Raw genomic sequence first — 564,217 nt, forward strand, 5'->3', positions numbered from 1 at the left:
GAGAAGCTGAGCAGCGAAGCGCTCTGGGGAGGCGGCGGTGGAGTGGAGGCGAGCTGGGGGGGGAGCAATTTGTCTTCCCCCCCCCCAGTTACTTCCTGTGCTCCCCCCACACTTGCTCACCTCTGCTCCTCCTGCTCCCCTGAACGCTCTGCCTCTCCCTCGCCTGAGATGGGGGGGAGAAGCAGAGCAGCAGCATGTTCAGGGGAGCAGGCGGAGCAGAGGTGAGCTAGGGCAGGGGAGTTACAGGGGGGGAGCCGCAGGAAGCAAAGGGGAGGGCAAAATGCGGCATGCCCAGGGGAGGAGGCGGGCCTGGGGATTTGGGGAAAGGGTGGAGTTGAGGTGGAGCCAGGGGTAGGGGGGGACAAAAAAAAGCGGGGGCGGCCAAAAATTTTTGCTTGGGGCGGCAAAAATCCTAGAGCCGGGCCTGACACAGAGAACATGAAACAATGGGTGTTACCATACACACTAATACACATTTAATTAAAAACCCAAACATCAGACCCCAATAGTGTACCCGTTTGCATACTTAGTTTTGAATAAATTCAGGAAGAATTTCATGGAAAGCTTGGTAAAATTCCAAGAGAATCGGAGCTGATTTATGGTTTCAAGTGTCATTCATGTGCAAACTGGTACTTTTGAATTGTTTCAATCCAAAAACAGACACAGTTCATCTTTATGTCTGTCATAGCAGGAAGAGAGACAAAGGTTTGTCCCTCTTCCTGCTATGACAGACATAAAGATGATGAGTCAGAATAAATGCTCATGTTACTAATGCAATGGAGCCATTTCCAGAGTTAAGGGTAACAGTGCTGGAAATGGGTTGCTTCATTTGGAAGGCCTTTCACTGGCATTAACATTTCATGATCCTCTGGGGAAAGAGACATCTGAAGACACAAGACAAAAGTAATTTCAACATGAGAGAAGGGTCTGATTTCTGTGCTGACGGTTGAAATGTTTTATGTCAGTCTCGACATCAGAAGCCATAGTCTTCACCAAGAGAGAAGGATATTCCCTCCTTTCTCCATTTTGTCCTCTTTGTTTAGACAACACTCCATAGACTCAGTCCAGTCTACGTCATGTAGCTTCTCCCTTTCTCTCTCTCTGCCTTCATTTATCTAGCACTAGCGTCCTCTTTCTCTCATCCTATAGTCTCATCGCTGTTGGTATGACATATGTCTCTGATGCAGCTCTTGTCTTTTTGGATCCTTCAGCCCTTTTGATCCCAAAGGATCTTGCCTTTTTGAAATCTCATCAGAAAACTTTTCTTTTCAGTGTTTGTACAGCTCCTAGCACAGTAGGACCTGGGTCTGTGATGAGGGCTCCTGGGCACTACAGCAATACAGATAAATATAAATATAATAATAATAGTAATTTTTGTTTTTCCTTACACATGCCACTCTCTAGTTCTATGCAGTGTTATTGTAGCCATATCAGCCCTAGGAAGTTAGAAAGGCAAGCAGGGTGAAGTAATACCGTTTATTGGACCAATTTCTGTCTCGTGCACCAACAGAAGTTGTTCCTTTAAAAGATATTACCTCACCCACCTTGTCACTCTCTAGATCTGTTATTTTTACTTAGCTAATTCTCTGTATATTCTTTTAACTCCACTAGGTGTTCTGGGATTCAGTTTGTATGAAAGACACTGTACAAATTAGTTAGAAGTGTCTTGCTTTAATGTCAGGGGTATTTGTTAATTCTGAAGATGGTATTACTGGGGAGGTAGCATAGTTTTGTGCATAGGACACTGGACGGGGGCCTCAGGAAACCTAGCTTTTATTTCCAGCTTTGCCACTGACTTGAGTAAGACACTTCATATCTCTGAACCTGTTTCCCCTCACATCCTTGGTCTGTCTTGTCTACATAAAGCATAAGCTTTTGAGAGGGCAGGGACTGTCTCTCACTGTGTGTATGTACAGCACCTAGCACAGTGGAACCTCATGCTCAGTTGGTTCTTCTAGGATCTACTGTAATACCAATATGAGGGACACCATTCTAGAAGAAGTGCCATCCATGAGATTTGATGTATAACATGGACTGATCATTTGTTTTAATCAAAGATCCCATAGCACATTTTGTACGACTCAGGTGATCATTTCAACTCAAGGAATTACCTTTTGCCTCCCTCAATTCCCTCTCTCATTTCAGTTGGATACAATAATCTTCATCTTCTGTCTTAAGTTCTAATGTACTAGTGCTGTGCACTGCCAGTGGTTGCCATATTTTACTGCACTGGCCAATGAAGTGACCCCTTGGTATAGCTTGTATTTCAGTTTGTAAAGCACTTCAGGATATTTTAGGATGAAAGACCGTATATAATGGTATTAATAAGTGGACTCCTTTTTAATATAATCTACTGTAACTGCACAAGCTGATAGAAATATATGAACAATATTTTATGGATAATAATATTTAATGAGAAAATTAGAGAGACCCTAAATATATAACAAAATATAAATTATAAAATAAAATATTAAAATGTTTCATCCACTCCTCAGCTCTTTGGAAAAAGATATTTTCATCTGTACCTAATTTCTCAACTGTTGAGGTCAGTGATTAACATTAGCATAAAGTACAAATTCTTAATGGCCATCAGTTGCCATGTAAAGTATCAGGGCTTTGCTTATTATATGTGACACAGAAGGAGGAAGTAACACAACCTGCATTTTATTACCTTGAATCAGACACAAAGGGTTTTCAAAACTTCAAATCCAACTGAAAGCAGCTGTTGGGAAATATCATTACATTATACCTTAAGCTACAAAAACCAATTTAATGGTGACATTTTATTTTATTCAGATGGTCCCCTCTTTTATTCTGTCTAAATGGATGAAGCCCATGGAAACTGTATCTGGATGAAATCACCAGAAGGTGAAGGGCCCATGACTAAAAACATTCTTTAAAGATTATACAGGATAACAGTCAAATGGAATATCAGCACTAACAAGAGCAAAGGTCTCCATAGCTACAGGAAGTCATATTACATCATTTAGCCTTATATATAAGAACACAGAGTGTCCCTGTGCTAGTTGCAATTGAATTTTGATTAAAGCGAAATACAAAAATATTACTAAAGTAAACACAGATATTAATTAAGAAAAGCACAAGCCACACTTTCCAGATCAGCAAATCATGTTGTTTGTAAATGGAATTAACTCTTACCCCACTGGCTTCAGCTCATATTTGTTGCACGGAATTTTTGTAACAATTCCAGTGGCTTGGCTAAATAATTTTTGAGTGATTCCTTCAAACTTTTCCCTTGAGCGGTAATGTATGCAACCCATGTGGGGACTGAACATAGCTCTTGTGATTCTGCATCTGATTTCATTGCCTAGCAGTATCAATAGAGATTAAAATAGAACCCTGAGCTAAATTCAGATCGAAGGCCCAGATCTTGCTTTCATTTAAATAAATGGCAATATTCCAGTTGATTTCAGTGGGGTGGGATTAGGCTCCAAGAAACAAATTCTACTCTGTTACACCCTGACAGTCTGATACAGGAACATTCCTGTGTGTACAGTATTGTTAAAAATACATATGACCAAAATACTAGTGAAAGGTGATGGTTTGACAGTTTTATAGAGTGCACTCTTCATAAAAAAGGCCACAACTTCCATGTGCAAACCAGATTCACGACTGTGTCTGAACTGCAGGAGCCCCCTGCAGGGGAGAGAGTATTATTTAACGTTCATGGTCCACTCAGTCCTTGACCTCTGCCAAAACTGCCTGCAAAATTAATGATTAGTCTTTGTGGTGTGGACAAGTATCCACTAGGCCGAAAACCACCAACTCGCTTGTTGAACATTCGTCAGATTATAAAAATGTTTGGTCTCTGGCTGGATCCAAACCAGTAATCTAGTACTGAAAACTTCCCATTCCACACAACAGGATAATAGCTTACTGTTGTGTTGTAGGTTATCTCCATCTTTCATCTTATTTCTCGTTGTTTTCAGACATATTTTCAACTATCTGAACACTATTCCATCTGTAACATCAGTTTGAAAATCACACAAAATGTAGATCTGTGGAAAAGAAAACATGTAAAATGAGCCTAAAATATATTATTTAATTATATATAATTATATTTTGGTGGCATCAAATGCAGCATGTAGTTAATATAACCCTGATGAACAATGTTAGGCAGAATATATTTTTACATGATGTGAATTTGAATGGCTAGCTAGTAAAGATCTACGGTGCAATTATCAGCATTCTAATCTTGCAACCTCATACATCAGTGAGTAACCCTTATTTTCATGAATAGCTTCGTTAACTTCAATAGGACTACTCACCTGAGTAAAGGTTTGCAGGATCAAGCCCTTACAAAACTATGTTTATGAGAAGACGTGAATCAGGAAAGGCTCTTTTTTAACCAGTTGTCACTGAGACTCTTGCAAACAAACATGCAAAGGCTTAATCAAACAAACATACATGGCATTCTGAAAAAGTTCAAGCTAGTCAGCACTGTCAAAGAAATTTCTTGCAGAGAGAAGAGCCTTGCTTACTTTGAATAACAGTACTGCTGAGGCAGGAGAATCCTCCCCAAATCCCTGTTGATCCAACTTTTGTCTTTGCGTATAAGAGTTCAGTGGAGCAGACTTGAAAGAGATGGAGAGATTAGACCTCGGGAAGCATTTGCAAAATTCTATAACTATTATGGTGCATAAACATTAGGAAATCAATTGATTTTTCCCCCTCTGAGTTGTATACTACATGCAGTATTTGAATTGGCAGAACTTTAATAGGTTGATCGTTTTGAAGCAAATCATAACCCAATTTCTTAAAATAAATCGTTAGCCTTCTCCCAGAGGATTCTTACATTATTTACACAGCAACAGTGTGGAAGGCAATTTTCCCCATTGTTTTGGCATACTCTGTGCTTGTTTGCAAAACACTGAATAGTATTTCTACATGCCTGAGTGGCTGATTTATGCATCCGAAGGCTGCCTTCATTTAAAAGAGGTGAAGTGTGCCAATAATAAAACTAAAGATTTACAAGTATTTATGCATCAAAATACAAACTCATGTTGGAATATTATGACAAAAGTGTCATCAGCAATTAGCAGCATTTTAACTCTGTATAAATTGTAACTAGTCGCTCACATTTTCCATCTACCCAATTACTTCTACTCTGTAGTTAGAGAGCAGGGAAATGCTCCAGGTAGAGCAAAATGAACTATAGAAATGCTGATGCATGTGCTTTCCACGAGAGATGAGTATTTGTACATAATAAATTTGAAAAATTAAAAAAATAGATTACTGACACAGCAGGGAGGCCACATCTTGCCCCAAAATGAATCTACTTGCATATTTAGGGACTGATCCAGCTGTTCAAAATCAAGCAAAATTCCCTTGGCAGGCACCATTTCAGCAAGGTACTTAAGCATATGCCTAACTTTAAGCATGATTTCAGTGACACTACTTGCATACTTAAAGATAGGCACATACTTATGTGCCCTGCTGAATCAGGGTTCAGAACGGTGGTTAGGATGCTTAGAGTCTGAGCCTGTACCACTGAGTTCAGTGGGAGTTTTGCCATTTCTCTCTATGGCAGAGGGCCTTACGCTGCTATTTATTTTACATTTTGTAGTTATGAGATTATTGGGCACTTTACAGGACACATTCCAGAACATTTTACCATAAGAAAAATAAAGGGGAGGTGAGAAATATGGATATAAAAATATAGCCAATGTGTATGTTAAAGCTTTTACTAATTACCTGTACTGGCTGCTTCTGGGTTACTGGGGTGGAGTTTATGGTGGTGGTTTTCCTCCTGTTAAGCCCTAAATAGCTTAAGACCTACCTATCTAAGAAACCACCTCTCTTCCCATGCTGTACTGCCACAAATAAGATCAGCAGAGGCACTGAGATGAAATCCCATTGGCATAACAGAGAGGGGGTTGTTGGCCACGGATTCTCTGAGAGGGCCCTGTGGCTTTGGAATGTGGTGCCTTCCTTTGGTTCCCAAATAGCTGAATGTGATGATCTTCATAGCATGCTTTAAAGCCCATTTTCCCCCACGATATTTATTCATGATGGAGTATCATGAGAGTGGCAAATTGAGGGAGGGGCAAAATATTATACCTTTTAATTTGCTTGGCTTGCTGGTTCTGGTTTATATTGAATGGTACTGCAGCATATTAGTTGTGTTGCGGTGTCTTTGATGTGGGTATTTTTAAGTTATGTTAAGGGCCTCTAGAGCATACGATACAACACCCTTATTTATGCAAATACATATATAAAGTGACTTCTGTGTAGCAATTTATCTTTCACTACAGTGGCCAGATCCTGTGAGAGGCAAGAATCCTCGCTGTGACCAAAACCCTCACAAATGCCATGAGCATTTTACAAAATATGTCTGTTTTAGAAAATGTGCGACACAAACTTTTTCTAATTTCCCTGTGAAATCTTCACATATCTCTGATCTTTATCTAATCTAAGTCCAATAAGTATTGCTCTATTGATCTAGATAAAGCCACCTAATCAGGAAGTCCTATTACCAGCAAGAAGCGGGCTGTTTTGAAGCGGGATTTTCATGCTAGAGAAGATGTTCCAACAGATAGATGTGTCAGAAAAGTAGTAAATATAATAGTTTTGTTGTTGCTGTGATTATTGTAATGGCTGGATCAAGCAGAGTGGTGGAAGAGGGATGCTGCCAAGGCAGAGGTGTTCCTTCCAAGCATATGTGCAAAATATCCTTGAGGTGCTGGGCACATGGATCATCACATGGCAGGAATGCAGAGTAGTTTTACCCAAAAGCAGCTGTAGAAGAGGGTCTTGAAAAGCTGTGTCTGAGAACCCCAGGCACCAATTTAGATTTTTTTTGGTGGGGAGTGGGGCAAATTCTGGCTGGGTAGAGCATACATAATTTTGACCACCTCCCATTCCTCTACCCAGCCCCTGGTGGTGTGTGTAAACCAATGCTGAAAGCCAATGCTGTCAGACACTATTAACCTCCTTGCAGAGCCCTTCCTCCTGTAAGGAGGTTCCAGAGACAGCCCCTGTGGTACCCAGGAATGGATGCAGGTTGCAAGAGGGCCACCACTGTTGCTGAACACAGAGATTGCTCACACCAGAGGGCTTCTGCTGGGTGTGTGAGATAGATCCTTGCTTTCTTTCACATGGGAGAACCTCTCTCTTGACATGTGATTGAAGAATAGAAGTGGAACTCTGAGTTTTCCGCCCCCCATGCTGATACTTGCCATGGGATATGATCTGGCCCACATTTTTTAAATTTATCGAGAGTCATGGAGCAGGGAAAAATATAATTATAAATAGTCATATTTTTACCCAGAATTCTTTGCCTTCTCCGCACTGAAATATAGTGGGAATGGCAATCAGGCCTATAAACGTTAAGATGAATCCTCCAGACAGCTGGAAAAATAAAACCACATCTTCTCCTTGCACATTTATCTTGTTCAACTTGGGGGGCCTGGGATGAGTTGGGAGAATCAAAATTCTGTTGCACGAATTGTTAAAAAGTAACCTTATGTTCTTCATGGATTTAAAACTCATTGGTTCTATTTACTTGACAAATATAAAAGAACTGTGTTCACTACCACTGACAAGCAGGTGACAAGAAGGTAGCACTGAGTTAACCTTTGGTGATGATCCCCTAATGAGTTTCAAAAAGGGTTGTTGATGGGAATACTCTCTGGTTGGGATGCCAGGGATGTTTATTTTTGTTTGCTACTTATAAACATGTTGAGTGAAAGGCAGTTTTTGATGACAGAGGATTCTGAGATTTTATCCCCTCTGCAGTTCAAGTGTTCCTTTTTATTGAGAAAACATTTGATTCTGAGAATTGCAGGAAAATGTAAAGGTTGTGATGTTCAAAGCAAGATGCAGAAATATTTCTTTTGGTAAAAGGGAACGTTTTAAACAAATAAAAATCACCATTTTACTTTGACAACATTGCCACTGTTCATTGCTAGGTGTTGGAAGGATATATTGCTAAATTATTTCACTGGCAATTGTGGAACTTCATTGTGGAAACTGACAAATGTGTCAGCTCCGTTTGCACTACTCTGGTGGCAATGGGGCCAATCTGAGCAAAACAACACGGTGGTTTAGTAGTAATGTGATATTAATAGTGATATTGAGAAATGTCCACTAGAAACTAAGTGCTGACCACCAAAGATTTTAACTTGTGTCTCCAACAATAAATAGGAGTGTGTTAAATCACAGCACTATCTTCTGTTTCTTCCAGAATCTTTTCTTTATGGCCTTTTTACTGTTTTAGCTGGTGTCTCTATGAACAGATCCTGTGCTTTGTTTACTCTATTGTAAGCAAGGAATCATAAATTTGTAACTATTTTGGTAGGATTAATGCACTGACAGGTAAATTCCAGAAAACATTAGGGGGAAATGGATGCCATTATGAGAATCTGGATGGATAGATAGATAGAAGTTCTGCCCTCTGCTGCTTGCAGCTGTTGTTAATGTCAAGGGAGTAGCACACATATGACAGCAGAAGCTATAGCAATGTCAAAAGACTAGGTCTTTAAAAATCAGCACCTAAACTACTTTCAAAAAATATTCAGACACAGGTGTGAACAAGCATTTATGAAATTCAAGCATCATATGAAAATCTGAGTGCACAAATGTGGATATTTGGATGCCCCAAATGAAGGTTTTATGCAATAAGTATCCATCTGCATACAATTAGTTTTTTTCTGAGATTGCATGGAGAATTGTTTGAAAATTTAGCTAGGAAGATCATCTGGTTGAGAGAGAGATCTGTTGAACATTTTCCAGAAAAAAAGATTAAGTTGAATTATGTACACCTATTTGCAAGCTAATTAAAACCAAAACAGTAGTCAAATAATTGCTCACATCACTGAAAATCTTACTGTAGGTTGGATGGCTGCAGCCTTTTCAAGCAATCAGATGGGAATTCATTTGAAAGGGTTACAGTAATAGGAATCTATGAAATACTAGACTACAGTCTTGTAACTACATGTCTATTTTTTGTCTTCATCGTACAAACAGTATGTTTCTTTTCTAATCATCTTCCCAAATATTTGTCACAATATTTTTTTTAAGAATCAACGTGTTTGGATTTCCTTTGTTTTACAGTTTTCTGTTACTTAAAAAAAAAAGAATCTCAAGCATTTTAATTAGATTCAACAGTCTGGGCGTGTAGAAGGATTTAATACAGAACAATTCACTCTATGGGAAAATATGATTTGGAGGGGGGAAGCTCCTTTTTTTTGGTAACAGAAATGAGACATCTTGAATTCCAGCTGAAACAGCAGGGATCTGAACATTGCATGAACTCTGCCCATCTGTAGGAGTCCTAGTTTAAAATTCATTATGAAGCATTGGGATGGCAGTTATTGAAACAGGATAATACTAATAATAAATGGGAAACCCACACACTAATCTTGGGGCGTTTTAGTGTTACTGAATAGTTTATTAAGATCAAACTCTTGATGATAAATAATAAATCCAGTGGTATATATTTTCAAAATGCATGGTAGTGTCTTTACTTGAACAGTAAAATGTAGTTTAACTGTAGTTTATTTTATTTGTACTGCACTACAAATCACATTAGCCAAAAATACCTATCTAACTAGACTAAGGGCCTATTTGGGATGTCACTTACATACGATTAGTGGCAGTATAACTCCAATGGGACAAATTCTGTTCTGTTACACCAATGAAAGCCTTATATGTTCAGTGCTGTCTGCATTGAACTGAGTGGAGTTGTAACCATATTTAACAGGGCTGAATTTGACCAATTAAACTGCAGGGATCATCACTTTCTAAATGTGTGTATATCTCCTTTCATACTGGGGCCCCAATTCAGTTGGGGGAGTAGGAGCTGGGTAGATACATGGGTGCTACTGTAACAGGATTAAAGTGAGCAGGATTTGGCTCAACATCAGTCTGATCCAAAATCAGAGAAAAAATCTATTGTAATCGATAGATATTCACTGTGAAACAAAGTTTACCCCCCGCCCCCCCCCACATAATTCCAAATTGAATTTTGCTAACAGCAGGTGATTACTAACATGTGTTTAGACACAGTATTTTATCCTTTGGCTCAGATTCTTCATCTTAATAGCCTAGCAAATACCCCCCAACACACACCATTTTTAAGCCAACAAACTTCTGAAGTTTTCTGAATACATCTTAGCTTATACAAATCTGTTGTGATGCTCCAGCTGTGTGGGCATGTTAACTTAACATGATATAGTGTCTATACGTGTTCTAATGCTAACATCAACAGAGGGAGGGAACACATGACAGTGGGTAAAGATTTACTTCCGAAATCATGCCTCTTGTTTGCTTGCACAAATGGCTGCAGAGAGTGACGAGTGACCTGCTGCTCTGAGTTCAGGCGAGTTACAAAAGGCAAAGACAAATGGTACCCCTGTTCACTGACAGATGAACTCAGCATTCTTCACTAGAGCTCCACAGTGAAAGCAGGTGGCAGTATTATTAGTCTTAATGAGGAACCTTTGCCCTGGGCTAAAGGAATAACTTCAGCAGAGATGAGTAATGCTGATTCCAGCATGCATATATTTGTTTTATTGGAGCTGCTTTAATTAACATTCTATGAATATTCATAAACTACCTACCTATTATATATTCATCTATAATACCGTGTTAGGAAAGCAAAAAAAGGTGGATGGCATTAAGAAAGATAATTTAAAACATGAGGAGATTTAATACTTTGCGCCTATTTTGCACTTTTTGACTCAGGATCTCAAGGTGTTTTACAAAGATGGGCCTTTTTTCTCAATTTACAAATGGGGAAATTGAGGCACAGAGCTGTAGCAGAGTCAAGAGTAGAACTCAGCTCTCCTGAATCCTAGTTCCCTGTTCTAACGTCAAGATAAGGACTTTATGACTGGTGTATGACACCTGCAAGGTGGTTGTGAGGTGGCACCTTCTGAGTTTCACTCAGCTGGCTGAGAAGCTGCAAAATCCTGTGGTTGCTAGGAACCAACAGGAGACAAGATGGGGAGGACAGAAGTAGCTCACTCCCACCATTGCATCTGCCTCCACCACTTATTCTACTCCCCTCACCCAGTCTTGAGACATATCCTCAGTCCTTTCCTCTTCTTTTCACTCCCAGCCAGTATTCTGCCATAGAGTTGGGACTTCAAGAGGCTATGGAGATAATTCAACAGCAACCTCCTCTCAGTACAACCCACCCATTATCTTATTGATCTACAGACAATGCAATACATTTTTCCCTCCACAAAGTAACCTTAACACAATGGTTAAGGGATGGTGTCCCGGCCTAGCCTCTGTTTGCCAGAAGCTGGGAATGAGTGACAGGGGATGGTTCATTTGATGATTATCTGTTCTGTTCATTCCCTCTGGGGCACCTGGCATTGGCCACTGTCATAAAACAAAAAAGAAAAGGAGTACTTGTGGCACCTTAGAGACTAACAAATTTATTTGAACATAAGCTTTCGTGAGCTACAGCTCACTTCATTGGATGCATGAAGTGAGCTGTAGCTCACAAAAGCTTATGCTCAAATAAATTTGTTAGTCTCTAAGGTGCCACACGTACTCCTTTTCTTTTTTGCGAATATAGACTAACATGGCTGCTACTCTGAAACCTGTCATAAGACAGGATACTGGGCTAGATGGACCTTTGGTCTGACCAGTTTGGCCATTCTTATGAATGACTGAAAAACATGATGTAATTAGAGGATCACCTTGGATCCTATACAATGGCCAGTTTCCTAGGAGATGGACTCTATTTGTATGTTGATACTAAAGAAATACATATATTTTGTCTGCCTTTTTGCCATGTGGACGCATTTTAATATTTTAATATGTTATTTAAAAAGGGATGGTGATCATTAGATAATCCAAGAATACCAGCCTCTCTCCTATTCTGCTCCTTTATTATATTATAACCTTCAGGGCACTGTTAAAACAGCCCAGTTCTGCTGCAGGTGTTGTCTGGTTTTTGTTTGCTTGTTGTTTTTGAATTTGCAGATTTAAGTATCTTCACACTTCCCAAAGGTCAACATAGGCAGGATATTTTCTTCAGTTAATAACCTCCCTCTACATCAGTTTTTTTGTTGTTAACGTCTAATGGCTTGCTTGGCCTTTCTTTGGAACTACCGATCAGGCCTGTCAACTACTATAAATACACCAGAATCCATGTCTGGATTTCAATGTGCCAACACATAGCCCAGAAATCATCTTTCCAGCTATGCATATTCAGTCTGCAAAACTAAAATGGGCAGGGTCGACCTTACCGATGCTGGCCATGGATGGAATGGGAGCTGATAAAATATATTCTAAGAAGGAAAGCTGACTAACGAGCCAATAACATAAATAACTGTATTATAGCAAAGAGTAGAAAGCAACCTCAGCTACATTTATTTGGCTAACTTACAGAAGTTTTACCTTATCTGTGAAGATTGTTTTCAGAGTTCTTCTCAGACATATTCCATCTTCCCTGTGCCCCCTAGAGTAAGTCAGTTTAACTTCCTATGAGCCTAGTGGGATTTGAATTCACTTATACCACCAGATCTGAGTTTGGCCACCAACCTCTTCTTTCACTTGTGTCTATCTTAGGTACTTCATATGGTCCCCATTATCATAGTTATCTAAATTCCTCTTTAATATATTTATCCTCACAATGCTCCTGTGAGATGGGAAAGTGTTGTTATCCCAATTCTACAGATGGGAAACTGAGGCAGAGAGACTAAGGCTATATTTACCCTTGGAGCTAGGGGGTGTGATTCCCAGCTTGCATAAGGCATACTCACACTAGCTCTGCTCGCACTAGTGTGCTAAAATTAATAGTGTAGCCGGGGTAGCATGGGCAGTGGTGAACCATGTCAGGTATGTACCCACGGGTTCAGGCAGGTTTGTACTCAGCATAGCTAGTCCGTGCTGCCATCCATCACTGCCTGTGCTACCCAGACTACAGTATTATTTTCAGCACGTTAGCTCAGTGAGACATAGCGTGGGTAAGTCTATGCAAGCTGGGAATCGGACTCCAGTTTCAAGTGGAGACATCCCTTATGTGACTTGCCAACATCTCTGGCAGGAAAGGGAATTCATAGATTCATAGATACTAAGGTCAGAAGGGACCATTCTGATCATCTAGTCCGACCTCCTGCACAGCGCAGGCCACAGAATGTCACCCACCCACTCCTATGAAAAACCTCACCCATGTCTGAGCTATTGAAGTCCTTAAATCATGGTTCAAAACTTCAAGGAGCAGAGAAGCCTCCCTCCTGTCAACCATGCCCCATGCTAAAGACGAAGGCAAAAAAGCCTCCAGGGCCTCTCCAATCTGCCCTGGAGGAAAATTCCTTCCCGACCCCAAATATGGCAATCAGCTAAACCCTGAGCATATGGGCAAGATTCACCAGCCAGATACCCAGGAAAGAATTTTCTATAGTAAATCAGTTCCCATCCATCTAATATCCCATCTCAGGGGATTTGGCCTATTTACCCTGAATATTTAAAGATCAATTACTTACCAAAATCCCATTATCCCATCATACCATCTCCTCCATAAACTTATCGGGTAGAATCTTAAAACCAGATAGATCTTTTGCCCCCACTGCTTCCCTTGGAAGGTTATTCCAAAACTTCACTCCTCTGATGGTTAAAAACCTTCGTCTGATTTCAAGTCTAAACTTCCTGGTGGCCAGTTTATACCCATTTGTTCTTGTGTCCACATTGGTGCTGAGCTTAAATAATTCCTCTCCCTCTCCTATATTTATCCCTCTGATATATTTATAGAGAGCAATCATATCTCCCCTCAACCTTCTTTTAGTTAGGCTAAACAAGCCAAGCTCCTTAAGTCTCCTTTCATAAGACAAGTTTTCCATTCCTCGGATCATCCTAGTAGCCCTTCTCTGTACCTGCTCCAGTTTGAATTCATCCTTTTTAAACATGGGAGACCAGAACTGCACACAGTATTCTAGGTGAGGTCTCACCAGTGCCTTGTATAACGGTACTAAAACCTCCTTATCCCTACTGGAAATGCCTCTCCTGATGCATCCCAAAACCGCATTAGCTTTTTTCACAGCCATATCACATTGGCAGCTCATAGTCATCCTATGATCAACCAATACTCCAAGGTCCTTCTCCTCTTCCGTTACTTCTAATTGATGCGTCCCCAACTTATAACTAAAATTCTTGTTATTAATCCCTAAATGCATAACCTTACACTTCTCACTATTAAATTTCATCTTATTACTATTACTCCAGTTTACAAGGTCATCCAGATCCTCCTGTATAATATCCCGATCCTTCTCTGAATTGGCAATACCTCCCAGCTTTGTATCATCTGCAAACTTTATTAGCACACTCCCACTTTTTATGCCAAGGTCAGTAATAAAAAGATTAAATAAGATTGGTCCCAAAACCGATCCCTGAGGAACTCCACTGGTAACCTCCCTCCAACCTGACAGTTCGCCTTTCAGTAGGACCCGTTGCAGTCTCCCCTTTAACCAATTCCTTATCCACCTTTTGATGTTCATATTGATCCCCATCTTCTCCAATTTAAATAATAATTCCCCATGTGGCACGGTATCAAATGCCTTACTGAAATCTAGGTAAATTAGATCCACTGCATTTCCTTTATCTAAAAAATCTGTTACTTTTTCAAAAAGGAGATTAGGTTGGTTTGGCACGATCTACCTTTTGTAAAACCATGTTGTATTTTGTCCCATTTACCATTGATTTCAATGTCCTTAACTAATTTCTCCTTCAAAATTTTTTCCAGGACCTTGCATACTACAGATGTCAAACTAACTGGCCTGTAGTTACCCGTATCACTTTTTTTTCCTTTCTTAAAAATAGGAACTATATTAGCAATTCTCCAATCATTCGGTACTATTCCTGAGTTTACAGATTCATTAAAAAATCTTGCTAATGGGCTTGCAATTTCAGGTGCCAATTCCTTTAATATTCTTGGATGAAGATTATCTGGGCCCCCCGATTTAGTCCCATTAAGCTGTTTCAGTTTCGCTTCTACCTCTGATATGGTAATATCTACCTCTATATCCTCCTTCCCATTTGTCATGCTACCATTATCCCCAAGATACTCTTTAGCCTTATTAAAGACTGAGGCAAAGTATTTGTTTAGATATTGGGCCATGCCTAGATTATCTTTAACCTCCGCTCCATCCTCAGTGTTAAGCGGCCCCACTTCTTCCTTCTTAGTTTTCTTCTTATTTATATGGCTATAGAACCTTTTGCTATTGGTTTTAATTCCCTTTGCAAGGTCCAACTCTACTCGACTTTTAGCCTCTCTCACTTTATCCCTACATGTTCTGACCTCAATTAGGTAGCTTTCCTTGCTGATCCCTCCCATCTTCCACTTCCTGTATGCTTTCTGCTTCTTCATAATCACCTCTCTAAGATGCTTGCTCATCCAGCTTGGTCTACAACTCCTTCCTATGAATTTTTTCCCTTTTCTTGGGATACAGGCTTCCGATAGCTTCTGCAGTTTTGATTTAAAGTAATCCCAGGCCTCCTCTACCTTTAGATCCATAAGTTCTTCAGTCCAATCCACTTCCCTAACTAATTTCCTTAATTTTTGAAAGTCAGCCCTTTTGAAATCAAAAACCCTAGTTGCAGATTTATTTTTGTTAATCCTTCCATTTAGTTTGAACTGAATTAGCTCATGATCACTTGAGCCAAGATTGTCCCCTACAACCATTTCTTCTATGAGGTCCTCGCTACTCACCAAAATTAAATCTAAAATGGCATCCCCTCTAGTCGGTTCAGCAACTACTTGATGAAGGAATCTATCAGCTATCGCATCTAGGAAAATCTGAGCCCTATTATTATTACTAGCACTGGTCCTCCAGTCTATATCTGGGAAGTTAAAGTCTCCCATGATCACGCAGTTTCCATTAGTATTTACTTGATTAAAGACATTAAAAAGGGCTCTATCCATATCCAAATTAGATCCAAATTAGAATTAAATGAGAGTATCCTGATTGCCAGGCTTGTACCCTAAACCCAGGATCATCCTTCCTCTCTTGTACTGATCCAGCTGTCTGGAACTCTCCTTCCCTCTAAGGACCTGATCCAGAACTCACTGAAGTCATTGGAAAGGATCCCATTGACTTTAGTAGGCTGTGGACCATGTCCCAAATCTGTAAGAGTCTCTCTCTAAATTTTGCTTTAAACTCTTCCTTAACACTTTCACTTATTAATGGCATTTATATCCCCAAGAACTTTCCCTGCTGCCTTTACTGCACCCTTTTATTGTGTTTTCTGTCAGCACTGTCTGCTCAGGATTTATTAGCACAGTGGTGGGAAGTGTATTACATTACCTTCCTGAATGGCCCAGTGCTCTGGGAAGTAGCATGTTGGTTATGCCATCATTGGCATAATACAGACTGCTCCCTGCTCTCCCAGTGTCCCTGGCTATGTGCAAGAAGGCAGGGTCATAATTCCACCTCCTCAGGATGATGTACACACACAAGGGAACATGGAAGAAACAATTTCTGTGCTCCCAGAGACCGCCTTAGTAACTGTATGGGGTGTGTAAGGAGGGAGACTGCTTATGCTTGCCCAACTTGCCTCCTCCCATACAGGTCATTGCAATCCAGCCTTAAGTCTGAGAATCCAGTATCTCCCGAGAGCACATTTCCAACTGTATTTTGTATTGTAGCATTCAAAGTTCATGTTGCATTGGTTAGGTACATACCATACAGTCAGCCACATAATCTGGGAACAGAAGCAAAACAATGTGGAGAACTGAAGGTCTTCACAATGGTGTACTTACTTTCTGCACAAGTGGAAGAGTTGCCTGTGAACCACTTCCGAATCCAAATTTTTAGTACCACAGTACCGTTTTCAGGAACCAAGCAAATTGTGTTAGGGAGAACAGCAGGTTTCTCACCACTTCACTGTATTCAGGAGTCAGCAGAATGCAGTACTTTCATTTGAGCGATTTATGTTAATAGGACACCAGCTAACAAGGGAAAACTATATGTTATTTACATGTAAACAATAATGTCAGCAGTGGCAGTTGTACAGAACAGGTTAATATCCCCCTGCTGATAAGTAAATAACTCAAGCTTCAGGCAACACAATGGCTGACGGAATTGGTAATGGGATACCGAGTCTTTCACCTCTAGATCACTGGATGAATGATAAGTAAATGGTTAGTGAAAGTCATTACCATCTGAAGTTCATTAAGTGGTCTATATGTGCTGCTGGTCTATATGTGCAGCAGCCAAGTTTGGTGGAGAAGCGTCCATACTTCAAAAACCACCCCCATATCATACTGGTTGGCAGAGTCAGTAGAGAGGCCAAAAACTGAAAGTGTATAGAGGTTAAACTACCCTCCATACCCAAAACATAGTCCATCCAGAAAAACATGGACGCGTATTGGAATGCCAGTGTGGGGTAGCTTCTGAGCTGGGCCATTCTTCTTCTATGGATTACAAGAGGACTTTCTTCTTCAAGCATCGTGATCTTGCATCTTTCATGAGGAATACATTTGCTTTTTAAAAAATGGCTCTGTTTCTTTCTTAGTTTTTGTTACCAATAACCATTAAACAGAAGCCAAGCTGTTCAATTTCATAGGCGAAATATTTAGCAGGGGAGGCTTAGATGAATTCAGAGAGTGGACAAGGGAGGGGATTCAACTACCAAATCTTTGTGGAAGTGTGATTCTGTTTTCCTAGGATGAGTTCATATTCAATACAGTTGAGAGTTGGACTGCAAATGATTCTAAACATAGACAACATGATCTTCCCCAACTACCTGAATCTGACCACAGGTGAATAGCCACTCGGGTTAAGGACTGGATTGAGGCCATCCTATGCTAGTGACTCTGGGGCCTAGATTCACAAAGGGGGCTTAAGCATTCCAATGTCTAACTCCTAGGCCTCCTTCCATCCACTGGAATTCACACCCCTGAGTTAGGTGCCCATACTTTGCATCCATTGATCTAGTTTTCTGGGCACCTGACTGATAGGCTGGAAAGAGGGACTTATCTCTACTCAGTATTCTCAGCTGCAAACACCCTCTTGAAATTAGAGCTGACTTGTCTTAGGTGCTTTTCTCACAAAAAAGCAGAGAGAGACCCAAATGTAGCCACGAGCTCCATGGGTAGGGCATGTGGAATGTGGGAGGCCTGTTTCTTATCCCTACTATACCTGATCTGATGCAGACACTTGAACTGAGGTTTCACACATCCTAAGTGAGTGCTCTAATCAGCAGACTGGCATGGGTGGTGCTCTCCATCTTTTCTTTTGAAGCAGTTCCACTTTGCGTACATAATTATTCATTGGGCCAGAGAGAAAATAAAAGGGACCAATTGGCTACGGCATTCACCTAAGAAGTGGGAGTGTCCCATTCAAGTCCCTGGGGCAAATCAGGCAGAGCAGGAATTCAAATTTGGCTCTCCACATTCCAGGTGAGTGCCCTAATCTCTGGGCTGTAGAGTATTCTGGGGCAGGCACCCACATCAGCCAGCCCTCAAAGTTCCTGACTGTTTGCCCATGACTGTCTTAAGGCAGGTGAGGCATGTTCTAAGCTTGCCTACTGGATCAGGCCCTATGGGTGAGAGAACACCTAGTTTGAGAATCCCATCAGGTCTTATGCATGAGCAAGGGCTCTAGGGAAGCTTGTTAATTGTGGAGTGGTGTCAGGGCTGAGGTGGCTTTGCAATTGCAAATGCATGCTGGCATAAACTTAGGCTCCTATGGATTTTTGGCACTCCCAAGGTTAGGCTGTAGCTGAGTCGTGGTTGTGCGAATGTCAGTGGCACCTAAATGCTGGACTTAGGTACCTCAAGAGGCAGTTATGTACCTAAATCTCTTTTTGAAGCTAGTCCTTGGTCACTAATGTAATGTCCACATTCCTAATGAGGGTTCCAGGACAAATCAAATAGATACCACATTCAAAGAATCCATCCCAGTTTCCAGTCTGAGCCCAATGAAAGCTAGGTAAAGACTTTTGCAAATGGACTGCACATCAAAGCTTATTTTCTGGAGAAATCTGTGAAATTTGTGAATTAAGAAAAACATGAGAATGTCATGATATCTCCAGGACCAATTCATGGATAGACACATGGGGAAATGTGTGAAACATGTTACTCTTTGCAATTGTTTGTTTGCAAAGCTCAAATTCCCAGCATAGTGAAGCGTTGGTATTGTACAGGGTTACTTTAACATATGATTATTTTAAAACTATGTTAAGACAGTACCATGGGGAACTGAGTAAATAAAACTTGCTTCACTTTATTTTCACAAGAGCTTGATCATCCATCCTATTTACAAATAACTATGTTAATCATTGCCGTCTGAGAATCCAGTGACATTATCATATAAATAGCTTATCTATTATGAAACCAAGCTTTCCTTTAGCCTCAGTTGCGATACACAATTTGCCTAATTAGTTTTCATATGTCCCTCCATCTGCAGATTAATGAAAGATCTTCCTTACATTATCTTAACACCACTGGTTTAAGATGAAATGTTATTAAGAAAGTACCAACTGGGCCCCAATCCTGCAGACATTCAGGCACCACACTAAGAAATGCACTTAAGCATGCGCTTAACTTAATAGGAGTTAAGCATGTGCTTAAAATTAAGCAAGCACTGAAATGAAGCCTTGAATAATGTCACTTTCCTAAATCACAGTTTTAAGTATGTGAATAACCTTACCTACAGGAATAGTTCTATTCGCTACAAGGCGATTACTCACATGGGTAAAGTTACTCACATACTTAAGTGTTTGAGGCCTCAATCCTGCAACTTTCCATTGAAATGAAATCCATTGGAATTTGCCAAAGTACAGAGTACAGGATTGTGCCCTGATGTTGACATAGGGAAGACTGCTTCTAAATAACAGTGAAAGTCATCTTAGCCAAGAGAAAAAATCTTGGCTACCACTACATCACTGCCAGTAAGGATATGTCTGCATAGCAGTCTATAAACTAGCTTGAACCCAGTTAGCATGGGTAGCAATAGAAGTGAAGACAGCACAGCATGGGCTTCAGAGCAGCTAATGAGCAAAGTATGGATCAAGGGTCTGTGCCAGGCTTCTATTGCCCATACTGAAGCCTGTGCTGCACTTTCTGCATGGTGGTTGTTACCTGTGCTAACTGGATTCCAGCTAGTTCAGGTAGGCTAGCCTGTACACAGCTTTTACAGTGTAGTCATACCCTAAAAGAAAATTTTACACTAGTGTATCAAAGATCAGAAATGAGGCCCATTGGATGTTGCATGCAGATAACTATGACCCTTATTATTTAGTTTTATTCTGCTGGGTTGACTCCTGTAGCTAATTCCTGTTTTTCGGAACACCGCTAATATAATGTGAATGTGAAGGCACTTGTATTGGTCTAAATTATATTATGCCAATATAGGTGTGGTCCACTCTCACACCAGTTCAAAACCTTAAGCTGTATGCTCCCCAAGGGTGAACCATGTTTTCTCCGTGGCATTTTGATAACTTTGCAGCTGCAAATAACCTATGTTGCAACACAAACATCACATGCCATGTTAGTAGTATCATCTTTCAGGATAAGAAACTGTTTCCAGTAATTCTTGTCCTTAAACTGCATCAGAAATCTCCCATCAGCATAGGAAATAAGCTTTATGATGCTGAATCGGAATGTACCGTCAGTCACAAGAAAAGTCATTTTGGGGCATCTCATCATAGAAATAATATATATATGATTACCACCCTTTCTTCTTCATGTGATGACGTTTGGTCTTGCAGCTGTTCCTCCTCCTGCTCCTTCTCCATAGTAAAACTGGGATTATGTGTAAACTTAGATAGAAGTTTAATACTTTTTCTGTATTGTAAACAAACACATAGCTAGCAAATCACATGGTATTTTCCCCATTATAATTAAAAGCTGTTGACACTAACCTAGCTCCTTATTGAAATGGGATGCTTTCATCATAATTATCCCTCCCCAAAGAGAGGAAATAAAGTAGGATGGAAGGGATAAATGAGAGGAAGGAAACTTGGTAACATAATAAAGTCAGTTCAAAGAATCATATTTGTACAATCATGTTCTTATATATCAGTACAAAGAAACATATTTTGATGTGAATGGAATACTACATTTTCATTTGACAGAGTAATAAATCACTTATTCTTCCATGTTTGTTTTGATATGTATATAATATTGACATGTGTATCAATCTGCATATATACTTAGGCCAAATTCTGCTCAAAGTTACACTGGTGAAAATATGGACTAACTCTGTTGATGTCAAAGGATTTATTCTTGATTCACATTGCTGCAACAGGTTTTTGTTTTGCCCAAACTATCCACTGCAATCAATTCCACCATGCAATATAGTGTAGACAATTTAATTTTCTTTATTTCCCAAACAGTTGTCAGAATCACAGCAAAAGAGCATAGATCTACAGTCCCAGCCAAGAGTAAGATGCAAACCAAATGAAACATGAGACAAATAGTAGTGACATTCAGAGTTCAACAGAATTGCTTTTCATAAGCTATCATGTTGTATGGAAACATTTGTTTATAAATCACAATAATAAAGGCTGCAGCATTTATCATGATCATTTCTCAAAAAAAAATTCAGTGAGTATCGGCGCTGGTTTGGTTAAATAAAGTTGACTTAATTTTTTTTAATACATTAACTAAAATCAAATATCAAAAGAGATGTGGGAGCTAGGTGTAATGTAACTCAGTCAGCCTATTACTAAAAGATTGAGTGAAGTGTTAACGTGGAAAGTAATAGATTTTTTTAAAAATTGATTTTAGCTTGCAGAGGAAAATGAGCCAGTGGTTAGGAAACTAACCTAGATGTGGGAATCCAGCGTTCAATCTCTACTTCGCTGCAAACTTTCTGTGAGACCTTGAGCAAGTCATTTACTCCTCTCTGTGCCTCAGTCCCCCATCCCTAAAATGGGGATAATATTTCCCTGCCTCACAAGGGGCATTGTAAGGATAAATGGATAAAAGATTTTAAAAATGTGAAGGGCTTTGAGATCTACCGATGAAAAGTGTTATGAAAGAGCAGAACAAGAAGTCACATGTGTGCTTGGGTTATAAAATGGTCTGCAAGTGCAGATGACCAAACAGCTGTATAACTTATTTACTAAGCAGGATGTTACAGATATACTTAAGTAATTTAAGGTGTTTAACAGGCTGGCATACATTAATAATAATCTACATTAATGTAGATCCCCCTGTTTTGCCAAAAATACATTTCCCATATGAAGTCCTGTTAGTAGTGTAAGGGAGAGTAATTTGAAGTTAGGCTAAACCTGACTGGATAGTAATAGTAAATATTACTAAGTAAATTCATCTCTGACTAACTTGGGTTAACAGTTCACCATAATAAAATCAATTCAGGTTCAGATTGTCTAATCTGTCCTCCCTCTTAGATATCTCCATTTGCATGTTTCACATGTGTTTGTGGTTATTTGTGATTGAACTTAAGGGTTTTATTTTTGCATTTGATTCTTTTATTCAATGGAAGATGTAACAGTAGCCACATAAATTAGTAGATACTGACCCTTTTCATATGACAGGGAACCCCTGACATGCATCATGGGTCTGGAACAAGTCAGCACCTCGCCAAATTAGGCCCAAAGTGTGGTTATAGTCAGAAAAGTGACCATACAAGTGATATCTTACTCCTCTTATGTGCTCCTGGCTTTATGTTCGGCTGCTTTCTTTACAGACCAAATATATTTTAATGAACAAGCTGGATTCTCTCATGCCTCTGATATCAACATCATTGCTACCTACGTCCTTACCGCAGATGTTCCTTAGTGGTGATGATGTAAGAGGCAGAAAGGAGAGAATATGCTGTTCAAATCCCAGGCCAAGATTGCTGCACAGCCAGTTAGGGTGAAAAAGAAAACCATACTTGGCCATGTAAACTGAACTAATTGGATCTGGAAGTCATTGAGAGATAATTAATAGAAAAGCCTGCCATGTCAATTTCACAATCACTTTTGTGACTGTAACTAATTACTTCTCAAAAAGATCATGTCAATTTTGGTGTTTGAATGCAGACTAAAAAGCAAGAATATTTACTTTGAAGTTTTTGAATGGCTAAATACATTCAAAATGTGAAGACAATTCACTGCACAGCACCAATGGACCTGAACATCACTTATGTCTGCATTATATAGTTTAAACATCTATGGAAAGAGCTGTGCAAATAATGCTTATTATGGAATAAATTAACCATATAATTGTAATGAACACAATATGAGTGTAATCTTGTGGCTCTACCCAGACAGGGCCAGAGTTCAGTTCCTAACACAGATTTACCTGCTAATAGAATGAGTCACACTCACAGTATTTCAAGAGTTACAATGGATACATTCAACCTCTTGCACACAGTGAAATGCCCACCTGAATCAAGCAGGTGGGTCCCTGGAGTCTAGTCCTCCCTGTAAAGTTATTTGTATTGAAGATTTCCCATTGGTCAGGATCAATTCCAAATTCCTTCATATTTCACTTGCATGTGTCTTTATAACAAAGCTTGGGACATCCTGTTGTTCTGTTCCTTCTGATAGCTCCCCGTATAGCATGTCCTTGGTATGTGTCTGTCTTTGTTAGTCTCTAAGGTGCCACAAGTACTCCTTTTCTTTTTGCGAATACAGACTAACACGGCTGCTACTCTGAAACCTGTCTTCTAACCTTCTCAGATGGCCCAGCCAGCCCAGTCATCTTTGCTTGAGCAGGGCTGTCACACTTGGTAAATTTGCTCTTTGAAGAACCTCTGCATTGATGACTTTATCCTGCCATTTGGGTTGAGTATTGAGTATGTGGCATAAACAGCGCAGATGAAAACTGTTTAATCTTTTCTCCAGATAAGCATAAGTTGTCCATGTTTTCCCATCATACATGAGAGTACTGAGGATGCAAGCTTGGTACACTAGCATTTTGGTCTTGGTGGTAAGCTTTGAGTTGTTCAATGCTCTTTTAGTTAGTCTGCTAAAGGTGGTGGCAGCCTTTCCAATATTAACATTTAGGCCTCTATCCAGTGAGAGGTTGGCAGTCACTATAGAACCTAAATAGCTAAACTTTTGGACTACTTCTAGGTGGTTTGCATTTAAGGTGATCAAAGGATCTTGTGGAAACTCCTGTCCAAATACAACCATTTTCTTATTGCTGATGGTGAGAGGAAATGCCTGACAAGCACTTGAAAGGCAGTCCACGAGTTCTTGTAGTAGATCTTCATTGTGGGCTATGAGGGCAGCAGTATCAGAGAATAGAAGTTCCCTGATTAGCACCTTTTTGTCTTTGGTCTTTGACTTGGGTCATGAGAGGTTGAAGAGTTTCCCATCCAATCTTGTGTGGAGATACACTCCATCTTTCATGGCCTTGAACACATAGTTCAAGAGTATTGAGAAGAAGATTCCAAAGAGTGTAGGGGCAAGCACACATCCTTACTTCGCTCCACTTTTCATCTCAAATCACATTTAATAATAAGCTCTTCAATCTAGTAGAGAAAGGTATAACATGATGCCTGGAAGTTGAAGTTAGACAAATTCACACTGGAAATAGAGTATACATTTTTAACAGTGAGGATGATTAACCATTGAAACAATTTACAAATGTCTCTTGTGGACTTTTAAATCAAGATTGGATGTTTTTCTAAAAGATTTTCTCTAGGAATTATTTGCTGGATGTTCTGTGATCACAGTGGTCCCTTCTGGCCTTGTAATCTACGAATCTATCAATATACTATACTACTTACATATCCCTACCCCAGGACCTTCCCATTGTAGGAGAGCAGTGGCCTATGAACATTAAAGGAAATTGTCAAAATGCTGGGTAGCTTTTGACATCACTGGAACTTGAGGGTCCTCATCACCATGCAACACCAAGTCCTTTAGCCCCAATATTAATTAACCTTTTACAAGACTGTTACAGTGATGGGGAATAATCTCCAGATTCTAAATACCTACTTTTTATATGTGGATTTTATTATTTTCACTACCTTGTTTCCAAGAAATGAGTTGGGGGAAAGAAACACAACTCCGAAATGCTCTCCTTCCCCATCAACACCTGAATACACCTGTCCAGGGAAACTCAAGGAGTGAGATCCTGATCCCATGTAAACTGGTGTGAATCCAGAGCAACTCCAATGAAGTTCATGGGGCTCATTCACTATGAAGTTACACTGGTGTAATACAGAAGTAATGCAGTGGTGGTGTGTCCCATGACACAAAAAACACCACCACTGTTTACTTTCATTGTCAGCACAGGGGACATACTGAAACAGGCATGGAAAATATACTGTCCAATCAGCCTTTCAGGAGAGATGCAGTGTGGGAAAATGTGTGTCTGTTCTATGGAACTAATGGAGCACTTTAGTCTTAAAGATTCCTAAACTGGGTTTTATATCAGCACTAATGGGCTGAGCCTCAGCTGGTGTAGATTGACCAATTCCACTGACTTCAATGGTGCTATGTCAGCTTATCCCCATTGACGATCAGATTCTAAATTTGATAAAAGAAAAAAAAAGGTCAGTAAGTCTTCAGAAGAACTTATGACACACAGAAAAAATGCTATTGCTTTAGTATTTTCAAAGCTTAGAAAATCTATGTCATATATGTGAAAGCATGGCTATGGTACATGGTTTTAAAAATGAGATGACATGGACAAATGTTGCTGCTTTTGGCAAAACAATTGTCTTTTTTTCTGTAAGATGAGCATTTTCTTTCATGGTATTCAATATCGAGAAAAAAATTGGTAGTAATATTATTTTTCAAAATGCACTTTGAAATTCTATCTCGTCTTGGAAGCGTGTTTCTCTTTTGTTGAATTTATATGTTCCAGTTCTTACCTTAAATCCCCTTGTTCACAGCTTTTGAATCACCCCGACAAATCCTCCGTGAATATGACAAGCTTAAAAAGCTACATTTAGTCTAGTTCTGGGCAAGACCAATATAACTTTACCCAGATGGTAATTCAGCTATGTCATGTCATAAAAGCAGAAGTTATAAAATGATAAATTCCTGAACGGAAGCCAAAAGCACATGAAAAGAGAGATATGCCCGATTTAAGAAACAGCTAAATGAATACAGAGATAATATTACTGAGAGAGGCCTTAGTCAAAATTATCTAAGATAAATGCCATTTATCTTGTTTGGGTAGATTTTATTTAATAAAGGGAAGAGTTATGCTTCCTTAAGTTCTTTGCCACCCTTGGAAAAATGACTGACAGTTAAATTATTTGCAGTAATTTTAAAAAACATTTTAGATAAAGAGAGAGCCCAGTCCTACAAACCCATGCTCTCACCTCAGTAGCCTTTAAGCCATGCAATTGTCCTCTTGCCCTCAGAATACTCTCATGAATAAGGGTTTGCAAACTGGGACTGTTGATTTCAATGGGGCTGAAATGGGACTGCTCATCTGAGTAAGGGCTGCAAAATCAGAAAAAAAGTGGCTGAGAGGTATTTATTGTCTTTTTTTTTTACTCTCTTACTTGTTTTCATAGGCATAAATGATCCTCGAGCATCAACTGAATTCCATGATATTTCTAATGATCCTGTCTCAGAAATCAAGCTGAATGTGATTAAGGTGTCACTGTACAGCTGCCTCATCTGAAAGATTTTTTAATCGGATGAGAAGCTAAATTGCTGAAAGACCATCATTATAAGTTCGTTAGGGCAGGGATCCTGTCTTTTTCTGTCTTGTACAGCAAGAAGCACACAGCTGGTGCTTAGCACATAATTAATAATAAATAACTCATACAGGACCTGATCTTAAGTCCCTTGAAATCTATCAGAGTCTTTCTAGTGACTTCAGTGGGCCTTGCATTGGGCCCATATTGTACTGGATATAAAAGAATCCCCAAACTAATCTGTTTTATAGTGCTGGGTGAGAGTCTGTCACTGGTTTTAAAGCTCTATTTAACAGGCAGCTTCTCAGGAAAGGGTAAGGATTCATGGTTATCTATGTAAATTACTTAGACTAGACAGATCTCCTATTTTATTTGCCTCTTTCTCAAATCACCACCGAGAAAAGCCACCTTCAAATAGCCTTCAAGCAGTAAGGAGCTTTAGGGGGATTTTTAAGTGACAAGCACCGTTACTAATAAATTGTCTCAGAATGTAAAAATGTGACCCCCCTCAGGTGGTTCAGCCGCATTGTTTGCAAACTGTGACAAAGTATCAGATTCCTGCCTTTTTGCTAAGCACTCACCATGGGATAATACAGTTCCACGACTTAGCACGCCAGCTTTGATTGTGCAGCCTGTAATTAGGGATTCGGACGAGGATGAATGACAAAGAATGCCACTGTGCAATTGGCTGTAACCAATGTGACCTTACCTGATCCTGTCTCTTTAAAAAAAAAAATACTGACCTCTGGTCCCCCCCTTGCATGATCCATATATGTAGTTAGCGCGGACACCCTGCCAGGCTTTTCATCGCTGCGCTTTTAAAACCATTAGCTTGCTTTGTAGTCTTAGCGAGACATACATTTCTGAGCTATCATAAATGAAATCTTAGAAGATACCTTTCAACATATGCCAGGCACAGTAAAAAAAAAAGGCCATTATGGTTTCTTTAAAGGGGAAAAGTACACAGGGTAAAACACTGCAGACTTTTGTAGAATATGGAAAGTTTGAAAGAAGCTAACAGGCTAAGCACTGCAAGAAAATATGGTGCTATTGGATAGAGAGGAGATATGCAGCTAGTCTACAGGTTTTTATAGGATTTTTTTTCTTTTCCCTACAAATTGTTTTGCCTCTTCTCTACCAGGTTGTGGGTTGGTTGACCTCACTTTCTCTCCCAGTAACTTACGCCTAATACTTCTTTCTATTAAACAAATAAAATAAAATGCTACCAAAGAGTTGTGTTCTACAGTCCAGCTGTTGTCTGCTGTCATGGGGGAAAACGTGACTGGGAAAAATATATGTCTCAATTTATTTAGGAAAAATAAGGTTTATGGGTTTTCCAGTGGAATTTTTATGTGGCTTTTGGACTGCACCCTATGGAGCATATTCAGCTATTCCTCTCCACCCCTCAAATTTCCTAGTTACAAGCAGAGATGATCCAAAGCTGCCAGACTGTATCTGGACTCAGATCTGAGTCCAAACTTCCCCCTAAGCACTGGGTTTTGTGGTTCAAGTTCATTATCGAGATTGGCTTGTGGTATCAGATCCAGAGATGAATTGTTCCAGATTTGTTTCAAACATTTGTGTTTTGGTAGGTGCCCTGTGATTCTTCCCAAGTGCAGGAGGTCTGGACTAATTTGCTTTCAGGGGAAGGCCAAGAGGCAGATCTTAAAATGTTCAGTCCTCTTGCCTGAAGGGAGAACTTGGAATATGATACAGAGCAAGCTAACTGTGCTCCAAATAGTCACAGGTGACTTATTTGTTCCTATCTGAGCCATTCTGGTGGCGAGAGCCTAAAGACTTGCTAGTGCTTCTTTTTCATGATAAACAGCAAAGCAAACTTGGAAATGAGGAAGAGTCTGGAGCCCTTATAATACAGATACACCCCTTAAAGTAGTTGAAGGTAAAAAATCTTATCAAGGGAAGTAGGCAGATGGTTGGTCGGGAGTCACTTGGGTCTTGTCTTCACTACCAGGGTATGTTGACCTAACTTACGCTATTCCAGCACTGTAAATAACCCCGGTGTCTTCACTGCGCTGCATTGATGGGGAACGCTCTCTGGTCAACTTCCCTTACACTTATTGGAGAGATGGAGTATTGGGGTCGACCAGAGACCACTCTGCTGTCGATTTAGTAGGGCTTTCTAGACCCCTAAATTGACACCTGCTTCATCGATTGGAGCAGTGTCAATCTCGTGGTAATGAAGACAAGCCATTGTAGATATAGAACAAGTTGGGAGAGCCTGGAGTTGTTCACCCTCCCATGCATAACTGTTGTGCAGTGGGCTCTGTTGCTTTTAGCTTTGCAGCATGGTGTATACATTCTATCACTTCTGTGTTGGGAAGAGTTATCATTGAGCTGTGGTCATGGCATATTGTTCATCCCCATTTTTGCTCGGTTCATACAGACTACCCTGATATTAACCATGTCTCCAAAATGGAGAAAGTAAACAAGTCTTATGGATACTGATTCCTAGGTATGGTCCAGATCCTCCCCATGCAGGAAAAGCCCACAAAGGGAAAAGGAAACTCACCAAGGTTCCCTTAGGAACTTTCCACCCTGCATCATTCTGTCTGGTGGGTAGTGATCACCTCACAATATCATCATGGAATAGACAGGACTCTTGGTCTTAAAACGTGCATGTCCCCTCAGGTCAGCCAGATGCTTGAGCGAACCCTGTGGAGCCCCTATGACTTTATGCTGTCTCTGGGGACCCATGATCCTGCCATCAGCAGAGCTGTCTTGGAGCTGCTCTTCCAGGCACTCTCCCACTTCTACCAATACACATAACCCCCTCTCAGAATGAGTTCAGCACCACTGGGGTGGTGCACGTGGAAATTAATAACATGGCTCAGTCAGTACAAACTTTGCTGCAGAATTGCTTCAAGGTTGCAAGTGGGATGAAACTTGTTCTCCTGATTCTGCATCCTCCTAGATCTTCCTCATACATTGATCCTCAGCTGCATGGAGGAGCTTCTGTGGATTTCAGGGTGGAGAGATGTGCACAACCCTAATTGGTGATCCATGGGGCATTCGCCCCTTCTGCCCCCAGAAGTGAAGAGGATAATTTGAGCCTAAATCTTTACAAGGTTCATTAAGATTTGAACACTTTGCTGTCGCTGGGCTTGGACGTGACTTAAACCTTGTTTCCTGCTATATGTTTCTTGAGTGGCCAGCATGACGAGGAACTGATCTTGATTGGGTCTCTAGGCAGCACTATAATACAAAATAATAATTAATAATAATAATGAAACTACTCTCACAAGCACTTCCAGAATATTAAACTTCTAATATGATTAGGCCTTTGAATTCCTGCGTGTGTTTGGAGCAATGAATAGTGGCATTCCTTCGTATCTCTTTTGGGACCTGGAATATCTCTTAAAGTTTTGCTTGTGGACACAGTCCCTAGGACATCCCAAATTAGACCAGTGGATAGGGCACTGGATTGTGACTTGGGCAGCCTGGATGCTAATTCCATATGTATTTCCATCCTGTTGTGTGACAGTAGGTAAATCTCTGTGCCTCTATTTCTCCTTCTTCTTGTTTGCCTGTTTTACTGTTTATAATGGGATGGGCACTACTCTAATCCAGATTATTATAAGAAGAATATTTTTAGCATAGGAGAGTTGGACACACACTTACTTCCTTTAATTGGCCAAAAGGATTGCTGATAAAGACATTTCCTTTCCATAGGATCTGAGTGTGCTGGGGATGGGAATGAGAGGCCAAGATAGGGAACAGAGCCTGGCTCTCCAAAAAGCCAAAATATTTTATGCTTTATCGAAATAAAAAGGTATGAGAAAGAAATTGCCCACTTTACTAAACAATCCTCCAAACCACTTCCTCCAAATGAGAAAAGTATGTTCCCTAGTGTAAAATATTTATTATCCTGAAAACAATGTAGAAAGCACATTAGATCCCATTACATTTGTATGTGTGTGTTCCTTTAAGGTACAATGCATTCTGTCAAGCTGTAGGACATTAGTCTTTGTGACCCAAGGCTTTCTTCAGTAGTCATCATTTTTAATGAATATGGATGAAGGAAACTTGTTACAAATATGTTGCCAATCCTGCATTTAATTTTTTTTTTTTTTTGGTTTCTCCAGAGTAGTCCGTTTGTCAGAACACGGATGGCTATTTCCAGCTGTATTAGTCATTCCCCGCAAGGTAAAATAGCCTATTGTGAGAAGATAGAGTGCAATATTTCAAGTTGCTTGCAATGCATTTCTTACCCCTCTGAAAATTGAAAGCTCAAGTATATGATGATGGGTGAATCCAGCTTCTTAATGAATCCAGCACTCGCTGCAAGCAGGCTAATAAAGTGAAGGAGCACCTGGTTTACGCTTAGCATGTGTTAAGGCTTAGCTCACTGAACTCACTCAGGGAAGTGCATATAAACCACCCCCTGTAAAAGCAACTTAAAACAGCTTGGAAAAAATCCATTGTATTTAACTACCCACCTGCACAATATCAAAGATGATGCATAGATATTTGTGTGGTTTACTGATAGTTTAAAAAATAAAAATTTTTCAGGCCCTGATTCAATAAAGCACTTAACCATGTGCTTAGCTTTAATTGAGTCTTTAAACCCACTGCAATCTTTCTACTCCATCTTCTCACAGCTCAGTGGAATTTAAGCACATGCTTAACTGCATTACTGAATTGTAGCCTCAAGAACTATGATGGTACATACATAGCATATAGCCTAGGATGCTGGATAATCTAGTGCTTTGCAACTAGATCTGGTGTCTTCAGACTGTAGCTGTTTTGCTGTGAGCAAATGCACTGGCTACAAGAAGATGATTTTTAGCAAATATTAACTGTTTCTTAACATAAAATACATGTTTACATTTTGCAAGAACATTATTTCACAAAAATATATGAAGAAGGCGTGGATATGATAACGCAAAACACAAACCATTACTATGGTAGCATGCCTAATTTTCCAGCATGGAGAAGAAGTGTTCTCTCCTAGGAATGCAAGAGGACCTACAACACTGAGAAATAAAAATGGAAAATTTTGAGGAAAGAGGGCTAGAAGGGAAGAGGCACCCATGACTTTCAGCCTCGTTACTATGGCATGAAAGAGAAACTGGTTGTGAAAAGTTTTGTTGTTGTTGTTGTTCCCTTGAAAAATGTCAAAGGGAAAAAAAAAGTTTGTGTTGACATTTTTCTTCAAATGTGTTTGTGTTTTTGTCAAAATAAATCCTATCAGCCAACAAAATTTCAGTTTTTGGCAAGTGAAAACTGAAAAAAATGGACAAAAACTAAATTTTGACATATAGCCACTTGGGAATACTGTCCCCATAAAACAGAGGACTAGAAATCTAGATTTTGAATTTACACCAAAATCTTGGATTCTACTGAAAACCACAACACTGCAAACATTTGAGTTAGGATACTGCACTCACAGGATCTGTTTCAGAGTAGCAGCCATGTTAGTCTGTATCCGGAAGAAGAAAAGGAGTACTTGTGGCACCTTAGAGACTAACAAATTTATTGGAGCATAAACTTTAATCTGGTCTTTGCCAGAGCACCCCAAACCGAGATATACATCTCTCTCCCAGTAAAATCATCCAATGCTTGCTATGCAAAAGGCAAAACTTATACACTGCGAGCTAGCTGAGGCAGGGGAGCTGCAAGTCACTCTCTGGTGATAACATTATCCACTGAAGATGAAACAGAAAACCATTACAGATGATGCAGGTGAGAGACAATCTGAACCAGTCTGTCCTTATATTGTGCCAAATGGTGGATTCTATGCTCCTAGTGGTGAACCATTACTCATAGGTATTGTCATGTTGACTTCAGTAGAATTACTTATGTTAGTAGCTGTTCATCAATGGGAGTAAGAGCTTCAAAAGTATTTTGCAGTTGTAATTTTGCAGTTGCCCATCACCATGGTATCAAGCTGCAAGATAATCAAACACACAGGAACGAAACCACTTGCAAAGCAGGGCCAGAGGTATGCCATGGTAACCAAGCCCTTGTTTGAGTGCTCATTCATAAACCCTTGTTAAATTTTTTAAATAGTAAGTCTCTGTTACCAACCTAACCTAGTAAGATGTCATTTCAGGTCTTTTCTTCTACTTTATGTTAGATGGACGGCTACACCTCTTTCCTGCTGACCTTCAGAGGATGAAAATGTTGACAATCACCACAACAGTTTCCCATCTCTCTCTTCAAGCATACTTGCTAAATACAACTTTAATTTAAAATACATTTTTAAAAAGTCATTTGGAGGTTTGCCACTGACTTTAGTGGGAGCAAGATCAGGCTCTCAAATGCCAGCATTGTATTTTTCTTAAAACATCTAAATCCAAAGGGGATTATCCTAGCAGCTATCCTGTTTGGAGGGCTTTTAAACAAGATTTCTCAAATGAGCCTCTAAGCCCACCTGTCACCTGAAAATCTTTTCTAAAGTGGCCAGACTTTGAAAGGTGTTTGTGTTTTGCAAGCATGCAAGATCTGTTTGTACTAATTCTTAGTCTAGCCACAACCTAAAAGAAGCATTATGCTGGAACACAAAACCCTTGTGTTTTCAAGGCTAATGTAATTGTGCTTCTACAATTAACGTAGTGAACATAGCAAAATCTATTGAGCTATACAATGTATGCCATTACAATTATTCATTTAAATGGGTTATTTCCATTGAGCACAGGTGGTAAACTTATCTCACATTTTTTATATAAAAGCCTGAAATAAGCACACCGACAAACAACATCTAATTGTGTCATTAAAATGATTGGTTTCAGAGTAGCAGCCATGTTAGTCTGTATTCGCAAAAAGAAAATGATTGTAAACATGCCTGTTGTGGCAGATGTGTGCTTTCTTTCTGTTGATATACATTCAGATTGTTGGTTGAGATCAAACAAATGCAGCCTTTTAAATGTCAAAAAATGTCTGCATTCTAACGGGTTCTGTTTCTAAAGGGATCTGTTTCCTTGGGAGCCAGGACAGCTATAAAATAGCCAGACTGCATGATCGGATCCAATGTCTACCCTTATTTTCTTTGATTAGAGCAGCGCTCATGATATCTGTCTCTCTGCGGTCTACAGTTTCAAGTGAACAAGGGATTATGTGTTGCATCACTCTGGTTTTAGGAAACATTTCAACAGAGCAATAAACGTAGAGAAATATACAAAACTCAGAGCTGGGTGCATATATGCTTTTTTTTTCCATCTAGCAATATTGCTCACAATTTGAGTATAATTGTCAGCCTGACAACGATTATTTACTCTGCTACACAAAGTAACAAGCTGGAGTTGTGTTATACTGGAGGACAGGATGAATTTAAACACATTTCCTCAGAGCCAAATCATCAAGCTTCAGAAACGTTGGCAGATGGCTCTGACCGATACAGTTTCCCTCTGCTTGGAGCTGGGTACAGACAGCTTGTGCAAAGTTCTGCAAGCCCATGTCCAGGAGAGCACAGCTTGGTCAGGACTTGATCTGCACTCATGTGGAGGATAGTTCTGAGGTTGGGAAAAGATACATCTATGAGGGAGCCAGTAGATTTGCAACCATGTGTCTGTCTGTGCCAACCAATCATCACCCTTCTCTCTTAGGATGATGCTTGTGTGGTGGCCACACATATCTGGGGAGGGATTGCTTCACCAACAAACTTTGTGGTGCTCCCCTGTGCACAGAGGGTTGTGTGCAGAATACATGATTTGACATCCAGAGTTTAAACTTTAAGACAAATTTTTATTGAGAATAATAGTCACAGTCTTTAAATTTACGAAGTTTCATGTGTTTATGGTAATCTTATTTACTGAGATCTTTTCATAACTAAATTCAATTAGCCAGGAAATATTACTATAGTCAGGTGTGCTCTCTATACAGCAATCCAGCTTTATTATCCAATTGAACTTATATCAGCTAATTCTAGTCTTCTGTACTTAAATACTCGGAAGAATGAGATCCTTAGATGGTGTAAATCAGTGGAGTTGTGTTGATTTATATCAGCTACAGATCCTGCCATCTATATCAATGAGGGCTTTGGAGATGAATGTTACTCTGTGTTGAGTGAAAGTTTGAGATCTCATTCTACTGTCACCTATACCACTGTAAATCAGACATAACTCTGTTAAAATCAGTGGAATTATACAGTGGTAAAATTGATGCGAGCTGGAACAAAACCCAGCCCATATGTTACAATGAGCCTTTAGTAATGGTTAAAGACATACAATGTGCCTTTCTTTATTTAAAGCACAAAGCTCTTTACCTAACACTACATCAAAGTCATAGACTTCCTGACTTTGGTTCTCTATTCACTGGGAACCCCCTGAGAATAGCTTGCCTTTAGTATTATTAGATTACTGTATTTGGACTTGAGACATGACACACAAGCAACCAATAGCTGCACAATATCTCTGTGCAGCTCCGTTACCTAACTGAAGTGCTCCCCATGTTCTCTGAACTGGATTTAACATACAGTATCATGCCAGGTAGATTTTCTTATTTCACCATTTCAATATTGGACCAAATTTGATACTCTTTATGCCAACAATTGAGTTATACTGGCTGTATAGTGATGTACCTGAGAGGAAAATTTGGCTTATGTTAGAGATTCCTTCTTTTCTACCTCTCAAAAACTAAATCGGTGCATGGACAATACACACAAAACAAAGAATCCACAAAATATGTACTGATCGTTGTTAGCTTTTTGTTCCTCTCTTTGCAACCGAGATAACTGACAGTTGGTGGATCTTTACTTTTACAAGGATCATACTGGCTTGCGGACTGGGGTTAATGAGGTTCACCACACATGTAGCTGTTAGAAAAGCCTTCTTGACTGACAGAGAAGAGGTAAACCTGCACTACGGGTCAATGCCTGGCAGGACCTTGTGCACAAGACATGTTGAAGATCGTATTAAGTGTGTGGAGATAGTTTGTAATTATGAACATTCAAAATACCCAATTTTCCCAGGAATAGAAAAGCGTTAACACAATAAACGTGGTTTTGTAATAATCCTGCTTAGTCTCAATTTGTTTTTTGAAATTAACAGGAGAAACAATCTGTGATTTAAAGTAGTAAATATTTTGAGTTACATCTAAATGGCATTAAGTCTTGTCAAAGACATTCTCAGTAAACTGATATCCCTGTGGTGCTAAAAGTTTATGTTGGTTTTAAGGCACAATTAAGTTTCTATTAACTATTTGATACAAGTTTCAAATAGTGTGTGTTAAGCATTTTTAGGAAACCCACATTATGGGCTGTGCAAAAACTACCTGACTGTATTTAAGCATTTCAGTCCTGGTCTTTTACCCACTTAGGACAATGCAAAACTCCCATTGACCTGAATAATTAAGGGTCAGGCCCTTGTTGCCTCTGGTTGAGTTCCCTAATGTCTCTCTTTCTGAGCTGTGAGGAGATTAATTGAGTACCGAAGGATGGTCCGGTAGTTAGGGCACTAGCTTGGTGTTAAGGAGATCTAGATTTAATTTCCTGCTCTGCCAATGACTTCCTGTGTAACCTTGGCTAAGTCACTCTCTCTGTGCCTCAGTTCTGCATCTGTAAAATGGACATAATATTTCACAGAGGTGATAAATATGTTGAAAGATTTGGAGCTGCTCATGTGCTATGGTAATAGGTGCCATATTAGTACTTACAATTGGACATTTTACAGAAATATTTCTTACATAGCATTTCTGTTGTATTTGCAAGCAGCAAAGTTATATTTTGAGACATACCTGTTGGAAGAATGAGATTGATTGATTTGCAATGGGTGTACTAGATTATGGTTTCATCTCTTTTCAGTGGCATCTGCATTGCAGTATTCATTTTTTAAATGTTTAGAAATTGGTTAACTTTCAGCATGAGAAAGACAAGGTGGGTGAGGGAATATCTTTTATTGGACCAACTTCTGTTGATTAGAGAGACAAGCTTTCGAGCTACACAGAACTCTTCTTCTACAACAACTTTCAGTATGAACAGCTGATTGAGAATTTTGAAGGACAATTGTCATTTCATGTTGTATAATATTAGACAAGACAGTTCGAGGTGGGGAAATCACAACTGGTGAAGCTGGCAAAAAGTCACCTACATTATGATGAATTTATGGTCTAACTACCCAGTTTTGACTGTCTCAAACTTTTCATTTAAAAAGTCTCGTCAAGCACAGAATTCACTAAATGAAACAACATTCTTCCCAGTCACAAGAAATCACTCCCACGCCCCCCCCCACTTCAGTTGTATTTATGCAGTAAAATATTCCCCTGACACTCTTGTTTTGTGAATAGCCATGAGAGATATAAACTTTAACACAAAAATAGTCATCATAAAAAGCTTCACCCTTTTTCATATTGAGTTGCATTTACTAAGGCAAGTAGTCCCCTTCAGTTCAATGGGAGTAAGATTTTTTTTTTTTTTAGTATCTGGACCAAGATGAAAAATTGGTGGCAAAGGCTTCCATTTTGAGCATACACATTATTATGAAAGTAGAAAAGAATGTTTCCTGCAGTAGACTTTAGAATTGTATTCTGTTTCTTTAACAGAACTAGTTACCCACACATGCCAAAAAAATTATCTTGAAATAGCTCTGCAGGGACTCATCTACAAATTTACTTTTATCAGAGATTTACCTTTCTAGATGCATGTTATTTTATTGCCTTTTGCCTAGCCTAATAAATATTTATGGTGTGATCCTGCCTGGCATATTATTATTTTTATTAATATTGTTTGGAATATATGAACTCCTGCATAGCTTGTCAAGGTGAAGTGACCTGTAAGAGTACAGTGGGGATAAGAAAAGCAAAGTTTCAAAATGAAATCACTGATTATGTCACAGAACCAAGAATTTGTGGCCTAAAGAAACCAAATGTTTTGCCTTATAAACTTTGACATTGAAAATTCTTCATTTGACTCTAATGAGATTCTGATGCTTTTTCAATGGTTTAGAAATAGTTTTGGATTTAATATTGTCCCCAGGAAAAACATCTTCACTTTTTTTTAACATTTAAAAAGCTGAACTCTGGAAAATTGCCTTTGTATGACTGCTTCATTTGCATCACTGAAAGGCTGTTAAGATGGAGACATTGTTAGAGCAATAAACATCTGCTCCAGAAGTGTAAACAGAACTTATGCAGCTACGATTTTGCATTTTACAGTCAGGAAGTTTAGAGTCTGCAAAGTGAAAATGTAACACCCTTTGAATGCAGATTCCATCATTCAAGTAAGAGGTGTGATTTAGGATTCAAGTCTGAGAGCTATTCTGGAAGGAGCTTTTAACAGAACACTGCATTACTTTAGGATGCTAATTAGCATCACTGTGCTGCCCTATGAACAATTAAAGACTGAAAAGTTTGGTATGTAATCTCTCTCTAACTGCCTTTTCAGAACATGATTTGAACAAACCTATACTACTGACATAATGAGTTTTAACATAAGGCTTTGCTTTTTAAATGACAGGCTAGGAATAAACTCTGGGAACCTGGCACCACTACATTCTAAGGCTGGACAATTGGAAGTCAGTTACTTATTGTCAACTATTGACCTGAAGTTTATAAAGCTGGGTGCATTGAGTGACCAGCATTCTTTACATGGATCTGAACATTAAAATTGCACTCCCCACCCTAACTTCCTTGTAAATGAACAACACATTGACATATGACAAATTTTAATTTTTAAAATAAATTATCTAATTTCAGTTACCAAAAATGGGGACAGACAGATTTTCTTGTTTGATATCCATGAGTGGTTGGCAGGTTGTCCTTAGAAGGGTCAGGTTACACATACAAAGATCACTAGACTAAATTTGCCTGGAATTTGTGCCAATGAAACTATCTACTACATGATTATTTTTAGTGGCAATAATGATTATTTATTATATTTAAACATTTATGTTATAGCAGCACCCAAAACCCAAGTCACGAGTGAAGTCCTGTTGTGCTGGATGCTGTACAAACACAGATCAAGTCCTGGAGGACTTACAATCAGACACAAATAGATGAAAGGTCATCAAAATTTCCTCTTAGGGCATTTACACCAAATAGAAGACCTGTAGAAAAGCCTATTCAGCCTTAAGCCTCCTGTCACTTCTCTCTCTAGATGTTTCTATCACTGTATTCCCACATTAAGACCCAAGTCCACCACCAACCAGCAGGGATCAATGTGAATGAAAGGAAGAAGAAGCCTCTCCTCCCCCAGTTTGAAGAGATGCTCTGCAGCCTGTGGACTAGAGTACCCTCTGTGGTTTTAGTGACATGGCGAGTGTGAGGTAGATCAGAGAATCCTGTGGAGTTACCAATCCATTTGCCCATCTCATCTCTCCCTGAGCAGCTGCTGTGGGTATCCATGGCAGGAAAACCTGCCGAGCTGGTTCCCATGATACACAGCATGTGAGCAGCCCTGATGCAGGCTGCTGATAACATCCTTCCTTCCCAGGATAGTTTCATCCTTCCTGTGGTACTGCAGTGGTTTTGTTGTGCCAGGGTCAAGAGGAGCCTTGCAACCACAGGGAAGGGGCAAGAATTTGGTCCAAGCGGCTTAAGTGATGCATAGGCCTTGCACTGGGGTACATTCACTGGGGTGAATTTTATGCATAGGGCAAAAATAAAAAATATCAAATACACTCATCTACTGAATTCCCTTCCTTGTCCACACTATGCTGAGGCCAAACACATGGAATTGGCTTTTCAGAAGTATGCAGCACTAAACTCAATCTCATCCCTCAATTATTCTCCTTACTTACACTCCAAGCATTTGAATCAAAATTGCCAAGAATTAGATGCCAAACTAATCCAATTTATGATTTTTAGCAATGGCTCAATTCATGCTCTGAATGCTCTCTCTTGCTTCATTTAATACAAATTGTCCTTAATTGGCAAATACCACACAAGACAGAAAATAAAAATGAGGCCCTGCCAGATCTTTGAAGTCCATTTGTTACCCAAATGGGGTGTGTTTGCCAGTTTTAATCTTTGATCAGGGTACAGTTAAGCCTTTTTCCTACCATCTTGCTTGCAATATTATCCACCTCATGCCTGCTAGAAGCTATGAGCTGTGCCTTTCTTCCAGCCAAAAGGGCAAATGGTAATTGATGATATCCCCACCCCTACCACAGCACGCAACCACATCCTCAAACACATGCTTTGTTCATTTAAATAGCTTCTATATTGTTAATACAGCCAGTGCAGAAATACAGCACGCAGATTATAGGTGTATTTATTTGTGTTTGGAGACTAATTACAGAGGGGCAAGGTAAAAAAGTAAGCAAATGGCCATAATGATATGTTATGTGCAAACATTTCTGCAGCTCTCTTATGAACTGGACTTTTATATAGGTAATAAGAGCTTTCACACTTACATTAATTAGAACAAGCTTGGCTATATTAGATTCTCAATTGATTTAATTATTTATTTGAGGGGTATAAGTAAGGGCAATAAACAAAAAATTCACAGAAGTCTGTGACCTATCCATGACTTTTACTAAAAATAACTGTGACAAAATGGGGAGTGTGTGTGGGGGGGAGTCCAGCACCCCCTGTTGCTGCAGTTCCAGGGTCCCCCAACCCCGGTCAGAATTGCAGAGGCACCCGCCATCGCTCGAAGCTGGCATCTGGGAGCTGCAGAGGTCTTGCCGCCATGGCTTGGAGCTTCAGGGCGTGTAGCTGGGAACTGCAGGGTCCCCCTGCCATGGCTCAGAGCTGCAGAGCTCCCCCACCATGGCTTGGAGCTTCAGGGCCGGCAGCTGGAAACTGCAGGGTCCCCCTGCCATGGCTCAGAGCTGCAGAACTCCCCTGCCATGGCGCGGAGCTCCAGGGCAGCAGCTGGAGGCAAGGGAGATCATGAGTCACTTATCCATCTTACTTCACCTTTTATATCTAATTTTGATGCTCACTGAAACCCGGTAATGTAATTTGAATGCACTTACCTAAATTCAGTTATTTCAAAGCTACCTTTGTGCCCAAGCATTGTGCCAAGAGCAGCCAGTATGTTCCAAAGCAACTGTTGTTTAATTACAGAAGCTTCTTATCTACTTACGTACCTTTCTAACCACTGGGTGTCTAGATAGATTATTGAAATGCCTCGTTTTTTTAGAGAGAACTGCTGCTGAACTGTGAAGTTGATGAAAAGTACCAGTATTTCCTGTAAATAGAGATTTATTATAACTAGGGATGGACCTATCTATCTTCATGTTGTGGTATCCTCTCACATTGAGGAGTGAGCTGTAGCTCACGAAAGCTTATGCTCAAATACATTTGTTAGTCTCTAAGGTGCCACAAGTCCTCCTTTTCTTTTTGCGGATACAGACTAACATGGCTACTTCTCTGGGGGAGTGAGCTTCAGTTATTAGGAAGAGACAGGTAACAGTTATGGGGGATTTGATCATTACAAACATATATAGCTGGGTTTGCAATGACCAGAGAACCACATGATGACTTGCCTGGCTGGTGTGAAGGTTGCGGATTTCTCAAGACATCTAGATAGACTTGTGTGTAGTGATTAAGCTGGTGGTCGTAGTACATGTAGGTATCAATGACATAGGGAAGGATAGGAGAGAGGTCCTGGAGGCCAAATTTAGGCTGCTAGATAAGAAATTGAAGTCCAGGACCTCCATGGTAGCATTCTCTGAAATGCTTCCAGTTCCAAGTGCAGGACCAGTTAGACAGGCAGAACTGCAGGGTCTCAATGCGTGGATGAGACGGTGGTGTAGGGAGGAAGGGTTAAGATTTATTAGGAACTGGGGAAACTTTTGGGAAAGGGGGAGCCTATCCAGAAAGGATAGGCTCCCCCGAAACCAAAATAGAACCAGATTGCTGGCACTTAAAATGATAAAGTTTGTAGAGCAGTTTTTAAACTAAGGGCTGGGGGAAAGCCAACATGTGCGGAGGAGCACATGGTTCAGACAGAGACATCCCTTAGGAAAGGATATATTAATGGAGATCCTCTATGTCTTAGTAAGAAGGAGAGGATGGAAGATGATAAAATATGGGTAGGATCTGATGAGAAACAGTCAAATGAAAAAGAGTCCCATTCAATTACATCATGTAATGGCAGACAGCTAAAAAGTGACAATTTTTAAGTGCTTATATCCAAATGCTAGAAGTCTAAATAATAAGATGAGTGAACTAGAGTGCCTCATATTAAATGAGGATATTGATATAATAAGCATCACAGAAACTTGGTGGAATGAGAATAATCAATGGGACAAAATAATACCAGGGTACAAAATGTATTGGAAGGACAGAACAGGTTGTGCTGGTGGGGGAGTGGCACTATGTATGAAAGAAATCAAAGAATCAAACAAAGTAAAAATCTCAAATGAACCAAACTGTACCATAGAATCTCTATGGGTAGTAATTCCATGCTCTATAATAAGAATATAGCAGTAAGGATATATTACCGACCATCTGACCAGGATAATGATAGTCACTGTGAAATGCTCAGGGAGTCTAGAAAGGCTATAAAAATAAAAAACACAATAATAATGGGGGATTTCAACTATCCCCATGTTGACTGGGTACATGTCACCTCAGGACAGGATGCAGAGATACAGTTTCTTGACACCTTAAATGACAGCTTCTTGGAGCAGTTAGTCCTGGAACCCACAAGAGGAAAGGCAATTCTTGATTTAGTCCTAAGCACAGAATCTGGTCCAAGAGGTGAATATAGCTGGACTGCTTGGTAATAGTGACCATAATATAATTAAATGTATCCCTGTGGCAGGGAAAGCACAACAGCAGCTCAACACTGTAGCATTTAATTTCAGAAAGGGGAACTACACAAAAATGAGGAAGTTAGTGAAACAGAAATTAAAAGGTGCAGCGCCAAATGTGAAATCCCTGCAAGCTGCATGGAAACTTTTAAAGACACCATAGTAGAGGCTCAACTTAAATGTATACCCCAAATTAAAAAAAATATAGTAAGAGAACCAAAAAAAATGTCACCGTGGCTAAACAACAATGTAAAAGAAGCAGTGAAAGACAAAAAAGCATTCTTTAAAAAGTGGAAGTTAAACCTAGTGAGGAAAATAGAAAGGAGCATAAACTTTGGCAAGTGAAGGGTAAAAATATAATTAGGAAGGCCAAAAAAATAATTTGAAGAACAGCTAGCTAAAGACTCAAAAACTAATAGCAAAAAAGCATTTTAAGTACATCAGAAGCAGGAAGACTGCTAAACAGCCAGTGGGACCACTAAATGATCGAGATGCTAAAGGAACACTCAAGGACGATAAGGCTATTGCAGAGAAACTAAATGAATTATTTTCACAGCTGAGGATGTGAGGGAGATTCCCAAATCTGAGCCATTCTTTTTAGGTGACAAATCTGAGGAACTGTCCCAGATTGAGGTGTCATTAGAGGAGGTTTTGGAGCAAATTGATAAACTAAACAGTCACCAGGACCAGATGGTATTCACCCAAGAGTGCTGAAGGAGGAACTCAAATGCGAACTGTGGTTTGTAACCTATCATTTAAATCAGCTTCTGTACCAAATGACTGGAGGATAGCTAATGTGACAATTTTTAAAAAGGCTCCACAGGTCATCCTGGCAATTACAGGCCAGTAAGCCTGACTTCAGTACCGGGCAAACTAATTGAAACGATAGTAAAAAACAAAATTGTCAGACACATAGATGAACATAATTTGTTGGGGAAGAGTCAATATGGTTTTTGTAAACAGAAATCATGCCTCACCAATCTACTGGAATTCTTTGAGGGATCAACAAGTATGTGAACAAGGGGAATCCAGAGAATATAGTGCACTTAGATTTTCAGAAAGTCTTTGACAAGGTCCCCTCCCCAAAGGCTCTTAAGGTTCAGAGGGAAGGTTCTCTCATGGATGGGTAACTGGATAAAAGATAGGGAAAAAAGGATAGGAATCAATGGTCAGTTTACAGAATGGAGAGAAGTAAATAGTGGTGTCCCCCAGAGGGCTGTACTGGGATCAGTCTTATTCAACATATTCATAAATGATCTGGAAAAAGAGGTAAACAGTGAGGTGGCAAAATTTGCAGATGATACAAAATTACTGAAGATAGTTAAGTCCCAAGCAGACTACGAAGAGCTACAAAACAATCTCACAAAACTGGGTGAGTGGGCAACAAAATGGCAGATGAAATTCAATGTTGATAAATGCAAAGTAATGCACATTGGAAAACATAATCCCAACTATACATATAAAATGATGGGGTTTAAATTAGCTGTTACCACTCAAGAAAGAGATTATGGAGCCATTGTGGATAGTTCTCTGAAAATATCCACTCAATATGCAGTGGCAGTCAAAAAAGTGAACAGAATGTTGGAAATCATTAAGAAAGGAATAGATAATAAGACAGAAGTATCATATTGCTTCTATATAAATCTATGGTATGCCCACATCTTGAATACTGCATGCAGATGTGGTTGTCCCATCTCAAAAAAGATATATTAGAATTGGAAAAGGTTCAGAAAAGGGCAACAAAATGATTAGGAGTACGGAACAGCTTCCATATGAGGAGAGATTAATAAGACTGGGACTTTTCAGCTTGGAAAAGAAATGACTAAGGGGGGATATGACAGAGGTCTATAAAATCATGACAGGTGTGGAGAAAGTAAATAAGGAAGTGTTATTTACTCCTTCTCATTACACAAGGACAAGGGGTCACCAAGTGAAATTAATAGGCAGCAGATTTAAAACAAACAAAAGGAAGTATTTTTTTCACACAACACATAGTAAATCTGTGGAACTCCTTGTCAGAGAATGTTGTGAAGGCCAAGACTATAACACGGTTCAAAAAAGATCTAGATAAGTTCATGGAGGATGAACATATTAGCCAGGATGGGCAGGGATGGTGTCCCTAGCCTCTGTTTGCCAGAAGCTGGGAATGGCCAACAAGGAATGGATCACTTGATGGTTACCTCTTCTGTTCATTCCCTCTGGGGTACCTGGCATTGTCCACTGTTGGAAGACAGGATGCTGGGCTTGGTGAACTTTTGGTCTATCCCAGTATGGCTGTTCTGTTTATCTGTCAGCGCAGTTTGGTGCTGGATCTGTATACAACCTTTGTGATTGGCCCAATCTCTATTAAGGGTTGAAACAAATCAACAGCACTAAATACTCCTAAACTTTCGGAATCTTTGGATCCAAAAATGAACTTTGCAACTCAGGGTCATCTAATTAAAAACATTGGCTATGTTTGTACTGGCCACAATTGCTCAAACTCTGTAGAGGAGGAAAAGAAAGCTCAAGCCCAGTAAGCATTGGGGTAAATAATTGTTGTTAACCTTCCCACACCCACAGCCACTTCCTAAATCAAATAACATGTCTGAGATCTGTTTTCTTATGTTCATCCTTGTCTGGGCCATGCGTAAGTCAGTTTGACCAGACACTTAAACATTCAAGTAATAGACATGGACCAAAAAGACTCTTCTTTTTTGTGTGTTTAAATTATTGACTAGTGGAGTCTCAGACTGGTGACAGGTACTTAGAGGGTAGCCAACCACTAAACATAATTACATATGATATATTAGAAAATGTTAAACAAACAAACATTGGGCTTATTAAATCTCTAGCTTTGGTTCCATTGGGGTTTCATTGGGATTCCAAATATAAATCCTTGCACCACTTATCTACCTCTATGGTAATCGAACTTGCAGAAACATTTCGGGGCTTGACAAAGCAATTCTATTACAGTCAGAGAAAACTGGAAATAGGGAGAAACACATATATATTGTTAGGTTTCAGAGTAGCAGCCGTGTTAGTCTGTATTCGCAAAAAGAAAAGGAGTACTTGTGGCACCTTAGAGACTAACAAATTTATTTGAGCATAAGCTTTCATGAGCTACAGCTCACTTCATCGATGCATTCAGTGGAAAATACAGTGGGGAGATTTATATTGTGACAAAGCTCTGTCCTTGCCTCCGTGGGTCCCGCGTTTCCTGGTGGATTTTGCTAGCCTCAGAGGCTCACTGTGACCCTCCACATAACCATTCTCTCTATCTCCCCCTACTCTTCCATAGCCATCTGGCCTTGCCCCGTCACATATTCCCCCCCTCTGCTCAACACCATAGAGTTGGGCAACTTGTGACGCCAGGCAGTATGCTTGTGACAGACCATCAACGTTGCCATGGTGGCATCCAGCCCTGTGCCGTATGCGGAACTGGAATGGTTGGAGGGATAAGAACCACCTGGTGACCCTTGCATTCTTTTCCTAATTCCACTGCATCCATTGGAGGAGTGCATGGTCCGTCACAACAGTAAATCGCCGGCCTAAGAGGTAATAACGCAGTGTCTCCATAGACCATTTGACAGCAAGGCATTCTCTCTCGACTACTGCATATTTCTGTTCTCTTGGGAGAAGCTTTCTGCTTAGGTAGAGGATTGGGTGTTCCTCTTCTCCCACCATTTGCGACAGAACTGCTCCCAAACCCACCTCGGAAGCGTCTGTTTGTAAAACAAATTCCCTGTTAAAGTCCGGGGCTATGAGTACAGGGTCATTACAGAGGGCCTTCCAAAGGTCTGTAAATCCCCCCTCTGCTGCATCGGTCCACTTTACCATGTCTGGACCTCGGGCCTTCACCAGGTCTGCTAGGGGACTTGCCCTAGTGGCGAAGTGGGGAATAAACAGTCGGTAGTAGCCTACCACGCCTAGGAACGCACAGACCGGCTTCTTTCGAGTCGGCCGGGGCCAGTTTTGAATTGCCTCTAGCTTATTAGTTTGGGGCTTCACTATGCTCCTTCCCCCAATATATCCCAGGTACCTAGCCTCTGCTAGCCCTATGGTGCATTTAGCAGGATTAGCAGTGAGGCCAGCCTGCCTTAAGGTAAGCAGTACTGCCTCAACTTTCTCCAAGTGGGTTCCCCGTCTGGCGTATGGATGATGACATCATCTAGGTATGCAGCTGCATAATTAGTATGGGGGCACAGCAGCTTATCCATGAGGCGCTGGAATGTGGCTGGGGCTCCATGTAGCCCAAAAGGGAGGACGGTGTACTGGAATAGCCCATCCGGGATGGAGAATGCTGTCTTTTCTTTAGCTTCTTTGGTCAGAGGAATCTGCCAGTACCTTTTTGGCAGATCCAGTGTAGTCAAGAATCGGGCACTACCCAGTCAGTCAACCAGTTCATCGATGTGTGGTATGGGGTATGCATCAAACTGGGATATTTAATTCAATCGGCAAAAGTCATTGCAGAATCTCACGGTACCATCAGGTTTAGGCACTAGAACAATTGGACTGGACCACTGACTGTAAGATTCTTCAATAACCCCTAATTCTAACATTTTCTTTACTTCAGCCTTGATTTCCTCTCTTTTGGCTGCTGGGATTTGGTAGGGTCTCAATGTTACCTTGGCTTTGGGGATCGTGTGGGTATGGTGATAGGTCTCAGTCGTCCACCCTGGTTTTCTAGAGAACACATCTCTGTTATGATTAATCATGTTGGCTGCCTCGATCTTTTGAATCGGAGTCAAGTCGGATGATATCCTCACTTGCTCGTATAAGTTATCCTCCTGGGGAAGGGTCTCTTGCATGACGATCGTGCCAAGGTTTTAAAAGATTGATGTGGTAAATTTGCTCCGATTTCCGGCGGCCTGGCTGCCACACCTTATAGTTCACCTCTCCCACGGCTTTGATTATTTTGTAGGGTCCCTGTCACTGGGCCAACAGTTTACTTTCTGCTGTGGGCACCAGTACCATCACCCGATCCCCTGGTTGGAACCGTTGAAGCTTCGCTTGGTGGTTATAATGGATTCGTTGGGTCTCCTGTGCTCTCTCCAAGTGTTCCCATACAATGGGCGTAACTCGGGCTATCCGATCTCTTATCTGCAGTACATGCTCAACTATGTTCCTTCCAGGATTTGGCTCCTCTTCCCAGGCTTCTCTGGCTATATCCAATATGCCCCGAGGGTGGCGCCCATATAGTAGTTCGAATGGAGAGAAACCCGTGGAGGCTTGCGGAACCTCCCGGATGGCGAACATGAGATAAGGCAATAGGGTATCCCAATCTTTCCCATCCTGGCTCACCACTTTCCTGATCATGGCCTTGAGGGTCCTATTGAACCTTTCCACAAGGCCATTTGTTTGCGGGTGGTATACAGAGGTCCGTAGGGCTTGTAAATGGAGCAATGAACAGAGATCTTTCATCACCTAGGAGATGAAAGGTGTCCCTTGATCAGTCAATATCTCCTTGGGTAGCCCAACCTGGGTAAAGATCTGTACTAGCTCCTTAGCTATTGTATTGGAAGCTGTGTTGCGCAGGGGAACAGCTTCCGGGTACCGGGTTGCATTGTCCAGTACAACAAGCACATGTTGGTGGCCCCGAGCTGTCTTCTCTAGGGGCCCTACCAGATCCATGGCTATCCGTTCAAAAGGAACCTCTATTATTGGAAGAGGTATCAAAGGAGCCCGCAAGTGCGGGCGAGGGCTATGTAACTGATACTCCGGACAAGAGGTGCAGTATCGCCGGACATCTTCATATACTCCTGGCCAGAAGAACCTCTGCAAGATCTGTGCCTGGGTTTTCTCTATCCCTAGGTGTCCTCCAAACAGGTGACTGTAGGTGAGACTCAATATGGCTTTTGATGTTTTTGTGGCACGAGAAGTTGTTATATCTCTTGCTCCTGCATTTGCACCACGCGGTACAGGAGATCTTTCTTCACTATAAAGTAAGGTCCAGGACCCCGGACCTTCCCATCCACAGGTATCCCATCGATTTCGGCCACCTCTTTCCTGACATTATCATATCTGGGGTCCTCCACCTGGTCCCGCCCAAAAGTCTCTCTCCCGGGATTAACCTGCCCAAGCTCCCAGGGGCCGGCTTCTGCTTCTTCCAATGGCTCGCCGCCGTCATGGCTGGGGGCAGCTTCTGGCTCACCTTCTGTGGTGGAAGTTTCTCTGTTGGCTGCTCGCGTCCATCTGCCTACTAGGGAGGTCTTCTGGCCCTGGGTCAGGATCCAGGTTCCCAAGGCCTTCGTGGCCTTCCTCTCCTTTTTTGTCTTCTGGGTCTTTCGGGGGGCTGAGAACAGATCCTGAGAAATTGCAGCGAACATCGGGGGTTGACATTCCCCCGGTGATGAGTTGCTGTCCTCAGGGTCCCCACCTCCCTCCAGCCTCTCCGGGGGAAGTAAATTATCAAACCCTGGATAGTCCCTCCCAATGACTACAGGATATGGGATTTTAGGAACTACACCCACGGTAACCTCAATGGGGTTTCCCTGAACCTCTATCTCCACTGGGATGGTGGGGTAATGGCTCATGGCCCCATGCACGCAGGTCATTGCTACGCGTTTCATAGAATCATAGAATCATAGAATATCAGGGTTGGAAGGGACCCCAGAAGGTCATCTAGTCCAACCCCCTGCTCAAAGCAGGACCAAGTCCCAGTTAAATCATCCCAGCCAGGGCTTTGTCAAGCCTGACCTTAAAAACCTCTAAGGAAGGAGATTCTACCACCTCCCTAGGTAACGCATTCCAGTGTTTCACCACCCTCTTAGTGAAAAAGTTTTTCCTAATATCCAATCTAAACCTCCCCCATTGCAACTTGAGACCATTACTCCTCGTTCTGTCATCTGCTACCATTGAGAACAGTCTAGAGCCATCCTCTTTGAAACCCCCTTTCAGGTAGTTGAAAGCAGCTATCAAATCCCCCCTCATTCTTCTCTTCTGCAGACTAAACAATCCCAGCTCCCTCAGCCTCTCCTCATAAGTCATGTGCTCTAGACCCCTAATCATTTTTGTTGCCCTTCGTTGTACTCTTTCCAATTTATCCACATCCTTCCTGTAGTGTGGGGCCCAAAACTGGACACAGTACTCCAGATGAGGCCTCACCAGTGTCGAATAGAGGGGAACGATCACGTCCCTCGATCTGCTCGCTATGCCCCTACTTATACATCCCAAAATGCCATTGGCCTTCTTGGCAACAAGGGCACACTGCTGACTCATATCCAGCTTCTCGTCCACTGTCACCCCTAGGTCCTTTTCCGCAGAACTGCTGCCGAGCCATTCGGTCCCTAGTCTGTAGCGGTGCATTGGATTCTTCCATCCTAAGTGCAGGACCCTGCACTTATCCTTATTGAACCTCATTAGATTTCTTTTGGCCCAATCCTCCAATTTGTCTAGGTCCTTCTGTATCCTATCCCTCCCCTCCAGCGTATCTACCACTCCTCCCAGTTTAGTATCATCCGCAAATTTGCTGAGAGTGCAATCCACACCATCCTCCAGATCATTTATGAAGATATTGAACAAAACGGGCCCCAGGACCGACCCCTGGGGCACTCCACTTGACACCGGCTGCCAACTAGACATGGAGCCATTGATCACTACCCGTTGAGCCCGACAATCTAGCCAGCTTTCTACCCACCTTATAGTGCATTCATCCAGCCCATACTTCCTTAACTTGCTGACAAGAATGCTGTGGGAGACCGTGTCAAAAGCTTTGCTAAAGTCAAGAAACAATACATCCACTGCTTTCCCTTCATCCACAGAACCAGTAATCTCATCATAAAAGGCGATTAGATTAGTCAGGCATGACCTTCCCTTGGTGAATCCATGCTGACTGTTCCTGATCACTTTCCTCTCCTCTAAGTGCTTCAGGATTGATTCTTTGAGGACCTGCTCCATGATTTTTCCAGGGACTGAGGTGAGGCTGACCGGCCTGTAGTTCCCAGGATCCTCCTTCTTCCCTTTTTTAAAGATGGGCACTACATTAGCCTTTTTCCAGTCATCCGGGACTTCCCCCGTTCGCCACGAGTTTTCAAAGATAATGGCCAAGGGCTCTGCAATCACAGCCGCCAATTCCTTCAGCACTCTCGGATGCAATTCGTCCGGCCCCATGGACTTGTGCACGTCCAGCTTTTCTAAATAGTCCCTAACCACCTCTATCTCTACAGAGGGCTGGCCATCTCTTCCCCATTTTGTGTTGCCCAGCACAGCAGTCTGGGAGCTGACCTTGTTAGTGAAAACAGAGGCAAAAAAAGCATTGAGTACATTAGCTTTTTCCACATCCTCTGTCACTAGCTTGCCTCCCTCATTCAGTAAGGGGCCCACACTTTCCTTGGCTTTCTTCTTGTTGCCAACATACCTGAAGAAACCCTTCTTGTTACTCTTGACATCTCTTGCTAGCTGCAGCTCCAGGTGCGATTTGGCCCTCCTGATATCTTTCCTACATGCCCGAGCAATATTTTTATACTCTTCCCTGGTCATATGTCCAACCTTCCACTTCTTGTAAGCTTCTTTTTTATGTTTAAGATCCGCTAGGATTTCACCATTAAGCCAAGCTGGTCGCCTGCCATATTTACTATTCTTTCGACTCATCGGGATGGTTTGTCCCTGTAACCTCAACAGGGATTCCTTGAAATACAGCCAGCTCTCCTGGACTCCCTTCCCTTTCATGTTAGTCCCCCAGGGGATCCTGGCCATCTGTTCCCTGAGGGAGTCAAAGTCTGCTTTCCTGAAGTCCAGGGTCCGTATCCTGCTGCTTACCTTTCTTCCCTGCGTCAGGATCCTGAACTCAACCAACTCATGGTCACTGCCTCCCAGATTCCCATCCACTTTTGCTTCCCCCACTAATTCTACCCGGTTTGTGAGCAGCAGGTCAAGAAAAGCGCTCCCCCTAGTTGGCTCCCCTAGCACTTGCACCAGGAAATTGTCCCCTACGCTTTCCAAAAACTTCCTGGATTGTCTATGCACCGCTGTATTGCTCTCCCAGCAGATATCAGGAAAGTTAAAGTCACCCATGAGAATCAGGGCATGCGATCTAGTAGCTTCCGTGAGTTGCCGGAAGAAAGCCTCATCCACCTCATCCCCCTGGTCCGGTGGTCTATAGCAGACTCCCACCATGACATCACTCTTGTTGCACACACTTCTAAACTTAATCAAGTTTGGCTTGTAGCAGTTGACTATTTTTTACCAGCTTACCCAATATGAGGGTGATAGCACTCCCAGAGTCCACAAGCGCTGTAGTCTCTGCTCCATTTATCCTCACTGGCCTGGTGTAATTATGCGGGGCTAATGCGACCCCCGTGAGGTGGATGAGGGAGCATGGGACCTTCCAATCCCCCAAGTTACATTGCATAGGCTCCTCGGTGCTGGGACACTGTGCTGCTATGTGTCCCCACTCGCATAAAATCTATAATTGCTTTTAATCACACCCCTATCCCAGGGGTTAGGGGGTTTAGTCTCAGGGCTCTCCCCACTTAGGCCAATCCCTTCCTTCTGGGATCCCCACTGGTTTTCTGCCCCCCCCCCCCTTCTTCCATCTAGGATTCCCCAGGAGTTTGGCTGCCCAACCTTCCAGGGTTGGGGTCAGGTGCTTGTTTCGAAAGGGGCCTTCCTTGGGTAGTTGGGTCGGTCCCCTGGCTGTCATCCTTCTTTCTACCAGTGTTATCATCTCATCGTACGTGGATGGATTGTTCTGGCCTACCCATTTGCGGAGATCTGGCGGCAGTCCCCGCATGTAATGGTCTATGACCAGGGTTTCCAAAATCTCCTCCGGCCTGCACACCTCGGTCTGTAACCACTTCCATGTGAGGTGTATGAGGTTGAATAGCTGGGACCTCGGGAGGTTGTTCTCCTGGTATTTCCACTCATGGAACCTCTGGGCCCTTACCGCTGCCATTATCCCTGCTCATGTTAGGATCTCTGCCTTCAGATGGGTATAGTCAGTAGCATCTGTGGCAGGCAAGTCAAAGTAGGCCTTCTGGGCCTCTCCACACAAAAAAGGGGCGAGGATGCTGGCCCACTGCTCCTGGGGCCACGCTTCACTCTGAGCAGTCCTTTTGAATGAGAGGAGATATGCCTTTACGTCATCTCTTGACGTCATCTTTGGCAGACAACCAGTGGCCCTCAGGGTTTGCGTCCCATCGGACCCCTTGGCCTGGGTGGTGAGGATCTACAGCTGGTCCACCACCTCTCTCAAGAGAGCATGATCTTGGGTCGCCTGGCTCATCAATAATTGATTGGTTTCCTGCTGTAGCCGCATAGACTCCTGTTGTGCCATTGCCTGAAACCGGGTGGCCTCCTGCTGGGCTGCCGTGGCTTGTACCAGAGCTCTTGCCACCTCCTCCATTGTGGTACAAAGCAAACAAACAAAAACCAAACCAAAGAAAAATCCAAACCCCCAGTGCACTTTTTTTTTTAAAAAAACCCTCTTTCTTCCGCCATGCTGTGAACGAAATCCCACTTCTAACACCAGTTGTGACAAAGCTTTGTCCTTGCCTCCGTGGGTTCTGCGTTTCCTGGCGGATTTCGCTAGCCTCAGAGGCTCACTGTGACCCTCCACGTAGCCATTCTTTCTCTAGAGACAAGGGTCACAGTCTATTGAGCCATTTTCATCATAAGCCAGCGAGGGAGGTGAGAAGTTATCCTTCCTTGCACAGTCTCTGTTGTCTCCCAGTCTCAGTGATTAATCAGGGTGGCAAAGGTGGGGCGGGGGAGCCCTGGACCACCCTCTACTCCGGGCTCCAGCCCAGGGACCCTAATAGTATCAGTTATGGTAGCTGACCTTTTAGAAACATGACATGTACAATTCATAGATTCATAGATTCATAGATACTAAGGTCAGAAGGGACCATTCTGATCATCTAGTCCGACCTCCTGCACAGCGCAGGCCACAGAATCTCACCCACCCACTCCTACAAAAAACCTCACCTATGTCTGAGCTATTGAAGTCCTTAAATCATGGTTTAAAGACTTCAAGGAGCAGAGAAGCCTCCCTCTAGTCACCCATGCCCCATGCTACAGAGGAAGGCGAAAAACCTCCAGGGCCTCTCCAATCTGCCTGGGAGGAAAATTCCTTCCCGACCCCAAATATGGCGATCAGCTAAACCCTGAGCATATGGGCAAGATTCACCAGCCAGATACTACAGAAAATTCTTTCCTGGGTAACTCAGATCCCATCCATCTAATATCCCATCTCAGGGGATTTGGCCTATTTACCCTGAATATTTAAAGATCAATTACTTACCAAAATCCCATTATCCCATCATACCATCTCCTCCATAAACTTATCGAGTAGAATCTTAAAGCCAGATAGATCTTTTGCCCCCACTGCTTCCCTTGGAAGGCTATTCCAAAACTTCACTCCTCTGATGGTTAGAAACCTTCGTCTAATTTCAAGTCTAAACTTCCTGGTGGCCAGTTTATACCCATTTGTTCTTGTGTCCACATTGGTGCTGAGCTGAAATAATTCCTCTCCCTCTCCTGTATTTATCCCTCTGATATATTTATAGAGAGCAATCATATCTCCCCTCAACCTTCCTTTTAGTTAGGCTAAACAAGCCAAGCTCCTTAAGTGTCCTTTCATAAGACAAGTTTTCCATTTCTCTGATCATCCTAGTAGCCCTTCTCTGTACCTGCTCCAGTTTGAATTCATCCTTTTTAAACATGGGAGACCAGAACTGCACACAGTATTCTAGGTGAGGTCTCACCAGTGCCTTGTCTAATGGTACTAAAACCCCCTTATCCCTACTGGAAATGCCTCTCCTGATGCATCCCAAAACCGCATTAGCTTTTTTCACAGCCATATCACATTGGCAGGTCATAGTCATCCTATGATCAACCAATACTCCAAGGTCCTTCTCCTCTTCCGTTACTTCTAATTGATGTGTCCCCAATTTATAACTAAAATTCTTGTTATTAATCCCTAAATGCATAACCTTACACTTCTCACTATTAAATTTCATCCGATTACTATTACTCCAGTTTACAAGGTCATCCAGATCCTCCTGTATAATATCCCGATCCTTCTCTGAATTGGAAATACCTCCCAGCTTTGTATCATCTGCAAACTTTATTAGCACACTCCCACTTTTTGTTCCAATGTCAGTAATAAAAAGATTAAATAAGATTTGTCCCAAAACCAATCCCTGAGGAACTCCACTGGTAACCTCCCTCCAACCTGACAGTTCGCCTTTCAGTAGGACCCGTTGCAGTCTCCCCTTTAACCAATTCCTTATCCACCTTTTCATGTTCATATTGATCCCCATCTTCTCCAATTTAACTAATAATTCCCCATGTGGCACGGTATCAAATGCCTTACTGAAATCTAGGTAAATTAGATCCACTGCATTTCCTTTATCTAAAAAATCTGTTACTTTTTCAAAAAAGGAGATTAGGTTGGTTTGGCATGATCTACCTCTTGTAAAACCATGTTGTATTTTGTCCCATTCAACATTGACTTCAATGTCCTTAACTAATTTCTCCTTCAAAATTTTTTCCAGGACCTTGCATAGTACAGATGTCAAACTAACTGGCCTGTAGTTACCCGGATCACTTTTTTTTCCTTTCTTAAAAATAGGAACTATATTAGCAATTCTCCAATCATTCGGTACTACTCCTGAGTTTACAGATTCATTAAAAATTCTTGCTAAGGGGCTTGCAATTTCAGGTGCCAATTCCTTTAATATTCTTGGATAAAGATTATCTGGGCGCCCCGATTTAAGCTGTTTGAGTTTCGCTTCTACCTCAGATATGGTAATATCTGCCTCCATATTCTCATTCCCATTTGTCATGCTACCATTATCCCTAAGATCCTCTTTAGCCTTATTAAAGACTGAAGCAAAGTATTTGTTTAGATATTGGGCCATGCCTAGATTATCTTTAATCTCCACTCCATCCTCACTGTTTAGCAGCCCCACTTCTTCTTTCTTAGTTTTCTTCTTATGTATATGGCTATAGAACCTTTTACTATTGGTTTTAATTCCCTTTGCAAGGTCCAACTCTACTTGACTTTTAGCCTGTCTCACTTTATCCCTACATGTTCTGACCTCAATTAGGTAGCTTTCCTTGCTGATCTCTCCCATCTTCCACTCCCTGTATGCTTTCTGCTTCTTCTTAATCACCTCTCTAAGATGCTTGCTCATGCAGCTTGGTCTACAACTCCTTCCTATGAATTTTTTTCCCTTTCTTGGGATACAGGCTTCCGATAGCTTCTGCAGCTTTGGTTTAAAGTAATCCCAGGCCTCCTCTACCTTTAGATCCATAAGTTCTTCAGTCCAATCCACTTCCCTAACTAATTTCCTTAATTTTTGAAAGTCAGCCCTTTTGAAATCAAAAACTCTAGTTGCAGATTTATTTTTGTTAATCCTTCCATTTAGTTTGAACTGAATTAGCTCATGATCACTTGAACCAAGATTGTCCCCTACAACCATTTCTTCTATGAGGTCCTCGCTACTCACCAAAATTAAATCTAAAATGGCATCCCCTCTAGTCGGTTCAGCAACTACTTGATGAAGGAATCCATCAGCTATCGCATCTAGGAAAATCTGAGCCCTATTATTATTACTAGCACTGGTTCTCCAGTCTATATCTGGGAAGTTAAAGTCTCCCATGATCACGCAGTTTCCATTAGTATTTACTTTATTAAAAGCATTAAAAAGGGCTCTATCCATATCCAAATTAGATCCCGGAGGTCTATAGCACACCCCAAGCACTATCGTAGGAGAGGCTTTACTAGTTATCTTCCCCAATGTAAATTTTGCCCAGACAGACTCTGTCTTATCCATTGCATCGCTTCTTATTTCTTTACATTCTACCTCATCATTGATATACAATGCTACTCCACCACCTTTACCTTTGTTTCTGTCTTTCCTAAAGAGCACATACCCTTCAATACCCGTAGTCCAGTCATGACTACTATTCCACCATGTTTCTGTTATCCCTATAATATCTGGTTTCACTTCCTGCACCAGTAGCTCTAGTTCCTCCATTTTGTTACCTAGGCTCCTCGCATTGATGTACAAACATCTTAATTTTTGCTGTTTGGCCTCACTCACATTTTGTACCCTATTAGGCACAATCATTCTACAGCCAGTATAACCTATTAGACTAGTATCCACACCGCCCTCACTCCTTATATTCATTCTCCTACCCACGGCTGTATCCTTTCTTACTTCGTCTTCTTCCCTCTCAATGCTAAAATCTGGTGTGGAGATTACCAGGACATCTCCCAACCATCTCCCCCTAATTCCTAGTTTAAAGCTCTCTTTATCAGTTGTGCCAGCCTTGATCCTAGAAGTTTATTTCCTTCCCTACTCAGATGAAGTCCATCCTGAGAGAACTGTCCTCTGTCTGTGAATGCCTCCCAGTGGCCATACATCCCAAAGCCCTCCTTATAGCACCACTGCCTAAGCCATCTGTTGACAGTCATAATCTTGTCACACCTTTGTTGCCCTTCTCTAGGAACAGGAAGGATCCCACTAAAGATCACCTGAGCCTCAATTTCCTTAAGCGTCTTCCCCAGCCTAGCATAGTCTCCCTTAATACTTTCCAGCGAGAATCTAGCCGTATCATTTGTTCCCACATGAAGGATAATTAGGGGATTCTTTCCCGCTCCCTTTAGGATCCTTTTCAACCTCAGGTCTACATCCCGTATCTTAGCACCCGGAAGACAGCACACCCTTCTATTCTCTGGATCAGCTCTAGTTACAGGCCTGTCTATTCTTCTCAATAAAGAGTCCCCTATCACATAGACCTGCCTTTTCCTGGTGACAGTGCTATTCTCCAGTCTCTCCCCTGTTCCCTCTGGCTGCAAGTTCTTTCCATTCTTATTTTCCCTTATAATCCTCTTCAACCCATCCTGTATCCTCCTGGTGCTCATATTTGGTGTAGTCTCCCTTGACTCTTCTGCTTTTCCTATAGGACTAGCCTCTCTTTTCTTCCTTACCCTTCCACCTTCAACAAGTACCTGCTGAGCCCCTTCTTCATTTTCCAACTCTGCGAACCTGTTCCTAAGCTCTATTTCTCCTTCACTAGCCTGTCTTTTCCTCTGCCTGGTTCTTTTAGTCACATGCTTCCACTGACCACTTTCCTCACCCAGTCTCCCCTCAAAAATCCCCAGCCCTGCTTCCATCTGTGAGTCTGAGCTTTTCCTTTCAGATACCTCATATCTTTGCTCCATCATCTGCTCAAACACCTTCCTAAACTCAACGAGACTTTCCACCTGCATCTCCAAACTTTGGATCTTTTCCTCCATCAGCTCTATCAGACGGCATTTCATGCAGAAAAAACTCTTACCAGGTCCCCCCTCCAGGATCATGTACATACCACAGCTTCCACATCCAGTCATCCTCAATGTGTCTTTCACTACAGGAGTCATTCCCACAGCTGCCTCCATATCTGTGATCACCTTCCCACCTAAATCCTGTTAATCTGGAAAACACAAGCCACACCAAAAAGACCACCCCCCTCTTCTCTTCCAACAGAACTCCCACTCAAACTCCCCTGTTTACAGCTCTGTTTGCTAGCTCCTGTGCCGCTGCAGCTGTCTATGCCACTGCCTGACTGGCTGGCTACCTTTATAGGACCTCTAGTCAGAAGTCCCACCCCCTAAGCAGGGCTCAGCTGCTCTCCCAGCACAAAGCCCCTACACACACACACACACACATTCCCTGGGCTACTTCCCCCACAGCAGCCCTCACTTCCTCAAGCTCCACTTCACCCTTACCTCAGGGTCTCCTTCCTTGTGCCTGATATGGTGTGTACTACTCAGCCTCTCCAACCACGCAACTTCTTCCCACAGCTCCTGACATACTGGGAGGTTTTTAACTAGTTTCAGCCAGCCCTTGATTGGCTTCAGGTGTCCAATCAACCTAGCCTTCTCCCTGCCTTCTGGAAAGTTCTTAATTGGCCCCAGGTGTCTTAATTGACCTGGAGCAGCTGCCATTTCACTTATCCTGGTACCAGGGATTTGTTTAGTCTGGAGCTAATATATCTCCAACTACTCTTCCATAACCATCTGGCCTTGCCCCATCACAATATACATAGAGAACATGAAACAATGGGTATTACCATTAATACTGTAAGGAGAGTGATCACTTAAGGTGATCTATTACCTGCAACAATTCTGGCTAACCCTTTGCTCACCATGTACCCTGAATATAAAACCAAATCTCTGCTTCCTGATGCATTGCAGCTCTTAATTAGCCACTGGTTTTACTTACCATGTGGCTATGCCACTATATTCCAAGCTAGCCCAAATCTTCAATTGCTCATAGTATCTCTCTTGACTGCTATGTTACTCTGACTTTGTCTTATGGCATTTTAATCTCTGTTACTGAAAACAATGGGCAGAGAACAAAAACAACAAAAACCCCAAATTGATCTCTGAGTCTAAATGACCTTTCATGAACAATTCAAATGACCGATTTAGTGGCTGCTTTTGTTTCTAAGTGATCTTCTTTGCTTAAATGTCTCCTGCACTAAAAATCGTTAGGAAGACAAGACTTAATTTTTCCCCAATTCAATGTCTAATGGTGCTGGCATTTTTAACTCTGTGTGGGGAGTTAGAAAGTCCCCTATGGGGGACGTGGGATAAATAATAGTAAAAATGAAAAAAATCTAAATAACGGTAAAGCTAAATAAAGCTTCTCTAGATCTATAAATTTCTGACTCATGTTAAGAAAGAAAGAAAGAAAGAAAGAAAGAAAGAAAGAAAGAAAGAAAGAAAGAAAGAAAGAAAGAAAGAAAGAAAGAAAACCCCACCACCCCAAGAAATATGTTTATCCACAAATACTTGTGTATGAATTTAATCTCTAGAAAACATAACTCCTGCCTGAACTCCCACCCCTCTCCTTGTACACCAGTTGTCATACTAGTATACCACGGTATGTCTTCTGCATTTCCAGCCTCGACTGAAAACACTTATTTATCATGCTGGACTTACAAGCAACTCATCACATATGGGCTACTGTCCCAAATTCAGATTCTTCTTTTGTTATCTATTCTCTGTGATGGGATCCCCCGAGTGCAACCTGGGACTGTGGGACCGCTTTGCCCCCTTAACTCTCCAGCATGGGCTGTCTCTCAGATTTCTTTGCTAGTAATAAGCAGCAAACTCCTCCAGGAGCTGTTATCACTCAGCACAACAGCATGTGAAGCCCCACTACCAAGTAGATTGCATGAATGTTCCCAGAGCCATTAATGAATCACACAGATTAGGGCCTCAGACAAATCCCCCCAGCTCCAAGCCTTGTACCTCAGGAATATACCATCTTGCACTGCTCAAGACCCTTTCTTGAGCAATGCAAGTTTATTAATTGGTTCATCACTTCATCAATGGAAAGTGGACATACACCAGCCTCTGTAAACCTGAGCAGATTTACCAATCACTTCAGGCAAACTCACAGGTAAAGATAAACAGTAATGCAAATTTATTGATTACAACAGATAGATTTTAAGTTATTTTAAGTGATAGGCAAAAAATCAAAGTGGTTACCAAAATAAAATAAAATAAAATAAAATATAAGCACACAATCTATACTCTCAACCCTATTAGACTGGGAAACATCTAGATTAAGCAGTATTCGCACCCCATTGGATATTGCTGTTCATAGTACACAGGTTTCACTTTTGAAGCCTGGGACAGTTTTCTCTGTTGGAGTCTTCAGTCTTCTCAGTGTCCTTGTTTCTTGCAGCACAGGTGGTGGGAGGAGAAAAGACAAAGCATGGGGCCACTGTGTTCTGTTTTATACCCCTAATCCATGTGCATGGAGAACATACGTCTAGGTATGTTTGGTGGGCATTGCTGAGTCACCAAGCAAGGTTGAGCAATTCCCCTGGTGTGCCCTTTTGCAGGTGAGTCATTGAATTGTAACTCCCTTGCTGGACAATGGCTGTTGATGGTTGTTCAACACCTGCTCAGGCATTCGTGATTCTCCCTTGTTATTGTCTTTGGGGAGCTAGTATCTGGGTGTGTCCCAAACCCACAGCATATTTTAGTGACAATCATGCAATACAATTCTCATAACTTCATATGCATTAATGATATACATATTTAGATGGAACAGTGGGTTTCAGCCAATCATAACCTTTCCCCTGATACCTCACATGGCATGCTTTGTATGCAATATCACAATTACATATAAATGAGGAATATGGGGCTAATAGGATGCTCCCCGAGGTATAGCATGTCACTCTCGCACTCTGAGAGAGAATAACTATAAATCATCTTGTTATCCTCCAGGCACTTTGTAGAAACAACTCTAAGATCTGCCATTTCACTATGAGCCAGACAGTCCAATCTAATTCATCATCAGCATGATTGTAATATTTCACAATGACCTTTTCTTTTTCCTCCTTGATATGGCTCTGATACTGCACCTTAAAAGATTTTGCATATATCTACACTATCTCCTCAAAGTATGTACAGAATATACCATAACATAATTATTTGATTCATTACAGATCTGTTTCCCTGAATGGATATATCTCTTTCTCTCTTCCTCTCCATTTTATTCATAAGACACTTACCATCTTGAAATCACCTTCAGTCTCTGACCTGAAATTCCCAGTCATCATTTGTATCATGCACTCCAGTAGGACACCTTGAAACCTTAAAAGAAAATTCTGCAGAATGATTGTTCTTTCAGTGCTAACCTGCTTTTAACGGAAAATTTGCTCTTAGCCGTCTCAACCTTGTTCCGATGCTTGATCTCCTTTTAATCAAAAGCATCTGGGGACGTGAAACCCTTACGCCCCTTTCATCTGGTCTGTCAACTGATGGGGCACTCAATGCCTGGATTTTCTGTGTGTGAGCATACAAACTCAGCTCATCTCTATTAGAAATTTGTGTGATTCCAGACATTCCAAGGAGCATCCAAACATTTGGATATTTATCTGATTCTTTGGTGCCCTTTCCCATCCAGACTGTAAAACTCACTCTAATGTGCTCCCTCCAAAATCCCTGGTTTTGCTTAGCTTCATCTGAAAGTTTTCCACTTGGGGTGGTTGATCAGTCTACTCCCCTAATCCAAGAGGGAATCCTCTTGTAAAGGGCAAGTTGCATGACTCACTTTCCCCATCCGGAAAGGTTATTCATCAGTGTTTGGATGACCTGCACTGATGTAGTAAGCAAATACCTTTGAGACCCAGTAATCCCTCTACTGGAACACTAAGTTGTTGTTTTAACATGTCATGACTCTAGTCTTATCTGTATTTTATTTGGCTCCATCAGTTGTATACAGTACCATCATGAAATTGTCACTATGTAGATTATTTTATACAAATAACTGGTTTTCTAAGTGCAGAGTATCTTTTTCATCATGTTAGGTAAGATACTAAAGTACTTTCTTCTCCAGATGCTCTGGGCATAGAAATCCCATTGATTTCAATGGCACTTCTACATATGATATGAGAAGCATCTACAGAATCAGATGCTAAAATAGCACATTGATAGGAAGTTGTATTTTATATGGTGTGTGACTAGATAGTTATTGACTAATTAAGAATGCCAGTGTCTTCTATGTGTCTTCTAATGTCTTCTAAAGACACATTCTGGTGTCACCCTTGATTAATTGGTACATGCCAATGCATGACGAATGTTGTGGAGCATACTGTGTTTGTCTAATTTTTCAACTATGATAGAGTTTTTCAACATAAAATGTTTTTTTTTCTTTATTTAAAGTTCTCAGGAGAAACATCTGCACATAGCAAGATGCTGACTACTCAATTTGACAGGAGTGATTTATAAAATTATCAGTATGAAGGGACAAATCTTGAGACCCTTACTCAACTTTTACTCAACCTGATCTGAATCAAAACACCTACTAAACTCATTGAGTAAGGACTCCAATGTTTGACTTAAAGAATATCTATGAACTTTATCCTAATCTTTCCTACAAATTATGGCCCTGATTACTTAGGTACTTAAGCACATGAGTAGTGCTATTGACTTCAATTTAATTCCATTGTCTTCAATTTATTCCTGACATTTCAATAGGACATTTCATTTACTTAAGGTTTACAGATGCTTAAGTACCTTTTTGAACCAAGACCTAATTCTGCTTTTATGATTTTAATAGGCTAGTTCATTATTTTTTAATCCCTAATAATTCTTCCATCTTGACAGTCGGCATATCTTTTGGAGAATAATTACTAATTATTGTTTCGTTTCTCCACTTTCTAATCAAGATTGCTATTGTCATCGCTCTGAGATCAATTTTAAGATATGTTGGGTTAAACTTGAGTGGTTAACTATCATCACACCGGCAATTACTCATAAGCTATTGTCATAGTTTGGAATTTTGCTGTTTCACACATAATAGAAAAACTATGTTTAATTAATATCAAGGCAGGGAAACAAACTAAAAAAAACACCCCAACAACCAGAACATTCAGATTCAAGAATAAAATTCTACTTGTAATTCTTTCTGCTTGGACACTGTAGCATGTGTAAGTAAGTGTGTGTGTGTGTGTGTGTGTGTGTACACCTGTTGATTCAGATGCACAATTCCTGCTAATACCAAAATACATTCTAAAACAGTACTCTGCCTTCCCTGAGATAAAATGTCTTTGGTGAGACTAATGATACTTGACTCATATATATCCTTCATGTCCAAAGTGTTTTCTAAATTGACTTTGATCATATGTATGTGTTGAGGAGAAAATGTACCCAGTGGTCATACCCATCAATAAACACATAACATCATTAATTACATAGGAATTGAATGACTAAATGGTATGAGTCAGGACTCTTGGGTTCTCTTCTTAGCTATGCAACTGATTGTCAATATGCTGATGTACAAGTCAGCTAACTGTAACTCTAATCCTCAGTTTACTCAACACTAATCCGAGTATGATGCTTCCCTACCACATGTTGTAAGTAGTTAATGTTTTCAAAGTGCTTTGAGATATGTGGATGGAAGGTGCTTTAGTAGTGTTGTCTGACACTTTTATTATTGAGAATATTAGGTCTAACCACTTACTGCCTGGCTTCTGCTGATTTTTGACAAGATTGATTATCAGTTTTACACATTTTAAAAATTGTTACTTATTTGTTATTCAGCAGTATCTAGAGTTTCCAATTAGGGTTTGAGGTTGCATTGTGAGGGGCAGTGCCTGCATTCCCCAAAGGGCTTACTGTCTAAGCATTTTTTGAGAGATGACAAGTGGAGAAAACAAAATTGGCGTGGGGGAGGAAAAATACCCATAAAACAATCATGCTTGATACAGTAAAAAGTCAAAACACTCTAACACTGAAATCCTGTCCCCACTGAAATCCATGGAAGTTTTGCTACTCGGACACCGATTTCACCTTAAGGGTCTAGACAATGTTAATCTCCTGGTGTTATTGGGTTTATTAAAGGAACGTTTGTTATAAGAAAATATCCTTGAATCTAGGTTCCAATCCTGCAGGATTCAGGAGTTTTGCCATTGGCTTGCAATAGAGTAGGATTTTTCTCCAGATCCTGAAAAGTCAGCACCTGGCAGGCCTAATGCAGTAAATATCTCTGTAGATTTCTCCTTGTACCTGCCAAATAAGGTCATGAAAGACTACTGCTTTTTCCTTCACTAAAGACACTGGGTATTCTGCAAAGTTTTGTCCAAGGCAAAGTACATTTTCATTGTAGTAAAATTTACTGTTTGTTTTTGAATTTTCTGAATATATTTCTGGCTTTGGTTGTCATTGGAACTATTTTCAACCGTTTGAAAACATTTTTTTTCTATGCTGGCAAAATAATAATAATAATAATAATAATAAAGGATATGGGCCTTTCATTGAAATGAAAGGCACTTTCCATCTTCCAAAACCTGTGTATTGACATAGCAGAAAAATTCAAAAAATGTGAGACAAACAAGCCATATGTTTTACTTTTCATGCATCTGGCAAAAATGTGATTTCTTTTGCTATGTTTCTCCAGTGATGATAATTTATTCCACAAAACTGACATTCGTATATTTCCCCTCAATCCTTTCCCTCCCCATCTTTCTGGCCAAATCTACTATTTTTACCATCGCTCATCATGCTTCCTTGCCTCTTTTTCCTCTTATACCCAGGCTGTAATTCCTGGGCATAAGACATTTTTTACAACGTTGATAAAATCATAGTCAGTTCTTTAGTCTAATAGGAAAATGCACTAAAAGATCCAGTAGTTATAAACTGAAAACCAGATAAATTCACACTAGAGAGAAACACATTTTTAACTGATAGTAATTAGCCATTGGAACCATTTATCTAGGGATGTGCTGAGTTCTCTGTCATTTGAAATCTTTAAATCAAGACTGATAACTCTAGAATACATGTTTCAGAGTAGCAGCCGTGTTAGTCTGTATTCGCAAAAAGAAAAGGAGTACTTGTGGCACCTTAAAACCTAACAAATTTATTTGAGCATAAGCTTTCATGAGCTACAGCTGACTTCATCGATGAAGTGAGCTATAGCTCACAAAAGCTTATGCTCAAATAGATTTGTTAGTCTCTCAGATGCCACAAGTACTCCTTTTCTAAAAGACATGTTCTTGCTCAAACAGAAGTTATGAACTTAATGCAAAGATTGCTGACTGAGGTTCTGTGGCCTGTGTTATGCAGGAGGTCAGATTACAATGATCATGATGGTCTCTTCTGGCCTTAAAATCTGTGAATCTATTAAATTTGTCATCTAGTTCTCCAGTTCTCCTGCTAGAACCCAAGTCCATACTTTACTCCTCTTTCACTTTCCCTTTTCTGGCCATCCTGCATCTTGCCTCCCTCCCCAACAATCCATCCAAAATACTGGCGCTAAAGTCATTTTTCTGCTGCCAAGATCACATCAGTTACCTGATAACATCCCTTAGCTGGCTTCACTTTGCCCCCTGAATCAACATCAAGCTTCTTGTCATCATCCTCAAGGCTCACCCAAACTACTTTGTTTAAATCTCTCCTTTTGCTGCTATTCTCTTTGCTCCAATCAAGCATCCATCCTAAGTGTTCCCTTCATAACCTTGTTCCAGGACGTATTTCATGTTCTTTCCCGTGTTGCCTCTTATGCCTCAACAATTTTTCAATTGCAAATGGCCACCTTCTTCTCATTTACATCATCATTAAAACAGATTCCTTCCTAGATGCATTTCAGTGAAAATTCATCTAAGAAGTATAATTGCCTAAAAGAATCTTCTCTCTCTTTTGAGATTAATTTTCATCTGATCAGCCAGCATATCCTGGGCCCAGTTTGTATCATCTGCCTTATTTACAGATTGAAAGCTCCTTGAGACAAAGGGTCCATTCATTTCCAGCCTCATAACACAGTGTAAGACGTGAAATCCTGACCACATTGAAGTCAATGATAAAATTATCACTGCGGCCAGAATCGCATCCAAGGAGTTTATCATAGGCTCTTTATTGGCTGAATCAGGGGTGGCCAACCTGAATCTGAGAAGGAGCCAGAATTTACCAATGTACACTGCCAGAGAGCCACAGTAATACGTCAGCAGCCCCCTACCAGTTCCCCCGTCCCCCGCTCCCAGCGCCTCCTGCCAACCGGCAGCCCCACCGATCAGCGCCTCCCTCTCCCTCCTCGCACCTCCTGTTTAGCTGTTTTGTGGTGTGCAGTAGGTTCTTGGGGGGAAGGGGGAGGAGAGAGGGCACAGCAGGTTCAGGAGAGGGGGTGAGAAGGGGTGGAGTGGGGGCAGGGCCTGTGGCAGAGCCGGGGTTGAACAGTGAGCACCCCCTGGCCCATTGGAAAGTTGGTGCTTGTAGCTCCAGCCCCAAAGTCAGTGCCTATACAAGGAGCCGCATATTAACTTCTGAAGAGGCGCGTGTGGCTCTGGAGCCACAGGTTGGCCACTCCTGGTTTGACTAGACTTTACGAAGCTTTATGGACTATAAATATGTATAAATGGGTTAATTCAGAGCTGGATATCTGTAGTGGTCCTCCATGGTGACACTGAACTGGCCATCTCCACTGCATAACATTTGCATGCTTCTGGTCTGTCTTCACACGCTGAGGCCTGGATCCTGCAAACATTGAAGCACACGCTTAACTTTAAGCATGCAAGCGATCCCACTGTCTTTAATGGGATATTTCACGTGAGTTAAGTTAAGCACATGTTTTCAGACTGGAGCCCAAAATCCGTATGCTAAAAATTTTATATAATGATCCTAATCCCCAAAGGCCTCTGGGCACCTTATCAAAAATTAAATAAAACAATATTTTCAAAATAGACATGTCCCAAATAAACCATAAAATCACCAGACTGTGGAACAAAAAGAAAAAAAACACTTTCTTGAGTAAAGCTACACCACATGTGAAGGCTGAAATCATGCAGGCAATGTTTCCTTTCTGTTTCCAACATGTCAATGAGCAGTGCGCTAATCCATTCTTGAACCAGCAGCTTGCAATTTTGAGATATAAGAATGCAAAAAGCAGCAAAATTGACTAATTTGACCATTTGGTAGAATCTGGGGGACTCAACTGAACAGCAGAAATACTATTTGTCCATAGAATTTGAATAAATAGACACTGGAAGATGAGCCCAGACCCACTGCTGGTGTACATTGGTGTAGATCAATTGAGCTATATTTAATTACACCAGCTGAAGATCTGGCCCAATATTTTATAATGGAAATACAGTCATACAGCCCAGATGTTTCTGTTTAAGTTTATAGAAATTTTGTTGATGTGTGTAGGTTTTGCCAATATATTCCAAAGCTACAAACTTGGCATACCAAAAGAAACTCCTTTGGAGGTCATCAGAAGTTTTGTGTGCCTCTGGACTGAAGGACTGGACCTAAAAACTGTTGTTATAGTATACAGGAGCAATGTTCAGATACCATGGTTACTATAAAACAAACCAACAAACAAACTAAGGCCCAATCCTAATGACATTTATGTATGTGAGTAACTCTCCTTAGTCAACTAGTTTTGCTGGGTTTTCTGTATCACTAACTACTTACAGGAGTGAGAAATGTATGCCGAACCTTGAAAGGCATCCATTGCAGTTATATGTGATCCATTGAATAGGGCACGAGACTGTGAGTCAAGAGACATTAGTTCTCTTTTGCATGTTTCATTAACTGGATACAGTATAAACTGGGATCTTGGGAAAATTACTTAGAGCAAAACAGCCCTCAGATTTTGAGTAGCTCATAGGCAGGGTAAGAACAAAATGTTGTTCACTGGTTCACAAACAGCTGAGACTTCAGATTTGGTTGCATGGCGAAAATTGCCATGGGTTTGTGTTCTCATTCACTCTAGTAAATAGAAATAAATAAAATATTGTGATTTCTGTGATTGCCATTATGCTTCTCCTCTTATGAACTATCGAGGCAAGGTTTCTCTTTTTTAGTCTCCTGTTTTAGTGTGTCTGACATGCTCATTATTATCATTAACATTAATATTTATATTACTAATGATTAATTTTATTGTATTAATGACAAGGCCTTAATCGAGACTAAAGCTTGTTGTGCTGGGCACTGTACAAACATATAAAAGAAAGTACCTGTCCCTGAATAAATATTGTTATTGTCATTATTTGTATTATCGTAGTGCCTTGGCGCCCTGATCATGGTCCAGGACCCATTGTCCTAGATGTTATACAAACATAGAACAAAAAGAATGTCCCTGCCCCAAAGTAGTTACAATCTACACATGCCCATCTGGACTGAAATCTAGATAAACTCATGCAGTACTGCACTATCTAATCCAAGACTAATTTTAGATGCTCACTCTGACTATTTCCATAAATATGTTTTGTTCCTTGTATCCCTCAAAACCAGCAGAAAATAGCCTTATGAAGCTAGAAATTATGTGCACTTGAGCTGTTACATAAGAATGGCTGTACTGTGTCAGACCAATGGTGCATCTCGTCCACTTTCTTGTCTTCCAACAGTGACCAATGCCAAATGCTTCAGAGAGAATGAACAGAACAGGGACATTATTGTATGAGCCATCTCCTGTTGTCGAGTCCCAGCATCTGGCAGTCAGAGGCTTAGAGACACCCAGAGCATGGAGTTGTATCCCTGCTCATCTGGGCTAATAGCCACTGATGGACCTATCCTCCATGAATTTATCTAATTCTTTATTGAACCCAATTATTTTTTTAGCCTTCACAATGACCCTGACAATGAGTTCCACAGGTTGACTGTGTGTTGTATGAAGAAGTACTTCCTTTAGTTTATTTAAAACCTGTTGCCTATTAATTTCATTGTGTGCCCATGGTTTTTGTGTTACGTGAAGGGATAAATAATACTTCCTTATTCACTTTCTCCACACCATTCATGATTTTATAGACCCCTATTATATCGTCCCCTAATTTTCTCTTTTCTAAGCTGAACGGTTCCAGTCTTTTTAATCTTCCTCATATGGAAGCTGTTCCATACTATCAATCATTTTTGTTGCCCTTCTCTGCACTTTTTTCCTTTTCTCAAATATCTTTTTTAAGATGGGGTGACTGGAACTACATTAAGAATTGAGGCTGTGAGTGTACCATGGATTTATATACTGGCATTTTAATATTTACTGTCTTATTATCCATCTATTTAATAATGCTTTCTAACATTGTTAGCTTTTTGCTTGCCATTGCACGTTGAGGAGATGTTTTAAAGAACTATCCACAAAGACTGCAAAATCTCTTTCTTGAGTAATATCAGATAATTCAGACCCCATCATTCTGTATGCATAGTTGGGATTATGTTTTCCAATGTGTATAACTTTGCATTTATCAACACTGAAGTTCATCTGCCATTTTGTTGCCCAGTCACCCAGTTTATTGTAAGTCTTCACAGTCTGCTTTGGACTTAACTATCTTGAGTAATTTAGTATTGTCTGCAAACTTTGCCACCTCACTGTTTACCCCTTTTCCAGATCATTTGTCACTGTGTTGAACAGCCCTGGTCCCTAGTACAGATCCCTGGGGGACAATGCTATTTACCTCTCTCTCTTTTGAAAACTGACCATTTATTCCTACCCTATCTTTTAACCAGTTACTGATCCATGAGAAAACCTTCTCTCTTATCCCATGACTGCTTACTTTGCTTAAGAGCATTTGGTGAATTCAGAAATTCCAAGTATACCACATCCACACTTGTCCACTTCTTTTTTGACCCCTCAAAGAATTTGAATAGATCGGTGAGGCATGATTTCCCTTTCAAAAGTAGTGTTGACCCTTCCCCAACAAATCATGTTTATCTATGTGTGTGATAATTCTGTTCTTCACTGTAATTTCAGCTCATTTGCCTGTTATAGAAGTTATGCGTAATGGCCTGTAATTGCCAGGGTCTGCTTTAGAGCCTTTTTGAAAAATTGTCATCATATTAGCTATCCTCTTGTCATCTTGCACAGAAGCTGATTTAAGCAATAGGTTACATACCATAGTTAGTAATTGTGCAATTTCATATTTGAGTTCCTTCAGAACTCTTGGGTGAAAACCATCTGCTCCTGGTGATTTATTACTGTTTAATTTATTAGTTTGTTCCCAAACTTCCTCTACTGATGCCTCAATCCAGGACAGTTCCTGATATTTGTAACCTACAAAGAATGGCTCAGGTTTAAGCCTCTTCCTCACATCCTCCGCAGTGAAGACCAATATACAGAATTCATTTAGTGTCTCCACAATGGCCTTATATTCCTTGAGTGCTCCTTCAGCACTTCAATCATCCAGTGGCCTCATTGATTGCTTCGCAGGGTTCCTGATTCTGATGTACTTACAAAAAAAATTGTTCTTAGTTTTTGTCTTTTACTAGTTGCTCTTCAAATTCTATGTTGGCCTGCCTAATGATAAGACTTTTATGCTTGAATTGCCAAAATTGATGCTCCTTTCTATTTTCCTCAATAGGATTTGAATTCCAATTTTTAAAGGGTGCTTTTCTGCTTCTAACTGCCTTTTTTACCTTGTTGTTTAATCATGATGGCATTTTTTGACCCTCTTACTATTTTTCTTTTTAAATGTGGGGTATACGTTTCATTTGAACCTTTCTTACGGTATTTTTAAAAGTTTCCGTGGAGCTTGCGGGCATTTTACTCTTGTGCCTGTTCCTTTTAATTTCTGTCTAACTAGCTTCCTCATTTTTGTGTTGTTCCACTTCTTGAAGTTAAATGCTACTGTGGTGGGCTTCTTTGGTATTCTCCTCCACCCCACACGGATGTTAAATTTAATGACATTATGGTCGTTATTGCCAAGCAGTTCCATTATATCGACTTCTTGGACCAGATCCTGTGCTCCACTTAGAACTCAGTTGGGAATTGCTCACATCTACATCTAATCCTGGAGTGTTCTTTGGTACCTCTATGTGGTTAGGCTTGTTTTGATCAAGCTAATTTTGAAAAACCTGTGTTCCACCACAGGGAATCGGAACAGTATTACTATCAAGGGCAATATATTCTGAAAGCCAGGTGTTTAAAAACTTAGTAAAACATGAATGTTCACTGTCATTAGTTTGGGATTTGATGGTATTTAAGTGTAATTACAGTCAAACAACAATGGAGGACACTCTCCTTTTCCCCTTCACTGAGTACCTGTGTAAGTGGTTACGTGGATTGTCAATTTGTGCACTGCAGTCATGTGCCAATACTTTTTAAATCACTAGATCACTGTGTGGAGTCAAAGCACTGAAAACAATTTGAATGGTGATTGCTGTAGCCTGATCAATCTGACACCCATATATTCAATGACTGCAACAAGTATATCAATGGTTTCAGAGTAGCAGCCGTGTTAGTCTGTATTCGCAAAAAGAAAAGGAGTACGTGTGGCACCTTAGAGACTAACAAATTTATTAGAGCATAAGCTTTCGTGAGCTACAGCTCACTTCATCGGATGCATTTGGTGGAAAAAACAGAGGAGAGATTTATATACACACACACAGAGAACATGAAACAATGGGTTTATCATACACACTGTAAGGAGAGTGATCACTTAAGATAAGCCATCACCAACAGCAGGGGGGGGAAGGAGGAAAACCTTTCATGGTGACAAGCAGGTAGGCTAATTCCAGCAGTTAACAAGAATATCAGAGGAACAGTGGGGGGTGGGGTGGGAGGGAGAAATACCATGGGGAAATAGTTTTACTTTGTGTAATGACTCATCCATTCCCAGTCTCTATTCAAGCCTAAGTTAATTGTATCCAGTTTGCAAATTAATTCCAATTCAGCAGTCTCTCGTTGGAGTCTGTTTTTGAAGCTTTTTTGTTGAAGTATAGCCACTCTTAGGTCTGTGATCGAGTGACCAGAGAGATTGAAGTGTTCTCCAACTGGTTTTTGAATGTTATAATTCTTGACGTCTGATTTGTGTCCATTCATTCTTTTACGTAGAGACTGTCCAGTTTGGCCAATGTACATGGCAGAGGGGCATTGCTGGCACATGATGGCATATATCACATTGGTAGATGCGCAGGTGAACGAGCCTCTGATAGTGTGGCTGATGTGATTAGGCCCTATGATGGTATCCCCTGAATAGATATGTGGACAGAGTTGGCAACGGGCTTTGTTGCAAGGATAGGTTCCTGGGTTAGTGGTTCTGTTGTGTGGTGTGTGGTTGCTGGTGAGTATTTGCTTCAGATTGGGGGGCTGTCTCCTTGACGTCAAGAATTATAACATTCAAAAACCAGTTGGAGAACACTTCAATCTCTCTGGTCACTCGATCACAGACCTAAGAGTGGCTATACTTCAACAAAAAAGCTTCAAAAACAGACTCCAACGAGAGACTGCTGAATTGGAATTAATTTGCAAACTGGATACAATTAACTTAGGCTTGAATAGAGACTGGGAATGGATGAGTCATTACACAAAGTAAAACTATTTCCCCATGGTATTTCTCCCTCCCACCCCACCCCCCACTGTTCCTCTGATATTCTTGTTAACTGCTGGAATTAGCCTACCTGCTTGTCACCATGAAAGGTTTTCCTCCTTTCCCCCCCCTGCTGTTGGTGATGGCTTATCTTAAGTGATCACTCTCCTTACAGTGTGTATGATAAACCCATTGTTTCATGTTCTCTGTGTGTGTGTATATAAATCTCTCCTCTGTTTTTTCCACCAAATGCATCCGATGAAGTGAGCTGTAGCTCACGAAAGCTTATGCTCTAATAAATTTGTTAGTCTCTAAGGTGCCACACGTACTCCTTTTCTTTTTAAGTATATCAATGTGATTTTTATGTAACTTGCAAAAGATATTTATGTTTTCAGATTTCTGCAGTATATTCCAAATGGGTCACATCCATATAATTATAACTCTTTAAAATGGCATTCAGGGCTGTTTTATAACTAGCAAATCTCTGAAGGTCTTTCAAAATAAATTCTGACTTCTGTAAGGCTGAATGGATCTATTTCAAACATTACAAGGGTATTCTCCGAGATGGCCTGGCTGACTGACTGGAAAAAACAGAGTGAGGAAGAAGGAATATTTCACACCTTGGCCATGTAACAAAAATAATTGAGCAATGTGGCAATGGAGAGTCAGAGACATACCAGGAGGATTTGTTTTTTGTTTTTTATTTTTTAAGAAATCTCAGCTTCCTTGAGAAAGGGGAAAACAAATTGGGAGAGTCACTCTCTGAGTGCCCATCTACACTTGGAAGTTGTTTTGGAGTAACTTGAGGTTTTTCAAGATAAACTGTCTTGCGTCCACACACAAAGGTTCACTAGATATCTCAATACTTCCTAATTAACCCATTTTGAAAGTGAGTTTTCCTGTAGCTAAGTAGCTGCACATGCATTCCCATTTCAGATCAACTCTTCCACGTCTGGCAGACATCTCACTGTTATCCCACACTGCTTTGCTGCCTAGCTGGGTTGGCTTGCCTCTTTACTTGTGTGCCTTCTTCAGCTCTGTGTAACTTCATTGGGTGTCACCTCTGTGTTTAAACGCTCCCACTTAGCCAAGTGGGACCTGTTGCAATTCCAGTTCCTGCTGAGTGTGCATGCAGGGAGTCATGTATCAACTATACAACAGCTCATGATTCTGCCTGGTTCCCTTATCAGGTCCTAGACTTCTTTGCCCTCTGCGGGGAGGAGACAGGAGTAGACTTTGTTATGCAACACTGACACTAAAAATTAATGATGTCCCAAGAGCATATTGGCTTCCTAAAGTAATGTAAGTTGGTTCTGTTCTTTTCTTGTAACTCAAGAGGGAGTACCATCAATTTAGCTTGTACTGAAGCATAACATTGAATGAGATTGTAGGCTCTATGCTATTTTGATTTTTTCCCTCTAAACTTTGCTTCTACTGTTGCACAAAATGCTTGAATTTAAGAAAGTTGTTAATACTATATCACTGGTCACAAGTCCCTAGCTGAGCCTGTACAGTAATAAGCAGTTGGTATAGACTGGTGTTGTACCCAGATCCTGGTCTAAGAATGGGAGAATTGTATGATTCCACCCGGAAAGAGATAAGGCGAAAAAGCCTAACACCTGAGGAGGTGCACTCAGATAGACCAGAAAAAGGCTAGAGGTATAGCTAGCCCAATAATTGTGATATCATCTTTTTTTATATCTAGAACTTGAAGTTAAAAGTTGTGCTGTAAGCAATCCACCATGAAGGAGCATCTTCTTTAAACTTTGTCTGCATGGCTATTTGAACAGTCTATAACCACTGCTGCTCTCTCTACATTCAGGCCAACCAGTTTTTATTTCAGCTTTTCTCACCAAACCAAAAGCTGTTTTTATTCCCTGTGTGATACCATCAGTTGTCCCTAATTCCAAGTCTACTATGTCTGCTAAGAGAGTACAAGGAGAAATCTGGCGTGCACTGTCAGCTAGAAATCTGTCAGTTGATGCATCAGCATGCACATAAAAAAAGTTAGTTTGCCTGTCTGTAAGCATTTCTGTGGCACTTCCTTAATACTTTGTAGTTGCTTCCATGGTGGTATTATAGTTTGATCTAAGATTAAGGCCATTTGTAGCCTGCAAATTGTAGATTATTTATAAATCTCTGCAACTGAAATCACATGTAATAACCATTTGTAACTCCCTTTTCCCTCCCAGGTTACTTGGGAGAAGATAAGTCTCACCTGTTGCCTGGGGGCCTTACATCATTTAGGATAATGGTGATCCTGGTGGTCTCAGCTGAGATAGGGAATTGGGTGGGAATCCTCTAGTAATCCCTATGCAATAGTCCTCTTACTCATATGACTATTTATAGGCTAATACAGACTATTTATAGGTATACCTCTGGGTGTATCTCGGTTGCCTGCGGGAACAAAAATATAAATAATGGTTCTTATACAGGCAATAAACATCCAAAATAGAACCAAGATAATTTTACTTAAAAGTTATTCCAGCAACATACAAAGGGAAATGCAACAGATTAGTATAGGTTAACTTGTTATAACTCTACCAGATCAGTAAGTGGCACTGCAATAGCTCAACTAATGGCTGCAGCTTTCAACAGCACCATAAACCTAACCAACATTCTTCTCACTATACGTAAATCCACCCCATCCCTGAGTATAAACTCTCCCTTAAGATTATAGTCTTGGGCCCTCTTTCGCACTGGCATGCTGGGCAAGCAGGAGTTCAAGCCAGCACTCACCAAGTCTGGCAAAGGCAGTCCTGGTAAAACAAGAAGGAATAAGGCAATTTTGTGTTGTGACCATTTCAGACTGCACAGTACTATCTGGCACTAACAGTTGCTATATTAGAGAGCAATAGCTCCTGATTCTGACCAGACTTTTAATTCTTTAATTTAATAGAGCCACATCAAGTCTTAATTCTGCCTTTTCAACCCAGAGAGTATAGCCCAGGGGTAACTCCCTCTTTCCTCAATCATCTGTAAGCAAAATTCAGCTCTGTTGCACAATTGACAGTCTCTTGCCTCTGCTCTCACTGCTCCTGGGGAGCAAGAGTCCATGAGCTAGAACTAGCAAGTTGTCAGCTGTAATGTAGTCTTAACTCTGGTTTGTCTTCAACACCAACAACTCAACAAAACGGCTCCATCACAGCTTTTCCTTGGCCTAGGCCAACCGTTGTCAACTCTCCAGGAGTGTCCTGGAGTCTCCAGGAATTAAAGATTAATGTCATGTGATTACGTCATGTGATGAAACCTCCAGGAATCTGTTCAACCAAAATTGACTACTAGGCCACAAAGCGAGAAGCAGCTCTCTATTCTAGCTCCCTTGCCACAGAATGGAGCCTGCTGTGCCTTCTACAGCAGCCTCTGACCCAGGAGGTTCAGTCCTGTCCCAGAGAGAACACACCACTTCATCATGGGGTGTGCGGTCCTTCAAAGCCAGCATACAGCACATAGAGGTCTGTCTAATCAGAATACTTCTGGTAGGTTCAGAGGCTCCTGAGACAGGGGGCCTACACATGTAAGCTTTACTAACATTTGGATCTCCTCGTCATGTTGCTTTTTTTATGAGCAATCTAGTAATGGGAGCTTATTATGGAAAAGTGACATGTTTTCTTCTTCCATGCATTTCACATGAGGTGCAGATTAGTCACATGCATGCAGGAAATCAGTTTTAAAGGTCCAACACCCACATTGAAGAACACTGGCCTTATCAGAGAGTTTCTCATGCTTTCTGCAAATTACACAAAACACTTAATCTTTTTGACATGAAATCCATGGCTATTTAACTTTACATGAATTATGGAATGCTTATATGCACCCAAGTTTCTCAGTATGCTGAGCATATGTTTCTGTACCATTTGCTTTATGCTTATCCGCCCTAGTGCCTTCAATATGATCGCCCATTGATTTAGATAGATGAGTTCTGAGGGATTCAAATGAACCTCAGCAAGATAGTTTCATATGTTCAATAAGTTTTCCATATGTATGTCCTAATTAACCAAGTCTATGTTTATATAATTTTCATACAAAAATAGAAATGGCAAAAAATTTGCAAAAACTTTCACTGATTTTGTGGGTCTAGAGTTTGGGCATTCTGCTTAAGTTGTAAAAAGAGTTGGATACCGAAAATCAGAGGCCATGTTTGAAAACTACTACATGCTAATGTTTCCCTTTGTTTAAAATGAAGATAATAATTCACACACTTTTATAAAATTGACAGGTTTCAGAGTAGCAGCCATGTTAGTCTGTATTCGCAAAAAGAAAAGGAGTACTTGTGGCACCTTAGAGACTAACAAATTTATTTGAGCATAAGCTTTCATGAGCTACAGCTCACTTCATCGGATGCATTTGGTGGAAAATACAGAGCGGGGATTTATATACACACACAGAGAACATGAAACAATGGGTTTTATCATACACACTGTAAGGAGAGTGATCACTTAAGATGAACCATCACCAGCAGCGGGGGGGGGGGGAGGGAGGAGAACCTTTCATGGTGACAAGCAAGGTAGGCTATTTCCAGCAGTTAACAAGAACATCTGAGGAACAGTGGGGGGTGGGCTGGGGGAGGGAGAAATAAAATGGGGAAATAGTTTTACTTTGTGTAATGACTCATCCATTCCCAGTCTCTATTCAAGCCTAAGTTAATAGTATCCAGTTTGCAAATTAATTCCAATTCAGCAGTCTCTCGTTGGAATCAGTTTTTGAAGTTTTTTTGTTGAAGGATAGCCACCCTCAGGTCTGTAATCAATTGACCAGAGAGATTGAGGTGTTCTCCAGTTGGTTTTTGAATGTTATAATTCTTGACGTCTGATTTGTGTCCATTTATTCTTTTACGTAGAGACTGTCCAGTTTGACCAATGTACATGGCAGAGGGGCATTGCTGGCACATGATGGCATATATCACATTGGTAGATGCGCAGGTGAATGAGCCTCTGATAGTGTGGCTGATGTGATTAGGCCCTATGATGGTGTCCCCTGCATAGATATGTGGACAGAGTTGGCAACGGGCTTTGTTGCAAGGATAGGTTCCTGAGTTAGTGGTTCTGTTGTGTGGTGTGTGGTTGCTGGTGAGTATTTGCTTCAGATTGGGGGGCTGTCTGTAGGCAAGGACTGGCCTGTCTCCCAAGATCTGTGAGAGTGATGGGTCGTCCTTCAGGATGGGTTGTAGATCCTTGATGATGCATTGGAGAGGTTTTAGTTGGGGGCTGAAGGTGATGGCTAGTGGCGTTCTGTTGTTTTCTTTGTTGGGCCTGTCCTGTAGTAGGTGACTTCTGGGTACTCTTCTGACTCTGTCAATCTGTTTCTTCACTTCAGCAGGTGGGTGTTGTAGTTGTAGGAATGCATGATAGAGATCTTGTAGGTGTTTGTCTCTGTCTGTGGGGTTGGAGCAAATGCGGTTATATCGTAGAGCTTGGCTGTAGACAATGGATCGTGTGGTATGATCTGGATGAAAACTGGAGGCATGTAGGTAGGAATAGCGGTCAGTAGGTTTCCGATATAGGGTGGTGTTTATGTGACCATCGCTTATTAGCACCGTAGTGTCCAGGAAGTGGATCTCTTGTGTGGACTGGTCCAGGCTGAGGTTGATGGTGGGATGGAAATTGTTGAAATCATGGTGGAATTCCTCAAGGGCTTCTTTTCCATGGGTCCAGATGATGAAGATGTCATCAATGTAGCGCAAGTAGAGTAGGGGCATTAGGGGACGAGAGCTGAGGAAGCGTTGTTCTAAGTCAGCCATAAAAATGTTGGCATACTGTTGGGCCATGCGGGTACCCATCGCAGTGCCGCTGATTTGAAGGTATACATTGTCCCCAAATGTGAAATAGTTATGGGTGAGGACAAAGTCATTGCATGTGTCTACTTTTTTTATTAAATTAAGCCTTGAAGAAAATCAAGTAGAATTTGTGGAAAAACTCAAGTAGTTATTTTTACTAGTATCATGTACTGATGTCATTAGTAATCAGCTAAAGGCCTAACCATTTTTAAGTTAACATAAGCTAAAGATAGTTGCTTAGAGTGTAGATTGTATCCCAGCAGGCTTCTCTAGCTACGTGTTTGATAGTAGTTGCAAGAAATAGAGGGCAAAACCACAACCTTATGAACTTTGAATTGCACCTTTTTCTCATTAAAATTCATGCTGTATAGGTCTTTATTTCCACAATGACTTGATTTTACTTCAACAAATCCAATTTATGATCATTTAATTGGCTTCCAGTAAATCACTGCTTATAATTAGAAAGCACATTTCAAATTTTTTCCTCTTTAAAAATCACTTACAGTCAGATAGGTGGGAATGGATATTGCTTTGTACTGAGTTTGAGGGGAGATGCAGGGTGAAAAGCAACATCAGGGTATTAGTGTTTAGGGCAGTAGAGAATGCCAATGCTTAATGAGATGGTATGATTGCACTCAGAAGGAAAGAGCAATGAGTGAAATCATTATGAGATTAATATGGTCTAGACCTTCTGGACCATCAGAAAAGAAGAAGGGAATGCTGAAGACCAACTTTGTGCCCTAGAATATAGGTTTGGTCTGCACACAGATTTTATCCCAGTATAATTATTTCGGTTATTGCACCATTTTTTACCAAAATATTTATACCTCTTTAACCCCTAGGCTGGGTACAGTATGTCAGTATAAAGATGCATTATACCAGAATAGCTTATTCCCTTACCTATACTGGAATAAGGTCTAGTGTTGTAAGTACTTTAATACACCATCCACACTGGGGGAAGGGGAGTGGGTTAGCTGCCTTAACTATATTGTTAAAGCAATACAACTTTTATGCTTAGATAAGGCTATATATAGGAAGATATCACACTCACAGAGGAATTGTGACCTCTGGTTCCTCTACTTTATGCATCTTCATTAAAGCAATAGTTCATGGCTTCCATTTTCCAAATGGTTCAGGAGCACTACAATATACAGAGCTATGATCATAAAACTAGCATAACACCATATATATGTGGTATATATTGCCAGTTTGTCAAGCCCCATGACCGTAGTTCCATAGTAACACTCTATATTTGTGACATCATGGTAATAACGGGTGGATATTATATAAATGAGCCATTTATCTTGTTTTAATTTACTTTTAACTATTTGTGCACTGTGAATCAAACATGCTTATCTAACCTAGTGCAACATTTTACATGTGTACGGCTAGACTATGCCACCTTTAGTCAATGATTAATACCTGACTCCCCTAGTAGCACCTTTGAAATCATTTGGGACTACTTTTCTAGTAAGGAACTATTCAGTGTAGCTAAGGGTTGCATATTTTGGCTCTATATGAATAAGAATAAAATAGAAGCTAAGGGACAAATCCACATGTATTCACTAAAGGCCCCAAAGCAACTAAAGACCTGCAGGATGATTGCATAAGGGGGGAGAGCAGCAAAAACCTGCCCTGGAGGACTCCTCTCCTTCCCCTACACTCAGTAGATGGTCTTTGCATCTCACTTATTGTGTAGGACTGTGGTTGATGAACCAATATATCCATGCATTGTGCAGATCAATTGACTGACATCCGTTTGCCAGGGATGCCTACCTGCACTCTTCTAAACCCTGTTCTGAATTAGTATCTGTGGCTCAGCAGCACCGGGAGCCATTCTGACTGGGATTGAGGACTCCGTCCCACTGACTCATGTTTCATATGGAGCAAATACATGGTGTGTATGCTTCTTCCTTCAAAACCTAAAGCCCTCCAAACATTTTTGCATTTTGAAGCTGATTATCTCCCTCCCTTAGGTGTTTCTTCCTAGGCTTGAGAATAGAAGATAATGGATAATGCCTGGACTTTCCCTGATGAAATCATAAGGGTTGGATGCATCTAAAGCTTCTTTAAATATTCTGACTGTTAGCTTAAGTTAGACTCTGTTTTGACTTTTAACTGAAAAACACATTTTCAGGCACTGTAGCCAAAAGAAAAAAAAATTGGAAGGGAGAGATAAGTGCAGTCAGACTATAAAGCTATTTTCCTAGAGCTGATGAAAGAATATCCAGCATCTCTCCCAAAAATCACAGAAAAGTCATATTTTAAGGATATAAAAGTCCTTTTCACTTGGACTCCAACTGTTTCATCAGACTTTTGCCCTAAGAAATATCAGCTAAATGTTCTCCTTCTTTTGGAAACCTAATTAAAAAGACTTTTGAACCTAGCACCCCACAGTCTTTCAGATAAAACAAACAAACCAAAAAAATAAAGCCCCACTGACCATTTTTTGTCATAAAGAACCCCTGGCACTTTTAGAAAGAATTGGGGTGTTAGTTCAAGTGTCCATTCAACTCAGGAAATTATATTTTGCCTGGTCTGAGTTATCCCTAGATGTCAGGTATTGCTTTTCACTTCTTCATCCAAATGGTTGCTATTTACTGTTAAACATCAGCTGCCAAAGCCAAAATGGCAGGGAGCAAAGACCCTGGGCAATATATTCTGAACAGCTGATTCTGTTAGAAAATGACTTTTTACTTCTCCCCAATTTACAGCAGGATGGTAATTTTGAAACCTAAGGATGGGGATTTAATTGGAGACTCATGATTTTGAGAGGAGATCTCAAAGATTCAAATAGGGAAAGCCATACATTTTCTCATTGCCTACCAAAGGCGACACAGAAATTACCATACCATATCAGATCTTTGGTTCATCTAGTCCAGTATCTTGTGTCTGGCCAACATTAGATTCTTCAGAGGAAGATGAAAGCAACTCTTCAGTAGGCAGATTTGGGATAATCTACTACGCTGCCATAAAGGTCTCATCTTAACCTCTACTAGTAAAATGACAGATGCTGCCATAATATTCTGGGAAGATCTTCCCCAAATTCCTGACACAGAGTTTGGGACAATGAAACAAGAGAGAAACCCCAAATGACCCATGCAAGGCTTTACAGGGAACCCAATTCATGCTGGGACAGATTTTTAAGAGGTTAGGGCATGAGATTGTAGGATCATCAATGGGAGCAGGATCAGGACTACAGGATGATAAAAAACAAAAATTAGAGGGCAAATTTATACTTTTTCCAAAGAAGTAAAAACAAAGTTGAAAATACACAGTAGAGGGAAAGCAACCATGCTATATGCAATTTAAATACAAGCAGGACTTGTCATTCCCTGTTGCTTAGTTACATTTTTTTAAAATATTGCAAGAAGCTTGATCCAAAAATTATAAACACAAGAGAAAAATATGGTTGAAAACCTTCCCATCAAATTACTATTCAAGCAGTGGGTGAAAGAATGTTAGTTTTATTTTATATAATTCTCCCTATCCCAGAATAAATAAGAAAAGATTTGCTTATATAAAGGGTAAATTCATACTGGAGCTAGCTTACGGTCTATAGCAAAATTGGCCTGCATGTGAACAGAAAGCAAATCTATGGGTTAAATCCTCCAAGATGGATACACTACCCTAAACCATAGAGTAAGCAGTAATCTTGCATTGAAAGAGACACATTGCAAATGGCCTTTGGCATGTCCTTCTATGCTTCGGACTCCTGTGGAGTTGTTATTACAACATTAAAAGTCTTATTTTATATCTGAAATATTTATAATATCATTTTAATGAAACTTAATATTTGGTTAGGACATGGTGACATTTTTATATGCTTTCTTTTTCAGAGTATTGTGTCCGGAGTGTAGGTCTTGAGGGCAACTGTTACTGTGTCAGTGTAACACATGTTTCCAATAGGTAACTGACACATGAAAGGAGAGGAATGTGATTTAATGTTACAATTTTATTTTATGCAATTTAACATATGGCAGGAAAGACGTCACAATCCAAAACAATATGAATGTGGAAGCGCCCAATAAAAGATATCTCGGAGGGTCTGATTTAATAATTTATTGTGTCTTACTGGTTAAATGATTCATTTTGAACAATTTATTTGCTGGGTTTGGACTTTTTGTTTGTTTGCAAGTTGTTAGTGCAAAGCTAATAATTTGTACAAACCTGTTTTTTGGAGGGTGAGAGGAGGGTCTGAACTGCTCCACAGATCTATCTGGGTTTTACACTCTCACCCATCACCATATATCTGAGTACTTTTACAAAAAAATCATAAGCAAAAGCAATCACTGGACTGATTTCCTTCCTAGATTCCCTGAGGAAATTGAGATTATGATTCCTCTCCCCCTTTTAATCTCCCCCTTCTCTCTTCCTGTCTTTTCTCTTGTTTTTCTTTCCCTCCTCCTCTTCCCTATTCTACCTTATTCCATTGCTGCTTCTATTATGGCTCTGGGAAAATGGAGCTAAAATGAGTTTTTAAACTTCACTCTGAAGGCAATAAAAATTTTGGTAACTTCCTCTGGAAGTGAGGAAAGTTTGCTAAATGTAGGTACTGAAGGTTAAATAGAAATCCCATGCTTGAATAATAAGAGTATAGCAATAGAAATATACTACCAACTACCTGACCAGGATGGTGACAGTGACTGTGAAATCTTCAGGGAGATTAGAGAGTAGAAAACACAATAATAATTGGGGTTTTCAACTATCCTCATATTGACTGAGTATATATGTCCCCTCAGGAAGGGAAACTGAGAGAAAATTTCTAGACACATTAAATGACTGCTTCTTGGAGTACCTTGTCCTAAAGCCTACAAGGGGAGAGGCAATTCTTGATTTCATCATAAGTGGATCATAGGATCTGGTCCAAGAAGTGAACACAGATGAACCACACAGTAATAGCATCCATGATGTAGTTAAATTTAACATCCTTGTAGGAGGAAAAAATGCCAAAGAAACCCACTTCTGTAGCGTTTAATTTCACAAAGGGGGACTGTAAAAATGAAGAAACTAGTTAAATGGAAATTAAAAGGAAAAATCACAAGGGTGAAATGCCTGCAGACTGCATGCAGATTATTTAAAAACAGCATAGTGGCGGCTCAAACTAAATTTGTACCCCAAATCACATACAAATAATAAGAGAAACCAAAAAAAAAGTCACCCTGGTTAAAGAACAAAGAAACATTTGGTGTACCTCATCCAACGTATTAAATGTCCCAAAGCACCCAAGTTGGGGAAACCCGACAGTCACTACGCTCTCAAATGAACTCACACAGGAAAATGATAAAAGACAAAAATACGACGTCACTTGTGGGTGAACACTTTTCACAAAGCGATCATTCTGTATCTGACCTATCAGTCCTCATCCTCAAAGGAAATATGCACAATGCTTTTAAAAGATGAGCTTGGGAGCTTAAATTCATAACTTTGCTAGACACTAAAAATCATGGACTGAGTAGAGCTGGATCAATGGCTTATTAAAACAATCTAAACCCTGATATGGCTATATCAGGATCAGCAACCTTTGGTATGTGGCCCGTCAGGGAAATCCGCTGATGGGCCGGGACAGTTTGTTTACCTGCAGCGTCCACAAGTTCAGCTGATTGCAGCTCCCACTGTCTGCAGTTTGCCGTTCCAGGCCAATGGGGGCTGCAGTAAGTGGCACAGGCCGAGGGATATGCTGGCCGCTGCTTCCCGCAGAACCCATGGGCCTGGAATGGCGAAATGTGGCCAGTGGGAGCTGCGATCACCCAAACCTGCGGACACGGCAGGTAAAGAAACCGTCTCAGTCCACCAGTGGATTTCCCTGATGGGCCGCATGCCAAAGGTTCTCGATTCCTGGGCTATATCAACACTACATACCATATTTTCAGAAGACAGCCAGACTTTGGCTTATCAAATATTCTTTGTTAGCTTATTCCAGTCACAAATAACCTTGACCCAACACAAAAGGGAATAATGTGGTGTTGATTCAATTATGAGACTGCTTTAATTTCAGATTATTATCCTTGAAATTTATTCTTTAATAAAAGTCACTTACAAAGTGGAGTTAATTTTATAAAGTTCAATGTAATTTGGTATCTTATTCAATAAATATATAACTAGCTTAGGACTGTTGCTTACTTGATAAGTGTTTATTTACAATATGTAAAGGATTAGATTTTCAAAGGCTTCCAAGAAATTTGGACATCCAATAATGAGAATTGAACTTCCAAATCTCTTAGGCAGTTTTGAAAATTTCAGCCATATACATAGTTCCTATTGTTAATTCTAAAATTAGTTTTTAATGTGGATATTTGTTGAGTAGCTGTCATAGCTTATTTGGGATTTTAATGGGACAAGGTTAACTACAAATTAGGGAGTTGTAGACCATTCAGGTTATTGTTTGCCATGATGGAAGATTTGTACAACTATCTTAAAGGCGGTAGTAGGATAAGCATTGTTTGATTAAGGTTAGCCAGCCATCAGGGATTCAACAAGTAATATCATGTCTGACTATCTACGACAGTATTGAATATATTACCACCATGGTAGACACAGGAAATTTAGTACAGTAGATATGATATGCTTTGAATTTCAGAATCCATTTTACTAGGCTCTGATATTACAGAGATTAATGGCTGCTACAAAGAGTCATGAATGAGGGCTTAAATAAAATGCTGGGAAGAACACCTATTTATGGGTAAGAGAACAATGAAAGCTATGATTGGAACTATAATTATGAATGGGGCATTAGAAGTCAAATGTTGGACCTCTTTAATATAATAAAACTGGATTTTTTCACAGTGATCTTGGGAGTCATGAGCTCCATTGTTTAATTTATGCTTTTTTAACAAATATCTCTGGCTCTTGGAAGTTTGGCATTAGGGTGAGTGGTTGGGATGATGAACACATTAATAAATTTCATTGAAAACTTCAGAATTAAATCTTATGCTACATGTGAGGCTCATAGATTGCAGAACCTTAGAAACAGAAGGGAGACAGAAGGTCAGAGACATGAAAGATCAGAATAGACTCTCAGGAAATTGTTTGATCTTCAGGGCTCATAAGGTCCCACCTATTAGTATAAAAAATCCTGAGCTGGATCCTACTCCATCGGAGTCAATGAGAGTTTTGCCATAGATTTTGATGGGAACAGGTAAGGTTTACCTGGGTCATCCTTTACTATTAATAAAATATTAATAAAATATTAATCCATATTAATAAAATATCATCACAGCTCATGCACTGGTCTTAATATTGCATTTGACCTGGTTGTTCTGAATATCTGTTTTTTACACATGTGGTTCTTATTGATCAAAACTTGGATTTCTTATGTATCACAGGGAGCTGTTTTAGAATAAAGTATTGTAAAGTTTATCAGAGGCATGGTGCTTTGTTGTTCCTTTCTCCACCCACCTCCTGCTTCATTGGAGGAAGTGAGGTAAATTTTTAGCTATCACAAAGCATTTTTTGTGAGGTGCCTAATTTTATGGTATACGAATCTAGCTTGGGTAATTATATTGTCCCCTTTCCATTAGTATCTGAGTGCCTCACAATATGCAATGTAATTATCCACATGACACCCCAGGTGTGGTAAGGCAATGCTATAATCCCCATTTTATAGATGGGGAACTGAGGCACAGAGGTCTGGATGTACAAAAGAAGTTAGGTGTTGTGACACTCAGCATCACAGCACCTGGAAAATCACTGCAATTCACAAAGCTTGAGTTGGGCACCTGGGCTCCTATACATTGAATGGGGAGAGATAGGTGTCTTAGACTGTGATTCACAAAAGTCAGTGTGGTAAGCAGGGAGCTGCCTAAGATAGCCAATGGGAAATACTGACGAGAAGTGATGTGCTAAGCCTTTCTCATAGATATAGGTGTCTAAATTCAGCATGCAGGGAGATGCCTATCTCTCAGCCCCTTCCCCATCCCTCCCCGCAAGCTGTTTTGTGTGAACTTCCCTGAAGGGCCCAATCCAGTAAGCAGCCTTTCAGCACACCTACCAAATAGGACTCAGCATATGATTTAGGTATCCAGATACCTATCATCCCCTGATTTGCTCTGGGCCTTGGGGGGAGATAGGCACCTGGAGGCCAAGACAGAAGTAGTAGTGCGCATGTTCAGAGGCAGAAACATAGGTACCTAGGCAACTTTTACTGAAAAAAACATAGGCACTGAGCGAACATGGGCATCTACAGGGTTCAGTGGGAGTTTTGTGCAGCACAGTGGAGCCTAAAACTGGGACTTAGTTGCCTAACTCCTTTTGTTCATCCAGGCCTAAGTGGCTTTTCCAGGAAGCCCATGATGTAGCAGGTAATTGAATCTGGGTCTCCCAAATCCCAGGTTAGCACCCTCACTACTGGATCATCCTTCCTCTCCTGAATGACCACAATTTTTTCCTCTGGTAATTATCTAAAAACCAACACCAGCAAAGACATTAAGGTCCCATTTATAAATAGTCTATGGAGGATTAATGAATGATGAGTGGGTGTTGTAATCATGTTACAGACATGAATGGTCTACATTATACTGTTCTAAGCTTATCAGTAAAAGGTGTGATTTATAGTTAGTCATTATGAGCAATCTATTGGTATGTTGGACTATATTGGTCTGTAGAAATTCTTTAATCATTTATTAAAATATCTATTCATTATTTATGAACCTTTTATGAACTATTTATAAATAGAACCTTAATATAATTCATGACCATCCAGGACTTGATATAAAGTGTGAACTCAGAACTAACTGAGTTTGACTTTTTCTAGTAGATTTCTATCAGTGTCATCCCATGTGCCGTGAAAAAAGATGGTAATGACTTGTGCTGTATCTAAATAGGAAGTTTTACAAAATGCCAAGTTACTACAATATCTTGTGCTGAAGGTGAAGCTCAGTTTGTTTGATGCCACCTGTTCCCTGGATGAATATTAATGCATTTTGCATGATTGTGGTGAAAACATGGGACCTATTTTATTTCTTGTTGTGTTTTATGAATTGTGAAACTGCTTGGGATATGGCTTGCATGAAAGTTGCTATTTAAGAGTTAATTATAATGTAATGAACATGTATCCAAGCCACTTGTTTGACCCCTTCTACAATTATCTGTACAGGCTTTGTCATCGCACAATGGGAAGACTCATCTGTTCTGATTGTAAAACCTGTGAGGAGAGAGAACACATAAGAATTTCCATTAGGTTCCCCTCACAATATATACTTCAGATACTTTTCTGAGGGTGGAGTTGTTGTAGGGATTGTGGAGGAATCATGTTCACCAGTCGTTCTTTCCCCTCCTCTAACTTCTTGTCTACTTTTCTTTGCTGCAACAGGGATTGGTGGAGATATGGCATATCCTGTGTACTGAAAGAAAGGAATTCCAATCATATGCGCCGTGTACAAATGGAGGTAGCTGGAGGAATTAGAACCACACTGCTGTGATGGGTGGGTGAGAGGTGGAAAAGGCTTTGTAACCTGCAGAGCATCTGATCTATGTTCAAGTTGTAAATGTGAATCTTATAGGGACTCATAAGAAGATGGTATCCCAGCCTAGTGCTGACTTTTTTTTTCAAGGTTGCCATTAACTCATTCACTATAAATGGATCCAAAAGATTGGAGTAATACATTAATTCATACAAGACTTAATTCACTCTTGCCCAGAATTCTAAAAGGGTTCTATACAGTTCTTGTGTAACAAGCTTCTTCCTATTCTATAGTACCTTCTCTGGCTAGTTAAACTCTTCATCTATTATTTGGCTAAAAATAAGTTTGTCATACCATGGTAAATGCCTAACTTTTCAAAGAATGCTGCCTCTGTGAGCTTAAAAAGCTGGCAGAGAAAACTCAAGGCTGTCCTTACAGTGGTACAATTAAAACAAAATCATCTACTCAGCTGGGATCCAAAAGGTATCGTCTGAATCTCTCTTAAGTGAAATAAACTGGGGAAGTCTCCTTCCACTGCATTATCGCACTAACCTCTACAAACCCCATAATAGCATGTCCCAAAGGATTATGAGATTGAAGAATAGCTGTGTCCGACTTCAGATGCTGGCACATGAAAGTGAGAAAATTTAAAATGAGAAAGGGAATCAGCTCTTTCATTATGAACATGACTGGCCTTCTAAGATACATTGAGGTGCAAATGGCTGAGAACCAAAGCCCTCAACAATTTAATCACTGGTCCTGAATACGCTGACTGCCTGTTAATTGCTTTGAGAGTGCCCAAACGGTCTAGCCCCAAAACCACCCTAGGATTCCATAGCTATTCATCCCATATGACCAGAGCCACAGTTACGGGAAACAGTTTTACTGACTTTTTTTAATACCCTCCCTTTTCCATAGTTCTTGCCAACCTTGTACACAGTAGGAACCCTGGAAACAAGCTCTAAACCCTCTCCTTCCTGACATGTCCATGAACAGCTGCAACTCCTTAGGCATTGAGAGCAGCTGCCTTGATAGTGCCATTGACATGCTCCACAAATATAGCAAAAATGGAAATATATTATACAGTATTTATTTAGTGGCCTTAGCACAAAAAGAATATGTGCGTACTGTGGAGGTCAGTAGGCATCAAACAAAAAATATAAAAGGTCTGATTTTCCCCTCACTGTTTTTATAACTTATTGCTCCTGATTTACACTGGTATAAGAAAAGAATCAAGCTCAAACAGTCTTGTAGTGACCACACAGGCAAAAGTCAAGGGTGAAATCCTGGCTCCATTGACTTCAAATGCCCAATGACTATATTATTATTATTATTATTTTATTATGTATTATTATCCACTTTAACATGACTTTCTTTACGGTTACTCTCTGCTAGACAATGCTCAAATTTAAGGAAGATAACATCCCTGTATCTAGCTCTATACTTAAAATTATCACAATTGTGCTGGTTTAAGCTTGTATCCTATGTTTTATTTCAGAGTAGCAGCCGTGTTAGTCTGTATTCGCAAAAAAAAAAGGAATACTTGTGGCACCTTAGAGACTAACAAATTTATTTGAGCATAAGCTTTCTTGAGCTACAGCTCACTTCATCGGATGCATTCACGAAAGCTTATGCTCAAATACATTTGTTAGTCTCTAAGGTGCCACAAGTCCTCCTTTTCTTTTTGCCTTTGTTTTATGAAATTCCAAATTGGCTGTTTGCTTCCTGAGATGCCTAAAGCAATTCCAGCTACCAGCATTTCAAGGAAATAAAAGACAACTGTGTGAAAAATACAGGATAAAGGTTATTTGTCAGGAACAGCACCCCACAGTGTTTTATTCATGGCATAAAACCACACATCTGTGTTACAGTGTCTGAGTCTTTGTAGCTCCCTGGGAGATCTTGACTGGATAGGGGACATGGGACTTTCCATACTGAGGGCTTGATCCTGCCATGTGTTCCTGGCCCTGATCCAGAAAAGTGCTGTTTAAGCCAAGAATAGTCCCATTACTATCATACAGGACTGTGACCTTGACATCAGTTGGCCTACTCATGTGCGTAAAGTTAAGCAAGTGCTGAACTGCTTTTCTGGATTGGAACTGAATTCTTAGCCTCTTGCAGGACAAACCTCTTGATACATGGTGCATAGTTGTGGCAGATGTGTAAGCCCTTGGTGGGCCTGTAAAAGGAAATCAGGGAGAACAGGATATACCACAGGCATCTGAGCTGTCACTGAATGTAAAAGAACAGCCCAAACAAGGGGCCTTAATTACAAAATATTTTTACTTTTCATTGTTTCATTTCTTCAGAGGATTTTTTGGTCTCAGCCTCCAGCTCCCATGAAGCAGTCAAGAGATTTTAGTGCATTGTCTGCATCATATTTTTCTCTTTGCTTTGTAGCATTTCCTTTGGAGCATTCAACATTGCACAAACTAGTTTGTTTTTTTCCACAGTCTGGCTTCTCTGTGGCACTTATATGATTGCTCTCCATACCATATTTGAGTATCTTGATCAAGTGGTATGAAATTATCTAAACTCCCCATTCTTGGGCAGATAGTTTGGTCCTCAGTTGCTAAAATGTTGACTTCAAAGAAGACCTCTACCAGCCACCTCCCACAACAAGCAGGGAGAGGGGAATGGGCCAGCTGCCTCCCCATGGAAGAGCTGGGATCTAGACAGCAAGCTTGTTAGCTGCCCTTTGCCCTCAGTAGGGTATTACCACTGAGCCTCCTCCCAAGATGATGATTCAAGGAGGGAAGCCCATCCTTTCTGTGAGCGAGGGTGGGCATGTCTGGGGGTTAGTGGGAAGTGCTGGTGGAAGGTTTTATGTTTGGGAGAAGGAGCATCCCTAACGTTAGATGACTGTGATAAGCATCTGGACATTTCTAGATTTTGAATAATTGATAGATGATCTTTTCTCTCAGTGATTGTTTTGCTTCTACCAGGCTATTTGTTCCACATCTGCACTGAGTGCTGATCTCAGATCACCTCTTTTGTGCAGTTGTTGGGATATACTGATGTGATGTCTTGCTCAGGCCACCCAGAACTGTGAGCCACTTTGTTACCGCTCTGCCTCAGCAAGACCGAGCTTTGCTGCTGACACACCATCACGATTGCCTTGCCAACAAACTCTCCAGATCTCTGCTAGTCCAAACCTTGCCTTTCAGGTAACAATCAGTGAACCCCAATTCCTGATTTCTCCAGAGACGTCTCCCTGCAGTCCCCAAACCCTTTCACTGGACACTCATGAAAGTTACTAAGTTTGCTGCCTCCAGAGAGACAGAGCACACACCAGCTTGTCAGGTTAGCTGAAGACTGACACTTCACTTCAGTATAACAGCACTGCTGAGATGGTTTTATTAATAAAACAAGAATAAGTTTATTAAAAAAGAACATAGGTTTAAGTAATTTCAGGTCAGAGTAAAAGAGATATGAATAATTACAAACAAACCAAATAAAACATGCTTTCTATTGACTAAAACAACAGGAAGTTACAATCTTTCCCTAAGTGGGTTTCTCAGCTATGGTCTATCCTCAGAGACTTCACCCCGCTTGGTTGAAGGATCCACCTTTCTCAGATTTCAAGAGCTCTGGCCTCTTTTGTCCCTAAGATCATGGATGCCAAAATGGCTTTCTGTTTCTGCTTATATTTCCCAACATCTGTTGCTTCTGTTTCAACCTCTATCCCCCATTATAATCATTAAGTGGTCATCTCCCCCACTTGCTGGTTTGATGGCTTTGTTTTTCTTATAGGTAAATGTACCTCCATTGTTTCTGCCCTTGTCTTGCTTAATTCACATTGGAGACACAGTTAAGCAGGTGAAACAACTTTCCTTTGTCAAAGACAAGCTGAGCTTATGCACTTAAGCCTTAAGAACATATTTCCAGCACACATCTGTAATTCCTTATACATCCCCTGTAAATACATCACACAATGATATTAATGACCAGTGTGTTATCAGTTTGTATATAATACTTCATATGACACCTTTTAGATACAGTGTGTGTTGGGGCAATGAGTTTATCAGGCCTGGTCTGAGTTATAATATGATGTTGCTTCTGCAGTTAGTTTTGAGGGGATCCTAGGATCACACCACTGAATAGTTAACAATGAATGTTGTAAATTGAAAAAAAAAACACTCTCATTCTAACTCTAAAGACTGAAGGGTAGCAGAAGCCAGATGAGGCCACAAGGACTCAGATTAAAATCTAAACCCCTACAGTGATGAACAGATGTTCACTGACATATTTTAAATGTGCACTGACTTTTTAAGAATATGTATGCACACTGAATATTAAACAAACAGATGAATCTCCAAGTGCAGGTTCTTCCAACCAATGCTTCAGTCTCTTTAGATTTGAGACACTGGCTCCTATCCTACATTAAGAAACCAGAAATACTGCTTGTTAACCTGAGTGCAACAAAACACCATATTTGATACATCTGGGTTTCAAGATGAAAGCATGGGATGCATGTTTATATACCCATGTCTTGGATAGGAGACAGCAAGCAATAATTTGTTCCCACTATATATAACACCTTCCAGCCAAGAATCTTATAGTGCTTTCCAAACATCAGTGAATATATCTTCAGAACACTTCTAAGATTTATTTACCTCCTAAGAGATATTATCTTGGTCAGAGAAACTGAAGCACAGATGGATTATAGCCAACATTTTCAAACATCAGAGCCTTAAGTGATCTCTCTGTCTGTCTGCCCAATTGTAGTGTTTTTTACTGGTACAAATCACCTTCCTATCTTGGCACCATCCATTCCAAATCAAAAGCAAATGTGAGGTGCACCTAGATCCATAATTAGGCATTTTAAAAAGTATGTAATTTGTGATTCCTCAGCACCTATGAGAATCAGGCCATGATTTAAATGCCTAAAGATGTATTTAGGAGCCTTACTACAGACATCCAAGTTTGAAAATGTTGTCCCAAGAAGTCTGTTGCAGAGCCAGAAATTAATTTCCAATCAAATGACAACCACAAGATCATTCTATATCTCAAAAAGAAAGGAAGAAAAAGTGTTGACTATTCTTTCATGCAAAAAAAATCATAATAATGCACCAGAACATTGAAATAATATTCATTTATTTACAATTCTTAAAAATGCATTTCTAGGCTAACTGCAAATAGGTCACATCAACAAGGCATCATATGTATTTATTTTTTGTCTTGTGGTAGAACCTAAAGGCCTCAATCTAGGCATGTTGCACACTATAATGGAACAAAGTTCCCTGTCCCAGAAAGCTTGCAATATCAGTATATAATGAGAGAGGTGGATACAACAAACAAATCAGGGTAACAAGATGATTATGGGTTGTGAAATAAATGGGGCGAGGGGGAAGTCACAATCTCCATCAGCAGAGTCGCCATTATCAAGAGTTTTGTAGGCATTACAGAAAAGGTGGGTTTGAAGAAGAGATTTGAAGGTAACATGGTGGTTTGCAGATTTCCATGGGGAGCTCCATTCATGCGTAAAATCAGGATGGGAGAAAGCCCAAAGGTGCCTTCACGTGATATTGCTGAGGTAACCTCAGGATGAAAACATGATCAACCATCAGTCTGATAATTCTATTGACTTGGCCTTTGCCAATCCATCAGTGCTACCTCATCAGTTGTGACTGTGCTCCCAGAAGAGCTACATAAAAATGAGTTAGTCAGTGGAGAAAGGAGTAGCAACCAAAATGATTTCTGAAACTAATTTTCATTGTGCAGCCAAACACAAATCCAGTCTGTTTGAACAGAGTCCATTTTCCTGTCATTTTGCATATTCATAAATAGAATGCATATAACAAACACACACACACACACACACTTTTCATATAGATTGTTACACAGATACAGCTATAGATGGTATGTTTTTCAGAATACTGGATATTATTGTGACCTCAGGATGGATTGGACATTTCTTCCTCTTCCTGATGGTGGTGTTGAATATATAATAATTCATTCACATTCTCCTTTTATATGTTGAAGAACTGGAACTGTACCCATATCCTCCCTTCCCCTTCTTCCCATCCCCCCACCCCGCCCATCACATTCATATGGTGGGTTCCATCTGCAGTCCAGACTTGCCAACAAGTTTTAAAATATGTTGCTCAGAAAACAACCGCAGCATCTGGATCAGTGTGAATGTTACTTTGGCAAGTTTCATTTCCTGGCCTTTTGGCTGGACAGACCTTTGACTGTTCAGGCATCCATGGAAATCCTGTACGTCTAAATGTGATGTCAGATCATAGGTGGGAACCTTGTTTCCCAGGGCAAAAGGATTTTTTGCTAGAGACTGATGCCCACCATAAAAATCACATCAAATCAGAATTTGGGGAGATCAAACCCTCCAAATGTAATGTGTTGAATCCTGGATTTTAGTTTAGTTCATTACAAAGAAAGGGAACTTTAGTAAAATGCATACACTGATCCATCTGGGATTTTAGTTAGGGCTCTTGTCTACTTTGTATAATTGATTTTAAGGAACTTTTTGTAAATGATCCAATTGTGCAAACAGCATAGGGAGAGGCAAATGAATACATTATTATTCTACAGCAATACTCTAAAAAGAAAACTACAGTGTTCTTTATAGGTCACATAAGTGCTGTTCAATGTGGTACAGATAAAGATTTTTGACAATTATAGAAACATCTATCAAATTCCCCTTTGGCTGATATGCTGTGGTGTGTAAATTCTAGATATTAGGAACAAGTTTGCAGATCCCTGTATTAAAGCATTTGTTTCATTCATAGAAATAAAGCTAGTCTTCTTTCCAAATTTGTTGATGAATGCAGAAAGAAAGGAAGAAAAAACCAGTATCAAGATAACCACTTGTTTACTCAGTCAGCCAATACTAATGTTAATTTGTTACACCATCATGAAATATAGATATCAATATAAATTAACAACAACATTATTGTTTAGGATACAGTGTCCCTTCAATTAAATGCTTAGACAGAGAAGTAAAAAACACAATTATAGAAGTTCTAACATATAAAGATTTATTCCACCAGATAGAGCAAGGTCTCTAACTCAAGCAAGAGCAATGAAGTCTCTATTAAATTATTAAAGAACTCTGTATGCTGGGGATTAAATCTAACCATATTGCATGTACCATGTGGTGCAAGATATTTTTAGCATTCTTCGTAACCTCTCTGATTCTCCGATGCCGTAGCTACAAAGAGGCTAAAAGCCACATTTGGTGTCTATAATAAAAGCTTGTATTTAATAACTGGAATAACCTGGAATTTTAAAGAGTAACACTCTAAATCTGATGAACTATCTATTAAAATGGATCTAACTTTGAAAGATCAGGTCTTAAGTATGCAAGAGTCAGATGAATTGGAGTGGTGATATCCAGAATTGTACAGTTACACTGGGATATTTCATGAGATTTACAATGTAAATCTCACATTAATATAGTATTGTTCCATTGAGTAGAGTACTGTTATTTCAAGATATCTACTAACATTCTAGTAAAAATTCTTAGCATCCCACAGTGACTTCTGTGGGGACAAAAAATTCATTCAAAAATATAAATTATAAAACTGAAATTGTTTTATTTGTATTACAAAAGCATGTAGGAGTGCCAATCATCGACCAGGATCCCATTGTGCGAGGTGCTGTACAAACACACAGCAAAAAGACAGTCATTGCCCCAACAAGCTTACAATCTAAGTATAGGACAAGAGACAACAGAAGCATACAGACAGATAGATGGAGGAGTACAAGGAAACAGTGAGACAGTATTGATCAACATGACAGGGAGTGGTATTGGTGCGTCAGGCTGGGTGGGGTTGTCTGAGATGTTTTGGTGACACTCTATATGACACTCTATAAGAGCCAAAGGATTACACATTTGCTTTAAGCCTGATGACTTGACTTAAACAACTTAAGTACATGCTTAACTTGGATTATGTGAATAGTCCCATTGACATCACTGTTGGCTCATCATTATCAGCTATAATTTCCTAAATCTGCGGTCAGGTACTGGAACTTTATAGCCATTCAAAGCTGACCAAGTCAGAGCACTAGCAAGAGGTTTGCCTTTCTTTAGGGCTATTCTGGATAGAAAGCTACCTGTTGCTTTCTGTGAATTGATGCGAGTGCCAAAGTTTGATAGCAAATGGCTAACAGCAAATTTTTGATCAGTTTCTTGGTCACGATGCTACTTATCTTCTAAAAATATTTTAAGATAGCACATCCTAAGAAAACTACAGTATTGTCACCTTGCAGAAGTGGATCTATAAATTGGAATATTTTGTTTTTCTTGGGATAATGTTATGTGATAAATACATGCAGACATGATGTTTAGCGCAATTAATCTAAACGTATATCAGAAAGAGAAAGCACAGAGTAAGAAAACTAGTTCTTCATGGTAGGACATTAATCAAAAAGAACATTTACATTTCACACTTGCCTTCCTTCATGGGGTTTGTCCTAGTGTTTAGCTGAGCAAAAAACTGAAATAGAGGCAGAAAGATGTTTTTTATTATGAATGTGAGAGAGAAAAGCTATAAAAGTGGAAAGCAATGTTTCTTCAAAATCCAAGGATGCTGAGAAAAAGGACAGCGGGAGACTCTTATAAATGAAGAATGGTATATTTCCTTTGACTGCCCATGTATAAATAGGTTTGTACAATGAAAATAAATGATATGGACCTTGAAGAAATACATACTTGATTTTGATATAAAGCCAGTTAGGTGTAATTGCTCAAGAATAGTTTGTCTTAACAAAAATAGCTTTTGTTGTTTTGCCAAGATCAATAAAAGCTTGAGTTACCCACTACATGAATGCATGTTTGGTAATAAAGAAATGAAACTACCCAAGACACCTAACTTTTTAAAAGTTCATAGAGTCCAACTTTACTGGTTCATCAATCAATTTAACTTGCTGTTTCATGCTGGCTTTTCCTCTCTCACCTCATTTGCTACCAATTTTAATTTATCTTATGCACCTACTCACTGGTGCATACTAGATGAATTCCCTTTTGCATAGCCAGCATGCGCTCCTTTTGAACAGATTTACCTTCATGTGTTAGCCATGTAGAAGAGTTGTGTTTTCTGAGCTTTACATGTAGCTCATTGCAGTAATTCAGCCCTACACAGTGAACAAAGCAATTGGCAAATAGGAAAATTAGCAGACAGAACACATTTTAATTCTCAGTTATAAATTGCATCCAAATAGATTAAAATTGTTACAGAGATCCAGTTGTGTATGGAACACTGGAGGGATGCTCAATCTGTACTTTAGTGGATTCCTGCCTGAAACAATAGCAAGAAGAGAAAGAGAAATTAGAGATAGGGAAAGCCAAGGAGGAGGTTAACTCAGTTGCAGTTAGTTGGTTTCTTGCAAGTTCATGGTATGGACAGTCAGATATACTGTTTTATGTTGGGAGTTAAAGCATTCCTGTTCACACAGTATTAACACTTCACTGGAGAGTTGGGCATCTGGTGATGTTCATTGTTTTAATGTCAGAAGGAAAATTAATTATTTTGTATTTCATGTTGCATCTTATGTTGTTCACACTTAGAATAAATATGAAAAGTGAAATGGTCTCAGGGATTTTTAGTGTGGCTGAAGAGTTCTGAGTTTTTCAGGCCTGAAGAGGACCATTGTGATCAGTTACACTGACTTTCTGCATAACACATATCATAGAATTTCACCCTGTAATTCCTATAATGGATGCAATTATTCTTTACTACTAAATAAATACTATAGAGCCCAGGAACATGTGCCTGAATGAGAGCAGTGCAGCCAACCCTGAACTGGTGTTAGTTGTCATTGTTCTGTTACATCATTGTAAATCCAGAAGAATTCAGTAGAAGCCAAACCTGATCATGTTATTGGGAACTGTTGAGTGGAGGTGAGGTTCTTCTACCACAATTATCCTCTGGATTAACACTGAAAGCATGATTTGGCACTTTAAAACCAAAACCAAAATATGCCCGGACAGGACTCAAAGTATGCTGTGAAGTTTTAGGTTTCTTCAAGTTCACCCTATGCTGAATAACCTACAGAATAGCTCAAATCCCTACTGGATAACAGGTCTGGCAATTAGAACAACTAACTAGAGTGCCAGTTGAGCACCAGATGAGAATCATACACAGAAGTTCTAATACACTGACACCATTCCTTCCACTGTGTAAGAGAGTGCAAGTGTTGTAGGTAAAGAACAAACTCCCTGCACTGCAGTTGGTTGTGCAGAACAATGCTAGGTCAACACCATTATCTTGCAAGTTGTGGTAGCACACCGAAGCCTGTTGACTTGGATTCCGACTGACAGTTTGCTGATGAGCTTGATATAATCAGTCAGAAGCCCCATGATACAGTACCTCCAGTCAACTGAGATTACTTCTTGGGACTCTAGGAAGATTGTGTGTCCACCTTCAATTCCAGATTGTTGATGAGAACTTCACCTTTCTAGGCCACACAGGATGCATCCACCTTATGACTAGAACTGCTCCCAAACCTAAGGCTAAGCTCAGTGAATTTAATGGTGAGGTGGCTGGGGATCTTTTTTACTTCCTTTTGAGAGCTTATCCCTTAGATTTATCAGGAGATGTTCTCAGATAAGGTTGAGAGGGAAAGACACAATGTAAGAGCGTCTAAAATAGACAACAGTCAGATATGTGTTTAGTTCTGGAGCATGTCAGTAAGGATGATTAACTTTTAACACAGTAGTTTGCACAAAAAGACTTTCCAACTATAGCTTGGGGAAGACTTCAAGAACTCCAGCAGGGAAAATAAGCACCGGTGGCATTCAGTGTGCTGCTTGGTTACACTGTTCTGTCCTGCAGTGAACTTGAGCTACAGAATCATTTGGCTCTTGATAAAGTTCTTAGCATACTGAGAGATATGATAAGTGATATATGAAGTTACAATCTGTGATGTCACAACACTAGCAGAGAGATTGGCTTAGAGACCAGAATATAGTCTGTAACACTCAGGGGAAGGGAACCAGCACCACATACTTCTAAAGGAGAAGTTGACAGTGACAGTCTCTCTAAGACTTCTACTCTGTAAGCTAGGGGTGTGATTCCCAGCTCCCAGAGATTTACCTGTGTTAGCTCCCATCTGAATTAGCATGCTAAAAATAGGAGAGGAGCTGTGCTAGCACGGGCAGTCCCAGTGGCAGCATGAACTAGTAGCCCTGAGAACAAACCCACCTCAACCTCATGGGTGTATGCTTGTGATAGTTAGCCTGTGTCTTCACTGCTGCTTCCTGTCCTACTGAGGCTACATTACTGTTTTTAGCAGCTAGCTCAGATGCACCCATCCCAAACTGGTTGCTGGTGACTTTGAACCCCTAAGAGATAATTGTTCATCCAGCCATGGGTACCTGTTGGAGATGAATTGCAACATGAATTATATTTCCAGTTCAGTAAACTAAGTTGTGCCTAATTTTTAATGTTAGGATTAGTATTAGGCCTTCAGCCTTGCTGAGCAGAGAGATGGGAGGTGGGCCAGGGATTTAATTTGGGGAGATGCAGTGGAAGGAGGTTACTTGCTCTTCCTTTGCTGAACCAAAGACAGGTTTCAATACTGATTCAGTGAGGAAGGAAAAGGAAAAGAAAGGAAGTCAATCAGTTGGTTGCTTTCCAATTTCTGGCATAGATAGTGAAAAACTGGTCTGTATTGGAGCTAAAGGAACCTGGTATTTCATGTTGTTTCCTTCTTGTTATTTTGTCTCCATTTCTTGTGACATCCTGTGTCAGCTACGCCTAGAAGCAATTCGACAATAATTACATACATAACCCAGAGAAGTCCATCAAGATGAAAATGTTGCAATGATGTGACATCACAGTCTTTGGCTAAGGAAACCATGATGATGGCACAGAATACAGCCATACAGCTTACAGACAAGAGAGAGAGGATGTGTAGAAGCGGGAAGTTCTTGCTTAACCAAAAAAATGTCACCCATTTTGGGAAAGAGCGGTTCTTGAAAAGCATCAATTTCATTTTGATTGTAATACATTCCCAATGCATAGCTCCATGGGGAGATTTCTGCTCAACATTTTCAATTGATTTAGGTTTAAAAATCACACAGGTGAGGTGAAAGAAAGGGAATAATGAAAAACAATTTCAGTGGAAAAACAAGTGTTGATGGTGTGACTAAGCAATGAAGTAAATTTATGAAGTGATTTGATTTTGGGTGTTAGCACCTCCTTTCCTTCCAGCATGACTCAGTGTGAAATTAAACATCAGAGCTATGTGCAAAAATATACGTCCCTGGTTTCTGAAAATAATAAAAATAATAATCAAATTTGCTTTTTGCAAATTCACTTTAAGTTTTTGATCATTGCCAAACAAAAAAGCAGTGGTAAAAGCTGACCAGAAAACCTGTTTTCACTGTGGAAAGGGGTAAATGTTTGTTATGGGATAATGAGTGACATGCTGTGATACATTCTAGAATGGAATGCTACTGCTTTGCTGCTGCTGCTGCTGTGTGGTTAATATTCTTGAGTGAAAATAGGAAATGGTTGTCCTTCAGCAAACTTGAAAATTTCTCAGTTTTTCACAGTAAAATTCACATCTCCCCTTTGCTCCCTTTGGAACGTCTGACGGGAAGTGAAGCCAGAAAAAAAATAGCTTTGGAGGTGCGGCAGTAACTTGCAGGCCTTGTCATGAGCTGCCATAAAGGGTTCATTCACTGAAGACAAATTCTACCTCTACAAATGATATGCAGTGTCTGTTATATTAATCCTAGACTAAATAGTCATTTTGTTCGCTTTTTTTGAGAACGAAATTTAATTTGGTAAATTACAAATGCCAGTGAATGCTGATCATTTCAGTATCAGTCCCTCAGCCAAATTCTGCACTCTCTTTGTTTCAGCCATATGCTCTTTCCTTTATGCTGTATAACAATCTTGTTTTTGTAAGTTCATTGGAGCTGGCAGATAACTAAGAGAGCTTGAATACCAAAGCAGATCCAAAATTTACTTTATACCCGTGACTAATGTCAAATCTGAACTCTATCTAATAGAAATATTGAGTAACCTCACGTTAATCTCCTCTCTATGCCAGCTATGACTAACTCTAATAGCTAAGGTCAGATCACTATCCCTGATACATTTCTTTCTTCCCCTAGAGTTTTCTTTGGTAAGCAACCACCCTGTGGATGAACTCCACTCCCCCCATCCCCACTCCACCCTGCAAATCAGGCTGGCCTGGCACAATGAAGTTTAAAAGCATTATGCACACCCTGTAATTTAAAAATCCTTGACACATGGTGGCAGGAATTCAACAGGACCAAACCAGTACACTGGCAAACACTTGTTCCCTAATACTTTTATCTATTTATCTATTCTGACGTGTTGATTCAACTTTTCAAAATGTGGCAGCATGGGGTGAAACACATGGCTGAAAAGTTCTGAAGCACATTATTTTTAAACCACTCGAAGACCCCAAAAGGAACAGAACAAGCGGACTCAGATATGACTTTAGAATTTTGTTCAGGAGAGCAGAAAATTGTCTGATAGAAATATTGTTTTTATTGAACAGATGTGTTGTAACAAAAAATGCATGGGATATTACATTTTCTCTGCTATAAAACCAAAAAAATTAAATGTTACAATAAAACAAAAAAATCCTTACCCTATGGTGTATAAACCTAAAGCAATGGTAATCAACCTTGATGCATGACTAAAGCGCACATCTGTCCAGATGATTTATGGTAGAACACAATCAGAGAATAAACTGAATTTTTTTAAAAAAACTACAGTTCACTGTAAGAGGATATTATGCTCAACAATGGGGGCATAGCATTTTCTGTTTTCAAATTTTCTTTCCCACTCTATTTCCTAATCTTCCTAAGAGTTACTATCCATCTACAATATTCACTCCCTATAGGAGGCCTAGAAACCCCTTTCGATCTCTCCTGTGTAGAAGCACAGATCTGTACTCACTGTCATAGATACGGATTGTTCTGTTTTAGTTATGAGACAAAAGCTGTAATTTAAAAAAATTCTTTAAAAAATTTAATGAATGCTAAATTAAGAGGCCTAGACATTAAAGTCCTTTGTTTATTCATAGATCAGAACAGTACATGCTTCCCTTATACACCCCTATAATGCTTTCACCTGGAGGGAACATCTTTTGGGGTGAAAGTGTTCTTCAGTTTTCATGCCTAACTGATCCTTTGCTTAGACAGTTAACAAAGATCCCAATTGTCGGGGACATTTCTGATGTGGACAGTATTACCCAGGGAACCAGCTGAAGACTATTGAATTATTAAGTTCAAATAGGCTGCTGAACTGCCATCAGATAACTTTTTTTGTACAAACATGAACTGTGTTCAAACTAGTGACCTGTAAGAAAAGGCTCCATACCTCCTTAACAAGCAGATATGTATTATAAAGGAAATATCACTTGGATTAGAACTGGAAGCCTGATGCTGCTTCCATTGCAGTCAGCGGCAAAACTCCTAGTGATTTCAAGATTTCAGAGCCAAGTCATTTATGACCCAGTGTTTTTACATAAAAATGGTCTCCTAGCAATTGGCTTTGTTTCAGATGGTTTGAAAATGACAATATATGACATTTTTCATGGGCTACCGGTCGAAATGTTTATGATGTAATTTAGCATAGTAGCAGGATATTTCCAAGAAACACACTAAACTACGTAAGAACTTAAAGTAGTTTGTATTTTTTCCCATTGACTAAGCCTTGGTCTGTATTTACACAGTAGTAATGAATCCACATTTTGAGGTATATCTCACTAAGTCAGTTTACTTGACTGGCTAGGCTTACCAAATTAGCTGCAGAGGGATAGTACCCGAGAGTCTCACTGTGCAAAACCTTGGGATTCCTGCCTCAGGGAGGAAGCAAGTTGTGCTCATGTATTTATCACATTTAATTACCTTTTCAGAAGGAAATAATATGTAATATCTATCCCCAGTAAAACTGGCTTAATAAAGAAAGGGAAGGCATTAGAAGGCATTTGCATTAGTCAGAACAGGGCAATCAGTAATATTTACAGCCATGCCATTGTTATGGGATGACATTTATATGGCAGTTCTCTTTGTGATGTAGTACGTTGGTTCCAGGATATTAAAGAGACAAGCTGGGTGAGGTAATAATCTTTTATTGGACCAACTTCTGTTGGTAAGAGATACAAGCTTTCAAACTTACACAGAGCTCTTCCTCAGGTTTGGGAAATGTACTCAGAGTTAAATACATGGAAGATGCAACTACTTGATGAATAAGTGAAAAATCAAAGATTCCTCTTTGTGAGACTGTGGTGTGAACATCCAAACCACAGAACAAATCATAACATAGTCCACCAAATATGGATTCAAAGGTGAAATGAATGATATCCACAACGTCACAGAGGAGACCTCAAAAATGGTTTATGGATCTACAACCGCATCTATAGAATGTTGCTCTGCGGACACCACACACAAGAGAGCTAAATACTATGTGAAACAGATTGTTTAACATAAGTAAACACATATTTCAAGGGAACCATTCAAGGTGAAGTGGCCTGCTAATTCTCCTGTCATAGCAGTGGAAAAAAAGCTGGGGGGGAGGGGAGGTTAGTGGTTTACAGATTGTTGTAATAAGCCCCAATCCGTGTCTTTCTTCAGTCCATGATTTTTAGTGTTCAGCAAAGTTATGAATTTAATCTCCCAGACTCATCTCTTGAAGGTATTGTGCAGGTTTCATTTGAGGATAAGGACCAATAGGTCAGATATAGAGTGATCATGTTGTGAAAAGTGATATGATATTTTTGTCTTTCATCATTTTTCTGTTAGTTCATTCGAGAACAGAGTGATGGTCTCATTTTACACACATAGTTTTTATTGGGGCACTTGGTGCACTGGATGAGATATACCACATGTTGTGATAGGCACATGTAGGACCCATGGATCTTCAAAGGTATTGTGGGAGCTTCTTTTTGGACAGTCCTACAGCTTAATGAGATAGAAGGCATGGTTGATGGATTCATTTACTGCCTGTAGTAGAAGTCAAATGTTTCATTTCATTGCATTATTTTAATCTACTTCTGCATCTGCTTCTGCATCTTTTATTAATCCTGGGACATTTATCAGATAGCAATAAGAAATTCCTTAAGTAATTCTGCATCCTTGAGATGTTTTGCAGTAGCTACATTTCATGGTGTTTTACCTGAAAGGCACAGTCCAAAGGAGAACATTTATCAAATTAAATTATTTGTCTAACTAGAGGCCTAAAATAGCTGATGAAATATTTTGACATGAGGAATAGCCAGTTATACATTATGGGTCAGAACCTACAGCCTTTGCTCAGGCAAACATCAACAGAAGGTTTGCTTGAGTCAGGACTGGTGTTATATTGGAGTGATCTGCTGTGAAATTCAAGCAACGAAGACCAGATGCTTTCATTACTCTATTATTATTATTATTATTATTCCTCTAAAATACAAGATTATTTCTTCTCTCTATCTTAAATGGAGATCTATGTGTGACAGAAAACAATGCAGAGCCAAGGATATTAAAATTAATCAGGGAGGGCTATCATGTATAAAACTGAGTCTGGCAATTGTTATGTCCATTTTCACTGATAATTTCAAAGGCAAAGAAATTATTCTCACTCTTTTTGCTGCCAGATGGATACAGGTTAAAATATGTTAAAGTTTCTGGGAGTGCGTATTCCAATCATGGCCTGAACTGAACTCACTCTGTCCTTGCCAGGTTCAGATTTTGCTTCTTCTGTGCATGTCTGCTTTGGGAAGGCCAGAGTTTGGTGGATATGCACATAGAGATCATAGCAATTAGAGAAGGGAAATTTTTATCGATTTCTCTGCAAATATAGGATTGTTCCCTACTGTGATCCAGACTCTGGTATTCTTATGGGGCAGGAATTCACCTTTGTGTAAAATGCGAACATAAGGTTGTCCAGCATTTCAGTCCCACCTAACCTTATTTTGAGGACTTAAGTGATGCATAAGCCTAATATTGGTCCTCAGCATAAGGGTAAATTTCACCTATTGGTGAGAATTTTCTCACACAAATATTCTCATTTGAAGTCAATGAGAACTGCTTCTGTAACCCATGCCTGCTTGGTGTAGCACTCTGTCCCCCTCCAGTTGCACCTAGCCCAGACAGAGATTGATGAGTCTGCTACAGCCTTGGTTAAGAGTCACATAGCTTTTATAGCTGTTCAATGGCATGCAGGAGGCACTGGTGGGAGAGGCGGGGGTGGGAAGAGGTGGGGTGGAGTTTTTGGGAAAAGGGTGGAGTGGGGGGGGTCGAGCATTCCCCAGGAACTTCAGAAGTTGGTGCCTCGAATGAGTAAGGATTGCACAATCAGGTCTCGTATTTTTATGATGTCTCCAGTCTAGTCTGATTAACCAGATCCTCACCTGGTCTAAACCAGTGAAACTCCATTGACTTCTATGAAGCTATGCCAAATTATATCAGTCGATGAATTGACCCATAATGTATGTTATAAATGATACAGTATAATAATAAAAAGCATGTCTGTACGGTGACAGGGATTGTCTAATATGGATTTAGTTCAAGTATGACTGAGCCTGTGAAATAAAACTCCTCACAGACTAACATTTTTTGTGAGGACTAGAAGGTACACAAAATATATATTGAATATATGTTTGATTAAAAACTGCTGCATGATTGCGGAACTCATGTCTCAAAATCATATTCTGTAGTTCCTTTGATTTTATTTTCAAATGAGTAAAAATTGATAAAATCCACATAAAAATGCACCCACCCTCCAAAAGAAATCAATAAAATAAGCAAAAATGTTTTTGAATTCTAGAGCCCTATGCAAAGTCCATTCATATCAATGTTAGTTGTTCCATTTACTTCAGTGGGCTGTGGATCAGGCCCTGAAAATAAAGGAAATAAATTTAGGAGCCTGTATCAAGATTTTCCAAAGTCACCAATGATTTTAGGCACCCCAACTTTTGGTGCCCAACTGAGATACCTTAAAGAAGTCTGATTTTCAGATCATGCTCAGGAGTTTCTGAAAGTCAGGACCCTTCAGAGTGCCTCAAATTGGACTTCCAAAAATTGAGGTACCCAAAGTAAAGAGTCTTTTTAAATAAAAAAAAGAAAGAACCCTTGACCCAGGTATATTTTTATTTTTCACATTTTCATGACCCAAATATAAATGATGGCTCCCTCCCCCACTCCCTCTGCGATTAAAGACACACAATTTCTCTTTAGCTAAAAATTTCAATCTGAAATTTTAGTCTGGAGAATATTTCGTCTAAAATTAAAAAACTCTGGAAATACAGCTGATATTTTATCTTGTACAAGTGCTGATAGAACTTTAACAGAAGCCTGACAAAAGGTGATGCTTTTAATATCTCTCTACTTTTAATATGATTAAGAAAAATGGTTTCTTCAGCTGTTCTTTGCTTAAGTAAATTGTTTAATAAGTTTTAGCAGACACATTATGGGAAATAAATAGATTTGAGGTTTAAGTCAAGGCAAGATTGTCCTTGCATCAACTTTTGTTTAGGAAATCATAAGAGAAGACAATCAAATGGGAAGGTTAACAAGCTATTGTCAGTGATTTACCTATACTCAGTGGGGCTCTGAGTGTTGAACCTGTTTGATAGTGGGACAGGGTTGGTTATCTTTTCAATCAGTTTTGCTAGTAGAAGATTAAGGCATGATAAAATAGAGCAGAACACAAAAAATATTTTCAAACAGCAATAACCTAAGAGCAATTCTGGCCCCGTTTGTTCTTAATATGACTCATCTCAGCCTCCTCAAATCTAGAGTTAATCCACAGGCTTTCCTGGAGTTATTGTAGTGGTCTTGATTCTAAGCCTACTGAAGTGTCTGGAAAGACTCCCGTGGACTTGAGTGAACTTTGAAGGAGGGCCTTCCCCCAAAGTGATGGAGTTCTAAATTTGATCCCCAGACTGGGAAGATGAAGTAGAGTGAGGGGTGAAGGAATTAGATGCCTGTCTGCCCAGCCCCCCTCAGTTTTGCACTCTAGACCTCTCATTTGCCCAATCCCCCATGGATTTTGCCCTCAACCCTCTCATCTGCCCAGCCCCCTATCAGTTCTGCCCTCTATTGCCAACATATGTATATATGTGGTAAACAAATATTTAATAATGGACTCTGCAATCTAGCAGACAAAGGTATAATATGATCAAATGGCTGGAAGTTGAAGCTAGATACACTCAGACTGGAAATAAGGTGTACCTTTTTAATGATGAGAGTAATTAACCATTGGAACAAGAGTCGTGGTGGATTATCTGTCACTGATCATTTTAAAATTAAGATTGGAATTTTTTTCTAAAAGATATACACTCAAGGCCAGTTTTACACAGGAAGTCAGACTAGATAATCACAGTCGTACGTCCTGGTTTGGAATCTACGAATCTCCAGAGCCCATGTGGTGATTGGAACAGACTGCAAATATTGTATGGTAGAGAAATACCATCATGAACTTTGTTTTTCCTTCTGGCAGAAAAGTTCAGTTATTTCATTGTAAATAATTGTCAATCCAGTTTACACAAGAGTAACTTTGGTATTTTTGATATATTTGTAGCTTTTTTGTTGTTATTTAATTTTGCATGTTGACTGCTTTCATGGCAGTTGATATGGGCTAGCTGATGCCTGAACTTTTGTCTGAAAGATTATTAAAATTGTCAGTTGAAATCCTGTTGAGCAGGCTTATAGTAATGTATTTCCACCAGGTTTCCTTATTCTTTTGATCCCATTTGTCCCTTTGTCAGCACAGAAATTCATTTAGTGTGGTTCCCTTGTATCAGTCACCTTTATCAACATTGAACTACTCAGTTTTCAGTATAGCATGCTATACATCATCCAAATAAGTAATCACTTTCTTTCTTTGCTACCTTCACATATGCTATGCAAGGCATTACATAATTTTCCAATGGAAATATCACAAAAACATTGGGTGAGGATTTCCTCTTCCTATAGTTTGTATAGTGCCGAGCGCAACAGGGCCTCAGTTTCAGCTGAGGCCTCTAGATGTTACTATAATACAAATAGTATTAACTCATATAACAATAGTGATCCAAATAACTTTACTAATATGTTTTCTGTTAACTGACTCTAGAGCAATCTCCTTTAGTTCTAGTTTGCCCTTGATCCTTCATGGCCTTGCATGATGTGCAACAGAGAGTGCATGGTTTGTTGCATTCTGGTGCAAGCATGAGAGGCAGCTAAACGTGGGTGCCTGTGAGGTTAATTGCTAGGCAAAGTTCTCATCAATGGACAGCAGAAAAGCTCAAGTATCCTGCACCTGCCTCCTTTCTTGCAAAGGTGCAAGAAAAGAAAGGAGCGGAGAATGGATTTGTCTGAGGAGACACAGGCTTCAGCACGATCATCCACATACTAACGAGGTGCTTAGCTACATGTTTCCCTCTTAAACCTTAATGAAGCTACTAGGCAAAAATAACTTGGCATCCACAGAACAGCACTCATGCTAATAAAGGATCAGGTTCCCCTGCATGCTTTGTCCTGATCATTATATTTTACCTTACACTTATACATGCAATAGTCTCACCTGTGCTGTGCATCAATATTATTCACATACTACCATAAATCTGCTCGTTCACTGTACAAAAAATAAATATTCCCCCCACTCTTCTGTTGTGGCAGATTCAGGGAATAGGGCAGAATGAAACCATGATGTCATCTTTCAGTGAAGTGGGATGAATTTGGTTCAGTGTCTTTTGTCCAGGCTTCTATTCATAAGGCATTTTTTTCTTCTTTCCAATATAAAGTGATGCATTATGGGTTTCCTTCTATTACTGAGACAGTCCTGACAAACTGCAGTTGCAAATCAAGACTTCATTTAGCTGTAGCATAAAAGGCTGATGTTTTGTACAGTGACAGCATGATTCTATTTCATCAGAGTCTGTTGCAATAGGCATTCTCAAACAATGCTAAATTTGAAATACTCTCCTATTATATCAAATAAAGACAAGGTTTTGAACACTTTCAAACAATAACATGGTACCTGATTAAATTATTTAAAAAAATAATAATGTAGATCAACCCATTTGTTGTACCTATAAATTAGGTAATGATTATGAAACCAATATGAAATTCTCTTCTCTTAGGGGAGCTGAAAGTGATACCAGCCGGATAGGATACATTGCCTTAACCATTACGCACTTATGGCAGTGTAAGGTAAGAATTTCTTTAAATTATTATTTAAAATTAATTATTTTGACAGTGGTTGACATGAAGTAGTGAAGAATTCTGACAGAGTTATGATATTGTTTAAACATATAGGCTAACATTTTGAAAGTCATGGAAAAGAATTAAATGTTAATTAATTTCCTATTCAGATTTCAGCTATAAAGCAATTTAAACTCACATATTGATTTGGTCAGGGTCTGATGCAGAAACATAGAGAGCCACATTTTCATAATGCTGGTCTTTTTTTTTTTTTTTTTTTGCCGGAGCCAATTGCACCTGCAAAATTTGCATCCCACAGTTTTGAACTGTGAAGTTCTCTGATTTTGCATCTGCAATTCATTTACCAGGCACAAATTTCAGAGGAGCAAATTTCACATGCAAAAAGTGGCCTTTTAAAAATACGCCCCACGCTATCAAGACTTCACAATCATTGTTCAAGGCACGAGGATCCCAGTTTTGCATGCTCCAGTTTTCATTGTCTTCAGGTGAGCCAAAAGAATACAGGTTGGCATATCTAAGCAGTTTCCACCATCTTTATTAGGAATCTAATGCCAAGATTTTTACTTGTTGCTGTAAGTAAGCAAATCATTTGGCACCAAAGTTTTTAAAATGACCATTTATGCCCAGATCCTGATCCACTGCTTGATTTCAATGGCTATATTTGCTTAAGTAAATACAGCAAGATTTAGCATTTAAGGATAATTGGAATTATCTTTGAGAATTGCTTACAATTTTAGGATGATTTTCTCACGAGAAATGTTTAGAATTTTAGGGCTAAATCATGAGTGTGAATCTGGAGTAAGTCCATGTTGTTAGTCCAATGGCATTACACCAGTTTAACACTGATGAAACTGAGATCAGAGTCTGTCTTTTAGGGCTAGACTCTAACTTTACTCTTTCATGGGGTGGTTTAGGCCTCACTATACACCCAGCTAGCTACTCTTGCTTTTATCCCCACAGCTGGACTTTCAGTCTGAGCAAGGCCAGGCAGGGAAGAAAGAAAGGCAGAATTCTCACTCCTCTGCATGGCCAAGGAAGAGCTGTGACAATCTAGCCCTTAGCATTTAAGCCATAGATCAGAGCTGCATAAGCTAACTGAGCTTGGCACTATTGGAAGGAGCTTGCTGGACTGTGAAAGACACTGAAATGGTTATGATTATAGGAGTATTGAAATATTACAGGCAGACCGAGAGAGGCTTTTATTCAGTAGTACAAAGGTGGGGAGGATTAGCATGTACAGCCTCTTCCACTAAACACTTGCATAGCCGATTCAGTGGCATCTTACACTTGGAGTCCCTGTGTTTGAGGGTGTGCAGAGCCTGCTCCTTTGGTGTGCCCTGGATGTGAGAGGAGGCCTGGCCACGTACTCTCCCTCCACATTGAGCTGGCTGCAACTCGGGGGACAGGCTGTGTAGCCTTAAAGGTGAGTGTTAAAGGATGCTATAGCCTGCTCAGTGTGGGGTCTTCAAAAGAGAATGTGCATCAGGTACAGTTTCTCCTTGAGTTCCCCATTGGGCACTGCAGCTCTGCATCCCAGCCCCAAGCCCCTTGGCTTAAGTGCTGCCCTATTATTACCCTGTGAATCGAGATGAGTGAATCTCAATTGTGGTTTGAGATCTGTTCAGAGAAGAATCCATATGACTTGAATCTGCAAAACACACTGGAATTTTGAATACCTGGTTGATCTCCGGTCACATTTGGTCTTCTAATAACAGCTGGAAAGCAGCAGAGAGGGAAAATGCTAATATTACCTGTATGTGTCAAAACCCTAAGGAAAATGTAAATGTAGTTTGGCTCTAGAAGTACAGGACAGTTCATAGGGGTTCCTGATTTTCTGAGTACCTGTTCTCATATCCTTAATTAGAAAAGGAGTACTTGTGGCACCTTAGAGACTAACAAATTTATTAGAGCATAAGCTTTCGTGAGCTACAGCTCACTTCATCGGATGCATTTGGTGGAAAAAACTTATCCTTAATTGTAACCATTTAAAATACCCAGAAAAGGCTTGATGTTGGGTTAATTTCAAAAGAGAAGAAAGGGTCTTTTAACAAGTGGAGCATATGTAAGTTAGCAACAAACTTTAGAAGACTGTCATTTCCATTACTGTGAAACTATGGCTGACCCCAAAGTTTAAAGACAAATATTTTTAGATATTCCTTAATATTGTAGTCCAGTTTTCATAACTATATTCTACCACTATCGATGAAGGCTAAGTATCTACCTTTTCTTTCTGGTAAATAATAATCTCCTGATTTTTTCCAATCTAAATTGCCCCCCAGGGCACTAATAAAACAAGTCATGGTTCACAAAGTAAATTTCCTGTGCACTAATTGAAAATGGTTTCAAATTTATTAGAGTTTCCGTCATCACCCTGAGATCTGATGTGAGCCTGTGCAGTAGTCACCATGACCCTTAAATATATACCTGGGCAATAAAAGAAAGATTAAAGAGCAGTTGTTGTACAATAGCATTAAAAATAATAAAACAATAATGATGAGTGTCAAGTTAACTGAATGCTGCTTAAATGCCATGTGTTAAGCTGAAGCAGCAATCCTCTGGAAAGATTTGATATTGTACTGTCAAGTCCTTTCCTAGATTTACCTAGACACTTACTGTAATAAATAGGATCTTAAACTTTGCTTTAAATGCTCACGATAGGCTCCTTTGCTCTAAGAAGTCTGGGAAGGCATGGAAGTTGGGAGAGCTACCTCTTTCTTGTGTTCCTGTTTGCCTTGGTAAGCCACAAGAGATGAGGTTCTGTGGAGATCCCTGGGGTGATGCCATATTCCCATGGCATTCTAGTTCCCCCTCCAAAGCACCAACGCGAAGCAGCATAAGTAACTGTGCAAACTGAGTCCTGAAATAACTCATGCAGGTTCCCCTTCTGTGCTGTGGAACCCCTTCTTCCAAAATGTCATTCCACAGGGGGAGAGCACTTGAGGGAAGTACTACCACCATGCCTCATGAACTAGCTGTGCCATCAAGGATCCACAGCTTACCTGGTGCACATGTGCATTGAGTGGTAGTACAGAAGCACAGGGCCTGTATGCAGATGTTTTTTGCCTTTAGTGGATCCCAAAGAAAGAAAGAAAGAAAGAGCCCTCCTTAAAGCTTGGAATTTCCATTTTATTCAGACCCAAACTTTGTGACTTGGGCCATCTCTGATACTGAGATATATTATTATCCAGTCTATCTAGTAGGACTATATATTAATATCTGCTAACTATTTTATCCAGCCACAATTTCATTATAGAAGATCCATGCTCATGGCAAAAAATGGCAGAAGGCCAGATGATCAGCACTTGTACTGCTGTAGAGTCATTCTCAGATGTGCAAAAGACCAGTTGTAATTATCGTATTGTACTTGTGGGAATTGAGTTTCCTACATATTGTAACCCCCACAGGCTGGCAAGCCTATTAAAATGACAGTCACACCAGCAGCATAGCAGATACTTTGTCATTGATACGTATTCTGAGGTATTCCTATAGTTGTGTGTGTACCTTTATAATATATATATAATATTTGTGTGTGTACCCACAAAGAACCTTTCCCCATCCTCCAGCTACTCAGATGATTAATAGAATTCTAAGAACTTTATTCTTAACTCATAACTGCTGCACTTCAGTGATGACCACCTCATTTCTTTTAAACTCTCTTAATACCATTATTTTTCAAAATAGGATTGTAATTCTGCAGTTGGTACACTGCCCTGTAAAGCTGCATGTGGTGCTTACAGCCCTGAAACATGATGTAAAATCAACAGTACATATGCTTTGTAGAAAAAACTGAGCCTATCTGGGATGGTGCCAGTTCAAAGCCATTGAATGATTAATTGTGATATGGTTACAGAGGCTATGTCTACACTTAAAATGCTACTGCAGTGCACTTACTGTAATAAATAGGCTATCAAAATTTGCTTTACATGCTATCACTGGGTTAGTCTACCTCCGTGAAAGGTGGTAGCTAGGTCAATGGAAGAATCCTTCTGATGACCTACCGGTGTCTACACCAGGGGTTAGGTTGGCTTAATTACATCACTCTGGGGTGTGAATTTTTCATACCCTTGAGTGACAAAGTTAGGTCCACTGAACTTTTCCATGTAAACCAGCCCATAGCCATAACCAGCAAGGTGATTTTTGGTGAGAATGGAATCATTGCCATAATTTTTCAGCACTTTGTAACTACCTCTATGCATTCTGAAAACCTTCAGACAATATGGGGTTAGCCCTGCTCTACACTGAAAAGTTAGGTCAACCCCGCTATCTCCCTCAAAAGTTTGAAAAATCCAAATCCCTGATAGATGTAGTTAAGCCAACCCAACCCTGCTGTAGACAGCGCTGTCAATGGAAGAATTTGTCTGTCAACTTAACTACCACCTCTCGGGGAGGTGGTAGGAGATGGGAGAACCATTCCTGTTGCTGTAGTGATTGTCTCCACTGAAATGCTGCAGCTGTGCTGCTGTAGCATTTTAAGTGTAGACATAGCCTTAGTGTGGAAGTCCTTACTAAAGAAAACGTCTAATTGACTCCAATGGTAATGTCTTTCAATAGGAATGAGTAAAGGGACTAATTTTCATTTACACTGAAATTTTCATTTTCATTTACGAAAGCAGCTTTACACTGCTCTGGTTAATGTAAATTACATGCACTTTCAGGGCCCACAACCCAGATCAATGTAGGGTGGCCATATTGCAACTGAAAATCAGGCTTGTTGAATTGTACCCTCTGATAATAGTGATGCTTCAGTTGTTCAGGGGAGGAGTCATTCCTTTTTTTTCCTTTTGGGGCTAAGATTTCTCATACTCTGTCTTAGTCGCAAGAAGATGTTTTGGAGGGCTCTGAGTTTGGTCAAAGAGGAAAGGGCCATTTCAGGTCATTTCCATCTACACATGTAGCTTCTTAGAGTCAGGAGAGCAGTATTTTTAAATTTACCAAATGCCGCAATGAGGTCCATCTTGATTAGCATGGTTGCATTTTCTTTGTCGGTGGGTAGGAAGAGTTTATCCACCATAGCAACAATTGTTCTCTCAGTGCCATATCCTAGTCTGGAGCCTGACTGAGAAGGAACCAAATGCTGGCAACTGAAAAGTTTTCTTCCATTGAAATGTCAGTGACCCACTTTTCTGAGATCTCACTAGTCCTGTTACAAATTTACAATCTCTACTGCCCCCACTTCAGCCCCTCTCCTGGCTACTCTCAGAGGGGAATTACTTCATCTGGTTACACGGTTGACAACTTTTAAGAAATCAATTCCTGGACTTAGAAGAACAATTAAGACTCAAGGTCTGCAAGCTGCCTAAATCCATAAAAATGACAAAAAGGAGTAATTACACAGGATACCCATATATATGTTTTTAATGTACAATTGTCAATTTCTTCCCTCTCGCCACCATTTTGCCATTTGTTTTTTTTCTATGTTTTTCATGACCCTTCCTTTTCTGTGCCTTCATTTTTAATATAACAACACTAATAGCACTGTGGAATTGCTGCTGATCCACACCCATAAAGAAAGGGATTTTGGTCAGTAGTTAAATGTTCCCCCACTTCCTAGAGGTATCAGTTCCCTTTTTACACATGTTTCTGACCTCTCTCACTCCTCTCTTTCACCTTTTCTGCTTTTCTCAACTGTGCTTCAGTGCTCTAGGCTCCTCTCTGTCTGTTTAGTTAATAGGTGGCTGGGGCAGAATTTTGTTTCTGGAGATGTTTTCTCCTTAACTCAGAGATATGGAAGGGAAGGGGATTGGTAATAGGATATAGAGCCTTTAACCTCGAGATCATCATCTCAAATACAGCCCAGGTCAGTCATGTCTGAAAGCAATTATATTCTGTATATTGTGATCTATATGAAATGAATTAGTGGACTCATCCCATATCCATCCACATCAGTTAGAAATCTTTTTGGTGGTCCTAATGGGGAGTCTTTGAATGTACATGGGCACTGAACTCTTTCACTTCTAAAGAGTGTTTCTTCGGATTGGAGTTGAAGCACTCATTGGAGTGGGATGGGAAGATTCCAGTGACACTGACCACATTTTGGATAAACAAATGAATTTGGTCTCCAGGGCTCTTAATCTGGCACCTTTCATAATGACTAAATTCAATTAGCTTTTTAAAATACTAAGTGGCTCATTGAAGGAGGACCCCTGCTTAGGTAGATAAAGAATGGAGGTTATCCCCCAAACATCATAGAATAATAGTCTAATGCCACTTCAAAGACTTGTAGTGCTTCAAAGCAATACTTAAGAAAATTAAAAATTGTTCTAAGGTCATCAAGTGCATTTCAGTTCCTCTGACACTTGCCATTTTTTTCAGTGGGGGTCCAAATGTTATGGAATCTGAGTTGGATACTGAAACTGGTTAAGGAACTCTTAAGAAAACAAACTACACCTTATCATATTTCCTTAACATTCTCATGAAACATTTTACCCCAGGACACCCTCCACAAGCCCCACATATTCACAATGCAAGTCTCAGAGCAGTATTAACATATAAATAATGATGCAACAGAGACTGGGAAATCAATCTGGATAAAATAAGAAAGGACTCAGGCTTGTGTGCCAATCTCCAGCTGAACCCTTTACAATGAGGTTCAGAAGAAGTTCACTTAAGTTTATTTCCCTATTATGTTAATTCTTATCTCTGTACTTCCTGGTTATGAGTTGGAACCTGGATAGAAGTGCTAAAAGCCTGTGAGAAAAGGCTGTTTTTGAGGTATTTTTAGCCCAACCAGAAGCAAGGACATCTCAATCAATCTGTTTGAAGTTTATTGATAATTCCAATTCACTTCAAGAGAGAATCTCAGAGATGTACCTGAACTATATTCCCTGGCCTGTACACAGAGCAGTGTGTTGTACCTGTCAAAACTTTAGGGAGGTGCTAGGATAGACACTTAAAACCACAATCCACAAAGTTCCCTTGTTTTTTAAAAGTGACCAGTAGTGGCTGCAAAGATGCACAGTCAGAAACAAGAGACTGGTATTCAATGAAAGAGAGTGATTAGAAGAGGACACTTATAAGTAGGAAAACAAAAATTGAGCCATCACTTGCTCAGTTGCATAGCTTTCCCTTGATCATATGCTCATCTCTTCCTCTTTTAGACCAGTGCAAGATCTGGTCAGTAGTTCCTTAGATCTTTTCAGTTAACATACATATTCCAAGATGAGTCTGGGCAGCTCTGAGTGACTTTTTTCACTGCTCCACTTTACTGAGTGGCTTCTTTCCTTTCCTTTTCTTCATTTCATTTTATTTTCTCATCTTACTACCATTTCTCAGTTTGTCCTACATTATAAAGCAATGAACAACTGGGATGTATTTCTTTGGTGCTGTGAAAATGATTTATATGGAACTTGACTCTGCATTTCCATACTAATGTAAATATAGATTATGTATAAACATTTCATCATGCTCATGAACAAGACTCAAAAGCTGGATGCAGAATTTAGGAGGGATTCAAATGTAGGAGACTGGTTTGACTTAAGTAAAGACCCATGCTATGATTTTATCTGGGTCTGAACTTCCTTAAAGTTAGGGTGTATTTGGATGTCTGCGCTTTTGAGTCTGTCCCCTTATTAATATGTATAATGTAGTGATGTGTGTTTAGAATGAAGCATTCACCATCTAATCTTCATGATCTCTGGGTAAAATGTTCATAGCCAATTTGCAACATGGAGATCCACATATATAATAAATGTCATCTGAAAATGGCTAGTCAGGTGGCAAGTTGTGATTGCTGCTACTGATTAGCTATAAGAATTGTGCACACAGCTAGTTTCACCAATCAGTTGTCTGAGCTACTTGTTATGTCTTGTCTTTTTGATTGCCAGCTCTTTGGGGGAAGGACTGGTATTTATTTTGTGCTTGTATAATGGCCAGCACAAAGGGTCCCCAACCTGGAAGTGGTCTCTTAAAAAAAGAACTAGATAAGTGGAGGATGGTTCCATCAATGGCTATTAGCCAGGATGGGCAGGGATAGTGTCCCTAGCCTCTGTTTGCCAGAAACTGGGAATGTGCGACAGGGGATGGATCACTTGACGATTACCTTTTCTGTTCATTCCCTCTGGGACACCTGGTATTGGCCACTGTTGGAAGACAGGAGACTTTGCTAGATGGACCTTTGGTCTGACCCCGTGTGACCATTCTTATGTTCCCTGCATGCTACTGCAATATAAATGTTTAATAATAATAAACAATGCATATGTATTTTGTTCCTTTTAACTGAGCTTTAGCAAAACATAGGGTAGATTTCACATTATCCTTCCTACCTTTCATAGATACAGACAATTAAGCAGGAATAGCTTTTTTATCAACCTTATCTTCCCAATTGGAGTGGAATAGAAGGTTATTAAGGACATCATGAGGAATTTAAAAAAATAAGAAAGCTAGAGGAATGCAAAAGAAAATAAAGATTGATTTCTCTTCCCTTATTGAGTGCTAGCAGTTAGGTAAACTGATTTGCAGTGAGGTCATCCGTCACAATTGGATGATAATTCGAAAATGGATTAGGTTAGAAGTAGCATTTTCTGCTCCCTGGGTTTCAGCAGAAAATGGTTCAATTCTGTATCAGACCTCATAAACTAGTGGAGATCAATGCCCACCTAATGTGCCATTACACAGTGGGCACACTTCAGTGACTACAAGCCACAGCTGCGACTTGGGTTTTTACCACCTATATTTCCTCTGCTCTTTATTTGCTTTCCACAGGTGCTTTCACTTGATTATTTTTCCCCAGGGAATAAATAGTTTAAGAGAATTCTTTTCACTTTTTCCATAAGCAGCAGTAAGAGAGAGGTGTTAGAAACATACTCTAGGGTAGGGAAAGAATCAGAACATCTCTCTGCTTGTATTAGTATTCAGTAATGTTAGTGGCCTACTAAATCTGGGCAAAAAACAGTTTTACCATGTTAAGAACTTTTGAGATTCCAAAAGATCTTCCTGTTCTGAAGTGGGATAAAACATCAACATATCAAACAAATTTGTTTAAAAATGGATTCATCACAATGTTTTACTTTGATATTTTTAAATGTTTCATTTCAACTCTGATCTTTTATTTTTTGACATTTTAACTATAAATTAATTTACATTTCTTAATGAAAAGTTGTTTTGAAAGTTAAAAAAGGAACTTTTATTCTTGAAAATGTCAAAATGGACATTTTGAAAATTCCAAAACTTTTTTTTCATTTGTTTTTTCAAAATGGGAAATTCATCTAAACTTACCCTTTCATGTAAACAGTGTTGGTTTCATGGAAATGGCAGAAAAATGACCAATTCCATAGCCTATTCTAGTGTAAATCTGGAAAAAATATAGGTAAATTGTGGGGGAAATTGTTCACAAAAGACTAGATTGCACAATTCCTATTCACACTGATGAGCACATAAATAAATAGTGCCTGTGAAGTCTATATGCAAAAATTAGAGCTGAATGAATAGTGTTAGTAATAGTATAACAAAAAAATATTCATCCATACTAAAACACTTTTTATTTGTTTTCCAAATTGTATCAAATTTCTACTAATGCATTATTAAGTATTGTCTGAATAGTTTGGACAAATAATTTTCAAACTATGTGTTGTCCACTGCTGCTATTGGTAGTCTGAGATTGGGTGTATTTTCTACCCCTTAGTTATATAGATGACTGATATCTTTCAACATTATGGCAAATATTACACTTCCATACAAAGTGATGAAACTTCTGGGACTCAGTACTATTTTCCTGAACACTCATGGTTGCATGAATGTTTGCAAATAATGAAAAATACAACCTTAGACATTAACAATGAATCACATGCAGGTCATTTAGCCATAAATATATGCACTGAATAATGCTAAAATATATAAATAGGTTAGTGACTAATCCATTTATATATTTTAGCATTATTCAAACAGGAAATATCATGTAGGAAATATCATGAGGTAAGATGTCAAAGAGCACCTAAGACTCATTTTCATAAGTGACTGAAGCACTTAAGTGGCATATGCTCCTAAACCCCTAAAGGTATTTAGGTGCCCAAGGATGTAGGTAGATGTCTAGTGGAATTATTAAAAGCTCCAAGGTGTTTAGGCCCTTTTGAAAAGCCTACTAGATGCCTATTTACATTTTTAGGCAACCTAAATACCTTTAAAATCTGGCCCTAAGTGACTAAGTCACTTCTGAAAAGGAAATGTAGGCTCCCAAGTAACTTAGGCACTTAGCTATAATCTATCTGGGTGCAAACAGTAATCAGAAAGATCTAATATTTCTTTGATGCAGAGGTTGTGTCTTCTTTGTGTTTACTCAGGGGCCAGCCCATTTTGGTAAGTGCATTATTTGCCATAATGTTAACATTTTCAGTCATCTATCTAGCTACCGCAATATAAATCATGAATAAAAAAAATATAGTCACTAAATAAACTGTTCAAAGCAAATAATTCAAGTAGATCCAAACTGACCTAATTGCTTTCATTTGAATCTACTAACTCACTAATAATTTAAATTTGCAGAAAAAGTCATTCTACGTTTTTGTTTTGCCCGTTAAACTCAGTAACTTAGATAGTTCATAAAACAAGTGAGTTTTACTATCAGTGTAATTCTGCATTATTTTGAAGCTGCAAATAAAAGTTGCTTTTCTGTAGCTCTGTTTACTCATTGGTTGCTTCATAGGTAAGAATAGCATAAGGGATATAAGATTCTGAAACCTAATAATATCCAATGCTTAGTTTTTGAAGTAAATATTAGCTGCTAACTAGCTCCAGAGTGAAATTTGAAAAGGGAATTGAAACACTGCTTGTAGCCCCTATTAAAATCTCTCTGTTTTAATTGAGAACATGACCTGGGGGTTCCATAGCTCAACTTACACTGTTACATTGGTACAACCCTCTGCTTGATTTTGGCAGAGGGTGCTGAGCTTGGCAACTGCAGAGCACTGCACCTGCTTTCAACACAGGAAGTTATGTTACTTAAACTGAATCTAATCTGCTAATGATTGTTATGATTGGAGTGCAAGGTCACTTCTAGATTGCAATCAAATGTCAACATCTGGTTAATAAACAAAATGGCACTTTGTGATTATTGCATAGCAAATTCGAAGTGAGGTGAAATTTCCGGACTTTCAGTTAGCAGAAAATCTTATGATGTCAGTGATGCCAGCTCCCATTTTCTGACCACAAGAAATGAAAGAGGCTGTTTAAAGGATTAGATGTAGGAAACTACATTTTTTAGATTAAATGTATACCAGGAAAATTCATCCCTGGGGTAGCTCCATTGACTTAATTAGCATGACACCAAAGATGAAATTGTCCCACCATTTAAAAGAAAATTTCCGAGTGACTATTTCTTAATTGCTTCATGTCAAAATGCACTGAGGTGCATCGGGAACACTTGAATGGACCAAATCTTGATCTCTCATGCAGTATTCAAGAAAAAAGATCTTTTCACAAGGAATTTATGGCTTAATCCTGCAAGACTCTGAGGATTTGGCTATAATCCACCCAACCACTTTAGTATAGTGTGAGGAAAGAAACACAACTAGCCATTCTTTAACCAGCAACTAGAGAACTCCCTAACCAGTAAGTTTAGCTGTTTATTAAGCTCTTCTCTGCAATACTTCCTGGTCCTCTCTGGTAACTATGGAGGACCAGGAACTTTATAACAACTTCACAGTTAGCACATAAATTGTCCCATTGATTTCAATGTAACTAATTACATGCTTGAAGTTAGGCATTTTTCTCAAGTACTTTGCAGGATCAAGTCTTTAGCAGGGTGAGGGTGGGACAGAATCCACCTGCCATGCAGCCAGACTGCAATCTTTATTAAAACCTATGGTCACACACTGTGTCCATGGCCTTCTTCAGGCCCCTTTCCAGCCACAGATTTGGGGCTGCTTGTTCAGTGACTGACCAAGACTCATGAATCCTTTGACTCATCTGACAGTGTTGCCAAGTGTATTGGACAGAGCCATGGCACAGGTTGCAGAATCCCACACTTGTGGCCACTCAGTGGCTTGAACCTCTTGTGCAACAGAAATGCAGATCCTCTACTTGTGTGAATTGGCATAACCCCATTGAGGTGAATTGAGGTACCTTGATTCACACAAGCAGTAGCTTTACCATCAGGATCTGGCCTGTAATGTTTCCACTGTATTTTGAGCATTCTGTACTTGCCAGTGGGTGCATATATTCCCTATGACATATGATAAAAGTTCATGGGTAGGACTGAAGGGAATCAAGCCAGTCGGGATGTTCCATTTCTGAAAGTTCTAAAAGAATTATGTTCAAGTCACTTTGTAAATCTGATTTTGACACTTTTACTGCAATAAGTAGCACCTTACTCCATGAGTAGTCCTATTGAACTCAGAGGGGCTACTCGTAAAGTAAGATGATATTCAGTGTGATGCAAGGGTTTCAGAATTTAGTTCTATGTAAGTGGGATAAGCCCTATGTAACTGGATCAAATTAAGTGTCACCACTGGGAGTTCTATATTACTCCCCACTTCCTGCACATCAGCCTAATGGTATAACCACTGTCCCACAGTTCAGACTCCGGGGAAGTGAACGGCAACACACATCAAAGTGCTGGGCTCTAACTGCCCCATATAGATGCTGCAGGCACAAACTTGAAGTTTTCTAGTATACAAAGATTCCTGTTCAAACACGACTACGTTAGTGAGAACTAGGGACCCTTCAGTTCACGCCCACATCATCCACACGGGGGAGTAACCACGCAACACTTTGGTGCGCACTGCTATTTACAGATCCAAAGTCCAATCTGCAAGGCCGTGTAGACATATCTTACCTTTTTGGTGAGGAGCTCAGTCTTTCGAGAAAGCATTAACATGATCAGACACAGAGCTATTGCATTTGAAGGTGACTGGGAACAATTAATAAAACACCAAAGAGAGAATTCCACATGACTGCTTAGCATACAAATATTTCAATTTAATACATTTAGCTGTGCAAGCAAATAAATATTTTAACAGCACATAAATTATTTAAAAAATTAAATAGCTGGGCTAGAAGTGAATCTTTGTTATAACAAATTCACATGCAAAATTCACACACACTCCTTGACATACACATGCATATAAAAGTACACCTTCATATGTATACAATTCTTTGATTTTTTTACAAACCATTTCTAATGTATTGTGCTCCATAAAATGTAGTTGGGTGGGACATAATGAATCTGCCAATCTGGTTTCCATCCCCGCAATTAATTCTTGAATTGTTTAAGAAGAATTGGAACGAAAACTGCAATGTCTCTCTGTCCATATGTAAAAGCTTCAGTCATCTGAAAAAAGTCTAGGCCCTACTCCTTAGGTCCAGCTGAACTCTGCTTAGTACTGGACTCAGGAACTGATGGGCAAATATGGCTTTATATCATCATTGCACACGGCAGATCCCCAGAGCTGCTGGGGAATGAATAGCTCCCAATATAATTTAGAGCAATCTCCACACTGCGCTAATATGACCAGGTGGAAATGGATCCCAAGAAGGTTCTACAGCAGTCAGGGATTACTGGAGTGTTAGAGGCACTTCTGTCACACCTCCTCTCCAAAACGTCTACTCCTTCCCTCAGCCATGCCTTTGATATATTCTTTATAGTAGGGGATGGCACAGAGCCAGCAAGCAGGCTATATTCACCTTGTAGGGTTTGTCTATACGACAGGTTATGTCAGTATACTTTTTGTCGCTCAGGGGCGTGAATAAGCCACCTTTCTGACTGACGTACGTTACACACATCTCAGCGCTGGTGTGGGCAGCGCTATGTCAGCGGGAGAGCTTCTTCTGCCGATATAGCTACCGCCTCTCACAGAGGTGATTTTATTATGCCGATGGGAGACCTACAGTGGTGCAGCTGAATCAATCACTGTAGCGCTTCTAGTGTAGACTAGCCCTCTTTGCTGCCACACTGGCACACAGAAGCCCTACTGGGAGCCAGGAGCAGGTCTCTGTTAATAGTGATTTGCTGCCATTAACTACCTTCATGTGAGGTCGGAAATATTGCCTGCAGCCTAAATGGGATGAGACATAGGGATTAAATAATCCACCCCACTTCAGATTTTCATAAAGTTTCCACTAATCTAGAGCACTATCTGTTCTCAAAAGGCTCAACTCTGAATCTACTAAAGGATATACAGGTCCTCATCTCTCTGAGTTTTTCTTCCATTCATTTTCATACTAACTAAAGCAGATAGATTCTAGATTCTGCACAGATTCTAGAAGTGATGCACTATGGTCACCTCAACTTGTTTGTACAAGGTCTTGCCCCACCCCCAATTAACTTAATTTGACTAAAAAAATGAACACTACAGTGTCTCTCTATCTGTATCTAAAAGCTTCAGTCAACAACTTGAAAAAAAATCTAGGCCCTAGACCTCCAGCTGAGTTATGTTTAGCTTTACTCAGGGACTGGAGGACAAAAGTGTCTGTACACCATCTTTGCACAACCCACATCTTACCTGAGGCCAGGTATGAGACCTAGTAGTCACAGCAGTCATAATGTCGTGGCTTCATTCTGCTGGCTTTGTCTGATGGGAACAGCAACTAATTTCAAACCCTGATCGGTTGAACTGCTGGACTGAAGAAGGATGAGATGTAAATCTGCTTCCTTTGTTGATAGCTTCTGTGTCAGCTTCAGACTCCACCTCCTGGCTGTTTCCCAGACGCTTGTGCTGGGCTTGCCCCGGCCCTGCTTTCTGCACATGTACATACATATGGATCATACAGATGTTTACAATGCATCCAGCCCTTCTTCTCACTGCTCTGGACACACACACACATGCATTCTATGATCTATCTATAAATAGCGTTTACTTTTTAAAGGATCCGTGTAATTATATGTATAGAATTCAGTGAGATACATTACGCTGGTCCTTTAAAAAGTAAACTCAATTTTTAAAACAAGTGCTTTTAAATTCAATATTGTACGTTATTATATAGTTACAGGCCATATGTTAAATTATTTTAATTTCTTGCTTTTAAATTATTATTACCACAACAAACTTGCATTTTAACATTTAATTTAAAAGAAATGCAATATATGTTTTCTTGCTCTATTTAATATACTGTAGGATATTACTTTCCTTTACCACACCCAGATGTTATGAGGGTTATTTTTATTTAAAGACTATAGTATGGCTACAGCAGTTTTGTATTCCCCAGAAAAGCTTGAATACATTTTATGAATCGTGAATACTTTACATATTTTTTTCTTTAATGTATCTCCCAGGAACTGAAAACACCTGCTGTGTAAGCCTGTGCATTAGAAAAGCAGAGAGGTTATATATTGGAATCAGGCTTATGGATGAAAATAAACCTTTTTTTAATAGGAATTCCACCTGGGAATGGCTGGTATAAGATCTGTTAAAAACAATGGGAAATTTTGTTTAGACCCACAACCACGTTAAAAGAAAAAAATAGAAACTAAAATGAAAATTTAACTCAAAGTTGCAAAAAAAAAAAAAGAAGCCCCATAGGAAAATTGCAAATTTCCCTCTACCAACAGTGCTTTGAGACCCACTGTTTCCCCTGTAGGTATCCACATGGTTTTGATTTCCCCCTGACTACAAAAAAACAAACATTGGCAAATATGCCTTGGAAAAAGTGGCGACCCCACTGTGTGAACTAGCACTTGATGCTGTTTGCCTTGATAGATGCTCAATTTGACTGTAAAGATGAGTTGTTTTGGTTTTAATTTGAGGAAGTTTTACATTTCAGTAAAACCAAAATGAAAATCCCCATGTTTGAATTAGTAAATTGCAACAGTTGAGCTTTACCCGGGATTGACATTTTGCCATTTGTTCATTGTGGCTTTGTCATTTGTTGTAATTTTTTCCCTGCCATTTAAAGAAGTACAAAATCATTGGAGAAAGAATGGAAGGTGGAAGAGAAGAAGAAAAATTGAAAAATTCAGTAATAAAATAAATCAACGCATTGTAATTTTTCCTGTAGTATTTGCACAATGGGAGATTCAAGTTTAAGGTCATATTCAGGGGCATAGGCTCCTAGCTTCATGAGAGGAGGTGACAGATTTAGTCTTAGAAATCTTTGGCCCCCTGGTATTGTGGCTGCAGTTGCTATTTGCCTAAGTTGTAGTGTTGGCAGTGAGAACAGATTTATGCGCATAAAGCTGCCATTCTGCAAGGGCTCTTATAACACAAAACGCACTTCTCAAGTTGTACCTTGGTATGAAAAGAGCTGAAAGAAAGAAGCAATTGACTACCAAGAGAATGGTACCAGATGCTGGCCTTTTGACATCGACCAGTGGGCCATGGCTGAGCACTTCCTCAGCATACCTTGTTTCACTCACTACAACGTCCACCCTAAGAACGCTTATAATGAAAAGCACTGTAAAAAAACAAAGAGATTTAGGCCACATTTCAAAAGGGGAAATTATCTAAAACTCAGAGAAAAGACAGTGAAGCATACCGTTTATAATTTTCAGTTCCCAAGTAGACAGTTCACCAAATTTACAATACCATGCAGAACATTTCTGGTCTGCTTAAAATTCATAAGGGCAACAGTGTTTTACATGATCTCAGATTCCATACTGCACCATTTTCTTTCCTTACATTCTCTTTTTAATATTTCTTCTTTCTATTTCCCTTTTCTTTTAGATCCTGCTAAACTTCTTCAAAAAGGAGACAAACTTGGTATATGCAAATCTGTATTATAATGACTAAGTTCACTTTATAATTGCACTTCCAATAGCTGGAATAATCAGTAACATACCTATTCCTTGGAGACTGTAGGTACAAGACCATCCTTTACATAAAGCATTGGACTAAGTCTCAGGAGATCTGGGTTCAGATCCCAGATCTGTGTGACAGGGTCGGGCCAGATGGCTACAGGAGAGTAATAGAAGGCAGATATATTAGCCCCAGGTTAAGTAGGTCCCTTTTCCCTGGTTAAGGTAACAGGGAAGGTTCCAGAACAATCAGGAACCTTCTGAAGATAATTAAGACAGACAGGCTGATTAGAACACATGCAGCCAATCAAGAAGCTGTTAGAATCAATTAAGGCAGGCTAATCAGGGCACCTGGGTTTAAAAAGGAGCTCACTTCAGTTTGTTGTGCGTGTGTGAGGAGCTGGGAGCAAGAGGCACTAGGAGCTGAGAGTGAGAACATGGACTGTTGGAGGACTGACGTGTACAAGCATTATCAGACACCAGGAGGAAGGTCCCATGGTGAGAATAAGGAAGGTGTTGGGAGGAGGCCATGGGGAAGTAGCTCAGGACGTTGTAGCTGTCGCACAGCTGTTCCAGGAGGCACTCTAGACAGCTGCATTCCACAGGGCCCTGGGCTGGAACCCGGAGTAGAGGGCGGGCCCGGGTTCCCCCCAAACCTCCCAACTCCTGGTCAGACACAGGAGGAGTCGACCTGGACTGTGAGTTCAGAAAAACGGCCAAGCTGAGGGCTGCCGTGAAGCTCCAAGATGAGCAAATCTGCCAATAAGCACAAGACCCACCAAGGTAGAGGAGGAACTTTGTCACACCTGCTACAAACTTTCTTTGTTACCCTGGGCAGGTCAATTACTCTTTCTGTGTTTCAGTTCCACATCTGTAAAATGCAGATAATAATACTTTCCCCCCATTGTAAGGTCTTTGGGATGGAGACTGTCTCTTACATCTTCAGATTGGGTTGTGTGAAAAGGTCCCTCATGAACACAGCAAGATACATTCAAAATCAACTCATATAGCTTGATTTAAATTTTAAACTTTGCCCTTCTATTGCACCTTTTAGCTAAAGATTGCCAAGCAATTTACAAGCAATACTGAATTCAGTTTTGCAGTGTCCCTGGGTGGAAGAGATATAGTCTTATTACTGTTTTATAGATGAAGAAAATAGGATGTCTGTGACAGAAACAGCAATAGACTACACATCTGCTGAGTGGCAGGCCTCTGCTTTAACCACTAGGCCATCTTTCCTCACTTCCAAAACCCTCTGCCAAAAATATTTACAAACTAAATATGGGGACATGGTGATATGTGGCATATCAAATGACAGTTGCTGCTGCCTTTCTAATTCAAGCCCCAAGATGCACACTGCCAAAATATTGTAGCACCAACATGCTAATAATGCTGGCATTGGAAGATATGAAAAGAATAATTTTCAGCTGGGACAAGGTGAGAAAGAGACAGAGAGGTGGTCTTTTTGCTAACCTGGTAGAACTGCTGCTTACTGGGCCATGATTGTTCTAGCTCTAGTCTTGGCTATTGTACAATGTACTGGAAATGGACAGAAGTAGCCCAGGCACTGGACAGTTAAGGCAGGCAAATTCAGCTTCTTGGACAAGTCCTTGCCACTGTCTGGCTATCAGTTGATAGACACAAAGAGCATCCTGTCACAATAATATTTTAGGGCTTTTTTTTTCCTTTGCAAATAATTGGAGAAGTTTCTTTGTGGACTTGAGACTAGCTTAGAGAGGACGATAGCTCAGTGGTAGGAGTCAAGAGATCTGGATTCTGTTCCCAGTTCAGCCACAGCTTTCCTGAGTCACTGAACCCTAACCTCTCAGGGTTTGATTCTTCATTGCCTTGCACATTCTCTAACTCTTAGCATCTGCACAAAGTGAGTGTTAAATCTTGCTCCACTCACATCCATTCAGAATGCTGCCCCAAAGATCAGATTCCTAGCCCCTTGGTTTGACCAGCTCGCAGCTTTCTCTGAATCCCTCCACTGGCTTCCTCTTCTCTGGCACTTCCCCTTCTCTTTAAAGGCCATTTACAGTCAATCCCTCCTCTGTTTTTCATCTTCATTCACAATCAAGCAGTCATTGCTTTCCTCCCGTCAGCCCTTGTTGCCAGCATCACCCACTTGTTAAATTTTCAAACAAGCATCTTCGTGCTTTCTCCCTCACAGCTGGAAGAAGCTCCCTATCAATGTCTGCAAGATTACCTCATTATACATCTTCAAATCCCTCCTCAAGTCTCTCCTTTGGCTTGATACCTACAAAAAACTTGAGAATGGTTAGGCCATTAGTGTTCAGAGATCACTACTGACTCCCAATATTGTCTCATTGTTCACTTATACTCCCGTCTGTCAATATCCATCTGTTGCCGCTTGTCTGCTAAGCTCCTTGGGGAAGGGATCATCTTTTTATTCTGTGTTTGTACACCACCAAGTACATTGCGGTCCTGGTCTATGACTAGGAATAATAATAATAATGCTACCAAATCAAAATAGTGTAACTTTGCACTCACTTTGCACAGGGGCAAATGACTATATAAAGTACTAGCAATGGAGAACCAGGCCCTCAGTTTCCTCATCATCAAATATAAAGTAACATCTGATCTCACTGAGGTTAAATTAATTTATGTTTGTAAAGTGCTTTGAGATCCTCAGGCTACAGAAAGGCAACATTTTCCCCAAATTTATAAAAGGTAAACAGTTAGGGTTACCTCGCTGTCTGTAGTGTTCTCATATATTTCCCCATGCTTACTAATGTTGATTACTCCCAGCCGTGTTGCTATCTAACTGTAAATACTTGATTTAGTCATCTGCAGTAACTGGCAAGTTTTTAAGAGCCACTGCTGTATTAGTGCATAATGACTTAACCTCTCTTGTCAGATGAAGAAACCAAAGATGTGCTGAAATGACAAAAGAACTTTCAAACTAAGCAACCTTTCACATTACAAAAAAAAATTAAGTGAAGTTTCAGGAAAAGAGATTTCTCGAGGTGTCAGAGGCATGTATTCTAGCTGGCAAAAAAATAAAGGTTTAGCAAACTCCATAGCTCTAAGAAAATAAGCATTGGAAAATGATATATTTCAAGACTAACAATGAATATGTCATACATTTTCATCTATGAAATGCTTGAATGCTTTTCACTATGCTCCAGAAATCAGTAGCGAGAAACACAGAACAAAACCTTATTGTTTGAAGAAAAATAGCTTGTACTGAAAAGACTGTATCTCAGTGTAATTACCTAAACATGTTTTACCATGTATATATAATATTACACTCTGTACTCAGAAGGATTCCAAAACAGTTTACATACGAATAAGGACCACTTCACCCATCACTGAAATGCAGGCACCTCTGAGGTGGAAAATGGAAGCTGCTGTCTGCTAGCATATTCCACAAGAGTCTTCCAGGAGGGGACATGAAGAGTAGCTTATCCAATTGGAACTTCATGGAGAATTTAGGTAAGCATAACATAATTACCCATGTTGGAATTTGGCCAGAATGCTAGGGTTAGCACTGCTACTTATGTGAAAAGTGCCATGGGACCTTCAAGGGCTACTAAGTGGTCAAGGCTGTGGTTTTAGGTTTCATCCATAATATAGGTGACTTCAGGACATTGCTAAATGTGTTGCATTGAGTGTGAGTTTCACTCATTTAATGAGACCAAAAATACTCTTTTTTATTTTATTTTTTTTACTTTTGCTGATATTTCTGACTATTCATTGCTATTTGTGATAAAGGGAGTTAAAGAGGTTGAAGAGAGAAGGAGAGGAGAAGGAATGTTGTTATGCATTGAGTTCCCAACCCAATCTCAATGTCACTTGGGGCACAATCTCCCAGTAGATAAATAAATGTGAGTTTTGCTGTTGATTTGATTGGGGACAGGATTAGGCTTCTAATGAATAAATGTGAAGGAAGTATCTTGCATATGAATTCTGTGATTCTTTTTGCATAGAGTGTTCTAAGTCATTTAAGCTATTTTTTCTGAACCTATTAGGTGTAGACTTACTCATTTCTAAGGGCTTAGTCATGGCTTTTACTTGAGTCCCACTGTAGGGGCAAATTGTTGCTATGCTGATCCTGGAGCACTGCTAGAGTCACAATATCGCTCCCAGTTCCCCCACTGCTCCGGGGAGGGCATATGCTGCATCAGGTCTGCTCCCCAAGGCAGCAATATAGCTGCACGGCCAGGCATATTACAGGGGTGTGGAGCCAAGGCCCAACCTATTCTACGCCTCATCTTACCTGGTTATTGCATCTTCTTATACCCAAATGCCGCTGTATAATCTGTGCCATGATTTAAATGAAAGCAACACTGACTCCCATTCTTTTATTCAGAATTTGAGTTGTGTGCAATAAAATGGGGCTTCCTTTTCTACACACTCTCTTTATTTTGGTCTCTGTTTCTAGATTGAGACACCATGCAGGTGGGGTACTTTTTTTTTCTCTCTCTCTCTCTCTTAGTATTATTGGACAAGATTTTCAACAATTACTTTGTGATTTAGGGTGCCTCTGTTTCTGGGCATTAGACTCAAAACACCCTTTTTGGGATTTAATTCTCATAATGGCTCTGACCGATTGTCTCTCTGAAAATCAGACCCCTTTGAGTCATCTTGAGCTGAGCATCCAAAAACTGAGGCATTCAGAAAAACTAATCACTATTCACAATGTCACCCAGGGTGCTCTAATGATAGAACACCTTTGTGCCTCTGATACTTTTCATTATAAACTGGGAGGGACAGGGGAGAGTAAAGTCTTTAATAAATCAGACACACAAAAAAAGGATCTCCCAAATGCAACATTTAAAAAACAAAAAAGAGAAAGTGATAGTTCACATGAAAGAGGGCTGACAAGCAGACTTCTTCACTGCTCACAGGTAACTGAATAACTCAAACTGTCTGGTGTAGGTATAATCCTGGTACAAATGCAGACTATTAATGACTTGCTGAGACTGGACTCAGTATGGTCAGACCACTGGCATTCAGCAGAGCTGCTAAAATGTGAAGGAGGCAAATAAGCATATGAGTGGAGATAGTAGAGTAGTGCCAAGAACCACTGACAGGATTTATTGGGCCAGGAAAAGATGTGGGGTTCAGCTCTGGTGCTGATAGATGAGGGAGAAGAGGAGAGAGATTAGACACTGTAAGAGCATTACTGATGGAAGGATAACCTGCCCAGATCAGCACAGGCCCAGGTGCTTGTCCCCTTCTCCACTGATCTGTTATGAATTGTGCTGCTCTGTCCAAACCAAACACATCGAATCAGAGAGCAGTCTAGCATGGATATTGCAAACGCCTCTGCAGCAGCTGTGTACAGCTGTGCATATCAGGCACACAGGTGTTTCTGCCTGTATTTTCTGCCTTGCCAACGCTGTTTTTTATATGGGCAATTGAGATTGTTGGCAATCCCAGTCAGATGTTTCACAGCTATATAGAGCGTGGGTGTGTAGACCACCCAATGAGAATAAATGAAATTATTCTTAGTCTTTCAAATGACTTCCTGGTCATTCTCATCCTTTTGAGGAGAAAGGCAAATGGGGCAGGTGAATCATCTTGGCAATATTGCCAGATTAATCTGATTGTAATTTAGCCAAGAAAGATCAGATGAGATGCTCACGTCTGGTTGTCAGCAAAGTCCTGCTTTTTACTTAGCTCTTCAGAAGGCTTTGCTGAGGCACAAGAGGGTCAAGTGACTATCCCCAAGGTCACACAGTAGTCAGTGCCTCAATTCATATTGAAATCCAACATCCACTTGCCTCTGCATCCTTTGTTCTAACCACGAGACCCACCCTAAATTAATTGGTGAGGAATTCAACACTGGTTGCACTGTGTGGGTTCTTTTGTGCTAGTGACAATACCGTGGCAGTTTTTTCTTGCTGAATAGTGGAAAAGTCTGGTACACAACAACAATCCAAAGCAGTGGATGTATTGTTTCTTGACTTTAGCAAAGCTTTTGACACGGTCTCCCACAGCATTCTTGTCAGCAAGTTAAGGAAGTATGGGCTGGATGAATGCACTATAAGGTGGGTAGAAAGCTGGCTAGATTGTCGGGCTCAACGGGTAGTGATCAATGGCTCCATGTCTAGTTGGCAGCCGGTGTCAAGTGGAGTGCCCCAGGGGTCGGTCCTGGGGCCCGTTTTGTTCAATATCTTCATAAATGATCTGGAGGATGGTGTGGATTGCACTCTCAGCAAATTTGCGGATGATACTAAACTGGGAGGAGTGGTAGATACGCTGGAGGGGAGGGATAGGATACAGAAGGACCTAGACAAATTGGAGGATTGGGCCAAAAGAAATCTAATGAGGTTCAATAAGGATAAGTGCAGGGTCCTGCACTTAGGATGGAAGAATCCAATGCACCGCTACAGACTAGGGACCGAATGGCTCGGCAGCAGTTCTGCGGAAAAGGACCTAGGGGTGACAGTGGACGAGAAGCTGGATATGAGTCAGCAGTGTGCCCTTGTTGCCAAGAAGGCCAATGGCATTTTGGGATGTATAAGTAGGGGCATAGCGAGCAGATCGAGGGACGTGATCGTTCCCCTCTATTCGACACTGGTGAGGCCTCATCTGGAGTACTGTGTCCAGTTTTGGGCCCCACACTACAGGAAGGATGTGGATAAATTGGAAAGAGTACAACGAAGGGCAACAAAAATGATTAGGGGTCTAGAGCACATGACTTATGAGGAGAGGCTGAGGGAGCTGGGATTGTTTAGTCTGCAGAAGAGAAGAATGAGGGGGGATTTGATAGCTGCTTTCAACTACCTGAAAGGGGGTTTCAAAGAGGATGGCTCTAGACTGTTCTCAATGGTAGCAGATGACAGAACGAGGAGTAATGGTCTCAAGTTGCAATGGGGGAGGTTTAGATTGGATATTAGGAAAAACTTTTTCACTAAGAGGGTGGTGAAACACTGGAATGCGTTACCTAGGGAGGTGGTAGAATCTCCTTCCTTAGAGGTTTTTAAGGTCAGGCTTGACAAAGCCCTGGCTGGGATGATTTAACTGGGACTTGGTCCTGCTTTGAGCAGGGGGTTGGACTAGATGACCTTCTGGGGTCCCTTCCAACCCTGATATTCTATGATTCTATGATTCTAATCCCTATAGAAAGATTCAGTCCTTATAGGAGGAAAGTACTTAAAAAACACAGACATACAAACAAAAATAAGAGACAATCTTGAGGTTGTTCATTGTCCTTTAAAGACAAGTTTTCTTTCCTAATAGCCCTCAGGCTATTTCCTGCTGAGACCAAAGTCATCATAATATGAGAGAAAATCATCCTGTGATAGGAGAACACATTCTCAGGTGTGCATGTTTCAGAGTAGCAGCCGTGTTAGTCTATATTCGCAAAAAAGAAAAGGAGTACTCGTGGCACCTTAGAGACTAACAAATTTATTTCAGCATAAGCTTTCATGAGCTACACCGATGAAGTGAGCTGTAACTCACGAAAGCTTATGCTCAAATAAATTTGTTAGTCTCTAAGGTGCCACAAGTACTCCTTTTCTTTTTTTCAGGTCTGCATTGCATCCTTCTTTCTCCCTTCTAACTTAAACACTAGACTTCTCATCTCTGAAGGACAGAGATCAGGCAGCAGAGATATTTCAACTCCTGTTTTATTTTGTTTTTTTACACAGTCATCATCTGAAAACTCAGAAAGCTGAGTATATGGGACCGGTCCACAGCTTAGGAAATTCACTGAAAGACTCTCTTCACCTCCGAGGTAGAAAGTGAACTGCTCACTTTCCAAATGTATTTTCTAAATCTCCTTACAAGGCTATCTAGCTGTGGTGTTTGTTTCTGAGTTTACCACTTGTCACCTAAACAGTGGCATCTGCCTGAACAAATGAATGACGACAAGCAGTGGAAAGCAAGGGTGTAGTTTATATAAGAACAGTCTCTTGGGAACTTGGTGCTGGGGGAGGGGTAGGACCTAACAAAAGTAGCATATATAAGTGCTGGGTTATTATTTTCTGAAATAAATGTTTTCACATTGCTTATAGCACAGTTGGGAAAAAAAGTGAAATGGCTTCTTTGGGAGTCCACCAGAAGTGGGAAGATAATATGGTAGTTAGAGTGATTTCTGAGGTCAGAGGAAGTCTTTCGATCAACCAAACACTTGAACAGCTAAATTAACAAGTGTCTGTCCATCCAGTCAAGGTTGCATGTGGACCCAGACTTAGTACAGCAGGTCTACATTTAAAAAGTTGCAGCAGCACAGATGCACCAGTTCAGCTGCAGTGCTTCATCAAAGACTAGGGTTCCCAATCCTCCATAAAGAGTAATGTTTAATTAAAGATTATGTCATGCGATTAAATCTCCAGGAATATGTCCAACCAAAATTGACAACCCTATCAAAGAGGCTAATTCGCCTACAAGAGAGCGTCTCCCAGTGGGGTAATTAATCCACTTCCACAAGAGGCAATAGCTATGTCAATTTATTTATTTAGCGTGTGCGTAATCATCTAGCTAAGCGATGGCATCTGCAGTGGCATGATGCAGTTCTTCTAGGCCACCGCTGAACCTCGTCAGCAGGCATTCATCGACGATGTGCGTCATCGTCTGTGTTGCACCACAGCTGCACAAAGGCCCCAGCGATACTGGCTGTGTGCACAGAGACCTTGCCTGGTCCAGTTCAACAGGGACTACTGGCGACGGGGCAGGTCAAAACCAGGAGGGCAAATTGTGGGGTCAGCAATGAGGGACTTATGGGGATTATAACAGATATCCATTCTTCTCACGCCCTAACATCCTGGTGTGGCAGATGAGACCATAATGGGCAATGTGACAGTAAATGTGCAGCTGGTGGTTTAGAAACGTCATTGTGCACTGGCAGGTTTCTCCAGTAACTTGCGAGTGGCAACCTCTCATCTGATATGAGGAGGAGCCATATTGCTCAGAACTAGAAGCCATGGGAGTGGAGTCAGACGTAGGGTGCCGGAGATGATACACATGGTGCCATGTAACTGCATATCCAACAGTTTGATGTGTGATGATCGACTCCATACTGGTGCGCAGTACTCCGCCAGTGAATACGAGATGGCAAGAGCTGATGTCTGCAGAGTTAGAGCACGAGCACCCCATGATGAACCTGCCAGTTTGCTAAGAAGATTGTTGTGCGTCTTAACTTTAGCTTCTGTCTTCTTCAGGTGGGCAAAGTAACACAGTGTGCGGTCTAAGGTCACACCTAGATAGACCAGTTCTACTTCATACTTCACCTTCTGACCCTTCAGATAAACATTCAGTTCTTGGGTTGCACTGGCGTGATGAAGATAGAACAAACTGGAGACTGTTTTTATGATGCTTGGCTGGAGGCGTCAAGTCTTATAGTAGTCAGCTAACTTTATCATGTCCCAATTTAAGGTGGCATCAAGCTTGTGGAACATCCGGGACTGGGTACTGCAACAGATGTTGTCTGTGTATATGAACTTTTGTGACTCCATTGTTGGCAGGTCATTGATGTAAAGGTTGAATAGGGTTGGAGAAAGCACAGAGCCCTGGGGTAAACCATTGCTCTGTCATCTCCAAGCACTCATCTTCTCCCCCATATGGACTCTAAACTGCCTATTACAGAGGAACAGATCAACGACACCTGTGGCCCAAGGTAGCAAGACCCGTGTTACCTTCACGAGCAGGCTAGTGTGCCATACCGTATCATACACCACTGTTAGATTGATGAAAACAGCACCTGTTTTCAAGTTTCTCTGGAAGCCATTTTCAACAAATGTGGCCAGCTCAAGTACTTGGTCACATGTGCTATGGCCACGGTGAATCTCCACGTCAGGTAATATGCATTGTAGGACAAAGCACTCCAGTGCCTTGAAGTACACCAACAATAATGATATGTCAATGGGAGAAGCCCTCCTGTCAACATAGCACTGTCTATACTGTGGCTTAGGTTGGTATTACTGCGTTGGTTGGGGCTGTGTATTTTTCACACCCCTGAGCATCATAGTTATACACATGTAAGTTTATAGTGTAGACTTGGCCATAGTCAGTATCTCACAGAGTGTTTGCTCTTTTTGTACAAAAGGAAGATAATTCCTTTTGAAACTATCTGTGGGGCTACTATGCTGTCATGAATATACTCAGTTCTTGTCTAAGTAGTAGCCTCTTTTCCATCCTGTGTTTGGTAGGTGAAGGAGACAGAGCTTTTCTTGGGGCTGGTCCCAGGCTGTGGAGAAATCCCACAGGAACTAAGGACCATTGTAAACTTCACCACCTTCCACTCCACTGCACAGAGCAACATGTCTATTTAAACAACAACAATAATAATGCCCCCAAAATCTTACCAAAATAAAACCCTACAATGAACACATATTTCTCTCCCTGGGTAAAGAATGAGAGAGAATACAAACCACATGTGACAGTTGTTAGTGATGTTGCTTAAGGCTCTGTTGGAAGGCTCACATACTACGGTGATGGGGGCAGTAGGAGAACCTGAATAGAATAGAATAGAATAGAATAGAATAGAAATCTAAATTTCCTAACCTGCTTTAACTCATATATGATTATTATGACCTGCCATAACTCTTAATTTTTTCTTACATTTTAAATTTGTCCACACTGCAGAGAACCTAAAACTAATTATTTCCCCTATTGTATTTTATAGTACTATAGTTTCAAAGGTATAAAAATTACAAGTACTGTACCCAAATAATGTTTTCTTGTATGATTAATTTGTACATTCCTAGGAAAATCAGATTTTCCCCTCTTTTTAAGGTAAGGTGACCAGACAGTAAGTATGAAAAATCAGGAGAAGGGGCAAGGGGGGTTATTGGTGTCTATATAAGAAAAGGCCCCGAATATCAGGACTGTCCCTATAAAATCGGGACATCTGATCACCCTCTTTTAAGGGCGATATTATATTTTCAAAAAACAACTTTCCATGCAAAATGTTACCGATTGTTTTACAATGTCAGAGAATGAAATGGTCCACTTCCATCTACTTTGTGGCATTTATCCCAGAAATGAAATTCACATTGATAACTGTTTATGAAAAATGTGGGAATGTGTCATAGATTATATTCTCTTTAAACATGTTTTCAAATAGAATTGTACAGCCGTTACAGGCATTTCAATAACTCGTGTTGAAAAATAATGCACCATTTCATGAGGGCAGGTTGATGGCATTGGCAAAAGTTTTACACAAAAGAATGGAAGGATTTAGCTTTCTCCTTATTTAAATAAGGAATTTACTTGATTGCACTTAAATTATAATCCATCTGTTTTAGAACTTCTAGGATACCAGTAGTATGTAACTTTGAGACATTGCTTTTAGGTTATCCACTCATTATTTTCTCATCTTTTTTGTGGGGGGGGGGGGAACCAGCTGTAAGTAAAGAGGAATATTGCATTGCATTCCCATCAATAATTATGCTAATTAAGGTTCTCCATATTGTATATGATTACTCATTGGCATTTCTAATTTGCCAACACTTTGGGATACATTTTGCAGCTCTAACTCAGGCAGAGTTTCCAGGGAATTCCAATCTTTTAATGAGCTTTCTTTTGGAACAGAATGTGGCCTGTGTTATGAAGACAGTCTGACTAGATTGTCATAATGGTTCTTTCTAGCTTTAAGAAATTCTACAATATATGAATGAGTTGGTTACTGGGAACTTCATTACCACCAGGACTGTAGAGAAGTTGTGTCCTGGAAGCAGCTCTTAACAACTATAACTAGGTTAAAAGAAATTACAACTCTAACTAACGCAAAACACAAGTGAAAAATGGACTTCTATTTGTCCTGTACTTCATATTACTTAAGTGCCAGAGGAGTCTAAGTGCCTTCGTAAAGACTTGAGTATCCTGGTCACACTTATCCAGCTTAGCGCTGTATTGCCTTAAAACATGAATTTAATTGATACAGTCCAACAAAGATTATTGTTGTTTTGTTTTTTATTTTTTTTTCTCCCATTGCTTTTAACAGCAACATGTAATTTGAGATCCATGGGTACCTGAAAGTAACTTCTGCATCCTATTCACAAAGTTGTTAAATAATTATATTCAACAGTAGAGTATTTGGCTTCTCACCGTACAATGCATAAATCTTGTGCTGAATTGCTGCTTCACTGTTTCTCTTTCCCTTGAACTCTTGCACGGAGGAAAAGAATTTCTTAAGAGTTCAATAGGAATGTCCCATTACTGAGCATCAATCATCAAATGCCCATTGTGCACGGAAAGTGAGGTGACTGTAATAAAATTGACACAACTAAGCAAGCATCATCTGACCTTTAGAAGCCAGTGCTTATGATCCGAAGACCCATACTTCCAAACCTTCAGAGTTAAGAGTTATCATCCCTCTGGAAAAAAAACCCCTCAGTAAATGAAGTGCTACATATGAATGTGTGTGATAAAAGAGGTGGAATAAATTCCTCTGTGACCCTTAGTTGAGGAGTGTTGACAGAATAGAGGTAGAGATTGAATTTTGAAAGGAAGGACAAAGGAATGTATCTTTTGGTCTTCTAGATGGAAGCAGCTGCTCCCCTTATCTTTGGTCAGTATTAAAATAGTTGTTCCTTCCGTGCCAGCCAAGTCACAACACAATATGCAATACTGCATTTGAGATGCTGCAAAGTAAAGGGGAATGGGTACAGTCAAAATGTTGTATGCACAATGCTGACACAACAAGAACATAAATCTTCAATGAGTTTTGTCAACTTGTTTGCTTTTGTCTACACTCTATTTTCCAAGTAACTTGTGCTGCCATTACCATGTTAGTCTTCCTGAGCTTGTCCAGTCCTTCAAGTATCTCCTGGGCTGCCTACAGGAGAGGACACTGCTGTGAGCTCTGACTCAGCATCAGCATCAAGCTGTTGGATTAGTGACTTTATAAAGCCTTCCCCTCCCTCATGTGCTCCATATTGTGTTCTGTTTGTTTTAGGATGAGCCATCACACACACACAGCTGATGTATCTGATTTGTGCAAATCAAAGACTTCTGTGTTTTAAATCCTAGTGGGAGGCTTCAAATCATCTCCTGCAGGGATTAGTGTTTCAATTCAGATACCACATACTTTTCCTAAGGTTGTGGCTGTCTAACATGTTCTATTTGCTTTTTACAGGAGTATTCCTTCTAAGACTATAAACATTACACTGGGTTATTCCAGTTCCTTCCTTAAGTTTTTGTTTAAGTTCATAATAAATACCAAAAGGAAATTACAGGAATGTTCAAATGCAATATTTCCAGAAATCTCTAGTCCCATTATGGAGACCCTCGTTAGCTAAGCCCCTGGGTAAAGATGTAAGCTTTTAAACAGGTAGCATGGTAAAGCAGCTTACAGTAGAGCTGAACTGCAGATGGGTTACTCACAGAAAAGTTACCATTTCAAAGAGCTCCAGCCGAGCCTTAAAAAAAAGGTCCAGCCTGTTTTTGATGTGTGTTTGACATTTATTACTTCCGTTAGGTTTTTCTGTTAGAAATACCTTGGTGATTTAAGAGGACTTGACTACTGCATTCTGGGGTTAAAAACGGATTTAGGCAGAAACTGATATTTCCTTGTTACTCTTTGATTCATGAAGGAGTGGAGACACCAAGGGGGAGAAGAACAATGCTTAAATCCTCCTTTTCAGTATCCTGGCTGCTTGTGTCTGGGATCCCTGCCTCCTTGGAAATCCAATGTGAAAAGGGTAAAAAAGAAGATATTTTATTCTTAAATTCAGTAAAAGTATCTACATACTTATATGGCTCCCATGACTGTGGTCTAAGAGCACATGCCAATAATTAGTGTATTTATCTTCACTTTCTACCTTGTGAGATAGGGAAGGCTAATATTCCTATTTTACAAATGGGAAACTGAGGCACAGAGTGTCTATGTGACTCAGAAGGTCACATAGCAAGGGTGGTAGAGCATAGACTTGAACCCAGATCTTCCAAGTCCAGCCTTCCTTTCTGAGCAGAGTTCTTATGCTCTCAAGTATAATCTTTCCTCTTTTGTCAGAAAAGTACTGTCAGATGCCCTACATCACAGAGCACTTAAGCATGTTTGAGCATATTCAGGAAACCACTTACGCATGTGCTTACATCCCAATGCTTTCCTAGATAGAAGAGGTCTTAGGTAACAAGATAATTAGATATCGCCTTAACTTGGTCTGCCTTGCTGATGTTTCAAACCAGTTTTCATTATAGGGTTCAGAATCCTGTGCCTTTATAGCTCACAAACAAGTTTAAAAATAAAACTAAAAAAAAGGATGCTAACCATATGCCATCTCCCAGTTTGTGACTTCAAGGGATATAGTTACAGGAGTTCTTTCAGCTTGGGAGCAAATCTTCATTTTGCATTCCAGTGTACGGTACAATAATGGCAACCCATCATTGCGAGTCTGGAGTACAGTATGTTGTGGCTTTAGTCCAGCATAGTACACTATGCTGAATGTCACTTTGTTATTATCGCAGTAAACTTGGGATACTCTTGAAACAAATGTTTTAATTTGCTAGGTATTTTTGAAAAAAAATCCTTTTGTTTGGTTTTACAATGTTGATCAGATCAAGGAAAGGAATTCGTGTTTGAAAATAGCTTTTCAGTCAATATGGAAAGTATGCAATGCAGACCTAAGATACTTATGTAAAGAGGTGTTATTTAAATTAAGTTTCAATGTAGAGGTAGCCAGTTTCTGTCTTCTTTACACCTGTGTGACCCCCTGAAGTCAGAGGTAACCGAGGGCTGAACCTGGCTCATAGACAGACTTTGTTGCTTAATATATACTGTGCCACAAAATGAATATTGAAATAAAAAAATTGCTGCATTACTTTCCTATTACAGTGGAATTCAGTCTCATTGATCACCAAGTGCAACTCTCTGGAGAAAATCTAACTTTCCATAACTCCCTGCCCCCCATGTGTGCTGTTGTCTACAACTGGCTTATAGTGATCAATGAGGATTTTGGTTGTAAATTTGGGCTGGAATTGGTTCCTTTGATGGTTTTCAAAGACAGGAAAGAATTATGTTCCTGTCTGAGTTCCACTTGGCTGCAGTTAAAGAATGTTACAGCTTGTGGGAGTACTAATTCAAACCAATAATTGACCTGAGCTGGTACTGAAATGCTTATTAGAACTTGCTCTGTCCTGGAAAGATGGGAAGATTGTTTCCGTGCATATGTCTGATTTGAAAGTTCTCCATTTCATGGATCCACAAGTAAAATTAAATCTGACAAAATAGTGTACCCGAGCAAACAGGATGTGCACTTAGAAAAGGACAGACTAAAGGTGTGAGGCCCAGAGATGAGATTCCCAACCCTGATCTGCAGGAGCTGGTTTGTCATCCAGGACAAGGCCACTACTATAGGGTGTACCAGGTAGCTTGTAACACCATGGGAGTCACACAAACCTCTAAATGGCTGGGTCTCTCCTTCCTCATACCTTTTCCCCATCCTGCATGTGAACAGGTTGAGTTTCCATTCTGCTGGTGAACAAACAAAATATAAAGTCCAGACTTCTCTCCTTCCTGAGGTTTGGTAACTCAAATAATGGAACAAAAAACTCACTCTGAGTCTTCTCTTCAAGGTCGGCTGTTTCTAGGGTTCTCCTACAATGTCTTTTCATCTCTGCCCCTAGCTCCCTCTACCAGAGACATTTTTGGGGGGGGATTTAATTAGGGTTCTACAATCTAACCTCAGTATCAGGACTCCAATATTGAACCCAGGCCCACCAGTGGTATCCTTAGCCTCTGCACCAGGCAATGCACTAAACCAGCACACTGATCAATAGCTCTAGTGCTAAAGGCCTACAGCCTCACAGAAACCAAACCCCTGATTGGATGGACAGGCCGCACTCTCACTGGGTACCTGGATTATATAATGGCCCCCACAGGAAGAGGAAGCTGTCTGAGCAACAGACCGTTCCCTGCTGGTTGTGCCTTTCCTCCACAGGGTGACCAGACGTCCCGATATCATTGGGACCATTCTGATATTAGAGGCTTTGTCTTATATAGGCAACTATTCGCTCTCCTCCTTTCCCCCTGCAAAAAAACCCCACTGACTCAGCTCTGTGGACTGGGTCTTCCAGCTAGTGACCCCTATGAGAGCACCGACCATTGCCCAGGTTGCCTTATATGGATTGACCTGCCAGCTACCCGACCACTCGCATATCTTTGACTACTTCTCTGGATTGCCCCATAGCCTGCCTCAGCCACTGGGCATTGCAATCAGAACGACTCATTAAAATACCTCTGCATCTCTATGCAGAGCTCAACCAATTGACACTATGAAAATCCCTGGATCCCTGGGTAGGGTCTTAGAATTTACCACCCTGTTTCATTACACAAAGCAGTGTGGAGTAAGGTTCAGTGTGGAGCAGGCAGCAGTGGAAGGAGGAACATTGCTTGCCCCAGAAGATTCTCTTGATTGGATTAGGAGCCAGCAGGCAAATTTACCAGAGTCCCAGATAACCAAATAGGGGAACAGATCAAATTAATGTCCCCACAAATATGTTGACAGAGAGTTGCGGTCTCTATACCAGTGGTCGGCAACCTGCAGCCCACGGGCCACAAGTGGCCCATCAGGGTAATCTGTTGGCAGGCCGCCAGACAGTTTATTTACATTTGCATGGCCGCCTGCAGCTCCCAGTGGCTGCGGTTTGCCGTTCCAGGCCAATAGGAGCTGTGGGAAGTCATGTGGGCCATAGGGATGTGCTGTCCACCACTTCCCGCAGCTCCCATTGGCCGGGAACAGCGAACTGTGGCACTTGGAGCTGCGGGCGGCCATGCAAATGTAAACAAACTGTCTGGCGGCCTACCAGCGGATTACTCTGATGGGCTACGTGTGGCCTGTGGGCCGCAGGTTGCCCACCACTGCTCTACACCATCCTCAGCAGTATATGAAAGGCAAGTCCTACAGCAAACTAGGGAGAGGGATCTGTGGTTGAAGAGTGTGGGGGCGGGGGGGTAGGAGAGGAAATCATGTAAGTTTCATTCCTTTCAGATTTCATGAAACTGAAATGAAAATATCCTGTAACTTAGTTCTCCCCAGTGTAGGACACAAGCACTTCAGTGGATTGTAGTCATGTCCTGAGAAAAGGGAACTGGACCAAGGATGCCAGAAACATTTGAAGTGAACTCATTTGGATCTGTTTATGAAAAATATTTACACTAAAATGCTGGATTTGGGAACAGCTGTACTTTAATAGCAATTAAAAGACATTAATCTTTCATCCAATATGCTAACTTGCTATACATTACATCCATGTTTAGTACCATAAGGATCAAAGGAGTTATCAAGTATCACCATGTTTTGAAGACATTGACAGTTGCAACCAAATTACTATTTAAAATCTCAGATCCTGGCTAATTTTTCAGGTATTTATTAGTGGAAAATTCTAGTTCCTTGTGCACCTCATGAGTGCTTCTTCTGGAATTCTGTCTTTTATGAACACCCACATTTTGGGGCAAATTCATCCCGGATGTAACTCCACTGAGTACTACAGAGTTATACAAGAGATGAATTTGTCTAACCTCTGTACAATTACTGATTCAGATTTATGTGGAGAGAGATTGATACCTTGCACCCTGCAGGTCTTTCAGTTCTTCTTATGTGCCCACATGGCTTCCATCCAAAAACCTTGCAGAATTCTCTGGGAATTGCAATACCCATGTTTTAAAAATGTGTTTTTTATTATCAAGATAGCAGTAAATACCATAAAATAGTATAACACACTGATTTTGCTGCCAAAAAAAGTAATAATGATCTATGAAAATCCTTATATCTGGGCTTTTAAAAAGACTTAAAAAGTCATGAGCATCTGAGACAGCAGTCAATTTTTATATGCATATTCTATTGCATATCCATCCACCATTTGTGGGAGACAGGGAAAACAGTCTATGCTGAAAATTGCTTCATGCATCTCCTGTCCTAGGAGTCATTAAAGCAAGCGAATAACATGCTTAGATTATGACATAGGAAATATGTAGTACATTTGCTTTTTGTAGTACATTGTATTTTTGTTGTTTATGAAAAATATATTTTTCCTGGTATTTTGTTGTCTTCTCTGTTGAGAAGTCATGTTAAGATCTGGAAAGTCCCTCTAGGATCCCATTAATTTTCTGTATTGTATAGTTGGCTCAGCTGATATTCACTCTGGGATAGGGTCACTGGTAAGTTTTCAGAACAAAAATTTGGAGTTCTTTACTCGGTGTCTGAGTACTAGCGAACCCCCACTCCAATATACCTGTAATCAATGTCCGGATTTTAAAACTTTAGTGAACAGGTGCATTTTCAGATTCATACTTCAGTACTGAGCACTGGTTTGAAAAGCCTCCATTCGACTTTTAACCAATGGCAGTAGCATATTCACATCAGCTACATGTAATTTGTTAGTGTAAAACAGGCCAAATAAGAATCCTTATTGTGGCTTAACTTGCATCTATTTTTAAATTTGCCTTTGATATTAAGAAACTGCATGATCTGTTCTTTGAAATGCTCCACATGTGGTGATGGAGCACTGAGTGTTCCAAAAGTTTAGAATTCTCAGAAGCCATCGGGGAGCAGGTAATTTGCATGGAAAAACTCTAAATTCCAAAGAGTTAAAGTCACCCAAATGTAAATCTGAATACAGCTAAGATATCTTGGCTGGTGTAAATGGGCACAGACCCATTGATATCATTTACACGAGCGGAAGATCTGACCCCAAATTCGTTGGATTAATGAACCGGCAAAATGCTATCTTCGGTTTTCGAAACACTGAAGGTGGCATTTTGCCCCAGTGTTTGGCCACACAATGATATCCCTTACTGTGGCTTGGAACCCTACTGTGCCTCAGGCAATCTCCTTCCACCTCCCAGTAGGTTAAGTCAGCCTTCACACATGCACACAGAGAGAAGCAGGAGGGAGAGAGTGCTCATTATCAATCATAGATCACAAGCAGTTTGGAGGAGCCATCCATCGCTCTCTCTCTCTCAAAGGTAAAGAGGTTTACAGCCCCCAAAGAGCTTATTATTATTGCTGAACTGAGCTCATCAAAGTCATTTGGCTTTGTCCTGTACAGTAGTCAGAGGGGTTCAAGTGAGGTTAAATTACTTAAGGAAAATGGAGCTAATTATACAGTAGAATAGCATAGGGCTGTTTTTTTTACCCCTACGGACAAAACAATATAATAAAAAAGGATCCCTGGATCTTTGCGGTCATGAAATACATTTGTCCCTTTGATTAAGTTAGCCACAAACCTTATTTACCTGTGTCTTGTTGGGAGTGTTTCCAGCTCAAACAAAATCAGTTCCTTTGCTGAGTGAAAACCCACCTTGCTATGCTCAGCACAGTGCCCGTACACCGGCTGATCAATGCTGTGTTGTCACTGCTCTGCAAGCCACTTCTCCGGGCAGTCCTTACACTGTGCCTCCAAAAGTTATGCCTTAGCATTTTCTACCTTGTGACTTCACAGGGAAAGGCAGAGGTGCACGAGAGCATGTGGAAATGCACTGGGAACAGGAGTGCAAAACTGACCCATTCTCTGCTTAAGACAGCAAGGTAGGGTATTTATTCCGCTCTCCCATGCAAACTTGTATCATGGCTGAATTGTCAATCCTGGCCTTCCGGTGACCCATATCGTGTGATGGGGGGAGGTCTGTCCTTGATTAGGCCTACTTTTTTTGTTCCCTGAAAATGGAAGGTAGTAGCATAAACAGCTTTCACTTACAGTGTGAACAGTGCCGCATTATGGATCTAAATGGAGCCTTTATTGAATTCCCTCCAGGGTCTTTGCTGTTAAGCAGAAAAACACATCAAAGAGCCCTTTAAAATGGTATGCTTAAAGAAAGAATAGAAAGAAAGTTCTTTTAATTCTATAAACAAGAACTGACATGGTGTTTATTGAAACTTGTCTGTCTGAAAAAGCACTGGGGGCTTCTATAGATAACCCAGCTGAAGAGTTGCATGTTTAATTTTTTCATTAGGTAAAATTACTGCAGGCCGACTCCAATGTAGCCTAAATGTGTATTACAGAGGAACTTTTCTGTAATGCTGTGAGTTTTTGGAAAGTTTGTGGTGAAATATTTCTTTGACCCTACATCAAAACTCAAAACAAAAGGTGAATCATTCAAAGAGTTCTCTTTATCCCTGTGAAGGATGTTTGTCTTGTTCAAGCCTGTTACAAAGCATTAAGACAGAAACACAAGGGGATGGGTGGGAGGGGGAACATTTTGCTTTTACAATTGTAAAAGAAGTTGCAACAATGTGGAATATCTTCTGTTGGAAATGGAAAAGGCTTTTTATAGAGAAGTCATAACACACCCCTGCTACTGAGCCAGAATATTCAAATGCAAAGGAGGCTTAATGGAGTCAAACTGGAAAAGAACTGGAGTAACACTGTGATGAATCAGGGCCTTAGTCCTCAAACCATTTCTGTAAATGGTAAAGAGTATAGAATTAATCAGTAAAAACATATTTCTTCTCACGCAAGTGGCTGCAGATGTCAGATAATTAATAGTGGCATGAGCACAGAAAGACAGATTTTGATATGACCTACTCCCTTCTGGCTCTGGTGTAGGGAGAAGCCGGGTCTTGGTGTGTATTGTCATGGCAAGCTATTAAAGGTGGCACTGTTACACAGTCTTCCAAGTTCTTTTGAACATGCAAGCAAATGTTCAATCTGGGAAGACATGTGTCACGGAATCACCGGGCAATGCTCTGGAACTACAGCATACAAAGCCAGTCAGGACACTGCGGGAGCCTCCTCTCTGTGAGCAGACTGTCTCCAAGGCAAGAAGCTCAGCCAGCTTCGACCTTCCTGAGTCTGACCTCGGAGCATTCAGCATCCCCTTGTGCTTGAACACCATGTGCTTCCCACTGCGAGTCCGCACAGACGGGGCTCCTGGGGGAAGCCAGTGGGTCCTGCACCCCAATTCCGCAGTCAGACGTGACTCTCAGCCAGCCAGTAAAACAGAAGGTTTATTAGACGACAGGAACATGGTCTAAAACAGACTTGTAGGTACAGAGGATCGGACCCCTCAGTCAGGTCTGCCTTGTGGGGCAGAGAGGCCAGAGTCCCATCTGGGCCTCCCTCCATTTTCCCAGCCAGCTCCAAACTGAAACTCTCCCGCCCCTCCTCTGGCCTTTGTGTCTTTCCTGGGCCAGTAGGCCACCTGATCTCTTCGTTCTCCAACACCTTCAGTTGGCACCTTTGCAGAGGAGGGGCCCAAACCATCAGTTACCAGGAGATAGGGTGTCAGCCATTCTCTGTGCAGACAGCATCATGGCCCTCTAGGGCTCTGCAACAATCACACACCCTTACCCCACCACCTAGATACTTAAGAAATGCCTAGGGGAAACTGAGGCACCCACACAGTATTCAGAGAAAACATTAAGAACATTCCCACTTCGTCACATCATGCTCTGTTGTTGTTAGCTGTTGTTATGCAAGGTTCTGTGTACAGGCAGTGATCCTTGGGGAGGGAGCTATGTGAATAAGTGGAGAGTTTGCTCTCTGCCTTAGTCTCTGTTTGGAGTCAATTTCTGAGGCAAAGTTGATTTCTGGGGACCAGGCACTGCTGTGGGGCTGAGATTCCTGGAAGAAGGGATTGCCTATATGCTGCTTGACCACCTCTGTTCCAGGACTGGTGTATAAGTTATATTTAGAACATACCCATAAGAACAAAAGAATAGCCATAATGAATCAGACCACCGGTCCATTTAACCCAGTATCCTGTCTTCTGACAGTGGCCAGTGCCAGATGCTTCAGAAGGAGTTGACAGAGCTGGGCAATTTAATGAGTGACCAATCCCCTGTTATCCAGTCCCAGCTTCTGGCAGTCAGAGGGTTAGGGACACCCAAAGCATGAGGTTGCATCCCTGACCATCTTGGCTAATAGCCATTGATAGCTGTCTTCCATGAACTTATCTAATTCTTTTTTGAACTCGCTTATGCTTCTGGCCTTCATGACATGACATGGCAATAAGTTCCACAGGTTGACTGTGCATTGTGTGAAGAAGTGCTTCTTTATGTTTGTTTTAAACCTGTTCCTTGTTAATTTCATTGGGTGACCCCTGGTTCATGTATTATGTGAAGGGGTAAATAACACATTCACTTTCTCCATGCCTATCCAGATTTTATAGACCTCTATCATATCCCCCCTTAATCATCTCTTTTCTAAGCTGAATAGTCCTAACCTTTTTAATTTCTCCTCTTGGAAACTGTTCGTACCCCTAACACAGCTGCTACTCTGAAACCTAATAATTTTTGTTGCCCTTCTCTGTACTTTTTCCAATTCTAATCTCTTTTTTGAGATGGGGTGACCTGAGCTGCATTAGCATCCAAAGTTTGGTTGTACCATGGATTTATACAGTGGCATTATGATATTTTCTCTCTTAAGAGCTATCTCTTTCCTAATGGTTCCTAACATTCATTTAGCTTTTTTGACTGCCACTGCACATTGAGCAGATGTTTTCAGAGAACGATACACAGTGACTCCAAGATCTTTTGTGAGTGGTAACTGCTAATTTAGATCCCATCATGTTGTATGTATAGTTGGGATGATGTTTTCCATGTGCATTACTTTGCATTTATCAGGCTTGAGTTTCATCTGCCATTTTCTTGCCCAGACACCCAGTTTTGTGAGATCCCTTTGTAACTCTTTGCAGTCTGGTTCAGACTTAACTATCTGAAGTAATTTTGTATCATCTGCAAACTTTGTCACCTCCCTGTGTACTCCTTTTTCCAGATTATTTATGAATATGTTAAACGGCTCTGGTCCCAGGACAGATCCTTGGAGGACCCTGCTGTTTACCTCTCCACTGTGAAAATTGATAATTTATTCCTGCCTTTTGTTTCCTATAATTTAACCAGTTACTGAACAAAGAGAGTACCTTCTCTATTCTCTTATGACTTCCTTCTTTGCTTAAGAGTCTTTGGTGGGGGCTTTCTGAAAGTCCAAGTACACTATATCCACTGAATCACCCTTGTCCACATGCTCGTTGACCCCCTCAGAAAATTCTAACAGATTAGTGAGGCATGATTTCCCTTTACAAAAGCTGTGTTGACTGCTCCCCAACATATCATGTTCATCTATGTGTCTGATAATTCTGTTCTTACTATAATTTCAGCCAATTTGCCTGGTACTGAAGTTAGGCTAGCCAGCCTGTAATTGCCAGGATCACCTGTGGAGCCTTCTTTAAAAATCAGTGTTACATTAGCTATTCACCAGTCACCTGGTATAGAGGCTGATTTTAAGAAATAGGTCACATACCACATTTAGTTTTGAAATTTTATATGTGAGTTCCTTTGAATCCTTGGGTGAATACCATCTGGTCCTGGTGACTTATTAGTATTTAATTTATCAATTTGTTCCAAAACCTCCTTTACTGATAACTCAATCTGGGACAATTCCTCAGATTTGTCACCTAAAAAAATGGCTCAGGTGTAGGAATCCACGTCACATCCTCTGCAGTGAAGACCAAAGCAAAGAATTCATTTAGCTACTATGCAATGGCCTTGTCTTTCTTGAGTGCTCTTTTAGCACCTTAATCATCCAGTGGCTCCACTGATTGTTTGGTGGGCTTCTTCCTTCTGATGTACTTTATAAAAATTACTGTTATTTTTTGTGTCTTTTGCTAGTTGCTCTTCAGATTCTTTTGGCCTGCCTAATTATACTTTTACACTTGACTTGCCAGAGTTTATGCTCTTTTCTATTTTCCTCAATAGGATTTGAATTGCATTTTTAAAAGATGTCTTTTTGTTTTGACACCTCTTTTACTGTACTGTTTAACCATGGTGACAGTTTTTTGGTCTTCTTACTGTTTTTTTTATTTGGGGTATTCATATATTTTGAGCCTCTATTCTGGTGTTTTTAAAATGTTCCATGCGGCATTTCAGTCTTGTGACTGTTCTTTTTAATTTCCGTTTAACTAGCCTCCTCATTTTTGTGTTGTTCCCCTTTTTGAAGTTAACCAGACTTAGCATTACTGATGTCTCCTCCACTGTAACATGAACCTGTAAGGCTTGAGACATTTATTTCTCTCAGTATAGGGTCAGACTGGAACGCTGGTGTTAAAAGAGGCAATAGTATCTTCCTTCCCTTCTCCCAATGTTGGCTGTGGGGATTCAATCTCCCAAGGTAAAAGAGAAGGAATAGATTTGGGGTTTGATTGTTACTCCTGATAATACTAGCTTACACTGAAAGAAGAGGTGGCAGGTCTCCCTTCTTCAATAATCTCCTGGTATTTCATTTCCACCCCCTGAATTGTCCGAGACAGATGCATATTTCCAAGGCACTGGTTTGAACTGATGGGTTCTGTGGTGAGTACTTTAAACACAACCTGTCTCACTCGCTCCTTCTGATCTTTTTGTATTGTAATTCAAACACATTTAGAAGTTCCAACCTCAGCCGATATTTTTTATTTTATTTTTATGGTCCAATTCTAAAGGGTTCTTGATCTATAAAATATAGATTATTAAATATAATTATAAAATATAATTGGAGCTGGATTTTAGTTAGTGACAGTCAGATGCTGAAAAAAGACATGGGTGCAATTATAAAAATTTCTTGGCACATTAAGGACATGAAGATTTTTCCACAGAAGATTTGTATTTTTGCTGAGATCTTTCTGGTAAATTTTACTCTCCCATTCACCCCCAAGTCTTTTTCAAATAAATCTTTTTTAGATATACATATTTTTAAAATAATGTTTGATACTAAGTGTGTGCAGCATGCTGGGCACAAAATATTAGTGCAATAGTTACAAGAACACTATATTTAGAATTTGTATGGCTTTAAAGTAGCAGATACTTATAGCTCTGATTATTCAGGCACTAAAAAAAGCAGTGTAAATCAGGAATAATATCACTGAAGTCAATGGATTTATAACAGTGTCAAGCCAGTGCAAGTCAGAGGAGAATCAGGTTGCTTATGTTTACAGAACCCTTGGATCCTGTGTACTTGATTTCCTTGAGTAAAAATTAGAAATTTGTGGGTGATGAAATATTCCTGGTTTTGAATTTTTCTGTGGAGAATTCATATGATTTGGTTTGAGTGCCTGCCCAATCCATTAAAACTCTGCCAGAAATACAGACATTATTCTGCATGATCTAGTTATCTAAGCTGAAAATAGTGTGGGTAAATATGTTTACTTTTAGGAGCAGCAACAACTGAATGAAATTGTTGTCTTGTTTCACATTAATGTTCCTGAGCTGGTGACATGCTTGTTTCAGGGCTTAAGAGGTCATGAGTTTAACTCCTGCGCTTGGTCTTGCCCTCATAGGACTTAGCTGCATAAGCCGAACTATGTGAATTCCCACAGTTTTGATTCACAGAGGTCTGTGTAACAGTTTTCTTTGGTTTTGTCTGAGCTTGCACCCAAGGATAGCTTTCAAAACAGGCGCTCCAAAAGCTGAAACTCTAGGGCAGTGGTTCTCAAACTTAGTATTGGTGACCCCCTTCACACAGCAAGCCTATGAGTCTGACCCCTCCGCTTAAAAAGTAAAAACACATTTTTTTAATATTTAACACTATTATAAATGCTGGAGGCAAAGCAGGATTTGGAGAGGAGGCTGACAGCTCTTGACTCCCCACGTAATAACCTCATGACCCCCCCTGAGGGGTCACGACCCCCAGTTTGAGAACCCCTGCTCTAAGGAATGCTACATTGTAATAGGAATCATGCTTGGCCTTAAACTGAGGCCCCTTCTACCTGTGTCTAGTGACTGTCCAGGTGGAATTAAAAATCACTTTTTGTATGTGATAACTTTCAAAGTTTTGTGCATTGTCCCATCTCTCAGTGAAAAGGTTCCACATTCTCAGGTGTCTGAAGCACATAATGGCTGCTATATTTATCTACATAAGGATGTAACTATCAGCTTTTAATTTAATTATTTTGTTTTATTTTTCTAATATTGGGCCTCCCCCTAAAAATGTTCAGTAGATGGAACACCCACTCATTCATGCTCATTCAGATTTCTTAATAGATCAATTAACATAAGAAAATAACTTTAAAAAAAAAAATTACATTCTTCACAATATTTCTCGTAGAAGGAGAGAGGCAGTCTTTCAAATGGCTTGGATTGAAATCATTTGGGTCTACTGAGGTCAAAGCAGCATATTAAACTTAACCTGGAAATTAGCTGGTACCCACTGCAGTGGATGGAATTTATTCTCTGCATGAAATAATTCCTGTAAAACTGCACTGGCAGCAGTCTAGGATTGGCTTGAAGGCCCAGTCCTATGCAGAATGCTCTACAATAATCCAGCTTCAAGGTGATGAAGGCATGGATAACTCTTGTAAGGTCTGCATCCAAACAAAGGATTCAGCCTCTTGCTCTTCTTTGCAATTGTTGCTTCTTGGATATAGCAAAGCAGTTTGGGGAGTTGGCAAGATGAATGAGAGAAAATTCTAAGATATTTGTACCCCTCAGCATTCTTTCTTTCTTATTAATTGATAATTTACATAGAATCATAGAATATTAGAATATTAGGGTTGGAAGAGACTTCAGGAGGTCATCTAGTCCAATCCACTGCTCAAAGCAGGACCAACACCAACTAAATCATCCCAGCCAGGGCTTTGTCAACCTCTAAGGATGGAGATTCCACCATCTCTCTAGGTAACCCATCCCGGTGCTTCACCACCCTCCTAGTGAAATAGTGTTTCTTAATATCCAACCTAGACCTCCCCCACTGCAACTTGAGACCATTGCTTCTTGTTCTGTCATATGCCACCACTGAGAACAGCCATACTCTTTGAAACCCCCTGTCAGGTAATTGAAGGCTGCTATCAAATCCCCTCTCAGTCTTCTCGTCTGCAGTCTAAATAACCCCAGTTCCCTCAGCCTCTCCTTGTAAGTCATGTACTCCAGCCCCCTAATCATTTTTGTTGCCCTCCACTGGATTCTCTCCAATTTGTCCACATCCCTTCTGTAGTGGGGGGACCAAAACTGGACACAATACTCCAGATGTGGCCTCACCAGGGCTGAATAGAGGGGAATAATCACTTTCTTGATCTGCTGGCAATGTTCCTAATAATACAGCCCAATATGTCGTTGGCCTTCTTGGCAACGAGGGTACACTGCTGACTCATATCCAGCTTCTCATCCACTGTAAACCCCAGGTCCTTTTCTGCAGAACTGCTGCTTAGCCAATTGGTCCCCAGCCTGTAGCGATTCATGGAATTCTTCCTTCCTAAGTGAAGGACTCTGCACTTGTCCTTGTTGAACCTCATCAGATTTCTTTTGGCCCAATCCTTCAATTTGCCTAGGTCACTCTGGACCCTATCCCTACCCTCCAGCATATCTATCTCTCGCCCCAGCTTAGTGTCATCTGCGAACTTGCTGAGGGTGCAATTCATCCAAATCATTAATAAAGATGTTGAACAAAACCGGCCCCAGGACTGACTCCTGGGGCACTCCGCTTGATACCAGCTGCCAACTAGATATTGAGCCATTGATCACTACCTGTTGAGCCCGGCAATCTAGCCATCTTTCTATCCACCTTATAGGCCATTCATCCAATCCATACTTCTTTAACTTGATGGCAAGAATACTGTGGGAGACTGAATCAAAAGCTTTGCTAAAGTCAAGATATATCACTTCCACCATTTTCCCTATATCCACAGAGCCAGTTATCTCATCATAGAAGGCAATCAGGTTGGTCAGGCATGACTTGCCCTTGGTGAATCCATGTTGACTGTTCTTGATCATCTTCCTCTCCTCCAAGTGCTTCAAAATGGATTCTTTGAGGACCTGCTCCATGATTTTTCCGGGGACTGAAGTGAGATCTGGTATATCTCTTTAGGAGGTTCAGAGTTGGCTAGAATGTGTATGTTTTGCAGTCTTGTCAGAATGGAGAAAAACTTTTTTTTATTTAGCGAGAACAGAAAATGTGGGAATGAAAGCATGCAAAAGCAGCCTTTAGATTGCTACCTTGGGCTGGCAACCTCTTGGATGAACTTTAACAACTGTGACTGAAAAAACCACAAACATTCCATAACTATGCAGATAAATCAGAACCATTTGTTTTCTGGGGACTGAAGTTCCAGGACACCAGCAATCAGAGGGGGCATTATAAAGGGCAGAATGGCTGGTGTGATCGTTCTCTCCCCTGGGGTGCAGTCTGGGAGCCGTGAGAAACTGCTGCACCTCTCTAACCACTCGGTTGGGCTGGTCCTGCTCACACTGCTTCCCTAGGTTGGAGAAACAACAGCCTCTCCCAGACCCTGTTATCACTGAATACGAAAGCAGGTGGCACCCCTCACTCAAACTGGGCTACCTGAGGGCAACCAGCAGACACCAACCAGTTTCCCAACTCACAAGGCACGCCACCTTCCCTCTGGAGTATAAACCCAAAATTGTACTGTCTTACACTGCACAGAGATTTGTACAAAGTCAGCTCATAAAGTTTGCCCCTCCCTCAATGAGGAGCGGAAATTCAACCACCCCAGCCCCTTGAGCTAAGATTTCCAAGCACTTCACTTCAAAAATTCAAACTAAGCATAACATACTAGAAGGATATGATTTGAATTAACAATCTCTCACCCTGATTGATGATACAAGCAGGCTGCAGATTCTTAAGGCATGAGCTGCATTTGCTTTGCAGCTTGGGATCCCCCTGGTCTTCCATACACAGGCTAGAAATCTTTTTAGCCTGGGTCCAGCACTTCCCCCAGTTCAGTCTTTGTTCCTCAGGCATTTTCAGGATTCCTCTTGTGTGGGGAGTGAAGAACAACCAGTGACATCACTCCCTGCCTTATATAGCTTTATCATATGGTGGGAACCCTTTGTTTCAAACTTGGTTCCACAAACCAGTGGAAAACGGAGTCCAAAGTTATGTGGCCTGGTCACATGCCCTTTCTGAGTCAATACAAAGGTTTGCAGAGCTGGAAAATGAAGAAGGGGCTCAGCAGGTGGTCACTGAATGTGGAATGGCAAGGAAGAAGAGAAGAGTGGCTAGTCCTATAGGAAAAGGGGAAGAGTCAATGGAGACTACACCAAATATGAGCCCCAGGAGGATACAGGATGGTTGAAGAGGATTACAAAGGAGAATAGGAATGGAAAGGAATGCAGCCAGAGGGAACAGGGGATAGACCGGAGAATCGCACCGTCACCAGGAAAAGGCAGGTCTACATGATCGGGGACTCCTTACTGAGAAGAATAGACAGTCCTGTAACCAAAGCTGATCCAGAGAGTAGAAGGGTGTGCTGTCTTCCAGGTGCTAATATATGGGATGTGGACCTGAGGTTGAAAAGGATCCTAAAGGGAGCAGGAAAGAATCCACTGATTGTCCTTCATGTGGGAACAAATGGTACTGGTAGATTCTCATTGGAACGTATCAAGGGAGACTATGCCAGGCTGGGGAAGATGCTTAAGGAAATTGAGGCTCAGGTGATCTTAAGTGGGATTCTGCCTGTTCCTAGATAAGGGCAAACAAAGGTGTGACAAGATTATGACTATCAACAGATGGCTCAGGCAGTGGTGCTAAAAGGAGGGCTTTGGGATATATGGCCTCTGGGAGGCATTCATGGACAGAGAACAGTTCTCTCAGGATGACTTCATCACAGTAGGGAACGAAATAGACTTCTAGGATGGAGGCTGGCACAACTGATTAAGAGATCTTTAAACTAGGAATTTGGGGGAAATGGTTGGGAGATGTCCAGGTAATCTCCATGCCGGATTTTAGCATTGGGAGGGAAGAAAACAAAGTAAGAAAGGATACAGCCATGGGTAGGAGAATGGACATAAGGAGGAAGGGCAGTGTGGATACCAGTCTAATAGATCATACTGGCTGTAGAATGTCTGTGCCTAATCCAGTAAAGAATGTGAGCGAGGCCAAACAGCAAAAATTAAGGTGTTTGTACACCAATGCGAGGAGTCTAGGTAACAAAATGGAGGAACTAGAGCTACTGGTGCAGGAAGTGAAACCAGATATTATAGGGATAACAGAAACATGGTGGAATAGTAGTCATGACTGGACTACAGGTATTGAAGGGTATGTGCTGTTTAGGAAAGACAGAAATAAAGGCAAAGGTGGTGAAGTAGCATTGTATATCAATGATGAGGTAGACTGTAAAGAAATAAGAAGCGATGCAATGGATAAGACAGAGTCTGTCTGGGCAAAAATCACATTGGGGAAGAAAACTACTAGAGCTTCCCCTGTGACAGTACTTGGGGTGTGCTATAGACTGCCAGGATCTAATCTGGATATGGATAGAGCCCTCTTTAATGTTTTTAATAAAGTAAATACTAATGGAAACTGCTTAGTCATGGGAGACTTTAACTTCCCAGATATAGACTGGAGGACTAGTGCTAGTAATAATAATAGGGCTCAGATTTTCCTAGATGCGATAGCTGTTGGATTCCTTCATCAAGTAGTTGCTGAACCGACTAGAGGGGATGCCATTTTAGATTTGGTTTTGGTGAGTAGTGAAGACCTCATAGAAGAAATGGTTGTAGGGGCCAACCTTGGTTCAAGTGATCATGAGCTAATTCAGTTCAAACTGAACGGAAGGATAAACAAAAATAAATCTGCGACTAGGGTTTTTTATTTCAAAAGGGCTGACTTTCAAAAATTAAGGACATTGTTAGGGAAGTGGATTGGACTGAAGAATTTATGGATCTAAAGGCAGAAGAGGCCTGGGATTACTTCAAGTCAAAGCTGCAGAAGATATCAGAAGCCTGCATCCCAAGAAAGGGGAAAAAATTCATAGCAGGAGTTGTAGACCCAGCTGGATGAGCAAGCATCTCAGAGAGGTGATTAAGAAAAAGCAGAAATCATACAAGGAGTGGAAGATGGGAGGGATCAGCAAGGAAAGCTACCTTATTGAGGTCAGGACATGTAGGGATAAAGTGAGAAAGGCTAAAAGTCAAGTAGAGTTGGACTTTGCAAAGGGAATTAAAACCAATAGTAAAAGGTTCTTTAACCATATAAATAAGAAGAAAACAAAAAAGGAGAAGTAGGACTGCTAAACACTGAGGATGGAGTGGAGGTTAAGGATAATCTAGGAATATTTAAGTATTTAAGTATTCCACTTTAACACAGAATGTTTGTTGTGATGGACAAACCTTATAATATTCAAGGATGTGACTCTATTTAGGATGAGCGCTCAAAAATTTAGAAGCTAATGTATCTGAATCTGAGCTTGGTCTAAAGTCGGAAATTCAGATTTGGATGTAGATCATGAATGCCCAAGTTTGATAGTGTTCATATCTCTGGTTAAAATCTGTAAAATGGGGATAATCCTTCATTTGTCTGACTTGTCTATTAAGTCCCTTATCCTGCAAAAACTTACACACATGCTTAACTTTATACACAGTGAGTAGTTCTGTCAACTCCATTGGGACTAAACCTGGTGCCTAAAACTAAGCAAGAGCATAAGTCTTTTCAGGATCAGGGGCTTAGTTTTTTTAATTCTCTGCAGTGGGAACTGTATCATACTGAGTATGTAGAGCACCTAAGGGCAAATCTACACTTAAAATGCTGCATCGCCACAGCTGCACCAATGAAGACGCTCTATGCCGATGGAAGAGAACACTCCCATTGGTGTAGTTAATCCACCTCCCCGAGAGGTGGTAGCTTTGTCAGTTGGAGAAGCTCTTCCACCAGCATAGCGCTGTCTACACAGGGGTTAGGTCAGTATAACTACATCACTCAGGGTTGTGGATTTTTTCACATCCCTGAGAGACATATTCATGCCAATATAGGTCTGTAGTGTGGATCAGACCTAAGTCCCTGTTGAGGCAACTGGACCTGATCCAATGTTCATTGAAATCAACAAAAGATTCCTGTTAGTTTGAACCAGCTTTGGAGCAGGCCTCTGGTATAACTGTAATACAAATAATAAAAGCAACTGATAATCACATGGTTTTTAACAAATTTTGTCTTGAAATCAGGTTTGTAATCTTACTGAAATTTTGGGAATTTTTCCACACAACCAGTTTTTGGCTACTTTGTAATTGCCACAAGAGTAGTTTTGTATCATGGTAGTTTGGTCTGTCTCCTGCCTGTCTCCCAAAAATCCAAGAGGAACAGAATCATACTTGTTTGTTTTCAAATTGAATTCTTTTAGACCTCAAAAAAGCTTTGTACCTAGTTTGGGTTGAGTTTTGGGCATGGTTCCTGATGATTCTTACTTTTAACCAAGCCAGTTCATTCAGCCCTACACATTTGTGGATATACGGTGGCAGCACCACATGGAAAGGAGAGTGCAAGGAGCCTTCTCTCTGCCCTTCCACAGCTCAAGCCTTCCCATTCCTTCATGTCGTCTGAAAACAGACCTGCCCTTGCTGTGCAAATATAGTGAAGAAGTCTAACTCAGACAGCAGTGTGGAGAGGATCAAGGAGTGGGCAGGTCCATTGTCCTGCCCCTTTGGCACAAATCAGTCTGCCTGGGATGATACTAGGAAGAGCAGAGTACTGCATGGCCACTAAGGCCTCCACTCTACCAGTGCTCCTGGTGCAATATGCCTGTCTCAGAAATACGGCTGCTGAGAGAGGCCACTGGTCCAGGATCCCTTCACAAACACTTGTAAGGCAGACAGTGGCTTAAAGCTGTATTCTTGTGCTTTACATCACATAAAACTATAACGCAGCAAAAACAAAGAACAATAACAATGAAACATGTCCCTGTCTAAGCTGTGATTGTCATTAATCATACCACTATCTGAATCTGAATGTAGCCAGGGTCCATTTCCCTCTCCCCCATCCCTCCCCCAAATTCTCATGAACTGATCAGCTAGAAACTCTTTCAAACTTTTGCCAAGTGAAAATAAATACCAACAGCTGGGGCCAGTGAGAGAATCTTGTCTGCTCTACATCAACATTTAATTGTTTCGTTTGGTTGTTGTTTTGTGTTTGTGCGTGTTTTAATGTTTAATCCAGAAAAGTATCTGGATGGAATATGATCTAGTGATTAAAACACAGGGCTGGCATTCAGACCTATTTCCAACTCTCTGACTTGGCACAATTACTGCTTTGAATTTTTAAAATGTGTCAATTCCCAACCTTTCCTTCTTATCTTTTCTTTGCTACACTCCTACATTTATTCTCTCTTCCATGCTCCTTCTTCCATCTCATTGTTTTTTTTCCACCATAGGCCCTTTCTCACCACAGTCAGCATATAAGAACATAAGAACAGCCATACTGGGTCAGAGCAAAGGTCCATCCAACCCAGTATCCTGTCTACCAACAGTGGCCAATACCAGGTGCCCCAGAGGGAGTGAACCTAACAGGTAATGATCAGTGATCTCTCTCCTGCCATCCATCTCCACCCTCTGACAAACAGAGGCTAGGGACATCATTCCTTACCCATCCTAGCTAATAGCCATTAATGGAATTAGCCTCAATGAATTTATTAAGTTCTCTTTTAAACCCTGTTATAGTCCTAGCTTTCACAACCTCCTCAGGCAAGGAGTTCCACAGGTTGACTGTGCGCTGTGAGAAGAAGAACTTCCTTTTATTTGTTTTTAACCTGCTGCCCATTAATTTCATTTGGTGGCCCCTAGTTCTTATATTATGGGAACAAGTAAATAACTTTTCCTTATTCACTTTCTCTACACCACTTATGATTTTATATACCTCTATCATATCCCCCCTTAGTCTCTTTTCCAAGCTGAAAAGTCCTAGCCTCTTTAATCTCTCCTCATGTGGTACCCATTCCAACACTCTAATCATTTTAGTTGCCCTTTTCTGAACCTTTTCTAATGCTAGTATATCTTTTTTGAGATGAAGGGACCACATCTGTACGCAGTATTCAAGGATTTATGGATTTATATAAGGTCAATAAGTATTCATGGATTTATATAAGGTCAATAAGATATTCTCCGTCTTATTCTCTATCCCTTTTTTAATTATTCTTAACATCCTGTTTGCTTTTTTGACTGCTGCTGCACACTGCGTGGACATCTTCAGAGAACTATCCATGATGACTCCAAGATCTTTCTCCTGATTTGTTGTAGCTAAATTAGCCCCCGTCATATAGTATGTATAGTTGGGGTTATTTTTTCCAATGTGCATTACTTTACATTTATCCACATTAAATTTCATTTGACATTTTGTTGTCCAATCACTTAGTTTTGTGAGATTTTTGTCTTTATTTTTCCCCATTTCTCCTTTTTTTTCTTCAAGTAGGAAAACACCTCCTGCTTTATTGTAAATGGCTGTGCTAATCAAGGCAGGGAAGGCGTTCCATTATCACTAAGTAACACAGCAAATAATAGAAAGAAATACTGTAGGAAAAAAGGCAGGGGGAAAAATGGGACTCAACTCAAAATCATCCAGTTATCTTGTCACGTAGAAGGAGTAAAGCCCAGACAAGGCATTAGCCGTGTTGTGCCAGTGAATTTCTTGTAAAGAGCCCAAAGTGAAACACAGATGTCCCATCTCATCAAACGTAGATCAGGGCTGGCACTAAGCCATGCTGGGTGCTCACTCAGTACTGATTGGGTCCTTCAAGAAGCCCTGCCTCATGATTGGGAAATTCAGCTTTGCAAGTTGGAATGGGAATGTACATGATCAGAAGCTGCCCTTAATACACGTTTTTGTATTAAATATACATATGGAACCAACCCTAGCCTCAGCGGAATGTCAGAGTATAGTTAAAACCCTAAGTAAATTCATAGCACTCCGGTGAAATTCCTTCCTTATTGTGAAGTTTGAGTCCACAGAACTTTATATAACATTAGTAGGCAAATATAAAGGTTAGTTTGCATTGGCTCAGCGGAGGAATATTTGAGAGGCTTTGCTCTCACTCAGCATTTGGATGGGCTGAGCTCCCTTATGCATCCGGCTCACTGGCACTTACTGTTTATTTCCAAATGTCTTACAACAAGAGCTTATATGGGAGCAGAAAAACTTTTTTTTTTCCTGTGGTAACATGATTATCAGGGCAAACTTTTGTAGCTCAAATCATGCTTTTGTTGGGACTGGAAATGTCCCAGTGGGTTTCTCTAATCCCTCTTGAGAGAGACATCCTGGGGCAATCAACTCATTTGTACATTCTCTATGTTTTTTTTTCTCTTTTTTCTGCTGAAGAGAAGAGCTGGTTTTTTGCCAAGACCTGTTTAAATGGTAGCCTATGCAGTTCATTCTAAAACCACTCATTTATCATTCACAAATTAACCTTGTAACAGGATAGCTGCTCTTATTTTCCTTGTCATTTTGCCCTTTGGATAAGAGATTGCAAACACATAGAAATCCAGCTGAAAGAGCATATGTAATGTTAAGAAGGTAACTCTGAATGGCATCACTATAATTACAAGCAAAGATAAGTAACCATACATCTTCATTTTCCACATACCAGATCTATTAATAATAGAATGAAATGTAATTTGTGCTAAATATTATGCAGTGCCTCATGCCAGCATCATAATTGCTTTCAATCAGGTTGGATCTTCAATGAAAAAAAAGTTCAGCCTTGAATACATGCACAGTAGTAATGCAAAATGATTTTAAAATGGTATGTCCCATTTCTTTGGCTCCCAAAGTGATTTTTGACATGAGGGATTTTATAAACAGCATGTTGTATGGTAAGAATATGTATGGAACTATTGTACTTTATTTTTAAATCACACACATACATTATTGTGGAGGAAGAAAACAATGTCTTGGCATCTGACACAAACAGCTTGCTATAATGAAATACACTATAGATGTAACTCTTTATAGTAAACATGAAGCCTCTTTCAAGTTTCGCCTTGTAAAAGCCTTGCAGACAAATTTAAAGGAAGGGTCAAGTTTTCTGTAGCAGGTTTGGATGCTTGACTTGCCCCCTGCTCTTTTTTTTTTTTATAGTTTTATGGGCCCTGTTCGCACACACTTAGAGGCTTTTCTCTCAAAAGGACTTTCTTGTAGAGGAACACACTGCAAAATGTGTGATTTCTGACACCTCTCCTGATCCCAGCAACTCAAGCCTAAATTTATGTTCTCTGTCATGTATCTTGCTCTATAGGGTCACGAAGAAAAGAATGCCTTTTTTTTTTCATGTGGTGACACCTTTCTTCAGACTGCCCTTCCTTCCCCTTGGGCATACACACATTTTAAGTATTTTGAGGGGATGGTCTCTTTGCTTGAATGGTAGGTTGAGCTGGGCAAATTAATATTGCAGGGAATATGTTTGTTTAGGATATAAGGGCCGAATCCAAAGTCCACTGAAGTCAATGGGAATTTTTCCATTGACTTCAATGGGCTTTGGATCAGTGCCTTAGTCCTTATTCCTGTTCATGAACTTTTTGCAAATTGAATTTTTTATTAATTTAGTAGTAATTAGTCAATTTATGCAAACAAATTTCAGCCTGTGGATTCTTCATGGAGCATTTGCTTCAGCTGCATACCATTTTGCTGTTCATTGTTTGTTGTGTGATTGGTCACATGTATTGTTTCTGGGCCATGGTTGGAATGACTGAAACTTTTTAAACAGATAAACTACTGCAGTAGCTAGTTGAGAATGCTTATATGTAAGACTCCTTAGTGGCATGCCATTTAGGGTATTCATGAATCGTACATCTATTCACCAAACACGAGTATACGCAACATCCCACTTGAACAAATAATTGCTGTGGAGGTGGTCAGAAAATGGTGAGTGTGTTTTGCTGATTTTTTTTTCAAATTTCAAAAATCTTCAAATACTCATTTTTTCAAAACATCCAAAAATTGTGGGGAAAAACTGAAACCATGTACATTTTTGCACCTGAAACAAGGACGTTTTACATAGAAAAAAAGTTTAAATTTACTTGTTTTTCTCCTCTGCAATTATGTGCTCCATATAATCAGGCTATAGAGAACAATCCTGCATAGGTAGGATGATTGGGTACGCTATCTAACAGATCTGCTTCAGTGGCAGCTATGTACTCATATAGTTGAAAATTTTGCTATGGAACATTTTTTCCATTATAAAATACTGACTGGGCAAAATCTAAATGTTTCACAGGAAGATATACATTTTGCCAAATTTTAGATGAAAACTTATCAAATGTTCCATACAATGTTTAGATAAAGTCAAACCTCTTCATTTCAATAAGATTGAAGTGCTTTATTCTGAATTATTATATACTGTATATTATAAAAGTTGAAATGATAAAGTCAAAATGAAGCACTTTGACCTTATCAAAGTGCTTCATTTCAATAATGTTGAAACAAAATGTTCTGATGAGGTCATTTCAAAATGTCTGAAAATACATTTTTTGGGTGTTTTGTTTTGCAGGAAACTTCAAAATTTTGATTTTTGGTTCAGATTTGGGATGAAGGGATATCTTGAAATATGACTTTCCTGTGGAATTGAAATTCCAGGTTTTGAGCTGCTCTAGTGGCAGCATTGTGAAGTCTAAGCCAATCCCTAGCTTTCACTGGGACAGGTGAGATTGGTCAATGGCATTTGTCCTGCCCAGGAGGGCATGATGCCCCATCCAGAGGACTGCTTCATGGGATTTCATGTGTGATCCTCTTGGTTAATTGGCTGAAGCCTTAAGTAGCATGCTGGAAGGACAGAGAAAAAACAGAAATTTGCAGTAATCATGTCTAAGTAAAAAAAAGCTTTGATTATAACACTTGCAAAAGCAAAAATGGGGCTTCTGACGGATTCTTCCTTTTGGTTTATTTGTGGTTCACTCTTAGCTCTTGACGTATTTTGTTTATTTATCCACACTGTAAACTCCCTGTGAGTAGGGACCTAGGACTTCTATTTGTTTGGGTGCCATGACACTTTATGAATAAGAAACTGTAACATCCATCATTAAGTGGCTGGTTTTTGACAACCCACATAGGGATGTCAGCCAGTTCTGGTGCTTGGAGGTAGGTTGCCCTCTTTTCTGTTTTCCTCCATTGTCAAACAGCTAGGGAGACCTTGTCCTTTCATGCATAAACTTGAACTTACCTAGTGTTTGTGGGTGCAGCTCTGTATCAGGGTCTGGGTCTCTGGCTGGGCTCTGTACCTGCAAAGTGAAGGACTCAGGCTATGTCCTGTATATTGCCTGTGTACTTATATAGCAAGAGAGAAAGCAAACTCCTTACAAGCACATATGAGTCAAAACAAAAAGGAACCAGGAAGTTCAGCTGAGCACACCAGCAAGATGATGGCGTAGTCTCTCAGGCAACTTTTCAGCTGCCAAAGGCAGCCAGTGGTGATCTCACAGAAAAGACATGAGAAGGTGCCAGCTGGGAAGCCACCCACTAACCCACAGGCTGCTTCTAAAACCAAACTGGAGTTTCAGAATTTGAGAGTCAGGTCCAGAAGCAGCTGCCAGGCACATCCTGGCACCAGGGACTTCCCATCGTTCTTTTCAATGGAAATACTGTACATGGAGAGTGAGTCCATAAATCCCAGTGTGGAAGGATTTCCATTTTTTATGGGGGAACAGCAATACATTTAAGCCTAAACATTATGTTTCATTGTTGAAACCTAGCTGGCATAGCATTAATCCAGCAAGTCAAACTTTGTTTTAAGTATTTTTTGCTAAATATATTAGTTTAACTCTTTGGTTGCTGCCAAGATATTATAAACAGTTCTCAGATACTTACCTAATTCAAAGTTAACTGGGGCTGATCAAATCTCAACTCCTAGAACTGTGGATGAGAGCACAAAGGTCTGAGTTAAGGATGGTTGGTTTGTATTATATTTAATTTCACTATAATTTTTTGTCTATAAACACCCTTCTTTAGGGATTTGTTTTAATAACAGCCATCATCAAATCCTTCCTGGAAAAGTTTTGAAAACATATTTAAGAGACTACACCATAAAATGTATCTTTCATTTTAGGACTATCATTACCCACTTGTGTGGGAAGTTCTACTGTGTTACAACCAAACATTGTTATTTATCATGTGAGTGACAGTAGCACCTATTGGCCCAAACCTTGACTGGTGTCCCACTGTGATAGGCACTGTACCTACTCATAACAAGAGTCAGTCCCTACCTTGAAGAGTTTACAATCTACATGGACAAGACAGACAGGAAGTATGATCCTCATTTTACAGAAGGGTAACTGAGGCACAGAGAGATTGAGGTCCAGATTTTTAAAGGTATTTAGGCTTGTCCTAGGTCACACAGGAAGTCTGTGGCGGAGCTAAGAACTGAATGCAAGTCTCCTAAGTTCCAGTCCAGTGCTTTAACCAGAAGACGATCATACCTCTCGGGTTACTGAGATACCTTGAGCTGGATTGCGCTATAAAGGCGCAGACTGCCATGGAGCTGCATTGCCCCTGAGGAACTTCTTGAGGCACTGTTCCTCCCAGCACTTAGGGGAAGTGCACCCATTGTATTACCCCCTTTGAAGCACATAGTCTGTGCTTCTCACCATGGCGCTCCAACACCACAGACTAGTCTGGCTCCAGAACTTTGCATCATTTAGGAGTATATCTACTCTGGGAAGTGCTCACAGAGTATTTCCTGGACTGAGGAGAGCACAGGAACTTCTGTTTTTCCTTGTCCCTGTGTGGAGGTCATACTTATTGTGGAGGATGTACCTGGTGTGGGAAAACTCCTCTCTCCACTCTTCCACCTTTGCTCATGCCAGGGCTGCCCACATTCTGGCTTCTTCAAGTTTTTATGAGCTAGTCTGTAAAACCTAGATTCTGCCACCCTTCCATTAGGTAGCACCTTGCTCCATGAGTATCTCCACTGAGCTCAATATGTCTACTCATGGAGAAATCTACTATTCACCATGTATAAGGGTTACAGAATCTGGCCCTCAGTTAGGGCTTATCTATACAGTGAGGTGGGCCAGGGTGTGAATTTACAGTGCACCAGCTTGCCACACCGTAATGTCTCAGGTGGACATGCAGCGCAGTTCAAGTCCTGGAGTGTGGCTTAGCTGTTACTTTTTGAAAGCATAATCACTAATTAGCTCTCTGGGACTTTCACTGCACTGTAGAAGCATCCACATGAGATGTTATTGTGCAGCAAGCTGGTGCATGGTAAATCTGCACACTAACATGCCATGTTAGTGTTGGACATGCGTCCAGGTAGAGCCTGGATTCAACCTGCCACTGAATTTTGTGATTGAAGCTTAATCTGTGGTGGGAATATCTGATTTGGATTTATTCCTCTCTGATGCCTCCATAATATGAATGTATATTTTGATTTCATCAGTTTTTAATCTTTTGCCATGAAACACTGTTATGATGTCACACATTCATTGTTGCTAAGATGCTTAAAGTCTGTGCAAAAGCATTAAGATATCTTGCCGCCCATCCCCAACTATTCAAAGGTCTGGTGACATCATTGTGTGTAATTTACTGACAGTTTGACTTGAATATGATGATTTTGACAGACAACATTTTCAAATGTGGGGATGTGAAGTTTGGTAGCTACATAAACAGACTGACTGGGAAGTGATGAGCATTTACAGCTCCACTGACTTTAGTAATAGGCTAGTCTGAATAAGTCCCCTCTCACCTTGCTAGAATCTGTCTACCTGCACAGACACACTTACTCTGGCTTCACACTCTTTTTCTCAGTTGTGTATATATGTGAATTATCTGACAGCCTTTCAGAACAAAGGCTTCTATGTCTCCACTGAGCAGGTTTAGGTTTAGTAGGTTTAGCATCTCCCAGTACCAAAACACCTGCCAGTAAAGGTGAATGCCTATTCTCTTTGCAGTCTCTCTGCTGAGATTGCCAAGTGGAGCAATGACTTTTGTGACATGAGGACCCTGTCAGATTGAGACTAGATAAATACCACCAAACACATTAGAAATAGGCCACTACACAGCCACCAGATCATAGTACCACTTCCATTTAGTGATGATGCAAGTTGGCTTTAAATCAGCACCCTAGATGAAAAAGGCAGTAGAGTCCATTTCCATTGCTCTGAGCCACTTGGTACCCCTGGATCAGCTTTACTTCTTTGCAAAAGAATATTCTCTTATGGTCATGGTAAAATATTCTATCAAAAGGTCAACATTTCCCTTGTTCTATTATTACTTGATCAAATTCCTAAGAGTTATCAATACTTGGGGCATAGACTTGTGCATGCATAAAGTCTGTAGGATTTGGCTGCTGCAGTCAAGTAGCTAAATCCTGATACTTTCTTTTGAAAATGTCCCCCCAAGTCTTTCATAGTGTCTTAATAGATATGTCAAATATTCCCTGTTCCTTATGTACTGTAGGAACAAAAAATGGTGTTCTTCTGGTGTTTGCACTGGGTAAGCCTGGACTATTATACTGTATGTACAACATGCAGTGTTGGTATCTTAAAATCCTCTAGAATGAAGTGAACCGATGACTTAATTAACTTCCACTTAGATAGTTACCTGCTGAAAGGCCATTCAGGAGGCATTAAGCAATTTGAGGGTGACAAATGAACATACATGAGGAACCACACGCCACCCAGTGGGAAACCTGACAACAAACATAGGTTATTTCACGAGTTGTGCCAAAGTGGGCATTTGATCGGAAAACTTAAATATGTACCACTGTTTTAGGAGAAGTGGAAGCAGTATGGGCTTTGTCTGAACTAATTGATTTTGTGTTCATAAATGTATATTTCCATAGGAAAGTTTAAGTTTAGTGTCATTGTTTATCCATCATGCTTTGATTTTATTTACTAGCCTAAACGGTTTAAAACAAAGTATAAAAGGATAAACAATTGTATATACTTTTGAAACTGACATGGTTATAAAAAAAACAACCCCTTTACACCCCCTCTCCCAAACAACAACCACAAATTGAATCAGGATTAACTTTGGAGCTGTAGACTATATTTATAATTACTCTAGAGTTGTTGATATGGAAGTATAGATACAATCTCAAAAGTTGTTGGCTTTATTCAATTTTATTTTAATTTATATAGTGATAGTTAGTGGCAGCCTTTAATTATGCACAGAACCAAAGTTTCCTAAGTGAAAACTTAAGATCAAAGGGCATGAATAATCCCCCCTTACACAAGCAACTCTTAGCCTCTCTGCTGTCCTTTGGTATAAATTAAGCACCTTAGGATAAACGTTGAATAAAACATGAAGCACAGAAGGTTTAGATTTCACAGAAGATGAATGGTTGGATTACAGATGGGAAAAGGAGCATGGGAAAATATAAACCATTTACTTTAAAAAAAATTAAACAATGCAAATGATCAGATTTGATTTTTCTAATAATTTACTCCCATTTTCCTGTTCCTTTCTACAAAACTGCTTAGGTTGGTGCTATGGCTGTGTTGTTCTATATAAAGGTTCAGACTTCACTTTTAACCAAGCTGAAAAGCCTACAGCTGTGCAGTCATTCCACTGATTTCAGTGGGCATTGATTTTAGGGCCTGGTCTAGTTACTAGTTGTTATGAACAATACAAACATGTACATCCAATGGAAAAGGTGCGCCCCATTTGTGCCTCATGAAGCACTAACTGAAAGGCCAGTTGCTTCCAACATATATGAGTCAAATTCATTCCTATATAATCTCCATTGCCTTCAGTGGTTTTACACATGATTAATTGGATCCAGTTACAATATCTGATCATGTTATTGGTACTGCAACCCATGAAAAAGGGCTAAAGGATAAGGCCCAAAGTCTATACAATTTGGAGTAGGTATTTATACTTAGAATCGGCTTCTGTATGTTGAGTGAATAAAGACACAGGATAAAAGCTGTGTATTTATTTTGAAGAAAATGTTATGCTTTTATGCAGTGTGTCAATATGTCACAGAAAAATAGCTCTTTTAGATTAATTAATACTTTGGGAAATCATAAAATGAAAATGTTTTGCTGGTATTTTTCTTTAGTAATTTTCTATCTGGCATTTTTATTTGAGTGTGTGTCCAAAGCTTTTGGATCATGATTATGATGCTTGAAAATATGTTTTTGTGTTCAGCATGAGCAATCCTAAATGCATTACAGGAAGGAAAGTGGCATTTCTCACACTTGGATGTCTCCATATGGTCTACTCTCTAAGTGAAGACAGCTTTTGCTAAATGGTCTGGGTCCTGAAAACTTTAGGATCCCAAGCTTTGGTCCACAACCAAATGGAGTAAATGAGAGTCCTTCCATTGATTTTAATGAACTTTGGATTGACTTCAGTGGTCTTTGTAGTAAGCTCCAGCAGAACTTAAAACCTGTTAAGAGTGTGTGTGTGTGTGTGTGTGTGCACGTGCACACGTGTAGAATATCTGTATAAAAGAAAGATAATGTTACAACAAAATAAGATACTGCAACATTGCAAGGGAAATAAGAAAATATATTTTCAGGCTGGGCTTTTTGTTCTCCAACCACATTAATTCATGGATGTAACACATTGGTATGAAGACATTATAGAAGCTCATAGATTCCAGCCAATGAGATTATGTTATATGAACACTCTGAAAACCCTCATCAGTCAAACAGCTCTACCAAACGAAGACATTTATAAGATATTGTATCACTCATTATATTACACACACAGAATAAAAAGAGTGATGAACTTAGTTCATCATGACAAATAAATCTTCCAGAGAATAAATAAATAGATTCTCAGTAGTTCAGTTGTAATTATGGTACCATTTCAAAAATAAAGGGAGTTCGCAAATCATGCTTATTAAGAGTTTCATAGATTCATAGATACTAAGGTCAGAAGGGACCATTCTGATCATCTAGTCTGACCTCCTGCACAGCGCAGGCCACAGAATCTCACCCACCCACTCCTACGAAAAACCTCACCTATGTCTGAGCTATTGAAGTCCTCAAATCATGGTTTAAAGACTTCAAGGAGCAGAGAATCCTTCCTCAAGTGACCCGTGCCCCATGCTACAGAGGAAGGTGAAAAACCTCCAGGGCCTCTTCCAATCTGCCCTGGAGGAAAATTCCTTCCCGACCCCAAATATGGCGATCAGCTAAACCCTGAGCATATGGGCAGTTCAGTCATACTATTTAGGCACAGCACTGCATTAGCTCTGAAAAGCTTGGAGAAATGGGATGCCTTCTTTTTCCAAGGATCCTTTCACATCTTCTTGGTTCATAGAGGCTGCATGTCACTGCTACACCACTGCGTGGGGTTCAGCATACTTCCCATAACATGGCTGACGAGCGGGTGGGGAGGAAGTGTTTTGAGCCATGGCTCAGCCTACTTTGCCTCATCCTGCCCCCTTTGGCATGCCATGTGCCCCCTTGGGAGAAGTGAAGAAGTAATTCTGCTTGGCCATTCAAATGGTTAGACTCTTGACTCTGTGCCCATCCACTGCATATATGCATAAGGAAAAGGCAGAATCTGGCCCTATAGTATTACAATTAGTTCTATTTTTTTAGTGTTTTCTATAGCTCCTTTTAAAGCCACACTGGACACAGCATTAAAAACACTTTGTAGGAAACAATTCCATGCTGCCTCTGCCTATGTCTATTGACTTGCTATGTCTTTTGAGGGTTTAACATCAATGATTCTGTTAATTACATCATTACACTTATCTTCGGAGTCCTCAGTGGCGTAGGCAGTCCTTTATAGAGGAATAAAGGAATCTCCCTTTACTTCTGTAGCAGGCCCCTCATAAAATGTTCAGCATTTTGCAGAGTCAGCAGTCTTAACACCCATTGCTTATTACACTAATCATAATCATTCCACTGTTACCTTGAACTCTCCCTATCTGTTGTATCTGCTTATTGTCTCTTGTCATATACTTAGACTATATGATCTTTGGATACCTCTACACAGCCCATGGCAGTAAGCCTCCCAGCCCAGGTTGACAGATTCAGGCTCCTAGGTCTACAATGTCTACAATGCTAAAAATAGCTGTGTAGACATTGTATCTTGGACTCTGGTGCCTCGGGTGGGGGGTGCACTTCAGAGCTTGAGCTCCAGCCAGAGCTACAACTTCAAAGTGCAATCTACAGAGCTATTTTGAAAGTGGTAGTGTGACCTGAGTCTATCGAGCCAGATTGGGAGGCTTGGTGCCCTGTTGACCCATGCTGGGGCTGTCTTTTCATTATGTGTACGTACAGCACCAAGCACAGGGTTGCTACTTAACCGGGCCCTCTGGGGGCATATCAATCCAAATAAATAATAACTTTTTTACAAGTGATTGATAACATGGTTGTGTTGCATTGAGTTATTACTTATTACCAGTGTACTCACGTTGCAGTTACAAAGTACCATGTGGTATTTCCTGTAAGATTAGGCTCTGCCATATACTGGCTAGGGAAACCATGTGATTGAAAGGTTTGATGGAAAGCTGCTAAGGTGGCTTCACAGGCTAAAGTAGTCATCCATAATCGCCTCTTAGTAATGTGGTTCAACCTCTTGGACTTCAAAGAAGTAGGAGACAACAAGAGGAGAATTTGACTGTGTGTTGTCACTGAAATCTTTCTTTCTTTTTTTCTTTTATAATTAGTTCAGGCTCTTCATCAGCTCATGTCATCCACATATCATTTATACATCCATTGTTTATTATCCTCATCATTTAGTCCTGCTTTGCAGGCATTTGACATTTTTACATTGTTGCAGAGGAGGAAATTATAGAGCAAATTAATTAATTATATTTTTATCTTCTTCATCTTATTTAAAGCAAAGCGGAAATGTGACTCCAAGCCCAGTTCCATCAAAGAGATCCTTGGTTTCAGTAGTATCTGGAGTACAAGCTGAAAATACGTTACAGCTGTGCAGATCTCTTTGCATTCACTTTGAATAGCTGGCTATCTGCCCCACTTGACAGTTTGTGAACATGGAGAATAATTTAGAATTCATGCTGCTGCTGTTCTGGCACAATTAATGTGAATGACATGCCCACCACTTTCCAAATGGATATTAAAAAAAAGAGTCCTGACTACATTTTTGGTCGCGTCATGTTCCATTGTCCCATAATAACACACAATGTAATGTCAAACACTGAGGCATAAAGGATATTTTTGTGTACTGACCTATAAGTTACTAGGACATCTTACTTAGTAAATGTCTGCTACCCATTTAGAGAGTTGGTTTCTAATTTTGGAAGTTTCCTGGAGAGTTTTGTCAACTGGATGTCCATGAATGCCAAGCATGTTCCTGGACTCCGTCGTAAATTCAGAGACTTCCAGGCTACAATATAATCAATCAGCCATTTGCAATACCTTCCAACATATCTCAGATGTATGTGTCTGATCTCAGTTCATCCATGTTTCAAAAGACTGGTTAAGTGGGTGCAACAGATTTTCCTTGCCATCATAGCTTTTTAAATATTTTTTGTTCCTGAAAAGCTTAATGCTTGTGAAAGGTAGGAGACTAGAAGCTATCGAATCACAGAATAAATTTGGTATGGGAGCAACGGTGCTGCTCAGTCTTCACCTGGATTGTGGTCCTGACCCAACTCCCAGGGTATACATTTACTGTGAAGTTACATCTCTAGAGATAGCCACGCCTGAGTGAGCGCAGCCACCCTGTGAAATAACACTCAAGTTTTTGTGTGGCACTCATTCTTGTGTGGCACTAAGACTTCTGGGGGAACGCCCCATGGTGCTTTACACTGCAGTAAGCTGAGCTGCTTTATGAATTCTCTCTCAGTGGCTTGTGGAAAAATGTGTCTGTCCTTTCTGGGCACACGGGGGAATTGTGGGAAGGCACTGGCACTCCAGAGTTACTAGCCTGCATCCAGACTAGAGGACGGTTGTGTAAGCAGCTAACCAGTTGTGCTCCAGCTTAGCCTCTTGGGCCAATCAATTCGAGTTAAAAGCACTACGACATTTGAGTTATGGTTTTTCTGTGTGGTCAGGGCTCAAGTTAGGGGCAAAAATAAAATTATCATGTGAATTAACTTTTCAGTGAAGACAGGCCCTAAAGGTTGAGAGTGTAATTAATGTTAACTGACGGTGGTGCTGTTCATGTTCATGATCTGTACACCTGTACTCTGAAACTAGGGGCTTGTCTGCATAGTGGGGTAATGCGCTTTACAGGAGGGAGGGGAGTTCTAAAGTGCACTGCCATGTTGTGCATTAATTAACTGGTGCGCTTTAATGTAGTGCTGTGTGAAACAGTACTATATTAAAGTGCACTAGGGAACTGTTAGTGCACACCAGCAAGGTCCACATGGACCAATTAATGTGCAACTCATCAGTGCGCTTTATAAATTCCACCTCTGTAGAGCACGTTATCCCACCATGTAGACAAGCCATTGATCTGCCAACATAACTAAAGAGCAGCATGATTTTCTCAAACCTTTGGCTTGGCACCATGGATCTAGTTACAAATATGCATGTAGGGTGTGATGTGGTTGGCTTAGTATGGGCTAGGAACACAGAGCAGTCCCTCCCAGCTTGTGCACCCAGGGGCTGCTCTAGTTATAGGCAGTCTAGGCAGCTACTGGGTGGCAGATTTCTAGGATAGGTGACTTGCTCCAGTACCCTCCAGCAGCAGCAGCAAGGGCGGTGGCTGGCAGGGCTGCCCTGTGGAGCAGGTGGTGACAAGCTGGGGTTCTGACCAACCAGGCTGCGGGAGAAATGTTCCTTCTCTCTCCCCAGCCACTCCCTGCCCCTGGCACAGGTAAGATTGTGGCCATCTCTCTGCTTCTTGTGGCACTGTGAGTGCTGCTGGGGCTTCAGCCAACCTGCCTCCATGTTGCCAGCAAGCTGCCATCTGCCTCTCTCCATTCAGCCCCTGCAGGCCCTGCTGCCCAGGCAGCCCCCAGCCCCTGCCCCAGCCACTGCTCTGGAGTCATGCTGCCCTGCCCCCATTTGAACTCCATCATGTCCAGACTCTGGAGGTGCTGCCACTGCACAACCTCCGAGCCCATGGATGGTGAGCTTCTCAGGAAAGGTAGGAGGGTGGGAGGTGGGCTGCGGAGGTGTGGGGTTTGCTGGGATCAGGCAGGGGTGCAGGCTGGGTGTGCAAAGTTTGGGGGACTAGGCAAGGGACTGGCAGTGCAGGGGCCACGGTGTGGGGGCAGAGGCTGAGGTGTGGAGACCCCTTCTCTTTCCAGTGGGAAGGAGCCTACCACCCTTCATGTGAGAGAATGAGCGTCCCCAGGCTGGGTGACTTTGTGAAAGACCAGGAGTCCATGCTGCCCATTAATGGGGCTTTACAGGCTGGGAACTGCCCCCTGCCATTGCCTGGTTCCCATTATGGTTCAGCTGAGCAGCTCTAGGAGGAAGGAGCTGCTATTTTCCAGAACTCCTGAGCTGGGCTTTGCTCCCATTTTTAACCCTGGGCAGATGGAGCCAACTCATCCAGAATGGGCTACCGGGAAGGTTGGCGATATCACCCATCCAGGGAGTGAGTTGTGGCCGCTTGTAGGGCTGAGGGCAGAGGCTGGGGGACTTTCATACTGGCCTAGCCTGGCTGAACCCACTTAGGTGTCAGACTGTTCCCATCCCTTGGGATCTGTCCCTAGAGTCCATCAGCCGCTGACCCAGCTGCCCAGGGGCCTGTGGTAGCAGTGGGGGAGATGCTGAGTGTCTGCTGTCAACTTCTAAAGGAGTACGAGGGGGGCAGCACATTGTAGTTTTACCTAGGGTAGCAGATTTCTTCTGTGTGCACCAAATTAAGTGGTAGTCAATCCCAGTTCTTGTGTACCAGAGTGCAAAGAGGGGGTGGGGTTACAACCGTACCAGTGGCCCTAGACTCCTGGAAGGGGCCATGCCAGATTTCAGACCATATTTGTCACAGGAGGAGTGCACACTGCACCCTTTCAAAGGGTGCAGAAGTAGTTATTCTGGCATGTGCTCTCTCAGCACCATGAAGCAACCAGGATGCCTCTAGGGCCTGCCACTGGTGCAGATCCCTCAAAACCACCTACCAGATTAAAAAACAAGCTAGAGCCCGTATTGCAAAACAAACAGACACAAGCTGATGGCAAAACATGGCATCAAAGGGCAGTCAGCATTTCAGCTTGATTCAATACAAAAACCATGAATTTATGACAAATGAAGTATACATTTTATTCCTTCTTCTGATGCTACATTGGAAAATGTCTTTGATATTGATGTCTTTGAACCTGGGTAAACAAGCTGCCTGCTGTAAGCTCCTGTGGTTAAAAACATAGCTGGAACTGGGAGACGTTTTTAGCTTTTGGCTCCAAACTTTTCTTTTTTTTTTTATGGTAAAACTGGACATTTTCAGGTCATCTAAGGTGATCTGAAAAACAGAAGAAATTCTGTTTCCTCTGGGTGAGTGGAGGCAGACACAAACAGCTGGCACAGTGAAGGAAGCTGCATCCCTCATGCTTTTTTAAGACTCTGGTCCTGCTTGCTGCTATGAACTGCAAAGAAAACCTGTGGTGCTGAGTTTCAGAGCCTGGGCCAATTGACTTGGGTTCACGGGGCTTGGGCTGGGGGGCTGAAAATGGCAGTGTTCACGTTCCTGCTTGGGCTGGAGCCTGGGCTCTGAAACTTGGCAAGCCGGGAGGGTCTCAAAGCCCAATCTCCAGCCTGAGCAGGAATGTCTACATGGATATTTTTAGCCCGGCAGCCCGAGCCCTACAAACCCAAGTCAATGGCCCGGTCTTTGAGACTTGGAGCTATGGGTTTTTCTTTGCAGTATAAACATAACCATTGATTTCAGCTTGCAGGATCAGTGCCTTAGGTATCAGTAAATCTGCTGGAGATTCTCTGAGAGGCTTACAGCCCTCAAGTCATATCTTAGCCACAAAAACTGTCTGTCTAATCTATTTTACCCATCTAATCTACTTGCATCTATTCTGTATTCATAAAGCACCTGTCACCACTATGGTAATGGATGCTAAGATAAGCACCAAGAAAGATGCACACCAGGATAACTTAGGCACTATACAAGTTTAAAAATACAGTGGTAGCTGTCAAGGTTTAGTTCATAGAATATCAGGGTTGGAAGGGATGTCAGGAGGTCATCTAGTCCAACCCCCTGCTCAAAGCAGGACCAATCCCCAATTTTTGCCCCAGATCCCTAATGGCCCCTCAAAGATTGAACTCACAACCCTGGGGTTAGCAGGCCAATGCTCAAACCACTGAGCTATCCCTCCCACCCAGAAAGGGGGGGGAGTCAAAGTGGAATCTAGGGCCCCCACACTGCCATGCAGAAATACCTGCCCCCAACCTCTCTCCCATCTTCGCATTCTAGCTGTAGATAGGATCTGAAAAAAAGTGGAAGCCCTATTGCTTGGGATATTTAAAACTAGACTGAGTGAAACACCAGTAAATGTACAATAAACCAACAGTGTCAGTGAAATGGACTAGAAGCCTGATCCAAGGCTTTCCACTGAAATCAGAAGAATGTACAAATCCATAAAAGCATACAATGGATTGTTGTGATTCCATCACCTTCCCTCTGTGAAAATCATATGCTCCCCACGAATAATTATCATTTTAGAATGTTAATTTAGGGCCTGATCCAAAGCCCATTGAAGTCAAAGATTCCCATTGACTTGCATGGGCTTTGGATTAGCCTTTCATGAAACAAATAAAGTGATGAAATTGATTTTAAGTGTAGCATATATTTACAGCAATGTGAATCTAGAAAGATAACTATAAGGACCAGACCCTCAGATATGTAAATTGGTATTGCTTCCTTGAAGAAAAGGAGCTAAAGCAATTTACCTGAGGATCTTGTCCGGTGCACATGAGTATAAGATAGCACACTGGCGGCACAGAGCTGAACTAAGCAGGAGCTGGGAAAACACAACAAAAATATAGAAGAGGCTCAGCCACACACAGCAGGTTTCAGATCTATTGTACTATATAAATTCTACCATGGTAGCACTGCACTTCAAAAAGGGGAACTACACAAAATTGAGGAGGCTAGTTAAACAGAAGTTAAAAGGAACAGTCACAAGAGTGAAATGTCTGCAAGCTGCATGGAAACTTTAAAAAACACAATAATAACATAATAATAGTGGCTCAAACTAAATATATAATCTCATTGAAAAAAAAAAACCAATAAGAGGACAAAAAAAATACCACCATGGCTAAACAACAGAGTAAAAGAGGTAGTTTGAGAGGAAAAGATATCTTTTTAAAATTGTTAGAGCATAAGCTTTCGTGAGCTACAGCTCACTTCATCGGATGCATTTGGTGGAAAAAGCAGAGGAGAGATTTATATACACACACACAGAGAACATGAAACAATGGGTTTATCATACACACTGTAAGGAGAGTGATCACTTAAGATAAGCCATCACCAGCAGCAGGGGGGGGAAAGGAGGAAAACCTTTCATGGTGACAAGCAAGGTAGGCTAATTCCAGCAGTTAACAAGAATATCAGAGGAACAGTGGGGGGGAGGAGGGAGAAATACCATGGGGAAATATTTTTACTTTGTGTAATGACTCATCCATTCCCAGTCTCTATTCAAGCCTAAGTTAATTGTATCCAGTTTGCAAATTAATTCCAATTCAGCAGTCTCTCGTTGGAGTCTGTTTTTGAAGCTTTTTTGTTGAAGTATAGCCACTCTTAGGTCTGTGATCGAGTGACCAGAGAGATTGAAGTGTTCTCCAACTGGTTTTTGAATGTTATAATTCTTGACGTCTGATTTGTGTCCATTCATTCTTTTACGGAGAGACTGTCCAGTTTGGCCAATGTACATGGCAGAGGGGCATTGCTGGCACATGATGGCATATATCACATTGGTAGATGCGCAGGTGAACGAGCCTCTGATAGTGTGGCTGATGTGATTAGGCCCTATGATGGTATCCTACATTCCTACAACTACAATACCCACCTACTGAAGTGAAGAAACAGATTGACAGAGCCAGAAGAGTACCCAGAAGTCACCTACTACAGGACAGGCCCAACAAAGAAAACAACAGAACGCCACTAGCCATCACCTTCAGCCCCCAACTAAAACCTCTCCAACGCATCATCAAGGATCTACAACCTATCCTGAAGGACGACCCATCACTCTCACAGATCTTGGGAGACAGACCAGTCCTTGCTTACAGACAGCCCCCCAATCTGAAGCAAATACTCACCAGCAACCACACACCACACAACAGAACCACTAACCCAGGAACCTGTCCTTGCAACAAAGCCCGTTGCCAACTCTGTCCACATATCTATTCAGGGGACACCATCATAGGGCCTAATCACATCAGCCACACTATCAGAGGCTCGTTCACCTGCGCATCTACCAATGTGATATATACCATCATGTGCCAGCAATGCCCCTCTGCCAAGTACATTGGCCAAACTGGACAGTCTCTACGTAAAAGAATGAATGGACACAAATCAGACGTCAAGAATTATAACATTCAAAAACCAGTTGGAGAACACTTCAATCTCTCCGGTCACTCGATCACAGACCTAAGAGTGGCTATACTTCAACAAAAAAGCTTCAAAAACAGACTCCAACGAGAGACTGCTGAATTGGAATTAATTTGCAAACTGGATACAATTAACTTAGGCTTGAATAGAGACTGGGAATGGATGAGTCATTACACAAAGTAAAACTATTTCCCCATGGTATTTCTCCCCCCCCCCCACTGTTCCTCTGATATTCTTGTTAACTGCTGGAATTAGCCTACCTTGCTTGTCACCATGAAAGGTTTTCCTCCTTTCCCCCCCCTGCTGCTGGTGATGGCTTATCTTAAGTGATCACTCTCCTTACAGTGTGTATGATAAACCCATTGTTTCATGTTCTCTGTGTGTGTGTATATAAATCTCTCCTCTGCTTTTTCCACCAAATGCATCCGATGAAGTGAGCTGTAGCTCACGAAAGCTTATGCTCTAATAAATTTGTTAGTCTCTAAGGTGCCACGGGTACTCCTTTTCTTTTTGCGAATACAGACTAACACGGCTGCTACTCTGAAACCTTTTTAAAATTCGAAGTCAAATCCTATTGAGCAAAATAGAAGGGAACATAAACTCTGGCAAGTCAAGTGTAAAAGTATAATTAGGCAGGGAAAAATAATCTGAGGAGGAACTAGCAAAAGACATAACAATTAAAAATATTTTTTAAAGTACATCAGAAGCAGGAAGCCTGCCAAACAATCAGTGGAGCCACTGGACGACTGAGGTGCTAAAGGAGCACCCAAGGAAGACAAGTCCATTGCAGTGAAGCTAATAAGATCCCCATACCTGAGCCATTCTTTTTAGGTGACAAATCTGAGTTACTGTTCCAGACTGAGGTGCATTGAGAGGAGGTTTTTGAACAAATTGATAAATTAAACAGTAATAAGTCATGAGGACCAGCGATTTTCACCCAAGAGTTCTGAAGGAACTGAAATATGAAACTTCAGTGCTACTAACTGTGGTATTTAACCCACCACTTAAATCAGCCTCTGTACCAGATGACTTGAAGGTAGCTAATATAATGCCAATTTTTTAAAAAGGCTCCAAAGTGCAGCACCAGTCAAAAAACTAACTGCGTTAGGAACCATTAGGAAAGGGATAGCTAATAAGACAGAAAATATAATGCCACTACGTAAATCCATGGCCAAACTTTGGTATGGCCAAACTTTGAATACTTCATGCAGTTCTAGTTGCCCCATCTAAAAAGGATATATTAGAATGGGCAAAGGTACAGAGAAGGGCAACACAAATGAATAAAGAAAAGGAGTACTTGTGGCACCTTAGAGACTAACAAATTTATTAGAGCATAAGCTTTCTTGAGCTACAGCTCACTTCATCGGATGCATTTGGTTTTTTCCACCAAATGCATCCGATGAAGTGAGCTATAGCTCACGAAAGCTTGTGCTCTAATAAATTTGTTAGTCTCTAAGGTGCCACAAGTACTCCTTTTCTTTTTGCGAATACAGACTAACACGGCTGCTATTCTGAAACCTGTCACAAATGAATAAGGGTCTGGAATAGCTTCCGCAGGAGAAGAGATTAAAAAGACTGGGAGTGTTCAATTTAGAAAAGAGACGACTGAGGAGGGACATGATAGCGGTCTATAAAATGGTGAGTAATGTAGAGAAAGTGAATAAGGAAGTCCTATTTACTCCTTTACATAACACAAGAACCAGGAGTCATCCGACGAAATCAATAAGCAGCAGGTTTAAAACAAACACAAGGAAGCACTTCTTCATACAACACATAGTCAATCTATGGAACTCATTGCCGGGGGATGTCATAAAGGCCAAATGTATAAGTGGGTTCAAAAAAGAATTAAGTATGTTCATAGAGGATTGGTCCATCAATGGCTAGTAGCCAAGATCATCAGGAACATAACCCTGGGCACTGGGTGTCTCTAAAACTCTGATTGCTGGAAGCTGGGACTGGATGACACTCGATGGGGATGGGTCACTCGATAAATTGCCCAGTTCTTTTCATTCCCTCTGAACCATCTGGCACTGGCCACTATCAGAACACACAATACTGGACTAGATGCACCATTGGTCTGATCCACTATGGTCCAGTCTTGTGTTTTTACATTGAGATGCCATGGATTATGTTTCTGCCTGGGAAGCTAAACATACTGATGTTTTTTATTAAAAGTTTATATTGAAAAATGCAATCTATCTATATCTTTGTACTCGGGTCCAGACAGTTGGATTCAACCGACCTATGTTTCTGTGTGTGCTGGAGGGGACGCTCTGTGTGAACCCAAATTAAAAACTGCTGCTTTGGAAGTTTACCTATTTGTTATTCAGATACTTCCATCAGCTCTTGCTGCGCTGGCTCAGACTGATTCATAGTCGTTCCAAACCTACTTTGCTACAATATTGTGTGTTTTTTTCAGCCCCTACACTTGTGTGGCTTTTTACTTTTTTTTTTAAACTGCTCGTGAAAGCTGAGGGATTAGTCCTTCTGGAGGTCAGAATGAAATCTCCACCTCTGAAAATTAGAAGTGAAAGGTTTTGTTTTTTTCTTTTTATTGATGGTCCCATAAAAAGATTTATGTCACCACTTTGGAGTTGTCTGATGATGTCATGTCTTCATTTAGGATTGCTCAGCTCCTCATTAGGGCCTGATCCTGCTCTTGCTTCAGTCTATTGCATTACTCCTATTGACTTAAATGCATGCAAGATCAGCCCTCTAGTCTGTCTTTATTTACACCCTCCTAATCAGTCACATCTCCCCTTACTAGGGTAATGATAAAACTGCAACAAGCAAAAGATTGGGCAGGGTATCCAATTGCAGAGTTAAACTTTGGGTGAACTTCCTACCCAAATAATCAGGATTATATTATTAGAGAGATATTATTAATTATTAGTGTTCATTTGTATTTCAGTAGTGTCTAGAGGCCTCAACCAAAGATAGTGCTCCATTGTGCTGAGTGTTGTATATATGCCAAGAGACATCCCAGGCTGAAAGACTTACAGTTCAAATGGACAAGCGAGACAACAGTCGGGAGACAGGAAATATTATCTCCATTTTACAGATGGGGAACTAAGGCAGTGATTCCTGACCTTTTCTCTGCTGTGGCACACCTTGAGTTTCAGGGGCTCTTCCTCCCACTCCCAGCCGACAGCTGCTGGAGGGTTGGGGAGGGACAGAGGAGCCTACCCATTGCTTACACGGGAGGAAAGCGGGGGAAGGGATGGAGATTGAGCTCTGATTGGTTGCTCCACCCCTGGAGGAGGTGGGTCACTGAGGCAGGTGGCCAATTAGAAGGCAGTTTTCCCACCCAACCTTGTTCTTGCATGTAGTTTTTTTAAAAAAAAAAAACTCAGCACACCTGTTTGGGCCTTAGGGCACACCAGTTTGGAAATACTGAACTAAGGCACAGAGAGACTGTGATTTTCCCAAGGTCACACAGGCATTCTGTGGCAGAGCTAGCAATTAAACGTCTATCTTCTGGGGTACCTTATCTACAAGAGCATCCTTGCTCTCTCATTTCTTCTCAGAGAAGTAGATTAGATGAATATTGCTGTTTAAATTAAAAAATTGTAATAAAATTCTAAGTTTTTGGGTGTGACTGGTTTATGTACAGGAGCCAGGCACAGTTTAGCCTTACATCTGTACTGCATGACTATCCGCACTGTAGTAACTCACTCCAGAAGTCTTAACCCAGCATTCATTGGGCTCAGATTGGAAACTGGGATGGATTCTTTGAATCTAGTTTCTATTTAATTTGTCCTGGAACCCTTGTTAGGAATGTGGACATTACATTAGTGATCAAGGACTAGATTCACAAAGAGATTTAGGTGCCTAAGTGCCTCTCAACATTATGTGCCACTGACATTCATACAACCACTACTCAACTTCAGCCTAATCCTGTGGGTGTCAAAACTCCATAGGAGCCCAAGTTTTTTCTGTCAGCATGAATGTGCAAAGCCATCTGAGCCCTAACACCACCCCACCCACAACTAACAAGCTTCCTAGAGCCCTTGCTCATGCATAAGACCTGATGGGACTCTGAAACTAGGAGTTCTCTCTCCCTCAGGGCCTAATCCAATAGGCAAGTTTAGAACATGTCTCACCTGCACAAAGACAGTCATGGGCAAGCAGGTCAGGAATTTTGTGTGTTGGCTGATGTGGGTGCCTGCCCCAGAATACTCAACAGCCCAGAGATTAGGGCACTCACCTGGGATGTGGGAAACACAAATGTGAATTCCTGCTCTGTTTGATTTGCCCTGAGGACTTGAACAGGACACTCCCACATCTTAGGTGAATGCCCGAGCCAATTGGTCCCTTTTTGTTTCTCTCTGACCCAGTGAATAATTATGTACGCAAAGTGAAACTGCTTCAAGAGAAAAGATGGAGAGCACCACCCATGCCAGTCTGCTGATTAGAGCACTCACTTAGGATGTGTGAAACCTCAGTTCAAGTGTCTGCACCAGATCACGTACAGCTGGGATTAGAAACAGGTCTCCCACATTCCACATGCCCTACCCATGGAGCTAGTGGCTACATTTGGGTCTCTCTCTGCTTTTTTTGTGAGAAAGAGCTGACTAGTCTTAGGTGCCTAACTTCAGGAGGGGGTATACAACTGAGAATCCTGGAGTGGAGATAAGTCTCTCTTTCCAGCCTGTCAGTCAGGTGCCCAGAAGACTAGATCAATGCATGGAAAGTGCAGGCACCTAACTTGGCTGTGAATTCCAGTGGATGGCAGGGTGCCTAGGAGCTAGACACTGGAATGCTTAAGCTGCCTTTGTGAATCTACCCCCCAGAGTCACTAGCATAGGTTGATCTCAGTCCAGTTCTTAACCCGAGTGGCTGTTCACCTGTGATCAAGTTCAGGGAGTGTGAGGAAGATTATGTTGTCTATGTTTGGAATTATTTGCAGTCCAGTTCTCAACTGTATCAAACATGAACTCATCCTAGGATAATAGAATCACACTTCCACAAAGATTTGGTGGTTGAATCCTCTCCCTTGTCCTAGACTGTAGATTCTCCCCACACTCCAAACTCATCTAGCCTCCTCTGGTAAATATTTCACCTATGAAATTGAATAGCTTGGCTTCTGTTTAATGGTTATTGGTAATAAAGACTAAGAAACAGCCATTTTTAAAAAAGCGAATGTATTCCTCATGAAAGATGCAAGTTCTCGATGCTTGAAGAAGAAAGTCCTCTTGTAATCCACAGAAGAAGAATGGCCCAGCTCAGAAGCTACCCCACACTGGCATTCCAATACGCTTCCATGTTTTTCTGGATGGACTATGTTTTGGGTATGGAGGGTAGTTTAACCTCTATACACTTTCAGTTTTTGGCCTCTCTACTGAGTCTGCCAACCAGTATGATATGGTGGTTTTTGAAGTACGGACGCTTCTCCACTAAACTTGGCTGCTGCCACCAGCACATATAGACCACTTAATGAACTTCAGATGGTAATGACTTTCACTAACCATTTACTTATCATTCATCCAGTGATCTAGAGGTGAAAGGCTTGGTATCCCATTACCAATTCTGTCAGCCATTCTGTTGCCTGAAGCTTGAGCTATTTGCTTATCAGCAGGGGGATATTAACCTGTTCTGTACAACTGCCACTGCTGACATTATTGTTTACATGTAAATAACGTATAGTTTTCCCTTGTTGTCTGGTGTCCTATTAACATGAATCGCTCAAATGAAATTACTGCATTCTGCTGACTCCTGAATGCAGCGAAGTGGTGAGAAACCTGCTGTTCTCCCTAACGCAATTTGCTTGGTTCCTGAAAACAGCTTTTATCAGTATTGTGGTAGTAAAAATTCAGATTCAGAAGTGGATCACAGCCAACTCTTCCACTTGTGCAGAAAGTAAGTATGCCATTAACCATGTCTCTTAAAGTTATTTATCTTGTGAAAGCAAAGGAGTTCAAAGCCCTCCATTTGCTGTCATACAGACTATAGATATCTGCTATCAGGTCTTCCCTGGATAAGCTGGGCACTTGAGAGATAGAAGTAGAGTATACGGTATTGCATGGTGTATGCTTTAAAGTTGTTTGCAAAGTAATAGGTTAGCCAATAAAATATACATTGTCTATATTGCTGCAATGAAAAACAACATTATCACTGGGGACATTATTACATGCTGACATTGTACTCTTACCTGACTAAGTTTTATTCTCTTAGAGACACAGTGTGGTTTAATGGATAATGTGCTTTGACAGGATTCAGTTCCTGGCACTGCCACTGTCATAAATTTGGAAGAGTCACTCCATTTCTCTCTGCCTCTGTTTCCCGCTCCCCCTTTGCCTATTTAAACTATAAGTTCTCTTCAGAGAAGATTCTCTCTCTTTAGTTTGTAGGTATAGCATACTGAGGTCCTGCTGTCAGCAAGGACCTTGATTTGCTACTTAAATACTAACAATTTTAATAATCTTCAGGAACAGAGTCTTTTTTTCCGACTGAGATTGAGGCCAACTAAAATCACCAGATTGTTTTAGTTCTTTAAAATAAACAAACAAAAAACCACAAGCCAGCATTCACAAAAGAGACCTGATTGGCAGCCTTAAACATGAAGGTTAAGTAGATGTGGTAGTGCAGGTACACCATGTTGCCCCATCAGTGCTTCATGGACCTCCTCTCAAAGTGAGCAAGGAATTGAGAGGACTTGATTCCTCTGTTGAGACTTTGAAAAGAGAGCATTAGTGCCAGTTGTCATTGCTTTTGTGAAATGCACACCTGTCCCTTTGGAAAAGGACTGAGACCACTAATTCATTTCAGATAGCTTGTTGAACAGACCTCTGATGTTAATAACTTTCAGCAGAGGAGAAAATGTCTGTATCCAGTTACCAAAGCACTGCTGACCAGATTGTTTCAATACATTATTGGTATTCCTATCCAACCACATATACATGAAGACAAGGTCTTCTTAGAAGAGACAAAACAGCCTGAGGAAAAAAAAATCTTAACTATCCCAGGTGGGGGAATAAAGACCACTTACTTTGTTGTCAACTGGGAAGCAGGGGACCATAAGCACAAACTTTAAAATAGATTCCCTTTTCACCTGCACTACCACTAATAACTCTTTATATATATATGATCTGTTCTGTATAAAGATCAGAGTGTGAGATTTTCAAAAGTCCCTAGTGATTTTGGGTGGTTCTATTTTTGTGTACAAAACTTGAGACACCTTCCAGGTCTCTGTCAAGTACTCATCTTCTGAAAATCAGGAACCTTTAAAGTGTCTCAGGCACACCTAATCACCAGTCATTTAAGTAAATCTTGACCCAGGATCCACTGAATCAGATGTGTATCATAAAGTCCATTGTGGGACAGCTTTTAAGTGTCAGTGGAACCATTTGCATCAAATTGTTAAGTGTGACTTAGATTTATTAACTTAACTGGACAGGGAATCCATCTTTATCTCTTCTGTCACATTCCAGGCACATCTGTGTCACTATGTAAGTAATGTCACTGCCAGTCTGGCTTCCGTAGTACATACTGTTGGAAAGGAGTAGGTATGAAGATGCCTGTGATGGTGTGTAGCAACCCCACACTGGTGAGGCAAGGTTTAAGGAGTTCCTCTAGACACAGGAAACCACACCCCCTCACTCCTGTTGGGGATGCACCAGTGGAGGGAAGGTTCAAAGGGAGCAACTCATCTCAGTCTGGGCTGACCATGCAGAAGAGCAGTTGAGTGTTACAGCCTCGTGCAGACAAGCTGCAGAGGCTCCTAAAGGTCAGGATCAGGCATTGCCACAGATCCTTCAGCTGCAGAAGCCAAGGACACCGAACCACCACAGACAGAGGGAGACCTTCCAGAGAATGGCCCAAAAGAACTCCCGGGGGACCCAAGTCAGACCAGTGACATCAACAGAGCATCTGAAGCCAAGGTTGGAAGTAGCCCATGGAGCAAGTGTGGGGCACCCATCACCTAAGCCTTGCAATTTGAATGATTGTTTCTTTGGGCCATGTGTTGGTACCTAGTGGAGCAGGGAGGGCTCGGGTGCCCTTACCTCTGGCCACTGACTCTCATCATTGGAAAGCACAGCCATTGAATCCCACCTCTAGGTAAGGCATCCTCTGACTCATGCTGCTGATTGACACAGCCGTGGAATCCCATTGCTAGACAAAGTGGCCACTGACTTTCATACTGAATGACATGGCCACTGAATCCTGGTACTTGGCTGATGACTCTTGCCACTGGATGGCAGACTCTGGAGTATCGCCACTAGGTGGTACTGCCAGCCTTGGACTCCAAACCCCCTTTGATTGTGCCATAATTTCAGGAAAAATATATTGCAGACATTCTGTCACATCTAATCAGATGGAGAAAAAAATCAAAAGGTTAAATAGCTAAAGATGAAATAGGCTACATAGAAAGCTAACAGGATACTTTTTAGTTTCCAGACTTCAAAATGACAGTAGAGAAAATGTGCCAATTACAGACCCATGTTTAATGCTTTACAACAACACAATTTAATTGCTTTTATATAAACATTGAAACATATCTTCATTGTGCGCAGGGCATTATGCTCAGTCATGTTATTTTTAATGAAAATACCCTTGAAAATGGGTTAGGCAAAGAACGTTTGTTATATCTGCTGTGTTAGCAAATCATTCAGGCAGTATTTGATATCTAAAGTGCTATTTCCTGCCACTTGTTAGACATAACTTAATCCTTCTCTACATTTCAGTAGAAGGTTCTTAATTTTCATCTGAGCACCTCAATCTTAAGAAGAATGTGACATATTTTTATAGTCTAGACCTTATATTTATAATAGGAAAAACTGGCAGACTTGACTTTTGCCCCTTCAATAGCTGAGCACCATGTTATGTAAAGAAAATGCTGAATGATCCTTTACTGAACTGATTTTTTAAAAGATTTGTTTCACGATGCTTGAGAATGGGACCATAGGAAATATAGGTCTTTAGGAAATGGGTGTTGCAAATATAAAGTACCAGAAGAGATTAGTGAAATAGGTTTTGCATTTTCCAGCTGTTTCTAGAGGAGATGCTCTGAAAGCCGTAAAGATATGCTTCTTTATCCCACTAGTCTATTTCACATATACAATAATTTGCAGCCAATAAATCTAGGATGCATTTCCATGATATGGCATTGTGTGGCAAACAGAAAGGATAACCTTATTCATACTGTGGTGGTTGGTATTTTTAGAATCAGCTTTGTCATGTAATATTCCTGGAGAGAGTCATGCAATATTCAGGTTTCAGAGTAGCAGCCGTGTTAGTCTGTATTCGCAAAAAGAAAAGCAGTACTTGTGGCACCTTAGAGACTAACGAATTTATTAGAGCATAAGCTTTCGTGAGCTACAGCTCACTTCATCAGATGCATTTCCGTGCCACAAGTACTGCTTTTCTTTATGCAATATTCAGTATTAGAAAAGAAATAGTTTTGCAAAAGGAAAATATGCTATACACCAATTTATGTCATCAGGGATCCATTGTATGCTACAAGAGAATCATCTTTAAGCACATGGGGTTTGGTGAGAGGACAGTACAGAGGAGTTGTTTTTGTAAGTAATACATTTTTGAAGCTGGACAATCCAGCTGAAGCTATTACAGTCGCACATTCTACCAAGAGGAAAATTAACTTCTTCGGAGTTCTCTCGAGTCATGAAAGCAAAACTTGTGGAGTAATGGGTGCTTCAGATTATCTTAATGAGATAAAAATATCAGTAACAGGAAGTATTCCCATAACAATAGTTCATATGTTTGACCTGTTGACCTATGTTTTGAGGTGTTCCATGAAATCATGAAAATAATTTTCTCAGAAACATAAAGACTCACTAAACTGTGAAACTTGTTGAAGTCCTGTTAAAAACCATCCAGAGTTTAATGTTGGTTATGGTCACCAAATATGTTAGGGGTCTAATAATGGCTTTAATGATCTAAAAACCTTCCACAACATTTACAGTAAACTGGAAAAGGTTGGAAATCTTGGACTCACATCTGGTGCGTGAGTCACCAGAATCTCATCTTAGTAGTAGAGTGCCATTTTTCTGAGGTTTACAGCTGTTTGTCAGCAAGAACAGGTTGGAGTTGTACAGCTCTTGTTACCCTGTTCTCCCTGACTTTTATGTTTCTCCAAAATATCTTTCAATAAGGTTCAAAGTGAATTAAGGAAGAGTAAACGCTAGCCTTCAGTCACTGTGAATTGATTTGTGTAAATTATCTAGAACAAACGATTTAGTTGGGACAGGTAAGCCCGATCCAGCAAAGCATATGCTTAACTTGGAGCATGGGATAAATCCCAATGAAGTCTGACAATGCTGGGGAAAGACTAAATTACTGAATTCCAGGGCAGCAGTAAGGGACAAAATTGTCTCTTGAATCAGAATGAGGTTTTGTAAATTCAAATTGTGCATCCTATGAAGATGCTTCTACCAAGCATCTGCAGGGAGAGATGTTCTATACTGTGTTTATCACTATGCTATCTGAATTTTGCTGAGCAATTTGTTATATTTCTTTGGCTTCTGCTCATTATGACTTCTAACTACTGTAGGGGACTAGGTTGACTAGATTGTGCTATATTTTCTAATCTGGCAATATCACTGTGAGTTACCTAAGCAAGCATTAGGTAGAGAGTGGAAACATTTTTGAAAGGTCAAATCATAAAACTGTAAAATCCAGAGGGAATTATCTCTAGGGAGTTATTTCAAGTGTATCACTCCCATGTATGCAAGTTTAATTGATGTCACTTGGCTGAAATTAATATCTCAGGATTGAAAGTTGATATGACATTATGTAAGATACCATAGTAAAATGCATTTTTAGGATCAGATTTTAAACCCTCCGTGTGGTATCACAATTGGACATTGTGGAAATGATTATTATGTCACAAACCGAGGATTATGATGTCAGGTGGGGAATAAGTGGCAGAAGCAGATAAATTCTTAAGAAACAACGGAGATCCTGTTTTAATGCACTGTCTTCAGTAAGAAAGAATGAGGGAAGAGAAGGACGGGGAAATATGTGACACAGAAGAACACATGTTTCCAAATAAGATATTTTTCAAAGTTTTCCATAAGGTGACAGCTGCTTTCTCAAAGACTGCATTCTGCTCTCAGTGTAAATACAGAGGAACTGCATTGAGTTTCTATAGCCCTGGGCTTACACCCTGAACTGAAAGTAGATTTTGGCTCTAAGGCATTGCTACAAAATAGAACACACTCCTTCCCCTGAAAATAGAGGTGAGGGGATTGCCACACATTATATGATGTCATATATCATTCCACACTTGGGAAGAATAATGGAGAGCAAGTTTTGTTTGAAGCTTGGGTTGGTGGGTTGTTTGTTTCTTTCTTCTCCTCCTTCCAATTTTCACAATTTATTGTGAAAGCCTCCTTTGCTGATGCACAGTACTGACCTTATGGGCACACAGCAGCTCTTTAAACGGTTGGGTTTTGCCATCATAATAAACCCTTTAAGGAGACTAATACTAGACTTCAGCACACTGTTCCCTGTCGTTAACAATGTAATGCAAGTTGTTTCAAGGCTCTTTAACAGTAGTTAAAAGGAACTGTGTAGAATGAAATTAAGCTTCAGTAAAGTTATGTCTACAGTAAAACATCCCTTTAAATGGATAAAGACAGAGCTCATAGGTATCAGGTTTGTTTAGGACCTGATGTAAAATAACTTTCTAGGCGTCACCGTGTTTTTCATAGTTTTTTCCCCCTGTCTTGGATTGGGAGTGGAGCAAGGTTGCTGGTTGCTGAAAGCAAACAACTAGTAGCTTCAAAACGTAATTACTCACAAACCAACCTGCCACCTTCATTTGTATTCAACAGATGCCTCGTTTTTCCCCTTCGCTGCTTAGTCTGTACTGATCAGTATATACAATGGAATTTTTGTCTCTTGCAAACATATTCTTGTTCCATCTCACTTGAGAGTGGAGATAAACATGTAAGAAAAAAAATGCTGCACCGACAGGTATTTACATTTAAAAGGAAAATATATAAAGCTTTCCTGAATCCTTTAGTAATTTGGGAGAGGGTTCCATGAAGTAACTCTATGAAACACATAAGCTTTACACTGTGAAGAAAAAAACAAGGAATCCATCCATCAGTAACATATTCTGAAATGCTGGGGAAAATGATGGTCTTAAGAGGCTGATTATGATAAAAAATAATCTTATGTTATACAACATATATCATATATATTATACAGTGTGTGTGTGCCCAATCCTCTGCTAATATAAGCTAGTGTAACACCATTGTATTTAATGGAGTTACACCGATTTAGCTGAGCTGAGGATCTGGCTCTATAGAGTATATATCGGTCCAGATTTTTCTCTCCCTGTTCTGGCCACTTACCAAGTGGTGGATACTGGTTCTAAATGGCCAAATGAGAATTCCCCCCAGCTCAGCTGGCATAAAATGGCATTACCAGCTCCTTCCCTGCTATTCTTCCCATTCTGGTAGAGGGTTGGGACAGGGGCATGCTGAGGGGGTGGGAATGCATCCGTTCGCTGGTGATGCACAACTGACATATGGTCCCGTAGTGATCATAGCCCCTTAGCTGCTCTAACTCATGCCAGGGTCAACAAAAATACACCATGAGAATCAGGGAGATGTAACTTGTTCCCTGATGCCTTTCCCTCCACTTTGCCACCTCCTACACAGATCAAATCTCAGCACAGGAGACAATTGACTCACTTTCTTTCTGGCTGTACACACACAAAAAGAAACACATCAAGTTATTGCGCATGCACTGACTATTTTTAGAACACCTGAGGAATAGAAATCAAGCTGGATTTTTAGTTTTCCCTCAAGAATTCCTGGATGTTCGTGTGTCTAACCCATCCCTAAATTTTTACAACCAAGAGTTAGGTGACTAAATTGGTCCCGCTCTGATCTAACTTTGCCTCGCAATTGAACATTTTCCACCAAAGACAAAAAGAGCCTGTCTTTCCTGTGTCTTTGTTTAGCTGCTTCAAATATCATGAGAATGATGTCACAGGAAAATAATATACAGTGAGCTCTTCTTAAATAGTTTCATGTTCAGCCTAGAGGAGGGATACAATGCCCTCTCTTCCCCTGTCCTCCTTTCTGAAATCTCCATTCATCCGAGAATGAGTTAATGCTTTCTTAGAGTTTGTTTTCCTTTCCCTTCCCTCCCACCCCCGGCCACATCTCTCCCTTCCGACACACACACTTTACATATTGCTGCCACTAAAAGCTTTCACAGAGGTCAAATTATTGAAAATTCAGCTGAGTTTTCCGGATCTATTGCAGTTTACCTACCACCCCAAGTTTCCACGGAGTATCTCAGTAGTGAATAAATAGCTATCAGTTTTTGGTCTCAAATAAACATGCACCAACGATTTAGCTCATATATTTTGTCTGATCTCTTTTTATCTTGCAAGAATGTTTGCACCCACACACTCTGTGAAACAGAATCAGGCTTCCCATTCCCTGTACAAGGAAAGCCTAATTAAAAAGACTTTTCCAGCATGGGAAGTCAGCTAGGACCAAAGTGTGACAATGACAAGCAGTTGTTCTAATGTTGTTGCTCTGATGTCTTTGTCATATACTACTAATGAACCATTCAGCAGGGAAAAAAATATCAGGCAAGAACAATGATTAGCAGATGTTGCATAGGGACTCTGTGGTTTTTGCACATGACTCAAGTGCAATGCACCTAGGCGTTTTAAAAGCCCAGTGATGAATGGGTGCCATGGAAAATGGTGCTAATTTCTTTCAAGTGTTTGACACTCACCAAGTGTCACTCACTAAGAAGATTTTCATAGGGCCATGATGGGTCCCAGACATAGTAGAACTGGTGAGGGTCAGCTGCATAGAGTAGATGGCTTTCTAAGCCTGATGGGGAACTAACACTCTATGAGGAAGACTAGTCCAGTGCTTAACTTGCTAGCCTTGTACTGGAGAGACTCGGGATCAATTCTCCTCCTTTCTACAGACTTCCTGTGTGACTTTGGGCAAGTCACTTATGGCCGGATTTTTAAAGTTATTTAGGTGCCTAACGATGCAGGTTGTACTGAAGCATTTTTGAAAAACCCACTAGGCACATATATGTAATTTTTTAGGTGTCTAAATACCTTTGTCTCTGTTTCAGTTTCTCTTCTGTAAAATGCATTTTCCTTTTATCAGGGGTGTTGTGAATATAATAAAGATTGGCGCTCTGACAATACGGTAATCGGGGCAATGGAATAAGATGGATAGATATGAGTGCCAAAGAGCCCAGCTTTGTAGCAGTGGTTCTTAACCTTTACTGCAGCCTGCACTCCTTTGGTTCTTAAAATAAGTTCTTGCACCCCTTATCAAAAATCAGAATATGTTCTCACACCCCTTATCAAAAATCGTTGAAGTAGGTCAGTTCTTTAAACCTAGATATATTTTTGTTTGTATATTACACTAATCGTTAAAAATGTATAATGTTAATAAATACATAGGTTTGATGAAACAAAGCAGTTGTACTTATGTGCCTGTGCTTAATTTGTGTTTTTGATGATTTACCGTCTAAAAAAATCTGGCATGTCTCGTACCCCCAGAAAGGGCATTTCACACCCGCAGGGGGTGTGTGCACCCCAGGTTAAGAACCACGGCTCTATAGCATCTTCATATACATTCCAGTGGCCTGAGTCTTAGCATCAAAGGCAGAATCAGCCAGGGAAGGATGAAGAACAGGATTGGTGAATCATTTGCCATTTCAGGCCATTTGCCTAATCCTTGTGGATTAGGGCAGTGGGGGATCAGTTGTTCTGTGGCTTGGTATTTGGGAGGGCACCTTTCTGCTCCAAAGAATCCCCTGGGCATAGCTCAGCTTCTTAGGGCTTGCTGTGGGGCTGGGCCAGGATTTAGGAGTCAGTTGTATTATTTTGTTCTGTCTTGATTTTCTTGTTGTCTACTTTGCTGTGAAGAACTAGTAGATTGACTCTCACATTTGTCCTTTTTTTTTCTTCTTCCATAAAGGGCATATGTCCTTGCCAATATTTCTGCAGGTGAGGTATATCAATCAATAAGCTTAATCAATCAGGGGAACTGAAGTAGGTTCAGTTGAAAGTTAAGAGATTTGGTGCTTCTCTTCAGTTTGGAAGAGCACCCCACACTTTATTCCAGCATCCACTGGAAACAGCAGATAATGACACATCCCATACGACAGGGGTATAAACCTTTTGTCCATGGCATATTCCATGTGATTGGGGTTAGACTATAAAGATCAGTTTCTTACCAGCATTCCTTTGTGTCACACCTTTACTACAGGTGGCAAAGCTATATGATCAGGTGTGTATGATGATGGATCCCCACTTCAGAGAATCGGAAATAACGGAACAGGTTTGCTTAGGTTTGAAGAGCAGTCTGAATGCAGTTGATCACATGCATATATAGTCTGTTTACAGAACAGGATACAGAGAATATTCTTAAAGAATGTGATGAGGTGTTTGACCTGAATGCATTGTGAATAAAACACATCACACTGATATAGATCCCAGTGTGCTGCCAAAAATACCAGAATCATATATAACCCCAATAGCCCCGAGAAATAAAGTAAAAGCTGAATATGACAGGATGGTAAGTTTCAGTGTTTTTGAGAGAATACAGATACTGAGTTGGTTAACAGAATGGGCACATATAATAATACCAAACAACTTAAGCATTTGTATAGATCCAAAAGATTTGAATAAGGCTACCAAAGACATGCCAAGACAGCATTGTGGTCATCATGTCTAGCCTTCAAAATGCAAGAGTGTTTTCAAATTTGGATGCAAGCCAAGGATTTTGGCAAGTCCAGCCTGCTAAAGTGCAACTCTACCCTTTCAGCTCCCTTTTCTGTAGATACAGTACACTCCTATTTATCCAAATTATCTGGGGGACATCCAAAAGTTTCATATAACTGGGAACTCAGATACACAGAAGTGTACTGTAAGTAGCACAAGGCTACATGGGGGACACACTGTGGATTTGACTAACTAGGATTTTTGGATGAAGTGAATTCAGAGAACTGGAATTATACTGTATATGTATGAATAATGTCTCTTTTTGATTGCCTGGGTACTTAAAATGTACCACAGTATTGAGACTTAGATCCTTTTAGGATTTGGATGGAAGTAATTGTTGATTTAGGGTGACAATGATCAACCCTACAAGGGATGACAGCATAAAATTCTGCAGTGTAGATTCATTGATTATAAGGCCAGAAGGAACCTCCATGATCATCTAGTCTGACCTCCTTTGTGACATAGGTAGTAAAACTTCAGCAAATTAATTTCTGTTTGAACTAGAGAATACCCTTTAAAGCAGAAAACAACCACAAAAGGACAAAATTCCTCAAGCTTCTGATCCAAAGTAGATGTCTTATCTTTGCCAAAGCATAGGACTTTTAGTCAAATAGGAAAAAATGCCAGATCAAGCTGAGCGAAATTAATTATAGAGGACAAGTTCTCAGTGACAAATGAGAAAGAAAGGTGGAGTCAAAGGAGTAAGGATCCACCAAAGAAGTAGGACTTACACAGATTCATAGGAATGTCAACACAGCTAAGTAAAGCAGCACCTAAGTAGCAGAAAATGATCATGACAATGCAAAAGTACATTTGAAAATGTGAAGTACAGAGCTGATAAAGAGCTTTGTACAGCAGCACAGCTTTCAGGAGCTCCGTAAGTACTAAAAGCAAGGAGTAGCGGCAAGAGGAGTTTGAAATAAATGTGACTCAAGTAATACTCATTTCTGTAAGAACATTTGACAAATGAGAAACACAAAATGACCCCAATTTACAAAAGCTAGAGCAGGTAATTCTAGATGTATAGCCAATGGGAAAAGCCCAGACACTTCCAAGCATAAACTTTTATAGGGACTATTGAGGCGAAATTACTGCATATGGTGAGTGGCTGTATAAAGAACATTGATTCATAATGCCACACAGCAGGAGGCCAGAAATGCTAAACTGAACCCACTATGCCTATCTGGCTTTTGAGAAGTATAACTACAGAGCTTGAGATGCCATTTTCTAGCCAGACATGCATGTTACTATGGAAGATAAGGCAGATAAGTGTAAAATCTGGAACAAGTACAGGAAACAGAATGTATAAGAAATGCTGTTTTTCTTGAACTGGAGCTGTTATGCAGCACATCCAATAGCAATGTACTAACCCCAACAGTCAATGACAAAATTCTCTTTACTTCCTTGGGAGAAGGAATTCATTTGACTGAGGAATGGATGAAGATTTGAACTGGATTTTACTCTCTCTGAACTGGTCTCTCCATCTCTAAGACAATCAATTAGGATTGTTTGCAAATGGATATGTTGACCATGGGGGAAAGAGGAATCAATTGTAATTTGAAAGTAAGTTGTTGAACACCCTGAATTAAAAGACTTTGCATTGTTGGGACTTGCTTTAAAAGAATAGGCCAGCTTGTGTCTACTAAGCAAAATCCTTTGTGGGAGACTGTGTAGAGGCACCCTGTGCCAGCAGAAGCAACATGTGGCTGGCCAGCATTGCTTATTGGTGAAGAGCAGTGGGCAGGACCATGGGCTCACCTTCTACCCATCTCCTTGGGTTGTCACAGACATGTCAAGTCTCACTCACTGGGTGTAAGTCTCACTCATTATCATGCTATCTCACCCACACACACATTTCTAAGTTTATCTCACTATTTTGAGTAAAATATGTACAGGTGTAAATTATTTTTATTCAGGCACTGAAAGAGACGACAATACATATGGGACCTCAGGAACAGGGCTTACAGCTTGGAAACGACAGGCCCATGTTCTATACATGTGCAAGAGGAAAAAGGAGTCTATGTGGGGGGAGAAGGGTGTGTGTGTGAATACTTGATGTTCAAAAAAGTATGAGGTCACCCAAAAAACGAGCAGGACTAGATCAAAAGTTTGCAGGTTCTGCAAAATACAGTTCAAAATTTAAATGACACTGGACAAATTCATGTCCTCAGGGATCACCAATCATCCAGGCTTTTGTTCCAACCAGCAAATAATTGTTTTTTATTAAAATCCACTGGTTTGCATTGCATATAGAATTCTCATGGGCCTTAGACAATATGAATTAGGACATTTAAGTGTTTCATATGCAATATTAAGCAGTTTACATTTTAGAACAAATTATTAAGTGCTGCTTGGATTAAAAACCTGGACTATTGGATGTCGCCAAGGACCAAAGATGAGAGTCCCTTTTTTAAGCAATGACATACCACACCACTCTTTGGCCTTGAATTTCACTCTTTGGGGTTGTAAATCTCACTCTTAAGGACAGCCAAACCCTGCTATCTCAGTTTGCATGTCCCCTTGAAAAGCATGGGGCCTGAGATTGTGAGTGGCCCCTGAATGGGGGCAAAAAGAGCGAAAGTTTCTCATACCTTTCTGGCTCATGTCTATGTTTTCTTTCTCAAAATGAAGACTTAAATAGCATTACTAATGGTATGCAATCCATTTTTTTTGTGTGCAATATTGGTCAGAAGCAATGATTTATTTATTTCATTTCCTGGAAAATAGCCTAGAACAATATTCTCTCTATATATCTATATCTATATCTATATATAAAGATACATTTTAGCTATTTATTCTTTTATACTTAAAAGAAGAAAAGGAGCTAGGTCTCTTTTATCCAGCTAGCAGTTAATTGAGTGTAACAACATCATTGTAAAATGATGTACTTTTATAAAGTCCTGAATATGGTGCATCTCTTGTATTTTGTTTCTTATTGTTTGCTCTACACAAAAGGATAATTCATTAGGCCAATTCTCCAAATAATCTCAAAGTGACATGAATTCCTCTGCAGAGTGAATGTCTGTAGTAAGTAATCCATGGAAAACAGACAGGCGTCTCTTGTCATTTTGGAGCTTTAATCCACTGCCTGGAGCATGAAAATGCTCAGGATAACAAGTGTGGGAATGACCAAAATCAACATTATTTTTGGATTTTATTTTCTTTACAATGCTACTGATCAGTAGAATTGCTGAATCTGGAAGATACAATGCCCTTGGATTAACGAAGTAAACTCAGGAGGAAGAAGAATTTGTTAAAGAGGGATGGAAAAAAACCTTTTTTTCCCTTTGGCAAATGTTAAGCAGTGAAACCAGTGTTGACAGAATGTTTAGGTCTAGTTTACAACAGTATTAAGCCCTTTTTTTATTTTAAGTGTTTAAATTTTTAATTAGAATAAAAAACATCTGCAGCTTTTCAAATATGTACTTCTGTTTGAAGCTCAGAATACAGTAAACCTTATATCCTAAAGAGTGAACTTGTACCTGCTTGTAGGTATAGAAAACTGATGTTGTATTCTATTTGGGCCAGATTATGATGCTTTCACATTGACTTTAGTGGCACTATTTATATGATTAATTATTCACCAATGTGAGTAAGAGAGTCATAATTTGCTTCTACTGTCCTAAAATATCTGTCAATCTTTTCATTCTGGAAAAGTTTAAAACAAAATAGATGGAAATACTAAACTGCTTGGAGAACATTCTTTTTAGTAAAAGTTGACTTCCTATGCTTATTTGAATTTTGGATGATTCTGCATGGCTGGTAATCCTTCAAGCACTGAAAAAGGAGTGTGTGTGTATGTGTGTGTGTGGCAGGTTTGTGTTTGTATTTACAGTTTTCCTTAACACTTAGCAGACATTGGGGTCTTCCTGCAGCCTTCCTTCACTCTTTATGATAACAGGGAAAAAAAAACTTCATTAATGAGTTTCACATAATTATTTAAAAAAAAAACCATAAAATAATACCAGAGTGTCCAAGCAATAGGAAGGTTGTGGACATCTTAAATTTATAAGAATTCTTTGGAGAATCCCCCAGTATAATTTACAAGCCCCGCTGGACCTATACACGTCTTGAACTGACTGTTGAAGTGAGCTTTACTAGGAATTTCTTTTGCTGGATTGGGGTGGGGGGGAGGGGAGGGTAAAGGAACTTTTCCTAACAAGGCTTTAAAAGCTTCAGTAGTAAAGTTATGTTGATGGAAGTCTTCCTTACTTGTTCACTGACAGCAAGTCACACAGGATTACACTATGGGCAGGAGATGTTATTTATGTGGGTGGCAATATTCAGGGTTTATTTTTTGCAGGGGGTGTTTTTTATTCAAAATAGTAAAATCAAATCAAATCAAATCCCCAACTGGCTTTAAAATCGCTTGTGCCTTTGGAGGTGAATTTATAGCTCCGTGCCTCTCACGAGCTTGGTGGAGGTTTCTCTTCCCTCCTCTCATCTCTGCCTAGATGTTTTTTGCATGTGTTGTGTGACAGCAGGGGAAGGGGAGTGGGTTGTGCTTTTTCTCTTCTCCCATTGTCAGCTAGTGCAAGAGCGTGTTGGGAAAAACCTGTCTGCGGGATCCTGTGTCATCTCCCGCTACATGTGCACAGGAAAAGTCAGTGCTGCTCGCTGCGCCTCTCTGTTTCCCTTTCATTCTTGCTTGCACTGAAGCAGGGAGCAGGATTAGCTCGTGGCACTGGCTGTCAGAGGAGCGTAGATAAAAGGCACAGCTCGTTCAGCGCCCCTGCTGCAGCCCTTGTTATTGTTTCCCCCTTCCCCACAACAGTTGTGCCTCATTATCCACTGTCTGGCTCAATTTTTGTGCCCGTGTGTGCATTGGAAGGGGCTTGAAGTTTTCCCTGCTCCACCGACTGTGGCAGAAGAAGGAGAGATGTTCTATAGCGTGGCCATGAGGTCTTGATTGTTCTGCGTTTATGAATGAAGCTGACCTCAGTCACCTGTTACCTCCAGTTTCTAGATTGTTGGAAGTTCTGCGGCTGTTCCCTACAGGACCGAGGGCACCGAGACGCCAATCTACAAGGACCCTACAGTATCGTCTGCAGCATGAGCTGGCTGAATAGGATTGCACTGCTTTTCTTGGGAGTATTACTAGCAGAAAGAGTGAACTGCCAGCATGTGAAGAATAACGTGCCAAGACTCAAATTATCCTATAAAGGTAAGTCTGTTGTTGTCCTTTATTTCCTCTCTCCCTCGCTCTCTTTTCTTAGGATCTGTTGCTATCTTTCCGGCTTTTCCTTATAATTAAAAATGGAGATGAGTGTTAGAGAAAAATATTTCCAAACACTTTAGAAAAACGTTTTAAATTCAATACCACTCAGTTTAAATGCAGACAAAGAAGAGTTAATTACATTTGCAGACAAAGATTCTAGAATATGCTGATTTTTGTAAGAATATTGAATTATTTCATAGGACTTTACACTTTAAAAATGATTAGACATCTTTGACCACCCCAATTAATCTTTATGCTGCTCTGGGCATATTGTACAGCTACAGTCCAGTATTTATCTAGTTCAAATACGATGGAATAGAGGGAGATTTATGTTGGGGTTTTTGATGCATGAAGTGGTTAAATCTCAGTCATGAATATTCAGTTTGTACAGATCTGACAATCAGATGCCTCACATAAGCAGTAGATGGTGGGTTTGCCAAGAAAATATAAACTGAAAGGAACAGATCAGCTCCAGAAAAAGGAATAATGTACTAGATCTTCAATGCAATGCTATTTTTTCTTAAATGAAATTGTATCATACATACTTTGAGTATATTTCAGTAATCCTTACAGAGAATGTGTTGTTAAGGGAAGATAACTGTGAGATTACTCTCACCTTTGAAAATTTGCATAGCATTAGAACCAATGTATAGTCAGTAAATAACTTTAGTAAAATTATTTAATATTATTAAAATTCAGGACTCTGAAGAACCAGGTATACCCTCTCCCTTATCATTGCAGGACATTTCATTACAGATTCTATATATGTACATTGTAGGGAGAAAAATAAAAGCTGGACAGTATACAAATGGGATAGAAGATTAAACTATAAGAGCTAGGTATTATTATTACTAAAAGAGGTTTCCGCCCCTAAAAATTGACTTTTTATAATCCCAGATGATTTAAGATGAGGAGATGGGGGAAAATAGCTTCAGTTCAAAAGGTGTGTGCGGATGTTGGGGGGAAGAAGTGTACCATTTCTACAATGGAAAAAAGTGACCATGTGTGTTTGTGGTCATAGATGTCAATCTCTGTCTGCTGTATAGTCTATATATTTCATGCCAGGAGAAGTATGTTCTTTACTTTTTGCATAACAGGGAGAATCTGTCTTTCTGGTGGCACAAGTGTGAAGAAAGAAACATCTAAATGATTCCAGGCAGTCGTCATTTTCACACTTTAAACCAGAAAATTAAACACCTATCAAACTTGGATGTGTTCTGACTTCATTGTGAAATAAATGAATGTGCATATTTTAAAAAGAATGTGTGTTTGTGTAAGCAGCACTTTATATATGAAAAGAACATTTTATGTGTCACTTTGTGTCACTTTGTTTTTTGTGAGAAAATTATTTTATATTGAATAAATACAAATTGGTTATTTTAAATAATTTAATCTGAGAAACAACCTGATGCATGTGCCATGTTATAAAACTTTTTAAATACCATTTTAATTGTTTGTGATCTAACTTCCAAACTTTAATGACCCTACTGTAAAACTCAATTAAATTATTATATAGGAGCTTAACTTCGAGTGTTGCTTAAAAGTGCTCCATTAAAGTGTTTAATGACTAATTAATAATTGTTTGCTATTTTTCAGCCCATTAAAGTTTATTGAGGGCTCAGTTCTGGCTCTCATACTAATGCTGAATCTTCTCATTGAAATCAGTGGGACTAGCTGTGTAACAAAGTGCTACTGTGGTTTGAGGAAGACAGAATCTGGCCCATCATTTGTATCCATTGATACTATATCCAAACTATAACCAGCTTTGCAACACTTGATTATTCTGCTGGCTGATTGTTTTTAACTTCTGCTTCTGCTGGGAACAAGAATCTAATTCTCACCGTTTTTTTTTAATAAACACCAGCTTCTAGGGCAAAGTTTTTCACAATAGTAACTCCAGAAACTGATAGACTCCTTAGTGCTGTTTGTGTAATTGACTGAACAAGCTGTTAAAATGAAATGATTGCAAGATAATAAGAACTCCAGTCCTACAAAACACTTAAGGGCATGCTTAATTTTAAGCATGTGCAAAATAAGAGCTCTATCCTGCAAGGTGCTGAGCACATTAGCCCAGACTACCAAAACAAGCATGTGCTTAACTTTAAACATTTGACTATACTGACTGCATAGGTCTACTAACATGCTTACAGTTGAGTACATGCTTAAGAGTTCTGCTGGATTGTGGCCAAAGTGTTCAGCATCTTGCAGGATGGACCCATATGTTTCTAGTTATTATAAAATAGAGAAAAGTAAGACTTAATCAGCTGGTGTTTTTCAGCTAATTATCCTTCTGATAAATTGTTGGGTGGATAAATAGGCACAGTGCTTTGTAAGTATGCTGCTTTAAGAGTTGTGCATAGTGAAAATATACTTTGTGGGCAATGAAGGAATATATTACATATCAATGTGGATCTCGTGAAGATACCATAGGCCATTTTCTTACTAGTGGGACTAATGGGTATTAAAACTACTAACGATTAGGAAAAATAACACCCCACTCCTCCAATTACCTAGCAGTTCTATTTCTGCATAGACAGCCTGGCAGTTTAGTAAAATAAACTGTGAAATGAATGAGAACATGCAGGGTAAAAAAAGAATGTGTCAAACAATTTTTCTTCTGTCGTTTTACTCGCAGTCGTGTTTTTGTTTTTGAATGTACACTTGATTTTTGCCTAAGCAAATGCCTTGTAGCCAGTTGTCATTGTTTTGTTTCTAAAGAACAATAGGGATTTATTTTAGCTTCTTGTTTTTTCTGACTAATTAGATGTCAAACATATTTAAAACATGCAGGCATTTGGCTTAAAAATTTCCAAAGTGATTCACGAAGGGTTAAATCCCTGCCAACCTTAATTTCCTATGGTCACTTGTTTTCAAAGGTCCACTATTAGCTCTGTCATTTCTCAGGTTGCCAGATAGACATTTCAGTGAACTCCCATTCTTACTTTCTCTTGACTTCCCATCGCTCAGTCTCACAGTAGATTAGAAGTATCATATCAAGCACATTTTGTGTAGGGCAAGGGAGGGAGTCCATGTAATAAATATATTATAAATTGGGCCACCTTTATGGAAGAGGGACCAAAAAGATGCTTTCAGGTTCATTGCAGAAGTGACATGTTAGAAAAATGGGGTCTCTTGGATTTGTAGCAGTCAGATTTGGGCAGTTCACCAGGGAAAGCAAATATGGGGTGAACAGAGATGACATCCTTTCCCTATTGAAGTCAATACTCGCAAAACTCACATTGACTTCAGTAGAAGTCAGGATTTCTCAAACACTCAGATCTCAAACACTGATATTTCACGTAGGTCCATAAATGGTAAGAGATCTAGCCCAGACAATATTTCTTTCCAATTCTTTTCATTGACTTCTGTGGGCTTTAGATCATGTCCTAAATATGGGGAAAAATATCTTAAAACTATTGCAGATTAAATTGATCCCCACCACCTCCACCTCCCTTCTGTAGCTTTTAAAGGCTGCATCTGGTGAAATAACAAAAAGAATTTAATCTCCAAGATGCAAAGAAAGCCTTTAATAAAACAACTGTTAAACACTGAGGAAATAATATGTTCTTAAAGTTTCTTTTTATCCCAATGACTTGTGTTTCAATGAATAGTGTAATGAGCTCTACTGTGTTATTAGGTTGTAGGTTCTGTTCAGAAAGCATCTATTATATATTGAGTTCTCTGTGTGATGGTGATGAAGTTGTGAGTGCAAAGTTTAAAACAATAAATAGTCTTAGCTCCACAAGGATTTTTCCTTTCTTTCCTTCCCGTTTTTTCCATCTGTTCCATCTCTCTCTTTTTCTTTTATGCAGTGAACCAACAGTATAAACAAATGCTAGATCTAGCTACAAGAAGTTTTGTTTTTGTTTTTAATAAAGAGAATGCTCATTAAAATACTTTGTTTCACAAAGCTCTTCCCAAGGCAACTCTGATTTTTGTCATAAGTAAATCTTGTGAACTCAAAGTTTCTCATATCCATCTGTCTCATCCAATTTGTTTATTGAAAATTTCTAAATCCTCTAAGTATGTTTGGTAAAAGTACATGTGTGTTTCTTTTTTTTTTTAATTGTTGCTCAATTGGATGCACGTTACTTAAGAATAAGTAACTGGAAAAAGATTGCATGTAGATTCAGTTGTACTGCTCCCTGGTTTCTAGTCAAGCCATAGTAAAAATAGATATTTTGCCTAAAATTGGAATAAAAATAAGAGCTGCCTCCAGACTCTGTGTGTGATCAATCTATAGATGTTCCAGAATTTCATCCACTCGTTTATAGACAAGTAGCACTACCTGGTACATGTGAGTCTATGTATGATATTTAATTGGTAAGGTAGCTTATCAATTTGTCTTACTGGCACTTGATAACATGCAGGTGTTTTTTTTTTCCTACCCAATTCTTTAGCCAACCACATAATCCCAATACAAAAAACAACATAAAACAAAAATTAGAGAGCATTTTAGTAAGATCATTAATAATATACAAGGCGTGATTGGAGACATGTCTCTTATCACTTAATGTCACAGTTTGTCTCAAAACTAAAAATACCCATTTAAAGGATCTTATAATTAAATTACTTTATGCATATAGCCTCCTCTCAGAAAACCTTTTTTCACACTCATTGTGAAGAAGATAAGGGAACTGAGAACTTGGAAAGAGGAGCAGGGAGGTAGGAAAAACAAGTGTTTATGGACATAGGCAAGGACTAGTAAGATTCTCCAGGCCCCATTCTCAGTAAATAGCAAAAAGATCTATAGTTTATGCTCCTTTTATGTCTATATCCATTTGGCACAGGAGTTGGAAGTACAGGACTTAGATGCAGCCACAAAATTTTCAGGCAGCCTTGGTCCTGATCCTGGAGTATTTTAGAGTGGCTTAGGTGCTGATTTGACTAACACTAGTTGACCATGATCCCCAAGAAGGCCAGATAAGAATTGTCAGAACAGAACAGAGAAAACTGGAGAGAGGGGAAGTTGGTGTAGAGACCAGTTAAAATGCTTTACGTCAGCTGAGATCTTGCCTGTTTAGGGGAATTCTCAGCTGGCCATTTAGGACAAAAGATGCAAAGTGACCAGAACAAAGAGGAAGAGAACCTGGCCCTACATTTTTATTTTATATTCCCAATGTTCCCATTAAACGCTAGTAAGAAAAGTGTGGTTTCTGAATTACAAAATTCTCCCTTTCTTAGAGGGCTTACTATGTCCACGTAACTCGGCCTGCTATCCAGTTTTTTGTTCATAAAAGGTGCTGGGTTGATAGTAATGTAAACTGTGCTCTTCTCTTTGTCTATGGAGCAGCTTACCCTTGCTGCTTGTTGCATTATACTTAAAGCCCTGATCCAGCAAAGAATTTAATCAGATCAATGGTCCCATTGAACTCAATGGGACTACTCACATACTGATTAAAATCTAGCATGTGTTTCAGTGCTTTGCTGGATTGGGACTTAGATGCATCTCTGAGTGCTTGGGACATGTTTAAGTACATGTTGGTACCACAACACATGACCAAAAAAAAAGTTTAAAATAGGGAACCCAGCATGTACAGGTTATTCCGGTGTTCATGGTCTACTAACGCCTATCCATTATTACACACTATAGTATATGAATACATGGAATTATATCTGAGAGGAAATCACTAATTACTTCTATTTTTGACTTTCCTAAAAGAAGATGTGTTTTTCAGGTTTAATTTAATATATTGCCATACACTGTTCCCTTCACTGTGGTTTTGGTTTGACTACGTCCTTAAAATGATCACTGATGATTTAACATGCAATCTCTTCTGCAGTTGGTGTTAGATAGTCTTCTTTCTATTTGTCTTTTCTGGGCTGCAGGCTTACCCTTTATTGCTCTCATGTTCATCCCTGAAAAAATTGTAATGGAAGCAATAATCATGTAAAGATGCACCAATGTTTTGAATAGCTCCCCTATCAGCCAGAGTCTAACTTAACCTCGATTCAATTTGAAGCAAAATAAGATCTCTACCTGAGGCGGTCCCTGAGTGAGGGAGATGAAAACAAATCCCTGTAAGTGATGTCAAGGACTGTGACATTCTGCTTCCAAGTTTCAAAGTTTAAAAAGGGTAAAATCATTCTCAGGATCCCACATGCTTATTTTTAAACTAGTGGACGGTGGCGGCTCGAGGTCAGAGTTGTAGATTGAGACTCTGTAATTTGCCTTAGTGCGCTTATTAATTAAGGTCACTTGTGGATGTTCCCTTCAGTGCTCTGCTGTGGCCGGTGGGCTATTCAGCAATTCCTTCTACTGTAGCATTAAAGCCCCTTCTGGAATGTGCACATGTACATTGTGCAGTCACAGGGGCCTGCCCTATGGAGCCTTCATGTGGGCTAGCTCTTCTCATCCAGTAACAGCTGTGAATGGTGAGCATAACTGTCATGATGGTAAATTCACTTTTCTTTTCCTAAGTTTTTTGAGTAGTGCAGAACCCCATTGACCCCAGTGAAAGAGCCAAAGGGGAGCTCTCCTCAGCTGCGGAGACCACGAACATTTTTTTAAAAGTGCTGTAGGCTCCCTCACCACTCGAAAGTGCTCCCTGTTACATCTCTCTCTCTCTTTCTCTCTCTCTCTCTCTCATTACCGTTACTGTACTTTGACTTTCAAGTAGGTGAACCTCATGGAGCTGGAGTTGGGCTTGGATTTGTTATAGTTATGCCTCTCGACAGCACTCATAAGTTTAGCCATCTTCTTCTTCTTATCCTCATTATTTACTAATATTACTTTATAGTATAGTCGCACTCAGGATGAGCTAGGTGCTGCCCAGATGAAGATAGAGGAGGGGAGTACTTGTGGCACCTTAGAGACTAACACATTTATTTGAGCATAAGCTTTTGTGAGCTACAGCTCACTTCATCGCGATGAAGTGAGCTGTAGCTTACGAAAGCTTATGCTCAAATACATTTGTTAGTCTCTAAAGTGCCACAAGTACTTCTTTTCTTTTTGCGAATACAGACTAACACGGCTGCTACTCTGAAACCTGTCATAGAGGAGAGGGTATCTCAATCCTTGCCATGGAGAGTTACAACCCAGAGGACCTTTTCACTTGCTTTCAGTTTTAATGATTGCAGGTTTTTGTTTTCACTGTGTCGCCTCTGGTGAGTGTTGCCTTAACTTATAACATCAGTCTTCTTAATATGTAATGTAACATATTTTGGCCCAGTTGTTACCATCTACTATGCAAGTTTGGCACACACAAGGCACTGGTATTTTTACCTCCCAGAGTATGACATGCTTCTTAGGAAGACAGTACCATTACATACTTTCCATGTACTTCCATAGGAGCAGAATCTGATCTCATTTACACTTGTCTAAGGCCCCAATTTGGGAAAGTATCCCTATTCATGAAAGCACTTAAGTACATGGTTAAGTTCCACTGATTAAAGTTAAGTTTTCAATTAAATGCTTTTCTGAATCTCAAGTAACTGTTCTGAAGTCAATTGAGTTAGTCTGGATTTACATTGCAGTTACTGACATCAGAATTTGGCCCAGAAAAGGAAATATATAGTATCATTAAGTTCAGCATTTTCTTAAATACTTTACTCCAGTTCACCCCTCCTGTATCTACCTTCATTGCACAAGCAAGTTCTTCCAAACCCAATTACACCCACTGGTGGCGACTGGCTGTGGCTGCAGATCCTTTCTTAATAGTCTCATAGCTTTAAATAGGCTGATTCTAAATCAGGTCTGTTATCCTGTGTCAGTTACCTAAGTTTTCTAATTGAAATGACATATATTACTTTTAGTTTTTAAATATTTCCATGACCCAGTTTCATATAATGTGGCTTGCACATAAGTATGCATATGCATCTGTGCAAATCTATGGAGATATGCAGATCTTGGACGTGATTCTCCTCTCACTTATCTTGGTATAGTTAAATTGACTTTACTGGAGTCACTCCAAATTTATACTAGTGGAACAAGAGCAGAATTAGACCCTGATTTCAGATTAATTCTGAATATTCCAAATGATAAAACTTTTAGTGATCCTTTTCCCACCCTGACATTTACATATTTTCTATGTGCTAAAATCACCTGCAGCGGTCTCTGAAATGTGTGGGCACCATTCTGCTGTGCGTCATCTCTGTTTTTCATCCTTTGGTGTTTGATAGCCAAATACTAAACAGTCAAAAGTGTTTGCCATTCCTCTAATGCTTCAGAATTGTTTGGCATTTGTTGGGCTGCTTGCTTATCTCTCCAGCTGAATGTTATAGGAACTGTATAACCGAGCAGTCAAATAACATTCCCTTCCTTTATAAATATTTTTGTGCAAACTTGGATCTTACAGAGAACAGTCTGAGGAATGGTGCTGTTCTTTGCTTTGTATCTACTGTGCAAGCACATGAAAAAGAAAGTTCTCTTTCACTATTTTCTAATGAAGTAAAGACCATATTGGCTTCTATGTGCCATCCTAGCTTCTATGGAAGCTTCTCCATGATGTGGGGAAAGGATTCCAATAACTCAGTGAGGTTCATTTAGCTACCAAGGGGAAGGATTCACAGCCTGGGGAGATTGAAAGTGGGTGCAGCCTGCAAACATATGAGATCCAGACCAAGCTTGGGGAAAGTGGAGTACAACCCCCTGGATCACAGAGGCTATGTCTCTACTATGAGCACTGCAGCTACACTGTTGTGGAGCTTTACTGTAGACACTTCCTAAAGTGATGGAAGGGATCTTTCCACTAGTGTAGTAAATCCACCCCCTCAAGAGGCAGTAGTTTGGTCAATAGAAGAATTCCTCTGTCGACCTAACAGTATTCATCACCAGGACTTTGAGAGAAGAGATGAGCCATGGTCTTATCTTCCATGCTGCCTTCTTTTGACCTCCCTTGCTCCCCTCAGCTTGAGGACATGAAAAGGGAGCACCAAGACCATTGTTTGGAAGAGTCTCCATGGCATAAATAGATATTAAATGAACTCCTGAACTACCTGCAAAAATGTCTTTTCTCCCAGAAAAGTGAGTTCCAGAGTTTCTGTTCTTCCAAGAAATGCTAGAGTCCATCTGCCAAGAGTCTATGTGCATCAAGAGAAAAATGTAGGAGGGGAGCATAAAGTGATTTTAAAGAGCTCCTGTCCACACTGGCCAAAATGTCCTAATCATCAGTAGGATATTGTTTCCTGCATTATAGCTATTCAGCTTGTGCCAGTACAGATCCCAACTATTATAGCATCTATCCTGGGGTCTTTGTATTCTGGTCATCACAGTGGACTCCTAGCTGAAATCTGGCATACAGGATTTGCTCTCTGGAGAAAAGAAAAAGAGAAAAATCTTTTTGGTCTTTTTTCAAAGGGTCTCTTTTAGAAAGTACATTATGAAGCTAAAATATAAGTGTATTATATCTTTAAAACATTTTCCTTATCTGCAGCTTAGATCATTACAACTAAAATGATCGTAAACATCTAATGTTATTTTTCAGCTTGATGCTGGTTGTTTCATATATTTAAAGAGTTCTGTCAATGCTTTTCACATGATGTCCAAGGGTCTGTGTTCTATTCACCTGAGCATGGAATTCCTGAGGGCAAAATCCTTGTCTGCTATTGACTTACTGTGTGGTCTTCTAGCTATCACACTTTGATCCCCACTCCAGTAGCATCTCCCAGTCTTTAACATTTTTTCCTCACAACACCCCTGTGTGTAAGGGAAGTGATATTATCCCCACTTTACCAGATTGGAAACTGAGGCACAGGGAAACTAAGTGACATACTCCAAGTCCCACATTTAGTCTGTGGTAAAACAGGGATGAGAACACCCATCTCCAGTATCCCCGGCTAACACCCTAGCTACTGAACCACATTTTTTCTTTTGGTTTTGGCCTCAGTTTCATCATCTGTAAAGTGGTGCTAAATAGTGTTGTGAGATGTTGGTTAGAGCTAAAGTCTTGCCACTCTTACTCACATTGAATAGTATCTTATTCTCAGACTAGTCCTATAGTTTTGAAAATTCATATTTCAGCCAGGAGTCATTTTTTTATGCTCATCATACAAAGATCTGAAAAAAGGTGCTTATTGTAAAAGTATTGCAATTGTGTACTGAGATGGCACAACTTAAGCTGCTATAATACTGGAAATATCTCACTGATCATTTGGATATTTCAGCTAATGCAGACAGGAACTCTCTAACCTTTTTCAGATACCCTTGTACATGTTGATCTCAACATATGCAGTAAATGTTCAGAGTGGCGGGAACTGTGCCCTGAATGAGTGTTTATTATTGGTATTATTGTATTTGATGACTACTAAAGTTACACAAGTATTTACAGGATCAGAGCCTTAGTTTGTTCATTTTTAAAACTAATGGCAATGAATAGCTAACAAGATAAAGTCAGAAGTGGGATTCTGCAGGTCTCTTGTTTTCATACACTTAGCCTCTAGACTAAGTAAAGAAGCACCTGTTTCTTAAACTGGAGATTGCCTTGATCTTTCAAAATATAAGTTCCAGTTCATATCTTCCACATGCCTTCAATGCAGCCATACGACATTTCATGAATTAACACAGGAAATGACTTACATTTGCTTTTATACTTACTTCCTGTCCCCTTGTGATGGAAGGGTTGTTCTGAATATCATTTTGTTCCATAACAATACATCAACTTGAATGACAGACTGACAAAGAACCAATGAATCAGAACAATAATTAACACAAATATTGCTGTATTAAAAAAAAAGCTCTTGCTCTGAACTAAAAATAACAAGATGTTACTGTAGTCTCCTCTTAGGCTCTGTGGGTTACTTATTAGTTGGTTTCTATGCAGAGTATGCAAGCATTATAGAAGCTAAACCAGATAATCACAGCTAGTAAACAGAATGACAAATGAGTTGAAACAGACATGAAGGATTCAACTCTACTTCTCTTGAAATCAGTGGGATTTTTGCATTTTGCAATTCAAATGTAGCAGTGTTGATCATCATAAGTGTTTATTTGTTTCTTTGTTTCTTGGGATCTGATTCTCCTCTCAGTTATCCTAGTATAAATCAGAAGCAACTCCATTAAAGTCAATAGAACTATATAGCAGTAACACTGGTATAAATTGCAGTGAAATCAGAGACTTGCTATTTTTAATTTTTATTGGATAGATTGAGCAACGCAGGTTTTATTTCAGAGTGGCTGTGGTAGTCTGTATCAGCAAAAACAATGAGGAGTCCTTGTGGCACCTTATAGACTAACAAATTTATTTGGGCATAAGCTTCCATGGGCTAAAACCCACTTCATCAGATGCATGGAGTGAAAAATACAGTAAGCAGTATATATATTACAGCACATGAAAAGATGGGAGTTGCCTTATCAAGTGGGGGGGTCAGTGCTAAAAAGGCCAATTCAATTAAGGTGGAAGTGGCCTATTCTCAACAGTTGACAAGAAGGGGTGAATATTAACAGATGGATGTTATCTGATCATTTTATCATGCATCTGATGAAGTGGGTTTTAGCCCACAAAAGCTTATGCCCAAATAAATTTGTTCGTCTCTAAGGTGCCACAAGGACTCCTTGTTGTTTTTGCAGGTTTTATTTAAGAATGATTCCCTAGCCCAGACTTGCAACAGAAGGCCTTTAAAAGGAAATTTCTGAGAGCTGCAATTCTTTTTAAAATGTTTTCTATCAGCATGAAAAATATGACAAAAGCTGAGTTTTATTTTGCTGTACATTCACCCTTAGTGCTATGCACACAAAATATTTTACCTTATACCAGACATATGGAAGTGATCAGTGTATGTAAATTACAAGAGAAGAAGGTGAGGTATAGTTAGGAAATGTGCACTTGTTTCTGGTTATAAGACTTTGAAACCACACCAAAAGAGAAAAAAGAGAGAGAGAGAGACTTTACATTTTGAGGCACCCTTTCTTTCAAAATAATGAATGGAGAATGGTTAAAACAGCAATGATTAAAAAATAATTCAGCATGAAAGCACAATATGGTACTGAACTTAGCCCTTCAATTAGCTCTTTTGGACACTGTAATCTACAGAGAAGGACCAGATTGCAAACTCTTTCCATGGAATGGAAAACTGGAGTAATCCCCGTTTTTCCTCATTGGGACTACTCGTGTGAGTAGATGTACACTAATGTGAGTAAGGGATTTCAGTTTAGCACAAAATAATTTGTATTTACATTGAACCTGATCTTGCATCCACTGTGCTCTTACACATTCCCATTCTGAAAATCCCACTAATATTCAGGATTGCAATAAGAGCTTGATCCAAAGCCCATTGATGTCAATGGAAATAGCCATATTTTTGGTTATCTGGGCATTAGCACATTTTGTACTCTGAGAGGGATTGTCCAAGGCAACTGTGTTTATCCTCTACTCTTTTAGAAAAGCTGCAAAAGCTCAACCTTGCATGTGAACAGAAATCAGAAATAGAAGAATAGATCTGCCCTTATCTTCTGCTAGCTTCTGCTATGAATTGCTGCATTCCAAACCATTCTGGAAATTAGCACCTGAACATCTGAACTCAGACGTATTGAAACTTTCATACATTTAACAGCTCTACAGATCTATGTGTTTATAGATCTATATATCTCCTACAATAATGACCACTTGTAGTCAGCAAGCCTTATAATGGAGTATCAGAGCTTCTCTGTCACTTTAAACTTACCACTTTATGGGAAGAGGTGAGAACTACTCCATGTTTTAAATATTTCCAAAACTAAATGAAAACAAAAACAGATCAACAGAAGTATTAAGGCTAGATCCTAAACTGGTGTAGATTAGTGTTGCTCCATTGGAGTTACACCAGTAGAACATCTGACACTCAATTTATAACAGTTGAACAAGTGCACCTTGTGGTGCAATGTACATAGTGGGCCAAATGGTGCTGTGCTGATTTACCTAGATGTTGAGAGATCTAGCCCATTATATATTCATATTAATCATCACTCTAATACCCCTTACATCCACATTTTCCTTTGTTGCATATTAGCAATTTGTTTTTCTATATGTAGTGTAAAGATTCTGTGGTTTAAAAGTAATTCAATCCTTCGGATAAAGTGCTTCTAAAAAAAGCAGAGGTAAACAGCTACAGTAGATAAGCAAAGAACAGAGATTATAAGAAAAATCTGAATAGGCTTTGAGCCAGCTGGTTTTATACATGTTTTACAGCACTACTCTACTGCTTAGATTTGGAACTGGTTGGCATGTATATATATATGTATACATATATATACATATACATGTATATATATATGTATATATATTTATATTTATATTTATATTTATGTATATATATGAGAGAGAGAGATTTACCAAGCCATTCAAAGCTGAAGCGGCTTCAAAAGCTGATTACTTAGGCATCAAAACTAGAGATTGTTTCCAATGCAAAGTTCACTTATAGGGGTGATATGAGTTATGTACCTACTCCATAATCATGAGATAACATGGTACCACCTCTGGAGTTTACCATGTAATAATAATTTTCATTGGTGTTAGTCTGTAGTTTCCATCTATTTCCTCAGAATACCATGATGTATTTCATGCAAGCTTCATAATTCAGTAAATAGCTCATGTCACCTCAATAATCATTTATAGAACTAATTTTCCTTTTCAGAAAAGCTTCTGTGTGCTAATTTGATTTGGTTAAATTATTCCGTAAAGGACTCACTGAGACAAAGTTAAATGTAATTTCATTCAAAGGCTATGGGATTTGCTCACTCAGGCTAATATTCTTGTAATGAAATGTGATTTTGTCTTGATATTTATGAGGCGTTTTAAAAAAAATCAGTTTGATCTTTCAAATTCATCCTCATGTGAGTAGTTCCATTGATTTCACTGTCAATGGAACTACAGGCATGATTAAGCCAATACTCTCATGAGTAAGTGTTTGCATGAAATGGCCTTTTTTGAAAAATTGTGTTTGATGTGATTATAAATATGATTGTTCTAAATAAAAAGAGAGAAAGCTGGCACTCAGAAAATAGCTTCCCTTTTTAAGTAATGAAAAGGAGTACTTGTGGCACCTTAGAGACTAACAAATTTATTAGAGCATAAGCTTTCATGAGCTACAGCTCACTTCATCGGATGCATTTGCTCACGAAAGCTTATGCTCTAATAAATTTGTTAGTCTCTAAGGTGCCACAAGTACTCCTTTTCTTTTTGCGAATACAGACTAACACGGCTGCTACTCTGAAACCTTTTTAAGTAATGATCCAACAAAACCAAGCCATTCACAGAACTGCATCTGAAATTGTTCAGTTTTGTTCAGATTAGAGTAAAAACCTAGGCAAAATTGTGGAGTTTTACATCATCCCCAAATTGAAATCACATTGAACATCTTGCAGGAATAGTCCGTCTTGATCTTTGTTATTTTCCGATTTCAATGTGGTTCGAAATACCACAACAGTAATGGGAAAGACACACATTGACTCCAATGGGTGCCGGTTGAGCCCCAGTCAGGAACTGCGGCAGTGCAAACAATTAATGAGGTGGTTTTGAATGCGAAATAGGTTTGGATTGAGTTTTGAGTGAAGATTTAGAACAGTTCTTATTTTATCCAATCTTTTTCATTCCGTCCCTTGTTAGCAAGTTAACTAATAGGGTTATGTTTAAATTTATATCTGTTTGTGTGTAACACTAAATAGACACTGGGCCCAATTCACAGGTCTAGAATCTGTGGTGTTACACCAGGAATGAATTGGGCCTAATGTGTATTCCATGTTACATACAAAAAGATATGTATTCTTTCAATATAGTAATAGTGGGATAGAGTTTCCATAATACAATTATTCTGTTTCAATAACCATTCTCTTAACTATCAAAATAGAACAACGTACTATGGAAACTTTTCTCCACTGTTGCAGTGTTAGTTACCAAAGTTTAGGGCTCCAGGCAGCACTATTTACTTTCTTTGACTGAAAGTTGTTACTGCCAGTTCCTCAGATGAGCTCATCAGAGAGCAGCCCAGGAACTCTCTCCCCAGCAGGAGCTCTTCAGAGTTGGCTTCCTGGAGACTCCAAAGAGTAGCAAAAATGAGAAAGCAAGCAGGCGAGCAAGGAAATTCCTCTTTCTTTTCAAATATCAGCTTGACAAAATGGGACAGCGAGCACAGGGCCATGTGCTCATTCACTCCAGGCATCTTGTCAATAGTTCCTCAATGCTCAATGCAAAACAGCAAGAGAGATCTCATATTGCAGATGGGTAGCCACTTGTGGAGACATATCTATTATCTGAAAATTTATTGTGTCCTATTTCACATGTGAATAAAATGCAGCAAATCTCTCATGCAATATAGGATGGACAGACAATAAAAGATTTCACATTCTATGATAGGTATACATTCAAAGAAGGAAACAAAAGGAATGTTTTTTATTAAACATCGGAGTGGAAACCATTTGTGGCATAAACCCCAATAGGAAACACATTTTTACCACCTCTGATGTCTCATGCAGTTTCGATGCTAATTTTTTCACTCTGCTGTTTCCCTGCCCTAAGAGTTCATAGCCGTTCAACTGATTTGTGCTATTACTTAAACAGTGATAGGAATCTGACAGCAAACTACAGAGTAACTCTCTAATAGATATCTCATGCCAGGACTAGGATGTGTTGGAAGGGATGCATCCCAAGCCCAGTGTGGTGTCAGGGAAGGGTGAGTTTTCGTGTTCAAAGGGCAAAACTGTATTCTGTGTGTGGTGCATGTGCACATAAAAATTGCTCTCAGATGCTGCTGTTAGTGCACTAAGCATCCACATATGTCAGGAATCCCAATTACTACACCAAGATCTATTGTCCCTGCCCTCATGGCAGCTAGGGACATATAAAAATACCAGACAGCTGCCTGAAATGACTGCATGGGACCAATCCGTGCTGAGCTAGATAGATCCAGTGTGCAAAATGGGGGACAGAGAACTGCACTTGCTCTATGGGAGCAATATGTAGTTTCTTAGGATGGTAACAGGGAAGACCATGTAAATTAGCCCTCCACAATTCTTAAGCCAGCCTCCATAAATGGTATGTTTGCTTCTGCTGGGCACCTATATAACTGCTCTTGAAACTGGCCTTTCCTCCTTCAAGATCAGATTGGTCTCTACCACTGTCCAGGTGGTGCCTCAGCTCTGCAGCATTCTTTGCACCCTGGATGCTCCAGGCCCAAGGATTTTCCATAGGCCAGGCCATGCAAATACCTACATATAGTATGTGCACACACACAATTATTTGCAGCACCACATTGCACCCAAACTCATGTGTTCTTGACTACCAGAGTCTATAAAATGCTATAGTTTAGTTACTTCTCAGTATACACAACTAATTCCCACTCTAATTAATGAATGCCAGTACATTTGTTAGCCTCAGTGGGTAGATATTCTCATGGCATAGCAGATGTTTGTAGCATGATAATCCTGCATCCCCAAATCTGTATAAAGGACAGGAAGTTCACTCTGTCCTTTACATGTGCACTGATAGACAAATAATTATTCCATATGCCAGAGTGCATTTTCAAAGGTTAATGGGACTTATGCATGCACAATCAGAAGAGAATAATGGCCTGAGTTCAGTGGCAACTGAAGGTGTTCAGTGTGATGGGTTCCCCCCAGGGTGCCACCTGGAACTGGGGTACCACTGAGCCCTCTGACCCACCAGCCTAGGCTCCCTTTCACACTCTGCTCCTATGACAAGCTGCAGACATGCTCTCCATTTTACACTTCCACCAGCATACACACAGGTAGGGACACACCCAGCTGCAGTTACATGCAGGTTCTCTGACCAGCACTGCATGTGAACCAACAATAGAGAGGCTCCAGACAAAATAACCCCCAGCTTTCAGCCTAGGACCTCAGAGCTGTACTGTCCTGCCCTGGTCCAAACCACAAGAAGTATGAATTTGTTATCCAGTTCACCTCCCCCTCAATGTGGAGAGGAATATTCAGCAGCCCCTCTGAGCTAAGATTCCCACATACTGCACTCCAAACTCACTGTTTCAGATAAAGCAAAAACAAGTTTATTAACTACAAAAGATAGATTTTAACTGATTTTAAGTGATAGCAAACAGATCAAAGCAGATTACCTCGTAAATAAACAAAAAACTCAATCTAAGCTTAACATACTAGAAAAACAGGATTTGAATTAACAATCTCTCACCCTGATGGATGCTACAAGCGGGCTGCAGATTCTTAAGGCATAAACTACACTTGCTTTGCAGCTTGGAATCCCCAAGTCTTTCATACACAGGCTAGAAATCCCTTTAGCCTGGGTCAAGCAGTTCCCCCAGTTCAGTCTTTGTTCCTTAGGTGTTTCCAGGAGTCTTCTTGTGTGGAAAGTGAAGAACAACAGATGATGTCACTCCCTGCCTTATATAGCTTTGTTTTGGTTCCCAGACCAGTTTGTGGAAAAATACTGACATCCCAAGATGGAGTCCAGAATCATGTGGCCTGGTCATATATCTTTGTAGAGTCATATCAGCCATTACTTACAGGCTGTCTGAGTGTTCTCAGGAAGGCTCACCGGGTGGGAGATAAGCTTCTCCAAAGGCCTATTGTTTTCCCTGATGGCTCATTATCCTGTATAGGCTCTTCCCAATCAGCTATCTAGACTGAAAGCATCTTGCCTAGTGGGCATTACCCAGGTGTAACTACATTTGAAGTACAGCTACATTGTCAATATTTATAACCTCAGATAAAAAAGACACGTGCATACAAATAGGATAATCATATTCAGCAAATCATAACTTTTCCAATGACACCTCCACATGACTTATCTTGTACAAAATGCATCATAATTATTCCACAATCATATCATAATATCACTATGATGAATATGGGTCGCAGTGTGATATTCAGAACCTCTGAAAATCAGGCCACTGGCCTCTAATTCTATGCTAATTATATATCGGGGGCACAAAGAGTCTGCAAGGCTAGTACCACTCTTAAGCCCAATGCTATGATCTGACCCCTCCGCATTGGTCTGTGGAGTTTGCCGGGTATGGAAGAGAGTGCATTCTGGACCCGGAGCACCCTTTGCTCCCTGACTTCAAGGACTCTCATTCTGCCCATTCCCTATGCAAAGGACTAAGGGGCTGGGTTAGTCTCCATGCACTTTCTCCTTCCCAAGATACCTGTGCAGAGCAAGGCCAACCCTGGTCCATGAGGAACAAGAGGACCAGAATCAAAAAGTGTTTTCAGAAATCTTCTGTTTTCAAACTAAAAATTAAGTGATTGTTATCCTTAGGTATGCTTAAAAATGATGGAGTTATTTCCACTAATAATATTACTCATAACAGTATTGTAGCCCTGAGCATTTATTTTTTGGCATAGATACAAACTCTGGGTGCTTACCATATGCAAATCTACCCATCTGTAACTCAGTACAGAGAATGGAGACCTCCTGGTTGAAGTGAGTGGCAATGGTAAATAGAGCCTTTCACCATCAGGTCAAATGGAGCTCAGGGTCTGTAGTGACTGAAAGCCACCATCGTCCAAAAATTGTTCTGTGGCCAATGTGAAAATGAGCTTCCTGCCCTGTTCGCTTTATTAAATTAACCACCACAAATGTCACTAACTGGCATTCCAGGATGAAACTGGTAGGGAGACTGAACTACCCTCTCAGATGTAGGTCAGGGTTGTACCACACTGGGGTAGAGTTGAACTTGCCATAACTGCTGAGATCCATGCTATATGCATCATGTTGATAAAGAACTTGTCATCCGGGCTGGCCTTCTGATCCCCAGGGCCGGTTGGGAATTTTCCATAGAAATGATTTTTCAGCAGAAAAGTAGTTTCCAAAAAATTGAAATTTTCCATGGGTTCAACCCAAACTGGCACATTTTGATTTGTTGAACTGAACAAAAAAAATTCAGTTTCAGCTACTTTGACATGAAATGGCATCTGCCTAAGGTGCCACCATGACTGATGGGAGATGTAGCTTGGGCACTTCATGCCCCCATTCTCTCTCCTCTTGGCCAGGCTCCTTGGCTATAGTACATCTCCCAGGAGGCAATTTCCTCTCACTGAACCACATGCTTTGTCATGAGAAGCGCAGTGCATCATGAAAGATGTAGTCCGGACAGGGATCCTGGCCCACATGGAAGAATAAAGGCATGAGGTAGCTGAACTACAACTCCCATGAGGCACCAGAGAACCTTAGTCAGATGCAGTTTAATGTCAAACTGATTGGAAATGTTTTGACATTTCTGAATTTAATTTTTTTGGAACTTTTCATTCTGTGAAAACAGTTTCTTATTTTGATTTTTCACTCTCATTTCATCCTCACAGTTCAGAAGTTCCAATTTTCACTCAGTTCTAGCTCTTTCTACTATGAAGTTATGCCTCAGAAGCCATGATGGTTTAAGAAGCTCCCACTGGGGTTGTTCATCTCCAAACCACCCAGTAACACAGGGCCACACCTTAGTATATATGCCCAAATATAGTCCTGAATGTGTATTGTAACAAAGGCAGAATTAAAAATTGATGTCAGATTCTGTAGCAGAAAATTCAGTAAATTATTTAAAGAAATACTGTTAGTAAATTTAGTCATAGTTCATATTTTATAGAAGTATCATTTAAATGAGACCTTCATGATTTGATTTGTCAGCTTTTTCCCCCCCTAGATAGAATCTAGGAATGAGTGAATACTTTAGATAAAATAAGGGCCCACTTCAACTTTGATCTCTCCTCTAATTTTACAAGCAAACCTTGTAGACACTGAAAGATTTAAATATATAAGGTTTGGTTTATTTTGGGTTTTTTGTAATTTTTTTTTTCATTTTCACACAAATTTACAATCTCAAGCAGACTGCTCCTATGGTTAAGGATTGAGGTTTAGGAGATCTTGGTTAAATTCTAGATTCTTGTGACTTTCTGTGTGATTTCAGGTACTCTCTCTGTGACTGAGTTTCCCATCTGTTTCTCCCATACTTTTTTTGCCTTGTCTGTGTATGCTTTTTGGGGAAGGAACTCTTATTATGTGGTTGTACAGCATTTAACACAATGAGGTATTGACCACAGTTGGGCCGCTAAACCCAAATATACAAATTAGATATATATTAATAATACCAGATTTAATCCCATAATGCAAATTATATATATTAATTATACTAGATTTAATCTGGGCCCAAACTTTCTTAAATAACATGAGAAAAACTATTCTTGCTATATTTCTGTAGAGACAAGAAGCATAAACTGTAAAAAAAAAAAATCTTGTGAGCATTTCAGTTGGGATAAAGCTCCAGCTGAATTTTGCAAATTCAGGTGGACGCTGGATGTTATATAGGATTCTATGTACTGAGACGGCTTCAACAGTTTTGCTGGTTCTATTTAATAAAGTCAGTGTGAAAAGGACACAGTTCCTCATTACCATACGTTACTCTGAAGCAATAGTGGTATCATTTCTATTTTGTTTAACTTGAAAATCTTTGTCTGTAGACATGTTTTACATTCCCTCTTTTTTGTAATCTATGAATTCAGGTGTGTTTAGCAGTGTCAGTAGACTGGAACACTGCAGATTACAAAGGAGACTTCAAGATGTCATAAAAGAAGAATGACTGTTTTCCAAAACAAGCTGTGTAATCCCCTAGGTTCTGGCATACCTGACTATGATGAGTGTTACTAGGCATGGAAAACATTTCTGAAAAGTTAATCCCATGCTGTGTAGAAGTGTTAGAGAAAAGGCATCCACTTGTTCCAAAGGGTTTAACCTTATTCAGGGGTTAAATCTGACACAAAGGTCCATATTTACAAAAGGTTTCCTTTATTTTCCCTAAAGACTACAAAAGGAGAATTACTCCTTCACTTGAATTGCTGTTTCCTTGATTTAAGTATTCATTTCCATTGTTGCTTTATTCAAATGCAGCATAGTACATAATATTAAGTGACAAGCTATGTGTTATTTTGAAATAACACACATTATGGTTCACTTCATGTCTTAGGAGACCCAAGCAATGGGTTATTTCACATGGACAAATGCTCAGAAGTGTTTGCCCTTATGGATAAAATATAATGTATATAGCTATTTTCAACTGTGCTTAGCATAACAAAACCTGGAAGTGGACCTTGCTGTAGTCATTCTAACCTTTGTCACCTCCATATTGGATTACTGTTCTGCACTCTTATCCAAAGTCTATGGAAAGCCATGCATTGACTTCAATGGGTTTTGGATTATTCTCATAACAGGTAGTGCCTGCGGAATCTGATGTCCTGCTTGCTACTGCACTGGTTCCCTACTAGCTACTGGGTTATTCAAGTCATTGGTAATGATCTGTAATGAGCTCATCCAAATCCCATTTAATCCAATAAGAGTCTTTCCGCTGACTTCAATGGATTTTGACTCAGGACATCGATCACTATATGACTTTGGGTATAACTAATTTAGGGACCAATTCTCTATCCAAGCTCAGCCACAACAACTGAAGTCAAATGGGGTGATGAAGCTAAGTGTCACACTATTTTTTTGTTTGGAGCTTGCTGTCAGAACCTTTCCAATGGAGAGTCATCCGATCTGGAATTTGCTATTCCCAATGGGTTGTTAGAGCTCAAGTTTTCTCAATGCCCAACTTTTGCACAGGTGTTTTCTAGATAAGATGTATTTTAATTTAATTGTTGAATTTATGCTTTCTTTGTGAATTGTGTGGTTTAAATTTATAAGGCTGTTGAGAATCAGGACCAATAGTGTAAAAATAACAAAGTACACATTGCTGCACAGAAGTTATTTATGCCTTTGCACAGACCTTTTTAAATGTTGGGCTAACTTCTCTATTTGGTGCTATAGTATGCCAAAGGACAGGTGAAACTCTGGGCCACATTTTCATTGGTTCAAATGGGCACAGAAGCTGTACCCATTTAATGCAATGGTGATTTTTGTTGTATATGCATGAGAGTTCACAATTTGCTCGTGCTACAAAATTCAGGGAAAAGACTGAGAACATCTTCAATACAACCCTTCCAGTTCCAGATGAATTTTACCTCCTACATAACACTTCCAATATAGAAAGTATTTCAAAGGAAAAATCTCACATGGATTAATGTATTTATTGGTTGTCAAGGTAATATTTTGGAGTTCTCTCCAGCAGAAAGATAATATCACAAACAGAAGCAGGTTATTATGAAAAGGTAACTCTCAGACTTCAAGGCAATGAAGACATAGTTCAGCTTGTTTTTAATTATTTCTTTTGTTATGTTTCTTTTATTGTTGTCCATTTGTATTTCCAGAATCTAGAGGTCCTTATTCCAATTGTCTCCTTGAGGAAATGCTAGCCCATTGTGCTAGACCCTATACAAACACATAGCCCCTATCCTGAAAAGCTTGATCAGGCTTGGCTGAATCATGGTCTATATGCTTAAATCCCATTGAATTCAAAGAGTTGTAAGCGTGTGCTTACAGTTAAACATATATTTAAGTGCCTGGTTGAATCAAGGCCTTAAGAGACATGGCATGGATATACACAATAGGGCTTGACTGTATCATTTTGGCACAGCACAGAATATTAGTGGAGTGAGGCGTTGCACCACCCCCAGAAAACTTAGCATATCAAGAATGCAGAGACCTAGCACACTCTGGGGACTAAGCAAATAAATATTGATAATTTTTCAAGCATTTTTGAGAGTGTAAATATTAGCTTTACAAGACACTTCAACAGTTACATCTGAGGTTAACAGCAAAGTGAAGACAATTAAAGTCAGATTTTTTTCAGTCAATAGTGTGAGCTCAGTTTGGTTTTTTGGTTTGCTTTTATTTAGAAAAGGAGCTCCTGTATTCCATGCTGCTAAGTCTAAGAGAACATCAGCACATTGTATTTTACAAACTAGGACTGAGAGTGAATGCAATCGAGAGCGAATGCAATGGAAAGCAGACAGTTGAAACTCTGCCACAGTGCTCTGTGGGCTGTCTGAAACCTAGCAGCAGCAGAGACATGTTTCTAGGTACTGTTGCAGAAGAGTCCATGAGTGTGGGGGTGCTGGGGTATGCTTAAGTTAGGATGTGTAGATAGCAGAGGGGCAGTCAGAATGGTGCCAAGTGTGCTGGGGAGTACATGATAAAGCAAAAAGAAAAGCAGTACTTGTGGCACCTTAGAGACTAACAAATTTATTTGAGCATAAGCTTTCATGAGCTACAGCTCACTTCATCAGATGCATGCAGTGGAAAATACAGTGGGGCGATTTTATATACACAGAGAACATGAAACAATGGGTGTTACCATACACATTTCAGAGTAGCAGCCGTGTTAGTCTGTATTCGCAAAAAGAAAAGGAGTACTTGTGGCACCTTAGAGACTAACAAATTTATTAGAGCATAAGCTTTCGTGAGCTACAGCTCACATCCGATGAAGTGAGCTGTAGCTCACGAAAGCTTATGCTCTAATAAATTTGTTAGTCTCTAAGGTGCCACAAGTACTCCTTTTCACCATACACATTGTAAGGAGAGAGATCTGGTCAGGTGAGCTATTACCAGCAGGAGAGAAAAAAAACCTTTTGTAGTGATAATCAAGGTGGGCCATTTCCAGCAGTTGACAAGAACATGTGAGGAAAGGTGTGGGGGAGAGGAATAAACATGGGGAAATAATTTTACTTTGTGTAATGACACATCCACTCCCAGTCCTTATTCAAGCCTAATTTAATGGTGTTCAGTTTGCAAATTAATTCCAATTCATCAGTCTCTCATTGGAATCTGTTTCTGAAGTTTTTATGTTGAAGAATTGCCACTTTTAGGTCTGTAATCAAGTGACCAGAGAGATTGAAGTGTTCTCCGACTGGTTTTTGAATGATCACAGGTTTCAGAGTAGCAGCCGTGTTAGTCTGTATTCACAAAAAGAAAAGGAGTACTTGTGGCACCTTAGAGACTAACAAATTTATTAGAGCATAAGCTTTCGTGAGCTACAGCTCACTTCATCGGATGCATTTGGTGGAAAAAACAGAGGAGAGATTTATATACACACAGAGAACATGAAACAATGGGTTTATCATACACACTGTAAGGAGAGTGATCACTTAAGATAAGCCATCACCAACAGCAGGGGGGGGAAAGGAGGAAAACCTTTCATGGTGACAAGCAGGTAGGCTAATTCCAGCAGTTAACAAGAATATCAGAGGAACAGTGGGGGGTGGGGTGGGAGGGAGAAATACCATGGGGAAATAGTTTTACTTTGTGTAATGACTCATCCATTCCCAGTCTCTATTCAAGCCTAAGTTAATTGTATCCAGTTTGCAAATTAATTCCAATTCAGCAGTCTCTCGTTGGAGTCTGTTTTTGAAGCTTTTTTGTTGAAGTATAGCCACTCTTAGGTCTGTGATCGAGTGACCAGAGAGATTGAAGTGTTCTCCAACTGGTTTTTGAATGTTATAATTCTTGACGTCAAGGAGACAGCCCCCCAATCTGAAGCAAATACTCACCAGCAACCACACACCACACAACAGAACCACTAACCCAGGAACCTATCCTTGCAACAAAGCCCGTTGCCAACTCTGTCCACATATCTATTCAGGGGATACCATCATAGGGCCTAATCACATCAGCCACACTATCAGAGGCTCGTTCACCTGCGCATCTACCAATGTGATATATGCCATCATGTGCCAGCAATGCCCCTCTGCCATGTACATTGGCCAAACTGGACAGTCTCTACGTAAAAGAATGAATGGACACAAATCAGACGTCAAGAATTATAACATTCAAAAACCAGTTGGAGAACACTTCAATCTCTCTGGTCACTCGATCACAGACCTAAGAGTGGCTATACTTCAACAAAAAAGCTTCAAAAACAGACTCCAACGAGAGACTGCTGAATTGGAATTAATTTGCAAACTGGATACAATTAACTTAGGCTTGAATAGAGACTGGGAATGGATGAGTCATTACACAAAGTAAAACTATTTCCCCATGGTATTTCTCCCTCCCACCCCACCCCCCACTGTTCCTCTGATATTCTTGTTAACTGCTGGAATTAGCCTACCTGCTTGTCACCATGAAAGGTTTTCCTCCTTTCCGCCCCCTGCTGTTGGTGATGGCTTATCTTAAGTGATCACTCTCCTTACAGTGTGTATGATAAACCCATTGTTTCATGTTCTCTGTGTGTGTGTATATAAATCTCTCCTCTGTTTTTTTCCACCAAATGCATCCGATGAAGTGAGCTGTAGCTCACGAAAGCTTATGCTCTAATAAATTTGTTAGTCTCTAAGGTGCCACAAGTACTCCTTTTCTTTTTGGTTTTTGAATGTTATAATTCTTGACTTCTGATTTATGTCCATTTATTCTTTTACGTAGAGACTGTCCAGTTTGACCAATGTACATGGCAGAGGGGGCATTGCTGGCACATGATGGCATATATCACATTGGCAGATGTGCAGGTGAACGAGCCTCTAATAGTGTGGCTGATGTGATTAGGCCGTATGATGGTGTCCCCTGAATAGATATGTGGACAGAGTTGGCAACAGGCTTTGTTGCAAGGATAGGTTAGTGTTTTTGTTGTGTGGTGTGTGGTTGCTGATGAGTATTTGCTTCAGGTTGGGGGGCTGTCTGTAAGCAAGGACTGGCCTGTATCCCAACATCTGTGAGAGTGATGGGTCGTCCTTCAGGATAGATTGTAGATCCTTGAGGATGCGTTGGAGAGGTTTTAGTGATGGCTGAAGGCGATGGCTAGTGGCGTTCTGTTATTTTCTTTGTTGGGCCTGTCCTGTAATAGGTGACTTCTGGGTTCTCTTCTGGCTCTGTCAATCTGTTTCTTCACTTCAGCAGGTGGGTATTGTAGTTGTAAGAATGCTTGATAGAGATCTTGTAGGTGTTTGTCTCTGTCTGAGGGGTTGGAGCAAATGCGGTTATATCATAGAGCTTGGCTGTAGACAATGGATCGTGTGGTGTGGTCTGGATGAAAGCTGGAGGCATGTAGGTAGGAATAGTGGTAAATAGGTTTCCGGTATAGGGTGATGGTTATGTGATGGTTGATGGTTATGTGCTTATTAGCACCGTAGTGTCCAGGAAGTGGATCTCTTGTGTGGACTGGTCCAGGCTGAGATTGATGGTGGGATGGAAATTGTTGAAATCATGGTGAAATTCCTCAAGAGCTTCTTTTCCATGGGTCCAGATGATGAAGATATCATCAATGTAGCGCAAGTAGAGTAGGGGCATTAGGGGACGAGAGCTGAGGAAGCATTGTTCTAAGTAAGCCATAAAAAATGTTGGCATACTGTGATATGATATGATAATGCAGTCATTGCTACACCCTGTGATAGAGTGAAGCATATGTTCTCCCCACCCCTGTGCAAACTGTGGTCTGACAGCTGTGATGAAAGTTGGGTAGGATTTGCCAGACCTTGTTAAGTTGTGAGCTCCATGGTTCCATCGCCATTTTCATTGGATTTTTATTTTCCTCCATCCTACCAATGCCACTTTTTTGATAGTTTCTCCTAAGCAGAACCAGGATGAAGTGATAACTAACTTTAGAACCAGTGAATAATTGATACCAAATGCTCCCTGTGTCTATCTAATCAGTTTAATCTAGTGTTTGGTATTTCTGAGGCACCTCTCTTGTCTTTGGGTCTGATTTTTCAGAGGAGTTGAAGGTGAATTGAAATCAATGGGAACTTTGGGTGTTTAGCACTCTGGAGAATCATGTCCCTTGAATCTAAGCATTGATGCCAAGTCAAAACAAGCTGGCCAATCCCTACTATACATGTTTTGTGATCTGCCCACCCTTGGTAAATTCTATATGTTGTTTTGAAATCTCACTGGGCTCATGTGATCACATTCAGTCAAGTTTTGAGATATTTACTGTACTTTCTGATTTATGACATAAGGTGAATTAGAGCCAAATCATGGATATTCTAGAGACTAAGGAGAGATGAACTGGCTTGGATAACAGAAAAAAAGCTTGAACCATTACCAGAACTTTATGTCAAATCTTTTGTGTCATGAAAATATTCTGAATAGCATTCCCTCTAAATCAGTGGTTCTCAAATTAGGGCTGCCACTTGTTCAGGGAAAGCCCCTGGCAGGCCAGGCTGGTTTGTTTACCTGCTGCGTCCACAGGTTCGGCCAATTGCGGCTCTCACTGGCCACGGTCGCTGCTCCAGGCCAATGGGGGCTTCAGGAAGGGCGGCCAGCACATCCCTTGGCCCACGCCGCTTCCCGCAGCCCCCATTGGCCTGGACCGGCGAACCGCAGACAGTGGGAGCCGCGATTGGCCGTACCTGCGGACACGGCAGGTAAACAAACCGGCCCAGCCCGCCAGGGGCTTTCCCTGAACTAGTGGCGGCCCTAGTTTGAGAACCACTGCTCTAAATTATATTTCACTTTTGTGCCTCTCTGTCTTTCTTCAGGGATTGGAAATAAAACTCACCACAAGGTAAGCTATTTTTGCAGTATTAATTAATTAACTAGAAGCAAGAAGGACTAGATGTCTCTTCATCTGATGCGTATAAGATTTTCAGGCTACTTTTGCAGACCCAAAGCATTGGGGTACCAGTATCTCAGATAAGCTAAATATTCAGGGTGGAATCCTGGCTCCATTTATGTCAATTGGATGGTTGTCATTGACTTAAATGGTGCAAGGATTTCATTGTTTTGGGTACTTCTCTAAATCAACACCAAATGTTGTACTTTTTAAAGTTCACCCATCTCTAAATAACATACAGAACTGGCTTTCAGAAAAGATGGGTTCAATCCAGTTTTGCCACTGACTTATTCTGTGGCTTTGTGCAGATTACTGAACATATTCATACCCCATCTCTACAGTGGAGATTTTGATACTTAATCACCTTTGTAAAGTGCTTTGAAATTGAAAGAAGAAAAGTACCTAAATCATATTATTAATAAGAAATTATAGCATAATAGATTAAAACAGCTGTGGTGTATTTTCACTGAGGACCAAGTGAAAATTCTATTTAAGCACTTTCATTCAAATAAACTACATGTCTTTTGTTTCCTATGTGATGTTCTGGTTTCGGGGGACATTAAACCATGGTCAGTAACTTGTGTCTTATACAAAAAAAATGTAATAATCTTATACCATATGTAAAAACAATCTATCATATGTTATAAGACATCTAGCTCTTGGTATCTAAGTGCACCCTTCTTCTCTGTACAATTCCAAATGCTGATTAAATTGCATTTAAAAGAATTGTGTTCATACTGAAGGATCAAACTGAGATCTGGAGGAAGAGGATGAATGGCGTTTCAGTCACACTAGGACTGAGTTTGCCCCCCCCCTTTTTTTTTTAATTTGCTGCAATCCTACATGTGGAATTTAAGTCTGTTCTGCAGCCTGTATAGAATTACACTGGCCCCTTGCCTTCATTAGCATCTTTTACATTTCTTTCCAAAATGGACTGGGTTTTATTAAATTTATTACAAGTTCTTCAGGCTATGGACAAGGAATAATATAAAAACCTTTATTAAAAATTTGAATCCATGTTTTTTAATAACTCAGCTCTCTGCTTTACAATATACCTGAGCTTTTCAGTGATGAAGCTATCAATAAAGAAATACAGTGAGGTTTTGGGTGGTTTTTTTTTAACATGCCTAAAGCTTTTGCTTTTTGATGAGACCACTGCACAATGCACCCATCTCACCCCCTGCAAATTGCCTTGGATTAGCATTCTGATTTTGGTTTGGGAATAAAATTAAATGCAAAATTTCCAGTGACTGGAAAATAAGCCATTTATTGTGAGGTTCTGAAACAATCAGCTAAGGGCTTATACAATACAAGCTTCTTGTACTGTATGCAAATGCCTATTTAAAGGAATTGGAGATCATCATTCTTTATAATTCAGTGTGATATTGTATTCCATCACCAGCAGCTTAATTTATTTCTTTTACCATCTGTTCTTTTCTTTCTCTCTGCCAAAAAATCAATAGCACGCAATGAGCAAAACTGAGCTGTTCAGTAATTTAACTGTAGTGGCTTTTTGTTGTTGTTGTTCAGAATATATTGACCTGGTTCTTACATTGGTTTAATTTAATTAACAAGCCCTTTGATGAATAAAATTGTACAGAAGAAACTGTAAATACCAAGTGTATTGTAACCAGTCCATGCTACCATCATTGCAACCAAGACTTTATGAGCCATAATTCAGGCCATGATCAGCTTTTAGTTGCAGACAATAGTAAAAGTCTAGTAATACAGATCTGTATCTTGGCCAAAGATCCATGCAGATTAACAGTTCCAGGAGTAGCAAGAACAGCCTGCACAAATATGGAGAAGTAGAGTCAAGGACTATCCTCTCTCACATAGATTGTCCTTACCCCAGGCATATCCCGTAATATCCCCTCCATGCCTGCACAATACTTCTACAGTTTTAGTGAACCATAGATCACAGTTCCTAAGGCTGATATTACCCAGATGTGGAGAGTTTGCATAAGGCCCCTCATGCAGTAAATTGTATGCTGTAAATTGTTCATCCAAAGGAGGAAGAGGGGTCTGATAGTCCCAAACAGAGTTAAGCATAAACAGGTATTGCTAGAGGCAGACTAGGTGAGGAATTACTGTGTTTGCATGTATATGGACACCAGAGTCTAAAATTCTTGCGCTGGGGATACAGAGGGACGGCAATCATTCTTCTGACCCATAGGATGGAATAGATGGGAATAGCTTGCTGCTCTGTGGTCTGCCTCTGAGTTGGGGGTGATGGATTGCAACCTCCCATTGCCCCACAAAAAGCCTATATTTTGTGTTGTGTGTCTGAATGCCACACAAAGGCCCTGGTCATACTCTCATTCAAGTTAATAGCAAAGCTTTGATTGACTTCAGTGAAGCAGGATCAGGCTTTATGAGAAGTCAGTAATTGTGATAGTATCTTACCACAGAAAATGTATTTAGTTACACTTGTTTAAATAGGCTCCCTCCACACATACTAATACAATTCATTATTCATATTGACTGTTATTAATGTAACAATGCAAGGAACTATGCTGGATTACGTGTACAGTGCAGGATGTACTTGAGACCTAGTTATGGGCATCATTTTATTCTAACTGTGTCTAAGATAAATAAGACCACCATTTAGAACAAACTTGAGGCAGGTGTTTCTGAGAGTATGACTACATTGTGATAAAAGATCAGTGGCATGGCCACGACTAGCCTGGGTCAGCTGACTGAGTTCAGGAGAACTGGCAGTTCCTGAAGGAGACAATATTCAAGGCACAACTGCAAACTGTTCCAGTGCAAAGGAAATATAGGAAGAATAGTAAGAGCCAATATGACTACATCAGGAACTCTTTAGTGACCTTAAAATCCAAAAGGAATCCTCCAAAAAGTGGAAACATGGTCAAATTGATAGGGAGGAGAACAAAAGAACAGCACAAGTATGTAGGGACAAAACCAGAAAGACTAAGGCACAGAATGAATTATACCTGGCAAAAGACATAAAAGGCAATAAGTTTTTTAAATACATTAGGAGCAAGAGAAAGATGAAGGAAAGTGTAGGTCCTCTACTTAGTGGGGAAGGAGAGCTAATAACTGATGACATCAAGAAAGCTGACATGCTTATGCCTGTTTTGCTTCAGTCTTCACTAAAAAGGTTAATGACACAGTTAATATTGACAATCGGGGGAAAATGAAAGTCTATAAGTACTGTGTATGCCCTTTTCCAGTCTTCTGGGACCTCTCTCACCCTCAAAGAGTTCTCAAAGATGATTGCTAACGCTTCTGAGATTGCTTCAGCTAGTTCCTTAAGTACTCTAGGATGAACTTTATCAGGCTTTGCTGACTTGAAAATATCTAACTTATGTAAATATTTTTAATTTGGTCTTTCACTATTTTCACCCCAGGGAATTGTAGACAATCAGCCTAACTTCAATCAGCCTGAAAAGATACTGGAGCAAATTATTAAACAATCAATTTGGAGCACCTGGAGGATAATAGTGCTATAAGGAAAAGTCAGCATGGATTGGTCAAGAACAAATCATGCCAAAGGAATTGAATTCCCTTATTTGATAGGGTTACTGACCTATTCCGTGCTTAGTTTGTGCTTAGGCTTGCCAGGGTTGAGCCCCAGCACTACTAGGCTTAACAGTTCATAGCCCCAGCACCTCTGGGCTTACCGTGTCAGTTATGAAACAATTTCTTGAGCCTTGATACCTATTTCTTTACAAATCAAGCACTGTACCTAATGGATAGGGGGAAGCAGGAGACGTAATGTACCTTGAATTTAGTGAGGCCTATGACACAGTTCCTCATGACATTCTCATAAACAAATGTGGAAGTATGCTCTAGATGAAATTACTATAAGGTTGCTACACAACTGGTTGAAAGACCATGCTCAAAGAGTAGTGATCAGTGGTTGGCTGTCAAATTGGGATAGTGTATCTAGTGGGGATCCCACAGGGATCAGTCCCGGGTGTGATACTATTCAATATTTTCATTAATGACTTGGATAATGGAGTTGAGAGTGTACTTATAAAATTTTCAGATGGCACCAAGCTGGGAGGGAAGCAAGTACTTTGGAGAACAGGTTTAAAATTTAAAAAATGATCTTGACAGATTGGAGAATTGATCTGAACTTAACAAAAAGAAATGCAATAAAGACAAATACATCACTTAAGAAGGAAAAATAAATCAAATGCACAACTGCAAAATGTAGAATACCTGGGTAGGTGGTAGTCCTGCTAAAAAGGATCTGGGGACCACAAACGGGATGAGTCATCAATATCAGGCAGCTGCAAAAAAGGCTAATATGATTCCGGGGTGTATTAACAGAAGTGTTGTACATAAGCCACAGGAGGTTATCATCCCACTCTACTCAGCCTTGGTGAGACCGCAGCTGGAGTACTGTGTCCATTCTGGGCACCACAATTTAGGAAATATGCGGACAAATTGTACAGTGTCCAGAGAAGAGCAACAAAATGATGAAAGGTTTGGAAAACTTTACTATGCGGAAAGATTGAAAAAACTGGGACTGTTAATCTTGAGAAAAGAAGACTGAGGGGCTATGATAACTGTCTTCAATAGACTAAGGGCTGTTATAAAGAGACAGTGACCAATTGTTCTCCATGTCCACTGAAGTCATGACAAGAAATAATGGTCTTAATCTGCGGCAAAGGAGATTTAGGCTAGACATTGGGGAAAACTTTCTAACTATAAGAGTAGTTAAACTCTGGAATAGGTTTCCAAGGGAGATTGTGGAGTCCTCTCATTGGAAGCTTTTAAAAACAAGTTGGATACACACCTGTCAGGGAAGATCTAGGTTTATTTGGTTATGCTACAACAGAAAGGGCTGGACTAATGACTTCAAGGTCTTTTCCAGCCCTACATTTCTGTGACTGTATGACTTGGGCTCACAAGGCTCAGAATCTGCAATGTAGATATTCAGGCCTGGGGTGTAGACAGAGCTCTGAAACCTTGTGATGGGATGGGTCCCACAGCCCAGGCTCCAACCCAAGCCAGAAGTCCACACTGCACTTTTTAGCTCCATTGCCTGCACGCTGTGAGCCCTAGTCAACTGATCCAGGCTCTGAGACTCAGTCTTTTTACTACAGTGTAGACATCACTGAAAGCCTACTAGACATAATGATTAATCTTATCAGGGAGGCTGAAGATTAGACAAAGTTATGTTGTAGAGAAGAGCTTCCATGGAAATGCAATGAAAAAGAATCCTCACCAAAAACAATTGGTAATCTAAACTATCTACAGAAGTAGGGTATCCACATTACGAATGCTGAGACTGAAAAAGGGCCGTGGAAATAACAGATTTGTTAAATTAAATGTAATTGAGAGGTCAAATAACAAGAGACAAAGTGGGTGAAGTAATATCTTTTATAGGACCAAATTCTGTTGATGGAAGGAACAAGCTTTCAAGATGGCAAGTGGATGAAATGAAAGACAAGCATCTAGCAAAGAGAATGTAATACTGTTTTTTGCTGTTATTATAAGATGCACCCTTTTGTCAGACAGTGATTCATCACCAAATGCATTTGCCGTCCGCACCTAACACCAGGGTCATGCTAACAATGCTGGTTTTGCTTGAAGTCTCATTCATCTTCCCAGACAGATCGTTGTGTGTGGGACTGTCTCTTCTCTTTATCCACCCCCACAATATTCTTGTTTTCTTCATATCTTTTGGTTTCAAAGCATCAGAAACCAATGTTTTAGCTTTAGCTGCTAGAAATGGGGATGGGGGCAGGGGAGAAGAAGAATACATTTTGGTTTGAGTTTCCCTCACTGAGAGCTAGCAATACTTCTTTCTGAACTACTAGGCCTCAGTCCTTGATAATACCAGAAGTCTGATTCTGACCTCTGGTATGCAGCCCATAGAACCACCTGTATACTAAACTGATCAGCTGGATGTAAGCATGCTTTGTTATTGGTACCTTGGCATTACTACATTGGGTACTTATATGTCATATTGAAAAATCTCATTTTTCATCACCAAAATGTTAAACAATATTTTCCTTCCATGCTATTCTGCTTCAGGCAGATCAGTTGTTTACCATGTAGACTGCTATGGAGGTGATAGGATGTCCTTCATATGATAGAAAATGGTCACACTCAGTATATATCTAGGAATAAGTCAAATAATTAAACGAGATGCTTGAGTGCTTGCGTCAAAATAGGTTTCAGAGTGGTAGCCGTGTTATATTTACTGTTTAAAAACTGCTGGTAGCACTAATCAGGAACTGGACAATGGGGATGTCCATGTAATTGAGAGACGCTGTGAGAAACCATTTCATGCAGTCCATTTAATGGGATTTCTAGTCTGTTTTATTAGGTAAACCCCTGGCCCTCCTGCTGGATAATAAGGACAGGAGGAGTAGCATTGTGTCAGTAATTATTGCATCAAGCAAATACAAAGATTCATGCTGAGACTGTAAAGAAAAAGTGAATTACACAGCATTTTTGAAGTGCTTTGACTGGATTTATTCAGAGGTTCCTGCACTGTAGTATGTACAAGTCTAATTCCTATTATAGAGATGCTTGGCAAACTGGGATGGCTTGTTTTCCACAGAGGTATGCCTAGTAACCAAATCCTACCATCTAATCAGTTAGACAGAAATCAAACTAGAGGGATAAATGACCTCTGAAAGGCATTACAATAGTGTTAATTATCTAATTTTGGCAAATAGGCATGAAAGTTAACAACTCGCCAACATTGGTGAGCTGTGATGGGGTGCACTAGTACTGATTTCAGTTTTCATAATGTCTTCATGAGATATTGTGCAAAATATGTGCTGTTATTACTTAAGTTGTAGTTGTGTCCAAAGCTCCAATCACCTGAATTATGAGTCAAATATATGATCAGACGAACAGAAACTGTTCACTGGTCTCCATTGTTCCCATGAAGTTATAGAGTGAAAAATCTCATGCTTTTTTCTGTGCTGTCCTTGTAATCTGACATCCTTTAAACTGGTCTGCCATGTGCAAAATAAATAGTATTTATTATCCCTATAAATGGAATGATCAGTGGTTTGTGGATATACTGGCTAAGGACAAGAACCAAGATATTTGTTGTCTTCAATGCAAATATAATAAACAAAATAACAATTAAATATTAGAACAAATAGAGTAATTATGCATGGTAAAGATAAAAGTATTCATCCAGTAAAGTTTCATTTATTTGCTACTTGTATTACAATATCACCTATTGTGCCTAGGGATTCTCAAACTTTTGCACTAGTGACCCTTTTCATGCAGGAAGCCTGAGTGTGACCCCCCTTAAATATAAAAAAAATGTTTTTAATTTATAACACTATTATAAATTCTGGATGTGAAGCGGGGTTTTGGCATGGAGACTGACAGCTCATGACCCCCATGGAATAACCTCATGACCCCCTGAGGGGTCACAACCCCTGGTTTGAGAACCCCTGTGCTAGGCCCTGTACAAACACACTAAGAGACCATCACTGCTGTGAAGATTTTACAGTCTCAATAGACAAGACGGGCAAAGGAAGAATTATTATCCCCATGGGATAGATGGGGAACTGAGACACAGAGTTTAGGTGACCTCAGGTCATACAGAAAGTCTATGGTAGAACCAGGAATTGAACCGCACCTATGTCAACTCAGTACTAGATTAATACAACATACTCTACTTGAGGCTAATTTTGAAGGCCATTTGAAAACCTCACCCCTTGACTTCTGTCTGAAATTCAATATGCTGGTTATTAACGACAGAGCCCCAAAGTATCTGGGTCTCATGATTACCTTGGAGGCAGCCTCTCCTTCTCTGCCCTATTACAAGCTCTCCATTTGACTGGAATTCTTCATCTTTCCCCCTCGCAATGACCGCATTAGATGGATTGTGTATAGCTGCACACTATGTGATCATCCCCATTACCATGGTTTCCTGGCTGCAGTAGGCTGGCCTTAGGGAAAATGGTGCCCTCAGAAAACTTGCATTGTGTTGCCCTTTCTTTGCTATACCATGCCACCCTTACTTGTGCAATGCTACTAGCAGCAGTCCAGCCTTCAGAGCTGGGCACCTGGCCACCAGCTGCCACCCTTGTGACCCCCCCTACAATAGCCTTGCAACCCCCTTTTAGGTTGGGACCCCCAGTTTGAGAAATGCTGCTCTTGACCACAGCACCCCCCCGACCACAGCGCTCTGGGTGGTCACCCACATCGCCCACCCGCAAGACTGGCACTGGCTATAAATCTTCAGCAGTATCAAAGGAGTCTTCCACCCACTCATCTGCAAGGGATAGAAAGGAACATCATTCCTAGAGAGCACAGACCTAAGTTACCCAGCCTGCAACCTAGTAAAATGGGTCATGGTCTTCTTAGGCCATTTCGCGAAAGGATAGTTCATAGTTCAAACGGGGAAAATTTGGTCACTGGGCACCTTCGGTACCATCTCAGACAGCAGCCCACACTTCACCCCCCATATAGGTTTTGGCATAGTGCTGATGACCCTGGAGCCTGTGACCACATAGTCTCAGTCACCATTACTCTCTTGAGCTATTACAGCACCTTTTAGGTACCAACCTTTAGTACCAACTACCAGTTTTGCTACAGTAACAGTCAGCTCTGTTGTGGGGGGGGGAGGGGAAAGGAGGGAGAAAGAGGGGTAATGCAAGTTCAATTAGAATGCTAGATGGGCTAGCCCTTCCAGGAGTGAGGTCTCCTTCCCCTAACAAACTTTGTAGCATTACTTAAGAGGGGCAACTGTCACAGGCTGACCTTGCTCACCAGGACAGGAAACTGAGGAAGAATAGCTACGGGAGTCAGAATAGCATTTGATCCCAGCAGTGCTCTCCTCTTCCTCACCAGACAATGCAGTAATACCCTCCACTCCCACTGAGCAAGGCAATTTTAAAATATTTCAGGAACTTTTGCATCATGTGGCATGCCTGAGAAATTTCTGTGGATTTAGTGCAGGAAGCTATTTCATTACTCCCTGGCCATGCCTATTACTGTGGGGCTATTGGAACCAGACAATAAATAAATAAATAAATAAATAAAGAGGTTGACAGCATCTGTGGCACCTATGTCTAAGAAGGCAGGTAGCAGCTATCAAGTTCCTATATGCACGGAGTTTCAGGGTCTCTGGTAGCAGCAGCAGTGTGTGAAAGGTCCAGACAGTAGGGACCTTCAACATGACTCAATAAAAGCGGTTTATATGGCAGGAAAATTTACCATCATCAAGTCTGCAGATGTTCCTCTCAAGTTACTAGGCACTCCTGGAAAAATATAATTACCTGAATTGGGGCAAGGTATCACAGTTTATAGAGAAAATTCCTCAAAAAACAAAACAAAACAAAACAAAACAAAACAAAACAAAACAGAGGAAGCAACTAAATATCTGTTATATCTGAGGGACAGCTGGTACCTCAAATATCACTACAAGCAGTGTTAGAGGCTTCAGATACTGCAGAACACTCAATGGCTACCTCCATCTATAGGTCCAGGGATTCATGGCTCCAAGCTTTAGGAATACCAGAGATGGTCCAAATGATAGTGAACCTTCCTTTTGAAGGCTGCAACCTGTACTCCTGAGAGCATTCTGAGCCAAAAAAAAATCAATCTGTGCCAAAAATATAAAAATTCTGCACACAATATTTTAAAATTCTGCAATTTTTATTTGTTAAATAAATGTGGAGGCACCAGCATGGCATTGGGGTGCACAGGCCACTGGCTGCACAGAGGTTGGAGATCACTGTGAAGCTATCCGCTGGTACATGGACTCAGTGGTGAGCCTCAGAAACACCCCAGGGCCCTGCCACTCCATGGCTGGTGCATCAAGTGTGGGCAGCCAGGCTCAGCAAGGCAGAATCCAAGCATGGAGGGGCTTAATGTGGGGGGACAGGTGTTGGTTGAGAGGTATGGGGCAATCTGGGTGCAGGCAACTCAGTGGGGGATCTGGGTATGTTGGGGGATTCTGGGTTCAATGGTAATGGGACTCTGCAGGGGGGTCCAGGTGAAGGTGGTTGGGGCTCTGCAGGTGGGAGGAGTGGTACCTGGGTATCGGGGGGTAGAGCTCAGCAGGAAGACCTGAGTGTGGGGAGCTCAGTGGGATGGGGATTCAAGTGTATCTGGTTGTGGCTCAGTGGTGTGGGGATCCGGGTCCAGGTGGTTTGTCAGGGTGGTCCAGGTGCCACTTATTGCTCATGGCCCTGTACCTGTACTAATGAAGGAAGTGGCTCGGTCCTGTGAAGGAAAGGGCTTTCTATGTAGGGTTTCAAATGTGATACATGAAATACCAGGTGAATCTTCAGAAAGCAGGATAGTTGTAGTTCAAAGGTGACTGAATTAAGTTGTTGCAAGAACTTGAAAGGTCCAGCATCTCACAAGTCCAGCTTACACACAGGTCTGTCTGTGTGGAGATACTCCATGGAGAGCCAAACCTTTTGTTCCATGGAGTAGGTGATGCCTTGCTGTCAATGCTAGTCCACATACCATTTATAGTCTGCTCCTGCTTTTTCCAGGTGTCCCTTCACTTCTTCCTGGTCCCGATGAATCTGCTGGATCAGGTCTGAGATGGCCAGGTTGGGAGAGGACCCTGATAATTGTGGCTGGAATCAGGGGTGGTACCAACAGTTTGCCTTGTAGGTGCATGGTCTGCTTTGTACCATAGTTTGCCCAATAGATGCATGGTATATATTGTAGGCACAATCTGTGTAGGGGAGACGTGAAGACCAATCCTCCTGGTGGTGATTGATGTAGCAGCATAGATACTGCTCAAGAATTTGGTTGACCCTTTCTATTTGGCCATAGGACTGGGGATGGTAAATGGAGGAAAGACATTCTCAGCCTCCCAGAAGGTGAAGGGCTTTGCACCAGAACCAAATACATGAGCTAAGATCCTCAATCAGAGGTGATGCATTCTGGAAAGCTGTGGCAGAAGACTACATTGCTAATCCATAGCTGGGCTGTCTCTTCAGCAGAAGAGGGGGCCAGTGCAAGGGTGAAGTAGTTCATTTTGGTAATGTAGTTCACTACTGTGAAAATTATTGCAAAATTGTTTTACTCTGGTAATTCTACAATAAAGTCTAGGATGGTAGTTTCCCAGGGTCAAGATGGGGTGTCCAAGGGATAGAGGAGACTGTGGGGCTTGTGGCATGGTGTCTTGGCATGGGTACAAACCTCACAGGAGGCAATGAATGACTGTATTGTTGAGCACTTCTGGGGACATGAAAAGGAGTGGGATATTAGTTGTTGGGTCTTGAAGCACTCCACATGTCTTGCCAGGGGAAAATCGCAGCATAGTTTTAGGACTGCAAGTCTTGTGGGTCCAGGGGGAACATAGATGTAGTGCCTTACGTATGTGATCCCCTCCCGAGGCCAGCCCTAGACCAAATAGTACCCCAGACAAAGAGCCTCTTCAGTGCCCCCCCACTTCCATTTGTTAAACTTTTTAATACCTTCTTTTTTATTGCATTTGTAAACCATTTCACGACTTTGATGCACAATTTGCATGCATGATTTATTCCTGTCATGTTAGAGGATAAATTTGCTTGATTGGATCTGTAGATCTATGTATTCATGTCATACATAAGCAAATAAAAACATCATTTCCTCTAAGCTTATAGAAACTTTTATTTTAAGAATAACTGAAATGTATTAACATGAAGAAATTGAAGTGTGCACCAATATTGGGTGGACCAGTATTAAATAGTGTTACAGTAGGTGACAGCCTTAGAATGTTAACCCTAGTCCTTTAGTTCAAAAGGTAACTTTTCTAGTCTTTGCCCTCGCAAACTGAAGTACAGCATCAGAGGGATTCAAAGACTGGCCAATGGCATTTTCAAGCGATAAAATAGCAAGTGATTTCAGTCTCTCATCAGCCATTGTCAACTGAAGATATGTTTTAATGAGTCTGTGCTTCGAAAAGCTGTGCTCACCACCACCATTCACATGAGCAGCATTCACCATTTCTGGCAGCATGAGCAGAATCCTCAAAGCTACTCACATATTAGGAAAAGTGTCCTTCAGCTCTACATCATGAATGAATTGGAGAACTTGGAGTGGAGAGTGATTCCCATGTGGCAAAAAGTGACGGATATTGTCCAATTTGACATAGAGGTCTTTATTATTGATGGGAATGGCAGTCACAAGGTATAAAGAAAGCTCTTGAATTCAGCACAGGGATCCTTGCCTGGACACCACAGTTTCTTACCTTCATATTCAGACCATTGTTATAGCCTTGGCCATGGCAGTCCTGAAGATTTATTTTATTCTCATTTAAAATGTTCATGAACAGTTCTGGTAGGCCTTTTCCAGTAGAAAACTGGAAACAGATAAAGTGTTCCATCACTTGGATACAACCATCCTCACTGTCAACAAATCTTACTGTAAATAACATCTTTCATTGTTGCTAATGTTCAGAGTGCAGTCCATTATTATGGTGTAGTACTTCACTTTGCTGAGCCGCATCAATATGTTATCAAGCACCTTCCTTGCCATAACGTCAATCAATTTGTTTTAAATTATTTTGCTGCAGTAATGGTCAGTGGCTTCTTTATAAATTACTCAACATAGGTGCTCATGCATGAAATTGTTGGATTTCCCATGGAGCTCTACCAAGGTGAGGAAATCACGGTTATATTCAGTGAACAACTATCTGATGAGCCCCAGAAAGGCAATTTTTTCTTTGCAAGGAAGAGGATTAATTGAGATCAGAAGCTCAAGACCGTTCCTCCAATGCTGGATTTTTACATTATTAATGCGCTGATTTTCTATGTCCGTGCACTTATTCAACTTGAGCTGGACTCGACCTCCATCTATTGGAAGTAGGCTGTAAAATGGCTTCGTGTCTTTTCATGTTGCTTCAGAGCATTAGCTAAGTTATGCCAGTAATTGTACCTAGAAAGCACAATCAGTGATTTGGCATTCTCGTCAAATAGTTTGCAACAAAACCAGAACATTTTGTCAGTTGATTTTGAGTAAACTAGCCAACGCCAATTCAGTTTCTCACCATTCTCAAGCACTCTTTTGCAGTGTGACTTTGAGAAGTGTTGCTTCTGCTCACTTACTGGAAATATCATATCCTTGATTTTGCTTCATCCATTCAATATTGGCAGAGTTTAGGATCACTGTCCATAAAGCAGTACCTGGTGTATTGATTTGTGGTGTGCAGTTTTTCACATTGCTGTGTATGTGACCATGCAAGGCTGATTCTTCTTTATCATTTCTCTCCTTTTCATGTAAACCAGACTTTTCTTTGTCATGACTCTCTTTTTTATGTGAGCCACATTCTTCTTTATCATCACTCTCCTTTACGCCGCCAAGAAAACTGGATGATTCTCCATTCCTTTCCTCACATTTCCATTCCTTATCGTCAGGTAAATCTGCTAATTCCTTAGTAGTAGAACTTCCATTATTTACGCTTCGCTCCTCAATCACAAAGATCCAGAACATGCTAGGAGGTTAGTGAAAAATAAATCCACATAAGGAATACCTGAAACATTTTACTTAAAACATTCTATTTTCCTTTTCATTGCTAGCAACAAAAACAGCACCCCAAGCCCAGTGCCCTCCAAGTCTGCAACTTCAGGCAGTTGCTTTGGTGGCCTGCCCCTAAATCTGGCCCTGCTTCCCAGGAATCATGCAGCTGCTTGTGGATAATAGCTTGTTTGTCAGGTGAAATTCCTGAGCTAGAGGCAGAGCATATCAGTCTGAGTATAGCCTGGTGAAAAGTTGCACTGTGAAAGTTACAGGATTTGAGAATGAGGGTTAGTTCCTGGACAAGGCCTCCTGGGTTGGTACCAATGAGGTTGGTACTCCTGGACAGGGTGTCTGTCTTACCATTTTTGGATCCGAGGTGGGTAGGTGATAATGAAATTGAACCATGAGAAAAATAGGGTGCATCAAAGCTGCTGTTGGTTTAAGGATTTCACCCTTCATAGATATTCCAGGTTTTTAAGGTCAATGAATAACTGGACCAGGTGGCGAGATCTTTCCAGGTAGTGCCACCATTCCACAAAGACAGTTTTTATCTCCAGGAATTCCTTATCAAGCATTTTGTAGTTTAGTTCTGCGGAGGTGAGCTTCCTTGAGTAATAAGTGAACGGTGTAACATTTATTTGGGGCCAAGTTTCTGGGAGAGGACAGCCGTAATTGCTGTACTGGGGGTGTCAGCTTCTACAATGAAGGCTTGTATGAATTGGGATGAGCCAACATGGATGCTGTAGTAAAAGCACATTTCAGCTGATTGAATGGCATGCTTGGCCCAGGAAGACCAATGGAATTGGGCATTTTTCCTTAGGAGAATGGTGAAGGGCTCAATTTGTTTTGAAAAGTTCAGGATAAATCATCAATAAAAACATGAACCCCAGGAAGCATTGCAGGTGAGATACTATTTAGGGAGTTGGCCAATGTCAGATGGTTTGGATCTTGCGTGTGTCCATCTGGATCCCAACTGGAGATAAGACGAAGCCCAAGTACTCTGTGGAGGCCTGACTGAAGGCACACATATCTTGAGCTTGGAGTAAAAGCCATTCTACCATAAGGATTTGAGGACAACTCCGATGTGAGCAATATGCTGTTCAGGGTAGTTGAACAAAATGAAATTGTTGTCTAGATCGACTACTACATACGTCTTGGAACACATCATTTACAAAATGGTGGAAGGTAGTTGGGGCATTGGTAAACCCAAAAGGCACAGGGAAATATTCATAGTGGACAGAGCAGGTTTGGAAGGTGGTCTTCCACTTATCCCCTTCCCTGATTCACATGAGGTTGAACTTCCCCCAGAGGTCCAATTTAGTGAATATATAGACAGACCCCACATGATACAGCAACTTGTGAAGCAGAAGTAGCAGGTGACAATTCCTGATAGTTATCTGATTCAATGCATGGTAGTCAACACAGAGTCAGAGACTGCCATCTTTCTTCCTCACAAAAAGTACTCGTGCATCAGCTGGTGTGGTTGATTTGCAGATAAACCCTCAAGCCACGTTCTCCTGGATGTACTCTTGGAGCACTGTCACCTCAGGTTCTGATATGGCATAAATTCATCTGAAGGGTATTTTTGCTCCTGGCATCGATAAAGCAGTCAGCTGCACCTGAGTTGATGAGGACTGATCAGATGGGATTTTGCAGGGGCACCCCAGGTATGTGGAACTGGACTGGCATCTGCAAGTGAGGAGCCCTGGGGCTGGGTCCCAGGCTGCATTCCAGTCAAGAGCAAAGTGCAGGGGAGCTATTTTTCCTGATTCATTGGAGTTCGTATGAGGCAGGCAGAAACGGAGTGATGTGACTTACCACAGTAGAAGCACAGATGGTGCTGGTGTCATCGTTCCATTTCTATAGCGATAAACTGTCCATGGCCCACATCCACCTGCATTGACTTGGCAGGAGGCACAGTACCCAGATTGGAGCATTTCGTAAGCCCTATTTTTTCCTCTCTTCTTTCCCGTAGCTGATTGTCTATATGGATGGCAAGATCCACAAGAGCAATGAGACTCATGGGTATCTCTACCCAGGATAATTCATATTTAATTTCTTCTTTCAGGCCTCACTGGAACTAGTGCATCTGTGCCACCTTGTTCCAGTCTGTCTCAGCCCTGAGTCAATGAAATTGCAGAGCATAGGAGGCTACAGTGACCTGTCCTTGTTGGAGGTTCCTTAGGGGAGCCTCCACTGTTTAAGTTCAGTGCGGATCATCAAAAGTACCGAGATGCTGTGGAGGAAGACCTCCCTGTTTGACAGAACTGGGCTGTCACACTTCATAAGGGGGAGGCCCAGTCTTCCCTAGACAGCAGGTTGATAAGCAGGCTCACCTAGAATAGGACTGAGGGTGCACCATGAACAGGAGGCTGCCCTGGTTTACAAAACCCCAGAATCACTGGCAATTGCCATCAGTCAATTCTGACGTGATATCAGCGAATAGGCCTGTGTGAGCCGTGTCTGGAGTATGGCATTTTCAGCACACAGTTGCATGATTTGCTTGTACAATATCAGATTCTCTGAGGTCAGCTGGATGACAAAGGCCTGTAGGGCACTTGGTTGTCCACCTGAAGGAGGGTAGTTGACTCAGGTGTGTCTGGTGCTCCCGAAAGGTTAGCCAGGTCTATCCTGCTGAAATTGGGAGGAAGTTATCACATAGTCTATACTGTCTGGATTCTGTACTGGTGAAGGAAATGAGGGATGATCGGTCTGCTCCTACCTTTTTGCCCTCACACTTAGGAGTGTGAGGTCATGCAGGGCACTGATGTGCATCTCAAAGAAGCACAGGTTCTGTACTGTAGGTAACCATTCCTTTGCTAATTCTAAGGTAACTTCAGTCAATGTGCTATTATGTTTTAGCACATCAAGTGTATCAGACAATAGTTAGGAGTCAGAACAATAGGAGATGAGATGCTGTGTCAGCATGTGGGCTGCAAATGGAACAAAAGAGTTTCCTTAAATTCAGTATATTCTGAAAACAAAGTCAGTGGCAATGCTTCAATCGTGCAATAACAATCTATAAATGGAAAGCTAGTTAATCTTCAAACGTTACAGTTCTTTTACCCTTTTGTATCAACAGCACCTTGTTTCCTTAAGACGCTATAGTATATTTTTGTATTAGCATGAAAGGTTATTTTATTATAGTCTGAACTCACCCTTTTAGCTCAGTTTTCCCACATGCACCTTCATACTTTCCCCCATGCTATTCCTACACATTAAGGACCTCCACAAAATTAGCAATAAACTTACTAAATTATGGTTCTTCAAAATTGCTCCTTAAAACTCTCCTCTGTCTTGATACATGCGATACTGAGGTTGGCTGGACAGCTGGGATGAAACCCTGGCCCCACTGGAATCAATGGGAGTTTTGCCATTGACATCAAGGGGGCCAGGATTTCAGCCTTAGTATGCTGAAATTATTACTTCACCGTGATTGTTTCCCTTGTCCTCCCTCTATTTATTTATTATTGTTGTTTCTTATCAAACCTCTTCATGGGCAGGGACTATCTCTTTACTCTATGTGACTCTAACACCTTGCACAATGGGGCCCTGATCCCCAATCTGAGTCTCTATGAGCTGTTGCTGTTGCTGTTGTTAATAATGTATTACATATAATATTACGTAACATTAATATAATTTAATATAATATTATATAATTAATTAATATAATATAAATATATTTCCATCTTAAAAGATTAAAATAGCCTTGTTTGATCATATTATACGATTAGATGACTATTGTAGAGCAGTATAAATCCACAAAATATGAATTAATAGATTCCTGCCTGTTCAAGTTTGTATGCCCTTTAGCTGTGTTTTTAGACTGATTATGCCTGAGAATATAAAGAGGGGATTTATGAAAGAAAATATCATCAACCAGTGTAAATCAACATTGCTCCTTTTTCAATAGAGCTTTTCTGATTTCCACCAGCTGAGGACTGGCCCAGAATATATCTATGGTTCTCTTTGTCTGATATATGTTCTGTGACCAGTATTTGAGATTTCTGTGCAATCTCTGAATCCTGGTTTGCTCTGTGGCATGTTGGTTGTAGTGGTCATGACTCCACCACCTTTCTCAATTGTTTGGTATGAGCATGCATCATATCCACTGCTGACATTGGTCATTTTGTGCTGTTGCTTAGAATAAGGAAATCCCGCCATTGAAGGGATTTAGCTTAAATGAATTCTTAATTGGTCTCCTACAGGGAGGAACCTGATATGCTTGTGATGTGATGGATGTTAACCTAACATGACTAAATCAATTAATATAAAGGTGTGAATTAATAAAACCATGTGTCCAGTGGTTAGAGCAGAGGACTGGAAGTGAGGACTTCTTTCTTCAATTTTCAGCTCTGTCAGCATTTTTCATTTTGTAACCTTGGGCAAGTCAATTACCCCATCTGTGCTTCCAATTACCCATTTGTAAACTGGGTATAGTAGCTCATACCTGCCTTACAATATGTTGGAATCTTATTGGGCTCATTGTCATAGGCACTAGGGCCATTTACACCACTCTGGCAGTGTAAAGGGACCTTAAAGGGAGTGTCAAAATAATTTTCACTCACTTTAAGAGACATTTACCTGTAAATGAGATTCACGTCCTGTTGGTTTTTAAAAGTGCTCTTAGATCTTTGTATGATAGATGCAAGTACAATGTTATTATTATCAGTACTATTAGTAATATTTAGTATATTAGGATCTGTTGTGCATAAAAAAGTAAAGTATGTTTACTTATACTGAATGAAGGGTTTGCCTCCATGTTTGTAGCCACTGGAAAATAGTCATGCAAATAAACATTTCAGTGAGATGAACTCTGTACGGAAGGATGTGACACAATTGGAGTACTATCACTAGACAGCATCTATTGGTATATTGAAATAGGTCTACCAAATTACACTAGGTTCTAGCACTTGGGAAGGAATTGCTCTCCTGTTATTTTCGGTGAATACTTAGCTATATCCATTATGTAAACATCCTACTCACAGTAATCCAGTAAGGACATAAGGTACAGACTGTTTATTTTGAGAAATAAAGCATTCAGGATTAGGCAGGAATTAGGATGTAGCTGCAGCCATCACTTGCAGTTTTGCAGTTTTCTGATGTGTGGAAACCTCAGATTGTCCATTTCATGTGACTCTTTCTCACTCTCCATAAAATATAAATTAGTCACTTTACCTAGAAAATAGTTTAAGACCCCGATTCATGAAAGCACTTAAGCACATGTAAAGCATTAGAAACATGCCCAAATCCCATTGACTTCAGTGGGAGCTAAGCACATATTTAAGAGTTTTCCTGAACTTCGACCTAAATCATGCAGAAAATCATGCAAAAAATAATAGCCCTCACAAATGTGAATGGGTATGTGTGAGATATTCACATTTGTGAGGGCTATTATTTTTGTATAATCTGAACTATGATATTATTTATCTGGTGCTAAATGTGTACTGGGAGTTTTATTATAGGTGAGACTGGTAATACTACCTATTGTTAAAGTTGTCCAACACTTTCCATGATAAGACCCTTGTTTTGGTTGCTTATAACTTAGTCAAATTAACTGCTTGGGCTGAAATTTTCCAAAAAAAATCAATCTGAGATAGAACACCTGGAAAATTTCAGCCAGTTTGGCAGTTTCCAAGAATGAGGCTAGGGAAAAATATATTGTTCTGCCCATTTAAAAAAATTCTTGAACTTTTAGGGTCTTGAATCAGGAGTGTGTAATAAAGGAGATTGGTGAACCCCTGCATCATTTGATTCAGAAGTTGAAAGATGTGCAGTGAATGAGGAAGGGGATTGCAGGAAGAGAAAGGATGGTCTTGTGGTTAAGGTAGTTGAATGCTATGCTGGAGAATTTGATTTTGTCCCTTCCTATGCCACAGAATTTCTGTGTGATGCCAGGCATTTAAACCAGACTTTTCACTGATAGTCACTAATTTTCTGTTCCTCAGTTTCTGGATGCTCAACTTGATACCTTGGGGTCTGCTTTGCAGATGTGCTGAGCTCTCATCTGCAGTGAAGCCAATGGGAGTAGCACTTTGAACAGTATCCTGGGAGAATTCTGCACCAAAAAATTTAAAATTCTGCACACAATATTTTATAATTCTGCATATTTTATTTGTCAAAATAACACAATATAATCACTCCAGTTTCAATTATTTCGGTAATTTATTTCAAAATACCCGTCAACAAGTATGTCAATAACACAGACAACAGCAAAAATGATTCCCCCAGGAGTAGAGAGTTAAAGAAACCCTTACATCAACCCAGTTCCAGTTGAAGGATGCTGGAGGGGGCTGTGTGGGGCCCCCAGAGCTCAGACACCTACACTCCCATTTCCTAACTTTTGAATACTTAACTTTGCTAACTTTTCTTAACTTTTGACTACTTGATTTTGCAACCTTAATGATGTTCTTAACATCATTTTTATGAGTTTAATAGATAAATATGAAAACAAGGAACATGCTCCAATGAGCTTACGGTTTAAGTAGACAACAAGCAAAAGGGGATGGAATACAAAAAACAGCACATGATTGTCTCTCACACACGCTATCTCTCATTATTGTCTCTTTTGTTAAAATTTTCTAGAAGGGAGGAATAGAGGTTTTAGCCCTTGTTACTGAAGAAGTGTCTTTGCAGAATGCCTCTCTGTGAGGGCTCAGCCAAGGTTGTGAAAAGACTCTCTGGGGGGGGGGGGAAGGGATGGGAGGAGGTGAATTGGATTTTCATCTGGACTTCTCTGGATTTGCATCTTTTCAAACTCATCAGAGAAAGTTATTCTTGCCTCGTCTTCCAACAACAATGTCCCATTCAGACACCCTCTGACAAGTGGTAGCAGATGTCCAGGCCTTGCAGGCCAGCCTCTCAGTGGAGAAGAAATCAGCCAAACAGAGTCTGGTTATATTTTAAGTGTAATTTGTTTTATTTATACATTTGCACCAATACTGGAATAAAGATTGTCAAGCAACATCCAGGGCAATCTTCTTCCAGGAATCTTTGGCCAGCACCAATGCCCTGTTCCCAAGAGCAACCCAGCTTAAGAATTTACTCTAATCAGATGCCAAGGCAAGAGAGTGTACTCTCCTGATGGTCCCATGGCTACCTATACACAGAACATTGTATACTAACTACACAGCATACAGTTGTATACTAACTACAAAATTAACAACTTCGCATATTTTCCTGAAGAGTGAATATTTACTCACAGGCAAAGAAAAAGGTGGTGTGTAAGAGTGTTACCTCGTGATACCTTCCAGAACATAATATTTTAGCTTGAACTCTGCACATTTGTAGATAGGCTTGGCAGAATTCATTTTTTTATAATTTTGACAGATAACATCAATGTTTATATATAAGCATTTTTATATTTTATCAATGCACATGTTCACAGTTGTGCAAAATTATGAGGTATAAGCATTTTTTTTACAAAAATATTTAAATTTGCATAGTCATAGGGAATTTTGGGGGGTCAGAAAACTGGAGGACAGATAATTTAATGACAGGAGACACTGAGATTTTAAAAAGGTAAAGCTTTATAACCATTAAAAAACAAATTGTCAACATCACATGTCCAAATATACTTTGCCTAGCTATTAATTTTTATTATTATTAATGGAAATATTCTATTATTGGTTTGTGATTAAATGGTACTCTTGAAGACTTTCAAAAGAAAAAAGTTGCATATGACCTAAAATTGAACAGGATACTGATTCAGTGTTTTCCAAGTAAAGGAACTCTGCTTGGTATTGAACACCTCCAACTGAATGCAAAGGGCCAGATCTTCAGCTGATATAAATTGATAGCCCCACTGACTTTAATGGAGCTGTTTTGATTTACCCCAGATGAGGATCTGTCCCAAAGTTGAGCGAGCTCAGAACCTCTGAGAAGCCACTTATCACCTAATAGGACTGGGGACATTGGGCCAGCTATAGCACAAGACAATGTCAAACAATGATGAAGCCTTTGTGCTTTATGAGTTCTCCCTTACCTTATCTTTGTGCTTTAGCCTTCTTTGTAGTATAATATTTAATGACTAAACAATATGAGTTCTCCTTTACCTTTCAGCAGGTGCTGTCTACAGCTTTCCAGATTCTCACAGATGTTTCTCATCTGTCAATGATGAAGCAAGGTACCTTCGGTCAGTGTGGGCATTTTGAAACTTGAGGTGCAGTTGACTAACACACAAATACTGCACGCCAAATATATGCTTTTGAAGAGAAATTTGTACCATAACTAGTGGCACCATTGTGAATGAATAGGATTGTTTGCTCTGGAAGAGTAAAAGGAGGTGTCCCCTACATTGAGAGTTGGTCAGGAATTATTTTACAAAATGCTAATTTTCTTGGAAATGGACAATTCATCAAAACTGAAACTTTTCATGCAAATGTATTGTTTTTGACAAATATTGAATTGCAAACTTTTCTTAGTTTTAGGATGGAAGAAAGAGAGAGAGAGAAAGAGACATCCCAGGATGGTCAATAACCTAGTAATTAGGACACATATCTGGGAGGTGGAAGAGCCAAGTTTTATAGCCTTCTGGGTAGTATATACCCAATAGAGATACTCAGGCAGGTCAGGAAACAGAGCTTGCTTAAATACCTTTGAGGATCTGGACTTAGGAGACTCTCCATTGATTTCCATGGGCTTTGAATCAGGCCTATATTGATTTCATGGTCCTTCAGCCTGCATGCCAGAGGAGAGCATTTTCTAAAGAAAAAGAAAAGGAGTACTTGTGGCAACTTAGAGACTAACAAATTTATTTGAGCATAAGCTTTTGTGAGCTACAGCTCACTTCATCGGATGCATTTGGTGGAAAATACAGAGGGGAGATCACTTAAGATGATCACTCTCCTTACAGTGTGTATGATAAAACCCATTGTTTCATGTTCTCTGTGTGTGTATATCAATCTCCCCTCTGTTTTTTCCACCAAATGCATCCGATGAAGTGAGCTGTAGCTCACGAAAGCTTATGCTCAAATAAATTTGTTAGTCTCTAAGGTGCCACAAGTACTCCTTTTCTTTTTGTGAATACAGACTAACACGGCTGCTACTGTGAAACCTGTCATTTTCTAAAGACTTCTGTTGTGCTAGATTCCACAGGTGGAAGATATGCATTTGATCTCTGTCTAAATAGGCAAGGAGTAAGCTTTCATAGAAGAAATTATCTCACTGGTATATCACAGGGGCCTCCAAGAATATAAACCATTCATTTCTTCTGCTGCCTCATTTAAATATCTGTTGAACCTCATTGCTGATTCTAAAGCAGGATTGTCTGGATGCAATACACAAATTACATTATTGCACAAAAATTGCCAGAGATACTCTAATTTGAAGCTTTGTAGTTAGCTTTATGGGCTCTTTCTCCATTAATTTTAATTAACAAAATATTCCTCAATTCAGGAAACTGCTTTCAAAGCAGTGTTTTCACTTTCTTGGTTGTCATTGAGGAGCATGTTTCAGACATGGGAAAAATAAGGTCAGGTCATACAGTGAAGAGGCTGAAATGAAGAAGGGGGAGCTGGTACCATCCAACATGGATTCAATGCCAGATCCTTGATATCTGCTGCAAAGCTGCCTTAACAAACCAAGTGGGGATTCCCCTTGCAAAAGGGAGTTCCCAGTTTGTACAGAGCCAGCATAACCTGTTCTACACCACCTCTATTTTATCCCTCCTTGGTACAGAGGGAGGGAGGCAGCATGGCTGGAGTGCACTGCACTTTGGCTGTGCCAAGTGGTTTAACAGCCCTTAGGGGCCATTACAAGACAGCACAGTTCAGATCAGCTCTGAGGCTGCTCTAACATGTGCTTGGGGCCAAACCATTCTAATGTCACTTTTGCCCCCTCTTCACCATTATCTCAAGGTGTGTTGAATAGAGATGTGGTGTACCTGAGGTCTGGGGCATGGCATTTAGGTGCCATAGTTTCCCAACTTCATTGACATTTTTTGTAGGATATTATTGTTTAGATGGCACAGCTCTCATCCCATCCACATTCTGGAATGATAGAGCAATGAAAATACAGAACATGACAGCGATAGCATGTTTAGTGCTTACTTTCCATGTTTGACTTTAACTGTTGATTAGGAACCTTTTGTACTAGAGTGAATTACAATTACACCAGTCTAGGGAAGAAAAAGAAGGGCAGGACCAGAAAAAGCAGGTTTGGTTAGTATGGCTTGAAGTGCACTGAAAGTTTTGAATCGGGCGTTGCACACCATAAAAATCTCACTCTGAACTGAAAACAGAATTGTGAGTTGTGTGAGTTATACACTGATGACTATAATCTCTTGGGACAGGAAGCAATATTTGTACAGCACCTACCACATTGTGGGTACAATTGGAAACATTTGATAAATAACGGTAACAAGTTAAGAGTCAGATCATATTTGAGAAATACCGAGTAAATGAGAAGTATCTCACATCCCAGAACCACAGAATTTGATTTCAATCTGACTGATGTAACTCCGCTGACTTCTTTCAGAGTAGCTTCATAAACAGACTCCAAGGAGAAACTGCTGAGCTTGAATTAATATGCAAACTAGATACCATTAACTTGGGTTTGAATAGAGACTGGGAGTGGCTGGGTCATTACACATATTGAATCTATTTCCTTAAGCTAAGTATCCTCACACCTTCTTGCCAACTGTCTAAATGGGCCATCTTGATTATCACTACAAAAGTTTTTTTTCTCCTGCTGATAATAGCTCATCTTATCTAATTAGCCTCTCACAGTTTGTATGGTAAATTCCATCTGTATGTGTGTGTGTATATATATATATATATCTTACTATATGTTCCATTTTATGCATCCAGTGAAGTGAGCTGTAGCTAATGAAAGCTTATGCTCTAATAAATTTGTTAGTCCCTAGGGTGCCACAAGTACTCCTGTTCTTTTTCCTTTGACTTCTGTTACTCTTGTTTTTCATGGGTGTAACTGGGAGTAGAACTGGGTCCCATCACATGTGTAATCTGGCACTATGGTCGACGCAGGGGAGGTCTGCAATTGGAAAAGTTATGCTTTTTATATATTGTGATCAAAGTGCGTTAGCAGAGTTGTGTGGGAAAGTTTTCATGTCACCTGCCCAGACTTTTTTTTTTTTTTTTACTCCAACCACTGCTTTCAGTCTCTCATTGAAATGAATTCAAATTGCCCCCTGTAGATTAGAGGCAACAGGGGCTATCAAGAGACTGGAGAAGATGTAAATCTCAGCTAAGCTTTAATTATCCTTTATTCTAATTTGAAAGGACACTTTCTCAAAGTGCTGGGTATGTGATCAGAGAGTAGGGTGGATCCAATTGAATAAAAACCTGATTTAGGGGAAAGACTGTTGATTGTTAGGTCTTGAATTGTCAGTATCAGGTCAGTGGTTTGCACCGTCATAAGGAAACCTGGACAGAGTCAATCTAACTAGCTCCTTTTGTGAATTACAGAGCTCTTAAGGATGTTGGACAGATAGACACAAGTTTTCATGCATAGCTTTCCATCATGAAAATATTGTCTTCCTTGAAAGAAGTCAACAGAACAAGACAAATATATTTTCCATTAAAATTCTATTCCTGATATTGTAAAATTCTAAAGTGGTTTTATTTTTCAACTCTGAGGATATGATTGAGTTTCTAGGAATGATTCTAAATCTTTGTCCCAATTCTGTATATTAATTAGCCCACCCTGCATTAGATATTAAATATTTTCTTTGCATTTTTATATTGCCAGCTCAGTAGCTAAACTCCATTTAAAATTATAACAAAAAGAGGGGCTTGTTGCATTTGGGGAATAATATTTGCCTTTTAAAATAAACTGAATTAAAGCCACTTTAATTTTGAATGTTTGTCTACACAGAAGTTTAATGCATTTTAACTAATCCACGTTAAATTCACACCTTTAGTTAATTTGGATTAATTTTCCTGAGTCCTTTTCCTGATATAGAGAAGCCCTAAGTCCTACATTCAAATGTGACTTTGGAATTTAGGAACCTAAATCCCATTTTCAGAATAGCTTTAGGCACTTAGGAACAAGGGCTCACTGAAAGACAGTGGTACATAGGTTCTTTAACTCCAAAGTCACATTTGAAAATAGGACTCCAGAGGAAAGTAAATTACTGTACTGCACTGTTTCATCTTAGGTTTCAGAGTAGCAGCCGTGTTAGTCTGTATTCGCAAAAAGAAAAGGAGTACTTGTGGCACCTTAGAGACTAACAAATTTATTTGAGCATAAGCTTTCGTGAGCTACAGCTCACTTCATCGGATTGTTGGTTTTTGTTTTTTTTTTTCCACCAAATGCATCCGATGAAGTGAGCTGTAGCTCATGAAAGCTTATGCTCTAATAAATTTGTTAGTCTCTAAGGTGCCACAAGTACTCCTTTTCTTTTTGTTTCATCTTAGTTTTCCTTTTGCATCTCACTAACTCTGGGGTTGGCCTTATTCCCTGTCACTCCCCTATGTGGGGAGTTTTGTTTAGTTTGTGTAAACACATTCACTGCATACAAGTTCTAAACATGACTATGATACTTCCTGGCTATGTTAATTAAATCAATTTGCGAATGCTAATGTTAGATGTTGAAAGCCTGTATATGCCTCAGTTGCATGACATTTCATGAGATTGAAATGGCACTGTTTATAGATATTGTGATCTCCCCAGTGGACACTGTCTACACTTTCATTTCTTGATAACTTGTACCTTTTCCCCTTGTTGAAGACTGACTTTCATAGCAATATCACTTATGGGGCTTGAGCATTAATAATGTTCCCTTTCATGGTTTGATAAACTGCCTTCCCTGATGAGTGGGTTTAATTGCATTTTTTGATGGAGGTTTCCAGAATAAGGCAAGAGGTTAATTTTTGCGGGGAAGGGGCTCTTTTTAATAGCTATTAATTTTTAACTAATTCCTGATAGGTTTTTTATTGTCAGAATCTGCAAATAGTAAGACCAGAACTAAGTTTTAAATAGATGTATATAGAAAGAGACAAAACATTTATCTTCTGTTCTACTAGCATTTCTGCAACTTCCTAGTCTTTAATAAGGCCCAGTGGAAAAAGGCCCAATTTTTCTGCTGTGTTAACAAGCATTTAGCTGTTAGGCTGTGTCAGACAGCTGGTTATAGCTCACTGAGTCTCTGGCCATGTCATCTCAGGCCATGGTGTGGTTTAGAGCACGCTGAGGGCTATACTAATGGTCCTTAAAAGCTGGGGATTGACAGAGTTCACTGCACTATGAACACACATCTTCCATATGCTTTCCTGCCCCTACCCTTCATGCCCTCTATATCAGGAACAAGAAGGACAGGTGGCCTAGGAGCCAGCTATGCTGGCTTTATGCAAGGTGGGAACTTTCCCACTATGAGGGAATTCTCACCTCTAGGTATGGTCTATGTCTAGGTATGGCCAGATCTTGGCCCCTTTGTGCCACTGGTGCAACACAAAGAGGGAGGGGGCTGGATAGGGGGAAAGAATCTGGCTCCAAATATCTGTTGTAAAGAATTCCTTCAAAAAAGAAATTTTACGTAGTCTGACTATTACTCCTTTGCGGACACTGAAGAATCCTTAATCTCCACTTTGCATACACAGTTAGAGGGCTGGTAGTGAAGTGCATATATTCTAATTTTCCTAAATGCTCTTTAATAATAAAAATATGTAGTTTAAAGAATTTCCATTGTCTCAGTTTCTGTAACAGGACTTCAAAGTTTCAAAGATATACAAAACCCATAGTAAAATGTAAAGTGGACTTGCCAAGTCTAACTGGTAATAGCTACATATACATGAACTGTATCTTAAAAAGCATCATGTTTAGTTCAAAAGTTAATAATGTTCATGTTGTTATAAGGTAATAATTGCCCAATAGGGATAATCTGGATTCATTTCAGAGACCAAATAGACACATAATAAAAGAAAACAGGTTGGTTTTAAAAATTTAAATGTTTTATGTCTTTAAAATATCATGTGACTCTTTCATTTATTAAGACAGAGAACACTTCAAGAACTGCTATACAACTGGATACTAGCGGGCCAAACTCTACTCTCAGTTTCACAGTATAAAAACATACATATAAATTCTATGGTATATTGAAGTCTACAGTATATTGAGTTACTCCATGCTCATACCAATGTAACTGAAACCAAAACTTGGACCAGCATCCCTAATGACAAAATGTCTGTTTTTAGTCAAGGTATACTTGTGGCATTGAAATCTTTTTTGCTAGAATATGATGGGTGTTTCATTTAGAATATTTGCCTTAAAACACAAACCCAAGAAAGGTCATATACTGTGTCTTTGGACATCCAGATTTTTAATTGATAAAATTTTAATGAAAATGTTATTCCTTTACTTTTCATCTCTGAAAACCAAATGGTTTATATCAGTGCAAAGCTAAGCAAATGTTGTTTGGGATTTTTTTCCAGTAGAGGTCAATGGAATTCAGTGACTGGCGACTGTTATGATAAGGTAATAGAAAAGGATGAAAGCTAGGATTGATTGAACAGCTGTGAAAGAGATGCTGGTCCAATTGTATTTAGATTACTGATAAGGTAATTCCCCCAATGATTTGTTACATTCAAATTACAATAACAGAGAATTGCCATCAACAAGGCATAAAGTGCAGTTTCAGACTTATCTAACTCATAATGTAGGAGGAAGCAAAGTTACTGATTGCAAAAGTTTTTTGGTTTTAGAGCAACAAAAATGGATATGGCCTTCATACCACTGTTAAAGATCATATTCTTATATAAATTTGGCTTGTGTTACATCTGGAATAAAAAATGATTACTTGGTGATATTCCCAGTTAGAGTCATCATTGTGTAACCATTTACCCATAGAAGTTACCATTTTTCTTTCCTTTTTTCTGCTGAGCTTATCTTGAAAGTGAAGGGTAATTGTTAAAGTCCAATATATATGCCGTAAGACAAATGCTGCTACAAGCCTCACTAATACCTTCATTATTTATAAAGCATTCATGTCCAAAATCTAATCAGAGAATTCTGGGATTTTTCTTTAATGGACATTAGAATAAGTGATGCAAAATTAATTAATTTGAAGAAAATCTCAACACAAAGTCCTGCTCTGAAGAAGCTGTGATGGATAGTGATGGTTTGAATTACATCACAACAAAAGATTTCCCTTAGGTCTTCTGATAATTAATTTGTTTTCTGATGGAGCATTTCTTATAGGGGATTATTGCACTCCCTTATAATATATTCTCTTCACTGAAGGCCAGATTCTGCTACCTTTGTTCACATTGTGATGTCAGACTAGTACTTAAGTTAGAAGGGGCTACTCACCGGGACTAAGGGTGGCAGAATCACACCATGGGACGGTATTCATCTAGGCAATCCAGTACAATTAATTAACATTGAAATTGTAGATCTGCTTCTCAGAACAAAATAAAGGACACTGACCAAGTTTGGGTCTCGGCTGAGATGCAACTTCTAGACATGTAGATGAAGCAGCTTGGTGTAGCGATAGTGAGTCACGATTCCTTGTCTGGTTTCTCACTTGTTTCAAATAGGAGAATTAAGTCACTGGAGCCTTGTGCTGGATGCAGTTTACCTCCTTTACCAGCTAAACTTTGCTGTTCGGTGTATTATGAGGGGCTCTGTTCACTGTCTGCAAGTCTCTGCCCTCTTCTCACCCATTGTTTATTTGCAGGGTGTAGTGGCCCCATAGTGCCTGCAGTGTCCTCTGCATATGGGCAGCGAAGTGTGGAGAGCCCTATAACACTTCCTCCATCCCCTGAACAGAAGTTGGGGTGAGGAGAGCTTACATCTTTTCTCCCCTGCACAGCCTCCTTTAAGCAAATGGTCAGACATACAGTGATGTCTGACTTAGAGCTATTTCAGGAAGTATGTAACAAGAAAAGTATGCATCAGTTAGAGCAAGATATGTATCTGCACATAGTGAGCAAGTGCTCACTTAATGCACTGTGGCTGACAAAAGCCTGGTGATACAAGAAGGAAATATTCTAGCAAGATGTTGTGGGAAGCATCATTAACATTTCAGAAAAATCCCCTTATGATGGCTGTGATACTTGTTGATTCATCTTTTATATATCGCTAGGAGTTGCACAATGAGACAATATCACTTGAGGCAAAGCAACAGAGATGGGGAAATTTCTGAAAGCAACAACCCACTCATTTGGTTAGCAAGCAAGTTCTGACATGAGATTCTGAATTTATAATGCATCTGTATAGTCACCAGTAATGGGCTTGGGCCAGCTCCAGTTCCCACTGCAGACAAGGGGAATCTTTCCAACACCTTCTATAGAAATTGGATAGGGCCCTGGATTGTAAACAGTAGAAAACACAGGAAGATACTTTATTGTAAAGACTTTAAAAGGAATATTGGGCTAAATCTTACATTTTTGCTCAAACTTCCACTAACTCCAAGAAGAGTTTGCCTGAATTAGGACTGAGTAAATACTAATTCCAAAAGGCCGAGTCTCTTCTCTGTTACACGTTCTTCTCTGCAAATTTCTACTAAAATCAGTAAAGTTAAACTGGCATAAAGTTAGCATAACAGAGTGGATTATCAAGCCTTGGGTAAGGACCCCAGGGTTTCACTCACTGCATTCATATTAGTTATATTTGTGATTGTCTACTTCATTCTCAAATAAAAGGAAGTGTAGTAAAAATAAAGCAGGCTTGAATTCCTTGTGCATGCAAAACTTCTATTGACTTCACAAGGAAGGATCTGATCCTTAATCTCTGTATGTATGTCTGGACTGAAATTCCATTAGGAAATAAAATAAACATATATTGAAAGGGGTATTTGGGAGTGGTTCTACCAAGGTGCTTTGACAAACCCAGCATTCAGATTCAAGTAAAAGACACATTGGATCAGGGGTGAAAGTAATATGAATCACTTACCGGTATGGGGGCCTGGCTCTGGGCCCCTGGAAGGGATGGAGCCTCGGGCAGAAGAGTGGGGCTGGGGTCAGCCTCCCACAGCCAGCCCATCAACGCTGCCTGGGGCTCCGGCAACGATTTAAAAGTGCCCGGGGCTCTGGCCCCTGCTGCAGTAGTGCCGGCAGGGAGCCACGAGTCCTTTTAAATCACCAGTCCCGGGGCAACTGCCCCTTTTGCCCCCCCTGTCAGCAGCCCACAGGGGGCAAAAGGGGCAATGACATTAAAGCGCTGTCATGGCAGCACTTTAACGTCGGCTGCGTACAGGCCAGTACCGGCTTCTTACCGGTACGCCGTCCTGTCCCATCCCGGCGTACTTTTACCCCTGGATTGGATCAACAAAAACCTCAATCCATTAAAAATGTTTTATGGCATCTCAAGTAGAAAGATTAAACCAAATGCAAATATTTAGGGATTGGAAATGTTAGAAAGAATAAATAAAATAAGAGTAGAGACCATACCATGGACCACAGCCTTAAAGGAGATTGCAGTGGTGGAGTTGAGAGCAGAATTTGGCCTGCAATCTCTTGAACAATTCAAACTCCATGTGGCCTCAGTGAGAGGAAAAACTGAAAACTCATCAGAATTAGAAACTTTTACAACATACAGTGCATTTCCAAGTATTAGCTTTGGTCATCTGCATCAATCTTGTTGAAGGTCAGCTGGGAATAGCAGCACCAAAAGTGATAAAGTCTTTATTACATTTGAAGTATTTCCATCCACTATACATCTACCTTTTAAAGGTGATATTAAGGTCACAGCACAGTGATTAGAGCTTTACAGAGAAATGATCAAAATGACAGGAATGAGTACAAGCTGAAGACATATAAAATGGAAATAAGAAAATGGTCTCCAAGCAATTACTCAAGAAAGGGAAATTGGCAAGCTACAGCACCTCATGAAGTACTGTTTCCATGTTTTCAATAAAACAACTGGAGAAAGGATAGAGGAAGTCAACCAATGATTACAAGAACAGGTAACTATCGTGTGCCTTCATAGGTCATGCACAAAGCAGGCTTCCACCCTTCAATATGAAAAAAAATAATGAATGAGGGTCTTGCATTGTAGACATCAGTATTAATTACATTGAGTTTGTGAAGGCGCTCATCATGTAGTCCCTGTCATTTTAATTCAACCTTTGTTGTAAATATGGGTTTATTTTAAAGCTGATCAACACAGTACCTAGCCCATATGACAAGCTGACAGTGAAAAGAATTTATCAGCATCATTGCTCTTCCAGGAATGTGTCCTTTCATTGCTACTTCTGTCATAATCTCTTCTGTGGCTCCTGGCTGAATACTAAAAAAACTGTTGGATGAAAGGCACTTGGAAACTAATTAATTTGAGGAGGTAGAATAGTTAATTTGTATTGATTGAGCAAGTGCCATTGCTCTGCTCTTCAGCAGCCCTTTACAGAATATCATAGGAGGCAGTGCCTGGTTATATTATTTGCCAAAGTAATAATGCAATGCCTGAAAAACAAGCAATGTGACTGGAGAATATGTAGCCTCTCTGTCTCTGTCTGAACCTCACCCTACTAGAAATTGGTAGTGAGGGAGAATCATCGACACTTGAACTTTGTTTCATGTCCTCAGACTCAGTTGTCAGTTCCTAGTGAATAGAAGGCTGTTTCTGATTTCACTTCAGGTTTTGCAATATTATGGCTCCAATATTGTGAGTTCTGGTTTACAATGGCATAAATATGATTAGAATCAAGACCTAGGAACCTGATCCAATGCCAACTAAAGTCAATGGGATACTTTGATGGGCATTGGATTGGACCCAAGGGGAGAAATCCTAGCTCTATTGAAGTCAGTTGGAAGATTGCCATTGATTTCACTGGAGGCAAAATTTCACTGTAGGTGGTATCACATTTAACACCTTTATCTGTTCTGCAAAGAAGCCAGAAATTGAATGGGCAGGAAAAATGAACTATCTCTGCATACCCTTTCAGCTCAAAATAGACTCACATTTGCAGAGCAGTGTTAAAGAAGATGTAATTGCTCTTGACTATGCTGTACTTCTTCTTCTTAATGAGAACTTCAGATAACAGTGCTATAACTTGACACTGTCAGTAGACATTAAATTAGAAAACAAAGTAATGCACAAAGCAGAAACAGTAGATGTGAAATAATTAGAACTAAGTGGTAATCCCATCATTTCAGTTCTCTACCAAGCAGAAATGGTGGATGATGCATTCTCATATCATTTATACTGGGTTCACATTTGTGTAACTCCATGGAATTCAATGGCGTTACTCCTGATTACACCAGAGTAACCAAGAGCAGACTCAGACCCTTGGGAATTTAATCTGAAAAAGTGTGTGAGAGAAAAAGTATAAAGGCTTTTGACAGCTATATTATGTGGAGAATTATCAGATAAAAATAACATGAATGCATTTCTAACCAGGAGAATCTAAGACAAGTTAAGCTATCAATCATTTGTATCACTCACCATTCAGTAAAGAGATTCAACATCTGAATCAGTCATTACAGTGTAAAGGAGAATTAGTAAAGTTTCAAACAAAATGCAGATAAATGAACGGGAGGACAATGCAATTGAATTTTAAAACTTGACAAGAATCCAGAATTATTTCATCAGGCTGATATGGGAACATTTGGTTTCTTCTTGTTATGCAAGAAATTTGAGAAGTTAAGTCTTAGGTAGAATGATTTTTTAAAAGTGTAAATCATATAATATACTTTTATGTATCATCTTTCCTTCAGAAGGAACCTAGAGGACAGTAAAAAGTATGGGGAACATCCCTAGTTCCTTATTAATTTTTGGCTCAGTCCCTATTCATGCAAGCTCCTCTTCATACCAATGAGAGTTTGCCTGAATAAGAACAGTGAATATTGAGCAAAATCTAAGAAAGACTTTAGGGTTTGCCTCAATGCATATTGTATTACACCTTCTTAATTTTGTTTTTAGTTCTCCTGGGATATGTACATATATTACTTCTTTCCACTACACAGAAATTAGGCAGGAATCTACTTTCAAATGTACCTTGTTCAGTTCATTATAAAGTTTATTCCTTTTATTTTTTAAAAAAAATAATTTTGCTTACAGATTACTACAAAAATGTACTCCAATCCTGCAAAGCTATAAAAACTGGCATCATATCAAACCAAAAACATACACCTCAAATGGTCCATGTTTTAGATCAATGTATTTGTTTGTTTCATAGACTACAGGAAGAAAGAGAAGTATGGTGCACATTTTTTGTAAAATGGTTTTGCCTTGGATTATGTGAGCACATTGATAGATACAGGGACAGGTGACATCTAGCCTTCAATCACATGGCACAGCATAGTCTGCCTATGCATTACATGTGCCATCTTGTCCAGGCAAGGTATGATGAATCAAGGCAGATAAGTGCACTATGAGGCAGGGTCTGAACATTGCAGCTTCATTGAAAGTCATCCTGGGTAGCATGTTCTGGAGACACCAAACAGATTAGCTGTCTGGAGGCCTGGGCATGCCCGCTAGCCAGCAAACCCCTCGGTGTGGAAGTCAACATACCCTCCACTCCCTTTCCCAACTGTCATCTTGGGCAGTGAACCAGCATGTGAGGAGTAACTCTGGATTCAGTGGAACTCCTCATTTGCTTTAAGTTGTGTGTCTGCTTCAGTGCTTTCTATATTCAGGGCATAAAGCACTAGACTGGAATTCTGCCCAGCTGTTATGGAAGATGTCCCCCATGTTTCTGGGCCCCTGCTGGCATGTGCACAGCCTGGAGCAGAATTTGGCCCATAGCACTAAAATTATTTTCAGTATGAATTGCTAGTGTAGACATGTCTTGAAATGACTGAGTAAAAGGTTTGGATCCCAAATATGTGTAGAAAGAGAGAGAAATGAAGGAAAGGTATGTTTACAAAACCTAATATAAATGCAGTCTGAGTGTTTTAATGAATATTATTTTTACAACAACTTTCATGAAAGTCTGTGTTTATATCTGGGAGTAGCTGAGATGATTCTGTGAACACTTGGACTGAAGAAGGAACTCACTCTTCGTTAAACACAACAGCTGTGTGGAAGTGAGTGAAAACTGGAAAATGAAAGTTGCTAAAAACATAAGTGAAACTGACCCATCTAATATTATTATTCTGATTGCTGAGTATAATGCAATAAGCATGCTAGCTTATAAATGGCAAAAAGTTAATTGGCTTTTTTTTTTCAAATTCTTCCTGTTTCAGCAATCGCAGATGTTATTAGTAATACAAGTAAGGACCTTGTTTAACATGTGGCTTTTATCTCAACAGCTTGTCATGTTTGTCTCCTTTTCCCCATATTTTAATGGCCTGTATGAAATGGCTTATACATGCCCACAAACATTATAATAAGATGGAAGAGTTAGTCTCTGCATATAATTTACTTCAGTTGGCCAGATTCATCCTCAGATATATGCTTGCAACTCTCATTGACTGTAGAAGAACAAAATTTGGCCCACTTCTGGTTAGTTCCCTGGGTAAAATTCCTCACACCTCACCTAAGTTCTCAAAATAGGGTTTCAGTGGACCTTAAGTGGTGCTGTGGCCTTGTGCTGAATTTCATTCATAGTTCAGCGCTTGTGTAACAGTGAGCTTAGACTTTCATCCTTCAGTAACTTGCAAATATGCTTACCTTTATGCACCTAACTGTTCCCATAAAGTCAATGGGGCTGCATATATGCTCAAAGTGAAGTCTTTACAGGATCAGGACATTAGCCCGCAATCTTCATCAAATTAACAAAAAAAAAATCTTTAACTTTATCTTGCAGAGATGTTGGAAACCAACAATGTAATCACTTTCAATGGACTAGCTAATAGCTCCAATTACCACACTTTCCTTTTGGATGAGGAACGGAGTAGACTATATGTTGGAGCAAAGGATCACATATTTTCTTTCAACCTGGTTAACATCAAGGAATATCAAAAGGTATCTTCAATCCTACTATCATTGTTTTTTAACAAAACCTGTGGTACAAATCTTGCTATGCAGAGGTATAATGTATAACTTGACAATAAATATAAACTACATTTAAATTGTCATGACAGCTTATTACAGCTAACCCTCCATCCACCTCCCAAAAAAGAAAATTGTTGCAGCTAAAAGGGGGAGGGGAATAATAGGCCAAATTTGGACCTGGTTTAAATGGTTACACTAGTTCTAAATTTGGACAAATATACATACACAATGCAAGGGCTTGTCTACATGAACATTTAATGAGCAGCAAGCTGGAGTTTGAATGTACTCCATGCTAGCTTGATGTGCTAGTTGTCCATGTAGACCCTGCTGCAGCACCCCAACAGTTAGTGTACTTTAGTCTACTCGTATTTCAAAGCGGGGCAGATCAGGGGACACTAACAAACTGTTAGTGCATGTCAGTAGGTTCCACGTGGACAGGTAATGCTCAGCAGGATAGTGCAGGGTACAGTCACATCCCAGCTTGCCATGAAAACACTTTTTGTGTAGACAAGCGCAAGTCATCAAGATAGGGAATATAGAATGTATGATTTTTAGCTACTCATTACAGAGAACATACGGTAAACCTCATTTTAATGTTCTGTAATTATTTGTGCCTGTCACGTGTTAGGAGCCTGGGCAGAAAAGTTAAAGCTCTAGTATATTTTAGAGGTATTACATAATTATTTTATATAACATTTCACAATTATCCCTATTATAAAGGTTAATCCCTAGATCCTAACATGAAGCATAAAACAGTGGGATTTTACATGCTTATATTTAAGCAATCAAGCTTTAAGGCTTTGTAAAGCTATGGTGCTAATATCTACACAGCTCCCTTTTTCTATGTGTATTTCTTCTGGTTCATGTCCAATATATCCACAGTAGCATAGTCCTTTTTAACATCTCATAATAAGGAAGAGTTGATTGAAAAGTAGTAAAACAGTAGCAGTAGCACCAGTAAATGAATTCACTTTACCTTAAGCCAGCTAGTCACCAAACAGTCCATATTTTTATGTTTACTGCTCAATAAAATGAAGATGACTGTCACAACAGCTCTCACAAAAAGGTCACATTACCATTCACTTTTTTTTTGAGAGTAGGACCACTTCAGTGTTTGTGAGGGTGAGTGTTGATTTCTTTTCCTTAGCATGGAGTGTTTTAAAGAAGTGTGTTTCTGCTACTCATAAACCATAATAGATTGGATACTAATAAAAGAGCGACAGACTGGTAAAAGTTCTTTGCCCTTGATGGAGGACATTACTTTTGGTAAAAGTTGTAGACTTAAATTAAAAGCTGATGTACTGTTCAACTGTGCTTTTGGGTATGCTTCTGCTTGGGTCTAAAAAGTTGTTTTATCTTTTCATTTATTCTAATGAGCTTTGCCAAAGAAGGTAAACACAGAGATGGAGGTTTGATTTGTTATGTTCAAGCATTTAAAATCCCACAACATTTATGGTGCATTTTAGATTCAAATTTTATGAAAGATATATTGTTTCAGCACCAGTGGATTTTTTTCTTGGTATTCCTGACCTTTTGCCCATTTGCCTATTAACTTCCTAAGATGATAGCAATAAATACCTTGTGTTCTGTATTCTGAAGGAAGACAGGCCATTCATTTGTATTCTCTAAGGGAAAAGATAAAAGGGAAACTGAGTATTTTCTTTTCTATTCTCTTTAGAGGAGCTATAAAGGAACCTGGCTATTTATTTGTATCCTCTGAGGGATTCATAGTTTAATGCACAAAACATCTGGAATAATTAAAAGAAAGGATGGTGCTTCCACAGTAGAAAACTGCTCTCTGACATTAAGTGAATTGTATCTTCTATTCTTCAGTCTTCAAACACTTCTAGAACAATGTGTGAAATAATAAACAGACATTATTATATTAAAGAAAGATCATTATTATTGATGGCTCAAAACTGCAGATTCAAAGTGGGATTTGAACATTCCCAAAGATGTAGAGAATTTTTAGATCAGCCTAATATAAAGACCATGGTCACTGAAGAAATTTAGATCCAAATCAAAACTTTTCTAAAGTCTTAGCTGTGTTTGAATCTCAGCTTGTGGTTCAGGTTCATCTCTTATTATTATCAAGTATCACATCATCCCATCATTTTTTAAGCAGGCATCTCCACTGAGATCAATGAGGAATTCTACCTAAGCATTGGAAGTAAGTTATGGCCTCAGCAAAATAGCACAAATAAGGCCAAATTCACCTTGTCATTACAGTGGTGCAAATTCACTGACTTTGGCATCAAGTCAAGAGAATTGCAGCATTATCAGAGGAGAATTTGGCCTGCCCATATTAGAGATATGAAAAACTGGTTAAGATAATATAGGAACTTTTCCCCAAAACTTGAATTGATCCTGAACTGAACCTTTTGGGACTCTAAAAAATTTTGATTTTTTTTAACTTAGTAAATTTTCATTTTCACTTTCTCTACACTGCTTAAGCCAGGAATAGAAGCAGAAAGAATCCTTTGAGAGACTGTGTTCTCATGAAATTTTCAGCCCAAATTTATAGATGTAAGAGGTTCAAATTCTGTTTGGATTATATTATATTATATTATATTATATTATATTATATTATATTATATTATATTATATTATATTAAAGAAAATTCTGAATTTTAGGGTGTTGGTTGAGGTCCACCCTAGACCTCAAAACATCACTAACAATATGTTCTTAATTCTCTTTTGTCACCTGCAATCATCCTATTTTCCTAATACTTTCCCCTTTACTTTATAAATAAGATGTATTGAATACCAAGGTTATAATCCAGTCTTGTGGCCATTCATATTGCATTATCTGAAGTTACCAACTGAATTGTAATCTGGCATTATGTGAAGATCATGTTTTATTCTATATGTAATTCCTAAAAGATTTTCAACAGACATGAATAATTGACTGAAATGGTATCTGGGTTTTCTCTGTAGAAAGTGAGATACCTCTTTTAGCAGAAGTAATACTACAGCAGGCTTAGGGAATATTACTGGAATAACTTTATAGATATTTGCAAAGACGCTTATCCAACTCAGCAACAGCATTCGTGCTTGATGGAATGATAGCATCAAACTAACACAGCCATTTTTATTCATTTAATTGAAGAGCAGGAAACAAAAGTGAATTACTATATTAACTGAACAGTCAAGAGTCCCGTTTATGTTTCAATATTCTCAAACCCAATTAAATGGCACACACTAATAGATATCTATCATATTCAGTGATGTCAAGAAGATGCAAGTTTTGAGCCTGGGTCTCCATTCCATTTTTAAACTAGTGTTGTAAATACATTAAAATCAATATCGATATACCAGTATAACTGAATGGAAAATCAAGCCCTTTGCTTCCATATTTTTCAAAGTCAGTACCAGAGATCCACATTATACACCTGTATTAATAATCTTCTTTGCCATGATTCCCATCATATACACTTTGTTCTGCTTATGTTTGGGGTTTTTTTTCAGCGAAAAGAATAAAGGGAGGAAAGGAACTGGGTGAAGAAACTACATATCACACTTGGTATACAATTTGTGATTACTGAAGCATGAAATGGCATAAAGTGATTTTTATTTTATTTCATTAGATTTTTTGGCCTGTGTCTCATACCCGAAGGGATGAATGTAAGTGGGCTGGAAAAGATATTCTGGTAAGTACAGATCTTTATAATGGTGTTTTGTTTTTGTGTGTGAAGGATTTGAATATTTCATGAAATTTTGTGTTAATTTTTAAAGCACTTATTTTTCCTAAGATTACTCTTCTTACTCTAACATGAGATTTGGGTCACATCAGGTTTTTTGCTTGGTTGGGTATTTTGGTCCAAAGAAATGGATGCTGAGTTTAAATTCATAAGAGGGTGAAAATCATGCAAATTGAAGAGAAAGTGCTTCTTAAAAAAGCACCCACTAAAAGTAAGAATAATTGATACTTATTTAATTTTCTTCTGATTTCATTAATCTTGCACTGAGTTAGCCCCGAATCATGCAATAAGTTCCATATAAACCTTTGTGCCCATATGGCACTTCACTGAAGCAGGTCTCCATGTAGGGTTTCCTTTGGTTCTGCCTGCGTGGAGTTCATTGCAGGATTGAGGCCTAAGTGGTTTTAACTTTCTGCATGAGTTTTGATGTCTCAGGAAAGAAACAGTTATATAATACATGCTTTACTGTACCTTCTCACTTTCTCTCTCACTCACATATCTCCATCTTTGTATATATGAGAGTGAAAGAGATTTCGCCACAAGACCTAACAATTTTTTCAGTGTATATTGATAGCTTAGTCCTGTCTTCCATTATAGGAGCAAAGAGAGAAAGAGGATACATAAACACAATAAGTCAAATGGACACATGCACAGTGGGCCAAGTGGGAAATCGGTGAAGTTTCAAGGCTATGGACTGAGAGTGGAATTGGCCCCATGTGTATACTTTACTGGCCTGAATTTCAGAGATGATTCACTAAAATATTCATAATGCCGATCTTATGCCTCTGAAGAGCTATGTTCTAATACTGTCTTAGTTCAGAAGTGAAAGTGGGTTCATTGGGCTTAACCTAGTCCCTAGAGGACAGTTGTCTACATCAAAAAAACATTTTTGGAACAGCAGAGGTGGTTTAGGTCAGGACTGACATGTATAACCAGAGCTGTATATGTGGAGAGGGTGCTTATGATTTTCATGTGCCTGGCTATAGTATGAGTGTCTCTAGCCACTTCGTAGTCCCCTGATTTTAAATCACTACAAATATTTTTTACTCAAACCACGTATGTATTCACAAGCACTTCCCTTAGAAATATTCTGTGAGCTAGAGATCAGAAAATCTAACCTGCTAGGTAACCCAGAAAGTGCTGTCTGGTGTGAAGTACCTGAAGAAATTAACTAACAATGGCTGCCCAGCATTGTACTAAGTATTTTATATTACAGTAAGCAACAATACCATGCCTTGAGGAGAAACTCAGAAATTTACAGCACTGAGAATAAAAAAGCTTCCTTTACTTAAAAAAAAACACATTTTCTTTTAAAAATTCGCAATAATAAAGTGGTGTGGGGGAGGGAGGGAAAGTTTCAGACATTGCAGAAAGTCAGTTTCCAATATACTCATAGTAAGCAGCCGTATTTTGTTGTGTTGCCCCTAGAATAGTCCAGAAAGAAGATTATGACTCCGGGAGTCACAATCTCACTTCCAGTCACCTCTGTGTGTATGTGCATGCATTACACAACAGGGTCTATATCCCCGCACAGTGTATACTCACTGACACGTCAAGGTAGTTACTACCACTGGACATGAATGTGGAGTAGATCCATGGCTCAGTCCCATCCTGCATTTTCTATCTACCCGCATTGGGTATCCCCATGCACTGGAAGCTTCAGTACAATGTGCTGGCAGAAAGGCATAAGAAGGCATAACTGGGAGTATGGTGCGCAGGACATATAACAATCTAACCCAAAGTGAGGGTAATAGTGTTACAGGTTATACGGGGCTGGTCAGAAAATTTTTAAAGAAGAAAAATGTTGGTAAACAACAGAAAACATATTGCAAAGTTTATTTTCTATTTTCCAACCAGACCTACAAATGTACGCGGTAAACCACAAAGAGTTCATTCTATCTATTTAAATATAAATAAAGAATGACTAGTAATATTTTATGTGGGTTCAGGTCAGCACTGTAGTTTTGGTAGGTGAGTTAGAAATCTGAAACAGGATTAACTCTCAGTGTGTCTAGTTCTCTATTGGTAAACACCCAGAAGTACCATGAATCACAGGTTTGTCCTCCAGTCTTGCTCTTGCCATTTAATAATGCATTAGAAACAAAGTACTGAATGGTGTAACATAATATAACAATTCTAGCTGTAATAACATTAAAGATTGCACATCGTTAAAGAAACTTAGCATTCTTCCTCCTATATTCCTTATAGCTGTTGTCAATACCTAGGAAATGTGAAATATAACGCCCACAAAAATAACTCAATGTGCTCTCATTAAACATAGAGAGGATGCTTAAAGTGGAATATAAAGCACATTTGATTTAATGTTGCTATCACGTGGACCATTGCTAAGATATTAGATATTTCTCCTTTGTGATTGCTCACACTTTCCTAAATGAAGTTCTGTATCTTTTATGACAGTCTCATTTTAACATTTGTAATTATTGATCTCAAGGGGGGCAGCCAATACTGAAATTCAAGTCCCCACTAATAAACCAGGTGCAGTACAGCAGCTGCAATGAAAGTCTTTCCCTAATATTGCCCCAGTGGTAACCTCAAACATGACCTGAGAGATTTTCCCCTCATAATTAAAAGAAATATTTACTGTAGCTTTTATTCTGTCTGAGTCCAAAGGATTCCTTAAATCCACAGTGCCAGTCATGCCAATCTAGGCATAGCAAATTGGTGACATTTCAGTTTGCATGCTGAGGGCAGCATATTATGATATTCTAAATCTAATGATAACTGTTTTATTACTTGTGTAGCAGTTTCATTTGTGTGTTAAAGCACTTTATAAATGTTAATTAGTGAAGCTGTGCAATACCCCTGTTGTATGTTGTCCATTTTATAGGTAGGTAACTTTTTAAAATATGCTTGACTCCCTTTACATATGGGTAAACTGAGAAACCAGGAGATTGAGTCTTGCTCAAGTCTTGCTCAAGATCACACAGTGCTTACAGCAGAAACCACTTTTTTCATAAACAAAATTATCTACTAGACTTTCCCATCAGGTATAGAGCTGTTGCCATTAAACTCTTTATTAGCAGTTAGAGTTGCATGTGATATTTCTCTATCCTTAGTATAGGAAAAACTACAAATAGCAAAGTATTGTTATTAGAGAAAAAGGCAAACTGTAAAAATATTTAATAGCAACCAAGCTACTTTCTTTTATGGCCAAGCTAAACAAGCAAATGTGATAGCCCAATAAAAGGAGACAGAGTTTCTTATTGTTTTGAACACTCAGCCATGGATAGATACTCTCCCTTGATCTACAGTGGTTACATCCTGAAACCTGCCCCTGTAGATTCCTGATCAGGAGTTTGGAACAATCAAAGAATGAATTGTCCCTACAGAATACATCCCAGGTTTTACACTGAACCACTCAGTGCAGACATGATCAATAAAGCTCCTACTAATATAACTCACTACTGAGTTTCAGTATTTTGATTTAAAGAGCTCACAGACACTGGGGCCACAGTGGTAATGTATGACATTTTCTGCATTACATATGGATTAAATAATAGGCAAACAAGAAATAATGTGGCTATAATTCAATCCTGGGGTTCTAGTGATGTCATAAACCATGAGAGTGTAGTTTGAGTGATTTATGTAGTAATTTATGTAGGAAAACCAGTGCATAAACTGGAGCTGAGCAGAAACGTCACCTAGAATTCAAACCATTATTTTGTTACAGTATGAAAAGGTTTGATTAACTTCCCCCTTCTCTTCTATTCGGTGCATCTCTGCACTTCCTAATTTTGTGATGCACAGGACACAGAAGTGCCAAGACATCAAAGGAGTAGTTCTTGTGGTATTTAATTATGAGATTTAACTATGGGATATGGTAAATTCTCCATGATTTGAAGTCTTTAAGGATGAGTTTTAATAAAGCACCTAAGGGTGCCTAACTCCTTCTGAAAATCCCTCTCTAAATCTAAATCAAGTTGGTAGGCTAAATGCAGCGATTACTCTATAGCCTGTGTTATGCAAGATGTCAGACTAGATGATCATAATGCTCCCTTTTGGCTTTAACATCTATTAATCTTTGACTTTCCAATCTACCCAAAACATGCTTGGAAATAGTTTAAAAAATCTGCCTAGAATGTTTGTTCTCACAAGGTGTCTAGACCACATAGAATCAAATAAATTTGTGAAAGCTTTGGAATGTAACCCACACACTTCCTGGGTGTGGTGTCCTGTCCCATCTATGGCACCGAGACCACTTAAAAAGAGAGAGATAAAATAAGCTCGCTTTACAGCCATAGCTAACAGCGAGTTGGCTTTTAACTTGTGGTAGAGACTCATGCACTAAGCTCCAGAGGTCCACGGGTTCGATTCTGCCCGCCGACAACCAGCATCTGTTAGCATTACAGGAACATTCCAAATCTTCTCTTAGCATTTTTAGGACTAATTTATTGTTAGTGAATTGTGACAAATTGTTGGTACTAGGATGATGGTCTTGTATTTATCCATCAATCTGGTGCAATTCATCATAGGCAGCCATAATGCAAGCACATTGTCCAAACTATGTGCCTCCAACCTGTTCTTGTTAAAAGATTACTCTTTAAAAGTAGTTCAGGCTTCATGTTATTAATTCCTTGGCTTCTAAACTACCCCAGCCAAATGGGGTGCCCATTAGTGCTCACTGTGTCATAGTTTTTGTGATGTGGACATTTGTCTGCTTGTGATTGTACTTTGGCCACCGACTCAGCTTGTGAGCCCTAGGAGGTTTGTCTGATCATCAGTGGCCACAGGAATTCAAAGTGTGTTTTATTTACTTGAATAGATAAAAATATATCTGCTGATTTTACTTCAGTGCCGCTGCTAATGTGGAGTCAAATCAAAATTTAAAAAGTCTCTGCAGCTGAGATACATTTGTAAATACATTGCATTTATGCATCTTTGCATCTCAAGAAGTGTTGTTCAGCTCCTTCTTCGAGGATTGCATAGGTGTAAATGAGATCCCAGGCCTTTGAGTTTCAATAGGACACATCCAAGTCAAATATGCCACTGCAGACGTTATCTCCATGAGATGGGAAAGTTCAATTTCCAAACCCTTCCCTGAATCATGTGACAGTGCTCAATTCTAAAGGCCACTACAGCCTTGCATTTGGAAGCATTGTCTGATGGTTGAGATCTGTGATTTCGAAAGGGTGCAATTTACACAGTTGCTTCTCCTCTCCAAAACCATTTTTGATGACATTTTGGAACATGAAGTGAGAAAAAAAATTATTATTCCCTTCAACTTCTTTTTATTACCCCTCTAGCCTTAGGGAAAACATAAAGGCAGAATATAAAAGTAAATTTATTTCATGTGTGCTAGTGTAAATGAAAAACTGAGGAGGGAGACTGAAAATTAATTATAGCATACCAACTGAAAATAGATAACCTGCTCATAAATTAACCAGAAAAGATCAGGCCAGGTAATATCTGACCCCCTTTCCCACTTTCTTATGTCCCCCACCACAGGAGTCAGCTCCAGCTAGGTGGGGAATGCAAGCAAGCACTGTGCTAATGTAGTCTCACCAATGTATAAAACCGCATTGTATAGGCTCCACAAAGCACATGGGGAAGGGTGGAGATGAAGGAGATAATTCCTTGCCACTGGCCAGCGGAGGTCAGCTGGCATGCTGAGGAGAAGAGTCGAACACTGGAGCCTTTCCGAGTACTGCGGAGCTATCTCTGTAACATGTGTTTCCTCCCCAGGGGAATTCTGGCTGAGTTAGGCACAATTCCTCCATGGACCCCCTACAATGCAGCCAGTGGCTTTAAGATACAGTATGTGCTGTAATCAGTCAGTTCAGATGCCAGTACTGGTGTTTGCTTTCATTTAGGAGTTGGCATAGGATGCCTTGTGTAAACTGGCCAAGGCAAATCAATTACTGCGAGGTAGTGCCTTGAGCACTTGAGTAGAGGAAGAATTAAGTTAGTGATGGCAATTCAAGTACTCTGTCCTATCTAGTACTACATAGTTTGATTGGTAATTTCATAATATAGGAACATAATTAAATATCCTTGAAATGATGGCAAAAAATAGTTCTGCCATACATTAAGGAAAATAATATGATAAATATACTTTTGTACTCGTTCTTGTATTGTGAGATTCTCTGAAACTTCAGATTATGATGTATAAATTAATCTGGATCAAGGATAAGAGCTAAATTTTCCTATCTATGGATTATTTTTCTATTCTAGGAGTGACTAGAGAGATTTGCTTCTGAAGGAAAGCTTACAATCATCAAATCCAGTGCAGGATTTTCTCAGCAATGAACTCCTGCCTTAAATTACGAGCCTTGCACAAATAGCACTTTTGTTTTAGAAATGTAGAAATTATTTTGAAGTCACTGGGTTCGGGGGGGGGGAAAGGGGAAACAAAACTGTTTCACAAAATAATGGTTTTCGTATTTCTACTGATGGAGTTTTCCTCTGAGTCCGAGTTTGGCTTTGACAAAGATTGAGGGTTCTTTTTTATATGCTACTGTGCCACCAGTGATTGCTGTTTTGGGACTGCTCTAGACAGATTCCTTGTTATGATTTATTTTGTCTCCATAGGTGGACAGGGTAAGTGTACCGCTTATATCTTTGAAGCAACATGCTCACTTGAATAACTAGTAAAAACGATGGGCATGTTTCAGTCCCTGAATTCTCTCAGGAGTTCTGTCTTCAGATTCAAGTCTTCATAGCTGTTCATTTCTAAAGGACTCATCTATCTATTTCTAGTTCTGCCTCAGATTCTTTCTGTTTGGGCAGATAAATTATTGTTTTAATGGAAGGAAGGGTTGGTTTCACTTCACAGTCTCAAGCAAGCTTCAGAGTAGCAGCCATGTTAGTCTGTATTCGCAAAAAGAAAAAGAGTACTTGTGGCACCTTAGAGACTAACAAATTTATTAGAGCATAAGCTTTCGTGAGCTACAGCTCACTTATGCATCCGATGAAGTGAGCTGTAGATCACAAAAGCTTATGCTCTAATAAATTTGTTAGTCTCTAAGGTGCCACAAGTACTCCTTTTCTTCAAGCAAGCTTGTTTCCAAAAGCACATTTTTCTCTCTCTCCATACACTTGCAGCATAGCTCAGAATTCCCCACTTGCATTAGTCCACACCTGATCATCTTTCTATGATACTGCTGGCACCACATGCTACAGCTAGCTTTCTAAATGCCTCTCATTTATGGCATTGTTTGCAGACTTAATATCCATTTTCCTTTGAAATGTGTAAAAATAACCAAACTATTGGTCAAAGAGAAAGTTCTTAAAATACTCTCCAAAATTGTGTAGAATTATTTTAAGTTAAAACTATAGCTTTGTTTTCTTAGTTCCACAACTGTTAAAAAACAGTTCAAGATAATTAAAGAAGAGAGAGAGAGAGAAAGAGAGAGCTTTGCATGAGAGGGAAATTTGTATTCCAAATATGTGGGGCCACAATATTAAGGCCAATAAGTAAAGAGATATTTACGTGGATAAACAATCTGATCTCTGTTGGAACAGATCACCTATTACTTCCTTTCTAATGTAGACAATCCCTTCCTGATTAGCTGCTTCTAAAGCTGTAGATCCTTATAAGGGTGTTGTGAATCTTACAGGAAACATAATTTGACAACTCTTGATTCAGTACACGCCAAATTTTAATTCAATGGGAATTTTAGTCTTCCATCAATTAAGGATTTTCTGCCTAGTTTCTCTCATGGAACTCAGAATAGCTTTATGTCCACACCCAAAAATCAGGACTCCCATGTTATGGAGCATGTAACTTCATAGTCAAGCTTATAGGATATGTTTATTTATGTGTGTACATATTGCTAAGCAACTGCATCCTATAGATCTAGCATTCTGTTGCTTGCTTTCAGCACTTCATGCATTAATTTGTCACTTTCATCTCAGAAGTTTAGGTATATTTATCTTAGATGACTGTGTCTGGAAATCATTTCAGGATGTGCATAAAGTGGAATAGAAAAGAGTGACTGTTACCGCTTCTACGTGCTTTATGTGCATGTAAGAGACTGATGACATATGTCTGAAACACCCCACCCTGTTAACAGGTGTTAATCCTGCTAGGGAATGTGGAGTGAGATCTGCTGATTCAATAAGGCGTGTGGTTTATACCCACATCCAGCTATAAGGGAGATGGCAGAGACTCTCTAGAAGGTCTAGAGCAGCAGTTCTCAAACTGTGGGTTGGGACCCCATTTTAATGCGGTCGCCAGGGCTGTCTTAGACTTGCTGGGGCTTGAGGCCAGAGCCTAAGCCTGACTCCCACTGCTTGGAGCTGAAGCCTGAGAGCATCAGCCCTGGGCAGCGAGGCTTAGGTTACAGGCCCCCTGCCTGGGGCTGCAGCCCTTCAGCTTTGGCTTTGGCCTCCTCGCTCAGGGTGGTGGGGCTTGGGCTTTGCCCTCCCCACCTGGGGCAGCGGGTCTCGGGCAGGGTCAGGCTTCAGTCCCCTCTCCTGGGGTCATGTAGTAATGATTGTTCTCAGAAGGGAATGGCAGTGCAATGAAGTGCAATGAAGTTGAAAACTCTGTTCTAGAGTGTGGGCTGAGCAACCCCGAGGAAGGAACTCAGATAGCGGACAGGCTTCACGAGAAGCCTTGAGCCGAACTTTATGGCATTGTTAATTTCTTGGTTAATAAAACCAGGTCCCAAGATATGGGAGAGTTTTCCATTCAATAAAGTATACAAAGTTTGTTTTAGAGCTAGTTGGAAAAAGAAGTTTCTCATATCCCACTATCAAGGCTGCTGTTTCTTTTAGGCTTATTCAAGTTATTCTTGGAATATTATTTGGTTCCTTGATAAACTGATTCTTAATATGTTGTAAAAATATTAATAATAACCTAGAGAAAAAGAGGCTTAGGGACACTTACAGGGCTGTACTTCAACTCAGCATCTCAGTTTATAGATACCAAAATCCCACTTTTTTGCTGGAATCTGTCCACACAAAGCTTCAGTTTGTCTTGTATTCTTTGCTTTAGCCAGATTTACAAAAGTATGAGGAGGTCATTAGAACAAGTCTTTAGGACCACAGTATTTTCTTGGCCTCACTGTAGTTGTTTATGAGCCCAAAACAATTATTAGCTGCATCCGTTGAATGACAATACGTCATTTGCAGCCTTGAAAAATTGTTTGATTTGAACTTTAATAGAATTGGAAGGAAGAAAAAACAGAAGGACTTTACTTTTCCATATCTTGGGCTAGTGTCAGGTCAGAGTTCAATGGTCATGATGACAAAAGTGATCAAGCTGAGTACTCCTAGAGCACAGGAACTTTTATTGTGCCCTCTTGCTGCCCAGAGTAGAAGGAAGGTAGGTAGGGTCTTTATGCCTCTCCTACTGATGCAAAGCTGAGACCAAATGAACCCTCAGTAGGAGTACGGTGCACAAGTGTGCTTCCAATAAAACTATTTGCTAAAAATGACATATACCTTTTGAAATTTGAAAGCGTTAAGATATATTTGTTTTTCCCAGCGGTTGATTTTTCTAATCTGTTTTGGTAATTGGCTTCCTTTTCTTTTATCAATTGTGAATAATGGATAAAGAAAATTCAGAAGACACATCCTAGGACATGTCTATATTGTGTATTTTCAAAATTCTCATGCACTCTGTCATTCAAGAAATCAGGTAGATAAGACTCTAGTCATTTAACACTTAATCAGGAAGATAACTGCACTACACTAAAGTGGGATGTGTCAGGTTCCCCAAAAAAGTCTTATCAACATCTAAGCAGCTTCATTCTGAAAATTCTCAGGTCCCCTCTCAACAGCAGAGAGGAATCCAATTTTGTGATTATCACTGCTGCTTCTGTACTTCCTGCTCTGCCCATCCTGTGTATGAGTAATGCTGTTACTGACATAGTCTGAAGGTTTCAAGTCATACTTATCAGAAGACTATGTAATGATCATTGATTATGTTTCAGATTCAAGCCGCTTTTTCAAAGCTTGGAGACCAGGAACAACATTCAAGTATAGTTATCACTAAGACTGTTAAATAAAGTGAAGGATATAGATTTATGATATGAACCAGTTATATCATTTATTTATGCACACATATGAACACAGCAGTAAACACACTCCTCTTGTGGTGAAATCCATTCCTTTGCATAGAGCCTTATTAATACTGGTGGAATCCACAAGGATGGTGAAAATCCATTCCTCCTACACAGAGCCAATGGGAGTGGCTGAAGTTGCTATCCCTCCATGGTAGTTGCAGGGACTGCTGGCCTTTTCCCATTATGGAATTCTGCACCAGCCTATTCAGGACCATCATGAAGATCCTACTGCAGTGTACAGATGCCCCTGTATAGCTGTTCCACCTGTTTTCTTTGCACGACCCTTTAGTGGGGTTTAAATGGCATGGAGGGTCTTTTACTGAGTGAATTTTGCTCTTAGTGCCCAGGCAATATTTACAATAATAACTGAATTACAGAGTTACAATAAAACAGAACTTTACAGTGTAGCTAAGGTTGTCGTCTTTGTTACTTACCTAGTACAATGGACCCTGCTCTTAGACTGGGGTTAGTACGCACTGCCATAATGCAAATGCAAAACACCAGGATAATAGTTCTTAAACAATATTATTACACGTGAACAAGAATGAAAACAAGGATCCTACAAACAATTGCACGCATGCAGGTAATGCCATTATAGCACATAGAGTGCATTTCACCATCATGGAGTGCTCAATGGGACTACTCACATATGTAGAGTTACTCAAGTTCCAAAATATTTGCAGGATCAGAGGCTAAGTTTCATCTTCAGTTTCTCCTATGTAACAGCAGCATAGCTTAAGCTAAGGGTTGAATTGGTTGTGAGTGTGTCACCAACTATTAGGAAATAATATTTATTTCAAAAGAGAGACAAGGTGGGTGAGGTAATATCTTTTATTGGACCAACTTTTGTTGGTGAGAGAAGGAAGCTATTGATCTACAAGTTTGTCTCTCCCACCAACAGAAGTTGGTCAAAACAAGATATTATCTCACCCACCTAGTCTCTCTGACATCCTGGGTTCGGCACAGCTATACACAACTGCGTACTTTTATTTCAGTGACATTTAAGCAACCTTTTTCTTCAATTAATAATATTGCACTCTGAAGGGATACCCACCTTGTTAAGATTGAACTGATCACAGCTGGCAATAATGCACTGGTATAAGAAAGAACAAAATAAACTCCAATATTACTAGAGAACATCTTTCAACAGTGGAATAAATTGAATGACAGCAATAATATTAGGGATTATTTATTCTTTATAGATATCCCTGACCCTGCTATTCCAGAATTCAACTAATTAGATAGAAGGAGGAAAAAGTAAACGTATTCACTAACTGTGAAGATGAAACCTACAGGTTTTTATGTAGAAAATGTCCACCCAATTTGATTTGAAACAAATGATTAATTTGTTTTATTTTTCCAGCTGTGAGATGATAACTTTAAAGCCCCTTGCTCATCCAATTTGAACTAATCTCCTGATATTTTAATTGTAGAAGAGCTAGAATAAAGTAAGGTTCTTTCAGTGCTCATCTGGTGTAAATCAATATAAATCTGTTGGAGTTAACGGAGATGCATATTTACATCAGATGAAGATCTGGATCTTCAAGATCACCTAACTGCATATTTCTAATATTCCCACTCACTGTAATATCTGAGAACCAATTATGAACCTTTTTACCCTTTAATAAAAAGAAATGGCTGCTGTTTAGAAGAGGGAGAAAAAGTCTAGAAATTGGTTAGAATAATAGGGATTTACACTTTAGATTTTCAGTTAAAATGCCATTAAAAAGCATTATTCTGTTAATTCAGATCTAAGCATGTAAGTTCCAAGCTTCTGAAGGAGAGATAATCACTGGGAACTAGTGAAAAACACCTAAATTCTGTTTTAATTTTCATACACAGAGCAGATGTTTTGACAGATGGATGGACTTTATTTTTGTAGCTGTCCGGGAAAAGTCTGCATAACACAGCCTAATCAGTGTTACATATCTGTAGTGTTTGTTTTTTAATCATTCTGCATTTGGCTTCTATGCTTTTGCTTGTAGACATTTTCTTTGTAATTTATTTTTTCAGGCTAATCTCTCTCTGCATAGTCCCTTCTATCAATTTGATACACAAATATTGGAAACCTCTTAAAATAAATGTAAATGTTTTGTTAGTGAGACAGACATATTGATCCTCAGGTGGAGGCGGCTCTGCTGGAACAGTTAATTAACACTTTATCTCCTCTTTAGGCTAGTTCCCCTGCTCTTTTTAAAGTATACATGCATATTTGCATGGAGGAGGAGTGACAAATTAGGGACTCTAACAAGGTGTATTGAGCCTACCAGGCTGTGGATCTGTCCCTAATACATTTGAGCATTTAATGCCTTCTCACTTTATAATGAAGATCTGCAGATGAGCTAGAGTATTTGTCTGCAAGAGGAGTGTCATTGGCCCTTCTCTTACTCTGGGACAGATCCTCAGCTGATGTAAATTGTCATAGCTACTTTGACTTTAATGATCAACAGCAATATACACCAGCTGAGGATCTTCGAGCGAATGTATGTAGCAACTTAATTTCCATTGACTTTAGTGGGAGCAGGATTGGGTACATGATGAAAACATAGTACATGAGCACAGGAGAGGGAACCAAGAACTCCAGAGATCTAATACACTGAATCATTCTATGGCTTTTACAGTCACTTATGCATTGTGCCTCATGTCTATATAAACTCTCGTGCCTCAGGGGATAAACCACCTCCAATGTGAGGGACTAAGAAGAAACTTCCCCATTGGGCCTACTATTCCATAACTGCCTTCTGCAATTTTTTCCGGGGCCCTTTTCTGTCAAGTATCTAATAGTGGCCATTTTTAGAGACAGGAGACTGGTCTAGATGTCTGATTCAGTCTGGCAAATCCAATGTTCCCCACATTTAATATAAGTTAATGATGCTTTCTTGCCTCACAGGGGTTTTGTGATGCTAATATAAATTAATGTTAGTAAAGCACTGATAGGCTGAAACATGCTACGTAGTAGTAATAGATTAAAAATAATTTGAACATATCTACCTTGCTCTCACACACATGCAAAAGTTTGTGATACCCAGTTCCAAAGCAACCAAATGTTAAATGGCCTCTTTCCATTATTCCTCTTGAAGAGGAACAGTACTGAAAGTGCCCTGATGCAAAAATGTCCATATATTTTTTTAAATCTTGACGTTTCTGTAAAAATATAATATAGTCAAAATAATATAAGTCAAAACCCAAGATAAATGAACAATGAGGCTAAAAGTAATGCACATGCAGCATTTAAAATTCTCTGACAATTTGCACATTAAAGTTTCTGGTTATTGGTTACTTCCTGTTCATTTTGTTCCTGCCGCTCCTGTAGACATATTCTCCCATCTTCTATATTTAACTGACGTACTATATTTCTTGTGTTGTCTTTGTTTGGCTTCCAGTGTCTTACACTTTGAGCTCATGTACTTAAATACTCCACTCTGCTGGCATTGTCCTTCACATTAACAATATCCTGCTGGCCTGAGGGCATGACAACAATATGTCCTGCTGCCAAGTGGGACAAGCCCAGTTTGAGACAGACTAAGTCATTCCAGGCCTTGAGCCAGGAAGGCAGGATGGATGCTTTGTAGTGAAATTGACACATACAGTCACCAACTTCAAGAAGAAGGGATATGTGCCAGGTTTCACAGTTAGAGGTATGTGAATGCGAGCATGCCAGCCTCATTAGGAAGGGATAGAAAAGTAGAACTCTAGTAAAACTGGTGGAGCCTTTAAGGCCTGAACAGACTGACAACCATATACTTTGGCTCAGAGCTCAAAGGTAAGTACCTTTAAGGCCCTGGGCCTTTGTACTTAGATGGAAACTTTCATCTAAGACTCTGCATTTGTCTTATAAACATTAATTAATTAATTAAGCTTTACGGTATCTGTGAGATAGGTAATTATTGTCATCCCTGTTTGATAGACACAGAGAGGTTAAGTGGGTTGTCCAAAGTCACATATAGCAAACTAGTGGCAGAACCCAGAGGTCTGAACTAACAGTCTAAGAGCTTGTCTACACTACCACTTAATTTGATGAAAGTTACGTTGCTCAGAGGTGTAAAAAAGCCACCCCTCTGAGTGACATAAGTTATATCGACTTAAAGTGATGTCCACACCGGCGCTAGGTCATCGGGAGATGCTCTTCCACCAACATAGCTTCTGCCTATCATTGAGGTGGAATAATTATGCCAGTGGGAAAGCGCTCTCTTACAATACTAAAATTGAATTGTAGTAGATTCCTTGGTGTCAATATATGTTGAGATGTTGAGCCTGACGGAATTCATATGAAGTGCTGCAAACTGTTACATTACAGACTCTCGTTTCCCCTAAACCCAAAAGGTAGGAAAAGTCAAGAGGTCACTCTGAAAAACCAGACTGTCATTCCATAATGCATAGGTTCACTCCATAATGCACAGATAATACTGGTGACACAACAGTGCCACACATTGCATTGCAACAGTGCAGAGCCTGATTCCACTCCCATTGGAATTATTATTATTATTATTATGATTATCATCATCATCATCACTGTAGCACCTAGGAGTTCCCATCATGGACCAGGACCCCATTTGTGCAAACCACTGTACAAATGTGGAACAAAAGAACTCTAAAGAGTGTAGAGTTTAAGAAATGAAGGAGCGTCTTGCCATTGTCTTAAGTGCAAGCAGGATTGACCTGGTGACAGAGCAGGAAACTTCACTATGAACTTATTCACTAGATCAGGGCTTTAATCAGAATCATAACTTTATTTTTATGTCATTTATTGTGGTCTAATACCCCCCTTTATTTATTTTTTAAAAGTTGTGTAAAATGTATAAAGAAATCTAATCTGTTAGGGAGGTGTATGAGAATTTACTCTTACAGATTTTAATGGTTACTTTATGCAGCTGTAAAACACAGAGAAGCTATATTAGTCATTTTAGCTAGACTAGAAATTTATCTAGAAATAATCTAGAAATTTTAAATGTTATATAAATAATTTATTATTAATATAATATTATTATAGTCAAAGGTTTATAGCTGTAAGTATCTCCTCCTAGTGTTTAATTAGCTCTTGTATTTCTCAGACATCTATGGTTAAAATCTGTTCCACCGGGGATCAAGAAAGAATTAAAAGTTGGAGAGAGGAAGCTAAATTCTCCTTTCAGATATGGTTGTGTAAATCTGAAGCACCTCTATTGACATTAGTGAAGTTACACTGCTATAAATCCAGAGTAATTGAGAGCCGACTATGGCATATAAAGACATGGAAAGAGTTCAGCTCTCATTTCCACAGGTTTAATTTGGAGTAACTGCACTGAAGTCAATGAAATTATTCCTGATTTCCACCCATGTAAATGAGAGCAAAATCTGACTTACTGGGCTTTGGATCTAGCCCTCAATGCATTTAGCAATTTCATACCTTCTCACTCTGTACTGGAGATAAGCAGATAAGCAGTATTTGTCTGTTCATGTTTAGTGTGTGAGTACATATGGTCCAGATACTCAGCTGGTATAAATCAATGTAGCTACATTGATTTCAATATAGCTGCACTGATTTAAACCAGCTGAGGATCAGCCCATATACTGTGAAAATTGCTAAACTGAATGGTGTGTTTGTCTGCCCTTAGCTCCTAATGTATTGTGGACTGTGTTTACCTGATTTTTCTTAAAAAGCTTGAAAACTTGTTTTAAATCATTACAAGCCCAGTCCTGTGTGTTGCTGAGTGATGTTACAGTGTAGTTTAATTTGGCCTAGGATGTTTGCAAGTGAGCAAAATCAGCATCCTTTTGATTTTGCAAATCTCATCAGTCAGTTTTAGATTTTACACGGCCAAATCAAGCGTACTTCATAGCTTGGTCCGTTTAACCAAACCCCAGAATACATAACTTCAGTTTTTGTTCATCTTTAGTATTGCATGTGTTGGCTTTATGCTGTGTCAATACTCAGGCACTTTCAACAGAGATTTTCCCTTCTTTCTTTTATGCAACATTAAAAATAAAAATTGAGAGAATCAAGGAATAATATCCTACATCTAAATGAAACTACAATCATTTAGTCTATTTAATCATTTAACCCCATCACTGTGGCACTGAATGGGAGTCTATGTGTCTATGTAAAACAATATATGTCTGTGTGTGTGTTTGTATATCTGTCTGTCTATAATGTCTTTGTGTTTTTATTAAGAGAGGTCAAGCTAAAAAACATTAAGAGACAACACTTGCAAAACATACATCTCCAGTTCTTTCAATTTCCTGCTGGATTCTCTTAACTACCTCTGTGTTTTCTCTTCCATCTCAGTTGGAAGGATAACTTGTGTATTTGTCTGGTCAGCACTGGAGCCAAGGATGTTGTAAGACTCTGCATGTGTGTCTCCTGGGATGTTCTTTTTAATACAATGTCAGTATTTTATGCAAATACACATAAGCAAAACAAACAAAAAAAATCTGAAGAACAATGTCAGGTGTATCTTACATTTTAATACATCAGGGTGCCATTACTGTTCTATCCCTGTTGAATTTTTTATAGCTGGCCTGTATGGTGGCCTATAACAGATCTAGGAGTTGTATTCTCACCTGCTCTCACAGAGCCATGGTTTGTGCTTGAGAGTCTCTTTCATTCTCTCATCACAAACAAGTCATAGGAACTGATGCTTCAATCTGGTGAAGTCAATGGGAATTCTGTGCAGGTAGTGATTTAAGCATTGGGCCACTATTTCCTGATCCTGCAAGCTATTCACATGCGTGGAGACTGCACCTGCATGGAGCCCCACTGAAGTTAATGGGTCTCCATGCGGTAATATCTCATGAATCAATTTGCAGGACTAAGAACATAAACTCTACCTGTTCCCAGTGGGCAATAGAACTTCACTGTTCCTCATTTGTTCCCATTCTGACATTGTACTGTTTGCTGTTGATTGCAAATTTTCCTCCACAAGTAAAGGTAAATTAGATTTTAAGAACACTATTTAGTAGGAAAAACTATTAATTTAGGTCCCAAATTCTAGATCTTGTTCAAAAGGTGTATTCAACCAAATAGCAATAAAAATATTTCCATTCATTTTGTAAAAATTAACATTCAGTGAAAAAAGTTTCTATGTTGTTTGGATTTAAATGTTTCTCTGCAGTGTGCAATCCAGGCTTTGCAGCTTAATGTCAGAGCACGAGATATCAGAAAGTGACACTGACATATTCATTTTCATGGCTCAAACAGAAGGAAATGCAAAAAAGTAAATAAATAGATACCATGTACATATTGATGAGCAAATTAGATTTTAAAATTTCTTTCCTTTTTAATAGTATAAGGTATCATTAGCAAAACAGGTAAATAATGTTTAATTAAAGATAAATAGAATTGGTGACAGTTTGTTATTTACTTAAAGTATAAAATTTAAGGCCTGAGTCCTGCAAAGACTTGTGAACATGCTTAACTTTATGTACTGTGAGTAGTCCAACTAACTTTGCAGTGAGTAAAGTTAATCATGTGCATAAGTCTTTGCAGAATCAAGGCCTAAGTGATTACAGTAAAGTTGAGGCAGCGGAGGTTATGAATTGCAGCTAGTATGCATATTATTATTTTAAATGTTATATCAGTGATTTCTTTTGTATCAGTTCATCCCATCTGCCCATTTTTTCAAATTTTTAGTTAATTAAATACAGGAAGACATTTCTCTTAGTTATTTTATTCTGGGCAGCCATGTTTCTATACATGAGATTTGTTTTGCGAATGGAGAAATAACCTACATCACAAAGGCAGAGACTACCTCAAACAGAAAGAAGGGAAATTGTCTCTATGTATTTTTTTAGCTATGTGGGGTAGGCCCTAACTCAAAATAGTAATGAAATGCCCAATAATAAACAAGCCTTACAAACATCATAAAAGGACCATAACTGTAAAATCCATTCATTCTGCCAAACATGCCTAACTCACTGGAGCGTCCATTATAAGGTTGCCAACCCTCCTGGATTAGCCTGGATCTACCAGAATCAGCATCTATCTCCTGGTGACTATTGAAAGCAATCTGGGAGATTTTAATAGGCTGCTAAAAGTCTGGTCAGTGGCACAGCAGGGCTAAAGCAGGATCCCTACCTGCCCTAGCTCTGTGCAGCTTCCGGAAGTGACCAGCATGTCTGGTCCCTAAGTGCAAGGCCAGCCAGGAGGCTCCACACTCTACCCCCGCACCAAGCTGCAGCTCCGCAGCTCCCATTGGCCAGGAACAGTGCCCAATGGGAGCTGCATGGGTGATGCCTGTAGGCAGGGGCATCATGTGGAGCCACCTGGCCATCTCTGAGCCTAGGAACCAGCAGGACATGCCGCCACTTCTGGGAGCCTCCTGAGGTAAATGCCGCCCGGCCAGAGCCAGCACCCCTCACCCTTTCCTGCACCCAACCCCTGCCCCAGCCCTGAGCCCCTCCTGCACTCCAAACACCTCGGCCCCAGCCCAGAGCCCCCTCTGCACCCTAAACCCCTCATCCTCTTCCCCAGCCCAGAGCTTGCACCCCCACCTCCCACTGCACCCCAACCCCCTATCCCAGCCTGGTGAAAGTGAGAGAGGGTGGAGGAGAGTGAGTGATGGAGGGAGGGGCAGGGCCTTGGAGAGGGGAAGGGGAAGGGGCAGGGCAGGGGGTGGGGCAAGGGTGTTCAGTTTTGTGCAGTTAGAAAGTTGGTAACTCTAGTCCGTTAGTCATCCCTGCTAGAATTCACTTTGCATATGTGTTTTCTTTCCTTCACAGAAAGAATGTGCTAATTTTATCAAGGTGCTTAAAGCTTACAACCAGACTCACTTGTACGCCTGCGGAACTGGGGCTTTTCATCCAGTTTGCACCTATATTGAGATTGGACGATCCCGAGGTAAAAACAGGATTTTTAATACTTTTTCTTAAACCCCCCCCCCAACAATCATAAACCTTTATTGACGTTTAGCCAGACCTCTTCCGGCCGAAATGGATCATTACTAATTTCTGCAGCACATTTAGTTGCTAGATTACTGTGGCTTCCATAGGTCCAACTTCTGATTCCAGTGTTTTCTGATTTATGCATAGGAACAGTATTAAACCAGAAGCTGGGAATGGGTGACAGGGAATGGATTACTTGATGATTACCTGTTCTGTTCATTCCCTCTGGGGCACCTGGCATTGGCCACTGTCGGAAGACAGGATGGTGGGCTAGATGGACCTTTGGTCTGACCCAGTATGGTCATTCTTATGTTTATTACCTGTTCCCCAAAATTAAACAAATAAAAATACATCCGTTTTGTCTGGTTTATAAAATCAAATGTGCTTCCTTTTTTGTTCATGACAGATATCAGCTATCTGAGGATACAATATTATCAACACCTTTGTTCTAGTGCCAGCTTTGTCCTCCAGGTCTCTTCCTAGTCAGTATAGTTTGACATAGCAGCAGCTTTCTCCCATCTGGGAATTACGACACAAGACCACAGAAGCATTTTCTCAGCTCTCCAATTTGTCCTGACACAGTTTTGAGGCCTGGTTTTCATGTTCTTACCTTTGTCGCTGCTATCCTTCCCCTTGCTTTTGTTATTTATTTACTGAATGACCGTATTGTGCTCTGTGCTGCAGAAAGCATGGAATAGACTCAGAAGAGCTCATTCCACTATTTAACTAAATATAAAACTGATGGACCAGATTCTCACTGGTGTAAATCCATGTTGCTCCACTAAAATCAATGCAGCTATGCTGATTTACATAGCTGGAGCTTTTGGGGATGAGGGCGGTGTCTTAGGTTTGATCCATTTTCTGCTTTGTTCTTTCCTAAAAGGTTAAACTTTTATTGTAATATTAGCATAAGTCTACAAATAAGTGAAGCCACTTTGCCTTTGTTCTCTAGGTGGCTATTGCTCTCTGGATCCTTTCAATTCATAGAACAAATTCTATTGATGTGTTTTCATCCATCACTTGTTTAATTTATGGAGCTGAGGGGGGAAGTGCTGTTGTTTCTGGGGGGTGAGGGAGAATCCATAGTTGTGTTACATTGACTTGCTCTGATCACTGAAGCAAAATTATTAGAGTCACCTCATGGAGTTGACATTCAGGATTGCAGATTGCCAGGAAAATAAAGACATCTTTGTTTAAATGAATGACCCTCAGTCATTTAAAATTTGGATTCTGCTTCTTATAGAAAAAATAACAGATTCTTTGAGTGATGACTTAACAGTCTGGGAGTGATTTTTCTCTACAAAAATGTCTTTTAATATTCAAAACATGCATCCTTCTTAATGTTCTAAGCATAAGGTTTTGGGGGAGATGACGGGAGTGCTTAGTAGAAGGATTTGTGGCTCTTTATGGCTTGTAGTCTTGGCAATTAGTAATTGTCTCTTGACCACACACAGTATGCCATTGCTTACTGCATTAAGCAGATTCTCTGCTTCCTGAGATCCATTTGGGAATTGGTAGACATATTAATTAACTCTAGTTCCGTAAGATGTGTGTCAATCAATTCTTGGCTATCTGCCAAATGTAGCTATCTGCGGAGAGATAGCAAGTATGAGATCATTTACTTTTACATTTGGCTGTTTTATGAGCATACAGTAAAACTCACACACTTTATCAAGGATTTATGGAAAGGATGATCAAACACTAGGGACCAGATCCAACCTTGGTGTAACACCACTGACTTTGACATTGGGATGAATATATCCCTAGAGCTGTAGACACTTATTTGCATTTGCTTCTTTTTTGATGAACTGTAATTACCAAGATGGTCTAAATCCTTGAATTTGCTGTCATTTGGTCCTCCTGAGCCTGATCACTGCCCTCAGGCTGTAACCTCACAATCCAGTCAGAGTAAGGGGCAGCATGTAGCATCGGTGCTGGAAGTAAGGGTACTGGAGGTGCTACTGCACCCTCTGGCTTGAAGTAGTTTCCATCATATACAAGGTTTACAGTTTGGTTCAATGGCTCTCAGCACCCCACTCTACAAATTGTTCCAGCACCAGAGGCTTGTAGCTGTGCTGCCTCAGAAGCAAGATTAATTCATCAGACAGAACATGCTACCCGCAAACATACATAATCTAATAAATACATTGTGAGTTATATCAGTTTCCTGGGAAAGGCAGGATCTTGTTTAAACCTGTTCCAGATTTGGAAAGGAATACTTGAAACACTTAGAGAGAAAAATAACAGTGATTTCTGAAAGGACTCCCTTAAAAATGCCAAGACTAGAGCCAGAGACAATAAAAAGAGAGACCCAAAGAGGCAACATTCTCCCACAACTCTTTTATAAAGGTTTCTGGAGAGAAACTTAGGCCTCTGTCTTGCTCCCATTAAAACAAATGGCAAATTTCCCATTGACTCCAGTGGGAGCAGATCAACCTCTTAGTGGTATTACCCTTATTATTATAAATCACTGTAAGTCAGAGTGTGCCGTGAAGGAACAAACCATAAGTACAGGGAGGCACAGAGCAGTACTAACCCAGAATGCAACATACATTTGTCTACATGTCTGGCCAGCTACAATGGGGGAGAGAGCAAGACTTGGCCTTCTCACTGTCCTCTTTGGGGTAGCTTGTGCCCCACAGGGTGCTAGCAGGAGCAGTCCTTGTGCTCAGAAGAGTGCAGGAATTACAATTATACCTGGTCCTTGCATTAGGGATGGAAGGAGCTAGATGTCTCCCTGCACCCTCTCCCATCTCTTGCACACTGAGACAGGCAGTACAAAATAGTGAGCCAGATCCACAACTGGTTTAAATAGGTGAAGCCTTATTAACTTCAGCAGAACAATGCTGATTTACACAAGCCATCCCCAGCATCTTTAATTGTCTCCTCCCAAATCTCTTGTGATCGTTCTCCCGATTAACAATAATCTTTAACAGTATGAACCTAAAAGATCTGGGATCACCTTGTTTTGCAGTTCATTTCTCATCCTTACTCGATAAAGGAGCTCTACATTTTGTTTAGATTTATGATGTATATAAAACCTTAAGCTATTGCATCTGAAATTATATAATACTACCACCTGTAACATATTTGCTTTTTCCGGTTTCTGTACATTTAAAAAACCCTTGGTACAACCCATAAAATTGTGTTAAATTATACCTTCCATTATTTTCCCTCTCCCCCCCCCATAATATATCACATTAGAAGAAGTCCAGAGTGCACTTTTCCAAGTAATGGTCATCCTTTTAAGATGCATTTAAATATTTTTTTCCTGCAGCAATGGAGAACCACCCTTCTCCTAAGGAGAGTGTCTAATGGCTTTGGCAGAAGTGATTGTAGCATGTTTAGGCATACCTAAGCTACCTTTGATCAAACTAGAGTGCTCAATATCACCGTGAAGCCACAGCAAGACAGGCTCACCATCCAAGTATGTACCCAGGGTCCCAGGCACCTAGCCCATGCCTCTGACCATGCTGTCTTAGCTTCCCTGCTATTTTTCACTACTGATCGAAGGTAGCTCAGGAATGCCTACACATGCTGCAGTTACATCTCAGTATAGACACATCCCAAGGGACACACAACAATTGAGAAATGTGAGTTACTGTTGGTAGAAAAGCAAACATGATGTTTCATCATATAATACAAAGCATGGAGGCAATAAACTCACTTCATTGGGGCAGATGTGGTGTAAATGGGCATAGCTCCATTGAAGACCATGGAGCTACACAAGTTTATATCAGCTCAGGATCCGGCCTGTGGTTTTTAAGTGAAACATTTGAGCAAATGATATTTTTAATTGTAAGTTAAGGCTTATCTGAGCGTAAACTTTCTAACTTGCTTTCTGTCCAATTAACAGTATGTTTATATGACATTCATAGTACTCTCCAATTTTTGGAAAAACAGAGTTACATTAACAAATGCAAAAGAATAGGATCTGAAGCACCTCCATGATATTAGAGTTCTAGTCATAATTATAGTTATTGGGAGATGCCAGCAAAAGAAGCTGTAGTTTTACTAAAAAATTGTAGCAATTACTTTTAATATAGTGATGCCATTTAAATGCTACAACATAGGAACTATCTCATTACTCTTGTGACAGTAAAACATAAGAGGCCAGATGCTCAGCTGATGTAAAGTAGCATTGCTCTCCTGGAGCACTGTCTTCATATGCCAAGGGTGAAGCTGAGGAAACTAGGGTTATTTAGTCTGCAGAAGAGAAGAATGAGGGGGGATTTGATAGCAGCCTTCAACTGCCTGAAGGGGGATTCCAAAAAGGATGGAGCTAGGCTGTTTTCAGTGGTGGCAGATGACAGAACAAGGAGCAATGGTCTCAAGTTGCAATGGAGGAGGTCTAGGTTGGATATTAGAAAACACTATTTCAGTAGGAGGGTGATGAAGCACTGGAATGCATTACCTAGGGAGGTGGTGGAATTTCCATCCTTAGAGGTTTTTAAGACCCGGCTTGACAAAGCCCTGGCTGGGATGATTTAGTTGGGGATTGGTCCTGCTTTGAGCAGGAGATTGGACTGGTCTCTTCCAACCCTGATATTCTATGATTCTAAGGTTGTCTTTGCTACTGCAATGAATTGTACAGGGTGATCTCTGCCTTCCAAAGATGAAATCCTGTGGCATGTGGAAAGGCTTAAAAGTCGGAGGAATAAGTAGTGTTCTTCTGTACTGAGGGACTCCTAGCGACAGAAGGACTCTATCCCTCCTATATTATGTTCCCTGTGTCAATGTGTGGGAGAAATATATGAGTCAGGATGGTGGCCAGATCTAGCCAGTGATTTCACAAGACTACCTGATGTGACAGAGACAGGGGGACTATTGATTCCAGAGTAGTCCTTAGAATACATGGAACAGCTCTGCTGGCACTCCATACCAGCTAGGTGAATTTCACATGATCCCATGTTATCCCATGTAGAGAACCTTTGCATTACATCCAGCTTTGCACAGAAGTCAGATTTGGCTTCAGCTTCTAAGAAGAATAAATCTTGACATACTCAAAACATTGCAAGCATGTTAGGGCCTATTCTCTTTTCAGGTTATGTGTACAACTACCATTGATATCAGTTGGGGACAGGTATGTAAAGTAAGCCTTTCAGTTAGCACAAGCAATCATTTAAAACAGGTGAATGGGTATCACATAGAACAATGTAAGCATGGCAATCCACCATGTGTTGATTAGTGTTTGCATACGTGGAGTGGCCTGCAAACTGAACAGCTTGTCCTCGGTAAGTCTTGAAAATCATTTAAATAAAGAAGCGAAAGGTGGGTAGTTGGAATCTCCGTGCATTTTTAAGCATCATCTCACATCAGCATGTATTTCCTAGAAGTCCAATGTTATGTTTCCACTGAGTACCTTTAGTTACATTGCTCTGTCTTGTTGTAAAGTTACAGAAATAGTAGGTCAACATAAATATGTAATTTGAGTCCCATATAAAAGATTTTTGAAAAACTCCATAACCCACTTAAAAATATAAATATATGAATCAGGCTCAAGTTTTAATCCCTTTTTTTGTGTACTGTAGGGCATGTGTTATTTTTAGCTGCATTACTTTAGTGCTACAAAAGATAATGCTACTGATACTTTTCAAGGCTCAGTCCTGACTTCCTTACTCAGGAAAACGCCAATTGAAGTCCATTTCCTAAGTAAGCCTCTTTGTGTTGGGTTCTTAGTACTTTTATTTTGATATTTTAGGTGGAGTCAGTAGTTTATTTCTGACAGCAGTTTGTCTATACGGATATCATAGATGATGTGTAAATAGCAGTGGCTGGCACCTTCAGGTCTCACTACATGTACATATAGAACTTCTTTTTAACAGTTTTGGACTCACATTTTACACCAACAATTGAATTGTGGACACAAATCAGAGCATTTGTCACTCTAGCTACCTAATTTGTGATGTAAGTCAGGTAGCTGTAAGCACAACTACTTAGATTTATAGATACAATTCATTTTATGACATGCTCGAAAGGAAGGCAGGTCCTTATGCCAGCTGAAAATTGATCTCTAAACGTTTGTGACAATATTTTTAGTAGATTGATCCATTTGGTCTCCTACCTAGAGCGTGTAAAGTTATATGAAAAAAGAATGGAGTTATGCCATTTTATATCAGCATATAAAGCCCTGGCTGGGATGATTTAGTTGGGAATTGTCCTGCTTTGAGCAGGGAGTTGGACTAGATGACCTCCTGAGGTCCCTTCCAACCCTGATATTCTGTGATTCTATGATTCTAAGATCTGGCCCATTATGTTAAAAATTTGAATGTGGTACAAATATATATTTTTTGGGAAAAAAGTGTTTAGCAAAGGGGTCGAACTTTAATCATTGACAGGGAATGTGAGCATCTTAGGCTTTCAGCTGTCATTTAGCACATTCAGTTCTGCCCTTGCATATTTCATAATTACACATTGGTAACTTGGAATCTCTGTCTAAAGTGACAGAAATGTAAGTTGGTAATTATTTGTGCTTGGCTTTGAAATTCACAATTTGAGCATTTACATGCAGGAAACGAAATCAAGTTTTGAACTGTCAGAAGTCAAAACAGGGAGTTGGGCTTTTTTCTTTTTTTTTTTGGATGGTCTTTATTCTCCAGTCTAGCAACTTAAACTGATTTAATGGAATCAGTAATTGCTTAGCAAATCATAATAGCAGAAGATCTAACATATGATGAGCAGAGGAAGCCCTTGTAGCGTACAAAGCTGTAAGCATTTGTTGCACTGTAGAAGCTCCTAATGAATCCCTGTCTTATACTTCTAATCTGATCAATTCAGCTATTCAACAACTGTCCTTTATTTGGTACTTGACAAACATATCCAAATTGCTGCAGTACTACTCTGAAGCTTACTCTTGAATAAAAAGGCTAAACCTTAGAATCATTTCACCTATAGAATATTTGTAAGGAATGATTTAATTAAAGTAGCTCTGCAGCATGATATTCTGTCATACTTAGCAGTTTTTGTTTTAACTGAAAACTCCTGTAAAATATTTACTGATAGGAGTGTGCTCTGGAGAAAATTCTGGGTGGCATTATGGACTCAATTTCTCTCCTTAAAGACTGATCACCAGAGAGATGCAAAAACATAAAACTTTATTTGGTTTGTGGGCAGATATCCTGAATATTGTTTTCTAAAAATATCACACATACACAAACAAGAACAATCAAGATCAGAAATGCTTGGCTTTGTTTAGTGTGGTAAGATTCTAGGCTGAATGACAGTGTCAAATTTGGATCCTTCGCCTTCTAATGAGTAGAATCTATGTGCTAGCACTCTTTCACGACCAAAACTGGGAATACGATTGTTCTTTAGATGTACATTACTTTCAGCTTTCTGTCGCTGAGAAATGCTTGTTGATTACTGGGAAGAACTGTATACAGTATGCCACAGCTGAATGACTTCCATGAATGAGAAACTAAAGCCAGTCGACATATTCATTAGGTTCAAAGAAATGAGCCTCAGAACTGTGGGAAAACTTTTGTTTATGCTACTGGAGGGGGGAAAAAGAGAGAGAGAGAGAGAGAGAGAGAGAGACTGCCATGAAAGCAAATTCATGAAGTGGATCACACACAGAGAGTAGTAGACAGAATTTTCATTTAGATTGCAGGTAATGCCATATTTGTTTGAGTCCATGCCTCAAAACTATTCCAAGGCATTTCACAGAGAATAGGTGCAGCACATTGGTAACTGGAGTACTCAAGCTTTAGGCAGTTCTTAGCATCTGGGACTTATTTGTCTATCACTTACATTGATTTTACATTGTTGCAACTGTCTTCAATGGAGTTTTCTTTGATTTACACCAGTGTAACAGAGAGGACACTCAAGTCTCTTTTTTTTATTGTCACAGAAACAGCATGAATTTCTAGCACTTCATGTTTGATGTGTCAGATAGTTTTGCCATAGCTTTTAGGAGCATGCATTCTAACGATCTTTTCTTGCTAGTGCTGGGAATACTCCCACTGTTTGCATTTGGATGTTAAATTTCTCCTGTCAGTAAAAGGATGTTTAGGAGAATTATTTACTTCCCGGATATGAATAATCACACTGTCAGCATGGTGACCTCGTCATATGAGACAAACAGAGCCAGACATAATATGGTGTAACACAACTCACTTCCTGATTCATTTCAAAGGTAAGGCACAATCCTGCCAAGTACTGAGAGCCCTCAAGTCCCATTGACCTCTCAGGGTCAGATCTTTAGAGATTATATTTTAAAAAGAGTTGGCTCACATACTAAGACTGTGGCACTGTGTTCATGTTGGGAGAGATTTATCTCCATTCATTCAGAAAGGCCATAATATTTCTAGTAGCCAGAAAATTCAGCACATCTTGTCTTATTAGAGAAAGTAATTGAAAACATTAACTCATTAACTTCATGCTCATGCAGCATATGCAAAGTTTCATCCACACCTCCAGTTACAATGGACAAGAATGACTGAACCCTTTGATCTCCATATGAACATGGAAAAAATAGAACAAGCAACCACCATCTGTTGGGAAACAGATTTAATGAAAAGGTGGATACTGGAGTACAGTACATTCTCTGACTTAACTGAGGAAATGACTTTAAAATATATGGAATAAAGTAATACGTGATTTAGGACTATAGGATACAAAAAAATAGCAACAGAAAGCTATATAGTACATAATTGAGTATATCAGAATTAAGGCTGCATTATCATAGAATCCATGTCACAAAACCTGGTTGACAGGAACTGACCTCAGATAGAAGAATCACATTTTAAATGTAATTGTGCAGCTAGGAAGGCCTGTATTTGTTTGATGGCCCAGTACAACATCTTGTCAAGTACGCTTTAAACATTGGGGCAATGAAACAGCAGGTTTCAGCTGTGGCTGATGTTCTGCGTTTAAGCCATGAAGTTATAAAATGTAGAAAACTGCAAACATTACTGGAGCTTTATTGGATTTCGGGAGTAAGGGCCTGACCTGAAGCATAGTGAAGTCAGCGGCAGTCTTCCCATACCTTCAATGGACTTTAAATCAAGCCCTGTGAGAGCTGATGCATCATTTCAGGTCTCCTGTTGCCTATTTCCTGATTTTTCAGTCACAGCTCCCTGGTTAGCCTCTCTGCCCATACACAGTGTGGACCACAAGGTTCCCATCCACATAAAATGTACATAAGAGGGGAAATTGCTGTCAAATCCATCTCTGTTCTAGAAGATGATTGCCTCCCATGCCTCTGAAATGTGGGAATGGGGACAAAGCAGAACACTTATGGCCTTAGAAACCATACAGATGGCTCAGGAAAATGATCAGATTCTCACATATCTAGGCCCATACACATGCCTCCATGCTGCCAACATCCTTTTTTCCCCTCATCAACAGTTTGGTTGCCTCATTTGCCATGTCACCACTGACTTCCTCATAAGGTCTTCTCAGATTATCCTTTTGATGGGAATCACTGAGACCCCAGGTGATAAGAACATAAGAATGGCCATACTGGGTCACACCAATGGTCCATCTAGCCTAGTATCCTGTCTTCTGACAGTGGCCAAAATTCCAGATGCTTCAGAGGGAATGAACAGAACAGGTAATCATCAAGTGATCCATCCCCAGTTGTCCACTCACAGCTTCTGGCAAACAGGCTACAGACACTCAGATCATGGGGCTGTATCTCTGACCATCCTTCCTAATACCCTTCAATGGACCTAGCCTCCAGTAACTTATCTAGGTTTTTTTTTAAATCTGTTAGAGTTTTGACATTCACAGTGTCCCCGGCAATGATTTCCATAGGTTGACTGTGCATTGGGTGAAGAAGTACTTCTTTTTTGATTGTTTTAAACTGGCTGCCTATTAATTTGATCGGGTGACCCCTAGTTCTAGTGTTATGTGAAGGAGTAAATAATTTCCTTAGTAATTTTCTCCAAACTAGTCAAGATTTTATAGACCTCCAACATATCCCCTCTTAGTCATCTGTTTTTCAGTCTGAAAAAATCCCAGTCTTTTTAATCTCTACTCTACCCTAATAATTTTTGTTACCCTTCTCTGTCCCTTTGCCAATTCTAATATATCTTTTTTTGAGATGGGGCAACCAGATCTGCAAGCAGTATTCAAGATGTAGGTGTACAAATGATTTATATGGAGAGGCATTATGATATTTTCTATCTTATTATCTATCCCTTTCCTAATTGTTCCTAACATTGTTAGCTTTTTTGACTGCCACTGCACATTGCATGGATGTTTTCAGAGAACTATCCCCAATGACTCCAAGATCTCTTTCTTGAGTGGTAACAGCTAATTTAGACCCCATCATTTTATATGTATTGTTGGGATTATGCTGTGCATTACTTTGCATTGATCAACATTAAATTTCATCTGCCATTTTATTGCCCAGGCACCCAGTTTTGTGAGATGTTTTGTGATGTTACTGCTGTGAACTGGTGGAATTAATCCTGTGAGCAGAGCTAACTTCCACAGGTATTCCCACCAACTGGCAAATTGAACAATGATTAATTGTGCTCTTCTTTCACTACCTGGATCACCGCCTTTTTTCGTATGGATTGTGGTGGGAATGCATATTGGATGTAGACGGTCTGATGTCATATCCACAGTGTCATGGTATAAATAATACCTCATAGCTATAATTCTTGCCTGCACAAAGGCAAGTCCAGGTCCTTTAGAGTTTCTGCTCTATTCTTTGTTGTATACAGAATATTCATATATTTTCACTAGCTTGACAGTTTACCTAAGAGAGTAGAATGTTCTACTCCCCACAAGGCTACTATTAATGCACAATATGGTTTGAAAAGCAGAGAGCACTGAAGCGTGATGCTGTGATTAATAGTTGGCACCCTTCCACCCTTCTTTTGTCAAGGAGAATGAGGAGAAGTGAACATCTAACTGCCTGAAACTCCAAACATAATTTGCAGCAATACATGTAAAATACCCATAAAGAGAATGGCTGCTAACAGAAGTTGTATTAGCAAGGACAAATACAGTATAACCATTGTGTGAGGTTTAATGTTGTTAAATACCTCAAAGAGGATAAAGGAAAAAGCTTTTTATCAAAATAGAACCTTTCATCTCTCTGCATCAGGGTTTTATCTGGCATAAAATGCCACAGCTAGATTAACAATCAGGTATTTCAAAAATAAGGGAGTCTGACAGGAAGCTAAATTCCATCATACGTCTTTAAACAATACTTTTCTGTGAACATGAGACCCAAGGTAATACTGCATGTTTGATCACTGCAGCAATGCCCATCAGCAGCAAAGTAATCCAATTTAAAGGGTGGAGTGCAGAAGTGGCAGACGTTGTGGGTTATTGTTATTTTTTTGTTTAGTTTGATTTGGATTGGGTTTCTTTTTTTTGGGGGGTTTGTTTATTTTTATGGTGGAGCACAAAATTATCTAAAAATAAATGAAGAGTATGCAATTGGCTTTACAATCAGAAATAATTATCTCCAAAATAATTGATTTTATATATTGGTTTACTATGAGGAGTGTATAAATGTATTGCTAAAGAGATAAGGGAGATTAACTTTGGTGTTGAAGAGGAGCAGAACTTCTAAGTGTTTGTTTTAGTCCCATATATCCTGGCATTACACATCTCCATCTGTCCATCTATCTCTATCTGTGTTAAGTATATTCTAAAATATGCTCTAACCCAGTAAGAAGTTATGGGTCTGAGGTAGGAATTACTGGGTAAAATTATATAGCCTATGTTACACAGGAGTCAGAAAATCAGAATGTTACCTTCAGGCCTTAATATCTATAGTTGAAATCCTGGCCCCCAATGAAATCAATGGCACAATTTTCATTCATTCTCTCCATTCTATCTATCTTACATAGTTGTTATCATCCTTGCTTCTCAGTTGCTTTTTTCTTTGTAGCACTACATTTGAAAGGCATGGTCTTCCTCTCACCTATACTGATCTAAATCAGGTCTAGTAAGTGTTTCCAGCCTTAATTTTCATTTTTAAAAAATAACATGCCATTAAGTGTAGTTATACCCATTGCTCAATCCTAAATATTTTTTTCACCTTCATGGGATTTATATCTTTCAAATAGTAGGAGTGCTGTCACATCCCTCATCTTTATGTAATTGCATGCATTTTAGTTAATAAATACAGCATTACATGTGAAAGCTATGGATTCCTTTAAGTTACAGCATGAACAGATTTAGGGAGAGATAATGGCTAACTCCTTGGAAATGCATAATCAGACAAGAACCCAATACACTCCATTAATTAAATGTGCCCCGGAATGAATGCAGCATGCAAGTTCTAATAACTACCTTTAGCTAAAGTGCTCAGATAATCTCAGACTACAATAATACAATATGTGTCTTAGATATATATCATTTTGTAAGTAATTAAAGGTTACTTAGCTGTTAAATGGTTACCTTGGAGGAATCCTTCAATAATGTGGCTTGAAACATGCCTCACAGCATAATTAATTAAGAAATTAAATGCCAAGGCTTGTAATAATCTATTTTCTGCACAGAATAGCTGGCATATAAATACAGTAGATAAGTAGGTGGCAGAAAGCCTAGGATATACTCCTTCTTGTTACTTTCATATGTGAAATAACATTTATACTGTAGGTTGTAGAGAACCATGACAAAGAGCTTAAGAGCAGCAGGGTAGGAGAAATATCATGGTTCATATCCATGTGCTATTCTAGTGCACAGCTCAAATAACACAGTTAGTCTGAAATAAGTCTTAACATTAATTCAATCCTTTTTCACACCTATATGCCACATGGAGTTAAAAGATTGGTAATGAATGATAAGGGTTTTGCTAGCAGCTCTATCTGATTCATCAGGAGGATTCTCACAGGCTGAGTACCTTGGTGCCTTCTTCTGCACTCAATAATAAACCACAGCAGGAAAGGCTGAGCGCAAACAGTTGATCTGAGCATAAACACTCCCCTTCAGCCCTTTAAATGGGAAGATAACATGGTGGCATTTCTGGCAAAGCAAAGCATTAAAGATGTGAGACAATAGATTTCTCCTCACCATTCGTGCTGGCATGAGGACTGATTAACACATTGTCTTTTTACTTTACAGCATGTTATATGAGCATTAGAGAAACCAACAACATAAACACCCCCTGTATATTTCACTTCTTTTAGTATTTTTTTTAAATGATAATTTTTTAAATCTGGATTCTTTACTAATAATCATAAAACCTAAAGTTCAGATCAGCATTGCCATCCTGACATAGCCTTGATCCAGTCGATGGGACCATTCATATATTTAAAAGTTAAGTTCCTACTTAAATGCTTTTGCTGGATCATGGCCTTTGATAAACTGAAACACAAAACCTTGCCCCTTCCTCCACACTGCAGAAAGCCTTGCCCACAGCATACTGGGAATGGATTAGCTGCACAAATGCAAAACGCAGGATTTGGGGCAGTCTGACATAGATGGATGGAGCCATAGCTCGTTGGGATGCTCTTTGGAGCTGCAAAGATGACCTTCTTCAGAGATGCAAGAGGGTTGAGGCTCCATAGATTGGGCATGAGTGGATCATGGTATAAACTGATGAAACGAGGGAAGCAGACACTCTAAAATGAATTCAACTTCTTGCACCTGCAAACTGCCTTGGAGATAAGGACATATGACATAGACATTGGAGAAACAATGGCATCAGGGCTCTGAAGGGAGAGAGTCACTCTCCATGTTGTAACATGACAGTTCATAAGGTTTCAGCTTTTTTTTGGAGGCAATGAAAAATCTACATGGCTGTCCCAGCATTATGTTAGAACTAGAAGCCAATTTGAGCAGAGAATTGGAAGGGAATCTTATGAGATTAATCTTGAAGAGATGTGGTAGACTTTCCCTTTCACTAGGATCTTTTGACTGGAAGTGCAAAATGTTTGCTTCCATTTGAGGTTTTTTTAAAACAAGGCCAATAAATGTTGCATCTTAATGAAATAGCAGTGATTTTTTTTTCAAAGCAGTACATTGCTATCATTTCTTTTTAAACTACTACCTTACATGGTGTTTTGAAGCATGGGACCAACACTGAAACCTGCAAGTATTTACTTTGTGTTTAAACAGAAATTATGCTCTTGAGCTAACATTTATTTACAAGCTTGCAACAGGTTTCATAAAGAATATGATTGTACCTACAGTACAAACCATGTGTTAAGTGTAGTAAATAAATGCCCTGCAATCATGTTTTTTTCCGCTTGACCTGTTCGAAGTTTAGATTTTCATTTAGCTAAGCCTCAGTGCTCATCCAAGTGGTGTGTTAAGTACAAGCATGGAGGCACAAAATATTTCAGTCTAATTATATCTGGTCTACGTGTTTAAGTTTCTTCTCATATTCTGTCTGAGTGTGATTTTATATTGCAAAATGTACTTTACCATATACCTGAAACTTCTAAGGTCTATCTTCTTGTGTTATAAGTCTCTGTGACTTGGTTTTTATTACTTAGGCTATGGTTTTCTACTTATGTAGACAAAGTCCAGCAGGCTGTTGTTTCCCCACTGAAGGCCTAATCCTGGACTCCTTAATGAGGATAAAGAAGCCAGCTGGAGTTTTTCTAAATAATGAGTGTAGGATCTTACCCAAAGAGCTTTGAAATTAATACTGCATTCAGTGCATACAGGCAGAAGAACTGAGTGCCGCATTAATGTGGAACTGCAAAGGTGCTGCAAAGGTACAACAAGTAAGCAGAGTTAGTATAATATTAATTGATTCAGATATCCTGTACAACATCAATTTGTTCTCTGAAAGTATTGAAGGACAAGTCAAATAACAAAACAAAATCTGACTTCATGTAACCTTACACAGAAAGGAAGCCAAAGAAGAAACGCTTGACATGTTAGTGGAAGTTTGAATATGGAAGCTATTCAGGGCTTGGACATTGTCATTAGAGTTGTGCAAATGTTTTGTGCTGAAAAATGTAGATTTGAGGCAACAGAACCTATTTGTGAATTTGAGTTAATTTTAGTGAATGGTTTCAGTAAAAAAAATCAGAGCTGTTGAAGACAGTTTATGTTGGTATTTCTGAAACAAACAGTTTTGACTTTGTTTGAGCAAGACAATTTGTTTCAGAATTTCCCTCAATTTTATTTAAAAAACCCACTGGAAATGAAAAATTTCACCTGACCCCAATTAATTTTTTCCAACTCTTTTCTTTTGCTGAGAAATTTTTTAAAAAATTATTTTCAATCAGAAATGATTTTTTAAAATCTTTCAGTTCAGCCACCAAACCAAAAATTGGTTATTCATCCAGCTCTATTTCTCTGCAAACAAACTTGTTGCACGTGACTAATTAAAGTGGGTGCAAACCCCTATTCGGACACTAGTTTGGTTAAGAGTGGCTTATTTGAGTTAGCTTAAATTTGTTTCCAATTGCCTTAAGCTAACCTGAAATAAGTCACTCTAAACCAAACCTAGAATGTCCACACAGGGGTTGCATAGGTTCAACTAAATTAGTTTAAATTCCCACTTTTAATAAACTGGTGCAATTGTGTAGACAAGCCCTAGACCGAGAATGTTATTTAGCCTTTCAAAGAATTTGCAGGAGAGCAATATGGAAAATAGCTCTTTTCTATTTGTCATTTGCAAGCTGGTGATTTGTCTTTTATTCCATTCTATAAATGTGTTAGATGTATACATTCAAAATCCATGTCTCATTGTAAATATGGTTACCTTGTAGGGATATAGTAAGTATATAATGTGGAGAAAGGGTTATTCAGAAAGGCTAAATATCTTCTGTATAAAGATTATCCTGCAATAAGTTTGCTAAACTCAAGTTATTGTGTATGATATTATTTTAAAAAAATAGTGATATGTCAGAAGAAGGAAATAGGGTATTCAAATACCAAGAAAGAGGGATGCAAAAGTAAATAATAAAATTTTAAAATTGCAGACAAATATGTGTCAGTTTTGTTGAAGGACAATTCTGAATCTGCAAAGAGATAACATATTTCACCTGCTTTAGCAGAAACTAGTTGAATAACAGTTAAGGACTTAGATGCATTTTAGGTTCTGTATATCTCAAGGAGTATTCAAGATAATATCCTGGTTTTGTTCAACATCTTCATTAAAGATCTGATGATCGGATGGATTGTACCCTCAGCAAGGTTCGCAGATGACATTAAGATGCGGGGAGAGGTAGATATGCTGGAGGTAGGGATAGGGTCCAGAGTGACCTAGACAAATTGTAGGATTGGTCCCAAAAGAAATCTGATGAGGTTCAACAATGACAGGTGCAGAGTCCTGCATTTAGGATGGAAGACTGCTACAGGCTTGGGACTGACTGGCTAAGCGGCAGTTCTGCAGAAGAGGACCTGGGGATTACAGTGGACTAGAAGCTGGATATGAGTCAACAGTGTGCCCTTGTTGCCAAGAAGGCTAACGGCATGTTGGGCTGCATTAGTAGGACCACTGCCAGAAATCGAGAGAAGTGGTTATTTCCCTCTATTCAGCACTGGTGAGGCCACATCTGGAGTATTGCATCCAGTTTTGGGCCCCCCACTACAGAAAGGATAAAATGGAGAGAGTCCAGTGGAGGGCAACAAAAATGATTAGGGGGCTGGGGCACATGACTTACCAGGAGAGGCTGAGAAAACTGGGCTTATTTTAGTCTGCAAAAGAGAAGAGTGAGGGGGGATTTGATAGCAGCCTTCCACTACCTGAAGGGGAGTTTTAAAGAGGATGGAACTAGGCTGTTCTCAGTTGTAGCAGATGGCAGAACAAGAAGCAATAGTCTCAAGTTGCAGTGCAGGAGGTTTAGATTGGATATTAGGAAAAGCTATTTCACTAGGAGGGTGGTGAAGCACTGGAATGGGTTACCTAGGAGGCGGTGGAACCTCCATCCTTAGAGGTTTTTAAGGCTCGGCTTGACAAAGCCCTGGCTGGGATGATTTAGATGGGATTCATCCTGCTTTGAGCAGGGGGTTGGACTAGATGACCTCCTGAGGTCTCTTCCAACCCTAATCTTCTATGATTCTATGATAATAACTAAAGAAATATATTAAAGAGGTGATAGAGAGTTGTCAGAAAGACAAAATGTTGGGAGTTTAAATTATTCATATAAAGCCTGCCTGACATCTTTACTGTTGTTCTGGGATAAGAATGTGGTTAAACACATGCTTAAGTGGTTTCCTAAACTGGAGCCTAAATGTAAAAAAAAATTGTTAAACTCCAGTTTCTTAAGCCTAGGATCTTAAATCTATATTTTTGTATTTAGGTACCTAAATGGATTAAGGAGTTTACTTTAGGCATCAAGGATTAAAAATTTCTAAGTGCCTAGGGTCCCATTTTTAGAGAAGCACAGTCACCTAAGAACCTAAGTCTCATTGAAAGTCAGGTTATATCTACACAAGAGACCTGACTGTGGCACAGCTGTGCACACTACCCTTAGGCTAGGAAACCTTAGTTAGTTGCGGGGGTGGGGGGGAGGTGTTTTTTTCACACTCTTGAGTGACATAAGTTTGCAGACATAAACAGTAGTGTAGACATGGCCTTAGTGGGCTTACGTCACTTTGAAAATGGGATTTAGGCTCCTAAGTGTTAAGCACTTTGAGGATTTTACCCCAAAGCTCGAACATTTTGGCTTGGAATCCAAAGTAGGTAACAGAAAGGAAGAGTTGAAGAAACTGTAACCAAAATTCATTTTGCTTAACTCTGAACAGCAATGTTATAACACAGGTCAATATTCAAGGGGGACTAAAAAGGTGAGATGTAAAGGTTAATCTCTACCATGAGCAGAAAGCTTTAAAAGTATCAGCAATCTGATAAGAAAAAAAAATCAGAAGAGCTGTAAAATAAGCATAAATAACTGAACAATCTAGATGGGATAGGGAGTCTGAACGCTGAATTTCAGACACTATTTCTGTTGCGAGAAAATGTTCAAATAACTGGCAGTAAGCAAAGGTAAAAGGTTTTTCATGAAGAAAATTGAAATTGCAATGGAAATCAGGAAAAAGAAAGTTAAAATGGTACATTTGTTTGCGTTTAAAAATTGTCTGTCTTTATCTAAGGCCTAATCCTGAACCTATTGAAATAAATGACAAAGCTCACTGGGTGCAGGATCAGGCCCGTAGGTGCCATCTGGCAGAGCACTGAAGCACATGTTAACTTTGAAGTCAATGGTAATAGTCATAGGCTGCAAGCTAAGCATATACTTAAGTTCTTTGCTGGCAAGAGACCTGATTCAGCAAGGCACTTAAGCATGTGACTGTCTTTAAGCATAATGACAGGTTTTAGAGTAGCAGCCGTGTTAGTCTGTATTCGCAAAAAGAAAAGGATTACTTGTGGCACCTTAGAGACTACAATTTATTTGAGCATAAGCTTTCGTGAGCTACAGCTCACTTCATAGGATGCATTTGGTGGAAAAGTTTTTTTTTTTCTCTTTAAGCATATAAATTAATCCCAGTGGGACTACTTGCATGGTTAAAGGACCATAGGAGTCACTATACTGGTCACATCTGAGGTCCTGCTCATCTCCACTTCTAGATGCTCCAGTGTAAGCCAGACAACTCCAGAGTAAACAAATGTGGGACAATCAGCTTCCACCTTAGCTCCCATGCTGATCTCTAGGTAACTAGATATACGATAACTAGGTAATAGAGATTAAACCTTGACGCATAAAGCTAAGTACCTGCTAAATCAGGGCCATAGTGAGGAGAAAGTAAGTGGAGATGCCAAAGCTGTGATCATATTTCTTAATAAAGTAGTCAAGGAGTAGAGGTGATGCTACGGTGTCGATAACAACAAAATGCCCATGAGAAGTTTGGCCCTCTGAAGGGAAACAAGTAATGTGCATGTGTCCAACTCAGATAGAGCATACGATAGCTACATGTTTGAAAGGAAATGAATGAGGCAGAAGTCAGAACAATATTTTCAGAAATCCTTAATATTAAGTCAAGCTCTCGAGAATTGACTGTGTTACATTTATCAAAAAGAGGCATCAGACTGTAGAATGAAATTGTACATAGGGCTTCTGGTTTGGGGGGGGGAGAGTTATTCATTTACTTTTCAGAGTTTATTTTAGTAATTGTTGAGTTTTATGTAGATGTCCAAAAATTTGGGGTTGTTTCTTTCTGTAAATACTGTAATGAGAACTGTATATTATAATGAGTAATCTGCTTGTAATATTCCCTAGTGTGCTTTAACATAGTACTGTTTCAAACAGCACTACATTAAAGTGCACCAGCAGGACTTTACTGTACCTTTAGTGTACACCAGCAGGACTACCTAAACTAACTAATGTGCAAAATATTAGTATGCATTAGAAGTCCACACCCCATAGTTCACATTATTGATCTGTGTAGAAATCCCTTAATACAAGTAATCATTTCTGTAATTTTTTCTGGTGTTTATTGGACAAACATCAATTTCTTTTTTTTTTCTCTCCTATTTTTTTTTAAATAGGGGGTGTTTATTAATGTTTATCAGTTAAAATTTAATCAGAAGTCCCTAATTATAGATCAGTTCTCTCAACTCATTGTGAAGCAATTAAAGACAAATTCTTATCCCACTAACTCAATGGTAGCTTGCAATCTACATCAGTCTTCAGAAAAACACATACTTAGAAACATACTCTCATACACACATGAATTTTCATCCACAGACTCAAATGCTTGAAATGTAACATAGCACATATACATGCAGATGTTCAAAAACATTTGATAAAGTTCCTCCTCAAATATTGTTTTGTAATACAATGGGCCAAATGCATAGGGGATATAGAGATACTGTAAGTTATAGCTTGAAAAGTGGGTGTAAATGACTAAATTGGTTGTAAATTCAATGCTGAGATGGCAGGAGGGAGGGGATTGTAGAAAGAAAAGCTACCAGCCAGATTGTGTAAAGTGATGGCTACACAACTGCTTATGTCCGTACAGCTCATGTTACTCAAGGGTGTGAATTAGCCACCCCATTGAGCGACATAATTTATGCTAAAAGAAAAGGAGTACTTGTGGCACCTTAGAGACTAACAAATTTTGGCTAGGATGGTGTTTTTAGGAAGATCACCAATGGACTGTAGTTTCCTCAGGAAGTCAGTGGTGTCTCGAAGATAGCTGGGAGTGCTGGTAACGTAGGGCCTGAGGAGGGAATCTACATAGCCAGACAATCCTGCTGTCAGGGTGCCAATGCCTGAGATGATGGGGCGTCCAGGATTTCCAGGTTTATGGATCTTGGTAGCAGATAGAATACCCCAGGTTGGGGTTCTAGGGGTGTGTCTGTGCGGATTTGTTCTTGTGCTTTTTCAGGGAGTTTCTTGAGCAAATGCTGTAGTTTCTTTTGGTAACTCTCAGTGGGATCAGAGGGTAATGACTTGTAGAAAGTGGTGTTGGAGAGCTGCCTAGTAGCCTCTTGTTCATACTCCGACTATTCATGATGATGCAGCACCTCCTTTGTCAGCCTTTTTGATTATGATGTCAGAGTTGTTCTGAGGCTGTGGATGGCACTGTGTTCTGCATGCTGAGGGTTATGGGGTAAGCGATGCTGCTTTCCACAATTTCAGCTCATGCATGTCGGCGGAAGCACTCTATGTAGAAGTCCAGGCTGCTGTTTCGACCTTCAGGAGGAGTCCACCCAGAATCCTTCTTCTTTTGCGAATATAGACTACACGGCTGCTACTCTGAAACCTGTCATAATTTATGCTGACAGCAATATGTCAGCATGAGAGTTTCTCTTGCTGACATAGCTATCCCCACAGGTGAGGGCTAGAGTAATTAAGCCAACAGGAGAGCTCTCTCCCCTGCTTAGAGCAGCTACATTAAAGAGCTTACAGAGGCACTCCTGCATCGGTGCAGCTGCACAGCTATAAGCTCTCTAGTGTAACCATTATCTCGCTAAAGCAAGATGAAAGAAGATGTAAGATAAGCAGGGTTCCCATTTTGGTTGCTTTTCTTGTTACTAATTCAACCTTCCTCCTCTTCTGTATTGTAGTTACATCTCCCAAATTGCCAATATGCAAATTGCACTTCCATTTACATTATCTCTGCATTTTTGGCCAATGAGTCAGAAGAATATACAGTGGTTTATATTATTTTGGATGGGAAAACTGGACTGAGAACAGCAAACATTCAATCACAGCAAATTGAGGCCAACAGCTAAAGATTCAGAAAGGATGAGGCATTTATAAGGATGAGAACGTCCACAGCTATATTTTTTAGGATAAAACTACATAAGGGATAAAATCACTAATGCATGAGGATATAAACCAATTTCTAAGTGATAGGGTGTTGATTAAATTTAGGACAGTATTCCATAATTGTCAGCTACAGTGATTCATTTACCTCCCTCTGTAACATGTGGTGTTAGTTGCTGTCAAAGACTGGTTGCTGCTCTACAGGGACACTGGTCTGGTCCAGAGTGCAATTCCAAATTCCTATAGAAATTATTCTATATGGAGGCAAGATTCTCAGCTGGTGTCATTTGTCAAACAACAACAGGAGACAGAAATCCAGACCATAGGGAAATAAGGTCAAATTGTTTGATTCAGAGCCATTTTATTAAAGAAAGGAAAATATATGGCATATGGTATCAAGTAAGGCAATTTAAGTAGAGTCAAAAAAGTTAAATACAGCTGTGTATCTGCATGACAAATTGGAGAATAGAAGAATACTGTGATGTATCAAGTAGGTGAGAAAGAGCTAATTAAAGGGGATGGACCTTGCTGGATGTTGTTTCTTTTTCTTATCCAGTAGTCATTAATGTTTTTGTTTGATTTATCTTCAGTTTCAACTTCTACCTTCTGTTCTGCTTCACCCAGTGACATCAGTGTCAACTATCAGAAAACAAAAGCTGGGTGGATCCTTAACCTTGAAACACAATCAAAGAACAATTATGGGAAAGAGATAATAATGTTTTTAGCTGTTCTTTCCCTCCCCACTCCCCGTCACCTCTCCCATATATTTAAACAGATTTGATTATTTAAATAAATACTGAACACTGAGGAGAAAAATTTCAGTGTAGTGCACTACTGTGAATCTTCACTAAAATAATTTGAATCACAAATGCCCATGACAATCATTTGAAAACTTACATCTACATGGCACATGATGCAATCAGACAAGCCATCTTCATTCTGAGTCCTAAAATGACCTTCTATGATTTCTGCTTTTTTTAAATACAATAACACTAGGCACTTTGTGTGCCAGGAAATTCTCTAGGAAGATTTTTGCTATCTGTTGGTTGTCGGTTTCAAATTCAACCCAGGTCAATAATAATTAAATGCTATCACCTGATGGATATTCAGTATTTTGTGTACACAATTGGCACATTTGCTGGCAGTCTCAGAGAAAAAACAAAAGCTGATATGGGCATGGAGCCTGATTTACATTCCATGTCTCAAGGTAATCCTTGCAAATGAAGTTAGCCCTGCAGGTGCCAGATACCTCTTCAGAGGTGTCCTGTGGATTGAGTGGTCATTTACTTCAGTGAAATTTGAGAAGGAAGCATGGCATTGTGGTTAAGCCACAAAACTAAGACTCGGGATATATGGCATAACACCTTAGCTCTGCCTCACACTTCCTGTGTGACGTAAGGCAAGTCACGTAATCTCAGTTTCTTGATCTATAAAAATGAGAATACATTTCCCATACAGGGTATTGGAGTAGAGTGCTTGCAGGATGTCCTCTAACTTTTCTACAAAGGAGAAAAAATGAAGCAACTATGTACAAAGTGTTGTTAAATGCCCAAGTGAAAAAGTAAAGATAAGGATGTTTTATTGTCGTCTATTTCGTAATCTGAGGTTTTACCTATAACAACAGCAGGTAAAACATTTTACACAGAAGTGTAATTTTTCTTAAAAATAATGTCCATGAAAGTCTAATCCAATCCGTCTGGTGAGTAAAATCATCATCATCATTATCACACAGAGGGATCACGGTTGATGGTGTCACTCCAGCCATCGTGTAGTGAAGTTCCCAGATCTGACCTGAATCCTGTAAATCCATAAACGTATAGGGTGGCGCTACAAGCAGAACTAGGTAGGAACAGGGTTTGCACCCTTTGCACATCGCTGGAGACGGTGAGAGCACTGTGTGTTGGGCTGTTTTTGTCCATTTTGGCGACATAGTCAAGGAGCTTGCAACACCACTGTTGATATAATGAGTGATTGAAGGAAGGCCAGATCTCTTCAAATTATGACACTTTGCATAAGGTCAAGCCACTTTATGCTCATGATTTGGTGCTGATGGTTGTATATGGAATGTCTCTAGTTGCTCCAAATCTGCTTGAAAAAAGGTCCAAGTTTCTGACCCGTGTAGCAATACAGGTGTACACAAGTTTGAGAGATCCTCAACTTTGTTTTAGTGCAAAGAATTTTTGTGTCAATTTTTTTTAATGCTTTTTCATACATTTTTGCGACTTCATGCAGGAAGCTGCAAGATATATTCACTACCAGTGCGAGAGGTGCACACTGGTTCATGGCTTTTGCTATGTTTCTACACAACACTCAAGTGTGCAGCAGTGATGCTTTCTTGCCATATTCTGTCAAGCTATTGAATGGATTTTAGGAGATGCTGCTCCACATATTAGAATCATGATTGTCAAGAAGTGTTCACTAACCAAGACTAAGCCAGTGCTGCTGCCTTGCTTGTGGAGAAGTCAGAGAATTTCAGCTGTGACCTCCAAGGTCTCCAAGACACCACCTACACTATTGGGGTTGAATGTCTCATACAAAAAGACCAAGGTCCAGAACCTCAGAGCAGAGACACCAGATCTCCCAGTGCTGGTGAAGTCGAGTATCGTGGAGTGGGTTGATGAGTTCATCAACCTAGGCTACCAGGAGAGTTCAAATGGTCAGCAAACCAGATGTTCTTCAACAAATAGGTCTCACTGCCTCCTGCATGTGAGTACAATGCTGCTTCCAATCTTTCCAGGCCCCATTCATAGCAAATAGAATCAATGGGAAAAAACTCCCATGACTTCTATTGGCTTTGGAACAGATGTTAGCCAGTGATGCAAGTACAAATGTCAAACCCTGCAACTTGACTTCCCTGCTAGTACAACCACACCTAGAGCCAGAAAGACAGCTGGGGTTTTATTTTTCAAACTTCAGTTGTAAATGTTAATTTTGACATCTGCCAAGTAAAACAAAGAAAGGGGAAAATGTGTTTCATTCCCACACTGTACATCTCCTGGACCTCTGAATATGCAGTAAGGGGCCAGCTAACCTTGCCTCCCTTTTAGCCTCCTGATTACATGAGAGTTCCAGCACTTAGTAAGTTCTTCCCTGCACTAGAAGGGCCTTTCTCATTGACAAAGACGTGTATAGATAATGTGTTCCCCAAAATGTGTCTTACTCTTTATTGATTTCTTATCCATCTCCAAATTGTAAGTAGCAAAGTTTCAGTGTAAAGAAAGGATAACAGCAGAGTTCAGAAGGTTCCTCTTACAGGATAGTCACCTCATCTTGTTGACATGTTTACATCGAGGTGACAGACTCCTCAGCAGGATAACCTCACAGATGTTCCAGACAGACTTGAATAAATAATAAAATGCACAATTTGTTCCCTGCTGAATAGGATCAAACTAGTCCTGTATCCAACAGTAAAAAGAAAAGGAAGTACTTGTGGCACCTTAGAGACTAACAAATTTATTAGAGCATAAGCTTTCGTGAGCTACAGCTCACTTCATCGGATGCATTCCAACTGTATCCAACAGTAAGTTTATACTTAACAAATAAGAGTTTTGTAAAACTAAGAGAAGAAGGACTTTGGAATGATCCCCTGTGGCATTTTGTGGCATTTCAGATGGAACTATGCAAACAGCAAGTAGACTGTTCAGATACCCATTCTGTTGCATGCACAGAAGACCAAACTCTTCCTTCAGTTAATTTATGCAACTCCCTTGGCCTCTTGTCTAAATCTACTGTTGCTCATGGACAACAGATTATAAGAAGGATTTGTGGCAGAGGCTGTTTTTAAAATCTCAGTGTGAGATTTTAAAACATATACAGTGCAGAATAACATAGATGCTGTTTTTTTCCCCTGTGTTCATTACCTTTAGATGTAATGATGACAAAAAGCAGAAGCATTTTGTCATGGATGCAGGTTTGGGAGTGACGTGCCAATAAGTTAAAGTCTCATAAATTGGTGGTAAGGAAGAATAACTGTTTTAATTCATGGTCATTTAGAAGGGTAAATTTCAGATGTTGCAGAAACCTGTCTTAATATGTAAACATGGCAAGTGCTAGGTAAGAGATTCATCCATAGCCCACTGGATTTGATGGAAATCTTTCTGTTGACTTCAATGGGCTTTGAGATCAGGCTCTAATGTAGCAGCCAGACTATGCCTGGCACCAGGGACAGCTATGCAAGGGGAGGAAGGACACAAGGATCTTATGGTGTGGCACTTGGCATAGCAGCTAGCCACGACTGAGTCCTTGTGCTCTCCTGAGCACAAGGATTGATCCTCTTTTGCCTAACTAGTGACCGTGGCTACTCCACAATGGGTAAAGTTAGGTATGGAGCAGTGCAAGCCATGAGTCATTCTGCTTCATGCTGCCCTTATAGAAAAGTTCTGTAGAATTTGATGTATGACATCATTTGTGTTCTATACAGATGTAACAGAGTTCAGAAACCCATAGACTTTAATAGAAAACAATCTCCGTGTTGAAGAGCTTGTTAATAAAATAATGGATTTAGCTATCATGCTTTGCCTAGCTGAAACAAGGGCTCATAGGGCCCTGATCAAAAGCTCATGAAATGAGTGGGAGTGTTTCCACTTCTAAAATATGGCATCTTTACACATCAGCAAAGGAAATAATCTGGTTTGATACTGATCTGAGCCACTGATGCTGTGGATTGTTTTACATATGTGTGTGTGTGTGTTGTGTGTGTGTGTGTGTGTGTGTGTGTGTGTGTGTATGTGTGTGTACAGATATAAATATGTAGAGAAAGTGCATTACCTAGTTTTGCCAGCCTCAATGACCTTTTCTGTATGGGGGAGTCAAGAATAATGGAAATCCAGGTGAGATGCTGAACAGAAAAGTTGTCTTTTAATGTGAACTTTGTTTTTCAATAACATTGAATCAAGTATACTAAAATACATCAGTTTCTGTGTCCTTAACATTTTGGTTTCACTGAGGGAATAAACCCACATTCGTTATATTTGTTATTGCAAAAAAATCCAACCTGTACTAGAAAACTGCATTGTTCTTAAAAATACTGCTGTAAGGAGTAATTGCAACTTGTGACAGAGAGAGGTTATAATTATGTATACCATTACTTACGTCTCCATGCACACAATAGAATTAATCATTTCAAAGGTATTTTTCTCTTTTATGCAATATCAGCTTTTAATGTGTTGGGGACATAATTCTTCCATTGTAAAGATAGGTAAAACTAGACCATGGTACGACTGGGTGGTTTCATATGACAAATCACTGTAGGGAATGAAGACTGAAGATAAACTATCATTCAAAATTGTCAGAGTTACAATGGTGATAATCTTTCACATGGTATCTTGCATTCCAGCCTTCTCAGACAGTTGTCTCTCTCAATGGCATTTGAGTGAAGTAGGTACTTTATCCCCATTTTGCAGATGATGACACTGAGACAGAAAATGGTTAAGAGAGTGCCCAAGGTCACACAGGACGTGCGTGGTAGACCTGGAATTAAAATCCACGAATCATGTTTTAGGGCCCAATCTGACAAGAAATATTTCATTGACTTAAGCATAGATGGATCGAGCTCTGTAATGCCCAATGCTACACACAGTGCAGTTATATTAAAGTGTACTCAAAGATAAAGCACTTTCTGCAAAGGTAAATTTCAACCTCCCCACACAAAATCTGAGTAAACTAAGCAGGGGTTGTGGTGCATGGAATTCATTCTCAAAACAAAGATAGACCACAAGGATTCCAAACTCACCCCCTCACAGGGGTGGTGCATCAGACTCATGGGATGGAACAGCAATCCCAATCCCTACTGGGATTTCCTGCTCATTCGAGTTGTGGTATTGTGAAATCAGTGGCCGCTCCTGCACCTCCACAGAGCCCTTCCTGGAACATACTTTGAGGGGAATTCTTACAATATGTCTTCTGGACCTTTGTTGATCATTTTATTACCCACTTAGACCCTGATTCAGGAAAGCAGTCAAGCTGTTGATTTAATTGGCCTCCGTTTTGTTGGTAGTTCAGAATTTTCTTCTTATACCAAGTAATTTAAATATAGGAATAAAGCAGACAGGCTAAACATAATGGAGACATATGGCTAATGATTTTGAGTGCCTCAGTTTTAAAGTGTTCAGTTAGGCACGCTGTAGGAGGGGCTGGTTTCAGAGGTTACTACGATTTTCTGAAATCAGTGCCTTCCAAGGGATCTCAGATGAGACATGCAAAATCACTAGCTACATTTGAAAATCTTTGCCATATGCCAAACTCCACTTAATCCCTGTCTACATATGCTATACAAATGTTTGATCACCGTGTGTGTGTGTGTGTGTGTGTGTGTGTGTGGTGTAGACATGTCCAGGATACATTCAACACCCAAATCAGACGTGAAATTTCCCAGAACAACTGCCAAATCTTACTGAACCCTAATTATAGAAGTGAATTTTACAAACATTCCCTCAGTGCTATCATTTTCTTTCTCATTAGAAGTCTCTGCATATAACAACACTTTTGTTAATTTCATTTATTTACAATGGGACAAGACTGAGACGGGGCAAGATTTATTACTATGACATCACTGATGTTCAGTAATTCATAAACACTGGGTCTAGGAGTTAACACTGCTGTTATTTCCTCTGATGCCTTGACCTCACCACAGTCTAATAACATACAGGAAATCCAGAAGACAAAGGGGGAAAGCAGTGATTGCTAAAATAACCAAAGAAAACTAGCACAATCATGTAATAAAGTATCGGCCCGATAATTTATTTAACATAGTAGTAGAATCTGCTAAAGCAATTGGAACTCCATTATTCCTGTTCTAAATTTATTATGGAAATAAGGAGACCGGGGAGGGAATCACTTAAAGAACTGAGACTTTTAAGTTGTATAGTTCAATTGTATGTATCGGTTTAGGAGTGTGTTTCTTATGCTTACATATGCTGTCTACTTAATAGCTCAGCTAGAACAGACAATCATTGTATAGCACTTATGTTTCCAGAGGTCATCCTGTTTGAGCAGACAGTGATGTAGGTGATATATTACAGTTGACACCCAGAATGTTGCTATACAAAGGGATTCTAATTCTCAGTGTCCCTGAGAATTGTTCAATATTCTTGATGGTATCTAATGTCTGGTATGCCACTGAGATGGGATTTTTTGGTGTCTTACTAATCAATCAAGGTTAACATGACATTCATGTTGTGCTTTTTTTCTGATCACGCTACTTTTGCTAGGTCATCTTGTACAGAGAAATAGTATAAGTAATTCTTTGGGGGTTCCATGGTCATTTCATTTATTTAAACAAATTCTTCTTCTTGTCTTTAATACAGTCAGGATTTAGGCAGAGTTATAGAACAGGTAGAGTGAGTAAGGTTTGCAAACTGACCCTTCAACTATTCTGTACAAATATGCAAAAAACAAAGTTCACAAACATTTATTCTTATTCAAACGGTTGTTCAGTTTGATCATGCTTGTGTCCCTCTTTATTCACTTAAATTGCACAGAGATTTGGGGAGTGCCTTTCTTCCTAAGAACCATCAATATTACCAGCAAAGAAAGATATTTATGTGTGAACAAGAGTATTGGTAATTGACATTGACAAACTGTTTTAACAGCTTTTTCATCTGATCAGGGAACAGAAGCATACCATGTGACTTAGATGACCAATCACACACCAGAAAAAATGAATAGCAATAAATAAAGGCACTGTTTGTGAAGAACTCATTTGAATTGCATGCTTTATAAACTATAAATCATTCAGACTCTAACAACCTTGGATACTAGAGGAGTATTTTGAGGTAACCAGGTGAATCTGAGCCACTGAGAAATTAAAGTCAAACTTTTCAAAATTGGGTCTCTAAAGATCAGCCCTAAGTAAAAGTGGCCTGAGTTTTAGAGGTGATGAGCAACCACAGTTCCCATTTAAATCAACAGAGCCTAAAAATTGGGGCCTGAATTATGACTGGGATTTTCAAAGGAGCCTCATGGATTTAGTTGCCCAAATTCTACCAAGCATAAGAACCAGATTTTCAAAGCTATTTAGCCACCTGAAGATGCAAGTAGGTGTCTAGGGGGATTTTCAAAGTACCTAAGCAGGTTAGGCACCTAAGGCCTGTTTAAATTAACGGGAGTTACTAAGCTCTTACCTGCATTGTTAGAGACCTAAATACCTTTGAAAATTTGACCCTAAGTACCTAACTGTATGAACCCACTTTAGAAAAGTTTGGCCTAAGTGACATACTCAAAATCTGTGGCAAAATCAGGAATAGAAGCCAAGGGCCCCATCCTATTCAGCTTAAGTCAATGGGAAAATAGAACTAAGCTCTGCACCTTCGGTCTCTCAGGCTTTACCTCCAGGATTATCCTTCTTCCCCTCGTTTACATTAGGGTTGACTTGAATTACATGGGAACATCTACAGGAAACCAAACCTAAAGACTTTTATAATTCACATAGTGAATAAATGAGACTATTGTATAGTCAGTATATTGGGTCCAGAATTTCATTTACATTTAGGATAGGAAGGGGCCTTAAAGTGGGAATACATTACATTTTCCTCCATTTTTAGGTCTCTTTGCTTTGGCAGAGCCAAGGGAGCGGTTTTACTGTAAATGAGAATCAGGTCCATAGGTCATTTTGTACAATAATCTTTCTTTGAAATCTATCTGATTTTTATTTGCTCTTGTACAAATTTTCATCTTACTACCAGCATGCTTTTTCATGAATGCCAGTCTTTGATGATATAATAGACTTGAAACAATTTTGAAACAGGAACAGTTTGTGATCCCACTATGTACTTCTTGCTATTTATGGATAGGGGATTTGCTGATTCACTAAAATGTGATGCTTGCATTCAACTTATAAAGCCCAGGAGGTTTCCAAATTATATGTTCAAGCACTTTTCAAGGGCAATAGTTTGCATACTGTCTCGCTAAAAGCTTCTTGCCTTTATTTATTATTTGAACGGAGTTTCCATTTTTGGATCTATGTCCAGCACTCTTGAAAATGATCAAGTGCATATTTTTATAGAAGCTTTAAGGACTAAATTCTGCCCTCAGATGTATGTGTGGTGATCCCAATCTCATGCTGCTGAGCTCCTCTGAGAGCAGAATTTGGACCTAAATCCTTCTGTATTGCTTCTTACTCTTATTTCTGGGTGTGTGCAAGCTCTTCTTAATAATTTACTCTGTTTACTGCTTGTTTGTATTCTAAGGGGTGAGGTTTTACTATGACTTCCGCACTTAAATGTATTTGGGCAAGTTGCCCTACTTGTAATAGGTTATGCTTCCAGGAAAGCATGCTTCCAGAGACCTTCCGACTAACAATGATACATTAATGGGTCACCTAACAATTATACATTTATTGTTATTATTACTTGCTGATAAATTTGGGAACTTAATTAACATCTTTACATAGTATTTAAACTGAAATATGAAAACACTGTGGGATTTCTCTATTTTTCCTCTTATTTCAAAGGAGTTATTCCCCAAAAGCCAAGAGCAGGATATACCATCTGTATATTCTGTTGGCCAGATTTTCCAGTCCTTTATGCAAGTAATAAACCATTGTTAATGGAATCACAGTGTCATCAAACCGCTACAATGAAGTCTCAAATCAGGGCCTTCATCTATTGAAAAATTCTCCACATCTGTTTCTTATTTGTCTCATAATGGCACACTGGATTACCTTGGGATGATATTAAAACTGTCATGACACTAACTTTGTAACATTATCATGTATCCATTGGGGTACAGGTTGAGCAATTATCTGCATTAATGAAAGAATCCCAAGGAAATGTGTATTGATAATAACATTTGTATTAAAAAAGGCTTATAGCATTAGTGCCACTTTCTGTTACTATTGTCCAGTACTTATAATGTCATCTGCTTATTCCTTTAATTTATTATGCAAGAACTAGATTTGGGGTGTGCAGCTAAAGTTCAGATCAAGTTTTCATTTTTTGTAAGTTAATATGCTACAATTTGTGATTTGGGACAAAGTCAGGAAATAGAGTCAGAGTGGTGGAATGAAGATCATAGTTTGAAGACTAAACAAAAAAGGAGAGGTTGAAGGAGAAGAGAGTGATGCCATGATGCAGGAAATCAGAGAGGATACTCAGACATAGGGAGATAGCATAAGGGAAAACAGAGTCCTTACAGGAGGTGACTAGGTAAATGATAAGATGTGTATGAAGGGGATGAGAAAAAGAAGATGAGAAAAATATGGAGGCAGGTTGTTATGATATTGGAAGAAAAATATCATGTGCCTTTGTTGCTTTAAACTATAATATTGTATTAGACCTAAGATACGGGACTGTTTCTTTGTACGCATCTGTACAGCACCTAACACAATGAGACCTCTGACTATAATCCAGTGGGAGAGGAAGGGAAAAAAGGGGGTTACAGCAAACTGCAACTGTAACTATAGTCCATGGCATGTACAGGTGAAAAGGAAATCTGTCCCCAGCATATATTCTGGTTTTTCATGGGAGATGTGGATTTTACCCATATTGCAAAACTAGAAACATTGTGCTTATTTTGACTGGTAGATATGGCCCTAAGCAAATGAAAAATAATTAGATGTACTGAAATCCCATTATTTTGTAGTTATTGGACTGGATTTGTTTAGCGTTGGCGGAGGTGTTCTTTGATCTAGTTTATATCTCATCATGCTGTTCCCCCAGCTCATAGAACTAAAAAGCAATGCATTGAAAAGTACTGAAAGAAATTATTACTAATAATGTGAATAAACTGTGTCTGGGGATAAGGGAAATGCCGGTCTTTAAAAGCCCAAGTTAGCTAGAGCAGGATGCAACACTGCAATTTATGCCAAGATTTCCCCTTGGGAAATGTGGGTATCGTGGTCAGTGAAACATGCTTCACCTTTTTTAATTCCAGATACAAAGTCCAAACATCAAGACCTTTACTCAATTCTTATTCAGGCAAACTCCCACTGAAAGCAATGCAAAGTTATTACAAACATATGAGGATTAGACTAGAGCTCAGGAGTTGTCTGAATGAGTTTTGACTGATGTTCAGCAATGTCATTCTAGTTGTAAGTCAGACAGTCTGGGCCAGATTCTTAGCTGCAGGTAGGTGTAGCTTCACTGACCTCCCTGGCAATATTCCAATTTGCCCCAGCTGAGGATCTGGCCCTCTGTAGCTAACTTGGATGCAACACTGTATTGAATCAGACTCAATATTAGTGTCCTTTTGTCACATAATTGTATTGCTTTTTCTTTTCCTCAACAGGACAAGATTTTTAAACTGCAGGATTCGCATTTTGAAAATGGACGAGGGAAAAGCCCCTATGACCCCAAATTGCTGACAGCTTCTCTTTTAATAGGTACGTGCGGTGGTGTATAATGAATGAGACCTACTTTCTCCATAGAGAAATAGAAGTTTGCTACATTTTCCCTTTCACACTATTTCACAATGGTTGTGGGTTTGTTGTTGTTGTTTTGGGAGTGAGGGTTCTATGCTAAAATAATTCCAGGTTGATTATTTGACAGATGGCTTATCCAAGTGTTTTGAAAATAAGATGACTATATAAAAGATGCCTCAAATATCAGCTGTTTTGTTTGTTTCCCCATTGAGATGGCACACTCTTAATTTCAGCTGAAGTCAGTGGGAACAAGGGATACTCAGGAATTTACACATACAAACCCTAAGACCCTGATCCTTCAGCTGACTGTCTATAGGTGCTAGGGAGCAGGTCTTGAATCAGGGTTGTGGGTCCCTGGAGTGCTGACTCTCACTCATCAGCACCAAGGGAGAAAAGTGAAGTAGCACCTCACTAAACCTGGAAGGTTAAACCCCACAGGACATTCCCTCAGAGCATCCAAGGCCTGCAGCCATCTGATTGGCTTACTCCTTCTACTTGAGCCAGCAATGAGCCAGCTGGTCTGTCTGAACAACGGATGCTGCCACATCAGACCCTGCTCTTGCTTGCTTCCTGCAATCCTGATCCAACTCTGTTCCTGGTTCCTAAGCTGCTCCTCACTCCTAGCTTCCACCTTGCTCCTGCTCTGTGCCTGATCCTTGCCTCTCTCTTGTTCCTGCCATTTCACCTTGATCCTGACCATCGGCTGCTACCAGTCCTGGCTCTGACACTTGGCTCTAACTTCTGACTGACTCTGGCTCAACCCTTTGCTTGGCACTTGGCAGCTGACTCCATCTCTGGCCTCTATTTCTATACTCTGTCCTGACACCTGCTCTGCCCACTAGGACATACTGCCTATGTCCCAGTTTTGAACACACCCACACAGAGCCCCACTGAGGTTGTTGATGGCCCTATAAAGACACTGGGGTGAGGGTGTCCATCTACTTTCAGTTGCAGATCAGGGTCTAAGGGCCAGAATTTTAAAGGTATTTAAGTGATGTTACTGATTTAAACCAGAGTTAGGTGCCTAAACACCTTTTCAAAATCTGGCCCTAGGTTACTATTGCATCATTGATCCTGTTTAGATTTTCTGGCTGAGTTTTGCAAAGCAGGCTAAGAGATTTAGACACACATCTTTTATTGAATTAACTATTATTAAATCAGGAGTGGCTAATTAATGGAAGATGTGTGTCAAAATCCCCTACACTGCACTGAAAATCTCAGCCTCCATTTTTATTTTAATGACTAATTTTTCCTTCTCCTTTTACTTACCTTGTGTAATGTTGAGTGAGAAGAAATAAAAAGGCATTTTTCCCCTTTCCCCTTACCTGAGCAGTTAAAATTTCATGGGTTTTGCTACAGAGGCTTTGTCCTTGATATATGTCTTTGTGGGTAAAGATTAGTAGTTAGAACTCAAGATCTCAAGGAGGCATCAATGGGCTTTCAAAAGTTTACTGTTCTGTGTCCCCCGCAAAACCCTCCTTAAGATAAAAACTAGTCTAGCGTGAGTTATATTCTCTGTTACTTTTCAAACATTGGTAATTGTAGGTCTTTACCCAATAAACATTCATGCTCCATTTACACTGCATTTGTTCATAAAAGACAGCAAGAATACATAGTCCAGAGGTAGCCCTAATGATCACAGGTGATGAGCTGCCCTGGGGCCACACAATTTTGTAAACAAGAAAGAAGCATATACCTTGCTTCAACTTGCACCCTGTACTTACTCCAAACGAAAAGGAAAGAACCATGTGCCTAAAAGGCTGGTGTATAAATTAATGCCTGGAGCAACTTTAATTTGTGATGGAGCTGCTCCCCTGGGACTTGACTATTTACTTTAATATTCAATAAAGAAAAGGGATGATGACAAGCTGGTATTACGTGATACATACGGTATGCAACCACACAAAGTCAAGAGTCTAACCTTTCACATTCCTTTTTTTACCCGGTCCTGCACAAATATGATTATTTTATTTCCTTTGGCTTTGCTTTCAATGTTTTTAACAAATCTTTGACTTTGTCAGGTTAGTCACATTTTTTGCTGCCTCAGTATTTTTTTACTCTCTCTTAAATATATTTCCCCACTATAGATCATTATCCTGAGCACCTTGTTTGGTTTTGACTCAGGCTTCAAGTAGATCTGTGTGCTTACTTACACTCTTGAAAATCAGGCAGATTGATTTTTTCCCCTTTTTTAAACTAGAGGACAATTTTTGCTTCTCTAAGACTTCTTATTGGTTTCCTTATTGCTACACTGTGTTACGGGCTACATTATAATGCTACAATTATGTAGAACATTTTACTAAAAAAGTTCCCTAAGTACATTACGAAGTGGGGGCCAGATATACTCACTGGTTTCCAATGGCTTACGCTGCCAGTGGCCCTCCGGCAGAAAGTTGATCTGGTGGGAAGCACAGCCCCCACTGCACCTATGTGGTCTCTGAGGCAGCTGATATAGCATTCCAAATGGGTGGAGTTGACCCAGAAGAGGCTGGAGCCAGGCTGGCTGGAAGATGAGCTGATTGAGCCACAATTGCTTCCCCACAGTACAGTGGTCCCAAAACTTTTTCTGTCGCAGTCCCCCTTACCCATAATGGAACCTGTCCACGCCCCGCAGGAAACGCAGTAGAGAGCCGGAGCCAGAAGTAAAGCTGTGGTCGGGCCCAGGAGCCGTGAGTGGGGTCAGCAGTGGGGCAGCAGCCGGGGCCCGAGGCTGGGGCCAGATCTGCGGCTGTGGCTGGGGAGCAGAGCAGGGCTGGGTGACACTCATTCCTTGCCCCCCATGGGGGGCTGGCCCGTGCCCTGCCACATACATCTGAACATTCCTCTGCGCTCCCTGAGGGCAGCGCACCTCACAATTTGTGGACCACTGCCATAGTAAAGCCCTTTGGAAGGATACAGCTGTATTTTCTTCTGCCTTTTCCTAGAAGTGAATATCTCCTTTGCTGCAGCTGCCTTCTTCAAGGCCAGGGATTGCAATTTGCACCCACACATACTCACATGGTTTTTTCTGTGAATATTTAAAATGATCACTCAACCATCACTAAAATGCAGCCCCCTCTGAGGTGTAACATAGCTTCTATACTACCAGCAACCCCAAACAGTGATTTTTTTTAAGAGTGAAGGCAAAGATAAATTCTCGATTCAGAAATGACAGGGCAAATTTAGGTGAGTAGAATGTGATTGCCCAAGTTGGAATTTCAGCAGGACACCAAGATAAATATGCAAAAAGTGCCCTACAATATTTAATAGCAATTAGTATTCAGGGTTTTCCATTTTTGTCTCATCTGAAAGAAACATTTATGTGTATAAAAAGGGTTTCCGGATAAAATTCAATCATGTTTTAAAGAAACATTTCATCATTATTAAATTGTTTCGGTGTATTTTCAAAATAAGTTTCTCGTTCCATCCATGTGAAAACATTAATCATTATTTTTTAATGTTCATTAAAGGTAGCTATTGCTACTCTGCTCTGAGTAGATGCCAGTTGTGAACATGCCCTCAAGAATCCAAGCCATTCTTTAGCCATCATTTCCTAGCTATATGTTGCTAACTAAACAACCCGCATGTGAGCATGTTAATACATGAAAGTGTTAGGAATATCTACTCCCAAAGCACTGCTTTCATCTGTTGTAGGACAGGAGAAAAAGGGAAAGGTAGGGTTGGTTTCAACTATGAAAGTTGCAAGAGCAGGTTAGACAAACCCTGTCAGGGTTGGTCTAGATAATACTTAGACCTGCTTTGAGTGCAGGGGACTGAACTAGATGACCTCTCAAGGTCCCTTCCAGTCCTACTATTCTACTATTCTGAGAGAAGATTGTTAGCTAACGAATTAGTCTGAGACACTGAGGCTTTAAGGATTTTCAAAGAAGTGTCAAGGAGTTAGACAGTCCAGTTGCACTGACTATCAATAGTATTGGAATCATTAAGTTCCTCTGAAAATCCCATCTGGAATTTTCAAAATCTCTTCATATTTGGCTTAACTGCTCCCATTGAAGTCCATGGAAGTTTTGCCATTGAAGTCAGTGGGAGCAGAGTCAGGCCATCGTTTAGTGTCCCAGTGTCACAGGGTGCCTCCAACATTACCCGGTGTGCTGCACTGTCCAGCCTGTTCCTGGTACCAAACAAAAAGCAGTTTTCCTTTCACCACTTGTATCTTTTATTCCTCCACATTTCTACACACAGAACATAACACAGACATATTTGCCACACACCCTCCCTCATCAGCACACCTCACCTGCTGAGCCCCACTTTACTTCCTGTTCCTTCTATTTGTATCTTCCCAATTTACATCATAAGCCCAGTAATTACCACCCAGGTGCTCATAATCCCCCAACAAAAACTATTTAATTGCTCACCGGTAAGCCTGCAGTTTTCTGCATGCTGCAGCAACATCAGTGATCAGGGTGCTGCTGCTAACTCTGTGTTAGCTTTAATATTCTGAGGGCGTCCTCTGACCATTTGATACCAGTTTCATTAGGGAACTCTTTCCAATCAGTTGCAGTAACCTGCCCATTCCAGCATTAGTTTTATCTTCATCCTTGGACATCTAAAATTGATCATGACCTTAAAACAAGAACCTCAAAATTCAGTAATCTAAAACAAGAACTAAGCAACTCTTTTATCCTTAAGAGCTGAAGACAAAAAAGTACAAAAGATACATGAACATTGTTTAATTTCAGAAATCTTGGTATCTAAGAAAATCTGGAAATTGTTCTTCAAGTTCAATGGATCAGGAAAAACTGTTCCATCGAAAAGATTTACAATGAGAAACAGAGTGGTTGTTCACTTTAATGGTCACCTCCGTATTTGGAAAGTTAATATACAATATATCTGCTTGTGTACATGTGTCAACACCAATCCTTTTGGCCAAAGAGATTTGTTTTCACAACACCTAGCTCCTTACACAGATCTCTGCATGCTGATGAAAGAAAATGATGTATTTGCTCTGTATAGGGAGTGGTATCCATTTCTTTATGCTGCCTGGACATAAATGAAAACTGACAATTTGGGTTTTTTCAGCTTCAGAAATTATTGTAAATTTTTTGAACTGTAAATTCCAATATTTTTTAAAGTTGCTAGTGAAAATACTGTCAATTTAGGCATTAATGGGAGGTCGGAGGGCTTAGCAATGGCATGAGAAATCCTTTTAAATTTATAATAGCCATGGGTGATTCTCACAAGGTTCCAAAGTGAAGGGCTGCATAAACACCCAATACTTATACCTAGAGAAGGGACAAAAATTTGCTTTAGATTTCAAACTCAAATTCTGGGAAAGCATTTGGGTCATCCTGAACCTGAAAAATTGCGCACAAACAGCCTCACCCCTCTTGTGAGATTCCTGGTACTTCTTGCTCCTGGTTGAGCTGGAAATAGTAAGAACACACTTCTTGCAATACTGTGCAGTTAATCCTAACTGGAACAAAGAGACACAGAGATGTACAAAAAATTAGAAATGATTTTTAAAACACAATGGGCTCAGTCCAGCAATCCTTACCCATGAAAGCCCAATCTCTCACCCTTATCCACAATAAGGGCCTCATCTAATATCCATTGACTTAAGTTGGCACTGGATTGAACTTTGTTGGAACTCTTGCATATCTTAGTGAATCAGTTCAAGTTGTAGGCCAAGGGTCAAATAGTTATTCCTTTGAAACATACTTACCCATCCCTACTTTAGAGGTAGCTGTAATAGAAAGCAAAAACTTGCCTTTTGACGTCCAAAAGCTAAGTTCTAGCCCAGTTCAGAACTCTACGTAAAATGTGTCCTTCAGATTCTTGTTGGTGAGATTCCCACCCCACCTATGACCACTGGCAAAGACAATCTCCATCAGATCAGATCAGACCACAATAATGTTAAATTGTCATGTGGTGAGCTGGCACAAGCCAGGAAGCCATGTTGCATTCCTGAGGTGACTGCACCTCAACAGTTGGTACAGTTCTTCATGTGTTGAATGAGATCCTCAAGTGCTGAGAGACCCCAAAATGCAAAATATTACAAAAATCTTAATAAGTTGTTGAACTACTTGCTTAATTGTAATAGTCTATTATTAAATTTGGAATCCTTTTTTTCCTTGAGTGACTTTCCCATTGGTTGACAGCTAAGAAATAAAAAACTGGTTTTGCTGATTTATATTGATTTATTCTGACTTGCTTGGGAGTGGATGAAAAGAAAATGAGGGTAAGGTAAAGGAAAGGTAAAGAGTAGCATCAAAGTTATTTTTCACAAGCCAAAAGGGGTTGTTGTTCTTTAAAATCTCAGCTGCATATGCTGTACATAATAAGGACTATAATTAAGTGATTGTCTCCTGTTTGAAAAAAAAAGTAGAAAATGAAACAGAAGAATGAGAAATTGTTAATTAATGATATGTTGTTCTGTTTCACTTCTGATTATACCTCCTGCTGGGCATGACTGGTCTATTTGCTTATAATCTCCACTGTGAATTCATTCAATTCCATGCCTTTCTGCTATCATGTTTTCACCCTTCCTGACTATCAGGAATACCATATGGTACACAGTCATTGTAGCTTCAATTGATAATTTTATGCTGTCAGTGTTTCAGGGAAAGACGCTAATGTTATCCAATAGGCATGTTTGGACATGGCTGTCCCACTATGGAAATATCTAAAATTGGCATGAGAATCATATGCTTGTTTCCAAAAGGGTGTTTGAAAATCTGGCTATGGTGGGATTCAGCTTCACCAGAAAAATCTGTCACTGGAGCTTTAAAAACCTGTTGCTTCATCCTCAGATTTATCCTTCTGTCTAACTACTCTTTTAAGATGGGCAACTAAAATGTTGGTTGAGAGGAATGACATACTTTTATTTTAATTTCCAAAGGAAACTCTAGGCTGGATCTGCTTATAGATGCACTATAAGGGCCCAATCCTGTAAAGTGTACTCTCAGCTTTCTAAATCCAAAGTAACTCCATGGAATAACTGCATTTACTCCTAACAAAACTGACACCATCATTTGGCTCTATATCTGGCACCTTGAAACTGCTTGTGAATACAATTCTAATTGTGTATCTAATTCTTTTCTTGGAATTCATCTCTTCACCAAGTGGTCTAGGACTACTGTGAACAGTGGCACAATGCAAGGATTATTGTGAGATTTGAGCTTCGTCTTTGAATTGGGAACGCATCATTCTTTGTCCCTGGTAACCCTGCTGGTTGAATCAGTCGTGGCTTTTCTGGGTCTATGTTATTATGTGAGTTTGATTTCAGACTGGACCACCTATGTATTTTATGGGCTGGGATGCCACAGAAAGGTTTATCCTCCTTCCCTACTACCTATGCTGAGACAAATGTGTTTCACTGAGTGACAGTCTTGCAAGCAGAAAGTTCACAGAAAGGAAAAGAAATTCCTCAAGCAGAGGAGGATGCTCGTGAAAGTGCTTCCAAAAAAATCATCATTAAAATCTGATACGAGAAAGCATTCACATGTAAACAATTAAAGGAAAGAATTCAGCAACTTTCTGAACTGGGAACCATTGGGACTGATTCTCCACAGCCTGACACCTTGTGTAACCATTTGCAGCAGTGCAAAGTAAGGTGTAAATCGCTGACATTCTTGAGAATCAGGATCTGTCTTCAAGTGGCTGCTTTAGCAGGTACCGAAAAGACAACCACAGACATGTATCAGAAAGATGTCAAGATTAACACTAGGCTATAACAGCTGGAACTATATGCAGACATCTTCAACAGGAGGAATAAAGTTTCACTATGATATGACCTATGTGGCTTGGTCCCTATAGCCCGTCAATATAACATAAAAGCAAGGTTGCCAACTCTTGCTATTTTATCACAAGTATTACAATATTTAATACTTTTCTAAAATGCCCCAGCTCCTAGAGGCAAGTGATTAAGTGAGAAACTCAGCTTTAATTTTAAAAAATAACTACTAAGTTTCTAGCCCTCATGGTTGCAGAACAAATCCTGAAAATGTGATCCCAGTGCATCCTAAAGGCTCCGAACCCAGAGGGCAAATAAAGAGTACCACCATTGGTTATATTTTAAAACCTCACAACTTTTAAGCCAATCTCATGATTTTTGGTGCCTGACTCATGATCACTGAATGATTTGGGAATAGTGTAACAGATAGCAATATTTGTTCACTTCTTGACAGAATGTTTACAGTTATCTCATATCATTCCACAGATGGAGAATTGTACTCTGGGACAGCAGCAGACTTCATGGGTAGAGATTTTGCCATTTTCCGAACTCTGGGGCACCATCATCCGATCAGGACAGAGCAGCATGATTCCCGTTGGCTGAATGGTATGGAGAGACGTACATTTTTTCCAGTGTTATGTTCATGTAGCTTTTAAAGTCTAGCATACCACAAACAGTTCCTTTCCAGTAACACCCATGACATGTTTACCTCTCCTTGATATGGAGCAGAATTTTGTCTTAAACCAGTTAAGCTAATCAAGAGTGATTTATAAAGGAGCACTTTTTGGTTTTTAATTATATTGAGATTTGTGGAGTGTGATTAAATTTAAACCATATCCAGAGGCAGCAGTTAAAGCAGTATCATGTGGCAGGAGCAAACTGCCGTACATGTATGTTAAACAGGACTTCTAGGCCTGAGGAAGTACCTGCAGGGAAGTCTGAACACAGATGCGAGAGAGAATGTTAACTGGAATTGCACCCTCTACAGGCCAGTTCATAATGCAACTGGGTCATCTCTGTGGTGCAGTTCTGACATTGGCCCGCCAGACTCCCCAGGAGGAGAAAGAGGGGAAGGAAAATTAGGTAACAGGAGCCCTCAAACATGCCATAGCTCCCAATATTTTGGAGTGTCAAAGGAGCCCTGGGTGCCCTAGAGCTTGCCTCCATTATTGGAATATTTGCTATTTTCACAGGGCAGAGTAACTTCAGTTACTATGTGCAGTTAACCAGTTAGACTCAGAAGTGCTCATTTGCCAGTGCAAACACCGCAACTATGTGTGTTATCAAAGCATTTGCACATGCAAATAAAGGCCTGATCCAATTCCAAGTGAAGTCAGTTTCCACTAACTCTAGTGGGAATTGGATAGGTGCACTGACATATTCATGCATTCACATATTCATGCATTCTCAGTTTTAAAAGCTAACTGGTTCCAGTAGCTTTAAAGTAATTGAAGACACTCTGGACAACCTCATATTGATATTTAAAAGACTTAAGGCTAAATTTTGTAAAGGGCTGACAGCCTCTCTTTCTGTAGATCCAATTTGTATTTGCATTCCTATTTCTGAACCTCAAAAATGTGTTCAAATGTTTGCACCTACCGTGAGGGTCAGGTAACCATATTTGCATCCACAATTCAGTGCAGGTGCAAAAATACAGATGCAAATTTTGCAAGTGCAAAAGGGAAGCTGTCTTTTGAAACATGACCTTTAATGGAAAAGCATATTAGCTAATATAATACAGATAACATGGATATAATAATAATGATAAACACATTGGATCTGATTCTGCTCCCTTTGAAATCAGTGGCAAAACTCCCATGGGCGACAGAGAGAACAGGTTTGTGTCAACTGGGTATTGCTTTTGCAGGCAGTTATTGCCTGATAGCCAAGAAATATTGCTCATTGATTTCTTGTTGTTCTGATGATAGACACGATATCTGGACTTCAGGGAACATTGAAGTGGAAGTGAGAGTTTGTCACTGATCTATATAGATAGATTCTGCCAGGAGGGTATCTTTTTGTGGGGTAGATTAATACTAAGAATAGCACAGAACTCATGTCCATTGTGATGGCCTTGGTGAAATAAAGCCCAGTAAAAGCTGCTTTTGTGCAGTAGATTCACACAATGACAGCTGAGTCAGAAGGATTTATGCAGTGGGAAAGCACAGCCATTGTCCGCATCCCCTGCACTTCATCGCTGAAAATGTGTCATTCCTTTCTGGACTCAGTTATCAGTCTCTCAGTGCTGAATGTGAAAACTGCTTTTCCCAAATTAGCACTGAGTTAACATCTGAGAGGGTGTGGAAACCAGAACTGCTTTGTTCTGAAGATGGAGAGAATAAGAGCACACACAAAGAGCTTGCAAACCTTGATCCCTCTGAAATGAAATATTCTTGAACTAGCACAAAACGGGATAATTTCAACCTTGTACAGATATACTTGAGTTTGGGATTCAGTTACAGTCCTTAAACTGCATTCCTGCCTGGCAAAGTCCTGTTGAATTTACTAAGATGAGAAATAGTTCTCAAAAACCTATATAAGGGATTAGAGACTGATCGTGTGCGATTTACTAGAGTTAGATTCCTGCGAAAGGTTGGTTTAAGAATTCTATTAGAGAATTATTACTACCTATTAAAGGCTATAGGACTTTTTTCAGTACATTCTCATTAATGAGGTCCCTGGCTGCATTTCCGCTGAATTCTCTGTGACCAATAGAGAAGTCCAAAAATAATCATCTGGGGCTGAAACTATACAGACATACTGCTCCTTCGGTTTTTCTTTTCTATTTGCCTTTTTTTAATGTGTAATTACAAAATAAATTTCCTGGTTTCAGATTTTTTTTAAATGAATACCTTTCTAATGAAATATGCCAGCGTTGAAGGATGAGATATGTTCTATATACAGAGCTCTGTATACACTAGAAGTGCAAGCTTTTCCATTCCTTCCCATCACCCTCTTCTGGAAGCTTTGGCCTCTGATGAGACTTCCAATAAGGGAATATCAGCCAAGTGCCAGTTTCTTATGTTGTGGGTAGCTCTATTGGAGTTATCCCAAGACCACTAAAAAAATACGTTCAGTGATAATGGTTTTGTCATTACACACAAGGCCCTGACTCTAATTGCCAAACTACAACTGAAAGACACCCTATCTCTTGGGCCAATCAGTCACTTGCAATAGTTTGGGAACATCTGAAATTAGTGACTGAAAGGTGGTATTTTGAGCATGCATAGGTTAGAGGATGTGATCTTGGCTCCATCCCCTATGTCCTGCTTCCTCAGTATAAAGGAGATGGAGGGATGTCCTAGCTGGGGATTTCCCTCATATGCTTCGACTCCATGGGAGCTTCAGGGCTGGAGCACGGATGAAAAAAAATTAGCAGGTGCTCAGCACCCACTGGCAGACAGCTCCCCCTCCCCCAGCACCTCCCACCCACCGGTGGCCCTGCCACTCAACTCCTCCCCCTCCCTTTTAGCGCCACCCACCTGATGTGATCAGCTCTTCTGCAACAGGCAGGAGGCGCTGGTGGGGAGGAGTGGGGACGGGGTGCACTTGGGGGAGGGGATGGAACTGGGATGGAAGAGGCAGGGCAGGAATGGGGGCTTGGGGAAGGAGTGGAGTGGGGGCAGGACCTGGGGCTGAGTGGGGTTGAGCACTGCCGTGCAAAGGGAAAAGCCAGCTCCTGTGATTTCCCTGATGAAGTGGGAATTCTTGGGTGATCTAAAAACAGCATATGCACCTCTATACCACCCACTCCCATCCCCTGGCATAGGGGAATTCCTGGATGGGCTGAAGGCATGGCTGGAAGTGGGGGCGGAGGGGAGAGAGAGAGGAGGGGGGAAGTTGCAGTGCAGTGTGCTGAAGCAAATGCTAAGCAACACAGAGAGGGACTAAAGACTCTGTTTGGGCGGGGGATTAGGGGAGTGGAAAGATGGCTTAGAGCCAATTTTCCCCGCACCCTCCCTGGTTCTGACCTGAGCACGGGCCTCCAGCCTTACATCTTTAAAGTTAAAAAAAATCAGATTTGAAAAATGAATAGTCCATAAATGTATATTTTAAGAGAAAATATTAGGAGTTGGGCTACAGACAGCTTGAAAGGAAATTAAACCACAAAAGGGACATTAAAGGAGCATTATGCATCTGTTTTTCACCCATGAAAGCAAGGCAATGCAAGCCTGATACACCCTCCTGCTAACAGTTTGAGTTAAAGGCAGAATGTCAGGCTGGATTTCCAGTCTTAACTTGGAATTTCCTTCCTTTCTGTGGGTTTAAACAAGCCCCGTGATGTTATTTTAGAATCCTTTCTGCAGTTTAATATTTAAAGTGGGATAGTAGCTATGCATAGTCCCCTGGAGACATTGTCCTTGATAATCTTTACTTTACGGTTCCATAAACAGCTGAGTATTATAGAAGCTGAGCAAGTGTTCAGTAAAAAAGAAAATGCCCTCTTACATTTCACAGGCTCTGAGACAGGAAACATGGACTTGATCCTCTTATGACATTTGTGCAGTGCTTTATAGCCATCATTGTACACAGTTTCCCTTTATGACAGATTACAAGATGCCTCAGTGCTGGCGATGTGCAAATATCTTTGCATATTAGCATATCTCACTGTGTAGTGTGGTGTATGGAATCAGAAAGACAAGATTCTAAATATTTTCAGGTATTTTCTTTTCAAAAAGGTCATATGAAATGTGAAGACATTTAGATGTGAACTATTGTTCCTTTCCAACTTCTGCTGAGACTTGAATGTGCTGAGACTCTATGCGTCTTCTTTGGTTAGCCACACTAATTCCTCTCTCTCTCCACACTTGCAGCATTTCTCCATACCACTCCCACTTCTGCATACCTCCCTTACCCTGAATGTTCTTAAATACCTTCCCTACCGCCCACTTTCATGCAAACCTCCCACAAGTGATGCAGATGAATTGGTGTAAAACATGGTCAGCATTATTTCACAAGCGAGGGTTGAATATTACTTGGGACAAGTGTGATATATTTATTAATCTAGATATAACTGGGCTTGGAAAGATCAGACATCTATTGGTAAATGTCGGTAAACATTGATTTCAGACACACACGCAAGCCAATTTGATATAGTTTGATTTAAGGATCTTTACTTTGTAGATTTTGACGTGTGATGCTGACAATTTGTGTTTTAATGGTTATAAAGCTTTTACTTTTTGAATAACAGCATCAATTGTCATTAATTATTGTCTGGGCCCCCCTATGATCTGACACCCCATCATTTGGAAAATTTGAATAGATAAAAATCTTTAAAAAATGCGTACAAATATCGATATTATCTGTCAAAATCATTTTAAAAAATCAAATTCTGGTAAGCCTCGATATCACCAGCTCTGCTTAAGCCAACAGTCGGGTTTGTTCCAAGGACCTCTTGCACTTGAAGCCTGCACATCTGCTGCTTGAGCCCACGGACTATGTCCATTAAAAAGCAATAGTAGATTGATATTCTCTTATGTGGGCTAGCACTAGAGAGAGACAAAGAACCACACTTTCCTTTTTTAGGCACAATGTCACAGGCACTCTCAGTCTTGCAGACACAACAAACGTGTCCATACAAAGAGGAAGACTCCTTCCCCTCTTGAACATGCCCCCTCCCATGTTCTTTTTTACTAAAAAATAATAGTAATAATAATTTCCCACGTGACAAATTCCAGATGTGACGGATGTTAGTCATGTCACTTAATGGTGCTCAGCAACTGAGGTGATGAGGGTGGCATAAGAAACTGAATAGACTAGAATCCAAATAGGATTTTCAGACTTTTCTCTTTCAGCTCTTGCTCCAAATTTGAGGTGTTGAAAGTGATTTAAAATGTTATTTCTTGCTCTCCATCAACTCCCTAATCTGTATACGCCTGTCTTCTATCATAGCCCCTTCCTGTGCTCATTCCCTTCCCAGAGTGTTACAGCCACTTTACTGCAATTAAAACCTAATTATTGGAGTAAATGCAGAATTACTTGAAGCACAAAAATTCTCTTGTTTGCTGCTGCTGTTACTTGATGTTTATACAGCTACTGATTTAAGGGAATGTGGCACGGGGAGCTTTAGGTCTGACCCAGTTCACACATCCCGTCTGGGTAGTTGGGGTATTTTTAATGAAATATAAGAAGACATTCTAGCTGGGAGTTAAGGGCCAATAACAATTAGGAAATAAGCAATTTCTTTAAGATTCCTTCAGTTTCAGGAGACACGTACACATGCAGGGGAAAAGTTCCCTCCACCAGAAAAATTGCTCTCTCAAATCAAATGTCTGAATGGAATGATTGGAAATTTTTTCAGCAACTAGACTCTATTTCTCATTCCAGTACTTAATAATACAGCACTGGGTCATTTTCTTTCAAAAGGGTTTTTATCCACTAGGCAAGCTCCTTATCCTCACTCTGGACCTTTTATGCTGGGTAAAATGGTCAGAGTAGTACAAAGCTGTGTGACAACCCCAACTCTATGGTGTGCTTTTGTTTTTTTTTGGGGGGGGGGGAAGAGGGCTTTCTGTTGCAGGCACTGTGAAAGATAGCCATAAGACTACTTTCTGAAGATCCCATCCTGGCAAGCATGCAGGGGCAGGAGGGGCATGTGAAAGGTGGGGTGTAGCATGCACTGCTGCAGAGATTCTGGCCAGTGCTATGGTCCATAGGCAACATGGGGAGGATGCTGTAATTTAGACAGGCCCACAGGGCACGCTTTTCCCCTGTGATGAAAGAACTGTGCTATTGTAATGCTGACAGATCCCAGTCGTTGGTGGGTGGGATCGAACCAGGGACCTCTGGAGCTTAGTGCATGAGCTCTACAGCATGAGCTAAAAGCCAACTGGCTGTTAGCTAAGGCTGTAGAGCAGACTCATTTAACTCTTTCTAAGTGGTCTCTAGATGGGATAGAACACCACACCCAAGATGTGTGTGGGTTTCATACTTCTCCTAGCTGAGGAAGCATGTCCCAAGCTTCAAAGACTTCCCAGTTGAAATCCCAGACAAGCCCCCACTTGTAATGCCAACAGACCGGGGTTGGTGGGTGGGACTGAACCGGGGACCTCTGGAGATTAGAGCATGAGCCTCTACAACATGAGCTAAAAGCCAACTGGCTCTTAGCTAAGGCTGTACAGCAGACTCATTTAACCCTCTCTCTCTCTCTCTCTTTTTAAGTGGTCTCAGAACCGCTAGATGGGACAGAACACCACACCCAGATGGTGTGTAGGTTACACTATATCTCTTAAAGACACAGCCCAGAACTTATCCACCATATTTTAGCTCTAGGGCATGGGTAAGTGTTTACTTTCAGGTGCACACTCCAAGGGTTATGATTGGGCCCTAGGGATCTGTTCCGTACCGTTTCTAGATTTGAGTAAGAAACGTTTCTCAATATTGTATTTATGAGTTGTTGGTTTGTTAATCATTATATTATTGATTTCAATGGAAGTGCTTGTAGCGTAATGTGGAGTAAGGTTCTATTCCTCATAAGGAAGAGTAGCCAGATAATGGTCTATGTTTGTATAATTGAAGTCCTGGTAGCTGTTAATAGCAATCTCTATGCTACTCCCTGTATATCATTTCAATTCATTTTTTGAAATAATATTTAATCAATGCAATGTGTGTATGTATTATGGCCTTTATGCCTATATATATGACATAAAGGCCACCCACATTCACTAGTTTACAGTTGTGTAGCCTTGCCAGAATTTCCTCCCCACAAGAGTGAATTACAGTGTATAACACTGAGTTCAAGTAAAAAGGACACTCCTTCCTGCAGGACAGGTGGCATGTTAACACTCCCAGACTGTAGCTTTTCTTCTGTCTCTGGAACAGGTTTCTCTTTAAATAATACAATGTGTGGGTTTTACAAAGAATTGAATCACCATCAGAAAAGAAACATGGATTTAAATGGTAGGCTGCTAATTCAAGACTATTTCTGTATGTGCAGGCTGGCTTCGCAAACCCAAGAGATAGTTCAAGAGGTTTACAGGCTGCTGATGTTCATAAGATTTCCTTAACCCTCACGTAATGATATGTTAAGACTAGGTTGGCTAATCATGATCTTGGAAATGGTAAAATAAAGTCTTTGAAAAACATTCTTATTTAGGGCCATTTGTGACTCTCTTGCTCAGGCTGAGTGCTACCCTGCTCCAGGAGTAGTCCCTGGATTTCATTGTGAATAGAGGCAAATGCAATTCCTATTGTGAGTAAGATGGGCTTGTCTACACAGAGATATAGCAAGTGACAAGCCAGGGTGCAAATCTACAGTGCACAAGCCTGCCACACACTAACTGGCCACTGTACACTAAAGATCTACAGCGTGCTTTGACGTACTGCTGCAGTGGCATGGTAGCAGGGTCCAAATGGCCAGTTAGTGCATGGCAAGCAAATTCAGACATTGTGGATTTACACCCTGGCTTGCTACATGGTAAGTCTCCATGTAGACAAGCATGGAGTAAAGGTGCCAGCATCTGACACTTAGATAGTTTTGCAATTCCTGTTAATGGAGGTGACTATCCAGCGTTTTCAAGAAAAAATATTTCCAGTGAATCCCATGGCAAAACTCAAATTGACTTCAGTGGGAGCAGGATCGGGTCTGTCACATTCCCCTCTACTTTGAATATGACAAATGTCTGAATTTGCTTTTTTCTTTCCTTGTTTTTTTCTCCTTCTGCTCTAGCCATTAGTTTAATTCATGTTGACCCTGTCAGTACCAATTTCCTCTTCTCAGGCCACCACATTCAGAGTCTGGTGGGCGTTCAATAGAGATTTACTGTTGACTGGGTAATTTGAGTTCATGTGTGTGGTGAAAAATTAGTGAGGAAAATTACCCAGCAAAGTGGATGCAATGACAATGCATTTCACCATGATGTGACTGGCTCTGCTGACATAGCTCTCAAAAGCTCTCCCTCTGTGAAAATAGGGCCTGTTTGCAAATTAATTAGTTTCTGGCAGTGGCTTGATTGTTGACCCAAACTTTGTAGAGTGGAAAAACAATCAGATTAGTGTGTTCAATATAAAGGCCCAGTGCAACACTTGAGTATGGTTTGCCAAACTGTTGAGGCCGTGAATGGAGTGAAACAAATTCTTTTTTGAGAAGCCAAGCTAAAGGTTAAGTGTGATGTGACTAGGCACGCTGGCTGTGGGGGGGGAGAATTAAAGGGTTTCAGCCACACAAAGCTGGATGGTACTAAGCAAGTTTCATTAAATTTAATGACATTCATGCATTAGATACAAAGTCATTGGGTATGTTTTAATCTCCGTTAGAGGGAGAAATAGGCTGGCCTTTTTATTAGATTATTTTTTCTTGTAGTCATGGGAAACACTAGTGACTGGCTATGGGGGCTATTAGAGATGGGCCCAGATCTTACCCCTGAATTCAACCATCCCCAAACTTTGTGGAAATTTAGATCAGGAGCCACACTTTGTAAATGTCCCCTTATCTCTATAGTGGTGCAATCCAAACCTTAGATTCAACCCTTGAAGTTGGGGTCTGTATTCACATATGATTGATCAAGTCCTTCTCTTAAACAGTATTGAAGATATCTCATAAGGCAAATACATTGGAAGATACATAGATTAAATAGATAAACTAGCTAACAGAAAGACAACAGGCCTGTGTCTCTATTGTTCCTAAAAGATCTCATGGACCAGATCCTTAGCTGGGGTTAATTGGCATAGCTGCACTGAAGTCAGGGTAGCAGTACTGGTTTACATTAGCTGAGGAGTTTGGGTCATATCACTAATGACATAGTTATTATGAATGCATTATCAATGTGATTAATTTATTTCATAGCAAAAATGATAGCTGTTTTTCTTAAATATGACTCTTCACTTTAGTTACCTTTTATGGGATTCATATTATTTCTGTTACCCCATTATATGCCTGTTGAATTCCCTTAAAATCTTTCATTTACATCAAACAATGCCTAGGCAAACCTTTTAGCTATGTTAAATAAGTTCATTAAAAAAAAACACAGCTAAGTGAGAACTGTACCATATGGGAATTTTAAATAGTCTTAAACCAGTGTCCTGAAATATTTTATATGGGAGCCCAATGGCCCTGGATCTGAATAGTCACTGACTTTTGTGAAGTTTGTTTCCTGATCTAAACTTTGTGGCTGGTTTTCTTTATATAATGGGCTGAACCAAAACCCCACATATGAACGATGCTAAACTTTCAACTGCTTGTACAAAAAACCATACATTACTACATGCAATTACCACAAATGAATGCGCATATCAGGTATCTGATCAGGCAAAAAGCCATAATTGGCCTTCACATGTGCAAATACCAACTCCAGATTGGTGTTTGCACTGCAACAATTATGCATACAAAATAAACCATTTGAGTTAAACAGAATACCTACTTGGTGCATACATTAAAATCCTAATTAGCTTTAGACATAGGTGAATTGTCCTCTAGACTTAAGACTTTCCTCTCAGTGCTTGGATCTATCACTCCCGCTTTTCTCTCTTTATGATTTTCTAAAAATTCCAGTCTGAATGGTTGTAAGGCTAAGTAATTGCTTTTGTTCTTTGGTTTATTTAATATAAATACACAAATCTCAATAAATGATAGGTCCTCACACTAATGGTAGACATCACAGTTGCAAAGTTATAGAATCCCAACATGAATTTGTGTGGCAAATCAGTGACTGCAGATTTATTCATGCCCTCGGGGACCCACGCTGCCTTTTCATTTTAGCATGCAATATGATTTAAATTACAGCTTGTGCAGAGCTGTGCCTTGGGATTCCACTGCATGTTTCCAACTGTTTATAGTTCAGTGAGCTTTAACCTCTGTGATTCTCAAAATTAAATAATGTCAGGGCTGATATCAAACGGATGGCTGGTACTAGGTTGCTTAAGCACTCTCTTGTATTAAAAGCCTATTTTTACAAGCAGTAGAAATATCGGTGTATTAAAACCATAGAAAATATGTTCAGCTAATTTCAAGAGCTTGATTTAAAAGTCGCAACAACAAGGAATTGTAAAGGCAATACTAAGCTCCATTGTTAAAGGCCTGCTCCTCTTTCCATTGAAGTTAATAGAGCTGACTTCAATGGAACAGGACTGGGCCCCAACTCACCACATTGTGCCTAAGTATTGCAGCACAAATGGTATGTAAGATCAAGAAATAGTACAGGTTAGGTTTCTTTTATTTTGCTTTGCTTGTTTGTTTGTTGTTTACTATCAAAACACAATAGGCAGTTAACTAATCCTTTGTAGAATATCATGGCTTAATTATTTTTAAATACTAAACTGTATCAGACAGTAATACTCCTGGGGGAATTCTGCACCTCTGCTCATGCACAGAATTCATGTCCCCTGCAGATTTCTTTGCTTCCCCACAGAAAAATGATTTTCTGACAGGGAAGCTGCAAGAGCAGTCACGCATTACTCCTCAGGTGTGCAGGTACATTGTTTCAGGAACCCGGAGCACCTGGAAGAGAAGTAAATCACCACAGGGCTGGGGACACCCCAGCCACTGGCTCCTACCCTGAGCCAGGATCAGCTGCTAGTCCCAGCTGGGTTCGAGGCAGGAGGGGACGGGACTTCCTCTTCCCCTGCAAGGAGTGGCTGGGGCTTTGTCAGACCCACCCCCAGAAACCTCCCCCAGCTGCAGGAAGTTCAAGATCCTCCCCTGCTTCCTGCCCCCATCGTTCCTCAGCTGTGAGGAGAGGGGTCACTGTACGGGGAGCTGCTCCCTCATGTGCCTAACCCCCCTATGCATTCAGACCTCCCATACCCAGACACCCCTGCCAAGCTTCACCCCGTACACCCAGAACCTCCCTACCCCTCCATACCCAAACCCCACTTCACTGAACCTCAGCCCCTGCATCTGAAGTCCCCCTGCAACCAGACCCCCTGCCTCCAGACCCCCACCCCTTCACCCAAACCACCCCCCACTAGCACCCTGCACTTAAACCCCCACCCTGATGATCCCCCTTCACCATCCTGAGCCTGCACATTGAGATCCCCATGCCACTGACCCCCAACGAGCTGCACCCAGACACCCATCCCACCAAGCCCCACTCCCCCAGCACCCAGACCCCCCCAGCTGAGACCCCCACACCCGGACCTCTTTGCTGAGCCCAACCAGTTCACCTGGAAACCCCTGCAGAGTCCCATTGCCCCTGCATCTGGAACCCCCGCAACAAGCCTCTGTGCATGCAGATCCCCCCACACGTATACCCCCTTGAGCTGCCTGCACCCAGATTGTCCCAGAATCCTCTCACCTTACACCTGGATTGCCCCACATTGACCCTCCACACTTGGATCCTGCCTGGTTTCTGCCTACCCCACACCTGGTGCACCTGGCGCAGAGGGGCAGGGCCCCAGGGTGTTTCTCAGGCAGGCCCAGGCCTTGTGCTGTGTCAGGGTCAGGTGCAACCTCATCACTGAGTCTGTGTCCTGGGGGTGGGGGATGTGGGGGGCTGCAGGGTGATCTTCCACCTTCATGCAGTCAGTGGCCTGTGCTCCCCACTGCCATGCTGGAGCCTCTGCATTTATTGACAAATAAAACTTGCAGAATTTTGCAGAATTCAAAATATTGTGTGCAGAATTTTTAATTTTTTGGCACAGAATTTTTAATTTTTGGTGCAGAATGCCCTCAGGAGCACAGTTACCTACTTTCACGTGGTAAATAAGCACCCCTATTTTCACAATAAGCCAAAAATCAAGCTAATCACATTTCAAAGCAAGGCCAAAACAATCCAATCCCTAAGAACCCCAACACTCTGTGTGACTAGATCCCCCTGGCTGCAGTCTGGGACTGTGGTGGGCCCGCTGTGCACCCCTGATTCTCTCCTCTGCTTGCCCCCCCTTGCCCCTGCTTGCCAGCAGCTGGTATAAAAAAAAGAAGCAACAAGCAAAAATCTACAAGCCAAAAACTAGTCAACAAGGAACTCACAAGCCAATTAAGCCAAAAACAAGCCCAATTTCTGCATTTTTTCACAGGTTTGGCATGTCTCCTCAGGAGTAATATACTAGAAATCTTTCAGTACTATAGTTGCATTTCCTCTAAATAGTTGAGGAAGAACACTCAAAAAGGATCCAATGAGAATCTGAACATTCAATCTTTGTGGTAACTTATTCCTCCACAGATCTCCATCTGTATTCAGAATTGTAGCTGTCCATTTTAGTGGCAAAAATAAGAGTTTAGTGGTTTTCATTCCTATGAACTCTTCAAAGCCAGCACAGTCAACAGCAGACCTATTCTATGCCTTCTTCAACTGAGTTTTTTCCTAAGTTCCAATATGCAACACCCCGCAAACCGTGAAGGCCAGGGGGTTGTATAAGTGTCACCGAGGGCCTAATCTAGCCTGCACAACTTTATCACTGGCATCGATGCACAGGTGGAGAGAAGCCAGCTTGACTCTCACTCAGACCCTAGAATGAGTTTGCAGCTCTGGAAGCAAGGGGAAAAAACAAACCCCTTATTTTGACTTGTAAGCTTGCTTAGCACATTTGACTGGAAATCACTAAGACAGTAAACATGACACTGCACAAAATTTTTTCCACAGAATCACGGTTGTCAAGTACTATGGGGAAGACACAGTAAAAGAATGTAGTTGGATCCCCAGTGTGATGCCTTTGAGTCCTGCATGCAACCTGCTTGGCTTCAGATTCCCATTTCCATTCAATGGTGTGACCATCAGCTTTTAAAATTATCCAGGCCAGGCATACAACTATGGACGCAGACTAATTTCCTTCAGTGTTTGTTACTGTATTACGACAAACCTCAAGCGCATATTCCATGATCATCAGTAGCTGAGGGACTGTCTTTTTTTTCTTAGCGGCTGAGTGAAGCTTAGATATACAAACACATAGTAGATTATTCAGAGAAGATGGAAGGAATGCAGTTGTCCATGTAAACATTATTATGTTCAGTGAAAAATATTCTTGTATGGTGTATTCCTCAGCTGTGTGTATTTTAAAAAAAGATCCTTAGCATTCTATGGACTGAAATCTGTATATCTTTTCCAGACCTGAAGAAGCTCTTTGTGTAGCTGGAAAGCTTGTCTCTTTCACCATCCAAAGTTGATCCAAGAAAAAAATATTACCTTGCTCATCTCGTCTCTCTAAAATCTTGTGATATTTTATTTAATTAACATAGCTGATTTTTCAGTTATACAGAAGCTGACAAAAATCCAAAGTTTCTGACCCATGTGTTATTGTTTTTGCACTTTTGAATCTTATAAAATGCCAAAATATTTTAATGTAACAGAAATTACATGTTAGCTGGTTTGTTCTCAGATCTTGCATGCTCAGTAAAAAGCCCCTGGAAATATGGACTTACACTGCTACTAACATTGGCAGAATAGAATGTGTATAAGGATACAGGTCCAGATCCTAAACTGATGTAAGTCAACATAGGTCCATAGGCTTCAGTGGAGCTATGTAAGCTTACACTAGTTCAGAGACTTGCCCATAGATTTGATACTTAACATATTTGTACAACTATATATTAAAATAGCTCTTAATGTATAGGTTCATATATATACCCAGAGAGACAGTGTTGTTATACACTATATAATAAAGAATCTATCACATAATTACAATTTTATGGTACAATTTAAGAAACATCAAGATATAATGGCTTCCTATGCCAACAACTGATAGTCAGTAAAGAAGAACAATTAGTGTATCATGAATTGTGATACCATATAGTTCAATAACCACAATATAACAGGAAAGCTGGTAACAAAATTGCTTTTAGGAAGCTTTCCTGCAGGAACTGTATTTCCAGTGGTATAACTCAAGTCATTTTATCTGTTTTGATGTGCATGCAGGATATTGTATATCAGTATCTAAAAGGTTATTGAGAGCTTGAAATGTGTGGACAAGCCACAAAATTGAACTGCCAGCTTTATCCAAACCTAATTTGGAGTCCCATTCCACTCCCATTTCACTGGCAGTGTCCCAGAGTGGATTGCAGTTGACTGGTCTCATCCTATAGCATAAATGATCCCGTTGTTTGGTCGGTATAGCAGGTGGTAGCATGATGGACATAGGAAGTTGAGGTGCAACGAAGTGGCAGAGAAGGAATAATTTGCTCCAGAAGAGTGTCTTAGACTGTAAGCTCTTTGGGGCAAGGATCATATTTTGTTCTCTATTGTACAGAGCCTAGCACAATGTTGTCCTATGCCATGATTGGGGCTTCTAGTGCTGCCACAGAACAGATAATAAATAAACAATACAAAAAAGTTTCCTTTTCCCTTTTTTTTAGAGACAGGTTTGTATGCTTTTTTTATTAAATTAGTGGCACTCTCTAAGATATGGATGGAGAAGGTGCTTTTCATAAGCATAAGCATACACATAAATCTTGAATTTCCTGTCTGTAGTTTAGTAAACAGGGACAAAGCTTGGACTGGATTGGCTTGGACTGGATTGGCTTTTCTTTTAAGCTGGCAAATATGTGGTAGCTTTGTGCCAAAACTGAAATCAGAGTATATAGTCCTTATGTTAAACCTGGTATTTACTGGTTACTAAATTATCTTTGAGTAAAATTCATGTTCCATTGTAATGAAGTGCAAAACTCCCATTGATTTCAGTAGGATCAGGATGTGGGTCTTTGTGAATGTGCATGTGTTCGTGAGCAGTGAATTGCTAATGCCAAGAAAAATTATAGGGCAGATCAAACCAAGCTACTAAAACCATTGAACCTCCAAGGAAGCTGTAACAAAGTAACCCAGGAATAGTGGGCACTGGAAGTAATAGAGACATTTACTGGAGCTAATATGCATTGTGAATATTTAAAGAATATTATTTTGATGGGGTTCGAGAGTGGAAGTTTTCCATAAAAGTTTTAAGCAAGAAAGCAAAATCTTGGGAATCAAGGAGATGAAAGAAGGATCTGATTTCATAGACTAAAAGACAGGAAATAGTAAACTTTAAAAGATAACTGTAAAAACGTAACTGTAAAAAGAGGAGTTGTGGAGTAGACAGACACAGTGTGTTGTAAAGCGAGCAAATAAAGGTCTCTTAAAATGGGTTTAAATGGTTGAAATTAGATCTACAAGCTTGGAGAAAAGAAAGAGTCAACCAATACTAGCACCACAACTGTACAGGGAGATGTCAGCAAAACAGTAAAGTGCCTGAAACCACTATGGCTTATTGTTAAAAGCAGCCAGTCAGCAGGCTGTAGATTGGCCAAGTAAGCAGGCTTAGCTTCACCAAGGCAGGAGGGGTGGGGGGTCTTTGGATGCCACAGAAAGGGCAGCTTGACCCCCCTTCCCTGATAAGAATTGTGTTGAAGTGGCTGATACATGCATTTTAGAAGAGCAGGATGTGCCCCAGGAATGTCTATTGGGGCCTCAAGGCTGCAAACTCTGGAAAAACCCACACGTGGTTAGTCAATAATCAGAAGGAACCTCTTGCTTGACCACTGAAACTGCTTGCTTAACAAGTTTTCTTTAAGGGACTTGTCATTCTATTACTAATGTATAAATAAGGGGGAAAGTTTGAGGTAGTTGGACACTTTTTGGACTCTTCCTCTGGATACATCTTGCAGTCCCCACTGGCAGATGGAAGATTTGGCCACCGGAAGCCTGCTGTTGTGTCACTCGAGAGCCACTCGAGAGCCACACTCAGCTTTGGTAATTATCAAGGGTTGGGGTATTTTATTAACTTTTTGCTGATGTGTGTAAGTGCTTGAGACTAAGTAAAGTTTAGCTTTAAGTGAAAGCACTCTTGTGTTGTCCTGTTTGTGCCAGACATCTATCGGTCGGACGGCCGTGTCTCCCCTGATTTATTTCCTGACAGTACCTCGCACAGAGTAAAAGTTACCAAGAGCTTTGGATTGAAAGAACCCTGGGTAACATAACCAGGAAAGTGTTTAAAATGATGCTAACAGATTTGCTATAGAGGCCAAAAAGTTATAGAGTAAAACTTTGCGAGAATTATATGTGATTTTCTTATGTGCAGTTTGTCTTGATTTTAAAATGTATCTTCAGTTATCAAACAGTAAGACACATGAACTGTAAATAGAAAGCCTGATGACAGCTGACCCCTGATCACTATGGAGCTTTCATAATTTGTTGGATAACCTGTCATCTGTATTCTGTACAGCATTCAAGGTACATGCAACAAGAAAAACTGAAGAATAAAATGTGGGAAAGAAAGGGAGTGCCATCCCTTTTGCCAGAATTACACTTTACTTGCTTCCTTATGATACCTAGATACTACAGAGGTGGGTCCATTAGAAAGAGAAAGCAGTCACTATTTTGTTCTTACATATAATTTAATTTAATAAAATAAAATGTTTCTGTATCTTCTAAAAGCTGAAATTTAAAAGTAGAGTTCATTGGCAATATCTGTTTCCTGAATGGTACCACAGTAGATATCAACACTGCAAAGGCAAAATTCTCTTCACTCATCTGCATTGCAAGTCTCAGTTGTACATTCTGCCCTATTTCTGTGCACAGAACTCCCATTGAGGTCAATGAGAGCTCTGAACATGGAATGAGTATAGACTATGCAACGGAGAGCTGCACTGTGAATCAGTGAGTGATTCTCACTGGCTTGTGTATAGGGATTGGTATTCTTGCTACCCAGCCCTGTGATATACAATATGAACAGCTCAGTTAGGTTTTCTGACATAATTACCAGAATCTTGTTGGTGGAAAGCTTCTCCTGAGAGACTGTTCCACAGCTTAATACATCTTACTGCGAGAATATTTTTCCTGAGTTTTCACTTTTTAAAAATGTCAGACCCTTATCCTTTGTTACTGACTAAATAATTCTTCTCTCTTTGGTGTTTAAGCTCCTCAAGTATTCATATGAGCTTTTAAGAACCCCACCATACCCACTTAAAAATAACATTAAAATACAGGTGAACCTCCCTTTCTGACAATGGCTTGAGAATATTCCCAGAAACTTTTTATAATCTGGAGTTACAGTAATTATGCCTCAAAGCTTTCTAAACCTCTGTATACAGACACGGAAGTACATGTTTTCTGTGTCTACAATGAGCAAGATTTGACTCTTAAAATCTAATTGATGATGAACAATCCTCTGTTAACAGGGAGATGGATTAAGTAACCAAGTAGGTCTTTTCCATCTCTAGTGAACCCATGATTGTAATCACAGCATATGCCAATATTTGTCCCTCCCACCTCTTTTTTTTTTGTATCGACAGTGTTAATATACCATATCAGTGATAAGCCTGTAACTTATCTCCGTTCAGCTATAACTGCTGGTAATTTTTTTTTCATCTGATTGATGCTAAATTAAGTTGGAATTATGTGACTACTAAATGAGGTCGTCATAATTGATGTTATCACACTGAATATCAAAAGTAGCAATGAGGATTTGTGTCTCCACTCCCAAGTGTTGCTGAAATGCCCTGCTGGATTTTGCATTATTTCACTAAATTGAGAGATTAGTTAAAAACTGTCATTCACCCAGTGCTTATTTCAGTCTCTACTGCCTTCATTTATTAAGCTTGTCTTAATGGATTTTGTGTCAAGTTCTTGTACATTGGCTGTAAAAGTTAATTATAATAACAAAACCATTTTACATAGTCTGACAAAATGACCTCAGCTTTGTGGCTACATCAGAAGGACTTGGCAAAGGAATTAAATTATTGTGCAAGAATTAGAAAGGTTAGGGAGTCTCTACAGGATTGTTTGTCTGTTGGATCACTGCTTTGAAATGGGACTGGTTTGGTGATCATCATCTGATAAACATTCCCTAAAAAATGAGTTGATGGGCTCAATCCAATTCTTTTTGTATATGTATGTAGCACCTTCTAGTCCGTTCACTGGCATTAATGAATTAAACCTGACAACACTCCTGTAAGGTACAGGAGATCAATATTATTCTTCCTATTTTGCAAATGAATGAACTGAGACCCAAGAGATAAGGGCCATATTGTCCACTATGCAGGAAAAATATTCACAGGGGACAGGAAACAACATGAGTGGAAAATTTGTCCTGCCAGTGAGGAGTTTGTGTTCCCTGTAAAATTGGCTAGGGGATCCTAAATGCCTAGATCGCAGGAGATATGGTGGGGCTGAGATCACCATGCAGAGCCCTCTGCACTGCTGATCAGCTCGCAGCTTCAGAGACTCAGAGAAATATAGTACTGGCAGGGACCTCGGTAGGTCAGCTAATCCAGTCCCCTAAGTGTTATCTAGAGCATCCTTGATAGCTGCTTGTCTAACCTGATCTTAAAAACTTCCAGTGGTGGAGATCCCACAGCCTCCCTAGGAAGCACACGTCCTTCATCAGCCATGCTGTTAATGCCTGATCCATATCATTTCCCTCTCCAAATCCCCATCATACGTGGGCTACAAACTTTAAGATAATATAGATTTTTTTTGGAGGATATCAGTCTTCTGGCTGCTGGACTTTAGGAATAACTCAATCATCTTAAAAATAACACAGTGGTGATAGAAATATAACACCTTCAGATATAAGCAGCCACAGAAAAGAGGTTCTAATGACATCCCATAAATTTTTGTGGTTGTTCTTTAAAGAGATAATAATCACCTCTTTCAGATTAAATAGGATGGGTAGATCCGAAGGTTTGTTTTGTGGGAAATCTAATTTACTTTGTGAATTATGCTATAATTTGACTGAACTTTTGTGTTCACTTTACTTCACCATATAATTAGTCATTATAGAGAATCAAAATTATTGTTGTCTCGTTAAGAACAAAGGCCTCAGAAACTGATAATTATTTCACAGTTCAACATTTTGTTCTTTCTCCTTCCCATGCAGCCTACAATATGACTTGTTAGAAATGTTCAGACTAAGAACTAAATTATGGGGGAGGGGAAAGATCAGCTCCACCCTCTTGGCAGTGCCTGGAGATTGTGAGTACGGCTGTACTGCAAACACAGAATCAGCAGGTCTTGCCTCCTCTCTGTTGCTCATGCACTAGAGGGAAGCACCACACACCCATATGCAAAGAAGTAAGTTATGTGGCACTGAGGGGAGCTTGTTACAAATTTTAAAGTGGTAACAAGGGCTATCTCTCATCTTGCTCCCGCATAGCATCTGTAGAGGCACCATGGATCTGGTTCCAATTGACATTAAAGCCCACTTTCACTGCTTTGGCAGTGAAAAGTGGCCTTGAAGATAGCATACATTTAATTCACTGTCATTTTAAGACTCCTTTACACTGAAGGAGTGGTATAAAGGAACCTTAGGGTAAATGAGAGTCAGGCCCTAAGCCTAAGGGCCTGTCTGCATTACAAGCACAGGGTGTGATTGCAGCTCATGTAGCCATACTTGAGCTAGTTTTAATCTAGCTAATTCAAGTACCAGAACAGTGAGGATGCAGCAGTGTGTCCTTCGGAATGGGATGTACAAGCCTGCCTGGAACCCTGGTAGTTACTTTTGGGGCTACTCTGTAGTGAAGTGCACTTTGCCATAGCTTCTCTGCTGCAGAACCTGAGCTAGGTTAGAGCAAGCTTAGGTATGTCTACACAAGATGCAATCTCCCCAACCCCCCATGATGGCAATACAATACATCCTTAGGCTTAGGGCCTGACTCATTTATCCTAAGGTCTCTTTATATCACTTAGCACTTGTAGTGGGCCAAATAACAACCAAGCCTAAATCTCTCTCCATTCCCTAAAACTATACCTGCAGTTGCTGATTTTTTCTTTTCTTCTTTTTTAATTTCCTGATTTCTTATGGTGAATGCTATACTTAGAATACAGATGGTGCTGTTCAACTAATCTGAACTGATGTTGAGCCATGTCTTTGTCAAGACATGACAACCCTCTCGGGGGGTTGATTTCCGTCTGCATGAGTTTCACACACCTAAACCAATAGATTCTGTCCACAGGGCTGGAGCCCACAACATCCCTTCTGGTTCATTTGGAATTTGGAGTTTGTATAAATGGAGAGAGAGAAAAATTGGTCTTTCTCGTCTTATAATCAGCAAGCAAACTAGATTCCACAGAAGTAAAGATGTAATTATATAACCCACAACCATCAGCGTAGACCTTGAGGTACAGAGATGTTTTTATTTCACGAGAAATCTAAGTGTCAGGATATTTCTGAGAATTATGCCTTTGTTTTTTTGTCCATGCCCAACCTGCAGTTCTAAAGAGCTTGAATAAAGAAGACAGCTTTGTTTTAATTTTCTTACAATAAGAATTACTCTTAGATTATCATAATAACCAAAATATTGAAAATCCTTTCCCGCTATGATTCGATCCTTGTTGCCAATTGTGTGACAGTAGAATTGAGGTCTGGACAGAAACTGGATGTGGGAGCATTGTGAGTTCATTAGCACCCTCAGCTAGGTGTTTCCTTCTTCCTGTGCTATCTTCTTGTATTGGAATGTTGAAAAAGGTGCTAGCTTACTCATGTAGAGCATCTTTCATCCTTAAATGTCCCAAAGCACTTTGTTTCACTCACCAGCAAAATGCAGACACCTGTACAGTGAAACAGTGTGGGTATTTAACAGCACAAAGCAACATTAACAAATTTTAGTCCAAAAAGTGAAAAATATTGTATGCAATTGAAATTGCAAAGGGAATTTAGATAAACTAAACACACATGATCCAGTATTATAATTTTGCTATGACACTAAGGCTAGTATCACTAGACTTTGAAAAAATATGATGAGATCTCTAATCTCTTATCAGACCCTAGTTTAATTTCACATCCAACAAACACTACATATATAACCATAGTCCTGTAACATCTTTCTGGAGTACTGATTTCGTAATAATTCAGAGACAAAAGTGCTATTTACCAAATCATAAATACCATTACCTTGAGAACTCTTGATTTTTCCCAGGAGCAGGATTCCCATTAAAGTATGAATGACAAAAACCAGTTCTGCTTATCTTGCAAGAGCAGCTAATATCACAACCAGATATGGTATGAATACAGAAATAGTATGGATGGCTCACAGCAGCTTTTACTTATTCTCTAAGCTTCCCAAGGTCCTCTACAGGCCTTGAGAAACAAAGAATTGCCAGAACACACTGCACTTCAGCCACACTCTTTCTTTGTCCCTGGCAATGCCCTGACACAGCCCCGGTGCTAAGGGCTAGGAACAGGACTGTTATAACATCCTTACACCATCTTTTAACTCAAGAAGTTCCGTTGTATAAGGGATATTCTCAGCGAGCCATCTTCAACATCTCTGAGGAATCTTTATGCCAGCAGACTGCTGTAAAAGGGGTGACGTCATGCTCAGGACATCCAGAAATGTGAGCCCCTGTGTTACCCTGTGCCTTAGCAAGAGCAAGGGTTTTGCTGTTGCTAAACTGTATCAGTTCCCTGACACACCAACTTGTCTGCCTTGCCAGAAAGCGCTCCAGGACTCTGCCAATCTAAACCTTTCCTTGCAGACAACAACCAGTGAACCCCAGTTCCCGAGTTACCGACAGACTTCTCTCTGCAGTGTCCAATCCCTCACATGGGATGCTCACAGAAATTATTAAATTCATTGCCTCCATAGAGACACGGCACACATCAGCCTGTAAGGTTAGCTAGAGGCTCACACTTCACTTAAATACAGCACTCAGATGGTTTTGTAATAAAACCAGAATAAGTTTATTAACAGGAAATAAGTGATACTAAGCAAAGAAAAAAAACAGGTATAGTTACAAACAATAAAATAAAACATGCCTTCTAGTGACTAAAACTTAATTTTAGCTAGTTATGATCTTTGCCTAAACAGTTTTCTTACTTACCACTGGTTCATATCATCCCTACCCCACCAGATTGGGGATCCAACTTTCACAGGCTCAGAGAGTGGTTTACCCTCTGTCCACTCAGTGATGGATAACTAAAATGCCTTTTTGCTCCCCTTGTATTACTCAAAGTCTATTGTCTGTGCCTCAAGAGCCAGGACGGCTTCTTCGGGTGCAAATTCTGTCCCCTGGCATGATTGTTAAACAGTTTTCTCCCTTGCTTGTTTAGTTTGGTGGCTCTGTTTACCTTATACATAATGTACTTTCATTGTCCACTGTTAGGATTCTGCAAGCTGGTCAGACAAGTAAATACATATTCCTTTTTCTAGGGTGGGCTAGGTTTATGCATTGTCTCCCAAGCACATGTAAAGCACATAATTTCAGCACACATCTATACTTTGTATACAACCGGTCCTTATATCACACTATAATTGTTGGTTTCAGAGTAGCAGCCGTGTTAGTCTGTATTCGCAAAAAGAAAAGGAGTACTTGTGGCACCTTAGAGACTAACAAATTTATTAGAGCATAAGCTTTTGTGAGCTACAGCTCACTTCATCGGATGCATTTGGTGGAAAAAACAGAGGAGAGATTTATATACACACACAGAGAACATGAAACAATGGAATTAATTCAAATTAATTCCAATTCAGCAGTCTCTCGTTGGAGTCTGTTTTTGAAGCTTTTTTGTTGAAGTATAGCCACTCTTAGGTCTGTAATCGAGTGACCAGAGAGATTGAAGTGTTCTCCAACTGGTTTTTGAATGTTATAATTCTTGACGTCTGATTTGTGTCCATTCATTCTTTTACGTAGAGACTGTCCAGTTTGGCCAATGTACTTGGCAGAGGGGCATTGCTGGCACATGATGGTATATATCACATTGGTAGATGCGCAGGTGAACGAGCCTCTGATAGTGTGGCTGATGTGATTAGGCCCTATGATGGTGTCCCCTGAATAGATATGTGAGACTCCAATGAGAGACTGCTGAATTGGAATTAATTTGCAAACTGGATATAATTAACTTAGGCTTGAATAGAGACTGGGAATGGATGAGCCATTACACAAAGTAAAACTATTTCCCCATGGTATTTCTCCCCCCCCACCCCACCCCCCACTGTTCCTCTGATATTCTTGTTAACTGCTGGAATTAGCCTACCTTGCTTGTCACCATGAAAGGTTTTCCTCCTTTCCCCCCCCTGCTGGTGATGGCTTATCTTAAGTGATCACTCTCCTTACAGTGTGTATGATAAACCCATTGTTTCATGTTCTCTGTGTGTGTATATAAATCTCTCCTCTGTTTTTTCCACCAAATGCATCCGATGAAGTGAGCTGTCGCTCACGAAAGCTTATGCTCTAATAAATTTGTTAGTCTCTAAGGTGCCACAAGTACTCCTTTTCTTTTTACAATAATTGTTGGGACCAATGTGTCACCAGTTTACATAGGATACCCCAGAAGACCCCTCTGAGATACACATTATGACAACAATGCATTGGGGCAATGATTGTGTCAGGCCTGAGTTACAGGATGGGGGACCCTCTTTCATTTGGCACTGAGGTGCTCCCAGGGTCACAAAGGGGGTTACCTGTAAGTGAGAATCAGGCCCAAAGTTTGACTGAGTCAGTGGCAAAAGAAGGTGTTTGACAGATGAGGAATTAAAAGAGAGAAATGTAGAAGCACACCATTAAAAGATTAAGAGGTTTGTAAAATATTGTAAAGTGTGCAAGAGCATAAGACATGTTAGCTCTCTTGTCATCACATGTTAAAAGCTTTGTCCCCGGTGACCTTACGGAAAGCAGTGAGGACTTGGAGTTTTGCTGTGCACATTTGTGATTGGGGCTATAAGTCTTCCTCTGAGAAGGCAATAGAGCTAGCTATGATTTTCAAGTTCAGATTTTCTGAAGACAGTTCCTGCTTTTTTGTATATGCTGGGTCTCTGTAGACAAGCACTGTGTGTTTATGAAGTCTGAATTGCTGTCTGTTTTTTGTTATTGTTAAATTTTTAATGTAAGATTTCCTCATCTCGTTATCTCTTCGCAGGATTTTGGTCACCCTTCAATAATTTTCATTAAATTACAGCAACTACAACTTTACTGAGCGTAAAATTTCCCTACAGTGTCCTCGAATTTTCTAGCTGTGAACTGGGAAAATTTGTAATTCCTACCACAAATCTACTGTAACGGGGGTATCTGATTCAACCTTACAGAATGCCTCCTGTGAGAACTGCCCTTTTCCTTCTGTGAAATGACAAATCTCCATCATTAGAGATTTTAAGAGAAGGTAGGACAAACACCTGTCAGGGATGGTCTAGATAATACTTGGTCCTACCGTGAATGCGGGGAACTAGACTAGATGACCTCTTGAGGTCCCTTCCAGTTCTCTCATTCTATGATTCTATGAAGGAATGACCCCAACTTCTGTTTGTTCTGTTTGCAGCGTAGTTAGTGCATCTTGACATCTAAAGGCAATTTTGGTGCCATTTCCTTTATGGATCATCATTTAAATGCTAATACGATTCATTTGGGAATCCAATCTGCTTTCTTTTATTGTTTTTGCTGTTGTTCTTTTGTTGTTATTGCTAAAGAATAATGCTTGTGAAGGAGCAAATAAAGATTGATTTTTCTTTAGCATAATCTGAACCTGAAGTGCTGAGACAAGCAAAACCATGTTTCCATTACTTAACTAAGCAAACAATGGCATATCAATCATAAAGGCAGCTGGACCAAGGTGTCTTTTTCATAAAGTGGTAGATTTCTCATGAAGGACAGTTTAATGGGCTGCTGCCAATGAAATTGCTAAAGAACTGGTAATCCCAGAGGGCCATACAAGACTGGAGCTAGCAGAAGGTGTCAGTTAGGATATGAAAAGTTTAAGGCCAGTTCGAGATTGAAAAAGCATTGCAAAGTTTAAGTGCCTTTCTAATTATTTGCTTCTTGACACTGATTGTTTTAATCAACGTTTCTAATTTTAACCTGCTTTGATGGCTATGAGATCAGAGAAATGTTTCTCTGCCATTAATGTTTATCATGTTAACATTGTGGTTTCATTCCCCCTTTGACATGCTTAAATATACTTCTGACATGTTCTTTTGATGTTTGGTTGTCTTTTAAAACACATTTTTACTTTGATTGCTTGAGTTTTGAACATAAGGAATCCTTGTAAACTGTTTAAACCCAAAGTGATTCTTAAATCGTTCCACTGAAGGTGTTTTTTGGGCCTGGAATGTGGAAAAGAATATGACACTAGGGTGTTTGACTTTATATATTAGAGAAGAACATGTGTTTCTTAATAGTTGTAGACTTTTTGGAATCACAGACTCCAGTAATTTGTATATGGCAATCTGGTAGTCTATCCATCGTAATAGTCTGCAGAGCACTATCGCATGGGTACTAGTGCTTTCGGCTCCTGCTTCCACTTCCATTCAATATTTTCGTTAGCTCATTCCCGCACAGCCTCTCTTCTATATGTCTTCAACTTCCTTATGTATCTGTGCTGACCCTATGAAGTATTTTCAGTGCTGCCTGAATTATCTTAAACTCTCCCTGGGGAACTCTTGATACAGATAAAGTTTACTGAACTAGCTAAATTTTCAGGGTGATGCTATATCCCTAGTCTCAACAGCTGAACAGATATGCTGGGGCAACATACTTCGTTTTGCTGCATGAGCACTAGTAGAAAACAGGGTATATTAGGATGCCTGCCTTTAGGAATCATCTCCACTCCTTTCCTGAAAGAAGAGAAAGACAGAATTGCAATCCAGGCACAGAGAGTGCTAAATCGAGGCCAGGTAAACTCTCTGGCGGGATCACATGGCCCCAAAGGCTGGGTTTGGCAAAGTCAGACCCCCAAGATTGTTGGGGGCACATAGGCCCAGACATTAGGCAAGACTTTCATCACAGCTAGGCAAGCCATTGCAAAGTTGTTTGAAATTCCTCAGATCAGTCAATGTGCATGGCTGCTACTGCTATCACGTCAACCCCATACAACATGCCACAAGTTGGCGCCTAGCAATTAAACTGGAATCTCACTCTGAGTGGTGAGAGGTGTGTGCCAGATACGCATTGGAATGAAAAACAATAGCCACAAAGGAGTAATTCCAGCTGGCACTGCTGCCTTGCAACTAGCTCTTGGTCGAGCAAAGATTAGGGGAGACAACTCTGAATAAAACCTGCTGTGAGAAAGCGGCAGGATGCATTGCAATTCAGCTCTGCCTTCCAGCATCTCCTGCAGCTGTGCTGGCTTCTAAACATCTTTTGAGCCTTGGGCCTGGATAATACCACCAGAGGGGGGGCTGTGATCCTAAGCCCAACCGCTGCTCCTTATTTCTTTTCTGCCTAGGTGTATGCACCAAAGATTTGGGTATGATGGTCTCCCTCTTCAAACTTGCTTGTTGGAATATGAGGACAACATGCACTGGTATGTCAACAACCTAGAGGAGGTCAGTTACTGGAGGAAGACTGCCATCACTGACAGAGAGCTGGAGAAGCTTGACATTGACATAGCCTCTCTCTCTGAGACTGGACTAACATACAGGCTCTCTATGCAAGATGCAATGTTTCTTCTTTTGGCATGGAGAAAGCAAAAAACCTCTCTGAGGACAGGGTGGATTTTGCAGTCAAAATTCATTCACATCTCTAGTCGAATGTCCCATTGCAACATCAATGTGTCATATTAATGAGAATATCTAACACAGGTGGATTTCCAACATCATTAGCACATATGTGCCAACACTTTTCTTCACCTCCGTAGAGAAGGACTTTCTCTCAGCAGCTCAGCTGTGTCATCAGCAAGCTACCACCAGGCAAGCAACTCTGTCTACTGAGAGACTTCAATGCTAAAGTCAGTTCACATCACGAGATGTGGCTGCTAATCACTGGCCACCATGGAGTGGGAAAAATTAAAACAACATGGTCAAGAGACTTCTGGAGCTATTCACCCACCAACAACTGTGTATTACCACACATGCATCACTGGAAGGTCTCGTGAAGACACACTCCTGATCTGGACGCTAGCACCAACTAGATTTAATTGTCACCTGTAGAAAACCCTAAAGGATGCTCTCCATAGTTGCTATCTTCACAGTGGAGACTGTGATATATACCATGCATTTGTATGTCAGGGGTGAAAGTAACTTAAAGGACTTATCGGTACGCCAGAGTCCTGAGCAGAGGGGCGGGGCCCCAACTGGAAGGGGGTGGGGCCTCAACTGGAAGAGATGGGGCCTTAGTGTCCCGGGCTCTTTAAATTGCCGCTGGAGCATCCCCCCCCCTCAAAAAGTGTCAAGAATAAGGATAACCTCTATGCGTGGCCTTCATAGATCTTACAAAAGCTTTTGACCTGGTTAACAGAAAGGATCTTTTTCAGTTGCTAGAGAGAACTGGTTGCCTCCCAATCCTCCTCAATCTGATTCAATCCTTCCATAATAGCATGAAGGCTATAGTCCAAAGTGATGGTGATCAATCTGACAGCTTTGAAATTCACAGTGATGTTGGACAGGGATGAGTTTTGGCACCAACACTCTTCAGTTTATTTTTCTCTTTGCTGGATCATCATCTAGCACCAAAGATCATCATCTAGCACCATCTAGCACCATCATCTCCATACAAGATCAGATGGAAAACTCTTCAACCTTGCATGTCTACAACCAAAAAGCAAAGTCAAACGTCTGCTGATATGAGAAGTGATATTAGTTCATGACACAGTGCTCATCACACATAGTGTATACAGTTAATTAGCATATAAAATGAGGAGCATTCTTAGTAATAAAGAAGTGGTTTTAATGAGCCAGATCCTCAGTTGGTGAAAATCAGCATAGCATAATCTGGCTCATTAACTCCCTAAGTATGTGGTGATATGTGTTAAGATGATACTTTAATATATGATGCTAGAACAGCTTAAAATTTGACATAGGGACAGGACTCTTTCAATAGTTAAATAGTTCACACTGAATTATCCCTGCAGGATGTAAAATGCCATAGGAAGAAGAACTTGGTAATTCTGTTTGATTTACCTCTTTTCCCTGGTCAAAGAGGCCAATGGAAATACTTAATGAAAATGCAATATTGGGCCAGATCTTCCTCTGGTGTAAACTGGCACTGCCTCATTGAAGTCAATGGAGCTATGCTGATTTACACCGAGTATATGTCCTAATTTCTTTGCCCACTGTTTTCTATTTTTTTATCAATCTCTCTTGAGGCTTTATGTATCTACAATATTACTGTCTAGATATAGATAGATGTGTGGAAGGGGAATTTGTACTCTGAATAATGATGTCAATAGAGCTGGTCAGAAAATGGTATTTTTCATTAAACTTTTCTTAAAAATGAAAAACTCATTTTAAAAATCTTTTCCACCTAAAGGGTTTTGTTTTTCCTCAAAAAAAAGTTTTCAAAACATTGTTGTTTTTTTTAGTAGTTAAAAAATGGAAAATTTTAAACAAAATGGCAATTTTTCATCCAAAATGTTTTATAGAATGATTTTAACCTGTTCTTGAGTGTTCTGTCTATAGTTCCTATTACTACAGATGCTGAGAACTTCCCAATCTTTAGTGTATTTATCTTCACAGCACCCTTACATTTTATACATGGGGGACTAAGACACAGAGAGGTTAAGTGACTTGATTAAGATCAAGAGGATGTATATGGTAGTTCAGGGATTTGAACACAGCTCTCCCAATTCTCAGCCAAACACACTAGCTACTGGACAAACCATCTTCTTCCTCTATCATAGCTTTCCTGTGCAGTTTTCATTTCTGCTGTATAGAAAGTCAAAATAAACAAGGAAATAAGAAGTAGGCAAGACTGAATGTGAAAGAAACTCTCAGCAATCCATGCATGGAATCAGGAAGCTGTGCTGTATGTTACAATACAGTTAATAGAGCAATTTCATATGATTATATTACTCCATATGCTTTCCTGAATCACTACAGAGTATGAATAGCAAGCACTGCTATATACTGGATAAATAACTAGATGTGTGCTGGTATGCAGTGTTGGGGATGTGTGTCTGTGTGTGTTGTTCTAGCAGTATTCAAAGAGCAGAAACAAGTTGTGATAGGGATTTCCTTTGGGTGGGAGCACCAGGAAGAAAAGTTGAAAATTGCTTATTTGATGAAAGGGTTAGTTCATGTGTGCGAGTCAAATGGAAGAATCCTTTCATGTAAATGAGGCAACATATTTTACTTGCTATGTAGTAACATGTACATTGGCATTTTCTTCTCAGATCCTAGGTTTGTTAGTGCCCACCTAATACCAGAAAGTGATAACCCAGATGACAAAATCTATTTCTTCTTCCGTGAAATGCAATTGATGGAGAGCACTCTGGAAAGCCACCCATGCCAGAATAGGGCAGATCTGTAAGGTAATATGGTGACTTAATTTTATGAGAATGAATGCCCTCAGTTAAAGGTGTAAAAGTATTAGCAACTACTCTTTCATGGCTGTACATTAGTTTATGATAACACTGGCAATGTACTGATTCCGAGGTCTTCCAGAATGACCAACAGTCAGGGAAAACATCAAAGATAGAAATTCAGTTCTGTTCTGTTTGGAGTAGCCCCCAAATTTACAATTCATCATCCAAAAATTATCAGAACCTCCTGAGTTTTCAAAATGTGGCTGAGAAAAGAGTCTTGGCAAGAAACATGGTACTCCCTGCTTCCAGGTGGACCAGATGTTCTGTAGACATTTTCTTTCTTGATTGAGTTATTTTTGACATCCAAGGCTCCCATTCTGGTAGAACTTCTAAGGAAGAGGCACATTAAAATGAAAAATTGCTTAGGCTAAGTTTTATAATGAACAGTGTCAAGGGTCTCAAACGGGTTCATCCTCCCAACAAATATCCAATATTTTCCTGAGAGACCTTGAGAAAATATCTGTGAATTAAGTGATCGCCATGAATTTTGATAGGTTTGGTAAATATAATTTTAGTAGAATTCACATTATTCCTTTAGGCAGGACTCCAATTTACCATCTCTGAAAAATGAGATAGCAGCTTGGAAAGTTTAGCCCCACCCTTATGGAGACCTTGATCTGGTCCCACTCCCAGCCCTGCTATTAAACATCTGATTCTCCCAACCTACCACCTACCTTTTATACTTTGATCTTGTACAACTTGTGGGGCTACTTTGTTGATACTCTAAGATAATGAACTGTTTAAACTTATTGATCTTGGCCACATGTAAGCTTGCACAGAAGCAAATACTCTGTCAACCTGCTTTCTTTCTTTCTTTCTTTCTTTCTTTCTTTCTTCTTTTTCTTCTTTCTTTCTTTTCTTTCTTTCTTTCTTTTCTTTCTTTGTCTTCTTTCTTCTTTCTTTCTTTTCTTTCTTTCTTTTATTTAATCTTTCTTATCTTCAATTTATCTATTTAGTTTTCTAGGAATAGGTTCTTCTGAAAATGATATTAAATACATAGCCATAACCATGACAAATGAAATTGATTCAGTATTGGTATATTTGAAAAATGAAGGAGATTTTATAATTTCCTAAACAATAAAAAGGACAATATGTAAAACTGTGGATTATGATGTTATATTTAACATTTCAAACAGTAATATGATTATGTATTAACATAGTACTTCTTCTGTTAGAATGACTTTGGTGGACACAGAAGCCTTGTTAATAATGGACAACTTTCCTTAAAGCACGCCTGATTTGTTCTGTCCCAGGGCCCAATGGCATTGATACTCATTTTGATGAACTACGTAAGTAACCACAATGGCTTTGAATGAAGAATCATTTTCTGGTATTTTCATTACTGAAATGACCATGTATTTTCTTTTTTTTTTCTTTTTTGTTGTTTTTGTTACAGAGGATGTGTTTCTAATGAACTCAAAAGACCTCAAAAATCCAATAGTCTATGGAGTGTTTACAACTTCCAGGTACAGAATGTATCATTTTACTTGTATGGAAACTTGTGTGGCTGGTTGCTTAAAGAGCTCTCTTTGTTAAAATGTTCTTAAGAAACACAGCATTTTCTTAACCTTTGAACTGCTAGAAGGCAGTGTAAGTTAGAAGTAATGAATTAAATTTCTTTTCTTATGAGCAATGTACATCATTTCCCTGACACAAGTCTGAAAGAATGTTCAGTTTCTCAGCCTCTTCCTGCTAAAAAACTGGCTTTAAAGATGGAGGGTGAAATGTCAAATCCCTTGCCAAATAGAGCTGGTAAAATAATGCAGGAAAATTTTTAAAAAACACATTTTTTAAATATCAAAATTTAGAATTTTAGAAACTTCTGGACATCAATAAGCTTTTTAAGAAAAAACAGCAAAGATTTTTTCCATCACTCTTCATCTAAGTCCAGTACATCCTTGGTGTAAATCCTTTGGCTTCATAGCTCATAGATTGTAAGGTTAGAGATCACTGTGGTCATCTAGTGTGATCTCATGCATAACACAGTCCGTAGAACTTCCCTCAAATGGGCTTACACCAGGGATGGAATTGTCCCTAGGCTTTTGTCTCATGAAGGACTGTTGAATTTGCCTCTGAGGGAAAAGCCACCTATAACCATGGAGGGAGGCATATGTTTTTAAATGTGAGTTTCTACTCATCACATAATCCACAAAAATGAGGCTCATGTGGCATCTGCTATCCTTGTAGAAGCCCCAAGGAAATGCATAGCAGTGCAGTTTCAGTGTGTGTTGTCAAAATGGGGAAGTGAGGGAGAGAGAGAAAGGGCAAAACTAAAACAAATTTGCTGACTATTAGCAAGGGTATATAAAGTGATTAGTTGGTTACAGGATGAGTAATGGGTTATAGACCCTTTTGCATGAAGGTCACCACTATGAAAAACACATGAGAAACACTCTTTATTTCATATTTATACCAATAAATTGCATTTGCAGAATAACAGCTATTACAAATAGATTTTTCACCCTGCCTTCTTTATGAAGCAATTCAGTTTCAAAATCAGGGATGGAAAACTGAAAACACTTATTATCTATTAACAGCCAGATTCGACCATCCTAAGTATTACTCATATAGAGTAATACCTACTCTAAGAAAAGTCCCATTGAAATTGGATCTGGATGTATATAAACAATAAATTTTAAGTAGCAGCCAGCAGCCATTCTGTTTAGAAAAACATCTGAGAGATTTGTGTCAGTTAAACGGAACTTTCTAAGGAACGCGTTTGGGTTTGCTTAGACAGCATTTCAGAGTTTGGAAAATCAATTAATGTAATTAATTAAAGAGCCTTTAATCCCACCATTCTCCTGTGATTAAATTGACAAATAATTTAAAGAAACTGACTTATTTTTCTTTCCCCTACCCCATTTTTAGCAACATCTTCAAGGGGTCAGCAGTGTGTATGTACAGCATGACAGATGTAAGGAGGGTGTTCCTTGGTCCATATGCTCACAGAGATGGTCCCAACTATCAATGGGTGCCTTACCAAGGACGTGTACCATATCCGCGGCCAGGAACTGTAAGTGCACTGGGAAATCTGATACTGATTTCACTCATTCCATTGTACTTGAACTTATAACACAAAAGAAGCTGAACAAATGGGAAAGGCAGGCTAATGTAAGCGCAAACTAGCTATTGCTGCAAATCCAGAATTTGCTGCCTCGATTTGCAAAGTGCAGCTGGCTTGTCAATGAGCCTAATCCGGTAAACCTCAGTCAGACAAAAACCATATCGACTTCAGGAGATGTTCGACTGGAGCAGGGATGCAGGATTTTGTTGAGTATTTGTAGAGTAGTTAAGGGATAATGCAGCTTTCCTTTCATAAATTACATCTCTTTAGAGTTCTAAGATAACCATTTCTGCAGTGGACAGGGAAGGCATTGGAATAATTTCCAATTCCAAAAGGGATTTTTTAACTGTTATTCTACTTTCCTGTCTCTTTCTAATGCCTCTGTCACTATGGTGTCTCTGAAACCACTATTTATGACTTCCCATCCACCCCAGTCATGAGCAGATCCCAGAAATGCTGCTGAGCTTTGCCTATTCATCTGCCTTTTCTCTCGGTAGAATGTGGTAGAGGAAGAGGTTTGGGTTGTACATATCAAGGTAGATCTTCAGCTGGTGCAAATCAGTTTAGCTCCATTGAGACTCCTGTGAACATAGGCTGAGGATCTAGCCCATTCAGATGTATCTATGCCTCAAATACACTATACAGATCCAAGTAAGTACAGTGCAGTAAAAAAAAAAACAAGAATAGCACATAAGCATTATTCATATGTGGGCATTTCTATGATTCTGTGATCATATAGATTGTCCTTTAATTGTTAGTAACCTTTAAACTATCCTTTCTAGCTTCTCTTCAAAACTGGCTTCCATGATAAATGTGTAAAACAATGGTTAAAATATAGATGTCTGGCCTAAGAAAAATTGCTTCATATGTTAAAGAAAGAATGATTTCTCAGGAAAGGGATTGTATAATTCTCCTCATTCAGTGGATGTGATTGCTAAGGATTAACCAGATTTCTTCACAGAAAAGTCTTAAGCTCTGCAATGTTTAGGGGAATTTTGTTCCTGAGATGGTGATGAAAGCAATTAAAAACATCCCAGGATGGAATCAAAGATTATTTTAACAGGATGGATAGTTTTACTCTAGAGTTGGGTGGAAAACAGTTTTCACATCTTATGAAAATTTTCAAGATTTTGAAAATTTTTCCTATTATGAATTGGGACAAAAATTCAAAAGATTAAAAAATTCATAAACCAAAAGTTCAGAAAAAAGAATTGCTGTATTCTACTCCCTTTGGGGTAGTTTGAATCAACAGATGATGCCCAGCTCTATCAGTATGACATAGTTTGCAAAATGTCATTTTCCCTATAAGCCTACTCATAAGGTGGGAGAGAAGAGGTTAGTCTTGTATTTCACTGGGTAACTCTGGTAGTTCCTTGTTGAAAATCCTCATCCTCATATAGGATCAAATGAATTTGTTGTCTAACTCCACTCATGACAACTCCATCTTAGCCCAGTAGGCTTTTTAATATGTTATTCTGAATTTAATACATTTCTTTTGAATTCCTATTTGGTTTTAGGATTGATTAGATTGTTTTTTACAGGAATCAATATTGCAATATTAAAAATCAGAAACCATTGGGTGTTTTCACTATGACAATAAATTGTTCTGAAAAATGACCATTTTTCATAATAGTCCTGTTGTAATAGTGGTGAGTAGAGGACCTGCATAACACCCCTGTAATCCTAGTGAAGTTGTCAGAATCTCTCTCTGTCTTAAGTACTTATATGTCCCCAAATACACTGTATCTGAGTGCCTTGCAATCTTTAATGTATCAATCCTCACAACACCTCTGTGAAACAGGAAAGTGCTATTATCCCTGTTTTACAGATGGGAAACTAAAGTGACGAGAAGCTAAGGGATTTGCCAAAGGTTACAAAGGAAGTCTTTAGTAAAGCAGTATCTTGAACTGAGATCTCCTAGTGCTCTAATCACAAACACCCATCCTCAGTAGGAAAATAGAGCTTAAATGTTACATAGGTCTTGTGCTGCCCTTCTCGGGGTGAATTTCAACTTTTGACTAGAGTTTCACTAAATCATGACTAAATTCAGATTCCCCAAGTAAATCAAAATGTTGTTGTCAATATTTTCCACACCCACAGTTTTGAAATTTACCCATATGAACATTACAGAACACACCTTTAGTTCTTTACACTGAAAAGTAAAGATATATACTAGATCTAGATCTAGATATATAGATTATAGATATTCCTTCTAACTGATTAATTTTTACCCCTCAAATAATAGAACTACACAAATCCCAGTGTTCTTTCTGCCTTTGGCTTGCCAGCAAGTCTGAACATTTTCAACTCCCAGTGAAGTCAAAGGGAATTGAGATGTTCAGTACATTGGAGGTGGCTAGACCTCTGTGAAGAAAGAAGTGGTTCGGGACTATTTAGAAAAGCTGGATGAGCACAAGTCCATGGGGCCAGATGTGCTGCATCCGAGAGTGCTAAAGGAGTTGGCGGAAGTGATTGCAGAGCCATTGGCCATTATCTTTGAAAATTCATGGCAATAGGGGGATGTCTCAGATGACTAGATGATGAATAATGAAAAGGCTAATATAGTGCCCATCTTTAAAAAGGGAAGAAGGAGGATCCGGGGAACTACAGGCCAGTCAGCCTCACTTCAGTCCCTGGAAAAATCATGGAACAGGTCCTCAAGGAATCAATTCTGAAGCACTTAGAGGAGAGGAAAGTGATCAGGAACGATGAGCATGGATTCACCAAGGGCAAGTCATGCCTGACTAATCTAATTGCCTTCTATAACGAGATAACTTTCTCTGTGGATGAGGGGAAAGCAGTGGAAATGTTGTTCCTTACTTTAGCAAGCTTTTGACACGGTCTCCCACAGTATTCTTGCCAGTATTAAAGACGTATGGCTGGATGAATGGACTATAAGGTGGATAGAAAGCTGGCTAGATTGTTGGACTCAATGGGTAGTGATCAATGGCTCCATGTCTAGTTGGCAGCCAGTACAAATGGAGTGCCCCAAGGGTCAGTCCTCAGGCTGGTTTTGTTCAATATCTTCTTTAATGATCTGGAGGATGGTGTGGATTGCACCCAGCAAATTTGCAGATGACACTAAACTGGGAGGAGAGGTAGATACGCTGGAGGGTAGGGATAGGATACAGAGGGCCCTAGACAAATTAGAGGATTGGCCAAAAGAAATCTAATGAGGTTCAACAAGGACAAGTGCAGAGTCCTGCTCTTAGGATGGAAGAATCCCATGCACCGCTACAGACTAGGGACCGAATGGCTAGGCAGCAGTTCTGCAGAACTAGGGGTTACAGTGGATGAGAAGCTGGATATGAGTCAACAGTGTACCCTTGTTGCCAAGAAGGCCAATGGCATTTTGGGATGTATAAGTAGAGGCATTGCCAGCAGATCGAGGGATGTGATCATTCCCCTCTATTCGACTTTGTTGAGGCCTCATCTGGAGTACTGTGTCCAGTTTTGGGCCCCACACTACAAAAGGATGTGGAAAAATTGGAAAATGTCTAGCGGAGGGCAACAAAAGTGATTAGGGGACTGGAACACATGACTTATGAGGAGGCTGAGGGAACTGGGATTGTTCAGTCTGCGGAAGAGAAGATGAGGGAGGATTTGATAGCGCTTCAGCTACCTGAAAGGGGTTCCAAAGAGGATGGATCTAGACTGTTCTCAGTGATAGCAGATGACAAAATGAGGAGTAATGGTCTCAAGTTGCAGTGGGGGAGATTTAGGTTGGATATTAGGAAAAACGTTTTCACTAGGAGGGTAGTGAAACACTGGAATGCATTACCTAGGGAGGTGGTGGAATCTCCTTCCTTTGCGGTTTTTAAGGTCAGGCTTGACAAAGCCCTGGCTGGATGATTTAGTTGGGGAGTGGTCCTGCTTTGAGCAGGTGGTTGGACTAGATGACCTCCTGAGGTCCCTTCCAATCCTGATATTCTTTGATTCTTTGATTCTAAGTCAGAGGGCATCTTGCCAATAACCTCTAAGCAGTATCAGGCCCTGACTTTGTTAGTGTACTGCCAGTATGAAGTCTAAAGTCTCTGCAAAAAAATCCAGCATAAATACACATGTAAAAATGACAAGACTTTTCTACTGGCTACAATTTTCTGAGTAATTACAAATCAGAATGTATTTCTCTAAATCCATACCCTTAAAAAACTATTGTAAAAATATCAATATGCATGGGTCAATAATTAATTCAACAAGTTTCACTTCCTTTTCTGAATGTGAATTATTTACAATGTTTTTGTGACTCAGATTTATTCCCTCAGTAATTTCTGTAAATAATTGCTGGTCGGTAACCTATTAAGGGAGTTCATTGTGAGAATTCAGTATTTGAAATTCAGGCTGCATTGATTGTACACAGTGGTTGCATGGTATCCAGTGTTCTGTATCATGGATTGTAACTCGTAGGGATAGTTTTGACTTTAGGCAGAGCTCTGAACATGAGGTGGGGCAGAAGCAGCACCACGTCAGGAGTAGCTCGGGGGATGTAGGGTAAAGCAGACATATCTCTGGAAGCATAATTCCATCATTTCTTCCCCCTTGCTCATGAGGGTTAGAGATTTACTGTGGGTATAGAGCAGCAATAAATTGCTATACATTCATGCTGTGCTGGCTGAGCTGCACTGGCCAGTGAGCAGGGAAGATAGATTTATGGCTCCACCCTTTCCTACCCACTTACACTGGGAAGGAATAAGAAGAAATGTATCCCCATTTATTCTTGCATGCCTAAGCACTAGGTCCAGGTAACTCACATAGAGGTGTAAAGGGGAGATTCTTACTTCCTTTTACTGCGTATGGAGTCCAAGTTATAACCTAGCCCTTAGAATTGGGTTTTTCTAACAAATGCTCATGATTTCAAATCGAAAATTGGCTTTCTGTAAATATTATGCCTAACATGTGTGACTTGATGAACATTGCTACCAGTAAGTTCCTTTGCTAAAATATTGGTAGAAAATAAATACAAACAGGATTGAAATACAGCAGAAATATATGCCTTTAAAAATTGAAATGACTATACATGGATTTTATTTTTTTTTTTCAGTATTTGCCCAGCTGCAATTAATAATACTTAGTACTTGTATAGTGATTTTCCTGTTGAAAGCACTTTACATACATTATCTAATTAAGCGTTGATTAATGTAAGTAATCAGTATCACGCTCTAGTTGGAATATTAATCCAAGCATCAAGAAAACTTTGGAACTGCACAGTAGAAACACAAAATTTCAGATTGACTCCAGCAATGCTAAAGATCATAAAAGGTTTAGTACTAGTAGTATATTGTATTTTTCTAATTGGAAGTAAATGAACATATGGATATGAAATAATAATAATATGGGCTCAAATGTAGAGATAATAAGAATAGGTGACTAACTTGCTATATTTGCTATTATTGTTTATTTGGCTAATTGGGTTTAAATCAGTAATTCTTTCTTTCTAATTATAATGAAAGAGAATTTTGGAATTTGCTTCCATGATAACATGCAAAAAAGTGAAAACCTATCTCTCATACCCCCCCATGCTTCCCACTGATTGACGTGTCCCTCGGCTGCAAATAACAACTGCTCTTTTTGGCCATATTGATTTCTTTATGTCATTTCTGATGGAATTATTAATAATCTGGATCAAGGTGATGGCAAAGACAATTGATTTTATCCACTGAGAATCCAGCAAGATCCGGATTTCTGTTTAATTACTTTTTGGTTTCAAAGTTTTTACTCTAAGTGGTGGATATTCTATCAATGTGAATAAAAGATGCATTACCCCTGGCTTTATATCACTGGGATGTTTATATTTCAAGATCAAATGCGGTGAACATAAGCATAATGAAATTTGCCTCATAGGTTTGTATGTCTGAGATGGATGTGCTTAAGGGGTTAGGGTCAGGCACCTGAAGTTGTCTTCTCAAAATTCCTGTGAGATCTATGACAAATCATTTAAGTTCCTTGTGCCTCAGTCTCCTCATCTGTAAAATGGGGCTATAATAATTCCCCACTTTACAGAGAGATGTTGTTAGGTCAAAATCTCTGATGTTCATAAAATATTTTGAGTTTCTGAGAGAGAATTCATTAGGCAAGGGCTAGTCTTTAGCATATAGCCACTGTCCTGATGCATAAGTGCACTTCCCTCAGGAGGAATTGTGGGTGGGGAAAGCAGAGGGGAATGCTTGTGGGGGAACAGAGTCATGGCTTTGCCTGCTATCCTCCTCACTCTTTCCCCATCCTCACCCATTTGCTCATGGGTGGAAGGACCAGTGTCTGTGTAGTCCCTGTGCTTTGCATAGGACCCAGAGCCAAGGTTGATTAGTCCTAACATGACCACATGAGGTGGAACATGGAATCTTTACTCCCCTGTGCTGCTGTGTGAGGACTAGGGACACCCTAGTCCTATAAGTATTGTTTCCCCTCTGTCATTGTACTGTTCACTACAAGTGGATATTGAGGCAAAAAACCTGAACTCACTACAAGCACTTTATTCACCACCCATGCTAGAAAATTTATATGAATTCAACACAGCAGGACCTTCATCATCAGAACCATTTGGATGACGCCAGATATGTCCAGATAATCAGCAGTTTAGATAATCAGGAGTAAACAGAACAGGGAGTCACACTGGCAGCTCATTAGGGGCCTAATCCAAGGTCCTTTGAAGTGAATGAGTTTTGACTTGAGTCCCAGAAGAAGATGCTTAGATAGTGGGGTGATTGTTACAGATAATTAGTTTTCTACTGTATAGATAACGAAGTGCTTTAATCTGTGTCTTTTGTACGGTAATTTTTAGCATATTCAGCAACTATAGTCTTGTACTACCAATTAAAAAGATAATAGTAGTCAGTAAATTACTGACAATCAATTATTCGCAAAGCACAGTGATAAGAAAGATAATGTATACAAATGTAATATTCTATAGTATGAGCTATATTGATTTCAATGAAGAAAAATATTTCTCCAAAGACTTTTGGTGCCAGTATTAACTCCCTGTACAGTTGTTGTCCATCATGGAACAATTGTATCCTGGGTTGTGCTTTATTATAGACTGAAGACTCATAAGGATCTCAAAGAAACGAATATATCTAATTGCTCAGTTATAAGATGCAAAATATTCTCTTTCTTGTTCTCAGTGTCCCAGTAAAACATTTGGAGGCTTTGACTCTACCAAGGACCTTCCTGATGAAGTCATCACATTTGCAAGAAGTCATCCAGCAATGTACAATCCTGTATTCCCTATCAATAATCGTCCAATCATGATCAAAACAGATGTGGATTACCAGTTCACACAGATAGTAGTAGATCGGGTCGATGCAGAAGATGGCCAGTATGATGTCATGTTCATTGGAACAGGTAAGAATTTTTCATGCTACATCCGATGTTCTCACATGGAGTATGGAGAAGTAGAGCAGATTAGTGGTTTTCATTACTGGTAGAAAGCAAGCTTATTTTGTGTACTATAGAGTACATCTGTGAAATTCTTTAGGGCAAGGCTCAACACATTTTTCTTTTCTTTTTTGTTACTTAAGGGTTACATGTTGTTTGATTAGGACTTGACATCCGTAGGTGTTTTGCCTTTGACTTCAGTTGGAGTAGGAACAGAGGGTTTGTTTTTGTTTTTAATTAGAGGCATCTTCCCACTGGTAATTATATTTTGTTTTTAGCTAGATATTTTGGGGTACATGTTCACTCCATAGGAACTAGTTATATGAATAAAGCAACCAGGATTTGTCCAAGTTGTGGGATATTTCTTGTTTCCTCTTTCAACATATTTTGAACTGTGCTAATCTAAACTGGCCACCAGCCAGAAGAATGCTTCATTACCCTCAACACACCAGGTTTCTGATATCTATAAGAGGTCCTAGGAAGGACAAAAAAGTTATGCTGAAGCACGATGCCACTGGTAAAGTGTTTGTACTGTCTTATGGCTTGGGCTTTATATCTTTCTTCCAGCAGGCAAAAGAGAGGATTTTCTTGTAAATAAAGCAATTTTTACTACGCTAAAAGTTCTACATGAAAGCACCAGAGGCCAGCCACTCAGCCCAGTTTCTCCATTGACATCATGTAAATACATTGATTAGCACCATCTGAGGAGCTGGCCTTACATCTTTGATGATTTTCCACCAGATTGACTAGTGTTTCAAACTTGTATTGAACACAGTGACTTATTACTAGCCTCAAGAAGTTAAATCAAAGAAACCAAAGAACTTTCCCTCTGCATCACTGCAGTGTTCTAAAAAATGAACAGGTTCTCTGTCTGTCTGTTTCTCTTTCTTTCTCATAAGAATACTGTTTCTGAATGGCACCAGTTACAAATCTACAGCTCCATAGCTGGGGGTCAGATTCCAAAGCAATAAATCTCAAGGCTTCTTCATGTTGATGCCTAACATAAATCATGAGTAAACTGAGACCTGTGCTGAAGCTTTGTATACTAAGCATATTGCATGTGTACCAAACATTTACTGCAGAAGATGCAGCCATAAAGAAAGTGCTCCAGCTCTCTGAAATTGTGAACTGAATGATGACATGTTTGTGCTATAGTGGGTTATTGTTTAAAACTCTGAACAATATTTTAACCTGTTTTTATGTGCCACAGATATCTTCCATCACATAAGGAAAACTGGATAATGTATGCCCATCTTGCAATGACAATAATAAGACGGCTCTTATATAGAACTTTTCATCTGTAGACCCCAAAGGGCTTTACAAAGGCAAGAAACATCATTATCCCAATTTTACTGATGGGAAAACTGAGGTACAGCCAAATGAAATAATTTTCCCACAGTCACTCAGCAGGTTAGAGGCTGAACCAGGAACAGAAACCAAGTCTTCTGAGTTCTCATTCACTGCTCTGCCTATTAGGCCACACTGGTATATGACTTTCAGCAAGTCATTTATTACTTGATCTTGCTCTCACTGACATGAATGTAAAACTCACTGAATTTGGTGGTACATGAGCAAGCCTTTAATATCTCAGTGCCTCAGTTTACCTCTTTGTGAAATGGATCTACAACTGCCAATCAGAGAGGGATATTTCGAGCCTTGCTAAATTAACTTCTGAAAAACCCTTTGAGATCCTCAGGAGAGGTCTCGTATACTGAGGGTCTGCCTTTAAACCTGAGCTCAACTTGACTTCCATTGGGAGGGAGCAATTTCCTCCCTACTGTTCACTACAGATTCAAATTTCAGATTTCTAGGTGAAAACAGCTGCAGTGGTTAGACAGGCAATGCAGATATTTGTGTCTACAAATTAGGAGCAAAAACATGCGCCTGCCAAGACAGAAGTCAGCACTGAAAATGCAGCCCTGTAAATGTAAAGTATTGCTTTTATTTTCTGCAATATTATGTTTGTCAGACTAAGATAATAGCTGCTCAACAAGGACAGTAAACGAGGGACGCATAGGGGAGTAAGTGGGTATAAGGTGCCCACTTGCTCATCTGCACTCGCTAGAAAGTGATTAATAACGTGGGGAAAGAAAACCTTCCGTGGAACTCCTACTCTCACTTCCATGCAGATAGGGAATGGATCGGCAACTAAGGCTCTCCCTCCATCGTACCAGCAAGCACAGCTAAGCCAGCATACTGGAGTTAAAAATCAGCACCATGGATGGGACTGGTATAGGGCAAGACACCTCTGCCTCCACCCCCAGTGCAAAGGAGGAACCAGGAATCAGATTGTGGACTCACATCACAATCTAATTTACGGCTAACTGAGCAGGACTTGTGACAAAGCCATGATTTAGCCCTGTGTGGTGTGACTGGGTTTCTCTGCAGTTCTGTGCCATCAGATTACATATAGCCATTAGCATTGTAGCAATCAGGCTGCAGAACTTCAGTAAAACGGGGAAACCTTTTTTGGTATTGACATAACTGGTGCTAGTTAACCGCAGGATAATTAGCATGCCATCCAGCTTGGTCATATTTCCTTTCCTGTGGGTGAAATCTTCATCTAAGCAGTTTCTTTCTCATTGTCATTGTAACAATAACTATCACCTAGCTACTCCACAGTGGAAACAAAATTATATTGGAATGCCCGAAAATATGTCTGTGAAAAACCAGGTTCCAATGTATCCATTTAAAGCGTATCCCAAATATCTGATGTGGGGGATCATTGGGCACAGTCTAGATACATCTGTCAGTAAAGTGAATTAATAACAGTAATCTTATCTTCTAAACTAAGTTACTCACCAGAGCCCATTGATCCTAAAAGAGAAGCCCAATTCAATTTGTGTGAAATTGTTTGAAATACTACTCTGTAAAACTTGATCTAGAACTCAGATAAACCGACACTTCGGTACCTGAGGCCTGATCAGAGTCGCCATAGTGATTAACATATTGTACCTTTGACCTCAAGGGCTTTCTGCAGCACCAAGCTACCATAATCATTGCAGTATTCTTAAAAGAGAAGCATTTATTTAAAAAATGTGATGCTTAGAGCTACAGTATCTATCTGCCCTGCTCAGATTCCACAATTCTACTTGCTTCACTTTATCAAAACTCCATTTATGCTGTCCCAAAATGTAGCTTCAATAGACTATAAATGTGGTGCTGATGACAGTCCTGTACTAATAGTGTGTAAAGCCCTACAAACCATGACACCCTGTTATGTTCATTAACTTGAAGTCCTGTCTCTGTTGTTTGCAGGTTTTCTCCAAACTACAATTACTAAATTGTAGCCAGGGCAGTTTCCAATTCTCATATTGCTAATATCCTTAATAATGAATTATTAGTTTTTCCAAATAGTTGTGGAAAGTTCAGGAGTTTTTGTTTTAAGTTTATGTTCTGCTTGTTCTATGATGTTCTGTAAAGCTACTTTTAAGTATATTGCTCAAAGTAAATATTTTAAAATAATAGTAATAATAATAGTGAATAACCAAAGATTTAATAACAATCCATCTATTATTTTTCATGAGCCAGAATCATACCTGAAGTATTTTAAAAAAAGGCAAAACTTCCTGTTAAGAGATTTTATTTTATTTTTATTTTCTATTAAAAATTGCATGTGCAAATTTGGAGTTCATGAAAGAGATTAGATTGCAATTGATATTTTGTGGAAAAATTAAACAAAGATGTACAGGTTTAAACCCCCCCCCAAACTCCTAGCCATGGATATTTAGATTTCAACTTTTGCATAAGACAGTTATTAGAATTGGTCAAGAAACAAAATTTCTGTCTCATGGGAATTTATGAGATTTTTGAAATTTTTTTTTGTCCCAATTGAAGATACAAACTTGATAACTATATTTTTTTCACAGAATGAAATATTGCAAAAAAAGTTTACTTTATCAGAACATTTCATATCTATAACAATCAAAATATTTTGTTTCAGTAAGGTCCAAATGTTTAATTTTGACTTTTATTGTTTCAACGTTTATATGATATTGTAAAGTAAAATGTAATATAACATTCGGAATGGTAATGTCAAAATGATAAAAGTAGAAATGAAACATTCCAACCTTATCAAAACAAACTATTTCAAGACTTTTCTGTGGACATTTTTTGGTTGAAATAGATACTTGCCTTCTAATCATTTTGATTTAGTTGACTCAGCATTTTCTGATGGAAAAATGGAGACTTTTACAACAGAGCATTTTTGAACATATCTGTATAGTTATTCTTGGGGAATCCTTGTATTAGGAAGAATGTAGACTCTCTATATTTTATTATGCTTAATACCTTTACCTTATGGCTTTAAAAACAGCCTACATTTTCCAAAGTGACTAGTGATTGTGGGTGCTGATCTTGAGACACCCTAAAGGGGCTTGATTTTCAGAGGGTGAATGCTTTTTGCTTTCTATAATATGATTGTATTGCATCATGCTTAGCAGACCTAAAACATTAAATTAGAACACACATTTCTTGTTACTGCTAAAAGTATTTGGTAAGCTTTGACAAACCAGAAATGCTAGGTTTTGAATTAAGCTGGTAAAGTTGCAACTGTTTCCAAAAAGTTGGTTTATGCAAAATGAAGCATAGATATATGCTTCAAAGGTTAAATAGAGAGATGGTCTTAAGTTAGAAAGTTCAGTTCCAAATCCAGACATCCACACATGTTTGCGGGGATGTTTAGTGCTGTGGTTTTGAGACCTGGACCTGCTCACATTAACGTCAGTGGACATACTCTCAATAACCTAAATGGGTGTAGAATCGAGCCCTTGGTGCAAAGCTATCTCTAATGAAAAGATACAAGTTGTACAGGGCTGTTGTTGTTTTATCCTGAAACAAGGCTAGTGCCATTCATCACATAATGGAAATACAGATGTCTTCAGGGACATATAAGTCTTAGATGCTTTTGCTTGACACCAGGACAGCATGTACTTAAAAGAACTGACAACTTCATCAATTTGACAACATTCTTCCAGCTGCCCTTGTGTCCACAATGAGCCTTCTAATAACATCTGCACGTGTATTTTAAAACAAGTATGAAAAACTTCCTACTTCAGAATGGCTAATAAAATGTGGCTGAGTAAATTTAGCACATTCCCATCTAATAATACCTCTGAGGCAGCTGACATTTCATGGCACCAATCTAATAATATTGTGCTGTCCTGTTCATCCTTTAACAGCTGAAGCAAAGTAATGGATCATTTGTCTGTTGAACTTCCACAATTAAGAAATCTCAGAACAATGCCTTATGGAAATTCAAAACCCTGCTAGTTCATTTCAAATGCCAATGGGTATTGTGTGGAGTCAGTTCTCAGCAATATGTAGTGTCAGGACCCTTGTATGGAAATAATTGCATATCGCAAGAGATGAAGAAATTCTGGTTGCCCTTAAATTGGAGTCTACTAATTAAGCACCTGAAAACATTTTTTTTCTTTTAAAGATATTGGGACAGTTCTTAAAGTGGTTTCAATTCCTAAGGAGACTTGGCATGATTTAGAAGAAGTCTTGCTGGAAGAAATGGCAGTCTTTCGGGTAAGTGCTGTTGAATTCCAAGTAGATTTTTCTGTGGACAGCTGCACGCTGAACTTGTTGCAGGAGAGCCAAGGAGTAGCCTGGCATACTCTTCTAATTAGCTTGTCAATTATAGACCCAGACACCAGTCAAAATAAACCTTGAAGCTTCCAAATGCTAGTTGGAGGTTAATGATAAAAGAAATGGCATTCCTGATTTTTGTTGTGCTGTTTCAATGGTAAATTAGAATCACTAAATCTTTGAGCGATTGTCAGTTACAGTTAAAAAATGTGTATTTTCTGGAATCTTCCCACCCATCCTCTCCTAGAAGGTTATACAAATAATAACTACACCTGTGGCTATTAGAAACAATTCAGATTATCTGGCTAGGAGGAGACTCTTCAGTCTTATTCCTTGAGCTTCCATGACATCTCAGTGAAAACGTAACAAATACACATGAAATATACATTTTACCTCTCTTAGGTAAAATGTTGGTCTCCCAAATTTTTTTTAAGTCTGGTACCATTTACAGTTGCCTTCAAAACCAAAAGGAACAGAGGACCTACATTTTCAGAAGTGACTTTGGGTGTCTCCACTGTAAGGTACCTGAGTTGAAATAGCTTAAAAAGGCCTGATTTTAAGAGTATGGGAACTCAGCATTTTATGAAAATCAAGTCCCTTTAAGATACTGTGAGCTGACCCTCCATCTTACCCCAAGTGAAGTATCCACTAGTCACTTCTGAAAATTGAGCCCAAATAAATCAAACTTTTTCTGAATCATGTCAGATAGATCCCAGAGGATGTTCCATGTTTTCTGTGCTACAATAAAACATTTGAGTTTCCTGAATTATTCTCTGTTCATGCTATGTTACCATCACTATATCTTTGACTTGACAGTAGACACAACATATTTGGGCAGGTCTTATAGAAATGTTTACTTTCGGCATTCTATGCTTCACAGGCAAAGTTTGCACAAGAATCACCGCCCAGAGATTGGTCACTGTCAGGCTGTGTTTCATTTTCTGTGGGTTTGGTTTTTTTTGTTGTTTTGGGTTTTTTTTAACACAAATGTAAATTAGAAGCTATGAAGGGAAAATGAGAAGTGTAATTTGGGGCTTCTGGCTTTTCTCTCTTTAACATGAAGCAAGAATATTATGTACTCTGCAGGGTAATCTGGCAATTTTGATAGCATAGGAGTTTCTTCCTTAAATAAAGCAGAAGTGCCAAGAAATCAAAGAAATAGGAGAGTAAATTAGGAAAAACTGAATCAACGTTATTTTCCAAACTGGATTTGCAGCAGCCCTACACTAAATGTCAAATTAGGATTTGGGTTTTAAGTTTACTGGTACATCTTTTGTATTATATAAAAATAGTTTGCCCCTGATTCCCATTTACATCAAGGCCTCCTTAGTTTAATAGTGTAAGGAGGCCGTGGAGTAAACAAGAATTAGATCTTTTAATAGAAATTTTGCAATAATTTTTAATGGAACCTACCATATCTGAGTTTCTACTGGCTACAGAAGAGGCTACCTCTGTGTCATGAAGAATGTTTTTCACTGTTTGAGCCACAGTATGATGATACAATGGTTTTCATTTATAAATCCACCAAACTGAAAACCTTCCAGATCTGTTACATTGATAACAAATGCCTTTTTTAACCTGAATTGTGGAATATTCCCCGGAACAGCTGAGCAAACAAGCAAATGAGTTCAATTTTCATTCAAATGTAACACATAATTGATGCTTTCTAATACCAGGTCTATTAACCCATTTGTAAAGGAGTCCACATGCATAGCATCCACTCAGCCATATCAAATTCTCTCAAGATCAGCAGGTTGAAAGCTTAATGCGAACTATTAATATACGTTACGAAAAACATGATGCATAGGGTCAGTAAGTAGTACTCTTTTGCACCGCATGTAATAAGGTTTTACACTGCACTGAAACTTAAACTTTGTTAGAATTACTCATTAAGGGCTCAGTCCTCTAGCTTTTACTTACGTAAATAGTCCCACTGAAGTTACTGGGACTACCCTACCAATGTAAAAAACAAAATTAAAAATCCTTTAGGATCAAGACTAAATTCATTATTTTATTAATGTGCTTATAAAGCTCCATTAATTTATATAGGAAACTACTTAGTGGTCCAAAGTCTGCTTACTTTACTCAGGCATAATGTTTCATAGGAGTAAGTGCCTGAGTAAGGTGAGCAGGATTTGCCCATTATTGATTAAATACTTCACAGTGTAAAAATTTACTACCAGTTAGAGCTCCGCATTCCATAAACATAAGTAACTGTATGTGCATGAGAAATCCCAATACAGTCAGTAGGACTACTCATGTGAGGAGAGCTAGTCACATAAGTAAGTATTTGCAGGACTGGGGTCTTCATCTAGGTATTATTAAAGTGATTGGTTTATTTGGGTTCCATCACCTGCACTTTATCATATTAATATTTATTCTTAAGCTTTTCTCTATGCATGCTATGTGGATACATTACTGTAAATTTAAATTTAACAGTATGAACAGAAATGAATTTCAAAAAGTGAAACAAACAACAAAACCAATAACGCTGGAATAATAGAGTCTGAGAAATGATTGATGAATTGTGATGTTGAATTTAGACATGCACAGGCACAAATGTATATGCATTCTAATTCACCTATAACAATACAAACATTTCATGTTAATAGTCAGCAAGAAATGCCGTCAAAGAATCCATAGAGTTTTTTAGCTGGTAGATGACCCTATAGCACTAGTTTCATGTTAACACATTTTACATTTTAACCCATTTTAATGTTTTTTCTAGGAACCCACTGTTATTTCTGCAATGAAGATTTCCACAAAGCAGGTACTATATGCACAAGCTTTAAATCACTTTTTAAAATATTTATTGGCCTGTATAGTTCAGAGACAGTAACTTGGCACTTAGGAGAGGCATATTAATTATACCAGCAACATCCCATCCCTTTACATAAACATCAGCAGTTTCTCAAGGAAAATGTGTCAGGCAGTGGAGAAAGGAAAAAAGTTAGTTTTGTGCTTTACTGGCAAGGTGTAAACTAACCAGCTGCTTGCAGAAAAATTCCACATTACCAAATGCTTCAGTGACTGAGAAGCTATTGAGTTTAGAGGCATTGCATTCACTTACAACATGTCTGAATTTGGTCTTTACACATATGAACCCAGTGCTGTTTCCTGTGAAGTTGGTGGCAAAACCCTTCATTAATTTAAGTGGAAGCACAGTCACCCCTGGTATGCTTTATAATAGCTTGTATTATAGATATAAAAAAAACAGGTGATTTTTCCCAGTTTTGTGGATTTGGGGCCAGAGTCTGAAAATATGAACGAGTATCTTGCTTACTAACATGAGTATTCCCATTGAAGTTCTGGTAGTAATACCTGATAGTAAGTTGTTGCAGGATTGGGTCCATTAATAATGGTGTACAACACCTCTCAGTGAAGAGGCACAATGAGACCTATATCCTGTTGAAATAGGTCTAAAGTGGTGCATTGGCCTTGTGAGGGCGCCCTTCAAAGGGCTAAATTGTATTCTCTAATGAACAGAGCTCAACTCTCCATTTCAAATGCTGAACACTGCAGCTACGAATCCATTGTATATTGGAAACCTGCCTGAAAATGTGCAGTATGTGACACAAAACATTTTGTTTGGGGCCAATTCCCTGACATATCACCCAAACCAACAAAACCGGTGGCTTAAAAAGAATGTACCATTTACAAACAAACCTGTCAAGTGGTGTATATGTTCACATCATACCAAAAGGCTCTGCTTTGGATTATTTTTACAAGTACATTCTTTTAAGACAGCCGATTGTATTGTATAATGGGCTGTGCATTTTGTATAACTTCTTCTTCAAAGCATCTTTATTTACTTAGGAGGGATTACAATTTCCCCCAAGTCATTAGAAAACAAATTTACAGTATTAATATTGTCTACAACTAGAAAGAGCACAGTATGGTTATTCGGCAAAATTAAACTTTGAAATATCAGCCAGCCTTGGATTAAAAATGACAGAAATCATGATTCAGCATGACAAGTTTTTGGCACAGAGACTTTGTATCAAAGAAGTATCTGGCAACATGCTTCACACTAGATTTATGATTAAAAGATGCTCTAGGTTTTACATCTTAAACACATTATTCATGTGTTTAAGTTGTAGGGTTTCACATAAACATCAATAGCATAATAATTCTAGGCAGGGTGGGCAAATTATAGCCCGGTGCCTATCCCCCAGCTGTTTTAATCTGGCCCTCAAGCTCCCGCTGGGGAGTGGGGTCTGGGGCTTGCCCCACTCCAGCACTCCAGCCCAGGCAGCAGAGAGGGGGCCACTCCACATGGCTCTTGGAAGCTGTGGCATGACCCTCCTCCAGCTCCTATGTGTAGGGGCAGCCAGGGGGATCCATTCTGCATGCTGCTCCCACACCAAGACACTGCCCCCGCAGCTCCCATTGGCCAGGAACTGTCGTCAATGGGAGCTGCAGGGGCAGTGCCAGTGGAAGGGGCAGCATGCAGAGCCACCTAGCCATACCTCCACGTAGGAGCCAGAGAAGAGACATACTGCTGCTTCCGGGAGCCCCTTGAGGTAAGTGCTGCCTGGAGCCAGCACCCCTGAGCCTTTCCCCTGCCCCAACCTCCTGCCCCAGCCCTGATCTCCCTCCTGCCCTACAAACCCCTTGATCCCAGCCCAGAGCACCATCCTACACCCCAAACTTCTCATCCCCAGCCCAACCCAGAGCCCGCACCCCAGCCAGAGCTCTCACCTCCCCCTGCACCCAACCTCCTGCCTCAGGCCGGAGTTCTCTCCTACACCCTGAACTCCTCATTCTGGCTCACCCTGGAGCCTGCATCCCCAACCAGAGCCCTCACCCCCTTCTGCCAGCCCAGCCCCAATTTTATGAGCATTCATGGCCTGACAAACAATTTCTATTCCCAGATGTGGCCCTTGGGCCAAAAAGTTTTCGCACCCCTGTTCTAGGCACTGCACACTGCAAAGTGTAAATGTAAACAATAAAATCAACATGCTTTATTCAATAGTTTCAGTGCAATCATCACTATATATATAAACTAGGAATGTGTGGATGAATTCAGACAGCCCTGTGTACAGACCTTTCTGCTTACTCTTGCATACTGTACTAGGTCTGTGGGTCCCATCTGCTGCTACTCAAGACTTTGCCATTGCTACATCTCTGTCAGTCTTGCCAACTCAATTGGCATTCCCCACTACGTGTCTAGCTAAGGCCTAGTGCTTGCTAGTCCTCTGCACAGGGGTGAATTTTACCCCTTGAATCAGCCTTAACAGTGCATTCAAAGTGAGCCTTGATGTGCCTCCTGTCCCTCTCTAGCTCACAGAAGTTAGATTTTGAGTTCATCACTAAGGACCTCATTTGTGTTCCATCCCCTAAACCACTGATCCCTGAGATCTGCACTGTCCTTGGTGGATCAGCAAACAGGAGCAGGCCATTGGAGCAGAGTCCCTTGCCCCCTGGCTTCCTGCAGTTCCTTAAAAGCACTGTGACTGCAGGAACCAGCACTGCCCCCAGAAGTTCCCTCAGATGGGGCTCCCACTACAGAGGAAAAACCTGAAAAGTTTACCCAGATTCAATCTACAATAACTTTTCCCTCATTGCCCCCTGAGTTTGGGAAGAGGAACAGGCCACAGAAAATCCCTTGTACCTCCATAGTATCCCCTCCCCACCTGCTGCTATGAATACCCACAGAACAGAGTAGGGGAGCTGGAAGGAACATTTTGTAGTGCAAACCCTCACCCTTCTACCTCTTGGGCTCAGATTCATAGGTTTATGAATCCCTATGCTCATAGAAGCCACAGGTGGGATGGGGGAAGGAGATCACAGGTTGATACAGACAAACGTTTTGTCTGATACAGAGAATTTTCTGTGGTTTCCACCACCCACATTTCCATTCAAGTGGGGGAGTGGAGAGAGCGAGAGAGAATCTCTTAAATCTTCAAAAAAGAACTTATAGTCTATTTGCATACATGTGTGAAGTACTATATTTATTCAGTGCTCACTGTTTCTGTTCCTGCATACCTTCACTGGATAACATTCAGCCCTGTGCTGAGGAGCCATACGAAAACCTATGCCCCACTTTCACGGCCTTGCGCCGGCTTGCTATACAGGGATGCATTTTACATCTGTTACTCCAAACCATAGGGAAAACAGTTGTATCTCGGACATGAATGTGTGGTCAGTGATGGCAAACCGTGACCACTGCCACGTATTTGCCCCTCCCTTAACCCACAGTTCTTCCCTACAGTACTGTTGTTTCAGCAGTTTGAAAAGATCTCTTCAATGGACAGCTTCCCTTGCTGTAATTTGATCTGATAATCAGCTGATGTGTTAAACACAAATTGTCTTGTGAGAGTGCAGTGTCAGGTCATTTTTGGGGATGCCTCCATTACCATTGTTTGAATTTCATATTGGCTGAAATTATTTATTATTAGTGTCCAGCATAATGGTCAACAGCTGGATCTTAAATACATTGCTTTAAAGAGAAGCAAGTAGAGCGATTTGGATACGCTCTTGATTATAGGATTCCTAAACCACATATTATACTTAACAGATGGAACATCTGAACTGTCCCATAAGAAGTAAAATCTTTAAGCAACTTCTTTTGGTCTTAGTTCATTTATTTTAGATTTCCTATGATTTGCTGCTCTTTTGTTCAGTTCAGAGCTCTCATTCTAGGGAGATTTATTAGCAATCATTTTTGACTAATAAAAAATTGGTACATTGGTGTACATGAACCCTTACAGTTTGGACATTGATTTTTCAATATACATCCTAGAATTCATTATTATATGCTCTACATAGTAAGCTACATGCCATATTGTTTATATATAGTCGTACCCCAGTTATATACAGTCCTACTACTATATGGTAATATATTGCACTTCTGATCAATCACTAAATGTCAGTCATGTCTGCTGCCAGTCATTCGTTCCATGCATTATCCATCATTGACCTATATGCCTAGCTGAAGGTAATTATGTAAGCTTAAGACTTCCCATATAGTACTAGATACATCCCTGTGTGATCAAGGGGTTTCTCCAGGACACTGCAGCTTTTATATCCCAGCCAGGGCTTCGTAAGAGGTGGAAGTTTCCTTGGGAGAGGTGCTAACACTGCGCAAGTGATCTGTCCTGCCACCTCTGAGACTGTGCTGGCCAGCTGTTGGCATCTCAACAAAGTAGCGACTGCAGCCAGCTTGCATTACTGAATCCTATATGGGCTTTACCTTTATGGAATCGCAACACAGGAGGTGAATCAGGTCCATGGGCTCGCTTGTAATACAGTTTCTTATGCAAGCCCTTCATCCTCTGAAACAGAAAAATTAATGAAAATCTGTTTCATGAGACCTTAAAAACTGAGATCCTGGCTACTTTACTTGGGATTTAAAGAGTCCCATGGCATTTTCAAAATGAGAGGCCTGAAGTCTTTGTGCTTCCTCAGTTTTGTAACATGAATTTTCCACCCCACAGGTAGCTGCATTTCAGTGACTTTGTACATGTGTCAGGATTTTTTTTTAATCGTGGAAGGCCTAAAATCAAAATATTTTCATTTGATAGACTGCCATAATGCCTCTTGGGAGTTGTAGCTCCGTTGCCTCATGTCCCCATTACCCTCTATGGGCCAGGTCTCCCAGATGGATTACATCTCCTGTGCTGCATCAAGCAGCTGATATTATTGGGAGGGGAGTCTAAAACTGAACTGTTGTCATTTGGATATCTTGCTATAGTGTTTCTTAAGAGTTGTAATCTGGCTGTGAAGCCTGGCCCAGAGAGGATAATGGGGATATGAGGAAACCAAACTACGTCTCCATGATGCACCATAGCCAAGGACTATAATCAGCTGCCACCCTTCATCATGATGGGATACTGTGTGCGCTATAGAAGATGTAGTCAGTCCAGGAAGAATGGTCTATGGACGAGTATGAGGCACCCAAACTACAACTCCCATGAGACACCATGACCAACACTTCCAAGTGAAAATATTTGCTTATTGATATTCCACCTGAAAAGCTAACTTTTCTGTGAAAAAGTTTGACAAAAATTAAATTTTGTTGTTTTCTTCAAAAATTTCAACTTAAAAAGAAGCACATTTTCCAACTAGCTCTACCACTGAGATTAGTCAGGCTCTTCATCGGTGGAGAAAGTGAATAGGGAAGTGTTATTTACCCCTTCACCTAATACAAGAACCAGGGGTCACACAATGACATGAATAGGCAGCAGGACTGAAAAAACATCAGAAAGTACTTCTCCACACAACACACAGTTAATATGTGGAACTTATTACCAGGGGATGCTGTGAAGGCCAAACGTATAACTGGATTCAAAAAAGAATCAGATAGATGCATGGAGGATAGGTCCATCAATGGATGTTAGCCAAGATGGTCAGGAATGCAACACCATGTTCTCGGTGTCCCTAAACCTCTGACTTCCAGAAGCTGGAACAGGATGACAGTGGATGGATCACTTGATAGTTGCCCTGTTCTGTTCGTGGCTGCTGAAGCATCTGGCACTGGCCACTGTCAGAAGACAGGATACTGGGGTACATGGTCCATTGGTCTAACCCAGTATTGCCATTTTTATGGTATTGGAGGGCAGGCACTTAGAGACATAGTCTACCTCGCTTCACTTGTAGCAATTCCATTGATGTCAGTGGAGGTTTCATACAAAAATCAGCACCAGCATTTGTCCCATAGAAACAGGAAATAATTTTCTTACTTGGACTTTTCTTTAAAATATTGGGGCTGATGTGCCTCTTGCTTACATGTGTGTAAATCAGGAACATATAATTGAAGTCACTGGAAACACACTGCTGTAAAACCCATGTAAATGAGATCAGAATCAGCCCCCACTGTTTATATTTTGATGTATTCTGCATGTCTTTCCAGTGAAACCTGATGATTTGCAAACTTGCACCTATTTTGCAGCAACAACTCTACATTGGCTCAGCTGCTGGAGTTTCACAGCTCCCTTTGCACCGCTGCGATGTGTATGGGAAAGCATGTGCTGAGTGCTGCCTTGCTAGAGACCCTTACTGTGCTTGGGACGGCTCTTCGTGCTCGCGTTACTTCCCTACTGCTAAGAGGTAGGGACAGTTGCAGATGTCTGCATTATCTACTACTTGCCTTAACTGATGATCTGAAAGATGACCTGTGCGCTTCAGAGGTTTTTCATGGGATGGTTAACTGGAGCCCTTTCTACTTCAAAGAAAACATATTTGTGAAAGTTACAAACAATATCAAGTCTTGGTAAGTGAACATTGCTACTTTTTGGGATGGCTTGGAAAGTCCATGATAAAAAAAAACATTCAGAATGGTGCCATCTCTGAAATGGAAATCTGCGCTTATACAATGAGAAATGTTAACAATAAAAAACAGAGAGAAAATTAATTGAGAGCTCAGTCCAGCAATCATTACACACTTATGAATACAGGTACCTAAGAACTGAAACATCATTGCCTTACACTTTCAAAAGTTGTTGTGATGCTAACTGAATGAGAAAGCATTTGGGGATTGATGAAAACTGACAGATAGATACCACCTCATTCTCTATTGCTCTGCAACTTGTGCAAAGATGGTGTAGCCATTCTGATTAGATCGCATTTTACATTAACTTTTCACAGATGCAAATGATTATACGAGATGCATTGTGAAGTAGTATCAGGCCCTGTACATGAAAAATAATATTTGTATTGTTTCTAAGTACTCTGGAGTAGCTGTTTGACTTAACGTTTTTAAAACATACATTTTTAGCCTCCAAATAAACTTTAAGTCTATCGTTATTAAGAATTGACTTTGAACCTGGGTCTATAATCTGCTGTCAATTACTCAGGTGTAAATCTGGAATAACTTAATTGATAAACATGGTTGCAAATCAGATCAGAATTTGGCCTACAGTCACCATATCATCACCTTCTAACTATCAGTATATTAGACAAATTATTGCAAAAAAAATTTGCTCGGATGGTGATAATATAAAAGGGAATATGACATAGTGTCTTACACCAAAGGAGATGTGAAAGATCCAAGCATTTATGTACAGAAGAGGCAAACTTCATCTTGAAGCTAAAGTTTACAAATACTTCAGTAAGGAATTTCATGCTTCCAAAATATATTTATCTTCAGGGGGTGGTTGGTTGGCTGCTGGAAGGGATGAGATAATGTAAGGGACAGTAGGGAGAGTTTCCTCCACAGATATTTCAGCTGGAGAGGATTGAAATGTCAAGCTTTGTACCTCAATGTAGCCTAAGCAAACACTTGAAGAAAAAAAAAAGCTGCTCATGAAACATGCAGTCTTATTTTTGCACCAGACTATTGAAATAATTTGAGGCAAAATAATTCTTCCTGGGGGAGGTAAAGAAGATAAACCAAATACACCGGTCACAAAATTAGCATTCCTGGAAAGAACTCAAATGCCATGGCCTCCTACTAATGCATCCCTACAAGTCCAGATTCCAAAAGTGTGGAGAATGTTGTGGCTTGGTGCATGTATAGGGATGGTTTGCTTATAGTCATTTTCTTTATCTGTCTTTTTATATTTCCCACTCAGTGTAACTTTAAGGAGCCTAAATGACAGTTTAGAAAGCCCATAGTGTGACCATTTGACTTGTGCACATGCTTTGGATCTCATGTTTCATAGATCACCATGCTGGCTTAATGCTGAAATGTGTGACATTTGCTTGATATCCTAACTAAATGCTTGATCCAAAATCCATTGACATTAATGGGAGTCTAATTAGGCCTAATTCCTACAAATAGAATTCTTTAAATAAGTTGGCCAGTGGAATTTATGAAGGGAGTGACAAAAATTGCATTTGCAGCTCATTTGGGCCTGGGTGTGGTCCTGATTAAGCCATATTGCAACTAGCTTTCCATGGGGAAAATACAGTGTAAACGTTCAGCACTGGAATGGGTGAGAGAGATGAAGTATATCTTTAGAACATGCACCTAAACACAGAAGGGTGCCTTCTATTAAAATGCTGTCATGCATCTTATTGTGTCATTACACTGGAAAACATGATATTAATAGTGGTAGACAGAAGTGTCTAAGGCATCTAAGGCCCACTGACTTTCAGTGGGATTCATGCACCCAAGGTGAAGTGTTCAAAACTGCATAAGTCCCATTTTCAGAAATAAATTAAAACTTAGTCTCCTTAGTGCCTAAATCACTTTTGAAAATGGGACTTAAGAGGTATCAGCTGTGGAATTTGATTCTGGATCTGGGTGGGAATTTTTTAACAATCTCTCCAAGAAAAAATTGATGATTTGTTCAAATCAAAATTGTTTGTGAAAAGAGGGCAATTTCCACAAAATTCCTGTGTCTGAAAAAAAAAAGGATTACAGGATGGGAAAACCATTTTCCAGCCCATATCTCCCTTCAGCCAAAGTTTGTTAAGCTATGCAGCATACCCAGTAGACTATCTATTCATTCAGGGCATTGTGACAATTGGATGTAGCCCACGGAGGGAGGGAATGAAATCTATGGAAGAAGAGAGTTATATAAGTGCTGGGTGAAATGTTCAATAGCTCATAAGTCCCATTTTCAAAAATAAATGAAACTTAGGCTCCTCTCTGACTAAATCACTTTTGAAAATGATATGTAGGTGCTTTTCTTCAGAAATGGGAATTTTGTGGAAATCGCCTCCTCACAAATAATTTTGATTTCAACAAATCAGCATTTTTTCATGGAGAGATTGTCAAAAAATTCCCACCCAGATCCAGAATCAAATTCCACAGCTGATAACCCCTAATGGAAAACCCCATGCATGCCTCCCCCATCAGTTCTGGGGCTGTTAATGAGTTGTGTTCCAACTGATTTTCACTCTGAGAAAGAGAAGGGTAAGAGATGGTCTCTGCATTGCAGAAACCATTATATTACTTAATTTGGACCATTGTGACTGAAGGGTGAGACCAAGCATGGCTCTTACAAGGATACTTCACTTTTTTGTGTGTGTCAATGGATGCCATAATCTGACATCTCAATATTGTTTGACCACCTAATCCTTTTTGCTCTCTCCTGACTTTGCAATCCCTGTGGTTTTCTCCTATTCCCCAAGTAAAGTGCTTGTTCTCAAAACACATCTTTGTTTGGCTTGTTTCTTCTTTTTAAAATAAATCTCCTTTCCATGGGCTGAATTGGGTTTTGTATCACAGCTGTTTAGGTAAGAAAAGAAACAGACAAAGCAAGCACAACAAATGCAAACCAAAGAGAACTGTATAGAAAAATATGGGTTTTCTTTTTTTGTAAAACACAACATTTTTCAAACAGATCAACACTTTATTAAAGAGAAGAGATGGAGAGCAAATTGGAGGGGGAATATAAAGTTATATTAAATGATATTGTGATAAGAGTTAGAGAGGGACTCAAGCTACAAAATTTAGATCTGGACTTCGAATACACCATTTTTCAAGGATGTTCTGTTTCAGAATTTTAATTCAGCCCATACTAAAGACGAAAGCCACTTGCAAAAACTTGCATATGGATTTAGATCCAAGGTTGTGGTCAAACCAGAAGAAAGTTGAGTTAAACATTATCCTATCCATCTCTAAATATATTAAGCCCTGGCAGTAACATTTGTGACAAAGCTCTGTCCTTGCCTCCGTGGGTCCCACGTTTCCTGGTGGATTTCGCTAGCCTCAGAGGCTCACTGTGACCCTCCACGTAACCGTTCTTTCTCTAGAGACAAGGATCACAGTCTACTGAGCCATTTTCATCATAAGCTAGCAAGGGAGGTGAGAAGTTATCCTTCCTTGCACAGTCTCTGTTGTCTCCCAGTCTCAGTAATTAATCAGGGGACAAAGGGCGGGGGGAGCCTGGGCCCACCCTCTACTCCAGGCTCCAGCCCAGGGACCCTAATAGTATCAGCTATGGTAGCTGACATTTTAGAAACATGACATGTACAATTTCCTGGGCTACTTCCCCACAGCAGCCCTCACTTCCTCAAGCTCCACTTCACCCTTACCTCAGGGCCTTCTTCCTTGTGCCTGATATGGTGTGTACTACTCAGCCTCTCCAACCACGCAACTTCTTCCCACAGCTCCTGACATGCACACCCACCTGACCCAATCAACCTAGAATTCTCCCTGCCTTCTGGAAAGTTCTTAATTGGCCCCAGGTGTCTTAATTGACCTGGAGCAGCTGCCATTTCACTTATCCTGGTACCACGGATTTGTTTAGCCTGGAGCTAATATATCTATCTCCCACTACTTTTCTATAGCCATCTGGCCTTGCACCGTCACACATTGTAGTTTGCCAAGTAAGCCTCTTGCCTATAATTTAGAAGAATCCAATGATGAAGCTAGGCTATTTGATGTAATCTCAGTTTGTAGATGAGAGGGTGCCATTTTAAATTCCTTGTATTTTCAATAAACATTAAACATGCTGCACTTTGTACATGTTGGACTTATTAATCTATATTTCAATAGACAGATGAATTTACCCATAATCAGTATTTTTAGGAGGGTTTACTATATACATTCACTTGCATTTATCAATGACTGAAGCTTTCATTTGGAAGCATGAAGAATTTTATTATCTACAATGCTATAGAATGCAGTAAAGTATGACTTTTCTTGCCCTGCTATGTTCTAGGTGATGTTGGATGCCCCAGATAACTGTAAATAGCAATGCCCTTCTTTTTTGGCTTACCTAACACAAATACTTAATTTCATCTCTGAGAAAGTGAATAACATTTTCTGATGTGATTTTCTTAGGCGTACCAGACGACAAGATATCCGAAATGGAGATCCTCTCACTCACTGTTCTGACCTGCAGCATCATGGTAAGTTATAGATATTTTGTTTAAGTACAACCAGCAGGCATGTAATGTTCAGACTGTGCATGATTGCTGTGGGAAGCAAAAGTATGAAACAGGAGTGAAACTATATTGCCCACACGTGAAAAGTTAACTTGCCTTTGGTCTTTACCCTAATTTTGATTGCCTTTAATGATCAGATCAAGGATTCAGTATACACTTATTTGCAAGCCAATAATACATTCAAACTTTTTTAAAGTTTCTGATACACTTGACATTGTAACATAGGAAGAAGCTTTACTATTGTATGGGAAATGATCATATTGGCCATCATCATTGCTATCATCAATGTACGTGTTGCTTTACATAAAGGTGACAACATAATTCTTTGTTATATATAGTGATGTAATTAACCATACTAACACAGAATTGTATATGCTTGTAGTGGAAAAGAATTGTTACATCATCTAGTTCATTCTTGGGACAAGGATTGTTTCCTGTAATATAAACAGACTGGTCTAATTTTAAGATTTCTTAAATCTTAGGGATAAGGGATAAGATTTCTAAACTTTTTAATCCCTTTATTTTGTTCCTGGTTGTAGAGGTGCCACAAAGGGGAGACAGAGACAGGCAAATCCCCCACTCCCTCTGGTCCTAACACATTCGGTATAATTTTGTCCCCCAACTGGGACATGCTGACTGCCGCTTCCCACAGCTCCCATTGGCTGGAAACGGCAAACCGCGGCCACTGGGAGCTGCAGAGGGCTGTGCCTGTAGATGGTCAATGTAAACAAAAGGTCTCGCAGCCCACCAGCGGATTACCCTGATGGAACGCACGCCAAAGGTTGCCAATCTCTGCCATAGACAATGGAAGCAGTGCAAGAACTCAGACCGATAATGCTGCCAGCCCATGGGGGTGATGCTACCTCTCCAGGGCTCTCTGCATGCTGCCTGTGGGGAACAGGGGAAACTGAGGAGCTGTGGCTCTAGGGGTGCTGTTGGGGGAGGGAGGATGCCAAGGAGCTGACTCTGGGAGTGCTGGTTCTGGGGAGGGAGCCGTAATGGCCTGGTAAATGGTGTTACCACTGCCAGGCCTTTTTCACTGCAGCCTGTGTAGTCCCCACCCAGTAGCCCGAATCTGCCCCCATCTCTTCATAACAGTGTGGGGCAGGGCTGGGCTGGCTCAGTCCCAGGAGCAAAGGGCCCAGCCCAGCCTGCTAGCACATAGTGGAGGGGCAGTGGGACAGAAAAGCACCAACCCCATCCCGCAGTTCAATTTTGTGGCTCATTCCCCTTGACCCACCTAACTCCAGCTACTAACCCAGCCCCCAGATATGTCTACCCCAATCTCCTCCCTCAACCGGGGTCAGATTTTTGTTTTAGTAACTGGTTATATGTCAGAAGACAAACCTGTCTTCCCACAGGTACCCAATTTTCTGCCACACACTTCACAGCATCCTCATTCAGAGAATGATAACTTTATTTTTTGCTCGACATGAAAAAGAACACTTAGACAATACTTCCCTCTGCTGGAGAAAATTGTCCACTGTTGGTTTGTGACATAAGTGATGCTGATGTTGGTTAAACCAATTAATAGACTTCAGGGATATACAAAGTGGAGATGCCTGAAAGGGAGATACCTGGGATCCCATGTGTCTTCAGCTCCTTATAATAATAGCAACTAATCTATGCTCACATTGCTGTATTACATTGCAGTAACACTACTTATCTCTAGGGCTGTCAAACGATGAAAAAAATTAATTGTGATTAATCGTAAAATTTAAAAAAATCTTGATTAATCACAGTTTTAATCTCACCGTTAAACAATAATAGAATGCCATTTATTTAAATATTTTTGGATGTTTTCTACATTATCAAATATATTGATTTCAATTATAATACAGAATACTAAGTGTACAGTGCTCACTTTATATTATTTTAATTACAAATATTTGCATTGTAAAAAAGATAAACAAAAGAAACAGTATTTTCCAACACCTCATACAAGTACTGTAGTTCAATCTCTTTGTCACGAAAGTGCCACTTGTAAATGTAGAATTTTTTTAACATAACTGCACTCAAAAATGAAACAATGGAAAACTTTAGCGCCTACAAGACCATATTTGTAAGGCAATTTATTCCAGTGCTTAACTACTCTAACAATTAGGAAGTTTCTCCCAATGTCCAGCCTAAATCTCCCTTGCTGCAGTTTAAGCCCATTGCTTCTTCTCCTATCCTCAGAGGTTAATGAGAACAATTTTTCTCCCTCCTTGTACCAACCTTTTATGTATTTAACACCTGTTATCAGGTTCCCCCTCAGTCTTCTCTTCTCCAAACTGAACAAACTCAGTTTTTTTTCAATTTTTTTCTCATAGGTCATGTTTTCTAGAACTTTAATCATTGTTGTTGCTTTCCTCTGGACTTTCTCCAATTTGTCCATATCTTTCCTGAAATGTGATGCCCAGAACTGGACACAATACTCCAGTAGAGGCCATATCAGCATGGAGTAAAGCAGAAAAATTACTTATGTCCTGTTTACAACACTCCTGCTAATACATCCAAGAATTATGTTTACTTTTTTTGCAACAGTATTACACTGTTGACTCATATTTAGCTTGTGATCCACTATGACCCCCAGATCCTTTTCTGCCATACTCCTTTCTAGGCAGTCACTTCCCATTTTGTATGCTTGCAATTGATTGTTCCTTCTTAAGTGGAGTACTTTGCATTTGTCCTTATTGAATTTCATCCTATTTACTTCAGACATGTCTCCAGTTTCTCCAGATCTTTTTGAATTTTTATCCTATCCTCCAAAGCTCTTGCAACCCAGGCTTAAATAGAGTACTTTCCAGAGCCCCTCCAAAACCACCTCTAACATACCATAAAAGCTCCAGGGGGGTTGAAATATTTACTGGAGCTCCACTCTGGATAGTTCCACCTGAATTTAAGGCCTGCTTACAACCCCTCCCAGCTTGATATCCTCCACAAACTTTATAAAAGTGTTCTCTCTATGCCATTATCTAAATCATTGGTGAAGATATTGAACAGAACCAGAACTAATCCCTGTGGGACTCCACTCAATATGCCCTTCCAGCTTGACTGTGAACCACGGATAATTACTCTCTTGGAACGGTTTTATGACCAGTTATGCACCCACCGTATAATATCTCTATCTAGGTTGTATTTCCCTAGTTTGTTTATGAGAAACATGTGAGACAGTATCTAGAGCCTTGCTCAAGTCAAGATATACCACATCTACCACTTCCCCCAATCCACAAGACTATATGAACAATAACAGTTTGCAACTTTTTATGGTATGTATTTTACCAGATGGTGAATTAAGGCATTATCAAACACCATCTAACTGTCCATTCTAGCAACCTACTAGAAAGCAATCATGTGGTACTGTTTTTCATTTGGAAAAACCTACTCTAATTATCCAAAGTCATATTCATAAACATTTTTTCAAATACATCAACAGGAGACACATAAAGGCTGACGGCAAGATACCCTTGATGAAGTCAAATTCAATGAGGAAACAAAGTGGGAAGTGATTAGAAACATCAACTTAGAGAAAAACAATTAAAATGTCTTGACAGTGTCTCCCAGCTTTAGTTCTATAAGGCACTAGAGCTTAAAGACACTGAGTTCAAAATAATGCACATACTGGATAGCTTCAGTTGTTTGATCTAAAGTGAAAGTTCTCCCACCTGAATTCTGACTCTTTCTAGCTTGTCACATTACAAAAATTGCATTGGATTTAAACTATGGTATGTTACCAGATGCACTCACTATTGCAGCTGGAAATGTGTCACACAGTGTACAACTAAGCTACTTGGTTCTATGGAAAATCCTTCTAAGCTGTTTTCCATGTTGCACATAGCAGTCTGTTGGGTATCAGATGCAGAATCGGGTTCTTCTGCATGATGATTGCTGCTCTGGTGGTCCTTCCACCTACTCGCACCACTAGGCATTCCTGTGCGTTTGCTACTGATTGATTCTCCCTCTTTGTGCCAGGGAACTGCATGAAGATAATATTTTTGTGTTAAAAAGGACAGTCTTTTACCTGTAGCTTTTTCAAAGATGGTACAGAGCAACTGTCATCAAGAGGCCTCTGAGCATTCAAGCCATTTGTATGTGCTTAGAGCAGGACACAGAGAGCTTATGAACCACCCGTATCCCGTATCTCTTGGGTGTGTAGAGGAATGGATTTCAGAGCCACAGTAGAACATGAGCACTGTGACCCAAATATTGAAAACTGCCGAACACCCACAAATTCCATTTTTATTAAAAGGAGTTGTTAATGCTCAATTTAACCAGTCACTCTTGGTTAAATATTAAGGTTTGAATCCAGGATTCACAGTCCTAAACACATGAACCTTTCTGCTTGAGCTAAAGGACAAGTCCCCCCAAAGGCACTTGTAGTGGATTCATTAATCTCATTTTTTATTTGCCATTAAATGGGGACAAAGATCCGCATTCTGCTCATGCTAGTTGCATCATCAGGAACTCACAGCATCTCATCGAATATGGCCTTATGTAGAGAAGCATCAGTATATAGAAAAATCTCCTTTGTGTAAGTAGCTTTCCATTCTAAGCACTTCTGTTATGTCAGAAGTAATGTATTTAAAGGCTATTTATCAGGATGGAAAATTGATCTTGTCATTAGATTCACCTTGGGAATTATGACATTCTGACAGGACTTGGGTTTGAATTTCATGGCCAACTTCATGACTTCCATAGCCTTCTGATTCTCCTAACTGCTCCTCTGAACTTTCCAGCATTTAATTTTCCTTCCCACGCTCCCTTCAGGCTTTTCCATCACTTCTAGGCCTGCATCCTGCTTTGTTGGCTACTCTATCATTCTTGTATTCAGTCTATCCCAATACTACCTGACTCTTACAAACCTTCCTGCCTTCGGCACCCCTGAATCATAGAAATTAGATTTCAAAGGCCTATTTGATCAGCACCAGCCAATGCAAGATTACTATCTACAATACATTTTCTTGGGCTATGGTGGAATTTAAATAAGCTCAGTGATTGGGCTTCCATCACTGAAGGTTTGCCACAGTCTAGAACAGATCTCACCATTAGTCTTTTTTCCTAATATTCATCCTAAGTTTTCCTCTGGTAAGTTTCATCCCATCATTTCCACTTATACACACAGGGTCACTTCACACACTATCAATTCCTCCCTTTTCTTGACATTTCTGTCATTTCCCTACTTCTCCCAGGTTCAACCCAATGCTCTACAACAGCATTTTGGGCTGCCTTCGGTGCCTTCAATTTTCCCACTCCTTCCCTTTCTTTGCTTTCTCACATCGTGTCTCCCTGATGATCCCCCACCACTCCAGCCCAAAGCTCTTCAGACAGTCTCCATAATGGTGCAGTTTCTAGATGAAGCCAAAAAGTTGCTTCACTGATTCGTTTATTTACATAGCACCCCACTTGCTTGCTCTAAAGGTTCACAATCCAGCAGAGAAAAGAAAAGCAATACACTTTCTATCTGTTTAGTGTTTATAGACCATTTGATGTTTTATTACTAAAAGTTAGGTAGGCACCAATTCCTCTCCTACCCCACTTGGATTTTGAGGGCTGAATGTCATTAAGGAAAAACATATGATTACTGTATCAACATAAGCCACAACCATGGTTTTCTTTCTTAACTTCAGCTCAGCAGTTCAGCAAACAGACTGTGTTTGCTAAATAAAACAGCCAATATGATAAAGACATTGTGAAATCAAACAACTCTTGACATAGGATTGCTCTGCAGAGGTTTTTAATTATATTTCCTGGTTAAAAAAAAAATCAATCAGATTCTTTAAAGATTTCCTACACTAACGATAAAAAGGGTAATATGGAAAACCACAAATAATGGCCAAAAAAAGACAGAAAACCCCATGAGATCAACAGTGTTAAATAGCTTACCAATCCCTTTCTCCCCATATATTCTCCATTATTATTGTACTATTGCCACTTAAATCCATAACATTTTAAAGAGCTAAGGTGGAGCATTGAAATGTGATGCCTGACTGCCTCTGTGGTATTGGAGGAGAATCAAATGCTGCATAAGTCGTACAGCAATGTGATATTTCCAACAAGTTGGTGAATATCATGGAGTATTGTTGTTACAAAAGGAAGTAATTTATTTAACTTTTCTCTTTCTTCCCCCCCCATAATGTCTGTTTTATACGTCTCATTACATTTCCATAAATTATACCATCAGAGGAAATGATTAACTGAAGATTGTTTCCTCAAAAACATTATTCCTGGTCATTAACAGCTGCATCAAACTGCAATGCTATATAATCTAAATACATTATTAGTACTTGTAAAAAGCCTCATGTTTTATTACTTTGCTCCAAAGAATTGTGATCATAAAGCCCAGGAGGCATCATTATAGACATTCTAAAACTATACCCCAAATGTTCTCATTGCTACGTTTCGTCATAAAAAATGCTTGTTGTGACCTAGATGTTTTTTCTTAATGTCTAACAACTAGGGTTGTACAAAATATTCACCGTGAAATTTCTTAACTTCAAATGTTGAGGTTTTTACCTTTGGTTCGACTAAAAAAAGATGCAGTGATATTTGTGTAGATAGGAACTTTGGCCAAGATTTTCCAAACTGATATAAGGGGACTTGATTTTCAGAGTGCGAGTGCTATTTGTTGTAAGTTTTACACCCAGTTCTAATTCAGTCTACTCTCTGATTCTCCACTGTCCAGTGACTTTGTATAATCATTTACACCCATGCAAAGTGGGTACAAAATATTGGCATCCTTATACACCATAGGTTATGGTGCAATTCAGTGTGATACCTCTTAATAAAAACACAACTAGCTTTCTTATTCCTGACATGAGTGTAAATATCTGTGAAAGGTACTCAGTTGTGGAGAATCAGGTTAATTGTTGCCACCTATACCAATCTACTAATCTGGAATATCTTTCCAAGATGAAGCAATGAAACTATTTACTGAAAGAGCAAATAAATATAACAATTAGGATTTTCTTTGCTGACCATTTTCTTTCGCATTGGCTTTTATTCCTTCTTTTCTTGCCTTATAGATAACCCAAGTGGGCAGAGCCTGGAAGAAAAGATTATTTACGGAGTAGAGAACAGCAGCACTTTCTTGGAGTGCAGTCCAAAATCTCAGCGTGCTCTAGTTTACTGGCAATTCCAGAAGCAAAATGAGGACCGAAAAGAAGAGGTACGTTAGCATGAATTCAAATACCATGCCCCAGTGAGTCACAGCTGCGAATACCAGATTCAGGACAAACTGCTGAGAAATTGGGCAGTTTCACCCCCAAACAGGTAGTTATTCTATCATTAGTTTATGCCAAGCCAGTAACAAAAGTAAACATCTATCTCACCACACTGGTTAAAACAAAGTTAAAAACGCAGTCTCCTTAGGCATACCAGACCGTGTCTCAACACCCAGACACTGGCCTCTGCGGTGAGTGGTTTCTGAAAACCAATTTCATCACATAGAGATCAGCCAGGACATAGCCAGGTCAATAACTCAGATCTTCCCCAATAATCATGCTATTGCCAATCCTTTAATACCTAATATCTAAAAGGTTTAATTATAAGAGAAAGAAAGAGGTGAGAGTTAAAATGGTCAAAGAACTCATACACACAACCGTTGCAAAGTTCTTGGATCAGGTTGGCTTGTACAGTCTCTGGTCCTCAGTCCATAGTCAATATGTTCCTTTTAGTGTAAATCCATAGTCCAGAGATCAGAACAGGAAAGAGGCAAAATAGAGATGCTTCCAGGGCCTTTATACCTTCTCCCATGTGAAGAGGGTGCTCTCAGTCTTGGTTTGTGGAAAATTACAGGCACAAAATGGAATCCAGGTTCACATGAGCAAGTCACATGTCCTTATATGGCTTGATGACTCCTAGGACCAGCCATAATATTCTGGCTAAAGCATTCACAGAAAAGCTCACGGAGTGGGGACAAGCTTCTTCTATGGTTCATTGTGAGAGCTAAGTGTCTTTAATGGGCCATCAACTTGAATGGTCCATTCACAATATGCTGGTTAGATTGGATGTAAACTACCTTGTGGGTGTTACCCCAAGAGCAAACCCTTTTGAAATACAGGTAGATAGTCAGGTAGATAGTAGCTTCAGATACAGTGATATTTCATGGATTTAAACAGGATAATCATATTTGATAGATTGATTGATTAACTTTCTATTGATACCTTACATGACATACTTTGTAGAAGAGTTGTTTCAATTGTCAAACAGTGGCAATATTAATGATATAAATGGTCATGTTTCAATCATACAGCATAACAACATGCAATATAGGATCATAGAAATATAGGGCTGGAAGGGATCTTGAGAGGTTATCTAGTCCAGCTCCGTGCACTGAGGCAGGATCAAGTATATCTAGACCATCCCTGATAGGTGACTGTCTAACTGGCTCTTAAAATCTCTGGTGACAGGGACTCCACAACTTTCATTAGAAGCTTATTCCAATACTTAACTATCCTTAAAGTTAGAAAGGTTTTTTGTAATAACTAATCTAAATCTCCCTTGCTGCAGCTTAAGCTGATTACTTCTTGTGGTGCCTTCAGTGGACAACAAGAATAATTGATCACCATCCCCTTTATAACAGCCCTTACCATATTTGAAGAGTGTTAGCAGGTTCCTCTTGTCTTCTTTTCTGAAGACTAAACATGCCCAGTTTTTTTTAATCCTTTCCTCAGAGGCCAGGTTTTCTAAACTTTTTGTTGCTCTCCTGTGGATTCTCTCATCTTGTCCTCGTCTTTCTTAAAGTGTGGCACTCAGAACTGGACACAGTACTCTAGTTTAGGTAAAGCAGGACAGTTACCTACTGTGTCTCAAATATGACACTGTGGTTAATACATCCCAGAATGATATTTGCAATTTTTGCCACAACTTCACACTTCAGACTCATTCAGTTTGTGATCCACTGTAACCCTCAGATTCTTTTCATCAGTACTACTGCCTAGCCAGGTAGTCTCCATTTGGGAGTTGTACATTTGATTTTTAATTGCTAAGTATAGAACTTTGCACTTGTCATTATTGAATTTCATCTTGTTCATTTTAGACCAATTATCCAATTTGTCACAATTATTTCGAATTCCAATTCTGCCCTCCAAAATGCTGGCAACCTCTCCTAGCTTGGTATCATTTGCAAATTTTATAAGCCTACTCTCCACTCCATTATCATATCATTAAAGAAAATATTGACTAGTATCAGATTCAGGAGAGACCCCTCTGGGATTCCACCATGGGCCCTTGCAATTTGACAGTGAATCACTGGTAACTAACCTTTGAGTCTGGTCTTTTAAGCAGTTTTTCTACCAACGTTATAGTAATTTTATCCTGACCACATTTCACTACTTTGCTTATGAGAATGTTATGTGAGACTGTGTCAAAAGCCATACTAAAAAAAACCCCACAACAAGATATATCACGTTTATAGATTACCCTCTATCTACTAAGCCAGTAACCCTGTCATAGGAGGAAACAGGTTGGTTTGGCATGAATTGTTCTTGACAAATCCATGTTGGCTATTACTTATAACTCTATTATCCTGTAGGTGCTTACAAACTGATTATTTAATCATTTGTTCCAGAATCTTTCAAGGCGTCGGAGCTGGGTTAATAATTCCCTTTGTCCCCTTTGTTTCCCTTTTTAAAGCTAGATACTGTGTTGCCCTTCTCCAGGCCTCTGAAACCTTACCTGTCCTCCATGAGTTCTTGAAGATAACAATCCACCTGAATTCTAGCCCCTTACCTAAACAAGACAAGCCTTTGTTTTAATTTGCAAATGGAACCTTGCCTCTTTCCCTGTCCCTCAGCCCACTCTAACAAGATATCTCATCTCTTCTATTCTACCAATTATTCCTCATTCCATGAGTCCTCAAAAGATTGTTCTGGGTTCTCAACAGGAAACCTTCACAGTCTCTTCCCTCCTGCAAAATAGCTTGCCCTAAATGACCAAAGTGTCCTCCCAGATCCTTCCTTCTGCAATCCTCACTGCAGACATCTCTAGCTTGAGATGCGGCTGAACAGACATCCTGGCTTTGAACCCTCCTGAGCCTTGGAAGAGCTCAGATCAGGAGATGAACTTTATCTCTTTGTTTCCACTTTGGAGACACCCCTCTTGAAGGCACCAGTACCTTTCAAGATATTGCAGATTCCTAACACTCACTGCTTGTGCAATCACCACACTCTAAGTTTTTCCAGTCAGATAGGTTCCTGAGAGGGTGAAATCCACCCCTGTGAAGAGGGCAAGCACAAAGCATGTTCACACCTAAACCCCACTTAAACCATCCAATAAGTCTTCATTGGTACTAAGATGGTAAAGTGGCCTGGTACTGCTCTCTCCACAGGAGTGAATTTCACCTAGACTTCACTGTGTTCCTCTAAATACAGAGTCCCTAGAATATCTGACTGGATCAGCATTCAGGCAGCCCAACAGGAACATTATCAGACCTATTGGATCTTGCGAGGCTCTTCAAAAGTAAGTAAGATGGAGAGTCAGGAAGAGGGACCAGAAGCCTGTTAGTGGTCTGAAGGCTAGGAAAGCATAGTGGTTTGTTTGTTTTTTTCATTAAGAACCATAGAAGACTTTTACACAATCAGTGGAATTTAAGAAGATCTGAGATGTGTTACAATTAGTATGCAAAAGAAAAATCAGTGTTTGTCCACTGTGATAGTAATCATTATGCAATACATTTATATTGTGGATGTACAGGCACAGACCTACTCATGTTCCATCAGCAGAACAACCAAATAGCTAAATGTTACCCAGTCCTGCCATCATTTTGTGTGCTGAACTGTTATTGAAAGCAACGGGAGTTTTGAGGGAAACTTGGGTCCATAAAAATAAAGAAACAGTGCTAGGTTATTCTATATTATCACTGTTGTTAAAGGGTTTTTTTACCAGAGTGGATAGAACTTTGGAAACTCTTCCAACTGTACTTTGGATCCAATTCCAAAGCTATCTCCTGAAGTTATCTTCCCCTAGCTGCTTCCTTAACTTTTCCAAAATTCCAGTTGCCTTCCCAGCTGCTCTCAAACACGTCCATATCTCTTCTGTGCTCACTTGACTATGCAACATTTCACCAGGAGGCTGGGTTCAAAGTATTCCAACCTTCTCAACATTTGCTGGGCTCTCTTTGGGTCTCTTATATTAATACATAATAGAAATTATTAGACAAAGCAGGTCACTGAATCCAAACTATATAGCAGTAATCGTGAAGCTTTCTGAATAATAATAAATATTATTATTAGTAGTAATAATAAAGAATGCATTACTATTAGTTTGGACCTCCATAACACATTCTATCCAAGAATCTCAAAACAGTTGCCTTTATGGAGACCACTACATTGGTAGTTTGCTTTTTCACAAACAACCATGGTGATCAATATATCTTTTCACACCTAAAGAAATGTCCACAGAGGCAAAGAGTTGACTAACCTGTCCTACACAACACTGAATTTTTTAAAGTGAGTTTTTTCTCCTTCTGTAGTTACCTACATTACATTGTTTCCTATATATAGTACCCCCAGGTGCTCAAGGGGATTAGTAGAAACACAGACATCCTCTTAGCCAGTAAGATCATATCATCACATCATTTTTAAGGGAATAACCTTTACCCTGCTGGCTAGACAGCTCTGCCTGAAACTGGAGAACAAAAATAATGTCTTCCATTGCATTTTTGTGAAGAATGAAAATTATAGGCAACTTAGTACCTGAGTCAAACAAGGAAGCCAAGGACTATGTTTTCAAACTGCATGCTAACTGTCTGGTCACATTAGGAGCTTTATATTGTTTGATTTGCTTTGTTTGCTTAGCTGGTTAAGTATTTCATTCTTTAGAATCCAATTTTAGTGGATGACACAATGGGTGTGATGCACTTTCTCTAACACCTGCATGTGCATATGTACATATGCCTGCACACACACACAACACACACACACACACACACACACACACACACACAGAGTATACCTATCTGAATCACAAACACAAATGTGAGTTTTTACAAGCCTGCTTATTGCACTTTGTAATTTTAGGCTTAATATCTAGTCCTTTCCTCATACCTTCCTCTCTTCTAGCAGCATGCTTCCTTCTGCCTGAGGGCTTTGTACTGGGGAGCACCAGGGTGGGGGTTAAAAGGTCAGATTTCACCTTCCCAACCTTAAGGAATGGCATAGAGCAGGGATCATGGCGCACCTGGTCCATGGTGGCTGGTATCATCCAGGGTGGGTCTGTTGATTCTGCACAGTTTGCATCTCCCATAGCCTGCTCACAAACCCCACTAACAGAGGTTCCACTGCACACAGAGCTCCACAGCACACAGGATTGTGGAATAATCTCTTTTCCACCAAGGCTTCCTAAGTGTTTCCATGTCTATATGGAACCTTTCACAGCTACAGAGGGACCAGGTGCACTTTCCCCTTAGTATGCTTTTTATGCCAAGTTTTCCTGCAAAATGCCAGGGAACTAGGGATGGTTAGGGAAAAGTTCTGAACATTTATAAGAGATAATTGTTGAAATGTTTCCTTTTCTCCAACACAGATAAAAGTGGATGAACATTTCATCAGGACAGAACAGGGCCTTCTGCTACGGACCCTTCAGCGGAAAGACTCCGGCATTTACTTTTGTCATGCCGTGGAGCATGGCTTCATGCAAACGCTGCTCAAAGTGACTCTGGAAGTAATTGATACTGAACACCTGGAAGAGCTGCTTCATAAAGAAGATGATGGTGATGGCTCCAAGGCCAAAGAGATTTCCAACAGCATGACCCCTAGTCAGAAAGTCTGGTATAGAGACTTCATGCAGTTAATCAACCACCCCAACCTCAATACAATGGATGAGTTCTGCGAACAGGTTTGGAAAAGGGATCGCAAACAACGTCGGCAAAGACCTGCCAACGCACAGGTGAATACTAATAAGTGGAAGCACCTACAAGAAAATAAGAAAGGTAGGAACAGGAGGACCCACGAATTTGAGAGGGCACCACGGAGTGTCTGAGCTGCATTACCTCTAGGAACCTCATCCAAGTAAAAACTTGTATAGACAGATAACTGGAAAAAAATGCAATATACATGAACTTTTTCATGGCATTATGTGGATGTTTACAAAGGTGGGAAGTTCAAACAATTTCCACCAGGTTTAAATAAAATCAATTTCTAACTTTCCTAGCAGAGCTTCCCCCAACCAATCCCCAGACAGAGTTTCAAGGATGAAAACTCACCCTGGACCCAACTTATTGCTCAATGAGTTCTGCAAACAGTTCATCAGAAAGGTTTTGCTTTCGCCTTTGCTCAAGATAGAAAAGTATCATGTTTCTTGCTGCCATTTAAAAGGAAAATAAAACAAAAACCACCTTTCATCAGCTGTGCTACCTTTCCTGAACTTAACTGAAAAAACTGCATGGACTAGCTAAGCTGATCAACATCCCGACATTTAGATGGATGCAAGGTTTTTTTTTATTTTATGGCCTACTAGGTCTCTTGCTTATATGTACTGGAAAGGTAAAAACAATACTGAATGAGATGGTCTGTGGAAATCTGAACAGCATGAACCAGCCAGCATCCAGAGGGAAAAAAAAAGAAAAAAGAGTGGAGTACACTGGCCTACTACTGATGACTTCTTTCATCTTTGATTTAAAGATGTATTTTATTAAAACTATAATTTAAATGTACCATGATGAATATGCAGTAAATGTTATCTCTTTTCTAAAATAGAATAGGCTTTTTGTCTTAGAAATATTGTACTTTCTAATTATTGGTTTAAAGGGAAAAAGAAAACAACTTCCAATTACAAGCTTTATTCTCTTGTTTGGAAATTCTTTCATGGCAGTAAGTAACACTGCAGCTAACCCTCTTGCCTCTACCCTCACATTCTATATGAAAGTAACTTCTACGCTATTCAACATGAAAGTCTTGTATAGCATGGAAGTTTTTGGATTCCCCTCCCCAATATAGCATATGAAAAAATTCAGCTTGTATAATATCTTGATATGAATAGATTGAACCAATGAAGAGAAAAATCATCTAAATACTGTAGCTCATACACAGCCATTAATCCATGAGCAAAACTCCTGTTCAGTTCAGAAGGAGCTTCACTCACAACTCTGTGGTAGGAATCAATTTTGGACAATATCCTAGGCCTTTGTGGTCTCCCTGCATGGGGCCCTACGGGTCAATTTCACCTGAGGGTTGAGTCGCCTGCTGTTGTAAATTGGCATATTGAAGTATATGAGGTTACAGCAGTGGAGAATTTGGACCGGTATATATTCTGTGTGCAATGGGGCTGCTGCAGGATAAAATCAGGTACAGTGCAATTGTGTAAGAATCTCCATTTTAAGGATCTATAGATAATGGTTTTGGTCCACCCAAGGAAAGATATGTCCCAGTTTTGTTGAAGTCCATTTTCAGCTATCCTGTCTCCTATATCTCACCTTACTTTGGTCTGTAAACTCCTCCTGGCATATGCATAACTATTCATGTTGGTGAGAAGCAGATTACTAGAGCCCATGTGATATCCTTGGTTTGCTATAACAGCTTTATAAAAGGGTGCCCCTTGTTCGGAGGTTAATAACCAGCCTCTTTTACTGTTATTCACTGCAACTTGTTGCATTTATGATTCACAATATTATCTGCATTCACACTTGCAGTGCAACACAACCTGCTGTGGCACAGCCACTCTCACAATGTGATCCAAGTCCCTTTACCACTCAATAAAAAAACAAATAAAACAAAAAACCCACAACTCCTCTTCCTAATTAGTGAAATATAGTTTCTAACATCTATAGCAATGAGGTTTTCATTAAGGGCGCAATCCTACAAGCCCTCTGTGTGGAACTTGAATCAGTTTCAGAGATGTTGTGAACATGGAGGGCTCACAGGATCTAAATGCACTAAAACATCCAAACTTGCTACCATTTAATTTAGTGGCAAAACTCCGTTAAATGATGCAGGATCAGGTTATAAATCCCAGATTTAGCAAAGAACTGAAGTGTTTAACTTGAAAGCATGCACTTAAGTCCTTCTCTTGTCAGCATAGCACTGAAGTATATGCTTGACTTGACTTCTATGGGTCTTAAGCATGCTTAAAATTAAGCAACATGTGCAAATGCTGTGCTGAATATGATGAACTTAAGTACGTTTAAGCATGTGTTTACAAGCTCTCTTGTATCAGGACCCTACATGAGCATTAATTTCTCAGCTCAAGTGTTTGAAATTCATCACAGCCTATCAGCTGAAGTATTTTGTTGTACTTATAGCTCATTGTTCAACCTATTAAGAATACTTTGTATCACCAAGTCATTAAAATCATTTAAAATGTTTTCCCCTTTAGCAAAGAGGACTTCCAAAGCCCACTGAAATTAGAGGAAAGAGTCAGACTTCAATGGGCCCCAAATCATCCAATCTGCTGCTTTGTATGTTTAATGGTTACTGTCACTTATTATTTCCCCCTCAACTTTGTTCCCTTTTACAACAGCCTATTGAAAAGACGATTAATTAGAGATTACATTTGAAAACTGGCATTCCTTCACAGAAAAAAAATCTCTGTAAAACATAATTCATTCTGTAAGAGTGAAATTACAGCAACCATGTGGTTTTGCCATTTGATAAATGTTTAACTGTACAAATAAAAGGGTCAGCCCCTGCAGATTTCAACATACACGTATAGTCCTTCTTGAAATAATCAGTCCTGCTGAAATCTGTGCATCTACTTATATAAGGAAAGGCTGAAAGGATCAGACCCAAAGATGAAACAGTTGATTTTCAGGTTGATCTTAACCAGAATGCACTCAAACAGGAATTTGTCTGAGTTACAACAGCATCTGATACTATTTGAAATGAACTGATTTCAAAGACCATAGACTGTGACAAATTTGTGCATAGAAGGATGACCTACAATTTCAGTATAGCTCACACATCCTGTTCGTATTTTTTTCTTAATATGTCAAAATGTTGCAAATAAAAGGAAACCATCACTTTAAACACCAACAAAAAAATCTCTAAACCTCCAGTTCCAAGCTTTAGTTGAACCAAGTAGAAGGTTATATTTAAGGTGGAGAGAAATAAAGGATTTTGTTTATAACCAGGAAACGCTATTGAAATTTGTTTAAAGATAGAAATTTGTAAGACTTTTTTTTTGATCGTCTTACTAATCTACCCTTGGAATTTGCATGGACCGCTGAAGATAGGAGTTGTTCAATAGCTCATAATGACTGTCTGGTTATGTTAAACTACAGTATCAAGCTAAGAAACTGCATCTTTGCAGAACAGAGTTAACCTTTGATGGCCCAAACGAAGTCACTGTGTAAAAAAAAAATTAAAATGCATGTGAACGCGCAGTTACGGATCCTTTTTATGTATTATTTAGTGAATATCAATGGTATGTGTTTAATAGTTCAGTTTTTGCTACCTACACATTAGCCAAAAGAGATGTAAATATTTTTGACTAGGGTAAGGAGGTACAGTATAAAGTACTGCTATCTAGAGGTACTCCATTTCAATGAGTTCAACACAAGACTAAAATGCAAGGTTTTGTCACAGAGTTTATAGGGTGGTTTATTTGCTATTTTGGTGCCAAGGTTATGTGCCACTTTGTAAGCACATTCCTCACTGAGTAGTAAATAATTCTACTTCCGTATTTATCACTGCAATTCAGACGGGAACTAGAAAACTGGAGAGAAAAATGTAATGAAACTGCTGCTGTAAATTATTTCTTTTAGCATGTATTCAGTTGTTAAATAAACATTTCTTCAAAAGAGTTGACATTGGTTGTCTTAACTACTTACATGATATGTTCCTTGTAATTTTCATGGAGCTATGGAGTGAATTATTGCCAGTAAAATGCTATCATTTTATAGGTTTCAGAGTAGCAGCCATGTTAGTCTGTATTCGCAAAAAGAAAAGGAGTACTTGTGGCACCTTAGAGACTAACAAATTTATTTGAACATAAGCTTTCGTGAGCTACAGCTCACTTCATCGGATGCATCCGATGAAGTGAGCTGTAGCTCACGAAAGCTTATGTTCAAATAAATTTGTTAGTCTCTAAGGTGCCACAAGTACTCCTTTTCTTTTATCATTTTATATTAACTGTTTTCCAGGCTAGAACCATTGTTTGTTTTTAAGGTGTATATTGATTTTGCATAAAGGTCTAGTGATGATGAACTAAGAGCCAAGATCTCTTAGCCTCATTCTGACTCCCTCTGCTGGCTTAGAGAAGTTTTGCAGTAGGTCCTAGAGGTTCTAACCAACATCGTATCCCCATTGTACTAAACACTGCACAAATGTAGTAAGAGACCTAAACTATTCTGAAGAGTTTACAGTCTGAAGCCTGGTCTACACTACAATTCGGTCAGTTTAACTACATTGGTCAGAGGTGTGAAAAATCCCCAGAGTGATGTAGTTAAGCCGATCTAAGTCCCCATGCAAATAGAGCTAAATTGATGGAAGAATTCTTCTGTCAACCTTGCTACCACCTCTCGGGGATGTGGATTATCTATGCTGACAGGAGAAGCCCCTCCCCATTGGTGTATATAGTGTCTAAACTGAAGCACAACAGTGGTGCAGCTGGGGCGAGGGGCTGTAGCATTTTAAGTGTAAACAGGCCCTAAGTAGGCAACACAAAAGATGAGGGAAAGGAAGTGTCATTAGCCCCATTTTACAGATAGGCAACTCAGTTACAGAGGGGTAAGAAACTTACCCAAGATCAAACAGAGAGTCTGCAGGAGAATCAGGAAATGAACCCAGACCATCTGAGTCCACACCTTTCTGTCTAAAGCACACAGCTTCTGTTTTCCCATCTGTAAAGTAGGCAGAGCATCAGTCACCCACTTCCCAGGGATGCTGAAGAAGTTTTAATGTCAGTAAAGCCTTTTGAAGCTGAAATTCCATATAAGCCCCAATGCCCACCTCCTACCTGCCTTCCTACATCAAATAACTCAGCTACAGGCTGTGAATCTCTATAGGCACAATGGGAGAGGAGAAGGCAGCAGAGCTACAGTATATCCACTTTGCAGCCACTTCTCCCATCTAAGGGCTGCATCCTTGCCTGCATTCAGTGCTTGTGCCATTCCACTGTGGAGTAGAGGATCAATGTATCTGCCCTGTCTCCTGTCTGCCTTCCTCAAGTAAGAAAGGATACAGCTGTGGGTAGGAGAATGTATATAAGGAGCGAGGGCAGTGTGGATACTAGTCTAATAGGTTATACTGGCTGTAGAATGACTGTGCCTAATAGGGTACAAAATGTGAGCGAGGCCAAACAGCAAAAATTAAGATGTTTATACACCAATGCGAGGAGCCTAGGTAACAAAATGGAGGAACTAGAGCTACTGGTGCAGGAAGTGAAACCAGATATTATAGGGATAACAGAAACATGGTGGAATAGTAGTCATGACTGGACTACAGGTATTGAAGGGTGTGTGCTCTTTAGGAAAGACAGAAACAAAGGTAAAGGGGGTGGAGTAGCATTGTATATCAATGATGAGGTAGAATGTAAAGAAATAAGAAGCGATGCAATGGATAAGACAGAGTCCATCTGGGCAAAAATTACATTGGGAAGAAAACTAGTAAAGCCTCTCCTACGATAATGCTTGGGGTGTGCTATAGACCTCCGGGATCTAATTTGGATATGGATAGAGCCCTTTTAATGTCTTTAATAAAGTAAATACTAATGGAAACTGCATGATCATGGGAGACTTTAACTTCCCAGATATAGACTGGAGGACCAGTGCTAGTAATAATAATAGGGCTCAGATTTTCCTAGATGCCATAGCTGATGGATTCCTTCATCAAGTAGTTGCTGAACCGACTAGAGGGGATGCCATTTTAGATTTAATTTTAGTGAGTAGCGAGGACCTCATAGAAGAAATGGTTGTAGGGGACAATCTTGACTCAAGTGATCATGAGCTAATTCAGTTCAAACTAAATGGAAGGATTAACAAAAATAAATCTGCAACTAGGGTTTTGATTTCAAAAGGGCTGACTTTCAAAAATTAAGGAAATTAGTTAGGGAAGTGGATTGGACTGAAGAACTTATGGATCTAAAGGTAGAGGAGGCCTGGGATTACTTTAAAAAAACTGCAGAAGCTATCAGAAGCCTGTATCCCAAGAAAGGGGAAAAAATTCATAGGAAGGAGTTGTAGACCAAGCTGGATGAGCAAGCATCTTAGTGAGGTGATTAAGAAGAAGCAGAAAGCATACAGGGAGTGGAAGATGGGAGGGATCAGCAAGGAAATCTACCTAATTGAGGTCAGAACATGTAGGGATAAAGTGAGACAGGCTAAAAGTCGAGTAGAGTTGGACGTTGCAAAGGGAATTAAAACCAATAGTAAAAGGTTCTATAGCCATATAAATAAGAAGAAAACTAAGAAAGAAGAAGTGGGGCCGCTTAACACTGATGATGGAGTGGAGGTTAAAGATAATCTAGGCGTGGCCCAATATCTAAACAAATACTTTGCCTCAGTCTTTAATAAGGCTAAAGAGGATCTTGGGGATAATGGTAGCATGACAAATGGGAAGGAGGATAGAGATGTAGATATTACCATATCTGAGGTAGAAGCAAAACTGAAACAGCTTAATGGGACTAAATTGGGGGGCCCAGATAATCTTCATCCAAGAAAATTAAAGGAATTGGCACCCGAAATTGCAAGCCCATTAGCAAGAATTTTTAATGAATCTGTAAACTCAGGAGTTGTACCGAATGATTGGAGAATTGCTAATATAGTTCCTTTTTAAGAAAGGAAAAAAAAGTGATCCGGGTAACTACAGGCCAGTTAGTTTGACATCTGTAGTATGCAAGGTCCTGGAAAAAATTTTGAAGGAGAAATTAGTTAAGGACATTGAAGTCAATGGTAAATGGGACAAAATACAGCATGGTTTTACAAAAGGTAGATCGTGCCAAACCAACCTAATCTCCTTTTTTGAAAAAGTAACAGATTTTTTAGATAAAGGAAATGCAGTGGATCTAATGTACCTAGATTTCAGTAAGGCATTTGATACCGTGCCACATGGGGAATTATTAGTTACATTGGAGAAGATGGGGATCAATATGAACATCAAAAGGTGGATAAGGAATTGGTTAAAGGGGAGACTACAACGGGTCCTACTGAAAGGCGAACTGTCAGGTTGGAGGGAGGTTACCAGTGGAGTTCCTCAGGGATCGGTTTTGGGACCAATCTGATTTAATCTTTTTATTACTGACCTTGGCACAAAATGTGGGAGTGTGCTAATAAAGTTTGCAGATGATACAAAGCTGGGAGGTATTGCCAATTCAGAGAAGGATCGGGATATTATACAGGAGGATCTGGATGACCTTGTAAACTGGAGTAATAGTAATAGGATGAAATTTAATAGTGAGAAGTGTAAGGTTATGCATTTAGGAATTAATAACAAGAATTTTAGTTATAAATTCGGGACGCAGCAATTAGAAGTAATGGAAGAGGAGAAGGACCTTGGAGTATTGGTTGATCATAGGATGACTATGAGCTGCCAATGTGATATGGCTGTGAAAAAAGCTAATGTGGTTTTGGGATGCATCAGAAGAGGCATTTCCAGTAGGGATAAGGAGGTTTTAGTACCGTTATACAAGGCACTGGTGAGACCTCACCTAGAATACTGTGTGCAGTTCTGGTCTCCCATGTTGAAAAAAGATGAATTCAAACTGGAGCAGGTACAGAGAAGGGCTACTAGGATGATCTGAGGAATGGAAAACTTGTCTTATGAAAGGAGACTTAAGGAGCTTGGCTTGTTTAGCCTAACTAAAAGAAGGTTGAGGGGAGATGATTGCTCTCTATAAATATATCAGAGGGATAAATACAGGAGAGGGAGAGGAATTATTTAACCTCAGCACCAATGTGGACACAAGAACAAATGGGTATAAACTGGCCACCAGGAAGTTTAGACTTGAAATCAGACGAAGGTTTTTAACCATCAGAGGAGTGAAGTTTTGGAATAACCTTCCAAGGGAAGCAGTGGGGGCAAAAGATCTATCTGGTTTTAAGATTCTACTCGATAAGTTTATGGAGGAGATGGTATAATGGGATTTTGGTAAGTAATTGATCTTTAAATATTCAGGGTAAATAGGACTAATCCCCTGAGATGGGATATTAGATGGATGGGATCTGAGTTACTATAGAAAATTCTTTCCTGGGTATCTGGCTGGTGAATCTTGCCCATATGCTCAGGGTTTAGCTGATTGCCATATTTGGGGTCGGGAAGGAATTTTCCTCCCGGGCAGATTGGAGAGGCCCTGGAGGTTTTTCGCCTTCCTCTGTAGCATGGGGCATGGTTGACTTGAGGGAGGCTTCTCTGCTCCTTGAAGTCTTTGAACCATGATTTAAGGACTTCAATAGCTCAGACATGGGTGAGGTTTTTCATAGGAGTGGGTGGGTGAGATTCTGTGGCCTGCGCTGTGCAGGAGGTCGGACTAGATGATCAGAATGGTCCCTTCTGACCTTAGTATCTATGAATCTATGAATCTCACGCAGAGCAACTGTGCACCACTTCCTCAGGTACCATCATGGAGTTGTGTTCTGTAACACATGGAGAAATCCAGCCTCTCTACATAGTCTCCTGGCCTCATCCATGCAGTACTTCCATTCCCATCAAGAAGGGGGGAGGGTTTGGATCTAATGCTTATTATTAATATTTTTTAAAGGATTTAACCATACCGTTTCCATGGAGATGAAATGTCCTGTTTCCAAGATTATCCTGGGGATTTATTGCCAAAGCGTGATGTAATTCCAGGGCACCTCTCTCTGAAGAGCATGTGTTTGAGCTCTTTGGCCATGTTTCCTTTATGAAGATTGAAACACACTTCGCATGTAGGCACTTGATGGGGAGTTCAGTGAATATAACCAGGAAGGAAACAGCAGTGTAAGGTTCCAACTAATTTATCCTAGTTGCTGCAGAGCAGAAACTGAAAAGGTTATTTCCCCAAAATTCATAGATGCCAAGGCCAGATGTGATCACTGGGATCATCTAGTCTGACCTCCTGTCTAATGCAGGCCATAGAACTTCCCCAAAATAATTCCTACAGCAGATCTTTTAGAAAATCACCCATTCTTGATTTTAAAATTGTCAGGGATGGAGAATCCACCACAAGACTCGGATGAATCTCTCATTTAAGCATCACGCTCAGGAACAGCAGTCGGAAGGCTCTGTAAGTTAGTACATCAGCCAACAATCTGTACAGACCTCAGATCAAGAATTGTGGGAGCCCTACATAGTGTCAGGAGCTGTGGGTCTGTGCCAGTGAGCTTCAAGGCCAGACAAGGACATTGCAGCTGACATCCCACAAACGGGGTTATACCCACTGGCTCAGTGGGATCAGCTGACTAGCCACAGACTGCGGATTGGACATCTCTTAGCATAAAGTTTCCTGTTCCTGCCATTCCCTTGTCTGAGCAACACTAGGCCTGGTGCTGACCAGTCCCCTGAGACTAAGTTGCTGCTCCTTGCCTGGTTCCTCCTCTCCTCCTCCTTGTTCTTGTCATCTCACCTCATTCCTGCTTCCTTGTGCTAACTCCAGTTATTGACTCCAGCTTGACGCTTCATGTACCTCGGGCTCCGGTTTAACTGTTGGTGTGGCTTTGGACTCTCACTCCAGCTGTGATCCTTGGCGTGACTCCGAACCGCGACACCAACTCAGCTCCAGGCTCCAACCGTTAGGTCAGACAACCCACATTACAGGCCCTGACAGTTTACTCTGGCCACTGTTCGTTGCCTCTGGAACTCGTTACTGAACCCTTGGACCAGCTATGTACATTCCTGGGGTTCTCAGTGCCAGGCAAATTGGTTGAAACTATAATAAAGAACAGCATTATCAGACACATAGATGAACATGATTTTTTGGGAATGAGTCAACATGGCTTTTGTAAGTATTTGAAAAACAAGCCACTTGTTTAGGTGCCTAAATACAGAATTAGGAGTGTAATTTTGGTCAACCATTGTTTTTAAACCTTGGCTATTGTGTGTATGTTGAAACTGTTTATAAAGCATGATTCACGGGGATAAACCCAAGATTTCAACCAGAGGGAAAGTAATTTGGCCTAGAATTGGAATCGCTCACTGCTGTTTCAAGTTTTCTAGTCACCCATGCAGAACTTCTTGACAGGGAGATGCCCTAAATTATGGAAGGCCCATTACTTCAGATTGTTTAACAAGGAGCCAGACAAGTGAATTGGGTATGGAATAGAGAGAGAAAGGAAAGACCTATATTGTCTACCCATTTTACTTCCATTGGTTTGTGTTTTTCAACAGTTAGCCTACAGTGCCCTCTGGTGGCTATCAATGGAAAGTCCCCAGTTTCCTCAAACTTCTGGATCGCCTGGATACAAAGAAATACAAAAAGAAAAGGAGTACCCGTGGCACCTTAGAGACTAACAAATTTATTAGAGCATACTCTGAAAGAAATACAAGACATGCATCTTTCCATAACTGTCTGTGCTTAATTATAGTCTCCTTGTTATACCTTTGTCTATTATACAGCTCTCTTTTATTTTTGTCCTGTGTAGGTATTTGCATACTGTGATCAAGCCACCTTTTAAGTTTCTCTTGTATAATCTAAACAGGTTGAGATCCTTATGTCTCTCATCAAAAATCAGGTTTTCCAGACCCCTAAATCATTCCTGTAGGTCTTCTCTGAACCTCTCCTAGTTTTTCAGCAACCTTTTTTATACCATGGATACCAGAACTGGGCACAGCATTCTGACTGATGAGGGCTTTTTAAGTGAATATTGCTGCTTACTATACATGACATAAAAATGATAAAAAAAAATCCCTGTGCTTCCTGCCACATGGAGCCACAACACATGGAGTCCTTCTTTGTGAGAAGGGAAGTCTGACAAAGGAGTCTGTGCTTAGTGTGCCAGGACGAAATAAAGGCTTGCAATGAGATCATTTGCAATCATCCTCTTCAGCTGAATTAAACAAGCAGAATAGAACACATCTGCCAACAAACATTTTTCAAATACCAAATGTGCAATTTGACAGGTAGCCTAAACTCTTTGGTGCCAAATAAAGACTCAATGGTAGGACTTGCTATGTTACATACGGTTTGGCAACATTTAAAACATTCATACTATCTACAGTAAATACTATGCCAAGGACTGAGCCTTCCCCTCCTTCATGGTTTGCGTGCGTTACTAGCATTCGGGTAAGAGTCAGACTTATTTTGCAGATAAAGTAGAGAATTGCTGGAAAATGATTATCAAGGCCCCTCTTTTGATAACTAGACAGCTACAAGGAACAAAGTTCTTCTGGAAGATTAATTTGTTGAATTGTACAAAATGCCTTTAAAATAATTTTGTAGAATGCTTAGAGGTGTATTTCTATGTGCAATTCTAGCTCAAATTGTCCACTCTATTATAGGAGGAGATGAAACCTCAGAAGCTCCATCAACAGGCCGGGGGAAAGACACCACAGCAAATGATTGGCAAAGATGCTTTCCCCCCCCACCACCTTTTCTCCTATAGACTATGCTAAAGCACATGTGCACTAATAAAATCCAAAAGCAGGAGATGGTAAATTAAGGCTAAACTTTTCATTTGTACGTAATGAAGGTTAATTTGGTTGCAGTGCATAAATGTAAGATTTTCCCTTTATGCTCGTCTGGTTAAATTTGTAGTTTCATGTAGTGTGTGTCTGAGTAAATCCCACAAAATGCAAAGACGTGCAGTGCTGCTGAATTAATATTATATAGAAAGCTTTGCTGACGTTTTCAAAAGTGGGTGTCAAAAGTTAGGATCCTAAATATATGATTAATCAAATCCTGAACACTTTGTAGCTCTTAATGAGATCAGTAAGAGTTGTTCGATGCTTAGCACTTTGAAAACCAGGACAACCGTTTGGGAGCCTAACTTTACGGTCAGGGTTTTTTTAACACTATAGACCCCTAATGTTTGCATTTCCTGACATCTCTTGACTTTAAGAATGCACCTTGAATATTACATTGATTTTGACTTTTTACATCAATTTCTTTAAAAAAATATGGCTGTATGCATATTTCAACATAAGGTCAAAGGGTAACAGTTCCAAAAGCCCCTAAGTCCCCATTTTAAAAAATGACATCAGAACTTAGAAGCCTACGTCACCTTGAAAGTCAATGGGATTTGAGCTCCTAAGTGCTTAAGTCTCTTTTGAAAAATGGGACTTAGGAGCCTATGTCATTTAGGCTCTTTAAAAAAAAACATTACCTAAAATTCTGTGTCTGATTTGCAGTGTGAAGTTCCAGGATTAATTCTGAATTTGGTCTTCGAACCTGCCTTCCAACACCATCAGTGTATCTCTGTGTAGACAGACAGCACAAAATATATAGGCGGGATCCACAGGGAAATTTAGAAAGCAGCATTTTGCACTAACATTGTTGACATGTCATGCAAGCCCACTGGCTAGGCACACACAGGGAGCAGCAAAACAGCAAGGTGGTCAAGAACAAAACTTTTTTTTTAAGAAATACTTTTTATTTATTTCTATTTATTTTATCTATTTATTTCAGGCTCAGATTCAAATGCCTGTCTGATGCCTGATCCTAGATTGACCCAAAAGAGGGGGGGGGGGAAAAAGGTTAGTTCAGGTGGTGTTTGGAATCAGCTGTTCCTCTGTTCAAGGTCTGCTCTACTGAGTTCCACTGCCTGCCCCAAACATGCTGTATCACGTTTCCTGTTAACGCACTGGTATTGTTGATATTAAGAAATAAATTGAGAGAAGTACTTTTAGGTGGACAGGAATAAGAAGGATCTGCTACGTGACCTTGACTTTGCAAGTGGCACTGTAGAGCTCTCTGTAAAGCTTTGCAAGTGCAAAAGCAGCAAAGATTCACTGAGTTCAGAAAATCTGCTATTAACTCAAAGATGATTCATATCAGGGAAAGTATATTAGTAAGGAGGTGGAGGAGGTTTCTTCTGGAAAACAACATAAAGTAAAATGTTTCACTTGATTAGGCAGCCCAGTTACAGTGTGAGATCAAAGGAGAGCTGAATTGGAGAAGTGAGGAATGCATTCCAACCTATAAAGATCAGGAGCAGCAGGGAGATTAGTCTACAAATAATAAGTGACACCTGTGTAACCTCAATGTTTTATATACATGCTTATTACAGCAGGAAAGCCAACCAGAGAGCGGGCTAGTGGGAGTTTTTGGCAGAGAGTGTTGGCTTTGAAGGATGCTTCCCTTGGGGTTCAGTCTAGTTAGAATGAGATGTACAGCACCCCCACTACCTGTGTTTGCATTGAAACCGCAGAGGGGACAAAAGAGGTGAAATATGATCAGTGGTTAGATGTTATGGTGAGGAGCTCTACAGAAAAGTAAGAGGGACCCAGAATAAGGAAGAGATCTCATCTGAGAATCTCATTTTAGTTTTAATCACTTTAGAGTTTTTTAAAAATGTAATGCTCTGAAAAACAAAGAACCCAGAAACCCAGGGTTTGTGAGGTGCTTAGATACTAGTGAATATAGCCATAACAGTAGACAGATTCAAAGATTTTTCTCCTAATTTAATCAAAATCCTACTCTTTTGCCTTCTGCCAGACAACAGAAATTTATAAAGCCCCGATTATACATGTGAAAACCTTCAGAGTACATTGTAAGCAGTTGTTAGAGATTTTGTCCTCATCTTCTTCTAATGTTAATGGTAGTTTCCTGGCTGAATCCTTAGGTAGTGTTTTCTAGTGACAACAGAAGTTATGCAATCTCAATTTTTAAGTGGTAAAGGAAAATTAGAATGAAGTAAGGCTCGCTTTTCAAATGGACCTTCATTTCAGATCTGTCTGATATTATTTTTGATTTGTCTCTTTCTGCCCCATATTCCACCATATTTCAATTATTTAACCATTGTTTAATTTCCATTATTTTCTGGAGCTTCCAATTAACACCAGTAGGAGAGGCACAGCTGAAAGAGGCATCACACATTGACCAAGCCTAGAGTGTGTGCATTCATAAATCAGTTTTATCAGTGGTCCCCTAACTAACACCAGAGGGCAGGCAAACAATGCCAGAAATAATCTGAATTGAGCAAGGGATGCTGCTGCCTGTATACTGTTTAGCATTATGGAGTCATGCTATCATGATCATGCTGGGAGTTTATCGCTAACTCAAATTGCCACAGGAAGCATTTTGTCAAAATTTCAATATCAGTGCAGTCACAGCATATATAGTGAGCAACTTTATTTACTTAGGCGATAACATCAGTTGAGTAGAATGTTAAATTAGGGAAACAGTCTCCAGCCTCTGTATAAATGCTTAAAGGAAGCCAACATATTTCTGGAAGCCCAGCATCAAAGGGAATACATTTCACAGGGTATTCATTTTTAAGCAGCCCATAACATATAACATAAGAAGTATAATTAATAGAAGAACCACCTTTGGCATCCATATTATGTCTTAGTCCTTATGCAGATCTCTCCATTTTCCAAACACTAGTTTATTAAGGGCAAAATTGCACCTATTTTGCATAGCCCTGAGCTACTCATACTAGTGGGACTATGGGTGATTTTGAACTTGGGGGGCAGTGACTCCAACATCCAGGAAGCACTCAAAAGGCAACACCCTTAGACATGCAGCATACCTCACCTCCTATCCTCCGATGTGCCTAGCAAGCTTTACTAGATGGCATGTAGGAATCATGGTTCCAACTACATCTTGCCCTCTCTTTTGGGTTCCGTACTGCACGGTGGAAGGTCTTAGTATTAGCTCTGTGCTCTGCGATCAGAGGGACTGCAAATCTGCCCAGAATATTATGTGGGAGTACAACACAAAGGGAGGCTCCTCTTTCAAATCTGGATTTCAGCCCCCACTCCCAAAATTAAAGACTGGTTAGGAAAAATTAGGTGCACACACACAAAATGGAAAATGACTGCCTAGGAAGGAGTACTGCAGAAAGGGACTTGGGGGTCAGAGTGGCTCACAACCTAAATACGAGACAGTGTTACACTGTCACAAAACAAAAAAAAGAAAAAAAGTGACCATCATTTTGGGATGCATTAGCAGATGTGTTATAAGCAAGACATGAGAAGTAATTCTTCTGCTCTGCTCTGTGCTGATTAGGCCTCAAGTGGAGTATTGTGTTCAGTTCTGGGCCCCACATTTCAGGAAAGATGTGGACAGATTGGAGAAAGTCAAGAGAAGGGCAACAAAAATGATTAAGGCTGTAAAAAAATATAACCCCTGTGAGGGACGATTGAAAAAACTGGGTTTTTTAGTCTGGAAAAGAGAAGACTGAGAGGGGATATGATAACAGTTTCAAGTACAAGGAGGAGGGATATTAGGATTCCTTATCCGTACCCTAATCAGGATAATTAATGAGAAATTTATCTGCCAAAGATGCTCAAGCAACCCCTGAGGGCAACAGGAGAACAAAAATGTATAGTCCTCATTTTTGTTTCTGGTTCTGGGCAGTGTGCTTCAGTAAGGCACAGATATCAACATTCAGACTTTTCAACAGTTTGACAAGGAGGGTGCCTTATCTGAAGCACATGCCCAGAAAGCATTTTAAAAACAAACAAAACGAAATTAGTTGTGGACTATATGTTATGTTTTGTTCTCATGTTGTCCTCAGGGGTTGCTTTAGCAGAGTGGCTATTTTACTTTCACTCAGTGCCCAAACAGGAACTTCAACTTTGGCAGATAATTAAATAGCAATTTATCCTGATTAGGGTATGAAATCGTAAAGCTCCAAATTTGAAGGGATGTTCAGATCTGAGATTGTTCTATCTCAGTAAAGACAAACGTTTCCAGTATTAAAAATATTAAATAAATAATTATACATTAGTACATGTTTACAATGGCTGCACTTCACCTTTAAGCTTTATGGCTGGAAGGAATGGGGGTGGAAGAGGAAAACAGCTGCCTAGGTACAGCAGGAAGCCAACCCCCCCTCCATTCTTATAGACCACCATACGTCTCCTAAGATGGGGGTGGATGGTAAGCGTCCACAATGGATGTGCTGGAGGGACCTGGATGGAAAAGAGGGGGAGCTGTTGGAAGCCCCCTGGTAATTACAGAATTACCCCCTGGTAATTACAGAATAAATATGGGGTTAGCTGCACTGTACATGTTATCTGCCGGGTAATCCCAGAAATCGAATGAAATTTGTGGCGTGATTAAACCCATGTCAAATGTCTCCTGTCCTTCTTGTATAGCTGAACAATATAAAGTAAATATTACATATAACCACTTTCAGAGCACTTTCTTCCTTACAGCCAAATCCCCAACTCAATCCTTATTCAAGCAAACTCCTGCTAAAGTCTACTGACAAAAGATTGAGTAAGGAGGCCCTTATTTGACCCTAACTTTTATGGAATCATTTTCTCATAGCTGTTATCAGGTGTTAAGGATGTAGCTGCAGATGTAAGGAGAGGGTTATGGAGAGTATCAGTTTATCTTTAATTCTTGCAACGTTTAAAATTCTTTCAGCTGTGGACATCCAAACCAGTGAAACAGATCAGCGCTGACAGGATCACTGATACACACACACTTCCTTCCTTGTAGAAAGAAAAGGGGTACTTGTGACACCTTAGAGACTAACAAATTTATTTGAGCATAAGTTTTCGTAAGCTACAGCTCACTTCATCGGATGCATTCAGTGGAAAATACAGTGGGGAGATTTATATACACAGATGCACCGAGAACATGAAACAATGGGTGTTACCATACACATTTTAGGAGGGTGATCACTTAAGATGAGTTATTGACTGCAGGAGAGGGGTCGCGGGGGGGGAAGAAAACCTTTGTAGTGATAATCAAGGTGGGCCATTTCCAGCAGTTGATAAGAATGTCTGAGGAACAGTGGGGGGTGGGAGGGAGAGAAATAAACATGGGGAAATAGTTTTACTTTGTGTAATGACCCGTCCACTCCAGTCTCTATTCAAGCCTAAGTTAATGTATCCAGTTTGCAAATTAATTCCAATTCAGCAGTCTCTTGCTGGAGTCTGTTTTTGAAGTTTTTGTGTGAAGAATAGCCACTCTTAGGTCTGTAATTAAGTGACCAGAGAGATTGAAGTGTTCTCTGACTGGTTTTTGAATGTTATAATTCTTGACGTCTAATTTGTGTCCATTTATTCTTTTATGTAGAGACTGTCCAGTTTGACCAAAGTACATGACAGAGGGGCATTGCTGGCACATGATGGCATATATCACATTGGTAGATGCGCAGGTGAACAAGCCCCTGATGGAGTGGCTGATTTGATTAGGCCTATGATGGTGTCCCCTGAATAGATATGTGGACAGAGTTGGCAACGGGCTTTGTTGCAAGGATAGGTTCCTGGGTTAGTGGTTCTGTTGTGTGGTGTATGGTTGCTGGTGAGACAATCCTGCTGTCAGGGTGCCAATGCCTGAGATGATGGGGCACCAGGATTTCCAGATTTATGGATCTTGGGTAGCAGATAGAATACCCTAGGTCGGGGTTCCAGGGGTGTGTCTGGCAGATTTGTTCTTGTGCTTTTTCAGGGAGTTTCTTGAGCAAATGCTGTAGTTTTTTTGGTAACCCTCAGTGGGATCAGAGGGTAATGGCTTGTAGAAAGTGGTGTTGGAAAGCTGCCTAGCAGCCTCTTGTTCATATTCTGACCTATTCATGATGGCGACAGCACCTCCTTGTCAGCCTTTTTGATTATAATGTCAGAGTTGTTTCTGAGGCTGTGGATGGCACTGTGTTCTGCACGGCTGAGGTTATGGGGCAAGTGATGCTGCTTTTCCACAATTTCATCCCGTGCACATTGGCGAAAGCACTCTATGTAGAAGTCCAGTCTGTTGTTTCGACCTTCAGGAGGAGTCCACCCAGAATCCTTCTTTTTGTAGTGTTGGTAGGAAGGTCTCTGTGGGTTAGTATGTTGTTCAGAGGTGTGTGGAAATATTCCTTGAGTCGGAGACGTCGAAAATAGGATTCTAGGTCACCCACAGAACTGTATCATGTTCGTGGGGGTGGAGGGGCAGAAGGAGAGGCCCTGAGATAGGACAGATTCTTTGCTGGGCTAAGAGTATAGTTGGATAGATTAATAATATTGCTGGGTGGGTTAAGGGAACCACTGTTGTGGCCCCTTGTGGCATGTAGTAGTTTATATAGTTAGAGTCCTTTTTCTTTTGTAGAGAAGTAAAGTGTATGTTGTAAATGGCTTGTCTAGTTTTTATAAAGTCCAGCCACGAGGAATTTTGTGTGGAAGGTTGGTTTTTTTTATGAGAGTATCCAGTTTTGAGAACTCATTCTTAATCTTTCCCTGTTTGCTGTAGAGGATGTTGATCAGGTGATTGCACAGTTTCTTTGAGAGTGTGTGGCACAAGCTGTCAGCATAGTCTGTTTGGTATGTAGATTGTAATGGATTTTTTACCTTCAGTCCTTTTGGTACGATGTCCATCTATTTGCATTTGGAAAGCAAGATGATGTCTGTCTGTATCTGTACGAGCTTTTTCATGAAGTTGATAGATTTCCACTCCATATGTCTAAATTCAGTGCCTTTCATAATGACAGGTTTCAGAGTAGCAGCCGTGTTAGTCTGTTTTCACAAAAAGAAAAGGAGGACTTGTGGCACCTTAGAGACTAACAAATTTAGTTGAGCATAAGCTTTCGTGAGCTACAGCTCACTTCATCGGATGCATTCAGTGGAAAATACAGTGGGGAGATTTATATACACAGATACACAGAGATCATGAAACAATGGGTGTTACCATACACACTGTAAGGAGGGTGATCACTTAAGAAGAGTTATTGTCAGCAGGAGAGCGGGGGTGGGGGTGGGGGGGAGGGAAGAAAAACCTTTTATAGTGATAATCAAGGTGGGCCATTTCCAGCAGTTGACAAAAACGTCTGAGGAACAGTGGGGGGGGGTGTGGGGGGGGAATAAACATGGGGAAATAGTTTACTTTGTGTAATGACCCATCCACTCCCAGTCTCAGTTCCAGCATGTGATGGCTATACAGAAAAAAAAATGTAATGAACCCTCTATTGGGGCAAAAGTTTTAGCACATTCATCTTTCTTGGGCATGGCAGGAGATTGAGACAAGTAATTCCAATGATATAGACCACATGGGCCTGTGACAGTTTCTGGTTTTGTGGACACTATTTTATGCCTATGAGTAACTGCCACTGCATTTTTCAGTAATGAGGTGTGAGTGCAAGAGTTGGTTAGTTCTAGCCCAAATTGTCAAATGTGGCTTCTACTTTTGGGTACTCAAATTCTGGATGGCAGTTAGAGACACTTAGTGCCTGATTTCTGAATCTCATCTCCCACATCGCCCACTGAAGTGGCATTCAACTCAGGCCTTAGGTATTTCAGGTTGGGCAACCATAAACGGCGGCATCCTAAATTAGAGGCCTCTATTGAAAATCTGGATCAAAATCCCGACCTGTTTGAATGTGCATAACAGGGTGGCTGCCCCCTTTTGAGCCAGGAGGCCTGAAGTCAGCCAACCCTGTTCAGTTATCAGATAAGCTGGGAAGGGGGAGGTGTGTACCCTACAAAGGGCTGAGAGAGCTCCATTGGAAGGGGAGCTAGTGAAAGGAAGTAGGTTTCTGTGGCTGGACCTGGATGGGCGATAGATGAGCAAAGGGAAAGGCCTCTGCACCCTGCAGCCTGTGTTGGTCAGAGGAATACATTGTTTTGTGTTACTTCTTGAGTTTTGTGTTTGAATAATGACCTGTGCCCTGCGGCGTGGGCCTGAAAGAGATTTGGGCATGGCCTTAGTTCTTCCTGGGCTGGAGAGACAAGCAGCTTATAATGTGTTGTTATTTATCACAGATTCCTAGTTATCAATGATTCCTTCAGATTGTTCAGAAAAGGGGAAGGGAATAAAGAGAAATGAGATGCATGGAGGGGGAGATGAACAGAACACACAGGAGTGAGAGACGGACTGAAAGGAAAAGCAAAAATTAGATAGTGAAATGCCACCTGAGACTGAGGCATGCTCAGACCCTAAAATGTGTCCTTGCTTACTGGTTGTATAATCAGTTTCTCATGACAATGTGTGATTGTGTGGGATCATGGCTAGGAAGGGATAAGGCCCATAAGAAATCTCTGATAAAATGTGGACTACTACACAAAGAAGTTTGGGAACTTCTATTCTAGTGCTCAGTCAGATGACATTTATATGCATTTTTAGAGACTTAGCTAATTCTCTTTACATAGTAATGACTGATTCAGAAGTTGAATCTTTTTACTGAATGATGAGTGATACAAATGATTGATAGCTTAACTTGTCTTAAGACTCTCCTGTCTAGAAATGCATTGATGTTATTTTTGTCAGATCATTCTTCCCATACAAAAGCCTTTATAACTTTTTCTCTCTCTCCCACTTTTCAGTTTAAACTCCCACTGGTGTGATTCTGCACTCAGTTACTCAGCTGTAATCAGGAGTAACGCCATTGAATTCCATGGAGTTACACGAATGTGAAACTAGTGAAAATGAGATGAGAGTGAGTCATGATTCTTGTCTGGTTTCTCATTTGTTTCAGATGGGTGAATTAAGTCACTACAGTCTTGTGCAGGATGCAGTTTACTTCCTCTACCAGCTAAACTCTGCTGTTTACATTGTGAGAGACTCTGCTCACTGTCTCCCAGTCTCTGCCCCTTTACTCACCCACTTGCTTATTGGCAGGATGTAGTGGCTCTATAGCACCTGCTCTATCCCTGATTCCGCCACCCTTACTCCTGATGAGTAGCCCCTTCTAACTTAAGTATTAGTGTGACATCTCAAAGTGAACAAAGGTAGCAGAATCTGGCCTTCAGTGAAGAGAATGTATTAAAAGGAAGTGCAATAATCTCCTGTAAGAACTGCCCCATCAGAAAACAAATTATTAGAACAGCTAAGGAAAATCTTTTGTTGTGATATAATTCAAACCATCACAGCTTCCTCAAAGCAGGACTCTGTGTTGAAGTTTTCTTCAAATTAATTAATTTTGCATCACTTATCCCAACGTCCAAAAAAAAATCTCAATTCTCTATTAGATTTTGCCATGAATGCTTTGTAAATAATGAAGGTATTTGTGAGGCTTGCAGCAGCATTTGTCTTATGGCACATACATTGGACTTTAACAATTACCCTTCACTTTCAAGATAAGCTCAGCAGAAAAAAAAAAGGAAAGAGAAATGGTAAATGGGTAAATCGTTACACAATGATGATTGTAACTGGGAATATCACCAAGTGATCATTTTTTATTCTGTATGTAACACAAGCCAAATTTATACAAGAATATGTTATGAAGGCCTTATCCATTTTTGTTACAAAATTTTTCCAGTTTTAGAGCAATCAGTAACTTTGCTTTCTCCTACATAATGAGTTAGATAAGTCTGAAACTGCATTTTATGCCTTGTTGATGGCAATTATCTGTTATTGTAATTTGAATTTAACAAATAATTGGGGGAATTACCTTATCAGTAATTTAAATACAATTGGAGCAGCATCTCTTTCACAGCTGTTCAATCAATCCCAGCTTTCATCCTTTTCGATTACCTTATCATACCAGTCACCAATCACTGAATTCCATTGACCTCTACTGGAAAAAAATCCCAAAGAACATTTGCTTAGCTTGCACTGATATAAACTGTTTGGTTTGAGAGATGAAAAGTAAAGGAATGACATTTAATTAAAATTTTATCAGTTACAAATCTGGATGTCCAAAGACACAATATATGACTTTTCTTGGAGTTGTGTTTTAAGGGAAATATTATAAAAATAGCAAAAAAAGACCTCAATGCCACAAGTATACCTTAACTAAGCATAGACATTCTGTCATTAGGAATGCTGGTCCAAGTTTTGGTTTCAGTTACATTGATATGAGCATGGAGGAATAAATTCTAATTTTACATCATATTGAATATGTATGTTTTTACACTGTGAAACTGAGAGTAAAGTTTGGCCCACGTATAAAACGTTTAAATTTTTAAAGCCAACCTGTTTTCTTTATTATGTTTGTATTTGGTCTCAAAGTGAATACAGATTATCCCTCTTGGGCAATCATTACCTTATAACATGAACATAGTTAACCTTTGAACTAAACATGATGCTTCTTAAGATATATTTAATGTATTTGTAACTATTACCAGTTAGGCTTGGCAAGTCCACTATATATTTTACTATGGGTTTCATATATCTTTGAAACTCTAAGTCCTGTTACAGAAACTGAGACAATGGAAATGTTTTAAACTACATATTTTGATGATTAAATAGCAATATATGCACTTCACTACCAGCCCTCAAACTCTGCATGCAAAGTGGAGATTAAGGATTCTTCAGTGTCCCCAAAGGAATAATAGTCAGACTACATACAATTTCTTCTTTGAAGGATTCTTTACAACAGACATTTGGAGCCAGATTCTTTCCCCCTATCCAGACCCCTCCCTCTTTGCATTGCACCAGTGACACAAAGGGGCTAGGATCTGGCAATACCTAGCCAGGTGAGAATTCTCTCATTGTGGGGGAGTTCCCACCTGGCATAAAGCCAGCATAGCTGGCTCCTAGGCCACCTGTCCATCTTGTTCCTGATATAGAGGGCATGAAGGGTATCAGAGGGGCAGGGAAGCATATGGAAGGTTGTATCCATAGAGCACTGAACTCTGTCAATCCCCAGCTTTTAAGGACCATTGCTATAGGCCTTAGTGTGCTCTAAACCAGTGCTTCTCAAGCTATCTGATGTGGGAGACGGGCAAATTTTTTTTCCAATGTGCATGCAGACTGGCAGACGATGGCTCGCGGACCGGAACCGATCCACAGATCACCACTTTGAGTAGCACTGCTCTAAATCACACCATGGCCTGAGATGACACAGAGATGGCCAGAGACTATGGGCCTGTCTACACTTAACGGTAGATTGGCATTGCTGCAATCAATGCAGTGAGTGTCGATTTAGCAGATCTCGTGAAGACACGCTAAATCAATGGGAGAGCACTCTGCCATCGATTTGTGTACTCCACCTCCCCGAGAAGCATAAAGGAAGTCTACTGGAGATGTCGACTAAGCGCAGTGAAGCCATCACGGTAAGTGGATCTAACTACGTCGACTTCAGTTACATTATTCACATAGCTGAAGTTGAGTAAGTTAGATTAATTTACTGTGGTAGTGTAGACCAGCCATCAGTGAGCCATAATCAACCATCTGACACAGCCTCCATTCCAATGTGCTAAATGCTTGTTAGCACAGTAGATAAACTGGGCTTTTTCCACTGGGCCTTATTAAAGACTAGGACGTTGTAGAAATGCTAGTAGAACCTGTGAACCTACCAAAGATAAAGTTTTGTCTCTTCCCATATGAATCAACTTAAAACTTAGTTCTGGTCTTACTATTTCCAGATTCTGGCAAAACAATTTTTTCCTCAATAAGCCTATCAGGAATTAGTTAAGACATTAATAGCTATTAAAAAGCAACCCCAAAGACAAATAACCCATTGCCTTATTCTGGAAATCTCCACCTAAAAATGCAGTTAAACCCACTCATCAGGGAAGGCAGTTTATCAAGCCCTGAAAGGGAAGTTTATTAGTCCTCAAGCCCCATAAGTGATATTGCTGTGAAAGTCAGTCTTCGACAAAGGAAAAAGGTACAAGTTATCAACAAATGAAAGTGTTGACAGCATCCACTGGGAAGATCACATTATCTATAAACAGTGCCATTTCAATCTCATGAAATGTCATGCCACCGAGGCAATACAGGCTTTCAACATCTAACATTAGAATTTGCAAATTGATTTAATTAACATAGCCAGGGAGTCTACATAATCGTGTTTAGAACTTGTATGCAGTGAATGTGTTTACAGGTGCACAAATTAGACAAAAAGCTAATATTGTATTGCTAGCATTAGACTGCCTTTGTGTGGCTCACCCACTCAGCCACACAGCGGAGTGAGGGGGAATAAGGCCAACCTCACCTTGTGTCCAGGTCTGGTGTGACGCATGGCCCTGCTCTCTGATGTTCCCCCTATATGAGCAAGTGGGTGGAGAAAGAGCAGAAAGGGCGGGGTGGAGAGTGGGCAGAGTCTTGACTTTGTGTCCTGCTCTCCCCTTTCACTGGCTAGAGTTAATGAGGTATAAAGGGGAAACTAAGATAAAAGACTGCTGTAATTTACTTCCCCCTGGAGGAAGTTTATCAATGATAAACTGAATTAAGGCCACTTTAATTCTGAATGAATATGTCCACACAGAGGTTTAATGCAGTTTAACCAATCCTCTTTAAATTTACATTGTTAGTTAATTTTTCTTGAGTGTCCAGGTGTAGACAAGCCCTAAGTCCTATTTTCAAATGTGACTTTGGAATTTAGGAACCTAAGTACCACTGGCTTCCAGTGAGCCTTTGGTTCCTAAGTGCCTAAATCTATTCTGAAAATTGGACTTTTCATAACATCCCTGTGAGATGAGACAGTACTATTGTCCCCATTTTACAGATAGGGAACTAAGGCACAGAGGATTAAGGTAAAAAATTCTGGCCACTCAATTTGAGACACCGAAGACCTGATTTTTCAGAGTTTGCAGCATTCCATAGCACTTTATATGTTCTAAATGCTACTCCTGTTGGCTTCACTGCAGCTGAGAGCTCAGCACATCTGCAAATCATGCGCCCAGGTATCGAGTTGGGCACCCAGAAAAGAGGAACACAACATTTGTGACCACCAGTGCAAAGTCCAGTTTAAATGACTTGCCTAGAATCACACACGGGAATTTTGTGGCATAGGTAGGGGCAGAATCAAATTCTCCAGCACAACATTCACCTACTTTAACCAGGAGACCATCGTTTCTCTTCCTAAAATCCCCTTCCTCATTCATTTCACATCTTCCAAAGCAATGAGGGGGTCCTATAGACAACAGTATCCTTCATTACACAACCTGATTCTCGACCCTAAAAGTTAAAGATTTTTTTTAAAATGGGCAGAACAATGTATTTTCCCTAGCCCCATGCTTGGAAACTTCCAACCTGTTTTGGCTGAAATTTCCAAAAAAATTCAGCCTGAGTAGAAGCCGGCATGTAAAATTTCAGCACAAACAGTCAGTTTGACGAAGTTATAAGCAACCCAAACCAGGGTCTTATAATGGGAAATGTTAGCAACTTTAATAATAGGCAGTACTACCGGTCTCACCTATAATAAAAGTAGTACACATTTAGCACTAGGTAAACAATATCATACTTCCTATTCTCAAAAATAATAGCCCTCACAAATGTGAATGGGTATGTTTGACTTTTGCATGATTTATGTCACAGTTCAGGAAAGCATTTAAATGTATGCTTAACTCCCACTGAAGTCAATGGGATTTGGACATGTGTCTAATGCTTTACATGTGCTTAAGTGCTTTCATGAACTGGGGCCTTAAGCTATTTTCTGGGTAAGATGACCAATTTATATTTTATGGAGAGTGAGAAAGAGTAAAATGAAATGGACAATCTGGGGTTTCCACACATCAGAAAACTACATAACTGCCACAGATACCTGCATCTACATCCTAATTCCTACTTAATCCTGAGTGGTTTACTTCTTAAAATAAACAGTCTATATTTTATGTACTTACTGGATTAGTGTGAGTAGGATGTTTACATAATAGATATAGCTAAGTATTCACTGAAAATAACAGGAGATCAATTCCTTCCCAAATGCTAGAACCTAGTGTAATTTGGTAGATCTATTTCAATATACCAGTAGATGCTGTCTAGTGATAGTACTCTGATTGTGTCACATCAGCTCACTGAAATGTTCATTTGCATGACTATTTCCCAGTGAGTATAAAAATAGAGGCAAACCCTTCATTTGGTATAAAGTAAGCATACTTTACTTTTTATGCATAACAGATCCTAATATGCTAAATATTACTACTAAAATTGCTAATCATAAAATTTTACTTGCATATTTCATGCAAAGAGCTAAGAGAATTTTTAAAAACCAATAGAACATGAGTCTGATTCACATGTAAATGTTTCTTAAAGTGAGTGTAAATTACTTTGACACCCACTTTAAGTCCCCTTTACACAGCTAGAGTGGTGTAAAGTGTGTAAGTGTCGATGGGGAAGAGCCCCAATCATTTACTTCTTCGAACACCCGAGTAACGAGGTCTGAGCTACTGCACCCAGTTTACAAATGGGTAATCTGGAGCAGAGATTGGGTAATTGAGTTGCCCAACATTACACAATGAATATATGTTGACAGAGCTGAATATAGAAGCAAGGTGTCCTCACATCCAGTCTTCTTCTCTAACCACTGGACAAACTGCTTTATTAATTCATGTGTAGGCATAGTCTGAGGGAAAGCATGAAAGTGCTTGTGGGAAAATTGAGCTAAAAGGGTGAGTTCAAACTACAATAAAATAATGTTTTATGCTAATACAAAAATAAACTATAGTGACTTAAGGAAACAAGGTGGTGTTGATATAAAAGAGCAAAAGAACTCTAACATTTGAAGATTAACAAAGCCCTGGCTGGGATGATTTAGTTGGGGTTGGTCCTGCTTTTAGCAGGGGGTTGGACTAGATGACCTCCTGAGGTCTCTTCCAACCCTAATCTTCTATGATTCTATAATTAGCTTTCCATTTATAGACTGTTATTTCATGATTGAAGCATTGCCACTAACTATGTTTTCAGAATATACTGAATTTAAATAAACTCTTTTGTTCTATTTGCAGCTCACATACTGACACAACATCTCATCTCCCATTGTTCTGACTTCTAACTATTCATGATGCACCCTCATTCCTATACTAGGTGAGCCTTGTTATCAGCCTGCTGTCTAGGGAAGTCTTAGACTGGGCCTCCCACTTCTGGAGTGTGACAGCCCAGTTCTGTCAAACCGTGAGGTCTTCCTCCATGGCATGTCAATATTATTTGATGATCCACATGATCTTAAACAGTGGAGGCTGTCCTAAGGAAACTTCAACAGGAGCAGGGCACTCTAGCCTCCAATGGTCTTCAGTTCCACTGCTTCAGGGCCTATATAGACAGGAACAAGGTGGCACATATGTACCAGTTCCAGTGAGGCCTGAAAGAAGAAATTAAATATGAATTATCCCAGGTAGAGAGAAATTAAGAGATCTCTTGAAATGGTGGCTCTGCCCTAAAACCAGCGTGATAGAGAAAGTGATAGACCAGATTATCTTGGAACGATTCCTAAAGGTTCTACCCAGGGGAGCACAGAGATGGGAAATGGTGCTTCCAGCCAATTTCAGTGGGATAAGCTGTGGACTGAGCTGAAGCTTTTTTTTTATGCTGAAGGAGAGGAGTGATTGGGGAAGTGTGGAAAGTTGAGGGGGTCTCAACAGAGGTGTCTGAGAAGATCTCAAGGGTGAAGGACCTCAAAAAGCAAAAACTTGGGGGATACGCAGACCCTAAAAGGAGCCCAGGCAGCCCTGTGGTTTAGCAGAAACACTCAGAGGTGAACCAAGAGGTCTCATGGAATGCTTCAGGTGTGGCCAGCTAGGCACATTGAAGGGAATTGGCCAGTGATGGAATATGGTTATGTACGCTGTTACTACACCAGCACAAGGCAGAGAGGGTTCACTCTGAAACTCTAGGGGGCCTGGCAGTGAATTAGGTTGGGAGGAACAGTGGTTAAGGACTCAGACTTGGCTTGTGGGTGTACTCTTGTCTGGGAAAACTGGGCAAGAGTAAATAACCTAGACCAACATCTAACAGTACATGTCTTATGTATCCGTGGTGACACCCATGTTTAACCCACAGCTGGAGGTTCAGGGTTAAAGAGCTCAACTGCATATCACAGTTGTCCAGAGTCCACCTTGGCCAACAGTTCTGGGGAAAGACTGTGAGTTTCTCAGCCTTCATACAGCAGGGACTAGAACAGCAGCCCAGAATGCGGGGGAGGGCAGGATTGACTACAAAAGAAAGGAAGAGGGCTAGAGGCTGAAGCAAGGATGGCAAAGGGAGACTGAGAGGGAGAACATGGCCAGCCCCAAGACTGAGGGAATAGCTTAGCAAGTGCCAACAAAATTTGGATGACTTCAGCACCTCACAGAGGAAATTATTAACCAGTTAGTGGCTTTAGAATAAAAGGAAGGAATTAACCAAGACCCAGACAGGAAAAAGTGCTAGGGAATGGAGGCCCGTGGAGACTCAAACTGAATCTCAAACTAACCAGGACACCTTGAGGGCCCAGATGGAGTCCCAGACTTGGCAGGGTACTGTGGAGACCCAAATATAGTCCCAACAATGTATCGTGGGGACCCAGATTGGACTTCCTATTAGGCAAACTAGCATGGGCCTTCCAATGGGACCGTGGTAACAAATACAGTCCCAGATGAAGGGCTAGGTGTGGAAACAGGGTTCCAGTATGGGGAAGGAGGTAACAGGTATATGCTTTATAATTCTTATCCTGAGGATTGGGAAACTTACAGAGCGATTGGAAGCAGCCCAAAGCAAATGACAGAACCTCAAGCATAAGAGAGAAAAACCCATGGCAAAGCTTCAATTCACTAAAAAGGAAAAAGATTGCTTACTCTTCAGTGTCCATGACTTCGAGACTGAGATCGAAACTCTGCACACAGAGACAGGAAGGCCTGTGAATGCAGGGACCTTGAAGTCCAGGCAATGAAGATAAGACTGTATGTTGCAAGGGCCTGGTGAGGCTGGGATATGACCCTGGCCCTGTTGCATAAGACTCAGGGAATGGGACTAGGGGTTTGTGCTTGAGGAACTATGCTAGGTCCCTGGAACTGGGAGAACATTCTGTGGCCTAGTGTGAAATACTCTATGGGGTGTTTGTGAGAAGCTAAAAGACTAAGGGAATGTTTTGATTGTTGTGGGTAAATTTTGGGTTCCTGAAGTGTTATGAAGAATGTCTTTGTTACATAGTATAGAGCTTTGCATAGAACTGAGCCTAGCTCCCTTGTGTCAGAACAGGTGAGCCCAATCCACACAATGAAAGGGGGGTAGGCAACATCTGGGCCTATAAAAGGCTGCCAGAGGGCAGGAAATGAGAGGTGGAAGGGAGTGACTGGAACAGGCTATGCCTGCAAAAGGGAAGCTGTAGAGCTATCTCCTGAGGGCACTGGTGGGTCCCTAGAGCAAGGGGCACAGGGAAGTAGTCCTGGAGGTACTGCTCCAGCAAGGGAGCAGAGCTGCCTAGAACTGGGAAACTGCCAGGAGCAGCAGCACCAGAGAATCCTGGGAGGGGGTGGCTCTGAAATCTGAGAGAAAAGGAGTGAACAAAAAGACTGTTTTCTATTTATTTATTTGCGTACATTAAGAGAATAAATCTTCTTAAAGGAGACTGGACATGGTACCGAGTATTTGAAAGCTGAGGAGAAGCCTTGCCCTGTGACAGTAAGGTACTGTTTGTTCTTTATTTATTCCTTCAAGCGATTGTCCACATGGATTCCACTTCTGGTGACTAACAAGTAGTGACCTCATAATCAGAGGTGGGTGCCAGAAGTCCTACTTAAAGAGTGACTGCAGGACAACTCTGTCAACGCAGGCATCAGAGCTTGAGGCCTGAACTAAGGAATAAAGCTGGGTTAAAATGCAGACTGATCTTTGTGTTGCTAACCTACAAATGAGAGAGATGCTTTTTAGAGGTCACAGACGTTTCCTGGTGGAGTGGGCTCTAACTTGAACGGGTGGAATCTAATCTAGCTGTTTCATAGCATGATCTAATACACCTGTTACAGACAACATGAAAGGTCAGGCAATATCCATTCACTGTATGAGTTCTCAAAGCCTGATCCTGCTTCACTGAAGTCAATCAAAACTTTGCCATTAACTTGAATGACAGCATGATCAGGGCCTTTGGGTGGAATTCAGACACACAACACAAAATATAGGCATTTTGTGGGGTATTGGGAGGTTGCAATCCAACACACCCAACTCACACACAGGCCATAGACCTGCAACCCATTCCCACCTGGGGATACGGAGTGGCTGGATCAGTGCAAGAATTCTAGGCCCTAATATCCACATGCAAACACAATAATTCCTCTCCTGGTTTGCCTCTAGCAATGCCTGTTTACGCTTAACTCTGTTTGTGACTATCAGATCCCTCTTCCTCCTTTGGATGAACAATTTACAGCATGAGGGACCTTATGCAAGCTCTCCATATCCGGGTAATATCAGCCTTAGGAATTGCGATCCATGGTTCACTAAAACTGCCGAAGTATTATGCAGGCATGGAGGGGATATTACAGGACATGCCTGGGGCAAGGATAATCTATGCGAGAGATGATAGTCTTTGACCCTATTTCTCCATATTTGTGCAGGCTGTTCTTGCTGCCCCTGGCAGTGAGGATCTGTGACCAAGATAAAGACCCATGTTACTAGGTTTTTGCTATTGTTTGCAACCAAAAGCAGATCATGGCCTGAATTATGGCTCAAAGTCTTAGTTGCAGTGATGGTAGCAGGGACAGGTTTCAATACACTTGGTATTTACTGTTTCTTCTGTACAATTTTATTAACCAAAGGGCTTATTAATTACATTAAACCAATGTAAGAACCAGGTCAATATATTCTGAACAACAACAAGCCACTACAGTTAGATTACTGAACAGCTCAGTTTTGCTCATTGCATGCTATTGATTTTTTGGCAGAGAGAAAGAACAGCTGGTAAAAGAAATAAATGAAGCTGCCAGCGGTGGAATACAATATCACACTGAATTATAAAGAATAATGCTCTCCAATCCCTTTAAATAGGTATTTGCATGCAGTACAAGAAGCTTATATTGTACAAGCCCTTAGCAACTGTTTCAGAACCTCACTAACTTTATTTTCTAGTCACTGGAAATTTTGCATTTAATTGTATTCCAAATCTAAATAAGGCAATTTGCAGGGGGTGAAATGGGTGCATTGTGCAGTAGTCTAATCAAGAGGCAAAAGCTTTTAGCATGTTAAAAACAACACCCCAAACCTCTCCTGTAGCAGGGCAATGACTCACTGACACAGCACCTCCTACTGGTCATCCAGGGAATAAGCTCTCCAGCATGTGGAGCACCCTTTGCAGAGCAGTGTCTCACCTGCCATTGGCCCCATGTCCCTCTTGAACCCTGGTGTCCTTCACCTTGGGGTTCTGCCCCAGCAGTACCCCTACTCTGTCTCCCCTCCCAGGGGACCCCCCCAACCCTCTAAACCCACCTTGCCTCAGTGGCTACTGCCAGTCATCAGATAGCCCCTACTGACTTAGGACCAGCTGCCTCTGCTATACCCAAGGTATCTTTCTGGGCCTTTACTAAGGACTATAGCCTGGGGGTTTAACCAGGCTAGAGCTCCCCAGTTCCCTTTGCCCTTCCCCAGCACCGCTCCGCTTAAGGTACCTCACTCTCAGGCAGCTAGCCCTTCCCACTAGAGGAGACTCTCTGCTTCTGGCCCACAACCCTCTTATAAGGGCCAGCTGGGCCCTAATAGAGCTGGCCACAGCTGTGGTCAGCTACAAAATCAGCTTTCCACAGCTGTTCTTAATCCCTTTCCCTATTGCAGCCCTCTCCAGGACTGCTTTTAACCCCTTCAGGGCCAGAGCAGGGTGACCACCTCACTACATCTCCGTATTTCTTTACTCATAGCTTCATCACTGCAGAACACAGGTATATTGTAAAGGGGAGAGCTGGGTGATAAAAACATGGATTCAAATGTTTAATAAAGGTCTTTATAGTATTTCTTGTCCATAGCCTGAAGAACTTGTAATAAATTTAATGAAACCCAGTCCATTTTGGAAAGAAATGTAAAAGATGCTAATGAAGGCAAGGGGCCAGTGTAATTCAATACAGGCTGCAGAACAGACTTAAATTCCACATGTAGGATTGCAGCAAATACAAAAAGTGGGGAGAGCAACCTCAGTCCTGGTATGATTGCAACACCATCCACCCTCTTCCTCCAGATCCCACTTTGATCCTCCAATACACACACCAATTTTTTAAACTGTGATTTAATCAGCATTTGGCATTATACATAGGAGAAAGGTGCACTTAGACACCAAGGGCTAGGAGTCTATTAAAATATGATTTTTTTTTACATAAGACACAACTGACCGTGGTTTAATCTGCTCCAAAACCAGAACATCACGTAGGAAACAAAAGACGTGTATTAGAGTAGCAGCCGTGTTAGTCTGTATTCGCAAAAACAAAAGGAGTACTTGTGGCACCTTAGAGACTAACAAGTTTATTTGAGCATAAGCTTTCGTGAGCTACAGCTCACTTCATCGAATGCATTTGGTGGAAAATACAGTGGGGAGATTTATATACACACACAGAGAACATGAAACAATGGGTTTTATCATACACACTGTAAGGAGAGTGATCACTTAAGATGAGCCATCACCAGCGGTGGGGGGAAGGAGGAAAACCTTTCATGGTGACAAGCAAGGTAGGCTATTTCCAGCAGTTAACAAGAACATCTGAGGAACAGTGGGGGGTAGGGTGGGGTGGGGTGGGGGGGAGAAATAACATGGGGAAATAGTTTTACTTTGTGTAATGACTCATCCATTCCCAGTCTCTAATCAAGCCTAAGTTAATTGTATCCAGTTTGTAAATTAATTCCAATGCAGCAGTCTCTCGTTGGAGTCTGTTTTTGAAGTTTTTTTGTTGAAGGATAGCCACCCTCAGGTGTGTAATCGAGTGACTGGAGACTGTTCTCCGACTTGTAGACATGTAGTTTTTTTGAATGAAAATGCTTACATAGAATTTTCACTTGGACCTGAGTTAAAATACACCATGCCTGCTTTAATCTCCTATGCTATAATTTATTATTAATATAATTTAGTACTTTTCTTCTTTCAATCTTAAAGCACTTTACAAAGGTGGTTAAGAATCAAAATCTCCACTGTAGAGATGGGGTATGGAGATGTTCAATAATCTGCACAAGGCCACAGAGTAAGTCAGTGGCAAAACTGGACTGAACCCATCTTTTCTGAAAGCTGGTTCTACATCTTATATAGAGATGGGTGAACTTCAAAAAGTACATTTGTTGTTGATTTGGAGAAGCACCCAAAACGGTGAAATCCTTGCACCATTTAAGTCAATGACAATCATCCAGTTGACTTAAATGGAGCCAGAATTCCACGCTGAATATTTAGCTTATCTGAGATACCGGTTCCCCATCACCTTGGGTCTGCAAAGGTCATTTGAAGATCTGATAGGAATGAGATGAAGAGACATCTAGTCCTTCTTGCTTCTAGTTGATTAAGAATAGCCTACCTTGTGGGCAGTTTTATTTCTAGTCCATGAAGAAAGATGTGGGGCGGCGGGGGAAACAAAGCATAATTTAAGAGGAATGCTAGTCATAACATTTTTCAGCCTCAAAAGATTTGGTATGAAGTTCTAGCAAAGGTTCAAGCTTTTTTTCCCCTGTTATCCAAGCCAGTTAATCTCTCCTTAGTCTCCAGAATATATGTTGACTCATAACAGCCTTGATTTGGCTCTAATTCACTTTGTCATAAATCAGAAAGTACAGTAAATATCTCATAACTTGACAGAATATGACACAAGCCCAGTGAAATTTCAAAACAACATGTAGAATTTATCAGGGGTGGGCAGACCACAAAACATGTAGAGCAGGGATTGGCCAACTTGTTTTGACTTGGCATCAATGCTTAGATTCAAGGGTCATGATTCTCCAAGGTGCTAAACATCCAGAGATCCGAGTGATTTCAGCTGGAGTTGAGCACCTTCAGATCCAAAGATAAAAGGTGCCTCAGAAATACCAAAGGCCAGTTAGACTGATTAGGTAGATAGAGGGATCATTTGGTGTCAATTAATCACAGGTTCTAAAGTTAGTTATCATTTCATCCTGGTTCTGCTTAGGAGAAAAAAAGCAGCAGTGGCAGGATGGAGGAAAATAAAAATCCAATGAAAATGGGGATGGAACCGTGGAGCCCAGATCTTAACAAGACCTGGCAAATCCTACCCAACTTTCATCACAGCTGTCAGACTACAGTTTGCACAGGGCTGGGGAGAACACAGAGTGAAACATATCACAGGGTGTAACAATGACTGCTTTATCATGTACTCCCCAGCACACTTGGCACCATTCTGACTGCCCCTCTGCACAGCCTGACTTAAGCCTACACAGCCTGACTTAAGCATATCCCAGCACCCCCACACTCATGGACTCTTCTGCAACAGTACCTAGAAACATGTCTCTGCTGCTATTAGGTTCCAGACAGCCCACAGAGCGCTGTGGCAGAGTTTCAATTGTCTGCTTTCAGTTGCATTCACTCTCATTCCTGGTTTGTAGAATACAGTGTGCTGATGTTCTCTTACACTTAGCAGCACAGAATTCTGGAGCTCCTCTCCTAAACAAAAATAAACCAATTTATCCCACAATACTGAATGCAAATACTTGACTTTAATTGTCTTTATTCTGCTGACTGTTAACCTCAGATGTACCCACTGAAGTATCTGAAACTGTCCCAATGGAAATGTTAACAAGATTTTATGTATAGTTCTTGTCTCAATGGAAATATAGCAAGAATAGTTTTTCTTATGGTATTTGGGTAAACTTGGTCCCAGAATAGATATGGTATTAATATATATATATATATATATAACTTGTATTACAGGAATGCCTAATGGCCCAACTGATGTCAACACCTCATTGGTTAGATGCTGTACATACACATAATAAGAGTCCGTGCCCCACATCTCTCAATCTGCTGGCAATTCTCCCACTAATACAGCCCAATATGCCATTGGCCTTCTTGGCAACAAGGGCACCCTGTTGACTCATGTCCAGCTTCTCAGCCACTGTAAGCCCCAGGGCCTTTTCTGCAGAACTGATGCTTAGCCAGTCAGTCCCCAGCCTGTAGCAGTGCATGGGATTCTTCCTTCCTCATTGCGGGACTCTGCACTTGTCCTAGTTAAACCTCATCAGATTCCTTCCCTATCCTCCAGTGTATCTAGCTTTCCCTCCAGTTTAGTATCATCCGCAAACTTGCTGAGGGTACAATCTATCCCATTGTCCAGATCATTAATAAAGATGCTGAACAAAACCAGCCCCAGGATCGACCCCGGGGCATTCTGCTTGATACCGGCTGCCAGGTAGACATAGAGCCATTGATCACTACTCGTTGAGCCTGACAATCTAGCCAGCTTTCTATCCACCTTATAGTTATAATTATAGTTACAATTAATTATGTGTACTAAGAAGTAACTAAAATATAGCATTTTATAGGCTCTGGTGGTCAAGAACACGAGTTTGGGTGCAATGTGGTGCTGCAAATAATTGTGTGTATACACATATTGTATGTAGGTATTTATGTGCCTGGCCTATGGAAATTCCTTGGGCCTGGAGCATCCAGGATGCAAAGAATGCTGCAGAGCTGAGGCCCACCCGGACAATGGTAGAGGCCAAACTGATCTTGAAGGGGGACAGGCCAGTATCAAGAGCAGTGATATAGGTGCCCAGCAGAAGCAAATGTATAATTTATGGAGGGCGATTTAAGAGTTGTGGAGGGCTAATTTGCATAGCCTTTGGGAGCAATGAGTCTTTGCACTACTCAGAAAAGCCAGGTAAAGAAAAGTGAATTTACTATCACCACAGTTATGCTCATTATTCACAGCTGTTATTGTAAGAAAAGAGCTAGCTCACATGAAGGCTGCCTATGGCAGTCCCCTGTGTCTGCACCGCATACATATGCACATTTCAGAAGGGGCTACAGCAAAAGTGTTACCTGCACATGCTAAGGACCCTTACCTTAACCCTTCCATGGGCTCAAGGTGTAACCTGGTTAATTTAAACACCCCTCACCCTTTCTCAATTCCTAGGGCTCCAGGTGAAAGGCACCTACCCTTACCCTGTTCCTAGGGCTCAGCACCACCCTTATCCTTCCATGGGCTTGCAGTAGTAGGATTTTATGTTTATATTTTGTATAATTTAGAATGAAGGATTAATAATAATAATATACTATGTATTGATGTATGATCTGACCATATCCTGACAGCCACCTTTTCTGTAAGCAGAAAGGAGTGGCCTACAGTGGCCATTGGTAAAGATACATGACCCAGAATCTGTATCTTAGCTGATTTCAAGGCAGTAACAGACCTTTTAGGGTTACCACTTTGTTGTAGGTTTAGCATTTTAAAATAAATAAAAGCAATGATTGTTTTCTCTTGCATTGCAATTTGATATTCCTGTTCAAATGCTCTATGTAAATCAATTCTGTTTCATGTGTGAATGAGGAATGTGTGTGTTAGAAAAGTTTGAAGGCCATCACTGGACCAGATGTTCTAAGGAGGAACCCAGGACAGATGTAAGATGCCAAGAGGAGATTGAAACACACCCCTATTGAGATGTCAGAGGAGGGCAGATTGATGACTCTGAAAGATGTGGCAGGTACCCATCAATAGGGACAAGATAGCTGTGATCAAAACCAGCATAGGGTACCTCCTTGAGAGACTTGATGGAAGAACAAGATAAAAGCTAAGAAGAACAATTTAAGAAAACAAGCACGCGTCAAACAAAAATTGATTACAGCATGACGGTGCAAAACTCATTGGTCCCAATGAAGGAAAATTACTATACAAACAGGGTGCCTTGCCATGAAACTTTGGGTTCATCCTTCCAAGACTTCCCCAGAGCATCGTGTCATGATCTACCCATGATCAGTCTAACTGGCCACTAGATTGATCCAGACTCTGGACTGGTAACTATAACATCAACTGGAGGGACAGAGAGAGAGAGAAGTGTGTGCATATGCTAATTGTTGTATCTTCAATAAATGCGACTTATTGCCTCTTCCTCTGAAAAAGATCCCGTGTGCTTCTTATAAGCATAACAGGCTCAGGGCATAATCTTCTGCGGGTTTGAGGGGACTTTTAACAGTGAAAGAGGCTTACACAGTAATATCCTTAACCTCTATTTATTAACAGTTGCCAAAACAATACATGAGCTAAACATACAATTCTCACCACTCCTAATAAGGCAGACAGAATTTTCCTGATAGCTAAACAGAAGCAAGTTGGCCAGGGATTCCAACTTCTGTATAATATAGTTGGCAGGATGTTGAGATCTGGAAGTGCTGATCTTGGGCTGTGTCCTGGAGTTAGGTTCCAAAGAACTTCCTTTTGGACCCCAGTTTATACAGTTAAACTTGAATCGTGCTTAATTATACCTTAACCAATCATTTAAAACTAAAGTATTAAAAAATAATTCTTTGACCAGTCCTGACATATTGCAAATTCTTTAACCAGTCATAGCACACCAACTTTATTGATTTAAATCTTGCAAAATTAGTTATGCAACAGATAGAAACAATGAAAGAATCAGAGACCATACAAATAAATAATAGAGAAGTAGGGACCATAAAGGCAAAACAATAGAAGTATAAATTTCACTATCACAACTGTTGATAAGTGGTTCCTTGCCAGACGCAATGCTATGAAAGTTTTATTTAAACATCTTAAGATCTGTTTCTTTATCTGGTAATGGTGGGTACTATTAGGAGAAAAGCGCTTTCTTAACTGCCCAATTACATTGTTTTGATATAATTTAGAGGGAATGTGAGGATGTGACTTTCTGCTGCTTGACTCATGGCTGCTGCTGTCCTAACATGGCTGCAGAAAAAGGTCTCAGACATTACAGTGCCCACCTTAATGATGCTTTTACCAAAGCCATTATTATTATTAAAGTCCAAAACTCAGACCTGCTGAACTTGGGCTTGCCTCCTATGTATAATTAACACGGGCCTTATTTGACTTTGTTTGCCAGCTTCCAGTACTTGCCAAACAGTTCTCTTCATCAGCAAGCCCAATCTATTATGATCACTAATAAAGTCTATTGGATTCCAATGATCACCACAATGGGGTGAAATATTATATTTAGCATACCAGTTGCAGAAGGCAACCACCCTATTAGTGTTTACCATCACGAGTGAGGTCCTGCATCTTGAATAGTTTTCAGTATATGAGTGATTTCTGTATTATCATGTTGTAGTTCAATAAGTGTGTGACATTATGCCCCAGATTCTTTATAGAAATATTGTTATGATATGAATATGGCATAACTAAGATATGTTTTATGTGAGATGGGTCATGTGAGATATCATTGGAAAGGTTATGATTTACTGAATATGATTAACCAATTTGTAAGTATGTATCATTTCTGTATCTGAAGTTAGAAATATTGACTGTGTAAAATTACAACTGTGTTTTCACCTGGGGAACACCCACCAGACAGTATGCAAACTGCCTGGATGGTCCATTAGAAAGGACAATAGGACTTTAATCTCCCTCCTTCCTGAGAAGTTTCCTGATCATGTCATCCTGAAATGCTAGTATTTTTCCATGGGAAGGTGGTGGTGGTCAAACTGGGAAACAAAGGATTCATGCCATATGCAAATCCTATTTAAGGCTGGGGAGTGAGTTAATCTGGGCTCTTCTCCACTGCCTCCCAGCTGAAGAAGGAAGAGTGCTGAAAACACCTGAAGAAATAAATGAACTAAGCTGGGGGGCAGGGGTTGAGCCCAGGTGAGAAAGGTCAGTCTGTGAATGGTATACCTGGCGATTTAAGCAGCAAGTAGTGCAGTTTACTTTCAAGAAACTCTGTAATCTACATAAAACAACATTTAGGGTGACAAATTACTATTTGTAGCCAATTTCTTTAATGTATTAAGCCTAGTTTGCGTGTTTTGTTTTATTTGCTCAGTAATCTGCTTTGTTCTGTTTGCTATCCCTTATAATCATTTAAAATTTACCTTTTGTAATTTAATAAATTGTTTTTTGTTTATTCTAAAATGCAATGTATGCAATTCATAACTCGGGGTGGGGAAAGCTGTGCATATCTTCCTCCACAGTGAAGGAGAGAGTGAATTCCATGAGCTTACGCTGTATAGATCACTGTACAGAGCAAGACGATATCATTTGGGATTTACACTCGAGAGGGTACGTGCACCAGAGTGCTGGGCAATTCCTGAGCTGAGTCTTCCCACACAGAGCTGATTGCAGGCTCTGTGTGATTCTACAGCTGGGTTTGTCCCTACCTCTGTGTGTGTGTGTGTGTGTGTGTGTGTGTGTGTGTGTGTGCGCGCACGCGCAGCAGGACAGGGTGAGAGAACCCAGACTGGTGGAACGGGTGGGCTCAGTGGGACACCAATACATCAGATGGCACCCCAGAAGGGGGTCCAACCCATCACAGAATTTTTGTTCTCTTGTCTGTGCAATATATTGTAAATTCAAATGTAACATAGGATGGACCAACGATTTTCTTATCATGGTCACATTCAAACCTAAGTTTACAGATTTTACACTGTGATACAACTGTGGTTTAAACTTCAAGTAGTTTACAGTACATACAGGTACTTAGCATTCAAAATCACATGCATCCGATGAAGTGAGCTGTAGCTCACGAAAGCTTATGCTCAAATAAATTTGTTAGTCTCTAAGGTGCCATAAGTACTCAGTTTCTTTTTGCGAATACAGACTAACATGGATGCTACTCTGAAACCTGTCATTATACATCTTTAGGTTTCTTTGTCTTTAACATAGAAATATTAGTCTCTTTCTTGTAAATGTTGATCATCACACACGTCTCAAATTTTTATAGGTTACACACTGTAACATATCAATAGTTTTCCATTGTTGATGTTTTTTTATATTCCCAGGAATCACGATCAGCAGACTACATCACCAAATTTTTGGTTAGCTGGATTCCCACAGGTACCACTGGCTATATATCAATAGTGAGACTGGCATGTACAGTTACTACATATGCTCATAGAACCATTTGGTCTTTATTCAGTGTAAAGCTTACCAATTTCCACCATTTCAATAATGATCTCTTCCCTTCTGTGACGTTTTTCCACAATGACTTTTTTTTTATTTCCAAAGGCAAATTTCCTTGCATGCCTTTCTGAATTATCTGAGTGACCAATTGCTGAATTATCTCCTGAGCCTGTGTACAGGCTAATGCTAAGGACACATTTTCTTGTCTTGTTTCCACAGTCCCTGCTAAAAGTTACAAATCTTTTTCATCTTGCTGTTGCCATACTGGCAATATTTTAGAAAATAATTGTTGGCCCATTCATAATTTTAACAAGGATGCACTGATGGGCTTTCTCAATTCTTGTATTTCAACTGTAATATAATTTAGTTTGTTTGTCAATACCGCTGTGTTAGTAGCATCCAGTTTTCCAACTCCTAATCCAGTTTCACCCAAAGCAGTTTTCAATACATTCTTTGGGAGCCTTTTCTTTAGGCTATCCACCCTTCCTGGTTGCCAAGTAAATCCAATAACCTTCAGTAGTTCACATTGAGTTGGTGTTTGGGCACATATACCTTCACTGGGCCTTTATTATACTCCTTTATAGGAGTCAGGGAAGGTGTTGCAATGGTCTTCCTTTCCTTACTTCCAATTTTATACAAAACCAGATGCATTCAGCTGGACTGACATGCTGGAGGTTAATTAAGAATCACCAATTATTACTGATTTTTTTTCAGTAACCATAGGCAGAGTTTGGGGGGTGTTACCCAGGGTTTTCAGAATGCCCAACAGTGGCAACTTAACTGTTTCACTCCAGGCGGTGTCAGGAATAAATCAATGGAAACACAGCAATTCCGTCTGATCAAGGATTAATGCAAGTAAGTGTGCTCTTGTCTAACACTGCAGTTTATTAGATTTAAGTACACACAGACATAAGCAATAGGTTTAGAACATCCCTATGGAATGATATTGAGTAATTAACAGTGGATTTGCAGTGGCCAGTTGCTCACCCACCAGAGAGAAAAGGTGTCAGGAAAAATATCTCTCAAGATGGCTTCAGAGGACTGCTCCAAAGTATAGTCTATTAACTAATCTTTTATAATTAACTTCTATAAAACACATAGGTAATAGTGACCCCTACTAAATCATCACTTTTTCTAACTTTCAATAAACTTCTAATATAAGAGACATCCAAACTCAAGGTCTCCATCCACCAAGGTTTTCAGTCTCAGGCTAAAAGAAAAGGAGTACTTGTGGCACCTTAGAGACTAACAAATTTATTTGAGCATAAGCTTTCGTGAGCTACAGCTCACTTCATCGGATGCATTTGGTGGAAAATACAGTGGGGAGATTTATATACACACACAGAGAACATGAAACAATGGGTTTTATCATACACACTGTAAGGAGAGTGATCACTTAAGATGAGCCATCACCAGCAGCGGGGGCGGGGGGGGGGAGAAAGGAGGAAAGCCTTTCATGGTGACAAGCAAGGTAGGCTATTTCCAGCAGTTAACAAGAACATCTGAGGAACAGTGGGGGGTGGGGTGGGGGGAGAAATAATGTGGGGAAATAGTTTTACTTTGTGTAATGACTCATCCATTCCCAGTCTCTATTCAAGCCTAAGTTAATTGTATCCAGTTTGCAAATTAATTCCAATTCAGCAGTCTCTCGTTGGAGTCTGGTTTTGAAGTTTTTTTGTTGAAGGATAGCCACCCTCAGGTCTGTAATCGAGTGACCGGAGAGATTGAAGTGTTCTCCAACTGGTTTTTGGATGTTATAGTTCTTGACATCTGATTTGTGTCCATTTATTCTTTTACGTAGAGACTGTCCAGTTTGACCAATGTACATGGCAGAGGGGCATTGCTGGCACATGATGGCATATAACATATTGGTAGATGCGCAGGTGAACGATAGTGATAGTGAGCTGATAGTGTGGCTGATGTGATTAGGCCCTATGATGGTGTCCCCTGAATAGATATGTGGACAGAGTTGGCAACGGGCTTTGTTGCAAGGATAGGTTCCTGGGTTAGTGGTTCTGTTGTGTGGTGTGTGGTTGCTGGTGAGTATTTGCTTCAGGTTGGGGGGCTGTCTGTAAGCAAGGACTGGCCTGTCTCCCAAGATCTGTGAGAGTGATGGGTCGTCCCTCAGGATAGGTTGTAGATCCTTGATGATGTTTTGGAGAGGTTTAATTGGGGGCTGAAGGTGATGGCTAGTGGTGTTCTGTTATTTTCTTTGTTGGGCCTATCCTGTAGTAGGTGACTTCTGGGTACTCTTCTGGCTCTGTCAACTTCATGAAAAAACTCGTAGAGATACAGACAGACATCATCTTCCTCTCCAAATGCAAACAGATGGACATCATACCAAAGGGACTGAATGTAAAAAATCCATTACAATCTACAAACCACACAGACTATGCTGACAGCATGTGCCACGCACTCTCAAAGAAACTGCGGAACCACCTGATCAACATCCTCTACAGCAAACAGGGAAAGATTAAGAATGAGCTCTCAAAACTGGATACTCTCATAAAGAACCAACCTTCCACACAAACTTCCTTGTGGCTGGACTTTACAAAAACTAGACAAGCCATTTACAACACACACTTTGCTTCTCAACAAAAGAAAAAGGACACTAAGCTATCTAAACTACTACATGCCACAAGGGGCCACAACAGTGGTTCCCGTAATCCAACCAGCAATATTGTTAATCTATCCAACTATACTCTTAACCCAGCAGAAGAATCTGTCCTGTCTCGGGGCCTCTCCTTTTGCCCTTCCACCCCCACGAACATGATACAGTTCTGTGGTGACCTAGAATCCTATTTTCGACGTCTCCGACTCAAGGAATATTTCCAACACACTTCTGAACAACATATTAACCCACAGAGACCTTTCTACCAACACTACAAAAAGAAGGATTCTGGGTGGACTCCTCCTGAAGGTCGAAACAGAAGACTAGACTTCTATATAGAGTGCTTCCGCTGACATGCATGGGCTGAAATTGTGGAAAAGCAGCATTACTTGCCCCATAACCTCAGCCGTGCAGAACACAATGCTATCCACAGCCTCAGAAACAACTCTGACATCATAATCAAAAAGGCTGACAAAGGAGGTGCTGTCGTCATCATGAATAGGTCGGAGTATGAAAAGAGGCTACTAGGCAGCTCTCCAACACCACTTTCTACAAGCCATTACCTTCTGATCCCACTCAGAGTTACCAAAAGAAACTACAGCATTTGCGCAAGAAACTCCCTGAAAAAGCACAAGAACAAATCCGCACAGACACATCCCTAGAACCCCGACCTGGGGTATTCTATCTGCTACCTAAGATCCATAAACCTGGAAATCCTGGACGCCCCATCATCTCAGGCATTGGCACCCTGACAGCAGGATTGTCTGGCTATGTAGACTCCCTCCTCAGGCCCTTCGTTACCAGCACTCCCAGCTATCTTCGAGACACCACTGACTTCCTGAGGAAACTACAATCCATTGGTGATCTTCCTAAAAACACCATCCTAGCCACTATGGATGTAGAAGCCCTCTACACCAACATTCCATACAAAGATGGACTACAAGCCGTCAGGAACAGTATCCCCGATAATGTCACAGCTAACCTGGTGGCTGAACTTTGTGACTTTGTCCTCATCCATAACTATTTCACATTTGGGGACAATGTATACCTTCAAATCAGTGATGGGTGGTCCCACAGTATGCCAACATTTTTATGGCTGACTTAGAACAACGCTTCCTCAGCTCTCGTCCCCTAATGCCCCTACTCTACTTGCGCTACATTGATGACATCTTCATCATCTGGACCCATGGAAAAGAAGCCCTTGAGGAATTCCACCAGGATTTCAACAATTTCCATCTCACCATCAACCTCAGCCTGGACCAGTCCACACAAGAGATCCACTTCCTGGACACTATGGTGCTAATACGCGATGGTCACATAAACACCACCCTATATCGGAAACCTACTGACCGCTATTCCTACCTACATGCCTCTAGCTTTCATCCAGATCATACCACTCGATCCATTGTCTACAGCCAAGCTCTACGATATAACCGCATTTGCTCCAACCCCTCAGACAGAGACAAACACCTACAAGATCTCTATCATGCATTCTTACAACTACAATACCCACCTGCTGAAGTGAAGAAACAGATTGACAGAGCCAGAAGAGTACCCAGAATTCACCTACTACAGGACAGGCCCAACAAAGAAAATAACAGAACGCCACTAGCCATCACCTTCAGCCCCCAACTAAAACCTTTCCAATGCCTTATCAAGGATCTACAACTTATCCTGAAGGATGACCCATCACTCTCACAGATCTTGGGAGACAGGCTAGTCCTTGCTTACAGATAGCCCCCCAACCTGAAGCAAATACTCACCAGCAACCACACAACAGAACCACTAACCCAGGAACCTATCCTTCCAACAAAGCCCGTTGCCAACTCTGTCCACATATCTATTCAGGGGACACCATCACAGGGCCTAATCACATCAGCCACACTATCAGAGGCTCGTTCACCTGCACATCTACCAATGTGATATATGCCATCATGTGCCAGCAATGCCCCTCTGCCATGTACATTGGTCAAACTGGACAGTCTCTACGTAAAAGAATAAATGGACACAAATCAGACGTCAAGAATTATAACATTCAAAAACCAGTTGGAGAACACTTCAATCTCTCTGGTCACTCGATTACAGACCTAAGAGTGGCTATCCTTCAACAAAAAAACTTCAAAAACAGACTCCAACGAGAGACTGCTGAATTGGAATTAATTTGCAAACTGGATACAATTAACTTATTTGAATAGAGACTGGGAATGGATGAGTCATTACACAAAGTAAAACTATTTCCCCATGTTATTTCTCTCCCCCCCCCCACCTCCCACTGTTCCTCAGATGTTCTTGTTAACTGCTGGAAATAGCCTACCTTGCTTGTCACCATGAAAGGTTTTCCTCCTCCCCCCTCCCCCACTGCTGGTGATGGCTCATCTTAAGTGATCGCTCTCCTTACAGTGTGTATGATAAAACCCATTGTTTCATGTTCTCTGTGTGTGTATATAAATCTCCCCACTGTATTTTCCACCAAATGCATCCAATGAAGTGAGCTGTAGCTCACGAAAGCTTATGCTCAAATAAATTTTGAGTCTCTAAAGTCACAAATTAGTCTCTAAGGTGCCACAAGTACTCCTTTTTTTTTTCACGAATACAGACTAACACGGCTGCTTCTCTGAAAAAAGTCTCAGGCTATGTCTACACTACCGCGGTAAGTCGACCTATGCTATTCAACGTCAGCTACGTGAATAACGTAGCTGGAGTCAATGTACCTTAGGTTGAGTTACCTTGGGATCTATGCTGGGGTGGGGGTTCGATGGGAGAATATCTCTTGTTGACTTACCTTACTCTTCTCATTAGGGGTAGAGTATGAAGATCGACTGGAGAGTGATCTGCTATCGATTTGGTAGGTTTTTACTAGACCTGCTAAATTGACTGCTGGTCAATCGATCTCAGAGCATCGATCCCCGTTGTGGAGTAGACCTGCCCTCAGTTGTTTACTTTCTTTCCCCTCCTCCCATCTGATTAGCAGAAATTGTGGTTAGTTTTGACCTTGCTTCTAAAAGCCTGCTTTCCAATTAACCTTTCACTATGTGATGTTCTATTTTATTAATTCAGGGTGGCTGAATGCACAAAATATGGTTACAATTGGCTTGATCACATTCTGGGGTACACACACCCCTCAAATCCAAGGTTATGGGGGACATGAGAGGGCATTGCCCCCCACCCCAACTACAAGCCTCAGGCAAGCAGCCTGAGTGTGCAATCTAAGCAGTTCTGCAGAGGAGACAGGAGATGTGCTGCTCCCTGCTGAAGCCCCTGAAAGGGCTGTTAGGATGTTTCCTAAAGTTAAATGATCTATTTCAAGCTTGGTGAATTGCAAAAAGTAAGTAGCTGAAATGATAGAAAGTAATTATAGATTTTTCTACAATTGTTTCAGTTGTTGTATTCAAGAGATGGTAACAAAGTTACTAATATCTCTTTGAGAAGATAACTGACATTTAGACAAAGGAAATGCAGTAGATCTAATCTATCTGGATGTCAGTAAGACATTTGATATAGTTCTATATGAGAAATTATTAGTTAAATTGGAGGAGATGGGGATTAATATGAGAACTGAGAGGTAGATAAGGAGCTGGTTAAAGGGAAGACTACAACAGATCATACTGAAAGGTTAACTGTCAGGCTAGAGGGAGGTTACTAGGGAGTTCCTAAAGGACCAGTCTTGGGACCAACCTTATTTAACATTTTTATTACTGATCTTGGCACAAAAAGTGGGAATGTGCTAATAAAATTTGCAGGTGACACAAAGTTGGGAGGTGGTGCCGAAACTGAGGAGGACCAGAATACCATACAAGAAGATCTGGATGACTTTGTAAACTGGAGTAATAGAAATGGGATGATATTTAATAGCTCAAAGTGCAAGGTCATGCATTTAGGGACTAACAACGAGAATTTTTGCTACAAGCTGGGCACTTATCAGTTGGAAGTGACAGTGTAGGAGAAAGACCTCAGTGTTTTGGTTGATCACAGCATGACTATGAGCCATCAATGTGATGTGGTTGTGAAAAAGGCTAATGCAGTCCTAGGATGTATCAAGTGAGGTATTTCCAGTAGAGATAGGGAAGCGTTAGTGCCATTATACAAGGCACTGGTGAGACCTCATCTAGAATATTGTGTGCAATTCTGGTTTCCCATGTTTAAGAAAGATGAATTGAAACTGGAACAAGTGCAGAGAAGAGCTACTAGGATAATTTGAGCAATGGAAAACCTGAAGAGACTCAAAGAGCTTGGCTTGTTTAGTCTAACCAATAGAATGCTGAGGGGAGATATGATTACTCTGAGGGATACATCAGAGGGATAAATACTAGGGAGGGAGAGGAGTTACTTAAGTTAAGCATCAATGTGGACCCCAAAACAAATACATATAAACTGGCCATCAAAAAGTTTAGGGTTGAAATTAGGTGAAGGTTTCTAACTACTGGAGGAATGAAGTTCTGGAGCACCCTTCAAAGGGGAGCAGTGGGGGCAAAAAACCTAACTGGCTTCAAGATTGAGCTTGATAAATTTATGGAGGTGATGGTAAGACAAGACTGCCTACAATGGTGTGTGGCCCATCGGTGACTGCCTGCAGCAAAAATCCCCAACGGCTGGGATGGGATACTAGATGGGGAGGGCTCTGTGCTACTGCAGAGAATTCTTTCCCAGGCATCTTTCCCACATGCTCAGGGTCTAATTGGTCATCATATTTGGGGTCAGGAAGGAATTTCCCCCCAGGTCAGATTGGCAGAGACTGGGGGAAGAGGGGTTCACCTATTTCTGCAGCATGGGGGATGAGGTTGCTTGCAGGTTAACTAGAGTAAATGATGAATTCTTTTCAGAGTAGCAGCCGTGTTAGTCTGTATTCGCAAAAAGAAAAGGAGTACTTGTGGCACCTTAGAGACTAACAAATTTATTAGAGCATAAGCTTTCGTGAGCTACAGCTCACTTCATCGGATGCATTTGGTGGAAAAAACGTTTTTTCCACCAAATGCATCCGATGAAGTGAGCTGTAGCTCACGAAAGCTTATGCTCTAATAAATTTGTTAGTCTCTAAGGTGCCACAAGTACTCCTTTTCTTTTTGATGAATTCTTTGTAACTTGAAGTCTTTAAACCATGATTTGAGTAACTGAGCCAGAAGTTAGGGGTTTATTACAGGATTGATCACAGGATTGAGTGGGTAAGGTTCTTTGGCCTGCAACATGAAGGAAGTCAGACTAGATGAGCATGATGGTCCCTTCTGACTTTAGTAAGAGTATCTGAGTAAGAATATACATTACAATTTTAAACCTAACCAGTGTCCCATAAGTGATTTACCATGCAATGTCAGAACATGTTAGTATTAGAGCTAAAGGGGTCTAATCTTTATTTATTTTTCTTTCTTGATATAGGAATTACGTACAGTGCTCCTGTCAAATATTTCTAAGTTATCTGAAAAAACAATAGAGTTTTCAGTTGCCTTAGTAGCCCCTGGAATCACGGTTAAAGTTGTGCCCCGCATCTGAAATGGCACCCCTGGGGCCAGCACGGAATTTGCTCCCCCCCCAGATGTGGCCCCATTGACCTGACTGAAGCTCACCCCCCCATAAAGAAGTCAAACTACACCTATGTCACTAACCAATGTTTTTCACATACCCTTTTTCTTCCTTTAGTAATTTGTGCTCAAAATTCTTATGTTTATCCTTTCATTCCCACCAACAGATAAACCTCGTGTCCCACACATATTTTGCCTTTAAACCTGCCTTCACCACCTGTAGATGTTTCCCTATTAACAGACTGGCATTCCTTGACCTCTGCCCTTCTGCAACATTTGTTTCTGTAAATACAGGTAAAGAACTCATTAATCCTTTTCTGCCTAATGTAGTATCCCATTTTTTTAAACACAATACACAACAATGCTAGCAACAAGACAAACAACACAAAACACAATCTTTGTCATGACAGTAGATCCATGATATTCTGGGTTGCTCTTCAGCTGGTGCCAGCTTTTCCTGAAGTTCTGAAAGACAAAAAGAACATTTTTCTATCTTCTTTAAGGGGGCTGCAGATTATTGCTTAAAATACATGTCACTAAACATGTCCCAAGCACTCAGAGATGCATCTAAGACCCGATCCAGCAAAGCACTGAAACGCATGGTAGACTTTTCAATGGGACTATTGATCTGATTACATTTTTTGCTGGATCAAGGCTTTAAGTATAAGGGTAAGCTGCTCCATGCACAAAGAGAAGAGCACAGTTTCCGTTGCTATCACCCCAGCACCTTTATGAACAAGAAACTGTATAGCAGGCCCAGTTACTTCAAATAGTCATCCCTAGAAAGGGAGGGTTTTGTAATCCAGAAACCACACTTTCCTTACTAGCATTTAATAGAAACAGTGGGAAGATAAAACAAAAAATGTAGGGCCAGTTTCTCTTCCTCCTTGGTCTGTTCACTTTGCATCTTTTGTCTTAAATGGCCAGCTGAGAATTCCTCTGCACAGGCAAGATCTCTGCTGATGTAAAGCACTTTGTTAGGGGGCTTATTCCTTCATGCACTTACTTCCCTGGTCCTTCTCGCATGAACAACAATACCCGAAGTCCAAAGGTGCAAACAATTTGATGTTTATTGGGGTGAACTTCCAGCAAGCATGATTCCAGTTTCCTTCCTTAGTGTCCCTCTTCCCAGCTCCGACAACACAGAGCCTTACCTGGGTCCCTGTTCCCATTCTCCCCCCCTTAGCAAAACATGATTCCAATTTTCCCACCCTCATTCCGTTCCCATTCCCTCCCTTAGCAAAACATGATTCCGATTCCAATTCCGATTCCGATTCCGATTCCCCCCGCCCACTTCCCCCCCCACTCACTTCCTGATTGACTGCAGACTATATAGTAAAACTTGAGTTCTGCTTAGCTATACCTTAACCAATCATTTTCCTGAAATTTAACTAACCAATCCTAACATATTGTAACATGATTCTTTAACCAATTATATCCCACCACCTTAATTAGTTTACACCCAGCAAAATTAATTATATAGCAGACAGAAACAATCAGACAGAGATTATACAGACAAACAATAGGGAAATGGGGACCACAATGATAGAACAACACAGAAATGAGGATTTCACATCCCAGCTATTGATAAGTGAGTTCTTGCCACACTAAGTTTCCTTTTACATTTTCTAGGCACTTCCTTTTCTCTGGAGGCGATAGGCATTATCATAGCACTTTATTTCAGTGTGACTAGTTTGGAATGTGAGAATGTGACCGTTCAATTCCCAGCTTATAGCTGCTCTACTGCTTAGCCAAAGACCTTAGTCTAAGAACAGGGTCTCAGACTGTCACAGTAAGAGAAAAAGAAAAGGAGTACTTGTGGCACCTTAGAGACTAACAAATTTATTTGAGCATAAGCTTTCGTGAGCTACAGTCCACGAAAGCTTATGCTCAAATAAATTTGTTAGTCTCTAAGGTGCCACAAGTACTCCTTTTCTTTTTGCAAATACAGACTAATACGGCTGCTACTCTGAAACCTGACAGTAAGAGAAGGCTCTTACACCGGTAGACAGTGATTTTGATCTTTCTTTTATACCTCTATAACTAGATAAGTAATAAGAATACACCTCAATTCTTAGAGTAAAGGCCTTTACAGACAGGCCTGAATATCTATATCCTAACACATTTTAACCAGTCTCCTCTCTCCAGCGTAGAGGGTATGCTGGGGGCAGGAAGTTTGTGCCAGAGTAGGCCTCTGTTCTGTTCTGACAATTCTAAACTGGTATATGGTTTCTTTGGGGATCATGGCCTGCTAGTGTTAATGAGATCAGCTCCTGAGCTACTCTAATATATTCCAGATCAGGACCAAGGCTGTCTGAAAATATTGTGGCTGCCTCTAAGTCCTGTACTCCCAACTCCTGTGCCAAATGGATCTTCACACAAAAGGAGCCTGAACTGTAGATCTTTTTGCAATGTACAGAGAACTGGGGCTGGAGAATCTTACGAGCACTTTCCTATGTCCATAAACACTTGTTTTTTCTATATCCCTGCTCCTTTTTCCAAGTTCTCAATTCCTTTCTCTTCTTCACAGTGAGTGTGAAAAGAGGATTCAGAGAGGAGGATATATGCATAATATAATTCAATTATAAGATGCTTTAAATAGGTATCTTGAGTTTTGAGACAAACTGCAATATTAAATAATTAGAGACACGTCTCCAATCAGGGCTTATATATTATTAATTCTCTTACTAAAATGCTCTGTTTTGTTTTGTTACTGGGGGAATGTGCCTGGCTATAAAGAAAACACTTGCAAGTTAAGTAGCTATCTTACTAGTTAAATATTATCAGACTCACATGTACCCATGTAGTTCAGCACTACTTGCCTATAAAAGAGTGGATGAAATTCTGGCACATTTATAGATTGATCATTGGGCACAGACAGCTGCAGGAGCTAGCAAACAGAGCTGTAAACAGGGGAGTTTGAATGGGAGTTCTGTTGGAGGAGAAGGTATCTGTATTTGGTTTTGTGTGTGTGTGTGTGTAGAGGCTTGCAGGGCTTTGTGCTGGGAGAGAAGCTGAGCCCTGATTAGGGGGTGGGGCTTCTCTGACTAGGGGTCCTATAAAGGTAGCCAGCCAGCGGCACAGGAGCTAGCAAACAGAGCTGTAAACAGGGGAGTTTGTATTGTGGTGCTTGTTTGGGGTTTGTTTTTGCTGTGGGGGGGTGGTCTTTTGGTGTGGCTTGTGTTTCCCAGATTAACAGGATTTAGGTGGGAAGGCTATGACAGAAACGGAGGCAGCTGTGGGAGTGACTCCTGTAGTGAAAGACACATTGAGGATGACTGGATGTGGAAGCTGTGGTATGTATGTGATCCTGGAGGGTGGACCTGGTAAGAGTTTTTTCTGCATGAAATGCCATCTGATAGAGCTGATGGAGGAAAAGATCTGAGGTCTGGAGATGCAGGTGGAAACTCTGGTTGAGGTTAGGAAGGGGGTTGAGCAGATGATGGAGCAAAGACATGAGGTATCTGAAGGGAAAAGCTCAGACTTACAGATGGAAGCAGGTCTGGGGAATTTTGAGGGGAGACTGGGTGAGGAAAGTGGTTGGTCAGTGGAAGCATGTGACTAAAAGAACCAGGCAGAGGAAAAGACGGGCTAGTGAAGGAGAAATAGAGCTTAGGAACAGGTTTGCAGAGTTGGAAAATGAAGAAGGGGCTCAGCAGGTAGTTGCTGAAAGTGGAAGGGCAAGGAAGAAGAGAAGAGAGGCTAGTCCTATAGGAAAAGGGGAAGAGTCAAGGGAGACTACACCAAATATGAGACCCAGGAGGATACAGGATGGGTTGAAGAGGATTATAAGGGAAAATAGGAATGGAAAGAACTTGCAGCCAGAGGGAACAGGGGAGAGACTGGAGAAAAAGCAGAAAAAGACAGGTCTATGTGATCGGGGACTCTTTATTGAGAAGAATAGTCAGGCCTGTAACTAGAGCTGATCCAGAGAATAGAAGGGTGTGCTGTCTTCCAGGTGCTAAGATATGGGATGTAGACCTGAGGTTGAAAAGGATCCTAAAGGGAGTGGGAAAGAATCTCCTAATTATCCTTCATGTGGGAACAAATGATACGGCTAGATTCTCACTGGAAAGTATTAAGGGAGACTATGCGAGGCTGGGGAAGACGCTTAAGGAAATCAAGGCTCAGATGATCTTTAGTGGGATTCTGCCTGTTCCTAGAGAAGAGCAACAAAGGTGTGACAAGATTATGACTGTCAACAGATGGCTTAGGCAGTGGTGCTATAAGGAGGGCTTTGGGATGTATGGCCACTGGGAGGCATTCACAGACAGAGGACAGTTCTCTTGGGATGGACTTCATCTAAGTAGGAAAGGAAATAGACTTCTAGGATTGAGGCTGGCACAACTGATAGAGAGCTTTAAACTAGGAATTTGAGGGAGATGGTTGGGAGATGTCCAGGTTATCTCCATGCCAGATTTTAGCATTGAGAGGGAAGAAAACAAAGTAAGAAAGGATACAACCGTGGGTAGGAGAACGTATATAAGGAACGAGGGCCGTGTGGATACCAGTCTAATAGGTTATACTGTGCCTAATAGAATGACTGTGCCTAATAGGGTACAAAATGTGAGTGAGGCCAAACAGCAAAAATTAAGATGTTTGTACACCAATGCGAGGAGCCTAGGAAAAAAATGGAGGAACTAGAGCTACTGGTGCAGGAAGTGAAACCAGATATTATAGGGATAACAGAAACATGGTGGAATAGTAGTCATGACTGGACTACAGGTATTGAAGGGTATGTGTTGTTTAGGAAAGACAGAAATAAAGGTAAAGGTGGTGGAGTAGCATTGTATATGGTAGAATGTAAAGAAATAAGAAGCAATGCAATGGATAAGACAGAGTCCGTCTGGGCAAAAATTACATTGGGGAAGATAACTAGTAGAGCCTCTCCTACGATAGTGCTTGGGGTATGCTATAGACCGCCGGGATCTAATTTGGATATGGATAGAGCCCTTTTTAATGGTTTTAATAAAGTAAATACTAATGGAAACTGCATGATCATGGGAGATTCTAACTTCCCAGATATAGACTGGAGGACCAGTGCTAGTAATAATAATAGGGCTCAGATTTTCCTAGATGTGATAGCTGATGGATTCCTTCATCAAGTAGTTGCTGAACCGACTAGAGGGGATGTCATTTTAGATTTGGTTTTGGTGAGTAGTGAGGACCTCATAGAAGAAATGGCTGTAGGGAATAATCTTGGTTTAAGCAATCATGAGCTAATTCAGTTCAAACTAAATTGAAGGATTAACAAAAATAAATCTGCAACTAGGGTTTTTGATTTCAAAAGGGCTGACTTTCAAAAATTAAGGAAATTAGTTAGGGAAGTGGATTGGACTGAAGAACTTATGGATCTAAAGGTAGAGGAGGCCTGGGATTACTTTAAATCAAAGCTGCAGAAGCTATTGGAAGCCTACATCCCAAGAAAGGGGAAAAAATTCATAGGCAGGAGTTGTAGACCAAGCTGGATGAGCAAGCATCTTAGAGAGGTGATTAAGAAGAAGCAGAAAGCATACGGGGAGTGGAAGATGGGAGGGGTCAGCAAGGAAAGCTACCTTATTGAGGTCAGAACATGTAGGAATAAAGTGAGACAGGCTAAAAGTCAAGTAGAGTTGGACCTTGCAAAGGGAATTAAAACCAATAGTAAAAGGTTTCATATCCATATAAATAAGAAGAAAACTAAGAAAGAAATGGGGCTGCTAAACACTGAGGATGGAATGGAGGTTAAAGATAATCTAGGCATGGCCCAATATCTAAACAAATACTTTGCCTTAGTCTTTAATAAGGCTAAAGAAGATATTAGGGATAATGGTAGCATGACAAATGGGAATGAGGATATGGAGGTAGATATTACCATATCTGAGGTAGAAGCGAAACTCAAACAGCTTAATGGGACTAAATCAGGGGGCCCAGATAATCTTCATCCAAGAATATTAAAGGAATTGGCACCTGAAATTGCAAGCCCATTAGCAAGAATTTTTAATGAATCTGTAAACTCAGGAGTTGTACCGAATGATTGGAGAATTGCTAATATAGTTCCTATTTTTAAGAAAGGATAAAAAAAAATGATCCAGGTAACTACCAGCCAGTTAGTTTGACATCTGTAGTATGCAAGGTCCTGGAAAAAATTTTGAAGGAGAAATTAGTTAAGGACATTGAAGTCAATGGTAAATGGGACAAAATACAACATGGTTTTACAAAAGGTAGATCGTGCCAAACCAACCTGATCTCCTTCTTTGAGAAAGTAACAGATATTTTTAGACAAAGGAAACGCAGTGGATCTAATTTACCTAGATTTCAGTAAGACGTTTGATACTGTGCCACATGGGGAATTATTAGTTAAATTGGAGAAGATGGGGATCAATATGAAGATTGAAAGGTGGATAATGAATTGGTTAAAGGGAGAGGCTACAACGGGTCCTACTGAAAGGCGAACTGTCAGGCTGGAGGGAGGTTACCAGTGGAGTTCCTCAGGGATCGGTTTTGGGACCAATCTTATTTAATCTTTTTATTACTGACCTCGGCACAAAAAGTGGGAGTGTGCTAATAAAGTTTGCAGATGATACAAAGCTGGGAGGTATTGCCAATTCAGAGAAGGATCGGGATATTATACAGGAGGATCTGGATGACCTTGTAAACTGGAGTAATAGTAATAGGATGAAATTTAATAGTGAGAAGTGTAAGGTTATGCATTTAGGGATTAATAACAAGAATTTTAGTTATAAGCTGGGGACGCATCAATTAGAAGTAACGGAAGAGGAGAAGGACCTTGGAATATTGGTTGATCATAGGATGACTATGAGCTGCCAATGTGATATGGCTGTGAAAAAAGCTAATGCAGTTTTGGGATGCATCAGGAGAGGTGTTTCCAGTAGAGATAAGGAGGTTTTAGTACCGTTATACAAGGCATTAGTGAGACCTCACCTGGAATACTGTGTGCAGTTCTGGTCTCCCATGTTGAAAAAGGATGAATTCAAACTGGAGCAGGTACAGAGAAGGGCTTCTAGGATGATCAGAGGAATGGAAAACTTGCCTTATGAAAAGAGACTTAAGGAGCTTGGCTTGTTTAGCTTAACTAAAAGGAAGGTTGAGGGGAGATATGATTGCTCTCTATACATATATCAGAGGGATAAATACAGGAGAGGGAGAGGAATTATTTCAGCTCAGCACCAATGTGGACACAAGAACAAATGGGTATAAACTGGCCACCAGGAAGTTTAGACTTGAAATCAGACGAAGGTTTTTAACCATCAGAGGAGTGAAGTTTTGGAATAGCCTTCTAAGGGAAGCAGTGGGGGCAAAAGATCTATGTGGCTTTAAGATTCTGCTCGATAAGTTTATGGAGGCGATGGTATGATGGGATACTGTGATTTTAGTAATTAATTGATCTTTAAATATTCAGGGTAAATAGGCCTAATCCCCTGAGATGGGATATTAGATGGATGGTAACTGAGTTACTACAGAAAATTCTTTCCTGGGTATCTGGCTGGTGAATCTTGCCCATATTCTCAGGGTTTAGCTGATCGCCATATTTGGGGTTGGGAAGGAATTTTCCTCCAGGGCAGATTGGAAGAGGCCCTGGAGGTTTTTTGCCTTCCTCTGTAGCATGGGTCACTTGTTGGAGGATTCTCTGCTCCTTGAAGTCTTTAAACCACGATTTGAAGATTTCAATAGCTCAGACATAGGTGAGGTTTTTCGTAGGAGTGGGTGGGTGAGATTGTGGCCTGCATTGTGCAGGAGGTCGGACTAGATGATCAGAATGGTCCCTTCTGACCTTAGTATCTATGAATCATACACAGCATCTGGGGGCAGCTCTTATTTTCATACCAATTTTAGGCAAAATATCTATTTTTACTATGGCTTGAATGGAAACCAGGGAGTAGTACAACTGAATCTACATGCAATCTTTTTCCAGTTAATTCTTAAGTAACGTGCTTCCAATAACAAAAAAGAACCACATATTTACTTTTACCAATCATACTTAGAGGATTTAGTCATTTTCAATAAACAAATGCGATGAGAAAGATGGATATGAGAAACTTTGAGTTCACAAGATTTACTCATGACAAATATTAGAGTTGCCTTGGGAAGAGATTTGTGAAACAAGGTATTTTAATGGGAATTCTTTTTATTAAAAGCAAAAAACAAAACTTACTGAGGCTAGACCTAGCATTGGTTTACTCTGTTGGTTCATTGCATAAAAGAAAAAAGAGAGAGATGGAGCAAATGGGAAAAAAGGGAAGAAAAGAAAGGAAAAATCCATGTGGAGCTAAGACTATATTTATTGTTTTAAACTTTGCACTCAACTTGATTACCATCACACAGAGAACTCTATATACAACAGATGATTTCTGAACAGTACCTACAACCTAATAACACAGTAGAGCTCATTACACTGTTCATTGAGATAAAAAGAAACTTTAAGAACATGTTGTTTCCTCATTGTTTAACAGTTGTTTTATTAAAGGCTTTCTTCTCAACTTGGAGATTAAATTTCTTTTTATTTCACCAGTTGCAGCCTTTAAAAGCCACAAAAGAGAGGTGGAGGTGGTGAGGATCAGTTTAACCTGCAGTAGTTTTAAGCTAATTTTTCCCATATTTAGGACATGATCCAAAGCCCACAGAAGTCAGTGAAAAGATTCTCATTGACTTCACTGAACTTTGATTCAGTCACTTGGTCATATTTATATTAAAATCAGAAAATACATTTCAGTTTATGGACCTGCATGTAATGTCTGTTTGAGATTTATGGGGTGAAATTTTGACTTCTACTGAAGTAAATGTGAGTTTACTGTGTATTGACGCGTGTATTGATTTCAATTAAGAACAGGATGTCATCCCTGTTTACCCCATATCTGCTTTCCCCAGGTAGCTGCCCAAATATGAATGGTACAAAGACAAGAAACCCCATTTTTCTAACATCACTTCTGCAATAAACCTGAAAGCATCTTTTGGGTCCCTCTTCCATGGACTCCTTCCCTTGTCCTACCCAAAGTGTGCCCAATAGGATACTACTTTTATAGCTTGTTTACTCAATTACACAAACAGCACCATTGAGTCTATCAGTTTCCTGATTTCAGAGTAGCAGCCGTGTTAGTCTGTATTCGCAAAAAGAAAAGGAGTACCGGTGGCACCTTAGAGACTAACAAATTTATTAGAGCATAAGCTTTCGTGAGCTACAGCTCACTACAGCTCACTTCATCGGATGCATTTGGTGGAAAAAACAGAGGAGAGATTTATATACACACACACAGAGAACATGAAACAATGGGTTAATGTGTATGATAAACCCATTGTTTCGTGTTCTCTGTGTGTGTGTATATAAATCTCTCCTCTGTTTTTTCCACCAAATGCATCCGATGAAGTGAGCTGTAGCTCACGAAAGCTTATGCTCTAATAAATTTGTTAGTCTCTAAGGTGCCACCGGTACTCCTTTTCAGTTTCCTGAGTTACTGTTGTGAAAAACTTTCCCTAGAAGCTGGTGTTTATTAAATAAAAACTATGAGAATTAGATTCTTATTCCCAACAGAAGCAGAAGTTAAAAACAACCAGCCAGCAGAATAATCAAGTTTTGCAAAGCTGGTTATATGTTTGGATATAGTATCAATGGATACAAACTATGGACCAGATTCTGCCACCCTTCCTCAAACTAAAGTAGCACTTTATTACACAGTTAGTCCCACTGATTTCAATGAGAAGATTCAGCGTTAGTATGATTGGCAGAATTGGGGGGGGGGGGAATAACAAACAATTATTAATTAACCATTTAACACTTTAATTGAGCACTTTTAAGCAATACTTGAAGTTAAGCTCTTAGAATAATTTAATTGAGTTTTATGGTCAGGTCATTTTATGGTCAAGTTTGGAAGTTAGATAAAAAAAATAAAGTGTATTTAATGAGTTTTATAACATGACACATGCATCAAGTTGTCTCTCAGATTAAATTTTTTAAAATAACCAATTTATATTTATTAAATATAAAATAATTTTTTCACAAAAAACAAATTGACACATTTTGAGAACCATAAAGTATTCTTTTCATATATAAAGTGGGCATATCACACACACACACATTCTTTTTAAAATATGCACATTCATTTATTTCACAATTAATTCAGAACACATCCAAGTTTGATAGGTGTTTAATTTTCTGATCTAAAGTGTGAAAATGATGACTGCCTGGAATCACTTAGGTGTTTTTTTTCCCCTCACACTTGTGCCACCAGAAAGACAGATTCTGCTTGTTATGGAAAAAGTAGAGAACATACCTCTCCTGGCATGAGATATACAGCAGACAGAGATTGACATCTATGACCACAAACACACATGGTCACTTTTTTCCATTGTAGAAATGGTGCATTTCTCCTCTCTTACCACACACACACATTTTGAACTGAACCTATTTTCCCCATCTCTCTGTCATAAATAATCTGAGATTATAAAAAGTCAATTTTGGGGAGGGGATACCTTTTTTAGTAATAATACCTAGCTCTTATAGTTTAATCTTCTATCCTATTTGTATACTGTCCAGCTTTTATGTTTCTCCCTATAATGTACATATATAGAATCGTTAATGAAATGTCCTGTAACGATAACGGAGAGAGTATGCCTGGGTCTTCACAGTCCTGGCTTTTAATAATAGCAATATTTTACTAAAGTTAGGTTTCAGAGTAGCAGCCGTGTTAGTCTGTATTCGCAAAAAGAAAAGGAGTACTTGTGGCACCTAAGAGACTAACAAATATATTTGAGCATAAGCTTTCGTGAGCTACAGCTCACTTCATCGGATGCTGTAGCTCACGAAAGCTTATGCTCAAATAAATTTGTTAGTCTCTAAGGTGCCACAAGTACTCCTTTTCTTTTTACTAAAGTTAATTACTGACAATGACATTGTGTCTAATCTTGAAGATTAGGGTTGGAAGAGACCTTAGGAGGTCATCTAGTCCAATCCTCTGCTCAAAGCAACCCCAACTAAATTATCCCACCCAGGGCTTTGTCAAGCCAGGCCTTAAAAGCCTCTAAAATGGAGATTCTACCACCTCCCTTGGTAACCCATTCAGTGCTTCATCACCTTCCCAGTGAAATAGTGTTTCCTAATATCCAACCTAGACCTCCCCCACTGCAATTTGAGACCATTGCTCCATGGTCTGTCATCTGCCACCACTGAGAACAGCCTAGCTCCATCCTCTTTGGAACCCCCCTTCAGGTACTTGAAGGCTGCTATCAAATCCCCATTCACTCTTCTCTTCTGCAGATTACATAAACCCAGTTCCCTCAGCCTCTTCTCATAAATCATGTGCCCCAGCCTCCTAATGCTATTCAGTTTCCAAAAATAAGTATAATCTGATGGTTATCTTCTCTTAGTAACGCTTTCTCTGTAAGGATTACTGAAAATTGTCAAAGTATGTATGATACAATTTCATTTAAGAAAAAAATTGCATTTCAGTTTATAGTTTCTTGGCAAACCCACCATCTACTGCTTATGTGAGGCATCTGATTGTCAGATCTGTACAAACTGAATATTCATGACTGAGATTTAGCCACTTCATGCAAAAGAAAAGAAAAGAAAAGAAAGAAAACACAAATCTCCCTCTATTCCATGTTTGAACTAGATAAATACTGGACTGTAGCTGTACAACATGCCCAGAGCAGCATAAAGATTAATTGGGGTGGTCAAAGATGTCTAATCATTTTTCAAGTGTAAAGTCCTATGAAATAATTCAATATTCTTACAAAAATCAGCATATTCTAGAATCTTTGTCTGCAAATGTAATTAACTCTTCTTTGTCTGCATTTAAACTGAGTGGTATTGAATTTAAAACGTTTTTCTAAAGTGTTTGGAAATATTTTTCTCTAACACTCATCTCCATTTTTAATTATAAGGAAAAGCCGGAAAGATAGGAACAGATCCTAAGAAAAGAGAGCGAGGGAGAGAGGAAATAAAGGACAACAACAGACTTACCTTTATAGGATAATTTGAGTCTTGGCACGTTATTCTTCACATGCTGGCAGTTCACTCTTTCTGCTAGTAATACTCCCAAGAAAAGCAGTGCAATCCTATTCAGCCAGCTCATGCTGCAGACGATACTGTAGGGTCCTTGTAGATTGGCGTCTCGGTGCCCTCGGTCCTGTAGGGAACAGCCGCAGAACTTCCAACAATCTAGAAACTGGAGGTAACAGGTGACTGAGGTCAGCTTCATTCATAAACGCAGAACAATCAAGACCTCATGGCCACGCTATAGAACATCTCTCCTTCTTCTGCCACAGTCGGTGGAGCAGGGAAAACTTCAAGCCCCTTCCAATGCACACACGGGCACAAAAATTGAGCCAGACAGTGGATAATGAGGCACAACTGTTGTGGGGAAGGGGGAAACAATAACAAGGGCTGCAGCAGGGGCGCTGAACGAGCTGTGCCTTTTATCTACGCTCCTCTGACAGCCAGTGCCACGAGCTAATCCTGCTCCCTGCTTCAGTGCAAGCAAGAATGAAAGGGAAACAGAGAGGCGCAGCGAGCAGCACTGACTTTTCCTGTGCACATGTAGCGGGAGATGACACAGGATCCCGCAGACAGGTTTTTCCCAACACGCTCTTGCACTAGCTGACAATGGGAGAAGAGAAAAAGCACAACCCACTCCCCTTCCCCTGCTGTCACACAACACATGCAAAAAACATCTAGGCAGAGATGAGAGGAGGGAAGAGAAACCTCCACCAAGCTCGTGAGAGGCACGGAGCTATAAATTCACCTCCAAAGGCACAAGCGATTTTAAAGCCAGTTGGGGATTTGATTTGATTTTACTATTTTGAATAAAAAACACCCCCTGCAAAAAATAAACCCTGAATATTGCCACTCACATAAATAACATCTCCTGCCCATAGTGTAATCCTGTGTGACTTGCTGTCAGTGAACACGTAAGGGAGACTTCCATCAACATAACTTTACTACTGAAGCTTTTAAAGCCTTGTTAGGAAAAGTTCCTTTACCCTCCCTCCCACGCCAATCCAGCAAAAGAAATTCCTACCAAAGCTCACTTCAGCAATCAGTTCAAGACATGTATAGGTCCAGCCGGGCTTATACATTATACTGGGGGATTCTCCAAAGGATTCTGATATCTTTAAGATGTCAACCACCTTCCAATTGCTTGAACACTCCTGTACTATTATTTTATGTGGGGAGGGGGGGTTTAGATATTTTAGGACAGTAGAAGCTAAGGGTCAAATTATGACTCTCTTACTCACATTGGTGAATAATTAATCAAATAAATAGTGCCACTAAAATCAATGTAAAAGCATCATCATCTGGCCGCAATAGAATACAACATGAGTTTTCTACACCTACACACAGGTACAAATCCAATCTCTAAGATATAAGGTTTACTCTATTCTGAGCTTTAAACAGAAGTACATATTTGAAAAGCTGAAGGTGGTTTTTATTCTAAGTAAAAACTTCAATGCTTAAACTAAAAAGGGCTTACTACTGTTATAAACTAGACCTAAACATTCTGTCAACACTGCTTTCATTGCTTAAAATTTGCCAATAGAAAAAAAGTGTTTTTTCCCATCCCTCTTCAACAAATTCTTCTTCCTCCTAAATCTAATTCCTTAATCCAAGGGCATTGTATCTGCCAGATTCAGCAATTCTACTGATCAGTAGCATTGTAAAGAAAATAAAATACAAAAATAATGTTCATTTTGGTCATTCGCACATTTATTATCCTGAGCATTTTCATGCTCCAGGAAGTGGATTAAAACTCCAAAATGACAAGAGATGCCTGCCTGTTTTCCATGGATTACTTACTATAGACATTCACTCTGCAGAGGAATTCATGTCACTTTGAGATTAGTTGGAGAATTGGCCTAATGAATTATCCTTTTGTGTACAGCAAACAATAAGAAACAAAACACAAAAGATGCACCATATTCAGGACTTTATAAAAGCATATCATTTTACAATGATGTTGTTACACTCAATTTACTGCTAGTTGGATAAAAGGGATCTAGCTCCTTTTCTTTCTCCTCAGTAAAAAATAATAAGTACCTAAAATGTATCTTTTTTTTTTAGAGAAAGTGAGTGTATATTCTAGGCTTTTCCCAGGAAATGAAATAAATACATCATTGTTTTTGTTTCTGACCAATATTGCACAAAAAATATGGATTGCATAGCATGGGAGTAGTAAAGCTATCTAAATCTGCATTTTGAGAGAGAAAATAGATTACTTTGGTTTTAAAATCATATGGGCCACAAGTCAGTGGCACTGCTATGGGTACCCGCATGGCCCCACAGTATGCCAACATTTTTATGGCTGACTTAGAACAACGCTTCCTCAGCTCTCGTCCCCTAACACCCCTACTCTCCTTGCACTACATTGATGACATCTTCATCATCTGGACCCATGGAAAAGAAACCCTTGAGGAATTCCACCATGATTTCAACAATTTCCATCCCACCATCAACCTCAGCCTGGACCAGTCCACAAAAGAGATCCACTTCCTGGACACTACAGTGCCAATAAGTGATGGTCACATAAACACCACCCTATACTGGAAACCTACTGACCACTGTACTTACCTACATGCCTCCAGCTTTAATCCAAACCACATCACATGATTCATTGTCATGGCTACAGCCAAGCTCTAAGATACAACCACATTTGCTTCATCCCTCAGATAGAGACAAAATGTCATGTGCCAGCAATGCCCCTCTGCCATGTACATTGGTCAAACTGGACAGTCTCTACGCAAAAGAATGAATGGACACAAATCAGACGTCAAGAATTATGACATTCAAAAACCAGTTGGAGAACACTTCAATCTCTCTGGTCACTCGATCACAGACCTAAGAGTGGCTATACTTCAACAAAAAAGCTTCAAAAACAGACTCCAAGGAGAGACTGCTGAATTGGAATTAATTTGCAAACTGGATACAATTAACTTAGGCTTGAATAGAGACTGGGAATGGATGAGTCATTACACAAAGTAAAACTATTTCCCCATGGTATTTCTCCCTCCCACCCCACCCCCCACTATTCCTCTGATATTCTTGTTAACTGCTGGAATTAGCCTACCTTGCTTGTCACCATGAAAGGTTTTCCTCCTTTCCCCCCCCCCCCTGCTGCTGGTGATGGCTTGTCTTAAGTGATCACTCTCCTTACAGTGTGTATGATAAATCCATTGTTTCATGTTCTCTGTGTGTGTGTATAGAAATCTCTCCTCTGTTTTTTCCACCAAATGCATCTGATGAAGTGAGCTGTAGCTCACGAAAGCTTATGCTCTAATAAATTTGTTAGTCTCTAAGGTGCCACAAGTACTCCTTTTCTTTTTGCGAATACAGACTAACACGGCTGCTACTCTGAATTCTGTTTCCTGTACTTGTTGCAGATTTTACACTTATCTGCCTTATCTTCCATACTAACATTCATGCCTCACTAGAAAATGGCATCTCCAGCTCTGTGGTTATACTTTTCAAAAGCCAGATAGGCATAGTATTTAGCATTTCTGACCTGCTGTGTGGCATTATGAATCAATTTTCTTTGCATATCCTCTCACCATATGCAATAATTTCACCTTGGTAGTCCCTATAAAAGTTTATGCTTGGAAGTGTCTGGGCTTTTCCCATTGGCTATCCATCTAGAATTACCCTCTCAAGCAAATTGGGGATCATTTTGTGTTTTTCATTTGTTGACATTGTTACAGAAATTAGTATTACTTGAGTCACATTTATTTCAAACTCCTCTTGCTGTTGCTCCTTTCTTTGAGTACTTACAAGAGCTCCTGAAAGCTGTGCTGCTGTACAAAGCTCTTTATCACTTTTGTGTTTTCATGATTATTTTCTCCTACCGAGGTGCTGCTTTACTTAGCTATGTTGACATTCCCGTAAATCTCTGTAAATCCTAATTCTTTTGGGGGGTCCTTACTCAGTTGCCTCCACATGTCTTTCTCATTTGTCACTGAGAACTTGTCCTCTATAATTAATTTCACTCAGCTTGATCTGGCATTTTTTCCTATTTGACTAAAAGTCCTATATTTAGCAAAGAAAAGACATCTACTTTGAATCAGAAGCTTGAGGATTTTTGTGGTTCTTTTCTGCTTTAAAGGATATTCTCTAGTTGAAGCAGAAATTAATTTGATGAAGTTTTATTACCTATGTCACACAGGAGATCAGACTAGATAATCATAGTGGTTCCTTCTGGCCTTATAATCTATGAATCTAAACTGCAGACTTTTATGCTGTCATTCCTTGTAGCATTGATCATTGTCACCCTAAATCAACAATTACTTCTATCCAGATCCTAAAAGGATCTAAGTCTCAATGCTGTGGTACATTTTAAGTACCCAGGCAATCAAAAAGAGATGTTATTCATACATATACAGTATTATTCCAGTTCTCTGAATTCCCTTTATCCAAAAATCCTAGTTAGACAAATTCATTGTGTCCCCATGTAGCCCTATGCTACTTACAGTACACTTCGGTGTATCTAAATTCCCAGGTATCTGAAACTTTTGGAGGTCTCCCTGACTATTTGGATAAATGGGAGTATACTGTATCTACCGAAAAGGGAGCTGAAAGGGTAGAGTTTAGCACTTTAGCAGGCTGGATTTTCCAAAATCCTTGGTTTGTAACCAAATTTGAAAATACTCTTGCATTTTGAAGTCTAGTCATGATGTCCTCAACCATTGTCTTGGCATGTCTTTGGTAGCCTTATTCAAATCTTTTGGATCGATACAAATACTTAACTTGTTTGGTATTATTATATGTGGCCATACTGTTAACCAACTCAGTTAGTATCTGTATTCTTTCAATAACACTGAAACTTACCATCCAGTCATATTCAGCTTTTATTTTATTTCTCAGGGCTATTGGGGTTATATATGATTCCGGTATTTTTGGCAGCACACTGGGATCTATATCAATGTGATGTGTTTTATTCACAATGCATTCAGGTCAGTTAAGCACCTGATCAAATTATTTAAGAATATTCTCTGCATTCTGTTCTATAGACAGACCATACACTCATGTGATCAGCTACATTCAGACTGCTCTTCAAACCTAAGCAAACCTGTTCCATTATTCTATGGAGTGGGGGTCCATCATCATATACACCTGATCATGTAGCTTTGACACATGTAGTAAAGGTGTGACACAAAGGCATGCTGGTAAAAAACTGATCTTTATAGCCTAGCCCCAATCACATTGCATGTGCTATGGACACAGAAGGTTTATACCCGGGTCATGTGGGATGGATCATTATCTGCTGTTTCCAACGGACGCTGGAATAAGCTGTTTGGTGCTCTTCCAAACTGAACAGAAACCCAAAATCTCTTAACTTGCTACTGCAGCTACTTCAGTCCCTTTGATTAATTAAGCTTATTGACTGATATACCTCAGCTGTAGAAATATTGGCCAGGACACATGCCCTTTATGGCAAATAAAATAAAATAAAAAAGGACAAATGAGAGAGTCAAATTACTAGTTTCTCACAGCAAAGCAGACATCAAGACAGAACAAAATAAAACAACTGACTTCTAATCCCGGCCCAGCCCTACAGCAAGCCCTAATATGCTGAGCTGTGTCCAGGGGATTCTATGGAGCAGAAAGGGTACCCCTCCAAATACCAAGCCACAGACCAACTGAACCCCGACATCCCTAATCCACCAGGGTTTAATTCACCAGTTGGTGGATCCCTGAAATGGCAAATGATCCACCAGTCCTGTTCCTGATCCTCCCCTGGCTGACTGCTGCCCTAGATGCTAAGACTCAGGCCATTGGAACGTACATGAAGATGCTACAGAGGTGGTCTTTTTGGCACTCATGTCTATCCATCTTATTCTATTGCCCTGATTACCATATTGTCAGAGAGCCTGACAATCTTTAAAACATTTATCTTCACAACACCCCTGTGAGGTAGGGAAGTGTCCTGTTCAGGTCCCTGGGACAAATCAGGCAGAGCAGGAATTCACATTTAGGTTTCCTCTCCCACATCCCAGGTGAGTGCCCTAACCTCTGGACTGTTGAGTATTCTGGGGCAGGCAACCACATCAGCCAGCCCTCAAAATTCTTGACCTGCTTGCTCATGACTGTCTTAGGGCAGGTGAGGCATGTTCTAAGCCTGCCTACTGGATCAGGCCCTGCTGGTGGGAGAACACCTAGTTTGAGAATCCCATCAGGTCTTATTTATGAGCAAGGGCTCTAGGAAGCTTGTTAATTGTGAGGCAGTGTCAGGGCTGAGGTGGCTTTGCACATTCATGCTGGCATAAACTTAGGCTCCTATAGAGTTTTGGCACCCACAGGGTTGGGCTGTAGCTGAGTAGTGGTTGTGTGAATGTCAGTGGCACCTAAATGTTGGACTTAGGTACCTCAAGAGGTGGTTAGGCACCAAAATCCCTTTGTGAATCTAGTCCTAGGTCACAAATGTAATGTCCAGATTCCAAACAAGGGTTCCACGTCAAATTAAATATATACCACACTCAAAGACTCCATCCCAGTTTCCAATCTGAGTCCAATGAATGCTAGGTAAACACTTTTGGCGTTATTTACTACAGTGCAGATAGTCATTCAGTATAGATGTAAGGCTAAACTGTGCCTGGCTCTGGCACCTAAACCAGTCACACCGTAAAACTTAGAATTGTATTACAAATTTGTAATTTAAATAGGAATGTTCCTATAAAATACATCTCTGAGAAGAGATGAAAGAGCAAGAATGCTCTTGTACGCAAGTCACTCAGAAGATGCTCCAACAGACTGCCCATGTGACCATGGGTAATACACAATCTCTCTGTGCCTTAGTTCAGTATTTTCCAACTGGTGTGCCATCAGGCCCGAACAGATATGCCACTAATTTTTTTGAAAAACTACATATGAGACAAAGGGCGGGGAGGGGGGACCACCTTCTGACTGGCTACCTGCCTTGGTGCTCCACCTCCTCCAGGGACAGAGCAACCAATCAGAGCTCATTCACCCTCACTTCCCCCTGCCCCTCCTGTGTAAGCAACGGGTCAACTTCTCTGTCCCTCCCTTTCCTCCAGCAGCTGCCAGCCAGGAGTGGACAGAAAGAGCCCCTGGAATGTGATGTGCCACATCAGAGAAAAGGTTGGGAACCACTGCCTTAGTTCCTCATCTGTAAAATGGGGATAATATTTCCTATCTCCTGCCTGTTGTCTCTCTTCTCTATTTGGACTGTAAACTCTTTGGGTCTGGGATGTCTCTTTGTGTATATACAATACTCAACACAATGGGGCACTATGTTTGGTTGGGGCCTCTAGAATTATTGTAATACAAATGAACACTAATAATTAATAAAGTATCTCTAATATAAACCTGGTTATTTCTGTAGGAAGTTCATCCACAGTTTAACTTTTTAATACAAAACGGAGACTGCCATTTTTGCTTGTTACACTTTTATCATTACCCTAGTAACGGAAGATCTGACTGATTATCAGGATGTGAATAAAGACAGATCAGAGGGTTGATCTTGCTTGCATTTAAGACAATGGGAGTAATGCAACAGACTGAATCAAGAGCAGGATCAGGCCCTAATGAGGAGCTGAGCAGTCCTCAAAGGAGATATGACATCATCATATTAAAGTCAAAATGTGGCAGGTCAGTAAATTACACATTGGCGTAGCCAGAACTTTGAATATTTTGGGATGGGTGAGAAGATATCTTAATGCTTTTGCACATACTTTAAGCATCTTAGCAACAGCTGATCTGTAACATCACAATAGTTTTACATGGCAAAAGGTTAAAAATTTCTTGAACCAAAGTATACATTCTTATTATGGATGCCTCAGAGTGAGGTAAGTCCAGATCTGAATATTCCCACCACAGATTTAAGCTTCAGTCACAAAATCCAGTGGCAGGTTGTGATATCAATCAACTCTGTGTTCTTGGGGAACCAGGGCACAGTATCCAGCCTAACTCATGAAGGACCACCCCCCTGCAGCCTCTGCTTCAACCAAAACCAATCAGAGAAAAGACTTGCAGAGAGCAGTGAAGGGTGGTAGGAGACACACCTAGACCCCTCCTGACAAGGGTGATAGGATTAAGGGAACTCCCTTAGCCTCATCTTCATCAAAGGTGGGACAGGGAGGCATCTCAATTAGCATACAGAATGGAGAACAGAAATTCCAAGGCAAGAACCGCATGAACTAGGATCAGAAAAGCAGGGAACCACTGCATCCTGGGGAATCTCTGCTCCAAATGTTAATGAACTACGCTTGCACACACACAAAAAGCTCAGCAGTTATCAGACGAATTCCAGTAATAAATCCTTGATTGATATCCAAAATACTGAAGCTGCCTAATTGCATTGTGAGCTCCCTGGAAGGAACACCACCCATAGCCAAGAGTGATCAACTCCTATTTTCTAGTCCAGTGGTTCCCAAACTTGTTCCGCTGCTTGTGCAGGGAAAGCTCCTGGCGGGCCGGGCCAGTTTGTTTACCTGCCGCGTCCGCAGGTTTGGCCAATCGCGGCTCCCAGTGGCCGCAGTTCACTGCTCCAGGCCAATGGGAGCTGCTGGAAGTGGCGCGGGCTGAGGGATGTACTGGTCACCACTTCCACTTCGCCACTGGGAGCCACGATCGGCCAAACCTGCAGACACAGCAGGTAAACAAACTGATGCAGCCCACCAGGGGTTTTCCCTGCACAAGCAGTGGAACAAGTTTGGGAACCACTGGTCTAGTCTAAAGAAAACCCTGGAGTCATCAGTTTACTCATAAACAAATCTAGTGTTCTCCCTTGAACTACTATTGTTTCCCTGCAAAAATCCCTACCCATGCTCAAGTAAGTGTTTTGATGCATGGATCCAAACTCTGAATCAGTTCCATTGGGATTTCATCTTCTCCTGACTGATCGTGCTGGGGGTTCTGCCTGTTTCCAGCACTCAGGACCCTGAGCTACCACCATCACCTGGGAACTCTGACCAGTTCAAGCTTCATGGAGTGGTGAGATCCCATCACTCTCTCTCTCTCTCTCTCTCTCCTTTTCTACCTCGGGTATAACTTTCTAATCCTGACTTGTTTGATGAGATATAGTTTTCTATATATGACTTTTGTAACCTTTAATAATGTAACTGTTATGTTTGTTTAGGCTCTCCTTGTGTGGTTATCACTATTATTCAATAAATAACTTTTATGGTTAAGCTGGTTGCTTCCCTCTCTCTCTCTCTCTGAACTTTACTCTTTTGTGGTTTTGGCTTCCCCCCATTTACTCCATAGCAATGCTCCTCTTACCTAAGCTAAAGATCCCTGTAGCGCCCAAAAATACTGTGGGGTTTGCTCATCAAGTGGGTTACTACCAGAACAATTGTGATGTGAAAGTGGGGATAGGGATGTGCTGAACCCTGTGACATACGAGGGTAGCAGCTTGGAAGTGCTGCTCGACCCAGACTACTGAGTCCAGGGGCCTATAAGAGTGGCAGCCTGGAAGTGCTGTTCGACCCAGGCTGCTCAGGCTTACTCTATTCCGGGGGGGGGGGGGTACCTGTGGCATATCAGGGTGGCAACTTGGAAGTGCTGCTTGGCCCAGCCTATTGAGCCCAGGGGCATATAAGGGGTCAGCTTGAGAGTGCTAATTGACCCGGTCCACTCAGACTTGCTCTGTTAATATATGTGTGTGTGTGTGTGTGTGTGTTCATCTGATTCTGTGGCTGGAGGAACCCAGCCTGGGGAACCTAGGTCCTGCAGGATAGCTCCACTGGGAGGGGACTTGCAGAAGGGAGGAATAGAGCTCCATATGAAAACACAAGTGACACAAGCAGTACATTAATAGAATTACAGAACCACCTCCTTCCCCCCGGAAGAGTAACCCTAATAAATGAGCATACCCCAAAGTAATGGGCAAATCTGGTAACAGTTGGCTCCAGAATTCTGCCAGAACCCATCTCTAACTCTGTGTCTACATAACATGTTAGTGTGCAGCAAGCCAGGGTGTGAATTTACAATGCACCAGTTTGCTGCACAATTAATCCCATGTGGATACTTTTACAATGCAGTGAAAGTCCTAGAGAGCTAGTTAGTGGTTATGCTTTCAAAAAGTAGCAGCTAAGTCACACTCCAGGACTTTAACTGCTCTGCAGCAGTGTCCACCTGAGACGTCACTGTGTGGCAAGCTGCTGCACTGTAAATTCACACCCTGGCCTACCACACAGTAACTCACTGCATAGACAAGCCCTAGCTGAGGGCCAGATTCTGTAACCCTTATTTATGGTGAATAGTAGATTACTTCATGAGTAGACGTATTGAACTCAGTGGAGGTACTCATGGAGTAAGGTGCTAATGCAAGGGTGGCAGAATCTAGCTTTTACAGACTAGCTCGTAAGAACTTGAAAAAGCAAGATTGTGGGCAGCTCTGACATGAATAAAGGTGGAAGAGTGGGGAGAGGAGCCTTCCCACACCAGGTACACCCTCCACACTAAATACGACCTCCACACAGGGCCCAGGAAAAACAGAAGTTCCTGTGCTCTCCTCAGTCCAGGAAATACTTATTCTGGGAGCACTTCCTGGAGTAGATATACTCCAAAATGAGGCAAAGTTCTGGGGCCAGACTAGTCTGTGGTGTTGGAGGGTCATGGTGGGAAGCACAGACTACGTGCTCCAAAGGGGGTAATGCAATGGGTGCACTCCCCCAAAGTGCTGGGACAAATAGTGCCTCCAGAGGTCCCTCAGGTGCAATGCAGCTGCACTGCAACCTGTGCCTTTATAGTGCAATCCAGCTCAAGGTATCTCAGTAACCGAGAGGTATGATTGTCTTCTGGTTAAAGCACTGGACTGGAATTTAAGAGACTTGAATTCAGTTCCTAGCTCTGCCACAGACTTCCTGTGTGACCTAGGGCAAGCCTAAATACCTTTAAAAATCTGGACCGCAATCTCTTTGTGCCTCAGTTACCCATCTGTAAAATGAGGATCATACTTCCTATCTGTCTTGTCCATGTAGATTGTACGCTCTTCAAGGGGCTGACTCTTGTTATGTGTAGGTACAGTGCCTATCACTGTGGGACTCCAGTCAAGGTTTGGGCCAATAGGTGCTACTGTCACACAGATGATAAATAACAATGTGTGGTTGTAACACAGTAGAACTTCTCACACAAGTGGGTAATGATAGTCCTAAAAATGAAAGATACATTTTATGGTGTATTCTCTTAAATATGTTTTCAAAACTTTTCCAGGAAGGATTTGATAATGGCTGTTATTAAAACAAATCCCTAAAGAAGGGTGTTTATAGACAAAAAGTTATAGTGAAATTAAATATAATACAAACCAACCATCCTTAACTCAGACCTTTGTGCTCTCATCCACAGTGCTAGGAGTTGAGGACTGTACAAGAGATTTGATCAGCCCCAGTTAACTTTGAATTAGGTCAGTATCTGAGAACTGTTTATAATATCTTGGCAGCCACCAAAGAGTTAAACTAACATATTTAGCAAAAATACTTAAAACAAAGTTTGACTTGCTGGATTAATGCTATGCCAGCTAGGTTTCAATAATGAAACAAAATATATTGGCTTAAAATGATTGCTGCTCCCCCATACAAAAAGGAAATCCTCCCACACTGGGATTTATGGCACTGTTCTGTGTGGACAGTATTTCCACTAACAAGAATGATGGGAAATCCCTGGTGCCAGGATGTGCCTGGCAGCTGCTCCTGGACCTGACTCTCAAATTCTGAAACTCCAGTTTGGTTTTAGAAGCTGCCTGTGGGTTAGTGGGTAGCTTCCCAGCTGGCATCTTCACATGTCTTTTGGCTGAGACCACTACTGGCTGCCTTTGGCAGCTCAAAAGTATTATGAGAGACTAGGCCAATAGCATCTTTCTGGTGTACTCAGCTGATCTTCCTGGTGTTTTTGTTTTGACTCATATTTGCTTGTAATGAGATTGCTTTCTCTCTTTCTATATAGACACACAGGCATATACAAGCCATTCTTCTCTTTGCAAGTGCAGAGCCCAGCCACATATCTAAATCCTGATCAGGATCTGCACCCACAAACACTAGGCAAGTCCAGAGGGGCAGGTTTCTGCATGAAAAGACAAGGTCTCTCTAGCTGAGTGACAATGGGAGAAAACAGCAAAGAGGACAACTGGATACTTTCCTTCAAGAACCAGAACTGGCTGACATCCCAATGTGGCTTGTCAAAACTCAGCCACTTAATAATGGATGTTACAGCTTCTTATTTATAAAGTGTCATAGGCACCCAAACAAATAGAAGTGCTAGGTCCCTACTCACAGGGAGTTTACAGCCTGGATTAATAGACAAAACATGGCAAGAGCTGAGAGTGATATAAACCAAAAGAAAGTATCCATCAGAAGCCCCATTTTTGCTTTTGCAAGTGTTATAATCAAAGCTTGTTTTACTTAGACCTGATTACTGCAAATGTCTGTGTTTCCTCTGTCCTTCCAGCATGCTACTTCAGGCTTCAGCCAATTAACCAAGAGGGTCACACATGAAATCCCATGAAAAAGCTCTCTATATGGGGCATCCTGTCCTCCTAGGCAGGATAAATGCCATTGACCAACCTCACCTGTCCCAGTGAAGGTTGGGGATTGGCTTAGACTTCACAATGCTGCCACTAGAGCAGCTCAAAAACGGGAATTTCAATTCCACAGGAAAGTCGCATTTCAAGATATCCCTTCATCCCAAATCTGAACCCCAAATCAAAATTTTGACATTTCCCGCAAAGCAAAACACCCAGAAAATGTATTTTCAGAAATTTTGAAATGACTGTATCAGAACATTTTGTTTCAACATTATTGAAATGAAGCATTTCTTTAAGGTCAAGGTTCTTCATTTTAAATTTATCTTTTCAACTTTTATAATATGCAATATATAATAATTCAGAACAAAGCACTTTCAACCGCATTGAAATGAAAAGGTTTGACTTTATCTAAACATTGCATGGAACATTGGATAAGTTTTCATCAAAAATTTTGGCAAAACGGATATGTTCCTGTGAAACATTTAGATTTTGCCTAGTCGGTATTTTATAATGGAAAAATGTTCCATAGCAAAATTTTCAAATATATAAGTACAAAGCTTCCACTGAAGCAGATCTGTTCGATAGCCTACCCAATCATCCTACCTATGCAGGATTATGCCTTATGGTCTGTCCTCCTGATTACATGGAGCACATAATTGCAGAGGAGGAAAACAAGTAATTAAAAAAAATTCAATGGAAAATGTCCTTGTTTTAGATGCAAAAACTTTCATGGTTTCAATTTATCCTCAAAATTTTGGGATTTTTTGAAAAAAAGACAAACCTACAGCAAAAAAATTGAGTATTTGAAGGTATTTTAAATTTGAAAAAAAAACATTCAGCGAAGCACACTCACCGTTTTCCGACCAGCTCTACTGCAATTATTTGTTCAATAATTCCCCCAATAGTGGGATTTTACATACACCAGTGTTTGGTGAATGGATGCACAGTTCATGAATACCATAAATGGCATGACACTAAGGATGTTTACATATAAGAAAGTGCATTCTCTACTAGCTACTGCAATAGTTTATTTGTTTAAAAAGTTTTAGTCATTCCAATCATGGCACAGAAACAATACCATGTGACCAATCACTCAACAAGTAACAAACAGCAAAATGGTAGGCAGCTGAAGCAAACGCTCCATAAAGAACCCAAAGGCTGAAATTTTTGGCATAAATTGACTAATTACTACTAAATTAATTTTAAAAAAGTCAATTTTCAAACAAAAAGAAAAGGAGTACTTGTGGCACCTTAGAGACTAACAAATTTATTAGAGCATAAGCTTTCGTGAGCTACAGCTCACTTCATCGGATGCATTTGGTGTTTTTTTTTTTTTTTCCACCAAATGCATCCGATGAAGTGAGCTGTAGCTCACGAAAGCTTATGCTCTAATAAATTTGTTAGTCTCTAAGGTGCCACAAGTACTCCTTTTCTTTTTGCGAATACAGACTAACACGGCTGCTACTCTGAAATTTTCAAACAGTTCATGAACAGGAATAAGGACTAAGGTACTGATCCAAAGCCCATTGAAATCAATGGAAAAATTCCCATTGACTTCAGTGGACCTTGCATTAGGCCCTAATATCCTAAACAAATAATCGATGGTCATATAAACACCACTCTATATCAGAAACCTACTGACCGCTATTCCTACCTACATGCCTCTAGCTTTCATCCAGATCAGACCACATGATCCATTGTCTACAGCCAAGCTGTACGATATAACCGAATTTGCTCCAACACCTCAGACAGAGACAAACACCTACAAGATCTCTATCATGCATTCTTACAACTACAGTACCCACTTGCTGAAGTGAAGAAACAGATTGACAGAGCCAGAAGAGTACCCAGAAGTCACCTACTACAGGACAGGCCCCACAAAGAGAATAACAGAACGCCACTAGCCATCACCTTCAGCCCCTAACTAAAACCTCTCCAATGCATCCTCAAGGATCTACAACCTATCCTGAAGGACGACCCATCACTCTCACAGATCTTGGGAGACAGGCCAGTCCTTGCTTACAGATAGCCCCCCAACCTGAAGCAAATACACACCAGCAACCACACACCACACAACAGAACCACTAACCCAGGAACCTATCCTTGCAATAAAGCCCGTTGCCAACTCTGTCCACATATCTATTCAGGGGACACATCAGCCACACTATCAGAAGCTCGTTCACCTGCGCATCTACCAATGTGAGATATGCCATCATGTGCCAGTAATGCCCCTCTGCCATGTACATTGGTCAAACTGGACAGTCTCTACGTAAAAGAATAAATGGACACAAATCAGACGTCAAGAATTATAACATTCAAAAACGAGTCGGAGAACACTTCAATCTCTCCAGTCACACGATTACAGACCTGAGAGTGGCTATCCTTCAACAAAAAAACTTCAAAAACAGACTCCAACGAGAGACTGCTGAATTGAAATTAATTTGCAAACTGGATACAATTAACTTAGGCTTGAATAGAGACTGGGAGAGGATGGCTCATTACATAAAGTAAAACTATTTCCCCATGTTATTTCTCCCCCCCACCCCACCCCCCGCTGTTCCTCAGACGTTCTTGTTAACTGCTGGAAATGGCCCACCTTGATTATCACCACAAAAGGTTTTCCTCCTTCCCCCCCCTCCTTCCTGCTGGTAATAGCTCATCTTAAGTGATCACTCTTCTTACAGTGCGTATGATAAAACCCATTGTTTCATGTTCTTTGTGTGTGTATATAAATCTCTCCACTGTATTTTCCACCAAATGCATCTGATGAAGTGAGCTGTAGCTCATGAAAGCTTATGCTCAAATAAATTTGTTAGCCTCTAAGGTGCCACAAGTACTCCTTTTTTTTTTTGAAACATATTCCCTGTAATTTGTAAGTTGTCCAGATCAACCTACCGTTCAAGTGAAGAGACCATCCCATCGAAATACTTAAAATATGTGTATGCCCACAGGGAAGAAAGGGCAGTCTGAAGAAAGGTGTCACCACATGAAAAAAAAAAGGCTTTGTTTTCTTCGTGCCCCTGTAGAACAAGATACATGACAGAGAATATAAGTTTAAGCCTGAATTGCTGGGATCAGGAGAGGTGACAGAAATGAAACATTTTGCAGTATGTTCCTCTACAAGAAAGTCCTTTTGAGAGAAAAGCCTCTAAATGTGCGCGAAAAGGACCCATAAATAAATAAATAACTAGAAGTAGGGGGGAAGTCAAGCATTCAAACTTGCTACATAAATCTTGACCCTTCCTTTAAATTTGTCTGCAAGGCTTTTACAAGGCATAACTTGAAAGAGGCTTCATGTTTACTATAAATAGTTACATCTCTAGTGTCTTTCATTATAGCAAGGTGTTTGTGTAAGATGCCAAGACATTGTTTTCCTCCTTCACAGTAATGTCTGTGTGTAATTTAAAAATATAGTACAATAGTTCCAAACATATTCTTTCCATACAACATGCTATTTATAAAAACAATGAGGAGTCCGGTGGCACCTTAAAGACTAACATATTTATTTGGGCATAAGCTTTCGTGGGTAAAAAAACCACTTCTTCAGATGCATGGAGTGAAAATTACAGATGCAGGCATAAATATACTGACAATGCACACTTTATTTTTCTACAGAGGAAAAAGGACATTAAACTATCTAAACTCCTACATACCACAGGGGGCTACAACCATGGTATCCTTAACTCACCCAACAATAGAAAAGGACAGAAAAGGACCTGGGGATTACAGTGGATGAGATGCTGGATATGAGTCAGCAGTTGTGCCCTTGTTGCTAAGAAGGCCAACGGCATATTGGTCTGTAGTAGTAGGAACATTGCCAGCAGATTGAGGGAAGTGATTATTCCCCTCTATTCGGCACTGGTGAGGCCACACCTGGAGTATTGTGTCCAATTTTGGGCCCCCCACTACAGAAGGGATGTGGACAAATTGGAAAGAGTCCAGCGGAGGGCAATGAAAATGATTAGGGGGCTGGGGCACGTGACTTACGAGAAGAGGCTGAGGAAATTGGGGTTATTTAGTCTGCAGAAGAGAAGAGTGAGGGGGGATTTGATAGCAGCCTTCAATTACCTGAAAGGGGGTTCCAAAGAGGATGGAGCTCAGCTGTTCTCAGTGGTGACAGATGACAGAACAAGAAGCAATGGTCTCAAGTTACAGTGGGGATGGTTGAGGTTGGATATTAGGAAACACTATTTCACCAGAAGGGTGGTGAAGCACTGGAATGGGTTACCTAGGGAGATGATGGAATCTCTATCCGTAGAGGTTTTTAAGGTCCGGCTTGACAAAGCCCTGGCTGGGATGATTTAGTTGGTGTTGGTCCTGCTTTGAGCAAGGTATTGGATTAGATGACCTCCTGAGGTCTCTTCCAACTCTAATATTCTATGGTTCTATGATTCTAATATTGTTAATCTATCCAATCACACACTTAGCCTGGTAGAAGAGCGTGTCCTATCTTGGGGACTCTCTTTCTGCCCCACCACACAATACAGTTCTGCGGTGATCTGGAAGCCTACTTTTGCCGTCCCTGATTCAAGGAATATTTTCAACACGCCAATAAACAGTGCACTGACCCACAGGAACCCTCCTACCAACACTACAAGAAGAATTCTGCGTGGACTCCTCCTGACAGTCGAAATGACAGACTAGACTTCTACATAAATTGCTTCTGCGTATGTGCACAGGCTGAAATTGTGAACAAACAGCATCACTTGCCCCATAACCTCAGGCGTACAGAACTCAACGCCATCCACAGCCTCAGAAACAACTCTAACATTATAATCAAAGGGGCTGACAAAGGAGGTGCTGTAGTCATCATGAACAGGTCAGATTATGAACAGGAGTTCTGACAGGCAACTCTCCAACACCACATTCTACAGGCCACTATTCTCCGATCCCACTGAGGAGTACCAAAAGAAACTACTTTAAGGTCACAGGTTTCAGAGTAAGGTCAGTATATTTATGCCTGCATCTGTAATTTTCACTCCATGCATCTGAAGAAGTGGGGTTTTTTTACCCAGAGAAGCTTATGCCCAAATACATCTGTTAGTCTTTAAGGTGCCACCGGACTCCTCGTTGTTTTTGTGGATACAGACTAATACAGCTACCCCTCCGATAGATGTTATTTGTAAAATCCCTCATGTCAATAATCACTTTGGAAACCAAAGAAATGAGACATACCATTTTTTAATTATTTTGCATTACTACTGTCCATGTATTCAAGGCTGATCTTTTTTTTTCACTGAAGATCCAACCTGATTGAAAGCAATTATAATGCTTCCATGAGGCGCTGCACAATATTTAGCACAAATTACATTTCATTCTATTATTAATAGATCTGGTATGTGGAAAATGAAGATGTATGGTGACTTATCTTTGCTTGTAATTATAGTGATGTCATTCAGAGTTACCTTCTTCAGATTACATATGCTCTTTCAGCTGGATTTCTATGTGTTTGCAATCTCTTATCCAAAGGGCAAAATGACAAGGAAAATAAGAGCAGCTATCCTGTTACAAGGTTTATTTCTGAATGACAAATGAGTGCTTTCAGAATGAATTGCATAGGCTATCATTTAAACAGGTCTTGGCAAAAAAACAGCTCTTCCCTTCAACAGAAAAAAATAAAAAAATAGAGAATGTACAAATGAGTTGATTGCCCCAGGATGTTTCTCTCAAGAGAGATTAGAGAAACCCATTGGGACATTTCCAATCCCAACAAAAACACGATTTGAGCTACAAAAATTTGCCCCGATAATCATGTTACCACAGGGGGAAAAAAAGATTTTCTGCTCCCGTATAAGCTCTTGTTGTAAGACGTTTGGAAATAAACAGTAGGTGCCAGTGAGCCAGATGCATAAGAGAGCTCAGCCCATCCAAATGCTCAGTGAGAGCAATGCCTCTCAAATATTCCTCCGCTGAGCCAATGCAAACCAACCTTTATATCTGCCTACTAATGTTACATAAAGTTCTGTGGACTCAAACTTCACAATAAGGAAGGAATTTCACCTGAGCACTATGAATTTTACTTAGGGTTTTAACTGTACTCTGACATTCCACTGAGGCTAGGGTTGGCTCCACATGTATATTTAATACAAAAACATGTATTAAGGGCAGCTTCCGATCATGCACATTCCCATTCCAACTTGTAAAGCTGAATTTCCCAATCGTGAGGCAGGGCTTCTTGAAGGGCCCAATCAGTTCTGAATGAGCCCCCAGCATGGGTTAGCCCTGATCTACGTTTGATGAGATGGGACTTCTGTGTTTCACTTTGGGCCATGGCCAGGAACAAGCCTAATGCCTTGTCTGGGCTTTACTCTTTCTGTGTGACAAGACAACTGGATGATTTTGAGTTGAGTCCCATTATTTCCACTCCCCTTTATCCTACTGTATTTCTACCTATTATTTGCTTGGTTACTTAGTGATAATGGAACACCTTCCCCATCTTAATTAGTGCATTCATTTACAATAATGAAGTAGGTGTTTTCCTACTTGAAGAAAAGCAGAGGGGAAAAATAAAGACAAGCTGGGAGTGATGAGAAAGGGCCTATGGTGAAAAAAGACAATGAGATGGAAGAAGGAGCATGAAAGAGAGAATAAATTTAGGGGCGTAGCCAAGAAAAGATAAGAAGGAAAGGTTGGGGGGGACTGACACATTTTGAAAATTCAAAGTGGTAATTAGGCCAAGATCAGAGAGCTTAAAATAGGTCTGAATCATAGAATATCAGGGTTGGAAGGGATGTCAGGAGGTCATCTAGTCCAACCCTCTGCTCAAAGCAGGACCAATCCCCAATTTTTGGCCCAGATCCCTAAATGGCCCCCTTAAGGATTGAACTCACAACTCTGAATTTAGCAGGCCAATGCTCAAACCACTAAGCTATCCCTTACTCCCTCCGAGGAATGTTGTCCTGTGTTTTAATCACTAGATCATATTCCATCCAGATACTTTACTGGATGTGCAGAGGCTAGTCCATTAAAACATGCACAAACCACAAAACAACCACCAAATGAAACAATTCAATGTTGATGTAGAGCAGGCAAGATGCTCTCACTAATTGGCAAATCCGCTCAGAAGGGTTAAGAGTGGGGCTGCTAAAAGAACTAGAAATCTTTGTCATGAAAATTTTTGAAGTTTTGAGATTTGTTTTCATTCCATATTGTTATGAAAACTAGACCTTTCAAAGAAATGTGAAAAGAGAGAAAGAGAGCAGAATAGCCAGTAGCTCAGTAGTTATGGGCTACAGAAGACCCAGAGCAGGGACTTGAACATGAGTCTGCCATATGCCAGGTGACTGCCCTATAGCCACCATGCTACTTTGGGGGGAAGGGGGTCTCCTTTTCTGACCAGAAATTTCATCCTGGACCTTAGAAACCATTTTGACAAATCAGCATTATGCTTTACAGATTTTTTTAAGTTACTGTCTGTGGTGCAGGAGAGACAGTTGAGGTGGTTACTACCTTCAAGAAATGCCACACACACTACTGCCAGTTCAAAATGTAGTAAAGACTTCCTTTTTCTTTTTACTAGACATTCTGCCTTTTAAAATGCCCCCTCTGGACGTTGGTGTCCTGGAACTTCGGTTCCCAGAAAACAAATGGTTCTCATTTATTTGCATTGTTACTGAATGTTTGTGGTTTTTCCAGCCACAGTTGTTAAAGTTCATCCAAGACAATGTGAGCCCAAGGTAACAATCTAAAGGCTGCTTTTGCATTCTCTCATTCTCACATTTTTTGTTCTCTCTAAATAAAAAAAGGTTCTGACAAGACTGCAAAACACACACATTCTAGCCAACTCTGAACCTCCTAAAGAGACATACCGGATATATGTAAATTATCATTTAATAAGAAAGAAAGAATCCGGAGGGGTACAAATATTTTCTCTCATTCATCTTGCCAACTGCCTAAACTGCGTTTCTATATCCAAGAAGCAACAGTTGCAAGAAGTACTTCCTATCATTAAGCAAGAGACTGAATCCTTGGTTTGGATGCAGACCTTACAAGAGTTATCCATGTATTCATCACCTTGAAGCTGGATTATTGCAGAGCACTCTGAATCAGACTAGGCCTTCAAACCATTCATAAATTAGCTGCCAGTGCAGTTTTAGAAGAGTTATTTCATCTAGAGAGCATATTCCATCTTCTGTACTTGGTACCAGCTAATTTCCAGGTTAAGTTTAAGGTGCAGCTTTTGACCTAAGTAGACCCAAATGGTTTCCATCCGAGCCATCTGAAAGACTTTCTCTCTCCTCCTGTGAGAAATATTGTAAAGGATATAATTTTCTTAAAAGTTATTTCCTTAGATTAATTGTATCCATTGATCTGTTACAAAATCTGAATGGGCACCAATGAATGGGTGTTCCATGTCCTGAGCATTTTTAGGGTGAGGCCCAATATTAGAAAAATAAAACAAATCAATTAAATTAAAAGCTGATAGTGACATAATTATGTAGATAAATACAGCAACCACTATGTGCTTCAGACACCTGAAAATTAGAAACCTTTTCATTGAGAGATGGGAAAATGGACAAAACTTTGAAGTGGCTTTTAATTTCACCGGGACAGTCACTTGACACAAGTAGAAGGGGTTTCAGTTTAAGATCATACTTAAAGCATGATTCCCATTACAGCATAGCATTCCCTAGTGTTTCAGCAGAGGTTTGCTTTGGAGCCCTTGTTTCGAAAGCTATGATTGGGGTGCAAGCTCACACAAAACCAAAGAAAAAAGTTGAACTGGCCCCTGTGACTCTCAGCTCATGACTTCTTAAGCCCTGAAACAGGAGTGTCACTAACTCAGCAACATTAATGTGAAACAAGACAACGATTTCACTCAGTTTGTTGCTGCTCCTAAAAGTAAACATATTTACCCGCACTATTTTCAACTTAGATAACTAGACCGTGCAGAATAATGTCTATATTTCTGGCAGAGTTTTAGTGGATTGGGCAGGCACTCAAACCAAATTATATGAATTCTCCACAGAAAAATTCAAAACCACGAATTTCTAATTTTTACTCAAGGAAATCAAATACGCAGGATCCAAGAGTTCTGTACACGTAAGCAACCTGCTTCTGCTCTGACTTGCACTGGCTTGACACTCTTTTAAATTCATTTACTTCAGTGGTATTATTCCTGATTTACACTGCTTTTTTTTAAGTGCCTGGAGTAGCACTATCTGCTACCTAAAAGCCATACAAATTCTAAATATGGTGTTCTCGTAACTACTGCACTTACATATATTTCTTGCCCAGTCTGCTGCACACACTTAGTATCAAAATATTTTGTAAACACATGTGTATCTAACAAATGATGTATTTGAAACGGACCCCTGAAGGGTGAGAGGGGAGTAAAATTTACCAGAAAGATTGCAGCAGAAATAAAAATCTTCTGTGGAAAAATCTTCATGCACTTAATTTGCTAAGAAACTTTTATAATTGTTCCAATTTTTTTTTCAGCATCGGATTCTCACCAACTAAAATGTAGCTCCAATTATATTTTATTGGAAGCAATTTCATTTTTATAGTTTAAAAATCCTTTAAAATTGGACCATAAAAATAAAATAAAAAGTATTGGCTGAGGTTGGAACTTCTAAATATGTTTGAGTTACAGTAGAAAAAGATCAGAAGGTATGACTGAGACAGTCTGTGTTTAAAATACTCACCACAGAACCCATCAGTTCAAACCAGTGCCTTGGAAATATCCATCAGTATCAGACCATTCAGGGGGAGAGAATAAAATGCCAGGAGATTATTTTCAAAAGCTTGAAAAAATCAAATGAAATTTCTATCCCCCAAAATGTATTTTTTGATCAAGAAGCTCCAAAAAATATTTTGGGAAAAACAAATAAGTTATGTCGGTGTACATAACTTATTAGCAAAAAGAAAAGGAGTACTTGTGGCACCTTAGAGACTAACAAATTTATTTGAGCATAAGCTTTTGTGAGCTACAGCTCACTTCATCTGATGCATGCAGTGGAAAATACAGTGTGGAGATTTTATATAAACAGAGAACATGAAAGAATGAGTGTTACCATACACAATGTAACAAGAGTGATCAGGTAAGATGAGCTATTACCAGCAGGAGTGTGTGTGGGGGGGGACCTTTTGTAGTGATAATCAAGGTGGGCCATTTCCAGCAGTTGACAGGAACAGTGTGGGGGGGAAATAAACATGGGGAAATAGTTTTACTTTGTGTAATGACACATCCACTCCCAGTCTTTATTCAAGCCTAAGTTAATTGTATCCTGTTTGCAAATTAATTCCAATTCACCAATATCAAGCGTTCTTAAAACTACAATACCCACCTGCTGAAGTGAAGAACCAGATTGACAGAGCCAGAAAAGTACCCAGAAATTACCTACTACAGGTAACAAAGAAATGAAGAAAATAACAAAGAACATAGCAAACAAAGAAAATAACAGAACGCCACTAGAAATCACCTTCAGCTCCCAACTAAAACCTCTCCAATGCGTCATCAAGGGTCTACAACCTATCCTGAAGGATGACCCATCACTCTCACAGATCTTGGGAGACAGGCCAGTCCTTGCTTACAGACAGCCCCCCAACCTGAAGCAAATACTCACCAGCAACCACACACCACACAACAAAAACACTAACCCAGGAACCTATCCTTGCAACAAAGCCCGTTGCCAACTCTGTCCACATATCTATTCAGGGGACACCATCATAGGGCCTAATCACATTAGCCACACTATCAGAAACTCGTTCACCTGCACATCTACCAATTTGATATATGCCATCATGTGCCAGCGATGCCCCTCTGCCATGTACATTGGCCAAACTTAACAGTTTCTATGTAAAAGAATAAATAGACACAAATCAGACGTCAAGAATTATAACATTCAAAAACCAGTCGGAGAACATTTCAATCTCTTTGGTCACTCCATTACAGACCTAAAAGTGGCAATTCTTCAACAAAAAAACTTTAGAAACAGACTCCAATGAGGGACTGCTGAACTGGAATTAATTTGCAAACTGGATACAATTCACTTAGGCTTGAATAAAGACTGGGAGTGGATGTGTCATTACACAAGGTAAAACTATTTCCCCATGTTTATTTCCCCCCACACACACTGTTCCTCACACGTTCTTGTCAACTGCTGAAAATGGCCCACCTTGATTATCACTAAAAAAGGTCCCCCCGCTCCCACCCCCCGCTCTCCTGCTGCTAATAGCTCACCTTACCTGATCATTCTTGTTACAGTGTGTATGGTAACACCCATTGTTTCATGTTCTCTGTGTATATAAAATCTCCCCACTGTATTTTCCACTGCATGCATCTGATGAAGTGAGCTGTAGCTCATGAAAGTTTATGCTGAAATAAATTTGTTAGTCTCTACGGTGCCACAAGTATTCTTTTTCTTTTTGCGGTTACAGACTAACATGGCTACTACTCTGAAACATAACTTATTAGGTACTTTTATAAAGATATAACGCTGTCCACACTAGAAGTTTTGTTGGGACAACTATTTAGGTAAAAATGAATAAATAAATGCAGCTCTAACCAAAGTAGTTATATAAGTAGAAAGAACTGGGTGTAGACCTGGACTTTTAATGTTAGGAAACATCAGAATTAAGGTTGCTTGTAGAACCTTAGTGCAGTCACATTGTGCATATGTAGTATGACACAGAATCGCAAGTGTGACCTTGAGGTCAGTTCCCTTCCCCTCACTGCTTTAGTTTTCTCCAAACTGCCAAGGGAAGTGGTAGTTTCTTCATCTCTTGATGTTTTCTAATGAAGACTAAATGCTTTACTGGAGTATACTTTGGTCAAAAACTAGCTACTGTTCTATAAAGGAGGCCTGTGTTATACAGGGGGATCAGATTAAATGATCTAACATTTAAATGGCCTTAAAGTCTACAAATCTATGAAAAACTGAGTGTAGCACATTCAGCAGCCCCTGATATTTTCATGTGTAGCCTGCTTGATGCCCAAAACTAACAATGAGTGAGTGGGATAATACAAGGGGAGCAGCTCAAACATCCAAAGGGGCTGGACGGGCCAGGACATTAGCCCCGCAAGGCAGGGACATCACAAGCAGTGACATCACAAGGGTATTTTACAGGACCTCAGCTTATTGGTCAAAGGAAGTTGAGAGGCAGTGACCTCACAGAGAGACCCTGACAACATCCAGGTGGGACAGGCTGCAGGGCCAGGGCAATCTCAGAGATACCTGTGGCTTTGTTGCAGCGAGTCTCTTTCTCAAGGTCTCTCCTTGGGGACTGAGAGAGAATTCGGGTTCATGTATGTGAGCATGAGGAGGAGTCTCTTTGGAGTTTTCTCTTTTCCCACTACTGATTTTGCTGGAAAACAGACATCTCTCTTCAGAAGGTAAGCACCTCAGAGAGGTTTGGTACCTATTCAGCCTGAGCCATCTAGTGCCAGCCAAATTCTAGGCATGGAAAATACTAGGTTAAGGTGGCAGGTTTTTCCCCCTCCCCCAGGCCTTTGTCCCTTAGAATCACTGGGAACACTGGGGTTTGTCTTTTTCAATTTTCCTTTTCCCTGCTTCCTTCCCTCCACTGGCAAGGAGGGGGTTGCTCTGCAGCCCTCATTGTGGGAGGCCCTCACAAAGAGATGGGAATGGAAGAGTGCTCTGACCATGATCCCCACTGGTGACTTGAGCTATCCTTTGGACAATCTGATGAGAGCCCTCAGAGTCTCAGTGCTGATTGGCTGAGTTGGGGGTCTAGTGACAGGGAGGAGATTCAGAACTTTGGTTATGGTTTATTTGCTTGATTTTAAAAGAAAACAACAATCATATGCTTGATTAATTTTGATGCTTCTCTCCATTAATTGTCTCTGAGCAGTTCATGGTTCTCCCTAATGTTCTAGTTCTAAACTACTTGCTGAATAATTACTACGAACCATTGTTGGTCTGTAGCTCATTTGAGATCATTTTTATGATAATTCCGTATATGAAATTCAAGATTGATGATTAGTTTGAAAGTAAGGACTCCTGGGTCCTATTCCCAACTCTGCCACTGAGTGACTTTGTGATGTAAGAAAGGTGCCTTCACCTTTCTCAGCCTTAGTTTCTCCCTCTGTCATTTAGGGATAACAATCCTCTTATATCTACCTCATGATGGGTGGAGATTGGGGAGCTGTGAAGATCTGTTTGAGAGTGTCACTAATAGCAGTGTATTATAGGAGGTGTCCTATCAAGTTGAATCATGGCAGACTATGACATAATGCCCTAAAACACTGTTTATCCAACCTTCCATTTTCCAGGTCTCCATATTAACCAAACAACCAGCACACACAGGTCCAGAAGCAGGCGATTTCTCCTGTGGCCACTAGATGGTGATGTAGCCTCTCACTTTCCCATTCTCCGGATTATCCAAATTTTTGATTTTCCAATCTGTCCCGGGTCCCAATTAGATTTGATAAACAGGGTTTGCTGTGTAGTAGCTCAAATATTCTATTTTATTTATATTTTATTATTTTAAAATCATTAAGAGGGGGAGCAAGTCCTCATGGAGGACCCTGCCCACATCCCTTTGCTCCAGGCTCCCTTCGGGGCAGAGAGAATTAAAAGTCTAGCTCTAGCTTCTCTCCCGCAGCATCTCCTGCAGAGGGACTTGGGGGAGAGAGACTCCTGGCTCACAGGCGACTGGGAACTGACAGTAGAATGCTGATGAAGCCCACTCTCCTCATTCTTCCATTAGAACTCAGCACACCTCCCCAAGATGGGGAATCTTATGGATCATCTGGGTCTCTACCTCAGTAACCCAGCCACGGACATCAACTGGCACACCAGGGAGTGTATTTACTGGCTGTACCAGCTGCTGATACAGAGATGTAAGGGAACCCATCTGGGAAATGGGGCCCAATAGAAGACTAAGACTGTTGGAAGCTGGACAATGGGCCCCTGAAGAAATGAGCCCTGTCCCTTCTGAGACTGACCCCAGCTGGGTAATGGGCCCCCTGCTGAAACCTGCCAAGCCCTCTGAGATTGACCCCACCTGGACGATGAGTCTCTCTCTCTCTCTCTTTCTCTCTCCTTCTTCCGCTCCCCAGTTTAGGATAAGATTCCCGCAATCACACACCCAGGATACTCCAGCCACTGGAGGGAGCCTGGCTATTCTGTTGGGATAGGGATGCAGTGAGAGCTCCTCCCAATGTGTAGCCACCAATGGGAATGGAAGAAACCTGACTGCATCTCTCTCTCTCTCTCTCTCTCTCTCTCTCTCTTTCTCCCAGGGCTGATGACAGATGATGCCAAAGACCCTGTGGTGCTGGGATTGGCACCAGGATAGCAGGCTACAGGGAGCACAGCCAAGGTGGGGGAGATAAAGATTTTCTCTCCTGGAATTACATAGCTCAGAGTGTGGAGCTGGCTGGGTGTCCCTGAAATGGCTGCATCCTGGAGACTGGACAAGATCCTGTTATTTGCTTTTAACTCATAGTCTTTCTGGTTCGCCCCAGTGGGAGAGGATGGCATTAAAGGTCCTGGGTTGCAGCCTGGCTAATGGTTGTGTGTTCCATGAACCTATTCCTACGTGGAATGGAAAGAATCCCTGGGTGGGTGAGTTACTGCAGGATTGTGTCTTTGGGGATCCAGCTCCTGTCCGTGTTTCCCTGGCTGACATATGCATGTCTGAGAGGGGAGCCACTGGGTTGGTGAGTGGGCAGGACACATCCAGCTATTGCCTGACCAGATCCTTGTTGGATGCTCAGAAAGGGGGTCAGCCACCAGACCCAGTTACTAGAGATATCACTGAGGTTGTATAGACCTTTGGTCTGTCAGCTCAAAAAGCCCCGGGTCCCAAGCAACTAGTTCCAAGAAGTATCTCTGCTGGAGGCAATAGAGGGTCCTGTATTGTCACTGAGAGCCGCACTCCAGAGCATGCCTGCTCACCCACACAGATACATTCCCAGCCCGTCATGGGACCTGCTGTGAATCCCTCTCCAGAAAGAGCCATTAATGGCTTTTGATCCCTCAGTGTCTGCAACTGAGCCACTAGACAGCAATATCATTCCAGCCCCAGTATTTGGAGTCTGGCTCTGGGCAGTCATCTAAGATTCATGTTCTGCTGGTTTCAGGTCTTCTGAAATATCTAGTTGGAGGGGCAGAGAAGGTCATCCCTCCAAACAGCAACTCTGGCCATCTACAACCCAGGCTGGGCTGGTCCTAGCTTACTCCATTCTGGGGGAAGCCGACCAGCTGATGGACAACAAAGTAAGCAGCTGGATTAAGCTCAGAAATTTGAGGGTGATCCTTTCATCTCTAGACCATGGAAAGTCATTCCATCCTATTGCCATTGGGCAGCAACAAGCCTGGAAGGGAATGCGAGTCAGAGCTGGTGTCATTGGGAGGGGACATGAATTCACCTCCACAAGCAGGATGGAGCCAGCTTGTCCCTGAGCAGTTCAGAACCAGCTCTTTATCAAGGCTATTTAATTACAAGTGTTACATCACCAGGAGAAACTGTCATTGCTGATGGTAAGGGCAGGACAGTCATCCAGTGATGTCATTAGCCTTTCCTGACCCAAAGGGTGTCAGCCCAGTTTGCAATGTTCTAGTGTCCATCTCACAAGAGCCACCATTTAGAGTTGCCCCTATCACTGGCAGCTTTGGGTGCCAGGGACTGAATGGGCCACGACAAAGTGATCAGGCAGGGCTGAGGCACATGGGTTGAGGGGAGATTGCTTTGCTGGTGCCCAGGATGGCCCTGCTCTGGGGAGAATTGGAGGATTCAAACAGCAGGGGCTGTCAATCAGCCCCATTCACTAGGGCTGCCATCTTGCAGCTTCACCATTAGTCACTGGGGGTCACTTGGGGAAAGGGTTCAACCTCCCCAATCCCACATTGCTTCTGCTAGAAACCCTCCCACCCACTCTGCTAGAGCCCCCTCCCTGCCCTACCTGTGTGGAGGAGAGAGTCTGAGAACTTGAGCTGCGTCCCCAGGTGGGGTTGGAGGTGGAACACCTGTCAGAGGGACGCTGAGGGAATGGAGGCCAGAGCTCACCCTACAATGGGGGTGGGGGTTGTTTAGCACTGGAGGTCATTAGAAAAAAAGACAAGAGTCCATCCCAGGGGTCAGGAGAGTAAATCTGTCCCGAAGACATAGGCAGATGCTCAGTGGAAATGCTGCTGGTTGCTGTTGCCATTAATCCTCCCTGATTCCTAGAAGCACTCTGACAGGTTCTTGTTCTCTTGCAGCAGGAGGACATTATTCCCAAGGTACTGCACCAGCTCCACACCATCCATTCGTTTTGCCAGCTGCCTGAGGCACTGCAGGGCCTGTGCCTCTTAGGATGCCTGTGATGGAGTATATAAATGCCACACAGGGCCAGGAGGGGTTAGATAGCAGTCCTGTGTCACTTTGGTGCCTCCCCTCTGCAACTCCAGAACCTGTTCCAGCTGGAGGTGTGGTGAAGCAAAGAAACCACCCACCAGCACAGAAGGGGAGAGCCTTTGGACACAGGTAGCCCTGCCCAGTCATACCTGTAGTTACTGCCAGCAAGTAGGGGGCAAAAAGGAGAGAACCTGACTCAGTTTGGGGCTGACTGGTGAAGAGACAGGAGCCAGCTGCCTTCCCACCTGAGGGAAGGATCACTAGCCTGTCAGCCAAGGCAGCCACCAGGAACCTAGCACTGTCTTCCAAATCAAAGGAGATGGAGAAAGAGGCCTAGCAGCACCCAGCATTAGAGGAACCCAGGTGAAAGAAGTGCAGAGACCTTGTGGAGGTTCTGACCCTGCCAAACTTACAGCTGTCCTACCTGGAGGAACCTAGGACTTCAGCAGGATGGTGCCCAGGGTCCATGAGGAATCACTTCTAGAGAGAAGTCACCACAGGCACTTGGATTATAGGGGTCATTTCCCAAATTGAAGAAGCAACAGTAGGAAGTAGCCCAAGGCAGCAAATGTAGACTCCCTCTTGTGAGGTCCCCTACTCCAGGGTTAATTCACACAGGACCCTGGGCTGGGACCTGCTGGAGTAGGAAGGCCCATGTCCCCTTAGGGCCCCCCAGCCTTAAAGACTGAGGCACCTCAACCACAGAAACAGGAGGCAGGAAGCCAAGTACTGCAACCACTAGACCTACTGGCCCTCCAAACCCTCTATTTACAAGGCGTTTAAAAGGAAACCAGAAAGCTCAGAACGAGAGAGACAGCAGAGAACGAGAGACTTACCTTGGGAGCTCCTGACTAAGGGTGCAACAGGAGTCCTGGCTGCAAGAAAGGTTCTGCTAGTATCAGCTACCCCAGGCCTGAGAGAAGAGGCTAGTCCTTCCCTAAGACTAGGGAACTTTGGGCTCTAACTTTTGGAGGAATCACTGATGAGGCACTTGACCCTATGCTGAGTGGAGAGGGAGGTCCCAGGCTCCCCTATGAACCACGCTTTTCATGTAGGGGGGATAAACCCCTTTTCCCTCCCTTGGAAAAGAGGCGAGGATAGACGTTGTAAGGCCTGAGTCAAGGGTATGCCACTCACAGGCGACATGTGGATTGAACACCCTTTCTTGTGTGGAGATGTTGGACTATATACATTATATTGAACTCTGTCAACCCAGAAGGGGGTGAACTTCAACTGGTAAAGTGGACCCAGGGGTCAAGTCGCTACCTACCAAAAGATGGACCACCACAGCCTTAGACTGATTGCTAGTGAGGGAGGCCAGAGACAGGGGAGATTGATACCCAGTGACATAGCTATTAGGTGACACTGCCCCATCACAATTTGGCAGAGAAAGCTGGCAACATCCCAGACCTTCTGTGAAGCCTAAAAAAGAGAAAAAGGATAGAAATGGTAAAATTATTGAAGTGACTATTGCACAGCCAACAACAGATGGCCCGACTGCAGCAACAACAGTACCAGCTGTTCCAACAAATCGCCATCCAGAAGCAACAACAGGTGACACTACAACAGCAGCAGCTCATTCAGGAGTTGGCAGTGTAGCAATAAGAATGGTAGCAATGTCTCGTTCAACAGTGACCCTCTGTGACAAGGGGTTCTCGGCCCATACAGAACAGGAAAGGGTTAATCCTGCACTGTGGGCCAAGGAAGTCATGGCCCCTCACCCCTGCAGGGCATGCTGCAACTGCAGCACAAGTATAAAAGGGAGTAGCTTAGCTCAGTCAGGTCTGACCGCCGATGTGGGAGGACACACATAGCGCTGGCTTCAGCCTGGGAGCTGCTGAACCTCCAGATTGTGGAAGCCAGACCTGCCGATACCCAGCTACCTGAAGACGCCCAAGGGAGGTCAGAGCCACTGAGAGCTGCACAGGTCGAGGAGCCTAGAGACCCCAGAAATGCCCAGACCACTGCATTGGGCGACAGGGTAGGAAGTAACCTAGGGGACTGTACATTGATTAGATTATAGAACTGAAAGCTAAGTCAACATGTTTCAGAAGGATCCCCAGTGACCAGTGATGAGTGTACTCATCGCTGACAGGGTTCTGGGCTAGGACCTGGTGGAGCAGGGATGGTCCAGGTCCCTGAGCCAACATCCCCTGGGTGGTGGCCCATCCCTCTATAGCAATTAAACCTCACCTATATTGACTGACTATGGCCATTATGCCACTCAGCTCTGAGGGAGAAGGCAGCCATATTATTCTGTCAATTGGGCCCTGAGTGAGAGGGCAGGGATGGGGTGGGATCTGAGTTACTACAGAGAATTCTTTCCTGGGTATCTGGCTGGTGAATCTTGCCCACATGCTCAGGGTTTAGCTGATCGCCATATTTGGGGTCGGGAAGGAATTTTCCTCCAGGGCAGATTGGAAGAGGCCCTGGAGGTTTTTTGCTTTCCTCTGTAGCATGGGTCCTGGGTCACTTGCTGGAGGATTCTCTGCTCCTTGAAGTCTTTAAATCACAATTTGAGGACTTCAATAGCTCAGACATAGGTGAGAGGTTTTTCGCAGGAGTGGGTGGGTGAGATTCGGTGGCCTGCATTGTGCAGGAGGTCAGACTAGATGATCATAATGGTCCCTTCTGACCTTAATATCTATGAATATATGACTTTGGCTATTAGGCCACACAGCCCTGAGTGAGAGGGCACCTATATTGACTCTGACCATTGGGCCTCACAGACCTGAGAGAGAGAGAGCACTCATATTAGTTCCGGTCATAAGGCCAGACAACCCTGAGGTTAAGGTCAGTCCAATTAACTTAGCTGTGAGGCTGCAGCACCCTTGCCCTGCACAAGAGCAGAATGGGGTGTACTTGTCCCACAACATCCTCTAACAACTTCAGGGGTCAAATGTAAATCCTGCAGCAAGACCTTCAATCAGCACTCCAGCTCCAAGAATTCTGATAAAACTCACAAAGAAGAGAACTGAAGATGACCCAGAAGCCATCATCATCACCTTTGACCAGGTTGTTATGGCAGCACAATGACCATCCAAGCACTGCGCTATTTTGTTGGCAGGGCCATAATTTTGTGGGGCAAATGGGGCAGCCACCCAGGTGGCAGATCCGGGGTGAGAGGCAGAAAAACGTTGAAAAAATGGTAGGGGCTAGAGCCCTGCAGAAGCATGGGGATCTGAAGGGTCCTGCATGACCCTCTGCCATAATAGCAAGAGTGGGATATAATTTCAACAACCAATGCAGGAGCAGGTGCGAGTGGGAGTGGCAGTGGGTATTGTGGGCTGGGATGGGAGCAGGATTAAAAAAATAGTCCTCCAGCAAGGCAAGCAACATGAACACCTGGTCCAGCAGCTGCCACTCTCTGGCGGTCCAGCTCTGAAGGCAGTGCCATCGCCAGCAGCAGCAGAGTTAAGGGTGGCAATACCATACCATGCCATGCCACCCTTCTGTGCTGCTTCTTACGACAGTGCTGCCTTGAGAGCTGGACGCCTGGCAGTGGCCTCCACTCTCTGATTGCCCAGATCTGAAGGCATCACCACTACCACCAGCAGTGCAGAAGTAAGCGTGGCAATACCATGCCACCCTTACTTCCACGCTTCTGCTGGTGGCGCTGGTGCAGAAGTAAGGGCTGCAATCCCATACACTGCAACCCTTACTTCCCTGCTGCTACTGGTGGCGGTGTGACGGGTTGGATCACAGAAACCCTCTTGGGACTGCCACCTGATGTCTCAAGACTACTTCTGCCCCTGCTTTCCCTACAGCTTAGGACTCCAGCACCTTGTCTTGCTGAGCCATACACGCCAGTCTGCTCCAACACAGACCCAGGGTCTGATCCATGTGCCCCAAAGCTGCAGGCTTGATTGAAAGCAACTTAAAAAGTGTTCCTGTCCTTGACACTCAGATGCCCAACTCCCAATGGGGTCCAAACCCTAAATAAATCTGTTTTACGTTGTATAAAGCTTATACAGGGTAAACTCATAAATTGTTAGCCCTCTATAACACTGATAGAGAGATATGCACAGCTGTTTGCCCTCTCCCCAGGTGTTAATATATATACTCCGGGTTAATTAATAAGTAAAAAGTGATTTTATTAAATACAGAAAGTAGGATTTAAGTGGTTCCAAGTAGTAACAGACAAAACAAAGTGAATTACCAAGCAAAATAAAATAAAACACACAAGTCTAAGTCTAGTACAGTAATAAAACTGAATCCAGACAAAATCCCCACCCAGTAAGCTTCCTTTTACAGACTAGTCTCCTTCTAGTCTGGGTCCAGCAATCACTCACACCCCCTGTAGTTACTGTCCTTTGTTCCAGTTTCTTTCAGGTATCCCTGGGGGTAGAGACTCTATCTTTTTAGCCAGCTGAAGACAAAATGGAGGGGTCTCCCAGGGGTTTCAATAGACTTTCTCTTGTGGGTTGAGACTCCCTCCTCTCTCCTATTCAAAGTCCAGCTACAAAATGGAGTTTTGGAGTCACCTGGGCAAGTCACATGTCCATGCATGACTGAGTTCCTTACCAGCCAAGCCACATTCCTGGGAAAACTTAGATGTGGATTGGCGTCTCCAAGTTCATTGCTGGCTTAAGGGCTTCTTGATTGGGCACTTATTGAGAATGGTATTTTCTCAGGAAGCTGAACAACTGCTTCACTAAAACCTACTTAGAATCAGACAAGTATACAGCCAATATTCATAACTTCAAATACAAAAATGATATATTTATACGAATAGATTCAGTAGATCATAACCTTTACAGAGACATGTTACATGGCACATGTAGCATAAAACATATTCCAGTTATGTCATATTCCCACAAAGCATTATGGGGTACAGTGTCACAGGCGGCACTGCCTTCAGAGCTTGGTGGTCAGCCAGGAGCCACCACTATCCAGCCACCCAGCTCTGAAGGGAGTGCCACCAGCAGTAGTAGTGGAGAAGTAAGGGCAGCAATAATATACCATACCATGCTTACTTCCACGCTGCTGCTAAGCCGCAGCACAGTCGTAAGGGAGGCAATACCATACCATGCCACCTTTACTTCCATGGTGCTGCTGGCAGTGATGCTACCTTCACAGCTAGGTGGCAAGCCCATGACCAATACTATCTGACCACCCAGCTGTGAAGGCAGCACTGCCGCTGCAAGCAGTGCAAAAGTAAGTGTGACAATACCATTCCACGCAACCCTTACTTCCACACTGCTTCTTATGGCGGTGCTGCCTTCAGACCTGGGTGGCAAGCTAGCGGCCACTGCTATCTGGTCACGCAGCTGTGAAGGCAGCACCACTGCAAGCAGCAGTGCTGAAGTAAGGATGACAATACCATACCATACCATGCCATCCTTACTTCCGTGCTGCTGCTAGCGGTGGCTCTGCCTTCAAATCTGGGCTCCTGACCAGTTATCCAGCTCTCCAGCTACCCAGCTCTGAAGCCAGCACCACCACAAGCAGCAGTACCATATCATGCCACCCTTACTTCCGTGCTGCTGCTGGCAAAGGAGCAGAAGGGAGGCAAAACCATACGATGCCACCCTTACTTCCATGTAGCTGCTGGTGGTGGTGCTGCCTTCAGAGCTGAGTGGCCGGTTAGTGGTGGCTACTGGCTAGTGCAATGCACAAGCCCTTACTTCTGTGCTCCTGACAGCAATGCTTCATTCAGAGCTAGGCAGCCGCTGGCTGGGGCATTCATGTTGTTTGCAGTGCAGGAGGACTATTCTTTTATTCCCAATCTTGTCCCATGGGGCGGGATGGCAGGATTAAAAAAATAGTCCTGCACAGGGCTCTAGTGGGGGGGAATAAGGGGCGCAAATATGCTTGCTCGTCCCAGGTGCTAAAATGCCTAGTTACAGCACTATTTGTTGGCATCCTGTTTGATGGAGCCAGCAAAAGCCCCATATCATGGCCTTGACCTTGGGTCAAGTGGCCATCTTAGACATCTTTGACATCACAGCCAAAACCCAAGAGTGCTTTTGCCAGAAGAAATACCCAGAGAGGGCCTGATCATCAGCAGTGGCCCAGACTCTTTAAAAGTACTGATGGCTCTGACTCCAACCTGAAACTTTATCTGGGTAGATAAACCCCTTTTCCCTCTGTTGGAGAGATCGAGATGATAGAGACGTTGTAAGCTCTGAGTCAAAGGTATGCCACTCACAGGTGTCATGTGCGGATGTGGAACTATACATATTGTATTGTACTCTGAAGGGGGCGAACTTCAATTGATGAATTGGCCCAGTGGGTCATTTCGCTATCTACCAAAAGGTGGACCGTCGCATTACTGGAATGATTGCCAGCAAGGAAGGCCAGAGACAAGGGAGAGTTGATACTCAGTGACGTAACTACTAGGTGGCACCACACATAAGCCCAGCCCCATCACAATTTCGCGGAGAAAGTAGGCCAAATCCCAGATCTGCTGTGAGGCCTAAAGAAGAGTAAAAGGATAGAGATGATAACATTATTGAAGTGGCTGCTGGACAGCCTCCAAGAACAGGCAGTCCAACTGCAGCAACAACACTACCCAGCTGTTCCAGCAAATGGCGACCCAGGAGCAACAGCAGGATACACAACAACAGCAGCAGCAGCTCATTCAGCAGTTGGCAGTGCAGCAATAAGAACAGCAACAATGCCTTGTCCAACAAATAGTGACCCTCTCACAATTTCAGGGGGTCAAACTTACATCCCGCAGCAAGATCTTCAAACAGCACTCCAGCTCCAAGCATTCTGATAAAACTCAAAAAAGAGGAGTGAAGATGACCCAGAAGCCATCATCATTACCTTTGACCAGGTTGCCATGGCAGAACAACAGTCACCCAAGCACTGGACTATTTTGATGGCAGGGCTGTAACCAGGGTGGACGAGTGGGGAAGCAGACCAGGGCACAGATGCGAGGGGAGGGGGCAGGAAAATGATGAAAAATATTGCAGAAGCTAAAGCCTTGCAGTGGGATGGGGATCCAGAGGGTCCAGCAGGACCCACTACCATAATAGTAGGAGCAGGATAAAAATTCAACAAACAATGCGAGAGAAGGTGTGAGTGGCAGTAGGTATTGTGGAGCGGGATGGGAACAGGAATAAAAAAATAGTTCTTCTGTGAGGCAAGTAACATGAACATCCCAGCCAGCAGCTGCCGCTCTCTGGCTGCCCAGCTCTGAAGAAAGTGCCACCACCAGTAGCAGCGCAGAAGTATGGGTGGCAATACCACACCATGCCAATCTTCTGTGCTGCTACTCATGATGGTGCTGCCTTGAGAGCTGGACACTTGGCAGTGGCTGCTGTTCTCTGGCCACCCAGCTCTGAAGGCACCACCACACCAGCAGCAGTGCTGAAGTAAGGGCGGCAATACCATACCATGTCACACTTACTTCTGGGCTGCTGCTGGTGGCGGCGCTGCCTTTGGATCTGGATGGCCAGCCAGCAGCCACAACTGTCTGGCCTCTGAGCTCTGAAGGCAGCACTGCTGCCAGCAGCAGCACAAAAGTAAGGGCAATAACATACCATGCCACCCTTACTTCTGTGCTGCTGGTGATGGCAGTGCTGCCTTCAGAGCTGGGTGACCAGCCAGTGGCCACCTCTGTCCCAGCACCCAGCTCTGAATGCAGCTCTTCCACCAGCAGTAGTGAAGAAGTAAGTGCAGCAATACCAAACCAGGCCACCCTTACTTCCATGCTGCTGCTGGTGGTGGCAGTGCTGCCTTCAGAGCTGGGTGACCAGCCAGTGGTCCCCACTCTCCATCCCTCCAGCTCTGCAGACAATGCAGAAGTCAGGAGGCATGGCCCACCCTTACTTCTGTGCTGCTGGTGGTGGCAGTGCAGCCTTCAGAGCTGGGTGACCAGCCAGTGGTCCCCACTCTCCATCCCTCCAGCTCTGCAGACAATACACAGGTCAGGGGGGCACAGCCCACCCTTACTTCTGTGCTGCTGCTGGATTTGGTGCTGCCTTCAGAGCTAGGCAACCGGAGAGTGGCAGCTGCTGCCTGGGGCGTTCATGTTGTTTGTGGTGTGTGAGGACTGTTCTTTTAATCCCAATCCTGTCCCACAGGGCAGGATGGTGGGATTAAAAAACAGTCCTGCTCAGGGCTCTAGTGGGGGGCGCAAATATGCTTGCTCGTCCGGGGTACTAAAATGCCTAATTACATCACTCTTTGTTGGCATCCTGTGTGAGGAAGCCAGCAAAACCCCAATATTGTGACCTCAATGCCATGGCCATTCCTGACTATGCATAGATCAAGGTGGCCATCTTAGACATCTTTGACATCAGAGCCAAAACCCAAGCCTTCTGTTGCTGGGAGAAAGACCCGCTACAGGCCTGATCTTGAGCAGTAGCCCAGACCCTTTACACAAGTTGATTGCTCTTTTTGGTTGCTCTTATTCCAACCTGAAAGGTGATCTGGGTCGCAGGTGACTGAAAAGATTGTACGGGTGTAGTTCACTCAGATCCTCCTGGCTGTGGGACAGGAATGGCTGTTGTGACCAAATTAAAGATATTGTCTGATGCTGTGAGCTTGATGCACAATTATAAAGCTATCTAAGGGGACCAATTCCTGCAAATCTATAGGCCAGATGAAGAGGGTGGCCTCCGAAATACCATTTATCTTGACCAAATCCACGGAAGAACAGCAGCTATGGTACAATCCTGGAGATCCGGCCTCACATGGAAAAGCTGAATCCCAAATGAGGGCCCTCCTTGGGCATCTATCTTCCCTTAGATGAGCAGGGAGTTGAGTGCAGTATCTCTATGGGAAGCTCTTTTGTTTGTGGACAGCATGGTATTTCCACAGTGACTGCCCCTTCATGGACTGCAATTGTTGATAGCCATGGACAGCTGACACCAGGGCTCAGAAAAGAGGCCTAGCTAAGACATTTGTCCCAGTACAGATTAATGGGATAGATGTGCCAGGACTGCAGCCAGTGGTTAGGAAACAGCTAGCAGGGCTTGAAGAGACCCTTGGAGATACCATCTATCTCCAGTGCATACAGTATCATGTATGCCTGTATCCCAGTGTGTGGAAAAGTCCAATTGTACTTGTGCCAAAGCTGGACGGATCAACCCATTTTTCCATCGATTTCCAGAAAATAAATGCACTATTGAAATTTGACACTTATACTATGTCTAGAGTTGCTGGAGAGATTTGGAGCCACCAAATATATCACGACTTTGTCAGGTTAAGAGTGGTATTGGTACTCAAGTCACAAGAAAAGACTTTATTCTCCACCCTATTCAGACAATATCAATTTAAGACCATACCATTTTGGTGTCCATGTATCCATGGCCACCTTTCAATGCCTGAGGGATTGGGTACTCCAGTCTCATTGGCAACATGCCACAGTGTACATCTGTGGTATTGTCATTTACAGCTACAGTTGAAATGACCATGTAAGTATGTTTGTTGAAATTGGTACCTCTGAACCGGAGAGTTTTTATAAGGTTCACAAATAATTGACATCTTTACTCAACAAGTCTAATCAAACAGGTTGGATGATCACAAACATTTCTCAAAGTACTCCTGTAAAAATGGCATCTTTCATGACAATCATAATTGAAGCCATGACACTCCTCAATAAATAGGGCATTTAATATCTCCTCTTCCCACCCCTGCCCACTGATGTCCTCTATATGTTTGCATAAAAGATATAATGATAAAACCAACTAGACCACAGTGATCCATATGCCTCAATCTCAACCAGGAGAGATCACCTCTTGCAAGCAAAGGATAGCTTAATTTCCATGCCAATTCAATCTTTGTCTTTTCTGCTGAGGCTGGCTGGATGATACTAATTAGTGCCTCCTTTCAAGTGTTTTTGAGGGGGGCGCGGTTTAGTACATTTGGAACAGAGCTCTGACCACTGAAAAGATGTCAAATGATAACTTTTGGAATCTAGCGGTAAGGGGTAGATATTAAACAGAAACCTAGGAGTTAAAAATATTTATATCTCATTACTAATCCTCAGAACCATCCATTCCTTGCTAATCTTTAGAGACATTTTAAAACCACACTAAAACACTCCAGAGCAAACATTATCCTTATGATCCTGAAAGTACTCAACTTTAAATCTTATCTAGCAAATGAATTAAATGCATAACATTATCACACTACGACACTTCCTTACATGTCTTAGCAATTAAGATCTTGCACATTCTTGTGCTAGAATTGTTATACTAAGTAAATGTTTATACAGTACATAAAATGCTATATGATTACACAGACATCCAGCAAAAAAAAAAAAAGTCATGATATAGACTTCAAAACATGCTGAAAGATGGAAAAAGAAAGAATCATATCTAGATTGTGATGACATTTCTCAGGACATGCTTAGCATTTCTCAAGGCCGTTGATATTATGCATGATTCATTTGACTGGCCGGAGTCCAGATAGCAAAACCAGAATTTGCAAATATATTTGTTCTCAATGTAATATGGAATCTGCACCACATTTCAAACTTCATTTTGTCAGAGAAATGTGGCTGAAGTAATGACTGGCATAATTCCACTGACTTTAGTGGAGTTGATTCAGCAATGAATTTGGCCCACTTACGAGAAAAATATATATCAGATTATAATTACCAATTTAGGAAAAATTCCTTTTGTTTTATGGTTGTGGAAATTTATTAAATAAATGAATGCATGTGAATTTTTTTTAGTCCCAAATACACAGAGCCAATAAGCCTTCTATTTATATACAAAAAGAGCAGTAAAACCTTTCCATATTTCTCATAAAAATAGTAAATCTCTTAGTTTCTAAAATATATGTTTTCTCTAATGTTGAAAGGTGTAGGAAAGCACAAGTCTGAATTTTACACCCTCATCTTCATTATCTGCAGGAATTATATTATGATCTCTTTCCTGATGCAAAATATTAACCTTTGCCAAGTATATTATGCAGTAAGTAAAAACAAATCTAGATCCTTTATCAATCAAGATTTCAAAGACATGATAATAGACAGATGCTATTTCAAGCTAAGATGAAAGCATGACATTATCATGATCACAATTTATGCACTCTGTGGTTCTAGAACCACAACTAAACTCAGAGAAGATGTTAAAATTGTGGCTTTGTTTGCAAAAGAACTAGTTCCCTGCTTGTAATTAGGAGCTGAAAAGCCAGCAGAAGAATTTCACTGATACATGCCTCTTTGAAAAGGGATCGTAAATATGTACTTGAGAGGCTAAAAGTGAACCAAGGAGTCTCCAGTGAAAATGAATGAATAGTGGTTGTAGCTGAAAAATTATCAGTATTAAGACTAAGTTTTTGTCATGGATATTTTTAGTGGAAGTCATACACAGAACATAGGCAATAACAAAAATTTACGGAAGTCCCTGACTTCCACTAAAAATAACCCAGGCGGGTTCAGCAATTACTGCTTCGGTCCCCCACCACTGTGGTCAGTGGGAGCTCCGGGGCCCCCGTTGCAGTGAGGAGTGGGAGCTGTGGGGCCTTCCTGCCCATGGGGCTCAACTACGCTGCCTGCCACAGCTGGGAGCTTCAGGGTCCCCCAGCCGCTTGCCATGGGTGGGCAGCTGTAGGGGGTCCCCTCCCTGCCTGCTGCACTGGGCAGCGGTGGGAGGCCTCTGGCAGCCCACTGCAGCTGGGCAGCTGCAGGGGTGTCCTCCGGCCACCCTCCACTTCTGGGCAGCCGCGGGGTGTCCCTGCTGCCCCCCCGCTGGACAGCTGCCGGGTGCCTCCACCAGTGCGGGGGCTGGGAATTGAGGAGTGCGGTGGGCTGGCTGGGAGCTCCAGCCCCAGGGCAGAAAGTTTCATGGAGGTCAAAGGAAGTCATGGATTCTGTGGCTTCCCTGACCTCAATGACATAATCGTAGTCTTAATCATTATACCTCTAAAGAATGAATCATTCCAAAATACAATTTCAGAGTAGGATGACCAATAGACTAGAGCAGCCAGGAATACAGATTTTTTAACCTTGAGCTATCTGACCTTTTAATTTAAACCACAAATAAGGAGAAGATGAAGAGTGTCCTTCAACTCCGGAAACATAAACATAAACAAACTATGAATACAGTGAATGCAGCTCGGTAGGTTATATTAAGTCCTTTGAAGTGAATACATTTCTGATGATTGTGTTTATAAATGATGTATTTAAATGCTAGCATTACAGTCAAAGCTAATCCAGCCATGATATGTTCATTTAATTATCAGATCTTCTGATGATTTGATTTAAAATGGGATCAGTATTTTCCCCCCATTTCCTGGGGTGATTCTTTATGCACTTAGAAATAGTTTAAACAAAATCTGAAAGAGGAAACATATTCCAAAATGCCAAGATAGCCTGCAAAACTGCCATGAAAATTTGCCACCCTAGATGCAAAACCAATTTGCTCATCCTTACTATGATAATGAAAATAACAATAGTTTATTCACCTGTCAAAATAAATCCTTTAGCTTGGGATGAGAGGGTGAGTAGAACTTTACAAGGTTGTGGTACAGAACAGATAATGTTGAATGAATCTTTGTTGTACTAGTTATAAATGCTGTCTTGTTATCTTACTCTGATTACATCCAAGACAAAGTCATTTATATAATACTTAATCTCTCTTCCAATTGTGTTTTTTTTTATTTTCCAAATCCACTGTACCTATCATTATCATGCCATTGTTTTTCCATCTTTCTCTCTGGTCTGATAAATAATTAGTTATACAAAATGGAACAACTCCAGAGAGACTGTAAACACCATACCCCACAATGACCACAGTGGTTTGAGCACTTGTCTGTGATGTGGGAGGCCAAGTTTCAAGTCTCTGTTCTGATATCTCATTAGATAAACTCAAATTTTACCTTGAGAGTCTGTTACTCCAGAAGGGATTTCTAACTCTATATAAACATAGCCTTCAATATGGTTATTTTAGAATATTAAACTGTACATTTGACCTTATCCATCAGTGATTTTTCCCTCTAGTGCCACCGCACACTTTGTAGTATTTACACACCACAGGAAATCTTCCCTCCCTATATGTCACCACAATTTTTAATGGAAGTCAATGAGAGTTACGCCATATACATGGTGCACCACTTAAAGCATAAGCTGATACTCTTAATTCATTCAAATAGGATAATCTGTTTATGATATTACAGATCTTCAGCTGTTCCACAGTTGCCCATGTTTCTTTGGTTTGCGATGTATTCCATTTCTGCTGGAAACAGACAACCAACCTGTTGTCCCTGGTGAATGGGAGAGCCTGGAACAAAGCCCTGCTCCCACAAGTTCTCCAAAAAGTTCTACTCTAAGCTCATGACAAATTTCAGGCACAAAGTTTAGGCTTCAGTGAAGTAATGTGGTTGAGGGCAGAGGGGGGAAAAATTAGGTGTACAATGGAGAGTTAATGACACCAACAACAGGTTATTTTATTTAAGGCACCTTATTAAGTATTATTTGTCCACAGTATATATACTTTTACACTCCCTACAGCCTTACGACTTAAACATGACATTAATATGTTTAATATATTTTGTATTTAGGAAGTTCAGACTTACTAAAATTATGGCTTCTTGGTCCTTACTCTTTTAGCTATTACCATGGTGTCCATGAACCTGTTACTCAATGGAGACCCAGAAGGACCACCCCTCCGGAAACTATATGGCCAAGCAAGGAAATGCTGAGTTAAATCCTGACTGGGGTCTTTCACCCCCACTGTGTATCTGACATTTTCATCAAGTTACAGGATTGAGTGACAAGAGATTTAATGTTTTGTAATGAGAGGCTAATTTTTCAAAAATTATACTGAGGGCAAGGGGTCTATGTAACAGGGCTGTGCCAATGAAAATGACACAATGGTGAGATCACATCCAGGTCACTGAGATTAGAGGTAGGCAGTGTTGTGTCTACAGTACACTAGTTTAAGAAAATACTGTGGAGGACTTGGTTTTACGGCTGCAGTTTTGCTGTAACTCACCTATGCCCCAGATTTGACGTATCTTTTTCACTCTTTGTCCCCATGTTTAAGATTTAAAGTATGCAATAATAACCCTTCAAACTGAATTCTCCCAGATCCAACAGGATTGAGAGCTTAAATTGAATTCAGGAGTTCCAAACCAAATATTCAGTGGAGAGGTGGGATGAAGGTATCAAAGGGGCAGGATATGTTGTCAGTTGTATACAAGTATGAAAAAAGTTGAATTTGAACTCTTTTCTTTCTTTTCAACCTTGGGCATAAATCACAAGCCACTGATCTTATTTGGCTGTGTAGACATGTACACAGCATACTTCTTTTCTTGAACACCAAAGCAGAATTGAAGTCTTTGTGGTGTATTGCTTCATTAAAGATCTATGGATGAAAATCGTGGCTCAAGAAATAATGGGGATAAACCACCACAATGCAGAGGATACTCCAAAGACTTTAGGCATCACCACATAAGTCCCTAAAAACCCTGAATTAAGGACTCATTTGGGATATTAGTGGTTTACAGGCAGTTTTAAGTGTCCTCCACCCTTGGATGGGTTTCATTTTATGGACTAGGACCAATTTTCCAAAAGTGACTAGTGATTTTGGGTGTCCAACTTTTTGGGTGCCCAATTTGAGACACCAGAAAAGAGCCTGACTTGTAGAAAATGCTAAGCACCCTTCATGTGAAAATGAGATCCTGTTAAGGTGTCCCAAATTGCACTCAAAAGTTGAGGCACCCAAAAAATCATCAGTCATTTTTGAAAATCTTTGACCAGTGCGCACATGTGCGTATGTGTGTGTGTGTGTGAGATCAATTAGATCATTGCTTAGACATCTTAAAGGTAGATGGACGTGATGCAATAATGAAACTGAAGGAGACAATGACCCTGTTTATTTTGGGGTTTTTAGCTTGTTAAGCATTATTTAAGTGGATTATCCAGATATTTTTAAAATATACTGACACAAAAGACTGTATCAACATCTGCTCTGAAGTTATGTTTGTTGTGATTCCAGTTTTATTGTAAAAGAGAAAAATCTATAAAAAAGTGATGAAAAGGAATTTGGTTTTGTAGGAGTTTGAATGAAAAGTGAAGCAAGGGTGGAGCTAAGAGCTAATTTTTAATTGGTTTTAAAACAACGGCTCATGGGAAAGAAAAGGTTTATTTTCCTTTGTCCTGTAGCAATAGGCAACATTATACTTCTGCTGTAACCACTAACTGTCTAACTCTGTGTGCCTGTAATATGTCCTTCATGGATTGACACAGAATTTTTTATTTATTTAATTTAATTTATTATTTATTAGTACAGCTCCAAGACCAGGCTGGCGATGAAAAGCTATGAACCCTAAAGAGGATATGTGATCGACTCCCATTTAGACAGAAATTCAAATTGTTGTTTACTAATCACTTGGAGGCTATTATTAATTATCCTAGAAAAATGGTGCTAGATTCAAGATGTTATGATCTAGCTTTGCATTTAACCAAGCTGACCCTCCTCTGTGAAGGCCTCCTGTTTTCTATTAAGTGCCTGTACAAGCAGAGTTTTTTTCTCATGTACTCCCCAGCCCCCTCAACCCCAGGATGAATGAGAAGCAGAACATCGCAAGGAATTTTACGACTTCACTTCCCAAATGATAAAGCACCATGTTAGAATCAGGTAGCATCCATGGATGAAACCTTGGCCCTGTAGAAGTCAATAGGAATTTTGCCATGAACTTCAGAATTTCACCTGAGGTCTTTTAGAGATTTCCTCATTTATTATCACAAAAGAGGCAAGGAAGAATAAATAATTGCATTGTGTACAATGATCTCCATAAGCGACATGAGTCTTGTGCAAAAAGCTAACAAAAAGTATTATATGCACCATTTAAGCCCCTTCTAAGCCTTCAAAACTTGGCTTATGCTGACCTTCTGTACAGAGGTGAGTTTCACTCAATGATACCTGAAACCATGTAAAACTCACCTACCTGAGTTTCCTCACAATCTTAAAAAAGTGTGCATAAAGTTCTGTCAAATTCCAAAATCTCTTGGACTGAGCCTGTGTTGAATTTCAAACAAACCTGAGATGATTTGCTGATCTGCAACAAAACACTGGGAGAATCGTGGATTTGATACAAAGCCTGTTGGAGCTCTGCAGTTTTGCCTAAATTCAGCTTCGAGATTTTTGGATCCAAACACAAAAGTCAAACCAAAAACACAGAGTTGCAAGCTTCCATGGAGAAAAACCAAAGAAAATGTTTGCACAACCCACTGTGAAGCAAGGCCATCAATTTTATACAGATCTATAACCAAACAACGTATTTTTCATGTACCTGAAGAACTGTATAAAGTTTAATTTACCTTTCATGGTACATCAAGAAATTAAACCTTTGGAAAAAGAAAAGGAGTACTTGTGGCACCTTAGAGACTAACAAATTTATTAGAGCATAAGCTTTCGTGAGCTACAGCTCACTTCATCGGATGCATTTGGTGGAAAAAACAGAGTAGAGATTTATATACACACACACAGAGAACATGAAACAATGGGTTTATCATACACACTGTAAGGAGAGTGATCACTTAAGATAAGCCATCACCAACAGCAGGGGGGGAAGGAGGAAAACCTTTCATGGTGACAAGCAGGTAGGCTAATTCCAGCAGTTAACAAGAATATCAGAGGAACAGTGGGGGGTGGGGTGGGAGGGAGAAAGACCATGGGGAAATAGTTTTACTTTGTGTAATGACTCATCCATTCCCAGTCTCTATTCAAGCCTAAGTTAATTGTATCCAGTTTGCAAATTAATTCCAATTCAGCAGTCTCTCGTTGGAGTCTGTTTTGAAGCTTTTTTGTTGAAGTATAGCCACTCTTAGGTCTGTGATCGAGTGACCAGAGAGATTGAAGTGTTCTCCAACTGGTTTTTTGAATGTTATAATTCTTGACGTCTGATTTGTGTCCATTCATTCTTTACGTAGAGACTGTCCAGTTTGGCCAATGTACATGGCAGAGGGGCATTGCTGGCACATGATGGCATATATCACATTGGTAGATGCGCAGGTGAAGGAGCCTCTGATAGTGTGGCTGATGTGATTAGGCCCTATGATGGTATCCCCTGAATAGATATGTGGACAGAGTTGGCAACGGGCTTTGTTGCAAGGATAGGTTCCTGGGTTAGTGGCTCTGTTGTGTGGTGTGTGGTTGCTGGTGAGTATTTGCTTCAGATTGGGGGGCTGTCTGTAAGCAAGGACTGGTCTGTCTCCCAAGATCTGAGAGAGCGATGGCTCGTCCTTCAGGATAGGTTGTAGATCCTTGATGATGCGTTGGAGGGGTTTTAGTTGGGGGCTGAAGGTGATGGCTAGTGGCGTTCTGTTGTTTTCTTTGTTGGGCCTGTCCTGTAGTAGGTGACTTCTGGGTACTCTTCTGGCTCTGTCAATCTGTTTCTTCACTTCAGCAGGTGGGTACTGTAGTTGTAGGAATGCATGATAGAGATCTTGTAGGTGTTTGTCTCTGTCTGAGGGGTTGGAGCAAATGCGGTTATATCGTAGCGCTTGGCTGTAGACAATGGATCGAGTGGTATGATCTGGATGAAAGCTAGAGGCATGTAGGTAGGAATAGCGGTCAGTAGGTTTCCGATATAGGGTGGTGTTTATGTGACCATCGCTTATTAGCACCGTAGTGTCCAGGAAGTGGATCTCTTGTGTGGACTGGTCCAGGCTGAGGTTGATGGTGGGATGGAAATTGTTGAAATCATGGTGGAATTCCTCAAGAGCTTCTTTTCCATGGGTCCAGATGATGAAGATGTCATCAATGTAGCGCAAGTAGAGTAGGGGCATTAGGGAACGAGAGCTGAGGAAGCGTTGTTCTAAGTCAGCCATAAAAATGTTGGCATACTGTGGGGCCATGCGGGTACCCATCGCAGTGCCGCTGATTTGAAGGTATACATTGTCACCAAATGTGAAATAGTTATGGGTCAGGACAAAGTCACAAAGTTCCGCCACCAGGTTAGCCGTGACAGTATCGGGGATACTGTTCCTGACGGCTTGTAGTCCATCTTTGTGTGGAATGTTGGTGTAGAGGGCTTCTACATCCATAGTGGCTAGGATGGTGTTTTTAGGAAGATCACCAATGGACTGTAGTTTCCTCAGGAAATCGGTGGTGTCTCGAAGATAGCTGGGAGTGCTGGTAACGAAGGGCCTGAGGAGGGAGTCTACATAGCCAGACAATCCTGCTGTCAGGGTGCCAATGCCTGAGATGATGGGGCGTCCAGGATTTCCAGGTTTATGGATCTTGGGTAGCAGATAGAATACCCCAGGTCCTGGCTCCAGGGGTGTGTCTGTGCGGATTTGTTCTTGTGCTTTTTCAGGGAGTTTCTTGAGCAAATGCTGTAGTTTCTTTTGGTAACTCTCAGTGGGATCAGAGGGTAATGGCTTGTAGAAAGTGGTGTTGGAGAGCTGCCTAGTAGCCTCTTGTTCATACTCTGACCTATTCATGATGACGACAGCACCTCCTTTGTCAGCCTTTTTGATTATGATGTCAGAGTTGTTTCTGAGGCTGTGGATGGCACTGTGTTCTGCATGGCTGAGGTTATGGGGTAAGCGATGCTGCTTTTCCACAATTTCAGCTCGTGCACGTCGGCGGAAGCAGTCTATGTAGAAATCCAGGCTGCTGTTTCGACCTTCAGGAGGAGTCCACCTAGAATCCTTCTTTTTGTAGTGTTGGCAGGAAGGTCTCTGTGGATTAATATGTTGGTCAGAGGTGTGTTGGAAATATTCCTTGAGTCTGAGACGTCGAAAATAGGATTCTAGGTCACCACAGAACTGTATCATGTTCGTGGGGGTGGAGGGGCAAAAGGAGAGGCCCCGAGATAGGACAGATTCTTCCGCTGGGCTAAGAGTATAGTTGGATAGATTAACAATATTGCTGGGTGGGTTACGGGAACCATTGTTGTGGCCCCTTGTGGCATATAGTAGTTTAGATAGCTTAGTGTCCTTTTTCTTTTGTAGAGAATCAAAGTGTGTTTTGTAAATGGCTTGTCTAGTTTTTGTAAAGTCCAGCCACGAGGAAGTTTGTGTGGAAGGTTGGTTCTTTATGAGAGTATCCAGTTTTGAGAGCTCATTCTTAATCTTTCCCTGTTTGCTGTAGAGGATGTTGATCAGGTGGTTCCGCAGTTTCCTTGAGAGTGTGTGGCACAAGCTGTCAGCATAGTCTGTGTGGTATGTAGATTGTAATGGATTTTTTACCTTCAGTCCTTTCGGTATGATGTCCATCTGTTTGCATTTGGAGAGGAAGATGATGTCTGTCTGTATCTGTGCGAGTTTTTTCATGAAGTTGACAGATTTCCACTCTATACGGCTAAATTCAGTGCCTTGCATAATCACAGGTTTCAGAGTAGCAGCCGTGTTAGTCTGTATTCTCAAAAAGAAAAGGAGTACTTGTGGCACCTTAGAGACTAACAAATTTATTAGAGCATAAGCTTTCGTGAGCTACAGCTCACTTCATCGGATGCATTTGGTGGAAAAAACAGAGTAGAGATTTATACACACACACAGAGAACATGAAACAATGGGTTTATCATACACACTGTAAGGAGAGTGATCACTTAAGATAAGCCATCACCAACAGCAGGGGGGGGAAGGAGGAAAACCTTTCATGGTGACAAGCAGGTAGGCTAATTCCAGCAGTTAACAAGAATATCAGAGGAACAGTGGGGGGTGGGGTGGGAGGGAGAAATACCATGGGGAAATAGTTTTACTTTGTGTAATGACTCATCCATTCCCAGTCTCTATTCAAGCCTAAGTTAATTGTATCCAGTTTGCATACAGATTGACAGAGCCAGAAGAGTACCCAGAAGTCACCTACTACAGGACAGGCCCAACAAAGAAAACAACAGAACGCCACTAGCCATCACCTTCAGCCCCCAACTAAAACCCCTCCAACGCATCATCAAGGATCTACAACCTATCCTGAAGGACGAGCCATCGCTCTCTCAGATCTTGGGAGACAGACCAGTCCTTGCTTACAGACAGCCCCCCAATCTGAAGCAAATACTCACCAGCAACCACACACCACACAACAGAGCCACTAACCCAGGAACCTATCCTTGCAACAAAGCCCGTTGCCAACTCTGTCCACATATCTATTCAGGGGATACCATCATAGGGCCTAATCACATCAGCCACACTATCAGAGGCTCCTTCACCTGCGCATCTACCAATGTGATATATGCCATCATGTGCCAGCATGCCCCTCTGCCATGTACATTGGCCAAACTGGACAGTCTCTACGTAAAAGAATGAATGGACACAAATCAGACGTCAAGAATTATAACATTCAAAAACCAGTTGGAGAACACTTCAATCTCTCTGGTCACTCGATCACAGACCTAAGAGTGGCTATACTTCAACAAAAAAGCTTCAAAAACAGACTCCAACGAGAGACTGCTGAATTGGAATTAATTTGCAAACTGGATACAATTAACTTAGGCTTGAATAGAGACTGGGAATGGATGAGTCATTACACAAAGTAAAACTATTTCCCCATGGTATTTCTCCCTCCCACCCCACCCCCCACTGTTCCTCTGATATTCTTGTTAACTGCTGGAATTAGCCTACCTGCTTGTCACCATGAAAGGTTTTCCTCCTTCCCCCCCCTGCTGTTGGTGATGGCTTATCTTAAGTGATCACTCTCCTTACAGTGTGTATGATAAACCCATTGTTTCATGTTCTCTGTGTGTGTGTATATAAATCTCTACTCTGTTTTTTCCACCAAATGCATCCGATGAAGTGAGCTGTAGCTCACGAAAGCTTATGCTCTAATAAATTTGTTAGTCTCTAAGGTGCCACAAGTACTCCTTTTCTTTTTGAGAATACAGACTAACACGGCTGCTACTCTGAAACCTGTAAACCTTTGGAGAATCTGTGAAAGATAATTTGAGGATGTCAGACATAATAGTGGCATATTAAGAAATAAACGTCTGTTCTGTTGCTGATTTATTGTTTCAAAATAGATTGCCTATTAAGATTTCATACCCAAACACACAATGTATATATGGAGCAAAACTGGATATTGTTAAAATATTACAGTAATGAGTGAAAACACAGCATTTTGAGATAGAAAGGCTTGCACAGCTCTAACTTCATTAAAACAAAGGTTCATTCCATCCTTGTACAAAAACAGATTTGCATGGGTTGAAGTGTGAAACAGTTCAGGATCAAAACCGGTTTTATCAGAGCTTCTAATTTTGTTGTGAACTCATTGGTAAACTGTTTGTGTACAATCATCTGGTTATGCATGAATTATCTACTTCCCTGGAACTTCTACAAAAGTGAGACTTCTGGCCATAATGGAAGATGCTATGTGAATTTTCCCAGAGGTGTTTCAAATTTAAAATTCACCATTAAACAGTAGCTTCACAGAGTTATTGGATAGTCAAGCAGAAAAAAAGTCAGCAGAATAGCATAGGTGAGATGGCAGATATAAGATTTCTAATAAGCCACCGCTCGATTTTTAATACCAGTATACAGCTAATTTAATTCAAACTTTTAAACTGAACTCTACTGTAAGCTTTAGTGGTTTGGATCATTATTCTAGAAAACTGCAGTACTGTGACTGCATGGGCTGTAATTATTTCAGTCCGGGACTGTTCTTTGGTGGAACCTGAAAACAATGTTTATAACACATACTGCACTCTTAAACTCTTATATTAGAACTTTTATCACGTTTATAAAGTTTGTCAGAAAAATTCTGTAAAGGATGAAATAACTCAGAATTAAGAGAAAAATGTGTTCTTGTAAATATATGTTTATCCTGTGATATGAAGAAAGACTGAAAACATTGTACAGTACATTAAAAGCTGGTCAAACATTTTTTGACTAAACTTCATGACAAAAAATGCTGCTTCATCTATTGATTTGTATGTATCTGTCAACAAAAACTGTGTCAGGAAGTTCAGGTCCAGCATAGAATTTCCAGTCTGAAAGAGACTGACTTTAGCCCAGTGGCATCCACCTGGGCTGTGTCACATCCTGGTTAAAGTCATTACTCTGCCTTATTCAGAGCAGGGACTTGAAGCTGGCACACCCTACTCAATAGAACCAACTTCTCTCTCTTGATCTTTCATGACAAATGTTGAAAGGTCTCATTTTCATTCTGATTTAGAAATTAATTTTGAAACCTTGAAATTTTCAGAAAACAAAATTGTTCTTTTCTGGCCACCCCTACTATACATCTCAACCAAACAAAGTGGAACATTTAGCAATACTATTTGACCTGGGCTTTGTTTTATGATTTAGAGTGTTCAGTCTGTCTCTCTCTCTCTCTCCTTCCACACTACTTTTCCAGAGGCATTTCTGTTGTGTGTAGAGTTCACGAGTAATAGGGCTGAAGATGTACCAAGGAAAAGCAAAAATCTTGCACCAAAACGACTGCTCTGCTATGGTATTGTAGCCTTAGAATCTCACCTGTCTGCAGGAAGAGTGTCTTTTTCACAAGGAAAAATTGTTATTCAATGGAATTGACCTTGCAATGCAGGAAATGAAGATGATAAGGAATTTTAAAGCTCCAGGGCAGCATGATAAAACCCCTGTATGCTGGTTTCTGCAAAGCAGTTCATATCTGTAGCATATATCCCACATCCATCATTAAAAGGATGTGGCTACAGCTGTCAGCGCTGTTATATACAAGGTTATACAACGATACAAGGTGGGTGAGGTAATATCTTTTATTGGACCAATGTCTGAAACTGGTCCAATAGAAGATGTTACCTCACCTACCTGTATCTCAAATATTCTGGGACTAACGTGGCTACAACAATATTGCATGCAACTATGGAAGATACCGAATTTTGCTGCCTAAAATGCAAACTCCAAAACATGAAGGAAAAGGAGGCAAAACTTACCAGCAACATCTACTTCTTGAGCAAATGCAATAAACACATCATCATCTCTAGAGGACTCACAGACTGTAACCCTCTGACTACAATGTACTACTCCAAATATGCTGAACAGCTCTGCAAACGGACTTCAGAAAAACTGAGGAACCGTTTACTGCAACTCACATACTGCATAAGGGATCACCTCAAACAAGAAATCATCACACACTCCCACACACTTTATAGAAGTTGATCCAATAGGATATTACCTTCTCACCTTGTATCTCTAATATCCTGATACCAACACTTCTAAAACAACTCTGCATACCAGGTTATTCAGTCATCCCCAACCTTCATCATCCTGCAGGTTGCCTCTAGTGAATATTTCATGTCATATTTTATATCTCCAATATCACAACTTCCACAGTTACCCATCAGCACCAGCCTTAACAATGAACTTCCTGAATCCTGTGCATGTAAAATCTGAACTTTAACACCATTTCTTTTCCATTTAATTTTTGCACTTAATGCAACATGTTCCACAAGCGTCTTCCATGTAACGAGCTGCAGCAATCCGTAACCAGCACTGCCATGCAAACTGCAGGAGTCATCATGCCTGAACACAAAGAGGAATTAAAACCTTGACCTTTCTTCCAAGGTGAAGTGATAGGAGGAAATGGTCACTGCTCATTTGAGTTAAGCAGCTATATGCATAAGTGAATTGTAAGGCAGGGGTTCTCAACCTTTTTCTTTCTGAGGCAGCCCAACATGCTATAAAAAGCCCACAGCCCACCTGTGCCACAATAACTGGTTTTCTACATATAAAAGCCAGGGGTAGCAAGCAGGACAATTGCCTCAAGCCCCATACCACAGAGGTCCCAGCAAAGCTTCATTGCTCAGGCTTTGGCATCAGCCCTAAGTGGCAGGCCTGAGGGCCCTGGGCTTCAGCCCCATGCAGTGGGGATTTGGCTTTCTGTCCGGGGCCCCAGTGAGTCTAATGTTGACCCTGCTTGGTGGACCCCCGAAACATGCTCATGGCCCTGCAGGGGGCCCCGGACCCCTGGTTGTGAACCACTGTTCTAAGGGCCTATTTGCACATCAAAATTTACCATGACAAGACATCATGTTATTACATCACAATGCTCCATCCATGTATTTTAACATCGTTTACTCATGTATTTTTAATATCGTTAGTGAATCAGACTAACCCATGTTATATACATATTATGGAATCTTGTTACAGCCCTGAGGGTAAATTCTGGTTTCAATTTTCAGTTAATAGCTGTGGAGTTACTCTGTATTTATATGAATGTAAACAGTAGCACAATTTAGCTTCTGATCTTTACATGGCTATAACTCTGATTTAACATAGCTATTCAACAAATGGCTTATGTGACCATTTTTCAATGTATAGATTGTTCCTGAACAGGTCACTGTGACAACAAAGATGATTCCCTATTCATAATATGCTGTGTGGTTGGTCACCTTATTCCCTTTGTACTGTTCCCTGTGATTATATATAACAGCAACGGTGGACTTGATAGATCCTTGGACTTGAATCCAGTGGATTTGGTGGTAACTGGAACTGTCACGCTCAGAACATAAACAAAACTGCTATAAAATTAATTATCTCTCAACAGACTTTGGATTTTAACCTCTCATCAGTATATTAATTGTACCGATCTAGCTCATCTCCATTAGCCATAACTAGAATAACCCATGGAAATCACAGGGTAGAGATAGGAGAAAGGACTACAGAAATGGAGTCTCCACGTGCTTTGCGGGAGGTATGGATGATGGACAGAGTTCAGGATCAAATGAGGAGCAAATTAAGCTGAGGCCTCTCATTCTTGTGAAATGATACTACAGTGTGTCCCTCAATTGGAATGAAACAACTTGATTTCCAAAGCGGTCCTACCTGGATGCATGCTCTGTACTATAATGCTGCACATTTGCCAGCTAATCAGAACTGGGCTTTTGATATTGACATTCTCCCTCTCGAATGCAGAAAATAATAATTCTGTTATATGAACTCTAGCAGATCGGTTAAGTCACAAGCTTGTTCCATATGTTTGTAGCGTACACCAGAGGGAATTGTGATAAATAGTTTTTCAGTATTATTAGAGCCAGATTTTATTTCACCAAAGCTAGCTTTATTTTGTGTTCAAAAGAGCAAGTCCTTATATTATTTCCCCAGTTATTTCTAATTTTATCAAAATCTATTTTACTCCTGAAGTTGCTTTTCTATCATTGCTCACTAAGGCTAGAGAGTATAAGTACTGTGAAAGTAAAGTTCCTGAGCTGGAGCCTTGCAAGGTCTACAATTATCCAATGACTTGGTATGGCAAGTTAATCATATAACATTGCTATGGTATCCTTTCAGTTGGATTCCATTCCCTAAGTCTAAATAATCAAGATCACAGAAATTTAGTTTTGCTGTTTTAATTCTCTCTGCATGCTTACCCTGAGATTTACACTATTCTCTCAAAACAATATTTAGCATACCTGAATGTCTTTGAAACCCTTTCTATTTATAATCATAACTTAAAATGGTTTTCAAATGCCTCTCAAAAATAATAGATTCCCCTCCTTTCAGCCTTCAGCTGTAATCTCCTTAACCAATTATGGTCTCTCTAGCCCATAAATGCCTATTAAAATGGGTGGTAATAGCAAGAGATATGTTTGTCACTAAACCACAAAACCATAAGAGGTGTAAAGTAGAAACAGGATCCATTTTCAAATGGAGTATGTGATTCTGATTATCACCTACCCATCTCTAATTGATGTTTTAATCCTTTCAAATGTTTTAAGTGTCTATCATTGTTAACCTGTTGAGATCCAATCACTGTATAAAAGCGGGTACCAAAAGGAACAACCAGAGAATGTCAGGCTGCCTACTACCAGCTCAAATCCTGAATGTTTCTTCCTAAACAACAGAATTATGGCAAATTCTGAAAGATCCATTCAGATGAGATTAGTGATTTTGGGTGCCCATCCAGAGTTGCCTTAAAAAGGGCAGATTTTCAGACAATGCTGAACAACCATGCACCAAAAATCAGGCCCCATTAAGGTGTCACAAGCTGGATACTCAAAAATCAAGTCATTCAAAATTACTGGTCACTTCTCATGTCAGCTCGTAAATGTGCAATAAGGAATAACATATGCCCTCGATGAACTATAAGGCTAGCAAAGTTGAGACAAGTAAGCACATACCTATCTTGAAGACAGAACACTATGACCAAGGCCCTGGCATCCTCTGCAGCAAACTTGGCCTAATTTTTGCAGCAAGCCAGTGTAACAGTCAAGAATTCTCCAGCAGCATCAGGTGCATTTTTTAAAAGAGCGGTTTTATTGAATTACACATGAAACCAACTAATATGAATCAGTAGAGTATTTCTTGTGTTGTCTATCTTGATGATATTCAGTTTAATTGATTTTATATTGCCACTAATTTCAGAGTGCTTCAGAATTCCAAAACAAACTCAAAATTGCATTGTAAAAGATACAGGGGAAGTTGGAGTTTCTGGCACCTCTTAGGCAATTGAAGGCAGTTTTTGATTGTATCATAGGTTCTCTAGTCGGATGGTTCTGCTAAAATGAGCAGCAACGAACATGTTGTCGTTTAAATCATCATTATTAGGTTTCAGTTACCACGCTGAGATGAATGGAGGCAGTTCATACTTGTCACAGCTGTTTCAGGCTGTCTCAAATTTAAGATATCAATTTACAAAGAGAGCTTATCTTCATTGTGGGGAGGAGTGATCTGGACCCATGCAAATTTTTAGGTCAAGTCTATACTACAAAACTAAGTTATGTCGACGTACTGCCACTCCAGGCGGGTATTATAGGATTCTGAAAGGCAGCAACACTGTCTATGCTGACATGGCATCAATCTAACTACATTGACCTAAGTGCTCTGCCTCTTGTGGAGGTGGAGTTATTAAGTCAGTGTAGTGGGCAAGTTAGGTGGGAGCAACTTTTTAGTGTAAGATACTTACGGAGAGTTGTCAGTGACAGCCTGGCCAGTGGGTGGCTGAAGGAAGGGCTAGAACAACACGAATGTTGTGCTGTGATTGGCACTCTCTCTGAGAGGGCTGATGGTGACAAGGTGACTTATAGAGTGAGGTTGATGTATGCTGCCTTATGTCAACCTAACTCTGTAGTGTAGACCAGGACTAAGGGTTAATGAATTGTACCAGTGTAAAAAGTGGCTTAATCAGTTTACTCTGGTTTGAAATTGAGATAATCCACATTGGTGTAAGTCACTTTTTACACCACTACAGTACATCTAGAATGATATCAAATTAATATGACATACATTACATGGATTTAAAACTGGCTAACTGATAGGTCTCAAAATGTAATTGTAAATGGGGATTGTCATAGAGGGGTGTGATTCCAGTGACGTCCCCCAGGGACTGGTTCCTAGCCCTATATTATTTTTTATCAATGATCTAGAAGAAAACAAAATCATAAATGATAAAGTTTGCAAATAACACAAAAATTAGGGGAGTGGTAAATAAAGAAGAGGACCAGTCTCTAATTCAGAGCAATCTGGACCACATGGTAATATGGGTGCAAATAAGCAGAATGATTTTAATATGGCTAAATGTAAATGTATTCATCTAGGAAGAAAAGAATGTAGTACATATTTACATGAGGGGGACTATCTAGGGAAGCAGTGACTCTGAAAAAGATTTTGGGGTTGTGGTGGATAATCAGCTGAACATGAGCTCCAGGAGTGATTCTGAGGCCAAGAGAGCTAATGCGATCCTGGGGTACACAAAGAGGGGAATCTTGAGTAGGAGTAGAGAGGCTATTTTACATTTGTATTTGGCACTGGTACAACTGCTACTAGAATACTGTGTCTAGTTCTGGTGTTCACAATTCAAGAAGAATGTTGATATATTGGAGACAGTTCAGAGAAGAGCCATGAGAATAATTAAAGAATTAGAAAACATGTTATAGAAATAGAGTAGACTCAAGGAGTTCAATCTATTTAGCTTAACAAAGCAAAGGTTAAAGAGTGACTTGATTACAATCTACAAGCATCTACATCAGGAACAAATCATTCCTGTTCTGGCAGAGTCCTTGCAAATGAAGTCTGTGTGGGGCTGATAACACAGCTTTTAGTTTCCTTTCACATTCAGTCACTGATTAGTGACAGGATATTCAGTTCAATGTTAGGTTTTCAGTTTTGTTAGTTCTAACTCAGCCATTATGGTTTCAGAAGAGAAGTCTCCCAGTCTGTGCTATCTGGTCATGAAGAATCCACACCTCATCTGAGGGAAGAAAAACCAGTGAGTATCAGCAGATTCAGGTCCTTACTTTCCAGTCTGCTAGAATAATTAAAAGAAAGCATCATTCATTTTCCTCCATGCTCTGTCCTGATGGTTCACAGGGTGAGAAGGAACTCTTGCCATATATAAACAATTACTTACAGTATATCTGACAATTAAATTTGACTGGCTAATAGTGGCTTCATTTCTACTACCCACAGCATAGAGAGCCAACATCAGAGCTTGTAAACCAGCTTCCACCCTCTTCTAAAGATGGTTTAACAACCAGAAGAACTTTTCTGTTTAAATCTGAAATATTTCTGTTTAAACATTTAACCATCCCCAAAGTTTCAGAGGCCTTTGACAGTTTACAACGTCTCATCTGAAAGGCAGACATTCCTCGCTATGTGAACTCTTAGCGTTTCACACTGAGTAGAGCTGGCTTAGCTACAGATTAACTAACTGATTTATTTGTCAATATTTTTAATTGCAATAGGCAGCTTCTTTGATATAGTACCTATGCTGACAACAGGGCTCTATGGTGACGCCTGGGTTCCCATCAACAAAGGATCCAGCTTTAAATTGTCTAGGGTTCCACTCTCATGGGCGCCAGACTCTCTGAGGACCATTATTTAATATTAAACTGAGAACTGAATTTAGTAAAGATCAATAAGATAATACATGTAAAAGACACAACTTCACAAAACAAAATATTAAGGACCACACTGAGAGAGTTCCAGTAACTTAAACCACTATACTTTATAAACCACATTAGCACCACACAGTGTTGGTCTTTGTCCCCTTCTAGTGGTCAGTCTACATAAGATAATGAGTTTGCTCCAAATGTCACCTAAAGAATTACTCAAGGAGTAGACATTTATATTTTCAGTACAAGAGGTCCTACGTTCAATTCCCTGCTGACAGCTTAGAGTTGTTGGTTGTCAAAACTTGAACTGTATCACATTTATACAGGCTTACTTTATGGGAACAATATGGCTTCAAGATCATATAGAAAATCTCATTATAGAAGCAGGACTCCCGGCACATGATTGAAGGAAACACATGGCAAGGGGAGAAAAGAAAGAAAGAAAGAAAAAAAGAACTAAATCCCAATTTCAACCCTGTTCCAGCGCAGAAGCCTGGAAAAGTAACCCAGTGAAGTGACTCAGCCTTGCTATGTTATTAAATTGTTCAATTGCTTTCTCCCAAATTTTGGAAAATATTTTTGGCCTATTTTCTTTACAGTAAATAGTGTTTTTCAAGCTATAACACCCCATCATGATTTACCAAACCATTATTGCAGAAGACTAATTCCTTTCATTACCAATATTAGTTCATTCACCATCAGTACATAAAAGCAGGTTTTTTTAAACCATATTTATTCATCTCAAGGTACAAAATACCTGGAATTCAAGGCATGCCCTAAAATGACTGAATTTGATGTAAGGATACAATTCATAGTAAGTATTTTATTAATATAAAAAATTCCAGTACCTTCCAGTGACAATTCCTTACAATTTGTTAACTTCCCAGAATTGTTTTTTTCATCTTTAGGACTTGTTGGATAAATAATTTTTGCCCAGACGGACTCTGTCTTATCCATTGCATCACTTCTTATTTCTTTACATTCTACCATATACAATGCTACTCCACCACCTTTACCTTTATTTCTGTCTTTCCTAAACAGCACATATCCTTCAATACCTGTAGTCCAGTCCTGACTACTATTCCACCATGTTTCTGTTATCCCTATAATATCTGGTTTCACTTCCTGCACCAGTAGCTCTAGTTCCTCCATTTTGTTACCTAGGCTCCTCACATTGGTGTACAAACATTTTAATTTTTGCTGTTTGGCCTCACTCATATTTTGTGCCCTATTAGGCACAGTCATTCTACAGCCAGTATAACCTATTAGACTGGTATCCACACGGCTCTCGTTCCTTATATACATTCTCCTACCCACGGTTGTATCCTTTCTTACTTTGTTTTCTTCCCTCTCAATGCTAAAATCTGGCAGGGAGATAACCTGGACATCTCCCAACCATCTCCCCCTAATTCCTAGTTTAAAGCTCTCTTTATCAGTTGTGCCAGCCTCGATCCTAGAAGTCTATTTCCTTCCCTACTCAGATGAAGTCCATCCCGAGAGAACTGTCCTCTGTCTGTGAATGCCTCCCAGTGGCCATACATCCCAAAGCCCTCCTTATAGCACCACTGCCTAAGCCATCTGTTGACAGTCATAATCTTAAAAAGAAAAGGAGTACTTGTGGCACCTTAGAGACTAACAAATGTATTAGAGCATAAGCTTTCGTGAGCTACAGCTCACTTCATCGGATGCATTTGGTGGAAAAAACAGAGGAGAGATTTATATACACACACACAGAGAACATGAAACAATGGGTTTATCATACACACTGTAAGGAGAGTGATCACTTAAGATAAGCCATCACCAACAGCAGGGGGGGGAAAGGAGGAAAACCTTTCATGGTGACAAGCAGGTAGGCTAATTCCAGCAGTTAACAAGAATATCAGAGGAACAGTGGGGGGTGGGGTGGGAGGGAGAAATACCATGGGGAAATAGTTTTACTTTGTGTAATGACTCATCCATTCCCAGTCTCTATTCAAGCCTAAGTTAATTGTATCCAGTTTGCAAATTAATTCCAATTCAGCAGTCTCTCGTTGGAGTCTGTTTGTGAAGCTTATTTGTTGAAGTATAGCCACTCTTAGGTCTGTGATCGAGTGACCAGAGAGATTGAAGTGTTCTCCAACTGGTTTTTGAATGTTATAATTCTTGACGTCTGATTTGTGTCCATTCATTCTTTTACGTAGAGACTGTCCAGTTTGGCCAATGTACATGGCAGAGGGGCATTGCTGGCACATGATGGCATATATCACATTGGTAGATGCGCAGGTGAACGAGCCTCTGATAGTGTGGCTGATGTGATTAGGCCCTATGATGGTATCCCCTGAATAGATATGTGGACAGAGTTGGCAACGGGCTTTGTTGCAAGGATAGGTTCCTGGGTTAGTGGTTCTGTTGTGTGGTTTGTGGTTGCTGGTGAGTATTAGCTTCAGATTGGGGGGCTGTCTGTAAGCAAGGACTGATCTGTCTCCCAAGATCAGAGAGAGCGATGGCTCGTCCTTCAGGATAGGTTGTAGATCCTTGATGATGCGTTGGAGAGGTTTTAGTTGGGGGCTGAAGGTGATGGCTAGTGGCGTTCTGTTGTTTTCTTTGTTGGGCCTGTCCTGTAGTAGGTGACTTCTGGGTACTCTTCTGGCTCTGTCAATCTGTTTCTTCACTTCAGCAGGTGGGTATTGTACTTGTAGGACTGCATGATAGAGATCTTGTAGGTGTTTGTCTCTGTCTGAGGGGTTGGAGCAAATGCGGTTATATCGTAGCGCTTGGCTGTAGACAATGGATCGAGTGGTATGATCTGGATGAAAGCTAGAGGCATGTGGGTAGGAATAGCGGTCAGTAGGTTTCCGATATAGGGTGGTGTTTATGTGACCATCGCTTATTAGCACCGTAGTGTCCAGGAAGTGGATCTCTTGTGTGGACTGGTCCAGGCTGAGGTTGATGGTGGGATGGAAATTGTTGAAATCATGGTGGAATTCCTCAAGAGCTTCTTTTCCATGGGTCCAGATGATGAAGATGTCATCAATGTAGCGCAAGTAGAGTAGGGGCATTAGGGGACGAGAGCTGAGGAAGCGTTGTTCTAAGTCAGCCATAAAAATGTTGGCATACTGTGGGGCCATGCGGGTACCCATCGCGGTGCCGCTGATTTGAAGGTATACATTGTCACCAAATGTGAAATAGTTATGGGTCAGGACAAAGTCACAAAGTTCTGCCACCAGGTTAGCCGTGATTTCCTGAGGAAACTACAGTCCATTGGTGATCTTCCTAAAAACACCATCGTAGCCACTATGGATGTAGAAGCCCTCTACACCAACATTCCACACAAAGATGGACTACAAGGCATCAGGAACAGTAACCCCGATACTGTCACGGCTAACCTGGTGGCTGAACTTTGTGACTTTGTCCTCACCCTTAACTATTTCACATTTGGTGACAATGTATACCATCAAATCAGCGGCACCGCGATGGGTACCCGCATAGTCCCACAGTATGCCAACATTTTTATGGCTGACTTAGAACAACGCTTCCTCAGCTCTCGTCCCCTAATGCCCCTACTCTACTTGCGCTACATTGATGACATCTTCATCATCTGGACCCATGGAAAAGAAGCTCTTGAGGAATTCCACCATGATTTCAACAATTTCCATCCCACCATCAACCTCAGCCTGGACCAGTCCACACAAGAGATCCACTTCCTGGACACTACGGTGCAAATAAGCGATGGTCACATAAACACCACCCTATATCGGAAACCTACTGACCGCTATTCCTACCCACATGCCTCTAGCTTTCATCCAGATCATACCACTCGATCCATTGTCTACAGCCAAGCGCTACGATTTAACCGCATTTGCTCCAACCCCTCAGACAGAGACAAACACCTACAAGATCTCTATCATGCATTCCTACAAGTACAATACCCACCTGCTGAAGTGAAGAAACAGATTGACAGAGCCAGAAGAGTACCCAGAAGTCACCTACTACAGGACAGGCCCAACAAAGAAAACAACAGAACGCCACTAGCCATCACCTTCAGCCCCCAACTAAAACCTCTCCAACGCATCATCAAGGATCTACAACCTATCCTGAAGGACGAGCCATCGCTCTCTCAGATCTTGGGAGACAGACCAGTCCTTGCTTACAGACAGCCCCCCAATCTGAAGCTAATACTCACCAGCAACCACACACCACACAACAGAACCACTAACCCAGGAACCTATCCTTGCAACAAAGCCCGTTGCCAACTCTGTCCACATATCTATTCAGGGGATACCATCATAGGGCCTAATCACATCAGCCACACTATCAGAGGCTCGTTCACCTGCGCATCTACCAATGTGATATATGCCATCATGTGCCAGCAATGCCCCTCTGCCATGTACATTGGCCAAACTGGACAGTCTCTACGTAAAAGAATGAATGGACACAAATCAGACGTCAAGAATTATAACATTCAAAAACCAGTTGGAGAACACTTCAATCTCTCTGGTCACTCGATCACAGACCTAAGAGTGACTATACTTCAACAAAAAAGCTTCAAAAACAGACTCCAACGAGAGACTGCTGAATTGGAATTAATTTGCAAACTGGATACAATTAACTTAGGCTTGAATAGAGACTGGGAATGGATGAGTCATTACACAAAGTAAAACTATTTCCCCATGGTATTTCTCCCTCCCACCCCACCCCCCACTGTTCCTCTGATATTCTTGTTAACTGCTGGAATTAGCCTACCTGCTTGTCACCATGAAAGGTTTTCCTCCTTTCCCCCCCCTGCTGTTGGTGATGGCTTATCTTAAGTGATCACTCTCCTTACAGTGTGTATGATAAACCCATTGTTTCATGTTCTCTGTGTGTGTGTATATAAATCTCTCCTCTGTTTTTTCCACCAAATGCATCCGATGAAGTGAGCTGTAGCTCACGAAAGCTTATGCTCTAATAAATTTGTTAGTCTCTAAGGTGCCACAAGTACTCCTTTTCTTTTTGCGAATACAGACTAACACGGCTGCTACTCTGAAACCTGAGTCATAATCTTGTCACACCTTTGTTGCCCTTCTCTAGGAACAGGAAGGATCCCACTAAAGATCACATGAGCCTTTATTTCCTTAAGCGTCTTCCCCAGCCTAGCATAGTCTCCCTTAATACTTTCCAGTGAGAATCTAGCCGTATCATTTGTTCCCACATGAAGGATAATTAGGGGATTCTTTCCTGCTCCCTTTAGGATCCTTTTCGACCTCAGGTCTACATCCCGTATCTTAGCAATCTGTTATCTGTTGCATTAGACTGGTCTTAAAATCAGTCTACTGCAAGACTATTACTATACTGATATCCTCAGTGGTATTGGTTTCTAACGTATTCAGACACTTACCAATAATAGCACTCCAGGGGCCCACAACTCTTACTGCCCATAATGAGACTGAAGTTTGACTTTAGCTCTTTTTTTTTTCAAGTTCAAAGACAGTGTGGAGGTCAGTTTGAGTGTTGTGTGATGGTTCATGTAAAACCAACAGTCCCATCCCTAATTCTGAAGCAAAATTACTATCAGCTTTTTTACCCTCTTAGCAATGTCTTATACAGCACTGAATACATTGTCAGCACTTAAGACATGATAATAAACTAATAAGTAGAGCTACTGTACCAATGATATGTTCCTCACCTTACAGTATACTTTCTTCATTAGATGAAGACGGCTTTTCCCTCCCTCTCAAGCTGAACCAAAAAAGTGCAGTTCAGAGCTTTGAAACCACTCATGATTATGGCCAATGATCAGAGCCCATAACCAGAAAGAACATTTTCATACTGTATCACTAATTTATACAATATAGATTGCACTCTGGCTAGTTATGTGTAGACAGATTTTGTCCATGCTCCTCAAAGAACAACAGAACCAAACATATAACTAGCTGAATACACTTCTTTCATGTGTTTTACTTACTTCCTTTGCTGCTCTTCCAATGCTTCTCTCTTCATTAAACAAGGTAGCAAATTTATAATTGATTGAAGGTGCTGGACTAACAGCTCTGGAGGCTGAAGTGCTTGGTTTCTTGCAAGCTTCCACATGCTCCTCACCCTGACCTAGAGTGACTTAGGTGATACGGGTAGTTCAGCATCCATGTGCACGCAGCCCTTGACCCCTTAATAAGACAGCCAACAACAGTACCAATTATTACAATTTTTTCTGGATTGTTTTTGTTTTATTTTACAGACATCTATTCAGGAGGAATTAGACTGAGACTATCAATGCATTCACATGGGCCAACAACCGATCATTGTTCCTGGCCTGGTCTGAACACAAACCACGGACATAAGTGTAAAACGCTGATGATGCTTTTTCAACTTTCTTATTCAGGGTTTCTCAACCTCTTTTTTAACCTGTCACCTTACATTCATTGACTTACACCCAGTTCTTCTTAAATGTATCCAAAAGTGTGATCCAAATTTGACCAAACTCCAATATTCAATGTGCAACTCAGCTGAAATCTTTTTTGTTTCCTATCTTCAGGCAAAAGCAGTGTTAGATGATGGAGGGCATGTCTACACTGCCCTTCAGTTCAGACTACGGGGGTAAGACTAGCAGTGCGCACCAAAGCGCTGCAGTGTAATCCCCATGTGTGGACATTGCGGGTGCAAATTAAAGGTTCCTTGTTCACATTAATGCAGTCCCCTAGCATTATTAACATTAGTGAAAACTAGGATCCTTTTAGTTTGCACCCACAGCATCCACCCTGGGGAATTACAGCACAGCACTTTGGTGCATGCTGCTGTTCAAATCCCACATAGTTTGAACTGTGGGGCAGTGTAGACAGGCCCTCTATTTAACATGGTTTCCATGTAAAACTATGAATTGGTATGCTTCAAAATTTGTTCTAAACACAGTCAAGTTTCAGACAAAGTTGCTAAAACCATGGTTGATGGTGCCTGAATTTTGGGTTTGTAACAAATCCCACGTGTGTGTGAACGGAACAGGGTTCACTCTTCTGACCCATGGGTTAAAAAATGGTGTCAGTTACCACACAGTTCTCCAAAGCTGAAGTCCTCTTCAGAGTTAATGCTTGTTTTTTTAAATTATATGAAATATATTTATTTGTTCAGTGTGTGTTCTTGGTTTATATATGCATATGTATTGTGCATATTTAAAAATAGAGTGGGGACAATTTGTGTAAAGATCCTACAAATAAAACAAAAACACACCAAACAGAAGCTATGTAAAAATTGGTAGGAAAACTCAGTAGAAAAACACAAAGCTAGCTTTCAACCTCATAGTTTTCTATGCTCCAGCCAAGCTCATTGCCAACTGGTCACGGGTGAAGACATTTTAGACCATGATTTTGAAAGGTAGTGACAGGTCTGTATCTATAATATATATTCATCACTCACACATCTGGTTTATATCTGTGTCCAGTTATAATTTGTTAGAGTCTTGAAATATTTTTCTTTTGTATTATTATATGTTAGTGTAGTGTACTGTGCCTGGACAAACATCCCAGAAGTTAACTGGTACAACAACAAAAAAGTGTCACAAACATTAGCAGAAAACAAATCAATATATAAATTAATCCAAGGGATGCACTAAAGGTTGTTATCAAAGACTGCTGAAATCTAGGGTAAGTGTAGTGACAGATGTTTAACACTGTAAGCTAGGTACAATTTATGGCATGATACAGCAGTTAACTGATATTATTTGGTAAAATTATATTTATTAATTGTATGCAGTAGCTCTTAGAGCCAGCCACTGGGGCCCATTGGCTGTAGATAATGCATCAATGTATTCATGTGAATACCTGAGTTGATGGCAAGGTTTCATTTTCTCTTTGACCCCCTTCATCCTATGTATATATGAAACCTGACCATATCCTCAGGTATTTACATGAATACTTCAGTAGCCCTACATTGTAAAAACAGCTTGATCTAGTGGATAGGGCATTGGACTGGGATTCAAGACACCAGGGTCTACCACTAACTTCCTGAGAAAACTAGAGAAAAATCATTTTCATTTTAAACCAGTAGCTCAGTATCACTGAAGATGTTTGAAGGAATCTGAATCATTTTAAAGGCAACAAAAATATAAAGCATAAAAAGACTACTTGTGGACTATAGAAGTAAGCAAAAGAAATTCAATGTCATTGACTGGTGGAAAGTCTAATTAAAACTGAATGTGCTTAACTGTAACTAGAGTCATTTTAGCTAGTCCAGGTAAGATAACATATCAAATAAACTAAGAAACACAAAAATTTTATGAAATTTTGGGTTGATTTCTGGAAGAATATGAATATGATTAACTAACCAACTAATTCATCCCTGCACGAAAGGTCAGAACAAGACCTATGAACCACTTATTATTCTGATAACTTTTTTAGTGTGCATATTATATTTATAGACACACTCGTAATATATACATGTATACAAACATCTATATATGTATATTAAGTTGCAAAGTAAAAGTTGGAAAATCTCTTCTTTTCAATTAGCAGCATAATATGTTAAGCTTGGCAGTTTTTCATTAATCCACCCTAAATTCCAACTTTCTCCTACTCAAAACATTCATATATTCTCATAATGGTGTCCTTAGAGGAATTTATTGCTGCAGTGTCTATTCAGATTTCTAGGCTAGGTTCCTGACGTATAGAGCCTTATAGCATCTTACATTCTGAGAGAACAGAACGATTTTTCCATTTACCAGAAAGCTGCCTGCATGTTTTTTCCTTCACTCACTGATACTATATTGCCAGGAATGATGTCATGCTATTCCTATCATATCTCAGAATAACACTTTCCTAAAGTAAACCCAGGTTTCAGAGTAGCAGCCGTGTTAGTCTGTATTCGCAAAAAGAAAAGGAGTACTTGTGGCACCTCAGAGACTAACAAATTCACTAGAGCATAAGCTTTCGTGAGCTACAGCTCACTTCATCGGATGCATTTGGTGGAAAAAACAGAGGAGAGATTTATATACACACACACAGAGAACATGAAACAATGGGTTTATCATACACACTGTAAGGAGATTTCAGAGTAGCAGCCGTGTTAGTCTGTATTCGCAAAAAGAAAAGGAGGACTTGTGGCACCTTAGAGACTAACAAATTTATTAGAGCATAAGCTTTCGTGAGCTACAGCTCACTTCATCGGATGCATTTGGTGGAAAAAACAGAGGAGAGATTTATATACACACAGGTGTGTATATAAATCTCTCCTCTGTTTTTTCCACCAAATGCATCCGATGAAGTGAGCTGTAGCTCACGAAAGCTTATGCTCTAATAAATTTGTTAGTCTCTAAGGTGCCACAAGTACTCCTTTTCTTTTCACTGTAAGGAGAGTGATCACTTAAGATAAGCCATCACCAACAGCAGGGGGGGGGAAGGAGGAAAACCTTTCATGGTGACAAGCAGGTAGGCTAATTCCAGCAGTTAACAAGAATATCAGAGGAACAGTGGGGGCTGGGGTGGGAGGGAGAAATACCATGGGGAAATAGTTTTACTTTGTGTAATGACTCATCCATTCCCAGTCTCTATTCAAGCCTAAGTTAATTGTATTCAGTTTGCAAATTAATTCCAATTCAGCAGTCTCTCGTTGGAGTCTGTTTTTGAAGCTTTTTTGTTGTTGCTTACAGACAGCCCCCCAATCTGAAGCAAATACTCACCAGCAACCACACACCACACAACAGAACCACTAACCCAGGAACCTATCCTTGCAACAAAGCCCGTTGCCAACTCTGTCCACATATCTATTCAGGGGATACCATCATAGGGCCTAATCACATCAGCCACACTATCAGAGGCTCGTTCACCTGCGCATCTACCAATGTGATATATGCCATCATGTGCCAGCAATGCCCCTCTGCCATGTACATTGGCCAAACTGGACAGTCTCTACATAAAAGAATGAATGGACACAAATCAGACGTCAAGAATTATAACATTCAAAAACCAGTTGGAGAACACTTCAACCTCTCTGGTCACTCGATCACAGACCTAAGAGTGGCTATACTTCAACAAAAAAGCTTCAAAAACAGACTCCAAGGAGAGACTGCTGAATTGGAATTAATTTGCAAACTGGATACAATTAACTTAGGCTTGAATAGAGACTGGGAATGGATGAGTCATTACACAAAGTAAAACTATTTCCCCATGGTATTTCTCCCTCCCACCCCACCCCCCACTGATCCTCTGATATTCTTGTTAACTGCTGGAATTAGCCTACCTGCTTGTCACCATGAAAGGTTTTCCTCCTTTCCCCCCCCTGCTGTTGGTGATGGCTTATCTTAAGTGATCACTCTCCTTACAGTGTGTATGATAAACCCATTGTTTCATGTTCTCTGTGTGTGTATATAAATCTCTCCTCTGTTTTTTCCACCAAATGCATCCGATGAAGTGAGCTGTAGCTCACGAAAGCTTATGCTCTAGTGAATTTGTTAGTCTCTGAGGTGCCACAAGTACTCCTTTTCTTTTTGTAAAGTAAACCATAATCTCTTAAATCCACTGGACAGTGGCTGTCCAAACAGAACAGATATCTCTTTTTTTTAATAAAACCCAGGTGACAAATTAAGTGCTTCTGATTAATGACAGCCCCCTAGTTCTGCAGTCCTAATCCTCCCATGGAGACCAGGCATAATATGTTTTTATGAGGGAGGTGCAGTAGCTTTCACAAAGAAGCCAAGGCATAGAATTTAGGCAACCAATACTTTGCATGAATGTAGTGCAACCGATTCATTGCACAGATATAGTTAAAAATAATTATATAGCACATGACAATAATAATAAAAATAACCAATCATTTTTGTCTAGAAAAAGTAAATATGTAGGGATTCTGGCCAACATTTTTCAAAGTTGGGTGTCTAAAAGTAGGCCCCTAAATCCGTAAGTAGGTACCAATGTAAAGGTAATTTTCAGAGGTGCGGAGCATTCACAGTACTCAACTCCCAGTTGGACGTAGGGGTTTAACTTTAGGCTCTCCGCTTTGAAAATATTGACTGCTACAAATACATAAACTCAGAAATTGTCCCAATAAAAATATAAAAGATGTGTCAGATAACTTTTCCTGTTATCTATCTGTCTATCTAGGTACTCATATGGCCCCTGTCACCATACTTTTGGAGCACCTTCCAAGTATTTAAAAATAAGCATAAATCTCTCTCTCTCTCTCTCTTTCTCCCTTCCTAGCTTGCAGGTTTCTGGCTTGTTTGGCTATGTGAGTGTGTTTATGGTGTGTGCAGTGAAGGAAAGCTAAGTTGAAAAGATGAGTTTTGCTTTGTGTTCCAAAGGTGGCAAGGCCTGTGGTCATGATCGCTCTCAGAGTGAATTCTCTAATCTAGGGCCAGCTCCAGTGAAAATTTTATGTCCTGAACTCCCACTAATGAACAGTTTCATTGCTCCAGTGGTACTCTGATGTCCTGAGAGGCCATGTCCATGGAGGCAGTGGAGGATTAACACACAGGCCCCAGGGCCCTGGTCAATTTGGGAACCTGGTGTGCTAGAACCTTTGTAGAAGGGAGGAAGCCCACCAGCGCCAGAATGAAGGCCTCGCCCCTGCTCCTCCTCTTTTCCCCAAGGCCTCACCCCTGCTCCTCCTTTTCCCACTGAGGCCCTGCCCCCCCCGGACAGGTCAGAAGCTGGAGCTAAGCCGAAGTAAGAGCCACCCAGGAAGTCCAGGTCACCGTGGTGAGACCTGGACCTTCCATTTGCCCTCAGCAGGGGGCCAAGGGGCCTGAATTCCCAGCCCATGTCTCTGCCCCTCTGGGCATGCTGCTTCGGCCAGGGGGAGGGTCCAGGGCTCCCCACAGTGGGCCAGGATCCCTGGGTGGCTCTTAAGGGACTCGGGAGGGGGAGAGGAGGAACAGGGGGCAGGGCCCCATGGTGAGGAGGGACGAATGCCCACCTCAGCTCTCCACCCTCACACTGGGAAGAAGCTGATGCCACTAACAGGGGCTGTATTTCACGGTGGAGGAGCTAATCACCTTATCAACTCCCCCACTGCGAAGCACAGCCCCTGCGGTTGCCATTCCGCACCTGCCTGAGGCTTACATCCATCTTAAACAGTGGGGCACATGCCCCTCCCAGTTTTTGGTGCCCCTGAGCCCCTCGGGTTTGGGGGGGCCCAAATGTTCTTTTTGCCCAAGGCCCCCAGTAAATCTTAATCCGCCTCTGCATGGAGGGAGAGCTAATCTCTTTGATGGCTAGGGCAAATCCCAAAAAGGATTTAGACTACAAGGACAGAAAACTTTAACTGCACTCTCTATTAAATGGGCAGCCAATGCAGAGAGTAAAGCAATGCATTCACAAGATTTTACTGAACGGGCAGGCTACTGTGTTTTGTTCCAGTAGGAGCTCTCTCAAGGCGTGTGGCTTCATTCCTAGATATGGTGAGTTGCAACAATTAAGTATGGAGGTGATGAATTTGTGAATAACTATAGCCAGGGGTGTATCTGACAGGACGGAGACAGTCTGGCCAATGCAGATGGAAGTATGCACGTTGGAAATTCAGTAGCACTGAGGCATCTAAAATGACCCCAATGCTTTGACAGATATCATCTGAGGACAGATGTCCTTGATAGTGATAGATGTTACCAAGGATGCAAGTTCTTCAAAGCACTTCCCCTCATCCTACCATCATCCCTTCAGTCTTGCCTGGGTTCAGCCTTTAGCCAGTCACCTTTTTTCCACTCACTGACTTCAGCTAGGCACTGAGAGAGCTGTGAAATTATGTTGTTTGCTTTTGATATAAAGAAGATGTAGAGCTGAGTGTCAGCCATGGACAGCTGGCACTTTAGCCCATGTTGTCTTGCCAGTTCTGCCCATGGCTTCCTACAGATGTTGACTATTACAGGGGAGAGAACTGAGGACTCTATAGGTAAGGGCTTTGGAGTGGAGAAACAACTGTCCAGAATGACCCTCCAGGTTCAGTGTGAGGAGGAACAACTGAATCAGCTCAGGGTATTTCAGTTAGGATTTGTTCATCTGCAGTGGCTAGGGACAATTATCAGAATAGCTAACTGAGAAAGGAAATGACTAGGTTTCTCCACTCATGAATGATGCAGCCAGCCCATGTTTACAGTAAAGCTCATATCTTTATACCACCTCACCGCACTATGCATTCCTTACACATGGATACAAACAGAAAAGATGCACAACATTAACAACAATATTTAGGTCCATAGATTACCTAGAATTTTCCCAGTGAATCACCACAGAGGGATATAGCACTGGCATTTGTGTAATTTTGATATATGATGAAAATTCATAACGTTCAATTGCGCCAAAATGTATGTTGCCATAACTGTGTATTGAGCTGCCATGGTTTTGCATTAACATTTATTATTTCTAGAATAGTAGCACCTAGAGGATCCAACCAACATCAAGGGTTCATTGTGCCAGGCACTGTACAATCTCTGTCCTGAAGAGCTTAATTTCTAAGGCCTGGTCTACACTGGGGCTTGGGAGGCGGGCAAGGGGCAAGCTAAGTCGGTCTAAATACAGACAAAGTTTGAGAGAAAGGGGAAAGAACATACAACAAGAAGGTTGGGAACTGAGACACAGAGTGACAACATGATTTGCCCAAAATCACATGGGAAGTTTTCCTGACCGAGCCAGGAATTTAATTTAGAGATCTGAAGTCCCAGCCCCATACATTTACCAAAAGATCATTCTTCCTTTCTTGGCTATGTTTATCATTTGCTTATTAAATCAATGTATACATTATAAATGTACTATATATTTACAGGTCAATTGGAGGGTTCAAGTAGAGCTAATCCAGTATATCTGCTATATAAGAATGTTTGGGGTTTTTTTAGCTACTTATGTATTGCCATGACTGAGAAACAAAAGTAACACCTCAGTGTAGCTTGTGATACTGTATAGATGCATACAGGCATTGATTAAGGCAGAAATGCAAGGGCTACAGGTCTAAAGCCTGTCAGAAACTTAGCTTAACAAGAAGAATTAAGGCCTAGGCCTACAGTTGGCTTGATATGAGTAGCTAACTGGCCAGTGACCCAATGTCACAAGATAAAGTGCTGCAGTAAACAAGTATAGTAAAGTGCTGAGCAGTGTGCTATTAGCAACTGCAAAACATGAGTCACTGATATTTTTGGTTTCAGAGTAGCAGCCCTGTTAGTCTGTATTTGCAAAAAGAAAAGGAGGACTTGTGGCACCTTAGAAACTAAAATTTTTTTGAGCATAAGCTTTCGTGAGCTGCAGCTCACTTCATCGGATGCTGTAGCTCACGAAAGCTTATGCTCAAATAAATTTGTTAGTCTTTAAGGTGCCACAAGTACTGCTTTTCTTTTTGATATTTTTGGCTATTCTTAAAAAATGGGTGCAAACAGATTTTGCAGATGTTTAACTGCAAAATGTCATAGTAACCAGCTGATGTAAATGCTAGTAAGTCAAATACAAATAGCTAGCAAACCTATGGAAGATGGAACCCCAGTATTAATAGAATATAGAAATCCAGATAAGGGAAAGGGAATGAACTGCTCATGAATATTCATAAACCATAATGTGTGCCAGAGTAACCTATTATAAAAGGGGTTTCCTTGCCTATGAGTTGGGAGATGCATTGGGATACGCCAATCTGATGGTGACTTGATGATAATCTTACCTACTACGGGGTTCCCCATCAGGAGATGTGCGCGATGCAAGTACTAATGCTGGACATTTTGTACTTTCTATTTTCTGTTCTATTCCATTGTCTGATGGGTTGTTTCTCTGCTCAGCAAGATCATTAATAATAAAGGAAAATATGATTAGCTTAGGCTGTTCCTCGTCTGCTCATCAGGTCTCTCACTGTAATAATAATCAGGATACTGTAAATGATTTGGAGGCCGAAACCTCTGAGACCACATGTCTGTTAACTGATTGATAACCCCCAAATTCCATTTAGCCTACATCAGGGTTTTCCATAAAATACATTTTCCTTACTATATTATTTTTTTTAAAAGGCCAAGAAATTAAAAACAGTTTCCTATATGTGGGTTTATGGCAGATTGGGAGATATGTTATTCTGCTGAAAATGGAGTATCATGAAAAATAATGGTTTTGCTAGTGTTTGGGAATGTCAAATCTGAAAGTGATGTAATTCTTAATAAGATTAGAGTGATGCCCATATACAGTGATCATAGAGATTTACTATATGAATTAAGAAGTAGGATACAGCCTGATCTTACTCAGATGTTATGCCTTAAGTTTTTTAAAAAACTGTCCTGACCTTAAAGACTTTAAATCTCTCATTAAATATCATCTTTTTTTCATTCTTCTAGATAGAAAATTCCTTGAACCATCCATTATCTTACAAAAGTATGTTGGAAAATCTTAATGGTCTAACTGGCACATAATCCACAATACATTATTACTGTGTCTTCTAACACCTAGATCATTTCAAGGAGCCAGGAAAGACAATTAGAATAAATATTTTACTAAAAATGTCCACAGCTAAATAGCTTTGCACTATTCTTTCTATTTATGGCTTTCTACTGAATATTCTGAGTCTGCTGAAGATACTCTACAAGATGGATCACAATGAAGCACTGTAGGTACTGTAATTTACATTACTGAGTTTAATTTGTTCTCAGCAAAGATGGGGTTTCAAAAATAAAGCTTTGTTTTTTTAAAAAAGTGAAATTTTTACAGTGTTGCCAATGGTGTTTTTCTGAAAGCTCCCATTCCTGATACTGAGAGATTACATGAGAATCTCACTTTTTTCCCCAGTAATTTTCTAGCTCCTGTGGTTGAAAGAATAAAGCCACTTAACTGTGAAGGCTCAGAAACCAGAAGCAGTATAAAAAACCCCCACAAACGTTTTTTTTTAATCTCCTGAATTTTAAGCCGGTTTCATGATTTTGGACGGCCTGACTCATGAAAGCAATGCTAGGAACATCAGCTTGGGATGTCTCCATTGAATCCTGGGTACATGTTCATCACACAAGGGTAGTTCAGACTAGAGTTCACATAAACTATGCACTTATCATGGCATGGACCCATGTTTTTACCCTCTGAAAAGAACTGATTATCTTCAGCTTGTCCACATACTTGCCTGGGGAGAAATGTCCAGTACATTGGTAGTTAACGTACCTCACTGCAATAGAAGGCAAGTGTAAGCCACCACAGCTCCAGTTATGTAATGAAGTTGCTGTAATGGACTGTGCCTTTTATAGACCTGATGATGGCCCATACCAAGAAGTACAACTGGTTAGTCCACACAGACACACCCCTAGAACCCCGACCTGGGGTATTCTATCTGCTACCCAAGATCCATAAACCTGGAAATCCTGGACGCCCCATCATCTCAGGCATTGGCACCCTGACAGCAGGATTGTCTGGCTATGTAGACTCCCTCCTCAGGCCCTTCGTTACCAGCACTCCCAGCTATCTTCGAGACACTACTGACTTCCTGAGGAAACTACAGTCCATTGGTGATCTTCCTAAAAACACCATCCTAGCCACTATGGATGTAGAAGCCCTCTACACCAACATTCCACACAAAGATGGACTACAAGGCATCAGGAACAGTAACCCCGATACTGTCACGGCTAACCTGGTGGCTGAACTTTGTGACTTTGTCCTCACCCTTAACTATTTCACATTTGGTGACAATGTATACCATCAAATCAGCGGCACTGCGATGGGTACCCGCATAGTCCCACAGTATGCCAACATTTTTATGGCTGACTTAGAACAACGCTTCCTCAGCTCTCGTCCCCTAATGCCCCTATTCTACTTGCGCTACATTGATGACATCTTCATCATCTGGACCCATGGAAAAGAAGCTCTTGAGGAATTCCACCATGATTTCAACAATTTCCATCCCACCATCAACCTCAACCTGGACCAGTCCACACAAGAGATACACTTCCTGGACACTATGGTGCTAATACGCGATGGTCACATAAACACCACCCTATATCGGAAACCTACTGACCGCTATTCCTACCTACATGCCTCTAGCTTTCATCCAGATCATACCACTCGATCCATTGTCTACAGCCAAGCGCTACGATATAACCGCATTTGCTCCAACCCCTCAGACAGAGACAAACACCTACAAGATCTCTATCATGCATTCCTACAACTACAATACCCACCTGCTGAAGTGAAGAAACAGATTGACAGAGCCAGAAGAGTACCCAGAAGTCACCTACTCCAGGACAGGCCCAACAAAGAAAATAACTGAACGCCTCTAGCCATCACCTTCAGCCCCCAACTAAAACCTCTCCAACGCATCATCAAGGATCTACAACCTATCCTGAAGGACGACCCACCACTCTCACAGATCTTGGGAGACAGGCCAGTCCTTGCTTACAGACAGCCCCCGAATCTGAAGCAAATACTCACCAGCAACCACACACCACACAACAGAACCACTAACCCAGGAACCTATCCTTGCAACAAAGCCCGTTGCCAACTCTGTCCACATATCTATTCAGGGGATACCATCATAGGGCCTAATCACATCAGCCACACTATCAGAGGCTCGTTCACCTGCGCATCTACCAATGTGATATATGCTATCATGTGCCAGCAATGCCCCTCTGCCATGTACATTGGCCAAACTGGACAGTCTCTACGTAAAAGAATGAATGGACACAAATCAGACGTCAAGAATTATAACATTCAAAAACCAATTGGAGAACACTTCAATCTCTCTGGTCACTTGATTACAGACCTAAGAGTGGCTATCCTTCAACAAAAAAGCTTCAAAAACAGACTCCAACGAGAGACTGCTGAATTGGAATTAATTTGCAAACTGGATACAATTAACTTAGGCTTGAATAGAGACTGGGAATGAATGAGTCATTACACAAAGTAAAACTATTTCCCCATGGTATTTCTCCCCCCCACCCCACCCCCCACTGTTCCTCTGATATTCTTGTTAACTGCTGGAATTAGCCTACCTTGCTTGTCACCATGAAAGGTTTTCCTCCTTCCCCCCCGCCCCCGGTGCTGGTGATGGCTTATCTTAAGTGATCACTCTCCTTACAGTGTGTATGATAAACCCATTGTTTCATGTTCTGTGTGTGTGTGTATATAAATCTCTCCTCTGTTTTTTCCACCAAATGCATCCGATGAAGTGAGCTGTAGCTCACGAAAGCTTATGCTCTAATACATTTGTTAGTCTCTACGGTGCTACAAGTACTCCTTTTCTTTTTGCGAATACAGACTAACACGGCTGCTACTCCGAAACAGGCAGAATAAGCTTTGATTAAAGTGCAATGAATTCCTCTTTGTTGAAGCTCCTTTGGTGGAAACATCCCTTAAGATGCCATGGCTATGGGCAGTGTGTAAGTATCAGAATAGAATAGGTTGTCTCTCTTTCCTGGGTGTGTCTGATATCAATAGGGACTATACAGTTGTTCCTGCTTATACCAGGCCTGAATCTGGCTCAATAGAGCTTAAGACAGATTCTATCTGTGACCCTCCGCTGGCAGACAGTAGTATAATCGATTACATGCATTATTCCCACCACCATAGGATCCCGAGGCCAGATAGTGGTGTTGCACAGGAGTTTGCCTCTCATGCCTTCTGTTGACCACCTCCTCAGCCCTGTGATGGCCTGTCCCTTTCTGGGTCTTCCATGCCCCCAGCCAGGTCACTTTCAGTTCAGCTGCTCTCCAGGGTAACAAAATCCCACTGAATGTCCAAGTAAACTAGCAATTCTTCTGGCCCTCTTGGGCTGCACTGAAGTTCTCTGCTTTTGCCCCTACTCCTTGGCCCCACAGAGCCTTTCCTATGCTGCTTTGTCCCAGCAGGTTTCCCCCACTGCTTCCCCTCCTCAGGGAATCTGGCGGCTTCCCTAAGGGGTCTGCCTGTTCCTTATAGGTCCTACCTCACACATGCACCCTGTTCCCTGTGGGTCTTTTCCACCTGACTTCATCAGGCCCATCCTAGAGAGAGGGAATTCACCTTGCTCTTTTTTCCTGGGTCTCTTCCTCTATCTGAGGCCATCTCTCTGACCGCCCTCCTGTCCCAGCAGCTGGCGACAGTCTTCATAATAAAGTCTCCATCACACTCAGATGTGGGAATACTGGTCTGGTCCTGAGCAAGGCTGAGCCCAGCTTGCCTTAAAGGGCCAGCCAATCTGTGACGTGCTTATTCACATCATAGCAGGGGCAGCTCATTAGCCCAAGCAAGTGAGGTGCAGCCTCACCAAGAGTTTCCAAACACTACAAAATACATTTTGCATATTCTGTATTATTTAATGATAAATATCTACAGGTTTAAATACAAGTTGTGATTCGATTTAAATGTCGCAACTCTCTCTCTCTCTCCAAGAGAAAAATGCAACATCAAAAGATTCAAAGAATTTTGCGCTGTGTGAGGCTCAAATCTCAGTATAGCTAATAGTGCCTACAAAGCTGACTTATTACCATGGCAATTTACCATCCCCTGTATCACTTTATACAGGTGTTGCTGTGAGGCCAAGGAAGGATGGTAGCAATTAATCCCAGTTTGCACAGGGCTTGCAGAGGGTAGTGATTGGGCCTGCATCCTATGCCTCCCTGGCCCTCTCCTCAACCGGGCAGGCTCCATGTATGTGCACAATGAGCCCACAGTAGTGGCTCCAGCTCCTGGGTGAATCTGCTGCTTCTTCACTATAAACAAAGTAATCTTTTAATAGCTATTAAACTATACATTGGGCAGGGGTGACAATAATTACTTTATGATTTGTGCCTCACCCATCAAAAAAGTCACCAGCCACCACTGCATCATAGTCATGTTTTTCTCAGTAGTTTCTGTAAGTAACTGACTAATTACAGCAAGGTTTGCCTCTCATGAGTTCAGGGTAAAATTTACAAAAAAAAGTCTGACACCTATATCCTAAATAACGGGCCTAATTTTCTGAAGTCACTCAGCACCTCTGAAAGTCAGGCCATTTTTTCTGAGGTGCCTAAATATGACTATAAATGCCTCAGTTTAGGAATCCCTAGTTTAAATATTGGCCTCAAGTTCTTTCATAGCTGACTATGAAAAAGAGTTGTGGATTAGGTTACTCACCATCGAGAAATGGCTGTGGATGTAAAATAATTTAAGAATGTACTTTTGACCTATAGTGTAAATCTGTGGTTCATTTATACTGAGTAACTAATCTCTTTATGATCTTAACTTTCCCTTTGTGTAACTGTTCAATTTCTCACTCATTTTCATCAGGAGTCCAAAGGGTATGTTCTTTATTTGGTTTTGGCAGTTTGGTCATCTTCCCTAGTGACTAAGTAAATATTAACAGATCTAAGGCTGACAGATGGTTATAGTTTCCTGACAAATTATTTATTTGAATTCTGAAACATCCAGCTCTTACTTATTACTTTTCAGTTAAAACTCCATTTACAACTAGAGTGATCACACATTGACTCTATCACCATGCATCAGAGGTAATGTACTCATTTGCTCATTATAAGTAAGAGAGTTAGTGAAAAGTGAAGATAGAACAACCACTAAATGTAGGCTGTTATCCAAAATTTGAACTGACCTACACATTTGTTCAAGTTCAGCTAGCTTCATCCCTGCAGTGCTAACCTAACCTGATCTGCAGATCCCCAACCTATCATGTGCCTCAACCCAACCTCTAGCATCTCTTCCTGAGAGCTGGTCAAAAAATAATTTAAAAAAATTCCAAACATTCTAAAGTTGTTTCTATTTCACAGGATTCAAGATGGGATCCATTTTATTACAAAATTTCACAATTTTTTGTTTGTCAAAAACTGGGTTTTGATTAAATGAGAAATTCTGAAAGTGGTCCTGATAAAAAATATGGGAAAAAAATTGTTAAAAACAATGTTTTTAAGTCAACAATGTAGGCCATCTCTTCTCCTACTTCACTGTTTATTCCTCCCTATGCTTTTTTTAAATGAAAGTCTAGCAGTTCCCTGATACGATACGGTGTTCAGTGGAGTCGCATCTTACACAAGGGTTAGGTTCTAAAGTCAGCGTGTAAGGCTAAAATCGCGTATAGTCAAAATTACCCTTCAAAATCCCTTAAAATGCCCATAAAGTACAGTAATACTGTACATGGTTTTGTGTATATAACTCTGTACGGTAATCTGTATAAATGTATAATGTATACAGTAATGTACAGTATTTAATAAAGAGTACATATGCAAAATATAATTTTACAATACTGTATTTTTAATTACAGAGGGTATTTATGGGGGGGGTAATTACAGGGGGTTGTCAGGGCTTGATGTCGATCCAGGAGACGGTGGTGACGAAGAACTTGGGTGATGGAGAGCGAGTCATAGATGAAGTGGTTGGCTCTGGTTCAGCTTGAGAAGTTGATTGTGTAGAGTCATCTGCTGCTGGTTGTTTTTCCTTGAAAAACATGGTGATCGGCAGTTGTCGCTGTTGTCTCTTAAGCTGCTCAAACATTTCTTGATACGGTCTCAAATCATCCGTAACACTTTTTGCGATTTTGAGGCTTCGTTCCATAGAGGGATCATAGTCAGAAATTAAATCATTCAAGTGTTTCGCTGCTTGGAACACTTCAGCAAATTGGGCTTGTCTTTCTGATTTCGAAGTGTAAGTGCGGTTGGGCATTTTTTTTTCCAGAAGAGCCCAGTCTCATCAGCATTAAAAACTTGTTCCGGAAGATAGCCCTTTTCTTCTATGGTTTTCTTTAATTGTTCGGGGTAAGGTTTTGCTGCTTCTTCATTGGAAGATGCAGCTTCACCAGTAGTCTGCACGTTTTTGAGGTTAAAGCGGTTCCTAAAATTGTTAAGCCAACCTTGGCTGGCTTTGAATTCCTTCTCATCAGAAGGCTGTCCCTCTTCAACGGGAGGTTTAACAGTGCATAGAGGCTAAGAACCTTTTTTTCGCAACGTGTTGCCATTGATAGGCACATGTTTACAGTTCATGTCTTCCAGCCATAAGTTTAATGACATTTCAGTCTTCACTAAAGTCTGATCATGCACCTGGCTTGTCACCTTAGCAGTTACTGGAGCACTTGATTCCACAGCTTGACGAATTTCTCTCTCTCAAATCTTGATGGCATGGATGCTAGATTCATTGTGGCCATATTTACGTGCCACGTTGGAGACCAACATATGGTCTCTCCATAAGTCCAACAAAGCCAGTTTTTCCTCCAACATGGGAACAGATCGCTGTTTCTTCAGTTGAACACCAGATGAAGTACTTGGCTTGCATTTAGGGGCCATGTTGTATGAAAAATACGTACAGGATCTTTAAATACTAGAATCACACTCAGCGTGGCGAGATGCTCACACTATGAGAGGCACGCGGGAACTGAGACCAACTAAGGGAACAGCAGATTCACGTCTCCCATTTCATGCTCACTACATGGCATACACACATTGAGTGGAATGGTAGCCGGAATCGCCTGCACTATTTACAGGTATCTTGTTATTTTTCTTTCTTTTTGCTGAGTGTGTATAGTTGAATTTGCGTAAGTTAAATGCGCGTATGATGCAACTCACCTGTACTATTCCCCTATAGGTTTCCTGGTCCTCTGGAAGGCATTTCAAATTCAATATTAATCAAAGGATTTCCAGTATTAGGTTAAATATTATTAAAAACTAAAGGGTGTTTTGTTATTTTTTAAAAAACTGCAACAAAATCTCTTGATTTTTTAAGTCATGAGTATCACTTCCAGATACAGAAAACCACTCTTTGAGGCTTCATCCCCTGGAGCGTGAGAGTTTAAAAAGGGGTCAATTTTCTATATAATCTTAGGAAAACAAAATCTATAAATGTAAACATGTTTTAAAACAAAATATTAACCTGAGTTATTTAAAATTTAACACCAAAATGTCAGAAAAAAATAAATATCACAAACTTGAAGTGCTAATTAGCCATTTGGGGTTTTTTTTTGCCCAATATACTTCAGTTCTGCTTCCCCCCTCACCGCCCCACCATATTCTGTATAAATGACAACACTCATGTATGTGCATATGGAACAGCCATAAAGATTGCAACAAATCTATGGTTATTCAGGTTCAATTCAGACCTTCGTAGTGACAGAGAGGTATAAATCAGTTGCACAGCTCTAGAAGCACAGACCGCTACCTGGCTACCTGAGCTCTAGCGTAAACACCAGTAACAGATTACTTTCACACACACACACACACACACACACACACACACACACACACACACACACACACACACACTATTAAGCAATTCTCATTTTACCCCATTGGAGAGTAGTGGTACATATACACTCAAAGGTAATAAACTCATAAGAATGGCCATACTGGGTCATATCACTGGTCCATCCAGCCCAGCATCCCATCTTCTGACAGCGACTGGTGCCAGATGCTTCATAGGAAGTGAACAGAATAGGACTCCCTGTCACCTAATCCCTTCTTCTAGCCGTCAGAGATTTAGGGACAGAATGTGCCCTGACCATCTTGGCTAACTCAGTGTTCACTATATGCGTAAACTGGCTGAGTTTATGCTTACCCCAACAAACATTCTGGGGACTTAATTGTTATGTACTCTCTGCTGAAATGAACAAATTACACTTTTTTCTCATGATAAAAGTGAATGCTTTCATGGCACTACCATCTTTGGTATACCTCCCAGACTGTAACATTTTCCATCTTTCTCTTTATTGTATGTAAAAATACAGAAATTGATGAAAGAACCAAATCTCAAGAGGATACGCTGGCTTTTCACTAACCTGAAGAAATCACACTCCAGAAAGCAGCTTTTGGGCTTTAATTTGGTTCAGAAACAGCAAAATCATTCACCTAAGAACATGTATTTTACCAGTGTAAAAACACTAGATCATGGCACCAGACCACAATCATCAATTCAGTGATATGCATTTAAGTTAAATGCAGTGGACATGAATAAGCAAAGAGTGATTTACAAAATAAAATAATCCTATTTGAACTATTGCAGGATTATCTCCTTTTTCTCTGATTATTGTTGCTTTCTGTGCCACTTTAAATAACCAGGAACTAGAGGTGGGTGACACCAATCATTATCCAAATAATATGGAGTAGGCAAATTTCCTTTCATGTGGTATCATAGGTATACAGGAATCTCAAATAGTACTAACTTTAGGCTCCCCTTTTTGAAAAGTTTGCTTTAAATTGGGAAGGAACTTAAAGATGAAGACAAGAAGCTTGCCATAAAGAGCCAAATCCTGTTAGTCTTAGTTATACAGATATATATCCCCATTGACTTCGGCAACAAAGGTTTCAGCAATGCAGGAATCTAACTGCAGAATCAGTATTTAAAACATGATGAATGACTACAAAACTAAGAAAACACACAAATCAGTCCTGCATCTGAAGCCCTTCTCTAATGGAAGACATAACTAAATGATGTAAACAAAGCGGGGCTAAACAAGTGACAACACACAAGACCACCCATCTGGGACAGACAGCTTGCTTCAAGGTTATCTGACTGTTTCCTTTGCCTGGGTTCACACAGTGACAATTTGGTCTAGGGTCTGTTGACAGTGACCACAGATTAATTAGATCAGCAGTTTTCCAAATGTAAACATTCCCAACTCAACAGACAAATCTTATATATAGCTTCCACTATATTTGCCAGAGAAATCCCTATCCTGCTATTTTATCTAACCCTCAACATTTCCACCATCTATCTTTGTTCTAGCAGCAAGGATATGTACATGAATAGGTACAGAGGCATGCACCACTATGGCTGAGAGCTTCCCGTACTATGTGGGTTTTTTTAAATCATTTAAAGCCTTTTATTTTATGTTTGCAGATTTGTAAAAAGCATTAAATGGAAATTAAAAAAAATACAAATATATTACACACATTCATGGAGGATAGGTCCATCAATGGCCATTAGCGAGGATGGGCAAGGATGGTGTCCCTAGCCTCTGTTTGCCAGAAGCTGGGATTGGGCAACAGGAGATGGATCATTTGATGATTACCTGTTCTGTTCATTCCCTCTGGGGCATCTGGCATTGGCCACTGTGGGAAGACAGGATATGGGCTAGATGGACATTGGTCTGCCTCAGTATGGCCATTCTTATCTTCACTGTACAGGCAGCAAAAGGGATGCTGTTTTATGAAAAAATAAATGTAGTAAAATATTTAAGGGTAGATAAAAATACTAAAACTTGTTGTGGCATATTGGTTTTTGAAATAAAATGATCAATGCATTAAGATAATGTCTTGTTATTGCAAACCATCAAAAAGTAAATGCTTAGGGCCAAAATCTGCTACCTTTACTCACAGGAAGTAGTCCCTCATTCCACTAAGAGCTCTAATGATTTCAGTGGGACTACTCATGGAATAACGTACTTCTCAACGTGAATGACATGGCCCTAAATAATGGAAACGATTCTTCCATCTCTTTCCTTTCCATTCTTGTTCTTTTCTCCTAATTGCTAGTGCTGAATGCTGGTTAACTCTGATAATCTGAGCACACTCTCTCTCTCTCTGGCTAACATCCTCCTCCTTTGAAACTGTTGCCAAGTTGTCTTTACTACTTTTCCATAGGATCCTAGGGAAGTGCCATGGAAAAGTGAGAAAAAGCTCCACTAACTCATTTTGTGATTAAAGTGCATCATAGAAAGAGGATTTAGGCAAATTCTATTTCTCTTGTCCTTCTTGAGGAGCTTTGCCCTGGTTTTATGGGCTCCAAGTTTGTGGTGCTTCTGAGCAGAGAATGATGCCCAATAAACAGTTTTGCTGATAACTACTTGCAGACCAGGCTACACAATTATGCCTGCTCCTTCTGAGACAGGCACACAAGGGAGGGATCTGCAATACGCTTGGAGTCAAAGTAATGCCCTTCTTCTTTTGAGAATGGTATCTATCTCCGACAGCAAATATAAAAGTAGTTGAAACGAGATTTCATGGGCCTCAATTCCCACGGCCTTTTCCGGGCATCAGATTTGACCACCATTATAAAACATTCTATGTAAGTAGCTTGGACACTGTAAAAAAATAAATAAATCCCAAACCCTTTAGTTCTATATGATTTAGAAAGTAGAAAGATTCAATTTTGTGGAAGTCATTTTGATGTGCACTGGAGAGCTTTCAAATCAGTTTTCCATTAGGTAAAGAAAGGACCCTATTTCTTTCTGCTGGGCTATTGTGAATTGTTTTTTCACCCTGATCTACCTATTGTGACACAATTATTGACATTAATAGAAAAGGGGAAAGGCTGTTATTTGAATTTATTGGAGATAATAAAAGCACTCTCGAGTCATAGGAAGAAGAGGGCTCTGTAAGCAAATTATTTGTGAGAAATAACTATATTGAAGCAATTAAAAGCATATAAAATAAATATTTAATTCCAATACAGCTATTTCTTTCTTTAATGGAAATGAGGTCCTCTCATAGCAGCATTTTCAAAGGAGCAAAAGAGATTAGATGTCCCAAACAGGACATTAATCTTTCAGTTGTTCTCTCCTTAGAACCAAGATCCTGAAGTTTGAGTCCATGAACTCCATATGTGGTTTTATTCCGGGGCCAAACTTGCAGTTCATTTTTTATTATTAATAATAGATGGCTACTAGATAGTGAAGCCTCTTGTTTTTGTCATATCACTGGCAAACGTTTACATAGAAATCCAGTTAGGTCAGCACTACCACATTAAAAAGAACGTTTCAGTTTACAATGTGCGTTAAGCCATAGAATTTTCAGAGCAGATTCCTACATGAAATAGAAGCTACATTTATAGAGAAGTGCCTGAACCAAACACTTCCAACACACTTTGTGGGGGTGGATCCAGATCTGAATTTCATAACCTGCATATGCATTTATGGGGACAGATTGTGGTTATCCCTCATTTGGGGACTGTCATACAATGGTGGTGAAGAATTACAGAAATAATTGTTTTCATGTAACACTGAACAAGGAACTTATTGAAAGAAGGAAAGCAGTATTATCCCTGAAACTACTCTGTCTCTTCTATACAGTAGAGCTTTTGCCCTAGAACCTTCCTCAGACCCAGTACTGCCTGGCACTCTGCTACAGTTTTGAAGAAAACTGCCATATATATCCCTTACACCTTCCTCCATTGTTTTGTCTGTCTAAACCATTTGCTTACGGAGACCCTCAGCAGGGTTAAGAACTTGCTCAATATTCCACCTGTCTCTTCAGTACGTTATACCTTAATCAGTTTTACATGGGAGTTCAATGTATAGTGACAACAACTGATGTCGTCCAGTATTTTTTCTCACTCAGTACAGGGTCTTCTGGTTTTATTACAATGATTCAAGAAGGAAACCTGACACTTCTTCGATTTGACCTGTTTCAACTTCTCATCCGTTAAATCCGACCCACAAGCAGTGGAGATTTACCTCTAAAATTGGCAATGTTCTTCTGCTCTGTTGACCCAAAGTAGCTGAGATTTGTGCTTACTCCAGTCACTGACAGAAGGGTTCCCCTTTCACTCACAAAAAGACAACTAAAAGACAGCGGCATGCCTTCTCTGAGGTAAATGGGTTCCTGCTGTGCTATGGAGAGCCTTGGTGGGAAGGGGAAATGTGGTATGTCATGTATTTGTGATTTTAAAGCTAATTGTCCCCTTCTAACTAAGCCATAAATCCTATTTATTCAAAGAGCATTACAAGTTTCAGATATCAGCTTTGTAGCTCTTAGGGAATGTTAGAGTGGATAAAGAATGCTTCATGGCAGAGGAGAGGGGATGGAAAGCACAAAGGTATAAGTGACTGGTAGAGTCTTGTCTGGAGCAATGGAGTGGGGAAAAAGGGCAGAGCTGAGAGTGCAAAATTTGTGGCAGGTTATGACTGACCCTTGGGAAGATGAAGCAGGATACTCTTTATATGCCCTGCATGCATAAGGACCAGGAAATCACAAACCCTGGTCTCAGCTAGGAAGTGCCCATAGAATCACAGAGGTGTAGAACTGGAAGGGACCTCAAGAGGTCATCTAGTCCAGTCCCCAGCACTCAAGGCAGTACTAAGTACTAAATAGACCATTCCTGAGAGCTGTTTGTCTAACCTCTTCTTAAAAACTCCAATGACAGAGATTCCACAACCTCCCTCAGCAATTTACTCCAGTGCTTAACTGCCCTGACAGGAAGTTTTTCCAAATGTCCAACCCAAACCTCCCTTGCTGCAATTTATGTCCATTGCTTCTTGTCCTATCCTTAGAGGTTAACAAGAACAATTTTTTCACCTTCCTCCTTGTAACAACTTTTTATGTACTTGAAAAATGTTACCATATCCTCTCTCAGTCTTCTCTTTTCCAGACTAAAGAAATCCAGTTTTATTCAATCTTTCCTCATAGGTCATTTTTTCTGGACCTTTAATAATTTTTGTTGCTCCTCTCTGGACTTTCTCCAATTTGTTCACATCTTTCTTGAAATGTGGTGCCCAGAACTGGACACAATACTCTGTACTTATCAGCACAGAGTGGAGTGGAAGAACTACTTCTCATGTCTTGCTTACAACACTCCTGCTAATACATCCCAGAATGATGTTTGCTTTTTTTGCAACAGTGTTACACTATTCACTCATATTTAGCTTGTGATCCACTATAACCCCCAGATCCCTTTCTGCAGTACTCCTTCCTAGGCAGTCATTTCCCTTTTTGTATGTATGCAATTGATTGTTCTTTCCTTAGTGAAGTACTCTGCATTTTCCCTTATTGAATTCCATCTTATTTACCATTTCTCCAGTTTGTCTAGAATATTTTGAATTCTAATTCTATCTTCCAAAGTACTTGCAACCCCTCCCAGCTCGGTATCACCCTCAAACTTTATAAGTGTACTCTCTATGCCATTATCTAAATCATTGATGACGGTATTGAACATGTATTGAACCCAGGATCAACCCCTATGGGACCCCATTCAATATGCACTTCCAGCTTGACAATGAACTACTGATATATACTTTCTGGGAATGGTTTTCCAACCAGTTTTGCACCAACCTTATAGTAGCTCCATCTAGGTTGTATTTCCCTAGTTTGTTTATGAGAAAGTCATGTGATACAGTATCAAAAGCCTTACTAAAGTCAAGATATACCACATCTACCTCTTCCCCCCATCCACAAAGCTTGTTAACCTTTCAAAAAAAGCTATTAGGTTGGTTTGACATGATTTGTTCTTGACAAATCCATGTTGACTGTTATTTATCACCTTATTGTTTTCTAGGTTAGTGGCTCTTAACCAGGGGTACCTGTATCCGTTGGGGTACACAGAGGTTTTCTAGGGGGTACATCAACTCATCAGATATTTGCCTAATTTTACAACAGGCTACATGAAAAGCACTAGTGAAGTCAGTACAAACTAAAATGTCATACAGACAATGACTTATGTTGTTCTGTATACTATACACTGAAATGTAAGCACAATATTTATATTCCAATTTATTTATTTTATAATTATATGGTAAAAATGAGAAAGTAAGCAATTTTTCAGTAATAGTGTGCTGTGACACGTTTGTATTTATATCTGATTTTGTAAGCAAGTAGTTTTTAAGAGAGGTGAAACTTGAGGGTACACAAGACAAATCAGATTCCTGAAAGGGGTACAGCAGTCTGGAAAGGCTGAGAGCCCTTGTTCTAGGTGTTTGCAAATTGATTATTTGATTATTTGTTCCATTGTCTTTCTTGGTACTGAACATAATTTGACTGGTCTGCAATTCCACAAGTTTTCCTTATTCTCCTTTTTATACATTGGCACTATATTTGCCCTCTTTCAGTCCTCTGGAATTGCTCCTGTCTCCCATGAGTTTTTGAAGATAATCACTAATGGTTCATATATGTCCTCAGTCAGCTCCTTGAGTTTTCTAGAATGTATTTCATCAGGCCCTGGCGACTTGAAGACATCTAACTTGTCTAAGTAATTTTTAACTTGTTCTTTCCATATTTCAGCTTCAGATCCTACCTCATTTTCACTGGCTTTCACTATGCTAGATGGCCAATCTCTACTAGCCTTTTTGGTGAAAACTAAAACAAAAATATCAGTTAGCTCTTCTGCCATTTCCACATTTTGTTATTGCCCCCTCGCCCCCCAAAATTAGTAACAGGCCTACCCTGTCCTTGGTCTTCCTCTTACTTCTAATGAACTTTTAGAATATTTTCCTGTTACCCTTTATGTCTCTAGCTAGTTTAGCTCATTTCGTGCCTTGGCCTTTCTAATTTTGTCCCTACATGCTTGTGTTGTTTGTTTATATTCATCTTTTGTAATGTGAACTAGTTTCTACTTTTCCTATGACTCTTTTTTGAGTTTCAGATCATAGAAGATCTGCTGGTTAAGCCAGGGCGGTCTCTTGCCAGACTTCCTATCTTTCCTACACAAAGAGAATAGAAAAGAGGAGAGACCATCATCCCATCTTCTCCCTGCACACCACCCCAAAGAGACGACCTGTCTGGTTAGGAGGGCATGCTGCTCCATCTTCAAGGATGGGTGTCATCTTCACAGCCCAGGTGCTCTGTGAAGCTCAAGGAGGGCTTGTTTGTCTGAGTGGTTGGCTGAACAAGAAGTCAGACTGAGTGGACATGTAGGTTCCAAAGTTTTAAATTGTTTTACTTTTAAATCCAGTTATTTTTTGTACACAATTGTAATTTGTAAGTTCAACTTTCATGATAAAAAGACTGCACTACAGTGCTTGTATTAGGTGAATTGAAAAATATTATTTCTTTTATTTTTTACAGTGCAAATATTTTTAATCAAAAATAAATATAAAGTGAGCACTATACACTTTGCATTCTTTGTTGTAATTGAAATCAATATATTTAAAAATGTAGAAAACATCAAAAATGTTAAAATAAATGGTATTCTATTATTGTTTAACAGTGTGATTAATCGCATAATTAATCAAGATTAATTTTTAATCACGTGATTGAGATTAATTTTTTAATCACTTGACAGCCCTATTTTATAAATGAATTTGCAAGTCAGGAGACTGGGCCTTTTCTTGGTAAGAACAACTTAAACATTCCTTTAAAGGACTAGTAGACATTGAAACGTGTCCATTGTGAGTGTTCTGGACCCCAAACTTAATTTCATTGAGTTTTAAATAAAGGAAATAATTTGGGCTTTAGCTAAGTTTATATTTACTAGTGCATATTTTAAAAAAGCTCTAACAGTATTGCAATGTTGGGCAAAAGGCCAGAAATTCAGGCTTAAAGGTCAAAAGCAACCTTGTCCTTAACCTCTACTGCTTGCACATAGTTATCCTGAGAAGGTCTTTCCTTACTGGATCACATAACAAATTCACACCCCTATTCCTGCTAAATAATTTGCAACTGTTTAAATCTGAGAGTTTCTCACTATTCACATCAAGTTCTATGCCAGACGGCCAAAAATGTGTGCCATATGAGCAGCTGAAAATATTATTGTAATGATGGTTGTGTGACTAGCATGTACACCATTAGATTAGGCTTGAATGAAAACTGGGAGTGGATGTGTCATTACACAAAGTAAAACTATTTCCCTATGTTTATTTTTCCCCCCTACTGTTCCTCGCATGTTCTTGTCAACTGCTGGAAATGGCTCACCTTGATTATCACTACAAAAGGTTTTTTTTTCCTCTCCTGCTGGTATTAGCTCACCTTGCCTGATCACTCTCGTTACAGTGTGTATGGTAACACCCATTGTTTCATGTTCTCTGTGTTTATAAAATCCCCCTACTCAGTGGCATAGCCAGGTGGAAAAAACAGATGGAGTGGAGATAAAAAAAAAAGGCGCCACTCCCTAGTACTCACCCAGCGGTGCTCCGGGTCTTCCGTAGCACTTCGGCATCAGGTCCTTCACTCGCTCACCAAAGTGCTGCTGAAGACTCAGAGCGCCACCAGGTGAGTAAAAATTTAAAAGGGGCCAAAGAATTAAAAAGGCGACATTTCTGCTCGGTGGGGGAGCGGCTGCTACCCCGCTCCCTCCATAGCTACGCTACTGCCCCTACTGTATTTTTCACTGCATGCATCCGATGAAGGGAGCTGTAGCTCACGAAAGCTTATGCTCAAATAAATTTGTTAGTCTCTAAGGTGCCACAAGTACTCCTTTTCTTTTTGCGGATACAGACTACCATGGCTGCTACTCTGAAACCACTCCCTATTACAGTGTAGCATGTGTCCTGTTTATGTACTCAGACGCCTTTGTTTCTGAGATGTTTAGGCAGGTGAAATTGTTATGGCCTGTGAAGCACATGTGCACCTATGACTAACAGATCATAAACTGGGAGAGGTTAATAAAGGGATAAGAGGTGTCATTCTCACAATATCAATGGGGAGGCATACACAGTGGGAGTCCAAGGTGTATTACATGGTTTGTGAGGCTTATTAAAAGTTAGAAAGTGTTTTTGTCTCTCTCGCACCTCTCCATTGTCTCCTTCCTCTCCCCTGTCATGCAGTTACAAAAATATTGTGGAAGCCTACCCTGTTTTAAGGTGTCAAGCTGTTCAGTTTACTTGTTTGCATTTGAGAATTAGAGCAATAACCCTGGAAAACAGCCAGAATATTTTTAGTGCTCTCTCTCTCTCTTTTTTTTTTGGTAGGTAGGCTATGTTTAAATCAAAGGGCCAAATCCTGCAGTGTTTTCTCAGTCCTCATGCAGGCAAAATTCCCATTTTGTAGATTGGACTCAAACCATGAAAGCAAACATGTTAGTAGTACTCGTGCATTACAATAAGCCATGGGTTCAGGCCTCCTACCCAGATGATTAACCAGAGGTTAATAAAGCATTAATAAATTAAAAACTGTAAATTAGAAGGGGAAAATATCACACTGTGGTGAGGGACCAATGGAAGGAAAGAGATTAAGGGCCAGAGTCTCAGCTAGTGTAAACTGCTATGATTCCATACTCAGAGAATCTGGCCCTGAGAGTCAGGGCTCCCTCCGGCCTTCTGTTATTCCTACCTTTGCCCTTCATTCACATTAAGACCTTTACTGAAGTTTTACCTTCATCTCTCCATCTCTCTTTCTTCATCTGTACATTGGGTATAATGACACACAGCTGCTCCAGACAGGTATTATGAGGCTCATTGTATTAATATCTATAAAGTGCTTTAAGTTCCTCTATTGAAAAGGGCTGTAGAAGTGCAAACTTTGTATTATAAAATGAGAGGGAGTGTCCTATGCCATGTGTTAATATCTCACCCAGAAGAGCTCATATGTTTTTTTACGAGCCAACGTAGAAGAGGAAACTACAGATCCAAGATATAATAAAAGCAGCCATATTAGAAAGGGGTCAGCTGTTTAAACAGTTCACCCTGTCAGATTACACATGATCTTAAACATGTATTGGGATGTCCACCTGAAAACACAAGTGCTCAAAGGATTGGGATTAAAACAAGAACCACTCAGGGCAAATCTGATTTCCCGATAGCTTCTTAATACAGAGCTTCCACCATGAGGGTTTAGAACAATATGATGCCAAGTTACTTAGCTGTACTTTATTTAAGATGGGTATTGAAAGATTTAACTCAGGGTATGTCTACACAGCAATTAAACACTTGTGGTGGACCCATGTCAGCTGATTTGGCTTGTGGAGCTCAGGCCATGGGGCTGTAAAATTGTGGTGTAAACATTCAGGCTTGGGCTGGAGCCTGGGCTCTGGGACCTGAGCCCAAATGTCTACACCACAATTTTACAGCCCCATAGCCCGAGCCCTCTCACAAGTAGAGCCCTGTCCAGATACAAATTTATACCTGTGAATGCGGATATCCATGGATATAAATCGGTATCCGCAGGACCAAAGGGGGATAAGCCCATTGTTTCATGTTCTCTGTGTGTGTATATAAATCTCCCCTCTGTTTTTTCCACCAAATGCATCCGATGAAGTGAGCTGTAGCTCACGAAAGCTTATGCTCTAATAAATTTGTTAGTTTCTAAGGTGCCACAAGTACTTCTTTTCTTACAGCAGTGAAAGGAGCAGAATGTGGGGCCACCACTGCCAGGAGCCAGCACCCTGCACCAGCAGCTCCTCTGGCGTGGCTGTACTGTGACCCCAGCCCCACCCACAGGGGCGGGCACCAGGCTCACTGGCAGCTGCCCTTGGTCATGCTCTTGTGTTCAAGTGGCACACACGCCTCCAGACAGTAGACGCGGACAGTCGTGTGGAAGGGACAGGGGCAGGGCTGGGAGAAGTACAGCTGTGCCGGAGGAGCTGCTGGCACAGGGCACTGGCTCCTAGGAGCAGCAGCCTCACATTCTGCTCCTTTCGCTGCTGTGGTTCCTGGGAGAGCCCTCCGGTTCTGCGGATAATGATTTATATCCGCAGATATCTGCATCCACGGATATAAATTTGTATCCGCACAGGGCTCTACTGACAGAGGCCTGCCACCGGGTCCAATTGCTGTGTAGACATACCCTCAAAGACTTGAACTAGGACCTTCCTTCTAGCTGAGTCAGTAGAGGCTGTACTAAACTTGTCTCAGCTGGAAGTCAGCCTTTGCATATTTTACAGACCCATTCATCTACATCCATTAATTCACCAACCCAAAGAATATAACTCAGTAACTTTCCAATTGGCTCAACAATCCCCAGGAATCTGAGAAATATTTGGCTTTTATCTTTCCTGTAAAAAAATATTTCATGGTACAAAAATGAAGATTTTTAGCTACACTATCTAATTTCAAAGCTTACCACAATATCTGGGCAGTTTTTCTCTCTGGATTATATTTAATTTAATAGATCTGACATGCTTGGGGTATCAAGTACATGGTATGTTACATTTAATATCCAATTATAGAAATTGACAGACAGCTAGATCGGAGATGACACTGTTTGAAGTAGTCCTGGACTTGTTGACTTTGACATGATTTTTTTCATCGTTCAAGTACACAGGGCCAATCCTGAAAACTTGTGGTGCTTCCCAGTGCTTCATTTGGAGCATGCCGGTGGCACGGTACGTGGAAAATGAGTTCTCCAAAATGCATGCTTCTGCAGTGTTGTGGAATTCGAGAATATGTGTAATGGAATGTAAAAGAGCATGTTAGTCAAAAAGCAAACACACGCCTTCCAAATCTTGTGACATTTTATCCTTACTCTGCAACCTCTGCACCGCTTAAATCCCATTTAAACTCTTAATGTGGAGCTTAAATTGAAGGTCAAAGCAAAATTCTGCTCTCCTTTGCACCTGTCTAATACTCATTGACGTCAACGGAGGTTGCATGGGGGGAAACAAGAAAAGAATTACTCTCTAAAGGCAGGGGTGAAAGTAAGGCAGTACGGGCTGGTAAGGCATAACGGTAAAAAGTGGCTGCCGGTACCGGCCTGTACAGCTGACTATAAAGCGCTGCCAGCGCTTTAAATGACCCTGCTTAAACCGCAGCAGCGCTTTAACATTGCTGCTCCTTTTGCGCCCCTCTGTAGGCGGCCCTGCCGGGTTCCTGGCGACGTTAAAGCACTGCCGCAGCAAAGGACCCTGTTTAAAGCACTGTCGCAGCAGTGGCCGGAGCCCCAGGCCCTTTAAATCACCGCTGAAGCCCTGGGCAGCGCAGATGGGCTGGCTGGGTGACGCTGACCCTCCTCCAGTCCCGCCCCTTCTGCCAAGAAGCCAGCCCTCCCCGTACCGGTAAGAGATATTTTCATCCCTGCCGAAAGCACACAATACTCAAACATAAGCAAACTTTTATGTGTCTTTCTAATAGCAATGGGCCTGGGGCAAAATGTAGGAGCCATTGAAGATTTTTTCATAGTGAAATTTGAACTTAACATTTCTACAAATTGAATAAGGAAAAGTTCCAAAATATTTTCAGATTTCATAATCACACTGGATTTCAGCAGCATTGTTACATTTTCACTCCTAATATCCAAATCCTGCTCACCTTACTGAGAGTGACTGCTCTTTTATATAAGTCAAGTAGGCTCTGATTGAGTACCTAGCAGTCTGTGTGAGAAATAAGAACAGCCCTGAAAAGACCAGGGGCCTGCTACAGATTTAATTGCTGTGTAGACATACCCTGTACCAATGAAGCCTTGGGGAAGGTTTGAGGAACACTTTTCCCATATAAAAAAAAAATAAATGAAGACCTAGGTTGGGATTTCCAAATGATATTATGAAACTCAATGGGAGTTGGGAGGCTAAATCCCTTAGGCTCCTTTGAAATTCCAGCCATAATGAAAGAATGAACGAGCCAGAATATTTCAGTGTACGGAGGATATGTCCTTATGTATAACTGATTACAGATTTTTTGACGCCTGAATTATGGGGCAGATTTTCATAACATTACGTGGTCTGTTTCAACCCAAAAGAGCCATACAATTCAGAGTTATAGATGGATATCTGGAATGACATTCCAAGTTTCATTTATGTCATTGTTTTGCAAACACACAGAAGTCCCATTACATTGTATTATTTAAAGTGACAAGGTCAGCTCAGAGTTTTAGGTCTAAGTCTTGTGGACTGAATCCTGATATTGTTATTCATTCCAAATTCCTCTTAGGATCAACAGGAATTTTGGATAAATAAGGAATAAAAACTGAAAAAGATTTGGCCTATAGATTTTTGAGTTGGAATTTCTTATGTTTTGTCTGTGTATGCCTGTGTTTTATTTTCCATTTTCTGTTTTAGTAGTAGCATTCTTTTAAAAATTAAAAAATTGAAGAAAAAAGTAATGTTGAAAACTGCATTACCCATGTTAGGTAGTCAGGTGTAGGAGAGTTTAAATTTATAATATTTGTTGGGTCAGGAAAGTAAGTTAGTAGGGTGTAATTACACTCAATCCTCAAGCTTCAGCGATCACCAATTGGAGTCAGGAAGACATATTCCCCTAAGGTATAGTAAGGAGCACTATGGAGATTTAATACCTTCCTCCGAAACATCCAGAATTGAGACAGGATGGTGGATAAGATGGAGCATTGGTCTGTTCCAGTATATATCCTGAGATTATAAATAATAGCTCTTTTAATGCAATGCATTGATGGATTCTGACAGCTCCTTACATGAATGCCTCAAATGTACTGCATGGCGTGCTAAAAAAAGTCAGGAAAAAGAATAAACAGACTTTCCTGTTTAACTTATTTTGAAAATGGAAAAAAAATATTTTTAAAATATCAGAAAACTTTAGGGGCTTGATTTTCAGAATTTCTCAGCATCCAGAACTCCAGCTGAAGTCAATAGGAGCAACAGATGCTCAGCGCTTCTAGGAATTAGACGGTTAGCAGATATTATGCACCAACGATGACTAAAACTTTGCTTTAAGAAACAAAAAGAGAAAAGCTATTTGTGCTATAGGAAAGCAGAGAATTTACAGGACTCACTTGTAAATTATTAAACAACAGACCAAGAATTAAAACATGGCCTGACATGCAAACTACACATATCAACGGTACCCAGAGTGAGATTTTGAAAGGAACCTATGAGAATTAGGTCCCCAATTCTTATTGAATTTCTGTGGGATTTGGACACCTTATTCCTTAGATCCACTTGAAAATTCCAGTCCTAGTCCCTAGCCATTAGCAAGGCTCTTTAATGGCTGCTTATTCAACACATATTCTTCAGTCCTCCATCTGCTATGCATCTGTAGACGTGCTCCTGATTTCCAGGGGGGTATTTTTCCCTGGTTAGTATCCCTTTTATGTAGGTTTAAGACTATTATGAAAATTTTGAAGCTCAGACACTGAAAATAAGACACACAAATCCATACTGAGGCACCCAAGCAAGTGGCCTGATTTTCAGAGGTGTTTGGTGCACCCGTAATATGCAGATTGAACATTGCTGGAACTGACCTGTTATTTAGCAAGTCAGTTGCAGCCCCAGGAACAGAATACTGGTGCCACAGCTCCTAGCCCTGTGCCTTCAGCACAGGACCATGTTACGAAATAAGGCATTAACAGCATCCAAAATATGAAGGTTAAATTGGGGGCATGGCCACAGAAGACAGTGCCAGCCTCCATGAAACCATCTTTTACATTCAATTCATATCAATGTACTGTCGTTCTCTTCTGAAATAAATGCCTACTAGTTATTCTGGATTTAAGCTTGCTCCCATTTAAATCAATGGGAGTTGTGCTATATTGACTTCAATTTGATTAGAATTTAACCACCTGTGAGTTGACATTGAACTGAAGACATTCTCCCGGAGTTCCTAATGTATTTGACTACTAGAAGCATCAGTTAATCACACAAGCACAGCCCTCTACCCTACCCCCTGCCTCAAATGAATGTGTTGTACTATCAACGTTACTATAGCACTGAAGGAATTTCTGGTTAGTGCTCACCAATGGGAGGAAAGCATCCATAATCAGGCCCTGACACAGTAGCCTGCCCTACTACTACACAAATAGTTTGGGAGTAAAGAGGCTCACTATTTCTTTTGGTCTCACCCCACCAACCTGTGCAATACAGGACAGGTTTTACTCTTCCTGTGCAGTGTGCACAGAGTAGGATTTCACTGTAAGTCAAAGTGACACCATAACATTGTCATATATTATTGATCTTTAATTTGTTGACCTTTTTAATGTTTGAGTCCACTTTCTCACCATCACTAATTGAATATGGTACGTTTTTGACTTGTCGCTAGCCAGGGCTGAATTAAGCTACACACTGTGCCCATAGCCCCAGCTTCTATTCTGTGGCTCTGTTCTGTGCCATGAAACCACCCCCCATGGGGTAATAGCAGGTTTCAGAGTTAAGATGAATGGAGCAGATCATACCTCTTGGTGCTATTGTCTCAGGCTATGTGCAGACTCACAGGAATTGGGTACACATGGGTCAGGTTCTCAAGCTTTTTAATGAGAACTGGTATTTTGATCTCATCCTGTAACCCCATGACCTGATATCCCAGGCATGAACCTATAAATCCTGTACCTGAAATTAGCCCTGGGTCAACAGTTCCCAGGAATAAGTGCTCACCAATGCAAAGGAGGCCTGCACAACTAAGACATTTAATACTCTCACATGTGTTAGGGCGGGAGTCAAGCTAACACACTAGCATCTTGGTCACCAGTAGGCACTAGAGGAATCACACACTGCTCTTTTTATGAAGGAGCAATAAGGGACAGTGCAGAAGTCATTGCCCCAGCCCCCTTCTTCTCTGGTGGGGTTCTCCTGGGATCTTTGCAGCAGCTGTACCCCAGCATACTGCTTCAGTGAGCTAGGGCAGGAGTTTTCCCTCAGAGAGGGAAGAGTGCTGCCTTTACAGATTTTCAGTTGCATCATGTAGCTGAGTGGGGGAGGGTAAGAAAATATAAACAAAGAGCCGAACTTTACCCAGAAAATGGGTGTTCTATATATTTTCCTATGCAAAAAACAAACAAACCAAAAAAACCCTAAGAAATAATTGCTGGTTAACTTAATTGAAAGCCCTCCCTCTGTTTTCCCATGGAGACCTCACAGCTTTGGTCACATCTCCACGTATTTCTTCACATCATGCTTTGCTCTGAATCCCTAAACACAACAAATACTTATGCTTTATTGGCTTATTTGAAGAATCTGGCTGTGATGGCACTAATCCTGACCTTTGACTTTTCCTGGCCAAAGCCAAAGTGGTTATTTCTGTCAGTTCTTAGATTGACATCAGGGAGCAATTCATTAATCCTCCAGCCTTGTTTTCTGCCCTTGTTGTTCATGCTTGTCATGTTTCTGTAATTCAGATTTGTTAAGACTGATGTAATATTCCAACAGCTATGGAGAAGGAAATTACAATAAGAACTAATATTAGCTCCCCACATTCCCCTGCCCCCAACACAACTACCTATATTTTTTTCCACAGATAAATGAATGAATGACACACCAGACATTTTAGTCCACTGCAAATAAGCACATGTCCACAGTCAAGGCTGAATGCTCTCTCTTTCTCTCTATATATATACATGCCACCTTCTGTAGAACAAATACCATAAGCCATGATTCTAGCGTTGCTAGTCCCGCATTACAGCGAAAGTTGAAAAGGCCATCTGAATCTTTTCTCTGCTATTACTAATAATAATAACTTCACTAATACAGAACAATGATGAATGCACTTTCTACATATGTAAGACTCTGGCTCAACCCAGCAGCAAGGATATAGACCCAAATTAAAGAGGAGAATGGGATCACAATGGAAAGTTGATATCGAGAAGGCTTTGAAGCTGCCGTTTATTGAAAGGAACTAACTGGCTGTGCATCTCATACATACAAAGTCAGAAATCTAATGTTTACCATGGTACCAACAATGACCAGGGCCAAAGTGATTTCTATTTGCAGTGTTTTATTTTAAAGCTGATCCATTAAGACAATCTCCTAACTCATTTACATTAATAGGTGTGGAGAGAGGTCATCAGATGCAATATTCTAATTCAGCTTCACCTTTTTGATCATAAGCATGTGAAAGTTTCACTTGTTACCTGGTCTGGTGATTTGCACATGTCACTAGCTGTTCTGCTTTCTACAAATTGCAGGCCAGATCCTCGGCTGCACTCAGTGTACCTGCTCCAATTTACAGCAGCTGAGAATCTGCCCTGTGTGTTTTGTCTTTACCAGGCTGGTGAGTCATTTCTGTATTGGTTTTTACCTTCAAAACTGAGTTTGTCTCCAGAATTAGTGTTTTCTCCTTGATCTGCCCTTTTAGAGGGGGCTATCTCCAGCAATGGCATTTGTGAGACACTATTGACCAATCCAGGAATCCCTGGAAAAGTTCCCAGCAATTCAATGGAAGTTTATGAGCTTTGATGCTGTAACCAATGACCTACCTCAGTGCCACAACTAAAAGAAAACTGTTCCTTTTGTCACTGCTGGCAAGTATATTGAAACTGCCTCCTGAAATATTGTTTATGCAGTTTACTTCCACCATTGGCAGTTTGAGCCTTTCATGCATCACCTTTATATTTACAAAGCTTTAGTTCTTTTTACCTCATCAGCAGATGATGACTTCATTTTCACTACCTTGTTCTCTTTCATTGCCACAAGTCAATGCCTCCTCCCACATAGTTCTTTGGCTTTCATCACAGGGTTTAGTTTTTTGTGAGTTTCCATTGCATGCTCTTAGATGCAAACTGGGAGCTTTGTTTCCAATTTACCAGCTTAGCACTTTGTAAATTCTACATACACAGTAGCTCATGGCCTGGTTCTGCTCCCACTCAGGTCAGCTAGAGGTTTGCCATGCACTTTGATGGAAAGACAATTGAGCTGTTTTGAGTGCAAAGTCAGCCCTTAAACCTACACTTGCAAAGATGGCATTATACCTCATTCTACTCCTTTCAAATATTTGCATTTTAACCAGCTGAATGTTTTACATCATCTTCTTGGCTCATTGCTCTGAGGCTACATCTTCTCCACTCTTTGTTTACTTCCACTATTATATTCTATATAGGTTATTATGTTGCCCTCCTTACCATAATATCTGAACAGCAGTGTGTTAAACAATTTGACTCATATCACTATCAAGTGTAGTTTGTTCTCTCGTGGATATTCTCCCCATGGGCAGGAATTGCATGTGCAGTGCACTGTTTTGGTTTCCCTTCTCTACCACATTAAACATAAGCTACTTGTCTTGCCCATTAAGGACCATCATACCCTACCCATCAATTACACCTTATTGACAGAACTGATCAAATAATTTTGTTTAAAAAAGGTGGTTTTAACCATAATATAAATTTCTGAGACCAAGATGCTATCATGTTCTCCAGAAGCTCTAAATCTCTATCTGTTAAGTCTTTGGCTTTGGCCTGAGAAATGTGAAATAGATGTAACTGATCTGAAAGGTGTGAATGAGTCTGGCACAAGAGTTCTGAGAGATGTGACCTGCCCCATTCATCTCAGACGGCATCTGGGGTTAACTCAGATGCCCAGTGATTATGTCTTGTCACTGTTAACTATCTCATTTCTCAGAAAGGAGAGCAGTATCACAGATCTGTACAATTTATTCTGGTGACCTCTCATTCTGGTGCTGCAAGTGTGGGGTTTTGGGTGATGCCATCACTTATTTGTTTATCTGAGAAAGAGCCAACCCCAAGGAGACTAGCAGACTCCTGGGAGTACTTAAGCCCTACTGAGAGGGAGACAGGTTCAAGACACTCAGCGGAGCTAAACAACACACACTATCATATTTAAAATCTCTCCACAATCTATTGTGAGGGGAATCTCATTTTGTTGACTCACATGGGTGGAGTTTATTTGGTGGGTGGAGCTTGAAAGAGTACTCGCACCTATTTTTCCCTTGTACGAAACACTTGACAATGGCAAGACAGTTGGTGTGATCTGGCTGCTGCTAAACATAGTTGTTTCTTTCTCCTTCACCACCATCTTTCCCTTGTTCTTGAATCCACTGCATCACTTTTGTCATATGATACAACTGTAAGCTCTTTGGGGTTTTTCATAAATGTGTGTACAGTGCCTAGTAGAATTATTATTCATTTGTATTACACCACTGCTGAGAAGCTCAACCAAGATCAAAACTCCATTGTGCTATGGTACAAACACATCATAAGCAGTCCTTGCCCCAAAGAGCTTACAAACTAATTAGACAAGACTTGCAAAAAGGAGAAGGGGAAACAGAGACACAGAAGTGAAGTAACTTGGCCGAGGTCAAGGGCAGTAGCAGATCAGAGAATAGAAATGAGGTCCCCTGTCTCCCAATCTAGCACTCTGTCCATTGGACCACTCTGTCTCTCCTAAAAGGTCTTGATCCCTGATTAGGGCCTTTACATGCTATACAATGCACAATACAAACAATAAATAACAAAAAATTACCATGTATGAAGCTTTCCAGCATCCATCTCTCTATATTTCTGTTATATTTATATGCTCCAACCCCCATTACTAGTGTATCTGAACTCACAATCTTTAATGCATTTATCTTCACAATGCCCCATTAGGTAGGGCACAAACACAGTCCTAGATTGAAGCTGTGCAGATTGCATCCGTAAATGCCTATGGTACCACTTAAGTCCTACTTAGACCCTAAAGGTGGTTCATTGGGTTAGAGTACATAGACAAGCAATATTCACAATCTTAAGCATTCAAAAACCATGAGTCAGGCCCCAGACAATCATGGGAGTGGCTTAAAAATAATACGATTTAAAAAAATAATGGTTGTTTTTATTTGCCCTCTTGTTTCCGAGCCTTTCAGCTCCACTCAATTCACATTTTCAGCCTTTACTCCACAGCCACAAGGGCTAGAAAACACACTTTTATTTAAAAATAATGAAAGCTGAAATTCACACTTAACCGCTTGGCTAGGGGAGTTGAGGACTTAAGAAAATACCAGATTTTGTGAGGCTCATGATAAAATCATAATTGATTGGCAAACATGATGATGGAGTTACACTGGGCATGAATTTAGCCTATTTTGAAGCCTATTTGGTTTGCCATAAAATATGTTGGTTCAAGTACAGGAAACCATTATTTGCATTAGCATTCTCTGTTTTAAAATCTGGGCAAGTTTAGAAGAAGTATTTGTATAAGACCTTTTACGTTTCCTTTCATTGCTTCAGTTATAACCTTTATCCATGCCCACTATTTATGCTCCTAATGGATCCCACAAATAACACACTCATATTCTATAAATAATCAGCTTTGCAATTACTCTTTTAGTATTAAACAAAGTTACCAGATGTATTTGAAATGCCATAGGATTCTCAAGCAGTGTGGGACTGCAGACCTACTCTGGCTTTTCAAACTTGCTTTATTTTTGCTTTTCTTTAAAGCACATTGTTTTGATGAATCATATGACCACCAGCCAATGTTTATAGGAAGTTATTGTCTTTGGCGGTTATCTAAATAGTTACTAATTTAGGATAAGTTCAAGGTGGAGAAACCTAGAATCAATACCAATAATCTGGAGAAAACAGTGATAATTCAAAGTCTTTAAATTGTCTTCTCCAGTGGGGTTAGTTACTTCAAACTAAGGTGATTTTTACTTGATTACAAAAATCTCAATAAAAAAAGCTCCACAATATAATATTAAAAAGAGGTGATTTGGCCTTTCAGAAAGACAGTATCTATTAAATTATAAGCAACTTTTACTTACTTCTTTTCAGGAAAAAAAGACAATTTCATTTTATTCTTCCTTGGACATACTGTTTTCTTGAGTACAAGCTAACATCCTCAAGTCTTAGTCTACTACAGCCCCCTTGCAGCACTCTGTGAATTCAAGGGGCCATACATCTGGGGGATCCGGCCACCTGGGAATTCCCACAATTAAGAAGTTTAAAAAAAAATCTCTATTTTCTCTTTTTTGTGTTCCCATATTTTTTTCCCTTCATTCTGTAGCAATGGTCCACAAATCTGGTTTTAAGTACCGCTGGTCAAAAATAATTGAATTTAGACAAAAACTTTCTCAATTTTTAAACAGTTATAAGTCTAACTCCAGAAAGGTCCACAGGAATTTCAAAACCAGAGAAGACTAATGGTCCACCCTAGACTAGTATCTTCTCTGACAGTAATTTGTGCCAGATTCTTCAGAAGAAATAAACAGAAGCTCTTTAAAATACACTTTACAGTACAATACTATACCACAAAAGGAAATTTCTTCCTGGCTCCAGCTGTTGATCAGCTTCCCCCTCACCCCTCAGAAATGGTAGGAGGCAACAGAATTGCTACAGGTTGGATAAAGACAGGCATAGTTACTTAATTATTGGTATTTGGGCAGATTGGATAGTTCAGGCCTGGCCTTTGCCCCCCTAATACCTGCTGATAGTTATAGTCATCCCAGATTTCTAGCTACATAACCTAAGAAAACTGTATTGTTGACAGTCACAACTTTTTGCCAAGTTAGGATGGAAACTCTATGCCACAGATCCAGGCTCCAGGGTTATACACTTAAATCTTAATTTACCCTATATTCAGCTTGAGATTTTGATCTCACACAGTGACAGCTGGATATGATCTTTATGAGTCTTACCTTTGTGGAGGTTAAATGTACAAATGAAACCAATATGTGTAGATTTAACTAGATTTTTAAAGATGATACGAACAGGGTGGCAAAATGAACAAAGAAAATACCAAGCATCTCTTGTGACTTATATTTGATTTCATTCAGCACAGAAGCACACAAGACCTTAAAGGTCTAGGATGTGTTTTTGCAAGAAGGCTCTATTGAAGACATGTGCACAAATTACTGTAATACAGGACAGTTGTCAAAAAAGAACCAACAGTGATATAGAACAACGAGTCTATGATATAGAATTTTCAGTTCAAAATGGTCTCCTGCTAACAAAAACCACCTGTATCTACAAAACATCTGAATTGTAGTTACCAACGTTTTCCTAGTTGGAAATTAGAAAGCAACAACAAATCTTTTGGTCAATTCCTCCTGATTGAACAAGTAATCTATTATCAATGATCGGAAAACCCGCTCTGTAGTGTTTGGAATCCTTAGAAACACGGATGAAGTCTATGGCAATAATTCAAGCTAAATCAAAGAAATAACTTCCATCAGTTTCTAATTGCTAGACCACAATGTTTAAACAGATGAAAATCAAAATAAAAATGTACCTTGATTATTGTAAACCACTGCCTTCAAATATTTCAGAGTAAAATTTGCTTTTCATCGGTTCATTGTACAAAGCCCAATAGCCAGTCAATATTTTGACCAGTGATATTATGGAAGCCGAAATAATGGGGATGGCCCCATAATTGCTGCAGAAGATCTTGCAAAGTTAAATGTGACTAAGCAGAGCTCACAATATTTAGCAATAAAATCTATGAGAGCTCATGAGAACTATGCAGCTCATAATATTTTTATGTAATATCTCTTTAATCAGGACTGGTTCCCCATTCTGGTGCGTGTTGTACAAATATAGAAGATGATGATCTTTTACAATTATATAGTCCCTGCTCAGACTTTCAACCCAAACTTAAATTATCCTAATATGGTGCCTGAATATGGAGTCAACCAACCAGAGAGTCAGGCTGATAACATATGGCCTGTTTCATCATCCCTTGTGGCTGGATTCTTAGTTACATTGCATAGTTCTTTATTGCCAATAGTCCCATTGAGTTCAACAGTACTACTGGGGCAGCAAAGTCCTACTCAGTACAGGCAAGGGAGGGGAAACTAGGTTCCAAGCTAGCACAGTACGAGGATTCATCCTGAGGTTCAGTCTCCAGCCAACTCCTGCTGTGGTTGACGAGTGGTTTGAATTCAACACCCAACGTGCGCCAGACTTTTAAAGGATAGTCGCCACAACTCTTTAAACTACACACCACGCAACTGAAAACTTAACAAAATGCCAAATGGCCACTTAGGAAGGTAAATAAAGAAGAATACCACAACTGCATCCATCTGAAGCTGCAGGAATATTTAGGTAGTCGAGATTTAATTACCAGAGTTGGAATTTCATCATGGAATTAAAGTGCCATGGAATCTTTAATTACTATCAATTAAACTCAGTCCGTGCTAAGCTTGATTAACCACCATTGAGTTAAGAGAGACAAGGTGGGTGAGGTAGTATCTTTTATTGGACCAACTTCTGTTGGTGAGAGAGACAAGCTTTCAAGCTCACCCATACCTCTTCTTTAGGACCTGTGGCCTATCCACAGGCAGATCTTTCCCAAAATAATACAAACTTGAAAAAATATGAACACTTCCATACAGCTCTTGATCTCAGATTGGGTCAGCCCTCATATTGTTTTCTGTCCACTATGATATCTATTCTACCAAGTCTGAAACAGGAATGAGAAGCCCCAGTGGTGTACTGGGAAAGCTTTGTAATGTAAGCAGGATGGGCTAATGGCTAGGGCTTCAGCCTGGGACTTAGGAAGCTTGTGGCAGAGCAGATCTCCTGTGTGACTGTGGTCAAGTCACTCAGCCTCTCTGTTCCTCGTCTGTAAAATGGAGATACTAGCTCTTTCCCACCTCACAGGGATGTTGTAAGAATAAATATGTTAAAGACTGAGCTCTACAGAAGAAAATGCTATAGAAATAGTAGTATTATTAGCCCTGATCTCTCAGCTGATTCCAGACTGGTGCTCATTGACTTCTGTGCTGAGCCCTGTTAAGAGTTAATATAAAGAGCTGCATAAAGGAAGCCATTTGCACAACAGTTTTTATAGGTCCTAGAAAACCTAGGAGCGACTGATAATCTAGTAGGCTGCCCATGGAATGATGGGATTGAGAAACCTGCATCACGTGATGCTGTACCTGCCCCATGAGGCAATGCAAACCCTTCCCAAAGCACCCTGCGTCCAGTTGCACAGTGGGATAGCTACCCACAGTGCACGGCTCTCTGTGTTGATGCAAGAGCACTAGTGTGGATGCACTCTGCCAACACAAGGAGCATAGTGTGGGCATGCAACAGTGGATTAATTAAAATGCTTTAATTAAAGTGGCAGAACTTTTGGCAACAAAACACTGCAATGTAGACATAGCCTTAGTCTCTCTTTGTACCATCAGTAAAATGGGACTAATGTGGTTTATTCCCTCACAGGTATGTTGTGAGGATAAACATATTACAAATTCTGACTTGCCCCAATACTTTGATAATGGGAGCTATTTAAGTACTTTAAAGAAATAAGGCCTTAAACACGTGGCCATTTTCCTCCCTTAAAATCAGTGTGTTCCCTAAGTGTCCCCTCTCACCTCCGATCACCCACCTTCAAACCCCAAACACCCAAAGCTCTGTTCTTGTGTTGTGCTTTGAGTAGGGTGACCAGATCATCACACTAAAATATCGGGACACATTGGGGTGCCATCAGCCCCGCCCAAGTCCACCCGTGCTTCCCCCAGGTTCCGCCCCCACTCTGCCCCAGGTCCCGCCCCCCCACTGCACCCTTCCTCATCCCCCTGCCTGCCATTGGCTTGCTGTGTCCCTCCTCAGTCCTCCACCCACCGCTCGCCCGCCACTCACCCCTATGGTGCCAACTTCCCCTCTGCCGGGTGGGTGCTCGCCCACCCCCCTCCTCTGCACCGCCCTCGCCCCACCCCCATTCCACTCCCTTCCCCCAAGTCCCAGCCCCTGCCCTGCCTCTTCTCCACCTCCTTCCCTGAGTGCACCGTGTACCCGCTCTTCCCCCCTCTCTCCTGGAAAGCGCTAAGCGCCGCCAAACAGCTGTTAGGTGGTGGGAAGTGCTGGGGGGAGAAGGAGGTGAGGAGGGGGAGCTTGGCTGCAATTTTTCCCCATGGGGTCAGCACCTCCCTCCCGCTCGCCTCCTTACCTGAATATCAGGACAAATAGCATCCAGATCATACATTGATCAGGATGCGGGACAAAGGGTAAAATATCGGGACAGTCCCGATTTTATGGGGACATCTGGCCACCCTAGCTTTGAGGCATACAGCAAGGCTTTCACTCTGATGCTGAGTTCATGGGGTTTACATGGAGTTATATGGAGTTAAAGGTAAGTTTTTGTGGTTGATGATGCGCCTCTTTGTGCATTGACGCCAATCAAGATGGTGCTTATTTGGTTCCAGATCATAGTCCTGCCTATCCTCTTGTACTAAATGTTATTCATGATGATTCCCATGAAACTGACTGATTCTTCAAGCTCCTTCTCCATTCCCCAGTTGTTGATGTCCCATGCAAAAACAATGTTCCATGTTGCATTCTAAAAACCCTCTGAGTTTTAGATTGTCAAGGCCTAGAACTCCTCTGCTCATTCGAAAATTTCTGTGAAGGTGCTCTATTAGTATTGAACATTGGTGTAACCATTTTTTTGACGTTTCACATTTCTGTTATTCTCCATTTGTACTGCCTCTCATTTGAGCGTATATGTTGCACTTTCCAGATGCTTGTCACAGCTAGCCTGTCCAGTAAAATCAGCGTGCATGTTCCACTTAGTACACAATGACTTTCCTCCGCTTTCATGAAATGTTTGTAGAGTATTTCTGTGCTCGTTGCTTTGCACTTATTTTAGACACTTTACTCATTTCTTGTTGTTGCCTCTTTAGCATTTTACTGCTGCTGACACTGACAAAAAGTTGAGTTCACTTCCTGCTTCCACAAGACGGTCACTGGTTTCATTGTTGAGTGGCAAGAAATGCCAAAATTCACAGGTTCCATGACAATGGTGGCCACTGTGACAAAATCTTATCCCTACTCATGATTAACTGAAGTAAATGGCTTATTCATGGCCGTAAAGTTGAACACATAAGTGTTTGCAAGATTGGGACCAACGATTGTTACCTCTAGTAAAATCTCAGCACACAATTAATCTGGGAATGCCTGAGAGAGGAAGAAAGGGGTTACAGTAAGGGGTGGGGAAGGAAAACCTTCGAAGTTGCACTGGCAACTATATTCCCTGACAGATGAGGTGTTTGCGGTTTTTTTTCTCATCAAACCCAGGGAGATGGTGGTAAAATTGGGCCCCACGATGCCGAGGCTGGCTGGTGTGCAGAGAATAATGGAGGAGATCACACATTGAATAGTAAGGGGGAAAAACAAATAGGGAACAACTGGCTCATTGACTATGCACTGTCCCTCCTGAATGCTGAATTAGGTACGGCTCTGCAGATATAACAGTATGTAACCATGTAATTAAAGCTTTTATTGTATGGAGCATTAAGGTTGTAGAGGGCATCTTAATATTGGCACTGCCTGACTTTAAAGTGTTTAGCTCCATTCGACTGTAACACTCTTTTAAAGATGCATGTCAATCTGTTCCAAAACATGCTTAGTTGTAATTATTATTTTTTCCCCCACAATTTTAAGAATGAACTCGGAGTCAGAAATGTGGATTTGATACATCAGTGTAGGAGAGCAAAGGAGGGAGCTTAAACTAGAATAATGCTAAATATAATTGAACTTGTTGAACACCCTCAGCCGGTTTTGAAAGGCATTGCTACAGTGCCACTGTATCACCCTCTGGTGAACATGTTTACGGGTGTCCCCTCTGTGCCCATCCACAGAGGACAGGAATTGTTACAGCTTGTAGTTGTAGACACTTGGTGTTTTAGCTCAAGCTGTAGCAGCCCATACTTTTAGCTCTGATGGTCCCCCATTCAATCCTTTATGCGGTAATCAAGGTGATGTAACATCTTACCCTCTGTGGATTAGCACAGAGAAGGTCCTGAAACACACACACTCACCAGTGGGCAACAGCTGTACTGGGTTACAGGTTTCGGACTCCTTGTTGTTTGTACTGGATTAGGAACTCCACTTCCTGCCGCCATTTCCAGACAGTGCATTGGCTGGAAGCAATAACAATACAGAGAAAATGTGGTGATGGGGAGCCCCTGTTGGCAACTGTTAGGATACAGATATTCAGGCCTGGCTGTAAAGGCCTGTACTCTAAGAATTGAGGTGTATTCTTATCACTTGGCTAGTTCTAGAGGTATAAAAGAAAGAATCAAAATCACTGTCTGCCAGTGTAAGGACCTTCTCTTACTGGGACAGTCGGAGGCCTTGTTCTTAGGCTAAGGCCTTTGGCTAAGCAGCAGAAGCAGCCATAAGCTGGGAAGCGACCGGTCACATCCTCACATCCCAAACTAGTCACATTGAAAGAAGGTGCTATTGGGCTGTTAGGAATACAGTCCTGTCCTGATAATGCCTATCTCCTCCAGAGAAAGGGAAGTGCCTAGAAAATGTAAAAGGAAGCTTAGTTTGATAGCATCCTGTCTGGCAAGAACTCACTTATCAATAAGTGGGATGTGAAATCCTCACTTGTGTATTGTTTTGTCATTATAGTTCCCACTTTGCTATTGTTTATTTGCATAGCTGGTCTCTGTGATTGTTTCTGTCCGCTGTATAATTAATTTTGCTGGGTGTAAACTAATTAAGGTGGTGGGATATAATTGGTTACATAATCATGTTACAATGTGTTAGGATTGGTTAGTTAAATTTCAGGAAAATGATAGGTTAAGGTATAGCTAAGCAGAACTCAAGTTTTACTATATAGTCTGCAGTCAATCAGGAAGTGAGTGGGGGGGAGGGTGGAATGGGGTGGGGAATTGGAATCATGTTTTGCTAAAGGAGGGGCAATGGGAACACAGACACAGGTGTAAGGCTCTGTGGTGTCAGAGCTGGGAAGGGGGACACTAAGGAAGGAAACTGGAATCATGCTTGCTGGAAGTTCACCCCAATAAACATCTAATTGTTTGCACCTTTGACTTCACGTATTGTTGCTCTCTGTTCATGCGAGAAGGACCAGGGAAGTAAGTGGGTGAAGGAATAAGCCCCCTAACAGCAACTAGCTCTTCTTTCGCTCACTCTAAAATTAGATCAAATATATTACTTCATAGAAACCTAAATTACTACCAGTGTCAAATAAACTCGTTATTAACATTATAAATCTCATTGTGTGTGAATAGGCCCCCAAGTTCTTCCAAATGGCCAGATTTAACCCCCTCCCTCCTTTTCTCTCTTTGAGTAGCACCGTATTTAGTCAGCAGCCCCACTGATTTCACAGAGACTAGACATGGAGTAATGTACTACTCGCTGTGAGCA

The 564,217-nt window shown here is 40.5% G+C and overlaps 1 protein-coding gene and 1 long non-coding RNA gene across 2 annotated transcripts; one reads left to right on the plus strand and one right to left on the minus strand.

The window, feature by feature from the left end:
- Positions 1-108,161: 108,161 nt before the first annotated feature.
- Positions 108,162-399,695, plus strand: SEMA3A (semaphorin 3A). The gene is given in 22 exon segments (XM_043497991.1): positions 108,162-108,227; positions 197,576-197,780; positions 260,209-260,366; positions 263,984-264,046; positions 282,826-282,943; positions 284,065-284,072; positions 315,303-315,390; positions 323,588-323,707; positions 352,979-353,050; positions 353,053-353,082; positions 353,085-353,116; positions 354,346-354,376; positions 354,379-354,459; positions 354,567-354,636; positions 356,039-356,183; positions 363,353-363,572; positions 369,046-369,137; positions 371,926-371,967; positions 378,091-378,248; positions 382,876-382,943; positions 389,984-390,126; positions 395,484-399,695. Coding segments are annotated over 21 exon segments (2,307 nt in total). The 5' UTR covers positions 108,162-108,227; positions 197,576-197,668; the 3' UTR covers positions 395,940-399,695.
- Positions 399,696-444,003: 44,308 nt separating this feature from the next.
- Positions 444,004-456,279, minus strand: LOC122457837. The gene is made up of 2 exons (XR_006277512.1): positions 455,613-456,279; positions 444,004-444,118 (listed from the first exon to the last, which is right to left on the minus strand). It is a non-coding gene; the product is annotated as an uncharacterized LOC122457837 (long non-coding RNA).
- Positions 456,280-564,217: the final 107,938 nt, after the last annotated feature.

This window comes from Dermochelys coriacea, chromosome 1, assembly GCF_009764565.3.
Source record: "Dermochelys coriacea isolate rDerCor1 chromosome 1, rDerCor1.pri.v4, whole genome shotgun sequence".
NCBI lineage: Eukaryota > Metazoa > Chordata > Testudines > Dermochelyidae > Dermochelys > Dermochelys coriacea.